This window comes from Corythoichthys intestinalis, chromosome 1, assembly GCF_030265065.1.
Source record: "Corythoichthys intestinalis isolate RoL2023-P3 chromosome 1, ASM3026506v1, whole genome shotgun sequence".
Taxonomy (NCBI): Eukaryota; Metazoa; Chordata; class Actinopteri; order Syngnathiformes; family Syngnathidae; genus Corythoichthys; species Corythoichthys intestinalis.
This window is the reverse complement of record NC_080395.1, coordinates 54,770,338-55,347,053: the sequence shown is the minus strand read 5'-3', so window position 1 is coordinate 55,347,053 and position 576,716 is coordinate 54,770,338. Positions and strand designations below refer to the sequence as shown.

The window sequence follows — 576,716 nt, the reverse complement described above, 5'->3', positions numbered from 1 at the left end:
AGATACGCAGCCCAACCCCCAAGAAGATTACACAAATTTATGCAAAGCCAGTAAATGATTTATACTGCAGTACACAACAAAGGTTTTTTTTTTTTTTTAATACTTTTTTTTTTTTCACAAGACCGCTGACAATATGAAGGGAGGGAGCAAAAGACATCTGTGGCCGTCCTTACATTCATATACATCTTAGCTTGCCACCGCAAAAGATAAAATGATGTAAATTTCTGGAATGCAAGAAATGTTTGGTGACAAAACTGTTACAGAAACTCCACCAAGGCATACAGCACTTGTTGTTTGGCCTTGGGATTGATGTTCACACCGAGCTTTTAAGCAGCATCGCGTTCACTCAAGAAAAAAAAAAATCATTATGTGTCTGTATTTACCGTGTGGATGGTGAGGTACTGTTTATCTGTGTACAAGTGAAAGTTCTTTATCTAGGGATAAAAGGCAGGCAAATATTTGAGCTCGTTTCACCTCCTGTGCGCCCTGTACTGCCCCCCAACACCAAGGACACACAACGTGTCAATGCCTGTGAGAATGAAAAATATTATCACTTACCTACGAACAGTATTAGTATTTCTTTATGTTGTTTGAATTTCAACGTCAGAGTATATAGTTTATTTCCTCATTACTAACTGCATGTTATCTGTGGAGAATTATGAAGCCAAGATAAAAAAATAAAAAATAAAAAAAAAGAATGTGTAATCATCATAACTCTACTCCCACTTAGAGCACCTCACGTACCGAGTGACATGGACACAATGATATCACAGCCCATGTTAACTGACGTTTCAAGTTGTTACCATGATTTGTTGGCATGAATTTAGATAAAGAAAAAAAAGGTACCGGTAGTTGATTTAGTTACATGTTTTGCTCTGAAAGAGTTGCATGCAATTTGTTTTGGGCTGGCCAATGTATTTAAATGAAACTGAAACCCTGTGTGTTCTTTAATTTTCTAACTGTCATTTTTTTATGTTTTAATATATTTTCATGGTCTTAATTGTCCTGTCATGGTACAAGGTATTACTACATAATTAATAATCAGCTTTTCGTGTATGTGTGATGTATTTTATTTTAACTTTTGGGATAAGCTCTAAAGATCTGTAGATGCACGTACTGTATGTTTTGTCATGTTTTTAACCCTTTAAGGTCTGGGCCTATTTTGTCTGATTTTGCATGCCTTTGAAGTTGCCTTTATATTTCAAAGAAAGAATTGTTTACGATGGCCTGGTTTGGTCCCTTTTTTTGTGACACCTTAAACTTCATGTCCAAACTGTTGTTTCCTTCACTGACCAATTATAAATCATCATTTTGGGCCCAAAAAGACCAAAAATTCCAAAATCGTTTTGTCAAAATTTTTAATATTGATGTCCAATTGACAACCAAACATGCGTAACGAACCGTTTTGAAACTTTGTAATATTCATTCAACATGTTAGGATGAACATTCAACCAAAAAAATTTAGAATAAATAGTCTTATATTTGACAATTCAACATAAACAACAGGTATAGCCATAGGCGTTTTTTGCCTTTATACATGCTCTAGTCAAAATAGGTTATATACAGCAGACCAAACAGTGAAGAACAGTGAAAAAATATATACCACCTAACACAAAAAGTGTTTAGAGGCCATCTCTTTATGAGTTTAGGTATTACGGCCCATCACCTGATGAAAACTACACAAATTGTGAAGATTGATTGCGGGAAAAATATATAGATATATAACATTGGGAAAAAAAAATATTTTCAAAAATATTTACAATAAACAAGTTAAATTTTTTTCAGGCATGCCACTCCGAAGAGCAGTTTCGTCCTGGAATTAGACACAGGGCTACATCAAACAGCCCACACTTCCATGGAGTGTCGGTCCTCTATTCCACCCTTCCATTTTCATTTCACTTTACTTTCATTGTCACTATAAATGTACATGAAAAAAAGTTAGTATTTATGAAAATAATAAAGTATAAAATAAAAATATATACAGCAATAAATAATCATGGAAATCTATATGTATGACAATAGAAAGAATACCATAGCTGAATATGTGCTACATCCCTAATCTTCATATAGAAAGAAGAACACCACAAATTATAAATTCCTGCCTGTGATATACACAGTGAACGTACGACTTTGATCTGATATGCACATTTTATTATTATATACACAAACACACACTTATATTGCATCAAAATTAACTTTGTCTTGCAATATCAAAAGAAACTTTCAAAAGAAACTTTTTCAGCATAAAAAAAAAAAAGTGAGTTGGCTTACCTCTGCTCGTCGATGGCGTCACCCACGTGTTCAAATCCGTCACTATCTTCACTCGAGGACTCTTCCGAAGAAGACGATGATGACGAATTTGGACCATCCTCTTCCTTAAGTTGATCAAAAAGCACAATTGCTTGCGCAAAATTTAGTTTTCCGTTCATTCTCAAAGTCACACAAAGTCGCTGCTCGATCCAAACGGCCGTCGCTCGCCACATCGCTGCTTCAGAACACTCCTCCCTCTCGTTTGGTGGAACCTCGCACGGCAGTTATATTTATAAAAAAAATAAATTAAAAAAAAGGCATTTTGTGCTTCCACTGTGACTTCGAAAGGGTTCGTTTGATTTGTGTTTTTTTAATGGAGCTTCCGTTTTGAAAAAGGACAAGAAATGATGGAAATATAGACATAAACAAATGATCCATGCAGCGTTTTAATGTTTTTTTTGAGAGGACAATAAAACTATAAAACTTAAATGACAATATCTCACGTTTTAGTTGGTCGATTGACTTCAAATAATAACGAGAGTAAACCGCAACTTCCGCACTTTAAAACGAGACCAACCAATGGCATGTGGGTGACGTAATTAAAACGTGAGGGCGCTTCAAAGACGACGTGCGCTGAGGACGCGCTGGCGCGTCCTTCGACTCTCAAGGGTTAAATAAATACTGATTGATTGTTCTAATTGTGTTCCGTGGCACATTTATTTGCTTCTATTTTCGATGTGGGGAATTTTTTTATTATTTATCTTTATTAAACGCCCAGATACAAAATTCATGGCCTGACACTCGTAAATTAGCATGTAACAATTGCAATGTAGTCACTGATTGTGTACATTTGCCTAACTTCAGTGCAGGATGCGCGGGATCGATTCCATCTTAGTGATGGTCTCACTGTTAGTGCAAATAGTTGTCTTTTTCTCTATCTGGCCAGTGACTGACTGGTGAGCAGTTAAGAGTGTAGTGCACCTTTCGCCTGAAGTCAGCTGGGATAGACTCCAGAGCCACACAACCTTGATCAGGATAAGCGGTGTTGAAAATGAATGGATGGATGGATGGATGATGGATAGTTGATATTAATTAATGAATTCATTCATTCATTTTTGATCCCTAAAAACGTGTGCAATGATGCGGTTACAAGCAGACTAAGTTAGAACCTAATGTGTACCTCTGTTTGTCAGCTGAGGAAATATACTGTACATGGTTCCTAAAGCATTAGTGATTTGGTATATACAAATAGACACAGTATATGTAATACAAATGTGAAAAGTAGACTCATCCTTAAATTACTCAGGAGTATCTTTCAATTCTTTTTCATCCTTGACACTGCACTGTACCTTCATTTACTAGTCATCTTCTGTTTTGAATTATTTTCAGAATCCTGATTCAAAACTTCACATACTGTATTCTATAGCTCAGTTTTACATTGGCTATGGTTCAAGACTCAACATGCCATATAACAATACAACCGATGCTTTTTACTGTTTTCTTCCTGATTTGATGATGTACAGTATGTCTATTATGCTGATTCATAGGATAAAACTACTTCTGTACCTCGTATCAAATCAAATGTAACCTAAATGTGGCAATTGTCTATAATGAATTGTGTGTCTGTGTATGCGTATGTGTATACTCTCTATATTTATAAAGATATCTGCAGGCTAATATCTTATATCGGTGTAAAACCTGCCCCCCTACTAAAAGCTTTAAGAAGCTTCCTGTGCAACATTGAGGAATGCTGCTTTTTGGACTACAGAAATGCTGCTTTAGGTCTGGGGTTCTGACCATGTTTCTTTTTTGGATGGCATTGGAAACTGATGAACTGTGACCACTCCCTCCCCCCACATCCATCTCACATCCATCCAGTGTTACCAGGTGCTTAGACTCCGCTGATTCGCCCTGCTCCCTGAACCCTCCTCTCCCTACAGCCTTCACCCTGCCGTTCAGACAGCATTGTCCGGATCAACAATAGAGTTATTGTTACCTCAAGGTGGCACATTGTGCAGGGTGTTCACCAGACACCGCAGAGGTGACCCTTGTAGTGTGGCTCAGCAAACCCCACGCTCCAGCAAACATACACGCACACACACACATATTTGCACACAATATCTGTGGTTCCCAAACTTTGCCATTCTATCACAGCTTCAACTCACATGTATTTACAAAGTTTGGGGATTAGCATGTATTTCAAAGTACAGTTAACATACTGGTATTTAAGAAAAATATTGACAATCGTAACCACTATTGTAATTGTACAGAAAATTGGTCCATTTTAAAAATAAATTATTTCATCAACACATTCCCTTGTAGCGCTTGTCCTCAGTAGGGTTGCAGGTGAGCTGGTGCTGGTGTTGAGGTTTGTTTCGGTACAACGATTTGCTTTGTTCCATTTGTAGCCTATAAACAAACAATATTGTTGTATTTTGGCTTCATAACATCCAAAATATTAAAAGGGAACAGCAATTGTCTTTATTATGAATAGACATGAGATTAGATGTTCTTTAACATTACTGAGAAATTCATCATTATTTTTATCTTCATGGGATGTCAGAGAAATGTTTCATGTTATCAAATGAAGAAGAGTTTTCTGTAACTAATTAATCTCTATGCATGGCAAAGCGCCATTTCATGTTCCAAGGAAAGCATCATTGGAATAAAGTTAATTAAATTTGTTTTCTGGCCCCATGTTCCTCTTACAATCAAAATTTTTTTAGTTATTTTTTGAAAATAATAATACTGTTACCAATTTAAGGTATGTTTGAAAACACTTTTATTTTTATGCAAAAATCGATGACTTTAAAATTGACTTGAAAAAAAAAAAAAACGTACACTGAGTGTGATTTGCATCAACTGTTTAGGATAATCTGGGAAAAATAACATTTCCATATTTAATAGGAACAGAATTTATATCAATACATTTTGAATTTACAAAATATTGTTTTTTAGTAAATTTTTTTCTTTTGTTCCTTTTTTTAATGCAGTTTAGTTGAGGTGGAAATTTGATAGTATACCACACAGCAATACCTAGCTAATTTAACCGTGCGCAGTATGGCAAAACATATTTTGCAGATTATCAATATAGTTTTTAGAACATAACCTCCATGAATGAGCTGTAGTGTAATCGATTTTTACAGCCGCCTCCATAATTCTGACCATGAGTGCCTCTTGTGATGTTAAAAAAACAACAACTTTTTTTCTCACGTAACACTTGTGTTGTAGTACACTTTAATTTTTGTACATACAGTGCCTTGCAAAAGTATTCGGCCCCCTTGAATCTTGCAACCTTTCGCCACATTTCAGGCTTCAAACATAAAGATATGAAATTTAATTTTTTTGTCAAGAATCAACAACAAGTGGGATACAATCGTGAAGTGGAACAACATTTATTGGATAATTTAAACTTTTTTAACAAATAAAAAACTGAAAAGTGGGGCGTGCAATATTATTCGGCCCCTTTACTTTCAATGCAGCAAACTCACTCCAGAAGTTCAGTGAGGATCTCTGAATGATCCAATGTTGTCCTAAATGACCGATGATGATAAATAGAATCCACCTGTGTGTAATCAAGTCTCCGTATAAATGCACCTGCTCTGTGATAGTCTCAGTGTTCTGTTTAAAGTGCAGAGAGCATTATGAAAACCAAGGAACACACCAGGCAGGTCCGAGATACTGTTGTGGAGAAGTTTAAAGCCGGATTTGGATACAAAAAGATTTCCCAAGCTTTAAACATCTCAAGGAGCACTGTGCAAGCCATCATATTGAAATGGAAGGAGCATCAGACCACTGCAAATCTACCAAGACCCGGCCGTCCTTCCAAACTTTCTTCTCAAACAAGGAGAAAACTGATCAGAGATGCAGCCAAGCGGCCCATGATCCCTCTGGATGAACTGCAGAGATCTACAGCTGAGGTGGGAGAGTCTGTCCATAGGACAACAATCAGTCGTACACTGCACAAATCTGGCCTTTATGGAAGAGTGGCAAGAAGAAAGCCATTTCTCAGAGATATCCATAAAAAGTCTCGTTTAAAGTTTGCCACAAGCCACCTGGGAGACACACCAAACATGTGGAAGAAGGTGCTCTGGTCAGATGAAACCAAAATTGAACTTTTTGGCCACAATGCAAAACGATATGTTTGGCGTAAAAGCAACACAGCTCATCACCCTGAACACACCATCCCCACTGTCAAACATTGTGGTGGCAGCATCATGGTTTGGGCCTGCTTTTCTTCAGCAGGGACAGGGAAGACGGTTAAAATTGACGGGAAGATGGATGCAGCCAAATACAGGAACATTCTGGAAGAAAACCTGTTGGTATCTGCACAAGACCTGAGACTGGGACGGAGATTTATCTTCCAACAGGACAATGATCCAAAACATAAAGCCAAATCTACAATGGAATGGTTCAAAAATAAACGTATCCAGGTGTTAGAATGGCCAAGTCAAAGTCCAGACCTGAATCCAATCGAGAATCTGTGGAAAGAGCTCAAGACTGCTGTTCACAAACACTCTCCATCCAACCTCACCGAGCTCGAGCTGTTTTGCAAGGAAGAATGGGCAAGAATGTCAGTCTCTCGATGTGCAAAACTGATAGAAACATACCCCAAGCGACTTGCAGCTGTAATTGGAGCAAAAGGTGGCGCTACAAAGTATTAACGCAAGGGGGCCGAATAATATTGCACGCCCCACTTTTCAGTTTTTTATTTGTTAAAAAAGTTTAAATTATCCAATAAATTTTGTTCCACTTCACGATTGTGTCCCACTTGTTGTTGATTCTTGACAAAAAATTAAAATTTCATATCTTTATGTTTGAAGCCCGAAATGTGGCAAAAGGTTGCAAGGTTCAAGGGGGCCGAATACTTTTGCAAGGCACTGTAAATGTTTCAGACTGTAATGAGTCATTATGCCGTGCAGTTTAGGTAATGTGGCACAGTTTTTAACCAAATGCACTGCTTCATCACTCCCTTCAGCTCTGCCACAGGAGTGCAAAAGCCAAACAGTATAATACCCCTTTTACACAGAGCATTTACTTAACTGGTTAACAAGTTGCTCATCTTTGACTTGATGTCAAAACTCATCAATCTGTTATTTTCATGAAATATTTTATCATCTTTTTGCCAACCGAATGAGAAAGTAAATTAAAATGACAACAAACAAATTTAATTCGGCAACTCACCTGCACACATGATAGATGACCATCATACTAACACATACAGTGGTATGAAAGTATCTGAACCTTTTGGAATTGCTCACATTTCTGCATAAAATCCCCATCAAATGTGATCTGATCTTTGTCAAAATCACACAGATGAAAAAAACAGTGCCTGTTTTAACTGAAACCACCCACACATTTATAGGTTTTCATATTTTGATGAGGATGCAATGCAAAAAATGACAGTAGGGGGAAAAATAAGTAAGTGAACCATCACATTTTAAATATTTAGTACCCCCCCCCACCCCCCCCCCCTCCCCCGCCTCTGGGAGCAATAACTTCAACCAGACGATTCCTGTCGCTGCAGATCAGTTTGGCACATCGATCAGGACTAATCTTGGACCATTCTTCTCTACAAAACTGCTGTAGTTTAGTCGTATTCCTGGGTTGTCTGGCATGAATCGCTGGCTTTAGGTCATGCCACAGCATCTAATTGGGGTTCAAGTTTGGACTTTGACTTGGCCACTCCAGAACATTTATTTTGTTCTTCTGAAACCATTCAGAAGTTGATTTATTCTGTGTTTTGGATCATTGTTTTGTTGCAGCATTCATCCTCTTTTTAGCTTCAACTGTCTGAAAGACGGCCTCAGGTTTTCCTGCAAAACATCTTGATAAGCTTTTGAATTCTTTCTTCCATTAATGATAGCAAGTTGTCAAGGCCCTGAGGTAGCAAAACAGCCCCAAATCATAAGGCTCCCTTCACCATGCTTCACGGCAGTGATGAGGTGTTGATGATAGTGAGCTGTTCCATTTTCTCTCCATGCATGACGTTGTGTGTTACTCCCAAACAATTCAACTTTGGTTTCATCAGTCCACAAAATATTTTGCCAAATATTCTTTGAAGTGTCCAAGTGCCTTTTTGCGAACATTAAACGAGCAACAATGTTTTTTTTAGATAGCAGTGGCTTCCTCCTTGGAGTCCTCCCATGAACACCATTCTTGGCCATAGTTTTACATATACTAGTTGTTGTGTGCAGAGATATTGGACTGTGCCAGTGATTTCTGTAAGTCTTTAGCAGACACTCCAGAGTTCTTTTTAACCTCTCTGAGTATTCTGCGCTGAACTATTGGCGTCATATTTGGTAGACGGCAACTCCTTGGTAGAGAAACCACAGTGCCAAACTTTTCCATTTGTAGACAACTTCTCTGACTGTCGATTGATGAACATCCAGACTTTTAGAGATGGTTTTGTATCCTTTCCCAGTTTTACGCAAATCAACAATCCTTGATAGCAGGTATTCAGACAACTCTTTTGACCGAGCCATGATGCACATCAGATAATGCTTCTCATCAAGACATTTCTTACCAGGTGTGTGTTTTATAGTGGGCGAGGCAGCTTTAAACTACTCATCAGTGATTGGGCACGCACCTGACTAAAAATGTTTGGTAAAAATTGGTTTCAATTGCTCTAAGTCTCCTTAGGCAGAGGGTTCACTTACTTATTTTTACACCTTCTCTCATTATTTGCATGCTATCTTCATTAAAATAAGAAAACCTATAAATGTTCGGGTGGTTTTAGTTAAAGCAGACACTGTATTTTCATCTGTGTGATTTTGACAAAGATCAGATCACATTTGATGGTGACTTTATGCAGAAATGTCAGAAATTCAAAAGGGTTCAGTTACTTTTTCATACCACTGTACCGAGTCATCTGTTGTTCTTATTAGGATCAACAGTGTATTTGTTCTTGAACCGCTAACAATGTGTCGTGATTGTTAAGCAAGATTGCCCTAGCAACAATATTATAATCTTGTAAACGGACAGCAACGAAATAAAACAATATGGATATCTGAGAAACTGTAGGACACACTAGTCAATGATAAGAATGTGTTTTGGTGGTGGGAGAGATATATTAAGATGATCAAGTTGATGTTTAATTGTTATCAAACCTTTAATTGCAGAAAAACTAGTTGCCTGCTTGAAAACTAGTTTGGTGCATTTTGTGTGTATCCGTTATTCGTATGATGAGGATCAAGTTGGCACTATTGCTGTCATGGTGTTCGTGAAATTTGACTTAGTCACAGTCTAACTGACTGTATTGGATTTGCTCGATCATTAATGCTCATAGCTTGGTTCAAAATACCTACACCTACAATGAATGCATTGTTTTGCATCCAGGGAAAATAATTGAATCATTGTTTGTTTTTGTTGTTTTAGTTTGCCTTGGGAAAATAGCATAATATCAATTACAGTATATTAGATCATATTTGTGTATTCGTAAAAAAAAAAAAAAAAAAAATAACAAAAAAAACTTGCAATTCAGTTTTTCTATCGGTCCGTCTGTCTGTCCCTTCCATATATGCCATAAAATTGCTTTTTTCTTGGGATATGCTGTATCTTAAAGTGTCACTGTCATGTCAGATGGTACTTTACTGAATTAGATGGATTAGACTTTACTAAACCACAAACCACAGCCCGTTTGTTTGTTAAAATAAAATATGGTAGCCATTTTATTCCCAATTTAACGTGCCCGTGGCCATCGATGCCAACCCTTTTTCAGAAGTGAAGTAATAAAAACGCATGTTGTCTCGTACCAATATGATCCCAATTCATTTTTGGAATTATTTAAATATTAAGATGATCACCTTAATAGATATTTTTCCACGCATGTTCCTGTGTAATGTCACACCGCACACCATTTCAAATCCTATCATCTGAAGAAGGATTTTACTTAAAAACGCCATTTCAATCAAATAAAACCTATTTGGATATCACACTCCAACCAGGACACACTCCCTTTTCGACCTACTGTATCTTATGGATGAAAAAGTTCAAATTAGTGAAAAACGAGTGAAGGGGACCTTTATTTGTTGTAATGTGGGTGAAGGAACAGTTAATATCCTGCATGTTAATTGTAATTCATTCATTCATTCATTCATCTTCTGTGCCGCTTATCCTCATGAGGGTTGCGAAAGTGACGGAGCCTATCCCAGCCGACTCGGGGAAGTTGGCAGGGTACACCCTGAAAAGGTCACCAGCCAATCGAAAGGCACAGGGAGACAAACAACCGATCATTCTCACACTCATGCGTAAGGACAATTTCGAATGTTCAATCCACCTACAATGCCTAATTTTGGGATATAGGAGGAAACGGGAGTACCTGGAAAAACCCATGCAGCCATGGGGGGACCATGCGAACTAGTGCTGCAACGTTGAATCGAGAATTAAGTTTATTTAATAGTGGCGTGTGTTTTGAAAGTGTTTGCATTTAGTTTTATTGATTTGGGTGGATTCACTGCCCTCTAGTGGCAACAACGAATATTATGTAACTCATTTAACATGGCTGAATCCAGCTGCTCCTTGTTAAGACCAACATAAGCTAAGTTTTTCTTTGAGCAAATATGTGTTTGTTTGTTTTTTGTTTTTTTTTAAATACATTTGTAATTTAGTTTATATGTATATTTAGCCGTTTTTGTGAGAATATATATATATATATATATATATATATATATATATATAAATTGTTCCTCAATCGATCCTCATTTATTTATGTATTTACAGTGTATAACAAAAGTGAGTACACCCCTCGCATTTCTGCAGATATTTATGTATATCTTTTCATGGGACAACACTGACAAAATGACACTTTGACACAATGAAAAGTAATCTGTGTGCAACATATATAATAGAGTTAATTTATTTTCCCCTCAAAATAACTCAAAATATAGCCATTAATATTGAAACTCCTGGCAACAAAGGTGAGTACACCCCTCAGTGAAAGTTATCAATATTAACATACAACATGTCAACTGTCAATATTTTGTGTGGCCACTATTGTTATCCAGTACTGCCTTTACTCTCCTGGGCATGGAGTTGACCAGAGCTTCACAGGTTGCCACTGGAATGCTCTTCCACTCCTCATTGATGACGTTGCGGAGCTGCCTGATATTTGAGACTTTGCGCACCTCCACCTTCCGCTTGAGGATGCCCCAAAGATGTTCTATTGGGTTCAAGTCTCGAGACATGCTTGGCCAGTCCATCACCATTACCCTCAGCCTCTTCAGTAAAGCAGTGGTCATGTTGGAGGTGTGTTTGGGGTCATTGTCATGCTGGAACACTGCCCTGCGACCCAGTTTCTGGAGTGAGGGGATCATGCTCTGCTGCAGTATTTCACAGTACATGTTGGTGTTCATGTTTCCCTCAATGGAATGTAACTCTCCAACACCTGCAACATTCATGCAACCCCAGACCATGATATTCCCACCACCATGCTTGACTGTAGGCATGACACACTTATCTTTGTACTCCTCACCTGGTCGCCGCCACACATGCTTGAGACCATTGAACCAAACAAATTAATCTTAGGACATGGTTCCAGTAATCCATGTGCTTTGTTGACATGTCTTCAGCAAACTATTTGCGGGCTTTCTTGTGTACTGTCTTCAGTAACTAACAGGCTGACCCCCCCCCACCTCTTCAATCTCTGCAGCGATGCTGAAAGCACTCCTGCAACAGTCTTTCAAAGAAAGCATTTGGATATGATGCTCAGCACGTGCGCGGAGCTTCATTGGACGACCAACCCGAGGCCTGTTCTGAGTGGACCCTGCTCTTTTAAAACTCTGGGTGACCTTAGCCACTGTGCTGCAGCTCAGTTTCAGGGTGTTGGCAATCTTTTTGTAGCCTTGGCCATCTTCATTTAGTGCAACAATACTTCTTTTAAGATCCTCAGAGAGCTCTTTGCCATGTGGCGCCCTGTTGGAACTTTCAGTGACCAGTATGAGAGACCGTGAGAGCTGCACTACAAATTTGAACACACTTGCTCCTTATGCACACCTGGACCTAGTAACACTAATTAAAGATGTCCCGATCAATCGGCATCCGATCACGTCATTTTCAAAGTATCGGAATCGGCAAAAAAATATCGGACATGCCTTTTTTTAATATATATATTTGTTAATTGAATTGTTTTCTAATTGTATTTAACGTTACAGACAAAATGTCTTACACTCACGGTAATTCATTTTTAAAAAATTAATTACGTTTAACGCAATTAACGCATGCGCTGCACGACCCACTCACGCATTGTCGCGTTCAATCTATAAAGGCGCCGTTTTACACGTATATAGAGCTAAAAGGCAGCGTAAAATGAGTAGAGTGAATTTTGGCAGTCTTTGGAGCCTTTTTTTAATTGGCTAAAGCCTTACAATCCCTCTCTCAACAATTAGAAATATCGTGAGAAGCAATGTGGGGAAGAAAGGTAGTAATTGATCTTTTTCTTAACACCCATTGTTATTTCCCAATGCAGAGAAGATATATCAATTGGTGCCACTACGCACAGTCATGGTTGCACTTCCCATCATGCATTTGGGCAGAACAGTTAAATGGCTACAGTATCATTTACTGGAAGCTCAACAAATACACTAGATGGCAATATTTAGTCACAATATACAAAGTCACATTTATCCTTTAAGAATTACAAGTCTTTCTATCCGTGGATCCCTCTCACAGAAAGAATGTTAATAATGTAAATGCCATCTTGAGGATTTATTGTCATAATAAACAAATACAGTACTTATGTACTGTATGTTGAATGTATATATTCGTCTGAGTTTTATTCATTTTTTTCTTAATGCATTGCCAAAATGTATATGATCGGGAAAAATTATCAGGAATGATTGGAATTGAATCAGGAGCAAAAAAAAGCAATCGGATCGGGAAATATCGGGATCGGCAGATACTCAAACTAAAAGGATCGGGATCGGATCGGGAGCAAAAAAACATGATCGGAACAACCCTAATTAATGAGTCACATGACATTGTGGAAAATGACAAGCAGTACTCAATTTGGACATTTAGGGATGTAGTTTTTAAGGGTGTACTCACTTTTGTTGCCAGGGGTTTAGATATTAATGGTTATATTTTGAGTTATTTTGAGGGAAAAATAAATTAACTCTATTATATAAGCTCCACACGGACTACTTTTCATTGTGTCAAAGTGTCATTTTGTCAGTCTTGTCCCATGAAAAGATATACTTTTTAAATATCTGCAGAAATGTGAGGGGTGTACTCACTTTTTTGATACACTGTATACCGTTTAAGGATAAGCTTAGGTCTTTTCATTTATTTTTAAATGAAATTACAATACTACATAGTTTGAAGAAACACTCAGGAATTTTATTTTGGTATTTGCATTCAAAGCCTTTGCTTTACATCTCCTGAAATGTATTCTGCAATGCATTAAATGTTCCTAATACGATTACTCGATTGCTCAAATTAACTAATTGGTAGATTAGTCGACTGCTAAAATAATCAATAGCTGCAGCTCCAATGCAAACTCCAAGAGGAAGGAGCCTAAAATTGAATCCTTGACCTCAGAACTGTGAGGGGCAAGTCCTCACCACATTGTAATTCATATTCTTTTTAAAAATGTATCCTTTTTTTAAAATTGTAAATTCTGCGCCGAACCTTCAGAACTCCAATAAGAACTAAGTACAGTAAAGAGATTAACTGAAGTTTTTCCCATGCAATTATGAAACGAATACAACGTTATAATCATCAAAATTTGCATTAGTTAAAAGAAAACAACACAACTACTACATCATTGCGTTTTTTAATATACAGTACTGTATCATGTTGTCGGTTCTTCTAAGATTTTTCACCATTTCTAGAGTATGCAAGTGCATACTCTAGTAGTGGTAGTCACAGACCCATCACCAATTTAAAAAAAGCAATCATTGGTCTTGTAATTAGTCTAATTTTAGTGACACTAATAAAGTGAAGCAATCTTCAAAGAAAATCCTGTGATTTTTTTTTTTTTTTTTTTTTTTTTAATGGTGTCAATACTTGCATTTCAACCCACTTTCCGTCAATCTGCCAATGTCCTTATCTGGTTAATGGAATTGGGGCTTTTCAATTAGTCAGCGTTGTTCAGTACGTTCATTTTCACAGGCTGTTGAAACGAAGTAGTAATTTTTGGGAAAAAAATCTTTGTGTGACTTCTTCTCTAAATGAGAGCCAATATGGCAAAAGATTGGTGTTCCCTAAATGTATTCCATGCCTGTTTTATCTGACATGAGGTTGTCCTGACAATGATATTCCCAAGCCATAGACATACAAATATTGTTTTTAAAAAGCGGTGATTAGATTTCAACAAGCTTATGACCTCGCTAAGGGTCGACAGGGTCAAAATGGGTGTAAAGGGTGATGTGGGAGGAGATGAGGTCAATGGCTCATTAGAGCTCTAAAACACAGAGCAGGTCAAAGGGCCAACAGTAGGTCAGATGACATCACTGAAACATGTCAATGTATTGTAAAGACCCAACTATTTTAGTGGACTTCACTATACTGCTGACCCTTGACCTGGAGCAAACAGAAAAAAAGTGATTAGTTAATGTATATACAGTGACATCTGGGTGTTATTGTCCTACCATGGACATGGTGGAGTCGAAACAGCAGATTCTTTAAAAGAAAAGAAAGTGGTTTCTTTACCATCATTGCCAGATCAATTTGACAAAAAAAAAAGTCTAATCTGTATTTTGGATTGTATTAAATCTCCTTGCTACCTGATGTTTATTTATTTATTTTTTTCTTAAATCAACCTGGACCTATTGTTTAATGATGGAGGTTGTTCCTCAAACCTGGTAGTCACAGAAACTACCAGAATTTCCAGAAATTTCTCTTTATTCATTATTGTTTAAAACGTTAAAAAATGGCCTACCTTTGAATCATGTTCACAGAGCTTTCTGTAAAGAAACACAATCATAGCCATTTTATTTTTAAATAAAACAACCATGCACATTAACCCCCTCTTGCAAAACCCCGGTGAGGGCATTCTCATTTTGACCTATAAGACTCTTCAGCTGCCTATTGTGGCATCACTTGGTCGTAAAGGAAAGATATATTGTGAGACGGTAACACTATCAAAGAACAGCCACCGTAATCCGAGTCACAGAGATGAATTGTCAATGTAGTGAGAAGCAGCCTGCCTGGATGCCACTGCTGAGCCCCCTGACAGTCCAGTCAGCAGAGTTGGGATCACACTGGACAGCAGTTTTCCCATTATTTATATCCATGCTAGGGGAGATGGATACCCTGACCTGCAAGGGTCTTGCAGTGGGATGTTACTTCTGTGGTGCGCATACTGTATTATTACATTTTGAGACTGAGTTGGACCCCCTAGAACACAGGTGTCAAACCGATTCCAGAAAGGGCCAAGCGGGTGCTGGATTTTGTTCCAACCGATACCGTGCAGAGAGTTTAACCAATGAACTTCCTACTGAAACAAGCAGCACCTGACAAAGTTTAACTGATTACACATGTAAAAGATCTGATTGGTGAAAAGGTGTCCTCTTCATTGGTTGGAAAGCAAACCAGCACCCACTTGGCCCTTTCTGGAATCGCTTTGACACCTGTGCCCTAGAAGGATCAGAGCAGAATGCCTCAAAGTTTTATTAACAAAATGCAAAGATTCAAGTAACAAATAAAACATGTATAGTACCTCACAGTGCAAATCCCTAGCCAAATTTACACCATATGCCAATAGAGGTCTGTTTGCACTTCTTTTCGATGTCTAGGACTGGTAGTGTGTCACAAGCAGTGTTGTCACAGATTACCTGAAAAAGTAATTTAATTACTGGTTACTGATTACACCTCAAAAAAAGCAATCTAGTTACTTCACTGATTACTTTATTATCAAAGTAACTAAGTTACTTTAAAAGTAATTTATGGGTTACTTTTTACCAATTTTTCTCCCTTTGCTGCCTCCACATAAGAATGACGACAGAAAACTGCATATGCTTATGCATTCAGGAGTCCTGAAACCAACAAATAACTGACAAACTGCATAAAATTTGTTGGAATTCACTCCACAGACAGACAAACATTAAGCCTAATGTCAAAAATTCTGAACTTCAGGTTAGGTTTAACAGCATCTCAGTGCCAATGTATAACAATGCAAATTGACTGAGCAATAATCCAGAACACACGAATTGAGCAATAAACAGTGCAATAAACACAAAAGTGGGGGCAGGCACGAATGCGCGTGCACACCCCGGAAGTACGCCGTATACGAACGTGGCAGCAACTAAGCTCTGTACACTCAATCGGACATACAACACATCCCAAAGATGCTAAACGAACACGTCATCTCACGGCATAAATGCACAACACGAATATAATATAAACAATACTTACCGACTTGGAGTGATGACTACTCCCCGTTGCAATGGCAAAGCTACAAAACAGCTGTGCATGTAGTGGCTTCAACCTATCGCTAGAACCCTCCAGAATGAAGGAAAAATACTCTCGTTAATTCATGGACGCACACAGATCAACATTCCCTCACACATCTCAACAGGTAGCTGCACTTGGCTCGAATGTGCACACGACGTTTGTCACGCCTTTCTCAGTCCTAAAACACTTGGTGTGTGTGACTCGAGACCAAAACAGGAAGTAACAGTGAGCGGTTACCATGGATACGGACCCGTAGTGAGACGATGGGAGCCTTTCTAACATTTTCTATTCGAAATGCTCTCTGTGCATGACTACATTAGTCTTCATTCTACATATATTAAGAGTAAATAGCAAAATAGTAACGCACAGACACTAAGGAAAGTAACTTTAATCAGATTACTGGTTTGGAAAAATGAACGCATTAGACTGCTCGTTATTGAAAGAAAGTTATTAGATTACGCGTTATTGACAACACTGGTCACAAGTGTGCCACATTTAAAGGGAAATCACCCACGCTCAGTCCAAAACAGTGTAACATGACCTCTTTCACATTTATTCGCCCATGTGCATCCACTAAATTACCAAGACTCGGTGTTTGTGCATTTTAAATTACCTAAGAATACAGTTCCACCCCTAAAAACAGCAGATCACACTGACACACTGGGAGCTCTGATTATTACTCCATTTAATACTACAGTTGTGGTCAAAAGTTTACATACACTTGTGAAGAACATAATGTCATGGCTCTCTTGAGTTTCCAGATATTTCTACAACTCAGATTTTTCTCTGATAGAGTGATTGGAACAGATACTTCTTTGTCACAAAAAACATTCATGAAGTTTGGTTCTTTTATGACTTTATTATGGGTGAACAGAAAAAAGTGATCAAATCTGCTGAGTCAAACATATACATACAGCAGCGCTAATAATTGGTAACATGTCCCTTGGCCATTTTCACTTCAATTAGGCGCTTTTGGTAGCCATCCACAAGCTTCTGGCAAGCTTCTGGTTGAATCTTTGACCCCCCCTCTTGACAGAATTGGTGCAGTTATGTTAAATTTGATGGCTTTCTGACATGGACTTGTTTCTTCAGCATTGTCCACAAGTTCTCAATGGGGTTTAAGTCAGGACTTTGGGAAGGCCATTCGAAAACCTTAATTCTAGCCTGATTTAGCCATTCCATTACTACTTTTGATGTGTGTTTGGGGTCATTGTCCTGTTGGAACACCCAACTGGGCCCAAGACCCAATCTTCGGGCTGATGACGTTAGGTTATCTTGAAGAATTTGAAGGTAATCCTCCTTCTTCCTTATCCCATTTACTCTCTGTAAAGCACCAGTGCCATTGGAAGCAAAACAGCCCCATAGCATAATACTACCACCACCGTGCTTGACGGTAGTGACGGGATCTGTCGTTCACTTGAGTAAACGAATCCATTCCGGTTCGTTCAGTAAAAAGATTCGTTCAAACAAATCGTTCAACGAATCGTTCGCCCCCCTCATCTCCCACCCCGCCCAAACGAATCGTTCGGTTACTGAACGGGAAGTGACGTTGCCGAACGAATCACCAAAGACCGCTTCGCAGTATAACTGAACGGGAAGTGACATTGCTTGGTCCCTCCCTCTCTTGCACACAGGCACCACACGTCGTAGTTTCAGAAATGAGTGACAGGCGGTATCATTCTGCTTTCACAGACAGCCTCGTCTCCCTCCTGCTGCTGCAAAAGCGAGGGAGAACTTTCGCGTCGTCTGTCCTAGTTCTATGGGCTCAAAGTCATGGCTCGTGTTTGCATTTCGATTTAGGACCCGGTTAAACATTTTCCTTTTGTGGGGGGAGGGGGGTTTGGGGTCGGGGGCACACGGACTTTCTTTAGCGTGATCTTGATCACATATGCTACCAGCCAACGCAGCATGCTTGCTGTCACGAAAATAAAAATAAATCGAAAGTTTAATTTCTAAATATGGAACGACCAACACATCATATTTACCTCTCGCTCTGTTGTATTTTTGTTTTTATGCTCATCACTATTATTTTAGGTCACTATTGTTAAAACTGAAGTGTAAATAGCTAGTTGTCAAATGTGCTGCTCTGAAATAAAAACAATACTACATTTTGATATTCGACAGTTTAATTGCAAATCAGTATTAAGATGATCGTATTGAATTTTTGCACTGGTATTAACAAATAAAATAATCCGGTCAGCTCCCCTGTCGCCCCCCCATCTCAGATTGTCAAATGCTGATGAGAAATAATTGTTTGCTCTTTACGATGTTGCCTTTCTACTCTCATTAGTCTGTTAAGAAAAATGTAGACATATTGCGAAATCTCCCGTGTCCGCGTGCGTTGTTTTTGAGTAGCACATGATGGACGGATGGACATAATTTGTCAAATCAACACCCGACACGCTGACACGAAAAAAATAAATAAATAAAACAGTCGGAAAAAATTGACATATATATACAGTTTCATTGCAAATCAGTATTATGGTGATAATACTAAATATTTTTTCTGTGCGCATATGAGGTAAATAACGCTGCCATGAAGCCTCCATATAGTGACAGTTCTCTGCCCCCTTCACTGCCGTGAGTGCCGTCACGCGACCGCAGCTCACTTTTGCTTGCCTCGTAGCTACCCGTGTTTTTTAATTTCTTTATTTTTAGCTACCCGTGTTTTAACTACTGCAAATTTGATAGTATGTTGTCAGTCATAGGTAGTCCCGAGTCTGTTGAGAAAAGTAGTACACTAAACCATGCTCGCTAGATTTGTGTGGTGTTTTGTCTGTTTGAGCAGCATTTGATAGGCTCCACGTTAACAAATATGTGACAAAGTCATTTCCTTTCATTTTATGACTCGTTCACCGCATAGTCATTACTGGAAAGTCAAGTTAGCAGCAAGCTAGGTCAGGCACCGGAGGACCGAATCACTGAACGGGAAGTGACAAAACTCAGTCTTTCCCCCCTGCCTGCACGCTGGCTGCTTATTGGCCACACGTGGAAATGAGTGACAGACGCCTTGATTCTGTTTCCGCTCCCTCCCCTGCCCGCGATGAGGCTGGCGTCTGATTGGTCGTGTGCGATGTCAGAAGACGCTGCCGCTTGCTCAACGCCCTCCCACGCAGCGAACAAGCGCCACCAACTTCATAGAACGAATCAGTGCAGATGGTGATTAGTTCGGTCTCGTTCACCCAAACAATTCGTTCAAAAAGACCGAATCGTTCGCGACCGATACAACACTACTTGACGGTAGGCATGGTGTACTTGGGGTTAAAGGCCTCACCTTTTCTCCTCCAAACATATTGCTGGGCATTGTGGCCAAACAGCTCGATTTTTGTTTCGTCTGACCACAGAACTTTCCTCCAGAAGGTCTTATCTTTGTCCATGTTATCAGCAGCAAACTTCAGTCGAGCCTTAAGGTGCCGCTTTTGGAGCAAGGGCTTCCTTCTTGCACGGCAGCCTCTCAGTCCATGGAGACGCAAAACATGCTTGTGGACACTGACACCTGTCTTCCAACAGATTCTGATTCTTGGCAGATCTGCTTTTTGGTGATTCTCGGTTGAATCTTCACCCTCCTGACCAATTTTCTCTCAGCAGCAGGTGATAGCTTGCGTTTTCTTCAAGATCGTGGCAGTGACAGTGCCATGCACTTTATACTTACAAACAATTGTTTGCACTGTTGCTCTTGGGACCTGCAGCTGCTTTGAAATGGCTCCAAGTGACTTTCCTGTGTTGTTCAAGTCAATGATTGTTCAAGTCAATAATCACTCACAAGAAATTGCTAATTCGTGTTGCTGTATGTATATTTTTGACCCAGCAGATTTGATCACTCTTTCTGTTAACCCATAATAAAGTCATAAAAGAACCAAACTTCATGAATGTTTTTTGGGACAAAGAAGTATCTGTTCCAATCACTCTATCGGAGAAAAATCAGAGTTGTAGAAATAACTGGAAACTCAAGAGAGCCATGACATTTTGTTCTTCACAAGTGTATGTAAACTTTTGACCACAACTGTATATCTGCTGAATGATTTAACATAGCAGTTACTGTACGTGTTTGTGGCCTTTGTACAAGTGTGACTTAATGCCTCTGGGTAATGAGGACCCCACCATTGCTCTGACACTCATTAATTCTATTATTCTTATAATCTCTCGCATGGCAGACTGAATAGAGGAACAATGACATTTGCCTGATTACATTTGGGTCTCCTTGGTCCTGTTGACTCCAAATGTGTATGTCAAAGAGCTGATGTTTTCTCTTTGGGGATCAGTGTTTTTGTGTGAGACTTAAATTTTAAAATGACAATTATTTAACAGTGGTGAAGATGAAGATTAGCACTAGCACCAAAACACAGTGAGAATAAATATTTGATTACATGCAACATTATATATATTTTTTAATACGCTTTTTAATCTTTTACCAAAGAACTTTGCGCGCGTGCAAATCGTATTCACACATACCATGCACGCACACACGAGCGCAATACTCTGTTATATGTGCAGCCCTCAAGGTCACCACCACTATTTACTATGTGTTTATGTAGGCAACCCTTGCTTTCCCTTGAGAATTGACATTCAACACACACTTAATGTTATGAGTACGACCTAGAATCACTAAACATTGCAGACATTATGTTTACATGCTGTAGAATCATGCATCTGCGGCACCATATTATTAATTCTATACTGGATACAGTTGAGAATGTCACACAAAAGAGTGCAAACTTCCGCCAAGGCTGAACTTTTAAAAGGAGTAAAATTGCCCTATGCTCGACCTGAGAGTTGGGTAGAAGGCTAATACTTGGTTCATTCACTACATTGCCAAATGTATCACATTTGATACAAGCATTTCTGGACCTCATTGCAGTAAAAAAAACTTTTTGTGGTCAATCTCACTTAAGTTACACTTTATTTGTTATACCATGATAACTGCATGTAATTAATGATACAAATTAGAGAACATATATGCAAAAATAATTGAATTCTTTTTTTTTTTTTTTTTTTTTTTACGTTTAAGCACCACATAAATCTTTCAAATTTAAAAAATCAGAATTTTCTGTTCATTATTTCTGGCGTCAGGCATTGTAGGATAAATTCTGCTGATGCTATGGTGATTGGTGTGGTGGCATGTACAGTAATTTTGATTCCATCAGAGAGTATTTAAATGGTTTTGCTCAGCCCTTTGTTATTATTTCCATTACTGAAACTTGGTTTAATAATGATAAAGGCATACATTTTGAGCTTGATGAATATGAGTTAAGGTATATGAATAGAGCTAATAAAACAGGGGGCGGAGTAGCCTTATATATTCACAAAACCTTAAAATTCACAGTGTTATCAGATGCGACATTTACAGTTGATGGAACCATGGAATGTCTAACAGTGGAGATTCAAATAGAAAAACAGAGTAATATTTCTTGAGCTGTGTATATCGAACGCCTGGTTCAAGTATCGAAATGTTTGGTGAACTGATGGAAAAAACCATTTCCACCATGAACCACAAAAAATTATTTGTCTGCGGTGACTTCAATATTGATTTTTTAAATCCATCTAAACTGAAAACCATTGATGATTTTATCGATACCATGTACAGTTTATCACTATACCCGACAATAACTAAACCGAGCAGAACAACATCACACAGTGCTACTGCCATTGATAACATCTTCACTAATACAATGGACAACGAAACCACTAGTGGCCTTTTTGTTTGTGATATCACTGACCACTTGCCTGTGTTTACTCTGTGTAATTGTGATCATAAGAAATCTAAGGTTTCTGTTGAAGTGTTTTATAAACGCATAAAAGGTGACGATATAATTAATGCATTTAATAACAGTTTAGCACTTCAGGATTGGAGAACAGTTTACAGTGAGCTGAGTGTAAACAGTGCCTATAGTAAATTTCTAGACATCTTTACCTCTTTATATAACAAATACTGCCCTGTACAAGAATATTCTATAAAGAAAAAACAAACAAAAAGTCCCTGGCTTACCAAAGGAATAATTAATGCTTGCAAAAAGAAAAATAATCTTGACAAAGTATTTATTAAGCTGAAACAGAAGAATCAGAAATAAGATATAAGACGTACAGAAACAAATTAACTGAAATTATGAGGGCAAGTAAACAGTTATATTATAGGAAAAAATTATATGAAAATAAAAACAGTATGAAAGGAACTTGGGATGTGCTCAATAATTTAATTAAGAAATGTCCAACTCAATTGTCATATCCGGATTATTTTATTGGCAAAAATGGCAAACAACATAATATGAACAATATAGTAAATGGTTTCAATGATTTTTTTGTAAATATTGGCCCAGAGTTGGCTTTTGACATTCCGGACCACGGAGGTGGCGAAGGATGTGTAAGAATTGAACCAAATCCACACTCACTCTTCCTCTCAGCAACAAACGAGCAGGAAGTGATTAATACTGTCCTCAAGTGTAAAAGTAAGCGAACTACTGATTGCCACGATCTTGACATGACATTGGTTAAGGGAGTCATCTTTAATATTGCAAAACCATTAACTCATATCTTCAATTATCATTTCAATCTGTCTGTTTTCCTGAACAAATGAAAATTGCAAAAGTAATACCACTATTTAAAAGTGGCGATAAATATAGTTTTAACAATTACAGACCAATTTCTCTGTTGCCCCAGGTTTCTAAAATTCTTGAAAAACTTTTTAATTCTCGACTAGAAAAATTTCTGGAGAAACATAAAATAATAAATGAAGGCCAGTATGATTTTAGAACTGGAAGAACAACCTCAATGGCTATGATTGAAGCAACTGAAGAAATCACTAATGCATTAGCTCAGAATAAATATGCAATTGGTAATTTTTGTGATCTAAAAAAAGCATTTGATACAATCAATCACCAAATTCTGATTCATAAACTGGAAAAATATGGAATTCGTGGGGTTTCAGGGAATTGGTTAAAAGATTATTTAAGCAAAAGGGTGCAGTATGTCAAAATGGGACAGTATACATCAAAACAACTTGGTATTGCTTGTGGTGTTCCTCGGGGGTCAGTGTTGGGGCCAAAACTGTTTAATCTATATATAAATGATATTTTTAATGTATCTCAATCTCTAAAACTTATTGTTTTTGCAGATGACACCAATGTATTCTATAGTAGTAATAATTATAATGAGTTGGTTGAGGTCGTGAATAAGGAGCTAATTAAAATTAAAAAATGGATGGATACAAATAAATTGTCATTAAATTTAAGTAAAACCAAAGCTATGATGTTTGGTAGCTTTAAAACTAATCTTGATTTGCATGTAATTATTGATGGTATCCAAATTGAAAACGTAGATGTGAATACATTTTTGGGTGTCACAATTGACAGTAAGCTGACATGGAAGCCCCATATCAGACATATAAAAACAAAAATTTCCAAGAGTCTCTCAATTATAAATAAAGTTAAACAATTCCTTGATGAGAACGCACTCCGCACTTTATACTGCTCTTTGGTTCTCCCATACTTCTCATATTGTGTTGAAGTCTGGGGAAACACTTATCAGAGCACGATAAATTCTTTAGTTACCTTACAGAAACGGGCCGTGCGGATCATCCATAAGGTCGGGTTTTTGGATCACACACATAATTTGTTTATTCAATCAAAGCTGCTAAAATTTAACAATCTTGTAAATTATAATACCTCAATAATCCTCTATAAAGCATTCAATAAATTATTACCAATTAAATTGCAAAACTTTTTTACAATGAAAGCGAGAACTCATAACTTGAGAGGATATGGAGACTTCAAAATACCAAAAATTCGAACAAATCGTAAAAGTTTTTGTGTGTCTGTGTGTGAGTGAAATTTTGGAATAATTTGGGAATGTAACACAAGCAATGCCAAACTATCTACAGATTTAAAAGGTTATTCAAACTTATGGTCTGGTCACAGTATACTGATATAAGGTCTTAATTACATCAATCTTGGTATGAGTGCTGGTTGTTTCTTACCATTGCTGGTATATTGTCCATGACCGTTGTTGGTATAGTTATTGTTGCCATTTATAATTTGTTGTCCTGTGTCTGTGGCCTTTACCATTGTTGGTATGATTTCATTTACCATGTTGGTATAAAATTGTTTTTGGTTTGGGTGTTACCTGTGGTAACTTCATCACAAGGGACAAAATTTGTTACAAAAATGTATATGTGCAAAACTGTTTGGACTGATTTTTTGGTGGCCTACATTTTTGGAAGGAAGTAGCAAGAATTTTTTTGTTCTTAATTAGATAAGAATAGGGGTGGGATTAAATAAGTTTTCTTCTTCCCACTCCTTTTCAGGCATGTAGTTGATGCTGCAAAGTTACTTAGCTTTGCTGCTCTTTTTTGTTACTTGATTATATGAGCTGTATCCAGTATATTTGTTGTCTTGACAAGGAATAATGGCCTGAAATAAACGAATGAAATGAAAATGAATGAAATGAAAATTGGATGTGTTATGAACGGCATTTTAAATATGCTTTGTCTCCACATCCTTTTCCTTTTTTAAATGGATTGACTCCTTCTAGTTAGTCTTTAACATTAGTATACACAGTGACGCAAAAACAACCTCCAAATACAGTGGGGCAAATAAGTATTTAGTCAACCACTAATTGTGCAAGTTCTCCCACTTGAAAATATTAGAGAGGGCTGTAATTGTTAACATGGGTAAACCTCAACCATGAGAGACAGAATGTGGAAAAAAAAAAACAGAAAATCACATTGTTTGATTTTTAAAGAATTTATTTGCAAATCATGGTGGAAAATAAGTGTATATATATATATATATATATATATATATATATATATATATATATATATATATATATATATATATATATATATATATATAATTTGTTCTTAGGACGTTCCCTTTCCATTCCTATTTAACCAGCATGACCTAGAGGTAGTTGGAGTAGACTCTACTTCAAGAATCTAACGTTCTAAAAAACCTCTGTGGGTTTGCTGCTGAATATCCTATTATTGTTTTACATAGTCAAAATTATAGTTTTTTCATTTTAAACCAGTGATTCCCAACACCGCAAAAACACAAATTAGCATTTCATTCAATGAAAAACAATTTTTTTCAACAACAACCAAATGTTTTGGTTCAGTCCCTGTTTCCTATGGTTATTTTTGTTTTTATTTTTTTTTTTAATATGTAAAATATGAGTCTTGCATCCAAAACTGTTTAATCTATATATAAATGATATATATTTATGTTGAGTAAGACTTCTTTAAAGAACAAAGCTAGTGATCCTCCAGTGTCTATGTACTATGCTGTATTTCATACATGGGGAATATAGCCTACATTGATGTGAAAATTATTTGCCCCTTTCGTAAAGAAAATAAATTTTAAAAAATCCCCCTTTCTTTATTTGATTGTTACTCAACCAGGTTTTAAGATCATCTAATAACTGTACACATTCGGCAAGGACAACTCAATTAATCGACAAACATCAACACTAAATGGCAGCATTTTGGCACATAAAATCAGTGTAGTCAAGGTGGTGTACTGAATGTAAAAATGTGGATCATAAGAGGTGAACGGAATGATGATGGTATGGGGAACGGCTGTGATTTATCATGTATTATTCTGTCATCATTATTCATTGCATGCATACAGGAAATGGATGAATTTCAACGTTTGCTGATTTAATGATTGAGCCTCATTTATCCTTCCTTAAATTATCTTACAGCTACTGTACACTTACCACCTGCCTTTAATTACACATCGGATAATGTAAGTTTGCTCTCTGCTTCTGATCAACACCCCAACGGCTCACACTAATCACGTCTGGTTAGCGAGCAGCAAAATATGCAACCAGATTCCCCATATGCCCTGCTACTGCCTTGACCTCACAGGATGGCCTTTGACCTGTGTCGCATGATAAGTGTCTGTGACCTTTGACCTGTTTGGATAATTAAAGAGTTGTGACCTCGGGAAGATTGGATTGGAAATCTGTCATTGATGATTAGTGAGTTGGTTTTAGGTAAGAGGGCACAGATGAAGGCATTTACTATGTTTAGGAGTGCTCAGTTGTGAGAGTATGTTTTTTTTTCAAGGGATGCTATTGTTTGCTTGACCTACATTTACTTTAGAATTAAAAGATTTGCAATTGAAATAGAAATATAAATCTTGGCTAGTATTGTCAGTACAACTGAAATAGAGCTTGATAATAATGAACAGGACAATCTTGGTCCTTGGATAAGAGGTTCCTTAATTACGTCATTATAGGTTTTCACCTCTTCTTGTCTGTCTGCTCGCAGAGATAAAAATTTAGTTTATTTAAATGGTTTCGCAAATCTTTAATTATAACTCCGCATCCGCACAGTTCAGTGATAAAGACTACAGCATATAAACATTTACATTGAACATTGGGTTAAGTTTGGGTTATAGGATTGGTGAAAGTGGGCGAGAACTGTCTGGTACGCCATAGCGGTAAAAATTTCGGGGCTATCTGATACGGTACGCTCCTGAAAATATGACCACAACTGTCAAAACCCCATGTTAAAAAACTTGCCGGGCTGCCACACACACATCTCCAAGAAAACATTTTATTATATTATACCTACATTATATATTATACAATACATTATATCTACAATTCATTCTATTAACGTCAGATTTACATACACAAGTGTTAACAACAAGTCTAATAAAGTGCTTGTGCAGCGTAATCCAGTTCCACCGATATTTATTTATTCCACAAAGCTCTATCCACAGGCTCTAAGGCCATTTCTCCACCTGCCCTAATACGTCGGGAAAAAATAGTTATGTCCAGCTCGCAAAGTTCGGTTGGTGCAATGTGAATGCTAAACTTTTTAACAACTCATTTGCAAGTGTTGCCGCGAGGTAGCTCTCCAACCGGACCCCGGTCCTCTTGGTCTCGTGTGAAAGCTCCCTTATTGTGTGGTATAGGTATAACTGCTAAAAGCAGTTTTCTTTGCATTTCGGTGGTTTTAGGAGGCTTGGTACCCTCAAAAACATCTTGTTCCATGGTGACTCTTATGTCAGGGAGTTCCCGCAAGAAATTCTAGCCACTTTCACCATGAGTCTGAATAAGAAAAGCAGTATAAAGCAACAATGCAAAAGGCTTGTTGCTGCATCTTTCCCTGAATTTTAGTGTGTACTACTGAATAAGAAACGGCGGGACATAGGCTGAGCCGGAAAGACAATCACCAATGAGCGGCCCCAGAAGAAAGAATTGACTTTCGATATTCCTCTGCTTCACGTGATTACCAGTGCTAAAGCTGGAAAACATTTTCAAAACTACCAGCAGCAGAATGATATGGCAAGCAATCTCAATCTCCATGCAAAGGTCTGAAGTCTGAATGAGTACTTTTTTTAGAAGTGACCAATTTTTAATACTAAAAACTATTATTATATTGTTTAAAATTATCCTGCTCTCAAGTTAATATCTATACCATACCGTATTAAACAGTATGTTATGGGAATGCCCAACTTTTACTCATAAAGTGAAGCCTTTTTATTGAGCAGTGTTTTATAGACATTTAAGGCAAATTTAAACGTTTAATAGATGCATAATACACCAAAGACTGCTCATCGGGTTCTTTCAGAGTGGCAACCATGACTTTACATAGTTGGTGAATTAATGACATGTATGTGTCAGGAATGAGCGGGTAGGCGTGCCTCCCGAAAATGGATCTTTCCCGCTGGGTCCACAATTGTTTGCGTCATTCTGTCAGGGAAACCGGGCAGGCAGGTGGTGTGGACCCAAATGCAGGGAAACAAAAAAAGGCAGCAAGGCAGGGAACTCAAAAAACGTTTTAATTATAACTAACCAAAGGCACAAAGTACAAACGAAAGGACTGGGGATCAAAAAGGCAAGGTTCAAACAAAACTTACTTTACCGGAGGGACTTATACACGAGGGCTTGGACAGGACTTCAACTTTGACGCAGACACTGACATTGACAATGACGCAACAAGGAGTGACAAGAAACTGGGTCATTATATACACACACGCAGACAAGGGGTAACGAGACGAGGAACAGCTGGGTAACACAGGTGGATGCAGATTGCAGGATGCACTGGGAGAACACACACAGGTGAAAGCAATGGGCAATCACAGGGACAAGTCACACTAGGAGAAAACAAACACAAAACCTAACAGTATGACTGTTCTGTCAACAAAAACTCAAAACAGTGAGCCTGACTAGCCTACTAATCTGTCTACTAAAGTAAAGTTAAACTTCACTGTTAAATCTCGCAGGTGATAGAATAAATTTTTGTAAAGTATTAACTTGACCCTAAAAGGCCATTGATCACACCGACGTGATCTGAAGACGCGGCATCTTTGAAGCACCTTTAAAAAATTCCAGGTGAAGCATTGCCATCAAAATTAGTGGAAAGTGCAGATTTGAAACTCTCTTCCAGCATTTATTTGGCACCAATTGACCATTGAAAACCTGGAGATATGTTTTAATTTGATGATTTAAAAAAATCTCATGTGACGGAAAGACGGGCGCTGCATTTCTGTTCAAATAGTGATCATTCTTAACCTACCATGCCAGATTGATTGTTCCTTATGTCCGTTATGAATATATTCCACATATCAATCTGGAAAAGATCCAATCAAGACCTGTTTCATGGGAGGAGCCTTCAAAAATAAACAGCTGCTGATTGGACGATGGCTCTTCTCATCACACTTGCGAAAACATCGTTTCCTGTCAATAAAGCTTTTCGTGACGAGCTTCGCTCTTCTTTTTAATCAGGAAATTAATGTATTTCCGACAAACCTTCAGAAATTTGAAATCTCCAAAAACGCTTTGCACTCCGACAATGTATTCAACTAAATAGTTGCTTCCTTGGTCCCTGGAGCTCCCGCCTCTTTCTCCTGATTGGCTCAAACATCACATGACTGGGGAAGTGGTTGGACAGTTGAGTTTGCAAGACAGCATCGCATGATGAATCAATGAATCAAGAAGTATTTGTAAGTAATATAAAAGCAATCACGAAAGTTAGATGAGGAAGTTAGGAGCACTACAACGCTGTGACGAGCGGACATCGCACGGCGTCACCACAGACAGGATTTGTGACTTCAGCAAATCAAAAATAACTAAGCGAACATTGAGAATATACGGCAGGTCCCGAAACTCTGTTATGATGAGGAAGACCTTGGAGTTATTTAATTTTCGTCAGAGGAGGAGGAGGTGAGCGTTGAAGAAGAGAGCAGGGATAGACGTAATCATTTTGATGGTTTCTAGATAGATGAACCCACCAATGTATGAATATTTAGTTGTTTTTTTCTCATACTCTGATTTTTTTTGATACCCCTTTTACATGCATACAACTTTATGTATATCAGTTGTACATAATATCAGCGCTAAATATTTTCATATAATTTGTATAGTTAGTTTACAACTCAATTGTTTCTCAATGTTACATTTGCACTATCTGAGAAGATTTGATATTTTACAATTAAAAAAAGTTTTTCTTTAAAAAAAAAAAAGCGCCTAAAATTAAAAAATGTTTTTATTCTAAATATGTATATATAGTATTACTTTATTTCAATTTTACATTTAGAGTTTCATGTTTATACACTATGTTCTCTATTTCAAGTTTCAAAACATTTGTTGAGTATGTTTGAGGTTTTTGTTGCTGTAAATAGCATATTTTTTTCCTATTGTTTCCAATATTTTTGTGGCCTAATATGGTCATAAAGTGGGTTATAGTGAAAACATCCTGTATTTATTTGTTCATTTAGAAGAAGTTCTGCTGATAAAAATGATACCAAGAAAGTGCATGTTAAACATTTTTTTATGTGGCAAAGAGAGGGTTAGGATTTAATGGGCTCAGGATTTGAATGGTTAATGTAAAATTGAGTCACATCAGAGGGTTGAAAGAGCCGCATGTGGCTCCGGAGCCACCCGCGAGTTGCCAATGTCTGGACTAAGGGAGTCTTAATAAGTAAATGATGATGTAGTTCACTGAGAGACTGTTTATTACCTCAGGAGCAATCACGATGAAGGTGACAATAAATAAATAAGTAAATATATACACACACATATATATATATATATATATATATATATATATATATATATATATATATATATATATATATATATATATATATATATATATATATATATAGTATTACTTTATTTCAATATTACATTTCCAGTTTTACGTTTGGACACTATGTTCTCTATTTAAAGTTTTCGTTTTTTTTTTTTTTTTTTTTTTTTTTTTCTCTCTCAATATTTCGTACACAGTAATCTTATAGTCTTAAATCAGGCCTTTTAAGAATGGCTTTTTTTATTCACTTAACTAAGCCAAAAGAGCACCAAATGGGATTTACTGTATGCTTATGAAATAATAGAGTTGATAAATTAAAAAAAACAAACAAAACATGCTCATAACAATCAATGGTTACGCTTGTCTTATGTTCTCTCCATCTGTACATCTGTACTTTACTGTGAATTCCATTCATGCATGTTGTTACCTCTGCTTCCTCTCATTCCTGGAGTTTTGTCACCTCTTCATCTCGCTGTTGTTATTTGCCTGGAGGCGCCTGGAGGCATTCCAAGCTTATTCTCCATTGAAAGCAGTTTGTAATGATTGTGTAGATAGTATTAAAATATATATTGGCTCGTTCTTTCTTTGTGACTGTAGGTGTACCACCACTGCAGTGTCATTGAAATGTGCTGTTTTCTCAGAGAATGGAAAGAAATATTGTGTTTGTAGGGTAGGGCTATTAACAGTTGAATGTGTTTTGAAGAACTGTAAAAGGCACCTATGTATATTCGACCATCATGAATAGCCCGCATAAGCAATACTTTGAAATGCAGAAATTGGCTGTTCCTGTTGGGGGAGGGAAATTTAACCCTAAATATTGTGTTTCAGGACAATTGTATCATTTTGACCTGTCAATCACAAGATGGACCAAGTGAAATGCCCTCTTATTAAATCTACAACCATCACACAAGGCGTTACCCGTCATAGTCTCAACCGGCCTCACTTTTAGGCACTTTCAACCAACATGGGAGGGAAAAAAATCAAGATTGTCTTCACTTAGGAGTGCTTTTATCGCACAGAACTCTACTACTTTAAGGTGATATGTACGTGCATATAGGGTTGCCAACTCCCTGAAAAAAAAAAAAAAAAAAAACAAGGCCTCATTAGTAGATTTAGTAGTAGACACCTCATTGGTAGATTTTTCTTTTTTTTTCATGCGTAAAGTGATTCTTCTTTCAAATAATTATAATATTACAATTACAATTACAATATTACAATTTTTCTCAAACCTGAATGAACCTGAAGAAATGGGAGAATGTGTTATGGCCTGGACGTGTACTTTCTTCAGCAAGGGAACACGTCTGGCAGTGCAGGATTTGAGTCCCTGGCGGCGCATTGTGCTACTGATAGTAGCCTTTGTTACTGTGGTCCCTGCTCTCTGTAGGTCATTCACTAGGTCATCCCCATGTAGTTCTGGGATTTCTGCTTACCGTTCTTGCTATCATTTTGACGCTACAGGGTGAGGAGGGAGTTGAAAGTCCGTGTTGCCCAACGACAGCCCCAAAAATCACTGCTCTAGAGGGGATTTGCATGGAGGAATGGGCCAAAATACCAGCAACAGTGTGTGAAAAGCGTGTGAAGAGTTACAGAAAACGTTTGACCTCCGTTATTGCCAACAAATGGTACATAACAAAATATTGAGATGAACTTTTGGTATTGACCAAATACTTATTTTCCATCATGATTTGCAAATAAATTATTTAAAAATCAAAAAAATGTGATTTTCTGTTTTTTTTTTCCCACCTTCTGTCTCTCATGGTTGAGGTTTACCGATGTTGACAATTACAGGCCTCTCTAATATTTTCAAGTGGGAGAACTTGCACAATTAGTGGTTGACTAAATACTTATTTGCTCCACTGTACATACGTACATACATACGTACATACATACAAACATCATGTACAGTATTAAGTTTAGATTAGCCATGAGTGGTAGCCTTGTGCACATTTTTAGTCAAGGCATAGTCTTCATTCTTTTTATATAGAAAAAAATAGAAATGAAACTATATATATATTAAATAATTACAATGAAAAAACAAATTTTAAAAATCTGACTCTAGCACTGTAGGATCGACTGTATGTTATGACAGTAAACTTTGAGCACAATGAATACATGTACAGCCTTTATTTGTCCATTTTTCAAGAACCAAATGAAGATAAAACATTTTTGACACATAAACGTCACTTACTTAGATAGTTTAAGATGAGATTATGCGACAAAGAGTGGACCAAATCACTAGGTTCACCTCAGCAGGCTTTAATTCACCTGACATTTTCCTGTGGGCTAATTGCTGTCCATTCTAAAACAACACAGTGTGTTCACAACGGCGGGAAATGTCAAGTCGGCATTTAAATGGGAGGATCTCTCCAAATTGCTTTGCTTTTTAGATGAAAAAATATACACCTGTGTACTGGGACGGGGCTGTAAGCATTTCAGTGGTACCTTTGACGTGTATGATTAAAACTTGATGAGGTTAAGCTACTGTTTGTTTGTTCCTGACATTTAGTGGGAACTCGCATTGCTTCAAAACAGATATTATTTACCTGTTTTCAACAAGAGCTTAAAACTTTTTCCAAACTTTCGTACCTTTCAGTAAGCGTGACAGACAACTAAAGATGACTAACACATAATAACGGCATATTTGTCTTATTTGAGATCTAGTATTATTTGTTCCGTTTGCAAAGGCGCCCTGTTAGATTAGGTTTCTTTCATTATTTTTTGGTGGGGTTGGGTCAAACTTTTCACTATCTTTATGAATGAAAAAACATGCATTTAATGATGAGCAATCTCTTCAATTTATCAAAATCCTTGACAAAAAGATGGGAAGTCAAAGTCATGTTAAGATAACCTTGACAGCTAAAAATCCAGAAAAAAGGGCCAAACACAAAAAGACACAGGTAGAAGGATGATGAGTGGACAGACATAAAAGAGACCAGAAATGAAGGAGAAGAGAGGAGGAGACAGAGGAAAGAGAATAAATGGCATTGGACTTCGTCCGCCCACCTTGGTAACCTGATTGTTCCAAAATTGGACCAACGTTCAAGAGTGAAAAGATAGAAGCGAGTAGAAAAATCAATAGAGTGCAATTAAATACAAAGCCTGGTGCAGTGAATCTGAGGAGAATTTTTTATTTATTAAATGCAATCCTTTGGCCCAAGCTTGTGTCGGTCTCCAATGCATGTGATTCTCCCTCTCTCCTTTGCTTGCTTCAAGTGATATGACCTTGGCTCCAAAAGGGCTTCTTAAGGGTCATAGCCCTTGAGAAAGAAGATCAAGGAAGTCACGAATGTTCTCACCTATTGATCTGAGATCCGTCAATTATGCAATAGCTTCGCTGGTTTTCGAAAGAAAAAGCGAGTCGCTTCACAGGTTGTCTGTATTCAGCAGCAAGAACTCAATTCTATTCTACGTATTTTTTTCCAATCTTGGAAGCGCTGAAACAAGTGCCTTGAAAGCTTTGTTTGCCTAAATTGCCAGTTTGAAAACAAAAAAAAAGAACACTCCAAACAACATGCTTTCATCAACAACACAAAAGGAGGCTTGGAAAAGCATATAAAAGTGAATGAATTTTTGTTTTCGAGAGTTAGCCTTGTTGGAGTGAAAAACAAACACAACCTTTGTTGTTGTGGACCTTTCCTACTGCAATTAAAAACAAAGAAGTGATCACAGAGCAATCTTTGAAGGTTCTGACTTGTACTACAGCTGTAAACTCTTATCATGCAGTGGCACAATTCTTAAGAGAGATAATCGGGCCTGATTTAAGCCCTCATTCCTATTCCCTGTCATATATGTCACATATGCCTTTATCTTTATAAGAGCGCTGTGAAACCTGAACTTTGGAGAAAAAAACAAAACATTTTGTCGCGGTGACAACATTTTGTAACTTAGAGACAACAGTAAGAGACATAGCAAGAGACGCAAAAGAACTACTGTCAGTGTCAGCCGAGGGTAATGCTGACAAGAAGTGAACAGTGATACTTTTCATAGTATATAGGTAGATGAGCGTAATGAATTGGTTGATGTGCTATGATTAAAAATATTTAATCTTGATTGAAGGGCCTTTTGTGACTTGAATAGACAAGGACTACATATGAAAGTGTTTATGTAACTTAAGAAGCTTGATCATCGTAACCAGAGACGTATTGGGCCCCAAATTCCCAGCATAGGAATTTGAGATGGGAGACCCCCGATGCTTGCGACTGAAGGCCAAAGATTTTGTGTTCCTTTTGCTGTAAGGCTATACCCCAAGTGCAATCTCTTCTATTCTATTCTATTCTATTCTATTCTATTGACACATGCCTTACAAAAGACAAAACAGGAATAACCTAATCGTGACATTCGCACCGTAATCAATCAAGTAACTTCTGCAAACATCTGTACCAAAATATGAATCAAAACAATAACAAAAAATGAATTAAAAAAAAAAAAAAAAAAGCCACTCAGTAGCTCAGGAAACAAAATCCAGGAAGCTTTACATAATCACGCTGCAGGTAACAATGAAGTAATGATTAGAATCTTCATAATTATAATATTTTTGTTTTTATTTTGTATGCCTTGATACTAATAATAACCTTAATACCAGTGTTGTTAATCTGACTTTAAAAATGGTAATAGTTACAAAATGTAATTGAGTTGGTAACTCAGTTATCTCTTTCTAAGAGTATATAATTACTCAGCAAAGTAACTAACTTTTCTTGTCCAACACATTATTACATTATATATTCTATAACATCGTTCGCATCTAAGATTTACACTTTATAAAGTATTTTAGAACATGTAGTATTCATTTGGATCAAATATATTAGTCTGTTAAGAAAACACGAATGTACACTGACCATTAACCTGTGCAAATCTCTGAAACTGTACTGTATGTTAGGAAAATTCACAATAAGTGGAACACTATCCTTAAATATTACGTAAAGTAACAACATTAAATATTGAAAATAATTCCATTTTGGGAGCACTACCTTTGAAATTCCCTGGCCCGTCACTATTATCGCTGTCTTGTTGTGTTTGCCAGAGCGTCCAGTGAAGCTTGGCATGACACGTCCACTAAGCCTATTATCATCGCGTTTTCAACAGCATCACCTCCTCCTTCCCACCTCTCCCCTTTCACTCTGCTCTCTCCAGGCAGGTACCTGATGTGTGACAAAATCAGACAGTTCGCGCTTCATTCAAACAAATTGTAGTTACGTGCCCCTCCACATCCTCAGTAACGGTAATGGCGGATAACTGTTATTACTGTAATTGAAGTCCTGTATGGAGTTTCTCCAGTTTGATGAACGTTGATGTCCAAAATATATAACTGTGGTTCTTTTCTAGCTTCAATTAATTGTTTAAGTCGACATAATTCATAACTAATGTGTGTGTGTGCTCCCGCGGCCAGGGGAATCAATTTTTGATGGGGGTTACTGCATTGGCAAGACACGGGTGGTGGCTCTGATGTACAATTAGAGTCTTTAGTGGGGCAAATTGAAACTCCGCTCACCATTTTGGCGGTGCTCTCTGGCATTTCATGGTCCACATTTTCAATCCTTGGTTCTTGCGTAGTAGTAGTTGTTGCTTTTGAAAGGTTAAATTTGAAAAATTTGCAAGTTTCCATCTTGCCTCTTCGGTCCTCGGGTGGTTTTGGCTAAGTAAAGCAAATGACCGTCTAAGGTGCTAGTCACATGATTTGTTCAAAAAGTAATTTCAACCCATTATAAAAATATATTTTTTTTGTTCATTTTTCATTTCACTGTTGTTGTTTGTTTTAATACTTTACAACTTTTATAGACAGTATTTTACCAGAAAACTCTTTAATTTTAAAATCACATACAGTGGGGAGAACAAGTATTTGATACAATGCTGATTTTGCTGGTTTTCCCACTTGCAAGCCATGTAGAGGTCTGTAATTTGTATCATAAGTTCTCTTCAACTGTGAGGGACGGAATGTTATACAAAAATGCAGAAAATCCAGAAAATCACATTGTATAATTTTTAAATAATAAATTTGTATTTAACTGCGTGAAATAAAATGAAATAAATAAATACATAATAATGAAATAAGTATTTGATACATTACCAACTAGTAAATATTTCGGCTCTTAGTTGTTTTTTAGGAACCCCTCCTGTTGTCCACTCCACAAGTAACTGCACCTGGTTGAACTTGTTACCTGCCTAAAAGACACCTGTTCACATGCTCAAACAAACAAACTCCAACCTCTCCACAATGGCCAAGACCAAAGAGCTGTGTAAGGACATCAGGGATAAAATAATAGACCTGCACAAGGCTGGGATGGGCTACAGGAAAATAAGCAAGCAGCTTGGTGAGAAGGTAACAACTGTTGGAGCGATTATTAGAAAATGGAAGAAGTTCAAGTTGACGGTCAATCTGCCTCGTTCTGGGGCTCCATGCAAGATCTCACCTCGTGGGGCATCACTGATCATGAGGAAGGTGAGGATCAGCCCAGAACTACACGGCAGGACCTGGTCAATGACCTGAAGAGAGCTGGAACCACAGTCTCGAAGAAACCCATCGGAAACACATTACTCCGTCATGGATTAAAATCTTACAGCGCACGCAAGGTCCCGTTGCTGAAGCCAGTGCATGTCCAGACACGTCTGAAGTTTGCCACTGACCATCTGGATGATCCAGAGGAGCAATGGGAGAAGGTCATGTGGTCGGATGAGACCAAAATTGAACTTTTTGGTCTAAACTCGGCTCGTCGTGTTTGGAGGAAAAAGAAGGATGAGTACAACCCCAAGAACACCATCCCAACCATGAAACATGGAGGAGGAGACATCATTTTTTGGGGCTGCTTCTCTGCCAAGGGTACAGGACGACTGCACCGTATTGAGGGGAGGATGGATGGGGCCATATACCGCCAGATCTTGGCTGACAACCTCCTTCCTTCAGTGAGAGCCCTGAAGATGGGTCGTGGCTGGGTCTTCCAGCATGACAACGACCCAAAGCCTACAGCCAAGGCAACTAAAGAGTGGCTCCGTAAGAAGCATCTTAAGGTCCTGGAGTGGCCTAGCCAGTCACCAGATCTGAACCCGATAGAAAATCTATGGAGGGAGCTGAAAGTCCATGTTGCCTGGCAGCAGCCCCGAAACCTGAAGGCTCTGGAGAAGATCTGCATGGAGGAGTGGGCCAAAATCCGTGATGCAGTGTGTGCAAACCTTATCAAGGACTACAGGAAACGTTTGGTATCTGTAATAGCAAACAAAGGTTTCTGTACCAAATATTAAAGGGCAACTTTAATATTGCCTGTGATATTCCTTTCCGGATTTTGGTGTAATTTTACGAATATAAACTTTTTTTTTATTTTTGTGATGTATCAAATACTTATTTCATGCAATTAAATGCAAATTTATTATTTAAAAATCATACAACGTGGTTTTCTGTTTTTTTGTTTTAGATTCCATCCCTCACAGTTGAAGAGAACTTATGATACAAATTACAGACCACTACATGCTTTGCAAGTGGGAAAACCAGCAAAATCGGCATTGTATCAAATACTTGTTCTCCCCACTGTATAGGAAAGTCAATTACATGCAATGACACTTTTTGGCCACCAGGGGAGCATGGCCCCCCCTTGAACTCTGCATATACAAAAGTAGATTTCCTTTCTGGATAACGATCTAAATATGCAGCTAACCTTTCCTTGCAGGAAACTATTATACAACTAAATTAATAATCATCTTCATTTTCGACCTCTAATTGAATTTTAGAAAATGTAACTGTTTTTGGAAGGAAAAAATTGCTAATTCATTTTTGCACCATGTTAACGCCGCCTCTGTCAACAGTTAAATTTTCCATTCCAGTAGCGCCTTAGTCCAAGTGACCCAGTAGCAAGCAAGGTGTCAGGTTGTGACCATGTTATTAACAAAAAAAAAAAAAAAAACTTTTTCAACGATATTTCATCCCCAAAGTTAAATATGCTATTGTTTCAAATGTAAAATTAAACGCTTTCTCCTATTTGCAATTTGTCAAAATGACTAATCTGAAAGAGGTTGTCATAGCTTTGGTCATCTTCATACGCTGCACAGTACCCACTGCTTTAACAGTCACGTTAATCAGTTTTCCTTGCACGAATATCATGCACCACACTCAGGCCGAAGCAGTTACGGCTCCCTGTCCTCGTCAGACAGTTCCTTGATTCCAGGTTGGACACCAGACAGCTGGAGCCATGAGAGGTGACATCATCGTCCCTATCTAACTTCAGTTTCCTCAATGCCCCAACTCGTCGCGAGATTGACTTTTTTAGCTAATCTGAACTCCATGGCCTAACTCCTTACCTGTGCTTTTCCCTGTAATTGCCTGACACCAAGTCCTTCACCCCGCAGATGCTTAATTGCGCGTTTTTGAAAGAAACTTTGCACTACCAGCACTGGCCATTATCAGTTTCAGTTTATTCACACATCGTGGTACACACAAGAACATGGTCATATATACAAGCAGTTCATTTGATAAGAACTGTTTGTACATATGACCTTCTCCTTCTCCTGTGTCTGCAACACTAAGCAGACAATGAGTGCTGCTCAACAGTGCAAAAAATGGCCTGTTCAGTCATGGGCAGAAAAAATATTTTAAGAATTGAGAGGGCCGCAGATTTTACTCACAATTATTACGAAATGTACAAAAGAAAAGGTGGTCTTGGCTTGTCCATCCATTTTCTGCTCCGTTTATCCTCTTTAGGTTCGTACGGTGCCTGAGGCTACCCCAGCTGGCATTTTGGTAACAAACAACTCTCTGAACTGGTCGCCAGTCAGTTGCAGGGCACCTGGAGAGATACACAACCATTTGTACTCACATTCACAGCCACAATCTCTGTAAGTGGGACAGGAGATTGCCAGTTAGCAAGGTGTGAATGAGGGTGAAAATCATCTTTATGGTCCAAAAATGTTGGAAACCACCAAGGAATTCATTTCTCAGCTTCAACTTGCTCAAGTAACATAAAACAGTCACAGTGACACATTTTAAAATATTTTTTTAAAACACATTTTTTAATGTTTTTTTTTTTTTTTTTTTTTTTTTTTTTTTTTTTTTACAAGATTTAATCACACCATCTAATTTCTATCTAGTTTCCTATTTGTGAAACCCTCTGGATCCTTACAGTTAGCCAAATTATTAATGCCAGACTACAAAACGTCTGTGTTTGAACTATTTAACTCTTTTGTTGGAACTAGGCTCCATCTTGTTTAAAGTTAACAGCAGGTTAATCTGCCTCAATAAAAAGACTTGTCTGCAATGCCCCCTTACTCCCTTGCAGAGTAATAATCAATGCAATCCAAAGAGCTGCTCCAGGAGTAACAAAAATATGAGCTCCATCTCTGAATAAAAGTCTCCAAACACACCGTAAAGATGCTAAGTATTATTGATGCTAGACTGCTGTAGGTAGAAAATGAAACGTAAAAAAAGCTAAGTTTTACTTCACTGTAGGCTTGGTTTGACAGGTAAACGATAAAGTGCAAAGGTCTTGGGTCACAACATTTGGGAAATCTGACCAACTGCTATAATAATCATAAGAAAACAATAATTCATGAAGTACTTTTATGTGTATTCCTCATATAACAGGGTGCCCTGTGTTTATCAATTTGAATAGAAATGAATAACACCATGATCGAAGCTGCCTCATGCTTTTCTCTGAGAAGCGAGAAATTTAGTACCTCCCTTAATCACGAGAATGTCTCAAAGGGCCTCACAGGCCCACGGATGAAAAAGTGACGTCTCTAGGACTAAACCCAAACTTTAAAGCTTTAAAAACATTTTTAAACACTTGACTGTTAATCAATGCAGAAATGTCAAATATATTATTTGGATAAGCACCTTCAAGGCAACACTGGGATTAATCTTATATTTTAATGGGACTATACAACTGAAAACAAATCTGACAAAATATTCAATCCGCGCAAGTGACGTATTCATGGTGACATCCCTTGAAAAAAATTACAAAAAATAAACTTCTCTCTTCGCTCTCCAAGAGTATAGAGAGACCTATGTATGTTTTAACTAATATTTGTCGCATTTTAATATTTAAATTTTTTTTTATACTGTACCTCTCTCCTGCTCGCTCTTTCACTTTTTGTTTATGTATGTATGTATATGTACTGTATATGGCGGAAAACACAGACAAGGCCAAAAAAGCAGTTTCTACTCTTGCACCCCTCTTTAAAATTAACTGATGTATTTTAAGCACAAAGAACTGTTGTGTTTGATAGAACAATATGTCTTTATGCTGCCATAGCAGTTTCATGGCGTATTAAGCCCTGAACTATTTTTAATTTGTCCGTTTTACCCTGGAGAACCCCGTTTTGACAAGGATGCACTAAAGGACCCAAATGCTCGACAGTTCAATCCAAACAAAGATTTATTTTCCAGTTCATAAAGTTCAAAAAGGGAAGTTAGCAAAAATCCACAGCAACGGCTGGACATTAATCAACAAAAATCCACAGCAACAGCTGGACCTCAATCAACTGAGTATAGTTCACTAGAAACAAAAAAAGGCATTGGTTCAAAAACATGAATCGTTCTCAAAAAGGGGCTTACACAAGGACGTGGCGTAGGACGTGGCAGGATAGCAGACAAACCGACACTGGGCAAGGTTAGAAGCAGGCTATTTATACAGAGGGTCACAGGTGGACGCAATCCGCCTGATTGGCAAGGGCAGGAAGTAAAGTTAACTGTAGGAGGCACGCCACTACCAAAATAAAAGAAACTGACATGAATCAACACAAAACATTAAGAAGACTTCCGAGACGTGACAGTACCCCACCCCCCCCCCTCCTAGGGGCGGCTCCAGACGACCCACGAGACCGCTGTGCCTCAAAGTCCTTGATAAGGTCCTTGTCCTCAATGAAACTTGCAGGAATCCAAGACCTCTCCTCCGGGCCATACCCCTTCCCAGTCCACCAGATACTGTCGACCACGCCCACGTTTCCTCACATCCAGAAGCCGCCGGACCGTATAGACAAGACCCCTGTCCAGCATGCGAGGAGGCGGCGGCTTGACAGGTGGGACGAGGGAGCTCTCCTGAACTGGCTTAATCCTGGAAACGTGGAAGGTGGGGTGAACCCAGAGGGACCTGGGAAGACAGGCGCACAGAGACAGGGTTAATTACTTTGGCAATGGGGTAAGGGCCCACGAATCGAGGTGCCAACTTCCTGGAAGCCACCCGAAGGGGCAGGTCCTTGGCACACAACCAGACTCTGCCCCGCCTTGTAGTCTGGAGCCTGACAACGACGACGATCTGCTACCCTCTTCATTCATTCTGCGGATGAGGACCTTCCGTGTCGCAACCCACACCCGACGGCAGCGTCGGACGAGGGCATGAGCAGATGGAACCACCACTGCCCTTTCCCCCTCAGGAAACAGAGGAGGCTGGTAGCCGTAAGCACACTGGAAAGGAGACAGTCCCGTTGCTGTGGTAGGAAGGGTGTTGTGGGCGAACTCCACCCAGGTAAGGTGAGTGCTCCACGAGGCAGGGTTCTGGGCTACGAGACACCGCAGGCTTGTCTCCAACTCTTGGTTGAGCCGTTCCGTTTGGCCATTGGACTGTGGGTGATATCCTGAAGAAAGGCTCGCAGAGGCACCAATGAGGGAGCAGAATTCATTCCAGAAACGTGATATGAATTGCGGACCACGGTCTGAGACAATGTCCTTTGGGAACCCATGGATACGGAATACATGATTCATCATCTCAGCCGTCTGTTTGGCTGATGATAACTTAGGCAATGCAATGAAATGTACCATTTTGGAAAAACGATCCACCACAGTCAGGACGGCAGTGTGACCTTGCGAAGGTGGAAGTCCTGTTACGAAGTCCAAGGAGATGTCCGACCAGGGTCTCATGGGAATGGGGAGCAGATGCAGGAGTCCCCTGGGTGCTCTGGAGGAAGACTTGTTTCTGCAACAAACAGTGCAGGCTGCCACATATTCCCCCACCTCTTTTTCCATGGATGGCCACCAGAATCTTTGTTTGATGACGAACATCTTGCGCTTTACCCCTGGATGACAGGTAAGTAGAGATGTGTGAGCCCAATGAATAACTTGGGACCTCACACTCTCGGGCACAAACAGACGATCCGAAGGGCAGCCACTAGGTGGAGGACATCCGCTGTTGGCCTGTTTGACAACAGACTCAATCTGCCAGGTGACAGCCCCAACCACACGATCCAATGGCAGGATGTGCTCGGGCTCTTTGGGATTGTCTGTTGGCGGAAAAAGTCTAGACAATGCATCAGGTTTACCATTTTTGGAACCGGGTCGATAAGACAGTATAAAGTTGAATCGGTTGAAAAACAATGTCCACCTGGCCTGACGTGCGCTTAGTCTCTTAGCTTTTCTAATATACTCTAAGTTTTTGTGGTCCGTCCAAACAATGAACGGGTGTTTAGCCCCCTCTAACCAGTGCCTCCACTCTTCTAGAGCAGCTTTAACAGCAAGGAGCTCACGGTCACCGACGTCGTAGTTGCGCTCAGCAGACGAGAATTTGCGTGATAAAAAGGCGCATGGATGAAGCCGGTCTGTGCCGCCTGAACGCTGAGACAAGACGGCTCCTAAGCCCTCGTTGGATGCATCTACTTCCACAACGAATTGGCGTTGTGGGTCAGGAACAGTGAGGATAGGGGCAGACGTGAACAGCCCTTTAAGCCGTTGGAACGCGGTATCTGCTTTTGGATTCCACTCAAAGCGAACTTTAGCTGAGGTCAGGGCATGGAGCGGTGCGGCCACAGAGCTGAAATTCCTGATGAAACGCCCGTAGAAATTTGTGAAGCCCAGGAATTGTTGGACCTGCTTTCTGCTTGTGGGTGTTGGCCAATTAAGCACTGCACTGATCTTAGCGGGGTCCATTTTTGTCTGATCTGGTTCGATGATAAAACCAAGGAAGGAGATGGTTGTGACATGGAAATCGCACTTCTCTGACTTAACAAATAGTTTATTTTTTAACAGTCTCTGCAGTACTAATCTAACGTGTTGAATGTGTGTCTTCTCGTCTGGGGAAAATATGAGTATATCATCCAGATACACAAAGACAAAAATGTTCAGGAAGTCTCAAGACGTCATTGACTAATCCCTGAAACACTGCTGGCGCATTTGTCAGCCCAAAAGGCATAACGAGGTACTCATAGTGTCCTGTAGGTGTGTTGAACCCAGTTTTCCATTCATCCCCCTCACGCATTCTTACCAGGTGGTAGGCATTGCGCAAGTCTAACTTTGTGAAAATCTTGGCCCCCTGTAACAGATCAAAGGCCTCATTCATGAGCGGAAGGGGATACCGGTTTTTTATTGTAATGTTGTTCAGGTGACTGTAGTCAATGCACGGACGTAGTGTTCCATCTTTCTTCTGCACAAAGAAGAAACCTGCCCCTACTGGTGAAGAAGAGGGCCTGATGAGTCCTGCCTTTAGAGATGTCGTGATGTACTCGTTCATGGCCTCCCTCTCCGGTCCGGAGATGGAATAGATGCGCCCTTTTGGGATGACCGCCCCTGGCTGGAGTTCGATAGCGCAGTCACTGGGTCTGTGGGGAGGAAGAGAAGTGGCCTTGGCCTTGTTAAACACTTCCTTCAAATCAAGGTAGCATTCAGGTACTTTGGACAGATCTGGATAAATTTCATGACTTTTGGTATCAGTTGGCTCATCATCATTCTTGAAACAGTTTTTCCTGCACTGTTCCCCCCACTGCAATACCGTTCCCAGCCTCCAGTCAATGTGAGGGCTATGTTTGACCAGCCAGGGAAAACCCAGGATGAGGGGGTATTGAGCAGATTGGAAAAGATGGAACCGGATTTCTTCGGAATGTCCCTCTGCCATTGTCAAGACTACGGATTCAGACACATGCGTCACACTGAACAAGTGCTTGCCATCAAGCGCTCTCGCGTTTAGGGGTTGATCTAAGGCCTCACTTCGTAGGCCCCATTTTTTAGCTAAAGTCCAATCCATTAGGCTTTCATCAGCCCTGAATCAATCATTACGCCAACAGATTTGTTACGCCCCTGGAATTGTAACTTAGCTTGAGTCAAGGTGCGTGAAGGGACGACAGTAACCCGTAAAGGACTCACCGGTGCCTTCCTCCTGCTTGACCGATCTGCTTTTGCCGAGCAGGATGCCAGGACATGTCCCAGTTCACCGCAGTAAAAACAGCGTCTCTCCATGAAGCGGCGATGGCGTTCCTCTGGAGTCAGCTTTGTCCCCCCCCAGTTGCATCGGTTCACCTGGATCGCTCGAGGGTGCTGCTCTTGCAGGAGGGAGAGGTGAAGCAGGTGGAACTCTTGTCAGCTGAACGTGGGAATGCCCCCATGGAGGAATCGGCAACTGTGCGGTCTGTTTTTTCTCTCTGATTCTGTGACGTATTCTGCTGTCAACCCGGGAGGCCATGGCGATGACAGAGTCCAGGTCTGAGGGAAGGTCCAGAGGAGCAAGCTGGTCTTTGATGGAATCTGAAAGACCATGCAGAAAGGCATCTAGGAGGGCCATATCGTTCCAACCGCTATCAGCTGCTAGCGTCCGGAACTCCACAGCATAGTCAGAAACTCTGCGATGGCCTTGCTTCAGTCCAACTAATGCCCGGGCCGCCTCCCTCCCTGGGGTGGTATGGTCAAAATTTTTCTTCAGTGTCTGACTGAAGAGCAGAGACGAGTTGCAAATCTCTGATTTACGTGCCCACTCGGCAGTGGCCCAGGCTGCTGCTCTGCCAGTCATATGGGAAATCATGAATGCCACTTTGGATTGTTCAGTCTGGTACATGACAGGTTGGTGACTAAAAAGCAATTCACATTGTACCAAAAAAGGCCTGCAGTCACCAGAAACCCCGGAGAATTTTTCAGGAGCAGCCAGACGGATTGACACTGGATTTTCAGGTACACCTGGTGACGAACGGGTGGCAGCAGTGGTGAATGACCCGGTAGGTGGGCCACTCCCGGGGGTCAAAAGCTGTTGGAGTGTCAGAGAAAAGCTTTAGTTGCTGGGTGATCGAAGTCTGGAATTCGCTTTGTTGGCTATGAAGCTCCCTGATTCCTTGGTTAACAACACACAGCTGTTCCTCGTGTTGCTTCAAACGACCACCTTGATGCCGCAATGCGGCCTGGAGCTGCTCAGAATCGGCTGGGTCCATACTGGTCGGTTTGTACTCACAAGGATGCACTAAAGGACCCAAATGCTCGACAGTTCAATCCAAAGATTTATTTTCCAGTTCATAAAGTTCAAAAAGGGAAGTTAGCAAAAATTCACAGCAACGGCTGGACATTAATCAACAAAAATTCACAGCAACAGCTGGACCTCAATCAACTGAGTATAGTTCACTAGAAACAAAAAAAGGCATTGGTTCAAAAACATGAATCGTTCTCAAAAAGGGGCTTACACAAGGACGTGGCGTAGGACGTGGCAGGATAGCAGACAAACCGACACTGGGCAAGGTTAGAAGCAGGCTATTTATACAGAGGGTCACAGGTGGACGCAATCCGCCTGATTGGCAAGGGCAGGAAGTAAAGTTAACTGTAGGAGGCACGCTACTACCAAAATAAAAGAAACTGACATGAATCAACGCAAAACATTAACAAGACTTCCGAGACGTGACACGTTTACAGTCACCGAGCAAAGGCTTTTATTTCAATCCAGCCATAGAAAGAAGGTAAGTAACTATATTTATTATTTGAAATGTGTATCATTTTAGCTTAGAATCATTAATTTTGAATTTTGGCCAAATTGGGGTCTCAGAGTGAAACTTCAAGTCACATGAGAGTTTTCCGCCACATATACTAGGTATATTTTTTTAATATTTTAAAACGACTGCTATGAAAAGGTTTATTAGCCAAACATAAAACTATAATGGCCTGGTACTTGTGTATACCAGAAAGTATGTAAGCTATGTAAGACTAGGTATAGGCCTATGACATATTTGGAGCCAATTGCATAATTAAACGAGACAAATTGTAAAATCTTGGATATTTGAGCAAAAAAACAAGGGTATTCAAATGTGTTTTTGATTATTCCTTCTTGTTTTGCATTCTCTGATGGTCTTGCGCCACATTGATGACCTCGATCACCGGGGATATATGTATTTACCCCCTCGCCCATGTTTGACCTCCACAAACCTCATCTATAGGCCATGAGCTTCTTACCTACCTCCCCCCTAAACCCAGAGGAAATTAGGGGCCTTGTGTCGTTGTTTTTAGTGAACCTTTTTTTTTTTCACCCCTTATTTTCCTCTTTTCGTCTCTGTTGGTGAATTTGATCCTGGCCCAGGATGGTAAAGCAGGTTGAGTAAATGAAATATTGATCCACAGTTCCATGGCCTTGCCTTCACCTTGTCCCGCGCGCTGAGTTACTGAGTCTTCCGTTCTGCTTGTAATAGGAATTATTACAGCAGGCCGGGGCAAGTAATTACTCGGCATGACAGAGAGGGCATAGGGGAGGGGCTGTCTTATATTTCTTCTAAAGAAGTTATTTATCGTATTTATTGTGCTAACTCCACCCCCAACAATTCTCCTTTCCAGTCTTGTCAACCACTTTATAAAAAACAATACCAAAAAAAATTCAGTTCGGTTGACGGTCATCTTGATGATTGAAGGTACCAAAGAGTAAAAAACAGAATGCTGTGATGCAAACTGAGCAACTACTTTGTGGACTGTTGGAACTTAAAAAAATCAGAATTCCTCAAAACTATTTAAAATAATTACCAATCCAGGGATTGTAGGGGGTTAAGACAATTAAGCTTAGTTGTTTAATTTGATAGACACTTTGCGGCAGTCAGATTAGGGCAAAGTTCTTTTTAAAATGAAAACTTGTCAGGTTTTCTTTATTACTTATCAATTTCAATTCTCCCAATCATGAAGATAGACGTAACCTATTACTTCTCAAAGTTAAACAGATTTTGCAGCCTCCTTCTCATTCTTTCAATTTGTGAATACTTTCCACAGGTAAACTCATCAACACCTTTTTTTAAAAAAAAAAAAAAAAAAACAACTATGAGACTTGTGTTCATAACAATTGTCCACATGCAAAAGCTTACTGGGAAAATGACCCAGAGCTGCATTGGCACATAATACATTTTCAGTCCCATTTCACTTCAAGAAAAATTGGCTGTTTGTTTGGGTGATCTATTTGTGGTACTTGTGTCCTTGCCTTTGCAGCGGTCCGTCTGGTGCTGCCAAGCTGGGTGACATCCTACTGCATCAGAATCCCTCTGAAGGTCATCACTGATGGGACAAAGAAACTCGCTGCAATCCATCCAGCAACGAGCCACCGGCTAAACATTTTTCGGGCAGAGTGGAACAATAAGTAACATAGAGATTTTATTTGCATTAAAAAGTAGACATTGAATTGGTTTTTCAACATGATTAAATCAATTAAAGCCTCAGGGATTGACTTTTCGCGAGTGGCGGAGTTGCGCCGGGGCAGGAAACCTAGTGCATCATAGTTTTCATGAACACAAAAACTTTAATGCATTTGATTTGGCAATTAAGAGATCGGTATGAGCCAAGCTACACGTTACAGCGTGGCAAAAGCGGTCGTTTGTAGTGAATTTCATTCATTCATAAAAATATGAATTATCTAGCTCACTGTATCATTGTATACAATGAATTCAATGAAGATTGATGTTTATGTTTGAAATTATAAATACATTATACAGTGGTACCTCTACATCCGAAGTTAATTCGTTCCAGGACCTTGCTTGTAAGTCGAAATGGTTGTATGTCGAGCAGGATTTTCTCATAAGAATACATTATAATTCCATTAATTCCTTCCACAGCCCAAATACCTCCACTAAATCCTTAATAAATATTTTTTGCTGTACCTGAACGCACCACGCAGCTGACGTGACAGAGAGAGGGAGCGGTAAGGTTGAGAGCTTACTTTCACTTTCAATGTTTTCTAGAGAACACCATCAACTGTGGCGGATACTAGGCGTTTTGTGTTGGATAAGTTCTGAAATAAATGACAAAAACCTGACAAAGCTGGCGATTTCTTTGGCAATATTACCACAGTAATAATTTTCACCTTAACTTATAAAGACTGGCAAACAGTGGTCGGAGGAGGACCGTGGAGATGGATTGTTGAGCCAGTTCACGGATGTGTACCCCATGCTCATATTTTTCTATAATTTGCATCATCATTTCAATGGTTTTTCCTTGTTTCACCACCTGTACCAACCTTATTGAAACCTGTGTTGATTTCTCTCAGCAGAAAATCCGCCGCGCGTTTGTCTGCGGTGCTGTCATGTGTATTTCGAGCATGTTGTCGGATGTAGAAAAAAATGGCGAGATAGATTTTACGTCAGAAGTTGAAAAGATCATGTGTCCAAGCGATCATATGTTGAGGTACCACTATATATATATATACCACTATATATGTATATATATACACACAGTATACATACTGTACTTTATAACTGTATATATACGCTGTATATACACAAATGTTTCACACAAGAATATTTTGATACAAAACACAAAATTATATATCAAGTATTGGGGGGAAAAAAAAGATAAAGTACAATAACATTGGAAAGAAAAATGTGCTTACTGTGCCCACTAGTACTACTAATACAAACTGTACAATGGACTGGTGAACTGCTCATGGCCAATGGCTCTGAGCCTTGAAGGGAGTTCCTTTTTCTTTGGCACAACATCCCCTTCTTCAGGCAGCGGTAGAAATTTGGCTGCACAGCAAACTTTTGTTTGTTATTTACTTAGGCATACGATCATGGAAGAGTACCACATTTATATACAAAATTAGCGCACCTTACCACGTGAGCAAAGAGCTGGTGTGTGAAACACTCAGGCTTGGTTCATACTGCAGGTCTTAATTCCCATTTTTTGTCATATCTGTTTTTTTGGCGTGCCCGTTCAGACTGCCATTATCCATTATTCTGTTCAAGTATCACGCATGCGCACTAATTTACAGTCCGAGATGCGCTGAGTTAACTGACCCGCATGCGCAGGAGCATTAAAACAAATAACTACACATGACGCACACACATACAGTGGGGCAAATAAGTATTTAGTCAACCACTAATTGTGCAAGTTCTCCCACTTGAAAATATTAGAGAGGCCTGTAATTGTCAACATGGGTAAACCTCAACCATGAGAGACAGAATGTGGGGAAAAAAAAAACAGAAAATCATGTTGTTTGATTTTTAAAGAATTTATTTGCAAATCATGGTGGAAAATACCACAACAGTGTGTGAAAAGCTTGTGAAGAGCTACAGAAAACGTTTGGCCTCCGTTATAGCCAACAAAGGGTACATAACAAAGATGAACTTTTGGTAATGACCAAATACTTATTTTCCACCATGATTTGCAAATAAATTCTTTAAAAATCAAACAATGTGAATTCTGGGGTTCTTTTCCACACTCTAGACTTTACGACATATGAAGGATGTTTTCTTCATACGTTTCCCGAAACTAAAAACTCGGAGGAAAAAATGTGAAGAATGCATTAACTTGCGCAGACTTTTAACAGCAGCTCGGTGAATCCATTCACATTTCATATGCAGTAAACATTTTTTTGGGTTGGCATGGTCTTTCAGAGGACAAAGAGGTAAGCCATTTTGATATTTTTAACTTATTTTTTAGCTTGACGTTGTGCCGTGCTAATTCTGCCGGACAATGAATAACCTGAAAAGAATTAAAATGGTATCTGACTGCCAGTTACCTTTTCTGTTGTAAAAAACAACTTTAGTAAGGGGGAAGGGTAAATAAATTACAGAATTAAGATTTGTTATCAATGAAAAAATTAAAAGTGTTGGTTGGATGTCACTGAGTAGCATTTGCGATCGCTCCACAAAACTAAGAATATAAATTACCCCCAAGAACGGTCAAAGACGTAGGACAACTACAGGATATAATTATAAGAAAGACAGGGCTGGTGGTAAAGGATAGCTTGTTGAAACAAGGAGAATCTCATTGTCTGTCGCGTAAGGAAAAGGTGTCGATAAAAAAGCTAAGGCTATGCTTAGGTCGGCTCGTTTTCTTCGTATTTTTCAGCCCTCAACACTCAAGCCATCTCTTTAACTGAACATTTTTATCTTTGCCAGTGAATTTGGCACCAGGGACATCATTTTCGGAGAGAATTGGTAGGTTTAGCTCTGTAAACATCTCCTTCGTACAATACTTCCATTCATTTACTACTGGGGACAAGCACCCGTTTGTCCCCCACTTAGCAACAGTAGCTAACCTCATGAATATTAATGAGCGGAAGTGACGTGTTGCTTGCGGTACGCCATTCTCAGGCTTATCCTCAACCCATTTTATCTTTTTATGACTGTTGTCAAGCCTGCCCCTTCCCCAAAAGCCGCGTTCAAGCTGGGTGATAACGCTAATGCACAGCTGCACCACTACCGTAACGCTCTGTCTCTCTCGCTCTTTGCTGACGTAATTGCTACATGAATTCCGATTTGAGGGACTTGACAACTCAGATCGCAGGCACATCCAGGAAAAATGTGGCTCAGATCTTTGACCACATACGAAAGTGACCTCGATCGAATTTGAAATGGTCAACTTTTATTCGACTTTTCCAATTCAGACCGTCGAGTTAATGAGAGAGAGAGAGAGAGAGAGAGAGAGAGAGAGAGAGAGAGAGAGAGAGAGAGAGAGAGAGAAGAGAGTTGAGACAGGGAGCATGTGCAAGAGAGAAAAAAGAACAGCTCCCAACCAAAAAGCGACTCAGTTCCCATTGTTTATGTTAATGAGCCACTCAAAAGATTCGATGAATTAGTGAACGTCACAACTCTAGTGCCAATACCTTTGCAAGACCACAGATTGTAAATAAAAATAAAGTGTATTAGTATAGTTTTATGATCTAAACTTTGTGGAACATTTCTGTTGGTATGGTTCATTATGCATCCTATTTTACTTACACCTGCCTTTTTCAAAAGTCAAATTAAATGGAATTTTTACTTATGATTACACTCTTAAACAGAGCCTCTATCCAAACTGCGGCTGCCTTGAAATCCTGACTGAGCTAATCTTCCACGACCTATTCCAACAAGATCAGACCCAGCCCTCATAGATTCTATTACCCGACCACTCTATTACATTACATCTCCATTTACCAACCTTAAGCAGCTCCAAGCATGGCAAGGGCCTCGACCTTGTCAAAAAGGAGAAACTGCCAAAGAGAGGGGGCGAGTCGAGAGAAACCAAGGGATGAAAAGAAGTCTGTCACACAGGCTGAACTGTAGGAAGTGTTCTTGAGATGATGGAGCGACCTGCAGGACATAGGAGGGGAGAAAAGGCAAAATAGAAAATCGATATGCTAGCCAAGCAGGAAGATGAAGATTGAAGGGTGATGTGGGAGGGATTTCAGGGACGGAGACAGCAGTTTGGGGCTGAATTGGAATTATGAACAAATCCCAACGTGACCAGGTAGTCTCTTGAGGCATTTGGGGGTCGTAGCAGTTTGACTTTAATAGAGGAATGAACAGTGTCTTCTTCTGATGTCAGAACGATCTTCACTGTCAGTCTTATTGTTTGAAACGTTCACAGTACTATACATCGAAGACCTCAAGAATAAGACAAAGGCTCACCTTTTCAATGCATCTTCATTGTTCTGTTGGCTTAGAGTAACACCAATTGATCTCCCAGTCGCTGTGCCCAGCCTTGTGTCCTTGTGCTTTGTGAGTTATTTTCCTATTTTGCAGAATGCATTTTTGTCTAGTAGAAGAAAGGACCGTGAACGAACAATTTCATTTTCTTGCTCAGAGGGTAAGGAATGCAGTGTGATCTATATATAATATTATGAAGGAAAATCTTGAAAATTATCAGGCGTCCCCAAAGTTTTTCATAACACTGTTAATCTGTATGAATTTAACAATAAGGTGTCCTTGTATAAATATGATTGAGAATTGTTGCTGGCCTTGGCCAAGAACATTTTTAGCTTTTTATACAATGGAGAAAAATCAGTAAGATTGTCAAAGGCCTTGGACTCTGACTGTTTTCTAATTGTTTGTTAATTGTTTGTTGGTTTGGTTCCTAATGCACTAATATGACTTAGCAATATATTTGTGACCCACGTTCTAAAACATAAGTGTTTCTTTGGGCAACTTTCAGGAAAGAAATTACAAATGAGCAGAGCTCTTGGTAGCACTGTGGCATGAGGAGATATGAACGAATTTTCAGAACAATTTAATGAACTTATATATATGCTGCATATAATTTAATCACATGTATGTATGTTTTCAAGATTTTTGATTGACTAATGTATTTTATATTCGTGTGTGTTAGGTTTTGTGTTGGTTTTCTCCTAGTGTGACTTGTCTCTGTGACTGCCCATTGATTTCACCTATTGTCCCTTCTCCTAGTGTATCCTGCAACTGCATCCCACTGTGTTATCCAGCTGTTCCTCGTTGTCTCGTTACCCCTTGTCTGCGTGTGTGTATATAAGCACCCAGTTTCTTGTCACTCCTGGTTGTGTCATTGTCTATGTCAATGTCAATTTCAAGTCCTGTCCAAGCCCTCGTGTACCAGTCCCTCCGATTAAGTAAGTTTTGGTTTGAACATTGCCTTTTTGATCACCAGTCCTTTTGGTTGTTACTTTTGGTTAGTTATTATTAAAACGTTTTTTGAGTTCACCGCCACCTGCCTTGCTGCTTTTTTGTTTCCCTGCAATTGTGTCCACACCACCTGCCTTCCCGCGTATCCCTGACAGTGTGTTACATACTTTTATTTCGCTAATTACAAACAACTGCCGGTGAATGGGGAGGTGAAACGGACCAAATCTGTCCTCCCCTCTATGGTTGTCAGCCTCATTTAGAGACGGTTTGGCAGCCACCCTGAAGAGCACATACGCGAGTACACGCTTACGTTGGTATATTCTTCTTCAAGCAGAAACCTAGCGAGCCAGCCTGTTGTTTGACTTTGTCAAACTTGTCTGGCTGATCACAGCTGACTGTATAGCTCACAGATGGAAGGGAATGAATGCAAAACTCACTGAGTACTTCTCATATTTTGGCTGAAAAGGATTTCATTCTAGATTGCACCAAAGGTGACAAAGTTACTTTGCCGGCACACACTGTGTGGATTAGAACAGTGGTCCCAAATTTTTTTGCACCACAGACCAGAGTGATGTGGGCTTTTCTTCCACAGACCAGCAATGAGTGGCAGAAAATTAAAGTAAATATAAAATAACACTAGAGGGCTAAAAACTATCATTAAAAGTACAGGGAAAATGTAACTCATCATCAGTGTTGGGAATAACGCCGTTACATAACAGCGTTACATAACGACGTTATTTTTTTCAGTAACGGGGTAAACTAAATAATTATTTTTTCCGCCGTTACAACGCCGTTACCGTTACTGACGGTCAAAAGCGGTGCGTTACTTGCTCTTAATTATTTGAAGAAACTACCAGCCGTAGCGAGTCTACTCTGCTCTGTTTATTTGTCATCCAAGACTTGGGGTGCATTCAGGTTCGAGAATAGCGCACTTGTTTTGTTTTCTTAGCGAAGATATACCACACAGGATGTGCTGGCACTGTTTCTTTAATAGCACATAGAACTTCAACATTAACACAAACGCGCGGCTCTCGGCAGGCCGTGTCTCTAACTCACTCCCGCATCATGTGAGCAAAACAATATTGGCGCCGTGTGCACTTTAGGGTGCCTCGGATAATTCTGTATCACAATATTACAGCACGTACTTCTTATGACTCCAGGCTGTTTGTCCCCGCTCATTCAAGCCAATCAGAGCCGGTGTTTTCACTCACAAACCGGAACAGCGCGTGCGGCAAACACACACACGCAAAACAGATGCAGAGGGATATGATGGCAGAGCATTCAGAGGAAAATTTTTCCTTTACGATGTAGAGATATGAACACTATTTCAAGTCAAAATACTTGAAGTACAGTAGGCTATGTCTACTTGACCAGTTGTCTCAGGTTGTGAGAGTTAGATTTAATTGATTAAACTCACTTTATATTGTTTACTGCTGATTGTTATTTTATTATATTGTTTACTGTTTATTTTTGTTGCACATCAAGTGTAGGATAAATCTGTTGCTGGTGAGGTGCAATAAATATTACAAGGTTCTATAACACAACTACCTGTCTGTTCTCTATTCAACTGACTCGAATACTGCTCAGAAAATTTCAAATTCTTTGACATACATCAACTTCTTTTTAAAGTAACAGAAATAATTACTTTCCCTGGTAACTAGTTACTTTTACTATAGAGTAATTCAGTTACTAACTCAGTTACTTTTTGGAAGAAGTAGTGAGTAACTTTAACTAATTACTTTTTAAAGTAACGTGCCCAACACTGCTCACCATACGCTGAATCAACCTTTTTTAACAGCGGCCTCTCCTAAAACTTGACGGCAAATATCCTTGGTCTCAGGCATAATGAGTTTTTCTCCGTTCGTGTAAGGTTTCTTGGCTATAGTAATACGGTTCGCTACGAGATAAGATACTCTCAGTGCACTTGCTGTCTGCGCATATTATGCAGAATGGACTTGGTTGTAGGCTCCTTTTCTGGCTCAGCAGGTAGCATTTTCCTCTTTATAAAGCTGTCCAAAGACAAATGTTTTTTAGTCTTCTTCACTCACGTGTGGGCTTATTATTTCCTGGAACAAATCTAATGTGCCTATGTCATTATCGAGGACAAGCACACATAGAAAGCTAATCCGAGCAAAACAACTCAAATTACCCGTCCACCATTTCTAAGATGTTCGCCCGCAGCACACATCCAACAGCAGCTAATGTTACTGTTTACATTGACTGGCAGTATGCAAACACCCCAGTAATGGCAGCCAGCCACTAGAGGGCAATGTACACAAATCACAAATCTCTACTCGGTTTAGTCAATAGAGTAGACAGGTATTTTGTTGTGTCAAGAGGCACAGGCCAGAATGTGGTCGTTAACAAATTATTTATTATATCTCTGCATCTCTGTAGCAAATGTGCCATGGAGTGGTACCGGTCTCCTGCTCGGTGGTTGGGAATCACTAGATTAGAATACTGTGCAAAGATCATTCTCCGTTTATAAGACTCAAACTTTGAATAGGACTGATCAAAGAAGGTATTTTTTACTGGCAATACATTTCCCTTTATATGGGGAGACTTAAAAAAAAAAAATATATATATATATATATATATAAAATGAAGGTAGACTTGTACAGGGAAGTCAGAGGATAAATGTTGGACTATAAATATTGTTTTTGTCAATTGCTCTGGCAATTAAACTCTTTAAATATTTGTTAAAACAATCTTTTTCAAAGACATTGATAAAGATGTGTTGCTATGTGAGTTTGGGGACTGGAACACAAGACTGTTACTAATGTGTGACCTTGTGAACTCGATGTCGGAACATCACTGAAACATTTATCCAACCATTCTCTATTCTGCTTGTGCTCATTATAGATGCGAGTGACCTGGAGGCAGTCCCAGTTGACGAGTCAACCGACCAATTGCCTCATGTAAATTCACAACTGCTGTATTTAGTGTAGTTATTTATATAACATATCGTTTTGTTTGTTTATTACACTCAGTTTCATTTTATGTTTTTAACAGTGATTATACTGTACCGTAATTGAGCCTTTCTCACAGGATGCTGTTTGAGCATTAGAGTGCATCGCTCTCTATCATATCTGCCTCATAACCATTATTCCTGCTGGCTTCCATCACTGTTTGCTGTATTGGGGTGGCTGATCAGAGGACTTGGAGATGATTTTGTGGAGGGAAAGCATCCAGCGCAGATGCCAAAATACTGTATTTGCTCTCTGGTCTCTCAGCCTTTTCATGTGTCTTGCATCTTCCCTCCAAGGAACCAGGCTGAGGGAAAAGAGACGCAGGCTCGTGTTTGTTTTACACTCTGCCTCTCAAAGGGAAATATTCATTAAGTCCACCATGTAGAGAGAGAGCGAGAGAAAGAGCTGAGGGGCAGAGAGAGAGGTAGGCAGGCAAGAGGAAGTAGAGTTGGTGTCTGTAAATATGTGCCTGTGTATTTGGCTGCATATTCCTGCTGCTCACCAAACAAGCTGGTACCATATAGGTGATGCTGTGGAGCAGAGGACAACATGAGGACATGGTGATAGTGCGTTAATACATCAGTCTGACACTTGCATGATTACCAGCGATTGGAAACAAAGGAGAGTTATGATAACTACATCACGATGGGAAGAGGGAAATGAATCATGACCAACTAATAACCACTTCAATTCAATTTGTAGTTTATTATTGCCAGTAGAATCTCATCACAATAATTGGAGGTAGCTCAGAAAATTATTTATGGTGCTGCAACTTTCTCATACAAGCAAAATACTGTTTCCTATCTGAAACAATGGTGATGTGCAATGTCTTCTCTCAACTGTATTTGTCTGTAATATTAAACTTTTAGATTTATCTCCAAATTTAAGGCTTTAACTTGAACAAAACTAATGAAATAGTCATTCCACTGAACACTAACTGAAAGACAAAGATCAGCGTCCATGGAGACTGAACTGGCGTGTGACATACAAACACCTTAAGGTGCAGAAATAAAAAGCCCGACCTTGGCTCTATCGACTGCATTAAAGAGAGCAACTGCTCATTTCAAACTTTTAACAAGACTATGGATAAAGATGTATGTGCTCCAGATCGAATGTGTGTCATGAAAACAGACAACAGAGTTTAAAAGGAACGACATGCGGAACACCACAGGCTATTGGCCCTTTTGTTGGCTTTCTTATAACCTACTGGACTGTCTCAGAAAATTAGAATACACAATATTCTAATTTTTTGAGACAGTCCTGTGTAAATATACAGGACTGTCTCAGGAAATTAGAATACACAATATTCTAATTTCCTGACTGTCTCAGGAAATTAGAATATTGTGTATTCTAATTTCCTGAGTCAGTCCTGTATATATACACAGGACTGTCTCAAAAAATTAGAATATTGTGTATTCTAATTTCCTGAGACAGTCCAGTATATTTCCTTTTTTTCTTCCACCTCGAGCATAAATGTTCACCAGCTAGGGGGTGTTGATTCATCCCCACCCTCCCAAGACTAATAATGGGAGAAGTAAAATAAACAAAAGAAAAACAATGCCAAGGTTTAATTACTGCTACATTACATGTGAATGATGCCCACAAGCTGCTGAGGTCTTTGAGGGAGAAATAGATTGGGAAGATGTCCGTATATTGGGATAACTTGGATGTTGAAAAGGCTATATCTTATTATTATTATTATTATTATTTATTTATTTTATTTTTTTTGCAAAACCTGTCCTGTTCAACTGTTTGACACGGAGAATGGAAGTCTAAGTGGCCGGATAGTCTGAACAGTTTTAATGTTTCACATTGAGAGTCTGTCATACTCCCATTTTGATCACTCAACATACCTCTTTTATTATGACAAAGCAGCGAAGAGGAAGGGGTTTTGGGGGAAGAGAAGAAAAGAAACACAAGAGAAGAAAGAAAAACACAAACTACAACAAGAAATACATTGAACATCTAGACCAATTACTAATATGTTGGTGCTGTCGTCAGCTAGATGTATTTGCGGTTTACACCATGTGGGGGGCCTGTTGACCAGGGTAATAGGGGGACGGGTGTGGGGGAGTCTATAAGCTAAATAACTGAAAGGGGTAGAGTGTACACAATTCATCTCTGTGAACTAGAATCCAGTAATCGTGTGAATCCCTTGTGAGTGTAAGCCCGTTGGCGACCAACCCTACGCTGCCACATCGCCAATCCCGGCACCGGGACCCACCACCTGAGCACGCCCTATCACATCCAGCCTCACGTCAGCCCCACCTGGCGCGCGACAGCCACACAGACGAGCGGAGATGCCACGCGGGCGCCAACCCAGGGCCACGGCCCCCACCCACAGCCAGCACGGGGAGGGAGGGAGGACGGGCGGGGGCCGGGGTTCAAGCGCAGCCCATCCCTCCTCCCGCAGCCCAGCAAAGGAGCCATCGCACCCCCCCCCCTCCCCACGGGATCCAGGGTGGTCCCCTGGGCCACCCGCGCACCCATCAACCGGCCTTCAGGGATGGCAAGAGAGGACGCACCACCAACCCCACGCCTACCCCCACCGCCTCCCACCCACCCGGTCCACGAACCACAGCCGCAGCCCCCCAACCGGCATGCCGCGCCACGGGGCCCCCAGCGGCCCACCAAGCCCAGGGCAGAGCAGGGTCCCCCGCCAGTGCAGGCAACACCCAGCCGATAAACCGCCGCCCAGCCAGCGACCCGGACGGAGCACAGGGCAGATATCCAGTCAGAGAAGAGAGGGGAAGGCGGAGGCAGGGGAATGCCGAGGAACCGCCACGGGGTGACGAAAGATCGGAGCCGCGGGTAGTGCAATGTATGCATTAAAATAGGAGAGCTTGTCCTTTGGCAGTGGGACCGCAGCATGGAATTTCTACCCAGCCGCCCGTCCCACCGCCCTTTGCCATAGCTCTCCTGTGGAGTATGGTGTGTGTGGTGCGTTAAAAAAGGTGCAGGGACGGGGGGCCTGTCGTGAGGAGGTAACCGTGAGGCACCCCCACCCCCAACAGGTCTCAACCATCCCACAACCTTGATGTGTGATGCATTAAAGACAGGGGGGAGCCGGGCCGGGACTGTAAAGCCCCGTCCCAACTATCCCCGGAGAAATGTATGAGTATGTAAGTGCCAGAGTGGAAGATATTTACAGTACCGAAGTGAAAAGCGCGTGATTTAAGAGGCAGGCTCCCGCGGGCGTGGCCCCGCCCACCGGAACCACCGGCTGCAGGGTGGGAGAAGTGCCCGGGGACCAATCAATCCCCGCCCCAGACCACCCACGGCACCGCCTCAACCGCCCCCTCCACCGCCGGAGCACCCACCCCGCACTCCGAGCAGGCGCTACGCCAAGCGCCGGCGACCAGGGGACGTCCACCCCACCGGCAAGGCCCCGCGGGCCCCAAGATGCCCCATCGACGACCCCGCCGGCAGGGGGGCAGCGGCGGCCGCCGCGGCCCAGAGAAGCAGACAGGGCCGACAGACGAAGGGGACAGAAGCACACACCCCTCCAGCCCCCCCCCCCCGGGCCAGGAGAGGCGCACGGTATGACATCAGGGGGCACCTCCCCGGCACCCGGTACAGGGAGACACGGCTCTGGCCGGGCCGACCCAGGAGGGAACTATAGCCGCCGCATACACCACCCAGCCCCCACCCCACTCCACTCCACTCCACCCCACCCCGGCCGGCCAGGGAGGGGCTGCGGCTGCGGCCCCGGACTGGCACACGAGCGGCACCCCCACCCGTCCACGAGACCAGCGCGCGCCCGACGGGTCCCCCGCATGGCCAGGCGTAACCAGACAAGCCCTAGCTGGAAATCCCGGGGGCCAAGACCGGCGACGGGACGGCCCAGGGCAGGACGCCAACGAACTCCACCTATAAAGCTGACAGAAGAAGAGGTTTATCAGACACCATTAGATGTATGCCAAGGTCCAGTGAAGTGTATTATTTAAGCATAGTTCCTTAATTGTTCTAAGTCTGGTAAGTAATATATAGGGTGTTCCAGAAAAATTGCATACGTTCCCCAGCAGCTGGCAACCAAATTGTCTATGGGTTTCTTTGTAAATTAAACCCATTGACCGGCTAAAAAAATATTTATTACATGCTGGTGGGAGTGTATAAAGCAGTTCAGATTTAAACATGTCCATTTTCCTGCTGCAAAAGGATGCATACAACTTCCCTGGACACCCCGCATACATCAATTTATGCATACATTTTTATTTTTTTTGTGGCATTCCTTCGCAGGCGAGAAAGAATCCTTATTCTATATTCATCATTCTTGCGACTTGTTTTCCACTGTTCGTATTTGTCCATTTTATTTATCTGTTTGACAGATATTTTCTCTAATGTTATAGTTTCAATTATTAGATTTAGCCATTGGTTAATGCTAATGTTTTGTTTGTTTTTCCAGTTCAACAATATTGTTTTTTTGGCTATCGTTAAACTTGCTAGTAGTGGACGGGTTTGATGGTTAGAGATATTCACTGTATTAAGATCACCAAGCAGACAAAGAGTTGGAGACAATGGAATCCTGCAGTTCAATAGGAAAGAGAGTTTCTTAGTTACCAAAACTCTTGCACTGATTTACATTGCCAAAGAGCATGAACATATCTGTCTGAAGTATCTTCGTTGCAGCTTGTGCATTTATCAGACTGTGAGCACCCCATTTTTTACATTTTAGATTGAGTAATATGCCATCTGTGCAGTGCTTTGAACTGTATAAGTTGAAGGTTCTTATTCTTTGTCATTTTCACTGTATTTTTACAGATGTTGGACCAATAGTTATTATCTAATTTTACTGAAAGTTCTTTAATCCATCTTTCGATTGTTAGGCAAGTAGAGTTGCTACATGAGAAGGCTTTATATACTTTCCAAAGTATTTTTATTTTTGTTGAGGATGGATGTTTATTATTTTATTTACGAAAGGTGATGGGTCAACGTACCCGTTAGTGATGGGAATTTGCTTCTGATGGCTGCCTTGATTTTATTGTATTGAAGGAAATTGACCCCTTTGATCTGGAAATCTTGTAGTATTTTTTCATATGACATGAATGTATTATCTTTAAACAAATGCTCTAACTGGTTTATTCCCATATTATCCCATGTGCTGAAATAAATAGGTATTTTATTAACTCCAAAGTCTGGGTTGTGCCAAATTGGTGAAAATTTACACGGGGCTAGTTGTGATTGCGTAATTTCCATACCTCTCCACCAGGCTTTCAAGGTACATGCTATCATTGGGTTTTTGAAGCAGCTATGGTGCTTGATACTAGAACTAATAAAGGGGAGGTTTGCCAATTGTATTTGGTTGCAGTCTGTTTGCTCCAATTCTAGCCATGACTGTTGTTCCGTGTTAAGATGTAACCACCTAGTAAGATATTGTATTTTTTTTTTTTTGCTATATAATAGTGTTGGAAATTGGGGGCCTCTAGACCCCCCTCTGGTTTATTTCTCGGCAATTTGGAAAGGCTAATTCTGTTTCTCTTGTTCTTAAAGTAGAATTTTGTGACGGCTGAGTCTAGGTTTTGAAACCATTTTTGAGTGGGTTTAAAGGGGATCATTGAGAACAAATAATTTATTTGTGGTAATATTTTCATTTTGACTGTAACCATCCGGCCCAAAAGTGAGATGGGTAGATTATTCCAGTGTGTCAAATCTTCACATATCTTTGCTAAGAGGGGTTTATGATTTAGTTTAGTTATTTCTGTAAGTTTTGGTGAAATGTTGATTCCAAGATATTTTATATTCCCTATTTGAATATTGTAATTTAGATTTTGATCTGCAGGATTCCATGAGTTTGTTGATAAGGGCATTATAATTGATTTTGACCAATTTATAGCATAATCTGATATTTGTGAAAATTTCTTTATTAGTTCAAAAATCTCATGAAGGGAGGATTCTATTTTTTCTAGATATAATAGTATATCTTTTGCGTATAAGTTACTTTTGTGTTCTGATGTTTGCGAGCGGATCCCTTTGATATTAGCATTTTGCCTTATTGCAGTTGCTAATGGTTCAATAAATAGAGCGAATAATAGGGGTGAGAGTTCCCCTTTGAAGACAGAAACTTGTGGAAATTACCCTGTTTGTGTTGACAGTGGCTTTTGGGGCGTTGTAGAATGTTTTTATCCAACGGATAAATGGCTCACCGAAGCCAAATGTTTCCAAAATTTTGAAGAGAAAAATCCAGTTGACTTTGTCAAATGCTTTTTCTGCGTCCTAAGAGAGGATAATTGCTTTTTGTTTATAATTCTGTACTCTATTAATGAGATTTAACAGACGTCTTATATTGTTTGTAGAGTTACATCCTTTAATATAGCCAGTCTGGTCTTTGTTAATTACAGTGGGAAGAGTTTGTTCTAATCTAGTAGCTAAGGCCTTTGCAATAATTTTAATATCTGTAGTCATCAAGGATATTGGTCTATAGTTTGCTGGTTGGGTTATATCTTTCCCCGCTTTTGGCAGTAGTTTGATTACTGCATTGTTCATATTGTCTCTAATTTGACCCTTGCCACTGATTTCTTAAACCATTCTATAGAAAAGTGGTGCCAGTATATTCCAAAAGTGTTTAAGATATGATGTCGAGAACCCGTCGGGCCCCAGTGCGTGCCCTGTTGGCATGTCCTTTACGGCATTCCATAATTTAGAGAGGGTAAGTGGGGTATCTAGCAATTGTTGGCTTTCTAAAGTTATTTGGGGGATGTCAAGATTACTAACAAATAAGTCAATGTCTTCTTTGTTATGATCATTTGTCACTGACTAAGTTTTTGTAGTAGCTATAGAAAGTTTCGTTAATTTTTTCTGGTGATTGCGTTATTATGCCGGTTGAATCTTGTATTGTTGTAATTAATGTTTTTTCTTTGTTACGTTCAAGTTGGTTTGCTATATATTTCCCGAATTTGTTATTATGCTCAAAGTTGGTATATTGTAGTTGTTGTAACTGAAGCTGAGTTTTTTCAAAGTTGGTATATTGTAGTTGTTGTAACAGAAACAGAGTTTTTTTTAGACAGAATGCTATTGAGACGTTCTTTGGCGCTGAAAAGTTCTTTTGTGGTATTGTCTGTGGGATTCTTGGCGAAGTCCTCCGTCAGTTGTTTGATTTTTATTTCTAATTCGTTTTCCAACTTCTGTTCTTGTTTTTTATTTATATGATGAATACGAGATAATCTTGCCTCAAATTACGCATTTTACTGTTTTCCAAAGCAATGATGGTGACATGTGTGGGGAATCATTGAGTTCCATAAAGTCTTTCCATTCTTTCTTAACGAATGTATCAAATGCTGGGTCATCTAATAAGGAATCATTACAGCGCCAAGTTGCGTGGGGTATCGTGCGGGAGTCAGTTTTAAGGGCTAAAGAGATTGGTGCATGATCCCTGATGATTATTGGATGTATTCCTGGCGAAATATTGTTAATAGCGGAGTTGTTCGCTAAAAAAAATTGATTCTTGAGCACGAACCATGGGCTAGGGATTGAAAGGTATATTCCCTTTTTGTTAAATGCTTTGCTCTCCATACGTCACTTAAGCCGAAATCCTCCATATATTTCCTAAGGGTTCTTGCAGTTTGTGACTGTTTAGTGAGTTTAAAATTAGAGCTATCTATACTTGGATCAAGTGTTGTGTTATAGTCCCTTCCTATAATAATTGTTAAGTTCACTAATACAGTATGTCAATCAATTTACCAAAGATACTGTGGAAGAACTGTGTATCCTCGTTGTTTGGGGCTTATATGTTCACTAATGTGAACAGTTTATTACTTATGGTAGCTTGTACTATTATGAATCTACCTTCCGGATCTGCAATTGCATTATTTAATGTGAATGAGATTCTTTTATGTATTAATATTGATACTCCTCTTTGTCTGCTGTTATAGCTGGCTGAATACATCAAGTTAAAATTTGAGTTATTAAGATATTTCTCTTCGGATTTCTTGCATAAAGAAGAGGTCTGCCTTTAATTTGGCAATGTATTCCATAATTTTAGTTCTCTTTGCATGCGATCGGAAGCCATTCACATTAAATGAAACAAAATGTATGTATGTCATATGCGGATATTCTTAAGTATCTTAAGGAAAGTAATGATCGCAGGATGTGTGTTATAATATTCAGCCCTGAATGTCATCAACCATTCACATTCATTACGAGCCATACAAGTATGTAACAAATCAAATTCTAATAGAAGTGAATGCAATTTTTTGTAAACTGTTTGGCATAATTCACACAACATTAACAAGGCTATATCTTAGATAGAATTAAACAGTCTTGGTGGACCAACACAAATTTGACTGGAAATAAGTCAATAAGTGGCACTACACATGTACCGATTACCAGTTTCAATGTATACCGTCGTATGAAAACGTCAAGGTTTCAAAACGACAAAATTTTCCTTTAGACCGTCCCCAAGGTATTAATATATTTTTTAATGTCCCAAAAATGCATGGAGAAATCAACCCTCCCCCACCGGTGGTTGCTCAGTTTCAGTGAGTTAGCTGTGATACACGATGGCTGGAGGAGGTGAAACTCCTGAACTTTATCCCCCGTCGAAGAAAACCAAATCATTGGTATGGGAATACTTCGGCTCCAGAAAAGTTACAGATGGCCGCGGCTTAGAGGAGGAGGGCCAACCAACATGTATAACATGTTTGCGGAGGGTGGCTGCCGAGGAGGCAATACCTCCAATATGATTTCACATTTATACAAAATTAATGGTTAGGAAACACTGTCATTAACGTTTCCCACCAGCTACGAGACTTAACTCCAGCATGTTTAGTGTGTCCAATGGTGGTAAAAAAATATGATGTTCTCTTCTCTCTGGCAACTGCCTGTGTTGAAAAAGTGTGTTTGTATAATATAAACATGATACGAGTCATACACACGAGCTTTTTATGGAAAATAATTCAATTATTTATGTTCTGATAGTAATAATGTTGAGCTGTGGCTGTGGGTTTGGGCTCACCTAACGGACTGCATTTATTTTAATTTGGTTTAGAATACTTTTGTTTTTTTATAACTTAACATTAGAGCGTTTTAGATCTTTAATTGCAACACCGGGATATTTTGGCTTAAGTTTATCGTACTGCCAAAATATCTTACCGGCACATACCCAAGTGGGACTGTTAAAGTTGTGTCATAAAATATGAACCCAAATATAAATTATCTGCTATGTTTGTCAGTTGTGGATTTTAATCTGAAACCTGTCAAGTTTGTCAATAATGTGGGAGTCTGATTAGACCCACATCTGATTTGGACACTTGTTAAAAATAGTGTGAACTGCCAGCCCTAAAATCTGCTTGGAATTAGATATGCCTGCAGTCTGAATGCAGCCTTTGTTTGCTCAGTTCAGAAAAGGTGACACCGTGATAAAAATCTCCCTGCTTTGTTATGAATGTGTTGCATGCAGCGAGTTAAAAATAAGTGAATAGCTGAAAAACAAATTTTTAAAAAATTAAGATGTTCAGTTTGAACATTCAATGTACTATTGCCTTGTAAATCAGTATTTTCTGTTGTCATTTAGGTTTTGCACGTCACAATTTTATTGGAATTGGTTTTTGCTATTGTCGAATGCAGTTCTTGAGCAAAACAGCTCACCCAACTCTTCTCTAAATTATGCGAAAACTGAAATCTGTCTTTCTCATGATAATAGGGTATTGGTGAGCATGTCCACAGCATTTTAAATTAGAGAACAAGAAAGATGGCATGTGCTATGAAAGATTTATGGCTCCCATTTCCAAAAATGAGATGGCTTCTGTAGTTTTAGACTTTTGAAATCTAAGGGGTGTCTACTCAGAGCAGGCAGGCTTGGTGTATCTACGCTGATCAAAAGGTTCTCCAGCAAGAGCTTACTCAAAGCGGGAAAACTGCAGCCTTTGCTTGTTGTGGGCACAGATGGCACACAGTGAGGCTGGAGGCCCCCAGGCTGAAGCTGGTAAGGAATATCAGAGAAATGTGTGCATGGTGCCGGGGCTGTCTAGAGAGGAGAGCCCCCCTGGCCAATTACAGTCCATCCAAATGAAGGCAATCTCACAACTCCTCCAGGGAATGTTTTGCAAACGTATACCCGCTCTCTCCTCACTACCGGTGCATATCCATCTTATGTGTGAATGAAGCAGAATAGTCTGGTGCTTGTGGTTGTGCTGAATGAAGGCAGGGGGAGGAGGAGAGAAAATGAGGAAGACGAGGCAGGCAATCTGTGTGTGTCCTTTGAAGCTTGTCTTATGGCTTTTTTCTGTCAGGTCTCTCTCCAGGGACAGACTCTGGCTCGGGGAGGCATCTGCACACTGAAAAACACAGTCTGAGCATCCAACCTGAAATGTCTCTGTTTTCAGTCCACGGCCCGCAACAGAACACAGGTATATAACATAAACACCTTGGCAAAGATAGACATAGAATGAAATCATGTACTGATGATCACATACATTTTATGCTACATTCTAGGAACTTCATTAGGTACAATTCAATATGTTATGATCTCCAACAAAGCTCATTTTTGGCTACTCTGAAAGTAAGGTACGTTCAACACTTGTTTTCAGGACAGATTTCGAAGGTCTTGATCTAGTCTTGGACTCCACTTCAAAGAACATAAAGAACACTATGAAGAAAAATTGGGCCTCTTGTAGAATGGTTTGATTAGTCTCCCACTTAATATGTCTTATTGTCATACTCAGCAAAACCCTGGTCATGTTGTACCCCAGATAGCAAAATATACAATGGGGCAAATAAGTATTTAGTCAACCACTACTTGTGCAAGTTCTCCCACTTGAAAATATTAGAGAGGCCTGTAATTGTCAACATGGGTAAACCTCAACCATGAGAGACAGAATGTAAAAAAAAAAAAAAAAAAAAAAACAGAAAAGCACATTGTTTGATTTTTAAAGAATTTATTTGGAAATCCTAGTGGAAAATAAGTATTTGGTCAATACCAAAAGTTCATCTCAATACTTTGTACGTACCCTTTGTTGGCAATGACAGAGGCCAAACATTTTCTATAACTCTTCACAAGCTTTTCACACACTGTTGCTGGTATTTTGGCCCATTCCTCCATGCAGATCTCCTCTAGAGCAGTGATGTTTTGGGGCTGTCGTTGGGCAACACGGACTTTCAACTCCCTCCACAGATTTTCTATGGGGTTGAGATCTGGAGACTGGCTAGGCCACTCCAGGACCTTGAAATGCTTCTTACAAAGCCACTCCTTTGTTGCCCTGGCTGTGTGTTTGGGATCATTGTCATGCTGAAAGACCCAGCCACGTCTCATCTTCAATGCCCTTGCTGATGGAAGGAGATTTTCACTCAAAATCTCTCGATACATGGCCCCATTCATTTTTTCCTTTACACAGATCAGTCGTCCTGGTCCCTTTACAGAAAAACAGCAATAAAGCATGATGTTTTCACCCCCATGCTTCACAATGGGTATGGTGCAATTCAGTATTATTTTTCCTCCAAACACGAGAATCTGTTTCTACCAAAAAGTTCTATTTTGGTTTCATCTGACCATAACACATTCTCCCAGTCCTCTCCTGGATCATCCAAATGCTCTCTAGCGAACCGCAGACCGGGCTGGACGTGTACTTTCTTCAGCAGGGGGACACGTCTGGCAGTGCAGGATTTGAGTCCCTGGTGGAGCATTGTGTTACTGATAGTAGCCTTTGTTACTGTGGTCCCAGCTCTCTGTAGGTCATTCACTAGGTCCTCCTGTGTGGTTTGGGGATTTTTGCTCACCGTTCTTGTTATCATTTTGACCCCACAGGGTGAGGAGGTGGTTGAAAGTCTGTGTTGCCCAACGACAGCCCCAAAACATCACTGCTCTAGAGGAGATCTGCATGGAGGAATGGGCCAAAATACCAGCAACAGTGTGTAAAAAGCTTGTGAAGAGTTACAGAAAATGTTTGGCCTCCGTTATTGCCAACAAAGGGTACAAAACAAAGTATTGGGATGAACTTTTGGTATTGACCAAATACTTATTTTCCACCATGATTTGCAAATAAATTCTTTAAAAAGCAAACAATGTGATTTTCTTTTCTTTTTTTCCACATTCTGTCTCTCAAAGTTGAGGTTTACCCATGTTAAGAATTGCAGGCCTCTCTAATATTTTCAGGTGGGAGAACTTGCAAATTAGTGGTTGACTAAATACTTATTTGCCCCACTGTAACTGGAGTGGACATGGCCCAGATGTACTACAAATTTCGGCTCAACTTTGTAAAACAGATCCGGCACAGTGTCTTTTTGAACATTGGCCCAAACTCAGTAAGGAGTCACTTGCCAGATGAAGAACCAGTTTTGGGGCAGAACTGGTCCAAAGTAGCAGACACGAAATTAATGTATGGCCCGGATATGGCACGCATGTTACCCAATCTAGGAGAGATTTGTATCAATAGTTTTCAGTAATTACATTTAGAGTCCATTTTGTTCTATGTATCATGCTGTAATGTGTTTATACTGCAAATTAAATGTGTCTATTAAAAGCAATAATGACAACAGTTCTTTTTCATGCAATTTATCAATGCTAACATATTAATGCAACATACAACAACATAATGATATAACATTGTTTTTTCACAAAATATTTTAATTGGAACAAGCAACTCAACATTAAAGATGACCCATTTTTAGACTGTAAACAACATATTGTATTTGTTAAGGTGCTAGGGTAACGGGGGACCGAACTCAATGATGATGAGAGGGAGTGGTAGATAGTGTCCAAAGAATCCGGTGATAGAACAGGTGAATGGGCAGGCAGGCGTTGTGCCAGACAAGCAGTACAGGATGTAGGTGGGCACAAAAATTACAAGATTCTTTGTTAGCTAAAAGTCACATACCAGTAGGTGAGTTGTTGATCTGGCAATGATGTGAGGTCAAGGACCGGTTTAAGTAAGTTGCTGACAATGATCAGTGGCATCTGGTCCTAGGCTCACCCATCTGTGCAATCAAGGCGACAATTAAGGCAAAACAGTTATAGTGCTGATCCGGGCCGCATCTGGCGCACTGACGTTAAGCGGCTATGCGGATCTGGCGAGCTGAGGCCGGATCTGGCACGCAGTCGCCTGCTATTGGGGACGTCTTCAACCAACCAACTGGTTGAGGCCAAATCAATCAGCACTACTGCAATAGCCTTCGTAGAAATGCTTAAAAAATTTATATTATAATTTGTAAAGTATCTTTCCATGCGTTAATATGAGGTAAGTGTGATGAAAAAGTTGTGCTATTTTGATTTCCAACTATATCTAGAAATACAACGACAGCTTCTTGTAATCCTTACAGCCACCTAGGACTGGGAAAACATATCCAGTAGCCTTCAACTGTCCAGGGTATTGTTTGGGTGTGTGTGCATGTATGTATGTACAATAGGCTATATATAATTTACTATATTGAGCACCTTGAAAGGTGGAAAAGCGCTATACAAGTATAACACCATTTACGTGAGCAAAGCACATCCGCAGCAGCAGCAGCAGCAGCGTCTTTTTTATTTTATTTTATTTTTTTTTCATGGTATAGTCAGGCCACGTTGGACCACTGGCCGGGCAAGCAGCCATCTGAAGAAGGTGTGGATTCAATATCCACCACAGACCCTGGGACTTGGTCGAAGCTCTGCCATTGAAACTTCTTGTCACATTGTAACCTGGCCAATGTTCCCAGCAGAGGTATAAATTTTGGTCTGCCTGCTCAGACCAGCTTCTTCCTTCACCAGAAAGTCCAATGGCAACTGAGGTCAGACACATTTTTAACCAACATTATATTATATGGATAAGGAGAAAAAAATTTTTTAGCATAGCGTATATCTTCTCATTCAATTTTTTGTCTTCTTAACCCCAACTTGTCAAGTTATCAAATCATTCGTAGTAAAGTTGATTATTAGTAGACTGACACACTTTAATGCTGTTAGATTGAATCAGTGGACCTTGTTTTTCTTTACATGTGTGTATTGTATTTGTCCTTTTTTTATTATTCCTGTCCAATCGTGGCATTTTTTTTAGCGTGGTCAGTACTAAGTAGCCTTATCTGAGTGCAATCGGTGCCTTATGTACGACATGTCAGAGATGATTGTTTTCACATGGCAGGCAGATAGGCAGACGCTGCCCTGTGCCGACTGCTTGTCAATTCCCGGAGTCCCAGCATGTGCGTTCACTTTGTGTTATCAGTGGGGAAATTGATTTCTGTGTCCATCTTGTTTGCCCTTCCCTTTGTGCTTCTAAGCTCAATTTAGAGGGGCCTATGATGTATTGACGCGCACGCTGCAAATTACCCTGCTAAAAGATGCAAGCGCACAAAGCATCACGCTGAAATGGATAGCTTCTGTCCTTCCATTTGTGTGACGGCACATTTTTGCTGTTCAGGGCACGTCCTCATTGTGAAGCAGCATGTGATGTGACGCTGTGATGAGGATAATGTTTGACAATCAAACAAAAGTGGCAACACAAAAATAGGACATCACTGTTGAGTAATAGGAAGAAACTATTTGCCCTGTGGCAAAGCTATGGTTTCAGTTTAATTTTGACTAAAAATGGACACTAGAATACTATCACAGTGTTCAGTAGAACCCTTTCTCTCTTCACACACACACACTTTCTTCACAAACCAATTCCTTTACTTTATTACCCCGACAGGCTGTTTGTACACCCCAAACCTAATTAACAATCTTGCTTAATTAAAAAAGAGGCAATCATTCCTTACAAGCATGGAAAAATAATGAGTGTGTCACTGTGGGATCCAATAATGTCCAAATAAAATACTTCTGCAGTGATGTGAAGAAAGAGTGCCAGCATGGAGGTTTTCTGCCTCTGTGAGACCTACAGATACCTGAGCAAACTACGTATTGCCATGCGGTCAAAAGGACAAATTAGTTACTGTAATAAACGTGGCTGTAAAAGCCAGCAGGCCGGTATTGGCTTGACTCCCTCACCCATCAAAAGAAGAGCACAATATGAGCAGCCAAAGGGCTCGAACAGAGTAGACACGTATCCAGCATACAGAACAGCTCACCGCTAAATGCCAGTAGGCTGGAGACATTTATCCCGCTGTAATATTTCAGTGCCGTTATTACGCTCATTCACTCACTGTTAAATGCAGAGCTGCCAGTTTAGCAGTGTCAGGTGCTTCCGACGCGGTTAAGTGTTGAGTTTTTGATGCTAATTGCCAAACATTTGACCCCTCGCTCTCCTAAAGCTGAGAAGACATTTCAAAGGCTCTAAAGCAGATATTTTAATGGCTGATTTTGAATGGACTCTGATCTCTGTCAGTCGGAGTCCTAATGAACATGCCTAACGTTTCGTATCAAGAAAATGTCAGCACAGTGTACAGCACTGCTCAATATGAGCAGAAATTCTGTTAGTTTATTTATTCAGAGGCCCATGAACCTGCAAACAGAATTCTTTTGCTGTTTAATAGCGAAAAATGTCTCTTCACTGTTGATGCTCACCGAAATAGCATGTCACAGGCCAAATGTAATCACAAAATAAATTGTCCTTTAGTGTGAAAAAGTCAGCATATACAGCACTAAGCATTCCAGAACTTCATGAGAGTGTGATGAACTATATGTATATTACGAAAACAGAGGTGAAATAATTGTGATTAATAGAATTGCAGCAACAACAACAACAACAACAAAAAACAATTAAATAGTTTAGTAAAATACAGTTAAGAGCTCTGAATATATTGATAGCAGTCTCCTCAATCTCTCTATTGTTGTCGCATTACGCATCTAAAAAAAATAGTCCTGCAGAATGAAATGAATTACGGCAAATTGGTGTGACATTGTTTTGGCCACATGAGTATTTCGAATAGTGATCTGCATTTTGAATTTATTTGACACTGTTAAATCAGTTAATATAATTTTTTTTTTGGCATACTAAGCAGGCACCATTGACTCGCGCTAGTTTAGCCACTCTGAAGCCCTGAAACTAATAAATAACTGACAAACTGCACAGACTTTGTTGAAATTAACTCCGCCGACAAATTAAACCCCCACTAACTTGAAGATTAAGCCGAATGTCAAAAATTCTGAACTTATACCCTTTAAAATAAAGACCTAACTGTTAAAATATTGTGTATAAAATTTGTATAGCAATTAAACGAACTCGCCCCTTAGAGACGATCCTTTGCTATGCTTCGCCAAAACTACACCTCAGGACGCAAGATAACAAATATGGCAGCGACACTTGGCCCCGGAGGCCGACACGGAGCCCCTTCTTGGCCCGTTTCAGAAAAATCCTACAACCGCCACAGCACACTCCACATCGGCAACTTTCAAAATAAATTTCTCGAGCCTCCGGGGTTGTAGAACCAATGCCAAGGTAAAGGGCAGCAATTGGAAAATAATGAAATAAAATATACTGTATATATTTTTTAAATTGAATTATATGCATGTGTATTTTTCGGCCTTTCGGTTTTCGGTTTTACGAACAAGTGCTTCCAATGTTCAAAACACTCAGGTTACTTAAAGTTCCGCTCTGAGACCCCCAATTTGGCCAAATTTCAAAACTGTCCGATATGAATGTGATATGAACATCATTGGAAAGCTTAAAATCTCAATTTTCTGAGGGAAGAAAAATTTTGAACAGGAGGGCATTTAAAAAAAAAAAAAAAAAAAAATTTAAACAGCAAAACCCTATCTGGAGGTGACAGCATGCGAGAGCAGAATTCCAGACGCCATGACTTTAACGAGATATTATCGCATACTTACCTTGTTTCGATCCCAAAAGTCCATGTAGCATGTATCACTGAGTGTCAAGACACAGCTGTGAATGGCCACAGCTGTATTTTGGGGGGATTTTTATGGGTGAAACATTGTAATATAACAAGGGTCGTGATGCAGAAATCGCAGACATCAAGGAGTGGTCGAGATTTTCTTTTACGTATATTTACCCTTTTAAAATTTTTTTTTTTTTGTTAATTTTTCTATGGATCGATTATTTATCAACCAACATATCGGAGAAAATGCGACAGTGACAAAAAAAAAATTATATACAATTAAGCGATAGTTATGAGGTACATATCCATGACTTTTTTACAGACACCATTTTTTTCATTGTGACGTAATTTGTTTGAAAGTTTAAAATATGCGAGTGAATAAGTTTTGAAACTTTTTTTTTTTTTTTTTTGATTCAAAGCTAAAAATGACAGACATTTTGGAATAATAAATGCACAATGTCTGTAAATGTGGGTTTCCAGGGTAAAACGGACAAATGAAAAATAGTTCGGGGGCTGAATGCGCCATGAATCTACTATGGCAACATATAGACTTATTGTTCTATCAAACACAACAGTTCTTTTGGCTTAAAATACAGCAGATTCTTTTAAAGAGGAGTGCAAGACCAGAAACTGCTTTTTCAGTCTTGTCTGTGTTTTCTGTCATATGTTTGAAAAAAAAAAAAAAAAAATTTCAGTTAATTTAATTGCTGACACTGTGTTTCGTGGTCATAAACATGCCCCCCCAAAAAGAGTCAAATTCTGCCTATGCTTTCTCCTTATCTGTGGTAGTATGGGTTTCCGGAGAAATCATGCTGCCCCTCCAGGTCAGTTTTTGCATAATAGCAGACAATTCATTTCGATTCATTAATTAAGACAATTGTCAATGGAGACATCGTTAGTTCTGGTGTGTTGCGTTAGTCATCTTGACAACACAACTGTAGAGACCTTTTCACTGCAACATCACATGTACTGCTGGGCAGCAGTACATTCCTGTAATGTCATTTGACCGAAGCAGAGCAGGAGAAAATGGCTTGACAGATGATTTGGGTGAGGCTTCTTCTACATTGAGGAAATTTGATTGTCGATCAGTCGGAAAAAAAAGATGTTATAAGAGTTAGATTTAGCTATTTTTTAAAATTCCATAGGAGGTTATTTACAAAATAATCATTTTTGGCCAAACACTCTGATCATATAAACATCTTTTAAAGTCAAAGATAAAAGTCATACAAAGGATTATTGAAACCTGGTAAGAAGCTTGTCAATTGCTCCGCAGACTCTCCCTTCTTCTCGCATGTTTTTCTTTCTGTATTTTTTGCTGACATTGAAATATACTTTATCTACAGCTGCTGTGGCAACCCGATTTGACTTGACAATCATGCAGCGATGTTATGAATAAAATGATACTGGTGTCACTTTCAAATGTTGTTTCCTTATAAGAACATCAAGGGTTGCAAGGTTTTTTTTTGCAGACAGTAGGTTGCTTGCGAGGGTCCATTGCCAACTGGTTTTAGTTTGCGATTGTCCAGTTTTGTCCATTGCAAATGCTGCTGGCTTTACTTAACGCCTCAATAACTTTCTTTCAACAAAAAAAACAAACAAAAAACGACTGTCTCTGCTTTCAATGCCAACTGTGGTGCTGCATTTGACATATCAATGAGACATCTAATATTAGTTAACTTTTGGTGAGAAAGAAAAAGAATATTTTGGGGTGATATGTAGCTTGAGGGAAAGTTGTAGCAGAGTGCCATACTGTACAATGTGATATGAGTAGCATACATACTGTAGTTTGCAGCCTGCGAATGCATGTAAATACCTTCATGAATGCAAATGGCACATTTACAATACAAAGCAAGATGCTGAAGAAGGTGAAGGAGCCTGTATGTTATGCACTTGCTACATAACAGATGGCTACATGGCGCTGTAAATCTCCTCACACAAGGCCGACAACTCTGCCATGAAGTGACCCAGCCAGTCAGGAGAATAGAGTGAGAGGGACGATATGAGACTGAAGTCAAGGATAAGCGTTCTCCGGGCATAGTTTAGGTCGAACTGTGATTGGTGCACGCAGGTTCGACAGACTTATTTCTTGCTGCCTGTTAGCTATGATCAATGCCTTCCTATCAGTGTGAGGCAGAGTATCCATGAGCCCCCGTGGGATCAATGCCATCCCTCTCTGCTGCTGCCGCCAGTGTCAAATGGTAGCATAGGTCACAAGATTTTACATTAGGAGAGGAAGACCCGTTCAACAAGGGCAACATTTTTATAGCACGGACAGTTTAGCATGGATTGATGCATCCTATTTTTTTATCCTTACGAAAAGTTTGCGGAAGCACTACTGCAAGTTTTGATTGTGACTGCTAATTTCATGGTTTAAAATTAGATATGTGCTTACTACAAGTAGGGACAGCATCATTCAGCCAGTGAGACTAAGACAGAAATAGAATTACAGGTTGTCCCCAGGTTATGACGGGTTCCTGCACTGGCGACGTAACCCGAATTTCTGCTTAAGTCAGAATGAACCCTTTAAGTACCCCTAAATACCACCCAAATCTAAAAAAATATCCAAAAACATGTATTAAACAACATTGTACTGTCTTCGCCAAGACGTTGGCGCTAAGTCCTAGCTAGACAGCGAGCTAAGCTTCACAATGATGATAACAGACGTCCGTGTGGTTTGCCAACTTTTTTCAGCTGCTCATGACATCAACACTTGCAGAATGAAACTAAAATAAAAATGAAATGAAATCAGTTTCATCTTTAATAATAGCAATTCAAATTTGCTCTTATAACTAGCTGCTGATACACCAATAACAATCCACACAAACAATTAGCATGTATCGGTTAGCATCCACACATCATCAAAAACAATCACATAAACTGCCCCAATTATTCAACCACAAATGAAAACACACAATAAACAGTACAGTAAGGTGCTACACTGATGGCCAAAAGTATTGGCACCCCTGCAATTCTGTCAAATAATGCTCAATTTCTCACAGAAGATGATTGGAATTACAAATGCAATCCCCTAAATACCGCCCAAATCTAAAAAAAATATCCAAAAACATGTATTAAACAATATTGTACTGTCCTCACCAAGACGTTGGCGCTAAGTCCTAGCTAGACAGCGAGCTAAGCTTCGAAATGACGACAGATGTCCGTGTGGTTTTCCGACTTTTTTCCGCTGCTCATGACATCAACACTTGCAGAATGAAACTAAAATAGAAATGAAATGAAATCAGTTTCATCTTTAATAATAGCAATTCAAATTTGCGTTTATAACTACCTGCTGATATACCAATAACAATCCACACAAATGATTAGCATGTATTAGTTATCATCCACACATCATCAAAAACAATCACATAAACTGCCCCAATTATTAGACGACAAATGAAAACACACAATAAACAGTAGAGTAATGTGTTACACTGATGGCCAAAAGTATTGGCACCCCTGCAATTCTGTCAAGTAATGCTCAATTTCTCACAGAAAATGATTGCAATACAAATGCTTTGGTAGTAATATCTTCATTTATTTTGCTTACAATAAAAAAAAATTAAAAAAAAAGAGAATGGAAAAAAAATTAAATCATTTTCAGCCGGACAAAAGTATTGGCACCCTTTTGTGAAATCATGTGATGCTTCTCTAATTTGTGTCATTAACAGCACCTGTTACTAACCTGTGGCACATAACATGTGGGGGCAATAACTAAATCACACTTGCAGACAATTAAAATGGATTAAAGTTGACTCCACCTGTGTCCTGTACCACATTGAGCATGGAGAAAAGAAAGAAGAACAAAGAACTGTCTGAGGGCTTAAAAAGCAAAATTGTGAGGAGGCACAGGCAATCTCAAGTCTGCAAGTCCATCTACAAAGACCTGAATGTTCCTGTGTCTACTGTGTGCAGTGTCATCAATAATTGTAAAGTCCATGTCACTGTGGCTAACCTCTCTAGATGTGGACGGAAAAGAAAAATTGACGAGAGATTTCAACGAAGGATTGTGCGGATGGTAGATAAAGAACCTTGACAAACATCCAGACAACTTCAAGCTGTCCCGCAGTCCTAGGGTACAACAGTGTCAACCCGTACTATCCGTCGGCGTCTGAATGAAAAGGGGCTTTATGGTAGGGTACCCAGGAAGACCCCACTTCTGACCCAGAGACATAAAAACGCAAGGCTGGAGTTTGCCAAAACTTACCTGAGAAAGCCAAAAATGTTTTGGAAGAATGTTCTCTGGTCAGATGACACAAAAGTAGAGCTTTTTGGGAAAAGGCATCAACAAAGAGTTTACAGGGAAAAAAATTAGGCCTTCAAAGAAAAAAACACTGTCCCCACAGTCAAACATGGCAGACGTTCCCTGATGTTTTGGGGTTGCTTTGCTGCCTCTGGCACTGGACTGCTTGACCATGTGCATGGCATTATGAAGTTTGTAGACTACCAACAAATTTTGGAGCATAATGTAGGGCCCAATGTGAAAAAGCTAGGTCTCTCTTAGAGGTCATGGGTCTTCCAGTAGGACAATGCCCAGAACACACTTCAGAAAGCACTAGAAAATGGTTTGAGAGAAAGCACTGGAGACTTCTAAACTGGCCAGCAATGAGTCCAGACCTGAATCCCATAGAACAACTGTGAAGAGATCTGAAAATGGCAGTTTGGAGAAGGGACCCTTCAAATCTCAGAGACCTGGAGCAGTTGGCCAAAGTAGAATGGTCTAAAAATCCAGCAGAGCATTGTAAGAAACTCATTGATATTCGCAGTTTCGCAGCTGAGGGTGTCAAGTTTGTCCGGCCCATTTTTGGAGTTTTGTGTAAAATGATAATGATTTTTTTTTTCATTCTGTTTTGTGTTTTTTCATTGTAAACAAGATAAATGAAGATATTACTACCAAGGCGTTTGTAGTCGCAATCATTTTCTGGGAGAAATTGAGCATTATCTGACAGAATTGCAGGGTGCAATACTTTTGGCCAGCAGTTGTTGCCTCTGTGGATGCTTCATAAGCAACAAATGTGCGCACAGGCTTGCAGGCTTTCCCCTCTCTCTCTCTCACTCAGCTGTACGACTTCTTCGTTGGAACAAATGCACTCCTCCTCATCTGTGCGCGTGCCTGTGTGCGCAAATACGTTCTTTTTTATGTGTACATGCGGTCTTACTCGCATGCCATTAGTACTACCTACTCTAAGCTTTCTGCGCCAAGATAAAAGCATGCAACACAAAACAACATCAACATTGTCAAACATGGTTAACAAAAAAAAAAAAAAAAAACAAGACTCTGGCGTATGGTGTTAAATCATGGCAAAAAGTATTGTAATCTGAAAAAACGATTGGGAAGAAAAAAATTAAACCAAATGTTTAAGTTTTATACTTTAATCTTTCATATAAAATTTTTTGATTTTTTTAGTTACAAAAGTTGCTATTTTCAGGTTCAAAGGGTTTTTTTCACTTTCAGCTCTTATTTTTTCAGTTTTAAAATTTTCTTCACATTCAAATCTTTTTTTCACTTTCGAATATTTTTCGCATTCATATATATATTTTTTTCAGTTTCAAAACTTTTGGCTGTGTTTTAACGGGGGGGGGGGGGGGGGGGGGGGGAGAGGAAGGGGCGAGGGCGCTGCTTCAACGAGAGGTGTGTTGACTTGTGAGGCAGCCAATCAAAGCAACCCCAAATTATGCTGCCTTCCGGAAACGTGGGTACTTTGATGAATTAGGACGACACACACTGTCCACTTATACGAGAAGGGTCTGACTGCAGCCGGAGCCAAGCTACCAACCACGCCTCATACAAAGTACGCCCCTCCAAACTGGGATAACTAGATTGTAACTTTTGCTATATTTGGAAGTCATTTAATGTTGTTAATAAACCCTTAAAGTTGTTAGAATTGCACCCTATATTGAATTATTTCCCATCTGTCTGCTTTCGACATGTAAAAGTTTAATCATTTAAAAATAGATTCAAGTCAAGATTTTGCCAATTTAGGAGTATTTTAGATAAATTGTTACTCACCTTAGGTTTGATACAACAGAGCCTTCCTGAGACGTTTACTGCTTTAAGATGGCGGCTGTTTACTAACGCTGCGAGTCCGTCATTTCGCATCTAGCTGTATATACGTTTGCTAATGCTGTATTCTATATATGTGTGATATCTATGAGTTGCATCAGATGCTACAACCTCATACCTGTCAATTTGTTCGGTTTCGGCGTAATTTGTACAAGTGAGCACTCGTTTTTAAATGTGTACGCCGTACATTCAAAATCTGTACGTTTTCGTGCATTACGGGGTTTTTTTTTCTCCGTTCGGATTTGATGAGACAATTTGCGTTACTATGCATTACTACGTTGGTTGAATGACGCAAGAAAAAGTCAAAGACACGGAGAGAGAAGAGTGTTTGTTGTGACGCTGTAGCAAACGCGATGCTAGGCTAGGTGGCTCCAATATTTCCTGACTGTTGTCGACAGTCTACAATCTATGCCTAGATATCACACCCATATAAAACTACATGCGAAATGACAGACTTGGCGACTTTAGTAAACAGCCGCCATTTTAAAGCAGTAGACTTCTCAGAAAGGCTCTGTGTTAGTGAAAAAGATAGCAACACAAACTAGCAAAAAAGACTCTACGCTGCGTTCGTGTTCTCTATTGGATTTCAGACACATCGTTTCTTAAGTAGGTAAAAGTCAACAACCTGGGATATTTTCCTATTTTTATTCATCAAAACTGACCAAGAGTCATCTAGCGTTACAAAAGACAAAGCCCCCCCCAGCCCCTCCCATCATACTTTAACTACAGGTATCAAGAAAATAAAAGCAGTAATGTGAAGTAATTTCATAACATGCCAAATTGGGTCACAATTAAAGTAATTAAACATTGTCCAACAAATAAAGCATGAAAAAATAATTTATATGTTGTATATTTGACAAAATAATCGTGTTTCCGAAGTTCCAGCCTGAAAGGGGACGAAGCCGGAAGTGATACGTCACACCGGGAACAGCGATGGCAGCTCCATACATACGGCCGCCATACAAAGCCCTTCAAACAATGATTCAAACAGCGATATAAGCGATAGATCGAGCGCAAGGGAGGAGATCCAAGTTTTTGAAGAGTTGGAGGAAGAAGAGGAGGTTGGAATTTTATGTTGGACCCAGAGGTTGCGCTAGACTTTTTCGTTGTCTGTCATTTTGACTGACAGGGTCATAAAAATCCGGTCATAATCTATTTTTACCCATCACTTAAATTTTTTAAATGACTATATCTTGATGCAGTGACTATATGTATATACACAATAACACAATAATACTTTATAATATAAAGTAACTAACATTAGTGCAGTCATGGATTACAGTAAGCAGGCCAGTACTGTTTCCATATATATTTTTATTATATTATGTATATACAGGATATATATATATTTTTTCCACCCCCCCCCCCAAGTGGGACCTTCCATGATCCTAATACATTTAATAATAATAAAATATTACATAATTCCATTATACATATATATATATATATATATATATATATTTTTTTTTTTTTTTAATTTATTATTATTATTAAATAAAAATGCACGTTGATACGACGCACATAAAGGCAACTTCCAATTTTTTTAAAAATCGTTAGAAAGTTGTATGGACTTACAATCCGCTAGCTTGTTGTTTCCTGTTTTCTTCCGAAATACACCTGGGTGACGGCGCGTCAAGTGTTCGTTCATAGCCGACGTGCTACCGTGGTATGCGAGCTCAGCTTAGCAAAAAGAGTACACACAGTGGTGGCACCCTCCATATTTTTCTTGAAATAATTTCAGGCTCTGGCTAGTCTGGTCCGCTTTTTTGGCTTTATGCCGCTTTCACCGTGTTACCAATTCTGCCCTTCTTGGTAATTGGCGGCGTTTTCAACTGCTCGCCGCAGTGAGGAGTGAACCGGCGATTCACTTGGTTCGTTGTCATCCTTCACTGCATCAGTCCCTCTTTTTTCACCTCTTTTATCAACACCATCGTCGTTTTGGGGCTTTTTGAAGAAACTTCGGACACTCAGTTGCCTTGACATTTTTCCAAGTAAGGCCACCGACGTCATGCATCAAAAGAGACAATAGCTAATTAATATGCTCACTCGCCACCCTGTGGTGTGGGGTGTGAATTGCAACCTGTCAAAATGACTGATGGACTTCAGTTTTTTCCGTCACCATTGTAAAAAACCGGTCAACGACGGAAAATATTCGGTTAACGCGACCCCTGGTTGGACCTAACATGTATTAGCCAGACGCTAATCAGGATGCAAACAATGTGCCTAGACTACCTGACATGGAATGGATACAAGACCCATCGAGATTACAAGATTGGTAAGATATAGGCTGTTATTATTTTCATGATTTGAAGATGCAGGTATTTGCACAGAATTTTATGTTTTTGTCTATCTGATGACATTGTTAAAAAAAATAATAATCAGACTTCATGTTCATTTTGGCAGCTCCGGCAGCTCTCGTGCATATAAAATAATAATATAAAAACGTTGGGGGGAAAGAAGGAGATGAGTCGTTGATGGCTTTCTCCACTTTATTGTGGCAACAATAAGAAAACAAAATAATAGCGGACTGCCGCCACATTCGACCGCGAAGTTTTGCTTCTTGCTGATCTCCTCCTCACCTCCTACTACTCCAGCGTCTCAAACGGATCGTGCATAGTGTCTTGTTATGAGCTTTTTGTTTACAAATGTATCGAACACATGACGTGCTGATACTTTGTTTCTTTATTAACACATGGAGCCAACAGTACAACACGGCTCGGGGCTCTTGGGAGGAAGTGGCGTCTAATGGCGTGAGGAAATGTAGTTTTTTCAAACAAGCGAACAGATTACAAAGCACCACTTCAGTGTTGTCCCGAGACTACATTTCCCATGATTCACTACGTGACCTGCGTGCTCGCTGATTCGCTGCCAGACATTAAAAGCAACACGCATGTTTTTGTCACCTGTCAGTGGCTCTCGTACGTAAAACACAAACTAGAAGGCTACCAAGCGATCACCGTGAAAGAAACGCCAAACCGTACAAATGCAATGCAATGCTTGAAGCATGAAGGTGGAAATACATAATACAACTACAAATAAATGTGCACAAACACACCGGCGGTGTGTGTCTCATACTGCAACGTGACGGTGAATTACCGCGACGCCGGCCCGCTTATATGCACATCCACACCCCTTTCCCGATTGACAGTGGATTAACCCTTTTGGACAAGATCGTAGATTACACACAATTTAAACACGCTTAACCTAGCGAACGCAACAACAACTATGATTGGGGACTGCCACGAGTTAACTTTCGGCTAACGTCGCTAGCTTATGCTGTTCATTCCACAACAGTTGGCAGCTCTGCTTTGACAAAGCAACGGGAAAAAAACAAGAAAGTAAAAGAGATTTTAAAAGTGGTACTGTGGCGGATCGTGTATGCTGTTTGGTGGGAATTTAGCTTTGATAAAACAGTGTAAAAGTCAAGGATCAAGGATACAAAAGCAGTAGCTCAGGGACTACCACACTCCTAAGGCGCACAAAACTAAAACATTCCAAAAACACCCTTTTAGTTTTCTAATTAACACTTCTTCAAGATGCCCTATTTATTACGAGATGTTTCTGATGTTTGATATGTACTTTCACTTGAGCCTCTTTTGCACTTTCAGAATTATAAATATCATTATAATTATTTCTTTTAAATCTTTGTCAGGGTGACAGTTTTGCCTCTTTGGCCAGTTATTCATTATTGATTATTTTACGTGGTTGATTGTATGTGTCATGTGATGAAGGAAGTAGTCAATAATTACCTGATCAGTAAATTTATCATGAAATGAAAGTAGCTTGAGTAGAATTATTGCACATTATGTGTAGGAGAAACATTTGGACTACTCATCTGATGTTTGGGCTACTTCATCCATAACTCTTTGGAAAGAGAAATGGCTTTTGCAGATTCAAATGATATTGAGAATAGAGTAGAAAACTAACATCTGAAACAACCAAGATAAACACGTTTCCATGTTTTTTGGACACATCAAAACATCCGTGGTTTTTAAAATGTATCTCTTACATCACTGCCCCCCCCCCCCCCCTTTCTATGCAACTCGGTGTGCTATCTGTCTTCTCACCAACGGGTATGTGTGCGATTACTTGTTTGCTTCAACTTGCAGAAGCAGGGCCCAGAACATGTTTTTGTAGTAAGACAATAGGTCTTGCGACTCTTAGGGCCCAAATACACCAGATGCATCATCGTTCTGGGTCCGGCACGGCTCTGTACGTCAAAAACAGGCAAAACATACCGGCTGCACACGGCTGTGGTCCGCCAACTCCGTCCCGACGTGTGCGCTCGCGTAGTCGCGCTCGATAATGTGGCATTTAAAACAAAGCGACAACCACACAAGTCTGTACTCATCTGAGAAGCAGAGAGAGAGGTGGACTTGATTTAACTGATCAATTTTGGTATTTTAGTTGTGTCTGTCTTTTAATTGTAGACTGCATCATGTTGAGATAAGGGCCCGGGGGGGTTGAGCCTATTATGCCTTTGGTTGTGTCGGTGGGCTTATACATATGCGCACATTTAAACTTCATGGCAATAAAATCTCACAAAGCTGTTATAAACAACTGTTATATAATCTGTAAAATTCATAAAATGGATAGCGATTTATATACCAGACAAAAACAAAAAAAAACTGCGAACTTGGAATTGGCGTCTCATCACTGCAGTGTCCTGTGCCCAGCGCACACTGTTGGTTTTTCTATAATATGTCAAGTAAAATGTACGAAAGAGAAAAGGGAGACATCTTGAATAGACCACCAGGTCGAAACTTTGAGGCGTCTCTCTTAACTCTTTCATATTTTCCCCCTCGACTCTCTGTATATAAGCCAACATTGTGTTTGCGCAGGGCACAAGAATTTCTGCAGTGGAACCACTTTCAGATACGCTGCATTTTTGTCCATCTATTCAGTAATCTACCCCATCAGCTGCTGACGTTTTGTTGTGTTTTGTTTGTGACACCCGACTATTCTCTAATATGTAATTACTCTTACACATAACTTGCATAAAAACTCACTGTCCATCCTCATAGCTTCTGCTATAGTGTTCCATGTGTAATATTCTGATTGGATGTTTTCCGAGGCACCCTGAAGCGCACGCAACGGTGATGTTATTTTGCTCATGTGACGCGGGAGGGAGAAAGACATACAGGCTGCCGAGAGCCACGGGTTGAGGAAGTGTTGTTAGCGCCATGTGTTAATAAAAAAGTTGTCAGCATGTCGTGTGTTTTATATCATTGCCAGAAAAAAATATAATAGGACACTATGCAGCTTCTTTTTAATGTTGTCCTTATTATGATGATCTGCTGCATCATAAATCACTTTGTGACTTTCCACTTCCATGATGGAGCGTTCTTCGTCCATGTTCACTGGTGTTTAACCGTGAATGAGCAACTGAGCTGTTGACTCCAGGCCTGGCTCCGCCCATTTTGTCGGATGCGTCTCCCGCAAAAATAGAAAATAGCCTACCATCCGGCTGGCTGCGGCACGCCGGAGATGGTCGCAGTCAATCCGGAGTGCTGACGCGGCCGGTGTACGTTGGACAATAGGATATAATGAGAACGGATTGGCTCCGGCGCTATTTTTTGTCAGAGCTGGACCGAACCCATAACGATGATGCATCTGGTGCATTTGGGCCCTTAGAGCAGGGGTGGGCAATTAATTCCACAAAGGGCCGCAGTGGGTGCGGGTTTTTGTTCATACCCATCATGAGGACAGCCTTTCACCAATCTGGTTTCTTACAAGTGCAATCAGTTGATTGCAGTCAGGTGCTCCTTGTTTCCACTGAAACCTCATTGGTTATACTGTGTGTGCTGAATCAGTTGGAACAAAGACCAGGACCCACTGCGGCCCTCGAGGACCGGTTTGCCCACCCCTGCCTTAGAGAATAGTTCATACAATGCACTGAGTGTATGCAACACTTTGAAAACACACAAGCTGTCACTTGAAAGTGCCTGTTCACATAGCCCAGCAGGTCATGTTATGGCCTAAGAAACTTGGCGTGTGGGGTGGCCTTATGTGAATCGGCAATGGTAGTGCGTAACGGTAGGCTGTAAGTGCAGAAAAACTTGCTCCCAGACACAATGTTGTAAAAAAGACAAAAAAAAGATTTACGTGTTTTTTAAATTTCACACTAAATGGATGCGCAGGCCCTCCAAAGTCCTCTGAAGTGTTTATATACAAGCAATTAAAAAGTCAATTTTCCATAATGTGTCTCTGTCAAATATAAGCATTAGGAAGTGTTGTTTTCTGTGGCCTATTGACAAAAATCAATAGCCAAAGCAGGCATTGCTTGACACGGTATTAGACAGAGCTTTGGACTTGTGTTAAAAATGTTTATTCAAGTCTACACAACATCACGTGACTTGTTTCCTCAAATAGCCTGCGTGGCATTCTTTCATTATAAACACTTTCACACGGCGCTCCCAGCTGATAAGTGCAGACACAATGACGTTAATGGGTTAGTGAGTGCTGTTTTAATTTCCCATGTGAAGACGGGGAGAGCCCGTCCTCGTGACCCTGGCGTGTGTTGGACAGCCCTTCTCGAGCTCAACGGAGAAAAACGGCCTTATTAGCCCAGTTCATTAAAATCATTAATAGTCATGAAATGAAAGGCACCAGAGTCCATAAGGCTTTGCTTCATCCATATTAATTAGACGAACCACAAAACTCAAGTGAGGGAAACCAGGCTGCTGCAGCTTCAGGCACATGCACATACGCATACACACACGCATATAAGCACCTGCCTGCTGTGGTGTGACCTCGTCACATCCCTCCCTCAATTGCCACCACTACTAGCCTCCTGTTACCACTCCTGATTAAATTCCCTTTTAATTAAAAGTGATCACATTAAGAAACTGATGTGCTTAATTAACCGGACTCTGGTGGAAGCATGTGACGTCTGTAATGTAAAACACTTACCGTGGCAAGAAAAAACACTATTGCTCAATCACTAAAAACCTGCACGGTCCTTCACAATGGCCCCTTTTGTCATCTTTGCTAAACTCCAAAAAAAATCCGTTGAAACATGTTTAGTGATTTTCAAGTCATAGGGACAGATGTGATTCTCTTATACAGTATTTACATATCTGGTCTCTTTAATATGAAGGAATCTGACCTTTTAGCCAGATTGCTGGAATCACGCCAGCCGAACAGCCAGAACTGCGCTAGCACAATTCCAACAACCCGGGCCGGTGGAACTCCAAAAACCCGGCCGCCAAACTGTGAACGTTCACCTTAGTCATAACCCCTTGTACTGACTCCATTTTAAAAGCTGGAAAAAGGCTTCGAAACACAAGTTGAAAATTTATTCCAAGTCGGCCACAATCACATAGCACAGAGAGACCTAGGCGAGGAGGCAAACTGGATCCAGGGTCGCCATATCACAAGTCAACAAAAGGCTCCTAAGAAAAATGACAACAATAGGTTAAACTTTCAGTCTTTTAAAGCGTTTGGTGAGGCGGGCTGTGGTCCGGAAGAAGGGTGTGTTTGGGCGTTGTTTAGGGTTATTGTCTGTTGTGGGTTGGACAGCAGAATTCGGGCGTTACTGTTGTCAGGGCAACGAGAGTTAAGGATATTGCCATCCTCAGCGCCACGTGAGTGCTGAGTATTCACTTTTTGGTCGCGGGTTCCTCCTTATCAGATGTACCTTGTGGCAAGACAAGATGTCCCGCCATTTGTTCTGGACTGTCCAGAACCGCTGATTGCGGGATTTGGCGGTGCAGACGTGGGCTTGTACGTCTCTTGCCTATCACCTGCTTGTCAGCGTCAGTCTTGCTCTGTCAGCAGGATGGCGTGCGCGTTGGGCTTCCGTGGTCAGAAGGCGTCCTCTATTTCTTCTGCCCTTATCTGCCCGTTGTCTTGAAGCCTGCAAATTCTAATCATTTAAAGTAAAGATGCACCGATACCGATACTAGTATCGGCAGGTGGCGCCGATCCGGCCCAAAATGGTGGTATCGGTATTGGCGAGTACCAACAAAGATGGCGCCAATACCATTTACCGGTCCATTATTATAACATTTGACCGCAGCCTTTTTTTTCTCCTGGCGCTCACTACACTCTGTCTCTGTGTTGTGTGATGACACGTGAACACCAAGCAGCTATCGCTATTGGTCTGCTCCAGACCAATGAGAACGGGCCAATAGCCACTCCTGACCAATCACAAGGCCGCTTTTTCATATGAAGGAAAAATAAACCGGGAGAAATGGCGGCGGTCGGGAAATATTTCAAAATAGAAATCCCGTCGATTAAAATCAATGGCTGCATGCAAGATTTGCGGCCTGAAAGTTTCGAGATGTGGAGTTAAATCGGCCAGTTTCAATACCTCGAACCTGATAAAACATTTGAAGACGAAACGTGAACGAACACAATGAGTTTTAGCCTGCAAGAGCAGGACTGCTATCCAGAGGAAGGGTGCTGGACCAGTGCAACAATCTCTGGTCAGTTCACTACGTCAACTTTACTCTGTCTTTTATTTAAAGAAATGCTGCAGTAATTTGGGAACTGTTTCCAAAGTAGAGTTGCCACCTTTCAGAAATAGAAATAAGGGACAAGGGACCCCACCCCCCACCCCCGAAAGAAGGAGGCTAATAGAGAGACGGGATGCTGTGGTCAATTATTATTGTTTATAATTGTTAGCGTCCACAAATGCGGAAACAAGGTTGGACCTCGAAGTGGACAACAAGCGGGGGATACGTACAACAGTTTAATGATTGCAAACAAAAAATAACACGCGATCGCGGGATAGTAGAAATAACAAAAGGAGTCCGTGACAGCAGGTCGACGGAGCTCAATACTACAAACTCGAAGGTTAACTAAGACGATAGGCAGCGAGCCAAAAAGCCAAAATAAAAACACTCAAATACCTGCACAGGGTAGAGGTTACAAACGAGTGCAGCACACTAACAGAAAAAACCCAATGCAGGGGCGTAACAAGCAAATGTAGCGAGACTATAGTGCGAGATGTCAAATGGCGATCAGCAAAGCAAATATCTCGGCAGCTTTCACTGAGATCACCCTTGCTTAAATGCTGCGTTGATGAGCCTGCATTGGATTCAGGTGCGACGTCAGGAACGCCCCCACTAACAGCCCAGCAACAAAACACAATCTAACCAGCAGCAGAATGTGACAATAATTTCAAGAAAGTTGCACTGTTTGGCCTTTGAGAGGTTTAAAAAAGTTTACTCGGTTCATTCAGAGTTTATTATTATGAATTTATTTTTACTTTCTTACTGTTGGGCTAGTATTATACTTTGTACTAGTCTTTTTCCTATTTTGCAAAGGTAAGCAACAGCCTGACAAAGCCTTGATAGCAATGATTTCACATCCAATTATGTAGCTCTTTGGGAAAACAAAAAAAAAAATTATATATATATATATATCAGGGGTCGCGTTAACCGGATATTTTCCGTCGTTGACCGGTTTTTTAAAACGGTGACGGAAAAAACTGACGTCCGTCCGTCATTTTGACAGGTTGCAATTCACACCCCAGACCACAGGGTGGCGAGTTAGCATATTAATTAGCTATTGTCTCTCTTAATGCATGACGTCGTTGGCTCTTCTGTCAGAATATTGTAGCGTCACCGGGGTCTGGCGGCGGCACCGTGATTGACACATCAACGCGAGGTTCTTATTGGTGCACCCAGTGTGCCAGCGCGTCATCCAATTGATGGACAAGATTGCCGCCCAATCACATGACGCCATAACTCCGCCCCCCTGACTGGAGCCGCCATATTGTGTGTCAGCTGTTCATGTTTACACATTACCGCTACGTACATGCCACCTATTACGGCGTGTTTTTCTGCTCGTTAATATTAATAATCAAAATGGTGAAGGCGTGTGTGGCGGTTGGTTGCTGTAACAGAAAAGATAGACGGAGAGACTTGAAGTTCTACCGTATTCTGAGAGACCCGGGAGGATGAGAGCGAGATGGACTGCTGTAATTCGACAAGAAATCTGGGCACCAAACGATCACCACAGACTATGTAGTAGTCATTTTATATCTGGTAAGATGCATTTAATATATATTTAGAAGATTTTGAGCTGACAACCACAATTAAGATCATTGTGTGACGTTGGTGATTGGGGTCTATATCGTTGCCTCTTTTTCTTTGGGGGCGGAGTTGTTGGCGGTAAGCAGAGTAAAAAGGGAGAAAAATACCACGACTCCCGTGTCTAATTTTTCGCCGCCAAGCAAGCGTTACAATATTAATTAAAAATGAATGAAAACTAAATACTATTGAATATGTCATCATTATCATTTTAAAAATTTAAGTGACCGGTAAAAATAGACTATGACCGGATTTTTATGACCCTGTCAGTCAAAATGACAGACAACGAAAATGTCTAGCGCAACCTCTGATATATATATATATAATATATATAAACGGGGTGGTATCGGTATGGTATCGGTATCGGCCGATACTGCACACCCAGGTATCGGTATCGGGGGTTATCGGTGCAAAACTAATTTAAAGTCCAACTGTTCATAATAACAAATATATTCTGTTTATTTTTATTAACTTATAATATAAATGCTATTTATTTTACATTGCGTGTGTTAGAGTAATGCAAAAAGTCAAACAATAAATACGACAAAAGATACTATTCACCTCAAATAACAACTCGTATAAACGGCTGGAAACTACAAATTAGGTCCCTCTCCTGTGCAGATGTTACAAGAGGTCTGTAAATATTACTTTTCAAAGATAATAATGGTAATAGTTTATTATTTTTGTTTATGTTATTATTTGTATTTTGCATTACTTTAAAACACAGCATGCCACAGGCTTTCTACTATTTGGCTACCTTCATTTGCATGAAAGTAAGCCAGTAAACAAAATTTGCATAAAACACCATATATATATATATATATATATATATATATATATATATATATATATATATATATATATATATATACAGTGCCTTGCAAAAGTATCCGGCCCCCTTGAATCTTGCAACCTTTCGCCACATTTCAGGCTTCAAACATAAAGATATGAAATTTAATTTTTTTGTCAAGAATCAACAACAAGTGGGACACAATCGTGAAGTGGAACAACATTTATTGGATAATTTAAACTTTTTTAACAAATAAAAAACTGAAAAGTGGGGCGTGCAATATTATTCGGCCCCTTTACTTTCAGTGCAGCAAACTCACTCCAGAAGTTCAGTGAGGATCTCTGAATGATCCAATGTTGTCCTAAATGACCGATGATGATAAATAGAATCCACCGTTGTGTAATCAAGTCTCCGTATAAATGCACCTGCTCTGTGATAGTCTCCGGGTTCTGTTTAAAGTGCAGAGAGCATTATGAAAACCAAGGAACACACCAGGCAGGTCCGAGATATTGTTGTGGAGAAGTTTAAAGCCGGATTTGGATACAAAAAGATTTCCCAAGCTTTAAACATCTCAAGGACCACTGTGCAAGCCATCATATTGAAATGGAAGGAGCATCAGACGACTGCAAATCTACCAAGACCCGGCCGTCCTTCCAAACTTTCTTCTCAAACAAGGAGAAAACTGATCAGAGATGCAGTCAAGAGGCCCATGATCACTCTGGATGAACTGCAGAGATCTACAGCTGAGGTGGGAGAGTCTGTCCATAGGACAACAATCAGTCGTACACTGCACAAATCTGGCCTTTATGGAAGAGTGGCAAGAAGAAAGCCATTTCTCAAAGATATCCATAAAAAGTCTCGTTTAAAGTTTGCCACAAGCCACCTGGGAGACACACCAAACATGTGGAAGAAGGTGCTCTGGTCAGATGAAACACAAATTGAACTTTTTGGCCACAATGCAAAACGATATGTTTGGCGTAAAAGCAACACAGCTCATCACCCTGAACACACCATCCCCACTGTCAAACATGGTGGTGGCAGCATCATGGTTTGGGCCTGCTTTTCTTCAGCAGGGACAGGGAAGATGGTTAAAATTGACGGGAAGATGGATGCAGCCAAATACAGGAACATTCTGGAAGAAAACCTGTTGGTATCTGCACAAGACCTGAGACTGGGACGGAGATTTATCTTCCAACAGGACAATGATCCAAAACATAAAGCCAAATCTACAATGGAATGGTTCAAAAATAAACGTATCCAGGTGTTAGAATGGCCAAGTCAAAGTCCAGACCTGAATCCAATCGAGAATCTGTGGAAAGAGCTGAAGACTGCTGTTCACAAACACTCTCCATCCAACCTCACTGAGCTCGAGCTGTTTTGCAAGGAAGAATGAGCAAGAATGTCAGTTTCTCGATGTGCAAAACTGATAGAAACATACCCCAAGCGACTTGCAGCTGTAATTGGAGCAAAAGGTGGCGCTACAAAGTATTAACGCAAGGGGGCCGAATAATATTGCACGCCCCACTTTTCAGTTTTTTATTTGTTAAAAAAGTTTAAATTATCCAATAAATGTTGTTCCACTTCACGATTGTGTCCCACTTGTTGTTGATTCTTGACAAAAAAATTAAATTTCATATCTTTATGTTTGAAGCCTGAAATGTGGCGAAAGGTTGCAAGATTCAAGGGGGCCGAATACTTTTGCAAGGCACTGTATATATATATATATATATATATATATATATATATATATATATATATATGTCTGTGAACTTTACACTTAAAAAATTCAACTTTGATTTTTCTTTTTAAATTGTAAGTACACAGGTGATCTAAGTGTAAATGGAAATGCTAAAACCAGGGGTTAATATGTGCTGGATCCTGCCGAAACAGGATAAAGTACGCATTGATGTTGGCTTCACTGTGTTCCAGCACTTATTTGAAATGATCTGGCACCTTATTGAACAGTTCTGTCATAATAAACTCATACTGATGGCCACAGTTGTGGAGTATTACATTCAATAGCAACTGTTATTGGCTGCGACTACTGGGTGGTGTTGTTGTGTGAGTCACCTTTAAGAACATAGACGTATGATGAATGCAGATTGACTGTAAAAGCCTAACTTTAAGTCACACCTGTGGTGACATATAATGTGACCAATTAATATAAATTCACCTGAATAGCTTATAAATCATTGTCATGAACATTTACCATGGGTGATATGTGAAACTGAGGCTTGTAAGTCCTCTTATCATTGCAAGCAGGCATTGGCAAGTTAAAATGAAACCCAATCTGTACTGTACCCAATCTGGTTCTTTTGTCCAACGCATCGTGCCTGGGCTATCATATGTACTTTGCGGGATTAAAAAAAAAAACAAAAAAATTGAATAAGTGTCTATCTATCTTGCTTGCCCATTTCCTACTTGTGGAAGTGTGGTCTGTCTGTGGAAAGAAACATCGAACACTAAAGCAGTAGTGTCAGTGATAGCAAATGGTGTCTTGTCTAAAATCAACTGGGATAGCTCCAACTCACCTGCACGCCATATTAGGGTAATTGAACAGATGAATGTGTTTCCCTCGGCAACCGGAATCATCATCATTTGTGAGTGGAATATGGTCATCTTTTATAATTTTCACCCTGAAATTTTTTGTGGCTAAGAAATAAGAATTTGTATGCCCTTTTATGGGATATACTTGCACTTCTCTTTCCATGAACAATTCTTTTCACCTTTCCCCTCCTTCTTGGCATCAATTCTCATTCGTCTTCCCCTCCGTGCTCTTGTTCCCTCGTCCTCTGACCGCCCAGTGCTCTCTCTAGCACTTACAAGTTATGGTTTGTGGCTGCTGAGCTGACAGCAACAGCACAGGACACAATAAGGCTGTAACCTCTCTGGCCGGAGAGGATGAGATGAATACATTTATGTGAGATGGGGAGGTTGTGAGAGGGTCATGCGGCACCGTCCCGGGTGCTTGGAAGCCTGAGTAAATCGGCTGTTTCTCTAGCAAGAGATACGGTGGGAAGAACGAAGAGGTTTAGCTTAAGAACATCATAGAATGTCCCAGTCTTTTCTTCAGTTTCCTTCCATACTGAATCAATACTCAATGGTGCCCAAGTATGAATGTACTGAACGAGCTTGAATTTATTTTTGCCTGATGACAGGAGCATTCTTTTCAAGTCATAGACATGCACATGTAGACTGGTGCGTTGTTGCACTAGGCAAGGAAGCAAGTTAGACTGGATGTTATAGACTGGATGCTAATAGTTGTTAATATACAGTGGGCAAATAAGTATTTAGTCAACCACCAATTGTACAAGTTCTCCTACTTGAAAAGATTAGAGGCCTGTAATTGTCAACATGGGTAAACCTCAACCATGAAAGACAGAATGTGGAAAAACAAAAAACAGAAAATCACATTGTTTGATTTTTTAAAGAATTTATTTGCAAATTAGAGTGGGAAATAAGTATTTGGTCACCTACAAACAAGCAAGATTTCTGGCTGTCAAAGAGGTCTAACTTCTTCTAACGAGGTCTAACGAGGCTCCACTCGCTACCTGTATCAATGGCACCTGTTTTAACTCATTATCGGTATAAAAGACACCTGTCCACAAATTCAATCAGTCACACTCCACACTCCACCATGGCCAAGACCAAAGAGCTGTCGAAGGACACCAGAGACAAAATTGTAGACCTGCACCAGGCTGGGAAGACTGAATCTGCAATAGGTAAAATGGCTTGGTGTAAAAAAAATCAATTGTGGGTGCAAGTATTAGAAAATGGAAGACATACAAGACCACTGATAATCTCCCTCGATCTGGGGCTCCACGTAAGATCTCACCCCGTGGTGTCAAAATGATAACAAGAACGGTGAGCAAAAATCCCAGAACCACACGGGAGGTTCTAGTGAATGACCTACAGAGAGCTGGGACCACAGTAAGAAAGGCTACTATCAGTAACACAAAGCGCTGCCAGGGACTCAAATCCTGCACTGCCAGACGTGTCCCCATGCTGAAGAACGTACACGTCCAGGCCCGTCTGCGGTTCGCTAGAGAGCATTTGGATGATCCAGAAGAGGACTGGGAGAATGTGTTATGGTCAGAGGAAACCAAAAGAGAACTTTTTGGTAGAAACACTGGTTCTCGTGTTTGGAGGAGAAAGAATACTGAATTGCATCCGAAGAACACCATACCCATTGTGAAGCATGGGGTGGAAACATCATGCTTTGGGGCGGTTTTTCTCCAAAGGCACCAGGAGGACTGATCTGTGTAAAGGAAAGAATGAATGGGGCCATGTATCGAGAGATTTTGAGTGAAAATCTTCCATCAGCAAGGGCATTGAAGATGAGACGTGGCTGGGTCTTTCAGCATGACAATGATCCCAAACACACAGCCAGGGCAACAAAGGAGTGGCTTCGTAAGAAGCATTTCAAGGTCCTGGAATGGCCTAGCCAGTCTCCAGATCTCAACCCCATAGAAAATCTGTGGAGGGAGTTCAAAGTCCGTGTTGTCCAATAACAGCCCCAAAACATCACTGCTCTAGAGGAGATCAGCATGGAGGAATGGGCCAAAATACCAGCAACAGTGTGTGAAAAGCTTGTGAAGAGTTCCAGGAAACGTTTGGCCTCCGTTATTGCCAACAAAGGGTACATAACAAAGTATTGAGATGAACATTTGGTATTAACCAAATACTTATTTTCCACCATGATTTGCAAATAATTTTTTAAAAAATCAAAGCAAAGTTTAGTCACCAATTTTTCACATGCACCAAAGCATGTCTTCATAGACAAACCCTCACTTTGCCGGTATTCTCCGTTTGCAGTCTGCCAAATTCCCAAACGCTTGCATCAAGGTTTGCACTGTTATGAAAATCAAGACGTGCTGCTTGTTATGCTCAAGCACAGCTGCACCACCTACCAAAGTGAAGCTCATAGTGATAGTGTTGTGATCGTTCCTTTAAATTTAGATTCTATTTAACGGATATTGTTATTTTATTCAGTTCATGTTAGCCCAAAATATCAACAATTTCATGAATTTACATTCATTGAAATCATGCAGGTAAAACGATGAATACAGATGTTAAAATCTAAGAATTGTTATTTGATATACAGTATGTAAACATACCAAGCCTTAACAGCTGTTATTGCCCTCTATAATAGCTCTGTACCGAGGTTTTATGTAAAACAAAAATAATTCTAAATGTTTTAATTTGCTTGACGGCTGCTTTGTCACAGTCTGCTGTTATATGGTTTTGCATTCACATGAACGAGAAGTAAGTGTTGCGATCTGGTTTGCCCAATGTGGAAGTTGGTTGCACAAAATACATACCGTATTTTTCGGACTATAAGTCGCAGTTTTTTTCATAGTTTGGCTGGAGGTGCGACTTATACTCTGTAGCGACTTATGTGTGAAATTATTAACACATTTTTATGTCATTTCACATGTTATTTTGGTGTTTTGGAGTGACACTGATGGTTTGGTAAACTTGTTAGCATGTTTTTTATGCTATAGTTATCTGAATAACTCTTAATAGCTATCTTACGTTAAAATACCAGCCACGTTCGCATTTCGCTGTTCATGCATCATTTAACATTGTCATATTGTACACTTATTCAGCATGTTGTTCTCTATAGTAATTTTTTTAAAAATACCTTTCAAGATGACATATTGTTCTATGTGTTGGATTTTTTCAAGTAAGTTTTACCCAAAAACGCGACTTATACTCCGGTGCGACTTGTATACGTTTTTTTTTCCCCCTTCGTTGGGCATTTTATGGCTGGTGCGACTTATACTCAGGTGCGACTTATAGTCCGAAAAATAGGGTACTCAATTCATGATAAATGGGTTTGTAAAAAAGATTGAATTTGGTCCTTTAGGTCTTGTTTTGGTGCTGCTTCTGTTTGTGTTTCACTTTGCACTTGTGTGTCCACCAAGGCCATCATTTATCCAGCAGGCTAGAGGTATTAAAAAAAAACGCTGCCAGGCATTGATGGGTCCTCCTGCCGTACCTGTGTGGATTGGGTTCAAAGGTCACAAGTCACAGGCAATCAGGAGTAAATGGAGCCTGTGTAACTCTAAAAAAGAGCTTTAGAACAAAGCCAAGGCTGCAGTTTAGTGAGTGTGTGAGTAAGTGCATGTGGGTGTGTTATCTCTAGACACCCTTATTTCACTCAGTCTTATCCAGAGTAACAGGATTTATTTTTGTTTATTTCCAAACGCCCGACCTTGCTTACGAACTGTATTTCTCCACAAGATGGAACTTTCCCAGGAAAAAAAGATCACTTTTGATTTGAAAAGAAATACTTAGGCATGATTACAGGTTGAAGCACTGAGTGGGCGCACAGCCAGTCCTGACTGACCCTATGTCGTAATTGCTCAATATCTCACGTTCTGCTGTGTAATCCAATGTCTTTCCAATGTCCGAAAGTCTCCAAACTTGAATGATGGCAATCATTTAGATGTTGAAACTTAAGCTAAACAATTTAACATCAGGCCGAACCATATTCCAAGAGAAGGGCACCTATCAGAGAAGTATTAAATGCACTCATCTGCGGAGCTTTAACTCTCTTACCTCGTCATGAAACATCATCCTATTTATCAGCTCTGTCAGAGAGTGTAACCATAACCTATCTGCATAATGCAGTGTCCTCACTATGTTAATTCAGCCAGTACTCAGCCATCTATGAGGACTGTTTAGACATGTCCTGTCTCCCTGGACGTACATTGTGTGCATGAGTGTGTTTCACTATGCCAGCATGTCAATGACTACGGGAGATTATGGAGGCAAATGAGGCTCTCCAAAGCCCTCCAAGCTCTCCATACTACGCAGCGATAGCGATACCGCAGGGCATCACAAGAGGAGCAATAGAACTGCATTAGCTCCAAATTCATATTGCGATCCTCTAGTGAGGGGTGTAAGTTACCAGGAAATGGAAGGTGCACACAAGAGGCATGGTGGTGGGAATAAGGATAAGCCTCTCTGCAATTTTCATTGACACATGTGATCTCTTTAATTTTCCAGCTGGGTGAAAAATGGAAGATGACTTGATTAAATTCAGCCTCGGCTGGATTCTGATGCAAAGTGGCACACCACTGCACTCTTTGGATGCCTTTGTACCAAGTTTGAATGTGTAAAAAGAGGAAAACTCTTCTTGGATCCCGTAAAAAAAACACTGTAGTTCATCAATCATTCAGTGCTCTGTCATGCAGGGCAGTGTCAGCGGAAGCCATCTTTCATCATCACCAACCGAACATCACACACTGGCTGCCAGTGGAGGATATAATTGTATGATCCCATGCTGAATTTCAAGGTTTGCTCACTGGCAAAAATGAATATCTTGCATTTTAGTTGTTTATTCTATTGGCACTGGTAGTATTTTATGGTAATAGAATACGGTACTAGTAAAAAGGCATCCTCCCCTCAAAACAAATTTTATACCATTCATGTTGTGATATGTGGTGATTGGTGTGCACAATCAACTAATTACAACCTAATTTGTAGAAATGTGTTCTCTGAAGTAATTTCTTACCATACGAAGGGAGAAAATATTCTATCACAAATATGGCCTATAAATCCTTTTGTCAAAGTCTTTGTTAGGAGGCGACAAGTGTCTGTATATTTACAATTATTCATATTATTATGGTGATGCCGCTTTTATCTGTTATCCAGTAGAAATGGAATGAGCTGCAAGCAGTCAGACCCAAGTTTGAATGTTGGAATGAATTCAAAATCCAAATTTAAATCACTTCTCATTTCGCTTCACTTATCTCCCTAATTGAGTTCCCTTAAAACACTTAAAAAAAAACAAGTAGTATTTTTCCTCTGATCACATTTATACATGTATACAGTATTGATAAACTGTTTGAGCAGGTGCTGTTTTTTATGTTGCAAATTTAATCATGAATAGCACATTGAGTTAATGTGTGTATGAAATGCATTTATCAAAACAGAATGACATAAAAAAAAAAAAAAAAAAAAGGCACCTAGTGCCCTCGACCTGGGGATCCTCGCAAGACGTGAATAAAGACATGAATGAAAAAGGTAGGAGAGTAGCTCAACTGAGCCATTTGGGACGTGAAAAGATATCATATCAAATAGCTGGCAACAGATTGTGCCATCATGGACTGAAATCTTGCAATGCCCAAAATACCACCTGTTTATGACAGTTTGCCATGTACAGCTTGCCAGAAAATAACTGTTCTGAAGGACTTAAACAAGGATGTTTGGAAGAAAGCGTTGTAGTCATAATAATAAAGCTGAACTATTTGAAATGTCCTTATACAGTACGTGATATTGATATAGTACAGTGTGTGTCATATCTATATTAGATGTACATTATCATTACACTTAGTATACTAAAATTCCAGTTAACACTATCAATACCTGTGAGTAATTATAGTTTTTGGTAAAACAACTGGTAGGTCATCGTGTCTTCTCTCTCTCTCTCTCTCTCTCTCTCTCTCTCTCTCTCTCTCTCTCTCTCTCTCTCTCTCTCTCTCTCTCTCTCTCTCTCTCTCTCTCTCTCTCTCTCTCTTAAAAAATAAAATCAATGTATGGTAACGAGAAATGTCGACAAGATACGTCATAAATTCCAACAGTATATTTTCCATTATTATTTGGCCTCAACATATCACACATGGGATGCATAATGGTTATAGCAAATACACTAGAAACATATTTTCATATTAAACAAAACAGTGACAAAGTGGCTAAATATGCCAATGCTTTTGCTGCCATCTAGCGGAAAATCAGGTTTATTACCTTTGAAGGCTTTATAAGTACAAAATGCAATACTAATTTTGATGTGTAGAGGTCAGTTTTTGCCCCCGGTCACTCAGCTACATTGGAGGAGCCATTAGTCACGTTCCATTCTTTAAATCGGTGAGTAAATATTAAGCCATCTGAATCTATATGGCTGCAATGCTATTTTTACAATTAAAAATATTAGAACTGACATTTTTTCCCTGAATTCTTCTTCTTCAAAACAAAGAAAAGCAGATAGTAAAACTTCAAATATTTTAAAGAATCAGTAGTGTTTCTGTGAAAACAATAAATTTATTCGAAATTAAAGAATGTATTTATTATTTCAGCCCTTTCATGCATGAATTATGTTATTAGCTGGGATAGGCTCCAGCACCTCCGCGACCCTCGTGAGGAATAAGCGGCATGGAAAATGAATGAATGAATGAATATTATTATTATTATCATTTTTAACCCTTACGGGGCACTTGTTTAACTCTTTGGCTGCCATTGACGGCGATATATGTCCAATCCATTTTGACTGGGAAGGTTGAATGAACACTGAAAGATGAACATTCACAGCCATTCCTCTCAGTTTAAATGAATTGGATTATTGGATGTTTATCACCATCAATCACATGCAATGACTTAAATACTATTGGGGGAAAAAACAACTTTAGAATGTTACTTGGGCCTGTTACAAGTGAGATTTTACTGTTTTTACTCATTTTATTCAACAGTAATAATACTGTTTTATCTTTAATCAGTAAAAATATTCACTTGTCCTATAAAGGGTTACGCGTCAAAATTTTACAGCAAAACTGTTTTTTTAAATGACCAAAAATAATGTAGTCACTTTGCCTTATAAAGGGTTAAAGTGCCTATGACACCAAAAGGATGTTTATTTCATATTTCATGCGGTATTTTATGCTCCTGAATGAAATAGACCGCTTGGATGTGTGTGGAAGCGATCGTTTTATTTATTCAATTTTTTTAATCCTGCACCATGAAAATGAATAACTTCCTGTTTCTCATCTCACATGCATCTCACAATACAGCATTGCTTTATAGCATGCAGATGGACTGCAAATTCAGCTGATTTTGCAGATTTTTTTTTTTTATTTGTTGCATCACGCCAGTCAAATGTGCTGCAGGGATTTTTTGCTGCACCTTACGAGGAAGTGAGTAAACATCGTATTTTGTATTATGTCAAATACTGGGATCATGGCACACGTTTTAAAACGGAGGTGGTTTGCATTTTGTGGCTGACAATGCGCCTTGTCCACTGAGAATGCCACTTGGCCGACGACTGGCAGCTTGTCGCACACCCCTCTTGGTCCTTTGCGTGCCCGCCGGGAGAGCGCTATACTCGGCTTATTGCCCTCTTCGTGTGCCCGGTGTTCTGTCAAATTTTCCACCCCATCAGAAATTTCACCTTTGTGTTACAAATGGCCGCAAATACAACGATTACAAAGTAAACACTAAAGGACTATTTACTTATGTTTGATCATGGACGGACATGTAGAAAAGTTCTCCTCAGACAGTTAGCTGCCATGTTAGCTGCACAACAACTGCACGTCGCTCTCTCACTGTTTACGTCTTTGCCGTGTAGTTAAGCTTTAATTTACGACATATTCGTGTTGACCATGTGGCAGCTACGCGCTCCTCCGACGTGGGCCGGTTTGTCCGACGGTCATTCCCCAGCTGCTTCCCCGGGCAAACGAACTCTCCTGCCCGCAGCATGGGAACGACGAGCTGAAATATGCTTACCGCCGGGCAGGGTTGCTGTTCGGCGAAGACAGTCGACAACCCTGCCGGCGTGTGACATGATCTGGGGTAGTTTTGTGTGATTTTTCGCTTCAAAAGGTGAGAATATGACTTTGAAACATCACTTGGTTCTAATAGCCGTCACGCCTCCTGGTTTGTTTATGCTCTCCGAAGCCGGGGCAAGGAAATGACAAAAGCCTGACTAACTACAGTGGCATAAAATATCTTTCGGGAAAGTGCAAGAAGTAGAAACCCAGATAGCAGACCGACATAGAATAAACATTGATTTTCCATCAAAATCATCAGAATGGTTGACATCGAAATTTTTGACGTCAAGTGACGTTGAAACAACGTTGTTCTATGGTATGTCAGGCGATGGTTTGGTAAACATTGTTTTATAGTTGATGAACTAATGTTGACAAATACATTGATTTATGATTGACCAGGAAATATGATTGAAAAGTCATACAATTATGGATGAGCTGGCGTTTTCGTCGAAAACATAACACTGATTCAGCGTTGTTCCAATATTATTAATAATCGAAATGACGTTTGGGTTTTGTAAGGATTTCAATGTTGAAACAATATTAATTGAGGGTGCAAAAGTGACGTTGAATCAACTATACAGTAGGCCTATAAGATCGACAAGCGGAATGTTGATCCAACATCTTATCAACGTCTGTCTGCTATCTGGGCAATTTGGATCATTATGGAGTAATTTTGCCATGTCGTGCTGAATAAAGGCATTTTTAATATTTCATATTCCATTTAGCACAAGACTGTTATTTGTCATGACCATACAATTTATTGAGCAATTGGGGAAAAATACTGGGATAAAAAGAATATCCTGTAAAAATATTGGCGTAAAGAGATTGAAGCAATAACATTTTAAGGCTCTCTTCGTCGCATTTTCCTCGTTCTGAATTATTCCCCCCTCAATGGGCTGAATACTAAATCAGATAAAACCATGACCCTGCCGACGTCATCCTCCTGTTGGGGACGCTAGAGCGCTAAAATGACAGGCAGGGGCTAAACGACAGATTAAAAGAGTCATTTGTCGTCTGCGCTTTGCCAAATTGTTGTATGTAGTCGAATCGTCTCAAAATATGATTCTAATTAACATAATAATGCTATTTAAAACTTTTTTATCCTGTCATAGGCACTTTAAAGATCTTAAGAATAGCTATTGACTGCCTGTCACAGAAAGGTTAAATAAAGATATTTTATCTTATTTAGCTTTTTTGCTATGGTGGTGGAGAATAAATATCTCCCATTTTACCATTTCTTATTAAGAAGCTGATATAGGTTGATTTCACTTTAAGAAGTCTTTTTAGGTGGGGACACGTCAATACAACAGTGTCGGCAAAGGGGGGCAGTCTGAAATACAGCAGACAGCGAGACGCAGATACACGTTTTAATTGTTCAAGAAGTAGAGGCTCACTTTCAGCCTTCCAACTTGGAATAGGCAGGTGCTGTTTAGACTGCGATATACAAGGACGCGCTGCCACCGCTCCTCTCACGTGTGGGCAAACAATTGCAGGCAGGTAAGAGAGCTTGCAGTGCTGGAAGATCATCTTTCTACCGCCATCATCAATCTTTCACGGGCTAATTACCACCACGGGTATAGTAACCGTCGTGGAGTCCTCATAGTTTGGACGTTTATTGCATTGCTGAGGTGAAAAGCAAACGGACGTGGATGCTATGAGCCTTGTGTGCAAACATCTGCCGCGCAGCTGCCTCATCCGTGGCCCTTTCACCAAGGACACGCAGCGTAGGTGGCTGTTGCGTTGTCTGAAACTGGACTCTAACAGATATGACAGAGATAGACACTGTACATGTGATTTATCACCACCCATAAGAATAGACCATGGCATGTCAAGAGGGGTTTCCAATCAACACGAGTACCAAAATACAGCAAAATCCTGCTACTGGATTTGTTGTGTTTTGGTACTAGATTTGTTGGCACAGGGATATTAGCAGGGTTAAATCACTGCCCCCACAATTCAAATCAGGAAATAATTGCTCTTTGGAACAATCGTAATCCCACAGTACAGGATTTCATATTTTAAAATGATTCATTTGCTCTTTTTCCTCTTGGCTCCCTTCCCAGGTGTCAATGTATCAAACTACTCCAAGGAGTAGGAATTCTAGGCTACCGTGCACAATTCCCTCTCTTGCTGAAAATCACATTCTTTTTCGATTATTTTCCTGTAAGGTAGACAGTCATCATTCTGTCCCATACACTGCAAGGCCAGCGGCAAGGCCGGCTATTTAATATTTATGTGATTGGAATCAGTTGCCATCTGATAGACCATTGATTGCAATTACAGCATGTCTAAAATCTAAGAACTACACTCCCATAATTTTTATATACCGAATGTGAGGTTTTTTTATTTTTTATTTTTTTATTTTTATTACACAGAACCATACAGGTGAGTGTAATGGTTGCAAATAACAAATTTTAGGTGATACGAGCAGGGGTGAAAGTGGCTAGAATTTCTTGCAGGAAATCCCCGACGCGAAGGTTGCCACGGAGCCAGATGTTTTATTTATATATTTTTTTTCTTTCTTTGTTTTTTTTTTTGGGGGGGGGGGGGGGGGGTCAAACCTCTTACACTACTGAAATGCAAAGAAAACTGTTTAAGCACAGTTATTTCTATAACACATACAAAAACTGATTTTCATTCAAAATTGTATACTTTTCAACAAAAACAGCAATAACTCCAACCTCCAGCTCCTAATTTTTATTTTCCCTCATTTCCTCACGTACTAAATGCCAAATCTCAATTTTAACTACTTAAGAACATAGAATGTATATCAATGTTGAAGTTAATGTAAGCATTTACTTTTTGGTTGTTTTTTTTAATACCAAAGATATGAGCAACATACATTCAGGAAAGTAAGTACAAATGACATATTATGCAGAGTGAAATGGAATATATTTTGAAGATCGCGCAAACATTGACTTTTTTAAATCATAAGGAAATGAATAAATAGCCTAACATAAATGAACAAATTTAAGTCCAAAGTGCACATTGACAGCTCAGATGTTCCGAACCTCCCCATCAGAGCAAATAAAACTAAATATGATAAATAAGCCTCCTCATGTCTTTCATTGCTCTTAAAGATCTGATCCATTTTATGTTGCCTTGCCCTTTTTTGTCGCATCAATTCAACCTTTTTTTTTTTTTTTTTTTTGTTGCTCCAGAAAACATGCACATTTGAACCAATCAGAGCTAACTATCTCTGCTGATCACATGTCAGTATGACAGCCAATTGAACGGATAAACGAGTCCAGGCGTTTTGCTTTGCTGCATGTATTCGCACATTGACGTGACTCATCATCGTCAGACTCAGAAAACTGCAGCACCTGGGGAAACCTCCATGCCGTTCGTGGAATAAAATAAATAATAAATATTGGTGGAAACGGATTACACTACCCAAGCACTTTATTATGCTTGTTGTTAACACTTGTGTATATGAATCTGATGTTGGTAGATTGTTTCCTTCTTGGAGATGAAATGTATGTGTGGCAACTTAGCATTTTTTAATTAATTTATATATATATTTTTTTACATAGCGTTTAGACAGTTGCCGTCATATTTTCGGAATCAAAGCACCATGTGCCGGAACAGCATTCTGGGCCTGAATCTTATACCGGAACTGCGTTCTGGCCCTGTATCTTATACCGGAACTGCGTTCCTGACCGTTCTGGTCAACTTTCACCCCTGGATACGAGTCATACAAGAACTAGTGTATTGTGCTCGAAATCTGCTCACACTCTTGCTAGTGGATCAAATTTGATCGGTGTTTTAACTAAGCCTGAAAATACTAAACCTTTGCATATATTGTTTTCAGTAGAGATGTTCCGATCGCATATTTTTGCACCCGAGTCCGAGTTCGAGTCACCTGATTTTGAGAATTTGCCGATACCAAGTCCCGATACGATACTTGAAAGAAAGTCTTTTTTTATTTTTATTTTTTTTATTTGAACAAAAGTTCCAAACACGTTACGGTACTGTACTGTTTAAAGTACTTCTGCTTTTTCCGCAAGAGTTGCACAATATAAAACTTTTTTTTGTTTGTTTCTTTCTTTTAGCAATGTAAATGTATTTCCGGACTATTTTGTTACTTTTCAGCCCTTAAAGTTTAAAAAAAACACACACAAAAAAACTTTGTTTTTTGTTCGTTTTAAAATTAAAAACCCAATCCTTTCCACCCGATTCCGATCCTCTGAAAAATGGTGCGATCGGCCCGATTTCCGATCAAGATCGGCGACATTCCTAGTTTTCAGGTCAAGATTGATCTGTTTTAAGTTTGAGTATGAAAAAGTAACGTTGATTTTAGCATACCCAAACTTGAAAATGGGTCAGCTTTGACCCAAACATAATAACAGGGCTAAGATAGTAATGACATTTAAAATTTAGCAGGTCTGAAAAATACTGAATTAAATAAAATACTCAATTTTACTCAATTTTAATGTTGCAAATGAAAGCAAAGCTTAAGAACAGACATGCATGTATACATTGTACATCAGTTTTAAATATAAGGTTATACAGTACTTGCTTATTTAGTAGACTGTTTATTTATTAGGGATCGACCGATATGGGTTTTTAAGGACCGATACCGATTATTAGTAGTTAGAGGGGCCGCTAACCGATTTTTGGAGCCGATATTCATTTGCAGCAAAAGAAAAATTGGCGTATAAAATTAAATAATGCAAACACTGAACTTCATTAAAAGTAGAGAACTAAAACATGTTTATTAAATCACACATATAGAAAATAATAGCTAATAATAGGGGGTGGCATGATTCAGTGGTAGAGTAGTCGTTCCCTAATCCAGAGGTTGTGGGTTTGATTCTCCGCCCTGATGACCTCGTCAAAGTATCCTTGAGCAAGATACTAAACCCCCCGTTGCTCCTGGTGCTGCGTCACAAGTAGGTAGCTTAAGATATAGTGTGAAGTGCTTTAAGGGCCTTAAAAAGGTGGAAAGGCGCAGTACAAGTGTAACTCCATTTACCGTTACCATTTAACCAATCAGAGGACAGGCTGAATACTAGGGCAGGAGACAGCAGGCAGGAGAGGGAGGTGCGTCTAGGTCGGAATAACCCAGTTTTAAATTGATTTTTTTCATATCAGCCGGTTGGATTAAAAAAAAAAGGCTGATACTGATATATGTTAAATTTCATATATCAGCGCTGATAATCAGCCCGATCAATAATCGGTCTATCCGGTCTATACTATTTATCAGCATAGTAATCAAAAAATCAGCCCACACTACATTTCGCATGGGAATGTTCTGTTTGAGTATAAAATTATCACTCGTACGCACTAAATAAACTCATAGTCTTGGGGCCTGAATACACTACAGTGTGTTTATGTGGTAAAGTATGTTAACAATCAAGTATTATATTGAATAACCACCAGCTGTAAAATGTCTTTTGACTAACCAACACAAAGCTGAGAATTAGACATTTTATATGAGACAATTGTATGATTAAATATTAATCCGTTTACTGAATTTTGTCATTTTTTTTACAGGAGTGGAGAATGGCTGTCAGAGTCCTAACAATGGTGATTGTCACACTCTTCAGTGGCTCACTGGGATGCCCATCAGTATGTACGTGCTCCATCAAATATGGACATTATTTTGCAGATTGTTCCCACAGAGACTTGGAGGAAATCCCAATTGCTTTTCCTCCTGATATTAACATTGTCACTCTGTCAGCAAACAAGATTAGTTTGGCACGACAAGGCGTTTTTAACAATGCCACCCAGATGATGTCACTATGGATGGCTTACAATGAAATCGTTTCCATCGCGCCAGGAAGCCTCTCGCCCATGGTTCTCCTGCGTAATTTGGACATCAGCCATAATAAAATAACCGACTTTCCATGGGAAGATCTGCAGACTCTCACTGACCTGCAGATGCTGAAGATGAACCACAATGAGATGATCAGTCTGCCCCGAGATGCCTTTGTTAATCTAAAAAATCTGAGGTCTCTTCGACTTAACAATAACAAGTTTACAACTGTAGCTGAGGGGACCTTTGATGGTTTGATTTCTCTCTCTCATTTACAAATCTTCAACAATCCCTTTGCGTGTACATGTTACATGGACTGGTTCAGAAATTGGCTCTCAACTACTAGCGTCACTATCCCGGAACGGAATTTTATTAATTGCGCTACTCCGGAGTCACTTCAAGGAGAATTGATCGAGAACTTAACTGAGTCAAAATGCACAAAGCCAAAGGTTACAGTATGGACCGTGCCAAATATTGACTTCACAACTTTGTATGAGGGTGACACTTTGACTATAAATTGTGAGTTTGAAGGAAACCCGAAGCCATTGGTCACATGGACTATTTACAGTCTAGCAGGAGAACTAAACCAGTCTTTCAAGGATGACTTGTCTGAGTCAAACAACACATCCATATTGTCCAAATATTCGGTCCAGATCTTTAATAACGGAACCCTCCTCATCTCACACCTGATGACTAAAGTCAGTGGCAACTACAGCTGCTCTGCCTCAAACGAATTTGGAATTGCAGTGGATTCAATTTCTTTCGAAGTGGTGCCTTTATCAGAACAATTAACTGCAAAGGATGTGACCAAAACAGCTCCTTACAATTCAACACAACAAAAAGTCAAGTCACTGTCAATAACTAACGCATCTGATTTTGAATCTTTATCCGTCCCTTATTTGCCCAATACAGAGATAGAACCTCAGTCTTTTGAAGAGTTGATGGATTCTTCTAAATGTGGACTAAAAGCAAAAAAAATACACATCTCAAGCCTTGAATTAAATGGGAGCTCAGATGATACAAATAACTACATGTTTGACTTTGGCGTCATTGCCCTTTGGGTGTCAGAAACAGAGGCAACCATACGTCTCAACCCTCTTCTTATGCCCAAATACAGGCAGGCAAACCGGACTGTGGCCATGCTTGCATCATTGGAAAGCCCCGACAACGCCACTGAAAACAAATATGAAGAAATTACTTCACAAGGACTGTACATCTGTGTTACCACGGCACACAATCACTCACCTGTACTGTGGTCTCAGGTTAAAGAGGGTCTTAGCACCTACCTGCTCAGTGGTTTGCGGCCTGGTACCAACTATTCCCTGTGTTTGACTTACAAGGATGAAGACTGTGAGGTGCAAGTGCTCTTCACCACCAAAAGGAAGGTCCCTAATCTGATCATCATCATCACTGTTAGCATCTGCCTTCTGACTGTGTCCACTGTGCCTCTTCTGGGAGCCATGTGCTTCCACTTAGTGTATAAATATCATAGCAAGACATACAAGCTGATCCTAAAGGCAAGAGACCAGTATCAAATGGACTTGGAGAGGAACCGGGCCACCAACATCAACAGCACACCACTAACAGAGTCTCAGAGGAATATAAATGTCAATCAGTTGAATAAGGAAGATGTTGGTCCTGAGAGTCTGGATGGGGAGAAGGAGGAAGATACAGAAGAAAGTGTCGCGACTGAGACTGTCACTTTGTCTCAATCAAGAGAGAATCTGGATGACTGCGAGATTGGATCAGACTACAGTGATAGGCTTCCTTTAGGGGCCGAAGCTGTGAATATCACTAACAAAGAGTACCAGTAAATAGCCTAGCATACTGTTATATGAAGTGCACTTTGGAAAATATCATACAATGCTTCACTTTATGCCAGTGATGTCAAAGGTGTTGTGTGTTGTATTATGTGAATGTGCTCAAATCTCATCTGAGGGTCCAAGACACTTGTCAGTTTACCAAGCAGCTAACAAAAAGTACAATGCTTAACAAATGTAGCCAGTCGCTCAATCGTTGTAGTGAAGGTAGTGAAAAGAGAAACTACTGATTCAAAGTTACTGCCGCTGTCGTTACTTAGTGCCAAACCTGTTAGACTGTCTTCTAATATTAGTGATACACAACAAAGTGGGCTATATTGTGCTACAATAAATGTGGAGAATAGCTAACATGTACCAAAACCTCTCAAGTAAAAGTATAAAAAAAAAAAAACAATGTGCTACAAGTACCGTAATTTTTGGACTATAAGCTGCTACATTTTTTTTTTCTTCATTTTGAATCCTGCGGCTTTTAGTCTAGTGCGGCTTATTTGTTGATTTATTTGGTTTAATAGGTAAAACTTTATTTGATTTTTTTTTTTTTTTTTTTTTCTGTTGACTGTGTCATGTCATAATTATGATTGTCTAATGAGTCTTATGGCGCCACTGTCAAATAAAGTATTACCAAATACCATAACTAGCAATTAATGAAACAACTGGAACAGTAACTGAAGAAATAATTAGCACAGAACATGAATTTTGATTGTGATTTACATCTGTAGCGCTGCAATGCATGCTAGGAGGCATGTGGGACAACAACAATGTTGACAGCAGGTGGCAGCAGAGGTTGGCTGTGTCCCCCAAGGAAGCAGTGATGGCCAAATAAAGCTTCTTGAAGCAATGAAGCTTTGTAGCCAATTGGTTCAAAGCTTCATGGTGGTTCATTTGGTCTTATGACAGTCGTATGATGCCGCTGTCAAATAAAGTGTTACCGGTTAATATATTTTGGTGTAAATATCCCATAATACAATGAGGACAGCTGCGGCTTATAGTCCAGTGCGGCTTATCTATGAACAAATGTCATTTTTATGTCAAATTTGTCTGGTAGCAGCTTATAGTGAGGTATGTTTTATAGTGCGAAAATTACGGTAATCTTATTATGTTGTCTTATCAGGATACACATTTTTCACAGCCTACTACTCTGCATACTGTACAGCTTTAGCACAATGTATTGTATGTGTGGCTTTAAAAATATACACTGTTGTCTTCATTATAATAGAATTGTGTTTCACCAAAAATAGAGAGGACAGCTCAAAACAATTATGATAGCTATTTTGCATTTCACCCTTTAATAACTGCAACGATATAAAACTTTTTGGATGGTCATAAAACAAATTCAGAGCAATCTGGAATTCAGAGGAATTATGAAATGAAGTTAAATCATTTTTGGCCCAATTAACATGCAATACAGATGTGAAGCTGCTCTCAGAAACACTGATTACATTGTTAGATAATAGTCCAGTGATTCATAGAAAAATAAAACTTTTTTCCACCAATTAATTCAGGAAATGTTTTTGTATTAGTTTTTGCAGACATTTTTTTTAAGTTAAAAAAAAAGAGTTCCATTTTGAACTGAATGTAACAGGCATTTCTAGGATTGTTTCAAACACAGCTATAATCAACTAATTTGATGACAAGTGTGTTGTTACTATATGATATCTAACTAAAGTAAATTCTCAAGCATCATGTGCAATTTTCTATTAAAAATATCTCTGTTAGTGGGTGTCAACTCCTGTAATATACTGTATACTAGTATACTGTTGAATTTCATACAATGCAATCTGTCATATTGTATAGATGTTTACCAGCACATAGGTGTTGTAAAAAAAGTGTACTTTCATTCCAATATCATATGTAACAGCTAATGTTACCAATTTACATACTGTATGTATACAGTATATAATCATATTTTCGCTATGATTAATGTTAAAGGTTAGCTTTTTCGTCTATTTTATTTCAGGCAACTGTTTTTACCGCAGTTACATCGTGTCAGTTCATTAACAACAAGTAAGTAATTTCCGTAATGTAAAGTAATCCGTAATTTACTACCCCCCCAACCCCCACCCTTGAACCCTGTGGCTTATATGTATGTGGATTTTAACAGGATAATGAGTTGGGTGTCTTTTAAATAAGTTTTAAATAAGACATATGTGGCTTATATATGAACAAATAGCTTTCCTGGGAAATTTGAAGGGTGCATCTTAAAGTCAGCTGCGCCAAATACCGTAGTCCGAAAATTACCTTAATCGTGTTATGTATCCAGTGTATTTTCAAGATCATGTTATGATGGTTCTTTCAACCTGTTTCAGTTTTAATCTACAGTATTACTGGGATTTATAGATGTATTTATGGCCTTCTTTATTTATTTTCCCCTCATAATCTTTACCACTGTAACAGTTCCATTAAAAAAAGAAAAAAATGGTTTACACTTAAGTTATTGATAGCCTTTCATAACCCCCGCCCTCATTAAAGGTTGAACATGGGCTGATTTAGTGACACAATAGCTTCTAAGTCCATTTTAAGGAATTGTATCTTTTGTGTAAATACTGTAAAACCTGAAGGTTTGCTGTACTTTGAATCCATTTGTTTCAACACAAAGCGTTTTGTTAAAATGGAACTTGACCTCATTCATCCAGTTGTCATTCTGCTATTGATCAGTCCTGATCAAATGCTGTGTGTGCATGTCAAAATGGAACAACAAGGGGTCTGTGGACTTATGACCTTAAGGAGTTTGTTAGCAGCACAAAGGCCAACTGACACTTGTATATCATTTACATGTACTATAAGAAATATAGGCTTAAGCAGGCTGGAAATGTGGCAACTAAAGCAACGTCCACACCAGGATGCCTTATGAATCATCAAAAACAGAAAACCAGAAGAAAGGGGAATTGATTTTTTTTATTTATTTATTTTTTGTGGTTACTTTTTTGTCATAACCCAATAACGTTTACTTCAGAGCTGATAAACAAATCTGTGGAAAGGAAGAAATGGGCCATAAGAACTGTAGGTGCTGAAGAGTATAGTTCTGGATGATCAGGAAAAACAGCATTTCAAGATTCCAAATGCATCATTTGAGTGAATCATGAAGAGTGTAAACAACATTTTACTGGGAATTTTCAGGGAAAAAACAATAATATGAATTCTCTATTTTAAATGAGGGAATAACTGGATAAACACATATTTTAGTGTGTGTTAACATTTTTCTAAATAGTACGATAACATCAATAACTATAACAATGTTTGCCATGAATGTATCGGTAGTGGTATCCTAACACCGATATCCACCGCATTTATTTGTAAAAAAGCAACAGCTTTGCAAGTTGTGTTCATTGCAGAAAATTAATAATAATGTAAGTTAGAGATGTTAATGTACTGTAGTAATATGTACACTTTTAGAGAAACATGGTATGTGGTTTTTGTACACTTGTCTAAGCCAGCGTGCTCTTGATCCAACCATATGACTTTTTTCTTGTTCGGAGTATCATTTAAGGCTTCACTTAATACTAATCTCCACAATATTTTGCTTCACTCATGCAAAATCAAATCAATTTACTCAAAAAACATTGCCAAACTTGCTGAAAAGAGCAGTAATGGAATTTCAATCATTTTTATCTTGCTTCTCACTGGATGGATTCGGCACAGTGGCAGATGCTTTTCCTACTTCCCTCTTGCTGCTCATTTGCTTGCTGCGTTTTGGGCTGCCATTCAAGATGCTCTCCAAGCTCTGCATTGTCTGGAAGTGCTTCCTAGAACCTAAAAGTGAGGGGTTGTTGACCAGTGTGTACACCAGCTGCCAACGATAGCGAATCCTGCGACTACTAGTCGACCTGTTCTTCAAGTTCTCCTGGATCCCTGAAATCATGAAAGTATACTATTAGGACATAACATCGTTATTTGAGTGTCAAAGGGTCTGTGAACACACTTAAGGCGGTAACGTATCTGCAAAATTAGTGAGCTATCAGAGATTTTCAAGGGTGTCACAGAAAATTGTTCAAATCCACCTCATTGTAAGTGAAATTATCTACTTACAATAATGTATCTTTGCTCAACAATCCATGGTAGCTACATCTCCTGATTGGCAAAACGATTGCAAGATCTAGATCTCAGAATGTACATACATTAAATGACCTGCCTTTTTTTGGGTGGTTGTTTGATTTCTTCTAATGAAAAATATGCCTTGTCTGGCTCGAACCTGGTGTACGCTAATCTAGCTATCTAAGCTAGAAAATATGCATGTGGATAATAGTGTATAATTAACATTGAATTACAGTTGTATTATGCAGTGTATTCAAGCAAAACAAATAAAAATGAATGTCACCAGTTATAATGATAAAAATGATGACAATATTCTAACAATAAGACATGTACAATTAAGGTCAGAATTATTTTACATAACCTCATAACCTAACCCATTGACATGAATAAGTACATTTTAGAGAAGTTTGCAATCTCTTATGGCCTTTTCAGCCTCCATTTATTTTCCTCTCAGTAATTGTCAACATGGGTAAACCTCAACCATGAGAGACAGAATGTGGAAAAAAAAGAAAACAGAAAATTGTTTGATTTTTAATGAATTTATTTGCAAATCATGGTGGAAAATAAGTATTTAGTCACTACAAAAAGTTCATCTCAATACTTTGTTATGTACCCTTTGTTGGCAATAACGGAGGCCAAACGTTTTCTGTAACTCTTCACAAGCTTGTCACACAGTGTTGCTGGTATTTTGGCCCGTTCCTCCATGCAGATCTCCTCTAGAGCAGTGGTGTTTTGGGGCTCTCGTTGGGCAACACGGACTTTCAACTCCCTCCACAGATTTTCTATGGGGTTGAGATCTGGAGACTGGCTAGGCCACTGCAGGACCTTGAAATGCTTCTTACGAAGCCACTCCTTTGTTGCCCTGACTGTGTGTTTGGGATCATTGTCATGCTGAAAGACCCAGCCACGTCTCAACTTCAATGCCCTTGCTGATGGAAGGAGATTTTCACTCAAAATCTCTCAATACATGGCCCCATTCATTCTTTCCTTTGCACAGATCAGTAGTCCTGGTCCCTTTGCAGAAAAACAACCTCAAAGCATGATGTTTCCACCCCCATGCTTCACAGTGGGTGTGGTATTCTTCAGATGCAATTCAGTATTCCTTCTCCTCCAAACACGAGAACCTGTGTTTCTACCAAAAAGTTCTATTTTGGTTTCATCTGACCATAAAACATTCTCCCAGTCCTCTTCTGGATCATCTAAATGCTCTTTAGTGAACCGCAGACAGGCCTGGATGTGTAATGGCTTCAGCAGGGGGACACGCCTGGCAGTGCAGGATTTTAGTCCCTGGCAGCGCATTGTGTTACTGATAGTAGCCTTTGTTACTGTGGTCCCAGCTCTCTGTAGGTCATTCACTAGGTCCCCCGTGTGGTTCTGGGATTTTTGCTCCCTGTTCTTGTTATCATTTTGACGCCACGGGGTGAGATCTTGCGTGGAGCCCCAGATCGAGGGAGATTATCAGTGGTCTTGTATGTCTTCCATTTTCTGATAATTGCTCCCACAGTTGATTTCTTTACACCAAGCGTTTTACCTATTGTAGATTCAGTCTTCCCAGCCTGGTGCAGGTCTACAATTTTGTCTCTCGTGTCCTTCGACAGCTCTTTGGTCTTAGCCATAGTGGAGTTTGGAGTGTGACTGACTGAGGTTGTAGACAGGTGTCTTTTATACCGATAATGAGTTAAAACAGGTGTCATTAATACAAGTAACGAGTGGAGCCTCGTTAGACCTCGTTAGAAGAAGTTAGACCTCTTTGACAGTCAGAAATCTTGCTTGTTTGTAGGTGACCAAATACTTATTTCCCACTCTAATTTGGAAATAAATTCTTTAAAAATCAAACAATGTGATTTTCTGTTTTTTTTTTTCACATTCTGTCTCTCATGGTTGAGGTTTACCCATGTTGACAATTACAGGCCTCTCTAATCTTTTCAAGTAGAAGACAATTGGTGGTTGACTAAATACTTATTTGCCCCACTGTATGTACACACTCACACAGTCTCACTCAACAATTTTCATGAGTTGAGAACTCTGCAGTGGGAACTGGGCTCTGAAAATGCAGAAAGGCCAACAATGGCCAACTGTGCTGCTGTCTCATTAAATGGGAGGGAAATATTAGAATACAAATATTGAGTGCAGTTGTGTGACAGTTTGTATACCTTCCTCCGCGTCTCGAATTTTTTGGCCTGCGCGGCCATCTTCGACCATTAAATCCAGCAGCAACCCACAGAAAGCTTTCATCACAGGGTGTGCTTGGGACACCTCCACCTTCAGAAAGTTTGTGTAGTAGTGGTATGCTGAGGAAGATCAAAAGTCACAATGGCATTGATCAGTGCTAGTGTATTAAACTTTTTTTTTTTAAATCTTTTTTTTTGTGGGGAATCTCAATCCCAACCATATATTTAACCAACAAAAAACATTTTTTTAAAAATCAAAGCCTAACAATTGTAATATTTAGGGAACCTTACTGCAACAAAAAGCCAATGTTTTTCAGAGCTCTGGAAGCCATAAATTGTTAAAAGAGTTTTACTATTTATACCTGGGTCATATGCTTCTGCAGTGTGATGCAGTAGACTGATATCCGCCCGACCAAGATGCACAATGTTGAAAAGTGCAGTAATGACAATTCTCCATATGGCTACAATCAGTCCCACCACAGTATTAATGAGAAACAGCAGATATGTCAGAAGGTATAAACTTTCCCTGCAAATCAAACAAAAAAGTTCAATTTAGATTATTCAAAATAATCAATTTCCATTTATCATTAACTTTTAAGTGTCATGCAATCAACCTCAACATATTCAGAATGAGGATTCCTTTAAACTGAATTACTTGTGCTGTACCTGTTATTCAAGTCTCTTGTGCCAGCGTCTTTTTTGACAAATGCAAACCTGGCAGCAACATGCTGAATCACTGTGATCAGGATCACTGAAACCCATGCTGGCCTGATCCACCACACAAGTCAAAACTTATTAAATGTTGAATAATTCTGATCATAAGGATTAAAGTCAATGGACGTTTTCTGACTCACCAAGCCTTGCCAGCAATCTCGAAGACCATTAAATTACGTCCATAAAAGATGGGGATGATAATAAGGAAGACCAGGAACAAGAAGCAGATGAAAAACACTACAGTCTGGATCACCATACCTGCCAAGATATCACAGGACATAAATACGTGTGTGTTTTTCAGAGAGTATATGCCAATTTTTTTTGTGTGTAACCACGTGAAGTACCAGATATACATTTTAAGTTATAGTGAGGTTTTACACCATTGTAAACTATTGACAGGTGTTTTGGGTGCCGGAGAACATCTAATAGGTATAAATCAGTATTCAAAAAAAATAATAATACATTTTTACATTCATATTTACTAGTGTTGTAGTGTAGTTGAATTTCAATGCAGACTAAGTAAAGTGCTGACACAAAAAATATTGGAGTATGTTTAGATAACTGATCAAATGTTTGAAGTTGAACTAAGTTGACTAATGGTGCTAAGGTTGAGTCTCAAATGCTTCAATTGGACGTAATAATTAGGATAACATGATCATTACAGATGATTTGCAAAATGTTTTGGAGATTTACCCAGACAAATAATGGCAGCTTGGTATCCAGTCAGGCCCATCCAACAGACAACACTAGATCTCGATGGCTGAAGGCTCTTCTGGCTGTTGTAAAGGTTGTAAATGTCTCCTTTGTAAAGCCTCCTTAGGTTTGACCTGAAGCAGAAAACCATAGGAAATGATGGAAAGGGTCATATACCAACGCATATTGTAACAATCCATTCATGTTTGATTGCATACTGCTTGTTCTCATATGGGTAAAAGGTGAGCTGGAGCTTATAATTTGGGCCCTGACATGGTGGACACCCGCACTACAATTTGGGCAGTCACAGGGAATGCACTGTACTGTATATAAAAATGAGCAACCTCCGTTACATTAACACCTATAGCTACCATAGTTGCTAATAAATGCGGCCTGTATGATTTGGAACATGGAAGCTGAGTAGCTAGAGAAAACATATGCTTGTATGAAGAAACATACTGCTTAGGATAGTGTACATTTCTTTCTTGGTTAAAAACAACTAGAATTTCAGTACCTGTGAAGTACCATGGTCCTCATGAGCATTAGCAGGCTGACCACACAAGACAGGGTCATTGCACAGAGGTAGCAGACTAACATAAAATAAAATATATATATACAACATTAAAAAGTGAGTATAGATCCAATTCAGAGTACAGTACATTTTCATCAAAATGGTGACAAACCTTCCAGCAGCCAAGTGTAGAAAGTGACGATTTTGACCACTTCCATTCTGTCATCAGAAAGGATGATCCCAAATCCCAGTAAGAGGAAGGCAATATTCTCATCAATACCGGCACGAACAATATGGAGAGTTGGGACGACCAGTACAACTAACAAAAGTGCTGTCTGAAAGGGGGGGAAATAATTGAGAGCCAACAGAATGGTCTTAAAGCTTGAAAGTCTGTTCTCGTAGTGTGAATAGGGTCATCAACTAATGATTTCCATTAATAAATGATTGTTTCCTGTATTCATTAATTTAACACTTTTCTTGTGTTGCATTTATCCACATGAACACAGCAGATGATTTAAAATATATATATCTATACGATAGTACAATTGAAGTACAAAGATTGATATGTAAATCAAAATAAATACTCTTCAGTTTTCGAGTACACAGTTAAAAAAAAAAAAAAAGACTCATGATGAAATATTATATTCCACTTACATGGTATATTGCCACCAAAGCCACAAATACCGATACAGCCAGCTTTAGAGGGAAACGAAACGCTGAGATAAAAATAAACAATAAATAGACAATATTAAAATAAAGCTGAGAATGAAAATGTCAATGTACAGTGGGGAAAATAAGTATTTAGTCAACCACCAATTGTGCAAGTTCTCCTACTTTAAAAGATTAGAGAGGCCTGTAATTGTCAACATGGGTAAACCTCAACCATGAAAGACAATGTGGAAAAACAAAAAACAGAAAATCACATTGTTTGATTTTTTAAAGAATTTATTTGCAAATTAGAGTGGAAAATAATTATTTGGTCACCTACAAACAAGCAAGATTTCTGGCTGTCAAAGAGGTCTAACTTCTTCTAATGAGGTCTAACGAGGCTCCACTCGTTACCTGTATTAACGGCACCTGTTTTAACTCATTATCGGTTTAAAAGACACCTGTCCACAACCTCAGTCAGTCACACTCCAAATTCCACTACGGCCAAGACCAAAGAGCTGTCAAAGGACACCAGAGAAATTTTTTTAGACCTGCACCAGGCTGGGAAGACTGAATCTGCAATAGGTAAAGCGCTTGGTGTAAAGAAATCAATTGTGGGAGCAATTATTAGAAAATGCAAGACATACAAGACCACTGATAATCTCCCTCGATCTGGGGCTCCATGCAAGATCTCACCACGTGGCGTCAAAATGATAACAAGAACGGTGAGCAAAAATCCCAGAACCACACGGGGGAGCTAGTGAATGACCTACAGAGAGCTGGGACCACAGTAACAAAGGCTACTATCAGTAACACAATGTGCCGCCAGGGACTCAAATCCTGCACTGCCAGACGTGTCCCCCTGCTGAAAGTACACGTCCAGGCCCGTCTGCGGTTCGCTGGAGAGCATTTGGATGGTCCAGAAGAGGACTGGGAGAATGTGTTATGGTCAGATGAAACCAAAATAGAATTTTTGGTTGAAACACAAGGTTCTCGTGTTTGGAGGAGAAAGAATACTAAATTGCATCCGAAGAACACCATACCCACTGTGAAGCATGGGGGTGGAAACATCATGCTTTGGGGCTGTTTTTTTCTGCAGAGGGACCAGGACGACTTATCTGTGTAAAGGAAAGAATGAATGGGGCCATGTTTCGAGAGATTTTGAGTGAAAATCTCCTTCCAACAGCAAGGGCATTGAAGATGAGACGTAGCTGGGTCTTTCAGCATGACAATGATCCCAAACACACAGCCAGGGCAACCAAGGAGTGGCTTCGTAAGAAGCATTTCAAGGTCCTAGAGTGGCCTAGCCAGTCTCCAGATTTCAACCCCATAGAAAATCTGTGGAGGGAGTTGAAAGTCCGCATTGCCCAACGACAGCCCCAAAACATTACTGCTCTAGAGGAGATCTGCATGGAGGAATGGGCCAAAATACCAGCAACAGTGTGTGAAAAGCTTGTGAAGAGTAAAGAAAACGTATGGCCTCTGTTATTGCCAACAAAGGGTGCATAACAAAGTATTGAAATGAACTTTTGGTATTGACGAAATAATTATTTTCCACCATGATTTGCAAATAAATTCTTTAAAAATCAAACAATGTGATTTTCTGTTTTTTTTTTTCACATTCTGTCTCTCATGGTTGAGGTTTACCCATGTTGACAATTACAAGCCTCTCATATTTTCATGTGGGAGAACTTGCACAATTAGTGGTTGACTAAATACTTATTTGCCCCACTGTGTGTTTGATCAAGTCTATGGCGTGATGTGAACTTCAATATGCCCACACCTTTATCTGGAATATAAATGTAACTTTTAGGCACTTGAAGTAGTCTCTTCATCAGTGTGGTTTTGTCAGACAATGAGGAGCTGCAATGTTTAAACAGAAACACAGATTCACAACTCATTGGAAATTCAGCAGGTTGTTGAATGTAAAGGTGAATTAAAGAAGACAATTACTTGTCATTTGGCCCCTAAAAACATACATTGCCTTCAATATGAATTATTGTAGTCATGGACTAGAATACTCAACAAGCAAATAGTTTGTAGCCACCTAACGACAGGAGACTTCTTCAAAAGTGATTTCACATAGTCGCTGTAGTAACTACTGTCAAGATCCTGGGAGAGAAATAAATAGTAGTTAGTGGTGCCTTTTTAATTTAAAAGTTTTTAAACTACACTGAAAAGTTTTTTTGTTTTTTTTCATTTCAATTCTTCCAACCAGCCATTTTTTACAAACACTACAGTCGAAACAAAACCGTGTTTTATTCATGTCCATGGTGCATGTGATAAATACTAAACATCACATTTAATGTATACAGTAACATGTTCAAAGCAAGGGTGTAGGTTTGCATGGGGACGGTAGAGACATAGCACGACCAATTTTTTAGGATGCTAAAATTGTCCTCACCAACTTTTAAGCAACCTTATTTGCATTGTATTATTGGTTCTGTTAAATAGGTCATATAGATTGTCTTCACAGATGTTATAAGGATAGAATTGACCCTACCATTATTAAGTGAATTCATTATGTTCAGACTTAAGGCCGAGTTATGCTTCCGCGTCAGACCTGCGCCGTCAAGGAAGACCCGATTTACGACCCTGCGCCAAAGCCTGACGCGGTCCTATTGATTTTTCAAACCCTAGCGCCACGTCAACGCATATGACGTGGCGGAAATGGACTGTGATTGGGCCGCTCAGACGGTTGTTTCCGGTTCAGCGCGAAATCACCGCCATTGTAAAACATTATTTTTCTATCATCGAAGAGCAAGTCTCGTCAAGACATCATAAAGATTGCCAAATGGCGAGGTCAGCGATTTAATTTTTTTTTTTAAATGGAAGAACCACCGAGACGTGTGTGTTCGGAATCAAATGGCCACATGAAGCGGCAGCCAAAAACTGCCAGCTTTTTATCACTTTACGTCGTATTTTTGGTTGGTGCACTTCATCATTTATTGTGTACATATGTTTGCTGTGAGTCTGTGACTTATTTACGTGTCACACTTCAAGTATATGAAGAACAAAGCACAGGTTTGGTGTCAAAACAGTTGTTTTGATGTTTAATTTTCAACAACAGACTGTTCACACACGATACATCATCACTGATTGAGAGTGCCTTGGTGCTTTTAATCATAACGTTAAAATCAAGGCTTCCAGCGCAGTTTGGGAAGTTCCGTAGATGCCAGAAATCTGCTACGGCTTCCCACTTGCTGGTTGTAGAGCACATCAAACAAATCGGGGTGGAGGGCTTTGCAGACCTTGGACAAAACGCTGGACGCAGTGCTCGACGCCAGTTTGAAGCTTGCCGCCACAGCTAGCTGGTTTTCACCCGAGGCTAAAACTCTCTATGCGGCATCAAAAGTTGGACAGACCGCCTCCAAACCGTCTCCTGCATCGTCTGCGCCTCAACATTTGTATGATCAACATTTATTCAATATTGATGAGTTGAAGATCCACATTCAAGCGTTTCATCTTGCATTGTTTATTTTTTTTCCGTTAAACTAGATAAGACAAAGTCAACAAGAATGCCCCAACACCGTTCAAACATAACAAAACACCCCTCTAGTGGCTTGGCGGTGAATTACAGAGCAACGTGTCACCTGACCGGAGAACCATCGACTGTCAAATGACGCCGTAGTCGCTGCGCTGTCACCGCAACGTGGGAGCATAACTCAGGCTTTACATTTTCCCATTTTCACTTGCTAAATGTGCCGGTCCATATGCATGTTTGATTGGCTGTTGACTTGTGCACCCCCCCCCCCCACACACACACACACACACACATGCACAGCCTCGACAAAATTATGTAAAGGAGGGATATTAGAAGTTTTTTGTTTTTTTTTTCGGTCAGCAAGCAGCAGTAGCAGCCACAGTAAGTAATGTACAAAGACGTCAATGTTGTGAAGGTGGGGAACAAACCTTTAACTTTGCTAATGAATGTCCGACCTGCATAAGAGTTAGCATAAAATTAAACTGTGTAAAGTTGCTAACCTACAAAACTCGATTAGGAAGCTGCTGAGAGAGAATTGTCCTCCTGTCTGAGTTTTCTGCTGTTAACGTCCATTAAACTGTGAGAAATATAGTGAACTCTGCTGGAAACTATAGAACCAGAAAAACGTGAGCAAGAAACTGCTTAGCGAGAGAGCTCCCAAGTCTGTGTGAGTCAGTCAATTTTCAATTGTACAGTGGTACCTATACATACAAAGTTAATTCGTTCCAGGACCTTGTTTGTAAGTCGAAATGGTCGTATGTCGAGCAGGATTTTCCCATTGGAATACATTAGAATTCCATTAATTTGTTCCAAAGCCCAAAAACGTACACTAAATCCTTAATAAATACTGCTGGTACTATTACAAATGGCAATTACACATAGCAAAACAAATAAATTATAAATAAAAATCGGTAAATATAATAATAATAATAATAATAATAATAATAATAATATTAATTCCTGTAATAATGTAACGAATCGGGTTCTAATGTGGCGGACGTTTTTTGCTGTATCTGAACGCACTGCGTGGCTGACGTGACAGAGACAGAGAGCGGTGAGCTTGAGAGTTTCACTTTCACTTTCAATGTTGTCTTGTGAACACCGTCGATTGCGCCGGACTGTAGGAGTTTTGTGTTGAATAAGTTGTGAAGTAAATGATAAAACCGTGACAAAGCTGGCGATTTCTTTAGCAATGTTACCACAATATTTGTCAGCTTAACTTATAAAGACTGGCAAACGGTGGTCGGAGGAGGACCATGGAGATGTATTGTTGAGCCAGTTCACGGATGTGCACCCTACGCTCATATTTTTCTATAATTTGCATCTTCATTGAAAGGTAAGCGTAACCTTTTTCCTTGTTTCACCACCTTTACCAACCTTTTTGAAACCTGTGTTGATTTCTCTCTCAAGAAAATCCGCCGTGCGTTTGTCTGAGGTGCTGTCATGCTGTATTTCGAGCATGTCGTCGGATGTAGAAACAAATGGCGAGTCAAAATTTATTAATTTCGAAAAGATGGTGTGTCGAAGTGATCGTATGTCAAGGTACCACTGTATGTAGGTTAATTTTTTTTTTTTTTTTTTTTTTGTAGTTTGGCTGAGCTTGTGGACGAAAACAGTGGTGTTTTACCAGAGGGAAGTCTCCATTTTTATTTATGTTTGGTATTCCCTGACAAAGAAGTTATTTTTCAGTTATGTTTTATTTATTTATTGATTTAGACAGACAATGTTGGGTAGTCTTGAGATTTTTATTTTATTATATTTTATTTATTTATTTTTTTATTTTTTTTGCATTTCCGGATAGTTAAGCGATTATTAACAAGTTTGTATTTTTGTGTATGCTAATATAATTTATGTTCAAATAATAAATTAAAGTTTCTAGTAAAATCCAAACTTTTAATCTGGAAGTGTTCAAAATGTTACTTTAGTAGTTTTTGAAACAAAAGTTTGAATCGAAAGGTATATCACCTGAACCAATATGCATGAAAGTTAGTATAGGTCAATACAGATTTATTTTGCATTGATAATTTAGTCTATCAATTAATTAGATTCATATTCTTGAGAAATGTTGCCCTGATGCAGGTTATGCTGTTATATCATCCCTACCAACGTTGAGACCAAACCTACGCCCTTGGTTCAAAGATGCTGAGTTACATTTAGTCTGCTCACAAAAATCTTTTACTGTAAACACGAATGCTATGTTTGCCACTTTTTTCCACTTCCAGCACACTACCTCATTTGGCAAACATTGAAAAACCATTGAAAAACAATTCTCACCTGTTCAGTCTTTGTTCCTCTAAAAAACATCAAAGGAAACTGAATACAAAGATAGGCAAGGCAGGATAGCTGAGGCAAACTTGCAAGCAAAGAGTAGAACTTATATAGCTGTCAAAAGAAAGGGGAGACATACACATGCGAGTAAAATGCTGAATATATTTGTAGGGAAAACAAACTTTTTTAAAATACTCAGTACCTCTGGGGTCTTTGGACAATCCAATTTCTGCCACAGCTGGATACCAAAATGAATGACAGATAGCAGGGTCCCAAACACATAACCAGCTTTGAGCTGCAAAGTGCTACAAAGCATCAAAGGGTAGTAGAGAACTGGATAGTAGAAGATGGCGATTATCTTCATGAACTCTAAACAAACATGGAAATCAGAACAAAAAAATCTTTGTTGGCAACATAATTCATAATATGAAAACAATCTGCTTTTTGTTAATAAAGAGTTAATATTTAGTTCTATTGTTCATTGTATTTTTATCCTGGTCAACTGCAGTACACCTGTCAAGGCCCAGTGGAAAGAGTGAGACAGAGCGTTTTCAGTTAAATTTTCCCGTTCCTATACGTGTAAAGGTCATGAATCCCATTAATTTTGTTTCAACAGTAAATATCAATCAATTTTCTTGAATGCTTATCCTCATTAGATTCGCAGCCGAATTAACTTAGAGCTAGATCCATTCTGGGAGCATCCGGAAATGGTTCTGCAAGAAACTGCGAGTCATATATCAAGAAACATAATTTAGAGTCTTCAATTCCAAGATTGTTGGAATCCACACAGGATGGAGCCAGGATTCAAACCCACAACCCAAGAGTTGTGCACTGAATGTGTGAACCACTCAATCACATGCTGTTTAACATATTTTCTTCCCACTGCAAATCTTCACCTTTGAGTTCAGGTGGCGTGTCTTTGGAAAAAGGCAGGGGATCAGGTGCTATAACAAGCACAGCCAGCTTGCTGAACACAAGTCCAAACACAGCCATCACCACCTCTTTCCTCTGTGTCTGATCCAGGAAGTTGGTTGGACTATGAGATCACACAGGGGCATCAACACGTCAAACAAACTTATAATCGGATATCAAACACTAATTGAGTAGAGAACTCACCTAAAGATGCTGGAGGATCCTCTTGCAAATCCTTGGCAGAGTTTATTTTTTCTGCTAAGAGTTGCCAGAATTAACATGATCACCAACTGGAGGGATTAAAGGAAGACTTCTGATCACTTCACTTGACCATCTATCAGGACACTTTAGAAAACTGTTGCTTCTGATTTGAGATTTGATTTGATTTTTTTCGTTCACTTTATTTCATTTAAAATCTTTTGTAGGCTCTGGAAATCCCAACATTATTATAGGTCATCGTTGGACGAGCAAAAATTATGAACAGGAGAATGGTTAACCCTCTCAGGGACAGTGGTCACTACAGTGGACTGCTATTCAAAAGTTAACACATAGGACACTTTAACATTTCAACCCTTTTTAGAGAAAGACTAATTTTGATTAAAAATAATAATAATAATTTGACACTTAAGAATTTTAACCCTTTATATGGCAAGTCACTATTTTGGTCAGAAAAAACAAACACTAGCAATTATTGCTCTATACAGTGAGGAGCAAAAATATTTGTACCGCTTGTGATTTTGCAAGTTCACCCACTTAAAAAATAGGTAGATGTCTGAAATTTCAATCATAGATGCATTTCCACATAATCTAGAAAAATCCTGACATTCTCACATTACATGACTTTTTTCAATAATTTATTTGTAATTTACTGGGTTCACAAGTATTTGTACCCCTGAGAAAATCAGTGCTATTATTTAGTGCAGAAGCCTTTGTTTACAATTACAGAGGTCAGACGCTTTCTGCAGTTCTTTACCAGGTTTTGACATATGGAAACAGGGCCATTCCGCCACACAAATCTTTTCTAGATCTGCCAGGTTTCGGGGCTGTGGTTGAGAAACACGAAGTTTCAGCTATATCCAAAGATTTTTGTTGGCTTGAGGTCTGGAGACTGGCTAGGCCACTCCAGAACATTGAGATGCTTTTTACGCAGCCACTCCTTGGTCAGCTTGGCTGTGTGCTTGGGATCATTGTCATGTTGGAAGATCCAGCCACGACTCATCTTCAAGTCTCTGACTGAGGGAAGGAGGTTGTGGACTTAAAATCTGATGATAGATTTCACCAGTCATACTCTGCTTTATACAGTACAGTCGTCCTGTCCCCTCTGCCGAAAAGCAGCCCCAAAGCATGGGGTTTCCACCCTCATACTTCACAGTGGGGATGGTGTTCTTGGGAATGTACTCATCCTTCTTTTTCCTCCACACACGGCAGGTAAATTTTGCATCAAAAGTTCTGCTTTGGTCTCATCTGACCACATGACTTTCTCCCATGACCCATCTTTATCATTCAGATGGTCCCTGGCAAACTTTAGACGGACCTTTACATGTACTGCTTTCAACAGTGGAACCGTCTGAGCAATACATGATTTTAAAACATTGCATCGTAGTGTTCTACTGACGGTAGCTTTCGAAACGGTGCATCCAGCTCTCTTCAGGTCATTGACCTACTCCTGCCACGTAGTTCTAGGCTGAGCCCTTACTCTTCTATTCATGAGTGATGCCTCACAAGGAGAGATTTTATATGCGGCCCCAGTCTGAGGTAGACTATTAGTCATGTTTAGCCTTTTCCATTTTCAAACAAATGCTGCAACTGTTGAATTATTGTCACCAAGCTGCTTTCCAATTGTCCCATAGCCTTGTCCAGCTTTATGGAGCTCTACAACTTTTTCTCTGGTGTCTTTCGAAAGCTCTCTGGTCTTGCCAATGGTAGCAGTTGGATTATGACTGACTGTGGTGTGCGCAGATGACAATTATGAGTTTAAACGGATGGTGGGTGGGTGGTTACTCATGGGGTAAAGGTACTTTTTTTTAGGGTAGTTTAATTCGAGTTTAATTTAGATGGAAAACCAAAATTGCTGGTCAAAGCCATGTCATTAAATCAATAAACACAGTATTAATATTTGGAAAAAACAATCTACAATATCCACACTGTAGTCCTGAACCGAGCAAAGTTCAAGGCTACTTCTGCCTACTCCGCCTGGATTATCTAATACCTCATTAGTAAGGTCGAACCTCATGTGTAATTCTCAACTAATTACCTAAAGTATGATTGTGTAAATGCATAGAGACTGTTATTCAAACAAGTGTAACAGTGTCCCAGCCCTCAGCAGTTTATTATGGTTTCACCTGATATCTGACGCCATTAAAGAACAAACGTCCAACAACAGCAAAATAACAACATTTTTATTCTGAAACATTGTTATTTAATGGGCCGATGAGTAGGTATCCAACAAGATATATTTGTCGGTCCTATACTGCTCACAGGATTTAAATAGCGTATTTGCATCCATAATGTTCAGGCATTGCTGTTTCATGTAAAGATACTGTATATTTACATACTGTTTTTATACCCCATGGATACCTATTTTGTACTAATGATGTCCCTAGGCTGAGTACAGCATGGGCCTGCATGTGTCTCAATGCTTGCTTGTTTGATTGTACATGTGTAGAATTGAACTGATTCTCACATAAAAACAGGGGCGATGGAAGTCACTCACAGCAGGGGGTGCTGATGATCTTTTTTAGTGTTTCCCATCTAAAAACAGCCATTTTGGTCTAAATTTGTCATGCTCGCACGTTTTCTCCATACAAGACGTGCACAATGAAAGTACACATGCATGCTGGATAGTTTACGTACTACTACTAGGCTACTACAAAGACAGCGTTCTATTTCACTTACAGAGTGTGTTTTGAGTTTTTGTATTGGAAATAAAAGCGCTCCTGTATTATAAACTAAATCAATGCAGCTAGATAGCGCAATGACACATGAACGCATTGAAAAACAAAAAGGTCCAATAAGCCTCAGTTTCACAACACTAAAATAAATTGCACACGAATATCCAACAGTGCTCTGCGCAGCGCCAGCTCAACAGCAACAGCAAACAATATTATGGCTACAATGCAAGCATGTCTTACCTATGTGAAGACACCAATGGACATCATCTTCATTTTCAACCTCGAATTGAATTTTAGAAAATTTCGCCGTTTTTGTACAGAAAAAATCGGTAATGCGTTTTTGTGCCATGTTAACGCTTCCTCTGTCAACAGTTGACTTTTCCAATAGCGCCTTATTCAACGTGACCTGGTAGCAAGCAAGGTGTCAGGTGGTGACCATATTATTAACAAAAAATTCTTTAACACAAATTATTATTATTATTATTATATTTAACCCCCAAAGTTAAATTCTCTATTGTTTCAATATTTATTGATTTTAACCACAACAACAACAAAAAATAATCTACCAAAACACCTTTTCCCCAACACTAGGGGGTGCTGAAGCACCCCACTTCCCGCACCACTGCATAGAAGTAAGTAAGAGTGATAAAAGTGAACAGATAGAATGGAATTAAAGTCTTACTAATTACATATACATTATTCCTGTCTTAAACAGATCTTTTTATGTATCTGTACGTTCTTGAGTATTTATTTTTCCTAATGAAAATAGATATATGTATATTTTTATATTAATCAATGTAGGTTGTTTTTGTTTTGTTTTTTTTCAACCTCTGCGTATTATTATGACACAAGGTGAAAAGGTCAAGATGAGCACTTGGATGTCAAAAGAGACTGAACAAACCAATATAGAGAAATGTAAACAATAGAAAATTCAAGATGACAGACAATTTATAATATTCCCCATCCAACGTCATTTTTAGAGTAATGTTTAATGTCAAGAATGGTTCATGGGGAATTATTTGTGTTTGTGCCAGCCCAAGAAACAGCTCTTGTTGGCATTAAAGCTTTCTGTCTCATCAAAAACAACACATACAGATAAGGTTTATTATGTCATTTGTCCTCATTAACTAATTTGTTCTTTCTCTGTTCATGTTATCATCATTTCTTTGTTGCTCAGTACATATTTCCACAGCTATGGGGATATATTGTTTTACATTTCAACACAATACATTCAATGTGTACTTACAGATATAGACAGTATGCATATGTGAAAGATGGCATCGCTCGCTGTTGGGTCACAAGGTGAGATAACTCTACAGAAAAAAATACAAGCAAATCAACTATTTGAGAAAAACTGTAGATCACAAATAACCAATGTTTTTATACTATCTTACAGTACGATTAAATGAAAGACCACATGTCATCCCTCTATTTTAAGAATTGAAGATTAAGGGTTATACTTACTCTTTGGGAGGCTTTGTTGGCTCTGGATCATTGGAGTACCAGTCAGCATAATCATAGTAGGAATATTCAAAAGGTTCAAATTCATCCTTGCTGTGGTTCATTGTGCCTACTTAGTGAAAACCAACAACCGCAGCAGTCCAAAGAAACGTCTTCTGCCTCCTATTCTGCCTTCAAGTCAGGTAACAAGGTCCAGATTTGCTGGTGCTGATGCAGTGTTAGGACCAAACTGCGGCATGCATTCCAGTAAGTGTTAAGAATTAAACACAGTAGATTAGCTGCTGCACAATGGGTGGAGGTGAAAGAACATTTTGACCTTCATTAAACCCTGATGCTCACTGAAAACTGGTCATAGTTTTTTTAACAAAAGGGAGAACTTTAATTTCATACTTCCGAATAATTATGAGCATTTTTCATTACCGTAGGATATTATACCTTTTCCAACTTGTTTATTTAGGAGTTTTTTGCCCTCTAAAAGGGTTTTACATCTATAGGAATGAGCACCGATGCATTGAACAGCACATTCATCCCTATAAATTTCTAAGTTTAAAACTGCTTCACCATGAACTACTTTAGCAGTATGTAAGTATAGGTTGCCTCATGTCAAAGGAATGCATGTTTGTTTTCTACTGTACCACTGTTTTCAACAATTCTTTATTATTTATGAATTGATTTTCAAAATATATTTCCTGTAATCCTGTTTTATTTCTGCGTGAGCGTATGTCAATTAAATAAAACCATTTCAGATTCATAAAACCGAAAATATCCAATAACATCTTAAAATACATCTATATGTGAAATTTAGTGAAATGTCATCATTTAGGCTGCAATGTGGAATTATCCTTCATGCCTCGCTCTGCCTGTTACTGAAGAGATTAATCCCATTATAAGATGAAAATCTGGTTCGAACAAAGGAGAGCTTTGTTTGCAACTGCATGAGAAAAAAATAAACGTTTGCTGTTGTTACAAATTGAGAAAAGCAATGTGGTTTCATTGATTTATTTGGAGAAAGTGAAAATTACGGCCTTTGCGCATTCACGTATTTGTTTGAAAGCCTAAAATCCAAATTCAATACATGTATTTCGTTGCCAATTTTACAGCTTTCATGCATCATAAATGTATTGACATCATCAGTGTGTTGTTTACTAGATTCACAATTTTTCTGGTGAAAGACAAGATTTTATTTTTGCTGTAAATTCAAAACAGGCTAAACAGAACATGTGTGCTCTTTTGTGTGACAGATGGAAGGCCTGGAGTTGCATGACGAGTCACAACCATTGCTAAGCTGCTGCAATGGCAATGTGATTTGGAAAAAAAAAGGAGAAAAAAAGAAAGAAAAGAGTCATGACTTAAAACTAGTGCTGTCAAATTTATCGCGTTAACGGGTGGGAATTATTTTTTTTAATTAATCACGTTAAAATATTTGACACAATTAACGCAATGACCCGTTCATGCGTTGCCTCAAACAGTTTACAATGACGCCGTTTTAGCACATTGAGAGTGAAAAGGCTGAGAAATGCGAGTGGACACAGGAGTTCATTGGACCGTGCCTTTTATCTGCTTAAGCTTTGGCAACTCTTTCACAACACATATAAGTTTTGTGGCGAACAAGGTGGGGAAGAATGACAGGACACGATCTTTTTCTTACACGCTTAATCAAACACAACGCAGATCATACTGTATACCATTTGCAGCCACCACTGACAGTCCCATAATGCATTTGTGTGGAACAGTTAAGTCACTACAGTATCATTTAGTGAAAGCACAATCAAAATAATATTCCTATCTCTCAAAAAAATAATGTTCACAAAAAGAAAAGCACTCATTGCAACGAGAACTGGCATTCCCAATCAAAATAGCTATACAAAATACACATAAAACTTACTCAGACTTTGCCTTGGCTAGATCTCTAATTTAAAACTCGCCATTGACACCTTGTGGTGTATTCCAATCTCTACCTTACGTAGTTAAAGACACTGTGGAAGAACGGCAGGGAGCCCATGTGACGTTCCGCTCGGTGACATCAACAATGGCGAGCTACAGTATTAGTTTATTTTTTGATTGAAATTTTTACAAATTTTATTAAAACGAAAACATTAAGAGGGATTTTAATATAAAATTACTATAACTTGTACTCAAAATTATCTTTTAAGAACTACAAGTCTTTCTATCATTGGATCCCTTTAACAGAAAGAATGTTAAAAATGTTAATGCCATCTTGTGGATTTATTGTTATAATAAACAAATACAGTACTTATGTACAGTATGTTGAATGTTTGTCCGTCTTGTGTCTTATCTTTCCATTCCAACAATAATTTACAGAAAAATCTGGCATATTTTAGAGATGGTTTGAATTGTGATTATTTACGATTAATTAATTTTTAAGCTGTGATTAACTCGATTAAAAATTTTAATCGTTTGACAGCCCTACTTAAAACACGTAAGTATTTAAAATTTGGCTGTTGAAATTGTTTCACTGCATTTCAGTATTAGGTGTTTGAACCTCTGCCTCACAGTTCAGACTTCTAGTGTTCAAATATTGGTTAAGGCAACCGCCTGTGTGGAGTTTCCAACTTCCCTGTAAGCAAATGTGGGTTTGCTGAGGGTACTTTGGCTTATGTCCATAGGTGTCAAAGTAAATGTAAATGATTTGTCTATCATTCCCGTTGTCCTGTGCCTCTGGCCAAAAGTCATCTCGAATAGGTTTCAGTTTAATGAATATGAGCATTAAACAAAACTAATGAACAAAATGAGCTGGAATAAAAAAATCTTTCGCATCTGATGGCCAAGTTTACTTTACAAAATGGATCATAATGTTGCACTGAAGTTAAGGAGAAAACAAGGAACTATATAGCTTGCTACTTATTGTAATTTTTTTTCTTTAGCAATAATCTCCTTACTGTACAGCATATAATGACAATTAATTAATGAAAGGTATAACAAATGAAAATATTGTATATTTTTTAATACATGACTGTTTTAAAAATAAACACAATAAAAAACAATGTGAATTTTCGAAAACAACCCTTCCTTGGATTAACCATTTTTTCGGTTATGATAAATAATGCATGATGTTCTGATAAAATTACTAAACGACGCCAGGAAATGAGAAACAAAATTGATTTTTTTTCCTGTTTCTTTACCAAGGCATGACAACATGAATACACACTCACTGTAACAACAGTATCGAATATAGTACATGAGAACTATCAACCAATCAAATATATGTGTGCAATTTTAAAAAATTTTGATGGAAGACAAAAACAATAATACGAGCAGATGACTCTGATATAGAGTTGCTTAACACAGAGATCAAATTCTCAATAATAAACAGTACAAGCAACAGCAAGCATGATGGAATGAACAGAGGAACCGTGTGTAACAAGACCAGTATTACAGAGTGACGTTAAAATTAATATGAAATCAGTAATTAATGCAGCATTCTGTCATTTACCTTTCCTGAATAGCGGTTGCAAATTGAAGACAGCAAAATATTTTTTGAAGTTAGCAGAGTTAGTTTTTAAACATGTCGCACAGTAGTTTCTCCATAGGAGTATTTCCAATGGTCCTGTGGAAAAACAGCAGCTCAATGCGTTCGGAATTCACAAAACGCAGGGACGGAAGAATAAGTAGCAGCTTTCCAAACCTTAAAAAAAGAAAAAATTGATATCAATGCTACTTCCTCAACCCTTAATTGCCAAATGTATCACATTTTATACACTTGATTCATGATTTTGAGACTCTAATTCCAAATTTTAAAACTTCTTTCCATAGACTTCACCATCAGTTGCCTAGACAGCTCCTACAGACATTGCGCCACGCCTTCCGTTAAGGGGCCGGGCCAGGCAAAGCGTTGTGTGGCTTTTACTGCTATAAACACAAACACACGCTGCGTTCAAATGCCGGATTTAGGTGGAAAAGGACGAAGGTTTTACTGCATACATTGCAAGCAGGAGTGTCTCAAGAGTGATTTGGTCGAGGATTCAAGGTAATTATTATATGAAATAGCACCATGCATGCACTTTGAAACGTTGTGAAAAAAATGAATGGGAAAAAAATTTGCGTAACTTTATCTTGAAATTTTTATGTCAAATGAATGATAACTGCCCAGTTTTTTGTTTCAACCAAGAATCTAGACTGTTTTACATTCATATCTATAGAAATTCTAGGATTTACGCATTTATGTAAAGAACTTTCAACTTAAAAAGCTCTTTGTTTTGTGATGGCCGCCATGTTGTAGCCATACAAAATAGCGTAACTTTAGCTTGAAATATTTACGTAAAAGGAATGATAACTGCCCAGTTTTTTGCTTTTAACCAAGTATCTAGATTGTTTTATTTTCATATCTATAGAAATTCTGGGATTTATGCATTTCATTTACAAGAATTTTCAATTTACCGGTAAAAAGCTCTTAGTTTTGTGATGGCCGCCATGTATCCATACACTATAGTGTAACTTTACATTCAAATGATCAGGTAATTTTCGGCCAACTAGCTGTTTTTAGGCAAAAAATTTGAAATGTAGACTTTTCTACGTTCATACAAAAAAAATCGCATTTTATGTGTTTTATTTTATGTAACATTTTAATCTAAAAACGACGTGGGCCAGATAGCCTGCAAGACGTGCTGAGGCAATAGTAACATCAGATTCAACGTAAATAAATTGTGATTGTATATAAAATGCAAATTTAGGTTTTGTTGAGTAAACTTAAGAGGATTCTGTATGCTTTCCTCAAGTATTTAGTTTCTGATGTGAAAATTGAGTTATTTATTAGGAGTGGAAAACTTTGTTGAAAACACTAAATGAAATTAGGAAAAAAAAAAAAAAACTAACCATTTGTGATGGCAGCCATGTATCCATACACAACAGTCTAACTATACATTAAAATGAACAGGTAATTTTCGGCCAAATGCCTGTTTTTGGCAAAAAAATAGAAATTTTCTACATCCATACAAAAAAAAAAAAAAAAAAAAAAATCGCATTTTACGTGTTTTATTTTGTGTAATATTTCAATCTAAAAACGACGAGGGCCAGACAGCCTGCAAGACGTGCTGAGGCAATAGTAACTTCGGAATTCAACGTAAATAAGTTGTGATTGTATAGAGATACATGGAAATTTTGCTTTTGTTGAGTAAAATTAAGATGATTCTGCATGCTTTCCTCAAGTATTAAGTTTCTGATGTGAAAATTGAGTGATTTATTAGCTGTTGAAAACACAAAATTAAAAAAAAAAAAAAAAAAACTAACTCCCTATTTCGGGCAACTGGACACATATTTGTTAAATATTGCTATTGATCCTGAAAATATAGTTGACTGTATCTGCATCTGGTGATTCTTGTGCATCTTGCGTAAAATTTGAGAATTTTATAGCCATTTTAGTTTTGTCATACTTACAGTACATGAAATAATTAATCGAGATTTTTATTACGGAACGACTTTGAATATTTTTTGATGTTGCTGCTCATGGAGACTCATATACAGTATGTATAAGGCAGGAGCCTGTTGTGGTTTTAGGTCACTAGCAGCTTTGGTTTTGAATATATTTGAATTTTAAGTTTTTGAAAACAGGTCCCCTACAGATCTACTTCGAGCCCCGTGTCCCATCAACTGATAGTGAAGTCTATGCTTCTTTCTCGAAAAAAATATGGAAGTCAACACACGCATCTGCAGGTTCCATGAGGAAAAAAAATCAGGATTTAGCAAGGGTTATAGATATTAGAGCGCTTTATATACATATTCATTTTGATTTTTTTTTTTTTTTTTTTACAATTTTGAAAAAAATGAGGTTCAATTAGGACTTTACTTTGTCCAATTTTGGGATTCTCTGACAATTGCTTCATGTTACAGGCCATTAAGGGGTTAACACACTTTTTTTTTTTTTTTTTTTTTTTTTTTTTTTTTTTTTTTTTACTTTTTAATTACTTCATTAACAAAGGGGTCACCGTCTCTTTTGACACCACATTTAGTAATGTCATTACTACATAAATCAAACTCTACTCCTGAACATGAGCATTGTGAGGTAGAAAAAAGTTGTTGTTTTTAATAGCATTATGTTGAATTGCTGATGATTAAATACAGTAAGTTTTGAGGAGAGGGTATGTATTATTAGTTCTACAAATGATAACTATTGCATGATTTGTCCAAAGATTACTTTAAGTATTGAACGATAATTAAAATAAGATAATGGTGACATGCAGTATTCGTCTATTAAACAGTCAGCCAGTCATGAGGCATGATAATACCTTGCGTGTTGACTGGGGTAGTGAGAGCGGATATGTTGTCCTAGCATCACATGTGACTGATCCTGAAGATTCTCCACTTGCTCTGGGTCTTTTAGACCACGTGTCTCTGTGGGCAACAAAAAAGCATCATGAGAAGAAATAAACCTGAAATCATCTTAAATTTTAATGTTTCTACTAAACCATGCAGTCATTTATGCAATAGAAAAAGGAGTAATATTGGGCTATAATTGCAAATGTCTGCCACATGCCTTACTATAGATGTGCTGAGAACACTGGGGATTATTTCAAATAACCAAAAAGGCTTTTGAGAGAGCAGCTTCTCACCAGGCTTAAAGAGTACAATGGCTTTGAGACAGGCAAACTCTGTGGGGTCGACAGCGAGGGCTTTAAAGCGACTGAAGACCTCCTGCAGGAGTCTCAGGTCAAGGCTCGTGTAGCTGGTCTTGCCTTGCATGCCAGGGGACAGGTCGGGCAGGGAGAGTAAGGGACAACTGTCCAACGGTAGAGACCATTGGATTGCGCACAAGAGGAAAAGCTCACTCCACGCCTCCTCCAGTAGAATCACCTGCAGGGACACCAAGACGGTGAAATCAAGACCCCCGTGCGATTATATCAGTTTCACAGTAGTTCAAATACTTTTTATTTAATTTCAGTGAATCCTCCAATTAAAGGTGTGAAGTATCACCTGGTCTCTGAAGGGCAGGTTGGAAAACACCGGCAGGTTCTTGGCCCACTTCACTGACATGAAGAGGAGCCTCGCAGAGGTCTCGTAAACATTTTCTGAGGCAGACGGGTAAAGTGCCATGTGATACTCGGAAGACGCTCGCTCTGGCTCGTTGCTGGTCACGTCAATGTTTTCATCAACTGGACCAGAAGAGAAAATGTTAAAAGGATGGATTCTTGCTGATTATAATGCTGTCTTTTCTAGGTTCTCAGCTATTGCATGTTTTCAGATGTTAATCGATAAACTGTTTGTTTTGTTTTTAGCTTGTGAAAAAGTCATCAACATTTGAAAGACCACTCCATCAGCACCCCTAGACACACAAATGAAGTAAGTGAAAAGATAGAAGGTTCCTCACCATCCTCAGGTTCTAGCTTGGCACAAGTCTCGGCAGTCATTAGGCTGGCCATGAAGCGATGGTTGTTCTGGGGGCTGACGCAGCGTTGGGGGGGTACGGAGGAGGTGATAGCTATCGATGATGTGATGTGGGGCCACGTGATAACAGAGCCACTTGAAGAGGAGGAAGAGGAGGAGGAGGAGGTGGGCTCTCGTGTGGTGGCCAGGTGCTCCTTCTCATGGTCCACGTCGATGGAGTCCAGACGCACCTGAGCGGTGCTGCGGGGCTGACGCTCATTCTGCACAGCTGTGATTGATAGGAAAGCAGCAGGATGGCTTGAAATATGTCACTCTTTTCACACGCAGTTTAATTCTGCACGCATACCATCTTTATTCATGCCTGCCTGTAGGCACTTCTTCAGCCGACACGCCTGGCACTGGTTGCGATGAGCTTTGTCCACTGGACACATGCCCGTGCCCGCCTGACACCTGCAAACCAAAAACACATTTGTTTTTATTAATTCTTTTAAGAAGTGAAAACCCTACACAAATAGTTTTTTCTAAAGAGAAACTTAATTGAAGAACATGGTTATTGTTGTATTTCTTTGTAATTGTGTACAAATGCATTGCATCACAATGGAACACATATTGTAATATTTTATTTGCCCGTTAGAAATATGATGAACTACAGTTTATAGAAACTGATAATGAATACCGGTAACCTAATACAATTCTGAGAGTGTTAATGGAACAGTATTATTGTTCATATAATTTTTCATAATATTTCTTGTGAAAGAAATGTATACAACTTGTATATCAAATTTAGTGTACTGTATATTATAATACATAGATTAAAAATAAGATGAAAACATTTAAAACTATTGTATCGTACTATTATAATAATAAGAAGGATGTGATGGAATTAGTTCAAACCAGATATCTCTTAATCCAATATCATCATACTTTATTCTATACATTTACAAAAAAAAATGGAGGCAGGTTTGACATTAAAGTCATCAAAACATCAGTTTCTTTTTTCAGTGTTATTAACAATATTAATTTGGTGATAAAATCCTGCAGCAATACTGTAATTTATACATTTATTGTGTTGGTGTCCTACCTGTAAATAAGTCTCCTTCTCACACTGCGCTTGAAGAAGCCACTGCAACCATTGCAGGCATAGATGCCATAGTGTTTTCCACTGCTGGTGTCCCCGCAAACTTTGCAGACCAGAGCGGGGCTCAGAGCTTTGCCAGGGGCCGGACTCTTGGCTGCGAGTGAAACACAGCAGCACACACAGACGAGTCGATTAGTATCGTTCACTCAGTGATGAATTGTGTCATACGGTGGGCCCGCCATCTGTGATGGGAGCCGAGTGTGTATGAAGCTAGCGTAGTGACAAGACACACAATGCTTCGACAGCTTTTTTTGTCTGGGAAATTGTGAAGTTAAAACTATGAATAAGTGGGCGTTTATTCACGTTACATGAACCAAAACATGAACAAAATTATAAAAGGAATGGTATACTATTACTAAATTATACAGTACATGAAATGCAGGTGTACTATGAGGGTATTTCTAAAAGTACGCATATTTGAGTGGCTTAAAAGACCCTGTATTAATTTAGGGTATCCTGATAATTACAATTGTTAATCAATTCTCGTTCCCTCGGCATAGATTCTTAAGAAAATGTTTTTGCATCCCACCCGTCTCGTCTACTTGTTGCTCTTGAAACTGACTCACCTCCTCTGCTGTCATCCGTCCCTCCGCTCCCAGTGGACCCAGTGGGCGAACATGACGGTGCCATGGGTATCTTTGTCAAGTGATCCTCCATCATTTTCACTGAAATATTTTCTTTCTTAGTGATGATTGACATAGGGGAAAAAACTGCCCCCCAATCCTGAAAATTCCCTGAAAGGGTATTTGGTATCAACACGGGCAAGCTTCGGGAGAAATAAAAGGGGGCCCGCTGCAGCTCCCAAGGTGCAGATGGCAAAGAGAGTCCCCTGCAGAGCCTGTCAGCTGGCTGAATCTTCTGCTGTGGAGATGCGGTCTCAAGTTCACACTTGCTGCACAGGTCGTGTGTCCGCCCACCGACCATGAGGGTCCGTCACTGTCTATGGGTGCTCCTCGGTGGCACCTGCTCAAAAGGGAGCAGAGGAGGGGTGGGTGGGTGCTAGGGATTAGCCCCAAGTGCTGTGTAAGCAGCATGCTTATTTGTCATCCTCTTAATCTTTACTGTTCATCTAGTGGATCAATCAGTCACATTGCCAGAACATTGGTGTTGCTAAGTCTCACAAAATGTGATGACCTCTGGAAGAACTATAACTTTAAGCCTTTAAGGACGCATCAGTGCATCAGTCAAAACTGCACTTGAGCCCCTGCATTTAATGGGGGAAGCGCATATTATTGTATTTACACGTCTCTTCAATTTGTTCAACACGCTTCATTTCTCCCCTTATATATTTGATCTGCATGATTGCCTCCCATTCTTAATGAGTCTCAGTGTTTGCTCAGGAGCTGGCCATTAACACCAATTTTGTTCTTTTAGACAAACTGCAGTTCACCTGTTTCCCCTTGGCAGCAGGGTGAGGGGTCAAAATGGGACTAATAAAAACGGAATAGCTAATGTTCTGGTCGGCATGAATTTGGCTCATTTATGCATTTGCGCAGCATTTATCACTGTAGTAGTTGAATTATTCCAGTAAAAAAAAATGAGAGTTGAAGAAATTCTAAATGCAATCCAGCTGTCCATTTTTCATACTGCTTGTGGTAATTCAGGTGGTCAAATGACTTTAGAATAAAGGTGTGTGAACATGGGCGTCGCCAGACATATTTCATTGCCCCAGCAGTGCCCCAGTATAAACTTTGCTGGTAAAAAAAAAAAAAAAAAAAAGAAAGAAAATTCTTAGGAGTTTTAAGTCTACATAGCATAATCTACAGAATGTGCCTATATAATATGGTGATATTAGGCAAGGCAAGGCAAGACAAATTCATTTATAAAGCACAATTCAACACAAGGCAATTCAAAGTGCTTTACATCACATGAAGATCATAAAAATCACCTTTAAATCAATACAACGTAAAAACCAAGACAATCAAAATCGGAAATAAAATTATACATAAAAATCGCATTTACTAACAAATAGAATAAAGATAAATAAATAAAAATAAAACAAAAACTACTGCTACTAATAATAATTGAAATCAGCAATGAAGATAAGCACAGGAGGAATAGAAAGCAAGTAGATTGAAATATATAGACAGTTATGATATGCAGTGCTAAACAAAAGCGTTTTTAGCCCTGATTTAAAAGAGCTAACAGTTTGAGCATACTTCAGACGTTCAGGTAACTTGTTCCAGAGGTGAGGAGCATAATAACTAAATGCTGCCTCACCTTGCTTGGTTCTTGTTCTTGGAACATGCAGAAGACCGGTTCCAGACGACCTTAGGGGTCTAGATGTCTTATAGGAATCTAACAAATCAAGCATGTATTTTGGTCCAAGGCCATTAAGTGTTTTGTAGACGAGCAGTAGTATTTTATAGTCTATACTTTGACTCACTGGAAGCCAGTGTAGCGATTTCAAAACCGGAGTAATGTGGTCCAGCTTCCTTGTATTTGTGAGGACTCTGGCTGCAGCATTCTGTACTAGCTGCAGCTTCCTGACTGATTTTTTATCAGGACCCGTAAATATACCGTTGCAATAGTCCAATCTGCTGAAAATGAATGCATGCATAAGTTTTTCCATGTCTTGTTGAGTCAGAAGCCCCTTAATTCTGGTTATATTTTATAGGTGGTAATAAGCGGATTTAGTGACGGACTTTAGATGGCTATCAAATTTTAGGTCTGAGTCAATAATTACGCCAAGGTTTCTGACTTGATTTGTAGCTGTAAGTGACATTGAGCTAAGTTGCCTGCTTATCTTTGACCTTTCCTTTTTTGGCCCAAAAATGATCACCTCTGTCTTCTCCACATTTAACTGGAGAAAATTCTGGCACATCCATTCATTGATTTGATGAATGCATTTACTCAGGGAGACTAAGGGACTATAAACATGTGGGGACACAGAAATGTACAGTTGTGTGTCATCTGCATAGGCGTGATAGGAGATGTCATACTGTTCCATTATCTGAGCTAAGGGACGCATATAGATGTTAAATAAGAGTGGTCCAAGAATTGACCCTTGAGGGACTCCACACCTGAATTTGGTTCGTTCTGACTGATGGTTTCCGATTGACACAAAGAAATGCCTATCATGTAAATAGGATGTGAACCACTGAAGTATAGTGTCAGTAAGCCCTACCCACTGTTCCAATCTGCTGAGTAGTATGTTTCGATCAACCGTGTCGAATGCGACGCTGAGATCCAATAGTGACAGAAAAGATGATTTGCCTGCATCGGTATTCCGACGAATATCATTTAGGACTTTGATAAGCACGGTCTCGGTGCTGTGTTGTGGCCGAAATCCAGACTGAAATGAGTCACAAAGATTGTTTTGCATCATGAAAGTCTGGATCTGTTCGAACACAACCCTTTCGATAATTTATTATATTACTCTATTCACTCTATATACACAATCTGCACATGGATCCTTAATATGGTAATTTATGCTCATAACTTTGGTTCACATAGACATAATGAAATGACACTTCTGTGAAGCACCTTCGGGAGGTATGCTGCGTTCAAGTATGTTGGGAGATCTGAGTTCTGATGTATTGAAATGTAATATGGGATAAAAACATGATTGCTACGAAGAATAGTGGCCTATTTTAATGCTCCAACAATAAGTCACATGTTGAGTGACTTTTTGGCACTTTTTATAGACACCTTGTAATTGAGAATATTTTTTTTTCGATTACTCCAACAACACGTGAATGACACATCAATATTACGGTGTTTGTGCCAGTAATACAGTCGACGGTGCAAATGACATCTTCCCACCTGCTTCACAGGTTAGTGCCAGATAAACTGCCCATCCTTGTTCATTTTTACCTCTGTGTCGATGTTTATTTGGGCGCCTATTCCCATGAATTGTGAATTTAAATGGTTCAACTTTACTCTTTATGTATCAAGCTGTTAACTGCGGTAAACTACACTGGTTGCAAATTGAAGAAGCAGATTAGCTACCGACTTTTAGATAACTGGCTATGAATACAATGAATATTAAATGCAATTTGAGTGAGAGGCGCTCACTCAAGAGCTTTGTGTAATATTGTGCTGATATGATATGTGGTACTTGAACTGTATCAATATTAACGTTATTTATTGCTATTTGTTTATAAGAGCAAAATGGATAGACTCAATCTTTATGAATTAATTGCCTATCTTTGGGATATAACCTCTAACAATTTTGTATGTGTGCCCATCATATATCCAGCTGTTTTATAATAACTTTATTTGTTACTGCAGTCCCTGTAATCTGTAACAAGATGTCTTTTATTTATATATATATGTATATATATGTATACATATGTGTGTATATATATATATATATATATATACACATATATAATTTCTATTTGACTCAAACAGCAATACTCTTACAAATGGATATTAGAAAGTTATTTACTAGCAGCAAGGATAAATCACCAAGGAGGAATGACAGAGGTAAGCTGGGTAACTCACCGAGGCAACATAAACCACTTTCAAGTCACAACATGACAGTTGAGAAACATTGAGCATTTGCATAACATTGATATATCCCAATTTCTGTCCAAACAAAGTAGAGCAGCAGAGTGCAGGAAGATGTGAAGGAGAGATGGAAGTTGATGAGAATGAGCAGAGGTGAATTGACAAACAAGGGATGTCCCAATTTTGATTTTAAATACTGATGGCTGAAAAAATCAAAAAAACGTCACTTTTTTACAGAAGCAAAACATTTTTTTGCCCGTTCGCCAGTGCCCCGCTGTGCCCCAGTATTTTATTAAGTCAAGTGAAAGCTTGAGTGATAAACACCCTGGACTGGTCGCCAGCCAGTCTTTCCAAAAAAGGATACTTTAACTGGCTATCCAAGCACCACCATCATGGCCAACATTAAATACAGCAGCTTACACAGATGTTTTACATTTAAACAAAAAAGAGTGTGCTACAGTAAGTAGCATATACAAGGATTTGTGTTCATATAAAAGGATATAAGCATACAGGATATATATAAGCACCAGACTATACGCCGCAGGAGTCCACATTGCATTATGGAATATTTACACCAAAAGACATGGAGCTCATTAACTTGTAAAAATCCACAAATGAGCAATCTGTTCCATTATGTGATAGGTGATATGCAAATTAAATTATTATTATCAAATATTTTTTTTATTGCTGGCAAACATCCACGCTGGGCTTCAGCTGATTTGTCGCTGTAAGCACTGTGATGTGTGACGAGGCTGTCGCTCCCGGGAGGTGGGCCGCTCCTGCGCCTGGCCTTGGGGGCGGCAGTGAGGTGTTGGTGGCTGTGGGTGATGAAGTTCCACACTTGACCCATGAATGTCGGTTGGGTGGATGATCCTGAGGCATGGACAGTGCTCCATTGGCTATGATCGTGGCATAGGGGAATTTCGAGCTTGCTCACCGCCTGGAATGGCTTGTCTGTCAGCTCTCAAGCAGCATTTATATTCTCCGCATAACACACTTTAAAGTGGGCATACGCATAACTCGGGGTCAATGAATACATTGTGGGATGTTGATTGATCAATATCACAGATGATTTTTCCTAATACTGGGTTCACACACACTGTATACACACTTTTATCGTGGTAAATGGAGAGTACTTATATAGTGCTTTATCTACTTTGTTACAATGCCCAAAGCGCTTTACATTAGCACACATTTACCCTTTCATGCACACATTCACAGACTAATTGTTGTGCTGCCAACCCTTTGGGACCAAATTAGGGTTCCGTGCCTTGCCCAAGGGCACTTCAACAGTGGGCAGTCATAGCCGGGAATCGAACCGCTGACCCTTCGGTCCCAGGACAACTCAAGCTACCAGTTGCCCCACGGCCGCCCAAGTCAGTACTGTCTTCACTCTTTTTCGGTGACCCCCAAAATATGTCCCCTCGGTTGGAGGAGACGGCAACGCTACTTGTATATTAGGTACCAAAGGTATAGTATATTCATTTTTTTTTTTTTTTTTTTTTGGTGGGGGGGTGGTTGTATCACTATTCCTTCTGCTTTTCTTTCTGTTCTTCCTTTCTTTCTGTCCCCACCAAAAGTATTTTCCATTCAGCTGTTTTCTCTGAATATACAACATTATGATAATCCCAAAATTTAATGAATACAAGATTTGAGCAACACTTGAGAAGTAGCAGAAACAGATCAGACACTTAGGTTTCACATGTTTCTTCAACTGCTTAAATCTGATTTACTCGAATCCGAATTTTACTTTACTCGAATAAAACTTCACTCTGACTCAAAATCATGCATTTAGTATGAATACATTCAGGAATATCTGTATTTATCTATACTTATTTGTCTGTCTGTGTGTGTGTGTGTGTGTGTGTGGTGGTGGGTGGGGGGGTTAATCCCTATGGACGCAAAATGTGGATTTTGACTCAATTTTACATCGTTGTGCAGAAAATTAATCCAAAACTCCAAAAATTAGCAGAGAAAATGCTAAAAGGAGGCAACTGCGCCATCTTTAGGGCAAAAGACGCATCTCTTACAATTGCAATATCGCAGTTGGCTTTCAAACGTGATGGTCTCATGTACAATTTTAAAATGTTCTTTAATGATAGGTTGTGGCTTTGCTACAACAAGACGCTGGATTTAAAAAAATAAAAATAAAAAAGAAAGAAAGAAAGAAAGAAAGAAAGAAAGAAAGAAAGAAAGAAAGAAAGAAAGAAAGAAAGAAAGAAAGAAAGAAAGAAAGAAAGAAAGAAAGAAAGAAAGAAAGAAAGAAAGAAAGAAAGAAAGAAAGAAAGAAAGAAAGAAAGAAAGAAAGAAAGAAAGAAAGAAAGAAAGAAAGAAAGAAAGAAAGAAAGAAAGAAAGAAAGAAAGAAAAAAAGAAAGAAAGATAGAAAGAAAGAAAGAAAGAAAGAAAGAAAGAAAACCGTTCTATTTTCCGGAATATTAAAAAGGGATTCATTTCGTATGAATACCTAAATCTCTATAAAGGCGAGTATGTCTTTGGGGCTGTCTGCATGTTCGTGTTTTATGGGCGCCCAAACGGCTGGGCAGATTTTGACGAAATTTTACACAGTTGTACTTTATGTGTCTGGGAGTGTTCTTAGATGGGTTTGATATCTGTAGGCCTCCATTTAGAGCGGAAGATTAATTCAAAATTTTAAATTATTAGCATAGAAAATTCCAATTTTCACTTTTTCATCCAAGCAACGCCGGACCATACTGCTCTATAAATCCATTAAGCCAGGGGTGTCCAAACTTTTTGCAAAGGGGGCCAGATTTGGTGTGGTAAAAATGTGGAGGGCCGACCTTGGCTGACGTCCTTTACGTAAAACAATATATTTAAGGAAATGTTAGCAAGCTATTCTGTGTGTTACATTTGCTTTATTTTTTTATTTATTTTTTTTGTGCTGAAACGATGAATCGATTAACTCCAGTATTCGATTAAAGAAAAAAGATTTGAATTAAATTTTGCTGCTTCGAGTATTCTTTTAATTAAAGTGATACACTGCCCTCTAGTCTGCCTCATTTCACATGGCTGAATCCAGCTGCTCCATGTTAAAACCAACATAAGCCAAGTTTTTGTTTGAGTTATTTTTTTTTTTATTAATGCATTTTTAATTTAGTTTATTGGTATATTTAGCAGTTTTTTTTGGGGGGGGGGGGGGATGTGTGTCTGAACCACTTGTCAAGAGCATTGTAAAAAAAAAAGTGTTAGTGTTTTATAGCATTTAAGCTAGCAGGCATTTGCTATGTAAGTTAGCCATTGTTCTTTTGTCAATCCTTATTTATTTTTATACCGTTTGAGGCTCAGCTCAGGTATTTTAATTTTTCATGTTCCTTATCCGATTACTTGATTATTCAAACTAACTAGTTCATCGATTAATCATATGCTATATATCGTTGCTTCATATGCTGTTTCTGATTGTGTATCATATTGCCTCTGCAAAGCCCTTTGAGACAACGTTGTTGTGATCAAGGGCTATACAAATAAAATTTAATTGAATTGAATTAATCGACTACTAAAATAATCAATAGCTGCAGCCCTAAATTTTTAAATGAATAATTTCAACAATCTTGCAACTAGCCTTTGTGGGGTTCTCTTTCGACTCTCGGGCTCTTGTGAAATACTGCTGTTATATGTAATGTAATAATGTAATAATGCTGCTGTAAAATTAAACTAGCTTCAAGTTGCTTCAGTTTCTCGCTTCTTCCCTGTAATTTTTTCGTACATGTCAGCGTGTCTTGTTGGGTAATATCACCTCTGGTAATATCGCCTAACATTGAACTATTTAAAAATAGCGCACTGTCTCTTTGCAAATGAGGCAGACACAGCTGTTGCATATTTTAGTGAAGAAATAGTCCAATTTCCACCTATCCCTGAAGCGCCGGCCGTCGCAGTCAACAGTTTTTGTTGATTGTCGCCATTTTTGAAAATTGGGAGTGAAGGGTCACACGGGGTAATGTTGCTTAGAGTGCCACTTCCTTTTAGTGGGTAAATGAGGAGCAGCATTTAGTGCGTAAGCTACTTCATATGCTGGTAGCAGTACTGCTGACCAATATATTAAGTCTATGCGGGCCAGATGTTAATGATTATTATGACAGAGGCTGGGGGCCGGATGAAATTTGACCGAGGGCTGCATTTGGCCCCCAGGCCAGATTTTGGAAATGTCTGCATTAAGTATACAAAAAAATAATAATAATAATCATGGGGAAGTCCTGATTCTTAGCTTTCCTATGTGTTAACCTTGGCCCCAACAACCCAGCACAAGTAGTATTATACTCAGCAACGCTGCGCGATACTGCTAGTATTTTATAATCTCCTAGGTCCAGCAAACCTAAACCGTAACTGTTTAATGAAGAGAAGAAATTCTGAAAGTTTCCAGGAAATGTTCTGTACAAGATGTCAGATGAGTAGGTAAGCAATATTTCCTCTGAAGTTTTTCTGACTATAACTGCAAGCAATGACATTTTCTGGAGTAAATGCCGTGGACACGCGGAATATTAATCAATACCCACTGTAAAATACAATAGTAAATGTTCCAAACTAGTTGCAGTCACTCTTTAGAAAGATTGTAAATTTTGCATCATTATTAGAGGAGTTTGGATAGATTGGAACCCACAATAGCTGTAGCCTTTCATAATTTATTGATGTTGAAAATATCAAATTTTTCTAGTAACTAACTTTCGGATTAAATCATCATCACTTTCATTCTCAGGAATTCAGGCTCCCCAAAATCTCTGCGGGCAATAATCAATAACTGCCTGTGTGTGGTCACCGTACTTGTTGCTTTTCAAATTATTGATTGATGCTGCTTTAATTTAATTCATGTTTTCATTGACTGCAAAGCCCAAATGTGATTGTTTTAAAACATACTGAATCTGTGTGAGTGTGTACACAGTATACCAACAAACCTGCAATGTGAAGCAAATTTAGTGTCAATGTCAGCGTATTCCAAGCGACACAACAACAAGGCCCTAATAAAATGGCAAAAACAAGGTGGAAAGCAGTTAAGTAGATTAGGGTTTGACCACATTTTGTCTGCCTGAACCCAAGTCACAGTCAATAGGAGATGGGGGGAAGAGACACAATTAGCTCAAAAGATTAAAAGAGCAGTGAAGACACACTTCTTGAGGGCATCCTCAGCCATATGGTGACTACTCTTTTCATCCTTGGCCGCCACAATGTTGACCTTTGAAAGATTTACTGGTTAATTAGTTCTCTGAGGTCAGCGTTCTAAAGACTTTCTGCTTGGATTCACCCAATCACACTCTGATTACCGATATATGGAATCATTCATACTTTGAGAGAGATAAAAAAGAAAAAACATTCTATTAAGCCCCACTGAACACTGATTAACTTCATAAAAATGTATATACAAATGTTTCACGCACATTATTAGACATCACTAGCATTTCCATACCTTTTACATTTTGGCTTTGCAAAAAATATATCTATATATCTATATCTATATCTATATCTATATATCTATCTATCTATATATATATATATATATATATATATATATATATATATATATATATATATATATATATATATATATATATATATATATATATATATATATATTCAAGTGCTTAACAACAGCAACTTACACAGTTGCAAAAATGAGTCATGCAGGAACTTCTCATCGAAGTTTTCAGATAATTGTATAATAATACTTTAAAAAGGGGTTCATATAGTGAACCACCATGAGCGAAAACAAACAAGAAAAAAAATAATAATAATTCTCTTGTGTTTAATGGTCTTCTTTCCAGCATTTTTAAACATCTAAATAGAGTTCCTGGAGCCATCTAATTTACAGCAATCCTTTCCCTAATATTGACTGACCATGCCTTTTAATATCCTACCCACAGGATCTCATGAATGATGATAGAACTGATTTATTATTCATTGCAATCCTATAAATTTAAAATAATAGCTTGGCAATCATTTGTTTAAGGATATCACATGGACATTCATATATTAAATTACTGAATCAACTGGATCAGGTACAATACCTGGAAATGGACTGTTTGTTAGTTTGTTTAGTCAAAAAAGAATACAGCATGTATCTTTTTGACAAAATATTCTGTGCCTGTTGAGAAGAACAACTTTGAAATGAGACATGAACAATGTCCATGTTAACGACAATAAGATGATGAAAAGGTCGACAGCAGCAAGCAGCATTTTCAGTGAAGACATGCTTACATGAGCAAGCCATAGATTACCTCTGCCAAGACAAATAGATTAGGACGAGAGCAGTCTAATATTAGGATTCAAAGGATGATTAGAGGAGCTGTGTTATGTAATCATATCGGATTCATATCGGACTTTTAAAACGGCACCAACACATCGCCATCAACAGTCTAAAATCCTACTTTATTCATTATTTATTCATTTTATTGGAGTCATGAATTCATGATACTCTATTAATATTATTATTTACTTTTGTGACCTGTTTGCCAATATTTTTTTCTAATAGGAAATTGTGACACCTGCCATTTTTTCCTTTCGTAGACAGAAATCGTACAGTATCTGATCTTTCTTTTTTTCACGGTTGATTGAGAAATTTTGTGTTTCTTTAATTATTGTTTTATTGTTAAGTTTTCATCTGTTATAAATATGAATTATGTAATTGTAATACTGTACTGTTAATTAAATGACTAGTAAAACATAAAAGGCAAATACTGTATATGATGCTTATGAACCAGAGACAGTTGAGTCTTGGTTTTCCCAAATATTGGAAAGACAACCAACATTTCTCGTGTAGCAGACACTCAGCTAAGCTTGTTTGTTGGAACGACTCGTTCTCACTCTCATGTCACTTATGTTCAACTCTTTTCCCTTTCCGAAGATACCATGAATTTTGAATGAACTGTAATGTAGCCCAATGCATCTTCCATCACGGATCAATTTCAGTGTCATGATAAACTTTTGAAAGCAGCAATTATTGTAGTTTCCATTGAGTTGCTCTGACCAGGAAGCTTTTTCAGGTACAGTTAATCTTGATCTATTTCATTGGGTAAGAACTGTATTAAGTTATACAAAGTCAGTACATTTAAAGATCATTTTATAATGGCATTGGTATAGGCTATATCTGATATTAATGCAGTAATTAGTAATAATAATTAATCCTAGAATCGCCAGTAACAGTGAGGTTGTTGTTTCAGGAAATGAATGCATGCACTAAACTCGGGTTTTGCTTCAAGAATCTGACTTACTCTTATGCAGTTGTGACCACGGACGATCCTAATGTAATTATCAAACTAAGCACACCAACCACCTCAAAAAAGTTCATTGGACACATGGCAGTTTGTCCACTACTCTCCGAGACATTCCATCAATTCTTCCCAAGAGACTTCCTAGCGCACAGGAGTGTTACCATGGATCATTGAGGGAATTCAAGGATGATTGTTTGGAGATAAAGAGGGGAGTTAAATCTGATCTGACCAGTGCTGACGCCAGCATTGTGACAGCACCCTTCGATCAGCCCCACCTCGCGTGTGTTTGTGTATCTGCGTTTCGTATGTGTGTGTTATATAACACTATGATAAATCTGCCTTTGGGATCTGACTGTGGAAACTGAGCTTCTTACCTGTACGCCAAGTGTGTCTGACAGCAGTTCTTAATCTTACACATCAATTGAATCAGTGCGTGTTGACAAAGACAGACACACCATTTTTTAAATATTTTTATTTGTTTATCATATATATTATAGTGCTTAGGAAAATTAATAGAGGACACAGATGAAGGCATTGGGTTGCACTACACTTACACAGAAAAAGATTGATTCATTGATTTCAAATAGCTTCCTGTAAACATTTCTAAATGTCAGGATGTAAACAATGAAACATAAGAAAAAAAATCTGAATGCATAAGGTATCCTTTGAACGAATAGAAAATGTACAGCAAAATATCAAGACCTTTCTCTTGATCAAATAAGTAAATAACCTTAACCTTATTTGAAAAGTGCCGCAGTTCACTAAAATTGACCACAGGCGTCTGACTAAAGGATCCATTTAGGGATGTCCCGATCCAGGTTTTTTCACTTCCGATCCGATACCGATATTATTTTGCAATTCCGATCCGATACCGATACTGGCCGATACCGGCCTCTCTGAGCATGTATTAAAGTTTAAAGTTATTTAGCCTCCTTACTTAGTTGTCAGACTCATGTTGAAAATGGTTTTAGTAGTCTTGATAACAACTTGCCAGCTGAATTAGGTTAGTTGGAATAACACATAATGGTTGGTAACAAGAAACTGACCTGTTTATTAAATGATAAACACCAAACATTATAAATAACAAACAGAAATGACAAATTCAGACAGTAAAACATGCTAATGATATTGTAAACTGTCTTAAAAATGCAAAACACACAAACAACCTCAAACTATTAACTATTACACACTCCCTTTGATTTGCTTGCCCAGCCCGAAAAAAACCCCAAAATTTTATGTTTTATTTGTAGGCACGAGCCCGAAAAAAACACAATTTTATGCTTTATTTGTGAGGACTCAGGAGCGATGCGTGGTTACGTTTTGTTTGATCACGTTTGGTGACGCCAGTGCATATATGCATAAAGATAACAAATTATAGCCTGTCTTTTGTAAAAATTCTCCCAGTTAAACAAGACTGTAAGATGGATATTCAATAAACATTTATATATTTTATATTTGCATGTGTCTTCTAACAGGTAGATAGTGGATTTGACATTTATTTTAATCTCTTCGAGTTGGCAGAAAAAAAACGCAAGTTTTCTCAATGTTTAAATACTCTACATATTTTTATCCTTACAAATGCATTTACACAGCGAAATAACGCTGGAAAAGTACATACATACATACATCGTTTTAGTATAAATATATGAATATATATTTTTTGAAAAAAGTCTGCCGGATGCCTCTAAATCCCAAAAACTGGAATGGATTATGTAAGTCGGTGCAATGGAAAACCCGGACCGGACATTCAAAAAAACTGGATTGGAATTTTTCCGTGTCGGCCGATCCGATACCGATACGCATTTTTTTGCCCATATCGGCGTCCGATCCGATCCAAATATCGGATCGGGACATCTCTAGATCCATTATTTCACAAAATGTCTAATTTTAGTCGAAAGCAAAGTTGAAGCATGCCGTCATAATCAGTTCAAATAGGACTTGTGATATCGAAAAATGCAATTGTCGATTTTAGTCTTAATTTGTTCTGTTATGAATAAGATAGGAAATATGTGTCATACTTGCTACACTATATGGCGTTGGGGGTTGCATAACTTTGGACACCACTGTACTGCAAGAAATTAACATACAGTATATTCACAGAATCTGTCCATTATGCAGGTGGTCTGGAACAAACTCCACGATAAACAAGGGGTTACTCTATATCAGTGGTTCTTAAACTGGGTTCGGTCGAACCCCAGGGGTTCGGTGAGTAAGTCTAAGGGGTTCGGCAGAGGTAAAGAAACGCAGAGCCCTGTTTTCGTACGCTGATTAAATCCAGGCAAAGTGGCTTTTTAGACCAGGTTTCGGACTGGTTTGCTCCCAATTTACAGGCTGAACCCATTTTGTTTAACTGCTAGTCCTTGATCTGATGGGAGGAGGAACTGGTTTGCTCAGTGGAAGGTTTACTCCCACTTGGTATGAGGGAATACAGCAGACCAATGGGTAGCGTGGTCTCAAATTTTGACCTGCTTATAAAACATGGTGTCAAAATGAGAAGAATTTTGATCAGGAATTTGATAAATTATTGGCTTGCTAGCTTAGATATATTGGTTTTGGATTTCAAAAACAAACAAAAGAAAAGCTCTGTTATGTAATTCCGAAGGGTTCAGCGAATCCACATGTGAAACTTGTCGAGTTCGGTACCTTTAGCAAGGTTAAGAACCACTGCTCTATATGAATGGCTGTTATCCACCACGCTGTTGAGGACAAACTATACAGAAAATAGGTGGCAGGAGTTAGGACAGTAAGAGTAAGCGTAATGTAAGTGAGTAAAATACACCACTGACTTCTTTTATCATGAGATAAAAAGCCAGTTTCAACATTAGAGTAACTTAATAATGTTAAATGGGGTGAATGTTTAATAAGTGTAGCACAGAAACACATTTTGAGATAATTGGGGTTCATATTTAGTTCAGTAATGTTTCTTGGCTCACTTCCAGCTCTGGGATCGTCAAGCTGCCCACAATAGTGCCAGGGGCCACCATGTCTGTGTGTAAACTGTTGGCAGAGGAACTATAGGCCTGCCTTTTGCGACCAGCTCTCCCCGTCCTGACCTAGATCTCTGACAGTAAACAGCTGCTTGCTAAAGTGATGTCGTGCTGCCATCAGCAAAATAGTCAGGAAAGATAAACGTCAGATTGGACCATAGTTGAGCCTCTTGATCCAGCTCCATGCCCTGTGGTTTGTTTAGGCCATCTTCACTTGACAGCCAAATTCTGCTGCCGTAACATTGGTTTAATCTTTTGCAGCCTGTTTCAAAGAACAATGTTTGTATTCCTTTGTTTGTATGCCTGAAAAAGACAAAATCTACCCCAGAAAAACTACTAGAATTCCAGGAGCCTCATCATGTCAACAAGTGAGAGTCATGACCAAAGCTCAATTTGTAAATTATAAACTGACCGTAGCGCATAGCACATAAATACAGTATGATAGCCTGGGAACGATGAGTCGGACACCAGTCATGGAAAACACACACACAAATGGGAAATGATGCTGATGGAAATGCGCAATTGCAATGCTACGTTTCTAACAAGCCTTGATTTCAGATAATATCCATGGTAAATATTGACGACAATCGGAAATAACATTTTATACAAATTATAATTGTAAGTAAAAAAAAAAAAAAAAAAAAAAAAAAAAAACATTAAATAATAAATAAAATAAAAATAACATTCTTTGGCACATGGAGCACATAGTATTTATGTGCATGATTTTTCATGACTCGGTAGTCTTTTATTAATGAATGAAGCTGATGAAGACAACACAGTTTATAAAGCATAGTATTGTGATGCCCTCGGGAAAGTGCACAGAAGTAAAAGAGTTGAAGAGTTTCACTTTGTTTCACTCTATTTTAGGCAACAAAAAAAGGCCAGTAACTGCTGCCTGGGAAATTGCATAGGGAAACTTGGGTATAACTGACTTAGCAAGCAATGACTGAAATACTCGCATTAATTGGCTAAAACATTTCTGGCAATGAAGAATGTTTGCTCATGGCAATTTTTTTTTACTTTCTGGAAATTAAAATTTGTATTGATGCTTTTCTTCACAATTACACATCAAAAAATGTTTGTTTTTTTCTCCCCTCTAATTGTCAAACAAGATTCTTTATGCTGGTTTGAATTTAAAAACTTCATCCAAAGTTTCCCTATTCATTTAAGTTGTTTTTGGTAACACGAAAAAAATATTTTAGCCCTTATGCTCCATTAGTGCATGTGTTATTTTCAAAACTGAGACCTTCAAAATTAAAAGGACAGAAATTTCTTTTACAAAATTAATATCATATAAAAATGTACCTTTAAAAGTACATGGTCTCCTTAAAGATGTTTACATGCTCCAATTATTGGTCCAGTAATGTAATTAATTCATATAGTAATAATTAGTGTTGTCACACATTACTTGAAAAAGTAATTTAATTACTGATTACTGATTACTCCTCAAAAAGTAATCTAGTTACTTTACTGATTACTTTATTATCAAAGTAACTATGTTACTTTAAAAGTAATTTGTCAGTTACTTTTCCCAATTTTTCTCCCTTTGCTGCCTCAACAGAAAAATTTCATCGCATGTAATTGGATTTTTCAGATAAGGCTTTATCTTCGAGTCAGCAGGGATTTAGTTAGTCGATGGAGTTGATTTCAACCACCATTGACTTGCGCTAGCTCAGCCACTCCGGAGCCCTGAAACTAACAAATAACTGACAAACTGCACGAAATTTATTCAAAACAACTCCAACGACTAATTAAACCCCCGCTAACTCGAAGATTAAGCCTAACGTCAAAAATTCTGAACTCCCCCTTTAAAATAAAGACCTAGATGTTAAAATGCTGTCTATAAAAGTTGTAAAGCAATAAAACAAACAACAAAAACAAATGAAATGAACAAGAATCCTACAAAGTATTTCATAATGTATGCAGTATAGACCAAAAGTCTGGAGACACCTCAAGGGTGGGTACTTTGAAGAATGTCAGAATATAAAACCTGTTTTCAAGTACATACTGTAATTCCTCATGTTCATTCATAGTTTTGATACTTTCAGTGAGAATTTACAATACTAGTGAAAATATATAAAAAGCACAAATGATGTGGCATGTCCAAACTTTTGACTTTTGACTCGCTTCCCCCCCCCCACACACACACACACAAAGTCACACTCCGCCTATGGTTACAAACTATAACTATAAAATGTACGTAAAGGCTGGTTACAAACTGCAAAAGTGCTGGCTGTCTCGTTACCTGATGGCTTTTTTTCGATTTTTATCGTGTTGTGCTGTAATTCCAAGTGGTTTCTTGAATTAGATGTAGAGTTATTAGCGGTCGACTGCCCTTTTGAGCCAGCCCAAAGTTTGCGACACACGGAGATATTTTTGGTCATCTTTATTGGAGAGAAATGTGAAGTCATGGCTGTATATCCAGTAAGCAAATGCAGCCGTTTGTGGTTCTTCTCCTACGTCTTCCACTGATAGCATCCTGAGAGGTAGCCAGTTGTTTGTTGGCCGCCAACAGCACTCATAGCATGGTAATACACGTGACCCGTTTTTTTCCCCCCCGATGAGAAAACGTGACATCCGATGTCACTGTCAAACTTAAGAGCAATATTTTCTATTCAGATTCTCTTCGTACATGACTTCAGTATTCTTTATTCTACATACATGATGAGGAAAAAACAAAATAGTAACGCACAGACACTAAGGAAACAAACTTTAATCAGATTACTGGCTTCGAAAAATGAACGCGTTAGATTACTGGTTACTGAACGAAAGTAATCAGATTACAGTAAGGCGTTACTCTGACAACACTGGTAGTAATGAAACTACTACAACGGGACTCCATAAGCTGCCACTGTCTACAAACACAGTGAGGTCAAGCGGCATTAGAAAAATACTGTGTATCACAAAAGTGAGTACACCCTCGCATTTCTGCAGATATTTAAGTATGTCTTTTCATGGGACAACACTGACAAAATGACACTTTGCTCACAGTAAAAAATAGTCTGTGTGCAGCTTATATAATAATAATAATAATAATATTAATTATAATAATAGAGTTAATTTAATTTTCCCCTCAAAATAACTCAAAATATAGCCATTAATATCTAAACCCCTGGCAACAAAAGTGAGTAAACCCCTTAGAAACGACGTACATCCCTAAATGTCCAGATTGAGTACTGCTTGTCATTTTCCCTCCAAAATGTCATGTGCTGTCAGCATTGCTTGCAGAGATTGAAGAGGTGGGGGTTCAGCCTGTTAGTGCTCAGACCATACGCCGCACTCTACATCAAATTGGTGTGCATGGCTGTCACCCCAGGAGGAAGCCTCTTCTGAAGACGGTACACAAGAAAACCCGCCCATCTCATCAGACCATAGGACATGATTCCATGGTTTGCAGAAATGCGAGGGGTGTACTCACTTTTGTGATACATTGTAAATTGATCAGTAGAATTCATTAAAGAACAGTATTTTTTTTTTCATGCAAATGGTGGAAAACCAATTCCTTAAAGCATTGCCATATGCATATATTTGATATTTTATGATAAATTAGGTGTGTAAATATATCTTTAACTTGTCATGACGTTGTACACTGCACGTGTTAAATCCTCTGTGGTTAAAATGTCAATCATCTTAAATCGGTTTAGATAATCCTTTGAATGCCAAGTGTTGGCAAAGAGTAGGATTATGACCGCTAGGTATGGTTATACATCTGCAAGGAGATCATGTTTTGGGTCGTGCTTTTTTCATTTTTCCTTTGTGACGTGAGTGTGATCAGTAGAAATGAAAAGCAAAATGTTGCGTGCCAGGGGCTTGTAAATAATGCAATAAAACTGTAATAAGTTTTTAATAGTTTTTTTTATTTTTTTTATTTATTTTTTTTTTTTCGCAAAGCAGGTTCCTAAAAGATAACAGCTAGTCCCTGGGTTACGACGTACTTGACTAATGTGATTTTAACTTTACGACACCAGAGTCTTGTCCGCCATTTTGTCTCCAGTCGTTTTTTTTTTTTGTGTGTGTGTGTGTGTGTTTGAGCTATGTATTTTTCTCAGTCTAACAGCTGTCAAGATTCCCTGCAAATATTTGTTTTGCCCATACGCTGAGTGGCCGAAAAGTGTGTTTGCATGTATTGACTTTCCTAAATATGATTTTAAAATTAAGAGTTTTCCGGTAAAATATTTTCTATAAAAGCTGGAAAGCAATAAAACAACAAAAATGAATGAAATGAACAAAATATATATATTCTTATAAAGGGTCAAACACGTGACTAGTACCTATGAAGGTCATTTGCTTTGCTTAGTCAAAACCCAAAACCCGAGGACCGAAGAGGCAAGATGGATACGTGTTATATTTTCAAACCTAAGCTTTCAAAAGCAACAACAACTAGTGAGGAAGAACCAAGGATTGAAAATGTGGACCATGAAATGCCAGAGAGCACTGCCGAAATGGTGAGCGGAGTTTGAATTTGCCCTACTAAAGACGCCAATTGTACAACAGAGCCACCACTGGTGTCTTGCCAATGTAGTTCCCGATTTAAACAATTAATTAAAGCCAGAAAAGAACACTGTTATAGATTTTGGACATTGATGTTTATCAAAACTGGAGAAACTCCATAAAGGATTTGAATTACAATAATAACAGTTATAGGTCATCCTACGAGTAAAACAGTAAACATTGCCTTTTTTTACGTTCCGTACGTATGTTACGTTATACGACAACAAAAAAAGTTTTTTTTGATGGATGGACCATGCTCTAAAGCTACGTAGATAACTAGCCTGGAACTCCAGACTCGCCGCTGTTCCAGCTATTGAGTCTGGCGACCGTCCAGCGGATCAAATTCCGAGGGCGGAGCAAGCCACAGCAAACAGACAGCAGACTGCTGGTTTTAGGGATTAAATGTGTTTTTGGTCATTTAAACTGAAGTGAACTGAACTGAAGTTGCTCTTGAAGAACACACGTCACGCAAATAAACGAATCTGATTGCATGGACGATTTCGTTCGGGGTCGAGAGGCCAATAAGGAGCTGGGTCCCAGACTCTATAGCTGGAACAGCGGTGAGTTTGGAGTTCCAGGCTAGTAAATAACTACATCACCAAAACACGGAAATCAAGCAAATCAGTGCAGTGCAGTGGCTCCGCCTTCCCTGAATGCACTGCAGTGGCTCCGCCCAGGGGATGCAATTTTTGATGGGGATAACTACATTAGCACGACACCCGTTGGCGTACCATATTCGATGTTGACGATCTTGGCGAAAAGTATAGCTGTCCAAAGCAGCCTGATTTAGAATTCCTCTCAAGAATGATGGGAAATTTTCATATTATTATTATAAATAATCTTGTAAATTAATTCTATTGCTGATACTGTGTTTCAGGGTCATCGGCATGTTGTGCTCCCCCTGCCTCAAAAGTCAAACTCCGCCTATGGTTTCGCCAAAAAGAGGAGCTGTTGTCTCACTAAGGTTAATTTTTTTTTTTTTTTTTTTTTTTAACCTGTCCTGTTCATCTGTTTGACACAGAGAATGGAAGTCTAAGTGCCCGGATAGTTTGAACAGTTTTAATGTTTCACATTGAGAGTCTGACATACTCCCATTGTGATCATTCAAAATATCTTTTTATGATGACAAAGCAGCGAACAGGAAGGGATTATGGGGGGACAGAAGAAAAGAAACACAAGAGAAGAAAGAAAAGAAACACATACACAAACAACAACAAGAAATACATTGAACATCTACACTAATTACTAATAAGCTGGTGCCATCGTCAGCGAGATGTATTTCCGGTTTACACCATGTGGGGGCCTATTGGCCAGTGAAAGAGGGGGACGGGGATGGGGGTGTCTATAAGCTAAGTGATTGAATGGGGTAGAGTGTAAACAAATCAGTTCTGTGATCTAGAACCCAGTAATCGTGTGAATCTCTTATGAATGTAAGCCCGTTGGCGACCAACCCTACGCCGCCCCATCACCTATCCCGGCACTAGGACCCCCAGAGCATGCCCTACCACATGCAGCAGCACGCAAGCCCCACCGGGCGCGTGACAGCCACATCTATCCACACCATACATGCGTAACGTCAACCCAGGGCCACGTCCCCCACCCAGCCAGCCCGGGGAGGGAGGGCGGATGGGGGGGTGGGGGGTCAAGCACAGCCCATCCCTCCTCCCGCAGCCCAGCAAAGGAGCCATACCCCCCCCCCCCCCCCCCCGGGATCCCGGTGGTCGGTCCCCTGGGCCACCCGCGCACCCATCAACCGGCCTTCAGGGATGGCAGGAGGGGACGCACCACCAACCCCACGTCTACCCCCACCCCCAACCGCCCACTCGGGCCACGAGCCACAGCCGCAGCCCCCCAACCAGCACGGCACGCCACGGGACCCCCAGCGGCCCACCAAGCCCAAGGCAGGGCAGGGTCCCCCGCCGGTGCAGGCAACACCCCGCTGATACACCGGCGCCCAGCCAGCGACCTGCGACGGAGCACAGGGCGAATATCCAGCCAGAGAAGAGAGGGGAAGGCAGAGGCAGGAGAATGCCAAGGAACTGCCATGGGGCGATGCAAGATCGGAGCCCAGACCCCCCACCCCATTCCCGCGGCCGGCAGCCCAGGCAGAGGGGAGGCCACACCCCAGGAGCCACGCCATAAGGAAAAAGTGTGGGACCCACCTACCACCCTATTACTGTGGCTGCCAGGTTCCCGGCTGGCAGCCATCACCCAGCACCGTGATGGGATTGTGAGGGGAGGGTAGTGCAATGTATGCATTAAAATAGGAGAGCTTGGCTTGGGGCAGTGGGACCGCAGCATGGAGTTTCTGCCCAGCCGCCCGTTCCACCGCCCTTTGCCGGAGCTCTCCTGTGGAGTATGATGTGTGTGGTGCGTTTAAAAAAGGTGCAGGGATGGCGAGGCCTGTGGTGAGGAAGCAACCGTGAGGTACCCCCCCCCCCCAACAGGTCCCAACCATCCCACAACCTTGGTGTGTGGTGCATTAAAAACAGGGGGGAGCCGGGCCGGGACTGTAAAGCCCCGTCCCAACTCTCCCCGGAGAAATGTATGAGCATGTAAGTGCCAGGGTGAAAGATATTTACAGTGCCCAAGTGAGAAGTGCGTGAGTTAAGAGGCAGGCTCCCGCGAGCGTGGCCCCGTCTAGGTTAAATGAAAATTTATATGATGTACAATTTTTTTCTGCACGCATAGTTTTTGTTTTCCTGTTGTCATTGTACAAGTCACGGGACCATATTGTTAATAATAATTTGTTAACAAATTAAATGAAAACGGTGAAATGTAAACAGTAAGTTTAATTACAGTGTGCGCACATCTAATCAGGTCGCTTACTGTTTTCTATGAAGATAGTAGAGTCCGATACAGCAAGCAACGGTGTAGCAGCAGGAGCTTGACCTCGTCTAAGTTGCTGAAATCAACCTTTAAATAAGATTCATAAGTCACATCAACTTACCTGTTTGTTCACTTGCAGGCCAAAGTGTTCTACGGTGCATCTGTGGTTTAAAAGTAAAACTACAGTAAACATCAGTGAAACAAGAACTCTTACTGTATGTCTCCAATTGTGACCAAGCGGGCATACTTAGTGTATGATTTCTCCATCCACCAGCATTGATGGTAAGTACAGTATCTTATTTTTCATTTTATTAATATGATCTATTATACATGTTTTTGATAGTTATTTTGAAATGTAGGGGGTATTTAGGAGTACTTAAAGGGTCAATTCTGATTCACTCGGAAATTTGGGTTACGTCGCGAGCGTAGGATAGGAACGTGTTCGTAACCCAGGGACTACCTGTACAATGCAACAAACATTCCAAGTGACTACCAAGTTGAGTTATGTTCTGGTCCAACAAAAACTGACTAAGGACCATATGCTATATTAAATATTTTTGAGAAACTGATTTGTAACTTTTGAGGCAGTTTTGAATGAAATAAGATATTCCCTCTGATTCTGTTCATCACATCTATCCACACCATACATGCGTAAAACCAACTACTTACAGCGTCTGGCAGATGGCTATCACTCTAAAATCTAATTTACCTCAACCACTGCCACCACTGTTGCTGCTGTGGATTAGCACCCATGACTTTAGATTAGACACAGGACCCTGTGGAAATGCAGAGGAAGCAAGAAGATTATGACAAATGAGGTAACTGAAACAAGTAATTGTAACATTTTTGTAAACTGCAGAAACATAGTTGTCAGTCTGCATTCTCTCAATATGGAAATAATACGTGTGTGTCTTTAGATAAAGTAGAAAATGTCTTCGCATCATTGCAATAAATCATATATTTCTAAATGTGTGAGGAAAATAATTGAGCATCATTTATTTACCAGTAGTTTCTGTATTCAAGAGTGATACTTACACCTTACTGCTTTTATTATTAACATCCATCCATCCAATTCAACTATGCTTGTCCTCATTAGAGTTGGTGAGTTGGAGTTTAATCCCATCTGATTTTGGACAAGAGGCAGCGTACACCTTGATCATGTCAACTGATTTTTCTTCAACGAACCAAAAATGGATGTTTTGGAATGTGGGAGGAATCTACCCCAGTTCCTGATTTGCAACAGTGGGTTCCGTTCATTCTCTTTTGAACTCATTCACTGCCACTGAGGCGATGGACGTTCAATCCATTTCGACTAGGAGAGCCCTCCCAATTCAAATGGATTAGACGTCTCTCTACGTCAAAGAAAGCCAATGAGATAAAATGTAGACCGACTCCGCTTCAGCATTGCTCTAATACCCATCCACCTGCCTCACCCCCCCACCCTATGGCTCATCTAGTGACTGCTGACACAGCCATTACTCACCAGTTTAAAGCAGCTCTTTGGCTGTGGGCTCAGCCGCTTCGTTAAGGTTTTTGGGGAGGGGTTGAGTGCAAAGGGTCAGGCCATTGGGCATCTGGGATTACCACCAGCCCACCATCTGCCATCCACATAATAATAATCAGCATGAGGAAATCAATTGCCTTAGTAAATATCACAGGCATTTAAAATAGTTTAGCGTTGAAACTAACAAGTTAATTACTTTTATGTTTTTACACTCCGATATAGCTTATCAACGAGTACCGTCAGGTAGCAGATATTTTCACAGTGATCACAAAAAAAGATTACTCTTAATAATAACAATTTCAACAAATTGGAAAAGAGAATGGAATAATCATCATGCCTTCAATTAAATTACATTTAGGTACTACTACACTTTATTTCACACAATTTTCAGTCACAAAATCTTTTATTTTCTTATTCTTAAAGCCTAAAAAAAAATAATGGATATTGGTATATATGTAATATGTGATTATGTCACTCCCAGGGGGATAATCCTCCTCAAACTAGTATAACTGTATAAGATTATATTTTGTTAGATTAGGCTCTAAATAGTATTTCATCATTCATGGTAGATTGACCAATTGTGATTCAAAATTTGTCATATGTGCTTTAGCAGGAGGCAGATGCTCCTCCATATGAGTCAAAAATTTACAACGAGTAATTGAAACAGATGCTCTGCCTAAGCACACTTTTCCCGCGTTTTTTTTTTTTTTTTTATTGTCCCCCTCTAACAAGTGCACCACATTGTAAAATAATCGGCTCAGGATTCATCACAATAGTATTCACAACCACTCTTTTTGTCTTCCTGAGGTCAAATCTCCAACTGTCTTAAACCTACAAACAAATACTTTCCATGCACTAGCAGTATATTACAAACTGATGTTGGCATGCTTTAAAACAACCTGCTACTATACATGAGCTTTCTGTGTAACGTGTTGATGTATCAAGACAAAATGTTTTCCCAAAGACTGATAACACTACTATTTGATGCAACGAGAGCCAACAGTTCTTCCGAAGTGTTGGCAGTAGTCATTCATTGTTTAAATGCAAAGTGTAATGCTAGACAGAAGCGTCAGAGAGGGATTAGCAAGTAGCGGCACATGTTTGGTAGTGAGAGTGTGGGCCAAAGCGTGCGCAATAGGCCCCTTGTCATCGAGCTCGGGGCTGGTGACACACGTCTAAGCACGCGTCGTCGCAGCAGAGACGCAGAGCAGACAGATTATGATCCCACAAAGACAGGCACATGAAACGCTAATCTGTAAGCATGTGATGATTGTGATTACACACCTAACAACGTAGATGCTAATTTGACAATCTGTCATTTAAACAGAACAAAGATATAAACCTAACACGTTTGTTTTTGCTCCCATTTTTTATTAGAACAACACAAAGATCTAAGACATTTCCCATGTACACAAAATGACCATTTCTTGAAATATTCTGTTTACAAATCTGTCAAAATTTGCTGTTGAGCACTTTTCCTTTTCCGATATAATCATCCCACCGCATAGGTGTGCTTCCAAGAATTGTGAAGAGATCCTTGCGACACGGAGCCATGCATTATCATGCTGCAACATGAAGGGATTTTCTCTGATGTATGGCACAGCAATTGGCCTCGGCATCTCATCACTGTATCTCTAAAATGCACGTAAAAGTGTCTTCGTTAATAACATATGCCTGTCTAGATCATAACCTCACCACCACAATGGGCCATTTGGTCTAACATGCTGCCATACCCCTCCGACTCGGCAGACGCTGTGTAATTTGCCCACTCAAGTCGGTTATGACGACAAACCGGAGTCAGCTTGAGACACTTATGAGGACGACAAGTATGCAGATGATCTTCCTCAAACGGTTTCTGACAACTTGTGCAGAAATTCTTTGGTTGTGCAAACAGATTATTACGGAAGCTATCCGAGTGGCTGGTCTCAGACGATCTTGGAGGTGAGCATAATGGATGTGGAGGCCTGGTGTGTTTACAAACGGTGTCCGGGTGTTAGGCTGATTGGATGTACAGTACTCCCAAACTCTCCGAAATGCTTTTGGAGAAAGCATATGGTAGTGAAATGAACATTCAATACACGAACAACTGATCTGGTGAACATTCCTGCTGTCAGCATGCCAATTGCATCTCAAAACTTCCAACATCTGTGGCATTGTGCTTTTTGATACGATTGAACATTTCAAGGAGGCCAATCTAAGGCACACTTGTGCAATAATCATGCTGATTAATTAGCATCTTGATATGGCACACCTATGAGGCGAAATGGATTATATCAGCAAAGGGGAAATTCTCATTAGAAATTTTGACAGATTTGAAATTATTTTGTGGATGTGGAAAATGTTTTCAGCTCTTTGATTGCCATCCCATAAAAATTGGAAGCAAAAAATGTAAAAAGTGCACAAGTGGACATCAGGTCTTTATTCATTACAAAGTGAAAATCGACAAAAATGAGTCTTTTGTCGCCAAAATTGTTATAGCTGCAACTTGCAGCTATAACAATTTTGGCTTATAATTACCAAGCCTATGGCATTTTTCTTTGGGAATCTTTGTCAAGCTCAAAACTGATGTTGGACAATGAGGCCTTGCTCACAATTTCAATTCAATTTCAGCATAATACAAAATAGTATTTTCAGTTTATAATGGAAATACAATACAAATATGAATACCAATAACTAAGTAGTAACGAAACCCGTGCTGATAACAAATTGGCTTTTCTTTCATTTATCATGTTATCAATTGTAGTCAACCTTCCCTTTCGCTCCAATGTCATTTTGGATCATTCATTCAAAGTGTTGGATTTGAGCAACCAATGTACCAGTGAAGGCAGGAGGGCAAGCTGCTGCCATGTCATCGGGTGGGAACTTGAGCTGTCTCTCACCGGTTTGCTGAGGGCCCTCTCATTACCTTAACTTCTATTGTAAACTGCTGTAATTCCCCCTCTCATGATTGAAGATGTCGCTGTCTGATTACACCAAGACAAAACACTGCCACGATCACCTTTCGGCCTTGTATCCAGCTCCACAGACTCCTGGGGCCCACAGTGGAAGGCTGATGTGTCTCTGTCATGTGGGCACCAACAAAGAATCCAATTTGGTCACAATCAAGTCAAAGTTTTATAATCAGTATGGGGTTTAAAATGGCCTGAGAACCTCCAGTTTGTTTGATTTTCAAACATTTTCCCCCTGATCCACAGACAGAGGTGGATCAGACAAACAAGAGTTTTACAGGGGGTCAGTTCCTTGCTCAAGGGCACCTTAAGAGAAGTCTTGACACAAACAAGCATTTTTCCAACTAATGTAGGTAGAAATTTGTTGCTAGTTGCGATGAACTGAACGGGACTATACCTCTTGTGGAAACACAAGTTTGTTTGACTAATGAAGATTATGTTTGCTGCTCATTAGATAAGTAGAGCTCATCATAGGAAGTGGTTTTTTAATAAATTACGGGATGACCAAGCCCTTAAGAGTGTGTCTCTGGCTGTCAGTCCCCTAACAAATCAGATAGGTAACTTGTGCTGTTATGGTAACTTTTTCCATTGAGACAGTGAGCCTCACTTCTCCATGAAGTACATGTAGACGGATGCCTCATTATCAATGCCAAAGAAGACAAAACAAGTCCTGGACCTGATGCCCCCCACTGCTGCTGGCATTTGGTTTCAAACACACCAACACAAGGCAACCTGCACCAACACCGGGTTGGGCTCATCTCTGACCTCAGCGTGCAGGTCGCTCACAGAGTCACATTAAACATGCAGCGGATCCAAAGGTCCCCACCAGCAGTGTTAACAGCAGCATTGTCCTGCCTCCACCTGACTCAACTCATGTGTAACAAAGCACCTCCCAAGTGGTCAGGGCCACCCCACTGAAGACACAGATACAATAACACCCTTCAAATCTATTGGAACAGCAGTGCCAGTGAGCCTGTGATGCTGCTAGGAGTATTAGGCACAATGCATACTGTAGTAAAATTATTTTTCCCAATAACGAGGAGGGTAAAACACTATAATCTTTTGAAATAAAGTAATACTAATATAGTTTTACAAGCTTCTTCAAAAGGAGAAATTACTATTTTTTAGAGGTGTGCATCGGTACTGCCCTCACGATTCGATTCGATTACGATTCGGAGGGCCACGATTCGATTCAATTCGATTCGATTCGATTCAGAGGGTCACGATTCGGTTCGATTCGGCAAAGCATCGCGATGCCTTAAAGCCTGGGATGCATTAAAATTCTAAAGCAAAGCATATTTTTCGTGAATCGTGAGGCAACACAAGCGGTCAGACATTAAACAACTTTTTATTGGCTCTTGTGTCACTCCTGGTTGAAGTCAAATGAAAATACTTTTAGATACAGTACTGTGCAAAAGTCTTAGGCAGGACACCTGCCTAAAACTTTTGCACAGTACTGTATATTTTTATTATATTATGTATACACAGGATGTACTGTATGTATATATTTTCCCCAAGTGGAAGCTCCTAATGATTGATGATCCTAATAAATTTAATAATTAAAAATATATATATACAGTAATGTGCAAAAGTTTTAGGCATGTGTCCCGCCTAAGACTTTTGCACAGTACTGTATACATTTTTTTTTTAAATTAAAAAAAAAAAAACAGATCACAGCATTTAATTGGTGCTTTGAATGAGACCAGGGCTTTCTCATTTTTTTACACACAGTAGCAGCCTTTCACACAGTGCAACATCTGAACTCCTGTGCAAAATCAGTAATAACAGTCACTGTATTTTAGTCGCAACAACCCATCGATAAAAATATTCAAGTAAATATTAAAGAAAGCGACAAAGAAAATATTGTAGTGCAGCAGCATCTTTATCGCAATATCAATCCAGGGATCAGTTCAGTTGCAAACAAAACATCCAACTAAATTGCAATGTAAAACAAAAGTAAAATGTAGGCCTAACCCACTATATATGTGCAATCAACTTCGAAATGCAATCAGTAACTACCACATAACAATAAAAAATAATGAATTAAAATGAAGTGCAGCAGCATTTTAGCAGCCATAACAATCTGTTTTAACATGAGGAAATATCATTTTTTTGCAACTGAGAGAGCAGAGAGATAGTAGAGGTTAGATGGGGCCTAAAAAATCCAGCCCAACCCGACACGGCCCGCTGGTATTGAAGCCCGACCCGGCTTGGAGTGACGCGAAAGAAAAAAAAAACCGCAGCAGCAGCAATTTATTTTCATTTCTTCGAGATGGCAGAAAAAACGCATGTTTCTTAATGTTTAAATAGTCTACATATTTTTGTGATCATTATAGAATCATTTACACAACGAAATAACGCTGGGAAAGTTTAATATTAAAAAAAAAAAAAACGAGTTTGCAGACACACAGAGGAGAGGATTCAAAAGGATCACATTTGTGTTGCCTTTGTGTGCATAAAAAAAGTGTATTTCGTAACGAATTCTCAGTTGGCAGAAAAAAAACCTGCAAGTTTTCTTAATGTTTAAATAGTCTACATATTTTTGTGATCATTATAAAATCATTACCCAATGAAATAACGCTGGGAATGTTTAATATAAAAAAAAAATTTTTTTTTAAATAAAAATAAAAAAAAAACGAGTTTGCAGACACACAAAGAAGAGGATTCAAAATGATCACATTTGTGGTGCCTTTGTGTGCATAAAAAAGTGTCTTTCGTAACGGATTCTCAGTTGGCAGAAAAAAAACGCAAGTTTTCTTAATGTTTAAATAGTCTACAAATTTTTGTGATCATTATAAAATCATTACCCAACGAAATAACGCTGGGAAAGTTTAATATAAAAAAAAAAAAAAAACGAGTTTCAGACACACAGAGGAGAGGATTCAAAAGGATCACATTTGTGTTGCCTTTGTGTGCATAAATAAAAGTGTCTTTCGTAACGAATCGCAAGCGCCACAGCGGAGGAGAAGAAGAAAAAGCGGGCGGCGCAACTGCTTCATGTGAGTGCACAAGCAAATGCACAATACAGAGAGCCTGCTCTCGGTTTTATACCTTTTTTTTTTTTTTAATATAATTTATTAGTTCGGCGCGGGGCGGCCCGACCCGACCCGACCCGACCCGAACGTGAATGCTTAACATTTTGGGTCCGACCCGTTCGGGTTCGGGCACAAGATCAAACCCTTAGAGATAGGACATAACATAACAATGGCTGAAGCGGAGAAAGAGGGAGCAAGAAAGATTCTTGATGCACCTAAGACATTGAAAGCTGACATCTGGAGACATTTTGGCTTCTATGAGGTTGGTGGGAAACTTGACCGGAGTTATGCAGTGTGTAAAAAATGAAACATGACAATAACAAATGGGGAAACCAAATCCATTGCATCACCGGAATTGCGCAGGGAAGATTTTTGAACGTACTTATATATTTTAAAATGCGCTGAATTGATACGGCTTGTTGCCCGCATCGAATTGAATCGTCCATGCCCCGCATCGGGATGCATCGCCGCATCGATTATTGTTGACACCACTACTATTTTTCACTCAGAAGCATCCCATCTCCCGCAAACTGCTTTCCTGTCTTTTCAGCAATCTTTGTGTGACGGTTAAATTTAAGAGGCATTTAAAGTGCAGCTGATAAACATTGCAAGTGAATCCCATTGTAAAGTTGAGGGGGAAACCTGACTATCATAACGATTTTTGAATCAACTCCATATTTGTTTGACACATCCTCCCTGAACTATAGTCCTAAAATCTTGGTTTCAAACTCAAGCCACAAACAATGACTTTTCCCCTTTTATTTATGCTTTGACAAAACTTAAACAATAAAAGTGTGGTTATTTGTGTTCAATTTATTCATTCATTAGTATTCATTATTCATGTATTGTTAATGTACAGTTGTATGAAAAAGTATCTGAACCTTTTGGAATTTCTCACATTTCTGCATAAAATCACCATCAAATATGATCGGATTTTTGTCAAAATCTCACAGATGTGTCTGCTTTAACTAAAACCACCCAAACATGTATAGGTTTTCATATTTTAATGAGAATAGCATGCAAACAATGACAGAGGGGCGAAAAATAAGTAAGTGAACCCTCTGCCTCGGGAGACTTAAAGACCAATTGAAACCAATTTTTACCAAACAATTTAAGTAAGATGTGTGCCCAATCACTGATGAGTGGTTTAAAGATGGCCAGCCCACTATAAAACACACACCTGGTAAGATATGTCTTGATGAGATATTGTGTCTGATGTGCATCATGACTCGGTCAAAAGAGCTGTGTGAAGACCTGCGATCAAGGATTGTTGAATGTATAAAGCTTGGAAAGAATACAAAACTGTCTCCATAAGTCATTAACTCACAGTCAGAGAAGTTGTCTACAAATGGAGTTGCTTGCAAAAATCACTGGCACAGTCCACTATCTCTGTGCACACATTACTATACGTAAAACTATGGTCAAGAATGGTTTTCATTGGAGGACTCCACAGAGGAAGCCACTGATGTCTACAAAATCATTGTTGCTCGTGTAATGTTCGCAAAAAGGCACTTGGACACTCCACAGAAGTTTTGGCAATTTTTTTTGTGGACTGATGAAACCAAACTTGAATTCTTTGCGAGTACCACACAACGTCATGTGTGGAGGAAAAATGGAACAGCACACCAACATCAACACCTCATCCCCACCGTGAAGCATGGTGGAGGGAGCATCATTATTTGGGGCTGTTTTCTGCCTCAGGGCCTGGACAACTTACAATAATTAATGAACGAATGAATTCAAAAGTTTATCAGAATTTTTGCAGAAAAACCTGAGGCCGTCTGTCAGACAGTTGAAGCTAAAAAGAGGATGGCTGCTTCGACAATTATCCAAAACACAGAAGTCAGTCAACTTCAAAATAGTTTCAGAAGAACAAAATACACATTCTGAAGTTGCCAAGTCAAAGTCCAGACTTGAACCCCATTGAGATGCTGTGGCATGACCTAAAGACAGCAATTCATCCAAGACATCCCAGGAATGTGACTGAGCTACAGCAGTTTTCTAGAGAAAAATGGGCCAAGATTAGTCCTGATCGATGTGCCAGACTGATCTGCAACTACAGGAAGTGTCTAGTTGAAGTTATTGCTGCCAAAGGAAGGGCCACAAAATATTAAATTTGATGGTTCACTTACTTATTTTTCTACCCTCTGTCATTGTTTGCATACTATCTTCATTGAAATATGAAAACCTTTCAATGTTTGGGTGGTTTTAGTTAAAGATGACACTGTTTTCTCATCTGTGTAATTCTGACAAGGATTAGATCACATTTGATGATGATTTTATGCCGAAATGTGAGAAAATCCAAAAGGTTCCAATACTTTTTCACACCAATGTATACATATATATATATATATACATGGTGTTATACTTACATAGCGCTTTTCCACCTTTCAAGGCGCTCAAAGCGCTTTACACTATCTTGCCATTCACCTACTGGTGACACAGCACCAGGAGCAACGTGGGGTTCAGTATCTTGCTCAAGGATACTTAGGCGAGTTCATCAGGGCGAAGAATCGAACCCACAACCTCTGGGTTGGGGGACAACTACTCTACCACTGAGCCACGCCACCCCATATATACTTGTTCTGTAATGCAGTACGAGAAAAACAACTCTGCAAACACTACGAAATGTAATGGAACAATAACACGTGTAGAAATTTTGACAGGCATCTTTATTTTCATGAACTTGCCGTCAAAACAAAAGATTCTCAGTGTGCATTGGTGTTGGTTCAACTGGAGTTTTGTGTGTGTGTGCACTAGGTTTTTTGTGTCTTTGCTCCGTACAGCCATACTAGTTAGACCTGCCCTAGGTTCAGATACTTTTTCATACCAATGTCTTTATTAGTGACACAGTGAGCATTTTCTTTGCAAAATAATTGGATAGAGGTTTCTCACCGCACTTCCGCAAAAACGGTAACGGCCATCTTGGACCTGTCGTCATGCATGTCGCTTGTACACACTCCCGAGCTTTGCAAGGCTATTTATAAACTTTCAACCGGCGATCTCTTTTCAAATTAGATAGGTTTTGACACATTACAAAATGGTCAAGTACTGCATAACATTTGGCTGCACAAATGTGCAGGAGAATTTAAAATGTCTGCAATTTTATCGGATCTCCAAAGAGAAGGAACGATGTGAAAAGTGGCTGGCTGCCATCTAACGGGTAAACTTCTTCCCAACTGACAGTTCGAGGCTCAATTCCATAGGAGATATGAAAATGTATTAGTATCATTTTTAATTATGCTAACGTTTGGGTGTTTGGCCGCCGTGCCAAGCTACCACTCACCTAGGGAAGATGCTTCAAGAGGAAAGCCTCGCACTTCTGTGTCCAGAGAGAAATAAAATATAAGAATGGTTTTGACCTAAAGTTATGCGTGTGATCTGCGTGTGCTCGAATGTAGCAATGTAATTCACTAACTTATGTGTTTTTCTTTCTTCATTGTATTTATTCATTGCAAGAGAGAAAATGAACCATTCTCTGTCACCTGAAACAAAAGACGGGTGTACTGCAGACCTTCAACCGACGCCAGCAAATGAAGAAACGCATGCGGCAGATGCAGCCGTTCCTGATGCCGTGATTGTGTTGTTCCCTCATGCAAAATTAAAATAATTTCCATTCTAATAAATAGCTTATAATAGTATACCGTATTTTTGGACTATAAGTCGCACCGGAGTATAAGTCACATTTTTGGGGGGAAATATATTTGATAGAATCCAGCACCAAGAACAGACATGTCATCTTGAAAGGATATTTAAAATACAATAGAGAAAAACAGGCTGAATAGGTGTACTGTATGCTAACATTACATGACGCTAGAAGTTCGATTGGGCCTAAAAATCCAGCCCAAGTCGACCGGCCCCGGGTATTACAGCCCGACCCAGCCCACCAATCAATAAACTTGATTTGCAGGCCAAGCCCGAAAAAAACCCAAAATTTTATGTTTTATTTGTAGGCACAAGCCGGAACCCCCCCCCCCCCCCCGAAATTCTGTGTTTTATTTGTGTGGACTCAGGAGGAGGAGGAAATGCGGGGAGGCGATGCGTGGTTGTGTTTTGTGTGATAACATTTGTGACGATCCCTATATGCATAATGATAACAAATTAAAGCCTGTCTTTTGTAACGAATTCTCCCAGTTAAACAAGACTACGATGGATATTCAATAAACATTTATATCTTTTGTATTTGTGTGTCTGTTCTAACAGGCGGCTAGTGGATTTGACATTTATTTTAATCTCTTCGAGTTGGCAGTAAAAAAAAACGTCAATGTTTAAGTAGTCTACATATTTTTATGATCATTATAAATGCATTTACACAACGAAATAACGCTGGATATGGAAAAGTTTGCTAAATATATTTCTCGTATGACACCAAAGCGCCACATTCGTTTACATTCAGCGAAGCCGACACAGGTTTCTGTATAGCATCTTCAACAACATGAATCCTTTCCATACCCCACTACTACCGCAGTTGTTTGCTTTTCAATTCCCCTGTCTTTAGTTTGTTTTTCTTTCCAAGCTGCATCAAATCGAAAAGGAAATACCTTGATGCGCTTGCAAAGAGCGCCAGGGCGGGAGGGGAAGATTGAAAAGAGAGCGGGGCCACGGCGTTCACGTGCGGAGGCATGCACAGCGCCTTCTCTGTTTAATCTAAATTATTTATTTTATTTAACATCAATACATCATTTTAGTATAAATATGAAATATGAATATATATTTATTTTTTTAAAAAGTTAGCGAGAGAGAAGTCCAGCCCGACCCGACCGTAAATAATCACACATAAGTCGCACCAGAGTATAAGACCCACCCTCTGCCAAACTATGAAAAAACTGCGACTTATAGTCCGAAAAATATGATAAAAAGTTTTTGATTAAAAAGTAATTGAAAGGTAAATACTAGGGTTGTTCCAATCATGTTTTTTTGCTCCCGATCCGATCCCGATCGATTTAGTTTGAGTATCTGCCGATCCCGATATTTCCCGATCCGATTGCTTTTTTTTTGCTCCCGATTCAATTCCAATTATTCTCGATAATTTTTCCCGATCTTAAACATTTTGGAAATGCATTAAGAAAAAAATGAATAAAACTCGGACGAATATATACATTCAACATAGCCTAAGTACTGTATTTGTTTATTATGACAATAAATCCTCAAGATGGCATTTACATTATTAACATTCTGTCTGTGAGAGGGATCCACGGATAGAAAGACTTGTGACTTTGTATATTGTGACTAAATATTGCCATCTAGTGTATTTGTTGAGCTTTCAGTAAATGATACTGCAGCCATTCAACCCAAATGCATGATGGGAAGTGGACCCATGACTGTGCATAGTGCTACCAATTGATATATCTACTCTGCGTTGGGAAATAACATAAGGTGTTAAGACAAAGATCAGTTGCTACTTTGCTTCCCCACATTGCTTCCCATGATATTTCTAATCGTAGGGAGAGAGATTGAAAGGCTTAAGCCTATTAATAACAGGCTCCAAAGGCTGCCAAAATTCACTCTACTCTTTATACGCTGCCTTTTATCTCTCTATATAGGTAAAACGGCGCCATTACAGATTGAGAGCAACTGTGCATGAGTGGATCGTGCAATGCATGCATAATAAATATATAAATAATAAATATTTTAACGCGATACATTTTCAAAAAAATTAAATTACCGCCGTTATCGGGATAAATTTGACAGCCCTACCTTAAGCCTAAACAAAAGACTGGATGAGTGTAACATATTATGTCTGTAACGTTAAATACAATTAGAAAACGATTTAATTAAAAAATATACTGTATATATACTGTATATTAAAAAAACCGATTCTGATACTTTGAAAATGTCGTGATCGGGACATCTCTAGTAAATACTGATCTTTTTAATGATAAAGTTTCCAGGGATGTTAAGTGGACCAATTCAAAATACTGTACAGACAAGACAGAGGGGAATATTTATCATGCCGTCCCATGCATTTCATATTCCCTGTCTGGCAACAGATCTGCATGTATTTCTTATTTCCCGTGTGGCGACAGATCTCTTTGAAATTAATCTACGTGTGGGCAGTATACATGAAAAATTCACCCACCTAACTGACGAAGATATAAACAGCTGACGTGTTTTTCGCCAATAAAAGATCCTTGACGAATCCTGCCATGAAGTATTTCTAGCCCTCAAGGCATTTGTAGGCTGGTAAGCATATATGTCCGGATAATCTAAATGTGGCAGCTCGAAAGCTAACATGATGCCCTGTCTTGATTTGCGGCTGGAAATCGTTGTGTTTTTCAGAAATTTCCATTTTTGCCCATGTGTGGAAAACCAGAAGGTCCAAGATGGAGGGATGTTTACACCTGGGGTGTAAACAAGACACGATTCACATCACGATGAAAAACCTCTATGGCCTAAGAATAGAGCGGTTAGAGGAATAATGAGGTTGTGGGTTTTTTTTTTTTTTTTTTCAATGTTCTCTCCCAAGCTTTCTTGAATGAACATTTCTTCCCAATGATAATGGTTTCATCCCTAACTTATGCAGATGCATTTGTGATTAATACAGTTATGAAATGTTAATAATAAAAGACTGAAATAAGTTAATTGTTGTTAGTACTATTTTTTTAAAGTCTCTCAAATAACCCACCCAACCCAACATACAAATACGTCACACTTGTGACATCTGTTTCAAACAATAACTCTAACACCACTCACTCAACTGACCCCCAACTGTTAAAATGCTGTGGTACAATAATTATCTGGGATTTAATGTACTGTTCATTTGTAGTAAGAGCTTTTTGGAAAGCAATTAAACTCATACTCCAGATTGGATGACATCACTTAACTAAATGTGTACAGCTTTAGAAGAGCAACTGTATAACATGGATAGTAACAGAAACACTTAAAAATGTGATTTCATCATTACAGCATTTAATGGTCTGTGACCAATTTCTAGTCTTCACAGTACTGAGTGGTTGTTCGTCTCCTTGTGCCTGTGATTGGCTGGCAACCAATTCAGGGTTTACCTGCCTACTGCCCATAGATAGCTGGGATTGGCTCCAGCACCCCCGTGAGGATAAATGAATGAATGAATGAATGAATGAATGAATGAACCGATTAATGAATGAATGTCACAAAATTGTGTTGCATTTATAATTGCAATTATAATGGTTTTAAATAAATGCTTTTAAGAAAGAAGCTAGAATATTAAAAAACATTTTATCCTGCGGCACCTTGCATCTTCATTAAAGAGACGTTAAAAATGTAAAGCTGATTTAAACCGGTTGAACACTAACTATTACTGTGAAATCTTATCCACAGTAATTAAAAATATATTAGTTTTATCATGGGAAATGCATAGACTGCAATTGATTCAAAGTGAAACTATGAAAACAAGCACAAATGGAGTGTCTGCTGCCAGCTAGTGGGATAATTCTGAATTTCACTAGTCTGATGTCCATAATATGGACGAATCTCTAATTGGTGTTTTTAGGGTGTTTTTTTCATTGATGGTAAAGTTATAATAACTTTGATTGAAATGTGTTCTAAGCAGTTTGTGTGATTTAGGGTGGATTTCTAGAACAAAATCAGATTTGAATGCAACTTTAACTGGTCAAATAACAACTATTCTACATCCATTTACTTCATTTTAATGTTTTTTTTTAATATATATACATATCTACATATATTCTTTTTATTAAATATATTATTTTCTATTTATCAAATAACGGCACCAGCAAGTTAAAAAAAAAAATCCATAGGCGGAAAAAGGCACCAGCAAGTAAAAATACATTCCACTGGCGGAAAGAGGCACCGGCAAGTTAAAAAAAAAAAAAAAATCACTGGCGGAAATGGTTTGTTTTGTTGAACCTTTTTCATGTTTTCTTTTAACCATACGCATGGCGCCTCTTCAGAGCTCCAGTTGGTGGCGGTAGTGTACTGATAAATTGTTTTTTCAACAACAAATAAGTCCCAATGAATGAAAAAGGAAAAAGAATTTCGAAAGATTTGGGACTGGTGGGCTCAATAACATATTAATTAATAGTGAAGTTCACTTTAAAATAATATTAATAATAATAATAAAAACTGAAGACTCGAGTTCTGTCGCGCCTCCGCTGCCCGACGTGCGCATGCGCATCTTGTCAGCCATGAGGAAACGCAAACTACGGCAAGTACATTAGGACAAAATACACGTATAGTCGTCCTTACACTCAAAGTCAGAGCGGCGAACCATGGCGGCACATTTGAAGGTAAATTACATCATCATTTACATTTTCAACTAGCAATAATCGCGCCTCGGATAAACCTCATTCACATGACTGACATGAATTGTATATGCGGAATTTGGCTTGGAGCCTTCAAATTGGAGGCTCCAATGCTTAGTAAACAGACGAGAAATGAAATCGCCTTTCTTAAATTGTGGCGTGACTCCATCATGGTCTCGCGCTCCGTGTCTTAGTTGTGATTTTTATATGGTTTTATAATGGTGTAGAATGCTCACACATTAGTTTTCAAATGGATGCGTAAAGATTTTTTACCCTAAAAATATAAATGCTCTAGTTAAATACAGATACTGATATAAAATCTATTTAAATGAATATAGGAAAACGAGAGTACTGCTAATACAGGTATATCTGTCTACCATGTACATCCATGCTTATGTTATCTTTTCTCCTGTTTCTGAACAGAAGCAACTCAAAGAGGCGGTGAAGATCATTGGCTCAGGTAGCTTCCTCTTTGCCTCCTACCTCACACTGGTGGGAGATGAGAATTTCTATGCCCACCAGCTAATGCCCCTACTCCAAAAAGTAGTGGAGGCAGAGACGGCGCACGTTCTAGCGGTAAAAATGATTAGTCTGGGTTTGGTCCCTATCAATCGCTATAAGGACCCCGACTCACTGGTAAGCGCTCATCTTACAACCTTACAACATGACAATCTCGTGAAACCTTCTCCTGATGTTGTCAGGGTGTTAACGTTCTCGGACTAAAGTTCAAAAACCCCATCGGGATCGCTGCAGGCTTCGACAAGCACGGAGAAGCGGTGGACGGTTTGTACAAGATGGGCTTCGGCTTTGTAGAAGTTGGGACCATCACTCCCAAACCTCAAGAAGGCAATCCCAAGCCACGCGTGTTCAGACTGGCAGCAGACCACGCCATCATTAACAGGTACCATAACATTTCTTGGTGCATTGATTCCCTGCCGCTTATCCTAACGGGGGTGCTGGAGCCAATCCCAGCTAACTATGGGCAGAATCTGTTGACCAGCTAATATCAGGGCACAAGGAGAAAAAAAAACATTTGCGCACAGACTCATTTTAGAGTATTCGATCAGCCTACCATATATGTTTTGGGGGTGTGGGGGGAAACGGGAGTACCTGGAGAAAACCCTCACAGGAAGGCCGAAGCCCGGGATTGAACCCCTTGATCTCAGAACTGTGAGGCGGACATGCTAACCATTCTTCCACCATGCCACTAAAAATATTCATATTAAGACAATTTAAATGCCTGTCTCTTTTGGTTTAAATTGTTTTCTTAGTAATATTTATATTTCTACTCTTTGCAATTCAAAGTGAATGTAAATGTGATCGTATGTGGACTGCATCAGCAAAAACACATAAGCCCTTTTCACACACATATACAGGGAAATTCCCGTGTAAGGTGACGCGGGTTGGACACTTTAACAGACTTGCCCTATGTTGCCCACTGAGGCTGTCTGTGCGGGCAGGTCTGTCTGCTGGCACGATTTTTCAACCCAGATATTACGTCATTCTGGTCGGCATTGTTGGTCAAATCGTGTTTTGTTCCAGAGGGAGCATTCCCAACATCGTAACTGCAGCCAATTCAGGCTCATCAAAATTGTATTTAAGCCCAGGCGATCCAAGAGAAGGGGTGAAGGAAGAATCCCACTGGCTTTATTTTGTTGTCTTATTGGCTCTCTGCCTACCGCTTAGGTTAGTATTTAGGTTAGTATTATTGATCAGTATTATTGATCCCCGTCGACCTACTGTCACGGGCCCATTGTGTGATTCCCCATTTTCCGCCATCGCGTGTATTTTTGTTTGTATTTAATAAACCGTTGAACGCGTCCCTCTGTTGTTTTTTGCTTTCAAGTACAACCTTGTTCCTGCAGTCTCGGACCCTAACATCGGCAACAAAATAAACCACACATTTCCAAAGATGGACGATGATGGACTCTCTTCCTCAGCTCTACGATCTCATAACAATTTAATTTCGTTATGTTTTCAGTTTAATTTAGCTATTTCCAGCTTGCTATGTTGATAGTTGCGATGTTTGTTTAGCGCTTTTCGTTTTACTGCAAAGAGAGAGGAAATGATTGGCCCGCCATGATATTTACATCATAAGCCATCATGCGCTGACCCGGGAATTTAACGCCTGCTTTCACACACACCACTTCCCGGGAAAGTCCCGGAGATTATACTACGATGCGACCCGTGAAATGTCCGCATAATCTCCGTGTCAATTGACCCGGGAAATTGTTTTCACATACAACTGCCGCACGGTTAAATCCCGCTATATTGCCGGTGTTTCGGAGTGTGTGAAAGGGGCTATACTGATCCTCTTTGTACACACATATACAGTACATACTGTACATACATTAAAAATAAAAAACGGTCATCGAGTCTGTCGAGTATGCCTGTGCCTTTTGATTTAAAACATTAAATTTACATTCACTTTGAACTGCAAATGAGCCCACTCTGTGGGTGGGTTTGACAATGATTTGATTGAAGTCTGTTCTCCTTTTTTGTTTGCATGCAAATTATTTTGTGTGGGTTTTTTGTAAGATTAAGTACTTACCGTACCTTCTTCACATACTGTAAGTAGTACTGTATACTTTCGTCATGGAGATAAACCAGTGCACTTGCCACGGCCCCTCTTGCAGATTGAATGACAACGATCCACTTTTTGCTTCATTTTTATGTTAGAAAGACCAAATTGGAGAGACTTTCTTTATTGTAAGTGTCTAAATGTAATATGTCGTGTTGCAATGTTTAAGTATGGAGAATTCTTTGTGTTTTCCTGTCCAGATATGGTTTCAACAGTTGCGGTGTGATAGAAGCACAGCACAGGTTAAAGATCCGGGAGGCAGCTCAGCTGGAACAAACCAAAGGTTTCTCATTCTTTTATTGTATTCAGTTATTATGCATTATTATATGACATTTTCTTTACTTTAGTCTTACTGTATATGTCATTGTGTCTGCTCAGCACAGTTTTTTTCTTTGGGCTCGCTAAAGCATGGCCTGGTTGAGTCACGTGTGATAATGCAAATTGGTGTGCTTTTTTTTTTTTTTTTTTCCAATCTAGCCGGATGTCCCCTGGGTATCAACCTAGGGAAGAACAAGCAGTCCCACAATGCAAGGGCAGATTACCTGGCGGGGATGAGAGTGCTGGGTCCGCTGGCTGATTACCTTGTGGTCAATGTCAGCAGTCCCAATACGCCGGGTCTCCGTGACCTACAAGGCAAAGCTGAGCTCCGTCGGCTCCTATATACGGTAGATTGAAACATCACTTGATTACTTTCATTGTGTGTTTTCCACGAGCGTCCATCATCAGATTCAATTATAGACTGGTACACTATACACTCATAATTGTGTTCAAGGGCGAACCAACATTCATCAATTATTTGACAGGTAATAGAAGATATGTTAGAAGAAAAGGTATCAGAGTTCACGTTAACTAATTTGTTGCCATTGATGACGACTGGCGTCCAATTCATTTGAACATGGAGGGAGGGCAGTCATCAAAACCAGTTCAAATGTATCGGCGTCAATGGCAGTGAATGAGTTAAATGCCTTTTAAAAAGGTATCATTTCTAGCTGCCAGGTTTTGGCCTGCCATTAATGTTCTCAAATATTGGCAGGTGTTAAAGGAGCGGGATGAGATGCCGGGAGGACATAAGCCCCCGATCCTGGTCAAGATCGCACCTGACCTCACTGCGCAGGATAAACAGGACATTGCTGATGTCATTACTGAGGTCAGAAGCTTGATTTTAATCAAATGGCGATGAGGTATTGCTCGTAGCGTTCATTTTTAGACAGCCGTATTCTTGGATGTTTTTTATTTTTTTGTCATCAAATTCTGCTGTATGTGAACAAGCTTTGTTGATGATAGATTGTCATTGTCAAACTTAACCTGAATAAAGAAGAATCAATGCTTTTTAATGAACCAACCTTTTTCCACTTGGATTGCAATATCAAAAAGAATGCAGGATGTGCCTTTTTCTGTTGTGTTGGGACAGAAATGCAACACTTTAGTAAACAATATGGCAAAGGCTATAGATTTTCAACAAGCTATGTGGACATTGACCTCTACACTGTGACCTCAGCACTACGTCTGGAGGTCTTTTTTTTTTTTTTTTTTTTTACTAAGTACACAGCCATGTTCTTGTGTTCAGCGGAGCGCATGGAAGACAAACCTTAATGGAAGAAGCATTAGGAAGGTCATATATTTTTACCGCACTCTTTTTTTTGGGGGGGGGGGTTATGCATCATGTGTATAACACACACAGACAGTCTCACACTTGTCTATTGTGTTTCCAGCTCGGAGTAGATGGCCTAATGGTATCCAACACCACTGTGTCTCGACCAGACATGCTCCAAGATCCTCAAAGGTGTGAGGCCGGTGGCCTGAGTGGGCAGCCTCTCAAAGAAATCTCCACAAACACCGTCAGAGAAATGTACAGCCTCACTAAAGGTACGTTCCCCCACCGCCACCCCTTTCTGAATCTCTGAAATGACAGTCCATTTATGTGTGATCATGTTGTCCTAGGCAAAGTGACAATCATTGGGATTGGCGGTGTAGCCAGCGGAAAAGACGCCATGGATAAAATCTGTGCTGGTGCATCATTAGTTCAGCTATACACGGCTTTAGCCTACCAGGGCCCGCCTGTAGTCAACAAGATAAAACGGGAATTGGAACAGCTTCTGAAGTAAGTGATTTTCCCATTTGCATGTTCTACTCGATGCTCTTGTTCATTAGCTGCCAACATTGACAGAAATGCAGATTAACATTCATCCGCTTGTCACGTGGAGTTTTCCTCGGAGCAAAAATGAAAAGGCATACACATTTAGGGCAACACAAATATTGGAACATGTTCATTTTATATTGCTCTCATACTCGATGTCTTCTCCGTGACTTTTTGCAGAGAACAAGGATTTTGCAGTGTTTCTGAGGCCATCGGTGCAGACCACAGGGGATTGAATATCTCGACCCGGTTGTAAATGCAAGCTGATACTGTATTTTCTCAAAGTCTGCAGCAGTATTTCCTCCAGATGGGCAGAAGTTAAATCTTTTGTTACAGTGTAACAGCAGTTAGCACAATGCTTCAGCATTTATTTATTTAATTTTTTTTTAACAATATTGTACACAATTGGACATTCCGTCTCCCTTGTGCCTTGTAAACATCCATACAACACACAATTTATATACTCTTGCTCTAGGTCATGGAATAGCTCAGGAGACTTTGGGTAATCGGTGCAATAAAGCCCATCCATTACAGTCTTTATACCTTGAGTCAGGAAAGCCACTTGCATTTGTGTTTGTTTGTTTGTTTAATATTTGAGCAAAAACTCATGATGGAAAATAACAAATTGCATTTCCTATCGTTAGTGTTCGGTTGATTCTGTTTTTTATGGCCCTCTGAAAAAGGTTCGCCATTTAGCATTGATTGATGGATAACTCGCCATGCACTCATGATTTTTAAAAAAAAATTTTATTGAATGACACAGCAGGTAATAACCCGATATAAACATAAATGCATCGGTAAATGTATAATGTACAAAACAACAACATAAGCATTACTTCTTCATCTTAATAACGTTATCAGTGGTAATATTAATCATGATAAACATATGGTATTTTACAGTGGGGTCATGCTGGTGACGAATGCTGTGATTCCATTGCAATCAAGCAACGGCGTGTTTTTTTATCCGTCACCGAAATTGTCACACTTCAGTGGCGACCTCACTCCATCCTAAGGTAAATCCGACAGTTAGTGTAACTGAGTATTTTTTTTCGTGTGTGTAACATCAATTTTTGTGTATTTTGATAAATCCATAATCTACTTTTAATCCAAGTAAATTTTGTTGAAATTAACTCAAATTCATTTGAAAATGATTCCATAACAAACTATAAATAAATAAAAAGAAGTCAACTTAGTCATGAAAGGCATCTTGCAGTAGTCATGAAAGGCATTATTGGTTAAACTGCCTGTGCTTGATCAGTTGTAACAAAGACTAGGACCCACTGCGGCCCTTGAGGAGCGTTTTGCCCACCCCGATATAAAATAATACTTTAATATAAGCAGTGTAAGTACACATTTCTTTAAAAATTGCTCTAAATGCTTTATTAATTTAATTAAATACGAATGTATTAAAAACCAAAAGCTAAATGCAGCTCAGTTGCACAAAGGCAGGGACTCTTTTTGCATACCACCAGAGGGACCCCACATATTATTTGTGCAACACTTGGGAAAATCACTAGTTTATGAAAATCGCAAAATCTGTGGTGGCTTTTGGCTATGGGTGTTTGACAAATGTTGGTCCACATGTAATACCTCTGTTTTAAATGGAAGAGTTTATGTATATATATATATATATATATATATATATATATATATATATATATATATATATAGTGCTCTTACAGCAGGCCAACTGTCTAACATGAAAATAAAAGACCATTACCATACTAAAAACCTGTTGATGTGTACAAATGCAAAGTAAAGCAATTTGACTTTCATAGTGCTTTCTCTGTAGATGTGTACAAATGCAAAGTAAAGCAACTTTACTTTCATAGTGCTTTTTACAACAGTCAAAAACTCAACTTTGGTCGAAAAATGATTCCTCTTCTGTGGTTCTTTACTGTTTGTATCATTTTTTGTGAAAACAAAAAGTAAAAAAAAAAAAAGACGATGAAATAACTTGTATTGTGTATAATTTGTGGAAGTTTGTAAATATACTGCTACTACTTAGCTTTACCTGGAAGAATTAGTTTCGTAATTGAATTTGATTGTTAAATTCTTTTTATAACTGAGAATAGATCACATGATTAATAGTACTCATAGGATAGCTTTCCATCCAAAGGTAATAAATTTACAGCACTTACCATCACGCATGATGTCGTACCCACTCCCACGCACACTTAATCAGCTAAGAGGTGCTGCTTGTCTGCATTTAAAATACAAGTTTTTCACTTTGGAATCTCGCATTCAGGAATGACAGTGCCTTGCAAAGGTAATATATATATATATATAATAGATAATTTCCTTTATTGTCATTGCACTGTAATTTGTATTGTTATTATTTTTATTTGTTGAACCTGCAAAAAGAAATAGTCTGTTTGGTGGTAAAATGCCCAACTGAAACCCTGTCTGGTGCAAGCAACATGGGCGGCCATCCATGTCTTTCTCACATGGTTGCATTTTCACCTTTTCATGCATGGATAAGGATTTTTTTTTTAATTAATTGCCCTTTTCAGGCAATCATTTAACTCTCTAGCTGTCGTTGACAGCACTCGTCATCCAATTGATTTTGCCTGCGAGGGGGCGAATGAATCTTCTTTGCCCCTCCAAGCTAAAATGAATTGGACGTCTAGCACCATCAATGGCACTGAATGATGGTAAAATGAATAGGATTTTTATTGCCATTAACAGCATGCCTTTCTAGCTGCTTATCCTCGCGGGGGTGCTGGAGCCTATCCCAGCTAACTATGGGCAGTAGCCTGGGTACACCCTGAAACTATCAATGGCATGCAATGAGTTAAATACTATTAAAATAAATAACCTAAGAGTCTTAACTTAGGGAAGTAATCAGTGTGTGTTGTTAAATGACAAATTATACGTATAATTGCAGAAATTTACCTCTTACGTTTTCTCTTTAAATGACCATAAATAACCTCTTGTTCTATAGGTCTTAAGTGTCAACTTTGGAGCAGCTTGTCCACTGTAGTGACCACTGTCCTTAAAATGCTTAATTTAATGCTTAATGCCAAGCTTCAAAGCGCCACATGCATCAATCATCGTTTAACTTGTTAAGCAGTTGCTATGGCAACTCATTGTGTGTAAGTGAACTGCTTGACCGAATTTGAGTGGACTCACTCAATGAAGCATTTAAGAAAGCGAAGTATTTTTCGGCTTTATTTGTTGTTGAAAAATAATTCGGTGGGACAGTAACATGTTTAAAACTTAATAAATCAAAATAAATCATAATTATTACATTTCAAGTGCTTAAAAAACATTTATATATACACACATATATATACATATATATATATATATAATATACATATAAAAGTTTTTTTAATCATACCTTTGGGGAAATAAAGTAAAAATAAATTAGGCTCGAGCGTATGACGTGGCACTCGCGAGGTTTCCGCCGCTATCGCCATTTTGGAAGGGGGAAACATAAACAGTCAGGCATTTCAACACAGGTCGCTCTTTAAAAATGGTTGGAAATTATTGTGCGGTAAAGAATTGCAACAACCAATCGAATAGAGAGGAGAATGTACAGCTCGACGGAACACCATTGAGTTTCTTCCGGATCCCTACATGGAGAAAAGGCGAGGGAAAGGTCATATCTGAACTAACAAACGTCGAAGAATGGCATGAGTGGCCTCGATCAGATGGAAGGGCATAACGTTTGATTCTCCAGTTACACACAGAGTTTGCTCTATGCACTTCCACTCTGGTAAGTTAATTTCGTTTGTTTACGCAAATTTCGGTAACTTTATGCCCTAAGTCGGCCTGTTGTTAGCTATAGCTACAGCTAAACAACTAGCATGCATACATGTGCATTGTCTTCATAAGACATAATTCTTGTCGTTGCTAAATGAAAAAGCTGTAATATTTTGACGTGAGAGAGTGGCAAAGAATTTGTACACAGGCTACATTTTCTGCAACAAAAAATTTGTACATCCGTGGTCACAGACTAATGTAAACACACATTGCCTACCTTTGCTAGAAAGATGGTGTTGCCGTTTGCTATGGTCATAATGTGCAGATCCTGCACCCATCCGCAGCAAAACTGTTCGTAGCTTTGTAACGATTTGTAGTTTCGGAATTGCTGATGAGTGTAGTAATTTACACTAAATACAGCATGATGTCCATTTCGCGTAGTGGTGGAAGCTTGTCGACATCTTTATTCCGTTTGTGTTCGGCTTGCTCGTAAGGGTCAACATTGTTCACATTCTTAAAATTGCTCACGTATCTGTCCTTCGCCGTGGTAACAAGTTTGTCTCTGTATCGAACTGGCAAGTTTTCCTTACTTTTTTCCATCTTTGGCACTCGTAGTTGAATTGTATTTGCTGTTAAGTTTAAATGTCCTGTGATGCAGACGTGCTTCCAAAATGGCTGCGTTGTCGCAAATCTCGCATGATCCCGTGCTGCTGTGACGTAAACGCTTGAGCCTAATAAATAAAATAAATAAAAACATGTCTTACATGTATTTATTTCCAATGCTGAATCTGAAAAAATACATTGAACACACATGAGGTGGGGGAGCTCTACTTGGCGGTTTTTCACTTATCGCGGCGGGTTCTGGTCCCCATAAACCGTGAAAAACGAGGGATCACTGTATTATAGAATGAGTAAACATTGCACCCAATGCTCAAACCAAAAACTACTTCTTTTACCTAAGGCAAATGTGATGAAAGTAGATCATTTCATTGTGACGACAACTGGTAGGTTTGTGTGTGTGTGTTGTGTGTCTGGATGGTGACCATCACAATTCTTTCACTATAAAATGTTGAGAATGAAGACGTAGCCGTTGGATATTGGGCTGCACACTCATTTTGAATTGAGAAAAAGAATACAGTAAAGCATTTTTGTTATCTAAGTAGTATTATCTAAACGAGTTATTATGAGATGACTAACTACTCAGTACTTGTGCTTTGTACTTTGGGGAAAAAAAGTGAAAAAAGAAATCTGAATAAATACATTGAATACACACACACACACACACAAAATGGGAGGGGGGGCACTACTTCCTGGTCTTTCACTTATTGCGGCGGGTTTTGGTCCCTATTGACCGCGAAAAACGAGGGATCGCTGTATATATACAAGTCATTTAGATTGTCTTCCCATATGTTGTCAGGATAGAATTGACCCTACCATTATGAAGTGAATTATTTCCTGATGTTCAGACTTACATTTACCTCTTTTCACTTCTTGAATTTGCCAGTGCATTTTTCCCCTTCATACGCACGTGTGATTAGCTGATGATCTGCATTTATTTAAATTGTATTTATTTATTTTCATCATTATTTGATTTAGAAAGATTTTATTTACAGCCTATACAGACATTTTTCAGATAATCATAAAATTCATCATAATAAAGTAAAAAGTTTTCATTTTATGTTCAGTTTGGCTGTGCATGTGGACAAGAGCAGATTTTTCAGTTCTATTTATTTCGACAAATATTGAGTGATGTTAAGACAAATGTTTTTGTTTTTTTGTTTGTTTGTTTTGTTGTTGTTGTTGTTGTTGTTTTTGCATTCCTGGATATATGAGGGATTATTTAAAAAAAAAAAAAAAAAAAAAAAAGGTATTTATTGTGTATGTTAATATATAGTTCATGGTCAAATATCGCCATTTAAATTTGCTTTTAAAATCCAGACATTCATTGTGGAAGTTTTCAAAATGTTTATTAGTTTTTGAAAACAAAGGTTTGAATCAAATTGTGTATCATCTGAGCCAATACATATGAAAGTATAAATCAATACAGATTTATTTTGCATTGATCATTTAGCCTATCAATTAATTAGGTTCATATTAATGAGAAATGAAGCCCTGACCCCTTCTCAACCAATGTGTTTGGTCCTATTAATGTCCCATCACCAGCAAAAAGTGTACATGCAGGTTATGCTCTCCCTGCCAATGTTGAGACCAAACCTACACCCTTGCTGCAAACATGATAAAAGAAGATAAATCATTACTGAAAAATAAAATAAAAACAAGGTGGCAGCCATTTGCAATGTGATGTGACTTTGCGTTTCATTTGACACCAACCAATTAGAATGGGAAAATGCTGACATTGTGAGGGATCTGTACCTCAGAGTTCTTCAGAGTTCAATCTGAATTGTGATTGGTTAAAGAATCAATCCAGTAGTTAATAATATTGGTATGGAGCAAAATATGTTCTTTGAAATATTTACTACTTCTTCTTACTTTTAAATTACTTATGCTGACGATAATTTCTACGTACATAACTTGACCAGAAAGTTATTTAATGCAGTCGCTATTGCTCTGTGATAAATATTACAGTCACACCTCTCCCTGCAGACATGACGCAATAGCCACTTGAGTTAAGTGCAAGAGTGCAAGTTTGAACTGAAGAGACAGTCAGATGTACTGTGCAGATGGATTTATTTATATGAAAGAAAATGTCAGCAGGGACTTACAGTACACCTGCTTGAGGCACAAATTATTTGATGCTGAAGTTGGTCAGAGATTCCAGATGAATAATCTAGTTGACGTGTGCATGAGGTGCGGGTGTGGTTAGCATTGGATAGAGTTTATCCAATGTCTACCTGAGAGACAAATGGAGATCGATTGGAAGTGCTAGGGAAGCCCCTGTTGGGCTACTGCATAGGTGTTTAGTTAAGTAGATAAAAAGCACTTTATAAAGCATAATAATTACTTAATCTGTGTTCCAGCTTTGATGAGTCTATTTTACTATTTTACTTCTGTTGATTGTTTGTGGTGAAGTCAGTTTTTGGAAGGAACGAGATGTATTTCATTCTGTCTTGTTGTTAAATCCGTACCCAAACATTTTTCTCAGAGGGCGTCTTTCAGAAAAATCAAAGGACGCAAGAGCAAGCTTGATGCAGATGGAATTTCTAACATAATTCTGAAACACATTTCCAACATTATCACTGCACCTCTTACCCACTGTATCAACTTATCACTACTCTCTGGAGTAGTGCCTCAAATAGCAAAAATTGCACGAATCACACCAATTTTTAAATCTGGAGATAAAAATGATCTGAGCAATTACCGACCAATATCTATTCTGCCTACCCTTTCCAAGGTATTGGAAAGAGTAGTCTACAACAAACTCAGTAACTATCTAGACAAGCTAGACATCATTGTACCATTGCAGTATGGATTCAGAAAGAAAAATAGCACATATATGGCAGTACTTGATCTAACAGAAAAAATCCACGATACAATTGACAAAGGTGACTACGGAGTCGGCGTTTTTCTGGACCTATCCAAAGCATTTGACACTATTAAGACCGATATATTAATTTAAAAACTACAACATTATGGGATTAGAGGCCTAGCACTAGAGTGGTTCGGTAGCTATCTATCTGGAAGACATCAGTATGTCAAGATTAACAATTCCGAATCATCATACAGACTCCTCAATCATGGAGTCCCCCAGGGCTCCATCTTAGGGCCACTCCTCTTCATCCTTTACATTAATGACTTTGTTAATTCCTCATCTGTTTTTTATAAAGTACTATTTGCTGATGATACAAATTTATTCTTTTCCCATAAACATCCCTCTGCACTTGAGCAAATCATAAATAGTGAACTAAAGAAAATAGACACATGGTTCAAATGTAATAAACTCTCTCTAAATATCAATAAAACAAATTACATTGTGTTTCGCGCCAATAAAAAACAGCCCATCACACAAATCTGCTTAAACATAAATGGAGAAACCATTGAAAGAGTCTGCTCTATAAAATTCCTGGGAGTCCATATTGATGAGTACCTTAATTTTAAAAAACATATTGATGAGCTCACAAATAAACTGTCGAAATATGCTGCGCTGTTTTTTAAACTGCGACATTATATTCCACTATCTGCACTTCTCACCCTGTATAAATCTTTATTTGAGCCACATTTACAATATTGTAATATCATATGGTGCAACACATTTCCAACCCATCTAAAAAAGCTTGAAATCCTACAGAAAAAAGTCATACGTGCCATAACATGGTCTGGGTTCAATGCTCCTACTAAATTAATATTTCACCACCACCACCTTCTGAGGCTAAAAGAACACAACTACTTTCAAAATGCTTGCATAATGTATCAGGTCATCCATAAACTAAACCGTAAATTAAGTGATCTCATCCCAATCAGTACTCCTCAGCACACATATACTACTAGAAGAAAACATCACATCACAGGAAAAACCAGAAGTCTAAAGTCTACAAGCTTTGGGATTGTATGCAGAGGACCACAGATCTGGAATGAACTGGACGAAACACTTAAAATGTCACACTCCATCTCTAGTTTTAAGAAAAAACTGAAAACACATCTCCTTGCTATGTATGTTTAATATGCTGTATTTGAATAACATTCCTAAGGTATCACATGTCAAATCCGATGTAATCAGAATTTTGAAATTTCCCATAGTTAATTGCATGTATGTGTATGAATGAGTGTATGTGTGTGTTGTTTGACTGGGCCCCTACTAAAAGCTTTAAATAGCTTATTCGAAGTGTCCCTTTCATACATCTTGTCAGATGAATTGCTTGTATATATGACCATGTTCATGTGTGTACCATGATACGATGTGTGAATAAACTAAACTAAACTAAACTAAACTAAACTAAACTAAAAAGATACTTCGATAAAAAGAATATCCTTTAAAAATATTGGATATTTAAATATTTTCCTCGTTATGAATAATTGCCCCTCAATGGACTGCATACTAAATCAGATGAAATCGTGACTCCGCTGACGTCATCCACCTGTTGTGGACGCTAGAGCCCTATAATTGTAGGCATTGGTAGACGGCCGATTAAAACACCAATTTCTCGTCATCTGGGCTTTGCCAAATTGTTGTATATAGTTGAATCATCTCAACATACGATTCTAATTCACATAATAATGCTTTTCAAGACTTTTTTATCCTGTCATACGCACTTTAAGGTTATCATACCGTCAGGATATCATACCTGCACATGCTTATTATCTACATTTATTCAACATGTCATCAGATTTTGACCCCTGGGCGAGGCACTGCTCAAGTAAAAGCTCTAGCTAGTGTTAAAGCTGAGAAGTGAAAAAGAATGTAGGCTGAACTCAATTTTCTTTTGTTGGCCATTTTCAATGATATTTTCATCATTTTCTGCGGACTAATAAAATCTGGGCCGAGGGCCGTAGTTTGGACACCACTCCTATTTTCACCACTTGCAATATCTAATGGGAGCCAAACCTGAGAAAAAAGATGCATTCAAAATGTTACGTAACAATTTATAATGTTTTGTATATCATAATGGTTGTGGCCTCTGTTGTGTTTTGAAGGTTGCACTGATTTTATTTGGGTACATGAGTCAGACAAAATAACAAATAATAATCATGATGTTAAATAAAAACAGTGTGCGCATCTTTACTTTTTTCGTATTGCACTAGTATTCATTCTTAAAAGATCCGTGCAAAATTGTACATTATATTTGCCGTGTCTCGTAATTTTAGCATCACCCCGCCCCTGACCATCTCAACCACCCCTGCAGCCATCTGTGCCTTTGCCCTCACTTGAGCCAAAAACAGCGCCCAGCCACAGGTGGTCACTACATTTTATTGGTTGTGACACACGTCTCTTGCCCTAAGTGCTTGGAGAGACAATTAAAAATGCAACAGTACGATGCAATGAGAGGGCTGGAAAGGACACACAGCAGACAACAATATGTAACCTTGCTGAGGCTTTGACCTGTTATCCACGAGGCTTTGTATTGCATTCATGGAGTCAGTTTACACGTGTATGCAATATGCGCACATTAGGTAGCCATTTTATTGCCTGTTTGTCTTGTCACACTAAATGACCATAACTACACTGATTTGATACACTCTATGATACAACACAGTCAAAGACAAATGTAACCCAGGTTAACATAGTTACCAAATCAAGAGCCATTGATTAAGACAACCATTAAAAAAGATTACCATTATTAAACATTAAATTGGAAAGTTGTTTAAAAAAAAAATCTATGTTTAAAAAAATATTTAAAACCCGATATAATCAGTAAACTAACAACTATTTGATTTACAAGAAATAAAAAGTAAAAGATTTCCGCTATGCTTTTATTTTGAAAATCTCAATTGGCGAAAAAAATTATTGCTATTGCTCATTCGTGATTGAGGAAGGGAAGCGGTAAGTCCACTTAGAGGTACTGCTAAAAAGATTAAAATTTCATTAAAACTGTGACAATGAAACTTTTGTTTTAACTGTGAAAGGTGTATTTTTGGATTACTCACAAGCACTGTTCATCTTGGTGACAAACTGCTTGCTGAAAGGGACTCGGTGAGTTCAAAAATATACTTGTATTTGTTTTATATTTTAGTTCATATTATTTGAGCCAGTTTATGCTAAAAGTGTCAGTTCATGATATTTCTGTCACACGATTGTTGTAAACCAAGAAATGGTGGTTAATTGAACGTATGACGTCGCAAAATGTCTCCTTTTTGCCGAGCCTAGCCACCTGCTCTATCGGTTTATAACGTGCGTCACTGCACTTTTGTCGACTTCACTCGACGATAACTTTATTTTTAATCATACTTAGAGCTCTTTCGTGTGCGAATTAGTTCATTTATTTATGTATTTTTGTGAATTCGATAGGCTATTAAAGCTTGATTCAGAAGTGACTGAACAATCGTTGGAGAGAGAAATTCCAACCGGGATACAAGATGGCGAGCTAATCCAAAGACGGACCATTGAACTGTGCCTCACGCAGGAGCGAGACGCACGCGAGACTTCGGTTTGACCAGTGTTGTTAATAACAGCGTTACAATATAACAGCGTTACTAACGGCGTTATTTTTTTCAGTAGTGGGTAATCTAATTAATTACTTTTCTCATCTTGGCAACGCCGTTACCGTTACTGAGGACGGAAAGGCATGCGTTACTATGCGTTACTATATTGGTCGAAAAGTCTGAGGGAGACGGACTCACCGAGACGACAGAGCAGAGCAGGAGCGGGGAGGAGGCAAGAAAGCTGTGACGCCAAGCAAACGCGATGGTAGGTAGCTCCAATAATACATGTTTTAGCCGATAGCCGACAAACTACACCCGCTTGTTATGGTAGATATGGTAGACATGGTAGATATCACATTTACTGTATATAGATATAACTAGATGCAAAATGACGGACATGGCTCTAAATGCGTTAGTAGACAGCCGCCATCTTAAAGCAGTAGGCTTTTTAGGACGGCTCTGTTGTAGAGAACCTTCCTAGCGAACCTAAGTAACTTTTTATCTAAAATACTTCTAAATCGGCAAAATCTTGACTTGAATCTATCTTTAAATGATGAAACAGTTTTAAAACTTTCATATGTTGAAAGTAGAGAGGAGGGAACTAATGCAATAATGGGAGCAATTTTAACAACTTTTAACAGGTGATTCAGGGTAAAGGGCAAATTAGGGTAAAGAATTGGGCTCGGGCCAATTGTACCAAAAACCTCCACAGAAAACTTCACATAGTGTGGCTAATGTTTTTTTGTTTTTTTTTTGAGGAAAAAAAAAAAAGTAATTATCACCAATTACTTTGCCAAGTAACTAATTACTCTTACATTCAGGTAATTGAGTTACTAATGCAATTACTTTTTGGGAGAAGTAATTTGTAACTATAATTAATTACTTTTTTTCAGTAAGATTAACAACACTGAGTTTGACATCCTTCAATCTGGTAGGATCCACCATATTTTTTCCCAGCGGAGGATCCCCCCCATTTGATGGGAAGAATTTGAATATTGAAACTCAAATAGAAATCAAACGTCTATAAAATTGAGGAAATTGAAGAAATCAATTGATTAAAAAGAAAAATTAGAAATCTGAAAAACAAAAACAACCCGGGTTGATAGATCCTAAAAATAATCAAAAATAACTCATTATAAGATAGGAGAAATAGTTGATGAAAAGATCATAAAAATAATCAAAAATAATTTATTATAACATAGGAAGAGATCTTAACGGGGGGGGGGGGGGGGACACTTATTCAATATGGGAACAAATTTCCTTTGGTGAAATTTATAATTTTTTCAATTCTTTGTTAACTGTATGTCATTGTATGTATGTCGTATGTAGTGATGCACGATAATACAGTTTTCAACCGATACCGATAACCGATAATTTCCTCCTCATTCCAACCGATAATGTCAAGCCGATAATTCTATTAAAAGATTTATGTAAAATTTTAAAGTACACACAAAAGAAAATATTACTGTGCAAAAATATAATTTAATGCCCTTTTTTTCAACATAAAATATGAACAAGTCGTCAATTCAAACATCTAAATAATGACAGATTGTCTGACATTTTGTAATGGTAAACTTTTGGCAACAATTACTTAAAGAGTAAATACCTAAGTTGCACAAAAATGCCTTTAAAAGTAAGCCATTCCTAACATATATAATATTAATACATTGCAAAACACACCTCCTTAAAACTAGTCAGTTTTAAGTGTAAATCTATTGGCAATAAGTGAAATTATCTGCCATCGCTTCAAGTATATTTCTCTCAGATTTCTTGGAAGAAAAATAGCTAGCTGAAAATCTTAACAGCCTTGTTTTAAGCAATACATTATTATACTTAATCCTAAAAAAAAAATTTTTTTAAAACTTGGAAGGAAAGATTTTGAATAATATTTGTGGCTACAGAATATAGATTTAAGAATTTGATTATCTACTGTGACAGTAATTGATCAGAGAAATAAGTTAAATAATTTGAAAAGTGATTGCTAATGTTATATGCTTTGTTGCACACTGTGAAAATGATTAACTCAAAAGAGCGAGATGTCATGTACCCATTCTGCAGCGCTTTGTTTACATTTGCGGCTTTCACGACATTTGCTTTACAGCAGCTAAACTGATACACGGCAGTACTATTTGGACGGAGTTGGAGCTCCCATCCACGTGCGTGTTGTTTTGTGCCTGAGTTTTGTTAAACCGAAAATAAAGGCAGCGTTACAAAGTCATCTGACCGCGCGTCATTTTACATTCTGAATGCATTATTGACTGGCTGACTTCGTTTTCTCCATGTTTAAATTATCATCTAACCACTGTGCCGTCGGCTTGCTTACTGGACATCACTTTTTCATGAAGAATGGTGGTCGTATAAACTGCATTATTTTTTTTAATCCAGGGCTTTGGTTCTCGGGTCATTTAGGTAAAAAGAAAAAAAAAAAAAACGTGTCTCGTCTCGGCGGCAGCTACGTTCGTACCGGATAATCCGCCCGCCCCAGCCGGTTCGCCGCGGCGTATTCGGGTCCTGGCTCTGCTCGCACGCCGTGGGGGAACGCTCAAGAAACCGGGGTGTCCGCCGGAGATCCCGAAGCCGGGGAACCGCGCTCGGCCCGCCCCGCCTTGGCGAGGCGGCGGCGGCCTGAGCGAGAGCCAGAGCGGCGGGCTCCGTCGGAAGACTGCTACTTGCCGACTATCGGTCTCCAGTCGTGCCGGTGTTGTGCCTTAGATGCGAATTTACCACCCGCCTTGGCCTGCATTCCCAAACAGCCCGACTCTGTATCGTCACAAGCCCTGTAGTTTAACTTAGTGTTTACAATAGCTTTAGCATTCCCGCTAGCAGCAGCCTCGTATTCATTCCAAAAATCTTTGTGGAGCAGTTTTAAATGGCTGCTGGGTTAGTGGTTTTGAATGAGGACGCTTTCTTTCTGCCTCGTGGAACTTCTACGATACATGTTCCGCAGATGGCGAGAGCGTCGTTTTTTTTTTTAGTAACAGCCGCCATAATATTCAACTACTTCTTGTCGTGTAACTCCGCCTCCTCAACCCCTCCTCCCTCAGGGGCTTCAGAGAGGGGAGGGGTTGAGGAGGCGGCGTGCTGAATTCTTCGGTTGCGCACATTTGGAGGCTAAATCAAGTATATAATTATCGGATTGCATTATCGGTTGAATTTTTTTATTATCTGGATTATCTGTGTGACGTCATAATTGCCATTATCGGCCGATAATTATCGGTGACCGATATTATCGTGTATCTTTAATTGTATGTGTTGTTTTGTGTATAAAAAATAGGCCGGCAGTTCAAAACATAACTTGTCCGAGTCATTTGTTTGGTTTATGCATATACTGCTTCAGTAGCCGAACCTAGTACTAGCCCATTGCATAATTAATTGACTGTAATCACGTCATAGGGTTTACACAAAGCAGAACTCTTGCAGCCTTTTTTTTTCATCACTTTCACCTTGAGAAGCAAATGTTTTTGAGACAACTGTGCTGAGTGTTGCACTTAGAAATCTTCTTAGTCCTTCTGAAGGACATTATCCAACTCCAAATGTGAGGAAAAAAGAAAACCTTCTATAGTATAGTATATAATAGTGTACGTGTGTATATGTGTGTGTGTATATACTGGACTGTCTCAGGAAATTAGAATATTGTGTATTCTAATTTTTTGAGACAGTCCTGTGTATATATACAGGACTGTCTCAGGAAATTAGAATACACAATATTCTAATTTCCTGACTGTCTCAGGAAATTAGAATATTGTGTATTCTAATTTCCTGAGACAGTCCTGTATATATACACAGGACTGTCTCAAAAAATTAGAATATTGTGTATTCTAATTTTCTGAGACAGTCCAGTATATATATATATATATATATATATATATATATATATATATATATATATATATATATATATATATATATATATATATATATATATATATATATATATATACATACATATATATACAGTATATAATACAAATTCATGTTGTGTTTAACCATTCAAACATTTAGGATTTCACAGTTCTGATGTTGTTTGTTTTATCTATCCATTTTCCCTACTGCCGGTCCTCATTGGGTCATGGGTCAAATTATTTCCTGCTGGTTTGAGCAAGAGCTGGGATAAACACTGGACCATGCATACTCCATATAAAAGATTCGATTCCTTAGCCATAACTAGAAATGTACAACACTGCCATTAATTAAGAATGTGAAGCTAAAATAAATAAATAAAAAAGGTCAAATGTATTAAATTGAACCTCAAGGATCAATTTCCACTAGCCTATGACTTTTTCACACTCCTTTCTTTGTGAACATCACATATTACTCAGGCTTGTTCACAAGTGCAGGTCGTTGATAGGTCACAGTGTACACTTTTCTCACTTCTCATTAGCCCTCACATGCCATTTCCTGCACGTTAGGTAACACACCAGCTCCTTCAATTCAGTAGCTACTCGTCACAAATGACAATCAGGGTCACTCACCACACTTAGCAAAATTACACTAGGTAAGCGAAAATAAATATGTACAAAAATGATATTAAAGGGCATTTAACTCACCTTTTGGTACAGTATTTACAAACCCTAACCATCATGACAGATGTGAATTAATCCTAAAATATCCCTGTCAATCTGACCCTACGTGCTTTCTCCCACTTAAATATTTTTTTCTCTTATACAATCCAGAGGCTGTAGTATGTCCCAAAATTTTAGTGATGGTATTTATTCTTTTTTTTTTTTTTTATCTTTATCTTCTGTACAAAGCTTTTTAGATGGAAATTCAGCAAGGTGGTTTAGATTAATTTTTGTTAGATGGGATTCCCTGTTACAGGAACCACAGTAAATTCATTGTATGTTATGTTGGGGGGAAGGGAAAAAAAAAACGGTGCGAACAGCAAAATCTTGATATAAATGCGCAAATTTAAAGATTCAGCTCAAAATGTCAGCCTTTTTGTCTATGAGTAAAATCAGCCCCCTCATGCCAAATACTGCCAAATGCTAATCACTGCCAAATGGCAAATATAATTACCATCAATATTTGAAATGTACAATTACCAAATTTCTACTGTATTTAGACTAATCAATAAAATAGAATATATATCAGCATTTTTTTCAGAATTTATTTCATATACAGTTTTTATTATATTATGTATATACAGGATATACTGTATGTATATATTTTCCCCGAGTGGAAGCTTCCATGATCCTAATAAATTTAATAATTAAAAAAATATATACACAGTACTGTGCAAAAGTTTTAGGCAGGTGTCCTGCCTAAAACCTTTGCACAGTACTGTACATCAGTCATACGCATACATCATTGTCTACATCAGGTGTGTCCAAACCCATTCCTCCATGGGCCACTTTCAGTTGGAAATCCTTCCACCTTCATCACTTTCATTTGTTAAGAACCAAGATATACAGTATTGTATATCATCATGTCATACAGCACGAAACATGTACCAGAGGTGGGTAGAGTAGCCAAAACCTTTACTCAAGTAAGAATAGCATTACTAAAAATATTACTCAAGTAAAGGTAACAGTAGTCGTCCCAAAAATGTACCCGAGTACAAGTAAAAAAGTATTTGGTGAAACGCATACTCGAGTAATGAGTAACATTGTGAGTAACTGCTTATATTTTTGTTAGATTTTTTTTTTTTAAACAATAATATTTTCTTCTGAGCACAAATTTATATGAACTGTTGTGATAATTTTAATGTACAATAACCCATTACATAAAATCATTAAGCCAAAGAAATACAAAAAAAAAAAAAATCATTGAATTCCAGCAAGAGAGAAAAAAAAAATCACATAAATGAAGCATTATTCGTCTAAGGAGCATGAGTGCCCTCTGGTGGGGAAAATAGTTTCTAGTTTGAATAGTGAATAGTCCCTTCATAATTACTATTATGAAATAAAAAGGATAATTTCTCTGGTTTTCCGTGGTCAATCGGTGCCAAATAAAACCTGGGAGAGAGGGTAAAATACGCGCTTTCGAGTCATGTTGAGGTCAGCTTTCTATGTCAAATACTTCATTTTTATGGTGCTTTAAAGACACCACGTGATTGAACAGGCTGCGTGATCAAAGAACGGCAAGCTTGCATCTGATTGGTATAGTGGAGTCATGTGATTATTGTTGCAACGTCTCATTGGTGAAATTGGTAGAGCTACCCTTGGCATTGCTGGCAAATAAATAAATAAATCGAATATGTAGAATAAAGAGGAAAAATGTAACAACTTTTGTGTAGCCCAATGTAGCGCAGTAGTAGTAACGCCTTACTACCTACGTTGTTAATAATACTAGGTGTGCAAAATTTCTGATTCTTAGATTATTCGCGATTCGGCCGTGGAAGATTCGAGAACGATTCACAAACATCCAAATTCCGATTATTGAAATACGCCAAGTAAAGCGGAAGTACAACACGCTCAGCGCGCCGCGCGGTCTTCAGAATGAGGAACGGAGCGAGAGTAGCTAAACATCATGCTTCTCATTACCCGGCACCTCGGGTAATGCCAATGCTCAACTCACGGCTCTAGCTCAACTTATGCCACGAGATAAAAAAAACACAACAACATACCTGACTGCTGCCGAAAAGCTGCTACAAAGTACATCCACATAATGTTACGGTAGATATCATTTATATAGGACTAGGTGCATTATAGATTCGGTAGCCTCAGCAGCACAGCTACAAAAAGCTAGATGCGTGCGTTAGTAAACGGCCGCCATCTTAAAGCAGTACACTTCCCTGCAAGGCTGTTGTAGCAAACCTTCCAAGCGAACCTAATTAACTTTTTATCTAAAATACTCCTAAATCCGTAAAATATTGACTTGAATCTATCTTTAAAATAGTTTTAAAACTTTCGCATGTTGAAAGTAGACAAAAGGAAAATTATGGAATAACGGGAGCAATTTTAACAACTTTAACGGTTGATTCACAACATTAAATTAATTGAATGTAGTTTAAAGCTGCTGATACAGAATGGGGACTGGAGTTTTTTATTTACTGTTATTTTTGTATATTTTTTTACTGCTATATGTTAACTTGATACTGAAATAGTAGTTTGGTTTAGACTAAGAGTATTTTTGAACAATTTTGGAACTAATGTACAAAACATTTAAAAAAAAAAAAAAAAAAAAAAAAAAGGAGTAATAATAATCATAATAATCAATAATCGTTTTATAATCGAATCGTAGCCTCTGAATCGTAATCGAATCGTTAGGTGCCCAAAGATTCCCAGCTCTAGTTAATAGAGCATCGTGAATAATGTGGTGCGCATTGCCGTTAATCTATGCAAACATCCATTTTCTTGTCATTACAATCTGGCAACCTGGGGAGTGACGTTGAACCTGCTTTGCAATGATTGGTGCTCAAACTTGCTTGGAAAATAGATGCACGAATATGTCGAAGAGAATTTATCCTTCTGGAGCAGAGAAACGAAGAAGAAGAAAATCGGAGAAGAAAAGAAACAACAGTATCAAGGTAATAGAGCATGTTGTTGATGTTGTTATTGTGCAAGACACTCCGACTTGAACGATGTTGTCAGCTGAGCTTGTCAATATGTCGTACTGGTAATTGCCATTTGCCGCAGGGCGACGGCCCGTAGGTAATCAAGTAAAGCCGAGCAAGTTGTCACCTGTCGGTAATGGCAAATGTACGGCTTCCGCTGATTATAGTCAAACAAAATACTTGGACTATACCACACGTCGGCTACACTAGTATGGATTAGTTGTTAGACAGTTAATGTAGGCGGGTAATGTTACCCGCCGCCTACGGGCCGCCTAATATGAACTGCTGTCACCGTACAACATTCGGATACTCAGCAAGGGACATCATGCCGTCGCTGTTTTTAGTGCGGCATGACAGCATCGTAAACAATGGAGGCGGACGATCACGACGTGCCATTCCTGCTCCTCTTTTCTTTTCCATTCATTTTTCTTGAACCTTCAAACTACGAGACGTCTCAATAATATGCTTCAATTCAGTGCCCATTTGGGGTCCTCCCATCGCGGATGAGGTGGAGATGAGCGTTCTTGACAGAGCTCATCTCCCGAGTTGTCTCCGATCAGCCAGCTGCGGGGCTGGCCTTGCCTGGTATACCATTAGGCGACCGTCCGGCGGATCAAATTCAGAGGGCGGAGCAAGCCACAGCAAACAGACAGCGGAGTGGACCAATCAGCGACGGGCAGACGTGACATTGTTAAAGCAACAAGTAATTAGCGTGAGCAGAGAATGGAGAAGTTTATTCAACATGGTTAGCGCGAGCCATGTTGACTGTTGTCAATGACTTGTTTCGATGTGTTTTTGGTCATTTAAAACTGGTTTTACCACGGAATGGAACATATTCTCGGCTCTCCCTTTCGCCAACTGTGTTGTTGTAGACACGACTTTCGGCACGCAAGAGTGACGTTACTTGTTAAGAACACGTCACGCAAATAAGCGAATCTGATTGGACGATTGATTTTGTACCTTGCGCGAGAGGCCGTTAATGGGCTGGGTCCCAGACTATTTCTCAGAGTACAGGGAGAATAGTCTGGCTGTGCCAGGCAAGGGCTGGCCCTCCCAATGCAATGCCGACCAAAAATGAGTAGGCCTACTGTATATAAAAATGCATAGGGGAAACTTAAACCCCGAAAAGTGACCTGCGTGGTACCTACAGTCAAAGAGGCACGCGATCAGTTTGTTTTCCAAGTCATTTCTGCTTGTCAAAACTGTCGCCACTTCCAGGATCGCTACTTTTATGCACAAGTTTACAGGAAATACACGCAGCGCCACACCATATGCTTTGATTTGTTGTTTTCCAAGTGGTGACTGCGCAACTGAGCATCGATTGTAACATCCCAAGTAATGAAGTCAGGCTTACGTTGTTTTATGAGGATTTATTTCTATCACAACTCGGCGCCTGCTCGTAAAAGTGCTCTCCCTTCACTCTCGCTCCTGTGTGATGCGTTCAGCTGCGATCACGAAAAAAAAAACAGTGATCAGTAATGTGTAGTTATTTCGAAACTTGCCACGGGCAAGTAATGGGTTTCCGGTTCAGAGGTAAACTGCGCGGGCGATGACGTCACACATTAGGCTTCTCCTACGCATGCGTAGTTTGCGCAAATGCAGGCGTACCTTGCAAGCGGGGGTTGGGGGCAGGTGCTTAAACACACCTTAAACGAAGTGTGGAAAGGTACAAAAATAGTCGGCAAAATACCCTGGAGAAAATTATCTGTCCTAGTGTAGACGTAGCCATAGTTATTTATATCGGACATTATTATCAAGTAGTAGGCCATGTATCAGCCTACGGTGAATCTACTTAATTAGTTGCACACTCCCCACGGTACACGTTTTTGTTGACAAATATTTTCCTGGGCTGAATTTTGTTCCATGTAATCATATTTTGTACTTTGGATGATTCAAAGGAGCTATTGAGAAGTATCTTGGAATTGGAGGTGGACTGCCGTCCTCTTCCCAAGATGATGATTTCCCATCTGGGCAGTGGGTTGCAGTTGACCCGCGGACTGTAGTTTGGACTCCCCTGGGCTATCTTGTCTGCTGTGCTCAAATATTCAGCTCAAGCACAATTTTGTCTTGTTTTTCCTGAGAGAGAGGACTATCAAAACCACTCACATTTTTATCATTTAGCATTACAATATAAACAAATGTGTTCTTCCTTTTTGGCAAAGACTGGGAATGCTGATGATGAGTAAATCCAGTTTCAACATTTAACAGGTTGAGTGCCAAAAAACATAATCCATTTAGAATAGAGTGAATGAGCAGAATTTACATCAACAGTGAGCTTCTTCGTGGTGTTGTCTTCCTGTATTTTATAGTGCCTCTTTTGCCCTCATTTGATGCAACTGGGAGAAGGTATGAAATGGCATCTCACACAGATTCTGCCTCATCTTATTTCTGTACACTATGTAGGTTTAATGTAATATGAAAGATTTAATATTGTTGGATTTCAGTCGGAGAAACTAGAGCACCAAGAAGGTCACAAATGAAATGTTCCAAAACACACAAAACATTTATTTCCATCAACATTCTGTACAGTACAATAATGTATATGGATGCTGTATATTATCATTCATGCACTGTTCTCACAAACATTGTTACATGCCAAATGGTAAATGCAATGTTCTAGTTCTTGGATGAAGCAAATTTTTTTCACATTGATATCAGGAAATACATTGAAAATTGGTCGCCGTCCTTCAATCCAAAGGTAATCACCATGACTACTGCTCTTTATGCTGAGAGTTGTTGGAGTCATCCTGTTTCTTAGGAAGCAGATATCTTCAAAACTATACCAAATTATGTGTACTTTCTTTGCTATATTGGCAAAAATGACTTCTAATACAAAATTGTGACTCTTGTGACTTTTAGAAATCCAGAAAGACCGGAATGTCCAATGGAAAAGACTGATCACATTGTGGAGAAAATAGGATGCCCTGGTAAAATGTCTGGAATGACAACATATTGTTTTTTGTATACAGTTTGGTGAAATTACTGATACAATTTTAAATGTCAGTTCTCAATGGCATAGAAAATTGTAATAATGTACTGGTATGCTGTATGACATCTTAGGGGGTGTAAGTGTCTTATGTATTCATATACCAATACAGTTTTACATTATAGTGATCCGTCGCTACTTCGTGCTTAAAACTTCACCTCCCCTTCTGTCCATCGCGGGTTTTTTTTTTTTTTTTTTTTTTTCGATTAAAAAAATAATAATAAAGAAATGCATAGAGCTGTCCCGATCCGATCATGTACTAGGAGTCTCTCACTCTGGCTCCTTCCGCTTTCTTGGTCAGGCACTGGAGTTGCTTATTAAAGTTAACCATGATTGACAGACGTCACATTTTGATCTTCCCAGAGACGCTTGGAAGCGGAAACTTCTAAGCCCCGCATGCGTCAATCATCGTTTAACTTGTTGAACAGTTGCTGTGGCAACTCATTGTGTGTAAGTGTAAGAGCAGATTTGAGTAAACTCACTCAATGAGGCCTTTAATAAAGACAAGCATTTTTCTACCTTATTCCCTTTTTAAAATCATTCGGTGGGACAGTATCACGTTTAAAACTTCATTTCATCACAATTATTACATTTGAAGTGCTTAAAAACTATTTATTAAAAAATATATATATATACTGCATATATATATATATATATAATATATATTATATATATGTACATATACAGTATATATACAGTGTATATATATATATATATATATATATATATATATATATATACACAGTATATTATATATGTACATATACAGTAATGTCGAAAAGATACAAAAAAACGATCTTTTCGACATCTGATGTAAAATTTGACTCGCCATTTGTTTCTACATACGACGAAATGCTTGAAATATGATTTTTGACAGCACCACAGTTTCTTCAACGTTTTTTTTAATTATATTTTGGGGAAAAGTGAATTTTTAAAAAAAAAATTTATATCTATCCAATGATGAATCTGAAAAAAAAAATACATTGAAAACACACCAAAAAAAGGGGGGGCACTACGTTGCAGATTTTCACTTATCGCGGCGGGTTCTGGTCCCCATTAACCACAAAAAACGAGGTATCGCTGTACTATACTGTAGAATGAGTAAACATTGCACCCAATCCTCAAACAAAAAAATACTTCTGTTAACTGAGGCAAATATGATGAAAGTACAGTGGGGCAAATAAGTAGTCATCCACCAATAATTCTCCTACTTGAAAAGATTAGAGAGGCCTGTAATTGTCAACATGGGTAAACTTCAACCATGAGAGACAGAATGTGAAAAAAAACAGAAAATCACATTGTTTGATTTTTAAAGAATTTATTTCCAAATTAGAGAGGAAATAAGTATTTGGTCACCTACAAACAAGCAAGATTTCTGGCTGTCAAAGAGGTCTAACTTCTTCTAACGAGGTCTAACGAGGCTCCTGTATTAATGGCACCTGTTTTAACTCATTATTGGTATAAAAGACACCTGTCCACAACTCAATCAGTCACACTCAAAACTCCACTATGGCCAAGACCAAAGAGCTGTCGAAGGACACCAGAGACAAAATTGTAGACCTGCACCAGGCTGGGAAGACTGAATCTGCAATAGGTAAAACGCTTGGTGTAAAGAAATCAACTGTGGGAGCAATTATTAGAAAATGGAAGACATACAAGACCACTGATAATCTCCCTTGATCTGGGGCTCCATGCAAGATCTCACCCCATGGCGTCAAAATGATAACAAGAACGGTGAGCAAAAATCCCAGAACCACACAGGGGACCTAGTGAATGACCTACAGAGAGCTTGGACCACAGTAACAAAGGCTACTATCAGTAACACAATGCGCCGCTAGGGACTCAAATCCTGCACTGCCAGACGTGTCCCCCTGCTGAAGAAAGTACACATCCAGGCCCGTCTGCGTTTCGCTAGAGAGCATTTGGATGATGCAGAAGAGGACAGGGAGCATGTGTTATGGTCAGATGAAACCAAAATAGAACTTTTTGGTAGATACACAGGTTCTCGTGTTTGGAGGAGAAAGAATACTGAATTACATCTGAATAACACCATACCCACTGTGAAGCATGGGGGTGGAAACATCATGCTTTGAGGCTGTTTTTCTGCAAAGGGACCAGGACCACTGATTTGTGTAGAGGAACGAATGACAAAACATCACTTCTCTAGAGGAGATCTGAATGGAGGAATGGGCCAAAATACCAGCAACAGTGTGTGAAAAGCTTGTGAAGAGTTACAGAAAACGTTTGGCCTCCGTTATTCCAACAAAGGGTACATAACAAAGTATTGAGATGAACTTTTGGTATTGACCAAATACTTATTTTCCACCATGATTTGCAAATAAATTCTTTAAAAATCAAACAATATGATTTTTTGTTTTTTCTTTTTTCCATATTCTGTGTCTCATAGTTGAGGTTTACCCATGTTGACAATTACAGGCCTCTCTAATATTTTCAAGTGGGAGAACTTGCACATTTAGTGGTTGACTAAATACTTATTTGCCCCACTGTAGATCATTTCATTGTGACGACAATTGGTAGGTTTGTGTGTGTCTTGGGTGTCTTGATCGGGGCCATCACAATTCCTTCACAATAGAATCTAGAAAATGAAGACATAGCATTCAGATATTGTGCTGCACACTCATTTTGAATTGAGAAAAAAATACAGTTAAGCATTTTGGTCATCTAAATTGAGTATTATCTAAACAAGTCTTATTTTGACATGACTAACAACTCAGTATTTGTGCTTTAAGACAACCTTCTGCTCATGGTGCTTAGAAGCAGATAAATGTATTCCAGTTACGGTATTACTATGTAGAGGAGTGCACCAAGGCAAAAAATCTGAACGTCTATAAAGTCACTTAATCTTAAAAATCAGCACTCATTTCCTTTACATATAGTGTACGAGACATACCACTTGGAAAATATTCTTCTTGCAGCCTTGCAAGAACTTCTCAGCTTAGGATAGGATAACAATGTCTAAAACTTTCCAATGAAAAAGCAAGAGACAAACTGAGTCAAGATATCAATTCCGCTGGATGTCACTAGCCATTGTGTAATTCCCCTTTTGAAATATTCAACAGCAGATACAGTCTTGGTCCTAGAGACAGCGCTCAGGTTTTCTCCTCCTGCGGGGGGCAGTGATCCCGCTGAAAGAGCAGGGCCACCCCCTTCCGAAAACGGTGGTCCCTGACACTGTAGATGATCACATTGCAGCAGCTGTTTGCCGTTAGAATCCAAAAGGCAACAAAGGAGAAGTTGCACCAGGTGTATCCCACTACATTTCCCAACACAAATACTGCAATGGGTGAAAAAGATGCGGTGAAAGCAAACGTTAATATGCTTATCGTCTTTGCAGCCTTAATGTCTGAAAATGAGGGTCTGTGAGGGCACGACCCCACTCCTGCACCAGTTCCTCCTTCTCCATCAGTCAAATTTCCTGCTGAGAGGAGTTTGCGTCTTCTCGAGTACTGCCTGATGCTCGTGAAAGACATAATATTAATGGCTAATGTTCCCCCAAGAAGAGTAAAATCAAACACCGGGAATAACAGCAGGATGTTGGCGTCACGTGGAAGTCGGTTACCCAGCAAAACTGGGGAGTAGTTGCACATGCGGCTACACTCGTTGTACTCTAGAGTGAAGTTGCTGCTGAATACAAGGGGTGCGAGCGCCAGGAGAAAACTGGCGGCCCACGAGAGCAGGATGAGGAGCAGAGTTCTCCTGCGCGTCACCAAAGCGTCCTTGTGGAGCGGCCACAGGATGGCCACGCTTCGCTCCACGGTCATGAGGAAGATGGTGCTGATGGACACGAAGGTACAACCGGCAAACACTGGTCCAATCAGCATGCAGGGCTGCCAGCGGTTCCTCTGTCCGCTTAGAGATGCGGAGCTGCCCTGATACCAAATGGGAGGCAAGTAAGTTACCATCAAGGAGACTTCAGTGTAAACTGAGAAAGGGACCACAAGTACGCCCACCATCATGTCAGCAATGGCCAGAGACACTGTCAACAGAGATACACATTTATTAGGAACATTTATCATAGAAAAAGTAGTCGAATCGTGTCTTGCTCTGGTCCTTTCCTCACAGACTACAGTACAAGTGACAAACTAAAGGCCAGAGTTGGGTAGAGTATCCAAAAATGTTACTCAAATAAGAGTAGCATTATTTCAAAATAGTAGTCAAAGTGAAAGTAGTAGTGAAAGTTGTCATCCCAAAAAATGTACTCGAAGTACAAGTAAAAAAAAGTATTTGGTGAAAAGAATTCTCAAGTAATGAGTAACATGGTGAGTGACTGCTTACGATGTTGGAGTTTGTTTTTTTTATCCATATGAAATATTAATATACAGTACTTTAAAGAAGACTATAACCTATTACATAACCACATTAAGACAGGGAATTTTAAAAAAAATCGATTCTGTTGAGAGATTTAAAAAAAATAAAAAATACTGAAATGAAGCATGATTCATCAAAGAGCAAGAGTACCCTCTAGTGGAGACATCATGTTTCATGTTACGAAACTAAAAGGATCATATCTCCGGTTTTCTGTGGTCAGTCGGTGCCAAATAAAAACTGAGAGACAGGTTCAAAGCCGCGCTTTCGAGTCATTTTGGTGACAGTGCTTTATGTCAAATACTTTTTTTAATAGGGTTTTTAAAGACGCTACATGATTAAACAGGCCAGCGAGATCATATGACGGCAAGCTTGAGTCTGATTGGTATAATGGAGACGTGATTATTGTTGCGACACCTCATTGGTGAAACTGGTAGTCCCACTGTTGGCGTCTCTGTCAAGAAAAAAGTTTTAAAAAGTAAAATGTATCTAGAATAAAGAGGGAAAATGTAACGACTAGCATAGCCCAAAATATTGTAGTAAGAGTAGCTTTTTTTTTCTTCTCAAATCTACTCAAGTAAAAGTAAAAAGTATGGCTTAGTAAAACTACTCTTAGAGGTACTTTTTTTTAATCAAAAAGTTACTCAAGCAAATGTAACCAAGTACTGGACTGTCTCAGGAAATTAGAATACACAATATTCTAATTTTTTGAGACAGTCCTGTGTATATATACAGGACTGACTCAGGAAATTAGAATACACAATATTCTAATTTCCTGAGACAGTCAGGAAATTAGAATATTGTGTATTCTAATTTCCTGAGACAGTCCTGTATATTTACACAGGACTGTCTCAAAAAATTAGAATATTGTGTATTCTAATTTTCTGAGACAGTCCAGTATATGTAATACGTTACTACCCACCTCTGTTAAAGGCCACGCCATTTTGTGTGGCCTGCCAAAGTAAAATTTCTGTATTCCTCAATGAAAGATCAAAAACGACAGAAATCAGCAAATATCTAATTTCCTTTTTTTTTTTTTTAATTTTTTTTTTTTTAAGAAAATACAAATAAATGAACGTTATTTTTCTAAAAAAAAAAAAAAAAAAAAGAATATTTACTGTTTTTTTTTTAATTTAAAAAAATATATAAAAATGAAACATATATAAGAAAACCTTTGCTATAAAGAGGCACAAAATGAGAGGATGTAGATAATTTATGGGTCAACAATGTCTCCAAACGGATTAAACGATTATCACAATAGTTGTTGAAATATTTGATAATCCATTAGTTGAAGACTAATTGGCTCGCCGAAGAAAACTATTACTGTGATGTGGCCCACAACAAAGGTGTTTGACACACCTGAACTGCACACAGAAACGCCAGAGATGAACTTTGAACTCCAAACCCCAGACACGCTAACCCCTAGACCAATGTGTTAGATTATTACCTTTCAGGTAGCCTTGTGGTGTCCTGGACTGTCTCGTCTGCACGAATACAATCAGAGTGATGACATTCCCAACCACAATCGCGAAAACCAGGCTGACCATGAACACCACTGCAAAGGTACGATTGACAAAGCCGCAACAGCAGATGCTACACAGAGGAGCCACAGGCTGCTCCGATACAATTTCTGCCCGGTGAGCTGGAGTCAGGTTAAAGGGAGGGTCAGAGGTTGTTGCCAACAGAACCCCTGGATCGACAGCAGAATCGGTTTCGTTTGGCAGAGCACTCATGGTCAGGCAACGTCTGCTCTTGTCTTGTTTGTATGGTGGGGTCAATCAGGACATTGTGTTCTGACCTCAGAGAACAGCCTGTTGGGCGAACATAAATCTGTCATCACCAACATAAAAATGTGAATTCAACTTGTAACACACACACAAAGAGTCCTTATAGACAAGAAATAAATGGAAAAAAAACATGAAACGATCCCACAATAATTTTGAGATATTTATTCTATTGTGGTGGTTGTTTGCGGTGGTCTGCATTTTTCAGAGTGCCACTTAGTGACCTTATTCGTCTCGAGCAGAATTACTCCTCTCTGTATAATGCAGTAGGTAATCAAAACAATGTTGTTTGTGCCTTTACTTAAAAAATACTGGCTGCACATCCATCATGATGATCGCCTTCAGAATATTTTCTGGCAGAGCACAGACTGACAAAAGATTAGTATTATCTATGTATGTTGGTTATACGTCACGTTTGTGCTCAACACTGAAGCACGAGGACCTCAGTGCTGTCAGTATTCATTCGGAACAATCGTGCTCTCTGAGCTGACAACAATGTGTACAGGTCTTTCAATCATTTATGACATTTGCTAGTCTGGAGCACAGAAACAGGTACAAATACAACAAAACAAATGGTGAATCGAACGGACACGTTCAGACTCTGGAGAAGAAAAAAAAAAGATTTATTCTACGTAAAGTCACAACCTTTATTACCTTCTACTGTCTTTGCCTCTGAGTAAAGAAATGGATCCTTTTCTCAAATGATCACGACATTTACGTGATATTTGGTCGATATTAAATAATAAGTCATTTTTGGATGAATGCACAAAAGTGCAGGTCTACCTTGTGTATATTAAAATGGCTTTACACTTATTGCGCTGCAGAAAGAGAAATTGAATTTAAATCGGCTATATTAATTCCGGGCAAGCCTTCTCAATGTTAAGATGACACAATATAGTCACGTTTACAGTATGTGGAATAATATGGTGTACCTATGAAAATGTAAGAAATGTGTTTTATCTTGTAAATGATGTCTGCATTGCACCAGATTGAGGATGGGGGGGGGGGGGGGGTGTTGACTGCATAAAGCAGAAATGACAATAAATTAAAAACCTTAGAATAGTCCTACTCATTAAGGAGCTGATTACCTTTAGTGAAGACGACAGGGCAAAGTCCACCCTCTGGCTAGACCTCCAGTGCAGAGAGCTCAGTAGCTGACATCACACAAACACACACACACACACGTACACGTTTTAATAATACTGTATTCACACTGACATAGCCCCCTTGTGTTTTGATCAATTTAAATTCAGTTCACACAGTTCAACGTGCCCTATAGCCGTGTACATATACGTGTGTGTATAGTGCGACTCAACAACAGACCTTGGAAGGAGGGAGGGACGGTATAGTTACACATGTTGTCACATGAGATTTTCTTCACCTACTTAGTTAATATTTTTTGATTCATTTGTGTTGTATATAGTTTGGGGTGACATGTTTTGAATAATACTGAAAAACCATCTTGTAATTGCTAATTAATAGTTTAAACCAGAGTTGTCCATAAATGACTTTTTAACCGATATCCCGATAATGTTAAACTCCAAAAATCCGATACTGACATAAAACCAATACCGATATATGGCGGAAAACACAGTTTCTGCTCTTGCAACCCTCTTTAAAATAAACTGCTGTATTTTAAGCCAAAAAAAAACTGTTGTGTTTGAAAGAACAATATGTCTATATGCTGTCATAGCAGATTCATGGCACGTTAAGCCCCCAAACTGTCTTTAATTTGTCTGTTTTATCCTCAAAACCCCTGTCTACTGACGTCGCGCAACCGCTTTTGTTTCAACCCAGCCATAAAACGTAGGTAATTAATTATATTTATTATTCAAAATGTCATTTTTAGCTTAGAATCATTAATTGATGTCTAATATTTCGGTAAAAAAAAAGAAAAAGACCGAAAAATTTGTCACTCGCATCTTTTAAACTTTTAAACAAATCACGTCGCAATGAAAAAAATGGCGTCTGTAAAAAAGTCACAGATATCTACCTCATAACTATCGCTAAATTGTATTATTTGTTACGGTCGCATTTTCCCCGATATGTTAGATGATAAATAATTGATCCAAACCAAGAAAAATTGAAGAAAAAAAAAAACGTTTAAAAGGGTAAATATATGAAAAAGAAAATCATCACCACTCCTTGATGTCTACAATTTCTGCATCGCGACTGTTGTTATATTACCATGTTTCACCCATAAAATCCCCCCCCAAAATCCAGCTGTGGCCATTCACAGCTGTCTCTTGACACTCAGTGATACATGCGACATGGAGTTTTTGGATCGAAACAAGGTAAGTTCGCGATAATATCTCGTTAAAGTCATGGCGTCTGTAATTCTGCTCTCGTGTGCTCTCACCTCCAGATAGGGTTTTTCTGTTTAAAAAATTTTTTTTTTTTTTTTTTTTTTTTTTTTAAATGCCCTCTGTCCAAAATTTTTCTTCCCCCAGAAAATTGAGATTTTAAGCTTTACAATGACGTATCACACATGCATATCGGACCATTTTGAATTTTGGCCAATTTGGGGGTCTCAGAGCGGAACTTCAAGTCACCTGAGTATTTTCCCCCATATGCATATGATATGTAATTGTATTGTGATGCCCCGCTGGATGCTTTAATAATGATAAATGTAACAACTTTAAGGTTTTCCAAGATAAACTTTCTGTGAAAAAAGAGAACAACAGCAACTGAAAAAGTGCCTATATTGCACCACTATATTTATTGTTGAAATCAAAATGCAGTAGTGCACACATCAGTTTTTTTGGATCAAGCGCAAGTGCAAAGTGCCAATAAGGCACTGCCATATCACATATGCACATCCATATTGGCCCAAAACCAATGTCGTTATTATGGTCCGTCATCATATCATTTTATCAATAACTCTAGTTTATTCTGTCATGCCACTCACAAAACACTTTGGCCTTGTCCAAAAGTCTTCTTGATAACTGACTTGTTTTAAAAAAATACATTTTTAAGAAAGGGATAAATGTGTGCAAATGTCACATTCCAAACCTGTAAAAAAAAAAACGCAGGCTAAAATTTTCTCCCCCTCTAAATAAAACAATCGAGTTATATCTCTTGTACCTGCTTCTTTGAGACAAAATGCTACTTTCCAATTACTGAATTTTCATAAAGAGGAGCCCCATACAAATAGAAAAATAGATGAAATATGGAGGATAAAAAACTACTATTTCAAAAACTGAGATGGCAAATTTCAGAGTATCTATAGAAAAACATTTCACAGTACTTGCTGTAGTCATTCATCCGAATGTTGGCCACTCATATTTTTCCACACAAAAACTCATTTTGTAAGCATGCCTTTATGGACTTTGATTTTTGCACTTGGGCAAAGTCATGCTGCAACAAAAAAAATCTAATCACCAATTAATGTACTTATACAGATTGTGGTTTTCGGAACTTTGTATAGGTTTGTACTGCTATACAGTACATTACTTGTCATTGACAGACATGATGCATCCAGAAAAATCAGAGTTGCAAAGCTGGGTTGTGTATACTAAAAATACCACAGTACAGGAGCACGTTTTTATTCCCTGTTAGAACAGTATGTGTTCTTTCCTTTCTACACACGTCTCAGTCCAAATTGAATCTCTGTAGGCTACAATGAAATCCCAAGACTAATAAATGAAGAAAAATGTGTTGCTCAGTAAAAGTCATGGGTCTTCAAACAGGACAATGGATCAAAACACAACCATTGTACAAAACATTGGTCAATTTAAAGTGAAGTGCTTTGATCTAAATCCTATCAAACATCTGTGGAAGCAGCTTCAGTATGTGATTTTTTAATATAGGGACCTGTCAAATATGTGACAAGGGAGCAATTGGTCACGAGGACTAGGCAGTGTCATAGACAAATAAAGAAACTACGATTGCAGTAATTCTCTCGATGTGCTGTGCAAGAACAATTCATTTCAGCATCTCTGGGCTAATTTCACTTTTATATATATATATATAGAGAGAGAGAATTTTGATTGGCCCACAAAAAAAAATAAATTGCTTATTTTATGTTTCAATTTAATGAAATCAGTTTAATCGACGTAATTTATTCCACAGCGTAATTTGTCCGTCGAATGGTTGAATGGATGAATACATTATTCAAGGACATGAGTCGAAGCCCCCCCGCCCCCCTTGTAACAAATTGCCAATATGTAGCAACATTTCATTTATAACAGGCGATATTTGTTGAAAATTTGTTTCAGAATGTGCAACTTATTTTACCTCTAATTAAACATTTCACACTTATAAATGTAAAACTAAGGCAATACCTAAAACAAACAAACACAAAAAAAGAGTATTTTTTTCTTACCTGCATTTGACTGATATGCACCATGAAGCTTTTGAGCACAGGTTAAAAAGAAATCCAATAAAAGAAGCTTGACTGTGCGAACCTGGATTATCAGTGAAAGCTGCTGCTGCGAAGTAGGTAGTGGAAGTATTGTCTTGGTGCCAGAGAACCATTCCCCAATCTCTCACTCTTTCCTCAGTCCATCCTCACTCTCCCTAACGTGTGCTAGATGTGCTCTGCAGACGTCCTTCAGCTTCTGCATGGACGCACTCTTACGACACAGCAAGTTCCCAGCAGTCGCAAGTGCCTCCTCCGCAGCCTTCTCATCTTCCTCCTCCAACTTGTACAGCTTCCAGCTTTGTGCAATATTGAGGACAAAAGTACCACAATGAAATCAATAAATACACTGTGTCATGTCATTGTTTCTTTATTTCACTTTAAACTGAAATTTATATTTTTCTATCATTTTACGGAGCAACCTAACTACGTATCTACCCACCTACACTTAAATTTTTCTATCATTTGACTGAGCAACATACCTATCTACCCACATACAGTGGTATGAAAAAGTATGTGAACCTTTTCAAATTTCTCACATTTCCGCAAAAAATCCCCATCAAATTTGATCTGATCTTTGTCAAAATCACACAGATGAAAATAGAGTGTCTGCTTTAACTAATACCACCCAAAGATTTATAGGTTTTCATATTTTAATGAGGATAACATGTAGACCACAGGTGTCAAACCTATTCCAGAAAGTGCCAAGTGGGTGCAGGTTTGCTTTCCAACCAATGAAGAGGACACTTTTTCACCAATCAGACCTTTTACATGTGTAATCAGTTAAACTTTGTCAGGTGCTGCTTGTTTCAGCAGGAAGTTCATTGGTTAAACTCTGCGCGGTATCGGTTGGAACAAAATCCAGCACCCACTTGGCCCTTCCTGGAATTGGTTTGACACCTGTGATGTAGACAATGACAGAAGGGGGGAAATAAGCAAGTTAACGCTCTGCATAAGGAGACTTAAAGAGCAATTGCAACCATTTTTTACCTAACATTTTAAGTCAGCTCTGAGCCCAATCACTGATGCGTGGTTTAAAGCTGCCCTGCCCACAATATAACACACACCTGGCAAGAAATGTCTTGATGAGAAGCATTGCCTGATCTGTCAAGAGAGCTGTCTAAAGACCTACAATAAAGGATTGTTGATTTGTATAAAGCTAGGAAAGGATACAAAACCATCTCTAAAAGTCTGGATATTCATCAATCGACAGTCAGAGAAATTGTCTACAAATCGAGAGAGTTTGGCACTGTTGCTTCTCTCCCAAGGAGTGGCCGTCCCACCAAAGATGAAGCCAAGAGTTCAGCGCAGAATACTTAGAGAGATTAAAAAAACAGAACCCTAGAGTGTCTGCTAATGACTTATAGAAATCACTGGCACAGTCCAATATCGTGTACATATCAACTATATGTAAAACCATGGCCAAGAATGGTGTTCATGGGAGGTGTCATGTTTATGTGCCTTCTCAGTTCTTTTCTTTCCTTTCCAGCACATTATGCAGCTGGATGGGCGGGGCTGTGCTGCACACCTGTGGCACATTTGGAGCGCTCATTATTTAAGGACTCCTGTCACCGTCTGCGAGTGTCGGACTATTGCATTTGCTTGTTACCTGCTTTGCTTACCGCTGTGTGCTCATCATCACCCTTGGTGCTTCCCGACATTCTTCGATCGTGTTCTGGTTTGATCTCATTTACTTTTGTGTTTTATTGGGATTTTGTAATTGTAATTTTGTACTGTTATATTCACGCCATTTTGGCGTGCTCTCTCAGTTGTATTTTCTTACTCGCGTTTTCTAGCGTGCTCTCTCAGTTGTATTTTCTGACCCGCGTTTTCTAGCGTGCTCTCTCAGTTGTAATTTCTTACCCGCGTTACTTAGCGTGCTCTCTCAGTTGTATTTTCTTACTCGCGTTACTTTGGCGTGCTCCCTTTGTTCTCGTTTTTGTAATAAATACTTCTAATTTCAAAGTCTGTGTTTGGATCCATATTGTAACATAACAGGAGGTCTCCACGGAGGAAGGCACTGCTGTCTTATAAAACATTGTTGCTCATTTAATTTTCGCAAAAAGCCACTTAGACACTCCACAGAGGTTTTGGATAAATATTTTGGGGACTGATGAAACCAAATTGTTTGCGAGTAACACACAACGTCATGTGTGGAGGAAAAATGGAACAGCTCACCAACATCAACACCTCATCCACACCGCAAAGTATGGTGGAGGGAGCATCATGATTTGGGGGTGTTCTTGCTGCCTCAAGGCCTGGACAACTTGCAGTCATTAGTGGAAGAATGAATTCAAAAGTTTATCAGGATGTTTTGCAGGAAAACCTGAGGCCGTCTGTCAGACAGTTCAAGCTAAAAAGAGGATGGATGCTGCAACAAGACAATGATCCAAAAACACAGAAGTAAGTCAACTTCAGAATGGTTTCAGAAGAACAAAATACACATTCTGGAGTGGTCAGGTAAAAGTCCAGACATGAACCCCATTGAGATAGTGGCATGACCTAAATACAGCGATTCATGCCAGACATCCCAGGAATCTGACTGAAGCACTCTACAGCAGTTTTGTAGAGAAGAACGGGCAAAGATTATCCCTGATCGATGTGCCAGATTGATCTGCAGCTACAGGAAGCGTCTGGTTGAAGTTATTGCTGCCAAATGGGGGGCCACAAATTATTAAATGTGATGGTTAATTTACTTATTTTCCCCCTTCTGTCATTGTTTGCAGACGATCCTTATTTAAATATGAAAACTTATAAATGTTTGGGTGGTTTTAGTTAAAGCAGACACTGTTTTTTCATCTGTGTGATTTTGACAAAGATCTGATCACATTTGAATGTGATTTTATGCAGAAATGTGAGAAATTCCAAAAGGTTCAAATACTTTTTAATACCACTGTACCTACTTACCGTTATTATTTGAATATGTATTTGTTCATACACTCCCCAGTCACTTAATAAGATACACCTTGCTAGTACCCCTTGCAAATACTTGCTTGCCCCCCCCCCCCCTTTTCTTTAGAACTGCCTTAAATCATTCGTGTCATAGATTCAACACACTTCTTGAAACTCCCAGTCCACCACATTCGAAAAGTGCTCTATTGGATTGAGATTTGGTGACTGTGGAAACCAGTTAAGTACAGAGAACTCATTGTCATGTTTAAGAACCAGTCAGAGATGATTGGAGCATTATAACATGCTGTGTTATCATGCTGTAAGTAGCCATCAGAAGATGGGTACAGTGTAGTCACAAAGAGTTAGACATGGCCAGCAACAATACTCAGATAAGATGTGGCCAAAGACACCACTATCAGTTGACGAGACAGCTCCTACAGACATTGCGCCACGGCTTCCCGTAGGGGGCTGGGCCAGGCAGCGGGTCGTGTCAGCTTTCACTGCGAAAAACTCAATGACATGCTGCGTTCTAACGCCGGATTTAGGTGTGAACAAAGACGAAGGTTTTGGTGCATACATGAAGGCAGGAATGTCTCAAGAATTATTTAGTCAAGGATTCAAGGTAATTTTTATATAAAATAGCACCATGCATGCACTTTGAAACATGAACAAAATAAAATGAATGGAAAAAATGTGCGTAACTTTAGCTTGAAATATTTACGTGAAATGAATGATAACTGCCTGTTTTGTTTTTTTTTTGCTTTTTTTGTTTGCTTTTAACCAATAATCTAGACTGTTTTACCTTCAAATCTATAGAAATTCTGTGATTTATGCATTTATTAACAATAATTTTCAACTTAAGAAGCTTTTTGTTTTGTGATGGCCGCCATGGTTGGATGTTGTATCTGTACACAATAGCGTAACTTTACATTGAAATAATCAGGTAATATTCAGAAACTAGCAATTTAGACAGTTGTTGCAGCATCCATCCTCTTTTTAGCTTTAACTGCCTGACAGACGGCCTCAGGTTTTCCTGCAAAACATCCTATTAAACTTTTGAATTCATTCGTCCATGAGTGATTGCAAGTTTTCCAGGCCCTGAGAAAGCAAAACAGCCCCAAATCATGATGCGCCCTCCACCATTCCATATTCTCTGTCCTTAGGCAGAGGGTTCACTTACATATTTTTCCCCTGCCTGTCATTGTTTGCATGCTATCCTCATTAAAATATGAAAACCTATAAATGATTGGGTGGTTTTAGTTAAAGTGGCCACTGTTTTTACATCTGTGTAATTCTGACAAAGATCAAATCACATTTGATGGTGATTTTATGCAGAAATGTGAGAAATTCCAAAAGGTTCAGAGGCTTTTTCATACCACTGTACATAAAAAAATAATTAATCAGGATTCTAATAGGGAACGACTTTGAATTTTTTGATGCTGCTGCTCGTGGAGCGGCCCCAAGCCTTGTTTTCCATCAACTGATAGTGAAGTCTCTATTATATTAATATTCAATTGGTAGTAAGGGGTAAGAGAGCCAAAAAATGTACACTGACACCATTACACCTCCTCAGGCCTGAACCGTTGATACGAGGAAGGATCCATCCATGCGTTCATGTTGTTGATGCCAAATTCTGATCCTGCCACCCGAATGTCATAGTAGAAATCGAGACTCATTCGACCAGGCAATATTGTTACCAATCGTCTATTGTCCAATTTAATTGCAGGCTCAGTTCCCTGTTTTAGCTGACAGGAGTGGCACCCGGTGTGGTCTTCTGCTGCTGTAGCCCATCTGCCTTAAGGCCTGGGGTGAAAGTGGCTAGAATTTCTTGCCGGAACTCTCCGGCGTGAAGGTCGCCACAGAGCCAGAAATTTTGTTTTTTTTTTTATTTTCATTTTGGCGGAAGGGGGTCAAACCTCCTAATACTACTGAAATGCAAAGAAAACTGTTTTGGCACAGTTATTTCTATAGCACATAAAAACTGATTTTGATTCAAAATGGTATTTTTTCAATGATTTGCAAAATAAAAGTTAACAAACACAGCAATAACCCCATCCTCCATCTCCTAATTTTTATTTTCCCTCATTTCCTCACATACTAAAGGCCAAATCTCAATTTTAACTACTTAAGAACATAGGATGTATATTAAAATTGAAGTTAATGTAAACATTTACTTTTGATATTTTTAACAATAAAGATATAAGTAAAAGACATTCAGAAAAATAAGTACAAATGACTTAAATTATGCAGAGTGAAATGGATCATAAGGAAATGAATAAGTAGCCTAACATAAATGAATATAAGTCCAAAGTGCACATTGACAGCTAAGATGTTCTGAACCTCCACATCAAAGCAAATAAAACTAAATATGATAAATAAGCCTCCTCAACTCTTTCCTTGTTCTTAACGATTTGATTCACTTTCTATTGCATTGCCATATATATTTTTTGTCGCATCAATTCAACAAACTTTTTTTTTTTTTACTGTTCCAGAAAACATGCACATTTCAACCAATCAGAGCTAACTATCTCTGCTGATCACATGTCAGTATGTCAGCCAATTGAACGGATAAATTAGTCCGGGCATTTTGCTTTGCTGTGTGCATTTGCCCATTAACATGACTCATAATCGTCAGACTCAGATAACTGCAGAAACTGGGGAAACCTCCATGCCGTCGGTGGAATAAAATAAATAATAAATATCAGTGGAAACGGATTATGCTACACAAGCACTTTATTATGCTTGTTGTCAAAACTTGTGTATGTAAATCTGATGTTGGTAGATTGTTTTCTTCCTGGAGATAAAAATGCATGTGTGGCAGCTTAGTACTTTTTTTTTTTTACATAGCGTTTTGACAGTTGCCGTCATATTTTCAGAATCAAAGCACTGTGTACCACTACAGCTGAAACTTGTACCGGAACTGCGTTCCTGCCCTGAATCTTATACCGGAACTGCGTTCCTGACCGTTCTAGCCCACTTTCACCCCTGCTTAAGGCTAGACATGTTCTGCTTCATCTCCTGCATACTTCGGTTGTAACGTATAGTTATTATCTGGGTCTTTCTGTGTTTTTTTCTTTAATGGGATTTCTTCGGCGAGCCGCGCAGCCCAAACCGCTTGACCGATCGGCACAGTTCAAGTATCGACACGTCCGGAATTTTTGCGCGACGCAGGGAATTTTTCAAAGGGCTCCGAAAAATTTTGTGTTCCACCGCAAACAGCAATTTTCCGGGAAATAAAAATCAATTTTCAAAATGTATCTAGTTTGAATAACTGTTGCCTTTAGATAAGCTTGAACCATTCTATGCTGATCTCTGGCATCTATAAGATATTTTCGCTCTCTGAACTGCCACTCACATGATATTTTCTCTTTTCTGGACCATTTTCTGTAAACCCTAGAGTTGGTTGTGTATGTGAATCCCAGTAGGTTAGCATTTTCTTACATACTCAGACCATGCCACGTTCAAAGTCACTTATATCACCTTTCTTCCCCATTATGATGCTCTGGTTGCTGCCATGTGATCGGCTTAATAAGTACAGCTCATAAAGTGGCTGATGAGTGAATTTTATCGTTATTACAGCCTACGGGCTTCTAGTGGAACAGCAACCAGCTGAGATGGATCGTGATCGACGATCTTGGGTGCCAAACACATTTTTATTACTGGGAGTGCGGGGGGGACAGATTGTAATTATGACTGAGAACCCTTACAAAGGTATGATTGCCTAATATATTAAATATAAAATGGATTCATACCTGGATTTGAAATCGAGACACACAAATGATGTGGCAGGTCATATCTGGTCATAAAAGGGGGAGCAGCATTAGTCGTTTTTCTATGTCACCGCCTAGTTTTTATCTTTTTTCTTTTTTTCTTTTTTTTTTTTTTAAAGAGGTAATTATTTTCTAATGAAAAGTAACTACTGTACGTGCAGGTGGTTAATGTTGTCTCTACTTCTTGTTGTTAATGTTGGCAACACTGACAGTGGTGTTGCGCTTAAATGGATGGATGGTGGATGGTCAAACGCATAGCTTTCACACATGCACTGAACTAAACATCTTGGAATTGAAAGATTAAAATATTTTTGCTGAATTTCACACACACACAAAATCGGAAAACTTATCCCAAACTGGTTACCAGTCAGTTGTAGGGGACTGGGAGAGGAAAACAACAATCACACCCCCACTGAGTGAGAATTGCCTCCACCAATGAACTAATTTTACGGATGGAACTTTTCTTTAAGTCGAATGACGGCAGCAACTGTTTAAAGTTTTCAATCATTTTTCTTCTGGAAAAAAATATATGTGATATTTCTGAATGTCAATGATTATCTCCTAGAGCATACAGTAGATTACCTATCTCACACCACAGACAAAGTTACTTGTTTCATTTTTATCAGTGTGTGAAAATTAGTGTCTGAAACCCTAAATGTCAGCTTGAGTCACAGGGCCTTTGAGATCAGAGAGCTAAGAGATAATGACTTTTTTCCGTCGTTATGGAGGCGGAGAATGCCCCCCCCCCCCCAAAAAAAATGATATCAATAATTTAAAAAAAAAATTTTTTTTTAATGAAATAAAGAATGAAGTGATATCATCGTTTCATCAATACATTTTCCTCGACACATACTGCACGTGAAGAGTTTCTGCATTCTGTCGCTATAAATGCCGCCTACAGTAGATAGATACAGTGCTCACTTAATTTGAATACAGCCTTTCCTTTCTTGATTAAATGCTTTAACTGAACTTCCCTCGCAGGCATAGTGATGCCTGTGTAAGATCTTCTTTGAAAATGACTACTATTCAATCAGTCTCACAAGACTGACTCACATCTTCTTGCTCTTGCAAGTTTTCTGCATCCAAATTCCTGAAGTGGCTGTTCAAATGCAACACTTGGATAATTGGCTTGTTTACTACGCGTAGTATATAGACCGGCAGCGGTGCCGCAAACAGAGTGGGTGACTGTGGCAGTGGCCTCCGGCCCTAAACGGAAAGGGGCCCAAGAGACAGTTGACATTCTGTCAATGACAAAACAATGGTCCTATTTAAACAAGGCAGCAACAAAATTTGACAATACGAGAGACCCTCATACACATTACGATGACGCGGTGGAATTTGGATATGTCCCTGATAAGGTCAACAATATGCAAGCATATTGGTAGTTATATTAATTTTATTTCATATGCCATTTATTTACTGTAATTGGAGGATCCTGCTTTTCCATAGTCCTCGTTTCCATTGGAGGTGGCCTCCATGGTCATCTTAACTTTAATTGTTGGTACACATTATTACAGTGTATTACAAAAGTGAGTACATCCTTTGCATTTCTGCAGATATTTAAGTATATCTTTTCATGGGAAAACACTGAATAAATGACACTTTGACACAATGAAAAGTAGTCTCTGTGCAGCTTATATAATAGAGTTAATTTATTTTCCCCTCAAAATAACTCAATATATAGCCATTAATATCTAAACCCGTGGCAACAAAAGTGAGTACACCCCTATGAAAAAACTTACATGCCTAAATGTCCAAATTGAGTACTGTTTGTTATTTTCCCTCCAAAATGTCATGTGACATGTTAGAGGAGTGCTGTCAGCATTGCTGCAGAGATTGAAGAGGTGGGGGGTCAGCCTGTTAGTGCTCAGGCCACACGCCGCACTCTACATCAAATTGGTGTGCATGTCACCCCAGGAGGAAGCCTCTTTTGAAGACGTTTCACAAGAAAGCCCGGTCTCATCAGACCGTAGGACATGGTTCCAGTAATCCATGTGCTTTGTTGACATGTCTTTCTTTGACAGGGCTTTCTTGTCTGTTGTGTGCTTTGCATGGAAACCTCCCTTCCGATGCCTTCAAGAGTGTGCGCTGGCAGCTACAGTTGTGGTCAAAATTTTACATACACTTGTGAAGAACATAATGTCATGGCTCTCTTGAGTTTCCAGTTATTACTACAACTCTGATTTTTCTCCGATAGAGTGATTGGAACAGATACTTCTTTGTCACAAAAAACATTCATGAAGTTTGGTTCTTTTATGACTTCATTATGGGTTAACAGAAAAAGTGATCAAATCTGCTGGGTCAAAAATATACATACAGCAACACGAATTAGCAATTTTGACTTCTCCGAGGCCATTTAAATAGGGCTCATTGGATGCAAACGCCCACAAACGCTACAATGGGAAAGTCAAAGGAGCTCAGCATGGATCTTAAAAAGCGAATCATTGACTTGAACAACACAGGAAAGTCACTTGGAGCCATTTCAAAGCAGCTGCAGGTCCCAAGAGCAACAGTGCAAACAATTGTTTGTAAGTATAAAGTGCATGGCACTGTTTTGCCACTGCCACGATCAGGAAGAAAACGCAAGCTATCACCTGCTGCTGAGAGAAAATTGGTCAGGAGGGTGAAGATTCAACCGAGAATCACCAAAAAGCAGATCTGCCAAGAATTAGAAGCTGCTGGAACACAGGTGTCAGTGTCCACAGTGTTTTGCATCTCCATGGACTGAGAGGCTGCCATGCAAGAAGGAAGCCCTTGCTCCAAAAGCGGCACCTTAAGGCTCGACTGAAGTTTGCTGCTGATCACATGGACAAAGATAAGACCTTCTGGAGGAATGTTCTGTGGTCAGATGAAACAAAAATCGAGCTGTTTGGCCACCATGCCCAGCAATATGTTTGGAGGAGAAAAGGTGAGGCCTTTAACCCAAAGTACACCATGCCTACCGTCAAGCACGGTGGTGGTAGTATTATGCCAATGGAACTGGTGCTTTACAGAGAGTAAATGGGATAATGAAGAAGGAGGATTACCTTCAAATTCTTCAAGATAACCTAAAGTCATCAGCCCGAGGATTGGGTCTTGGGCGCAGTTGGGTGTTCCAACAGGACAATGACCCCAAACACACATCAAAAGTGGTAATGAAATGGCTAAATCAGGCTAGAATTAAGGTTTTCGAATGGCCTTCCCAAAGTCCTGACTTAAACCCCATTGAGAACTTGTGGACAATGCTGAAGAAACAAGTCCATGTCAGAAAGCCATCAAATTTAACTGAACTGCACCAATTCTGTCAAGAGGAGTGGTCAAAGATTCAACCAGAAGCTTGCCAGAGGCTTGTGGCTGCGACATTGCCATGGGATCGGTCTAATTTCTGGATTTTCGAGTGAGTAAAAAACACGGATTTGGATTACTATTACTATCTTTTATGTTGACTATTGTTCGTGGGAGTTTTCCCCAAATCATACTAAATAATTAAAGCACTATGGCACGCTACAGTGACGACAGTGACTCTGACGTGGACCTCACAACAATGTTTTAGTTCGTCAGGGAACGCATGTTTGCTTACTGCTGAGCTCCCGAGTGAAGAGTGGTCAAGGTGGAAATATTATTTTTCGTGAATAAATGTGCAGAGTGGAAGCTTCTCCCTTTTTGGTACTTTTATACACGTATCCTAGCTACCACGCGTTACAATATACAAGACATGGATTACACAAGGTATGCTCTTTGGCCTGTACTGTATTTAAAGCACACGACAGCTCTGGATGCTAACAATCTACATAATTATATTGGGATAAGTTTGAAAACGCAATATGGTTACCTTGAATATCTCGTAATAAAACCGGACAGCATACACTCTCGCTCCCAACCGGAGTTCCCAACAGGACTCTCTCGCATCACCAGTTTTACCCAACTTTTGTCTTATCAGGTATTTGCTGCACGCATTTTTCCCTGAAGCTCGTCTTGTGAACGATCGACAGTGCTGTCCTGCTCTTCACTTTTCAGATCTGGTTCAAATAGGAAGGGTACAACTGACGACATGTTGGGAAAGCTAACGAGTGACACGCTGGAATTTCGGCAACGGGACCAGTGACGTCACGCACTGCGACGTAACAAGAATGGCGATCTATCATTTAAAATAATTTTACAAACTTTATTAAAACAAAAACATTAAGAGGGGTTTTAATATGAAATTATTATAACTCATACTAACATTTATCTTTTAAGAATGACTTGTCTTAAAAATAGAGGATCCCTTTAAAACCTCATATCACATCGTATCACTAGTGCACATCAAAAAGGCAGTCTCTCATTTCTTTGAGAGAGTTGCAGATGTTTTTGTGCATCCATGCAAATGATTTTGTGCAATTCTCTGCTGTTTCCCACATCATCAGTTGCATCTGTCATGATGGTCAAAGCAATTGAGGAAAACTGTGATGTCTGGGGGAAATTGTGGTGATTTCCATACATTTGTTTTCTGTACCCCTAATCCTTTTTAGTTTTGCAGGTAGACTGACTTTGGCCCTGAGGTAGAGTAAACATTGGGCTGGTAAACATATAAGACAGCTTTTCACTTTTATACCTATGGCCAGTTTAGAGCCTTTGGTTCACCTAACATGCATAATTTAGGAATATGAGAGGAAAGGAGCAAAAACCCAACAAACCTGGTGCATTCTGCACTGAAGTTCCATAACCGAGAGATGAACCCAAGGACCTCCACACTATAAGGAAAAATGTTAACCACTCGGGGTAGTTTTTTTTTTTTTTTTTTTTTTTTAAATGAAGATAAGTTTTTATGAAATAAATGCGGGAAAAAAATATAAACAACCACCGGTGTGTCGCCATACAAGGTCCGGTGTTTGGTCCAAATTGACCGAATCATTTAGTTGCCAAATTCAGGAGGAAATCTTTGTTCATAATCATATCATTGAAATTTACTTGATACCTCAAAAGCTATTCATCTGCATAAAGGATATGCAGAATGTTTGGTCTATTTTGGTTATCCGTTGCTAGAACCCAAAAAGGAGCAGCTGGCTTTTAAAGAAGTCCTCTTTTAGCAGCTCAGCAGTAGGGTGCAGGAGGGTTCGCCTCCGTGGCCTCTAAAATATGAATATCCCTGTCAAAACCATTACTTTCAAACAGTCTCAGAGTAGATTTCCGTGGCTCCATCACTCCTGTAGTGCGCTCGATGCCGACAGTCTTTTTCTGCTGTTGAAAGCAGAAGTATGTTTCGTATGCTGACAAGCGTCTTTTAAATAAATCAAATTTACATTTCGAATATTGTCGTCATCCACAAGACAAGAACGTTATAACATTTCAGTAAAACTAAACCACCAAAGTCATTCATTGGATGAAATGTTTCCGCAAAATGTTTTAGCTTCAAACTATATCATTGTAAAAACATATGATGTGAATATGATAGCCAACATAGTTTATTCAGAACCACTTCAAATAGTAACAGCAATCTTTTGCCCCTTTATTAATCAGCTGGACATTATCAATATATCTGAAATAAGAAATAAAAATAAAAGATTACAGCTTTTAAATTATATAAAAGAGAAATCCCGAATGAGTATCAACAAAATTTTAAGCAATCATAAATATACAGTATTGTCTTGCTTGCAAGGCTATAAGCAATAGATAATATAGAAAAATCAGTGAATGGTGAGGATCATTTGCATGGATGTACCAATACATTTGCAACTCCTTTAAAAAAAAAAAAAAAAAACAAGAAACTCCTTTTTTTTATTTGCACAAGTGACACAATGTTATGAAGGTTGAACAAGTAGTTTTGAGAATTTCAATTCTGAAGGAAAAAAATATATAGAACAAGGTATATATATTACACAATCTTAATGATTTGTATGTGGACGGCAGGTGCTCATAGGGTTGTTGTTTTTTTTTTCTAAAAAAGATATAGGCGCTACAAAGGGAAAATATAGGGTTGTTGGTTTTTTTTTTTCTAAAAAAAAGATATAGGCGCTACAAAGGGAAAATCTTAGTAAAGTGATATTGTCACACAATGAAAAGAGCAAACATTTGTTTTGAGCTGAGGCTAAGTGAGCTCTTGCAAAAGTGTTGGTGATGTGAGGGTTTTGTACAGTGAGATTACAGGTGTTGTTGTAACACTGATATCGAAAAAGGTGGAAAAAAAATGTTTATGCCCCATTGAACAGTGTTTTCAATAAGTAACGCGTTACTGACAACACTGAGGAGGCTAACATTGAAGATGCAAAAGAGATACCATAAACAGCTGCATTTGTTCACTGGAAATACATCCATTACTTCATATTTCTGTCCAGTAAAGATGACAAAAATACCTCCCTGCATTTCGAACTTTGCGCTGGCTCAAAAAGATTGTCGACCGCTAAAAACTCCACATCCAATTCAAGAAACTGCTTGGAATTACAGCACAACGCGACAAAACTGGGAACAAAGCCTACAGGTAACGAGACAGCCAGCACTTCTACAATTTATAACCAGCCTTAGGCGCAATTTGACTTTTTGGGGCAAAACATGTTGATGACCCTGACCGTGAAACAAAAGTCAAAAGTTTGGACGCACCTCATTATTTGTGTGTTTTATATATTTACACTACTATTTAAATTGTAAATTCTCACTGAAGATGTCAAAACTATGAATGAATATGTGGAACTTGATAGGAACTTGAAAACAGGTTTTATATTCTACATTCTTCAAAGTACCCACCCTTGAGGTGTGTCCAAACATTTTGCCTGTACTGTATGTACTGTACTATAGATAGATAGATAGATAGATAGATAGATAGATAGATAGATAGATAGATAGAGAGAGAGAGAGAGAGAGAGAGAGAGAGAGAGAGAGAGAGAGAGAGAGAGAGAGAGAGAGAGAGAGAGAGAGAGAGAGAGAGAAGAGAGATTTATATAGATATATATAGATATATAGATCTTGACACTGTTTGTGTTCAATCCTTGGTTCAAGTTCAGTTGTTGTTGGTAGCTTTAGAAAGCTTAGGTTTAAAGAAATTCTAAATATCCATCTTGCCTCCTGAGGAGTAGTTTTGGCTAAGCAAAGCAAAGGACAGTCTCTAAAGTGCTAGTCACATGATATGTACAAAAAATAATTTTTACACGGCATTTTATTGGGGAAGGTCAGAATTTTTGACATTAGGCTTAATCTTAGAGTTAGCGGGGGTTCAATTAGTCGTTGGATTTGATTTGAACAAATTCTGTGCAGTTTGTCACTTACTTGTTAGTTTCAGGGCTCCAGAGTGGCTAAGCTAGCACGAGTCAATGGTGGTGAAATCACCTCCATCGACTAATTAAATCCCTGCTAACTCGAAGATTTAGCTTATGTGGAAAATTCAATTACATGCGATGACATTTTTCTGTTGTCATTCTTTTGTTGAGGCAGCAAAGAGAGAAAAATTGGTCAAAAGTAACTGATAGATTACTTTTAATGTAACTTTGTTACTTTGATAATAAAGTAATCAGTAAAGTGGATTAGTTTTTTGAGGCGTAGGATTAGTATTTTAGGCGTAATCAGTAATTAGTAATTAAATTACTTTTTCACGTAATCTGTGACAACACTACCAATGAAACATTCCAGGATTTTGCTGTGAACAAAATGTAGTATTTCTTATTGAATTCTTCCTACAGTGAGAGTGCAACAACTGCAATCTTACTTTGAACTTCAGGCAAAGCACACAAACTAGGCCGACAATCAAAAAAAAAAAAAAACAAGGTGCTCTCTCTCTCTCTCTCTCATTCTGTCGCTTTCCCTTTCAAGACAATCAACAGTGACACACGCGTTACCCTCTCGTGCCCTTCCCTTCAGCACAATGGAGTGGACTCATGTATGAGGGTTCACCAAACCATTTATAGAAAATGTGTTCTTACACATTAAGTGCACGAAACAAATGAAAACAATAAACAAAATAAGAAAGAACACTTTTTTCGGATGACGATGAGGCTATGTGTTTTAGGTTTTTTTTTCTTTTTTTTTGTACTGCTCACACAATAAAAAAAATTTGCTCCAAAATGTCCCAGCAAGATGTCTGCTATCCGCGTTTGTGAAAATGCCACAATCAGAATCTGACCACACAAGCAATTTATGGTGGGTCCATGGTTTGTTACCATGGTGAGCGTGAACTCACCCTGCGAAATTACCGTCGCCTCTATCAAATTCATGGAAGCGCATAAACTCATTGAAGCACGTGTTCATTAACTACATGGTGCATGCAGACACGGAAAAAAACAAAAGTGTCTAAAGTGACAATTGAATGAATGGTCATTATGTAGGTGAACACAGAGAGGCACCTTTTGCAGAAATAGGCAGAAACAAAATATTTTCTTGCTTGTTTGATTTCACATATATTGGCTTGACAGGTAATCGAGTGATGCAACAATTAGTGCCATAATACTGGCACATCAATACACTACAGGTTGTTTGTGCCGTTTGATATTAAAATTCCTTGCAGATAATTATTCCCAAACAAACTCCAGAGAGCAATCTTGCATCTTTTCCTTCAGATCCCTTTCAAAGCGTTCATTTTGCTCATTTGTCAGCATGTTCCTCCAGTCACCAACTTTACCTGGAAGACGAAAGCAACCGTAACTGGGCATTGGTCATACAGTGTTTTATAACAAAGGTATATATGCACTGTACTGTGTTATTGTGGGATACTGTATTAGAAAATTAATATTTTCCTCCAAACATTTAGACATTTAGTTCTGGTCATGTTTTCCTGTAACTTTTAGAATGCACACATGATTTTGACCAATGTCTTGGCAATTACTTGTTTCTTTGATAAGATCAAAACCTGTATAGACTTCGATTCCCTTTGAAAGCAAGTGATATTTGTTTCATCTCATATGTCATGTACTTTGTTTACTATGTAAGAGAGCTAAATAGCCAAGCAATGTTTCTGTATTCACGTTTTCATGTGGTCAAGACACTGACAAGTCTGTCTCCATTATTGTGTCATTTGGAGCTCCAGATTAAATATCCAAAAGACTGGTTTTCTGCTGGACGGTTCTTTGAAAAAAACTGCCAAATTGCCAAAACAGTACTGTTATGTCCCAACGTTTATTGACTCATGGCAAACATTTCATGTAATACAAAAAGGAGACATGATAAAATGGCACATATTTGCAATTGGAAAACTTTAAAAGGATAGAAAACACCCTAACCATGTGCAACCTGGTCGAAAGAATCTTTTTTGATAAAGTGCAAAGACACAGAGTTATTTTTTCTTCCTGAAGTCTAGTGGTCAAGCAAAATGAAAATTATGATATCGATAATATTTCCCGTAATTAGGCGAAATTTCTAATCACATTTCTAATGGAGTAATATTTTAGCCAATCAAATGCGAGTATTTAAGACTTTCCCAACTTCTTGTCACAAGTGTTGTACTGTTAGCGGATTACTTTCTTTCAGTAAGGAGCAATCTAACGCATTCATTTTTCCATTTTTTTTGTTTGTCTGTGCTTTACTATTTTGTGATTGTCTCTTAATGTATGTAGAATGAAGAATACTTTAGCCCTGTACTAAGAGGAACATTTTGAATAGAAAATTTTGCTCTTGTGTTTTATGGAGGTAGACTTGTGTCTTTATTATTCAATCAAAAAAAAAAGTTGCTTCAATCAAATAAAAAGTTGCTTCAATCAAAATATATACTTTCAATCGAAGAAAACGTCACTTCAATCAAAAAAAATGTGTTTGAATGCAAAAATAAATTTGAAACTCAAAAAAATATATTTGAAAACTATTTTTCTTTGATTGAATTTTATTTTTTGATCAAAGTCAAGTTTTTTTTTAATTGAAACACCATTTTTGATTGAAGTCATGTAATTTTCCGTTTGGACCACATTTTGGCTAGGACATTTGTGTCTTTATTATTCAATCAAAAAATAAATTGCTTCAAACAAAAAAAATATATATTTTCAAAAGAAAAATTACTTCAATCAAATTTTTTTTTTTTAATCAATCGTAGAAAAAAAGGTTTGAATGTGAAAAAATATTTGAGAGTCAGAAATTCGCATTTGAACACTATATTTTTCATTCAAACTGTTTTCTTTGATTGAAGCAATCCTTTTTGTGTTTGAGCCATATTAGGGGTAGGACATTTGTGTCAAAATCATTCAATCGCAATAAAAGTTGCTTTAATCAAAAAACTATTTTTAATCAAAGAAAAAAATCATTTGCAAAAACTTTTTTTTTTTAAATATATTTTTTATTTTGAAATATATATATATTTTTTTTTATTGAAGTGTCACTTTTTTTGAAAAGCAAAAAGTTTTAAACTCTTTTTTTTTTTCAAAGTGGAAAAAGTTTTGAACACACTTTTTTTTTTGAAGTGGAAAAAGTTTTGAAGGCACTTTTTTTCGATTGAATCATTTTGACACAAAGATTCAACTTCAACGCTAGTTCCGGTGTGTTTGATTGGCAGGTGGCTACGCCAATGACATAAAAGTATGAAGCACGCATAATGGCCACCAGGGCTCCATCCAGCCATCGGAGTCTGTTGGAGTCTAAGCCGAATATAGGGCACCGGTACGGGCGTGTGACATCGGCATTTCACCGGAGTACCCGCAACGGTACGGTGCCCTGTCGTGGCACATTGGTCGGATATCACCTCCCAGGCGCTGAGCCCGGCTGTCGAGTGGACGCCCCGCGAATGACACGGCACTCATTCAAAGCTGAAGCGATGGGGCTGCCGGCGTGGACGCCGGCGACTCGCCGATAGTCCACTCGCTTACTGGGCAGGCTAGTGTCGGGCCACTCGCCAACCACTCCCGTACTGGCGCGTCGCGGACACTCCGGCTGGAACCAATTGCCAACCGTCACGTCAGGGCAGCGGGTGAAGTTCACCGTGTTAAATCACATTAAGCAACAGGGCACCGTACTCCGGTGAAATACCTTTTAGTGTAAATATCCCATAATACAGTGAGGAAAGCTGCGGCTTATATTCTTTTCGTGTCAAATTTGATGGGTGGCGGCTTATAGTTAGGTGCGCCTTATAGTCCGAAATATACGGTAAATGTGAACGATGGATCATCTTCTGTGGACGTCGAAAAGACCAATTTAGCGCTAGCAAGGTGAATGGCTTCACCTTCATTTGTAGAAAAATTTTGTTGGAGACCATGGTCCTACAGATGACAATCTTGAGCCATAGCCTACCTGAAAGAGGTAAGCCATTTTGATATTTTTACTTATTGTTTAGCTTGGCGTTTTGCCGTGCTGCTTCTGCCTGACAATAAATGGCCTGAAAAAAAATGGTATCTGACTGCCACTGTTGTTCTGACCTGTGTTGCCAACAGTCAGATTCCCTCACACATCAATTGTGATACAAACAATCTTTTTATTTAGTTGTTGAGAATTGGGAATTAAGAATTTGTTGTTGAGAAGTCAGGCCTCACCTACAGTAACATGTTTGAGAAGTTATTACCAGTAGGAGTTAGCAGAGTTTTTGTAAGGTTTTGTAAAGAATTTTGGTTTATTGTTGCACTCTGAACGTATTGTCAGGCGCAACAGAAAGCACCAACTCCACGGCCATTCGCAAGCACTCCAACGTCAAAAAAGGGAAAGTGGTGGACTCGGCAAATACTGTTCTCGGCGCACCAAACATCTTGTTGGATCTCGATATGATGTCACATCTCAATGTTACTGACACAGAAGAAAATAAAAGTGTTCAAAGATATTTTTTGATGATGAAGTGTAAAATGATATATAGTATTACAGCAAGCAATGTTACACTATTTTGATATATGAATATTTGTTCTATCAAACAACAAATCGGGAGTATTAATAAATTGATCCTCTTAATATACACTTTTAGAACAACCTCATGTTTAATAACATCAGAATAATTTTTTTCAAGGTATCCACCCTTTGCTCTTATTACTTTTTTGCACACTTTTGGCACTCTCTCAATGAGCTTCAAGATGTAGACATCTTGAAAAGGTATTAAATGGTGTTATACCTGTTTAGTGCTTTTTCTACCTCTCAAGGTACTCAAAGCGCTTTACACTATATTGCCATCTACCTACTGGTGACACAGCATCAGGAGCAATGCGGGGTTCAGTATCTTGCTCAAGGATACTTAGGCGAGTTCATCAGGGTGGAGAATCGAACCCACAACCTCTGGGTTGGGGGACAACTACTCCACCACTGAGCCACGCCATCCCCATTATATTTAATTAATAATTAATTAAGTAATTAAGTACTAATGCCTTATCTGGGTAATAAGTGGAATTTTCTGCCTTTCCAATTGGGTTGGGACCAATGTTCTCTCTAAGCTGCGCGCATGTGCAATACCGCATTGCTTGCACATACTTAGCGCACGAGAAAATCTATGCAGCGTTCTAAATAAAATTCAACCGAAACGTATTCTAGCGTCGCTACTACTGTCGGCGAAGCAGTAATGTGTCAGCACGACACTCCTATCGGTGCGTTGGATACGGCAATGCGACACTCCTATTGGTGCGTTCGATACGGTAACGCGACGCTCCCATTGGTAGGTTACTACACCGCGATTGTATATAGCTGTGAGGTGCATGTCCTGGGTGGGTGCGCAGAAAAATAAAGAGTGAAAAGTGAGCTAGACTCTGGTGCTAATTTACTGAAGCAACGTTCCGCTGCCAATCTTTGCAAAGGCGACAATATCAATTAATATAATATAATCAAGTAAATTAGACCAACAAAATTGTTTTCTGTACCATTTTGCAACGTAACAATGGAGAACAGGTGTCTAGCCAATAATACGACAAAGTTCACTTCACTTAGGCTACAGTTGATCTATGTGCCCTACCCATATTTGCCATGCTGGTTACCTAGCTAATAACAGTGCAGCGGAGTTGAGAGACACAAATGCTTGCCCCTTGTCATGGCGAAAGAAACGGGAAGCTACTACACTGATCAAGCAAAAAGCAGCTCATCAAGTAAAAAACATGCAGTTCTTTAAAGATAGAATGGCTGTCAGAGAATGTACAAATAGAAGAACAAGCGGTGAAACTGAGTGAGATCATAGACTTCATTGCCTGTTGACGGGACACTTCGTCATTCTTTGCATCACGCCTTATCAGAGAGGGCCGAGCTTCATTCAGTATAGTCAGGCGAAGACGGCACACACTCATGTCTAAACTGGATTAGCGCTTGGATTTTTGAAGAACTACAAAAGCTATACTGCACACAGGATTGTCTCAGGAGTGATTTGTTCGAGGATTCAAGATAAATATTATATTTTTTGTACCATGCATGCATTTTGAAATGTTGTGAAAAACATCAATGTGAGAATGGGAACCGCTATGGCATTGGCGTCATTCTTCGACATATATACGTAAAATAGATGCGTAACTGCCCGTTTTTTTAACAATATGAATCGAGACAGTTTTATGTCCATATCTACAAAGAATTCAGTGATTGAAGCATTTATTCACAGGAATTTTCTTCTTTCTTTACACATGGAGGCGGCTAATTTTCGTAACTGACTAGCCTCATAGTTGGCAATGTTTACGCTAAATAAATGCTACCTGCACTTTTTTTTTTGCTTTTAACCAAGAATCGAGACTGTTTTACATCCATATCTATAAAGAATTCAGGTATTTACGCATTTATTCACAAGAATTTTCGCCAGAAAAGCTCTGTTTATGTCAGTCGGCCGCTAGTCTCATTCGCTAACAGAGTAGCATTGTACTTCGACATATATACGTAAAATAAACGCTTACTGCATGGTTTCTTTACATTTAACCAAGAATCGAGACTGTTTTACGTCCATATAAATGAAGAATTCGGGGATTTAAGCATTTATTCACAAGAATTTTCGCCAGAAAAGCTCTGTTTACGTCAGGCGGCCGCTAGCCTCATTCACTAACAGTATATAGTGTATAATGATAATAAAGGGCTATTCTATTCTATAATAAGTAGTGATTGTATAACTAATTTATTAATAATCTATTTACATATTAGTTATAATTGATTCTGCATGTTTTCCTCAAGTATTACGTGTCTGATGTTAAATTGAGTGATTTATTAGCAGTTGAAAGCTTGCAGTAAATAAAATAAAAAATAAAGTTGCTATTTTGGTCAAAAACATATATGATATGTTAAATATTGCCATTGATCCTGACAATATTGGTGATTATCTCTGCATTTGGTGATTTTCGTGCATCTAGTGTAAAATCTGAGAGTTTTATAGCCATTATAGCCAAGCTGTGTTATACTTATATAAAAAATAATTCATCGGGATTTTATAAAGGAACGACTTTGAATTTTTTCATGCCACTGCTCATGGAGACTCATATATGGCTAAGATAGGTGCCTGTATTGGTTTTAGGTCGGTAGCAGCTTTGGTTTTGAAAATATTTGAATTTAAAGTTTTTGAAAATGGGCCCCCTACGAATCAGCCCCATTTCCCGTGTCATGTCAATAGGTTATGAAATCTATAGTGAGATTTTTTCTGTTTTCTTTTCTTTCTTTTTTAATTTCAAAACGTGTCCTGTATAGATGCTTGGACCCAGAGAATAGGAATCTTGAGTGCCCTTATCGTCTGAACAGTTTTAATGAGAGAGTTTGATATACTCCAATTGTGGTTGTTTGTTATGTTTTATATCAAAATTATATGAAAAGAAAACTAATGAAAGTTGCTGCTGTAATTGTATTCTTTTAATAACCCATTTTACTTGCTATGATCCAAGGTTTTGAACAGGCGGTATACTGGCGTGTGGCCACAGCATACACATCTGATGTTGCTCACAGTGGTCCTCAGTGTGCTCAGGAAGCTTGTGTGATTGCTCAGACACATGAAAAATTAGAGGGAACATTGGTTGGGCCCATCATTTGTATTGCATTGAATGATGTGTGTCCAAACCTTTGGCCTGTACTGTATGTGTACATACTAGTATATACATCTTGACTCTGTTCGTGTTCAATCCTCGGTTCACGCTCAGTTGTTGTTGAAGCTTTTAAAAACTTAGGTTTAAACAATTCTAAATATTCATCTTGCCTCCTCAAGTGTAGTTTTGGCTAAGCAAAGCAAAGGATCATCTCTAAGGTGCTCGTCACATGATCTGTTCGAAAAATAATTTGGGCCGATTATGAAATACTTTCAAGGATTCTTGTTCATTTAGTTCATTTTTGTTTTTTATACTTTTATAGACAGCATTTTACCGGCTAGGTCTTTATTTTAAAGGGGAAGTTCAGAATTTTTGACATTAGGTGTTGAGGCAGCAAAGCAGAAAAATTGGTAAAAAGTAACTAATAAATTACTTTTAAAGTATTTTAGTTACTTTGATAATAAAGTAATCAGTAAAGTAACTAGTTTACTTTTTTAAGGCATAATCAATAATCAGTGATTAAATTACTTTTTCAAGTAATCTGTGACAACACTGCTAGTCATGCATTGGCTTCCCACAGTAGAATGTGCAGCTATTGAAGAATTGACCTAGGAAGTGAAGTGGACTCAGATGGAAAAAAAAAAAAGGGACAGTGACATATTGAACAGTTACAGAAACATTTTAGAGTACGTCCCTGTTTTCTGATTGACTTTTTACCTGTTTCAAGGGTATCAGTGATTTTGTGCATGGTGTGACTCACGTTCATCACACAACGGTTGCGCTAATAAATCACTGTCATTTTTTTTTTTTTTGTGCTTAAACATCGGGTCTAAGAAATGCACGATTAGCATACTTCAATAGTCTTTCAAATGAAGGCCATTTATACTCGGCGTTGTCAATTGCCTTACCTATTCACACTGTTTTTGCTGAAAGGTTTGAAGCAATGAAAGCACTACTTTGAATCTTCTAAATTAAGAGGTTTCTGGAGGGGAATGGCTGCATTTTGATAAAAAATAAAATGTAATGTTATGAAAATTTACTGTGAACAAAAAATGGTAGACATTGTTTTTTTACCTGGTAAAAGACAGGAGTCTTCTTTGATTTAGATGGATTCGGTCTACGTACTGTATATGTAATTGACAAAGACAATAAAATACAAGATTGGCTTCTCTGTAAACGTTTTGTCAAAGTAATTGCCATAGCACACTGGTTGGAAATCCCTGCAACATGAGCCTCACCTCTCCTCATGAAGCAGCCCTTGCTGTGGTCCATAATCTCAGGAGGAATGTCAGTGTAGTTGACCATCTTGTTGTCTTTCATGCTGCTGAAGCTACAGTGCCTCAGACAGCTGTTCACTTCATCCTCCGCCAGAGGACGCTGGAGGAAAGAGGTCACCTTCACAATTGCAGCTTCAAAATCCTAAAAGAAAGGAGCAAAAGTTAGGTTGGCACATTTCATATCAAGAGAAAAACATACTTTCGATTACCACATGTTTATATCATCACTCTATGTTGATCCTTTGTGAATTACCATTGACATCTCTTCATAGGTCACATGTAGCAGATTTGTCATAGCTCCTGTCTGTCCTGTCGTCCATCCCTTGAAATGGTCAAACCAGGAGCCGAAATGCACTGGAGCAGGTTAAAATGTATGAATTAATTTCTCATGAGCTAGGGGAAAAACTTATATACAGTATGATATGGTTGCATACCCGTGCCCTCCAGAAAGGCGTTCAAAAACTCTTGGAAAGAACTAAAATTCGGCAGGAAATTGGCCATTTTGTGGAAGTGGTAAAAAGACACCGCCACATCTTTTGGGTTTCTGCTCACATAAATCACCTGTGAGAAGGAAAAACATCACAGTTTTCGGTACGTTTCAAAGCAGCGTTAAAAGTGCCAAACATACAGTACCTTGACATTTGAGCCTCGGAGAGCCCCGGCAAGCAGGTTGTGAGGCAGGTGAGTAGTAATGATTCGAGGTTGTCTTAAAGCATCCAGAAGCGTTGCGCTGTAATGGTGCTCTAGCCACGGAGCACGCACCCAATTTGGGACTTTTTGGGACTCAAATGGGTCCCCGCGGTTGAGGATCAGGGTTAGCAGTTGTTGCATCCATGTGGTTCCTGAAGGGAGCAGGAGGGAGTAAAATATTCTACCAAATTAAAAAAGCAATGTGCAAAATGACACTTTTAAATATAAATGTATGCATGAAAGTGAAAAGGTTTTTATCATCTGAAAGCCCTGTTAATATTTGAGACGACTCCTGACTTGTTGGAAAAAAGATTGCAAATGGCCAAAAGTACAAAAAAACCCACAGGCATATTTTGTGTCATATACAGTACATATAAAATAATAATAATAAAAATCTGTATAAAAAAGATAAACAAGACCAATGCACAAGTCATTGTTTTCTTACCTGATTTTGGATAGGATACAATGAGAATGTCTGTATCATGAAAAGGAAATTCGAGAGCAAGTTGCAAAGACTCCTGCGTGTGCAGGTGTCCAGGAAAAGTGATTCCATGAAATGTTTCTATCACTTCCAACCTGGACATATCTAACATCAGTGAATGATTCCCACAATTCTTGGTCAGTCTCAGCTCGCTCCTTATTTCCTTGTATGCTTTCACCTCTCTCTACTTCTGTGACTGGGTGAGGATAGGCTCACAAATTTGGTTCACTCTAACAAGGAAGTGAAAGTATGCACACAGAACTGTAACAAAGCATTGGCATTTGAAACGGAACAAGAATGGTAGCAATTCTGAATATGACTATATTTTTTATTTATCATATATATATTTAATATATGATGTATTCAGACAATCAGTCACTGAGTATGGTTCAAATGTTTATTGTCATTTAGAAAATGTTCTGTAACAACAAACTGTCAAGAAAAAAGTTCAATAAACTTGCAATGTAAATGCCTGTGCACAAACGTTGAAAAGCACATGCACTCATACAGTATATAGGCCACAATTGCTGCACTTTTTTTATGCTGGTGTGTGTAACTGGCAGCCATTTTGGGTAGGATGACCAGCGGTTGGAAAAGTACATATAGCACACAATCGGCATTTGGCACATTATTTTTTTAGAACTCCCCGATACCAGTGATTTCATTTTAGTACCGTATCAGTACCGATGATTATACCGGTATCGGTGCATCACTAGTATATTGTAAGAGCTTAAATGCTACTGTATGTCCATATGAAACATTCCAATTAGAACTACAGTGGAATATTACTGGTATGTGAAGACCACAGATTATAGATTCAGATTATCACTCATTCCAAAATTATAAACCTAACAGAATGTAACAGAACTACTGAGAGTAGTTGAAGTGTGAAATCAAATTCAAGAAGGAGAGGCTGACATTCATGTATCTAAAACTGACCCAACCAACCAAAAAAAAAAAAAAGAAGAAAAAACACCAATGATGATGAATGAACAAACAAATTGTCAAACGAGAACTGTTGAAGCAAAACATTGAAATCTGTTCTAAAAACACCTATACAGTCTGTTCAGACAGTCAGGCTGCATAAATTAAAATATGCAGCCTCTTGTAAAAATTGGCATACCTGTCATGTGGTAAGGGGAGGTGGTATTCACTGGTGTACGTTTAATACAGAGGAATGGTAAACCGTTGTTTTTTTGTCTTCATAAGGTATATCTTTACAGGGACTCTTAAAGGGACATACATCCATTGTGATCATTCAACCTTGTTTATTAGGAGAGAGCAGGGAACAGGAAGGGGTTATGCATGGGAAAAAGCAGAAACAACAAGAAGAAATACATTAAACACCTACTCTAACTATGAATATGTTGGTGCTATCGTTAGCTAGTTGTATTTCCGGTTGACACCATGTGGGAGGCCTGATAACCAAGGAAAGAGAGAGGGTGGGGGGTCTGAGAGATATGTGATTGGGAGGAGTGAAGTGTACCTAAATCAGCCATGTGGTCGAGAACCCAGTATTTGTCTGAATCCCTTGCGAGTGTGAGTATGTTGGCATCCTATTCTATGCTGTCTCATCGCTAATCCTGACACCGAGGTTTTCTATCTCAGTGTGTCTAATTTCACCTAGTCATGCATGAGTCTCATGTAACGTGACAGTCTTGCAGACGACTGGATATGTCACGTGAGCGCCACCCAAGGTCCATGCCCCTTCCCCAACCAATGAGGGAGGGGGGTGAGCCAGCACAGCCAACCCTTCTCCCGTAGCCGGAACGGCACATCGCGGGACCCCCAACGGCCCACCAAGCCCATGGCAGTGCTGGGCCCTGCGCCAGAGCAAGCAACATCCAGCCGACCCACCGGCATCCAGCCAGCAACCCGCGCCGGAGCAAAAGCAAAATGAAAAGGAAAGCCGGGATGACACGAGACAAGAGTAGGACAAAACCGGTGTTCTGCCAAAATGTGCTACGTCGGCAAAACGTCTACAAGACGCGAATTTGACACCCAAAGTACTACCGTGCACTTTCCATGCGCTTTCAGCTCGTTTTGTTTAGATGCATACAGACAGAACAGACTAAAGATTACTTAAGAAAGTACTTAAATGTAATAATATCAAATAAGGGTGGTTTAAATACGCTACGTGACTAATGTAGTCAACGATCAGCTTTAAAGGGAACCTTGGACTTATAGACTCTAGTGAGCCACTATTGCTCTCTTTTACTAAGATATGTTATTAGAAACACATAAAATATTGCCATTGATTTAAAAATCTATAATATTTAGTACGTTTTGACCTACGGAAGGCACCATATTTTAAGCACACGATGGACGCTCGGGTAATGACGTAAATTATCACTGTCACTCGACGAATATGACCGGGTTACTGCAATTCCTTCTACGTGGCGAGACATCTAACATATGCGCTCATCGGTTAAAAGCGGCGAGTACTTACTATTTGTGTTTTATTTGAGTCTTATTACCTTTTCATTGCCTCAAAATACTTTTAGCATTTGTTTCCCTCTCATAATTTTTAAGCATTGTGTTACTAAGTTTCCTACTGTAGCATAACCAAATGAAATTATGTACTTAGGGAGAGTGTTCTATGCTTTTAAGCAAGTGACCGTTTTTAAGTAAAACAGTAAGACAAAAAAAGACGAAAAAGGCGAAGGATTACTCTGCTGATGAAAAGAGCAGAATAGTCTGATGCATAAAATATTAAAACAAATCTAAACATTTCAAAACTTTTTAAAGAAAGTTTTTCCATCAGATAAACGGCATTGTTGTCATCACCGTAGTTATGGCAGTTGATATCATTTGTTGGCAGGGGTGAAAGTGGCTAGAATTTCTGGCTGGAACTCCCCGACGTGAAGGTCGCCGCGGAGCCAGAAATTTTATTCATCTATTTATTTATTTATTTATTTTTGAGGGGGGGGGATCAAACCTCTTAAACTACTAAAATGCAAAGAAAACTGTTTTAGCACAGTTATTTCTATAACGCATACAAAAACGGATTTTCATTCAAAATTGTATTTTTTCAATGATTTGCAAGATAAAAGTTAACAAAAACAGCAATAACCCCAACCTCCATCTCCTAATTTTTATTTTCCCTCATTTCCTCACATACTAAATGCCAAATTTCAGTTTTAACTGCTTAAGAACATTGGATGTATATTAAAATTGAAGTTAATGTTCACATTTACTATTTTTGTTTTGTTTTTTTATAACAAAAATATAAGTAACACACATTCAGAAAAATAAGTACAAATGACTTATATAATAGAGAATGAAAGGTAAGGTAATTTGAAGATCGCGCAATCATTAACTTTTTGAAATCATAATGAAATGAATAAGTAGCCTAACATAGATGGACAAATATAAGTCCAAAGTGCACATTGATAGCAAAAATGTTCTGAACCTCCTCATAAGAGCAAATAAAACTAAATATGATAAATAAGCCTCCTCAACTCTTTCTTTGCTCTTAAAGATTTGATCCATTTTATGTTGCATTGTCCTTTTTTGTCGCATCTATTCAACAACCTTATTTATTCATTTAATTTTTTTTTTTTTTTTTTTTTGCTGTTCGAGAAAACATGCACATTTGAACCAATCAGAGCTAACTATCTCCGCTGATCACATGTCAGTATGTCAGCCAATTGAAGGGATAAATGAGTCCAGGCGTTTTGCTTTGCTGCGTGCATTCGCACATTGACGTGACTCATCGTCAGACTCAGATAACTGCAGCAGCTGGGGAAACCTCCATGCCGTCCGTGGAATAAAATAAATAATAAATATAGGTGGAAACGGATTACGCTACACAAGCACTGTATTATGCTTGTAGTTAACACTTGTGTATGTAAATCTGATGTTGGTATATATATTTTTTTTCTTGGAGATGAAATGCATGTGTGGCAGCTTAGCATTTTTTTTTTTTTTACATAGCATTTTGACAGTTGCCGTCATATTTTCGGAATCAAAGCACTGTTTACGGGAACAGCATTACGGCACTGAATCTTATACCGGAACTGCGCTCCTGACCGTTCTGGCCCACTTTCACCCCTGATTTATTGGTAGATGATAAAAAATGACATTCACAATAAATCACATTGATAATTTATGGGCCATCCGTCCACCACGACGTGTAGTGGTTGGTAGGCAATTCCAGGTTCAAGCCTATAAACAATTTAGAATGCTCAATTACTCTACCGCACATGCTTTAAAGATTGTACAAACCGGATTCGGTTAAAGTTGGGAAATTATGTAAAATGTAAATTAAAAACAAAAATACAATGATTTGAAAATCCTTTTCAACCTATATTCAATTGAATACACTACAAAGACAACATATTTAATGCTCAAACTCATAAACTTTATTTTATTTTTCAAATAATAATTAACTTAGAATTTCATGGCTGCAACACGTCCAATAGAAGTTGGGAAAGGGCATGTTTACCACTTCGTTACATTACCTTTCCTTTTAATAACACTCAATAAACGTTTTGAAAGAGAGGAGACTAATTCTCTTAGCTTCGCATGTGGAATTCTTTCCCATTCTTGCTTGATGACAAGAATGGGACAAGACAGTCCGGGGTCTTCTCTGTCGTATTTTATGCTTTGTAATGTGCCACACGTTTTCAATAGGAGACAGGTCTGGACTGCAAGCGGGCCAGGGGAGAAGGACTCTTTTACTTCGAAGCCACGCTGTTGTAACACGTGCAGAATGTGGTTTGGCATTATCTTGCTGAAATGGCGGTGTCCATGAAAAAGACGTCGCTTGGATGGCAGAATATTTTGCTCCAAAATCTGTATGTACTTTTCAGCATTTATGTTGCCGTCACAGAAATGGAAGTCACCCATGCCATGGGAACTAATGCACCCCCATACCATCACAGATGCTGGCTTTTGAAGTTTGCGTTGATAACAGTCCGGATGGTCCGCTTCCTCTTTGGTCTGGAGGACACGACGTCCAGCGTTTCCAAAAACAATTTGAAAAGTGGACTCATCAGACCACAAAATACTTTTCCATTGAGCATCAGTCCATTTTACATGAGCTTGGGCCCAGAGAACCCGGCAGCGTTTCTGGATGTTGTTCATAAACGGCTTTTGCTTTGCATGGTAGAGTTTTAACCCGCACTTACTGATGTAGTGACGAACTGTATTTAATGACAGTGGTTTTCTGAAGTTTTCCTGAGCCCATTTGGTGATATCCTTTACGCAATCATGTCGGTTTTTAAAGCAGTGCCGTCTGAGGGATCGAAGGTCACGGTCATTAAGTCTTGGTTTCCAGCCGTGGCGCTTACGTGCATTGATTTCACCAGATTCTCTGAACCTTTTGATGATATTATGGACCGTAGATGTTGAAATTCCTAAATTCCTTGCAATTTTGCTTTGAGAAACGCTGTTCTTAAACTGTTCAACTATTTTCTTACGTAGTTGTGGACAAAGTGGTGAACCTCGCCCAATCCTTGCTTGTGAATAACTGAGCATGTTTGGGGAAGCTCCTTTTATGGTACCACCTGTTCCCAATTAGCCTGATCACATGTGGGATGTTCCAAATAAGTGTTTGATGAGCTTTTCTCAGCTTTCTCAGTATTTTTTGCCACCTTTCCCAACTTCTACTGGATGTGTTGCAGCCATGAAATTCTAAGTTAATTATTATTTGGCAAAAAACAATTAAGTTTATCAGTTTGAACATTAAATATGTTGTCTTTGTAGCGTATTCAATCGAATATGGGTTGAGAAGGATTTTCAAATCGTTGTATTTTGTTTTTATTTACATTTGATATAATTTCCCAAATTCAACCGAATCCGGTTTGTAATTTGGAAAGCAAATTATTCATGCATTTATTCATCTTCTATATCGCTTTACCCAGAGAAAGCCCTCATGCACATGGGGAGGATTTGCAAATTGCTAACAGGAAGTGCCACAGCCCGATATGATCTAAGAACAGTGACGCTGACGTGCCAGGCAATCATACACCTTTGGAAGATAAGTAGCTCAGCGTAGAACAGCTCTGAATTGAATTTTTACAGTCAATCCTATTTTGTGACAACCAATGAAATTACCTTTATGTCACCTATCTGGCTACCCAAGCATATTCCAAATTAGAAAAGTGTCAGGTGAGTGATTAAAAGTTAACATGTGCAGAAGTAGTGCTAGGTACTATGGGCCAGGAATGTCCTGCTGGTTGTTTGCGTTTGACTCTTCCGTCTGTCCATTTGTAAGCAAATGAGGGTCATTATTTCCCTAAACACTTGGTTACAACTATGACCACACTTATCTGTTTGAAGTAAATCAGAAGAGTTGCTTTTGAAGATTCTTTATGATCCCAGCTTCGCTACAACATTGACCAACATCTATTGCTTTATAGCTGTAGAAAGGGCCACATAGTTAAACTGCTGTGCAGTTTATGACAAACAAAGCTATAATGAGAAACATGACAGAGGAGTGGCTTTGCATTTAGGTTATACTTCTATAACAAGGATAGACAGAGATTTACCATTTGCTACAGAGGAACCAAACAGTTCTTAAGAACAGTCTCTTGCGTGGTATTTACTTAGTTGGCAGGGAGTCCAAGGTTGGGAGCAAATTTAAGCATAAGTCAGAAACTGCAAAATGTTGTTAGGTCTGTCTTTGCTGATGTTTTTTACATGCCGGTGTGTCTCCTCGGACGAGGACTTGAGCAGAGCTCTGAAGCTGATGTCTGAGACGCCGCTCATCGACGGGTGAATTCTTTTAAGTACAATGCTGGACTACATCTTGGTCTTAACTTGATGAGAAACCTCTTGTATTAGATGCTCTTCTGTACAATTTTTTGCATCAGTGAGGCGTGGAAAGATGTTTTCCCCCTTTTATCTTTCAGCCACAATGATCTGCCTTGGCAAATGCGCATACAGTTCAACAACCAGCTCAATAAAGTGGACCTAAACACCCTGGAAAACATGCACACCAACATACCAAAGATAAAGACGGGTCGTCTGGGAGCCCAGGTACCTATATACAGTATTGTTAGCTTCATTTCATTCTGTACATCTGCAAGATTGAATGACAACTTCTGCTGGCCATAAAAAGATGATTAACACTCACATTATCAAACACAAAATATAAAAGAAATATTTTGAGTTCACCTTTTCTTTTTAGATGGTGAACACAACAGAGCGTGTTGTCTAAGGCTGCCACAAACCATTATTTTTTTATAGTCAACCCATCACCACATATTTACGAATATAGCTGTTAATATTGGAAATAAAAACTAATAAAAAGACAAAATGGACAATGTAAAAAAAATCAAGATTTCTTGTTTTGATTCATGACAGAAGAGAACAGAAAGCTGAGAATATTTATTTGTATGAGGCTCAAAGAAGAGGATTACACCAATTTTCACGTAAAAAAAAGAAATGTTTCCGAACATCTAATCGACTATTAAAATAGTTTCGTTTGAAAATCCATCAGCTGTAATATTGATCAGTTGTAATTTAGTTGAGGCAAGGCCAGGCAAGGCAAATTTATTTATATAGCACAATTCAACACAAGGCAATTCAAAGTGCTTTACAGCACATGAAAATCATAAAAATCACATTAAAATCAATAGAACGTAAAAACAAAGACAATTGAAATAGGAAATAAAATTATGCATAAAAATCGCATTTAATCACGAATAGAATTTAAAAAAAATAAATACAAAAATAAAACAAATACTACTACTACTGCTAATAATTGAAATCAGCAATGGAAAATCAGCAATGGAGATGAGCCCAAAAGTAATAGAAAGCAAATACATTCACATGTATAGACAGTTATGGATATGCAGTGTTAAACAAAAGCGTTTTTAGCCCTGATTTAAAGGAGCTAACAGTTTGAGCATACTTCAGACCTTCAGGTAACTTGTTCCAGAGGTGAGGAGCATAATAACTAAATGCTGCTTCACCCTGCTTGGTTCTTGTTCTTGGAACATACAGGAGACCGGTTCCAGACGGCCTTAGGGGTCTAGATGTTTCATAGGAATCTAACAAATCATGCATATATTTTGGTCCAAGGCCATTAAGTGTTTTGTAGACGAGCAGTAGTATTTTATAGCCAATCCTTTGACTCAATGGAAGCCAATTTCAAAACCGGTGTAATGTGGTCCAGTTTCCTTGTATTTGTGAGGACTCTGGCTGCAGCATTCTGTACTAGCTGCAGCTTCCTGACTGATTTTTTATCAAGACCTGTAAATATACCGTTGCAGTAGTCCAATCTGCTGAAAATGAATGCATGCATAAGTTTTTCCATGTCTTGTTGAGTCAGAAGCCCCTTAATTCTGGCTATATTTTTTAGGTGGTAATAAGCAGAGTTGTTGAGTAGACACGGCAGCCCGAGTGGTTTGTGAGAATATTTCCCATATGTGATGATTACTCCGCTGTTGTTATTGACTCCAGATGTGTTCTTTGGTGGATGAACGATTTAAGCATTAGTGTTAAACCTATGGCCCGCGGGGCGAAGTCGGCCCGCTAAAGGTTTCAAACTGGCCTGTTAGGTTGTTGATTCTGACAGACACGTTTTAGTTCATTACTAGGCAGGGAGACAAGTACCGTATTTTTCGGACTATAAGTCGCAGTTTTTTTCAGAGTTTGGCTGGGGGTGCGACTTATACTCAGGAGCGACTTATGTGTGAAATTATTAACACATTATGATATCATTTCACATGTTGTTTTGGTGTTTTGGAGTGACACTGAAGGTTTGGTAAACTTGTTAGCATGTTATTTATGCTATAGTTATCTTAATAACTTAATAGCTATGGCCACGTTCGTGTTCTGCCTTTGGAAATGTGTGTTCAATTGTATTATTGACTTTTTTATATTGAAATGCATGCTTTTAGTTTGTGGCGCTTTCACGCCCACGTGGGGGCGCACTTGCACTTGTTTACGTGAAGAAGAGCGCTCACACGCCAGAAGACGACCGACAGCTACGTAGCTCTGACTGAGTGGTCGAGTTTGTGAGAGAGAAACACGACTGCGAACTTACGTTCATTGTTTATGCTTGTAAAATATCTCTACAGAGGCAACGCCTGTGTGTATCATCTTTTCTGTTGTTACTGTGTGTTTTCCACCCACGATCGGACACTTAGAACCAGTTGTGTGCTTGTTTGAACGATGCTCTAACGCATGTTAACCGTTTGTGTCATGTCATTGCTGTAAAAGCACCTAATTATCATTTATTTACGTCGATGCGAACCTGTTTGGTATCAAGGACGAAATTGATTCAGCAAATTATACGGACGTCCAGCATCGTCATTTGGGAGTTTAGCCCGTTGAAAAGCCAGGACCGAGCCGTAGCGTCCTGGTGAGGACAGTATGTTCGCATTTCGTTGTTCATGCACTGTACACTTATTCAGCATGTTTTCTCTATTGTATTTTTATATTAAATTGCCTTTCAAGATGACATGTATGTTCTATGTGTTGGATTTTATCAAGTAAATTTCCCCCAAAAATGCGACTTATACTTTGGTGCGACTTGTATATGTTTTTTTTTCTCTTCGTTGGGCATTTTATGGCTGGTGCGACTTATACTCAGGTGCGACTTGTAGTCCGAAAAATACGGTACTTTCATTCTGGAAAGTTCCCACTTTAATTTTTTGGGTGTAGGGATGTGCCGATAACTGGTTTCAAGGTATACAGTGGTATGAAAACGTCACGGTTTCACAACAGCAAAAAATTTTCATCGAAAATTGGCTAATAAATACAGGGAGAACTCCCTCGCTTGCAGCTGCAAGGCTCAACCCTCCCCCACTGGTTGTTGCTCAGTGTCAGTGAGTCGGTTGTGCTACACGATGGCTGGAGGAGCTGAAACTCCTGAACTTTTTCCTCCGATCAAGAAAACAAAATCGCTGGTATGGGAATACTTCGGCTACAGAAAAGTTACAGACAGCCGCGGCTTAGAGGAGGAGGGCCAACCAACATGTAAAACGTGTTTGCAGAGGGTGGCTGCTGAAGAGACAAAACCTCTGATATGATTTTGCATTCATACAAATTAAAGGTTAGTAAAAACGATAATGGTAAATGGTGTCATATAGCGCTTTTCCACCTTTCAAGGTGCTCAAAGCACTTTACACTATCTCGCCATCACCAGTAGTTGCTCATGAAAGTTTCCCTACAGCTACAAGTATTAACTCCAGCATGTTTAGTCTGTCTAGCAGTGGTAAAGCGTGTTATTTTCTCTCTGCCAACTGTGTTCAGAAAGAGAGTGTGTGTATAATGTAAACATGATACAAGTTATACACATGTGCTTTTTATGGAAAATGATTCAATTATTTTTGTTGTGATGATAATGTTAAGCTGTGGCTTTATGCTCGCCTACAAGACTGAATTTATTTTAATTTTATTTAGAATATTTCTTATTTTTGAAATTTATTTTAACTCATCATTATACTTATGTTCCAATTTGCTCATATGTTTTGAAAAATCAAAATACTGTTCAATGGGGGAAAAAAATCTTTTACCTAGATATTTAAAAGTAATACATTTTACTTTTTCTTAATTAATATAAAGTTTGAAGAAAATTAAAAAATTCTGTACCTCGGCAATATTACAGTCTTTTATTTCCCTGAAAAAATAAACAGCCAGCAATATGCATATACTCAGCAAGTTTTTAAAAAGCCCATCGTCATCAATATTTTGAGTTCCCTGTGTTTTTCCACATGCTCGATTTTATTGGTTTTGACAGGAGATCAGCTCTGGTTTTCCAGTGGAGGAAAAAAAGTGCCATTTCTTAACATGCTAGTCTTTCAGTTTTTTTTCATCTTCCTTCCTTTTCAGTTCTGGTCAGCTTATGTGCCATGTGAAACTCAGTACAAAGACGCAGTCCGTCAAACTCTGGAACAGATTGATGTGATTCACAGGATGTGTCAGAAATACCCCGACGTATTCATGTTCGCCAAAAGTAGCCGAGGTCAGGTGACAGTTTGGAATGGTTTTCTTTAATATCTGCTCACGGTTGAAATACCAAGTGGTCTCTTAATATTTTGGGCAGACATCAAGGACGCGTTTGCCCGAAATAAGACGGCCAGCTTGATTGGTGTGGAAGGGGGTCACTCTATTGACAGCAGTCTCGGCACACTGCGTACAATGTACCAGTTGGGGGTCCGCTACCTTACACTTACTCATTCCTGCAACACACCCTGGTAAGACTTGTACACATGCATGTACGCCTCCAACCATAGTCCCACCCTTGACACAATTTAATATTGTGCTGAGGAAGGGAAGGGAAATTCCTGCAAACTGCAGCTGAAGTCCCAAACGTATCAAATTTACTGGAAGAACCTGTTGGTGCTGAATTCTCTTTTGACACTTCCTTGATGAAAAAACTGTATATGTGGGATAGGACCGCTGCTGGTGCTGGTATTTCTAGAAGAGAGCAAAACTAAGGGGCAGTTTACACGGCAAATGACTGTGTTGAGGAGTGGTCTCGCGTGCATATTTTGTTGTCAAAGACGGAAGGCGAAGACAAAAAATTCTGAATCCTGCCTCCAAAGTGGAAGAATTCGATTGAGGGGGGATTGCTCCGCATGCAAATCAAAGGCTTCCGCGGCGCAAGACCGCACCGATAACCTCAGCACTCATACACGTCACATTGGGCGTGCACAGCAGTGCTACTAAACATTAAAAACAAGAAATATGGCGGAATGTCGGCTTTGATTTACTGATTTAATAATATTTTTAAAATAAATATGTTGAATGTTTCCATTTTTGTGCCTTTTTGAACAAAAGAAAAATGCCATTGCTTCGAGTGGGCAGGCATATTATTTTCCGAGCTGAGGAACTTTGGTGGGGTCAAAGTGCATCCTTCGCTGTCGCCTTGTAAATCTGCACTGCCTCCTAGGGCCTGGCATTAATACTACATTGTTTTCATGCAGAATTGCGACATTGTTCGAATGGAGACGGGCCCATATAGATGCAAATTTGAAGTTTTCTTATTCTCGGAGAGTCACCATGTAAACGGCCCCTAGAACCAAAACACGACAAAACTACTAGCATACTGTTCACCATTTGTCGTTGATCAACAGCCACTACAAAGTGAAGTCATCCCAGATAGCAGACAGGCGTTGAAATGATGTTGAATCAACATTCCAGTGTCAATCTTATATCGTTAAATCAACATAAAAAAACTCGAATAATGTTGTCCCAACGTTGAAATCCTTACAAAACCTAAATGCCATTTCGATTATTAATAACATTGGAACAATGCTGAATCAATGTTAAGTTTTCCTTCATTTTCAACCATGATGCTATTAATGCTTTCAAAGTTGCCCATATTTGGAGGTCCTGCTTTATTTACAGACAGAAGAAACAGCTAGGCTGACTATAAATAAAGTATTATACATGAACGATAAAAAAAAATTAAAAAAAATAAATAATAATAATTTAAAGATAAATAAATAATAAAATAAAAACTTGGCTAGATTGGCTAAATAGAAAACTTCATTAACCTGGGTTATGGCTTATTTCTAATTCAAGCCTCCTCCTCAGTCTCACGAGCTTTGCTGCAAACTTTGCCACCAACGTGGTCTGGGACATAATGTAGCCACTTCTGCACAACAACAGCAAATGCATATTCTGACGTGGCCATCCCAATCTTCCTCTTCAGTGAATCTGAAAAAACAGCATTCACAGTTAATTCATATCATGGAATTCAAGCAAGTGTCACGGGTTAGTTTAACATACTTCAGTATTTTGTGGTGAAGTGAGTTTCTCAAGCAATTCCAAACCAAATTAAGGCTACATATGGGAACGGAGCTAGCTTGTTAGCTAGCTACGATGGAAAAATAACCACACAGTCTTTGTGTTCAATAAATTAATTTAGACAAGGCTCTATTGTGTCATATTCAGTGATTTTAGCGCTTTGATTGGAAAAAGAATTACGTTTGCCTGAAACAAGTTTTACTTAGCTAACATCCAAGCCAAGTAGGTCTTCGCTTTAATGCCAATAGCAGCAAATGCACCTTTTCTTACAATTTCGGCAACTTTGTCACGTTGTGTCAGGCAAACCGTTTCTGTACAACTTTGATGACAAATGCGTTGCTGATAAAGGCTCTAAAGAAAAGCAACAGGCTTACCTTTAAATATAGCTATCCTTAAATGAGGAGTTTCCAGTGCAGTTCGTTTGAGGTGATAAGCTGTCTACCCGCGCAACCATGAACACAACTGTTTTTTGACTAAAACTCCCGCTCATCCATAATTCGATGACTTTTCAATCATATTTCCCGGTCAATCAAAAATCAACTATTTGTCAACAATATTTCATCAACTATAAAACCATGTTAACCCAACCATCGTCTGACACACCATCGAACAATGTTGTTTCAACGTCACTGTCAGGTATCATCGGTATTTGCAATGTTGATTCAACATTATTTATTGTCGAAAATTTCAATGTCAACCATACTGATGATTTTGATCAAAAATCAAAGTTTATTCAACATCTGTCTGCTATCTGGGATAAGTTCCATGTCTCAGGTCCTGAAAAATATTCAATTGGAAATATTTTTCAAATAAAATTTAATTTGTAGATTGAAATATTTATAACAACAACCTAATATATTAATACGTTTTTCTTGTCAGGGCTGATAATTGGCTTGTGGACACTGGATCAGAACCATCTGAACACAATGGCCTGTCACCTTTTGGCAAGGTCAGTCTACATGTTCATAAAAATATCAAGTGTGAGGTATGATTTCAACTTTTCAAACTCCCAATCTACTGAGCATGATGAGGTGACAAATGTGTAGTCAGCTGTCTGTCTTGTAGTTAGGTGGCAATAGCCTTTTGGGCCATATTTTGAGCAACATTTCGAATACAGCTGCGGTAGCCTTCAACTTACGGACAACCTTAATGAGGACAAAAGCTATAGCAAAAAAAATGGATGAATGCACATGTGTTGGGCATTAAAAATTCAGTCATCTTACTCTACCTTCAGCAAGTGATTGCGGAAATGAACCGTATGGGGATGCTGATCGACTTGTCCCATGTGACCGTGAGAGTGATGCATCAGGTGCTGGACATGTCCAAGGCACCTGTCATCTTCAGCCACTCGTCCGCTTTTGCTGTCTGCCCACATAAAAGGAACGTGCCGGATGAAGTTCTCAAGAGAGTGGTGAGTGTGGAAGACCGTGTCACACGCTCTAGAGATGAACTAGATCGGAGATTGGGAGGTTTAGCCGTTCTCTTTCAACAACTGTAACCTCACTGGTAGTTTTCTAATGAAGCGAAATTTCCCCAAGACACACAAAAATCAAATATTATGAAAGTCTTTCCAGAACAGTTGAGGGGTATCTCAATAAAGACATGCATTTGTGATCTAGTGAGTATATTATATAGTAGTAGTAGTAGTATACAGTAGTGTATTTTATTTGCCATTGCTTTTCTCTTTATATACATGACATTAGATGACAAAGATTTCTTTCTGTTCAGCAAAGCAGCACACAAGTGTGGCAGTAGATTCTATTTTCTCGGTCTTTTGTGTGTGTATTTTCATTTTTACTATCATGTGACATCCCTTATGTGTCTGTGCAGAATGAAACTGGTGGAATTGTAATGATCAACTTCTACAACGACTATGTGACCTGCTCCCAAACTGCCACCGTTGCCAATGTTGCAGGTTAATTATTGACATACAATAACAATAAGATTTAGGGATATGGAAAGCTGTTTGAGTCAATGCACTAGCACCGCACTCTGTGTCCTATCAAGCAATATAATTCACTGCACAAGGAGTACAACTAGTGTTACTTTTGGCAGCAAGTATGATCTTAAAGTGCACGTGACACCATAAAAATAAATAGCATTATTATTGTAATTTAAATCATATTTTGGGACGATTTAAACCACAGATGACGAGAAATTAGTCTTTAAATCTGCTGTTCGGCTCCTCCTGTCATTATAGCACTCTGGCGCATCCATCCGGGTGGTGAAGTCAGAGAATGAGCGATTTCAAAGGATTTATGTTTTGAGCCCATAGGAAGAGGAAGTGTTTTTCAGCGATTCTGGTTCAAGTGTGGATCTTTCAAGCGATATTATCGATCCCGACGAAGTATGTGACATACATGTTATATACAGCCATATATGTCTGAGTCGTATTTGGAGGAGAAGGAAGATTCAGAATGAGAAAAAGGCCAACAAACACGAGGCTGATGACTAGAGCAGACTGCAAAATGTCAATGTTTTTTTATCTCTCTACGCCAATATTTTTACAGGTTATTCTTTGTATCTAAGTATTTTTCCCCAATTGCGAAATAAATTGTATGGCCATGACATATTACAGTCTTGTGCTAAATGGAATTTGAAATATCAAAAATGCATATATTCAGTACAACAGGGCTAAATTACTGCATAATGGTCAGAACTGCCGACTTCCGAACAGTATTTTATGCCACCAGCGTCAGTCCAGCTCTTGTCATTTTCCTGCAGGGACTCGGAGACTAAGAGCTCGGCTACATGCTAACCCGAATCGAGCATTTCTTCCAAGTCTCTTCCTTGCCTTTCGAACACAAAAAAATCACATACAATATGAAATATTAAAAATGCATTTATTCAGTATGACAGGGCTAAATTACTGCATAATGGTCAAAACTACCGACTTCTTAAACCTCCCGAACAGTATCTTACGCCATGGAGTTCGGCTCTGGTCATTTTCCTGCGGGGACTCAGAGACTAAGAGCTAGGCTACATGCTAACCCAAACCAAGCAGTTCTTCCAAGTCTCTTCCTTGCCTTTCGAACACCAAAAACCACACAAAACTACCCCAACTCATGTCACACACTGCGGCGGGGGTGATCGCCTTCACCGATCAGCCAGCCCCCGCTGGCAAGGAAGTTTCGGCTCGTCGTTCCCCTGGTCAAGCCCCGACAGGCAGGCAGTGCTCGTTGACGTTGACACAGCAGGGGAATGAACGCCCAAAATGGCACATTCTCGGTGGACAAACCGGCCGACGTTGGAGCGCATAGCTGCCCCAGCCCAAGACGAGTAAAGCGTCCTCTAGGCGGACACGTGAAGAGGGCCGAGGGGGGGTGGAAGTCTCGACACAATCGAGAACTGGAGACGAGAGCGGGGGCTGCCCGGGCCCAAGCCGAGGAAAATGCTGTATAGGTGGGCATGTGCAGAGGACCGAAGGGGGTGGAACCGTGGAAGTCTCAACACAATCGAGAACGGGAGACGAGAGCACGTGGCTGCCCGAGCACGGGCGCTCCCACCTACATTGGCCGGCGACCATGGTGTGCGACAAGCCGCAGGTCGTCGGCCGAGGGAGGTGATCACACCTGTCTTCTTGAAGGACAGGGAGCATTGTCACCCTCAAAATGAAAGCCACCTCCTTATTAAAACGTGTGCCATGATCCCAGTATTTGACACAATATAAAACACGTAGCTTACTGACTTCCTCGTCCATCCAATGGTCCCTCGGTTGTCGGACTTGTTTTGCCCATTCTTCGCGGTGAACAGGATCTTTTGGAAATCTAAAAAAGGAAACCTTGAAAGGCTCACACTTATCTCCCTGGTGTAGCAAGAAAAGCCTGCAGCACATTGGGCTGGCGTGATGGCAAAAATAAACAAATTAAACAGCAAAATCAGCTGAATCCGCAGTTTTGCATACAATAGTATGGCTGTATAGTGATGATGATGATGTCACCCTATTACGTCACATCAACCTTCTTCCTCAATCCGAGACTTTGGCCGGAAGTCTCTCATTTTTGTAGCGCGGGATTCAAAAATTTGAATTTGATTCGCTCGCTTCTGCACACATCCAAGCAGTCCACTTCATTCAGGATCTTAAAATACTACTACTGTAAAATGAAATGTTTGTTTTGTGTCACAGGCACTTTAAGTGAACTAATGCACTACTGTTGGTGCAGAATTATCTTACTGGGGTGATGTAAAAAGATTGCCATAGAGGTCAAATGCTTAGACAGCTTTCTATATTGTTTTATTCTTTACGACAATGTGCGACTAAATGTTTGCTTTTACTTCAGATCATTTTGACCACATAAGGAAAGTGGCTGGAGCTGGCATCATTGGTTTCGGTGGTGACTATGATGGCGTCGAAAGGTAATCCTGGAACACTAGCAGTCAATTTATGTGATAAAGCAATGTGATGATCAATGAAATCTGTTATCCTGTCTGAGCCAGAGTTCCAGAGGGTCTGGAGGACGTGTCAAAGGTCCCCAATCTGGTGGCTGAGCTGCTTAGACGAGGGTGGTCTGATCAGGAGGTCAAGGCTGCTTTGGGAGACAACTTGCTTCGTGTCTTCCAAAAAGTGGAGGAGGTGAGCGCCACAGATGCACACAAACATATGCCACTATTTTGAAATCTCCAAGTTCAGTGCAAACATCCCTCTTTTATGGCGCTGGTGTGCTGGAGCCGGGCTGACTTTGAGCAAGAAATAGGATAAACTCTGAGTGGTGGCCAGCCAATCATAGGGCATACAGTATATGCTATGAACAATCAGCCACATCCGTATGACTACCTTTAGAACAGGTTTATGGAACAGGGTTGATTGAAAACTCATGCAGGCAAGTGGAGAATATGCAAAATTCCCACAGTAGCAACTGTGACAGCTAACGACTCTAGTACTCCTCTGTGCTGGCCCATGCAAAACATCCCATGTAAAAATGCAGTGCTGTGCACTTTACTGATGGATGATGGCTTCATAAAAGTCTAAGCAAGTCATAGGAAGTACCACCTTGCTTGTTAAACTCTTGTGTAACACCAGTGGCTCTTAGAGAAATATCCAAGGAGTAAAAGGCTGTAAACTTTATATTGTATTAGGGTAATAAAAAGGCAAACATAAAATAGGTTATAAAGCAGATGTCTTGGCAGATGTTAGATTACCATATTGAAATTGCAATTTGAGAGTTTTTAAATGGAAAAAATGATATTATCTTGATTAATATGTCTCCCTTGCAGTCAAGTGGTCCTGGATTTGAATCTCACGTACTTCCCGCTTGTTAGGGTATTCTCTGGGTACACTTTATTTGACTCACATTCCAAAAACATGCTTGTTCGCTTGATTCAAGAATGGAATTTGTCTGTGCGTGTAATCAGGGGCAGGTAAATGATTCCACAAAGGGGTGCAGTGGATGGTGGTTTTTATTCCAACCGATCAAGAGGGAACCTTCTCACCAATCAGGAGTTTTACAAGTATAATCATTTGATTGCAGTCAGGTGATGCTTGCTTCAGCACAAACCTCATTGGTTAAACTATCTGTGCTGGATCAGTTGAAACAAAAACATGATGGTTTTCCTGCCCCTGGTGTAAAAAGTGGATTGCCTTGCAATTGACCTATTTTTTCATGTTTGTCAGATCGCAGAAAGTCTTAGAAAGCTGAGCCCGGATGATGTTCCCATCCCATATGATGAGGTGAAGAACCCGTGTAGGACAAGTACTGGTTACTCCAGAGGTGGAATTTCTCCCTCACCACTCAGCCTTGCGGCTCTCCTAATAACACTGGCTCTTCAGAAACTCATCTGAGTGTTGCATATGGATTTTTCCAAAGTCAGTGAATATATAAATATATATAATGTCAAATGTAAATGTTGCTAAATTGAATAGTATATACAAAAAAAAATCAACTCATCTGGCTTACTCTTTCCTCGCAAGATGCTATCATAAAGAAACCAAAATTTCTGAAAATGGTGTGATGTGACCAAGTGAAATGGCTGTATTTTGAAGACATGAGCGTCATCTAGTGGAGAATGACACCACTCACAAATGTTTCTTTAGAAAAAGTTCTATTCTCACACACACACACACACACCCACACCCACATAAAAAAAAAAAACAATTTCAACTTTCTCTTGCTACTCTCACAAGGCCAGTCAGCACTATGAATACAGTGTTGTGAGATATAGGCTTTTAGGAAATGCAGCATGAAAATCAACATATTCATTTTCAATACGAGACAGACAAAATCAGGGGGAGAGGATCTGAGACTGGTCCGATTCTAAGCCTGAAAGATGAACGAGGTATCATCCCAAGACATATGCCCTCACTCGTCATATGGAATGACGAAGCAAGTACAGTCCAAATTCGAAATACAAACATCATTTCAAGCCATTTGATCCTATGTAAACAACATTGAACAGTGAAACCTTTGATAGACAACGTTAAAGGAAACTATACCTCCTTAGAGCTTGAAAGAAAGGAAAATGCAGTATGCCTGACTTTCATCAGTGTGTGTCGATTGGCACAATCATGCGGTCACCAACAATTCAAGACAACCATTAAACTGGCCCAGTTTCCAAAACCATTTGAACCACATCGGCAGTCTTATTGGTTCAACATAACTGTTTTTTGGGAAACAAAGTCAGGCTGCGACGCTGGTGAGTCACACTGTCAGGCTTAATGAAAAGTGCATGAGTTGCTCGCAAATGGACAAAGTGCTGCAGCTCACATGACCAACAGCACGAACATGGTCAAGTGTGCTTCAGCTGAGAGAATCATTGTTGACACACAAATTGTTTCCATGTATGTGGCCTTCTCACACAGAACAGCCATAGCAAATACGAGATGTCAAATGTATTGTTTTCCCCCCAGAAAACCAAAGCTGTGTTATTTTTAGTTCAATGATTTGCTCCGACTGTACAGTATATATTAAGCAGGCACAGAGATGGCTTCAAGTGTTATACAGAAGTTGACAGGGGCGTCTTTAAAGATGACCACTCAGTTTTAAGGCCCTTCCCTCAGTGGTTCACTTTCCTGTCCCTGTGCTTCACTATCAGACCGTAGACGAGTTCGAACTGCGATTCTGTAAGGCACGCTTTCTCTGGTCAACATTTTCCTGGTGGCAGTGACAAGTCGAGAGTAGTTGTCAGGGTTGTACTCCGACAGCTGCGGTCGAGAGCGCAGTAATGGGAGGTCGACCCGGTCCACCTGGGATGGGAAAAGCGGCGGCCGGCGCTGGCTCTCGCCTTCCTTCAGCGAGTCCGGAAGCGGCTTGCGCTTGCTCTCTGGCAGGAGCATGATGCACAGCACGGAGAGGACAGCGAAAGAGGCAAAGATCACGTGATGGAGGAAGTAGCCCCCGTTGTTCTGGAGCTCCATCAGAGAAGAGGCGGCCATGCCGACACAGCCCGCTGCCAGTACGAGACCGAGACAACCGCCTCTGATATAAAAAAAAAAAGTAGCAATTCAACAGCATTGACTTACATTAAAATATAAGAATAATCACATAAAATGCTAAAGTGTCAAACAGTGTTTTTTTTCGTCAACAATGATGATAACGAAAATATTTTGTCAACGGACAGTTTTTCCATGACGATCTTTAGATAATGAGCTGAAAACGTGTTTGGGGAAACTAAAACGTTCAATAGTTTCCATCGCATGTTCACAATGCATGACATTTTACGTGTAGTTAGCCTGCATCGTAACAGTGTCTGGTTGTGTCACTCTTGACGTGCTACACGCCTCCCACTTCCCGAATCACCAGTGTGTCGTCTCCAGTCTCCGTGAAGGCTTCCACACATGGTAAGATTTGTTTTCTTAGAGAGAATATGCAATGTTGGTTTAGCCTTTATACGTCTGTGTTGAGTGATCATCACATCACATTTAAATGTAACTCGTAGCGTTAGCATAGCATAGCATTCGCATTAACATTAGACTAATGATAACGGCTAAACTCTCGGACAACTTTTTTTGAATACAGTTCGTAGCATCCAGGTGGATATAATTAATTGGGAATAATGTACAGTTTTCATGCTGAGTGTGTATTATCACCAAGTTGGCGTTGTCCTTGTAGATGCTACAATATGTGCTCGTCTGTCAATGTTCATTCGAAATAGTTGAAAACGTTTATTTTTCTGAGTAAATGTTTGAAATTTTAGAGATGAAAGCATTTTTACTAAACGTCGACTAAAACTAGACAAAGACAGTTTGAGATGACTACAAAATGACTATGATTAACAAGTATTATCAACCAAAAGACTAAGACAAAAATTAAAAGGACTGCCAAAAACAACACTTGTTGCACATGCACACACCATCTATTTTACTCTCTTTCACTGTGTAAAATAAATGCAGGAAAAAAAAAGCTGATTAATAGAACAACATTAGCTGTGGCCAAGTCACGCATGGCACTGACTGCACATTAGGAAAAGGTCATGGCAATCGTCAGATAATGTAGCAGGTAGGGGTGTGACAAAATATTGAAATGGTGATACTGTGTATCGTGATACTTTGTAACCCAAAAGGTTATCGATATGCACCTGCCAAGAATCGAGATATCGTTTTAAAAAGGTGTCAATGTTAAAAAAAGGAACCAACAAGTTTCTATCAAAATCATCAACTATAATAGTGTCTCAGTTAACTCTATGGCTGCCATTTATGGCGCTCGACGCCCCATCCGTTTAGACTGGGAGGGTCGAACGAACGTTCATTCATTCGAAACCAGAGCATTCACAGTCACTCTTTCAGATTTCCAGGGCATTTACAAGTCAATTTCTGTTCATTTTAGTGCATTTGCAGGTCGCTTCCCGTTGAGTTTGAGTTGCTGCCTATTCAAATGGGAGATTCCTGGGCCACTTCCTGTTCCGTAACCCAAAATCAACAGGAAGTGACTCATAAAATGCCCCGAAATCAACAGGAAGTGACTCAAAATCAATAAAGTAATGATCTGAATTCCTCCAAAATTACCTCTTTGCCTAGCATTGGCTGCCACTGATGGCCATAGACGTTCAATCCGTTTGAAGTGGGAGGGATGGCAGCGAATGAACGAAAGTTCATTCGCTGCCACCCTCCCAGTTCAAATGGATTGGATGTCTACTAGTGGTAAACTCATTCCAATTCACAACAGAAGCTTGTTTTTCTGTTCATTTGTCATTTTGTAGAATATCTTAGTTTGATTTCCTGACCAATGTATCGATAATCGTTGTATCGCCATATCGTGAGATCATCGTTATCGTGAGCTTTGTATCGCAAATCGTATCGTATCGTGAGGTACCAAGAGGTTCCCACTCCTAGTAGCAGGACCCATTTTGATTGCTTTTTCCTCAAGTGTAGTTTGAGGAAGACTCACCGCACGACAGTTGGCATCACCTCACAAGCAAAGAAGACGCTGAGCATAGCAAGTGCTTGCGAAAACAGCAGTCCCACAATAGAAATCACCAGGACCAAGCCTCCTTGCAGGTCTGAAAACAAAAGACTCCTTATTTACCTGGGAAATCTGTGGCAAAGGTAATAAATAAATGTACAGTACATACACTGAGCGAGTGCCAGAAGAAGCAGCGAAGACAGTCCGGTGATGATGGCGAAGAACAGAAGCATTCCACGGCGACCGAAACGATTGACGGTGGCGCAGATGATGATGCAAGCCAGAGTTCCTGTGGCGATTCTGACGAAATAGCTGAAGTAGAAGTTGTTGGAAGATGTGTGCAGGTTTCTGGTGAAGCAGTACTGGATGCCTGTTCCAATCAAGCTACAAAGAAAGGAAGATCCCCTGAGAAATCCAAGCTGTAAGCACCCAGCTAAAAGCACAATTTGCATTTCTAGTGCATGACTTCCTTTCATCAATCAGTCAAACACCAAACTTACAGAGTGAAGCTAAGGATGAGGCAGTTCTTCCAGATAACTCGAGTCCGACGGAGCTCCAAAATGGAATAATACTTCGGCTCACAATCTTCATCAAATACTGATTCAATCTCTAGGGGCAGAAAAAAAGTACAAACAATTCACTCCCTGGCCACGAGAACAATGTGATATGATCCATAACAAGAGCTGGATCGAAAATTCTGTTATTACAACAGTAGTGCTGCAACGATTAATTGATTAACTCGAGTAACTCAATTAGAAAAAAGATTAGAATCATATTTTGCTGCTGGGAGTATTCGTTTAATTAAAGTGGCGTTATGATGGTTTGTTTTGAAAGTGTTTGCATTTAGTTTTATTGATTTGGGTGGATAACCTGCCCGCTAGTGGCAACTGTGAATATGACATAGCTCATTTCACATGGCTGAATCCAGCTGCTCCCAGTTAAGACCAACATAAGTTTTTGATTGAGCTAATGGTTTTTTAATGCATTTGTAATTTAGTTTATAGGTATACTTACCCATTTTTGTGGGGTTATGTGTTTGAAACATTTGTTAAGAGCATTGTAAAAAAAATAATAATAATAATAAAAAAATAATAATAATATTAATAATAATTTTATAGCACTTAAGCTAGAAGATTTTTGCTATGTAAGTTACCCAATCATTCTTTTCTTGTACTTAAATCCTCATTTATTTTAATATCATTCAGTCCGAGAGATATTACTTTCTAACTTCATGCGCTACGATTTGAGTCTAGAAGTGAGTCAAACTCTAGGTACAAAGTTGTTGAAGAACATCAATACAGGTAGTCTCCGGGTTACGAACGGTTCTGTTACTAGGCTGGCGATGTAACCCAAATTTCCATGCAAGTTGGAATTAACCCATTAAGTACCCCAAAATAACTATCCAAAAAACCCCAAAAGTATTGTATAGTGATCCCTTGCTACTTCGCACCCTCAGCCCATCGCAGATTTTTTCTCAATTAAAAAATAAAAATAAATAAATACAGATGAGCTGTCCCGATCACGTAGTCTCACTCTCCCTTCTGCTCCTTTTCTTGGTCAGGCAGTCCACTGGAGTTGCTTATTAAAGTTAACGATGATTGACAGACAGTAAGGTTTGAGCTTGCCAGAGATGACTGGAAGCCGAAACTTCAAAGCGGTGCATGCGTTAATCATTGCGTAACCTGTTAAACAGTTGCTGTGGCAACTCATTGTGTGTAAGTGAGCAGCTTGAGGGGATTTGAGTGGACTCTGTCAATGAAGCATTTAATAGTGACAAGCATTTTTCTACTTTATCCTTGTTTGTTAAATTAAATATGTCTTATAAGTATCTCTTTCCAATGCTAAATTTGAATAAATACGTTGAACACACACAAAAACAAATAAAAAAATTGAGGGGGGGGTGCTACGCGGTTTTTCACATATCGCGGAGAGTTCTGGTCCCCATTAACCGCGAAAAATGAGGGATCAATATATTTTTTTTAATGATGGAGGATACACTGGCCTCTTGTGGAAGAGTTGGGTCAGGCTGGACTGTTGCCTTATGACTGAGGAGCAGACTCTTGTCTGACATGAACAAAGGACAGCTGCGCTCTGGTTTGGCCCACATAAAGCTGTAAGTTGTTTCAGCTAATATATGTTTGTATATGGATTTGTAGTTACAGGCATGAAAATGGGTCAGGGGTTAAAAAGGTGAGAAAGGTGTGGAGGAAATATGTTCCGCCGTTCTGCCAAAATGTCCGCCGTCGGCAAAACGTCCTACATGTGGCGAATTTGACCATTTTAATTTTTCACATAAGGCTTAATATTCGAGTTAACGGGGGTTTAATTAGTTGAAGGAGTTGATTTCAACCACCATTGACTCGCGCTAGCTTAGCCACGCCGGAGCCCTGAAACTAACAAATAACTGTCAAACTGCACAGAATTTGTTCAAATCATTTCCAACGACTAATTAAACCCCGACTAACTCAAAGATTAAGCCTAATGTAAAAAATTCTGAACTTCCCCTTTAAAATAAAGACCATTGAATATGGCCCTTAAAATGTTGTCTATAAAAGTTTTAGAGCAATAAAACAAACAACACAAATGAATAAAATGAACAGGAATCCTTCAAAGTATTTCATAATGGGTCCAAATTATTTTTCGAACAGATCATGTGACTATAGAACCTTAGAGACAGCCGTTTGCATTGCTTAGCCAAAACTACAGCTGAGGAGGCAAGATGGATATTTAGAATTTCTTTAAACCTAAGCTTTCAAAACCCTCAACAACAACTGAGCTTGAACCGAGGATTGAGCACGAGCAGTATCAAAAAGTCCTGGCTGTCGTGTTACCTGTTGTGCTGTAATTCCAAGTGGTGCTTGAATTGGATGCTTATAGCAGTGGACAGTCTTTTTGAGCCAGCGCAAAGTTTGCAGCGCACGGAGATATTTTTGTTATCTTTACTGGACAAAAATGTGAAGTAATGGCTGTGTTTCCAGTGTGCAAATGCAGCCGTTTGTAGTATATCTCCTGCCTATTTCATTGCATCCTGGTGAGGTAGCAAGGCTATGTTGTTTTGGCCGCAAACTCCCAGCGCTCACGCATCATGGTAATACACGTGACCCTTTTTGTTCCATCCCCGATTAAAAATGTGACATGTGATGTCACTCCCATGACTACAGTATTCTTCATTCTACACACATTATGGGGCAATAACAAAATAGTAACGCACAGGCATCAAGGAAAGTAATTTTACTCAGATGACTGATTTAGAAAAATGAACGCGTTAGATTGTTCTTTACTGAAAGAAAGTAATCAGATTAGTTACGCATTACGATACCGCGTTATTGACAACACTGCTTTTATATTACCGTTAAATACACAAGCTTGACGCTACCTTAACGGGAGCTATTTTTTCACCGGACGCTCCGGCAGTGTTCAACGCAAGCTGCAACGAACGGCAGTAACTTTGTCATACCACAAAATATGAAAACGAAAACCATTACTCACTAAATTCAATATGCTGGCAAATGCATTCATCTAAAAACAATTGGGAGTGATACTTTACCTCCTCCAGCGAATGTGAATTTGTGCTTAGTACAAGATCATCTGTCGCAATTAGCGATCTTTGACGCTCTTTTTTTTTTTTTTTCCTCCCCGCATACAAACTTGTTTCTCTCTCAGCGGCTGTGATTAACCTCAATGAAGTTGCTGTCCTAGCTAAGCCTTGCCTATCATTCGTCTTTGTAAGTTTTTAGTAACTTTGTGTATTGAATTTGAAAGGAAAATGTGTGTTTTGTTTTTGACGAACTTTTTCATGAAGCTAAACTGTTGAAGCTACTCACATGTGGAAAAATACGAGTGTACAACGTTTTAAATGTATTCATTTGGTATATTTCAGTTACCACGATTTGAGAGATCAATAAATTGAATAATTTACGCCTTGCGATTGGAGTGCTTGTTTTTGGGTTTGCTGGAATAGCGTCACTGACACACGCACAATCAAACAGGGGAAGGGGTAAGCGCTGCCGCGCCAAGCTAATTCTGGCTGCATTTTCGACACATGAAAAATAACGAATACGTACTACTGTATGACGGAAAATTTTAGTGGTTTTGTAACCGCGACGTTTTCATAGCATGGTAATCCGTGAAGGTAACTGGCACATGCCTACAAACGACCCCCCCCCCCCCCCCTTAAAAAAATTTTCTCCTCGGATCTACACGATTCACGTAGGTCATCCTTTTTGACTTCAAAACGGCGAATTTCGCCGAAAGGTGAGAGATTTTCATGCCTGTAGTTAAGATTACGGCTAAAATTTGTGGAGTTACGTGTGAGCGATTTGCTATGAAAATTGTAAATACATTAGCATTCGTAGCATTTAAGATAGCTGACTTTTGTTAGGCAAATTAGGCTAATTTAGTCTAATAAATCTACATATTGATCAGATTAGATGGACGTTTGAACACCAATTGTTTTGTGTCAAGTGTTTTATTGTTAAAATGTATGTCGTTTTAAATGTGTACATGTGTGCCTTACAGCTTTACAAATTGTCAAAAGTGAAGGAAGTAAAAAGCTTCAGAAGGCACATTTGTCTGATCTCTGTAAAGCTGAACAACTTCACGTTTAGTGAGGACCACATCATGTTGAAAAAGTAAAGTAAAAAATAAGATACTGTGAGGTACAATAAGGTACTGTTTATGGGACTGGGGGAAAAAAAATAAATAAAAAAGACTGGAGACAAGATGACGGGCGAGACTCCGGCATCGTAAATTCGAAATCACGCAAGTCGTAACCCGGGGACTACCTGTAAACTGAATATACCATTACTTGGAAAATGTGACTAGTGTATTGTATTTGCATTAAAAATACATTTTAGTTTGCTAGCAGAACATCCCCTTTGTCGGGTCATTTTTGTATTTTGGCTTTGTCAAGTTGTCAAGAACCAGAGCTGATGGAGATAACTTGTTGCAGTTTCGGTTGCTCCAAAAGGAAAAAAATGGCTGCAAGTGGGAGTGCTCACCTGACAGCAACATTTCACCAGGGAAGAGCTCATCTGGCAAACACACGCCATTTCGAGTGGAGAATTCCTGCAGGCTCCTTTTCACCAAAGGGATCTGAGCTGTGGACAACAGCCAACGAGGAGACTCGGGAAACAATGGAGCACAGCTGAACAGGAAAATTGTGCTTCAATATATTGTGTTCACGGAGAGCATGGTCAACAAATAACACATGTAATCTGGATATCACATTTAGATACCATTTGTGACAGAATGAAAAATAAAATGTGACTTATTTTGCTGTAAGAACAGCTGTATTAAATGTTTTCCCAGTTATTGAGAGTAGAAATTCTGTTCAGAAAAATTGTCTTACAATTCCTCCAAAACACTGTTGTCCATGTATGACTCACCACCAATAGGAAATGAGCAGAAGCAGCGGTAATGTGGAAACAGCCTGCAAAACCGGCCAATCGCGACACAGAACAGCAACACCTGGCAACAGTAGCTCTGCAAAGATGGCAAAGAAGCCACTGACCATGGCAACCATAAGACGATGGGGAGGGTCGCACAGCTCCAACCCTGGGAGATCAGATCACAACAAAAATAAAACCTTCAATTCATCATTGGAATATCTTTCTTCAACACGAAAAATAAAGAACGTGTTTTTATACCAAGCTCTACTAACAGGAACTAATACACATCGAAGCGCTAAGAGGTTTTGCATATACTTTTATGGTGTATTTCTTGTCGTTTTGTTTGGCTTATGCAGCTAGATGCAGAAGGTACCTGACTTCTGAGTTCAAATATTGTGGCAGTGATTTTTTTCCCACACTGTAAGATGTGCTTAATGCTTTTGCACACTAACAGTATTTAAATGCAATTATGTGTGTTTAAAACTAGGTGTTATGATTGTTTTCTCTATTCACTTATGCTTTTTAGTGTTTACACAATGGAAAGAGTAAAGTTTCTGTTTTCAGTAAATGTCACCATAATGTTTCATTCTGGTTTCTGTTCTCAGTAAATGATACAATCTCGATAAAACAAAACTTACGCATGTGCAATGAATGCTCTCCAACTCCTTAATAAAAGGCTGGCGCTCCTCAGGGGGGGGTTTAGATAAGCTTGTTGCGAGCTACTCGCTCCGCATCAACCTTCTCTCCTGACGGCCGTTAGCGTAAAAGCCTTATCACTGTCTCCGATCTGATCCTTGTCTTCGTCCTCCTCTAGGTCTTTATTATTTTGCTAGATACAAGTAAGTTTAGACCTAACACACACCCATTCCACTCAGATGTTTGTGTTTGTACAAGGGGCGTCACCAATCCGAACATGTGATGGTTATTCGGGCCTGATCATGTCATTTTCAGAAGGTCGGAATAGAGAAATAAAAGATCGGGTTTGAAAAATTGATTTATTTTATTTAAGAATAATCTCGGGGGCTGCCATTGACTGTGATCGACATCCAATCCATTCTGACAGGGAAGTATGGCATCGATAGAACGATGGTAGTGACACATGTCTGTAATTGTCAGTGGCAGTGAATGAGTCAAGGGCTTCAAGATACAAAATACAGTACGTTTTATGCCATTTATATTGAAATTACTGAAACTTAGCAGTGCAAAGAAAAAATATCCAGTGACAAAAAAAAGTCAAGAAAATCAAGACAGTTCAAATCACACTGGATGACACATTTTTTGTGCTGCACAACTGATTTGCAAAAAAAAAAAAAAAAAAAAAAAAGGATTTTTATTTACCGTATTTTTCGGACTATAAGTCGCAGTTTTTTTATCATAGTTTGGCTGGGGGTGCGACTTATACTCTGAATCGACTTGTGTGCGAAATTATTAACACATTATTATATCATTTCACATGTTATTTTGGTGTTTTGGAGTGACTCTGATGGTTTGGTAAACATGTTAGCATGTTCTTTATGCTATAGTTATCTGACTAACTCTCAATAGCTATGTTACGTTAACATACCGACCACGTTCGCATTTCGTTGTTCATGCATCATGTAACATTATCATACTGTGCACTTATTCAGCATGTTGTTCTCTATTGTATTTTTATTTTAAAGTGCCTTTCAAAATGACATATCTGTTCTATGTGTTGGATTTTATCAAGTTAATTTCCCCCCAAAATGCGATTTATACTCCAGTGCGATTTACAGTGCCCTCCATAATTATTGGCACCCCTGAAAAAGATGTGTTTTTCAGCTTCTAATATATTTTTTTTAATTCAAATAATATGGGACCTTAATGGAAAAAAAAGAGAAAAATCCAACCTTCAATACAAGTGCATTCATTCAGTGGGGAAAAAAAATCCCACATTAAGAAAAAATAATTTGACATCAAATAATTGACCAAAAAGCTCAATCTTGGTCTCATCTGACCAAAGCACACGATCCCAGTTGAAGCCTGGGACCGTGTGTATTTTTGTGTGAGACCAAGATTGAGCTTATTGGGAACAAACACTCTAAGTGGGTCTGGCGTGCCACGAAAGATGCGAATGCTGAAAAGCACCTCATACCCACTGTGAAGTATGGGGGTGGGTCAGTGATGCTGTGGGGCTGTTTCGCTTCCAAAGGCCCAAGGAACCTTGCTAGGGTGCATGGCATCATGAATGCTTTGAAATACCAGGACATTTTAAATCAAAATCTGTTGCCCTCAGCCCAAAACCTGAAGATGGGTCGTCACTGGATCTTTCAGCAAGACAATGACTCTAAACCAGGGGTGTCCAAACTTTTTGCAAAGGGGGCCAGATTTGGTGCGGTAAAAATGTGGGGGGCCGACCTTGGCTGACCTCCTTTACGTACAACAATATATTTAAGCTAATTTTAACAAGCCATTCAGTGTGTCACATTTGCTTTATTATTTTTTTTAATTGAATAATTTCAACAATCTTACAACTAGCCTTTGTGGCGTTCTCTTTCGACTCTCGGGCTCTTGCGAAATACTGCTGCTGTGATATTAAACTAGCTTCAAGTTGCTTCAATTTCTCGCTGCGAATCTTCCCTGTAATCTTGCCGTACATGTCAGCGTGTCTTGTTTGGTAATATCAGCTAACATTGAAATCTTTAAAAACAGTGACTGTCTCTTTGCAAATGAGGCAGACACAGTTATTGCGTATTTTAGTGAAGAAATAGTCCAATTTCCACCTATCCTTGATGCGTCGGCCGTTACAGTCAACTTTCGTTTTTTTGTTGTTGATTGTTGCCATTTTAGAAAATGGAAGTACAGTGGTACCTCTACATACGAAGTTAATCCGTTCCAGGACCTTATTTGTAAGTCGAAATGGTCGTATGTCGAGCAGGATTTTCCCATAGGAATACATTATAATTCCATTAATTCGTTCCACAGCCCAAAAACCTGCACTAAATCCTTAAAAAATACTGCTGGTGCTATTACAAATGGCAATTATACGTAGCAAAACAAATAAATTCTAAATCAAAATTGGAATAATATAATAAAAAGAATAATAATAATTCCTGTAATAGTGTAACGAATCGGGTTCTAATAAGGCGGACATTTTTTTGTGTACCTGAACGCACCGCGGGGCTGACGTGCCTGGATCGGTGAGCTTTGAATGTTCTCTTGAGAACATCGTCAATTACGGCAGACAGCAGGCGTTTTGTGTTGAATAAGTTGTGAAACAAATGATGAAAACGTGGCGAAGCTGGCGATTTCTTTGGAGATGTTACCACAATAAGAATTGTCAGTTTAATTTATAAAGACTGGCGAACGATGGTCGGAGGAGGACCGTGGAGATGTATTGTTGAGCCATTTCACGGATGCCCACCCCACGCTCATATTTTGGGGCTATTTTTCTGTCATTTGCATCTTCATTTAGAAGGTAAGCATCAACTTTTTCCTTGTTTCACCACCTGTACCAACCTTTTCTGAAACCTGTGTTGATTTGTCACACAAGAAAATCCGCCGTGCATTCGTCTGCGGTGCTGCCATTGTCGTCGTATTTCGAGCATGTCGTCGGATGTAGAAACAAATGGCGAGTCAAATTTTACGTCGGATGTCGAAAAGTTCGTGTGTCGAAGCGATCGTATGTAGAGGTACCACTGTAATGGGTCATGTTGCTTAGCTCTTCAATACCTGCGACATGAAGCAATTATCAGAGAATCCCAAAATTTGAAAAATAAGGTCCTAATGAAACCAATTTTTCAAATTTGTAAAAAGCAAAGTCAAAATTAATATGTGTAATAAGCGCTCTAATATCTATAACCCGTGCTAAATCATGTTTTTTTTTCTCATAGAACCTGCAAATGCATGTGTTGACTTGCATCCATCGTTTTTTTTTTTTTTTTTTTTTTTTCAAAAAAGAAATGTCGAAATTCTAAATTAGTCTCAAAATCATGAAATTTTAGGTGTATCAAATGTGATACATTTGGCAATAAAGGGTTAAAGTGCTGCTGCCTTTTAGTGGGTAAATGAGGAGCAGCATTTCGTGTGTAAGCTACTTCATATGCTGGTTGCAGTACTTCTGACCAATTTTTTAAGTCTGTGTACGGGCCAGACATTATTGATTTTATGACAGAGGCTGGGGGCCAGATGAAATTTGACCAGGGGCCGCATTTGGCCCCCGGGCCGGACTTTGGACATGTCTGCTCTAAACATATGGCCAAATCTACACAGAAATGGTTCACCAGACACAAAATCAAGCTCCTCCCATGGCCATCTCAGTCCCCAGGCCTTGTTTTGTTGGCAAAACGGGGTTGTACAAAGTATTAACACCAGAGGTGCTAATAATTGTGACACACATTATTTGATGTCAAATAATTTTTTCTTTATGTAGGATTTTTTCCCCACTGAGTGAATGCACTTGTATTGAAGGTTGGATTTTTCTTTTTTTCCATTAAGGTCCCATATTATTTGAATAAAAAAATATATATTAGAAGCTAAAAAACACATCTTTTTCAGGGGTGCCAATAATTATGGAGGGCACTGTATATTTGCCTGGTATACCAGACTCACCGCTGTTCCAGCGATTGAGTCTGGCGACCGTCCGGCGGATCAAATTCCGAGGGCGAAGCAAGCCACAGCAAACAGCGGAGTGGACCAATCAGCGACGGGCAGACGTGACGTTGTTAAAGCAACAAGTAATTAGCGTGAGCGGAGAATGGAGAAGTTTATTCAACATGGCTAGCGCGAGCCATGTTGACTGTTGTCAATGACTTATTTTGATGTGTTTTTGGTCATTTAAAACTGGTTTTACCGCGGATTGGAACATATTCTCGGCTCTCCCGTTCGCCATCTGTGTTGTTGTAGACACGACTTTCGGCGCGCAAGAGTGACGTTACTCGTTAAGAACACGTCACGCGAATAAACGAATCTGATTGGACGATCGATTTTGTACCTTGCTCGAGAGGCCGTTAATGGGCTGGGTCCCAGACTATTTCTCACAGTGTTTGAAAAATACAGGGAGAATAGTCTGGCTGTGCCAGGCAAACTGTATATGTTTTTTCCTCTTCGTTGGGCATATTATGGCTGTTGCAACTTATACTCAGGTGCGACTTATGGTCTGAAAAAAAAAGTTTATTATTTTTTTTTAACTTAATTGAAACCACTTATATGGCTATAATGTTGGGATAGCTTTGTTCAAATTGGGGGTGCGGGGGAGACATTTTGACATATTTCTGTAATACATTTCTGAGGTTTCGGATTAGGACGCTATCTGCAGATCTTCAAAATCAGGTGACTTCGGACTCGCATACAAAAATATGTTACCAGGACATCCCTAGTTTGTACAATCCCACATTTGTGAGATTTGGTTATGTGTGTGTTGTGCAACACAAAATAAATCAGGGCAAGTTATAATTCCACTTAGCCAATATTTATCTCAGAAATATTTAAATGAAGCAAATGTTTCAGTTTAGCTCAATCACTAACAATACAGTACATGTTCCTAACTTCCTACCTGTACAAACCATGTTCAATAAGCTAGAAAACACATCTAGGAAATACAGGTTTGTTCATTTATGTAATCTTGTGCTGCTGTCCAAGAACAAAGAGAATTTGAAGCTCCCTTCCTGCTTATGTTCTGGCTTTAGTGGTGGCCCTGCTATTGTTTCCACATCTCTGTGGACAATCAACATCCGCAGGACATCAGCCAGATACGCATTTTTCCCGCTGCCTAACACAACATGAGAATAAAGACTGAAGTCTAGACTCACTCTACCACTGACCTTGTAGGAATGGGGAGAGTATGTGTAAGAGTATGTCAAAAACAGAGGTGGGTGTGGATTTTAAAAAAGCGCCACGTCAAAGCATGACCCTTTGCCCCGCTCTCTCCGATAAGAATGCGTGTGTATGGACTAAAACATTTGGTAGACTATGTATAAGATGCCTGCAAGCCAGAGACATCTAAGAATGCTGATGGAATTCCCTGAAAGACAGAAATATTACAAACATGCCTTTGTGTGTGAACTCGGCTGCTAAATTACGTCTATTGTACACGTACATGCAATTGTGTGAGCTCATGTATTTAAAGTCAAGGCAAATTAACCTTAAGGAAAAATTCATAGAACATAATCGATAGATTGTGTAAGAAATACTCTTTATACATCGTTTATGGTACTGTTTCAGAAAGTTCGGTTTAATCGAATGCAAAAAAAATATTCTTATGAACTCCAATTATATAATAATAATCATATATTAAGAAAATATATATTTTCTGACCTTCCAGTGAAGAAAGGCAGCTCACAAGTGACCGCAATTAAATATCTAAATGAATACCTTTGACAGTATGAAAACTGCACATTGTTTTTAAACCACAGGGATCATATTTATGGAGGACCACGAGTGCAAAAATTAAATAAATACACAAATACATTTTTAAATATGTCATTAAAATGCTAGATTTCAATGTCTATTTTTTTTTATTTCAATATTTATTTAAATATTTCAATATATATTTATACATTTCAATTTTTACTTCTTTATTTCAACATTTAAATAATTTTTTCAACATTTATTTAACTATTTCAATATTTATTTTAATTTGTATTTATTTCAATTTTTATTTTTATATTTCATTTTTTATTTATTTCAACTTTTGTTTAATTACTTCAACATTTATTCAAATATTTCAACATTTATTTCCATTTTTATTTATTTATGTTTTTATTCCAATATATATGGCGGAAAAGACTTGAAGTTCCGCTCTTCAACCCCCAATTTGGCCAAATTTCAAAATTTTCCTATACAGTGGGGCAAATAAGTATTTAGTCAACCACTAATTGTGCAAGTTCTCCCACTTGAAAATATTAGAGAGGCCTGTAATTGTCAACATGGGTAAACCTCAACCATGAGAGACAGAATGGAAAAAAACAAACAAACAGAAAATCACATTGTTTTATTTTCAAATACTGTACTGTATTTGCAAATAATGGTGGAAAATCGGTATTTAGTCAATACCAAAAGTTCATCTCAGTACTTTGTTATGTACCCTTCGCTGGCAATAACGGCGGCCAAAGGTTTTCTGTAACTCTTCACAAACTTTTCACACACTGTTGCTGGTATTTTGGTCCATTACTCCATGCAGATCTCCTCTAGAGCAGTGATGTTTTGGGGCTGTCGTTGAGCAACATGGACTTTCAAATCCCTCTACAGATTTTCTTTGGGGTTGAGATCTGGAGACTGGCTAGGCCACTCCAGGACCTTGAAATGCTTCTTACAAAGCTACTCCTTTGTTGCCCTGGCTGTGTGTTTGGGATCATTGTCATGCTGAAAGACCCAGCCACGTCTCATCTTCAATGCCCTTGCTGATGGAAGGAGATTTTCACTCAAAATCTCTCGATACATGGTCCCATTCATTCTTTCCTTTACACAGATTAGTCGTCCTGGTCCCTTTGCAGAAAAACAGCCCCAAAGCATGATGTTTCCACCCACAGTGGGTATGGTGCAATTCAGTATACTTTTCCCTCCAAACACGAGAACCTGCGTTTCTACCAAAAAGTTTTATTTAGGTTTCATCTGACCATAACACATTCTCCCAGTCCTCTTCTGGATCATCCAAATGCTCTCTAGCGAACCGCAGACGGGCCTGGACGTGTTCTTTCTTCAGCAGTGGGACATGTCTGGCAATGCAGGATTTGAGTCCCTGGCGGCGCATTGTGTTACTGATAGTAGCCTTTGTTACTGTGGTCCCAGCTCTCTGTAGGTCATTCACTAGGTCCCCCCGTGTGGTTCTGGGATTTTTGCTCACTGTTCTTGTTATCATTTTGACACCACGGGAGATCTTGCATGGAGCCCCAGATCGAGGGAGATTATCAGTGGTCTTGTATGTCTTCCATTTTATAATAATTGCTCCCACAGTTGATTTCTTTACACCAAGCGTTTTACCTATTGCAGATTCAGTCTTCCCAGCCTGGTGCAGGTCTACAATTTTGTCTCTGGTGTCCTTCAACAGCTCTTTGGTCTTGGCCATAGTGGAGTTTGGAGTGTGACTGACCGAGTTGTGGACAGGTGTCTTTTATACCGATAATGAGTTAAAACAGGTGCCATTAATACAGGTAACGAGGGGGACCACGTTAGACCTCGTTAGAAGTTAGACCTCTTTGACAGCCAGAAATCTTGCTTGTTTGTAGGTGACCAAATACTTTTTTTCCACTCTAATTTGGAAATAAATTCTTTAAAAATCAAACAATGTGATTTTTCCACATTCTGTCTCTCATGGTTGAGGTTTACCCATGTTGAAAATTACAGGCCTCTCTAATCTTTTCAAGTAGGAGAACTTGCACAATTGGTGGTTGACTAAATACTTATTTGCCCCACTGTATGCATGTGTGCTAAATCATTGGAAAGCTTAAAATCTCAATTTTCTGGGGCAAGAAAAAGTTTGAGCAGGAGGGCATTAAAAAAAAAAAATTTAAAAAGCAAAACCCTTAACGGAGGTGAGAGCACACGAGAACAGAATTAAAGACGCCACGATTTTAACGAGATATTATTGCGTACTTACCCTGTTTTGATCCAAAAATTCCATGTAGCATGTATCACCGAGTGACAAGACACAGCTGTGAATGGCCACAGCCGGATTTTGGGGGGATTTCATGGATGAAACATGGTAATATAACAACAGTCGTGATGCAGAAATCGCAGCTGTCGAGTGGTGGAGATTTTCATTTTCATACATTTACCCTTTTAAATGTTTTTTTCCCCATTTTTCTTTGTTTGGATCAATTATTTATCATCTAAAATATTGGGGAAAATGCGACAGTAACGAAAAAAATACAATTAAGTGATAGTTATGAGGGAGATATCAGTGACTTTTTTACAGACGCAAATTTCTTCATTGTGACGTAATTTGTTTAAAAGTTTAAAATATGTGAGTGAATAATTTTTTAAAGTCGTTTTTTGTTTTTAAATTAAATTTTAGACATCAATTATTGATTCTAAGCTAAACATGACAGACATTTCGAATAATAAATACGATTACCCTTGTTTTTATGGCTGGATTGGAACAAAAGCGGTTGCACGACGTCTGTAAACGGGGGTTTCCAGGGTAAAACGGACACATTAAAAATAGTTTAGGGACTCAATGTGCCATGAATCTGCTACGGCAGCAAATAGACATATTGCTCTATCAGACACAACAGTTCTTTTGTCTTGAAATACAGCAGTTTATTTTAAAGAGGGGTGCAAGAGCAGAAACTGACTTTTTATTTATCTCAACATGTATTTATTTCATTTTGCACTCATTCCCCTTGTACCACATGGGGAAAAAAAAAAAAAAAAAAAACGGATAAAATTTTAATTTTTTATAATAAATAAATTATTTTATCTGTCATTGGCTCATCAAACTACATGGCTTTGGAGTCAAGCTAGAGCTCCTTCCTTCGCAACATGGCAGTGATTGCTAAGGTTCTGCATGAGCTCTCTCTCACGATAAACCGCTGTTTTGGAAGCCACATGCTCAGGGTCCGAATTTCCAGCATCAACGTCTTCTGCTAAGCTTAACATGTCTGTTATTAAATCCCAAGGAAGCTCATCTGCTGACGTGCCAACATAACTCGATTAAACTTTCCACGTATCACTAAGCAAGTCATCTCATGGAACTTACTTGCTACGTATGAAGATAAAAGGATCCCAGCTAGCATGATGCCCTGTGAGAGACGTAGCAGCAGAAACACGACAGCACTGTTGGACATACACACAGCCACACCAAACAGACTCGACAAACTAACAGACATGAGAAAACCCCTTCGACGACCGAGCCTGAAAAATATGGAAAAATCAAACCGTTGAATTCAGTCAATATCACACAAAAGAAGCACTAACGCAATCATGAGCATTTACCAATCGCACAATGAGCCGATGAAGACGTATCCTACAATCCATCCAGTCATGAAGCAAATGTGTTGAAGGGGAATTTTCCAGTAGTCATTGCAGACCAGGTTCCACTGTACACAAAAAGAAAACAACATAATTAATTGCGAGATAACAATGTTCATATAGATCAGGGTTCGCTAAATCCGGACCTCGGTGCCACTTTTCCTGTCGTGTTTTCCACGTCTCTCTCCCCTAACACACCTGAATCAAATGATTATGTCATCAGCAACCTCTCCAAAAGCCTGATAATGATCCTGATTACTTTGGATTTAGTGAACCCTGATATAAATGAAAGTGAGACTATATTTCAGGACGTGGAGGGGGAAAAAAAATTCTGCTGTGAGAATCTTTGTAAGAAAAAACAAAACAAAATGAAAGTATAGTTGACATTTGAAATCATTACACATTTCCACTAACATGAATTAACTGCCCACAGCATGTCTCACTACACTTTAGCTTCATTGGACACTATAACAGGCTTCCTGTAAAGTCACTACCACTGATAAAGGGTCTGCGTGAAGGCCGGAATGTAGATCATGCTGAGCCTAATTGAATCAAGATGCCTGCTGACGGGCGGCATTATTACATTAGAACAAAGTAGTGTTCAAAATAGAGCCTGTCAAGACATTCTTTTCCATTCATCCTTTAGCCTCCAATCTATTCTACAGATATTTTTCAATTCTGTTAATTGGTAGACACACATCATTTAGACTTCACAAGCTGCTTACAGCTCAGTCGGTCAATATTCAATGGTTTTCCACGCTCCAAAACATGTATGTATTGCACATTGACCTACCTTGAGTACAGTTCAGTTTAATGTAGTATATTATTATAACTACTATTATTTATATAATAGCCATAGAACACCTTTTAAACACACTTGTGATTTTAATAAATAAAAGAGGGAATTTTATCAAGCCAAAGGGACTGGATGGTAGAAAAGTATCAAATACAAATGGCAAGCATGTTAGGCAAAGACATCATCATGTGACTACTAGAATCATCTCTGAGTGGCACAGCAGTAGAACTCTGTAATGCTGGACAAAAGTACTTGGAGTCCTGACTCATTCATTTGAGTCTGTTGATTTACCATGATGTTCAGTGCCATTTCCCTCCTTCTTCATCGTAAATGTGGTCCTCATTTTAGACAAGTGCGTATAATATGCAAAACACACAAGCAGGGTTTTTCTATTATATGCTGTGGGAAATTTAATGCCAAATGTATGCATTATAATGCTTCCTTGTTTTATTAGACACTGTCTAGGTCAGGTGAAAGTGTAAATGCAGATTGGTAACAATTCTTCCCATTTGTTTGAAAAACGAATAAACAAATAAATAAAAGCGAAAAAATGTGCTATATTTCATTTCAAACTGTAGGAATAAAGACTTCATAGTAAAATGACACACATTTCAGTGCGTTGTTTGTAAATGGGTAGAAAAACATTTCATGAGCATTGACGTGATTAATTCATCTTCTGTGTTGCTTATCCGGTTTAACAATGCGGAAGTGAAATATGATATGATCCAGGATTTGTTCACATAATTTAAAGATTTGTTGCCCATATTCCATTTTTTTAACAATTTCAGTTTGTGAACACCACTGGATTTGACCAACATTTAGGACAATCAGGCTCATCTCTTCATAGGTACAGACAGTGCCAGGAGACTTAACAAATACTATAACATTTTGAAATAATAAATAAATACAGTGGTACCTTTGCTTACGAAACAAAGTGGCTCTGGAAGTTGTTTCTTAAACTGAAAATTCCGTAAGTAGAGACGCGTTTTCCATGTAAATGCCCCAGTCCATCCCAAGCCCTACAAAATTACGATATCAATCTTTTATAAAGCATATAAAATGCATTAAAACATGTAACAAATACATGTTACAATTAGATAATAGCACAATAAACCTAAAATGATAGCTGTGCAATATTAAACAAATAAAAATTTAAAAAAAAGAATAAAAGTTAATACACCTATGTAAAGCTGTTGGAACACCTCATTGCCAGAGGGCCGAATGAAGAGGACACTTGGCTACACACTTACACATGCAGTAGAGGTCCCGCTTAGCCAGTTGGATGCCAGGAAGATGCTAGGCAATAGCCAATGGCAGAGCAGCTATAGTTATGTTACGTTCAGTAATCTCTGGCAGCTGAAAGTAGCGGTCCATTTGTTCATACTAGTGATGCACGATAATGCATTTTTCAGCCGATACCGATAACCGATAATTTCCTCCTCGTTCCAACCGATAACTGATAATGTCAAGCCGATAATTTTATTAAAGATTTATGTAAAATTTTAAAGTATACACAAGAGAAAATATTGCTGTGCAAAAATAATATTGCTCTTTTTTTTCCAACATCAAATGTGAACAAGTAGTAGTAGTAGTAGTAGTAGTAGTAAATTCCAACATCGAAATAAAGACAGATTGTCTGACATTGTGTAATGGTAAACTTTTGGCAACAATTACTTACAGAGTAAATACATAAGCTGCACAAAAATGGCTTTAAAAGTATGCCATTCCTAAAGTATAACATTACTACACAGCAAAAACACAGCTCCTTAAGACTAGTTAAAGTCCCTTGTTTTCAGTGTAAATCTATTGGAAATAAGTGAAATTAACTGCCAGCACTTCAAGTATATTTCACTCAGATTTCTTGAAGAAAAATGGCCTGCTGAAAATAAGCTTAACAGCCTTTTTTAAGCAATAAATGAATATACATAATCCTTAAAAAAAAAAAAAAAAAAAAAAAAAAAAAAAAAAAACTTGTCAGAAATATTCTTTATTCAAGAATATGTATGGTTCAAAACATTATTTGAAAGCAATTTTTTCTTGATTTAGGTGAAAAATTACCTAATTTTTTTTTAGATGTTTGGGCTTAATAAGAACAAATGGCAATATTTAGTTCAAGTAAGTGGAATAATCTGGCGCATTCATCTGTTAACTAGTCTTCAACACTCAAACAAGATGGGGAAAATTATTTGACGAGATTTAAGAAGAATGATCTGATTAAGACGTCATAAATTTAAAGCGTACTGAATGCATTACTGACTGGATGACTTCTTTGTGTGGTTTGGTGCATGTTACAATTATCAACTAACCACTGTGCCGTCATGATAAACATGGTTTGTTGACATCACCTGTGTAAATGTCCGTGGTCCGCGGTAACTGATGTGATCGGCATGTCTTTCACGAAGAATCGTGGTCGTATAAACTGCATTATTTTTTCATCCAGGGGTTTGGCTATCGGGTCATTTCGGGAATTTCCTCCCGCCTGTGCCCTTCAGTCCGCCCGGCTGCCAAATTAGCACCCGCGCCAGGCCTCTGTCTTGAACTGGAGTGGCGGCGGCAGCTAAGTTCGTACCGGATATCCGCCCGCCCCTGCCGGCTCGCTGCGGCGCATGGCTCTGCTCTCATGCTCTACCCGGCTAGGGCGAGGCGGCGGCGGTGGTCTGCCGGTCCGGCGGACTCCGTCGGAAGACAGCTACTTGTCAACTATCGATCTCGTGAGGTGTTTAGCCATAGATGGGAGTTTACCACTCGCTTTGGGCTGCATTCCCAAACACCCCGACTCCCGGAGGACCGCAGCGTCTCTGTATCGTCACAAGCCCCGTAGCTTCCTTTATAGTTTATTTGTTAACAATAGCTTTAGCATTCGGGCTAGCAGCAGCCTCGTATTCGTTCCAAAAATCATTGTGATGCAGTTTTAAATGGCTGCTGGGTTAGTGCTAGTGGTGTTCAATGAGGACGCTTTCTTTACGCCTTGAGGAACTGTTTTGTAAATGGCGAGAGCGTCGTTTATTTCATTTCACACACGGGAAAAGCAACGCACGCCAGTGAGAGCGCCTCAACAGTCAACACTGATGTGTAACACCGCCTCCTCTATGACGCCGTACTCCTAAACCCCTCCTCCCACAGGGGCTTCAGAGAGGGGAGGGGTTGAGCAGGCGGCAGTGAAGAAGTGGAGAAAACTGCTTGGTTGCGCACATTTGGAGGCTAAATCAAGTATATAATTATCGGATTGCATTATCGGTTGATTTTTTTATTATCTGTATTATCTGTGTGACGTCATAATTGCCATTATCGGCCGATAATTATCGGTAGCCGATATTATCGTGTATCTTTAGTTCATACTGTACTTTTGCCTTTCGAATCCTGAAATTTCTTTCGTCACAAGAGGCAACATTTGCCCCATTGAGGCGTAACGTAACCTGGAAGCTCTGTATGTAGAGACATTCGTAAGTAGAGGTACCACTGTATGTTTGCAATGTGGTTAAAAAGTGTTTTCAAGTGTTTGAGAGTTACTTCAAAAGTATTTGAATTGTGTTTAACGGATGTAGGAGTGGTGAGACTATAAAAAAAACTTGTTTTCGATCTGGTATCTGTATAGTTTTTACCAACTACATGAGGTTTTGGAACATCCACTGCAATAAAAGTCAGATGTTTTTGAGCTACTTTCCCCCCCCACACGCTTCATGAGTGTCTATAAAAGCAGAGTTAATTTATTCAAGTTATTCATTTCCTCTTTAAAAATCAAAAACAAAACAATGCTTATTTTTGTTTTGAATTAATAACAGACTGGTTAAGATGGAGACAAAGTACAGCCTGGGCACTACTATGATCTGAAAAATCAAGAGTGTAACAAACAGGCCAAAAGGTCAAAAAACAAGGCTATTTACATTACTGTACGTTTTGCGTGTTCCAACTTGGCATATGATAAAAGAAAAAAAGAGCTTAAAAACAGTCAAACAATGTGATGATGTTGCACTCACAGTCTTGCACTTTTATTTGGCAGATAATGCTAAAGGTTTGACTCAATCTCAATTTCTGTACAAGCAGCTTTTTCCCCACTCCTGGTTTCCAACAAAGCATTCCAGCACCTTGGGAAGGAACACGGATGGCTATACTTCCTTGTTCCACCTGGCCATTAAGAATGATAGTATTGGTTCAACCCATTAAAGTACAAACAAAAAAGAAAACATTTACAACAAAGGATCCTTGTTTTGCTTGTCCATTCTCCATCAGCTACAAGACATTTTAATCAGTATTTGCAGACTTGGGTGGAACATTATTTGCATATTACACAGCCAGACAAGGGCCAACTTCAAAGTAAACTTATTACAAGGGACAAGCGCACCCATACAAACATTGTTTTCACCTTTTTGCAGCTGTAACCATTTTCTCCCTGGAACAAAGAGATTTTTTTAAGTGTCTACCTGAATGTTTGCCTTGTTTGAACTGATGTTCCTAATATTCAGTACTTTTAATGTACTAGTGACAATTAAGATAAGTCTTCTCATAGTTTGAGAGGTTCACGGGATTGATTCAGTTATTGATTCAATAACTTTAGGCCTTTGGAAATCACTCTTACAAACACAAAATGCAGAAATTTTCCACTGAATGAGCATACTTCATCCATTTGTTCTTTCCTGGGAAACCGACCTGGCTTTGGCCATGTACAAGATACATGGCAAGCCAGTATGGTCTTCTGTTGTTTCAATTGGATTTCCACTACGGTCCAATATCGACTGACCAATCACAGTACACAAGGCAGGACTTTGTGACAGGTCATGAACGATAGGATAACAAATCTTTTTTTTACACTTCCGGACATTTTGGAAGGTGTTGTGCGTTCTTGTCTTCTTTTCCGTATATGTGATGAGGAGTACACATGTGCCGATTACCAGTTTCATGGTATACCGTGGTATGAAAACGTCAAGGTTTCAAAACCGCAAAAGTTTTCCGTCATATCGTCCTTAGGTATTGGCTATTTTTTGTGTCCCAAAACTGCAGGGAGAAATCCCTCGCTTGCATCTGTATGGCTCAACCCTCCCCCACTGGTTGTTGCTCAGTGTCAGGGAGTCAGCTGTGCGACACGATGGCTGGAGGAGGTGAAACTCCTGAACTTTTTCCCCCAATACAGAAAACTTAAAGACGGCCGCGGCTTAGAGGAGGAGGGCCAACTGACATGTAAAACATGTTTGCGGAGGGTGGCTGCCAAGGAGGCAATACCTCCAACATGATTTCGCATTTATACAAAATTAAAGGTTAGTAAAGACTGCCATGAACGTTTTCCACCAGCTATGAGAGTTGACTCCAGCGTGTTTAGTGTGTCTAGCGGTCTCTCTGGCAACTCTCTGTGTTGAGAAACAGAGTGTGTGTATAATGTAAACATGATACGAGTCATACACACGTGCTTTTTATGGAATTTTTTTTTTTTTTTTTTTAATAAGTAGGCTGCTGGACAGGACTCGATGTTACTTTTTTAGGCGCCCCACTTTTGCTTGTACAACACAGTCTCATTTGAAGCGCAAGAGAATACCAAACTTTGCACATGCGCTCTGACTTTCTGTCAGACAGAGTCAAAGGCAGATCGAACACCGCAAATCTTTTGAACAGACTTTTACTTTTTTCATTAACAAGTACTGTACACTAAGCCTGTCGCGATATGCAATAAGTCAATTTATCACACGGTATATAAAAAAAAGGGCGGTCATTTTCCTGGTTGCGATTTATTGCTGCGTTCATGTGTGCGCCCATACATTTGCGTGTGTTTGTATGTGTGCACTCGGCACACGTGCGTGTTGATTACATATGACACTCCAGTTCCTTTCACAGATGTTTGTGATTCATCAACAAGCCATAGAATTAGAGTTAAAACATACAAAACACGGAATCACAGATAGATTTGATATCTTATAGACATATTATATTTATTATTATAATATTTTAGCCTGCTATAAAACATTGGCAGTCTTCTCCAAAACACATAACTGCAGTTAAAACGTGACACTTTAAACATGAAAACTCGCTGGTTTACAGCATTTGCAAACACTGCGAAAAAAGAACAAACTGTATTAGCGACACCACTTCCATGACAAATACAGAAGTTTTCTTTATGGAGTGTATAGCTTACGGTTAGCGGCTCAGCAAACGTACGGTGAGCATTTCAAAATAAAAGCACGTCATGCTGAAATACAGATTTCTGTAGTTAATCTCAAATACTTCAGATTCTACACTAAGAATAGCTTTTAAACGACACCCCTTATAAAAAATCTGATTGGCAAAGAATAATTTGGCTACAAATTTGTTAAGGTGCACTTTGTAGGACAGGATGACAGTCATTTTGGATGAAATAAACACTTTTGATGGGCTCTAATTAGCATTGGGTTTCTCACCTATTTCATATTCTGCACTTCACTAGCTTTCAAATAACTCGTTGTGCATTTTGTTTGTGTGCGTGTGTTTTTTTTTTTTTTTTAAATATGTATTATTTTTAATGTAGTAGTGTTTTATTTAAGAATAACAATTTATTGCATTTAAATGGGTGATTAATTAGAATGTATTGTCACTGCATTAGTGGTTGAATTGGTTAAAAAAAAAAAAAAAAAGAAAATAATATCAGCGGCACGGTGGCTGAGTGGTTAGCACGTCTGCCTCACAGTTCTAAGATCAAGGGCTTCGGCCTTCCTGTGTGGAGTTTGCATGTTCCCCCCCTGCCTGTGTGGGTTTCCTCCAGGAACTCCTGTTTCCTCCCACATCCCAAAAACATGCATGGTAGGCTGATTGAACACTCTAAATTGTCCGTAGATATGAGTGTGTGCGTGAATGGTTGTATGTCTCCTTGTGCCCTGTAATTGGCTGGCAACCAGTTCAGGGTGTCCCCTGCCTACTGCCCGTAGTTAGCTGGGATAGGCTCCAACACCTCCGCGACCCTCGTGAGGAAAAGGGGCATGGAAAATGAATGAATGAATGAACAATAATATCGGATATTAACAATAATTTATGAGACAATATATAGTCTACAGCGTTTCCCACCAATGAACGAGACTGTGAAAAAAGGATAATGATCAGATGCGTCAGTCAGCCGATTACACAGCTGTAGCCCACTCCACTCTACGACCCGCGCGAGCGAGAGCACGCGCGTGCACACACACAGACACACGCGCCAACAGGTCGCGCTCATTGACGGGACTACTAGCCTGGTACACCAGACTCATAGCTGTGCTATCCTATGAGAGTATGAGTCTGGCCACCATTCAGCAGAAAAAAATTTCTAGGGCAGAGCCAGCCACAGCAAATAGACAGTGGAGCGGGCCAATCAGCGACGGGCTGACGCGACGTCGGTTAAGCGACAAGAAACTAGCGAGAGACATTTCAACATATTCAACATGGCTAGCGCGAGACAGACTGTTGGTTTTAGCGACTCGATGTGTTTTTGGTCATGTAAAACCGAATTTACCGCGGATTGGAACATATTGCCGCTGAGTCTGGTGTACCAGGCGACGGGACTACTGTCTGCTGCATTCTGCTGCATTTGGCGCGATCCGGCGACACCACATACAGCAATTTATATTATATTCAGTGGTCTCAAAATGCCCTAAAGAGATACACCAGGCCTGAAAATGTACACACACACACCCTACCCCGAGGGTCAGAGACCCTCCCACCAGTCTCCTAAAATCCTGTGGGAAACACTGGTCTACTAACATTTGTCATCGGGACAGGAAAATAGACCATGTACTCTTAAATTTTCACACACAAAAACAGAGGTTATTGAGACTGCATGCCATGATTGTTTGACAACTACAAATTGTCTACAACCGAAAATGTGAGTCTACATCACATACGTGCTTCTGCGATTTGTTCAGGTTCAATCACTGCTGGTTAGCCCCACCTCTACCATCGATTTTGGAATCCAGCTCAAACCACAAGAGACGAGACTGACTTAAAAGCGACTGGGCAACAAAGGGAAAATACAGGTCCAGAGGTGACAACACTTGAAAACAATGACATAACAAGTGAACATGTGAATTCCCCAACAGCAGCAAAGTCGGAGCAAATATTGACACACATCACAGGCCCATAAGATATCCAGCTTAAGGTCCATGTACGTGTAAGATCTTTATCCTCACCAGTAAAACAATTCAGCCCTTTGGAAACCCAACTAGGACTAGTTGAACAACTGTTTAATAACCAAATTTTTACCCCACTATTACAGTTTTGCACAATAGTAGGGCAACATTGACATATTAGTTAGGAGAACTACATGTTGCAAAGGAATGAAGCACTGGGTGACATCTTAATGCTTTTTGAATTTGTATTGAATCACAGGGTGTTAATGACAACAATTTGTAGACAGCCCGGAGGGACCACACAGAATCTCACTAGCTTTGTTCGTCTTCTCGGTTGGGGTTCATGGATGGATCAGTAGGAAATTTGGTAGTTGTATTCGATGGACGTATACACAGCGATCTTCAGAGGCCGCACAATACTTTTTTTTTTTTTGGTATTAGGGTTGATTACTTAATTGCAGAATTATTGTTGCCTGTAGGTTTGGAGTTTGCCAGTAGAGGGCATGCAGACTCTTTGGGTGTGCTTATCAGGTTCTCACGGCTGATGCTACTTTTAGGGCGAAGGGTGGTCGTACTTCGTTTGAACTTTTTTTGGTAGTACTGTTTCTTGCGAAATAGCGCACCATTACGCTCGATAGTAAATTATGTTGTCCTACTAAAGAAAGCAACAAAAAAAACAGTAAAAACATCTTAACTCATTAAATGCTATTGACAGTGCAAGACATTCAATCCATGTTGACAGGGAAAGACTGGCAGAGAGCACTCGCTGGCACCCCTCCACACCAAAATGGATTGGACGTCAATGTCGTCAATGGCACTGAAACGTGCATTCAGAACCGGTCCTCCAAGGCAATGAGTAAATCGAACTATAATTCGCTGTAATCTTTTTGTCCGTCTTTTTGGCTTTATTCGAAGAATAATGAAGTTATCATACTTGGTTGGGGAGCGCATCTAAAATGTAAACTTTAAAAACAATTCTAAATAAAATAAAATTTAAAAATTTTGAAAAAAGAAAATTGTAGGAAATAAAAAAAGAATAAAGACAAAAAGTGTGGCCTGTGTGTATTTTGCACTGGGAATTTTATTTATTTGTTTCATAAATCTTTTGTAACCTCACATAGTTCAACTCTTTGGTTGCCATTAACAGCACAAGATGCTCAATCCATTTTAACAAGTATTGGCTGGCGTCAGTAGGTGTTTTCAATATCAATTTCCCTTTTTATTTTATTTTTTAACTTTTTTTTTTATCTTTAACTAACTAAAACAACACATACTCTGTCACCTGGGCTGGCAGGGAATGAGTTAAGCTAATGTTAACTTTTGAATGGATTTCCACCGTAGCAATCACTGTTCCCTGAAGGGGCTAAATCAGGGGTCGGCAACCCAAAATGTTGAAAGAGACATATTGGACCAAGAAAAATAAACAAAAACAAAATACAAATATGTTTGTAGGCGCCAAAAATGAAAAGCCTTATAACGAAGGCAACACATACTGTATGTATCTATATATTAGCTATATTAGCCTACTATCAAAATGACTAAGTTGGCTACAAATACTAGTATATAATGAGCCTTAATGATTTTTTTTTTCTTTCCCTGCAGTACATCCTAGAGAATGACAAACCACGTGACAACTCTGTTGAACCTCGCCGCCTGAAGTTTAACTTCATTACAATATTAATGAATTAGAATGTTTGTGTCATGTTTGTCCTCTGACAGAAACCATATAAAAAATAAAATAGATTTTCCTCCCCAATCTTTTTTTCATTTTCAGATATTTTTCAAAACGCTCTAGGCAGCCACTTGGGCAGCGCTATAGAGCCGCAAGCAGTTCTAGAGCCGCAGGTTGCTGACCCCTGGGCTTAATCAGGGGTCGGCAATCCAAAATGTTGAAACAACCATATCGAACCAAAAAATACAAAACAAAACAAAACAAAATATGTCTGGAGCTAGCTGCCAAAAATTAAAAGGCAACACATACTGTATGTATCTATATTAGCCTACTATCAAAATGACTAAGTTGGCTACAAATACATAATGATCCTTCATGACTGAATGTTTATTTCCCTGCAGTGCATCTTATGGAGAATGATGCACCACGAGTATACTCTGTTGCATGATGCCGCCTGAAGTTTAACTTCATTACAATATAAATGAATTAGAAGGATGTTTGTGTCATGTTTGTCTGACTACACAAACCATATTAAAACAAAATATATTTCCCTCTGCCACTTTTTCCATTTTCAAACATTTTTTAAAAAAAAGCTCCAGGCAGCCACTAGGACAGCGCTAAAGAGCTGCATGCGGTTCTAGAGCTGCATGCGGCTCTAGAGGGGCGGGTTTCAGACCCCCGGGCGAAATGAATCCGATGTCTATCGTTGTCAATGGGTTCAGTACTATGACATTTAAAAAATAATGTCGAGTGATAATGGGCACCATAACTAGAATGTGTTTCTGTTTGTATTTATTTTAATTGTTAAGGTTTTTGTTAATTTATATTGTATTCATGGAAATATATATATACAAAATTACTAATAATAATACATTTCATTGAAAGTCACTATTGGGGAACAAAAAAATACACAATTGCTCTGCTTAATAGATATGGGGCGCCGTTTGTAAAGCAGCGCAAGCTGAAAATATGAAAACATTTTCTCACATTTAGCGCCACACAGTGTTTAAAATATGGTGTAAAAATTTTAGAGTCACTTTTTTTTGCACATTTACTAGTATAAAATTATTTAGCAACTTAAATATTTATTGTTAATGATAAGTATTATACCTGAATGTTTAAATTCAGGACTAAATATTTAATTGAAATCTTAAATGTAAATTTTAAATATATATCTTAAATGTATATCCTAAATAGTAGCACTGTCTCGACTAGTCGACATAGTCGACATCATCGATGACGTAAATCCGTCGACGAGCACAACATCCCGTCGACGGTTAATGAAGGGTTAAAAAAATATATGCGTGGATAGTTCAGAATGTCGGACTCTCTGTATGCAAGCGGGGAAAGCGGCACAAAGCCAAAAAAGCGCACCAGAGTGTCCAAAACATTGACTTATTTCAGAGAAACAAAGGAGGGTACACTCTTGTATCCTGTCTCTTCAATGCTAAGCTTGGCTGCACGTCGGGCGTGAATAAACACCTAAAGCGCCGTCACCCAGTTTGTAAGTCCATCTAACTAACAAACGACATGTTTTATTGAAGTTGTTAAGCCTGTCCATTTATCGCACGGCAAATTAAAATTAGGGCGGTAATTTTCATGGCAGTGTTTTATGCTGCGCGCGCGCGTGCGTGCATACATTGGTGCGTGCGTGCTGATGGCATATGACACTCCAGTTCCTTTCTCTTATCAACACGCTGTAGAATTAAAGTTTAGACGTACAAAATAAGAAAACATCTATATTAAACACTGTAACGTTAGCGCTGCTACACTGAGGTGAATGGGGGGGGGGGCAACTTTAGCCTGCTATAAAACATTGGCAGTCGCCTCGTGAAAGCAAACTTGCGGTTAAAAGGTGACACTTCAAACATGAAAAATCGCTGGTTAACAGCATTTGCAAACGGAAAAAAAAAAAATCGATCACTGACACAACATGCAATGACAAAAAGTGCTTTTTTTGCAGAGTGTTAAGCTGAAGTTAGCTGTTTAGCAAACGTACTTCCAGGGAACATTTCAAAATAAAAGCATGTATGTCCTGTTCCTCATAAATAACCATTTCTGGAGTTAATCCCACATCCTTCAGAATTCAGATTCCACACTAAGAATACCTTTAAAATGACACCCTTTATGAAAAATCTGATTGGCAATGAATATAATTATTATAATACTATTATAAATAGTACTATAATATTAATGTGAGGTGTTTTTTAAAGAATTGTTTTGAATCATGTTGGAAAGGCGAAGTCAGTGTTCTGAATCTGTTTATATTCCATTATTTTGCACTAGTTAATTCTATCAGCATTTGAACTCATTGTTTATTTGTGATTTATTATTAATTACGTTTTTCTTTGTACTTTAATAATTTTAGGGTTACAAAATGTTTTTGTGAATTGATAAGCGTCACCAAAAATTTAATTGCTAAATTAGTAAAAAAAAAAATCTTTTTTTTTTTTTTTTTTATTATTAGATTAGCCGACTAATCGTAAAAATAGTCGGCTGACTAATCAGGAGAAAATTAGTCGTTTGGGACAGCCCTCATCCTAAATATAAATCTTAAATATAAATATTAAATATAAATCTTAAATCTAAACCTTAAATCTATGTATTACATTTAAATGTTAAATATAAGTCTCACATATATATCTTAAATCAAAATCTTAAATATACACTCACCGGCCACTTTATTAGGTACACCTGTCCAACTGCTCGTTAACACTTAATTTCTAATCAGCCAATCACATGGCGGCAACTCAGTGCATTTAGGCATGTAGACAACATGGTTTAAGACAATCTCCAGCTGTTCAAACCGAGCATCAGTATGGGGAAGAAAGGTGATTTGAGTTACTTTGAACGTGGCATGGTTGTTGGTGCCAGAAGGGCTGGTCTGAGTATTTCAGAAACTGCTGATCTACTGGGATTTTCACGCACAACCATCTCTAGGGTTTACAGAGAATGGTCCGAAAAAGAAAAAATATCCAGTGAGCGGCAGTTCCGTGGGCGGAAATGCCTTTTTGATGCCAGAGGTCAGAGGAGAATGGCCAGACTGGTCCGAGCTGATAGAAAGGCAACAGTGACTCAAATAACCACCCATTACAACCAAGGTAGGCAGAAGAGCATCTCTGAACGCACAGTAAGTCGAACTTTGAGGCAGATGGGCTACAGCAGCAGAAGACCACGCCGGGTGCCACTCCTTTCAGCTAAGAACAGGAAACAGGCTACAATTTGCACAAGCTCATCGAAATTGGACAATATAAGATTGGAAAAACGTTGCCTGGTCTGATGAGTCTCGATTTCTGCTGCGACATTCGGATGGTAGGGTCAGACTTTGGCATCAACAACATGAAAGCATGGATCCATCCTGCCTTGTATTAACGGTTCAGGCAGCTGGTGGTGGTGTAATGGTGTGGAGAATATTTTTGGGCACTCTTTGGGCCACTTGGTACCAATTGAGCATCGTTGGAACGCCACAGCCTACCTGAGTATTGTTGCTGACCATGTCCATCCCTTTAAGACCACAATGTACCCAACTTCTGATGGCTACCTTCAGCAGGATAATGCGCCATGTCATAAAGCTGGAATCATCTCAGACTGGTTTCTTGAACATGACAATGAGTTCACTGTACTCAAATGGTCTCCACAGTCACCAGATCTCAATTCAATAGAGCATCTTTGGGAGGTGGTGGAACGGGAGATTCGCATCATGGATATGCAGCCGACAAATCTGCACCAACTGTGTGATGCCATCATGTCAATATGGACCAAACTCTCTGAGGAATGCTTCCAGCACCTTGTTGAATCGATGCCACGAAGAATTGAGGCAGTTCTACAGGAAAGAGGGGGTCCAACCCGTTACTAGCATGGTGTACCTAATAAAGTGGCCGGTGAGTGTATATCTTAAATGTAAATCTTAAATGTAAATCCTAAATATATAAATCTTAAATATAAATCCTAAATCTAAATACTAAATTTAAATATTAAATCTGGAAACGGTTTAAACTAAAAAACTGGAGAAGGTCAGTCTGTGGTTGTTTACGTTGCTTGTAAAAGAATAAAACCTACTCAGTGGTGGCAGTCGGCTCTTGGAAATGGACCATTGTGATAGTAACAATATTTAGGTGAAATACACATTTTGGAGAAACTTAATATTTTGTCTTTTTCGTGTCACTTTTACATACTTGAGCCCAGTAAAGTTTATTAATAGCTATTAATAGCCACGAGGGGTCTCTGTTGGACTGGAGAGCAATGTTGATTAACCCTTTAACACCGAGCGTGTCGGCAGCGACGCGTTTACGCATATCGTCTTTGAAGCTTCGTCACGCTGTAATTACGTCACCCACGTGCCGCTGGTTGGTCTCATTTGAAAGTGCGGAAGTTGATGTCCACACCAGTTTTTATTTGAAGTCAATCAACCAAGAAAAACGGGAGATAATCTCATTTGAATTTTATATTTTTATTGCACTCATAAACATCCATTAAAACGCTGCATGGACCATGTATCTATCTCCATATTTCCATAATTTATTGTCCTTTTTCAAAACCAAAAGCAGCACAAAAGACTACATATCTCTAAGAGCCGTTGTGATGTCAAGAAGGATGAAACGAATGTGATCATTTTTAATAAATTTCCGAGCGAGGCGCCAACTAATGAAAGGGAGGCGTGCGGAGCAAGCAACGGCCGGTTGGTTTGAGCGAGCGACTTTGAAACGTGCAAAATTAAATTTAAAACTACATTTAGCGCAAGCTAATGTATTATTTCATGAACTCAAGGAAGAAGATGAGGCGTATTTTTCGTTGTTTTCTTTGGATGAGTCGCCGTCTCGGTGAGTAGAAGTGACAGCAGCGCACAAACGGCGAAAGAGTAGGCTGTGTGACATTGTGTGTGACGCAGCTCCGTGACCTGTTCAAGAAGAAGCTTTATTGAGTGTGCAAAAAAAAAAAAAAAAAATTATTGGGTCGCATGCCTGAAAATTTTGAATTGAACTGAACTACTTGTCAATATTTTTTAAAATACTTTTTTTCAGTGTTATATATATTTTTTCTTCATTATAATCTTTTCAATTTTATGTAGATGTGTGTTTGAGAAGCTTGATTGCATGTACGTATATACCAGGGGTGTCCAAACGTTTTGCAAAGGGGGCCAGATTTGGTGAGGTAAAAATGTGGGGGGCCGACCTTGGCTGACGTCCTTTACGTAGAACAATATATTTAAGCAAATTTTAGCAACCTATTCTGTGTGTCACATTTGCTTTATTATTGTTTTTTAATTAATAATTTCAACAATCTCACAACTAGCCTTTGTGGCGTTCTCTTTTGACTCTCGGGCTCTTGCGAAATACTGCTGCTGTAAAATTAAACTAGCTTCAAGTTGCTTCAATTTCTCGCTACGTATCTTCCCTGTAATCTTGTCGTACATGTCAGCGTGTCTTGTTTGGTAATATCGCCTCACATTGAACTCTTTAAAAACAGCGACTGTCTCTTTGAAAATGAGACAGACACAGTTGTTGCGTATTTTAGTGAAGAAATAGTCCAATTTCCACCTATCGTTGAAGCGTCGCAGTGAACTTTCTTTTTTTTTTTTGTTGATTGTCGCCATTTTAGAAAATTGGGAGTAAAGGGTCACATGGGGTAATGTTGCTTACAGTGTTGCTGCCTTTTAGTGGGAAAATGAAAAGCAGCATTTAGTGTGTAAGCTACTTCATATGCTGGTCGCAGTACTGCTGACCAATTTATTAAGCCTGTGTGGGGGCCAGACGTTATTGATTTTATGACAGAGGCTGGGGGCCGGATGAAATTTGACCAAGGGCCGCATTTGGCCCACGGGCCGGACTTTGGACATGTCTGGTATATACTTTTGATAAGGGGATTGGTGCAACACCTAACTTCACAAAGAGATATCCTCCAAACCCGTTGTGTGTTAGATAATATATATAATCTTTTTTCTCACTATTTTGCACTGTATATAACCTGTTTTGACCATAGTATGTGTAAAGGCCAAAAACGCCTATGACCATACCTGCTGTTTGTGTTGAATTGTCAAACATAAAACTATTCAATCTTACTTTTTTCTATTGAATGTTTATCCTAACAAGTTGAATAAATATTATCAAGCTTCAAAACGGTTGGTCGAGCATGTTTGATTGTCAATGGGACATCAACATTACAAATTTTGAAAAAAGACTGGGATTTTTTGGTCTTTTTGGGTCCAAAATGTGGATCATAATTGGTCAGTGAAGAAAACAACAGTTTGGACATGAAGTTCAAGGTGTCCTGAAAAAAGGGACCCAACTTGGCCATTGTAAACATTTTTTTCTTTGAAATATGAAGGCAACATCAAATGCATACAAATTCGGCCAAAATAGGCTTAGGTGTTAAAGGGTTAAATTAAGGATATAAATTTAAGATCTTCATTTAAGTTATATATTTGAGATTTAGATTTAACATTTAGATTTAAGATGTAGATTTAAGGTTTAGATTCCCTGTCCCCTGCCTACTGCCCGTAGTTAGCTGGGATAGGCTCCAGCACCTCCGCGACCCTCGTGAGGAAAAGCGGCATGGAAAATGAATGAATGAATGAATTTAAGGTTTAGATTTAAAATTTATATTTAGGATATAAATTTAAGATTTACATTTAAGATTTAAATTAAATATTCTGTCATGGATTAAAACATTCAGGTCTTATATCTAACAATTAACATTTAAGTTGCTAAAAAATGTTATAAATGTGGGGGGGAAAAAAGTGACTAAAATTTTCACACCACCTTTTAAACGCTGTGTTGCGCTAAATGTGAGAAAATGTCACTTTCAGCATGTGCTGCTTTACAAACGACGCCCCATAAATAGATACTGTATAGAGAGGTGCATTATTGTACTGGATGTGGACTTTTAGCAGCTGTTTACCTCGGTGACGAAGTTGCTCTGGAGCCCCGGCAACCGAGCGTACTCCCAACCGTCGGTGCAGCCCACCTTCTGCCGTGGTACAAGTTCAGAAAAGTCCGACGAGTTCGGCGGGTACTTGTAAAGCTCGCAACGGCTCGGGCCGGTGCCGTCGACCCAAGGGACGGTCAGGTTCAGGTAAGCCGACTTGGAGAAGTTGGCGAGGAGGAATGCGGAGGGAAGGAGCCGAGGGTCCGGTTTGCAGTGGTACGCGTCCGGGATGGCGGTGTAAAAGATGTCGCTGAACAGGTTGAACATGACGGCGAAGCTGGGGAACCAGCTGAACGCCACCACCGTTCGGTTGTAACGTCCGTAGCCGCCGCTGTGGGGAAAGACCTTGGCCTCGTAATCCATTCGGAGACGCTTGGCGCTCAACTCGCACGCGCCGTTCACCACACCACAGCTGGTCTGAACACAACTCTGCCTCTGCCCGAAGTAGAAACCTCGCCGAGGAGGCCACTGACGTCACAGTCAGGGCCTTACTTCGTCGCACCACCTGTGCTCAAAAACATCCGTGACTGTCACTGACTGACACTATTACACATACCACAAACGCGTTTTCTAGCATTATTCAAACACTGACGACAAACTATGGCAGTATGTGTGTACTGTACTTCACACTACTAAATGTAATTGCCACATAGTTGTAATATACTCACAATACAGTACTATACTACATTAAATGTGATAGCCAGATACATGTTTGTCAGGTGACAATTCTATTTTTCATTAATTAATCATATGTATAGAATAAAAAATAAATGAAATGAAGACATAGAAATACACTTTGGTTATGGTCCCTAAAAATATTTATTTTACTGTTATTATTATTATAAATTTCATTGTTTAGCTCAGTGCCATTGACAACAATTTCTTTTAACCCTTTCAGGGAGAGTGGTCACAATAGTGGACAGCTATGTAAAAATTATTAGCTCAACTCATTCACTGCCAGGTCACAAAGTAGTAAAAGAGGGAATCTGATATTGAAAACACCCATTGACAGCAACAGAAAACCAAAACAATTCAGCTGGGAAGGGCTGGAAGTGATCGTTCGATTGCTTCAATATCAATATCAATCAATAACAGCCAAGGGGTGAAGACATGTGAAGTCACAAGGGATTTTTAAAAAAAATAAAAAATTAAATAAAATTCCAAGAGCAAAATACGCACGAGTAACACCTATTTGAGTTTGTCTATTGGTTTTTTATTTTTCAATATAATCTTTTTTTAAAATACTGTTTTGAAATTTTTGAATTACTTATTCATGCCATTTTTTAATCTGCGATTTAATATTTTTTTTAGATATTAATATTTGATTCCCCCCAAATGGATCCTTTAATTGATCTATTTAAAGTTATATATTAAATACAGTGGTACCTCGACATACAATCACTTCGACATACGATCCTTTCGACATCAGATGTAAAATTTGACTTGTCATTAGTCTCGACATGTTCAAAATAAGATTTATGACAGCGTTGCAATTTCGTTACTTTCTCGCAAGATGGACACAAGACGGATTTTCTTGTGAGAGAAGTTAACTTGGGTCCCAAAAAGGTTCGTGCAGGTGGAGGGGAAAAAAGAAAGGTGATGCTTACCATTGAAATGAAGAAAATGATACAAAAATATGAACGTGGTGTGCGCGTTAGTCAATTGGCACGGCAATACAGCCGGAATATGTCTATGATCTGGAGGACGACTGTCATTATTATTACAATAACGTTGGCAAGGAAGTCAACAGCTTTGTCAGGTTTTTCATCATCTTTTTCAGAACTTGTGCAACACAACACGGCTCCTGTCTGCCATAGCCAACGCCAACAGCAACATAACATGAAAAAATACAACGCACCTCTCACTCTGCACACCTCTCTCACACCTTGCATTCAGGAACAGCATGCAAAAAACAACCGCCACATTGGAACCCGGTTCATTACATTTTTACATTATTATTCTGACTTGTATTTATAATTTTTTTTGTTATTAGTAATTGGCATTTGCACTTGTACCTGCAGCATGTATTAAGGATTTAGCATAGTTTTTTTGGCATTGGAACAAATAAATCGAATTATAACGTACCGTATTCTTATAGGAAAATCCCGCTCGACATACGACCATTTTGACTTACAAACCAGGTCCTGGAATGAATTAAAATTTGTATGTAAAGGTAGCACTGTCCTGCCATATATGTATGTATATATGTATGGCGGAAAACACAGACAAGGCTGAAAAAGCAGTTTCTGCTCTTGTACCCCTCTTTATAATAAACTGCTGTATTTTAGGCCAACAGAACTGTTGTGTTTGATAGAACAATATGTCTATATGCTGCTATAACAGATTCATGGCGCAGTAAGCCCCTGAACTATTTTTAATTTGTCCGTTTTACCCTGGAAAGCCCTGTATACAGACGTCGCGCAACCGCTTTTGTTTCAACCTAGCCATAAAAAATAAGGTAAGTAATCGTATTTATTATTCAAAACGTCATTTTTAACTTAGAATCATTGATGTCTAATATTTTTTAATTACTTAAAAAATTATTCACTCGCATATTTTAAACTTTTAAACAAATTACGTCACAATAAAAAAAATTGGCGTCTGTAAAAAAAAGTCACGGCTATCTACCTGATAACTATCACTTAATTGTATTTTTTTCATTCCTGTGGCATTTTCCCCAATATTTTAGATGATAATCGATCCAGACAAAGAAGAAAAAAAAAAAAACGTTTAAAAGGGTAAATATATGAAAATGAAAATCTCGACCACTCCTCGATGTCTGCGATTTCTGCATCGCAACCCTTGTTATATTACCATGTTTCACCCACAACCCCCCCCCCCCCCCCCAAAATACAGCTTTGGCCATTCACAGCTGTGTCTTGACACTCAGTGATACATACTACATGAGTTTTTGGATCGAAAAGAGGTCAGTACGCGTTAATATCTCCTTAAAATCATGGCGTCTTTAATTGTGCTCTCACCTCCAATTAGGGTTTTGCTGTTCAATTTTTTTTTTTTTTTTTTAAATGACCTGCAGTTCAAAATTTTTCTTCCCCCAGAAAATTGAGATTTTAAGCTTTCCAGTGATGTATCACACATGCATATAGGACAATTTTGAAATTCGGCCAAATTGGGGATAGAGCGAAACTTCAAGTCACCTGTGCGTTTTCCGCCATATAAATATATATATATATATATATATATATATATATATATATATATATATATATATATATATATTTTAAATGTTTTATTGCCCGTACAAAATACATGCAGGCAACAGTAATACATACTTGTTGGTAAATACTAACACACACACGTTTTTTTAGAATTATGATTTTTTTTTTTTTTAATTACTTTTATTACTTTATTAAAAAAAAAAAAAAAAAAAAAAAATATATATATAATATATTGCTTATTGCCCGTCAAGAAATACATGTGGCCAACACCAATACTAAATTTGGATGTCACATGGGGGCCGCAAGCTTGAAACTTGTCTATATGAATGGAATAAAAACATTAAGGAAAAAAAAACCCACACAATTTGGTTATGAAAGTATTAAACTATGACCAATGCCTGTGAATGGCTCATCTTTAAGTGACATTAACGGTGCTTTATGTCAAATCCAGTTTGGCCAAGGCCAGTATTTCAAAAGTCAAAATGGACTGGACATCTAACAGCATCAATGGTAGTCAAAATGAGATAAATACTGGTTATGCGGTCAATAGTTGTGGTCTTTCATGTGACACGGCGGCTCTAAACATACTAAAACACGTAAAACATTGTTTATAAATCAGTCAAAAATTCACTCTCATGATTTTAGACTACTCCCTGAGTCCCAAAACAAATATAGTCAATGACTTGGCTGGGGGATTTCTTTGAGGCTATTAGATTTCCACAAAAGCTAAAGCTGGCAGTTATGTCAGAACAGCTATTTTAAACATACGGTCAGCACACGGTCTAATTTCTTTTCCATGATCAGTTGCACATGGCGAACACAAAACAAATGATCATAGTTTTAATATTTCAAAATTTTATTAACGAACATAATCTCTGAGGAACAACAGCAGTTCTCGCGCTCTCTGTACATGCAACTGTAGAAAATAACAATTTTGAGTTTTTATTTTTCAGTTTTAGTCTTATACCCACCCATCCTCATGGTTCTTGCTTTTTTGTCTTTTCAGGAAATCATAAACAGCTAAAAGGTGAAAGTACTGGATTTCTATTACAGCACTGACGATATCATCGACAAGCCCTCAAATTTACCCACCCTCCCCTTAGCTGCTCCAACAATATGTACACAAACTTCATGGTACAAAAAAAAAAATAAAATAAAGTTACATTATTACATCAGATTCACCTGCGACGAGCGTAGTCTGCTCATTTCCATTAGAAGCCCACATTCTACACAACTTTTCAGACTAGTACAAAGAAGAGGGTGCAAAACGTCCTGGGAGGTTTTATTTACACAGCTATTTACAGTATGTCTCTTTCACGCATCACAAGGAGGAAAATTTACACAGCGGAGACCAACTTCAACCAAAACATACCACAGGTGCCAGAGAAAAAAAAAAAAAGATAATAAATACGTTATTTCTCGCCATTGAAAGAGTAGTTCTCCATGCTTTGTATTAGTCATTGTCCGTTCGAAAAAAGGAACAAAGAAACAGCTACAGTCTGGGTTTGATTTGAAAAAAAAAAAAAAAAAAAAAAAAAAAAAAAAAAAAAAACTAGAAAAGGCTTGAAATCGTGACACTATAGAATGAAAAAATAGCAATTATGTAAATCTAAATCCATTGAGAAAACCTAAAGAAATCTAAATTATGAATGAATGTGAGGAGAGTAGAGGTAATCTGTTGCTGACTGAGGTGGTGTCAGGCTAACATCTGTATCACCACGGCCAAGTGCTCTACTGTGCATCGGACGACTGATGTGTGTGCACTCAAAAGATGCAGGACTCACGCGGTCAAACTGGAAAAAAATATCAACCTGAATTACTCTATTGCTCTGTGTAGCGACGTGCGGGAGGAAAGGTTTCCAATGAATTGCACAGTGCGCGACTGTGGAACCCATCACCATTTCAAGCCTTTGTCGTTCAAATCAGTGATTGATTACATGTGTAAAAACCAAAGGCTGACAACGAAAGTAAAACACAGAGGATGTCTTGTAAACAATATTGAGGGTATCAGCGGATAGGGCATAGTAACGGGTTTACATTCTGCTTGATAAGCAATGTGATTGACATGCCACTGGTGTTAGACACAAAAACACCTAGGTGATACATTACACAGAGTTAAAAAGACAACACACACACAAGAACTCCATGACCAAAACACAACCTCAACTGGAAAGAACCCAACACAAACCAAGAACACCAAAACTAAGGGGGAGGTTAAAAAAAACATATGAATGTCAATGTGTACCATCCTGAAAGTAACTAAACGTCTAGCCACTTTGTCTGCACAGTGTAATAGCACTCGACTACACATCCATAACACACCAATGACATGTTTGACTGACAGTATGCAGAAGGCCTTTGAGTGTATGTGGAGCACTAGTGGATTGGGATAACATTTTTGGACTTTTTTACAGTGCGATTTGAGTGCTTTTCTGAAAATAATCCCACAGCTAAGAGGAAGCAACCAAATTGTAAAAATAATATTGCTAAAACCCTCTTTGGCTGGACTTATTGTATCAGAACCGCTATTTTTTTGTACTTGAGAAAAGAGATCCAATCGCCTGATGGGTGTGATAAATATACTAAAGGCCACATCCTGCACAAGAGTACTTAGTGTTCTACCTTACTGATGCCAACCAGTGGGTAAGCGTTGCAAGGTGTAGGCGGAGGAGTAATGAGGAAGAGAAGCGACACAAAAATTTTCAAAGGTCAATAAGGAATGACCTCTGCAGACTCACTCTTAATTTGGACACAGAATAAGATGACCTTGATGGTTTCAGACGACAATAGTGGACGAGTAGAACATATTTCAGGCCAATTATTGAAAATTAAAATACAAATAAAACTGGAAACAATTAAACATAACCACAATGGTTCATTCCACGAGTGACATCACAATTTAAACAATAAATATCTATGTGACTTTGCCTAACAATGAGTACATTAGTTTCACTTGAAAAGGCATTTTCTTGGTTTGAGATTTCTCCGATATAATTGTGTAGTAAAGCAGTGAGTAATATTCCTCTATTCGTTAAATAAGTCCTCATCTAGTCTGCTACATGTGTGGAAAAGTGTGGGTTGGCCTTTGGGGGCCTGTTAAATCCAAAAGTGGTGTCTGTCAGCCATTTGTGTAAGTTATGGTGATGTCACTCTAGGTGATAGTGATAGGTAGGACTAAACAACATTGCCTTTCCAATACTGACAGATTTGAGTACATATTTGGCCCAAAGATATGAGGGAGGGAAAGTGCTGCCCAAAAGTGAACTGTACATAAAAAGATACTTTTTATTTCTTTTATGGTTTTCTTTACACTTACTTGAGTGATATTACAGTACATAAGTTATTTACAACTGTGCAGTAATGTGTGGCAAAATAAATTATCTAGAAGGCAGCAAGAATACATTGGTTAACGAATATAAAAACTGTACATAATTTACGGAATACAACTTTTTTTCTGTTTTCTTTCATTTGTTTTTTTCCATTAAACTAATATTGGCTCTGTAGTGTTTCAAGTCACTTCCTCAGAAACAATGAAATGCCCAAGTAAAGAAATAGACAAAAACAATATTCTTTTCCCCCTCGCCTAACAACCCACATTTTCTCAATAGTTTCTTTGAACATCAACATTCGTTATGTTTCTTGTTGTTGTCCTGTGGTGCACGGGCAGTCTGAGGCTTTCTGATGCTTTTGTGGAGCAAGCGAGGTGGCCGACAACACTCCTGTCTGACCTCAGGGACTCGCCGCGCTCTTCCTGGTCTCTTTTTCATGGCTGCACCGACAGTTACTTTTGCCGCCTTTCGATCCGTCGCAGACCCGACCGACCACACTGTTAAGTGTGGTGCAGTTTTCATGGCGTGTGCAGCCTAAATCGACCAGCACCGGCATCTTGACTCCTCTGTCGCTTGTAGTCCTCTGGCAGTGGATTCTCATAAGATCCAGACATTGCACCGTGGCTTTCTTGACATCCTCTGGGGAAGCACTGACATGTGCGCCCCTGGCCGCAACAGGGGAGGATCCTTTTCAGTTCCTCTCATTGGTACACAGGCACCAACGCTGTTGGGAAAGCTTCACTTTGACACTGCTCCCCAGTTTTAGTTCTTATGAAGCAAAGCCCCAAAAATGAATGCAGAAAATATATCTCTATCCCTTGTCTTGTCACAGGTGAGCACAAGGGGAGTTATGGGCCAGTGCTGTGGAAAGCAAAAAAACAAAAACAAAAATGGTTTTTGCTTTTCATGCTCTGATCAAAAAGGAGTAAAAACTTTTGAGAATGAAAGTGCAAGTTTAGTATTTTCTTTCCCCCCAGTAAAAACAAGTTTTCCTTCTTCAAGGAACGGAACCAAGAGCATTTTTTTAATCTGCACTTCTCCACTGTACTTGCTTTGCTTTCTGAAGGCCTTTCTCAAATTTGCTAGCCCTTTCCATTTGTTCTGTTCGACAAATTCTCTCAGAGAAGAGAATTCGGATAAAGTTAGCTTCTTTATCACTGAGCCAAGAGGTGTCACGCTGGCAGAAGGACAAAGTCATCGTTGACATCGACCATGGGAACGTAGAAGGACGGCACTTCGTTGACACAGAGGGACTTGTGCCCGGCAGGATCCAATTCCTGAACCTTTAACTGCCATTCCATCCTTTGCACTGCATTGAGGGCCGCTGCTTCGTGCTGTTGCCTCATCAACAGACATGTCTGGAAGAGAGAGAAAATGTACATCAGTCAGACTAGCAATAACTTGAAAAAAGTACACTTATGAGCTTAATTATTTCCGTAAACCAACCTCGTTGCTAAAGTCAACCCATTTCCAATTAACTTTCTTCTGAATGAGAGGAAATGTCATATGTTTCACCATTTAGACACAGCCCACCTTATTATTCTGACAAAAACATTCAGTGAGCCCGACCGAACCCACGTGACAAGCATTTGTTGTGTTGATTGAAAATGTTGCTCCAATTTTTTGTCCTTTTGTGTTTTCTTAGCTGTACTGTGTCGTGGTGTAATGTCCGGGGTGCCGTGGAAAATCATCCACTTTCACCTAATTGATGTAAAAACATTTTTTGGACAATGAATCCGCAAATGCACAAAATCTGGTGTTAGTGCTGTCCAATGGTTGGTCGTCATGCAATACTCTTCCATATCAGTAGGTGTCAATAGGTAGCTAACCACTATTTAGTCATGTGTGGAGGTGGGAATCTTGGGGCACCTAATGATTCGATTACGATTCAGAGGCTACGATTCGATTATTAATGCACCCCCCCTCTCCAGCTATCAGCTGCTTTTAATGTTTCGTACATCAGTTACAAAAAAATGTACAAAACTCCTCTCAGGCTTAAATAAACTACTATTTCAGTGTCAAGTTAACAGTTCAAAACAGTAAATATAACACAGGGTGTTCATAAATGTTTGACCCCATTTCGTAGGCCAATAATTTTGACAACTTTCGTTGGAATGACCTCAAATTTTCACAGCTTGTGTAGAATTTTAAAAAGTTTTTGTGGTTAATGTTTGGCATTTATATCTTTTCAGGTTAAGAAATGCCATTAACTTCAAAAGAAAAGGCATTTGGCGTGTTAGAGTATGCTCGGACTCAGTCACCGAAGACAGTGCACAAATTTTGCAAAGAAGGCACCAACTACAAAACAAATTAGGACTTGGCACAGAAAATTTTGTGAAATTTCAGCGAGTTTGGCACGAGATCGAATACCGACTCGACGTGTGCAGAGTCACAGGCGGCGCTCGTATTGAACATTTATGAAAAGATCCATCAAGTAGTTTCCGAGATATGGGCATTTAGAATGGGGTCAACCATTTTGGAACACCCTGTACTCAAGTCCCCATTCTGTATCATCAGTTTTAAATTACATTCAATTAATTTAATGTTGTGAATCAACCGTTAAAGTTCTTTTAAAAAATTGCTCCCGGTATTCCATAATTTCCCTAATGTCTACTTTCGACATGTGAAAGTTTTAAAATTGTTTCATTATTTAAAGATAGATTTAAGTCAAGACTTTGCTGATTTCGGAGTATTTTAGATAAAAAGTTAATTAGGTTCGCTCAGAAGGTACGCCACAACAGCCTTCCAGAGAAGTCTATTGCTTTAAGATGACGGCCGTTTATAAATGCCGGCGAGTTTGTCATTTCGCATCTAGTTTTCTATACATGTGCTAACGCCGCCGAGTCTGTCATTTCGCATCTAGTTCTATATACATAAGATATCTACCGTAGCATTACTTGGACGTAGTTTGTGGCTGTCAGCCGCAGCCAGGTATGATTAGTTTTTAATCTGACGGCATGAGTTGAGCCAGAGCCATGAATTGAGCAATGTCATTACCCGGGTAATGGCAAGCATTATGTTGACTCTCTGTCCTGAAGACCGTGCTGACCGTGTTTTAGTTCCGCTTTACCTGGCATTAAACAATCGGAATTTGGATGTTTGTGAATCGTTCTCGAATCTTCCACGGCCGAATCAGAATAATCTAAGAATCGGAAATTTCGCACACCTCCAGTCATACATAAACGATAAAGCGGTAAGGGGCAAGCGGCTCTCGTTGGTGCTAGCAGCTAGTTTGTTAAACTATACTGTGACAGAGACGGTAAAAGGTTTTGAAAAGGAAATATGGTAACTCAGAACTAGACAAAATTCACTGAACGGCCGTCAAAAGGTAGCAAAGACTGTTTTCTCTCGGAGTGTCTCTGGAGTAAGGCAATAAGCAAAAGCTATCTTTCATTGGGATTTCGCCAGAATGTAAAGAAGAACTAAACCTAGTGTGATTAACTTTCAATGGGGATGCAGTGATACCTACTCCAATACAGAAGCCTCGGTGTCACAATGAGTTTGTAAAAATATGATTATAAAATGTGTTTTGTGTTTGATTGATTCCTATGCAATACATTACTTTATATTGTTAGGACCGTCTACAGAAATTAATTTATACATATTTTTTTTGCTGGTGGCGTGCCTTGGGATGTTTAGTGGAAAAAAAAAAGGGCCGCGGCTCAAAAATGGTTGAAGAACTGTACATTGTGTACATACTGTACAGTGTGCCTTATTTACACTGCATGTACAGTACTTAATACAACATTGTTTGGCAATAATACAGTCCTTCAGGCTTTCATTGACTACTTTATATGACCATGTACTGTGGCCAACCATACCCCAAAAAAACACTAACTCCAAAATCAAAATCACATTTAAAAGCTATTTCCAGATACTAATCAACAGTTTAATTTGCTGTCATCAATTTAAAATGTATAATATGGTGCCAGTTCCGGCATTAGAAGCTAGCGGCTAAGGTTAAAGCCACTAGCCAGTGGATACCAACATGGCTCTCCAGTGAGAATGACATGTCACTTATTATTAGTTTCTTCTTATATCACAAATATATCACGTAGTATTGTTTAGAGTTCCATGTTTGCAACAGTAATGACACAATTCCTTCGTGCAAAGTAAAAAACTGTTTTTGTTTCTTTTTAAATTTACATTGTAATCATTTGTTTTGTCTATATAAAGCAGCCATCAGCCAGGAGTGGCTATAAACACAAGTCACCTGTACTTTGACAGTGGATACACGCACAAAAAAAAACTGCCTGTTCCCACTTTGAAAATGTTTTAAATTGGGCCACTCCTATCTCAAAGTAACACTGAAAATATAGCATCACGAAATGTTTACCTTCATACGGTCATATTTATCGTCGACATCCTGAATCCAAGAGATGAACTGTCGTGCGTTGAAACGATCTCTCACCGATTTGTTCTCATCACCCTGAGCAAAGACACCATGACAAGACAGCAAATTAAAACAGGATCATGTATCTTTCAGTGCATCTGAGAGAGTGAACATTTCCTACCTGGCTTTCTGATGGCATATTGTATACTTCAGAGTCTAAAAGCATGGTGCAGGCACTAAATGGGACAGCCTGATTGGCTATTGTCCTCGCAGCTCGGCAGTGGACTCTCAACACTTCCTGCTCACATGAAACAATGAGCTTCTCCTGTGAAGATAAAGCAAGAGAACATGATCAAAAAACGGTAAATTCAGTTGCACTGCTTTCAAGTACAGACGTAAACCTTCCACTTAAGATTCCCTATATGTGTGTATTTTGCTGTCTTAGTAAAAGCATGGTGGGAAACAACAGCCCACACATACAGCAATATGACAAATCATTGCAATGTAGAGACGAGGCTTTTTTCTTACTCGTTCTATGCTGTGCTGTAACCGGAGCTTCCCTCTCACTGCCTCCTGTTGTCTGAAGAGATCTTTCAGAGGCTCGGACAATGATGGTGGTGGGGCAATCTGTTGAAATTGCACAAACCATTTAACTCCTCTGCAACAACTGACATATTAGACAAGAGATCATTTTCACTAAAACAAACTTATCCTGTGAAACTTTGACAGTGTTGAGAATAAGGCCTTCAAACTATGGTCTTTTGACATTGTTAAAGGTGACCCTTTGATTATCATTAGGTTCCCTTCCACAGTTCCCAAAAATGCATGGTAAGTTGATTCCAAATTGTCCACATGTATCAATGCACGCGTGAATGGTTGCTTGTCTCATTGTGCCCTGTGATTGGTTGGCTACCGATTCGGGGTGTACCATGCCTACTGCCCATAGTTGGCTGAGATTGGCTCCAGCCCCCCCGCAAGGATAAGTGGCACGAAATTTGAATGAATAAAAACATGTTAGAACCTTTAATGCCATTTTATCAAGCTTGAAGGACAACCTTGACTGAAAATGCTCAGAATGTTCCTTTTAAAGCTATTTTAGGTTTGCTTTTTTGCTAGCCTTTCCAGCTGGATTCTTATTAATATGCAACGGACTCATGGGATCAAAATGGAATATTTGTTCACATTTAAATTCTGTGGTCTGATTGCCTCTTGGCAAAGAAGTGTGTTAGCAGGCAAGTTTTTGGATTAAAAACTTGTGGTTCCATTGGTGAGTGGGTGCGTAGGAAGCAAAGAATGGGCAGGTACTGGCACAATGAAGCCGAATGTGAACTTTGAAATGTCCTATATGTATGACTTACAACAGAGATGACAAACTTCAACCAGGTCAAACATTTATTCGGACCCATTTTATGGATGAAAACAGAAAATAAAAAGTTACGGCAATCTATTTTAACTTACCACTGGGATATGAAGCTTGCTGAGGGGCTTCCCATCCAACAGATATGAGCCAGTATACGTCACATACTCAGCATAGCACTGTGGGGCCTGTGGGGTGATGTAGCACAATATTTTCCTCTTTTCCTCTATCTTTTTTCTAATCTGCAGATAATCGAAATAGGGGTTGGAACGGTCACTGTGGTAAGGCTCAATGTCATCCAACTTTATGGCATTGACAACTACAGCCAACGTTTGCTGGATCATTTCCCGGGTCTGTTGCATGGCCGTGTTTACCAGCTGCACTTGCAACTGTTGCCCGGTCGAACGCGGAAACTTCCTTTTTCGTGGGTGCTGGGTCTGAGAATCATCATCTTCTACCGGTAGTGGACGCCCTTTACTTGTTTTGCTCAGTACCACTGTAGGTGACGTGGTCAAAGAACTAGGTACAGAAAGAGTCAGAGTTGAATTCGATGCAGGAGTTGAGATGCTAAGAAGAGAGTCTTTGTCTTTCTTTAGTGATGAGAAGGCCAGCACTGAAGTCGGAGTTGGTGTTCTCGTAGGAATAGCATTAATGGTGACTACTGGACTAATTGTCACAGAAAGGGAAGATGTTGAAATCATGCTTGGGGAAGGAACTAGGGCAGAAGCATTGTTTTTGGCCCGGTTGCGTGTCATTCTCTGAGGGATTTCATCTACCTTTTTGGAAATATCTGTCAACACTGTGCTTTGGGGTGCTGGTATTGGCTTTTGTGTTGTCTCTTGAGCATCTGAATGCTCCTGTGAACTGGGAGGAGTAAATGGCACTGGGAGAAGTGGAACAGGATCTTGCGATAAAGATTCTGTTGAGGGATCTGATATTTCCTCCTTTCTCTCCTCTGACTTGTCAACTGACACACTGTCATTTGGTAACTGCAAGGACTCAGCCATGGGGTGAATCTGGATGTGATGTAGGTGGCTGCTCTCAGATTTCACAGATGAAAACAAGATATCGGGATCAGACTCATCCAAGGCCCCATACTGCATTTTAGTCTCCAACATGATGCTCTGTTGCGGAAAAGTCAGGGGGCTATTGACTGGAACACTCTGGGGTTCAGGGTCCAACTCTTGCTGAAAGTTGTCATGAGATGATGGTACAACTAAGTCTTGCCCAGTGGGTTCACCCAGCCTTTGATCTTCACTAGTGCACCTAGTGTCCATGAGACTTGAATGGTCGACTTGCATTAAATCCGGATCATCAACATCCATAATTGTATGTCTAATATGAGATTGTACGGTCTTGTTGAGGTCACAAAAATCTGAGTCTCGATGCTCAGCTTCTTCGGACTTTTCCGGGAGAGGGAGGTCAGGCAAGGAAAATGGTCCAAGGTCATCTAGCTCATCTGCATCAGTAGAAAATGGATCTGCCCAGGGCACAACTGGCTCAGGCGCAATAGCTGGAGTCAGGTGTCCGTCAGCAGTAGGGCAGAAGGTATGAGTGGTCTGGCTAGCACCTGGCTCGTCACATGCGGTCTCTGTGTCCATCTCGTGCGTAACCTCAAGATTAGATTTGTTGCAGTCTTGGAAAAAAGACTCAAGTCTTGTGGAGGATGAGGAAGTATTTAAATAACCGTTTTCCACATCCAGAGCATTGTCAGGTCTCTCTGGTGAAGGAATGTCAGCCACAGCCTCCTTCTGCTCATCAAAATCCTCAGGGTCTTCTTCCTTGTGCCACCTATTCCAGGTAGCATACGGAGGAGTTACAGATGGGTGTCCAGACAAGTGCTGCAGATCGCCGTCTGAATGAGAGTAAGGACTGGTTATTTTGGACACTGCAGCTTCTATCTCCCCATATGTTCGATGGGGAGATTTAAGGTCTACGTCATTGCTCCAACTCATGCTGTGATCATAGCAGTTTTCTCCATGGTTGGGTTCAGACTGCGGTGGAGAGAAATGATGGTCCACTGGATCTTGTTGATCTGGTGACTCAACATGCCAGCTCTTTCTCATAGGGTCCTCAACTTGAGCGGGGAAAGAAGATGATTCCTGTGTTTGCTGTGTCTCACCCTCAGCACATTGATCATCACTTGTTCTTACATCAAAATCAAGGTCTTCACCTTCATCATCCTCTTCATCTTCTTCATCCCTCTCCTCCATGACTGAAGGAAGATCTGAGAGGACCAGGTTAGGCTCACTGTGGTGATGTTCAGATATGTCATCAATGTCCAGTGGAGGCAATGCTGCAGGAGCTGGCGTTGGTGGTGCAGCAATTTCAAAGCAGGGCTCCTGTGGATCTGGCCTGTGAACTGGTGTGGATGGCTTCGGCAAGTAACTATTGTAAACACTATCAGAAAGATGATCATTACTCTCTGTGCAATTGAGCATTGGTGTTGCCAGATCCGGGGTTGGCTGGATCGGCTCCTGCCGAGGAGACATCAACCTAATCGGAGAGAAATAGGGCGAGGGCAAGCGCTCTAGTCTATCCACAGTGGCCAATTTGTCTTCAATAGAGTGTGAAGCGGCCGTAGGATCAAATTCGGCTGATGGATCACTATGGTGTCTCAAGAACTTGTCAGCCTCAATTTTAAACTCTTCTTCTAGAGGCCTGCGAACGTCAGAGGAAGCAGAACGGCTGATAAGTGGCAACTGTAGATTCTTTGCCGGGGTTGGACACGTGCCTTCCTGAAAACCTTGGGAGTACCTGCTGGTGGACAATAAAAAGAAAGAACATCAGAAGATAATTAAAGATAAGTTAACAAAAGATAAACAAAGTGACCAAATACCTTTCAAAGAAGGATGGTGAACACGCATTCATGGACATGGTCATTGCTGATGAGTTCTGACAATCCAGCCCATCAAGCATAATATCGGGGTAATCTTCCGCACTACAAGATGGTGTCCGTGGAGTCTGCATTACTTCCTCATAACTGGGACAGGATATGACAGATGTTGGTGTGGGTACACCAGTGGGCCTGTTATGTTCTGATCTGGGAGAAGCTGGGAGGTTCTCTTTCATTTGATGGCCAGGCAGCCAGTCTTTTGAGTTGTGACTGTTGTCTGTAGGTTGTTGAAACTTTCTGCTTGGGGACAGAATTTGAGCTGGTTGACTAATTTCCTTTGACTTTTTCTCTTTGAGCCCAGATTCTAGGCTGTTTGATTTCTTAGAGGATAGCTCACCACGGTTCTTCCTCACTTCTTCAGTGGACTTGGCTTTTTCCTTAAGTTTGGTGTCGCCTGACTTAGGTCTCAGTTTCTCCATTTGTTTCATTCTTTCTTTATGTCTTTTATGACGCTCTTCAATTTCTTGGTCCTTCAAACTCAACATCTGGCCAAAACTAGTCATTTGATAATCACCATCCACCAGTAGTTTTTCTCGTGGACGGTTATCTTTCCGTCCTGTGTCTTTGGACTGATTGAGCTTTTCATTTTCATCTTTAATTTTGGGCTTAGTGTGATCTAACCTGGTGTCTTTTTCCAATATATCCCGATTCCTTTCTTTCTTAATGTCAAATTTAGGACTTTCTTCTCTTGATCTTTCTTTTAAAATGGTGATCTGAGGGCTATCTTTCAATCCTGACTTCAAGCCATCAATATGCCTGTTTCTCTCATCCTTTATTTTATCTTTATGTTTTTCTTTTTTCTTTTTGTCCTTCATTCTGTCACTGATGACGGCTGTTGCTTTATCCTTTTTGGACATTTCCTTTTCAAATTCTAAGGTCTTATCAAAATCGTCTTCACCTTCCCCTTTACTGCCATAAGGGAAGGTATAAGGGTCTGCCTCGAGAGGCATCGGCTCTTTCTCAAACGGTAAACTTTCCCTGCGACTGTACATGTCTCTGATTTCTTCAGTTTTATCACGTTTCTCTCCTTTATCCTTCTTGACCCTTTCCTTGTCTTTGTCGTGGCTTTTCTTGGAAGAGGAGGAGGAAGAATGTCGATGTCTTTCTTTCTCTCTGAATTTATCCTGGGGTGTCGATATAGAAAGACAGTCCCTCCTGTCATCAGTTATATCTGCAAGGCTGAGAGAGTCGTAATAACTTGTAAGGACGGGTTCTTGACCTCTGTCAGTGAAACTGTCCAGAGAAATATCACTGTTCTTGTCGTTGGAGTCATCCTTGTAGTCGTTCATAGCTTCTTCTTCCAATTTTTCCAGAAGGGACTTTTCATTTTCACCACTGCCCTTAGACAGTTTTCTTTCTTTGGGGTTATCCATCTTGTCTTTGTATTTGCTTTTTGTTTTATCCTCACTGTTATCCCTTTTCTCCAAGAGCTTTTGTTTATTTTTCTTCTCTTGGTTTGAATCCATTGACATTCTGTCTTTTCTTTCCTTATGTTTTACTTCAACAGATTCTTTCTTGTCCTTGTTGTGTTTCTCAAGGGAGCCCTTGCGCTCTTTACCTGTGTCAAATATGGCCTTTTCCTTCTTCTTCTCTTTATGTTCTTTGTCTTTAGCCTTTTCGGCATTGTGTTTAGTCTCAGATGACATTTTCCTTACTTTGTCCAATGTGAAGTGATCCAGATCATCCTGTTCAGGAGATAAGTCCTTTCTGATAGAATCGGAAACATGAGAAATAGACCCATTGTAACTGTCTTCATCATCACTTTCATCAGTAAAAATGTCAGCTATCTTGTACCATGTTTTTTCTCTTTTCTCTGGCTTTTTTTCCTCTTTCTTCACCTCCAAGAAATCCTTCTCTCTGTCAGTGTGTTTGTCTTGGAAGGCCTTTTCTTTTTTGTCTTTCGTTTGTTCGGATGACATCTTTCGATCTTTGCCATGAGAGTCCTTGTGTTTGTCTTTTGCATTCTCTTTCTTGTCTTTGGTTGTCCGATCAAGTTCCTTTTCCTTGGCAATTTTTTCTGCTGAGATTTTATCACCCTTCTCCTTCTCCTGATCAGCACCTCGATCTTTAATTTTCTCTTTATGCTTCTCTGTTTTTGATTTCTCTCGCTTTTCTATTCCTTCAAACTTTTTGTCTTTCTCTTTACCAGACTGGTTTCTTTCGCGGATGTCACCTGATTTACTAACAACATCAATTTCTTTGAAGAAAGTGTCATTGACATACTCTTCTCTAATCATCTCTTGTTTAGTTTTTGTTTCTTTTCTCTCCTTAATGAAGTCATACGAGTCTTTGCGATCTCGGCTGTTGTCCAGTGAATCTTTGTCTTTTTTGTCTTTACTTATTTCCGAGATTTCTTTCCGTTTTTTATCTTTTTCAACAGAGTGACTTGAGTTTAGTTTTTGTTTTTCTGACCAGTCTTTTTTCTTTTCACCTGTCTTTTCTGAAAAATCTTTATCTTTCTTTTTTGACTGGACATCTTTTTCCGGTCTTTTCTCACTATGATCTGATTTCTTGTCTTTTATTTTGTCTTTCCTCCTCGTTTCTTCCTTGACTGTTTCAACGATAAGTTTAACAGAATTATTGGCTTTGTATTCCTTGTATTCTTTAACTGGCGCATCCCAGCTATCGTCTCCATAGAGGGAAGAGTCTGAGGACATCTCTGAACCCCATCTGTCATGATGGTCATCTGAGGCACTGAGCTTTGTGTCATCCATGTTGAGGAAACGGTTGTTGACATCATAGCTTTCATACTCTGACTCCTCCTTCAGAATTTTGTCCTTTTTACATTTCTCCTCCTTGGTATTTTTTTCCTTATCAACTTTTAGATGCTTTTCCTCTTTTTGCTCACTCTTCTTATCTGGTCTCGACTTCTCCTTGGATTTTTTCTTTTTCTCTTCTTTATGGTTTTTTTGTTTCTCTTCCTTGGGTTTTTCCTTAACGGATTTCACTGGCTTTTCTCGCTCTTCCTTATTAGTTTTGTCTTTGGCGGAGTCCTTTGTTTTCTTATTTTTTTCCTTGTCTGCTGTTCTATGCAGGTCTTTGCCTGATGACCAGTTGTCTTCAGACTTGCTTTTTGAGAGCCTTTCTTCCTTTTTTGAATGGTCTTTTTCGTGTTTTGATAATTTGATTTTGCCTTCAGTTTGCTGTTCTGACTCGACAATTACGGACTTTTGCCTTGAGTCATCAAAATCAAATGAATAGCTTTTCACAAATTTTTCATTCATGTCTTGATTAAGCACAAGACTAGGAGCTTTATCCTTTTCTTTACTTTTGTGCTTGTGCTTCACCTTATGCTTCTTGAGCACTTTACCGTCAATGTCAGTTTTGGAGGCTGTACTGTCTGTATTGGCATTTTTGTAGATGTCAGAATTTTTCTTATCCATTGTGTTATTGTGTAAATTGTTATTCTTCTTCTTGTTTTCTTGTCCTTTTCTCTTAACTTGTTTGACTGACTCAACACTAGACTCGCCAGAGGAATAGTCAGACTCACTGGACAGTCTTGTTCTCACAGAATCAGACAGAGAACTTACTTCAGACCATGTTGGGGATGACACAGTCTTCCAGCCATCAGTCCTCCACTGTTTTGGGTGTTGTTCCGCTAATGATGGTGCTTGTTTCTGACAGTTTAAGTTTACATGCGAGGAGGACGATGTATTGAAGACAGTGGATTCTTTTACAATCAATGAAGAATCCTTTATGCAGTTTGATCCTTTATCATCTTCACTTTCCATATCACCACAATCTGAATCAGACGTACATAGTTTGTCATTGATTTTACCAAACCTGACTTCCTTGCCAAGATTGTTTTTGCTCTCCTTCTTTCTCTTCTTTTTGACTTTATTTTTATCTTTTAGTTGTTTGGAACTCTGATTTCCAGAGTCTCTTGTCTTGGCATTTGTTTGAAGGGCTAGCTGTCGTGGCGTGGGTGCTGGTGTGAAACACAGCGTCCTATCATCCTCATCTGAACTGTTACTGTCCGAGATGATACGCCTGACGGCTTTCTTTGGTGTGAGTGAGTTGCTTTTGGAATAGGTTTTGACCTCCATCTTGGGTATTGAGATGAAGCTGTTGGCCTTGCTGACTGTGTCTTTACGAAAGTCTTTCTTCAAGAGGTGCTTGTCGTCCACAGGAGGGATTCGCTCCTCCTCATCATCTTCATCAAATTCATATTCATCTTTGACGGGAGTGACAGCTGATTTCGGCTGGTCTAGTGTTTTCCCTTTTAACTTCAAGCCTTTCTCAAACTCCGAGTCTGTATTATTGCCATCAACAGAGCTAGATGGGGCGCATGAGGGTGCGTCCTCCTCTTCTGAAGATTCTATATGGAGAAAAAAAAAGTGAAGAAGATGTTAAATTGCAAAAAAAAAACCCACTAATGGTTTTTCCATTATTAACATAATATGGGTTTTTCAGGACTGATATCGATATTAGTAGTTAGAGGGGCCGATAACAAATTTTTGGGCCCAATATTCATTTGCAGTAAAAGTGTAAAATTTGGCATAAAAAAAAAAAAAAAAATCCAAACACTGAACTTCATTGAAATGCCTAAAGCAGGGGTCCCCAAACTTTTTCCTGTGCGGGCCACATAACTTTTCACTTCTCTGATGAGGGGCCGGGGTCAGTTTGTAACAGAAAAAGTGTGACGATTGCAGGAGTGTCTAAATGCCAAAATGTATTGTTTTTCAGACAGCCACAATCAAATAACCCTTTCTGGATTCTTCACGGAACAAAAGTAAAAAAAAAAAAAATGATATGATATAATAATAATAAATAATAATAATAACAACTCTATTAATTAAATAGATAATAACCAAATATCCCTCTCTGGGTTCTTCACAGAAAAAAGCCAGGAAATAAATAACACTATTAAAAAAGAAAAATAAATATCAAAATGCTCTCTGGTATTGTTCAGGGGGCCGGACCAAATGTGGAGGCGGGCCGTAGTTTGGGGACCCCTGGCCTAAAGCATGTTTATTGAATCACATTTATTCTTCCTGCCTTCGACGGGGGCGGACGTGTTTTTTCTCCCTGCTGCTGTTGCTTGCTGCTTTTTTTTGTATTTCCTCTGTGGATCAACCGCGCTGGTCTCTCATACAAAAATGGATCTGATTAGTTGGTCTATCGGCGCAATTGACAAGATTTTTTTTCAACAAGACACGGTGCACCAGGAGAGCAGTCTTGCATGGACGGCACCTTCGCTGCTGGTTACATGAGAGATTCATAGGATGACTGGAAACCACTGTGTCTTACTGTCCTGTCCGTTGGATATTGAGGATATTTGGCTGTTTGGTGTGACGGTTGTGGGCTTCCTTCTGCTCGCCTTAGGAGGTGCCCTGCTCTACCGAAAAGTTTCCAAGATGGCAGCTTTCAAGGAAATCAACAAATTGACTACGGATCAAACGGTGGGATTCAAGGCATTGGAAGATCGCATCGAAGCTCGGACCGAGAACTGGCTCTGTGGACTCACGGTTCGGTCCGAGGAAGGATGAAGAAAAGTGGACACTATCTTGCGCCAGGTGATGGAACTGTCGGGGCAGGTGACTGAACTGTTGAGGCAGACCGCGACTATTGGGAATGACTTAAGGGACCTGAGATCTAGCCTACGCCATGAGGAGCACAAATTTGACTGACGACCAACCGTATTTGGACATATTAAATTACTTATCTGGCTTAATTTGACTATAATTTTCCTTTCCTTTCCCGAACACCCTTATCTTCCCCCACCCCTCCCTTCTCCTGGGGCGAGCTGCGCAGATGTCCCTATCTTTTGTCCTTTATTTCTTCCCAAGGCCGGTCGCAGGGCTCTGCGACACTTATTTTGTCTAGACACATACACTTGCGCACACACACACTCACACACAACCTCCCCCATTCAGTCTGCCACCGCCTTTTTCTCACTCTCACTGATTTCCCCCCTCCCTCCAGCCATGACTGGTAGTTCTTTTTTTTTTTCCGTACAAAAAAATCCCTGCGCGTGACCTGTGCATTGTGTCATACCCATGCTATGTTGTATTATATATGTGTGTCTACTTGTAACTTGCTCTGTAATTTCTGAAGAAGAGAGAAGTGGCGGCACGGAACAAAGTCTGCAGCGGCCCGATGCTCACTCATCAAACAGAATTTCGTTACATATGTTGTCATCTTGTAAGAGCTGGTGTCAAAGACAAATAAATCTCTGAATCTAAAAACAGAATATAATAGCTAATAATAGGGGGTGACGTGGTTCAGTGGTATAGTAGTCATTCCCCAACCCAAAATTGTGGGTTCGATTCTCCGCCCTGATGACCTCGCCCAAGTATCCTTGAGCAAGATACTCCTGGTATTGCGTCGCCAGTAGGTAGATGAGAATATAGTGTTAAGCACTCTGAGGGCCTTAAGAGACAGGAAAGGCGCAATACTAGTGTAACTCCATTTACCATTACCATTTAACCATTTAGAGGACGGGGTGAATACTAGTGCAGGAGAGAGAGGCGCGGCTGCGTCTGAGCCAAAATAACCCAGTTTTAAATTGATTTTTTTAATACCGGCCAGTCAGATTAAAAATAAGGCCGATAACGACATAAGTCATCTCTATTAAAAACGACATACCTGACGAACTCTCTTCACTTGAGGTGTATGTGCCTTTCCCCAGCAACAAATTCAGCATGGTTGGAGAGTTGGCCACATTCAAAGGCGTTTCACCTCTTCGGTTGCTCTGACGTGGGTCCCCCCCATACCGTAAAAGTAGCTTAACCACCTGGGAAAATAACAAGAACAACCTGATTTAGATTAAAAAAATAAGGAAACCATTTTTTTTGCAACATTGCCTCCAGTAATTTCTGGGATCAAACAATTATACATGTGGTCCTAATATATGTTTAATGATCAAGGAAACCTGGTCTCATGAATTTATAAAACAATATTGAGATCTAGCCAAGTATTCAATTGAGTTAGGTTAAAAAAACTTCACCTTAAAATGTCCATTATTGGATGCATCGTGGAGAGGGGTGTCATCATCTAGACCCTTGGTGTTGACCTCTGCTCCGGCTGCCAGCAGCTGCTTGGCCACATCATAATATCCCCTGTTACAAGCCTCATGCAGTGCGGTCCAGCCTAAATACAGCGGGGTAAAAAGTATTTGTCATTAGGCATTCTAAATCGTCAGAGTAATAAACTGTTAGTAATTGAGCCAAAAGAAAAAAAAATCATACAGACAGACTCACCAGCAAAGTCTTTAACATTCACATCTGCTCCCTCGTTGATGAGTTCCTTAATGCGGCGTACCTCACCACGGATTGCTGCTCTGTGCAGCCGAGTCTCTCCTCTCTCATTTCTTTTATTCACTTTATCTTTGGTTTTAGATGCAGAGTTTGGCGTTCCCTTCTGACCTAGACTGGACTGTGACTGGTGCTTTGGTGTTGTATCTGTTGATAAGAAAACAAAACACTTCATTCTCTCCTTTAAATTGATTATTGCGTCTTAATTATAAGTAAAAAAGTTTCCAATATTTACTCAACGCTATACTGTCATTAGTCTTTTGGCCAGTGGAGGGCGTCCTGACTCAAATAATGGTTTTGACAGTGGTTTTATCACTAATTTTGTATCATGTTAAAAATAAATAAAAATAAAATGGTAAAAAAGAGCTATCACCATGATGATCAAAATTAAAATATTTTAGCGTAGTAGGCCCACAGGAGGCCAACGTGTTCTTGCAAAACTATGTACAGTATTTATTAGCAAAAAGTATTAAATAGTGTTGCTACTGTAATATTGCACAATTTGAACACAAAAAAATACACTTAAATAAATGTTTTGCAAGAATCACTTCACTTACATACATACGTACACTCCCCTACACATACACTGTAATGTGATGCAGAGCTTAACATTAAATTTGCTGTTTTTTTCCCTGCATAGTGGCAATAAATATGGCTGGCTGACACAGAAGATTTTGGCTCTAGCTGGCTGTCAATCTCAGAGAAATAATTCCATATTGACGCATTAGGACACCTCTCGGTTAGGATAAAAATCAGACTTTGAAATCTGCGTAATATTACGGGTGAGTGGAAAATGATAGTTTTCACCCCGGAAATGCACCTCCACCAACTGTGACGAACACCGAACGTATCCTTGCAAAACGTTTACTCGATGCTGAGGGGAAATGTCGAAGAAAACTATATATATCACTGCATCATTGTTTCAACTATCACACATTATTTAGTTTGGACAGCTAGTCCAACAATTTTTTTTCTTTAAATAGTCAGGGACATGCCTGACGACATGTATCAAATCAATTTAGGTAACAGTGTATCATGCATTTCCTTTTCCCAACAGTATTTGAAGAATGAGTATGTCATTTCGAAACACTAAATTCATGTGACTACGTATGCAAATCAGATACTGACTATGTATATTCTCTCACTATCTCACTCTATGAAACTAACATGTCTGCAGTAAATATTCCATTAATAAGGTAGAAATAAAGAAGACCCATTGGCTGCCCTCCCAAATCTAACTACATTCGACATATCTCCTATGCCTCTTTCCTAGTTTGCAACAGAAGACGTGGTCTCCATGATAAGCACGCACCTGGACTGTTGATGGACTCCTCAGCAGTCATTTGCATGAGCAGGGCCACCTGCTGCCGCTCAGAGAGGGGGTACCCTGCCCGGATGCCGGGCATCCCCATTCCAAACGGCAAGCCTGCCTTCCGGGTGTTTGTGGGCTCTTTTTTAATGCGCTTCCTCTCTGGACCTGGTTTCTCTGTGGTTAAAAAAGAAAAAAAAAGTAGAAGTACATTTAATTTTTGTGGCTAAACAAAGAGCCGATGAATAAGAAAACGTGTTAGCAGACGTGAGTGAACATGAAACTATTACAGACAAACTGATAGAAATTGAGACGATCGTTGTTGCAAAATTTTCATTCGGTTTTCTCGGAAAAGTAGTTGTGAAAGATGCAAAAACAAGGAAGAGGATGTGACTCTGATATTGAAGATACAGTCAAAAGATTGGGGTAGGCCACCAAGTCAATTTTGGGTTTTCCATGAAAGGTCACATTTTTATTCAAATGAATTGCAAAATGAAGTATTATTCAAAATACCCTCTACCTTGAAGAGCACCCTGAAGAGTGCTTGATGCCATCTGTCAAACATAATGGTGGTAGTAACGTTATTGTTTTGGGCTGCTTCAGTGCTTATGAATTGGAAGCTTTGTACAGGGTTGAAGGCATTTTTAATAAGGAAGGCTATCCCTTTATTTTGCAACATCATGCCATACCCTGTGATAGCGCTTGATTGGAGCTAATTTCATCCTACAACAGTACGATGACCCAAAGCACACTTCCAAATTATGCAATAACTATTCAGGGAAGAGGCAAGGAGCTGGTATTCCATCTGTAATGGCGCGGCCAGTGCAATCACTGGATGTCAACACCATTAAACTGTTGTGGGAGAACCTTCACCGTATGGTACGCAAGAAGAGCCCATCAAGCGAATCAAATTTATGGGCGGGGCTCCTGGAAACGTTGAAAATGAAATGAATTTTCTCAAGATTACTGCAATAAACTAACAGAATCCCAAAGGTCTCCAATGATGTCATTGCTGCAAATGGAGCAATCCATTGCTAAAACCAAAGTTAGAAGTAGAGCTGAAACGAATACTCGAGCAACTCGAGTAACTCGAGTTTAAAAACTCATCCGAGTAATTTTATTCACCTCGAGTAATCGTTTATTTTGACAGCTCTAAGCATCACGTTTTGCTCAGACTACTTTTAATGCGGGACAACGCGCTGATGTCACGTGCGTAGAGGAAGAAGCAAAAAAAAAAAAAAACAAACAAAAAAAACTTACTGCAGCCGACAGCTGCTACAAACGACAACGATGTTGCTAAATACTAGCCCACACAATGCTATGTTGGTAGCAGGTAGCATCTGATGTGTCTCATAGAGATCACATGTATGTTGAACTAGATGCGCCATGACAGACTCGGCCGTGTCTGGGCAGCGTTAGTAAACAGCCGCCATCTTAAAGCAGTAGAGCGCTAAGCGCTAATACAGAGCGCTAAGCGCTAATAAATAAGATTAACGTTACTGTCACTAGCTCGCGTAACGTTAGCCCTGCGGAGGGCTAGGTTTCTATTAATTATGACCACTGTCGATGCGTGGCTAACGTGTCTTACATACAGGCTTTAACATAACATAGCGTTGTGGAGTGATGAGGGTGTAAAATAAAAACTTAATAATGTTAACTATCAATTTTAGCTCAGTAGTCATTGCTGGATAAAATACCCACGTAGCACTGGTCTCTAATGTGCTCCAATACAGCCTGTATCATACATTTATTTTGAACACTGCAAAAACTCAAAATCCTATCAGGACTTACAGTTTAGACTAACTTAAAACTTAACTAGAACTTAAAAATGGCTTGACACAAATATAAATTCAATTGAAACACGTGGGAAAAAATCCTAACTTTTAAGTGATGTGTGTTATCAAGCGTAACGGCATTTTTAGGTGTATATATATATATATATATATATATATATATATATATATATATATATATATATATATACATATTAAAATAAGATCTAAAAAGTTTTTTGAGTGAAAGCAGTGAATTAGTCTTTTTTTATTCTAGTTACATCTGAGATGCAATTGTTGGCCGTTTTCAACAATATACATCGAAAATAAAGACATTGATTGACTGAAAATGGTTCAAGATTAGATGAAATGTCTCATGTATATTTATAATTGCCCTTCACCTAAAAATATATTTGTTTTATCCGATTACTCGATTAATCGATAGAATTTTCAGTCAATTACTCGATTACTAAAATATTCGATAGCTGCAGCCCTAGTTAGAAGGAAAAAAAAATTCAGATAAAATCATTATTTCTAACTTTGTCAATGTCTTGATGGTATTTTCAATTATTTTTGCAATTCATCTAAATAAAAAAAAAAAGTGTGCCTTGCAGCTATTCGAAAGCATATTGCCCAAGCTGGACCACGCACAGTGATTTTCAGCAGAAAATTGACTTTGATCACTACAATTGTGAGATTTAACTTGTTACGCATTTCATCGCTTGATTAGAGCAAAGACACATACTGAAAATGTATAAATGACCATTAAAAATTTGAAGTGCAAAATGACCATAAGAAACATGTTTTGTCTGTGATTAAAAAAAGGAGAAGAATCAAAACACAGTTTAGATTCCGCTAGCTCCTTAGAAAGGGACGCCTCAACACTCCACCAGGCTGTGTTGTTTATGTTTTCAAGCCAATCAGTTCAAGTCAGGAAGAGGGTGTGACTTGGCAGAACCACAGTTATTACAAAATAGTTGGTTCACATTCAATTGGACACAGCCTTGCCAAGGTCACCAAATGCCTGCCTGCCAGTCTGACCGGAGACAAAAAGGCAGCTGCTCTACAAAGGCACACCCAGCAATTATTTTCAGCAACATACCATCTGATGACCCTTAGATAGGCTACAGCTAGTCACAGTGATTGCAATATCTGCTATTTAAATATATAATCCGTCACAAAAAGAAGTATGATCTGACCCCAAAGTCAGAAACACTTTCAGTATCTAGTCATCTATAAAAATGCCAGCGAATTTCACATTTTCAGGCTCTTCTTGTTGCACCACAGTAATATTGCCCATGGATAAATACTGAAGTATCCAGGCAACATATTCACACTTCAGATGGGTTAAGGGTTTTTGAAATGGAAAAAATACCAGTCACAAGTTAAAACACTAATGAACTTTCAAGAACATCTGTGAACACTTTCAGTTCATGTGTCCCCACCCCCCTTTGATAAATCCTCACATGCTCGCCGCAGCATTTGCCATTTAGACACATTCCATCTGCCAAGACTTGAACAGGGGGAACCACAGAAGCAGTCAAAACATGTTATGGGAGCAGCGGAACAGAGAAAGTGCTACCCTAGCACTTTCAGAGTATGTTTACAAGCTGCTAACAAAAAGTCGTTGAACTTACTTGAATGCACCAGAAACAGAGGACATCTTACCATACTGGCATGAAACAGTTTTTTAATTCCCAAACTCAAATGAGTGTTTAATTTCTGCTTATATTCTATTCACTCAAAATAACCAATTTAGTCAAGAATATAGTAAAGAATAGGAGTGGGAACCTCTTGGTACCTCACGATACGATACGATTTGCAATACAAAGCTCACGATAACGACAATCTGACGATATGGCGATACAACGGTTATTGATACATTGGTCAGGAAATCATTCTAGGATATTCTACAAACAACTAATAAACAATTAAAGCAAGCTTCTGCTGTGAGTTGGAATGAGTTTATCACTAGTAGATGTCCCATCCATTCGAACTGGGAGGGCCATCCCTCCCACTTTAAATGGATTGAACGTCTATGGCCGTCAGTGGCAGCCAATGATAGGCAATGAGGTAATTTTGCACCTTTTAAGGTTATTTACTTGCTGATTTTCAGTTACTTCCTGTTGATTCTGGGAGGATTTATGGGTCTCTTCCTGTTTATTTTGAGTTACAGAACAGGAATTGACCTGGGAATCACCCAAATGAATAGGCAGTGACTAAAACTCAACAGGAAATCAACTGTAAATGCCCTAAAATGAACAGCAAGTGACCTGTAAATTCCCAGAAAATCTGACAGAATGACTGAATGCTCTGGTTTCGAATGAACGAACGTTCCCATTCTAAATGGATTGGGCGTCGAGCACCGTCAATGTAGCGTTAGAGTTAACTGAGACAACATTGTGGTGGAAGATTTTGGTAGCACCTTCTTGGTTCATTTTTTTTTTTTTTTTTAAAGACATTGACACCTTTTTAAAACGGTATCTCGATTCTTGGAAGGAGCATATCGATAACTTTTTGGGATACAAAGTATCACGATATATATCCATTTCGATATTTTGTCACACCCATAGTAAAGAATGTGTTCAATTAAAGTTTGAGTTAGCCATTTTCAAGCTGCTTGCAAGATTTGAAATGTAGCCGCACTCCACTCTTCACTGCCCTTCCCTTTCGCTGACTAAAGTCAACATTTTAGCAACTTAAAGAGCATACGACACCAGAAAAAAAGTCTTAAATGGCATTATTATGTGAATTAGAATCATATTTTGAGATGATTCGACTATATACAACAATTTAGCAAAGCGCAGATGACGAGAAATTAGTCTTTTAATCTGCCGGTTAGCCACGCCTACAATTATAGGGCTTTAGCGTCCCCAACAGGTGGATGACGTCAGCGGTAGACTAGGCTCATCGGTTTTACTATTAAGCCCATTGAGGGGGAATTGTTCAGAACGAGGAAAACGAGACGAAGAGAGCTGCAAAATGTCATTGTTTCAGTCTCTCTACTCCCAATATTTTTACAGGATATTCTTTTTATCCAAGTATTTTCCCCAATAGCTATATAAATGGCTTGAGAAGGACCAGTCAGCCCGTCGAGGGGGAACTATTCACAATGAGGAAAACGCGACGAAGAGAGCGGCAAAATGTCATTGTTTCTGTCTCTTTACTTCAATATTTTTACAGGATATTCTTTTTATCCAAGTATTTTTCCCCAATAGCTATATAAATGGCTTGAGATGGACCAGTCAGCCCGTCGAGGGGGAACTATTCACAATGAGGAAAACGCGACGAAGAGAGCGGCAAAATGTCATTGTTTCTGTCTCTTTACTTCAATATTTTTACAGGATTTTCTTTTTACCCAAGTACTTTCCCCAATTGCTAAATAAATGGCTTGGTCATGACAAATAACTTGTGCTAAATGGAATATAAAATAATAAAAATCCATTTATTCAAGACGACATGGCAAAATTACTCCATAATGGTCAAAACAGTCGACTTTACCTTTACTGTCACACCTGCCGAACGATATTTTATGACACCTAAATCGGACATATGTCATTTCCCTTCCCCGGCTTCGGAGAATGTAAACAGACCAGAAGGAGTGACAGCTAGCCGACATGCTAACCCGAACCGAGGGATGTTTCAAAGTCTTCGAAGTGGAAAATCACACATAACTAGCCTGGATTATTTGACATGACGACCCGGTTGTCGAGTTTCTTTGCGGATCGGTAAACCGCCCGGCGGAGAGCAATTTACAGTTCGTTCCCTGGAGGAGGGTGGCTGGAATTGTTGTGTAGCTAACGTGCTAACAGCTAACTGCTAATGAGCGTGAGGATAGCTTTTTACATGCCTATCAATGATCAAACGTAAGTAGTCCTTTATTTAAAGGAATTTTATAGTGTTTACTTTGTAATCACTGTATTCGTATTTGACATAATACAAAACAAGATGTTTACTCACTTCCTTGTAAGTCCAATGGTCCCACAGTAAATATCCACGGTGAATGGGAACCTTTTGAAACTCCAAAAAGGCGCATACGCCTCTCCCGCATACAGAATGATTTTTCTGCAGCCGTTTGGCTGGCGTGATGCAAAAAATAAAAGTATTAATCCGCAAAATCAGCTGAATCCTTCGTCCTCATACACAACAGTACACTGTAGCGTGAAGAGGACGTCTTCTACCGTACACGTCACAGCGCCCTCCTCCTCAATGCGAGACCGAAGCCGGAAGTCACTCATTTCCCTGGCGCGGGATTAAAAAAACTAAATAAATATAGCAATCGCTTCCACACACATCCAAGCGGTCCATATCATTCAGGAGCATAAAATACCGCGTGTATTATGAAATAAACATGCTTTTTCGTGTCACAAGCACTTTAAGGTTCAACCTGCAACCTGTTTTTTGTGAATGGTCACATGAGGTTTGCAATGTTCTCCAGGTTATGGTTATGGTTCTCATGGTTAAGCTGTTAAATTCCATCACCAATATATGACTCACTGAGCACGATGAAGACTGATGAATGTTTAATTCTTATTTAAAGGCAGCAATATTAACTGCCACTGACAAGTTAACTTGTTAAATGCACTTTTCACAGTGTATGAATTAATGTTTGCCATAATATAGTATGAATTGGAGTGGATTACAGATGAAAATTGTAAGCACGGCAGAGAAGTTCAAGCAAATGGAAATTCTTCCAGGCAAAGGACCCCCCCCCCCCCCCCACACACACACAAAATTCTGGACAGTACTGTAGTCACGTGAACAAATGAAAAGCGGCCATGGGTTGAGTGAGTTTGAAACAGAAACGTTAGAGGAGTGGTTGCCTTTTGGATCGACTTTAATGACAATTCACCCGGACTGTCAGTTCCGTTCTCTTAATTTATTATATTCAAAATTTGTTGTCAATTCCAATGTGTGTGTATTCCTGCAACCAAAATGGCTGTAGTTCTCTTAAGGCAACAATATGAATAGAACATTTTAAATTGTTGGGTCCCTTGAGTGCCTTTCTAGTGCCAACCCAAATTTATAAATAAAAAAATAAATATTTTGTATTCATTTTAAAAAATGTGTCTAAATGAGCTCCTCTCTACTTAAGAATTTACATAATTCATACCCCCACGGCATGTTTCTCAGTCAATTTCTTCAAAGCAAGGCTGCACAAGGTTACAACTTTGAGGCAGCGGTTGAAGCACTATCATGCCAAAGCAGAAAAGCATGCAGAGCTGCATTAATGGCACAGGTAAGTAAAACTAAGGTGCGATAGCTTCTGATAGTAAGCAAAACGTATCAAGTTTGTGTTTGCATATGTGTCCATGCACCACATATACAGTGAATTGTTGTTTCCACATATTAACAAGGTTCCATGGCCTCTACGCAAAAGGTAGGTTCTTTTCTGCAAGTAGAAGACAACCGGCGTGAAATACTGATGCCACACAACTAAGGCTGCAAAAACTAATCGATTATTATAATGATGAATAAATTAGTTGCCAATGAATTTGATCATCGATTTTTGCCGGCAGCTATGAGCAGTCACGTTTGGGTCCTTGTTTGTGTGTAATGTGAGGCTGCGCGTAATGTGAGGCTGCGCGTGCGCAACGGTGATTAGATCAGGAGAGTGAGAGTTCACTGCTACACTCAGGTTGGGTTGCTGAATCAATAATATTATAACGTGTCGAGTTAGATTATCTTTTGTGTGTTCTTTGTTGATGAGACGTTGCTACTCAACACTGAGTGCTAAGCTAGTTAACAATTATGCTAATCAGTGTCTTAAGCATCAGTTTGTATTGTGTTTTGGAGAAGCATATTAGCACTTGTGTTAATGTGGATAGTAAAGTCACATTTCTTTTTATCAAGAAATCACACACATAAACCTAGTCATATGACAGTTTAGTCTCCTTTCAACACAAACTCCCATTCAAATGGTAACAAGAGTGTGTGCATTGAAATTTGATTTTGATGGCATTTATGAACAACTGTTTGATAAAGATAACTTACTCATTATAGACTGCTTCCACATTATTTGTTGTGTTTTTCAATAAATATAAGTAATTGACACAATTTATATCAGCCCTTTTCCCACAATTAAAAAAATGTCAATCAACAGCACTTTTATTTGAATAAACATGACTTTTTGCTTATTTGTGTACTGAGAAATGCTTTATACTTAGAACCTTTATTAAAAACTATCAAGGTTTATGTACTTAAAACAATCGTTGTTGACTACAGTTAAGTTAGGAATCTTTAATAAAGTATTATTTTTGAAGGAAATAGTCATTCATTTTGTCTTCATTGTTACTTACAACATGCCTAAAACAACTTCCAAGTTAAATTATTAATGTAATTGAAAAAAAAAAAAAAAGGACATTTATCCGATAAATCGATTATTTAATCGTCCGTCTAATTGATTATAAAAATAATAGTTATTAGCAGCCATATACACAACGAGAAGGAGTGGACAATCATACTTTGACAGGAATGCACAGGCAAGATCCAGCACACTGTCAAAACCGGTACTCTGTACTGTAAATTGAGTGAGATGAAAGATGCTCACTTGCATAACAACAACATTATTATCGAAAGAAAGACAATAAGGTGTAGAATTGATATATTTGGGAGAAAAGCAAACCACTGGAATGTTCTTGAGAAACCTTAGAATTTTTTTAATTTGTGAAGAAATGCATGCTATCAGTCTTAACTGTGTAAGAGGAAATGTTTCAAGCTTTCAGGGTGTAAGTTATAATCAGTTATATCAGTCATAAGTATTTTACAGTTAAAATTATGCACTTGACACTTTAAGCTTCACTTTGGAAAAAAAAAGACAAAAAAAAAGAACTCAAGAAAAGAAAGAAGAGCATTGGACTAGCTGGGATTGTCCCAGTGCTGGTCGGTGTATTAGTGCAAGTGCTCTTCCTTCAAAATAGTCCCAGGATTAGCTTCCGTGGAATATGCACCTTTTCTATAGAATATGGGCCCCTTACAGAAATGTAGGTATATGTTATGACTGAGAAATTGAGGGAAGCTTTTCATTTTCAGGCCATAGAACTGATTACAACAGACTTTTGTGGTTGTCTTGGAGGTTTTGCCTTCGTCTGCATGGACAACCAGTACAGCCCAGTTGGGACCGATTCAATGCCACAAGAATGAAGTGACTTTAATGGAAGAGAAAATTCACAGCCACATTCAGAATAACATGCATAACATAAATATTAACATAATATTTTATTATAATTAAATAACTTGGAAATGTGATTCCAGATTTATCATATTTTTATTCTCTTCATTGTATTAAAACAAATGTATAAGGTCCAGTATGTAATGTTTCAAATTTTATTGGCAAGGTATTTTATGATACAACAATGTTGACCACCCTATGTAAAAGGTGTACTGTATTCCCTAGATCTACTTCCATAGGACATTTGTGACCCAAATATTTAATATGCGTTATAGTACTACGGTCAATTTTCGATGGCGTAGGATTATGGAGCACCGTAAGTAAAATTTGTATCATATTACATTGTTCCATTTCACTTTTTCCAAAATGTATTAGCACTTAGCTTTATCATTCTCAATTATTACCGTTTAACAGTTAATATCTAAACAAATTATAAATCACTAACTATTGTATTTTCCTGTACACGTTCCTATGTTATAAATTAGTTGTAATTTATTCTGAAATCATTATGCTGGGGGGGGGGTGTCTATATTATACTATTATATGTGAGGACCATATTCTGCTGCGGTTGGGGGAGGTGGGGCAAAAAAAAAAAAAAAAAAAAAAACGTACACAAAAACTGGCACACCTAGACACCACTCACTTGGTGACGTGAAAAACCGCCTTAACCAGCTTGACCACATACTTCCATGTTGTTTGACCGTGGTGCTTGAGTGAGACAATGCTTGGGGAACTCATTGCAAAAACAGGAAGTAAAGGCAGAAGAGACAGGAAATGGCTAACAGGATGTTTATGTCAATGTTTTGCACTGACTAAGAGACTCATGCATATACATAATATACATCGAACCATGTCGTAAATAATACTGCAGGTTTTATCAGAGCAAGTGCCTGGGGAAAAGAAAAATAGGACAAATGTTTGGATGTCACAGGCTTCTAAGACTATGTCAGCAGGAGGAATGAATTTTATACAGGATATTTCACACCTAACACCATACCTGGCTACACTGATGTTTAAGAAGCACTTAAAACCCCCCACTGCTGCAAGGTAAACTCATATTTGCACAGACTACACATGCACAAAAAGGAGCCAGCCTTAGATGTTACGTCAAAGTGAGCGTGGTTTACCTCTAAACCGGAAATTCATTTGCCAGCAGGAATTTCCCAAAAGAATGCGGAAGCTCATTTCTGACAGTGACTTGGAGAGGAAACACAACAAGGACAATGGCTTTGGAAGTGAAACGATATTTCTTTGTGGACGGATGAAGAAGTGTTGTTGCTGAAAGTAACAAATGACTACAGATGTTGACGAGCATTTTCAAATGTAAAATAAGGTGTAACAAAGTCACACCTGTATCGTTCACCTCCATTGTTTATAATGTGGTATTACCACACAAAATATGGTTATGGGTACTGTTTGCCTCCATTGTTTATAATGTGGTAATTCCACACTAAAAATGGCGACGGCGGACGTCAATGGATAAAGAGTTGGTGTTGTTACTGAAAGTGATAAATGACTACAGTTTGCAGAAACTTTCAGATGTAACATAAGGAGGAACAAAGTCACATACAGTATACTGTTCGTAGACATGTAGACAAGTGGTAGATATGTGGAACAATGTGTGGGCTGTAGATCCATAGGGATGGGAATCGAGAACCAGTTCCATGCGTTTCAATTGCATGGAATCGTTTGGCAGTTTATCTAACGATTCTCTTACAGATTGCAAGCAGCACGAATTACATCACGTAACTAGGCCTGCAAGCAGGACTGAACGGGCCCTCGCAATCAAGCGCAACTCGGACAGTGTGCAGGTCAGGGTGGTGGCAGATCGTCCTCTCTAATCATCTCATTAGAACCTAACATGATAGAAAGTTGCCTCTTTACATTCACACACCTAAGAGATAAAAACCCCTATTGGACAGAGTACTACAAAAAAGGAGCGAATAAAGGGTCGTCACGGCAACAGACAGAGACATGTGGACATGGGCCGTAAAATAAGTATTTCAAAAGGTCTTGAAACTACAATGACCAACCTGAAAAGAACTGGACATATATTTGAAAAATGAGTGACTTTCTATTGCCACTAGTTGGCGCTATAGGGTTGATGCAAATGACCCCTATAGGACCCTTTGGAGTATGACTCAACAAGCACGAGATGTTTGGCGCAGATATGTTGTAGATGTTATGACTGTTCAAAACTTGTGGTGAGACGAAAATGCTTCAGTCATTTTCACTTCTCCTGTTGGACTCTTCTGCTTCAACCAAACCTCAGTATTTTTCATCAGGCACCTGAACACATCTTATGGCTCCCCTGATGCAGGTTTCAGGTGAATATATTTTTTTTCCTTGGAGGAGGAGGCTGTTTAATAAAAAAAGGCATTTCTTGTTCCCACTAGGGGGGCGCTAGGGTAATGTTTCAATGCACTCGTGTTAAGGGTGGGATCCCGCACAAGTCAAGAGACTTTTTGGAGCAGTTTTGCACAAGGTATCGACTCCCCAAATTTCATTGCTCTACATTAAAAAAACCTAATAGAAAACGCCTTTTTGAAAAATTCAAGGGGGCGCCACTGAGTCATTTTGTTACATTTCTTTGTAATGTTGCAAGATTATCGAAATCCATGCAAAGCCGCATGTATGTGCAACATTTAGTGAGTTTTCGTGCATGTTCACGCCTCCAAATGTAAACTATACTACAAATGGATAAAAATTTCACATTCGATCCAAAATACCCGATTTTCTGTTGGATTTGGAAAATGGGTGCAAGAGACTTTTTGGAACAGTTTTGCATAAGGTATGGACTCCCCAAATTTCATTGCTCTACATTGAAAAAACCCAATAGACCCTACCCACATGACGTCACAACTCCGCTCTCCTGAATGGTACCGCCCAATTGTCCGTCAAAACATAGTGTTAACCTGTTACGGCTACGTACATTCCTCCTATTTACGGCGTGTTTTTCTGCTCCTTAACATTAATAATCAAAATGGTGAAGGCGTGTGTGGCTGTTGGTTGCACTAACAGAGAAGATGGAAGGAGAGACTTGAAGTTTTACCGTATTCCGAGGGATCCAAAGAGGAGAGCGAAATGGACGGCTGCAATTCGACGTGAAAACTGGGCACCAAAAAATCACCACAGACTATGTAGTAGTCATTTTATATCCGGTAAGATGCATTTAAGATATACTTAGAGGGTTTTGGGCTGACAAATAACCACAATTAAGATCATTGCTAGGCTAATCGCCGACAACATATACGTATGTATGTAGTGAGAGTGCTATCGCTAAACCATATAAACATTAAAAGCCTTAACTCCATTGACAAACGACATGAAATACATTAGACTTGACAGTGGATGATAGCAATAACAAAAGATTTTGAATTGAAAATTTCGTAACTCACCTTTCCAAGCACAAGATAGATTCCTGCCGAATTTTCGTGGACGAGGACCTGTTTCACCCAACCAGCAACGAAGTATTTATAAGCCTCCAAGCTCTTGAAGTTTTTCAAATTTTCGTGAGAATAGGCTGATTTTGTGTGGACAAGATAATTGTAAATATCAACGTAGCAGATGTCAGGCAGACAGGGCGAAGACAGTGGGTCGAAAAACATCGATTTGAGCATCAAATATGGATCTGGCGACTGTATAGAACGAAGCTTTTCCACATAACGCCTTTTATGCAACACATCCAGTGAGTTTACGGCATCAGAAAGCACCGGGTCTTCCATGAAATGCATTTTAAATTCCTCGATCAATTGAAACCAATGCTAATAAAGAGACAAAATGACGGACAAGTGGGCGGAACCATACAGCGAGCACGTGGTTTTGTGACGTCGGTGGGTAGGGTCTATAGGAAAGGCCTTTTCTAAAACTCCTTTCTGTCGCCACTAGTTGGCACTGTAGAGTTGATGCAAATGACTTTTACAAGACCCTTCAGGGTATGACTCTCAACAAGCATGGGAAGTTTGGCGCAGATATGTTGTATATCTGCTGAGTTATGACTGTTCAAAGTTTTTTGCGAGACAAATTGTTGACGGTCATTTTCACTTTCCTGTTTGGACCCCTCCGCTTCAACGAAACCTCAATATTTTTCATCAGGCACCTGAACAGAGGTCTTAAGGCTCCCCTGATGCAGGTTTTAGGTCAACAGATTTTTTTCCCTTGGAGGAGGAACCTGTCTCGTAAAAAAAGGCATTTCCTGTTCTCATTAGGGGGCGCTAGGCCTAATGCGTAATATTTCAATGCACTCGTGTTAAGGGTGGGATACCGCACATACATGCCAGATATGAAAAAGATTGAACGTTGTGTCAAGGAACTATTAGTCATTTACTGAATTTGTCATTTTGCCGAAAAAATGGCCGACTTTGGCACCACGCCCAGGTCAGACCCATGAATTAAAACACACCATTTTAAAAACTTAAGATCTCATACGTCTCCTGAACAGTCTCACCAATTTTGAAGATGATCCAACCAACTCCCTCGGCGAAAAGGTCTCCAATGTGCACCCTGTAAATCGATAAAAATTTCATATTCGATCCAAAATAACCGATTTCCTGTTGGGTTTGGAATATGAGTGTAAATGCTTTTTTTGGAGCGGTTTTGGACAAGGTATATAGACTCCCCAAATTTCATCGCTCTACGCTGACAGACCCTAATGTATTAGGCCAATTTTAAAATTTCAAGGGGGCGCCACTGAGCCATTTTGTTATATTTTTTTGCAATGTTGCAAAATTATCGAAATTTACAATTTTCCGCACGTATGTGCAAATTTTGGTGACTTTTCGTGCATGTTCAAGCCTCCAAATTGGCCGTTTTCATTTGCCCTGAAAAAAAAAAAAATAATAATAATCCTTTGCAAAACAATAGGGCCTTCGCACGCTTAGTGCTTGGGCCCTAATCACGCATGTTACAAGTGAGACTACGTGATTGTTCAGAGAGTGACCACTCACTAAATATACTCTTGAGAACCGTCGCCGAGTGATATTGCATTCATTTTCACAGGCAAGGTCATTATTCATGAGACTACTTAAAGAAATGGTGATTTTTCAAAAAAAAAAAAAAAAAAAAAAAAAAATGGGTTTATCGTATTCCTTGTCGAATACTCTATAAGAACAATATATCATATGCATCTAAATTAATCCTAAACCATTTTACTAGCAATTTTAATACTCATTTCGGTCAGTAGTCCACCAATCTGTGTTTTTTTCTGAATAATTTGAATTTGAGGGGTCGTAGAGCCAATCTGACTACTGATTTCACACAAAAGTATATACCTCCGCATCCGATGGTGGTATTTTTGTGTTGCAACGACTAAAGGAAGTGGATGTTTCAAATTACTTCCAGAAATGCACCTGACGACTACAGCCAATCAGCGTATTTTCGCCCGTAATTCGAGGAAGGATGGTCCCATTGGTCCCAAACCACTTTTATTCTACTCAGTATCAAAAGGCCTTTCCATAGAGCACCCCAACTATGTCTTGGAAGTTAACAAATCCAAGTTAACAGAGGATTGTGCTAAAATTCCTCTTATATTGTATGAGATCCAACCATCCTTATGTAATCACACCAACCTAATTATAAACTTGTTAATATTTGGGACAACAAAAGAGATACTCTGCCCCTGCTGTCTGGACTAGATAAACACTTTCTGTGTGTGCAGGCTTTCTCCATCCCATCTGAGAGGGTATTCTCCACTGCTGGAGACACCATAAGTCCAGAAAGATCACGAATCCTACCTGAAAAGGCAGACATGCGTATTTTTCTGCAAAAGAATTGTTACTTTTGCACATTTGCACTACTTACTGTTCTGTTGTATTTGACAGTGTTTATCATTCTTTATTATTATTTTTGAGTACTCATATGTCCTTTTAAAAAGGATTTTTTATTTCGATTAGAAAAATGCTTCAGTAAAATGTTATATATTATTTTCTATTTGCCACAGTTACATATTGCCACAGTTAACATCCAGGCTTTCGGCCTCTTTTGACCTCATTGTGAGTGTGTAAGATTGTGACTTCTGATTAAACAATCTAGATGCCAATCAAAACGTTTGTTCCTCTTTTTCCCCAAATTACAATCGATAAGAGAATCGATAAAGAATCAAATCGTTAAGCAATATCGATAATTGAATCGGAATCTTAAAAATTCTATCAATTCCAATCCCGAAAGATCAGTATATAGTACCTTCTTAAAAACGCAATGTTTCAGCTCAAACCTTCCCTCAGTAGATAGAAACTTGGACATTGTTACACCATCATCAAGTCTCCTATACTCATCAAAACCTAGCAAACTAAATAGAAAACAGTTTTCAGCATTAAACAAGGTTGGTGACCTTAAAGAGCAGAGGACACAGACACTGTTGAGGAAAACTCTTCTCCAGCAACATTTAGGGCCCATTTACACAGACATGCTCCGACCGAATCAACAAAACCTTTATCTCCTCGTCATTTGTGTTCATTCAGTCATTCAACATTGTCCCACTGGCGGATTCTATCTGCCTGTTGTTGGCTTTCAAAACTCGACATTCATACAAAAAATAGTTAATGTGCTGTGGAAAGTCAGCGAGTGCCGCTGCAGTGGAAAGGAAAGAGCAAGCGGGATGGGGAGGAGAGGGGAACTCCCGGGAGATGATGTTGTTAGCCCATGCTACGACCAAGCATCGAGCAGTGGCCGAACGAACGTGTGAAGAACACTGTCTCAAAGTGCCAATAAAAAATTACTGCACAAGTTACAACTATGAAGCATGAGAAAACTGATATAGATCTTGAGCAAAAATGTTAATAACATTAAATATAAGGACAGTATGCGTGGTATTGTGTGCATATACAAACAATTTTTCATTCTTGACTGGAATGGAAAGCTTTTTCCAAGTGTAATTACAGAACATAAAGCAAAGTAGCTACTCAGCCAAAGATGATGATGAAGGCAGTCACCAAAGCCTCTGAGCTGGAACATTATTAACAAACTGACTCCTGAAGCTCTGAAATCCCAAAGTCAAACAAGCACAAGGAGTAGTCCTTTATTTTGTAATTAAAGAAAACACCCTTACGGAAGCTGGGCCTGGTATACCTAGTATACACAAATCTCCTGTTGTGCTCTTCACCTATCAAATTCTGATTACTTTAAGATACTCTCGATCAGTCAAGCACGGACAAGCGGTTTTGGTAAAGTTAACCCCTTCAGACCTGAGTATGCTGCTGAAGGACATGACACGTTTGCGTCTCTAAACCAATAAATACACTGAATTTAGTTGCTATTGCCACTTCTGGGAGATGATTGGATGGAACTTTACCCATCAAAATCAAATCATGAGGTTTATCCTGCCCTTTTTGCTTTTTTTGGTTAGGCTGAGACAAAACCTGAAAAACGCAAACATAAGTGCTCATTTCTTCTCAAAAACATTTCAACATTATATTAAAAATAAACAGTAAAAGTATGAAATATCCGAGACCAAAGAATTCCAATTTGTTCTGGTGTTTGAGTAGCGTAAAAATCATCGATTTTTTTTTTTTTTTTTGCCCAGCAGAAAAAAATGCAGGTCTGCAGGGGTTAATTTTATAGACAAAGTAGTTTTTAGTTCAGTAAAAAAAGGAAATGTTTATTAAAGTTCAGTTTCAAAAATGAATAAATTCAAACCCTGAAAAAAAAAAAAAAAAAAAAAAAAAAAAAAATCTACGGTACTATAAACCACTCAAAACATCAAGTTCTAAGTTCAATCAGTACTCCAAGGTTACAAGAAATTACACTAGAATTCCCTTTTGTCATTAAAGCCCATCCCCAGACCACAATGCAAGCATGAATATTACCATAATTTTCGCACTATAAGGCACACCCGACTATAAGCCCCATCCACCTAATGTGACACGAAAATGGCATTTATTCAGAGATAAGCCACATTGAACTATAAGCTGCAGCTGTCCTCACTGTATTATCGGATATTTACACCAAAAGATATTAACCGGTAATGCTTTATTTGACAGCGGCATCATACGACTGTCATAAGACCAAACGAACCGCCATGACACTTTGAACCAATTGGTTGCAAAGCTTGCTTCAATAAGCACTCATTTGGCCATCAGTGCTCCTTTGGGGGAGAGTCAGCCTCTTCTGCCATCTGCTGTCAACACTGTTGTCGTCCAACATGCCTCCTAGCATGCATTGCAGCGCTCCAGATGTAAATAACAATGAAAATTCATGGTCTGTGCTAAATATTTCTTCAGTTACTGTTCCAGTTGTTTCATTTGTTGTTACTGTATGTTATTTTGTAAGGTTTTATTTGACATTGGCACCATAAGACTGTCATTAGACAATCATAACTATGATATGACACTGTCATGAGCATTAATGACATATAACAGATGTCTAGAGCTGAAACGAATACTCGAGCAACTCGAGTAACTCGTTTAAAAACTGATCCGAGTGATTTTATTCACCTCGAGTAATCGTTTATTTTGACAGCTCTAAGCATCACGTTTTGCTCGGACTACTTTTAATGCGGGACAACGCGCTGATGTCATGTGCATAGAGGAAGAAGCAAAAAAAAAAAAAAAAAAAATGACGCCGACATTGCTGAATACTAGCCCGCACGATGCTACGTTGGTAGCAGGTAGCGTCTGATGAGTCTCATAGAGATCACATGTATGTTGAACTAGATGCGAAATGACAGACTCGGCCGCGTCTGGGCAGCATTAGTAAAACAGCCGCCATCTTAAAGCAGTAGAGCACTAAGCTCTAATAAAGAGGGCTAAGCGTTAATAAATAAGATTAACGTTACTATCACTAGCTCACGTAACGTTAGCCCTGCCGAGGGCTTGGTTTCTATTAATTATGACCACTGTCGATGCGTGGCTAACGTGTCTTACATACAGGCTTTAACATAATATAGCATTGTGGAGTGATGAGGTTGTAAAATAAAAACTCAATAATGCCAACTATCAATTTTAGCTCAGTAGTCATTGCTGGATAAAACACCAAGTAGCACTGGTCCCTAATGTGCGCCAATACAGCCTGTATCATACATTTATTTTGAACACTGCAAAAACTCAAAATCCTATCAGGACTTACAGTTTAGACTAGAGATGTCCCGATCCGATATTTGGATCGGATCGGACGCCGATATGGGCAAAAAAATGCGCATCGGTATCGGATCGGCCGACACGAAAAAATTCCGATCCAGACTTCTGATCCAGTTTTTTTCAAAGTTCGGTCCGGGTTTTCCAACACACTGATTTACGGAATCCATTCCAGTTTTTGCTTCGGTTTCCCTAAAATACGGTCCGCATTTTACGGCGCACCTTCAACACACTACATTACCGTCTCCAAATTTACCGAGAGACTATCGGTAAAAATGTCAGTTGTGTGGGATCATTTCACCTTAAAGGACGACAAAGACGAAGAGGCAGAGTGCAACATATGCCACAATAAAGTCAAGCGTGGTGGTAAAGTTGTTAGAAGTTTTCATACAACCAACCTAATCAAGCATTTAGCGAAATACCACCACAAACAATATGAGGAGTACGTTAAGAAAACCAAAGACAAAAAGAAAGGTCCTACGCAACTAACACTGGCAGAAACTTTTGCTATGCGTGACAAACTGGCACTCGACAGTCCCAAAGCCCAGGGAATAACAAGTCATCGCCGAAGAATTCATTCTGGATGTCGAGCCATTATCTCTCGTGAGTAAAGATGCACCATCCAACACTTAAAACCACGGTACAACATGGAAGATTCAAGAACGATTCACAAACATCCAAATTCTGATTATTGAAATCAAGTAAAGCGGAACTAATACACAGCGCGATCTTCGCGCAATGAGAAACGGACCGCATTGCGTCCCGAGAGTAAACATGCTTGTCATAGACCCGGGTAATGCCTGTTTTAAAATGTAAACTTGATACTGAAATAGTCGTTTATTTAAACCTGAGAGGCTTTTTATACAATTTTTGTAACTAATGCATGAAACATTAAAATCATCTAATAGCTTGGGGGGTTTGTGGGATTTTCCACTGACAGTTTACAATATTATTTGCACGTTTTACTGACTAACTATGCCATTTCTGTTCGTCATTTATAATGTTTTGTGTTTGTCACTGAATAAACAGGTCATTTCTTGTTACCAACCATTGTGTGTTATTCAAACTCACCTAATTCAGCTGGCTAGTTGTTAGGCCTGAACGATATTGGAAAAAACTATTGTTGCGATTTTTTTTAGGTTTGCAATATATTGCGATATTATATTGCGATATTAAAAAAAAAAAAGATCTATCTTTTTTAAAGAAATTTTCACTAAATGACTTGAATAGCTGTTTGGAAATACTTTACATAACACACCGTGACCACAGTGTATTCATATAATACCGTTTAATTTGTGAATGATGAAGATTTCTGTATGAAGGTATCCAGGAAGTCATGTCTGCACAAAATAGATCATTTATTGAATACAATATTTTACACTTCAACAGCAGCAAATACATTAAATGATAAATAAAAGAGCAGGTGCATTAGTCCCCTAAGTTTTTGACAAAATATAACAATAAATAAAAACTTCTGTAAAATAACAACAAAGTTGTCAACATATTTGAACAAAAATATTAAATATGACAAATAAAAGAGTTGTTCACAAACTATAACAAATAAAAACCTCAGTAAAACAACAAAGTTGTCAACATATTTGAACAAAAATATTAAATATGACAAAAGAGTTCACAAACTATAACAATACATAAAAACCTCAGTTAAACAACAAAGTTGTCAACATATTTGAACTTAAATATTAAATCTGACTTATAAAAGTGCAAGTGCATTAGTCCCCTGAGTTGTTTACACAAAATATAACAATATAAAACTGCAAAACGGCAACAAAGTTGTAAAAATATTTCAACAAAAATATTAAGTATCAAAACTTTATGTGCAGCTGTACTATATATAGTTATTTGAAAAATACGGTTTACAATAAATTTAAATATAAAAGAAACAAACTCAATTGAACTTGTAAATAATTGAACTGAATAACTGCAAATAACTGTGATGAATAACAGAACCATTTTAACTCCCAAATTTCCTGCCTTCCTGATAGCTGTCACATGACTAAAAAGAAAAGACATTCCTTCAGCTGTGTTATGTATTTGTCTGCATATCGTCCACCTTCCTTGCTCAGCAATTCTCAACTGGGTCTCATAGGTTTTTGGCCAAGACTATTAGTTTATCCACTATAGCAGGCTTGAGACAAGAACGTTGGCACTTAACAATGTTCCCACCTGTGCTAAAAAGCCTCTGATGGGGAGCTCGTAGCAGGAATGCATAGATACCTGCGTTTTAAATGGTCCCACATGTTTGACAGATTACTTCTTGTTGAGGCAACCATGGCGAGGCACTGTCGACAGGGCTGTTTTTTTGTCCCTTATAGTCTTGTTCTTGCCAAAATACTTCCAAAACTCCTTTTGGATACAGTCTTCCTTGCTCCTCCAACGTGTTGATTGCTTGCTTTCACTTTGAGAACGGGCCCTCCTCCCTCCGCTCTGCTGTTCGGCCCCTCCTCCCTCCACTCCGCTGTTGCAGGGGGAGGGGGAGGAGCCGATGACTTGCTGGAGAGAAAGAAAAGCTGTGCGCTTTTTTCCCCTCTCCTTCCTCAAAACAAACGTTTGTGGATTAAAAAAAATGAAATTAAAAAACTATCGCACGTCCTTGCGATGGGACTATTGCACATGCGCACATCGCGATGGCGATGTTTAAACGATATATCGTTCAGGCCTACTAGTTGTTATCAAGAGTACTAAAACCCTTTTCAACATGAGTCTGACAACTAAGTAAGGAGGCTAAATAACTTTAAACTTTAATACATGCTCAGATAGGCCAGTATCGGTATCGGATCGGAAGTGCAAAACAATATCGGTATCGGATCGGAAAAGCAAAAACCTCGGGACATCCCTAGTATAAGCTATTCAAAACAGCCACAAACACATGAATGAGGAATACATTCACTAAACTACCGTATTTTTCGGACTACAAGTCGCACCTGAGTATAAGTCGCACAGCCATAAAATGCCCAACGAAGAGAAAAAAACATATAAGTCGCATTGGAGTATAAGTCACATTTTGGGGGGAAATTTACTTGATAAAATCCAACACATAGAACAGATATGTCATCTTGAAAGGCAATTTAATATAGAAATACAATAGAGAACAACATGCTGAATAAATGTAGTGTACAGTGCATGAACAACGAAATGCGAATATACTGTCCTCACCAGGACGTTACGGCTCGGTCCTGGCTATACGGCGAACTCCGAAAAGACTCCCGTATAATTTGCTGAATCAATTTGGTCCTCGATAGCAAACAGGTTTGCATCAACGTAAATGAATGATAATTAGGTACTATTACAGGAATAACGTAACAGGTTAGCATGCATTCGCTAGCATTAGCACATCGCTCAAACAACCACACAACTGGCTTTAAGTGTCCGATCACAGGTGGAAAACACACAACAACAACAGAAAAGATGATACACGCAAGCGTTGCCTTTGTAGAGATATTTTTAAAGCATAAACAATGAACGTAGGTTCGCAGCCGTCTTTCTCTCTCGCTAACTCGCCCACTCACTCATTCAGAGCTACGTAGCTGTCCGTCTTCTTCTGGCTTGTGAGCGCTCTTCTTCACATAAACAAGTGCGAGTGCGCCCCCACATGGGCGTGAAAGCGCCACAAACTAAATGCATCCATTTTAATATAAAAAAGTCAATATTACAATTGAACATACATTGCCAAAGGCAGAACGCGAACGTGGCCATAGCTATTAAGAGTTATTCAGATAACTATAGCATAAGAACATGCTAACAAGTTCACAAAACCATCAGTGTCACTCCAAAACACCAAAGTAACATGTGAAATTATATCATAATGTGTTAAATATTTCACAGATAAGTCGCTCCTGAGTATAAGTCGCACCCCCAGCCAAAAAAAAAAAAAAAAAAAAAAAGGCGACTTATAGTCCGAAAAATACGGTAACAGAAATAAAAATACCATCTCACCTGAGTCGGAATCTTTCTGGTCTCCATTTGCTCCAGTAGTGAATGGCAGTTTCCTTTTGGATGTCTTCTCTTTCATCTCTTTAACGCCATCACTGCGATCCAATTTGGGAGTCTTGTTCGACAGCACTTTTTCCTGTCAATGACATAAATCAGATCATTGAATACAAGTGATGTGCACGACTAGTCGTTTAACCACCTACTCATAATTAAACGTTTCGTATTGTAGTAGTTGGTAAAACGCAGCATATTGAGACCCTTTCAGACATCTGCTGAACTCCCGTTAAGTCCCATGATTTAAATTGGTACCCCTTATGTCTGAAAGCAATTTCCCGGGTCTACTGACACATTAACCGGGTCGCGTCCCAGCATAATGTCTTGGACTCCACCGGGACGCAGTAGCATGAAAGCAGCCGGTTAATTCGCCGGTCACAGCGCGAAAGCTGATGAAGTAAATATCACGGCGGGCCGTTCGTCATTTCCTCTTTCTTCACAAAAGCGGTAAACAAACATCGCAATTATCAACATAGCAAACTGAAAAGATAGCAAAATTAAACTGGAAACATAAGTAAATTAATTTGCTACTGAATCTTAAAACCAAGGAAGAGACAGCCAATCATCCATCTTTGGAAATGTATGGTTTATTTTGTTGCCTTTGCCGATCAAAAATGATGTAATGTCCGGGTAATAAAATCCCGTCCTTCGTCCTCCAAAGTGAGTGAGTGAGCAAGCGAGCGTGCGTGCGTGCGTACGTACGTACGTATGTATGTATGGCAAAGTATTTCTCTTTCAATTGTTTACCTTTATTCAGTGTTTTTGTCATGTCAATAGAATTTAAATAAACAACTTGTCCTGAATGTCTGGGCTAAAATAGCTCGTAAATACACAAAACCTTTCCATTTTAAACTTTTTATTTAATATGTGGATTAAATAGAGTTTTCTTGCTTATAGACTAGTCGCAAATAAAAAAGGACAGTACTTATATATAGCGCATTTAAATACATTGTTACCATGCCCAAAGCGCTTTACATTAGCACATATTTACCCCTTCACGTACGGTGCTGCTGCCATGCAAATAAAATCCGACTAGTTGACAGAGAAATTAGTCGAAATTCCCATCCCTATTGAATACCACTAAGAACGAGGTTAATCTCGAATTATAATATAGAGTACATTGATTTGTCTAGTACAGAATATTATGATTGTGTGTATAGTATACCCCTTGACCATCAAAATCACCTTTCAAAAATTTGATTTTTTCCCCCTCTGTATCCATGTATGATATGTGCCCCTCCTGGTTTGCTGGCATCCATTCTCTACAGGATGACCCAAAAAAAAAGTTTACACTCAGTTGACTGCTTGTTTAAAAGCCACTGAAACATATCTAAATAGGTTGTCATGCTTAAGTGATTCATTAAGGTCACTCATTGCAGCTGGTAATCTCTCGTCTCTACAATTCCTGTAATTCTGCTGAAAATGAAGAAAACTTTAGCTGTACCTTAATTGCTGCGTGCCGGTCTGACACCTACTGAGATTGCAGCAAATCTGAGAATATCCAGATGTGCAGTCTACAAAGTTAAAAAGAAGCTGAAAGATACTGGAACAGCCTCACGAAAACCTGGGTCTGGAAAACCCGATCTATGCGGACCAAAAAGTTGATTGACAAGGTGATATGTGGCCACCCCAGAGTCCAGATCTCAATCCCCTGGATTATAGCATATGGGCAACTGTGGAGGACAGTGCCTGTAAGAAGCCACAAACTTCTGTGGCAGCCTTGGAGAGGTCCATTGTTAGATCTTGGGAAAAGATGACAGCATCCTACATAAAGAAGACCTGTCAAGCGTTCCGCAGGCGCCTGGAGGCTGTTGTGACACTTAAGGGAGGACACATTGAAAAATAGAGTGTACTGTACATGTTCTTTACAATAATGTATAATTTGTGATTAAATTCTAATTCTAAGATGAATAAACATGGCATTTAAGTTGTATTATGGCAGTGTAAACTTTTTTTTGGGTCACCCTGTAGAAAATAAAGGCACGGCATTACCTGCAGAGTAATTTGTGATTTATTAGGTTTTCAAAAAAATGCAATCTAATTTCCCATGAAGGGCTGACATTCCAAAGCCCATGAAAACATCAAGTCTGTGCGGGGCATGAAACTGGACCGTTTAAAATGTCCATATTCTCTAAATTACTTCGGTATGTAAGACAAAAGTGTGAATGGTTGTTTTTAATTGACTGATGACCAGTTGATGGTGTAGCTTACGTTTTACCCATACTGTTAGAGTAGGGATAATGTTTAGACTGTTCACAACATATTAAAGCAACACTAGGTAACTTATTAGTTTTGGTTGATTTTAGTGACGCAGGTGGACAAAAGCAGGAGTGTTTTGCCTTAAGGAAGACTGAGTTTCCCATGAGGACTAGCGCGAAGTGTAAAATCCTTTTTTAAAATGTTTTTATTTTTTATTTTTTAAACCTGTCCTGTTCAGCTGTTTGACACAGAGAATGGAAGTCTAAGTGCCCGGATTCTGAACAGTTTTAATGTTTCACATTGAGAGTCTGACATACTCCCATTGTGATCATTCAAAATACCTTTTTATTATGACAAAGCAGCGAACAGGAAGGGATTATGGGGGGACAGAAGAAAAGAAATACAAGAGAAGAAAGAAAAACACATACACAAACAACAACAAGAAATACATTGAACATCTAAACTAGTTACTAATATGCTGGTGCTATCGTCAGCGAGATGTATTTCCGGTTTACACCATGTGGGGGCCTATTGGCCAGTGAAAGAGGAGAATGGGGGTGGGGGTGTCTATAAGACTATAAGCTAAGTGATTGAAAGGGGTAGAGTGTACACAAATCAGTTCTGTGATCTAGAACCCAGTAATCGTGTGAATCTCTTATGAGTGTAAGCCCGTTGGCGACCAACCCTACGCCGCCGCATCGCCAATCCCGGCACCGGAACCCCCAACCCGAGTATGCCCTACCACATCCAGCAGCACGCAAGCCCCACCGGGCGCGCGACAGCCACGCAGACGGGCGGAGAAACCGCGCGGGCGCCAACCCAGGGCCACGGCCCCCACCCAGCCAGCCCGGGGAGGGAGGGCGGGCGGGGGTATGGGGGGCCACGCGCAGCCCATCCCTCCTCCCGCCGCCCAGCAAAGGAGCCACCGTCCCCCCCCCCGGGACCCAGGGTGGTCCCCCGGGCCACCCGCGCCACCCGCGCGCCCATCAACCGGCCTTCAGGGATGGCAGGAGGGGACGCATCACCAACCCGACGCCTACACCCACCCCCGACCGCCCACCCACCCGGGCCACGAGCCACAGCCCCCCAACCGGCACGGCACGCCACGGGACCCCCAGCGGCCCACCAAGCCCCAGGCAAGGCAGGGTCCCCCGCCGGTGCAGGCGACACCCCGCTGATACACCGGCGCCCAGCCAGCGACCCGCGACGGGGCGCAGGGCGGATGCCCAGCCAGAGAAGAGAGGGGAAGGCGGAGGCAGGAGAACGCCCAGGAACTGCCACGGGGCGATGCAAGATCGGAGACCCGACCCCCCAACCCACTCCCGCGGCCGGCAGCCGAGGCAGAGGGGAGGCCACACCCCGGGAGCCACGCCATATAGAAAAAGTGTGGGACCCACCTACCACCCTATTACTGTGGCTGCCAGGTTCCCGATTGGCAGCCATCACCCAGCACCGTGATGGGGGTGTGAGCGGAGGGCAGTGCAATGTATGCATTAAAATAGGAGAGCTTGGCTTGGGGCAGTGGGACCGCAGCATGGAGTTTCTGTCCAGCCGCCCGTCCCATCGCCCTTTGCCGGAGCTCTCCTGTGGAGTATGATGTGTGTGGTGCATTTAAAAAAGGTGCAGGGATGGCAGGGCCTGTGGTGAGGAGGCAGCTGTGAGATGGGTAGATTATTCCAGTGTGTCAAATCTTCACATATTTTTGCTAGGAGGGGTGTATGGTTTAGTTTAGTTAATTCTGTAAGTTTTGGTGAAATGTTGATTCCAAGATACTTTATATTCCCTATTGGAATATTGTGATTTTGATTTGCAGGATTCCATGAGTTTGTTGATAAGGGCATTATAATTGATTTTGACCAATTTATAGCATAATCTGATATTTGTGAAAATGTATTTATTAGTTCAAAAGTCTCATGTAGGGAGGATTCTGGTTTTTCTAGATATAAAAGTATATCGTCTGCGTATAAGTTAATTTTGTGTTCCGATGTGTGCGAGCAGATCCCTTTGATATTAGCGTTTTGTCTTATTGCAATTGCTAATGGTTCAATAAATAGAGCGAATAATAGGGGTGAGAGTGGACAGCCTTGTCAAGTTCCCCTTTGAAGACAGAAACTTTGTGAAATGACCCCGTTTGTGTTTACAGTGGCTTTTGGGGCATTGTAGAATATTTTTATCCAGCGGATAAATGGCTCACCGAAGCCAAATTTTTCCAAAACTTTGAAGAGAAAAAACCAGTTGACTTTGTCAAATGCTTTTTCTGCGTCCAAAGAGAGGATAATTGCTTTCTGTTTATAATTCTGTGCAATATTAATAAGATTTAACAAGTGTCTTATATTGTTTGTAGAGTTACGTTCTTTAATAAAGCCGGTCTGGTCTTTATGAATTATTGTGGGAAGAGTTTGTTCTAATCTAGTAGCTAAAGCCTTTGCAATAATTTTAATATCTGTATTCATTAAGGATATTGGTCTATAGTTTGCTGGTTGGGTTAGGTCTTTCCCTTCTTTTGGCAGTAGTTTGATTACTGCAGTGTTCATCTTGTCTCTAATTTGACCCTTGGCACTGATTTCTTGAACCATTCTATACAAAAGTGGTGCCAGCATATTCCAAAAGTGTTTAAAATATGATGTCGAGAACCCGTCGGGCCCCGGTGCGCGACCTATTGGCATGTCCTTTACGGCATTCCATAATTCAGCGAGGGTAAGTGGGGTATCTAGCAATTGTTGGCTTTCTAAAGTTATTTGGGGGATGTCAAGATTATTAACGAATAGGTCAATGTCTTCATTATGATCGTTTGTCCCCGAGTATAAGTTTTTGTAGTAGCTATAGAAAGTTTCGTTATTTTTTCTGGTGATTGTGTTATTATGCCGGCTGAATCTTGTATTGTTGTAATTAATGTTTTTTCTTTGTTACGTTCGAGTTGGTTTGCTAAATATTTCCCGGATTTGTTATTATGCTCAAAATTGGTATATCGAAGTGTAAAATCCTGATTTCCCGGTCGCCTGCAGATCGATGAAATGACGTTTCCGTTTCCAGCGGGTGTGTGAAGGATGAATAGTAATGAGGTAATGAATCCAGTTGCATCTGAACAATAGCATATGAAGAAGTTGAAACGTTTGATTTTGTACTGTATTCCCCCACCGCCCCCCCGACCTGGTTCATGCCAGCAATTGACAGCCGGGCCAATGTTTGTTCTTGAGTGTCCTTTTATGCTTTTAGCATCACAATGTCTTTTTTGTCTCTTCAGACAAAACTTTTTGTTTCTTTTGTTGCTCTGCCATCTTTGCAGAATTTGCACTAAAGCATTCACATCGACTTCCATCTTTATACTGAATGGGGTAAGAGGAAAGTGATTAATGCTGTAAAGCAGTCGGCACATTTGTAGTTTGTTTGTGTGGCAGGGTTTCTGCCACCCTCCTCAAAGTTAATTAGTGCCAGTGAAAGGGATACAGACTCCCTCAAGATATAAAAGGCATCATTCAACTAGTTGTCAGTTGACGTATCATCCCAAATGTTATGATTTTTTTTTTTTTTTTTTTTTAAGTTGAAAAGTTACCTATGATTGCTTTAAATCAGACACTGTGGAAAAACAATACGTAATATTTTAGGATGTATCAGATCAGTTAAAGACTGGAATTTTTGGGAGGGATCTGGATGACTGGGTTACTCTACACATGCACATAACCCCTTCATACAAATTCAGCACTTCTCTCATCCCACAGGGGATGTTTGATTTTTGTGCCAGCTCTTTGAACTCCTCCCCTTGCTCTACCTCAGTCATAAAATCATGATGTCATTATACAAAAGAGAACATTTTCAGCTTGTAAACAACATCTCTATTTACACTCAGCAATACTAAGCTTTAATGCTGAAAAATGTTTAACAATGACATGACATCAGAAGCTGTACAATAAGTTAAAAACAAAAAAAAGTACTGCACACACGAGGGACGCCTTTATAAGATATTTGTATTTTCAAAGCCATTTTTGTATGGTTATCTCAGATGTGCTTTCACACGGCATCCTTCCTGTTGATGTTTTAATTAATTAATTTATTTCTTTATTTTTTTATTTCACTGTTTTCCACTCGCCCTTGTGTGCTTCAGTCCCTCCCTCACTCCCTCCATGCCAGAGTCTGATGCAATCCTTTGCAGAGGGCTGTAAATCTACGCCTGCATAAACTGCACCTCTATGCCTTGTCTCTTATTGCTGCTGCTGCTTGTATCCAAACAGTCGGTACCCTTTGCTCTGAGGAAAATAACAAGACTGTATGTGTGTCAAACTAGAGAAATGCTTCCTACTCCTACTTCCTTCACTGCATACATTAAAGTGAGTGTTTGGCTGGTATGACCTTAATTTTCTTTTTTTTTTTTTTTCATAACTTGAATTAGAAGAACACTCAAACTTCATATTCAGTCCCAAAATGTGCATTATGTGTGTCATTTTTAATGTGTTATATGGGTGATTCTCATGAAGCAAACCTAAACTATCTCTTTGAAGATTTTAGTGATATAGTCATGAAAATCATCCCCTCCCCAGTTTTAGTTGAAATATTGCTACAGTTGTGGTCAAAAGTTTACATGCACTTGTGAAGAACATAATGTCATGGCTCTCTTGAGTTTCCAGTTATTTCTACAACTCTGATTTTTCTCTGATAGAGTGATTGGAACAGATACTCTTTGTCACAAAAAACATTCATGAAGTTTGGTTCTTTTATGACTTTATTATGGGTGAACAGAAAAAAGTGATCAAATCTGCTGGGTCAAAAATATACATACAGCAGCACTAATATTTGGTAACATGTCCCTTGGCCATTTTCACTTCAATTAGGCGCTTTTGGTAGCCATCCACAAGCTTCTGGCAAGCTTCTGGTTGAATCTTTGACCACTCCTCTTGACAGAATTGGTGCAGTTCAGTTAAATTTGATGGCTTTCTGACATGGACTTGTTTCTTCAGCATTGTCCACAAGTTCTCAATGGCGTTTAAGTCAGGACTTTGGGAAGGCCATTCGAAAACCTTAATTCTAGCCTAATTTAGCCATTCCATTACCACTTTTGATGTGTGTTTATGGTCATTGTCCTGTTGGAACACCCAACTGCGCCCAAGACCCAATCTTCGGGCTGATGACTTTAGGTTATCTTGAAGAATTTGAAGGTAATCCTCCTTCTTCATTATCCCATTTACTCTCTATAAAGCACCAGTTCCATTGGCAGCAAAACAGCCCCACAGCATAATACTACCACCACCGTGCTTGACGGTAGGGATGGTGTACTTGGGGTTAAAGGCCTCACCTTTTCTCCTCCAAACATATTGCTGGGCATTGTGGCCAAACAGCTTGATTTTTCTTTCGCCTGACCACAGAACTTTCCTCCAGAAGGTCTTATCTTTGTCCATGTGATCAGCAGCAAACTTCAGTCGAGCCTTAAGGTGCCGCTTTTGGAGCAAGGGCTTCCTTCTTGCACGGCAGCCTCTCAGTCCATAGAGATGCAAAACACGCTTGACTGTGGACACTGACACCTGTGTTCCAGCAGCTTCTAATTCTTGGCAGATCTTCTTTTTGGTGATTCTCGGTTGAATCTTCACCCTCCTGACCAATTTTCTCTCAGCAGCAGGTGATAGCTTGCATTTTCTTCCTGATCGTGGCAGTGACGAAACAGTGCCATGCACTTTATACTTACAAACAATTGTTTGCACTGTTGCTCTTGGGACCTACAGCTGCTTTGAAATGGCTCCAAATGACTTTCCTGACTTGTTCAAGTCAATGATTCGCTTTTTCAGATCCATGCTGAGCTCCTTTTGACTTTCCGATTGTAGCGTTTGTGGGCGTTTGCATCCAATGAGCCCTATTTAAATGGCCTCAGAGAAGTCACCAGCGCACCACTCATAATCACTCACAAGAAGTTAAGAGGCCATGCTATGAAGCTCATTTCACTGACACAACTTTCTAAGTCACCAAAATTGCTAATTCATGTTGCTGTATGTATATTTTTGACGCAGCAGATTTGATCACTTTTTCTGTTAACCCATAATAAAGTCATAAAAGAACCAAACTTCATGAATGGTTCTTGTGACAAAGAAGTATCTGTTCCAATCACTCTATCAGAGAAAAATCAGAGTTGTAGAAATAACTGGAAACTCAAGAGAGCCATGCCATTATGTTCTTCACAAGTGTACGTAAACTTTTGACCACAACTGTATGTCTATTATGTAGCCGAGTCCATGATTTGTTACCAAAATAGTATTTTGTATGTATTTTAACCGACGTATTTTGTATGTATTTTAACCGAGTTTACAGTCGTAAATTAATTACTGTAATGTGTCCATGAACGGCATTGAGTTTACGCTTCAATACAGGATTCAATCAATTAAAAAATATACGGTATGAACATGTTTAAATAAATATGATTTAGCAGATAATGATAAACTATCATGTTTTCTTAACAAGAATAAAAAATATACAAGGAATCCCGTGTCTAAGCAAGGAGCTTTCATTACTGCTGCACTGCGTTCATCTCGTCATAATCACAGTTGTTTTTTTGTTTTGTTTTGTTTGTTTTTTAATAAAGTTTTTATAACCCAAGCAATGCAAAAGATGGCTACAAGGTAAGATTGTTTGGCCTTTTTTTTATATTGTTAATGGTTTATTTTTCTATGTATGCCGACTTCCCCGCCACATGTGAGCATTACCATAATGTGTAATATTACATGTTTTGAGATATTAACAAATTAGATATTTACTGTAAATAAAATTAGGGAGCTCAAACTGTTGAAAAAAAATTAGTCATCATAGCATTCTGGTATTTTAAGATACCTTTGGTAAATGTCCTTCATTACAGTGATGTATACAGTAGCTTTCATGAGAATCACCCATATCCACTTCTTTGGAAAAGCGGTATGGAAGATGAGTGAATGAATGAATGTATTTATGCTCGTACTGATGCTCAGTGAACAACAGTGATCACTTATTTTTAAAGGCAACAGATTATTATTCAGTGTTTCCCCAACATTGAAGATTGTGGCACACCACCACACCAAAATAAAAGCCGCCATGCCTTGGAGATTATTATTATTTTTTTTTTAAGATTTAAAGATTTAACATGATGTCTAAATGAATTTATGAAGCTCATTTTACGCACTATTTGCCATAATTCGTCTGAAATAGCACGTCAAATACAAATTGTCTATTTAGATGTGTTATTTTGAAAAGCGCTTTAGTTTTGCGCCTGAGTGAGTACCTCGGCGCAGAGATGAAAATCGGGAGATAAATCCACAGAAAGGCTTCTGAAGTTAATGAATGTACTTCTGGTTTAAGCCTGTGAAAACGACATTAATATTGACATCGACGTAACTTCTTTATGGTGTGTCTTTGACCCGAATCGTCACATCCTAGCATAGCATTTGTCACTTGTAGTGATTTCAGATGAGTATTTTGAAGTACACTATTTTGGATAGGGAAAAGTTCCTGAGGACGAGGGTCCGCTTACAAAATGACTATTTAGACCGTCATGTTCCGAAATATTTAATTAGCCTCAGATGCTAATTCTCACGCTGCAGATGCCCGTCAGTTCCGAAGGTATTAGCTCTCACTTTCCGAGGATTAAAAATTATGAAATGGTTATGGCAAGCATTGTATTTTAATGTTGAAATAACGTTTACAAAAACTGAATAAGACAAGATCACAGCTGGAGACGCAGATGAGGTTGCCGCACAGTCTAGGGTAGGAGAAGTCTCAACTAAGCAATAAAGCAAACAGGGAATCTAGATGGGACCCAACATGGACAAAAATCGCAAAGTTCAAGCCGTGGCTGTACCACATTAATCAAGGTGAGTATTAAGAATCGTGCACCTATTATTTTTAATAAATATAATTGTATTAATTTACCTTAAATTTTGTTGAAAAAGATTCATTGTCTATAACCTGGCATATTCCTTATCCCAAAAATTACAAAACACTGAATCACTTTTTCATCACCTTTTGAATCATGAGTTGAACAATGGGGCTAATAATACCGTTAAGAACAGTTCAATGTATTGACTTAATCTTACGTTGAAAATCAACCAGATATTTTATTCTATACCCAGATAGAAATCCAGCTGCTGCTTGTGCTGCATTACTCCAGATTGTTGAATTGGCTTGCGGCAACCAGTAAAAATAGAAGCAATTGTGAATCTTCTTTGACTGCTGTAGCACAGACACAAGGATATGCAACACAAACGGGTCCTGTGCAACTATACACATTGATTATAATGCTTACAAAATCTATACGGCTAACGTTGGCCGTGACGCATGCAGTGTAGCTCAGCCTTTTGAGCATGGTGCTCTTATAGGCTTGTTAGCTGCCCACTTGTGGTGGCCAGTTTGAGCCAAACATATAGTAGATACCACTTAAGAGCCATAGAAGCCGAGAAGTGCGATTGTTCCTAAAGTATTTTCTAATTACCGAGAGATTTATTTATCTGATTCTAGTCTATTATTAATAGTAAAAAAAAGTCAATTAGTCAATTTGATGAGCCATCAGTTTTAAATATTTAAAAGTGTCTGGCCATGTAGTCACCTGAACCAGCTCGATGGCATATCATGCAGCGTTGCGAACAACCATTCTTCATAGCATCAGGGTGTATGTATGTGAGTTCAACTATAGCAAATACATGTTGATGATGCAGGTAATTTATTGAGCCCTGAAAGACTACATTGCTGTAAAGTTCGCGTTTCAATTTTTTACTGCTCCGGACGACTACAGTGTTCGTTTCCGTCGTACCCAATTCCAACTTTGTATTCCATGAACATAATAATGATCTTGTCACCTATTTTTTGGACAGACTGTGTGATCAGAGAAGTTTCAACGTCAATCGATAATAATAATAAAAAATACATTTTATTTATAACGCACTTTACATTTGGAAAAACAAATCTCAAATCACATTCATGGCAGTTTTCTAAATGTGAGGCACCCCGTGGGGATGTTGCAAAATGTATATGTTGAAAATAATAGATTTTTGAGGATTTTGAATCAATTTCAAATTGCAAAGATTCAAATTTCTGATTCTTCATTTGGACTTTTTACTGAAACTCTATAGAGATATTAATAGGATTCAAAGAGGTGACCTCATTTGAGTATGAGAAACAATAAGGACCAAAAAAAGCCATATTGTCTATGTGCATGTACCTGGCTTGATGTCCTAAATGCAAACCTGTAAAACTCATGCAGTAACAGATATGGTAAGATAATATATCAATCTGATGGCGCCTGTGATGCCACCTCCATTATTGATGAGCAGCGAAAATTGCCTGTATTATATATACACATTTGTAACTTTAGACATATAACATATTGGAATAAAAGTACACATGTCATCATTCAAAGGTACCACATAGAAATATTTTTAGCAATTTTAAACCCATGTATAACATGCTCCCTAACTTATTAATGTCCCGTCATATTACATTGAGGGCGGGTAATGGATGGATATTAGCCATTTTTCCCTTTTTTGGAAAAAAACAAACAAGCAAAAAACAGGGGGCTTGTTGTATTACCCCGCTTACCTTTTTCCCACCCTGCTTTTCGACCATGTCGGTGTTATGTGGGAAGTGGTCCAGTTGGGGGGTTTTAGAACCCCCACCTTTGGGCATCGTTCAGCTCTCCCCACGCCAAGCTTCATTCACGCTGCCATTGCATCGTCATCAACCGTCTGAAAGGGGGAAAAAAATGGAGCGTTGTCACCTGACCACAAGAGGTTTCATTTTTTGATATATGCCAGACATGGATGACAACTATTGGCAGTAGCACAAGCAACCATGCCTGAGGCTATTCAAACATTTGATAAACCAGGTGACTACTTTATATATTTGTGAGTACGGTAATCCGAATTATGTGCTTCATAGTTCAACGGCACAATAAATGTTTTTTTCCTCTCAAGGTACAGCAAGGCAATATTGTAATACATTATATAGTGATAATTTGTTAAAATTATGAATGTTAATTATTTTCAATTGGTATGTACAGTATTTCAGCAATTCAGGTTTACCGAAAATGTACCGTTACCAAGATGGTTCACGATGACAGACGTAATTTTGACCATGTCGGTAAATTATTTTAATGAAACGGAAAAAAAAATAATTTTCAGCCTGCTTTGACTATGTGTTGTTGAGCTATGCTCATTCCCCTTTAAAAAAGCACAGCCAGTGTGCTCACGTGTGAAGTCACGTGGCTATCAGAAAATCAACAAACAGAAGCATGTTGCTATCAGACAGTACGCTAACGCTACAAGTGAATGTGATGGAGTTGGATAATAGTGAAACAGCTACCGGTAGCCAGGCCAAAGGCATTTTGTATAACACCTATGCATTACTCACCAAGAGCTATGTATCACAACAAACCCTGATCTCAGTTACAGCTGACGAAATTGTTAATAGTTTCAGTTCCAGTAGTTTGACTGTTTTCCCCATTTGCCATTGCCCCAATTAAGACAAAAACTCACAAAGAAGTAACCCTGGGGAAATGCCGCACTGGTTAAAGCACAGAAGAGTCTGCAGACAAGCAGAGCGCAGATGGAGAAAACAAACTCCAGGTATATCATGAGAGCTATAATAAGTTTCAGAACTACAACCAAGAACTACAGATTGCAATGTAGTCAGATGTCAATAATAGAAACAGTAGTAATGCCACGCACACCATTTTCTGTTGCAGACAGACTGACAAATCCGCAACCATAAGTACCTTCGTAAATGGCATCGAAAAAGTCTTGTAACAATTTTCAGCATTCTTTACAAACAAAATATTACCAATAAGGAAAACTGTGTGCAGCTCCAGTTCAGCAGTAAATACACTCATGCCCGCCAATCCCGTCCCCCTATTCATTCATGGACATTTTAGTTTCTTGGACCACGCATCTCGCATCATTTAAAAAAAAAAATCTTTTCAATTGCATAGCACTGGACATACTGCAGATTCTTCTCTCCAAGCAGGAAAGCTTCCACAGGCTTTGAAAACTGCAGTAACAAATATTTTAAATAATAATAATAATCAGTATGTGATGACAATTAGTAACAATAGGCCAATATCAAATCTGACATTCCTGGAGAAAATAATTGAAAGGATTGCTTTGGAGCAAATTCATGATTTTAGGATGCAAAGCACTTTTTAAAAACTCATTTCAGTCAGTTTATGAAACTCTTAAATGAAATTGGTTGGAACGATGACACAGACAAATCATCTGTACTGGCATTGTTGGATATCAGTGCTGCATGTGACATGGTTGATCATAACATACTACTACTCAGCAGACAAACGGTGGGTAGACCCACTGACACCATGCTTCAGTGGTTGAAATTTTATTTACAAGATAGGGATTTCTTTGTGTTAATCAGAAACCATACAAACCAAAATCACATGTGGTGTTCCACAAGGCTCCATATTCATACTGTGTCCTCTCGCTCAGATTATGGAACATCACATCTCCTATCGTAACACACCTTTACATTTTAGTGTCCTAACATGAATATAGTCCCTTATCTCAATGAGTAAAGCATTTTCCGCATATCAAGGCGCACCTTCAACGAATGGCCTATTATAAAACAGTTTTCATATATAGGGGACGCACGGCATTATAAGGCGTAGCAGTAGTTAATGGGATTGCAGTTTGCATCCACTAGATGCAGTTGCGTTAAAGGTAATGTCATGACATGATTAACTAATATTGATACATATATAAGGCGCATTGGATTATAAGGCGCACTATAGGCGTTCAAGAAAATTGAAGGCTTTTAGGTGTACTTTAGGCTTTAGGTGATAGTGCGGAAAATGCAGTAAATACATTCCTCAAATCAAAGCATGGATCTGACAGAATTTTCTCCAGCTAATGCAGTAAAGACGGAGGTGATCATTTTTGGCCTATAAAAGGAAAGGTCAAATATCAGCACTCCCCTTGGCTCAATGTGACAGCTACAAAAGAAATCTTGCTGGAATTATAGACTCAGATTGCCATCAACAGTTTTAAAAAAAAAAAAAAAAAAACCTGCTTATTACCACTTTTAAAACATATTCAGAATTAAAGGGCTGCTGTCTAAACAAGACATTTATTTTTAGCAGATTGGTTCATAGTAGCCATGTCCCGATTATGTATTTTTGCAGCAGAGTCCGAGTCACCTGATTTTCTGCCGATACAGTCCCGATCATATACCGAAAAAAGTGTTTAAAAAAAAAAAAAAAGTTTACATGTTACTGTCCAACCATGCCGCCTTCATAATGTGAATTATTTTTAAACAAAAAAAAAAAAGTAGAAAAATGCTTGTCTTTATTAAATGCTTCATTGAGTGAGTCCACTTAATTCTGCTCGCGCTGCTGAGAAGTCGCTCACTTACACACATACGAAATGAGTTGCCACAGCACACTACCGCTAGAGTTTTACAAGCTCAACAATGATTGATGCATGCGACGTCTTTGAAGGTAGTGCTCCAAAGCTTCTCTGGCAAGATCGCTTCAACGCCTGTCAATCGTCGTTAACTTTAACAAGCAACTCCAGTGCACTGCCTGACCAAGAAAAGCAGCAGGAGGAAACTGATAGGCTGTACTAACATGAAGAAAGAAAAACACATTTTAGAAATTAAAAACCCGATCCTTTTTCCGATCCTATGCTTTGACAAAGTCATCAGTCATCTATCCAAAAATCACACTTACTGTTTGGATAATCCTTGATCATAAGCAGACCGGTTAAGGAAGCAGGCATCTTCGAAGTGTTTGCAGCAGAGAACACTACTCGATGATGGTGTGAAATTCATTCGCTTCGTGCGAATGAAAGATGTCCATTTACGTGCCCTGCTATCCTTTGGCCACTCATACAACTTTTCGTTTGAGTGAGAACAAAACATTGCCACACACCGCTGTGGCATCTTACCAAAAAGCAATGCAACAAACAATACTGTTCTATGGCGGACTTCCCTCGCACTTCTAGGTGTAACGTAATTTGCGAAGATTTCCGAATATTGCCGAAGAAAAGCATTTTCGTTGTCAAGGGCGTTGCTATGGGTTAAACAAAGAATCTGGAAGGGTTGCGTTAAAAAAAATAATGAAAATATGCTTATAACTGTTTAGCCATTGATATTATTCAAAAACATGGTTGGCCAACCTTACTTCACATTACTGCTTTAAGTAATCTGAAACTGAGTCGTTGTGTGTTCCAGGAACAAAAATCAAGGAGGGTGACCTGTTATTATGCTCCTCAACTGTGGGACAAATTATCTGAATATCTGAGGTGTGCTCTAAAAGCTAGTTCCTTTAAAGAGGGAACAAAAAACACTATTGTTTATTACAGCATATCCCAAACTGCTCTTACTATTCAAATCTGCAATGTATGACTTGTGCCGTTTCATATTTTGTTTTTAATCTTCTAATTTAAGTTTTTGTGTTTTTATTTCTATTTCTTAATTGTTTTGTTTTTTTCCTATTTTTAGTGTGAAGTAAAGCACAATGAACTACCTTGTGTTGAACTGTGATATACAAATAATTGCTTCTTGTCTAGATATTACTTTCCTTCATGCGGAGAGGTCTTCGGCTCCTCAGGGTCATGAATTAATAATGCATTCCATCACTCAGTCCCCTCCTCCACATCATGCTCTCTCTCTCTCTCTCTCTCGACTGCATTCAACTATAATCATCCTTGTGACTGAATGACTGAACAGATGAAACCATGGGTGTATGTATTTTTTCTCTGCTTGGAGACGTTGTCTCTCCTATCTTCACTGGCGCCGTTTCCATCTCGCCTACCCCCCACCCTCCTCTTCTTTCTGCTGTTATCCTATTCAAAGACTGCTATTTATACCACCCCCACTGCCATCACCAAGTCAGAATAGCCAGCCAACCAACACAGGATTAACAGCAACAGTTTAAACTACTCCCCTTTTGCTGGTACACAGTGAGAGACAGCAACAAGACAAATCATAGCACCGTCAGTCAACTTCCTGTTTACCAAATATTTGTTCCAGCTATACTGCAAAGGTAGGAATTTAGGAGCCGCAGTCAGAAAATATTATTGCTAAGTAGGGCTAGGTAGAGATATCAATTGATCGAACGCTGCAACATTCCCCTTCCCAATCCAACACGGACTCCTAAAATCATCTGAATGGATTCAACTCCTGACCAGATGGGGATGCTTTTCATGCCATTTGCATTGTATAGACAAAGGCTACACTTAAGATAAACACTATAACATGGCAAACAATTGGTGAAGGATCCATTACACCAACATGCCCGCACACAATACACCTTGATCAGTCAGTGGGGAAACAAGGAATTGCGCCCAAAATACCCTGGGCACAGGAGGCAGCCAGTCAGAGAGGGCTGCCTATCCTGTGACCATGAAAGCATGCCTATCACTCTGAAGGAACTTGGGAGCTTGCACAGTATCATCAAAAGGTATTTTCCTCCTTCTAAAATTCTAATATTGTTTGCATGATTTCCCCAAATTTAGTATTTAAGAACATCAAACAAATGTAAATACCAGGCAAAGATTATACTAGTAAACATAAAATGCATTTTTTTAAATGACCATCTACAAAAGGATCAAAAACTATTCAAAGCTATTTGGCCCGTGTAAAAGAGCAATTGCCTTTAAAACATCATCACTGGTTTGACCTCCGTCAGCTACACCAGAAACCAATGTTTTTCAATAACTAGCCAATGAGTCACATTTCTGTGGAATATTTGTTATTTCTGTGGATATATTGAAATATGGTTTATTGATTGATAAATCACAGTTTGTGGTAATACAGAAACATTACATTATACAGTAAAGATAGTATACAGACAATGAGAAATTCTGAAAGCTGCATCGCAACATAGCTCTCGTCTTGTGTATGTAACGGATGTTGCACGGTGTCTGCAGCACAGCAATTTGGGACACAAAGCACAGTTATTTCTCATGTTTATCAACTTGCAAATTATTATTTTCTCCTGATCGCTGATGGTTGAAAAAAAGCTGTGATGCAGGTAGATCGCTCTTGGTGAGCAACTGCTTGCAACGCACGTTGCATAGCTTCCAGAAGTGGACATGAAACAATTGAAGTTAATATCCTATTTTGTGCTAAGATTTATGAAATCTGGAATTGATATACTTCCTCGGTGTTGTGAGGAGTGGAGTGATTTAGAGACATAAAGAATATTAATGGTATTTAAAATTTCCCCAGCATTACAAAAATACACATATACTATAACACATCACTAAAGAACAAAATCGTGAGCTCACGCTTCATTCAGTCAATTTTGGCAAGGAGCACAAAATGATCCAGCCAAATTTTTAGTTATTCCATTTATTGGCTAACATGCTCAAATATGGCAAGCTCAAGTTTGTAACAGGCAGGTAAAGCTTTTAGCCCGATGAAAGCCAAATTATTGTTATATTCAAATGTGCATATCTTCTTTATCTGATGCCGTTTACTTATAACATTTGTATTTTATAGTACATGCAGCAGTTTTATGCTCCTGAATGAAACAGCCCGCTTGGCTGTGTGCGAATGTGATCATTATGTTTATTCAACTATTTCGCCATGAAAATGAGTGACTTCTGTCCGGAGTCTTAGTTTGACGAAGAAGCTGGAGTTGAAGTCAGTGGATGAACGCTTCACCATGCGGGCACATTACTTGTAGAGGTTTGCGAAATTTCCGATTCTTAGATTAGTCGCGATTCGGACGTGGAAGATTCGAGAACGATTAAAAAACATCCTTATTCTGATTATTGAAATATGTCAAGTAAAGCAAAACTAAAACACAGTCAGCGCAGTCTTCGGGACGCAATGAGGAACGGACCGAGAGTAAACATCATGTTTGTCATTACCCGGGTAATGACAATGCTCAACTCACGTCTCTGGCTTAACTCATGCCGCTAGATAAAAAAAACAATAATACCTGAGTGCTGCCGACAGCCGCTACAAAATACGTCCACATAATGCTATGTTAGATATCATATGTATGAAGAACTAGATGCGAAATGACAGACTCGGCGGCGTTAGCAGCACATGTACAGAAAACTCGATGCGAAATGACAGATTTGGCGGCGTGAGTAAACAGCCGCTATTTTAAAGCAGTAGACGTCCCTGGAAGACTTGTAGCAAACCTTCCAAGCGAACCTAATTAACTTTTTATCTAAAATACTCCTATATCTGCAAAATCATGACTTGAATCTATCTTTAAAACAGTTTTAAAACTTTCACATGTCGAAAGTAGACCGAAGGGAAATTATGGAATAATGGTAGCAATTTTACTTTAACAGTTGATTCACAACATTAAATTAATTGAATGTAGTTTAAAGGTGCTGGAACAGAAATAGTCGTTCATTTAGGCCCGAGATAATTTTTGTACAATTTTTGTAGCAAATGTAAGAAACATTAAAAGCAGATAATAGCTTCGGGGTCATCAACAATCGATTTATAATCGAATCGTAGCCTCTGAATTGTAATCGAATCGTTAGGTGCCCTCTAAGTACTTGTTCTTGAAGTTCTGTGGAATTTACAGTGTTTCCCTTTAATTTTTTGCGTCACGCCAGCCCTATGTGCTGGAGGCTTTTGTTGTTACGCGATGGAGAGTGCTGTGAACCTTTTTGGGTTTCAAAATCATGTTCACCGTGACGAATGGACAAAAAAAAAGTCCAATCGAGGGATCATTGGACGGAGGAGCAGGCAGTTAAATAGAATAAGCTATGTGTTTTATATTATGCCCAATACTGGGATCATATCACACGTTTTAACAAGGAGGTGGCTTGTGTTTTGTGGGTGACCATGCTTGCCGCCGGACGCCAGCCGGTGAAGGTGAGCATCGTGGGACTGCTCGCCTTCATCAGCCTGAGTCCATGGCGTGTGACTATCAGTTGGGCGCTCGTCCAGCTGGTGTATTCACCTAAAGTGCGCTATTTTTCGGCTTTGGGTCTCGTTGTTGAATGCCCGCCGAAATGCGCCATTTTTCGCACGGACGCTGGAGCCCTCGCTGAAGCCGCAGCAGATAATTATGATGGATCTTGTCATTCCTCTTCTGGGGCCTCGGCGACCACTCCCAACGGACGCATCAATGTTCGATTTATAACTGAATCATAGCCTCTGAATCATAATCGCAATCACAATCGAATCGTGAGGTTCCCCAATATTCCCACCTCTATTGCTGACTGATGCTAAATATAGCGGGCCTGTTCGTGGAGGATTTACTTCATCCAATTTAAGGGTTGCAATATTAATCAAAGTACTGTTTTTTGCCAATATCCATTAAAAACAAAACAAAACATTAGCTGGAACAGGAGAGGAATATTGCCATGCATACCTTTTTAATGCTTTGGGCATGACATTAGCAGCAACAGTTTCAGTCAATAAAATTATAACTGCACAAAATAGTGGCAATAGACAGAAAAGCAATCTTGCTCCCCCAGGCCTTTTCTTGATAGTTTCTCATGTCCATAAACACACACACGTATCATAGACACACACACGAGACCCCCCCCCCCCCCCCAAAGTTGCATTATCTCATCTTCAGGAGCCACTCCCTCTGCGGTCAGACGGAGGCCTGCAATTCAGCATATTGCAGCATGTACACCTCTCAGGTTTAGTAGCAGTCCAATTGCTCACTGCTTTAAAGACAAACAAAAACACACACACACAAAAAAAAGACAAAACAAAACAAAAAACAATGGCTGACCTTCAAAAGGTTATAAAAATTCTAAACTATTGCCCGAAAGTTCCTTAAATATCTAATATTTGTCTTTAAATAATGATTCGTGTGAAACTAAATAGCAAACCAGATTTCCAAGTGAAAAATGTACTTTCAGGTAGAGGTAAAAATATCAATCCATTCACTGCAATACATCCCCGGTCCCCTGAAATTCAAAACTAATTTGCCTCCCAGACAGCGGGGGGCGATTTGCACTATATAACTAGTTGAAGCGTGCAAAATTTCCGATTCTTCGATTATTTGCAATTCGGCCGTGGAAGACTTGAGAACGATTCACAATCATCCAAGTTCTGGTTATTTAATTATGCCAGGTAAAGCGGAACTAAAACACAGTCAGCGCGGCCTTTGGGACGCAATGAGGAACAGACCGAGAGTGAACATCCTGCCGCTAGTTAAAAAAAACAATAATACCTGACTGCGACAGCCGCTACAAACAATGCCCAGTTGCTACAAACTACGGCACATAATGCTAGGGTAGATATCACATGTATATAGAACTAGATGCGAAATGACAGACTTGTTGGCGTTAGTAAACAGCCGCAATCTTAAAGCAGTAGACTTCCCTGGAAGGCTCTGTTGTAGCGAACCTAATTAACTTTTTATCTAAAATACTCCTAAATCGGCAAAATCTTGACTTGAATCTATCTTTAAATGATGAAACAGTTTTAAAACTTTCATATGTTGAAAGTAGACAGAAGGGAAATTATGGAATAACCTGAGCAATTTTAACAGCCTGTGTATATATATATATGTATATATATTACTATTATCAAAGCCCCCCCCCCCCCCCACCCACTTTATTTTTAAAGACATTAAACCGACCTATCGGAAATGTTAAAATGCATCAAAAAGTTCAGAACATAAAACTATCCAGTGTAAAGAGAAGCAGCACTGTAGCATGCACGTTTGCTCAAAAGTCAAGATATCTAATTATCTACATTTATATCTGAGAAGTTTTAACTTCTATGACTATATTAAGTTAGCATAAAATCAATAATGAATTAACATTGGGATGAATAGTGTCGTCTGTGTTCTGTGTGGACTGCATCCCTTGTTCTGTTTGAATACAGCTGTTTTCACAGTATTTTCAATTGTTTTGCATGCATCACTCATGTACGGTTGGCAAATGGCCAATTCCCTTGCTTTTGTTTGTGGCTTATTCTTTCTCAAATGCAGTGGTATTCACTCCCTGTTCACCTACATCATAATTTATTAGTTGTCATTGTCATTAAATGTTTTAATTATGCACCATGTAATGTGGTTTAAAGTCTAGTCGTGCAGTCGTCTGCTTAGTAAAAAAGCAAAGTGGGATCTGTTACCACTTGCATATTAATCGGTATATTGGCAGTATAATGGTTTTGGCGTGATGCTCAAATCCTACAGCAACAATAAACATAAAATATAATGTATGAAACAAACATATGCATAAATACATACTGTACATACAGTATATACCTATAAGAAACATACAATAGCACAATAGAGCTTCAGCTCACCTGTTGAAAAGTAAACATAATGTAGAAATCCCACAAAAAAAACTGAAACCACCTAAAAATAAATATCTGGATGTGGTGGCTACCACTACCACCACAATTTAGCATTTCAAGATTTAGTTAATTATTTATGTGATATTTTTTTGGACATGTATTTTCTAATGGGTGCACACTTTAGTTAAAGTGATCCTCAATCTTTAAGAAAAGTAATTGTTAAAAGATAAATGTTGGTATGAGTAATAATAATTTGATTTAAAACCCCTCTTGATGTTTTTGTCTCAATAAAGTTTGTAAAATTATTTTAAGTGATAGGTCACCATTCTTGTTACGTCGCAGTGCGTGCCGTCAACGGGCCCGTTGCCGAACTTCTAGCGTGTCACTCGTTAGCTTTCCCAACATGTCGTCAGTTCTGCCCTTCCTATTTGAACCAGATCTGAAAAGTGAAGAGCAGAACAGCACTGTCGGTCGTTCACAAGACGAGCAGCAGGGCAAAATGCGGTGCAGCAAAAACCTGATAAGACAAAAGTTGGGCAAAACTGGTGATGCACTCGCAGCAAGTGCGTCTCAATGACAACGGAGCGAGAGAGTGTATGCTGTTGAGAGCAGATCTTCAAGGTAGACTATTGCGTTTTCAAACTTAGCCCAGTATAATTATGTAGATTTTTAGCGTCCAGAGCTGTCGTGTGCTTTACACACAGTACGGGCCAAACGTTTGAACACACCTTGTCGTTCGTGCATTTTTATTTTCATGACTATTGACATTATAAACTCTCAGTGAAGACCGAGCCCATGGAAATGTTCCAAACGCGATCAGGCCATTGAATAAAAAAAATAGAGATCCGAAAAGCCGCTGTGGGACCGACGAATCAAAAAAATAGATGAATCCGAAACCAATATTGCAGGGGGGACCAGCCGATCTAGAAAATAGACGGATCCCTTACTTGACTGAGGATCCAGGAAAAATGTTCGGGCGCCAGTTGTAACGTGTGGTAGGTAGGATACGTGCATAATAGTACCAAAAAGAGGAGAAGCTTTCACTTATGCACATTTATTCACAAAAAATAATTCCACCTTGACCACTCACGTCACTCCCCTCCCCTTGTTTCCATTTAACTGGAAATTGCATCCAGAAGCAGCAAATCGTGGCATTTTACTTCGCGAGTTTAGGCAGCAATACGCAATTGTTGTACACGCTACACTTTGGAAAAATCCCATTTACGTCATCACTGCGAGCCCGCAAAACATGGCGCCAACTATCGGTCAAAATATGTACTAAATATTATAAAATATTGCCATTGATTTAACATTTTATGTGTTTCTAACAACATATTTAATTACAAGAGAACAATTGTGGTTTATTACAGCCTACATGTATTTAAGGTAGAGGATCCCTTTAATATTTGTCTGAAAGCTTACTGGACTTTATTTGCCAATTTGAGGTATCGACCACAGCTGTGTAAGATCTGGCACCGACCATTCTGAAGGGGGGGATATTTAAGTTGATTTAATTATGACTGTTTGGAATAAAGTTTTCACTGTTTGTTTAAATGCACATTAGTTAATTATTGTTTGAATATACTGGACTGTCTCAGGAAATTAGAATACACAATATTCTAATTTTTTGAGACAGTCCTGTGTATATATACAGGACTGTCTCAGGAAATTAGAATACACAATATTCTAATTTCCTGAGACAGTCAGGAAATTAGAATATTTTGTATTCTAATTTCCTGAGACAGTCAGGAAATTAGAATATTGTGTATTCTAATTTCCTGAGACAGTCCTGTATATATACACAGGACTGTCTCAAAAAATTAGAATATTGTGTATTCTAATTTCCTGAGACAGTCCAGTATGTATATTTTCCATCTGTTGTCGTTTTATTAAGTTGACAATGTTTGGTTAATTTGTCATACCTCTTTCATGTGGTCGTTAGTCGAGTCCTCCCTGATTTAAACGGCCACCGAGATGTGTCTGGAGGTCAGTTGGGTTGATACCTTTTATATTAATAAATATAATTCATATAATAAAGTGTGCACCCATTAGAAAATGCATGTCCAAAAAAATATCATATAAATAATTAACTAAATCTTGAAACGTTAAATTGTGGTGGTAGTAGTAGCCACGACACTGAAACAGAAAAAAACAGTACCCTCATAGCCTGTATTCATCTTTTGTTGTCAGACCCAAATGTTTCCAATCTACAATCAGAATAGAAATGAAACACCCTTCACTATCTTTGGTAGAGAGGATACATGAAATTTGCGAATAAATCAGCAATCCACAATATATCGAAAAAGATATATCATCATCACGGCCTGTGTAATATTCATATTGCAAAAATGTGATAAATTAACACTACACACGCAGTCAGTTTTGAGCCACTTTCTCTTACTACTAAATGGTGTAGCGCAGGGGTCAGCAACCTTTTTGGTGTGAAGTGCCACTATCATATTTCTTGTCAATCAGTGTGCCACACCAAGATTAACGACGCACATCCAAATTTTTATATCCAACAGAGCTGTAATTTTACTCCAACGAAAACAACATGGACATATATTGAAATTCTATAACTACCATTCTTCTTTATCAATTATTTAAAAAATAAATGCATATTAGGGCTGTCCCAAACGACTAATTTCCTCCCGATTAGTCAGCCGACTATTTTTACGATTAGTCGACTAATATATATATATTTTTTTAACTACTTTAATAATGAAATTTTTGTTGAAGCTTATTTATTAATTCACAAAAACATTTTGGAACACCTAAATTCTTTTCTGTTCAACTTTTGTTTGTTTTAACCTGAAAATAGATTAAGTAGAGGGCACACTGAAATATTACCACAACTATTTTGAATAAGAGGCACACATACTCCCAGTAACAAAAATTAAGTATATAGTATTAATCTTATAGTATACTACCATATGTATATACACAATGATACTTTATAATATAAAGTAAGTAACATCAGTGCAGTCATGGATTACAGTAAGCAGGCCAGTGCTATTTCCATATATACTGTATTTTTATTATATTATGTATATACAGGATGTATGTATATATTTTCCCCAAGTGGGAGCTTCCGTGATCTTAATAAATTTAATAATAATTAAAAAAAAATATATTATATAATTATATATACATTAATTATTTCATTAAATAAAAATGCACGTTGATACGACGCACATAATGGTAACTTCCATTTTAAAAAATTGTTAGAAAGTTGTATGGACTTACAATCCGCTGGCTTGTTGTTTCTTGTTGTCTTCGAAAATTATACTTGGGTGACGGCGCTTCAAGGTGTTCATTCATAGCCGACTTGCTACGGTATGCGAGCTCAGTTTAGCAAAGAGTACACACAATGGCACCCTCCATATTTTCCTTGAAATTATTCCAGGCTCTGGCTATTCTGGTCCGCTTTTTTGTCTTTATGCCACTTTCACGTGCCACCAATTCTGCCCTTTTTGGTAATTGGCGGTGTTTTCAACTCCTCGCCGTAGTGAGGAGTGAACCTGTGATTCACTTGGCTCGTTGTCGTCGTTTCGGCCCGTTACCTCCTCACGAAGGCGGCGGCGTGCATAAAAACACCGAGATGCGTCGGATGGCTCTCTCTGGATACTTTTATTGACCAAAACAAAAATGTAGGGGTTGCAGCCACTGAACTCCACGCTACCCGCGCACTTTCCCAACTCACCGATCTCACTCCCTCTCTCTCGCTCGCCCACTTTCTTCCTCTTTGCTCAATCTGACAATGCCGGTCACATTGAAATAACAGCGGCCCCCTTGGGGGTGTTAGTAACAACCGCTTGCATCGCGAGCGCCCGCCATTCTAAACTTTATCCGCATGTAATTTTTTTCCTAACCCTTCATTACCCGTCGACGGTATGTTTTGCCCGTCGACCCATTTAAGTCATTGATGACATCGACAACGTCGACTAGTCGGGACAGCTCTAATGCATATTGTAGAAAATATCAAAACTTGAAAATAAGTGCAACAGTAATAACAGCAGCATCATCTTACGTAAACATATCACACACACACCCCAGCAAGAAAAGGTGAACAGGAGTGATTTTCCGTGCAGGTCTCTCACAGGACAGAGCGGGCTGTTTTAACCTTCAAAGTCAGAACCGAAGACTCTTACATTTTGTCTTGCTCACTAGCACCCTAAACAGTGAATTCTATGCACAATTCTAGATTTTATATTACAAATATAAAAGATGCCTACCTTAATGTGATCCCTGGCTCTTTTTTCCATGAATTTTCATGTTTTGTCTCATAGTTGCGTTTGACAATTGTTGTGTGACACACAACGCGCTTGAGGCATAATGCACACACAGAGCTAGCGGAAATAACTAGCCAAACAGTTGTTACCGGCATTCCCAAGGGGCCGCTGTCCCCGACAGTATGACCGGCTTACAAGTTAAGCATAGAAGAAGAAGTGGGCATCTGGGCGAGAAAAAGAGAGGCAGCAAAGCAAGGTGTTGAGACAGAGTTGCGTGGAGAGCGCAGTGAAAAGTGGCTGTGTCCCATGCTGGTTCTTATTTTGTTCATAAAAGTCTCCAGCAAAATGCCATCCAACGCGTCACTGTGTTTTTATACACATCGCCACCTCTCCGAAGTAAGCACCGGACGAATCGACAACAACGAGCCACGTTAATCGCCGGTCCACTACACACTACGGTGCGGAGTTGAAAGCACCGCAGTTACCAAAAAGTGCAGATTGGTAACACAGTGTACTTCTGCCAGCTCTCTGATTGGTTGGCTACGTGACATAAAGTAAAGTGGTCCGGACTGAGCGTGCAGAGAAAAAAATCCGACGAGCGCTGGAATCGAGAAATTGAGGAAGAGCTGGAAGTGTGATCAAAATCCATTATTGCTCGCATATAACGCCATAGGTAGTGGGGGTGGGAGGGGTGCTCCCGTAAAGCCCCTAAATAACAGGGCGAGCAAACTGAAAATGCCTGAATTTTAGGCTTAAAGGCGCTTTTTTTTTTTTTTTTTTTTTCTGCCATGTGCTCGCGTGTCACTGGTTAACCCTTCGCGTGCCAGTGCTGATACGCGTGTCATAGGTTGCCGACCCTTGGTGCAGAGTCTCAAAACTTGGCCACAGGTGCACTGTAAGCTTTGTTGAAAGGTTTTGGTGTTCATTTAAGTTTGACCAATCAGGATACACTAAATTTACATTGTTACTCCCACACTCCATTGAATACTGCTCTATTGACTAAAGCAATTTCAAAGTTTTTGACGTACACATAACCATGAATGAATTAGGTAACTGATGAACAGCAAGAATTCATAATTTTCTATCTTAACAGATTTACAATTGTTATGAGTGTAAATGTTTGTGCCACTACAGAGATTAACCACAATTACAGTGGGATCAGAATTCACCCAGCCTGTGGATTGCGCCATATTTGAAGAAGCGTATTTATATGATTAGATGAAATAGCATTATGAAATTCGACACCCATTTTGCATTGTTTTCCCATACTGTGCAGTAGAGCAGGGCGGTAAACCGAAAATTTACCGTCACCGAAATTCTTAACGATGACCGACGTAATTTTGACCATGTCGGTAAATTCGGTAAATTAATAAAACAAGAAAATATAGTCTTTTCATCCCGCTTTGATTCTGTGTTGTTCGTCTATGTTCATTCCCCTTTAAGAAAGCAGTGAATGTGCTTACGTAGGGAGTCACGTGATCATCAGGAAACCAATCAAACAAAAGGCCGGTAAGCTAACGCTAGCAGCTAACGCCACAAGCAAAACGTGATGGAGTGTGGCTTAAGGGAGGTTCACCAAACTTTCAACCGACATTTAGTAGACTCTTGGTGGCATCCAGACGGGCTTTCACCCGCTGTCCTCCTTTGTTCTCACGATTTCCGGAGATGGTGCTTTCAGTGCTTTCTACTGGTAGCGAGGCTAACGCTAGCTAGCGGCTAACGCTACATATGAACGTTATGGAGTCGGATAGCGGCTCTAACATTGTCGAAACGGCTGAACTTAATGAGTGGATTGGGCACGGACTGCATCTAGCAATTACTATGTGGCGTTATTTTGTATCTGTCTGTGTGTGATTCCTCTGATAGCTTTTGTGATGGTAAAGCATTCAGCATAAAGTAGAATCCAACGGCAAAACTTATAATGACCGAGAAATGGCCCCAGCTATTTTTATTGTGCGTGCATTTATTAAAAAATGCACTGTGGGGGCGGGGGGGGGGGGGACCCTTAAACCATAAAGTAAACACTTGTATTTAATAATTATGTCACAGCAGCCATTAACAATAAGTTGTCTTTTTGAAGTGTACTGTTCAAGCTGCAAGTCATTTGTGTTACAATTACATGTTTGCACAGGCATATTGATTTTGACAATGTACATTGTTCAAGTCATACACGCTGTTATAAATGTTCATACTTGAATTCTTATTGCTTACAATACATTTTTATAAACTTAATGTTTAGACTGCATGTACAATTGTTAAATACAGTATATCAAATTGAATGCTGGTAAATAAATCAACAAGAAATAGTTAATCTGTATTTCATGCATTGATTCAGATTTTCAAATTATATAACAGTCCGCTTGGGCGAATTTATCGGCATTTATCGTTATCGAGATAAATCTGCTCAATTTATCGTGATACATGTTTAAGGCCATATCGCCCAGCCCTACTGTGCAGCTCTAGAACAAACCATCAACACCAACTTTATCACAAAATATAATCTAAATGACATAGCTGAAAAGTGGAGTTGTTTGCTCCACCTTATGCCACTCCTATCTCATGACTGGCACTGCACACACACTCACGCACAGCAACACAACTCCAATATTCACTGACAGCTGAGCAGCACAGCAGCTGCATACAGGGACGGGGCTTGTTGATTTCCAGGCACATGTGCCCTGGTTGCTAATATTGTGTACATTTGCAAACCCTATTGTAAAATCCCATACACTTTCGACTGGCAGTAAACACATTTTCCAGTATAGATTGAGCTATGTTTAAGCCAAAAAATATTTTGTAAATTCATGCAGTCTACTTTAATGAATTGCAAACAGACATTCATTATGCTTTGTGTCGACACAATATAGTCAGAGTGCTAGATGTCTGTTTAAAAAAAAAAAATGGGCGGGAGGGGGGCTTAGTTCTATTATATAAAGCTTAGTTCCATTCTTGAACAGGGTTCCTACAGCTCAAGCCAAATTAAAAACTTTTAAAGTAACACTTCTGTCATTTTTATGTTTCGAAATAAATGAAATATTTTTTGAAAATAAATGCTGAAAATGTGAACAAAATGAGAACAAAAGTGTTGAATCTCTGAGTTGTAGCAGGAAACACTTTTGTCTGTTCACCTCCCTGGATTTTTTTTGGGTGGCCCTGAATCGTTAGTTGGATGAAATCACCTAGAACTCTTGCTTTTTGACCCCGATATAAGGTTTTGCGCATCATCACTGGCTAAGTTTACATGGGAAAAAATTCCTTAATGCGATCAGTATTCGCAGTAAAATTATGATAGGTCACACTGTTTGGATACTAAAAATATTAGGACTTGGACGTTCATGCATCAGAACCTCAGTCGGAACAAATTATTTTATGTATGCAGATTGATGCTGCATTCATGTAGAAACGTAATTATGGTAAATATTAGAGGTGCGCGAAATTTCCGGTTCTGAGATTATTTGCATTTCGGCTGTGGAAGATTCGAGAATGATTCACAAAACATCCAAATTCCGATTATTAAGATATGCCAAATAAAGCTGAACTAAAACACAGTCAACGCGGTCTTCAGGACGCAGTGAGGAACGGACTGAGAGCAAACATCATGCCACTAGATAAAAAACACAAAACAATAACAATAATACCTGACTGCGGCCGACAGCCGCTACAAACTATGCCCACATAATGCTATGGTAGATATCACATGTACATAGAACTAGATGCGAAAGCAGTAGACTTCTCTGGAAGGCTGTTGTACCAAACCTTCCGAGCGAACCTAATTAACTTCTAAAACACTCCTAATCTGCAAAATCTTGACTTGAATCTATCTTTAAATGATGAAACAGTTTTAAAACTTTCACATGTCGAAAGTAAACAGAAGTTTGTTATGTAATAACGGGAGCAATTCCAACAGAGGATGCGCTAGACTTTTTCGTTGTCTGTCATTTTGACTGACAGTGTCATAAAAATCCGGTCATAATCTATTTTTACCCGTCACTTACATTTTTAAAATGATAATAATGACATATTCAATAGTATTTAGTTTTCATTCATTTTTAATTAATATTCTGTCCGAACAAGCTTAACAAGAGGCAAACAGACAGCGGAGTGCACCAATCAGCGACGGGCAGACGTGCCGTTAGCAAAGCGACGAGGGAAGGACGAGGGACTTGCGCGTGGAAGTAAACATACGAGGAGAACGGAGTTTATTCAACATGGCGAGCGCGAGACAGACTGTTGTCAATGTCTCATGTCGATGTGTTTTAGCTCATTTAAAACTGAATTTACCGCGGATTGGAACATATTCTCGGCTCTCCCGCCATCCGTGTTGTTGTAGAGACGACTTTCGGCGTGCAAGAGTGACGTTGCTCGTGAAGAACACGTCACGCAAATAAACAAATCTGATTTGTCGATTGATTTTGTACCCACTCTGTGTCCCAGACTTTTCTCTCATTGTTTGAAAAATACAGGGAGTACAGTCTGGCCGTGCCAGGCAAACACTCAGCTGCCTTGACATTTTTCCGAGTAAGGCCAACGACGTCATGCATCAAGAGAGACAACAGCTAATTAATATGCTCACTTGCCACCCTGTGGTCTGGGGTCTGAATTGCAACCTGTCAAAATGACGGATGGACTTCATTTTTTTCCGTCACCGTTTTAAAAAACCGGTCAACGACGGAAAATATTCGGTTAACGCAACCCCTGAATTCCAAAAACTTTTAGTAGTTTATTTAAGCCTGAGAGTATTTTTGTACTATTTTTTAACTAATGTACGAAACATTAAAAGCAGCTAATAACTGGGGGGCATCAATAATCGATTTATAATCAAACTGTGGCCTCTGAATCGTGATTGTAATCGAATCGTTAGGTGCCCCAAGATTCCCACCTCTAGTAAATATGGTTAGAAGCTAGAAGATTTTTTATGATTTATCGTTATTTTGCACATTTTTTTACAGCATCATAACTGAATATACACAATTATAAAATCTTATTTTTTAAGCAAGTGTTCGCTAAAATGTTCAGTTACCATCAAAAACTTAGTTTGCATTTTAATGCATTCTGCTCTGATTGTTCTAGAAGAATTAATACGTCTAATTTTCCACGCAACAAACAAAAATGAAGTCCACGTCTGGTAATTTCTTTTTTGCTTCAACAGCAAAAGCACATGAACAAGATGAATTCCCAATGTGATAAGGTTTATCTTTCCCACAGCATGTGAAGGCATCAAGACCAAATATACCGGAAAGAGCAATAGTACAGGAAGCCGTACAGACTTCTGTGTAACAAAACATCGCTCTGTCTGTTTAGAAATTTAGGGTTAGCGTTATTTTGTGTATTTTTCCTGTTTTTCAACCATCAAGTCTTTCAACAATTTCAAGATCTTTTAATATCTGCAACTAGAGATGTCCCGATCCGATATTTGGATCGGATCGGACGCCGATATGGGCCAAAAAATGCGCATCGGTATCGGATCGGCCGACACGGGAAAAAATGCGATCCAGTTTTTTTGAAAACCCGGTCCGGGTTTTCCACCGCACCAATATACATAATCCATTCCAGTTTTTGCTTCGGTTTCCCTAAAACCCGGTCAGCATTTTACGGCACACCTTTAACACACTACATTACCGTCTCCCAATTTACCGAGAGACTTTATCGGTAAAAATGTCAGCTGTGAGGGATCATTTCACCTTAAAGGAAGACAAAGATGAAGAGCAGAGTGCAACATATGCCACAAAGTCAAGCGTGGTGGTAAAGCTGTAAGAAGTTTTAATACAACCAACCTAATCAAGCATTTAGCGACATACCACCACAAACAATATAAGGAGTATGTTAAGAAAACCGAATACAAAAAGAAAGGTCCTACGCAACTAACACTGGCAGAAACTTTTGCTATGCGTGACAAACTGGCACTCGACAGTCCCAAAGCCCAGGGAATAACAAGAGTCATTGCAAGAATTCATTGCAAGAAGAAGAATCAAGAATTAAATCTGGATGACAAGCCATTATCTCTCGTGAGTAAAGACGCACCATCCAACACAATATGCTGCATTCCAGAGAAGTGGGAAGTCGGATTTATCCCACTCAGATGGTACCAGTTCCGACCACAAAGCGTTCCAAGCAAATGTAAACAACAAAAATGGCTGATCGCGACGAGGTGTTTTTATTTTGGCCATCCAACGACATTTTGACCTCCAGCGAACCTGCCTTCCTATAAGCGATCAAATAGAGGAAAAACGACGGCTGCGTTACAGCCCACACTGTAAACTGCCTTTTTTTTTAGTTACATCCTTTGCTGATCGTCAATATAAAAACATAGCACAACAAAGATAATTCACTGTATGAGGAAAAAAATACATGGCGTCTCAAATAAACTTGATTTACTTCATTATTATGTTATCATTCGTGTTCTTGAGCGCCATTTTGTCCAGTGACGTCAGACTGAAACAACTTGGAAGTCGGGGTAGTTATTTTTTCTCCGACTTTACGACTTGGACTACCCAGTTCGAATGGTGTTCCAATGATATTTTCCTAGTCGGAGGTCGGAAAAGTCCGACATCCCACTTTTCTGGAACGCAGCATTAGAACCACGGTACAACATGCCCAGACGTCATTACATCCGTGAGCGATTCGACCCTGGAAGGTTCGAGAACGATTCACAAACATCCAAATTCCGATTATTGAAATATGTCAAGTAAAGCGAAACTAATACACAGCGAGGTCTACGGGACGCAATGAGAAACGGACCGCATTGCGTCCCGAGAGTAAACATGCTTGTCTAATAGATATCATATGTATGTAGAACTAGATGCACAATGACAGACTCGACAGCGTGAGCAACACATGCATTGAAAACTAGGTGAGTTAGTAAACAGACGTCATTTTAAAGCAGGAGACTTCCCTTGTAGGCTGTTGTAGTGAACCTTCCAAGCGAACCTAATTAACTTTTTATCTAAAATACTCCTAAATCGTCAAAATCTTGACTTGAATCTATCTTCAAAACAGTTTTAAAACTTTCACATGTCAAAAGTAGAAAGAAGGGAAATAATGGAATAACGGGAGCAATTTCAACAACTTTAACAGTTGATTCGCAAAATTTAATTAATTGAATGTAGTTTAAAGCTGCTGATACAGAATGGGGACTTGAGTAGTTTATTTACTGTTTGAAAATGTTAACTTGAAACTCGTTTGAAAGTCGTTTATTTAAACCTGAGAGGCTTTTTATACAATTTTTGTAACTAATGCACGAAACACTAAAAGCATCTAATAGCTTGGGGGATTTGTGGGATTTTCCACTGACAGTTTACGATATTATTTGCAGGTTTTACTGACTGACTATGCCATTTCTGTTTGTTATTTATAATCTTTTGTGTTTGTCACTGAATAAACCAACCATACCAACCATCGTGTGTTATTCAAACTCACCTAATTCAGCTGGCTAGTTGTTATCAAGAGTACTAAAACCCTTTTCAACATGAGTCTGACAACTAAGTAAGGAGGCTAAATAACTTTAAACTTTAATACATGCTCAGACAGGCCGGTATCGGTATCGGCCAGTATCGGTATCGGATCGGAAGTGCAAAACAATATCGGTATCGGATCGGAAGTGCAAAAACCTGGATCGGGACATCCCTATCTGCAACAACATGTTGGTCTCATATACAGATCAGTTTAGACTTGTGCAAACTGTGCCTACCCTGTCTTTTGCTCGCTGTGCTTCTACTTGCTTCCGGGAATATGAGGTCAAAGGTAAGGACGGTTGGATCTAAAATTTGGGAATAAAGTGTTCTCATAAGCACCGATCAGATTATCAATCGGCATAAGCCAATTCTCTCGTTCGAAACAGAATCTTCATCAGAATGGGCTGGATCGGGTCAGAATATTCCGAATGAGGTGTGTACATGAAGCATTTTTATTGTGGTCAGTCAGTTAATCTGAATAAAAGTATCCATGTAAACGTATCCATTGATATTGTTTCAAATCGGTACTGCAGTTTGGTATTAACTAAAAAAATAAATACAAATCAAAGATGTCCTTAATCCAATCTAGAGCTGAAACGAATATTCGAGCAACTCGAGTAACTCTAGTTGAAAAATGATCCGAGATTTTATTCACCTCGAGGAATCGTTTAATTTTAACAGCTCTAAGCATCACATTTTGCCCGGACTACTTTTAATGCAGGACAACGCGCTGACGTCACGTGCGTAAAGGAAGAAGCAATAAAAATAAAAATAAAAAACCTTACTGCAGCCGACAGCCGCTAAAAACTACGCCGACGTTGCTAAAAACTAGCCAGCACGATGCTACGGTGGTAGCAAGTACCGTCTGATGCGTCTCATAAGAGATCACGTGTATGTTGAACTAGATGCGAAATGACAGCGGGGTTAGTAAACAGCCGTCATCTTAAAGCAGTAGACTTCTTAGCGCTAATAAATAAAATTAACGTTACCATCACTCGCTCACGTAACGTTAGCCCTTCGGAGGGATAGGTTTCTATTAATTCTGACCACTGTCGATGCGTGGCTAACGTGTCTTACATACAGGCTTCATTTAATCTGTGAAAACATAGCACTGTAGAGTGATGAGGGTGTAAAATAAAAACTTTATAATGCTAACTGTCAATTTTAGCTCAGTAGGCATTGCTGGATAAAACACCAAGTAGCACTGGTCCCTAATGTGCTCCAATATAGCAGGTATCATATATTTATTTTGAACACTTCCAAAACTAAAAATCCTATCAGGACTTACAGTTTAGACTAACTTAAAACTAGAACTTAGAAATAGGAAATGGAAATTCAATTGAAACACGTGGGAAAAACACCTACCTTTTAAGTGATGTGTGTTATCAAGCATAATGGCATTGTTTGATAAGATATATATATTAATAAGATCTAAAAGTTTTTTGAGTGAAAGCAGTGAATTAGTCTTTTTTTTTTTTTTTTTTTCCTAGTTACATCTGAGATGCAATTGTTGGCTGTTTCCAACAATGTACATCAGGAAAAAAAAAGACATTGTTTGACTGAAAATGGTTCAATATTAGATGAAATGTCTTGTTTTCTCATGTATAATTGCTCTTTACCAATAATATATATGTTTTATCCAGAATTTTCAGTCGATTACTCGATTACTAAAATATTCGATAGCTGCAGCCCTAATCCAATCACGTGATTAGAAATCAGCCTGATCATATTTCAGAAGATCTGAATTGGATAAAAAAAAGCTGGGGGTTTTAAAATGATATCATTTAAGGATAATATTGTTCAAATAAAGAACAAAAAGTTTCCAATGTACTTTTTTACTATGTATACATCCGCATTGCTTTATTTCATTCTAAGAGACCATCAACCGTAAATGCATTCATGCTCAAATACAGACAATGTCATTCTCCCAACTCCCAAGCACTCCTGATACTATTTTGCAGCAGTAGAATGGCCAAAATAATTTGAAGTGACAGTTCTAAACATTTTCGGCAATTGTTTATTCAATGGATGGACTGTTCACTGAACTTTCAAATTACACATGAAAGATTCACTCAAATCCAAATATTTTTCTTCATGTTTCTGTCTTGTAGTACTTGTGGCAATGTGGGGAGAATGAACTACAGAGGGAAAGGAGGAGCAGAGAGCTCGCCTGTTTGGTGTGCAAATAGAGGCAGCCAGGCTCAGCTGCTGTATCCTGGCAACGAGAGCACAGCTCAGTCCCTGACCTGGGCCCATTCATTTCACTGCAGACCTGTGCAGACAAATAAAACCAAGGCTGACACATGGACACATGACAAAGCCTATGCAAGCACTGTGCATAGAACCTATAGAAAGAGGAAGACCAAGTGAACAGTGTCATAAAGCTGTGATTGACTATAAGAGCAATTATACTTTCAATATTTTTGCCACAGCAAGTCATTTTAAGCTATATACTAAGTGGATCAAAAATGACTGTCAGCTCTGTTATCTACTGATGCACTGGTGTAAGAGCTGTGTTTGGTTTTGACGTCCAAATGGAAATAAAGACAATCAAATCTTTTGGTGTCATTTTCTGTATGGAGCACAGTCATCTCTTTTTTCCCCCAATTGAATATGTGCTCAGTGCTTGTTGCCTGCTTGCTAGTGACCTCACTAAAATAGTGTCAGGCCCATATGAACAGAACATATATGAAGCAAGACTGCAGGAAAGGCAAGAGGCAATCTAGTGCTTCTGGCTTTTTCCTCTCCATCAATGCTCTGACTCATCCCCCCATTTCTTCACCCTCTCCTCTCTGAGTACTTTTCTCTCATCTGCCTTTTTCTCTATTCTGAACATCTCTCTCCACAGAAACATGTGAGCGCGCACACACACACACAATGAAAGGCTGTTGCCTAGCAACTCAGGGATGAGACAGATGCAGACCTCTCAGATAAGCTCGTGAAATAGCTGTGGATGAGGTGAGGAAACCTCTCAGAACAGTGCCCTGGCATAACAAACCGATAATTCAGTCATTTTCCAACCATTGAGTTAGATTTTGACCAACTCATTATGAGAGTTGTAATTCTCAAGAAATGTCAACATTGCCATTAAAACTTCGATGATGCCAGATGATCTGCTTTCTTGATTTTATCGATTGATTTAATCTGTAATTGGCCTTTTTTTTTTAACGGTAATTTTTTTTGCTGCTTCTGTGGTTCAAGCTGCATCCCTGTTTTTGGACGCTGCATGCACCAACAGCATTGCTGCTAACAGCTGAGTGGAGCTAATTTAGGAACAGTATTTACATTTGTATTTAGCAACTTCTGACCCCTCGAGTTGGTTATTTACTCTTTTAAAAGACCAATGACTCTTATGTTAAGGTTCAGTCAGCATGAGCTGAAACTTTTTCTCTTCATCTTTTGAATGTTGAGAAACGAGAATGTAACACAAGAGTCATCATGCTTAATATTGTGTTAATGTATGCTGCAAAAACAGTGATTTGGGCGTGATGGAATTGTTGAAGTTTCTTCCAAAATGATAAACTGCATCATACGTACAACTCTACGAGAGCTGCAGGGTGTGCTGTGTCAGTCATATGGAACACAAGAGTTCCAGACTGCGACCAAATGGTCGCATTTTGAGACTAAAATTAGAGCCACTACGAGTATTAGTTTCATCTACTGGCACATTCCCAACCAGTAACATTGCATCTTTGTTTTGTTTTTCTTTTGCTGACAAACTCCTTCACGGTTAAAGGGCAGGTGAAGACTTCAATTAATGAGCGTTTTACTCTGTTAAATTGTATTGATCATATGAAATGGGTATCATTTGCTGTCTCAAAACGAACATTAGTAAAAAAAAATTTGAATTGGCCGCGTAGTTTTTGAGTTACTGCCATAGCAATACCTTAGCAACAAGGGACGCGCCTCGCTGCCGACCTCTACCCGATGACGCAATTTCCCCAAGAAATGGAAAATTGCATGGAACTGGACCATTTCAAACCAGATCAGGGCCACATTTTTCCAGAATGTGGCAGCGGTCTAAACTGTCAAGTCTCCCAAATCGGAATTCATTCAGCAATTACGTCAGCAAAGAGCGAGAGCAGCACGCGAGACGGCAGCAATGTACAGCACATAGCTGTTCAATAGTGTTAGCGTTTACTACGCAGAAGGCTGGCTTGACCACAGTCATAAAAAACAACAATGAAGAAAAGGATAAGCCTGATAATGCTCGGTTTCTCTATGCCCCTAAATGAGCAAAATTTCAGTTGCTTACATGGGCGAGTCGGGGCAAACTGATGCACACACATAAGGCTTACATGTGCACGCACAATGCGTCATTATTTGTTTTGATGCTTCTACGTATGCGGGTCAGTTTGCTCAGCGTGAGTCAGACTGCGAATTAGTGGGCATGCTTAATGTGTAATGACCATAAAGGTGTTCTGTTCTGTTCTGTTCTGTTCTGTTCTATTCTATTCTACTTGAATGGGCTATAAGCAAAAAGGTGAAGGTGGGCAATGTGTGGAGCGAGTTATAATTTGGGTAGCGGGAAAATTTGACAGCACTTGCGAACAATGGCAAAAAGGACAATAAGCAACTTTTGAGTGCCCGAAAGGTGGGATAGCGCTATATAAGTATAACACCATTTACCATTACCATTTACTTTACGCCCGGCACTGTTTCAAAGGAGGGCGACGGGGGGTTAAGTCCAACTCAGGGGCTCGACACACGGGAGGCGATGAGCAATGGCGAAATGTGATAGTCTTTGCTGTTGAGCTTACAGCCAACGTGCGATGCAACTGCCACGGCAAGCTATAGTGACACACACAGGTTTCTGTGTCATTGGTTGTCTTTGGTTAGCTATGAATTTGGAGGGCATTTTAAAAGTTCCGGTCTTTTCTGTGAGCCAACAACTTCCCATACTGCTGCTTTTTAATTTATGTCCCGGAAATCATGCCCAGAGGTATCATAAAATATATGCTGGTTGCACACTGCTAAAATTATACCCTTCCACCATGTTGACAAAGTATGGCTTGTGGATGTCAATTTTCAGGTTGGCCAATGTCCTCGCAGGTGATTTGTTGATCAATAAATCCATTGCTGATTGGTTATTCTAAGCAGTATACTGGTTGATGTCAAAACGGATGGAGAATAAAATATAGATTCCCACATTTGTAGCTTTATGCATTTATTATGAAAGTTTTTATTGGAGAAGCAGTGAAAATTAGAGGAAAACTCTAATGTCTTGGACTATCATGTTGCATGTTGATTTACTGTGGGCACCCCTGAATCTTCTGCTTGCGTCCCTAAAAATTTAAGTTAGGGGCTACTGTGCTGCTAGTAAAAAGTGTCAGTCTGGAGCCCTGGAACATTTGGCCAATGAATTTGACAGTGCTTTTTCTGATGTCCGTTTTGGAATTGTTAGTTTACTGAGGGTCATGATTAAGCCGTTTTTAAATGTGACTTTTTCCAAGAGAGATGTTTTTTTTTTTTAATTTTTTTTACTGTTAGTCAAGGGCAATATACAAGACAACTATCGCAAGAGTGGTAAAGTGTTAGAATTGCTGTGCAAACAGTTAACATTTATACAAAGAGTTAACATTTATACTTTCTTTATTATAGTTAGTCACCAGATAGGATAACTTCAGTCTAGTTAGACTTTCCTCTGTCCTGGGCCATGTGGTGCCCATGTAGTAGTCTATGTATTCTATTCTATGTTGTATGTTGCTTTCCTGCCCCTCCCATCCTTTTGTCTTCCCCTGAATAAACAGGGTTGCCATCATAGCAACTGGGGGATCAGCTACCAACCTCCACAAAAGCTATATCGACTTCTTGCTTGTTATTTTTAGCCGAGCTAGGTGTACATAAACCTAGCTTCAAATCTAACAAAGCCAGATGGTTTAAATAAGTGATTAAATCATTAAGCACCTTGTGGCTTGAGTAGTAAAAGCCCCTGTGTTCAAAATTGACAAGAATAGTGTCAAAGATTCTGCATTGAGTGAATGTGAGATGATCAAGATTACTTAAGAATATAAAGGGTTAAAATGAGTGGGGGAAAACCTCAAGGGATGCAAGCGACAGGAACAGGCATATATACTTACTGGTCACTTTTATTTGGTACCAGGGCTACAACTAATTTTTTATAATTGATTAATCGGGCGATGAATTAAACGGTTAATCGGATAAATGTCACATTTTTCAATTACCTTCACTAATTTTGTTGTTTTAGTCATATGTATAAGAAACAATGAAGACAAAATGGATGACTAGTTCCATCAAAAATAATATTTTATAGACAAGTTTCCGAGGTACTTTCGGTTTACTTCCTTATGCCTGCCTACCACTTCCGTTTATGATTAGTTTTTTTACAATTGAAGTCAATGGCGCTGGAGTTGCGTCACTCACTAAAACCCCTTAAAAACCACAATTTGGAAATACCGCATCCTTCTGACATCTCGACATGGGAAGACAACATCAAGAAGTCGCCGAGGGTGACCACTACCAAAATATCAACAGATTTTATTGACTGTACGGCAGTCCATGGAAACGCCATCAGGAAGCTCTGAGGCATTCCAGTACTAGTTGCACACCCAAAAGTTGGATGTCCTCATTCACGAACACGGGATTTTTTTCTTCATGAAAGCGGATGTAGAACCAAGGCAGTGCCTCAATGCTCCGTACCACAAACCATGGGTGCTCGTAATATACAGGAGGGAAGGAGACGTCCAAACTGCAGGGTGTCCTGCGGGTGACGGCCGTTCGTGTCTGACGCTGTCTTATAAGGTATGTGCTCCAAAAATACGAAACATAAAATCTGCCGCATGAAAATGTTTGCCTTTGCTAATGATATTTACGATGATTGTAATTATGAAGTTTAATAACTTTTACTACAACTACTGCTGTTGCTAATCAGTACGTGTTGGATGGCACCGCATAAATCCAAGCGTTTTAAGTTTTTGTTCGTTTGTTTACAGCTGGAAGACGCTGTTAGGCAAGGGAAGACGACTTGCACGTTGATGGACATATATTGAGATTGTGCGTTCTACTTTGATGAAACTCCCGGGGGCAGCCAAGAGGCAGAGGCTGGGACAATGCTAGTGGAGCTGGAATTATCGAGGACAGCGAGAGAAAGCCCGTCTGAATCCCGCTGAGTGTCTCGTAATGTCGGGTGCAAGTTTGGCTCCCTTAAGCTCTGCTGTCTTGATAATACATTCGTCGTATGCTTAACCTTCTTTAATATTTTTCCAATCATTTTATCAATTGTGATTTATTGACCTGTTTTGCACATGCATCAATCGTTTTAAATAAAACAGTAAATGAAATCATGTTGTCCAAATGTTTTTTATTGCGATCATTATCTGCAATAAAAAAGAATGACATACTATTTTTTTTTTAGCTTCTAGTATTTACTTGTAACAACAAAATCTGTGTCAGCCCCTCTGCATTCGGCAAATGTAATATAATGTGTAATTTAATCTCATATTGGTTACTCAAGTGGCCGGTGTATCAATCTATACCTCATGTCAACACAGGCTGACAGGTTGTTATAGTTTTGTCCATGAATGATCAACGAAGTGATAAAAACATTCATACGATCTCATCTACGTCTCATCAACGTCGTGCTGAATCCATTTATGGAGATTCTGTGAGTTCCTCTGCTTTAACTTTGCAGTTTTACCTTTGATAAAACACTGCTTTCTTCAACTGTAATTTATGTTGTTTTTTTCTGAACCAGAAGTTCGAGGCAAGTTCGCCAAGATGGCGCTGCCCATATTCGCTCAGGAAACTTGTCTATTACAGCTTCCTGACTTAACTATAGTCTACGACTGCACTCTTTTAAGTACATAAAACTTGTATAAGTTTTTAATAAAGTTTCTGAGTATAAAACTAAGAATTTCTTAGTACACAAATCAGAAAAGTCCTGTTCATTCAAATAAAATTTAAAGTGCTGCTGATTGAATTTTTTTCTTTTGGGCAAAGCGCTGATATAAATTGTGTCAATGACCCATTTGTTTTCTTTAAACAAAATAAACAACAAAATCAAACGAGGAGGCGGCAGACCGTAATGACTCTTGGTTTTTTTTTTTTTTTTTTTTTTTTTTTTAATAAACCAAACAGTTGTTCATAATAAATACAATCCAAATCTACTTTCAAAGCACACTCGTTTGACAATTTACAGTTTGAATGAGAGTTTGTGTAGAAAGGAGATATAAGAAGATATACGATATAAGATATGAGATAATGAGATATACCTTATGACAAATAATAACTTTCTATCAGTAACTGGCTTAGTGCTGTGTGCTAAGAATAGAACACAATAGTAACATATCATCAACAAAGAATACAAACAATTGGCTTCATTTACTCTGATATTGTAATTTACTCACCTATGACTGAGGCACACTTGATCTAACAACAGACATGACTCTCGACAATCTAACTTCGTAATATTGATTCAGCAGCCCAACCTAAGAGTATCAGTGGATTCTCTTTCTCTTGCTCTAATCACTGGTGCGCGTGCATTACACACAAACAAGGACCTAAACGGGATAGCTCATAGCTGCCGGCAAAAATCGATTAACAAATTCGTTGCCAACTAATTTATTAACCAATTTTAATTGATTTCATCAATTAGTTTTTGCAGCCTTATTTGGTACACCTAGCTAGTACTGGGTTGGACTCCCTTGTGCATTCAGAACTACTTTAATCCGTAATGTCACAGATTCAACAAGGTACTGGAAACAACTCCTCAGAGTTCATTTTGACATGATGTAAACCCATGATATCTATATCTTGTGTCACTAAGGTGCTCGGTTGGATTGAGATCTGGTGACTGTGGACCACTTTAAATACAGTGAACTCATTGTCATGTTTAAAAAAAAAAAAAAAAAAAAAACAGTCCGAGATGATCCAAGCTTTAGGACATGGTGTGTTACCCTGCTTGAGGTAGCCATCAGATGACGGGTACAAGTAGGGATGCAACAATACTCGGTTTTATACTGAACGAACCGTTCGATACGCCCTCTTCGATTTAATCCGCAAAAATATTCGATGCAAATGAAAAGCTCCCAAAATGTATTTTCAAAATTTTTTCTTGTGTGCGCTCGCTAATAAGCCCGGAGTGCATCAAAAACTGAGGGCTTTGCTTTGAAAAACTCGAGCTCCTCCCCGCGAGCAGCCCTCCTCCTCTCCTTCCCCAAACTGCGTGGAAAGGGGAGTGAAGCACGCTGCATTTGTTTGTGGCTGAGGTAACAGACAGGACAATCATGGCTAGCAGGAAAAGACAGAAGTTTGAGGAGGCGGTTTCAACGTCGTCCGCTGTGTAGCAGCATTTTAGGTATGCCGATACGCTATCCCCTCTCGTACATATTTCACAAAGACTGCCTTCCCGGATATTTACAACGAAGTTCGCTAAAACATTGTTACTAACTTGGCTACTACGAACAACCTCGCTTTGACAACAGACAGCTGGATAGACATGAACAATGAGTGGCAAATTAAGAGTGCTGTACTTAAAACTCATCTTGTTTATGAAAGTCAATTGTCATATGCTGGTGTTGTGCAGTAATGAGCAGACGTGACTTGTGTGGCGTTTGTCAACTTTTTTCAATGCTTGCTCCGACAACACTCACGCACACACACTAAATATCATCAAATAGCAAACTACATGTGCTACGTTAGATCCCATGCAATTGGCTACGTGAGCCCAGAGTGATCATGGGACACGTAGTCCATATACTACATCAATGAATTATAAACCGCCATGACTGAATGGAATTTAAGCAGGACAAATTATTCTATACCAGTGACTATAGATAATACTGCAAATATTGTTAATTTAGTATGTGACACAGATGGACTCGGACCACAAATAGGACGTTTTGCTCATGTTGTAAACCTAGCTGCTAAGAGAGCTGTAGCAATCAACAGTGTGCCCCGCCTCACTTTACAAACAGTAAAGATTGTTCTCAGCAGTTTTATACAAAATTTCTTCACATCAGTAAGAAGTAACTAGTAAGCACACAAATATTATGCACTAAAATGCATGTTTATATGATGGCAATGTTATTTTTGGTTGTCAGCAAAAAAAAAAAAAAAACATCGAAACAAAACATACAAGTGTTTTTTTTTGTTTTTTTTTTCCCAGAGCATTAAATGTATTGAATCGAATCGAAAATCGTGTCCCCCGTATTGAAAATCGTACCGAACCGTGACTTAACTGTATCGTTGCATCCCTAGGTACACGGTGGTCATAGACATGGTCTATGATAGACATGGTCAGCAACAATACTAAGGTAGGATGTGGCGTTTCAGTTATGCTTACTTAGTAATAAGGGGCCCAAAGTCTTCCAAGAAAATATCCCCCACAACATTACACGAGGACCACCAGCCTGTACTGACGATAAAAGGCAGGAAGGGTCAATGAATTCACGTTGTTGACGCCAAACCCAACCATTGAAATCTCACAACAGAAATTGAAACCATCACACCAGGCAACATTTTTCAATTATATTATTGTCCAATTTTGGTATGCCTGTGCAAGTTGTAATCTGTTTCCTGTTCTTCACTGACAGGAGTGGCACCTGGTGTGGCTTTCTGCTCCTGTGGCCCATCTGCCTCAAGGATCGACGTGCTGTAACGTTCAGAGCTGCTCCTCAGCATATCTCTGTTGTAATAAGTTGTTGAGTTACTGTTGCCTTTCTATTAGCTCGAACCAGTCTGGCCATTCTCTTCTGACTTCTGGCATCAAGGCATTTTTGCCCACAGTTGCATCTGATTTTTTATTTATTTATTTATTTATCTATTGTTAGACCATTTTGTGAAATCGCTAGAGATGATTGTGCGTGAGAATCTTGGTAGATCATCAGTTTCTGAAGTACTGAGATCAGCCCGTCTGGCGCAAACAACTATTCCATGTTAAAAGTCATTTCAATCTTCCACCTTTCTTCCAATTCTTCCAAGGGGTGTAAATCACCTATTTCAAGGCAATACGATATTGATTCTTTGGAGAATACAATATTTGCTGAAATTACAATATCAGTAGTGATTTAATTTTATTATAGGGTCTTCGATGATTTAAGAGGATATGTACACACTTTAACACAATCATTTACATTTCACCTAAAGCCATAGGTTCTGCTGCTGAAATATTTCAGAAATTTGAGTAAAACGCACTCATTCAAAACATCACATATAAAAGATGATATTGATTGAAATTCAGTATTTTGATCGATTTTAATTTGATTGTGCTCGACCTATCGATATATTATTCCAGACCAATATATTGTTACACCCCTAATACTCACTGCGGGTTAATTATAATCCAGCCACCCTAAAAGATTTGCGATCCAATTTCCTCATGCAATGTGGAACATTACAAATCCTTTTTCCCCCCTAACTCTTATTCAGGCCTCATCTTTATGTAAATTGGATATGTATCTGATGCAACTGCACTATGAACGCTCATGTGGCGCTCAGCCGACCTATACATCACCAAAGGTAAAATATGACACAAATGTTTGACAAAATAGGCGGGTAGAAAAAGCAGTGAGGAAATAAAAAAACCCATAACAGTCAGTGGCATAATGAAGATATATATATACCGCATTGGCCCGAATATAAGACGGCCCTGATTATAAGACGACCCCCTCTTTTTCAAGACTCAAGTTTGAAAAAACTTCTTGAACACCAAATTAATTTTTATACAGAAAATAATTACAGCACATCCCAAACAAATGATTATAACAATATATTTGAGAGAAAAAGCGTGTTATTTTGCCTCATTCAAATCTTAATATCTGAACATTTAAATATGTAAAATATGTAAACCAAAGTGCAATCACATTCGTAAATGAATGGCTTCTGGTTTTTGAAATGTAAATAAACCAATCTATTGTGATAAAACAACAACATTGCAATAACTGCATTAACCATCAAAATGAAGTCTAACTGTAACTGTAGTCTTGAAACAAATCTCAACAAGGAAAAACATTGCAATAAAATAATGCAAACTGGTTAAACTTGAGAGTAGCTGAGATCCGTCATGACAGAACATCACTTCAATGATATCTGGCGCCATCTAGCGTCTTGAATGGGTATAATGTCTAGCCCGCAAATATAAGAAGACCCCCTCTTTTTCATTCTTATTTCAATGCAAAAAACGCTGTCTTATATTCGGCCCAATACGGTATATATATCTGAGTCAAGTGGTCACTTCAAGCACAAATTACCACACATGCGTCTATAATGAAACCTCCACGCGTCACCAAATTCGCTTGTATACTGTAAGTACTGCGCCATTCGAAATCATGTTTTGGAAAGTATTAAGAGTACCTTCCATTTTTCACTCTTTGTTATATTGCAGGTTTTTGCTAAAATCATTCGTGTTTTTTTTTTTTTTTTTAATTCAATATACACATACTCATACTATGACATTAATAAATCAAAAACAACAACAAAAAAAGAATTCAATTCAATAAACTTTATCCCTTGGGAGAATTCCCTCAAAACACATATTAAAAAAATATTATGAACGGTTAATTAAACACTGCAAATGATGAAACATATAATTTGCTAAAGAAATTCTATGTGAAAACAGCATCAATGTGACTCTAAACCTACCAGTACTACATTGTGTTATGCAAGATGCAAAGGGTGAGGGGCGATGAGCTGAATTGGCACATATGAAAACAGGGATACTAAGAGCAGACATTCAAACTGGCAAATTGATTACAATTTGGGGAGGTGGGAACCTACAACATAACTATGAAACCAAATATTTAAAACTGATCCTTATTAACTAAGCAGCTTTCACATAAGTGGGTGCAGCATAGTTGGGGTCCACACAGAATGTTAATGCTGTCCTGGTGCAGAGGGGTGGAGAGAGTCAGGCTCCCAGATGAATTATAAATCACTGGGCAGGGCAGGATGGAAAGATGGAGGAATGAAAGCCCAGTCACTGTAGAGCAAAGATAGCAGGGTTTGGCATGGTTCCTCATTAAAGAGGTGTCACAAAATACAGCAATGCCATACTAAGCCAGTCCAATTGGTAATGGTATGTGTGTGCAAATGCATTTTCTTCACATACAATTTCCCCACCAGTCACTACTACAGTATATCCGGTTGCACATTAAATTGTGATCAAATACAAGTGATGCTGGGCTCTACATGAACTGTCAATGGTGCATGATTTGGAAGCGCACTTTTTGGAAATCTTTAGTATGATCATGCAGGCTGCAGACTAGTTGTCTGGTATTGTGGACCTGCAACTACCACGGCTGAACGGTTAGAGTGACTTCAGCTAAGGAGACGAAAATGTTGCTTGCGCCTGGGCCTTCCTTACATTGATCCATCAATTTTCTCACACTTAACCGAGGTCAGGTCATGGCGGCAGCAGAGCCTGAAATCATCTTAGGACAATACTATTTTCCCAGAAATTATCAAGACAAACGATTGTATTTAAAATTGCCCCAATCCGATCACGTGATCAGAAATCAGGCAAGATTGCGAGGTCACTGACTCGATCTGAGCCGGATGTTGTCTCCAGATCAGGATTCTGATAAATGCGAGGTTATTTTCATAGCGCTTTATTTGAACAGGAGTTACGCCAAGGTACAGAGTGAGACTTCCCTACTCCACACAGTTAAGTGTGCAGCATGATATCACTTTGCTACAGTCACACTATTGGCTGAGCGAGCAAAACAAGGAAAAAGCTACTAATCATGCAAGTGTGCCGGGTTGTGTGGAGGTATTTTGAAGTAGAAAGAATTAACCCTGCGCTTGCAAAATGTGAGACATGCAAACTTGGAATTTCAACAGATGTCAAGGTAAATGCTGAATTTAATGCAACTAACCTGATGGGGTTCTCGAAAACAAACACGCTATTCAAAAAGGTGAGTTTAAAGAGGCAACGCAGTCGAAGTTGAGTGAACTTACTCTGCAGGACATTTTCAACTAGAAAGAAAACATGCTACATGACAGCCCGAAGGTGCAGGGAATTAAAGCCAAATGACAGCAATGAGCGACTTGCCAATTTGAAACTGTGGTCAAGCCGGCGAACACATGAATGTGCCTGCGGTCTGAACTGTCATGTCTGCCAAATCGGAATTCATGCAGCATTACGTTAGCAAAGAACAAGCGCGGTAGGTAGGACGGCAGCGATGTAGCTCTGCATTAGTGTTAGTGCCTACCTTGAACCTGGCTTTTAAACAGGCGGCGGGCTTGACCACAGTCATAAAAAAAATAAAATGAAGAAAAGGATAAGCCTAATAATGCTCGATTTACTTTCTGTTCGCCAAATGAGCAATATTTCAGTATTGCTTACATGGCCGAGTCGGGTCAAACTGACGCACACACATGTAAGGCTTATGTGCGTGTGCGTTCTATAAGTCCATATACATTTTGAATATAAGACTAAACAGGGATTATTGATGTCTGCTTTTTGTGTCTTTTTTTTGGAAATCAAAATATGATCAACTAGGAGTGGGAACCTCTTGGTACCCGATGATACGATACGATTGACGATACAAAGCTCACGATAATGATGATCTGACGATAAGGCGATACATCGATTATCGATACATTGGTCAGGAAATCATTCTAGGATATTCTACAAACAACTAATAAACAGAAAAAGAAGATTCTGCTGTGAATTGGAATGAGTTTATCACTAGTAGATGTCCAATCCATTTGAAGTGGGAGGGATGGCAACGAATGAACATTCGTTCATTCGCTGCCATCCCTCCCACTTCAAATGGATTGAACGTCTATGGCCGTCAGTGGTAGCCAATGCCAGGCAATGAGGTCATTTTGGGCCATTTAAGGTCATTTACCTGGGTATTTTATGGGTCTCACCCTGTTTATTTTGAGTTACAGAACAGGAAATGACCTGGGAATAACTCAAATGAATAGGCAGTGACTGAAACTCAACAGAAAATGACCTGCAAATGCCCTAAAATGAACCGCAAGTGACCTCTAAATGCCCTGAAAATCGGACAGAATGACTGTGAATGCTCTGGTTTCGAATGAATGAACGTTCCCAGTATAAATGGATCGGGCGTCATGCACCGTCAATGACACTATTATGGTGGAAGATTTTGGTAGGAACGTGTTGGTTCCTTTTTATTTATTTTTTTAGACATTGACACATTTTTAAAACGATATTTCGATTCTTGGTCGGAGCATATCGATAACCTTTTGGGATACAAAGTATCACGATATATCACCATTTCGATATTTTCTCACACCCCTATGATCAACCTAGAATGACATACAGCTAGAACGTGTAGTTATTTATTTTGATGCTTCTGCGCATGCGTGTCACTTTGCTCAGCGTGTATCGGACTGCAAATTAGTGCGCATACTTGAACGGGCTCAATTGCCAAAAGCAGTCTGAACGGGCAAGCCAAAAAAAACATATGACAAAAAAATCGGAATTGCGCATTAAGACTTGCAGTATGAACCTAGCCTAAGTGACATGATCTGGTCGTGCTTCAAGTAAATTTTACTCCAATTCTTGAAATAAGAACAATAGCTACCTGAAAATAAGTTTAACAGACTTATTTTAAGCAAAAAATTGTAAATTTATTTAAAAAAAGCTTGTTTGTCAGAAATGTTCTTAACTCAAGAATAGATACGGTTCAAAACATTTGAAAGCAATTTTTTCTGGATTTAGGTGACAAATGACCAACTTTTAGATGGATGGGCCAAAGAACCAATAGTAATATTTACCTAATATAACTGAAATAGTCTAACGTATTAATCTGTTAACTATTCTTTAACACTCAAAACAAGATGGAAAAAATTATTCAACTACATTTAAGAAAAACGATCATATTAAGACTTCAATTTGCAGTGTGGAAAGTTAGTATAAATTACAGATTTATTTTGCATTGATCATTTAACCTAACAATTACCGTAATTAGATTCATATTCGTGAGAAATGTAGCCCTGACCCCCATTCACCCTATCTGTTTGGTGTTATTAATGTCCCGTCCCCAGCAAAAAGTGTACATGCAGGTTATGCTGTGCTTTGAGCGCCTTGAAAGGTGGAAAAGCGCTATATACAGGGGTGCACATAAGTGGTCCGGATGCGCGCATGCGCACTGGACGCAGACAAACGCGCTGGCCCTCAACGGGTTCCATACGCTTTTGCGTACCGATGGCTGACCACTGTATTTGCGGCGGACACGAGAAAATCACTTCTCAAAATGTCAAAGAGGCAGGCCCCACTGAGTAATTATTTCCGTGTTCCCCTGCTCCCGTCAAAAGACAGACAGACGACAGAGATGTCACTGGAGCTACCGGGAAAAAAAGGACTTTTGCTGAAAAGTGGCTGCAGGAGGTACCATGGCTAGAAGCAAATGTTGCTCGCACGGAAATGTGGTGCAACATTTGCCGGGAGAATCCCAATGTCGTTAATAAGAGCAGCGCATTTTATGTAGGGTCAAAGAATTTTAGCCATCCAAACTTTGAATAGCACGAAAAAAAAACAGCATGTGGCAATTAAGCAAACTATCGATGTCACACAGGACCCCACTCGCCCTATGGACAAGTGGCGGAAAAAAGTTATTGAAGAACAGCGCCATGCACTGACAAACGTGTTTTTGCTCGCATTTCACAAAGCTAAACATGCACGTTCAATGAGCTCTTATGAGGAGGACATCCCACTTTTACAAAGGCTTGGAGTTAATGTGGGAGCCGCATGTGAATGCCCTTTATTTTGAATTAGTGCTTTTATGTTTATTTCTTTACATTTCACTTCAAAGTAATGGCACTTTTTTATGCCAGTTGATGTTAATCAAGCGTTAATTGTTTATATAATTAATTAAAGGTAATTGGCTCTAAGTAAAGCTTGTCATAATTTTATCGCATCAGGCGGGTCGGCTCTCAAACTCAATGAGGACCAAGTCACATCTCCAGGTCCTCCTCTGAGAACCTGGGCAAAAAAAATATGTGCACCCCTGGCTATACAAGTATAACACCATTTACCATTTATATTGTCCCTACCAATAATGAGACCAAACCTACGCCTTTGCTTCACTCTGATAAAATCAAATGACATCTGTACGGATAGATTATATGTTTGCTGAATACCTGAAAAGCTTGAATGACTACTTAAGAGTACAATGCCTATGTGCAATATGTAAAAATGATGTTATCTGTTAAGGAAAGACATAGCATTATCATTGATGCTGTCATGGGAAAATGCCTCAAGTCTATTTCAAGTGATGCTTGTGGACTTGTTAATAATCAGTAAGAACATGAAAACACAGGATGCAGCAAAGATGCCAAGCAAACCAGCAAGACTGCCATTTTCAACCATCAATATTCTGTCTCTCAAGATTCATTGTCAGTGTTACCTTTTTAGTTCTCAATCTCACAATGAAGACAGTAACTGCAGTGATTGTATTGGTTGAATGAATGTATGTATTGTAATTTCCTATATTTATTTTGTTTAGTTTATTTCATGTACAGTGGTACCGCTACTTAAGAATGTCTCTACAAACAGAATTTTCAGGTTATGACATCCTTCAAAGGACAATATTGCCTCTTGTTACAAAAGAAATTTCAAAATACAAGAGGCAAAAATACCGTATTTTTCAGACAATAAGTTGCACCTGAGTATAAGTCGCACCAGCCATAAAATGCCCAACGAAGAGAAAAAAACATACAAGTCGCAACGGAGTATAAGTTGCATTTTTGGGGGAAATTTACTTGATAAAATCCAACTCTTTGAACAGATATGTCATCTTGAAAGGCAATTTAAAAAAAAAAATACAATAGAGAACAACATGCTGAATAAGTGTACAGTTAATGTTACATGATGCATGAACAACGAAATGCGAACGTGGTCGGTATGTTAACGTAACATAGCTATTAAGAGTTATTCGGATAACGATAGCATAAAGAACATGCTAACAAGTTTACAAAACCATCAGTGTCACTCCAAAACACCAAAATAATATGTGAAATTATATAATAATGTGTTAATAATTGCACACATAAGTAGCTCCAGAGTACAAGTCACACCCCCTACTGAACAATGAAAAAAACTGACTTATAGTCCGAAAAATACGGTACTGTACAGTACTGTAAAAGATACGTACTTCATGCTTTCTGTTTTAAGTGTCGCACCATGATATCCTGCTGCCCTATTGGTCATAATCTTTCCCATCATGGTTCAGTAACGCGATTCTGCTCTCCTATTGGCCTACAGTTGATGACATTTCAATTTGGGTGTCGCAGTATGATGATGTGCACAGGCGCGACAGTGTTGTTGTTGTTGTTGTGATAGCGGACTCGACCTCTTTGCCAAAGGAGCATGAGTCTCCTCGCATTTTTGTCTCACAAGAGTTTTTGTTAAGCCCACACACGGTTCACTACTTTAGAAGCACATTAGAGCACAGGTCTCCTCGCATTTTTGTGTCATGAAGATTGAGATAGGCGACAGGCAACATCTTGAAAGAGATGGAAGACATCAAAGCAGTAAAATTTTCGCCTCACTCAAAACAAAAAACAAAAACAAAAAAATATATATATATTTATTTATATGTGATGAAAAACACTCAGGTGACTTGAAGTTCCACTCTTGAGACCCCCAATTTGGCCAAATGTCAAAATTGTCCTATATGCATGTGTGATACATCAGCTTAAAAAGCTTAAAATCTCTATTTTCTGAAGGAAGAACATTTTGAACAGCAGGGCATTTTTGACACCTTAAAAGTCGGTCAAAACAGACGAGTAAAAAATAGAGAATTTCAAAGGTCTGAAAAATGTCCAAGTTTATCATTTTAAAAAAGGTTTTGGACACCCATCCTGTTACAGGTTACGAGACGACTTCCAGAACCAATAAACCTTGTAAGTAGAGGTACCACTGTACTATTAACTTTGAAACAAGCCTCAACATTGCAAACATACAAATATTGACCGTGAGTTATGTTGATTGTGAGAGGCTGAGTATTCAGTGCTGCTAATTTGATGTTAATGTGCTTGATCAGTGAACAAAAAAAGTTTAACTACTCTGTAGTTTGTTTTCATTGTATATTATTTAAGAATGCCAATTAAAAAACAATGGGAAAATCAAAACAAAGTTGGGAAAAGAATCAAGTTTGGATGAAATTGCGGGTGGGGGAGTGATCTGCTTTAACACATTTCTCAGCCGTACGTCACATGACAAAGTACAACATAAAAAGTATAACGTTCGACGAAGTGTTTAAAAACTAGATAATGCTGAATTATTAACAGCCAGAATTATGTTCAGACATTTGTCTCAATCTGACTGAAACCTATCAGATTCAAAATCTCTTATCAACTGTTCTACAGTCATTTAAATAAATGTGTGACGTATGCAGAACAATGTAAACAGGACGTGATTTATCAAGATGGTCGGTCTATTAACTAAGGGTGTCAACAATAATCAATGCGGCGATGCATCCCGATGCGGGGCATGGACGATTCGATTCGATGCGGGCAACAAGCCGAATCGATTCAGCGCATTTTAAAATATATAAGTACGTTCAAAAATCTTCCCTGCGCAATTCCGGTGATGCTACGGATTTGGTTTCCCCATTTGTATTATTATTCTCATGTTTCATTTTTTACATACCGCATAACTCTGGTCAAGTTTCCCACCAACCTCGAAGAAGCCAAAATGTCTCCAGATGTCTACTTTCAATGTGTTAGGTGCATCAATAATCCTTCTTGCTCCCACTTTCTCCACTTCAGCCATTGTTATGTTATGTCCCATCTCTCTGCTCTCTCGATAAGAGATAATTCGGCCTAAAAATTCCAGCCCGACCCGACCCGGCCGCGTGTATTAAAGGCCGAGAGCCCGAAATTTTACGTTTTATTTGTAGACTCGAGCCCGAAACCCCCCCCGAAAATGTACATTTCATTTGTAGGCCCGAGCCCGTTTTATTTGTGAGGACTCAGCAGGAGGAGCAAATGCGGGGATGCAATGCGTGGTTGCGTTTAGGGCTGTCCCAAACGACTAATTTTCTCCCGATTAGTCAGCCGACTATTTTTACGATTAGTCGACTAATCTAATAATTAATTTTTTTTTTTTTTTTACTAATTTAGCAATGAAATTTTTGTTGACGCTTATCAATTCACAAAAAAACATATTGGAACACTCAAATTATTTATTAAAGTACAAATAAACACGTAAATAACAATAATAAATCACAAATAAACAATGAGTTCAAATGCTGATAGAATTAACTAGTGTAGCATCCCGATTGAAAAGATGGTCTCTTAAACTGATGGTTTACAACTTTTATTCCATCCTTGATGTAAACACAGTGTAAGAGCTACGGTGCACACAAATAAAGCAACACAATTAGAAATTAACAAAAACTTTTCACCTTTTTCCTTTTAAACCTTATTTATATATCAATGAATTGCCTATATGAATTGCCTTTACCTTATTACCTTATCATTGACAATCTCTCCCTTGAGTGCAATGACTGTATATACTGTATATATTTATGACCTTTTAACCTTATATAATTTTCTATACATTAAAATAAACCATAACATGAAATAAACCTTTCAATTAGCATTAAGAACAATACTAATAGCACTTATAGGCCCATTGTCAATGAAACATTATTATTTAGTAAGGCGACAGCACCCTCTGGTGTACAAAAAATGAAGAGAAAAAAAAATTACAAACTGCGTGAAGGCGCTTGAGTTGTTTATTCACGGCCGACGCGCAGCCAAGCTTGGCACTGAACAGACAGGACAGAAGAGTGTACTCTCCTTTGTTTCTTTGAAATAAGTCAATGTTTTGGACACTCTGGTGCGCTTTTTTTTGGCTTTGTGCCGCTTTCCCCGCTTGCAAACAGAGCATCCGACATTCTAACTTTCCACGCATATATTTTTTTAACCCTTCATTAACCGTCGACGGCATGTTGTGCTCGTCGACGGATTTACGTCATCGATGACGTCGACTATGTCGACTAGTCGGGACAGCTCTAGTTGCGTTGTGTCATCACAATTGTGACGATGCCTATGTGCATAATGATAAATTAAAAACCTGTCTTTCGTAACAAATTCTCCCAGATAAACAAGACTGTAAGATGCATATTCAATAAACATTTATATCGTTTATATTTGTGTGTCTGTTCTATCAGGTGGATAGTTCATGCTAATTTACTTGGCAAAATGCAGCAACAGACATTTATTTTAATTTCTTCGAGTTGGCAGAAAAAAACGCAAGTTTTCTTAATGTTTAAAAAGTCTACATATTTTTATGATCATTATAAATGCACGTACACAACGAAATTAGTGATGCACGATAATGCATTTTTCAGCCGATACCGATAACCGATAATTTCCTCCTCGTTCCAACCGATAACCGATAATGTCAAGCCGATAATTTTATTCAAGATTTATGTAAAATTTTAAAGTATACACAAGAGAAAATATTGCTGTGCAAAAATAATATTGCTCTTTTTTTTTCCAACATCAAATGTGAACAAGTAGTTGTAGTAGTAGTAAATTCCAACATCTAAATAAAGACAGATTGTCTGACATTGTGTAATGGTAAACTTTTGGCAACAATTACTTACAGAGTAAATACATAAGTTGCACAAAAATGGCTTTAAAAGTATGCCATTCCTAAAGTATAACATTACTACACAGCAAAAACACAGCTCCTTAAGACTAGTTAAAGTCCCTTGTTTTCAGTGTAAATCTATTGGAAATAAGTTAAATTAACTGCCAGCACTTCAAGTGTATTTCACTCAGATTTCTTGAAGAAAAATGGCTATCTGAAAATAAGATTAAAGCAATAAATTATTATAAATAATCCTAAAAAAAAAAAAAAAAAACTTGTCAGAAATGTTCTTTATTCAAGAATATGTATGGTTCAAAACATTATTTGAAAGCAATTTTTTTCTTGATTTAGGTGAAAATGACCTTATTTTTTTAGATGTTTGGGCTTAATAAGAACAAATTGCAATATTTAGTTCAAGTAAGTGGAATAATATGGCGCATTCAACTAGTCTTCAACACTCAAACAAGATGGGGAAAATTATTTTACTAGATTTAAGAAGAATGATCTGATTAAGACGTCATAAATTTAAAGCGTACTGAATGCATTACTGACTGGATGACTTCTTTGTGTCGTTTGGTGCATGTTACAATTATCAACTAACCACTGTGCCGTCATGATAAACATGGTTTGTTGACATCAGCTGTGTAAATGTCCGTGGTAAAACTGATGTGATCGGCATGTCTTTCACGAAGAATCGTGGTCGTATAAACTGCATTATTTTTTCATCCAGGGATTTGGCTATCGGGTCATTTCGGGAATTTCCTCCCGCCTGTGCCCTTCAGTCCGCCCGGCTGCCAAATTAGCACCCGCGCCAGGCCTCAGTCTTGAACCGGAGTGGCGGCGGCAGCTAAGTTCGTACCGGATATCCACCCGCCCTGGCCGGCTCGCTGCGGCGCATTCGGTGCATGGCTCTGCTCTCATCCTTTACCCGCCTAGGGCGAGGCGGCGGCGGCGGCCTGCCGGACCGGCGGGCTCCGTCGGAAGACAGCTACTTGTCAACTATCGATCTCGTGAGGTGTTTAGCCATAGATGGGAGTTTACCACTCGCTTTGGGCTGCATTCCCAAACACCCCGACTCCGGGAGGACCGCTGCGTCTCTGTATCGTCACAAGCCCCGTAGCTTCCTTTATAGTTTAGTTGTGCTAGCAGCAGCCTCATATTCGTTCCAAAAGTCATTGTGATGCAGTTTTAAATGGCTGCTGGGTTAGTGCTAGTGGTGTTCAATGAGGACGCTTTCTTTAGGCCTTGAGGAACTGTTTTGTAGATGGCGAGAGCATCGTTTATTTCATTTCACACACGGGAAAAGCAAAGCACGCTAGTGAGAGCGCCTCAACAGTGTCAACACTGATGTGTAACACCGCCTCCTCTATGACGCCGTACTCCTAAACCCCTCCTCCCACAGGGGCTTCAGAGAGGGGAGGGGTTGAGCAGGCGACAGTGAAGAAGTGGAGAAAACTGCTTGGCTGCGCACATTTGGAGGCTAAATCAAGTATATAATTATAGGATTGCATTATCGGTTGATTTTTTTATTATCTGTATTATCTGTGTGACGTCATAATTGCCATTATCGGCCGATAATTATCGGTAGCCGATATTATCGTGTATCTTTAAACGAAATAACGCTGGAAATTATGTTAAATATATTTCTGTTTGGGATATTATGCTCATATGGACGCGCCTCTCTGACGAGGAGAGAAAAAGCTACATATACAAAAATAAACGAAAAAACTTTTAAATAACATTCTTTATTTTAATGACTCGCATCAGAACACACAAAAGAACAAGCTGCCTTAAGGAGCACTGAAACAAAATAAATAATAACATTTTAAGGAACACCATGCACAAACTCCACGATGTCCTGCTTAGGACGAAGAGGTGCAGCCCTCGAAACAAATGATAATAACGATGTGTGACTAATATCATATTTTAGGCCAGTACAGTTTTTAAAATGCCTGCTCAGCGTGAAGGTGCCAGTCTTTCTGCTCTCGTACGAGAGCAAAGCGCGCGCCACATTTGTTGCATTCGGCAAGGCCGACACAGTCTTCAGTATGCATCTTCCACTATCAATTTAAATCCTTTCCACACACCATTTGTGGATTCTTGCCTTTTCAATCCCCTTGTCTTTAGTTTGCTTTTCGCCTCTGGGTGTTCTACATCGAAATTCGAAAAAGAAATACCAGGATGCAGAGTTGCAGACTCGCAGAGAGCACTAGAGCGCAAGGGGAAGATTAAAAAGGAGGGCGGGGCCACAGCGTTCATGTGCGCAACCAATGCACTGGCTCAGCTGCGGCTCATGTTTGGGATTAAAAAAGCACCTTCTGTTTTTTTCAATTTACTTATTTTATAACAAGTATTCCTTAGTTTAACATCCATACATCGTTTTAGTTACAAATATATATTTATTCTAAAAAAGTTAGCGAGTGAGAAGTCCGGCCCGACCCGACCCGCACGTAAATGATTGACATTTTGCGATAAAGATGCTGCTGCACTACAATATTTTCTTTGTCGTTTCCTTTAATATTTACTTGAATATTTTTATTGATGGGTCGTTGTGACTAAAATACAGTGACTGTTATTAATGATTTTGCACAGGAGTTCAGATGCTGCACTGTGTGAAAGGCTGCTACTGTGTGTAAAAAAAAAAAAAAGAAAGAAAAAAAAGCCCTGGTCTCATTCAAAGCACTAATTAAATGCAGTGATCTGTTTTTTGTTGTTGTTGTTTTTTTAATACATATATCTGAAAGTATACTATTTTAATTTTGCTTCAACCAGGAGTGACACAAGAGCCAATAAAAAGTTGTTTAATGTCTGACCGCTTGTGTTGCCTAATGATTCACGAAAAATATGCTTTGCTTTAGAATTTTAATGCATCCCAGGCTTTAATGCATCGCGATGCATTGCCAAATCGAACAGAATCAAATCGTGACCCTCTGAATCGAGGCCCTCCGCATCGTAATCGAATCGAATCGTGAGGGCAGTGCCGATGCACACCTCTACTATTAACTAAGTAACGTATTGTTTTTACTAGGGTTCAAGATATATTTTTGCCCCCGTGTTGACGATCTGTCAATACCAAGTACTGATCCCTCTCCCTAACTATCCCTACATGACATATGAGGGTTTGTGCAGCAATGTTTTAAAACATATATTATATATACTGTATATAAAGATATATAACTGGCCAGTATACAAGTAGTGGAAAACTAAATGTAATGATGTGAAAGGAAAATTTTAACATTTCATTCAAAACAGAACATAGATGACAGATCACAAGTTTAAACAGAGACAATGTATCATTTTATGGGAAAGGATATGTTCAAATTAATTTCATGGCTTCAATAAATTAAAAAAGAAGGGGACAGGTAGCAATAAGAGGCTGGAAAAGTCAATTGCACATATAATGAACAGCTGAAAGACCAATTAAAAAAAGACCAACCTGAACGAAGCATGTTTTGATACCACATAACTGCAATAAATTTGATACTACTACTACTACCAATGAACTTTGGCCAAAGTTGTAGAGTACCCCAAGTCCCGTACTCAGGCCTAATCTTTTATACTGTATGTATATATATATAAAATTAAAGAAAGACCATTTACATAGACCATTTAGAATACAAGATACAGTATCAAACTATCAACTAAAAAAAGAAAATATTTTTTCTCCCCTGTGGACACTATGAGGTTCCTGTATTTAATAGCAGCCATTAACTTATAGCAGTGTTCGTGAACATGCAGTAAGCACGTGCATATCCATGCAGATATCGACTGAACGTGTTGTGTAGCACAAGTAGCAAATGCAAAAAATTGAACAAAACTGACAGGTAGTCAGCATCATAGACAGCTGGAAGTTGGGTTTTGCAAATAAACCTGACAATATGAATATAAAGGAACTCAAATACATCACATATTCAACTGACTGTTTGGTAAGTACCAAGGACAAGCTTTGTCACCTTAATTACTGTGCGATTTCAGTGTTAAATGGATGCACAATGCACTGTGGGAAACCCAATGGCTTTGTTTACCACCATTAAGATTTTACCCGAAGCAGGAGGGCGGCCCCCATTGATTAGTTAGCAGCGGCTTGTCATCTGCAGTAGGTCCGACAATGCACAGGGGTCTCTTGATTTGAAAGCAAGTCGGCATGTACCTGTAAATGGCTTCAAAGAGAGGGGACGCCTGAGTAAATGTCTCCAGTGATGGGGGCCAGACCAAGAGTCCCACGGCCCTGAAGTGTGACAGCTCCAGTGAAGGGACGTGTGTGTTTAAGTACACAACAAGTGTTGCAGCAATGAGTGTTGTGTGAGGGTATTCGGCACATGTCTTCCCACATGTCACCGCAGGAATGTGATCAGCAACCAGACAACAGTTGAAAATATCAGTAAATCTAAGCGTTACTGGATAATGGAACAATCATCCTAATTAATTAATTAATTACTGATAGTTAAAGTGCGTACAGCAGGAGAAAAAGAGTCTTAAATAGCATTATGATGTGACTTAGAATCATATTTTGAGACAATTCGACCATATACAACAATTTAGCAAAGCGCAGATGACGAGAAATTAGTCTTAATATGCCGGTTAGCCACGCCTATCATTATAGGGCTCTAGCGTCCCCAACAGGTGGATGATTTCAGCTGTAGAATGGGCTCCTCGGTCTTACTATTCAGCCCATTGAGGGGGAATTAGTCAGAACGAGGAAAACGCGACGAAGAGAGCCGCAAAATGTCATTGTTTCAGTCTGTCTACCCCAATATTTTTACAGGATATTCTTTTTATCCAAGTATTTTTCCCCAATAGCTAAATAAATGGCATGGTCGTATAACAGTATAAATAACAGTCTTGTGCTAAATGGAATATGAAATAATAAAAATTAGGGCTGTCAACTGATTAAAATTTTTAAACGAGTTAATTACAGCTTAAAAATTAATTAATCGTAATTAATCGCAATTAATCGCAATTCAAACCATCTATAAAATATGCCATATTTTTCTGTAAATTATTGTTGGAATGGAAAGATAAGACACAAGATGGATATATACATTCAACATACAGTACATAAGGAATGTATTTGTTTATTATAACAATAAATCAACAAGATGGCATTAACATTATTAACATTCTGTTAAAGCGATCCATGGATAGCGGGACTTGTAGTTCTTTAATGTTAGTACAAGTTATGGAAATTTTATATTAAAACCCCTCTTAATGTTTTCGTTTTAATAAAATTTGTAAAATTTTCAATCAAAAAATAAACTAGTAGCCCGCCATTGTTGATGTCCATAATTACTTACACAATGTAATGAGTGCTGAAGCATATAAAATCAGTCGCACCCAAGCGCCAGCAGAGGGCAGCAAAACTCCATTAAACACAAGTGAGCGTTTCACTGTACTGTCATTTAAATCTGTCTGAGCGGGACATCTGCGTTAATTGCGTCAAATATTTTAACGTGATTAATTTGAAAAATTAATTAACGCCCGTTAACGCAATAATTTTGACAGCCCTAATAAAAATGCATTTATTCAGGACGACATGGCAAAATTACTCCATATTGGTCAAAACTGTCGACTTCACCTTTACTATCGCACCTCCCCACCGATATTTTATGCCACCTAAGTCGGGCTTATGTCATTTCCCTTCCCCGGCTTCGGAGAATGTAAACAAACCAAGAGGCGTGACAGGTAGCTGACATGCTAACCCAATCCGAGTGATGTTTCAAAAGTCTTCGAAGCGGAAAATCACACATAACTAGCCCGGATCATTTCACATGACGACTGGGTTGTCGACTGTCTTCACCGATCGGCAACCCGCCCGGCGGCGAACAAGTTAGAGCTCGTTGTTCCCCTGCTGAGGGCAGAGGGCTCGTTTGCTGGGAAGCAGCTGGACAATGACCGCTGGACAAACCGGCCGACGTCGGAGGAGCGTGTAGCCGCCAAATCGTTAACACAAATATGGCAAAATAATGCTTGACTGCACGGCGAAGTCGTAAACAGTGAGACTCATAGGAAGGCGGCTGCAGTTGTTATGCAGCTACCATGACACTATGTGGAGAGCTTTTTACATGCCCATAATAATAAAATCAAATTAAAAAAAAAAAAACTTTCATTTTTCATTGCATGTGGTGTCAGTAATGACTTTTTTTTCCAGTTTTTTCGTTTGCAAATGCTGTTGAGCAGCGATTTTTCATGTTTGAAGTGTCAAGTTTGTGTTTTGGAGAAGACTGCCAATGTTTTATAGCAGGCTAAAGTAAGTTGTTTTTTTCCCCGTTAGCCTCAATGTAGCAATGCTAACGTTTACAGTCTTTAATACAGATGTGTTTCCTTATTTTGTATGTCTGAACCAATAAACATCTGAAAAGAACTGGAGTCTCATATGCCATCAACACGCACACACAATGTATGCACGCACGCACGCGACGATAAAACGGAGCCGTGAAAATTACGGCCCTCATTTTTATTTTACCGTGCGATAGGCTCATTGCATATCACGACAGGATAAGCAACTCCAATAAAACATGTTGTTAGTTAGATCAGGGGTTTTCAACCCAGTCCTCAAGGCACACTGTGGGTCCTGGTTTTTGTTCCAGCCGATCCAGCAGAGACAGTTGAACCAATGAGGCTTCTGCTAAAACAAGCCACACCTGACTGCAATCAACTGATTGCACTTGTAAAACACCAGATTGGGGAAAAAGTGTTGTCATCTTGTTTGGTAAGAATGAAATCCTGCACCCACAGTGTGCCTTAGTGGAATAGGTTGGGAACCCCTGAGTTAGATGGACTTACAATCTGCCAGCTCCTGTCATCTTCCAAAATTACAACTGGGTGACGGCGCTTTAGGTGTTCATTCACGGCCGACATGCAGCCAAGCTTGGCATTGAAGAGACAGGACACAACAGTGTACCCTCCTTTGTTTCATTGAAATAAGTGAACGTTTTGGCCACTCTGGTGCGCTTTTTTGGCTCTGTGCCACTTTCCCCGCTTGCATACCAAGCGTCCGACATAAAAAAAAAAAAAAAAATCTCCCGAACCCCCCTTCCCCTAAAAATTTTTCTCCTCGGATCTACACAATTCACGTAGGTCACCCTTTTTGACTTCAAAACGGCGAATCTCGCCGAAAGGTGAGAGATTTTCATGCCTGATTTAAGATAATTATTTCCTTTATGACAAGCAGCGTTTTGGCAGCAATGTGGTCTGTCTCTTTAATGGTGCAAATCAGTGGACAACGGCTACATTGAGGCTCAGGAACGGGGCTAGATGATATAGTTTCATGAATGTGTAGCCTCCCAAAAACTGGCCTACTCAGGTTTCCTCTACAAAGCTTCCATTTTTACCATAGCACACCCAGGCCCCAGCCTCACCTAGCACCATCATATTGTAATATCTACAGTTGCTTGATGCTTGTCTTCTTATGTTACAGCATAATTGTTCATAATTCGTATAATGGTTGACCACCAGTAGGCCAACTTGATATTCTGTCAATTGTAAACAATCTTTGCACATGATATGACAACAGTGCAGTTCAAAGGGTTGTGGGCAGGGTTTACAAGGCATTATATTTTTTTCTTCAGTGCTCCTTATTTTGTCCAGCTGAGTGACTCACCAAAGAGTCCCAGAGAGATGAGGACAAAAGAACACATGCAGTACACTATGGGAGTTTGGGAGATAGCTCAGAATTCTCTATTCGTTGTCAAAGCCATGCTTTTACTTTACTGATCAACTTCAGCTAGAAGTTCAGACATAAGCTTCCAACTTTTCTACTTGTGTTTGAGTAAGTCTAAGCCTTTTTGCAATCTCACAGGTCATTGTCGATATCTCAGCCCGTCTTTATGAGAGTTACCAGCAGATGCGAATATTTGGTTTTAATTCGGTTTGAATGTGTGTTACAATAATATCTTCTTACCAGGGGTCGCGTTAACCGAATATTTTCCGTCATTGACCGATTTTTTAAAACGGTGACGGAAAAAACTGAAGTCCACCTGTCATTTTGACAGGTTGCAATTCACACCCCAGACCACAGGGTGGTGAGTGAGCATATTAATTAGCTATTGTCTCTCTTGATGCATGACGTCGTTGGCCTTACTCTGAAAAATGTCAAGGCAACTGAGTGTCCGAAGTTTCTTCAAAAAGCCCCAAAACGACAATGGTGTTGATAAAAGAGGTGAAAAAACAGGGACTGCACAAGCGGGCACGCAATTCAAGTCCATGCGCACCAGGAGGAAGGTGTAAGACTCCGTTCAGGCCACAGCAGGTGAAATGTTAATTTCATTGTTCCATATGTAGCCTTACTCACTGGGGCCACATTCAGCTGTTTTTGTCACTGCGGAGAAAAAGTTACATATTCATCTGCTTGATGTGTGATGGCATGGTGTGGATTCCCTGTTAAGCTTGTTCGGACAGAATATTAATTTAAAATGAATGAAAACTAAATACTTTTGAATATGTTGAAGCGGTATGCAATGTTAAGAGTCTTGTTAGCTCGAATTGCTGTGTCCAGCCGCTGTAGCTCTGCTGCTCTCTGTGAACTCTCTATTCAAGCCGGAACGCGTGCGGCTCTTAAGTGTCTCTGTCATGTGACTGTGTCGTAGCCGCTAACGCGCTCGGCCAAATGGACACACAAGTACGGAAGATGAATTATGCCAAACAAAGGGTCACCACAATGTCATTATCATCATTTTAAAAATTTAAGTGACGGGTAAAAATAGATTATGACCGGATTTTTATGACCCTGTCAGTCAAAATGACAGACAACGAAAAAGTCTAGCGCAACCTCTGCGTCTTACACCACGAGACAGGATCGTGACTCTTGAGTTTTTTCAATTATGATTTCAATACGCGTATCGTTATGGGTGCCAAGATATGTTAAGAATTGGAACAGATTAAAGACAACATTTGAGATGTCTGCTGGCCCACATACACAGTATTATCAGACAGAGTCTAAAGATGCACGATAATATCGGTTACCGATAATTATCGGCTGATAATGGCAATTATGACGTCACACAGATAATCCAGATTTAAAAAATTCACCCGATAATGCAATCCGATAATTATATACTTGATTTAGCCTCCAAATGTGCGCAACCGAATGACTTTTGTCCAATTCAGCACCGCTGCCTCCTCAAACCCCTCCCCTCTTTGAAGCCCCCGGGGGAGGAGAGGTTGCGGAGACGGAGTTAGACAACAGAAGCAGTTGGAGATCATGGCGGCTGTTAGCAGCGTGGCCGGATTTATCCGTGTGTGAAAAAAAACGACGTTCTTGCCATCTGCAAAGCATGCACTACAGAGGTTCCATGAGGCGGAAAAAACCATCTTCATTCAGCCCAAAACGGGTGGTAAACTCCAGCTAAGGCTGAACACCGGCACAAGATCGATAGTCAACGAGTAGCCGTCTTCCGAAGGAGCCCCCCGCTCTGGCTGGTCCAGCAGGCTGCCGCCGCCTCACAGAGCCCGATTCCTCGGCGGCGGGACCTCCAGCGAACACCTTGGTTTCTCGAGCGTTCCCTTACGGCGTGTGGGACACGAGGCGTGCGCCTCCGTCTGGAGCAGTGCCAGGTCCCGAATACGCCGCGGCGAGCCGGCCGGGGTGGGCGGATATCCGGTACAAACATAGCTAGCTGCCAGTTACTCCAGTTCAACTCATTGAGCACCACGGCCAGACAGAGGCCTGGCGCGGGTGCTAATTGTGGTGGCCTGACGGACTGAAGGGCACAGGCGGGAAGATATGCCGGACGAGAGACGTTTTTTTTTTACCGAAATGACCTGAGAGCCAAACCCCCGGATAAAAAAATAATGCAGTTTATACAACCACCGTTCTTCGTGAGAAACATGCTGATCACATCAGTTTCACCACGGACATTTGGACAAGTGATGTCAAGTAAGCATGCCTATCATGACGGCACAGTGGTTAGATGATAATTCAAACATGCACAAAACCACACTCACAAGAAGCCAGTCAGTCAGGAATGCTTTCAGAACGCTGTAAATTTATGACGTCTTAATCAGGTCATTCTTCTTAAATCTAGTCAAATAATTTTCCCCATCTTGTTTTGAGTGTTAAAGACTAGTTAACAGATGAATGTGCCAGATTATTCCACTTACTTGAAGTACGTAAATATTGCCATTTGTTCTTATTAAGCCCATACATCTAAAGCAAATTGGTCATTTTTCACCTAAATCAAGAAAACAATGCTTTCAAATATGTTTTGCACCATAACTTATTGAATAAAGAACATTTCTGACAGACACATTTTTTTTAGGATTGAGTATAATAATTTATTGCTTAAAATAAGGCTGTTAAGCTTATTTTCAGCTAGCTATTTTTCTTCATAAATTTGAGTGAAATACACTTGAAGCTCTGGCAGATAATTTCACTTATTTCCAATAGATTTACACTTAAAACTGACTAGTTTTAAAGAGGTGTGTTTTTGCAGTGTACTAGTAGTAATGTTATATATGTTAGGAATGGCTTACTTTTCAAGGCATTTTTGTGCAACTTAGGTATTTACTCTGTAGGTAATTGTTGCCAAAAGTTTACCATTACACAATGTCAGACAATCTGTCATTATTTAGATCTTGGAATTTACTACTTGTTCACTTTTGATGTTGAAAAACAGAGCAATAAATTATATTTTTGCAGAGTAGTATTTTTTCTTGTGTATACTTTAAAATTTACATAAATCTTCTAATAGAATTATTGGCTTGACATTATCGGTTATCGGTTGGAACAAGGAGGAAATTATCAGTTATCGGTATCAGTTGAAAAATGTATTATCGTGCATCACTAGGGAGGACAATAGCAAAAACGTTATAAAAAATGGAACCTTTACGAAGCTTTATGCTTCCTGGATTCTGGTCACATATGATGCATATCACCTATTAAACAATGTGAAAGTTCATTTCTAAATTAAACTAAAAATACATTGACGAAAATAAACTTTTAATCTGATTAAAGACACCAACAAATCTAACCCCGAAATCCCATAAAGTACGTGACCGCACAGCGTTACTCCGTTGCGGACTGTCTACGTGCAGGGTGCTTTGTCCGATGCCCACTGCATACGTCTCTCATCCGGTCCATACACCCGCAGACGCATGCACGAAACGGAGGAGAGCACGTTCTTTTTCCTGTTTGGTGCATGCTACAGGACAGGACTTGATCGGGCCGCAGGTTGATGGACCAGATAATAGAACCTGTACATATTTTAGTTTGATGGGCCGGAGAGGACTGACTCAAGCAGCTCCAGATCGGAGTTGCTCGTTGTATTGATTAAAACAGAAACATATTTTTTGCGTCACTTGGAACAGAGCAGACACGGACTGTATGGAATTTGGGGGTAAGTCGGCCAAATCACTTTTCTCTATGACAATGCTAAACCTTTGAGCAGCAAATTCTAAAAGCAATTTCAGAATCTCTGTATGAATACACAAATTCACATTTACTAAGTGAAGTGTATACTTTACAGCAGAGAAACAAATCCAATGCACATTTCTCTTACAACACGTAGAATGTGAAAGGGCTCCAGATATAGAAACTGTGCAGGCTTTTGAAGCATAAAGCAGTGAGTCACGATGACCTACATAGGCAGAGTGGAGTGTGTGTGAGAGAGAAAGGGGTGGGGTTACAAAAGAGCTCTTGCACATATCAGTTTGGCATTGCAAGCACCTTCACTCGAGAGGTCTGTGAGAGAAGGGAACTAAGGAAAATGTGTACGAGGCATGGTTGTAATAGAGAGGGAACACAAAAATAACCTAACACTGGTCAGCCCTAAAACTTGGGAGAATGTACTGCATATCTGGTAGGAAATAAAAACAGTCTCTGGTTTCACTGAATGCATTAGCACAGAGTAAATGTAAACATATTCAGTTCTCCTAATTCATGGAAGACTACCACAGGGACAGTCCAGCATAAAATAGAAAACAATCGGGATTCAAACAAATCATGCAAGTGATTATGTGGAGACTTGATAGAAGCCGAGTCATGATGACATCAAGGATGAAAACCGCTTTTAGACTAAGATCAAAACAATAGCCAGGAAGCAGACCTAAATGAACACCAAAGCAGCTAAAATTGTTCCCTAAATCCTCTTCAGCACAGCATCCTGTTTCTGTCTATATTGCTGACAATGGAACATTTCTGTACTAAGGAAAGGGTGAGAATTTAAGAATCGGTAACATTTACATGAAGGCACATGAGAAATGAAGGGGAAAATGTAGCACAGAAGGAACATCGTTCTTTAACTGGAGGAATTGATATTGCATTATTCAAATGATATACTGTTTTCAGTTGAGGTAGCGGCGGTATATTCTTGAGCTTAACCTTGGGTTTTGTGTCAAGAGAACATTATAGGTCCAGGCCTTCCTCTTTTTTGTTTTATGCATCATCACCATTTCATGCGACCATGGGAGCTCTGCCAAAGAGCTCTTAGACTGTACACTAAACGCCAATGAGGGTTCATTTATTTATTCACTTTTTTTTTTAAACATAATCTTCTATTCACTAGCATTTGCTAAGAAGGACACACACACACACACACTATATTAGGGCTGTCAAACGACTTACATTTTTAATCGAGTTATCACAGCTTAAAAATGAATTAATCGTAACTAATCGCAATTAATCGCAATTCAAACCATCTATAAAATATGACATATTTTCTGTAAATTATTGTTGGAATGGAAAGATAAGACACAAGACACAAGACGGATATATACATTCAACATAGTGAACTTAAGTACTGTATTTGTTTATTATAACAATAAATCAACAAGATGGCATTAACATTAACATTCTGTTAAAGCGATCCATGGATAGAAAGGCTTGTTCTTAAAAGATAAATCTTAGTACAAGTTATAGAAATTTTATATTAAAACCCTTCTTAATGTTTTCGTTTTAAAATAATAATTACACAATTCTCATGATGCTTAAGCCCATAAGATCAGTCGCACCAAAGCGCCAGCAGAGGGAGACAAAAAACACATGTAACAAGTGGCCATTACACAGTGTTGTCATTTTAATCTGTCTGAACGTGGCCATTACACAGTGTTGTCATTTTAATCTATTTGAACGGGGCATGTGCGTTAACTGCGTCAAATATTTTAACGTGATTAATTTAAAAAATTAATTACCGCCCATTAACGCGATAATTTTGACAGCCATAATATATATATATACATATATATATATACATATATATATATATATATATATATATATATACACATATATATATATATATATATACACATATATATATATATATATATATATACATATACACATATATCTTAGGGTTGCAGCTATCAAATATTTTAGTAATCGAGTAATCGACTGAAAATTCTATCGATTAATCGAGTAATCAGATAAAACATTTTTTTTTTAGGTAAAAAGCAATTATAACTAGGCCTGCAAGCAGGTCTGAACGGGCCCTCGCAATCTAGCGCAACTCGGACGTCCCGCAACTCGGACAGTGTGCAGGTCAGGGTGGGGGCAGATCCTCCTCTCTAATCATCTCATTAGAACCTAAGATGCTCGAAAGTCGCCTCTTTACATTCACACATCTAAGAGATAAAAACCCCTATTGGAGAGAGTACTACAAAAAAGGAGCCACTACTGAGCTGTGCAGCCAAGCCCTTATTCAAAACCAAAATTAATCTTCTAACTGGGCCAATTCGACCAAGTGTGCCAAATATTGTGGCTCTATAAGCTGCCTGAGTCTCTGAAAAAAAAAATTTCCTTTTAATGGCGAACAAAGAGACACGTGGACATGGGCCATAAATAAGTATTTCAAAAGGTCTTGAAACTACAATGACCAACCTGAAAAGAACTGGACATGTATTGGAAAAACGAGTGACGTTCTATTGCCACTAGTTGGCGCTGTAGGGTTGATGCAAATGACCCCTACAAGGCCCTTCAGGGTATGACTCTCAACAAGCACGGGAAGTTTGGCACAGATATGTTGTATATCTGCCGAGTTATGACTGTTCCAAATTTTTTGCTAAAAAAATTGTTGACAGTCATTTTCACTTTCCTGTTTGGACCCCTCCGCTTCAACGAAACCTCAATATTTTTCATCAGGCACCTGAAAACAGGTCTTAAGGCTCCCCTTATGCAGGTTTGAGGTAGATTGATTTTTTTCCCTTTAGAGGAGGAGTGTGTCCCGGAGAAAAGGGCATTTCCTGTTCCCACTAGGAGGCGCCAGGCACAAATCGTAAATTTTCAATCCAGTCCTGCTCAGGCTGGGATACCTCACACACATGCCAGATTTAAAATAGATTGAACGTTGTATGAGGGAGTTATCAGTAATTTTCCGAATTCGGTGTTTTGCCGAAAAAATGGCCGACTTTGGCACCCCGCCCAGGTCAGGCCCGTGAATGAAAACACAAAATTTTGATAACTTAAGATTTCATATGCCTCATGAACAGTCTCGCCAATTATGAGGATGATCAAACTAATTCCCTAGGTGCCAAGGTCTCTAATGTGCACACTGTAAATCGATAAAATTTCACATTCAATCCAAAATACCCGATTTCCTGTTGGGTTTGGAATACGCGTGCAATAGACTTTTTGGAGCAGTTTTGTGCAAGGTATCGACTCTCCGAATTTCATCCCTCTACGTTGAAAAAACCTAAATGGAGAGGCCTTTATGAAAAATTCAAGGGGGCGCCACTGAGCCATTTTGTTACATGTTTTCGTAACGTTGCAAGATTATTGAACGTTACGCAAAGCCGCATGTATGTGCAAATTTTGGTGAGTTTTGGTCAGGCCTCCAAATTGGCCGTTTTCATTTGCCCTGAGGGAAAAAAAAAATCCTTTGCAAAACAATAGGGCCTTCGCACGCTTAGTGCTCGGGCCCTAATAATAATTATAATAATAATCCTTTGCAAAACAATAGGGCCCGCTTAGTGCTCGGGCCCTAAATATACATGAGAAAAAAAGACATTTCATGTAATATTGAACAATTTTCAGTCAATCAATGTCTTTTTTTTCGATGTACATTGTTGAAAACAGCCAACAATTGCATCTCAGATGTGACTAGAAAAAAATTCACTGCTTTCACTCAAAAAACATCTAGATCTTATTTTTTTTTAAAAACATATTTCTTACCTAAAAATGTAATTACGCTTGATAACACACATCACTTGAAAGCTATGTGTTTTTCACACGTGTTTCAATTGAATTTCCATTTGTGTCAAGCTATTTTTAAGTTCTAGTTAAGTTTTAAGTTAGTCTAAACTGTACTGATAGGATTATGAGTTTTTGCAGTGTTTAAAATGTATAATACCTGCTGTATTGGAGCACATTAGGGACCAATGCTACTTGGTGTTTTATTCAGCAATGACTACTGAGCTAAAACTGACAGTTAGCTTTATTATGTTTTAATTTTGCACCCTCATCACTCTACAGCGCTGTGTTTTTACAGATTAAATAAAGCGTGTATGTAAGACACGTTAGCCACGCATCGACAGTGGTCATTATCAATAGAAACCTAGCCCTCCGAAGGGCTAACGTTACGTGAGCGAGTGACAGTAACGTTATATTAGCGCAGAGAAGTCTACTGAGAATTGGTAGGTTTAACTCTGTAAACATCTCCTTCGTACACGATTTCCATTCATTTCCTATTAGGGACAAGCTACTTAGCAACAGTAGCTAATGTCATAAATATTAATGAGCGGAAGTGACGTGTTGCTTGCGGTACGCCATTGTCACCTAACTTTAAAAGACTGGCGAAAGGAGATTGGAGGCGTACCGTCGAGATCGTAGACATTCTACGGCCGTATTGTCGAGCCAGTTCACCGATGCGCACACCAAGCTCATATTTTTCTATCATTTCAATCTTCATTTCAATGGTAAGTGTCACTTTTTCCTTTTTAACCCCCTTCACTAACATTGGAACCCCTTTCTCTCACAAGAAAATCCGCCGTGCGTCCATCTTCCAACAAAATAAAGAAACTGCGGCGCTGTCATAAATTGTCGTATTCGAGCATGTCGTCGGATGTAGAAACAAATGGCGAGTCAAATTTTATGTTGGATGTCAAAAAGATCGTGTGTTGAAGCGATCGTATGTCGAGGAACCACTGTGTATATATTTATATATACATATATATATATACACACACATCTCAAGACAACATCATGGCATGGGGTAAAAGTTATCTGTTGGTGAATAAGTGCAGTGTAACATTAATCTAGTTGGTAAAGAAGGGTGTGGTTTAGGAGGTAGGTAAAGGGGGAAGATGAGGTGATGTGAAGTGAGAGAACAGATGAGGTAGCTGGGGGAGGGGTTGTTGTGAGGAGAGATACAGAGAAAGACAAGTGAATTATTGATGAGAGCCAGCAGGTTGGCCCTCACTGCTAATGCACACGCGTACGCACTTGACTTGTGCACATGCGCATATAAGCATTCACATAGATTGTAGATCATGTTTCACATTACATCAACCATGCCTACTCTTTTTGTTTTCTCCCCGGGCCACCACTACTACTGTATAGTCTTCAGACTCCCCCCTCTATGCTGCCCTGTGCCACACAGTATCCCCACCACAGTATTTAAAACCCACACTCACAAACCTTTGTGGTGATATGAACAAAACAAACTTCCCAGTCATGTATCAAGCAAAAGGCACCAAACTGTAAAAATAGGTCAGGGGTAAACAGGTTTACCACACAGAGTTCACATAGAGGCTAGAGGCAAAAAACCAAACCCCCACCCTCCTCCGTCCAGTGGACATATTGATTTCATGACAACACAAAGGGTGGGTTAGGGAATGAACCAAATGGACAACCCCCTCTGTATCTTAAGTGCTGCATAAGTGAGGTATATGGAGGACAAATAGGTGAAAGAAAATATGGCTACATTGTTTATGGAGGTGACAAGACAAAATGGAGGCAAAACAATTACGTAAGAGAAACAACAGTCAAAGCAGTCAGCATGACCCCAACAAATCTACGGGCACTTGATGTGCTTCTGAGAAGCAAAGATACGTAGTAGCTACTGTATACTTATAATTTTTCCCTTGATGTATACAGTATACAGTGGAGAAGGAATGAGAGAACTCAGACAAGGCTGTTTGTGAAGCTGTAATTTATACTATATGATAGGAGTGGATGTTAAAAAAAACTGCATTTGTAATACAAAATGATGAAAAGAACTAAATGTAAAATGTTTGGATGTGTATGCATGTGAACAAACAGAACTGCCATACAAGCATACAAGCCTCAACATCTGTATCGCAAGTAGAGCAAAACTGAGCTGAGCTGCATACAGAGTTTCCTAGCTCTACCACAACATTGTTTTTGCTTGTACAGCCCTAGTCTGCCCTTCCCCCATTCCTCTAGCTCTACCCTCCCCCAGACTGCGGCACGGAGGAAAGCAGGGCAGATGGTATCCTAGCAAGCAGAATGACCCTGGTGTTCCTACCCCTTGTTTTGATCCTGCAGTCCCAATTGTCCAAGCCTAATCCTACACTAGCCAGAGCTGCTGGACTGCTGCCAGCACTCTTATTACAACCACAAAGGCTTTTCATTCTAGCTAGGGTGCAAGCTTACTCATCAGCAGAGTGAGCAGACATACGCCACTTCTGTACTATCACATGGCAGACTTCAACCAGCCGTATCTTACACTCTTACCTTGTATTGCTCACCAAATTGCTCTTGATTTACTTCCCTTTGGAATATCCATCTTGTTTTTTTATGGCTTGCTTAATGCAATACCCAAACAGGCAAAGCACTACCTGATGCGTGTACTTATTTTATACATGTGTGAATGATTTGTAAGAACATCTGTGAACAAGTATGCCATTGACTGTGTAATTTAACAGTTTTGCCCATGCAACAAACCAAACTGAAGTCCGTGTCTGCCATGTTTTTGTTTTGCTGTTGTTTTTTTTTTTTTTTTTTTTTTTTTGCTACGACAACAAAAGCACATACAGGAAACACTCATAACACTCGTCTTAATTACTAATTAACAAGACGTAAGGATCATCTTTCCCAGATAACATGAAGGCAAAATTAATCTAAAGTTAAACAGCTCTGTATTGTAGTTCACACAATAAATGTATGCATTTATATCCTGTATTTGTACAGCTTGGCCTGTGGCCCCACTGGCCTGCAGTCAAACCGAGAATTGCATTTCTAGGTTTTTTGTTTTTTTTTTAAATATCAGAAGTCAAATTTATGGAGCAAAGAATTACGAAGTATTCAAATCACTCATTTCTTAGGTCCCTGACAATGGAAAAAGGAAAAGGTTTATTGAGACAAAAGACATTTCTTGTGATGACGCCTGTGACGTCAGCTATAAGCATGCTCGGACAGCACAAACACTGACACTCGGAACGATATGAAGAAACTACAAAAACAGGCACACATTCATTCTAGTTACTACATGTGCTCTTGTATATCCTGTCTCTTTTCTCCTACTGAGACAAATACAAAGCCTGTTTCACCTCTTGGGTCTTCTAAAACATGCTACCATTTTTCCCCAATAGGCTCTCGCCCAGCAACATCATGTTTGTACAACCGAAGGCCCAACACTGCTCACTTCTCATTTTCTTTCTGGAAAGAAAATCTGGGATACTTTCATTTGATTGGTAAAAATAGTACTGGGATTTAAAAATGTCTGACCGTACTTGTGGCAGTAATTTCTGTGAAAATTTGGCTTTTTACATTTTCCCTCTACTGTTACACGTGACAAAAGCTACATTTTGTGTTTGTTCAACTTAATAAACAAGATTCTTTTCACTATTATGCATATGATGCAGAAGCAGTCTTCTTTAATGGGTGTGTTTTGTCAGAGTTGCTAAAGAACGTCCAAATGCTCGAGAGGTCAGCTGTGCTTAAACTTATTGAAAACTTTTGTCCACTCGTAGAAGGAGAGACAACGAAAATGCGAGGTCCTGTGGATGTGGTACAGCCCAGATTTGACCTGATCGTGTTGGTAGGGGTCCTTTTATAGAAAGTGTTTACTACTGCTGAACACTTACTGTATTTTTCAAGATTCAATTCTGTTGCAACGGCCCTAAAGTGATTCTCTGTAATAAGAAAGAAAGTTTGTTGAAATACTGTCGCTCATTTCTGCCCATCATTTTCCATGCAGAAATAGCCAGGTTATTTGCATATTTTAATAGTGATATTAATGAGGAAAACCTTCGTTCATTAGTAGAAGGGGAGGCAAAAAGAACCTGAGTTAAGTGGATATGCACAAATCACAAGGTTTGAGTGTACTGACCATTTTCTTGACCAGTAGGTCAAATACGTTCATATAGGTCCTTTAAAGCAACACTTGGTAACTTTTCAGTTTTGGTCTATTCTAGCAACGCCAGTGGACAAAAGTGGTCATGTTTTGCCTTAAGGAAGACAGCGTTTTCCATGAGGACCAGCGCTGCGTTTCCCAGGAGGTCCAGCGCACACCCGCACAGTGTTGTAAAACCATCAATCAATCAAAAAATCAATCTCCGGTCACCGGCATATGGATTAAACAACATTTCTGTTTCCAGCGCTGTGTGAAGGATGAATAGTAATAAGGTATTGAATCCAGCTATGGCCAAACAATAGCATATGACGGTTAGCAACTGTGTGGCTTACTATGGCTAACTACCCTTCCCCTACCCGAACTCGTCAGCGAGTAAGTTTGGGTGTAGCAAGCAGGAAGTTGGCAGTTATTTACATGATACGGTGATCATCTTGCGTCACATTGCATCACATTGTTGTACATTTCAAATCCGTGTATTTGCAAAAAGTTTGTATTTTAAAAAGCGATTGCAATCAATCTGAATTTTGCATGAATGACAAACTTCAACCAGGTCACATACTCATTTTAAAATGCATAAAAGTGTGCGTGGTGGGTGTTACTCAGAAAAAGAGTAAATTTAACAACAAGACTTTTTAGGAACACCCTTGAACTGGTGAGGTTCTAAGAAAATACACAGCAAAATTAAAAAAGGAAACTGTTTTACATTTTTAATATTAGATCATTTTAGCCACTGCAGAAAGTCGTGAGAATCGGAGCATGCTTAACTTGCCACCTGTAAAACTAACCTCTACCCTACTGCCTTTCCTCTCTTCTCTGCTAGTGACATCACCACCACTCCACAGCATGCTCTATATTTAGCTGCTCACTCCCCTGCTGGGTCTCACTACTCTGTCAATGCCTTGCCTGGGCTTCTACTCCCTCACTGTCAGCCTCAGAGGGCTCATCTAGCTCTCCCAGCAGAGGAGATTGAAAGTCTTAAAAATCAGAGAAAAGGGAAGAAGGAAAGCAGCAAAGAGGAATACAGAGGTAAAAGTTGGAAAACCGGGTCAGTGTGGTGTGGGAAAACTAAATAAAAACAGCCACGTTTTGCCACACTGCCATAATGTGTGCTACAGTATATATGTATACTTCAATAACCCAAAGGCTTGCGAGCTGTGCATTACTAATATGCAGTCTTCCATCGCAGCTCAACAGCAGATTATGAAAGACTGCGTGTGTGGGAGAGAGGCTGGGGGATGGTGTGTTGTGTTGGTGACTGGCATTTCAAACATCCTGGCTGCACAAAATAACATCCTGGGAAGATAATCCACTAGCGTGTGACCATTTATTTCTGCTCACGTTTCTGCAGATTATACATTGCGCATTGGATGTGAAGCACTGAAGGCCACCGTGAGAGGGCTAGTACATTCTTCTTTTAGTCACACCTACAGAAACAACACAATGTTTACAGCACCTTTTTTGTATCCACCAACACAACATGGCCTACTATAATGTGTATAATCAGCTAGGCAGAAAAACAAAAGCTGGAATAGGGAAGTAGTGTTGCACCAAGTGCCAGTAGTGGTGCCAGTGCTTCCATATAATGAAATAGTTCAGTCCTGGTATTTTAAATCAATACAGAAAAGAAATACGCAAAACCTCAGTCAACTAATGTGGAGCCCATCTGCCACATGCAATGTGCGATATCAATGTCAATTTTTTTTAACCAATCCCACCACTAATGTAGTGACAATACTCCCTAACAAAACACTCATTCAAATTCGATAAATTGTTATTCTTACATAAAACACAAACTTTATATTATCGCTGTCCCGACTAGTCAACGTTGTCGACATAATCGATGATGTAAATGCGTCAACGGGCACAACATACCATCGACGGGTCAAGACGGGTTAGAAAAAAAGACAAACATGCGGCTAAAGTTGAAAATGGTGGACGTTTGCGATGCAAGCAGTAAAAGAGGCATGAAGACAAAAAAGCGGACCAGAGTGGCCAAAGTCTGGAATTATTTAAAGGAAAATATGGAGAGTGTGTACTCTTTGCAAAGCTGAGCTCGCATTCCACGGTAGCACGTCAGCCATGAATGAACACTTGAAGTGCCGTCACCCATGTGTTATTTTTTAAGACAACAAGAAACAACAAGCTGGCAGATCGTAAGTCCAATAGTCCAGCGCTTTGAGCGCCTTGAAAGGTGGAAAAGCGCTATATAAGTGTAACACCATTTACCATTTACAACTAACTAACGACCTTTTCTTTTAATTGACGTGGCCTTTATGTGTGTTGTATCAACGTGCATCATTAAGTGTTGTGACAATAACGATGATGGCCAAGAACATGAGGAGGTAATGTTGAGAAAGGAGACACAGATGTACTTTGAACAGTCACATAAAAAGAAGTCCTTCAGACCACAGCAGTGGTGGAGGGACAGTGAAGCAAAGTTCCCAAACATGGCTCTCCTGGCAACATCATACCTGGTAGTGCCTGCAACTTCAACACCATCTGAGCGTCTTTTCTCAGCTGCATTGTTGTACAACATTGTTACCAAAAAAGGGGCAAGCTTGACACCTGAGCATGTAAACATATAGACATACCACAAAAGAGTAAGAATTGTTTTGACTCCTGTTGGAAAGGGGAAGTCACAGTGTTTCCGTTTACATTCTTTTTTTTTTTTTGCACTAGTTAATGCCAGCAGCATTTTACCTAATTCTTTGTTATTTATTATTGTTATTTATGTTTATTATTTATACGTTAAGAATTTAGGTATTCCAAAATGTTTGTTGTGAATGAATAAGCGTCAACATGAATTTCATTGCTAAATTAATTAAAAAAAAAAAAAATTGTTTAGTCGACTCATCGTAAAAATTGTTAGCCGTTTGGGACAGCCCTAATGTATATTAAAAACAATAAATATTAATTAAAAAAAAAAAAAAAACACACACACACAATGCATAACGAGTCATCTGAAAGCTGGCTAAGTGCAGAATATGAAATAGGTGAGAAACCTAATGCAATCGCAGCCGGGAAAATTTTTATTTACCGTGCGGTAAATTGACTTATTGCATATCGCGACAGGCTTAGGTCGGTATGCATGGCTCGCAAACTATATTGGTCAAATGACCAGACCAGCAAATGTAATATAATTTGTAATTTCACCTCATTTTGATCACTCAAATGGCGTATCAATCTACATTTCACGTCAACACAGGCTGACAGGTTGTTATAATTTTGTCCACGAACGATCAACGAAGTGATAAGAAACGCACAACACAGAAAGTCCTGGAGCTTCATCTCTGTTGTGCTGAATCCATTTATGGAGATTCCATCGGTTCTTCTGGTTTGATTTTGCAGTTTTAACTTTGTCAACACACTGCTTACTTCAACCGCAATTCGTGTTGTTCTTTCTAAACTGGAAGTTTAGAGCAGACATTTTCCAAGATGGCGCCGCCAATGTTTTGCTCAGGAAACTTGTCAATGTACGTACAGTTAATAAAGACATTGGCTTATTGACTGCCACTAGCAGTCTTAACGCCTTACTTTTCACCCTCTCAAATGTTTTGGTTGGTTGAATTATAAGGCCTCGATCTGTTTAGATTCGAAAACGATGCCAACAATAAAAGAAGATCATGTGTTTAGGAAAAAAACAATACAATTCTAGTTATGTTTTCACACATTTCTGGCCCCCAGATTTTCTTTGCATTTAAATCACCGATGATTATCTAAGTTACCTTTGGCGTTTTTCCACTTTTTACCAGACAATTGAAAGCAGCAAGCATGCAGACTGTCTACAAGAAAATGTAATTGGCAACCGTTCATTTTGTCAAACCAGGTCTGCTCTTCCCTCTCTAATCACTTTAGCAGAATCACTAGAAGCACATGATCTTAAGGGAACTCTAAATACACTGGCGAGGTCTCGAAAGACATGACATTTCTCAAATCATGCAATGTTGTTTTCAAATCATGCAATGTTCTTTTCAAATAGAAGATGTCACAACCTTAAATATTACTCATTTTCCCTTTTAAATAAACGATTTTTAAAAATGTTTTGTATCCCTAATGATCCTCTATTTTATGTAAGTGTCCATGTTCACATGCAACCAATATTTGTGTTAAGGTCAATAATCAGAAACTTCACATTTACATTCATACAGAGTGGTAAATAAATTACCGTATTCGTTTTGGTGCGGCAAGATCATCGCGCATAGAATATAACAACACAAATTGCTGCATTATATGGTAAATGGTTTCCTAAAGGCCTTTTACAATTAGTCATAACTCGGGAACTCATACCTTAAACTCATACCTTTATCAGACACGCTTATTATGCAATAGGAACACTGATTTGATCTGCTAGATTCTTCGGCTACAATTTTAACTGCTTGGACATAAAACACAGACCATAGGGAAGGCATTTTTGGAGACATCTCAAATATGTTGACCATCTGCACTATACAGTATCCCTTACACAAAACTACACCTCACGACTTGTGAACTCTTTAGCCAGACTGAGTCGCCTGTCTGTGGGTGTAACCATCACCAATACAGAGACAAATAAGTGAATGGGCTAAGGGTCTAGCATGCACTGAGATTCTGCTCACAGCTAGACTAGCTCTAGCACACAAAGAATGGTGCCAGTAAAGAGCTTAATGTATTAGCAACAGAAACACCCAAAAGAAAACCAAAATAAAGTTCATGCTAGTTAATTCCTTGATGAAATCACGTGATGCAAGACAAGTTTATTTGCATATTTGCATGTGATGGTTGCTTGTATGCATGCATGTTGAAGGGGCTGTGTAGTAGTATTGCTTTTTCTGCGAGCACATCTCGTTCTTAATACTTTAAGCAGTATTGTTTTTACCATCCCCCCACTAAACAGTCACAATCCTGCCATCCATTCTTCAAAATGGCCTGTAGGTTGGAGGAGGGTCTGGAGGATAAAGTGGCGTGGGAAGGGTTAAGCCAAAACTACTCCGCCTGCTTCCTGTTCTGTTTCCCTGGCTGGCTGCTGGCCACTGCTCAACTCTTAATCAGACTACACCATGACGCAATGTATTGGAGGCCATTCCAAGAGCAGAACGAAACAAGAAAATGACAAAACTCACGACTGTGAAAATGTTAAATGCAAGTTTCCAGAAAAACGGGTTTTAGGATAGAGTGATACATGTAAACCTGGGTGAGTTCCAAATAGCGAGGATATCAGCTGAGTCCTAACGCCTCTGATTCTGGATGACAATGTAAACATTACAACAAGATTGTATAGCTTACAATCGAACACAATTCTTAAAAGATGGCAAATTACAGCACATTTCCAATCGAAAGATGCCTAGCAAGCATGTATGTCTGGTTAAGCAGTTGTTTTTGCAAGCCTATGTGAAGATTAACTGCCGATTTACTAAATCGTTAAAAAACATGCTCTCCAAAGCATACACAATAAAACACACTTACAAAAAAGTACATAACACTTGTTAAATGAGCTCATATTAATGTGAAAGAAATGTGTGCAGAATTCCAATAGACAATAGACAGAAAACAAGCTCAGTTTCCTAGGGGGAAGATTTGGGCTTTCAGCAGAGTACAATTATTTGAAACCAAGGTCAAAAGTCAGTGGTTCTAAAGGACACATTAGAATGACCAGGCAAAGACAAATAATGACATCGACATTTTTAAAAATGTTTTACCGTATTTTTCGGACTATATGTCACACCGGAGTATACGTCACATTTTTGGGGGGAAATTTACTCGATCAAATCTAACACATAGAAATTTAAAATAAAAACACAATAGAGAACAACATGCTGAATACGTGTACAGTTTGATAATGTTACGACGCATGAACAACGAAATGCAAACGTGGCTGGTATGTTAACGTAACATAGGTATTAACTCATTTGCTCCCAGAAACGTATAAATACGTTCTATTTTTAAATGCTTCATTGTCCCAAAAACTTATTTATACATCTTTTGTGTTTTTTTTATTTTATTTTTATTTTTATAAGAAGCATATATACCCTCCGCTCTATCTGAGAAACAAAGAACAAAGCTCCAAACCCATTTTAAAGCAATAAAGCTGGCCACTGGAGGGCAGTAGCACATTTTGTAAGACCAGGCAACCCGATTCAACAGCAATGAACGGCCGGGCAGCACGGTCGGAGCGCTGGTGGCATGATGCCAGGCGGCGCTCTGACCGAACAAATCAACCGAGAGGACGCCTGGGAGGCCAGGCGCTGGACGACCGAGCAAAACGAGTGGGACCCCCAGTGCAGCAGCTCGCCGAGCAGACCCCGCAGAACCGCAAAAATAATCCATCTTTGTGAGACGGACAATGATCAGGGAAAAGTTTACGACAAAGGCGTCATCTCGGCGACAAGCCGTCATCTCTCAGTAGTCATGTGTGAATAAATTGTTACTTTGCTATCAAAAGCTCTATTTTTCTGGTTGTTCATGGTATTTCATGGTATTTGTAAAAGGAAAACATTATTCAGATGTTTGGGATGTAACTAATGCAAAAAATAGCTTTGTTAAAGTTAAGTTTGAGATGTATGCGTTTACAAAAAGCTCATTTTCTCCGTTTTTTCATCAGAAATTGGAAAATTGCTCAAACTAAGCTATTTTCTAATGCTGATTTCTAAAGAATGGAAAAATATATGAACTTACTTTTTTTCTGCTGAAAGAAGAGAGTCTAATCTTTCTTTTAGTGGGTTCCATGTTTACATAGCAATAGAACAGAATTTTCTGTGGGCCTAGCAAAATCAGTCAAAATCCAGAAAAACAGCCGGGAGCAAAGGGCCTTGCTCTGGTGAAAATGGCTGGGAGTGAACGAGTTAAGAGTTATTCAGATAACTACAGCATAAAGAACATGCTAACAAGTTTACCAAACCATCAGTGTCACTCCAAAACACCAAAATAACATGTGAAATGACATTATAATGCGTTAATAATTTCACACATAAGTCGCACAAGAGAATAAGTCGCACCCCCAGCCAATCTATGAAAAAAACTGCGACTTACAGTCAGAAAAATACGGTATGTATTGTAACAGATATATAAAATAATAACGTAATAAGCATACTAAATTAATAATTATAATAAGAAGTACAATCCCCTTAAGCAAAATTCCATTCGGTCCAGACTGGTAAGAACAACAACAGTTTAAATGTAACATAATAATACAAGGGGCTTTCAAAAAGTAATGAGCCTTGTTCCATTTCCCTGACCCATAGTTTTTTTCCCCTAGAAATTTTAACAGTGTGTACTTACTATATTTGTTTAAAGATAAAACTGTTAAAAATGTTGAACGTATGCACGTCCTGTCAGCCATTTTGGACATGACATCATCACTGACTACTCATCAGAAGTAGAGCTGAAAGAATACTCGAGCAACTCGACTTTAAAAACTGATCCGAGCAATTTTATTCACCTCGAGGAATCGTTTAATTTTGTCCGCTTAAGCATCACGTTTTGCCCGGACTACTTTTAATACTTTTAATACGGGACAACGCGCTGATGTCACGTGCGTAGAGGAAGAAGCTATAATTAAAAAAAAAAAAAACCTTACTGAAGCCGACAGCCGCTACAAACTACGCCGACGTTGCTAAAAACTAGCCAGCATTATGCTACGGGAGTAGGAGGTAGCATCTGATGCGTCTCATAGATATCACATGTATTTTGAACTAGATGCGAAATGACAGAGTCAGCGGCTTTAGTAAACAGCCGCCATCTTAAAGCAGTAAACCTCTCAGCGCTAATACATTAAAATTAACGTCACTGTCACTCGCTCACGTAACGTTAGCCCTGCGGAGGGCCAGGTTTATATTAATTATGACCACTGTCGATGCGTGGCTAATGTGTCTTACGTACAGGCTTTATTTAATCTGTGAAAACATAGCGCTGTAGAGTGATGAGGGTGTAAAATAAAAACTTTATAAGGCTAACTGCCAATTTTAGCTCAGTAGTCATTGCTGGATAAAACACCAAGTAGCACTGGTCCCTAATGCGCTTCAATACAGCAGGTATCATACTGTCACATTGACAAAGAGTCACCTGCTTCGTTAGGTTTCAATTATTTATTTTTTGGGAACTTGTGGAACAACCAAATACGACTGCTGTCTACGGTAGCCGATGCACACGCACCCCCCAGAATGACAACAACAACAGGATGGCACGTCTCTCGCTCTCCCGCACCTCCCTCACCCCCACATGTCACGCGGTGCATTTAGGAACGCATGCAAATATCCCCACCATATTATAACCTGATATGTTACAGTACATTTATTTTGAACACAGCAAAAACCCAAAATTCTATCAGGACTTACAGTTTAGACTAACTTAAAACTTAACTAGAACTTAAAAATAGCTTGACACAAATGGAAATTGAATTGAAACACCTAACTTTTACGTGATGTGTGTCATCAAGCGTAATGGCATTTTAAGGCAAGAAATATATAGATTTTTTTTTTATAAGATCTAAAAGTTTTTTCAGTGAAAGTAATGAATTTGTCTTTTTTTTTTATTCTAGTCACATCTGAGAGGCAATTGTTGGCTGTTTTCAACAATGTACATTGAAAATAAAGACATTAATTGACTGAAAATGGTTCAATATTGGATCAAATGTCTTGTTTTCTCATGTATATTTATAACTGCTCTTTACCCCAAAAAATATATGTTTTATCCGATTACTCGATTAATTGATAGAATTTTCAGTCGGTTACTCGATTACTAAAATATTCGATAGCTGCAGCCCTAATCTGAAAAGAGCTGGGTTTGTTTTGGATAGGGAACCTCCAATAAACATTTTCGAATAACTGAAAAAGGTTTATGAGGATGCGCCTCGAAGCAGTGATAGGGTTCAGGAACAGATCAGAGAAGACCGCAGAGTCACTACTCAGGCACTTGAGATACTCAGCTGAGCGATCAGTGATCAGCACAGTTTCCAATGGCTTATTATGGCCATCCACTTATTTGTTTGCAGCATCAGTAGTATACAAAATAAACCTTGATAATCCTTCATCGACATCTATCTTTCATACACTATCAATCAGATCGAGCCCTACCAAGCAGATCAGACTCAAGACCCAATGCCATGGATGTCTTTGGCAAGTCATGCCCAGATCATAGCAGAGCCTCCTGCCAAATCTAGTCTTATCAGTATGAAGAATAGTAGACCACATCCTTTGTGGCTTATATTATTCAATTACGTAAATTACAGCCTAATCAATCAGGAGTTGTTTCAGTGAACATTGTGGTGTATTTTTTAACTTGAGGCGTGACAATATATTGAAAAGGTGATATATCACGATACTTTGTTGTCAAAACGATTATCGATACGCATATATCGTTTTAAATAGATGTCACTGTTTAATTAAAAAAAAAAAAAAAAAAAACAGGTTGCTACAAAAATCTTCCATTTGAAAAAATCTTCCATTAGAATAGCGTCTACGTTAACTCACTTACTGTCACTGACAGCACTAGGCATCCGATTCATTTTTAAAGGATTAGACATCTAGCGCCACCAATGGCACAAACCAGAGCATTCAAAACCAGTCTTGTGGGCATTTATAGGTCACTTCCTGTTCATTTTAGGGCATTTACAGGTTACTTCCTGTTGATTTTAAATAACTTCATTTTAAGTAACCCAAATTCAACAGGAAGTGACCTGCAAGTGCCCCAATATCTACAGGAGGTGACCTGGAAATGCCCCAAAATCAACAGGAAGTGACCTGGAAATGCCCCCCAAAAGGAAAAGGAAGTGACCAAAAATCAACAAGAAACGATGTGAAATGCCCCACAATGCACTCATTACCTTGAATTGGCTGCCACCGACGGCCATAGACGTCCAATCCTTTTGAAGTGGGAGGGGTGGCAGCGTATACTTCAAACGGATTGGACGGCTACTAGTGATTAAACTCATCGTATAATATCTTAGAATGATTCTGGACCAATATATCGATGATTGACCGTATCGCCATTATGGATGCAACAATACTCGGTTTTATATTTAATCGTTCGATACGCCCTGTTCGATTCAATACGCAAAAATAGTCAATGCAAATGAAAAGCTCCCAAAATGTATTTTCCAAATGTTTTTCTTGCGTGCACTCGCTAGATATCATCAAATAGCAAACTAGATGTGCTACGTTAGATCCCCCTAAGTCCCATGCCATTGGCTACGTGAGCCCAGAGTGATCATGGGACACGTAGTCCATATACTACATTTATGAATTAAAAACCGCCATGACAGAATGGAAGTTAAGCAGGTCAAATCAATCCATACCAGTGACTATAGATAATGCTGCAAATATTGTTAATTCAGTACATGACATGGATGGACTCGGACCACAAATAGGATGTTTTGCTCATGTGATAAACCTAGCTGCTGAGAGAGTTGTAGCAATCAACACTGTACCCTTACTCACTTTACAAACAGTAAAGATTGTTCTCAGCACTGTTATACAAAATTTCTTCAGATCAGTAAGAAATAAGCACATAAATATTATGCACTAAAATGCATGTTTATATGATGGCAATGTTATTTTTGCTTGTTTGCAAAATAAATAAAAAAAACATCGAAAAAAAATTAACACTTGTAATTTTTGTTTCAGAGCATTAAATGGAACGAATCGAATCGAATCGAAAATCGTGTCCCTCGCATCGAAAATCGTACCAAACTGTGACTTAAATGTATCGTTGCATCTCTAATCGCCATGCCGTGAGATCATCGTGATCGTGAGACTTGTATCGCAAATTGTATCGTGAGGTACCCAGAGGTTCCCACCCCTATTTTTAACACAAGTATACATTTTGTTGCCAATACAGTGGGGTACCTCTGTTTACGACAGTCTTTACTTCCACAATTTTCAGGTTAAGACACGCATCAATGGGAAAACATTGCCTCTTGCTACAAAAGAAATTTCAAGATACGAAAGGCAAAAATACAGTATGGCTGGTACTCACAGCTCCCAGAGCTTACTGTACATAACGTCCTTATAGCTGCTCTTCCATTGGCTAGTGCCTAGTATTCTTGGCATCCATTTGGCTAAGAAGGACCTTTACTGCATGTGTATGTGTGTGTATCCCGGTGTCCTCTTCATTCACTCCTGTGTTCTGACAGACATTATTCACAACTCTGATTTTATGTTTATGTGCAGCTTTAGAGTCCAGTGCTGGTGAGGTTTATAGTTAGGAGCTCTTTGTAGTTCAAAAATTACAGTATGTCAAAAGAGGTTATACCGAAGCGTAAATGCAGTATTGGTTGGGAAGCATTAACTTCCATTCGCTTCAACTGAGTGACCTCAAGTAGACCTAAAATTGATTTGCCAAAGATTAAAGTGCCGCAGTATACTAGTTGCTATTAGCGCTCTTCCACTCTAGGCCACAGTGCCTTGCCTGTTTCCTGAAAACAGACTCCTTCTATACAGTATCAACGTGCTGTCTGCCTGAAGTGCAAGAGAAGAAGTCGAAGAGGGAGGAAGAAGGGAAGGTAAGCAAAACAAAGCCTCTATAGTCATCTCTCCAGCCGGGCAAGGCTGAGTCGCTCTACCCGAGGCGAGTTATGTAACATGACAGACAGGGCCCACTTCTGCACTCTGAGCTGCTGCACGGTGCACACACTAATCTCCAGAAAGGAACAAGCCCCATTTAGAAGGTTTGGAGGATATTGAAGGGGCAATATAAAAAGAGGAAATGAGCAAATGTGGGTTTAAAAGAAATTCAGATAGTTGCAATTTTTTAATAAAACATCAGAATATAAACAACTATAAATACACCAATCCACGTTTCTTTTTTTTTTTTCATACTTCTGATCTGATCTCTGAGTTAGGATATCTGTCGATACCGATAGAATTCAGACACCAGATCTCACCTTTGTTCACTATTTAGGCCCTGCAGTTTGAAAAATCCAGAAATTTCATGGAAAATTCTCTTGAATGTCTAAGAGAGCGACATACTCTCCTATAAATAAAGTCTCACAAGCCCCTCCTAAATAAATCTTGTACAGTGGGGAGAACAAGTATTTGATACACTGCCAATTTTGCTGGTTTTCCCACTTGCAAGCCATGTAGAGGTCTGTAATTTGTATCATAAGTTCTCTTCAACTGTGAGGGACGGAATCTAATACAAAAATCCAGAAAATCACATTGTATAATTTTTAAATAATAAATTTGTATTTACCTGCATGAAATAAGTATTTGATACAGTACCAACTAGTAAATATTTCGGCTCTTAGTTCTTTTTAAGAACCCTTCCTGTTCTCCACTCATTACCGGAAGTAACTGCACCTGTTTGAACTTGTTACCTGTATAAAAGACACCTGTTCACATGCTCAAACAAACAAACAAACTCCAACCTCTCCACAATGGCCAAGACCAAAGGGCAATGTAAGGACATCAGGGATAAAATAATAGACCTGCACAAGGCTGGGATGGACTACAGGAAAATAAGCAAGCAGCTTGGTGAGAAGGTAACAACTGTAGGAGCGATTATTAGAAAATGGAAGAAGTTCAAGTTGACGGTCAATCTGCCTCGTTCTGGGGCTCCACGCAAGATCTCACCTCGTGGGGCATCACTGATCATGAGGAAGGTGAGGGATCAGCCTAGAAATACACAGCAGGACCTGGTTAATGACCTGAAGAGAGCTGGAACCACAGTCTCGAAGAAAACCATCGGAAACACGTTACGCCGTCATGGATCAAAAATCCTACAGCGCACGCAAGGCACGCAAGGTCACGCTGCTGATGCCAGTGCATGTCCAGACATGTCTGAAGTTTGCCACTGACCATCTGGATGATCCAGAGGAGCAATGGGAGAAGGTCATGTTGTCGGATGAGACCAAAATTGAACTTTTTGGTCTAAACTCGGCTCATCATGTTTGGAGGAAAAAGAAGGATGACTACAACCCCAAGAACACCATCCCAACCGTGAAACATGGAGGAGGAAACATTTTTTGGGGCTGCTTCTCTGCCAAGGGTACAGGACGACTGCACCGTATTCAGGGGAGGATGGATGGGGCTATGTATCGCCAGATCTTAGCTTCCTTCAGTGAGAGCCCTGAAGATGGGTCGTGGCTGGGTCTACCAGCATGACAACGACCCAAAGCACACAGCCAAGGCAACTAAAGAGTGGCTCCGTAAGAAGCATCTTAACGTCCTGGAGTGGCCTAGCCAGTCATCAAATCTGAACCCGATAGAAAATCTACGGAGGGAGCTGAAAGTCCGTGTTGTCCGGCAGCAGCCCCGAAACCTGAAGGCTCTGGAGAAGATCTGCATGGAGGAGTGGGCCAAAATCCCTGCTGCAGTGTGTGCAAACCTTGTCAAGGACTACAGGAAACGATTGGTATCTGTAATAGCAAACAAAGGTTTCTGTACTAAATATTAAGTCAGATTTTTGTGATGTAAATGCAAATTTATTATTTAAAAATCATACAACGTGATTTTCTGTTTTTTTGTATTAGATTCCGTCCCTCACAGTTGAAAAGAACTTATGATACAAATTACAGACCTCTACATGCTTTGCAAGTGGGAAAACCAGCAAAATCGGCAGTGTATCAAATATTTGGTCTCCCCACTGTTCTGTTATTTCATGTGTATAAATTATCCTATGATAAACTAAAATGATTTGACACTATTTGCTTGATTACTTTACATTAAAAAACAAAAGTAACCAAGTGTATATGTTCATTTCTGAGTAACACTATGGTCTAAATTCCTTAGTGTTGCTGAAGCTGTGTTGTCACATTCCTTTAGTTTATGTCAGGCTTGTCATTTTGCACCTAAGGGGTCATTGGACAGCATGTTTGATTTCAGTGGGTTATTATCGGGTTGCGTTAAACTAGTTGAGGAAATCCTGGTCGCGAGGCTAAATGGCAGCTACTGCTTTTGTTTGCCTTTCATGTGTGGATTAAATATGCTGGTCATTGCTACAAGAAGTAAACTGGAAACTCGAGTCCAGTTCTATTCTTTTAGCAGAGTCATACCAAAATACCCCCAAAATAGAGGGGCGTCCTCCTCATGCTCAACATTCGCACAAAATGGTGGGTTATTATTTTGTGTTGTGTTATGTACTCTTGAAGAAGCTCTCCACAGCACTTACACAAGACGGCAAATCTGAAGACTATTATGACTTTCCGGCAGCCAAATGTGGATAATTGCGTGTGGGTACAACTCAGCATGCTTCTGATGGCTTTTAGAACATACCAACCATTTTACACTAGATTATCTGCGCCAGTGCTTGCGCACTGAATGCCATGTCTTAAACCGGAAGTTGCCATGGACTTGTAAACAAACAGGCAGAATGGTCGTCACTCACAAATAATGGAGCCAAAACTAAACCAATAAAACTGAGTTGCACTGTAAAGGCACATTTGAGCGCCATGAATGAAAGGTCCTGAGATATGGGTCAGAAATTTTCACAGGTTGGCTCCATCCGATCTGATCTGTGAATTACACTTGTATCGGAATATGTTTTGAAAGTCATTGCTAATGTAGAGTGATATTTTGACGAAGGGATTCAATGATCGCTTGACTAAGTTATTATGATTAATATGACAGATTTATCACTGTGTAGGAAAATAAGCCCCTTTCAGGTTTATACTTTTAAGTCCGGTAATATCTCGGTATTTACCTGGCATGTGCTGTTTGTAAACACAATTTGCCGGCTCACATGGACGTTAGTCAAAACTTAAGCAAGTTGCGGCCTCATTACAAGTCCAGTACATTAGAAGTTTGTGTTTTGTCTGAATGCAGCAGGTAATGTTCCGCTTCAGAATGCATATGTTCATGACGTAGCTATACCGTGACTACATTGCACTGCACTACAATACTCATTTTTCTTCAACTGTTAGCCAATCTTGGGCCTTAGGAAGAGACTTAGGGGACGTTTACATGGTAATGCTAAGAGAATACGAAAAATTTCATGTGTGCATTTATATGGTTCAGTCTCCAATCGAACGATGTCGCAATTCCGCATGATGTAGTATTCATGCCAGGCCCTAGGGAGCAGTGCAGATTTACAAGGCAACAGCCAATGATGAGCTTCCTTGACACCAACAACCTCCTAAGCCCGGAAGACAACATACCCACCTACTCCAAGCAGTGGCATTTTTCTTTTGCTCCGAAAGGCACAAAAATGCAAACATTAAACATTTAAATAAAACATATTACAAAAACAGTAAATTAAAGCAGACGTTCCGCCACGTTTCCTGTTTTTTAATGTTCAGTAGCAGCGCTGTGCATGCCCAAAGTGACGTGGGCGAGTGCTGACGTCATTGCCGCGAGAGCTTTTCATTTATATGGTTCCAGAGCAAGCCCCGCAATCGAATCCTTGCGTCTTCACCTTCTGTTCTCGCTGTCACCATATAAAGGCAAGGCCATTCCGCAACACAAGTGTTGTGTCTTGGTGTCGCAGCATCACCAGGTATAAACTGCCCGTTAACTTCTGAATACAGCATGGGACGCTGCGGCTGAGCAAAGGCAGTACAAGTGTTCGTAGCGTATTTTCTTTGTATTATAATTTCAATAAACATTGTAATTAAGGACATGTCGTTTTTAAGTCTGGTGTATTACAAATGCATGGGTCAGATAGGTAAACTAACTTTGTTTCTTCTGTAAATCTAAAAGCCTGCTGTTTTTACTGTAAATACTTTATACATTGCATGTAATTATATTTGTTACGTCCTACAGCAAGACTGGGGTTAAACAACCCAAATCAGATTTTAGGAAGGAGAGATGAACTCACACTATTGTTTTTCTTCCATATAACATTTTCGTGATTGTGAGATCTCAAAAATCACAATAAAATTGCCCAGCCCTATGCAGAAGCACAAACACTGATTTAAAATTAACTGAGGTTTTTAGTGAGACTGTAAAAGTCAACAGACACATTCAATACTTGGACTAACTGTGCAGTCCATGTGAAGGATTTAAGGTGTTTAAAAAGTTGATTCTGATTTACTGAGCTGCTTGCCTGGAAACCATGTGACTGGCATCACATGAGGAGATGGAGGAGGGTGGTGCATGGGTGTGCGTGTAAGTGCCTGCGTGCCCACAGGCACAGTGTGTATTCCACTCCTGGCAACCATAATAAGCTTTGTGATCAGTTTCCTTGGTTTCCACTGACAGTAAGCAGATATAGGCAGCTCAGGGAAGTAAACAGAAACAGCTCTAGCTGGTGCTACGCCATAGGCAGAGACAAGTGAGGCTGGTGGGAGTGTGAAAATAAGAAAAAATAATGTATACAACAAAAGCACTATCACAAGCTGTCGATGTACCGTAATTATGTCCAACACGTTTTTTTGCCATGCAGCACATCCCAGTTTTCAGATACACAGGTGTTTCAAAAAGAATGTGCCCAAATCATTACAAATTCAAGTTCTATTTCAAGTGCTCTTTCACGTCATCGATATTTGCTGGAAGTGGTGGTATGTTAAAATCCCCCCAACATATTTTTTCTCACTAATGATAGATTGAATCTTGTCAAAGAGTATTCAAAAATCAATTTTCAAGACACACACATATCAATAAATACTGAAATTGTCCAATAAAAAAATTGCAACAGTTTGCCTCTGCATAGTTGCAACTGATAAGGTAATCAAAGGCAAGGATTCCGGCAGAAGGCATAGGATCAATTGAAAACAGCAGTCGAGACTGACTTGTGCTACGAGTTAGAGGACGAAACTGAAAGTGGGTCAGAGCCTTAGAGGAGGAAGTAAGTCCTGAAGAACATGACTCCGGGGAGATTTTACCGTACAAGTTCGAACTGGAGGCAGAATCACCACAACAATGCACAACTGAGCGAGGGGGGGGTTGAGAAAAGAGAACGCGCCCGACCCAGAAGCAACTTGGACACCGTTAACATTAGATCTCGGGTGCCTTAATGGTAACTATATTACATTTACCCATCTTGACTCTACACACGAACGTGGATAGCGATTGAAAAACTAGTAATTTATCATATGAAAATATTGAAACTGGGATTTTTTTTTTTTACTAGTGCACGTTTGGCGATGCCGAGGCAAACAACGCTAGCTAAAGCCTTGTTGTTTCGGTTCCAATGTCAATGTTAACATCTCCATTGGCCACACGTCATTTGTCACTTGGTCAAAGCAGTCTTCAGTAAAACGTTCTGATCAAAACAACAGAATAATTACGAGCTGCCCCACTTTTCCACTTGCTCGATACACTTAGCTCACCACTTGGTATGATGGAAAAAAAATTAGACACTTATAACAGCAACATCCGTGTTGGAGCAATTTTCTACACAACATACAGTATAGTAGCCATTTATCCAATAAAAACGATTCAATATCTTGGAAAACAACAAAATTGCTGGCCGCCACAGCAATGAATATAAACGGATGATGGTGCTGCGCACGAAAAAGCCTGCCTTTGATTATTGCTCTTCCGGTTACCAGCGCTGGCTTCCTGGCCAACAATGAAATGGGATTAAATGTGTTTTGCGCTTTTTTTGCTTCATTTTACCCAAAAAAAAAAAAAAAAAAAAAAAAAAAAAAAAAAAAAAAAGGGACTACGGATGAAGCCCTATCACATTCACTAAAGTAGCCAGCCCCCAATGTGATGTTGGGAATTTAAAGTCCCAAAGTTTATATTTATGAGAGACTTTTCTTTTCGGCCTTTCCCTTCAGGGCTCGCCACAGTGAATCAGTTGCCTCAGAACTTTTGAAATGATCCAGCCAAAATTACTGTAAATTGTATCTGCAACCGCCAAAGTTCGTTTCTACTGAAAGATGACACTCACACCATGACCAATGATGAGATGATTTGTGTGCAAAATCATTCTGTTATACATGTCCTGGTGAAACACTTGCTAATAATGCAGTGTTGTTGTTGGAACCTGAGCTAGGTCGGCAGTACTGAAACAGTGACCTATTTTTCCTTTGCACTACCACAACCTCTAACAATGGACAGCAACGCACAGGTTCAGCATCTACTAAGCACAGTACTTAACGCATGCATTCCAATGGAACTGAACATTAATGTGCTTTTAGACAGCCTGACGTGCTTTCAGACTTCTGCAATGACAGACTAAATGTCTGATACTTGCAATATGAACATGCATACAAACTAAAGATGTCCCCGATCCTATCACATGATCGGAAATCGTTCCGATCACATCATTTTTCAGAGGATCGGAATCGGTTGAAAAAGATTGGGTTAAAAAAAAATGTATTCATTAATTTTAATGTTATTTTTTTAGGGCCAGCAATGTAACAAAGTCATCCAAAGGTACACCGATATTGCCAAAAGTAACAGAAATATATACGTTTTACAGTACGCAACATTGCTGGGAAACAGCTGAACAGGAACTAAACACGGCGGAGCTAAGAGGGAGGTCAGGGAGCAGTAGGTCATGCAAGAGTGATAATGTCTGTAGATACGTCATTGTTTATTTATCCTGCTTTATTGTTCACTTGAAATTACCGCCTCTTGCACTTATTTGTAGGTGCATTGATTTTTTTTTTTTTAAATGTGCAGGAGCCACGAGTGAAGTGCACCAGCTAACAGCTTAGCTAAACGCCAAAAGTCACTAGAAGTCTTGACTAACCAAAGAGCTGCTGATGTTTCAATCACCCCAGAACTTAATATATTGTAGCTACAAGTTTGTTTGGTAACACATTAATAACAGTGATTGGAATAAAAAAGTGTGGTGACGCTATCTCACAAAATGCCTTAAAAATCTTTCCCAAATACATACAGAAATCCAACCTAAAATATTTCTTTGGGTCAAAAAAAAAATGGAAATTCCATTCTCTAACAACTGCAATACCACTTACTATGCCAGTAAAATTGGGTAGTGGTAAAGCATACAGTAGAACCTCAGAAGTATTTTTTTGCAACAAATCAAAATAAAATTTATTCCGTCCAGTAACTAGTTGCCTTCACTGTGTGCCGAGCACAGGCGACAAGAGCACACCACAAGCCTGACCACATAGCACCTTCGATAGCGGCGAGGGCCGTCTTATGCAGGAATTACACTACAGAAACTGGTTTGGCAATTCTGTGACATTGTGTGATATGCACCAGCAGTGACTGATCAGTGTGCAGCATTTCCATACATGTAAAAAGGGAACTCAGACCTCCAGAAGCTAAGCATTTATGGTTGTTTACATAAATCAACAAAACAAGCCCACCCAACAAGAGATCAGCAGCTAGAAAATGGGAGGGGGCAGAAAATAATTGAGAAGCACTGCACTAAACGGAACCATAATTTGTGAATAGTATCAATCGGGCCAGAAATTTTATTTGTAAGGAGGTAGATTTCGAAGCCATGTTGCCACTATAGGCCAATATGAGATTCAACTGGTGGTCCAAATGTATACCCAAAAATGAAACACAACATGCATTTCAAGTCAAAGCAAATGAAGCAAAGTCTGAAATTGTAAGCCTATACATTAAAACAATGGAATGGAAAAAGGTAGTTCATCAACATACCGATTCCATGGTTGTGGGAGAACGTCAGCAAGATAAAATCCAAAATCACCAGAGTATCTTCAGGAGTCCACAGAATTCTGAAACACGACACAGAAAAGAATGCGTGTTTATTGAAGAAAAGGCAACAACAACAAAAAAGCAGTGGTCACTATTTAATTAAAGGATACCCAGAATTAATAAAGCGATAAATTGTGAGGAAATGGTGAAAGTGTAAAAATAAAGTCCAATACTCGGCAGGTATTTCTGATACGCGTATAAAGAAATCTAATTTTTCTGACCTTCAAGTGTGTATGTGATGACTTGTTAAATATGTTAGAAAATTATATCTTAACACGATAGTTTCTGGAAAAATATATAGTCCGAAAAAATATGTTGAAAGACCTACATGTCCCAGATCCCAGGTCCCTGATCATAATCGACACTAGACAGGTTTTGGTCTTTAAAAAAAAGTCTGTAAAAGTTCATTCTAGCCATTCAAGCAAGACTGGTCTGATTCATTCATTCATCATACAGTACAGTCTTGCCAACCTCAAGTGCCTAACCACTTAGGGGCCAACTGATGACCAGGCCAATCAGGAGAAAGAGGCGGGGGCTGCAGATGTGACAAGGATGCAATGCAACTATCTGTTTCAATAAAACGTCGGAGTGCAACGCGGTTCTTGTAGATAGGTCAAATTCTGAAGTTTTGTCAGAAATACATTAATTTCCTCATTAAATGAAGGGCAAAGAGCGTCACTAAAAGCTTTTTGGAAGGGAAACATGTTTTCGCGAGCATTGCAAGAAAAGCCGTGTCCCATCAGCAGCCGTATATTTTTCGACGGTTCTTCCGATGAAAGAGCTCTCAAGCGGATCTTGACCAGATTGATATGTTAAATTTATTCGTACCAGATATTTGGAAGAATTAATCTCGCGTGCCAGGTTACGCTTTATCGAACTACTAATGTGCAAGGGTTGACCACATAACAAAAAAGTTAGTGACATTGCAAACTAAACAAGACAGGGGATTGGGTAGTGGGGAGACATAAGACAAACTGGCCCTCAAACAGCCCTCACAACTCTGCTCATGTTTCCAACCTTTCTGGACAGACACCCTTCCCCCTGTTCCCTTCCAACTATGAGGACAAGGGTTTATCAGGATTTCAGAGGTGGGACATTGGAGAACATTCAACAGAGGCCCAGTCTTGGGCTAAATGGCAATATTCTCGTCAGTGTAGCAACTCTATTTTTCCCATTTGAGCTAACAATTGTTCCCTCAATCTGTCTTAAAGGTCTGACACAGATTGGGAGAACAAAAATCATATAAATGTAGCTAAGTATTATTTAATTCAATAAAAAGCTGTTTCTTGTGTGGACAATGAAGTATTTTGGATTTAATTGATTTTTTTTTTAAATTACAAACATAAACAAATGTGTGACCTTGCGATCACAACACATGACAAAATAGTAAGTGGAATTAAAACGCTAGAAGCAGCGTAGCAGGTGGATGCGTAGGACAGGATTAAGGCCAGACCTCACTGGGATGGCCTACATGGCAAGAAGGATGATACTGTAGGTATTTGTGTTTTTACTGGCATGCAACCTAATGCGGGTTCCCAGCAGGAATCTGAGGATTGATGGATTGTAATAATCCACGCAGGAAGTACAATACTTCCCCGAAATAGCCAAACAACTTCTCAGTCAACTGAACAAATTGTAGTTTAAGTTAAGAAACATTGGGTCTCAGTGCATTAGAAGATACCACAACAGTACATAGAACTGTTATCAGGGGTGCACATAAGTGGTCCGCATGCGCGCATGCGTACTGGACGTAGATAAACGCGCTGGCCCGCAACGGTTTCCATACGCTTTTGCGTACCGATGGCTGACCACTGTATTTGCGGCGGACACGAGAAAATAACTTCTCAAAATGTCGAAGAGGCAGGCCACACTGAGTAATTACTTCCGTGTTCCCCCAGCCCCATCAAAAGACAGACAGACAACAGAGACGTCACCGGAGCTACCGAAAAAAAGGACTTTTGCTGAAAAGTGGCTACAGGAGGTACCATGGCTAGAAGCAAATGATGCTCGCACTGAAATGCGGTACAAAATGTGCCGTGAGAATCCCAATGTCGCCGATAAGAGCGGCACATTTTATGTAGGGTCAAAGAATTTCGGCCATCCAAACTTTGAAAAGCACGAAAAAAACAGAGCATGTGGCAATTAAGCAAACTATCGATGTCAAACAGGACCCCACTCGCCCTATGGACAAGTGGCGGAATAGGGCGGAATAAAGGTAATGAACAGCGACATGCAATGACAAACGTGTTTTTGCTCGCATTTTACAAAGATAAACATGCACGTTCAATGAGGTCTTATGAGGAGGACATCCCACCCCGCATAATGCCCTTTATTTTGAACTGGTGCTTTTTATTTCTTTACATTTCAAAGTAATGGCAATTTTGTTGTGCCAGTTGATGTCAATCAAGCATTAATTGTTAATATAATTAATTAAAGTTAATTGGCTCTAAGTAAAGCTGGTCATAAATTTATCGCATCAGGCGGGTCGGCTCTCAAGCTCAATGAGGACCAAGTCACATCTCCAGGTCCTCCTCTGAGAACCTGGGCAAAAAAATTATGTGCACCCCTGACTATAATACACATATTACAGTGTATCAGTGTCATAAGGGACAAGGTACTAGCGCTGCAAATAACGATTATTTTTATAATCAATTAATCTACGATGAAACGATTAATCGGATAAATGTCACTTTTTTCCAAACACACAATTTACAAAATTTAACTTGAAGTTGTTTTAGGCATGTTGTAAGTAACAATAAAGACAAAATGGATTAAGGCTGCTGCTATCGAATATTTTAGTAATCGAGTAATCAACTGAAAATCCTATCGATTAATCGGATAAAACATTTTTTTCGGTAAAGAGCATTTAAAAATATACGTGAGAAAAAAAGACATTTCATCTAATATTGATACATTTTCAGTCAATCAATGTCTTTATTTTCGATGTACATTGTTGAAAACAGCCAACAATTGCCTCTCAGATGTGACTAGGGGAAAAAAAGACCAATTCATTGCTTTCACTCCAAAAACTTTTAGATCTTATAAAAAAAATATTTATATTTCTTACCTAAAAATGCCATTACGCTTGATAACACACATCACTTAAAAGTTAGGTGTTTTTAGCACGTGTTTGAATTGAATTTCCATTTGTGTCAAGCAATTTTTAAGTTCTAGTTAAGTTTTAAGTTAGTCTAAACTGTTAAGTCCTGATAGGATTTTGAGTTTTTGCAGTGTTCAAAATAAATGTATTGTATCATATCAGGTTATAATATGGCGGGGATATTTGCATGCGTTCCTGAATGCACCGCGTGACGTGCGGGGGTGAGGGAGGTGCGGGAGAGCGAGAGACGTGCCTTCCTGTTGTTGTTGTCGTTCCACAAGTTCCCAATAAAGAAATAATTGCAACCTAACGAAGCGGGTGACTCTTTGTCAACGTTACAGTATGATACCTGCTGTATTGGAGCACATTAGGGGCCGGTGCTAAATGGTGTTTTATCCAGCAATGACAACTGAGCTAAAATTCAGTTAGCTTTATCATATTTTCATTCTACACCCTCGTCACTCTACAGCACTATGTTTCACAGATTAAATAAAGCCTGTATGTAAGACACATTAGCCACGCATCGACAGTGGTCTTAATAGAAACCTAGCCATCCGCAGGGCTAACGTTACGTACGTGAGTGACAGTAACAATAATCTTATTTATTAGCACTGAGAAGTGTACTGCTTTAAGATGGCTGCTGTTTACAAACACCGCTGACTCTGTCATTTCGCATCTAGTTCAACATACATGTGATATCTATGAGACGCATCAAATGCTACCTGCTACCACCGCATCATGCGGGCTAGTTTTTAACAACGACGGCGTAGTTTGTGGCTGCTGTCGGCTGCAGAAAGTTTTTTTTTATTGCTTCTTCCTCTCCGCACGTGACATCAGCGCGCTGTCCCGCAGTAAAAGTAGTCCGGGCAAAACATGATGCTTAAAGCTGGCAAAATTAAACGATTCCTCGAGGTGAATAAAATTAATCGGATCAGTTTTTAAACTCAAGTTACTCGAGTTGCTCAAGTATTCGTTTCAGCTCTAAAATGGATTACTATTTCCTTTAAAAATATTTTACTACAGCTTCAACTTAACTGTAGTCTACAACTGTATTGTTTGAAGTAAATAAAACTTGTTAAGGTTTTTAATAAAGGTTCTGAGTATAGAACAAAATTTCTCGGTACACAAATCAGACAAAAAACCTGTTCATTCAAATAAAAAATAAGTGCTGCTAATTGACATTTTTTTTCTTGTGGGCAAAGCACTGATATAAATTGTGTCAATGACTCATTGACTTTTTTTTTTTTTTTTTTAAACAAATTAAACAACAATCTAATTCAAATCTAATTAGGATGTGGCGGACTGTAATGAATCAGTTGTCTTTATGGAACAGTCTTTCACAAATACAATTCGAAGTTTAAAACAAATGTTCTTGTATGACAATTTACAGTTTGAATGAGAGTGTGTTGAAATGAGACTAAGCTGTTATATGAGTGGTTTTATGTTTATGGATTCTTTATAAAAAGAAATGAGACAACTTTACTATTTAGGAATAATCACGTGCTAATATGCTTCTCAAAAACACAAGACAAACGAACACAAGTACATTGGCCAAAACGCTAACTAGCTTTGCGATCTGTGCTAAGTAGTAATGTTTCATCAACAAAGAATACAAATACAATTGGCTTCATTTACTCACCTCTGAAAGAGGCACGCTGGATCTAACAACACACAAGACAATCTAACTCTCGACATTTCGTAACATTATTGATTCAGCAGCTCAACCTGAGTGTAGTAGTGAACTCTCTTACTCTAAACACTGGTGTGCATGCACCCTCACATTACACAAAAACAAGGACCCAATCTAGAATGCTCCGAGCTGCCGGCAAAAACCGATTATCAAATTTGTTGACAACTAATTTATTAATCGATTTTAGTGATGCACGATAACACGATAAATTTTTCAACCGATAACTGTTAACAGTCGATAACCGATAACGTAAAGCCGATAATTCTAATAAAAGATGCATGTAAAATTTTAAAGTTTACACAATAGCAAATGTCACTATGCAAAAATACAGTATATTGCTTCTTTTTCCACATCAAATGTGAATAAGTAGTAAATTCCAACATCAATACAATAACAGATTGAATGACAATGTGTAATGGTAAGCTTTTGGCAACAATTACTTAGAGTAAATACCTAAGTTGCACAAAACCTCCTTTAAAAGTAAGCCATTCTTAAAATATATAACGTATAGTATGCTGCAAAAACATACTTCCTTAAAACTAGTTGAATTCCCTTGTTTTCAGTGTGAATCTATTGGAAATGAGTAATTCTCTGCCAGTGCTTCAAGTAAATTTTCAGATTTTTTTAAATAAGAAAAATATATAGCTGAAAATAAGCTTAACAGCCTATCTTAAGTAATAAATTATTGTATTGAATCTTAAACAGCTTGTTTGTCAGAAATGTTCTTTAGTCAAGAATAGATATGGTTCAAAACATTATTTGAAAGCATTCTTTTCTCGATCTAGGTGAAAAATTACCAATTTTTAATGTATGAGCTTTCACATTAATCTGTTAAACTAGTCTTCAACACTCAAAGCAAGACGGGGAAAACTGTTTGACTAGATTTAAGAAAACTAATCCGACTGCGACGATATAAATTTGCAGTGTACTGAATGCATTACTTGCCTCTGCTGTGTTAGCCAGGCAGTTTTGTGAGTGGAGTGTGGTTTGGTGCATGTTGACGTTATCATCTAATCACTGCACCGTCATGTTAAGCATGCTTACTTGACTGACATCACTTGTCCAAATGTCCGTGGTGAAATTAAAGTGATCAGCAGGTATTTCACCAAGAATAGTGGTCGTATAAGGCAGGTAAGCATGCATCCGAAAACTAGCGGCAATCAGTATGTGGTAGTGGGGCTCCAGTGCGGTAAAAGCAGCCGAAATCCCATGTCCTCAACAACGATTAACGGCCGTCATCAAAGGCACTAAATGGCATTATGTTTTCATCCAGGTCTTTGGCTCTCTGATCACATCAGTCAAAATGTCTCTGTCAAAAGTGTCTACAATCGTCACAAGCCCCATAGCTTCCCAGTATTAGCCTTAGCTTTGTGATGCAGCTTTAAATGGCTGATCAGGTTGGTGGTGTTGAATGAGGATTCCTTCCTTCCATTTCGTGAAACTTCTGCAGTGCATGTTTTGCTGATGGCGAGAGCGTCATTTCTTTCACACACGGAAAAATAAACCCGCACTGGTGACAGAGCCGCCATGTTTCAATATCATGTCATGTAACGTGTCACTCATGCGACAGTGGCTTTAGAGCGAGGGGGGTTGAGGTGGCAGTGCAGAATTGGTAACGCGTCACTCATGCGACAGGGGCTTCAGAGGGAGGAGGGGTTTAGGCGATGGTGCGGAATTGGACAAAACTGCGCCGATTGCGCACAATGAGGCCAAATCAAGTAAAAAGTTATTGGCTTGCATTATCGGTTGATTTTTTTTCTGGATTATCTGTGCAACATCATAATTGTCATTATCAGCAGATAATTATCGGTAAACCCGTCGCAATATGCAACAATTCCATTTATTGCACGGTAAATAAAAATGAAGGCGATAATTTTTCCGCTGCGATTTATCGCCTCACGTGCACCTGCGTGCGCGCGTGCGGCTGACGTGCTGTTAAAAGTTCGGCTTCCTTGTTACCAACTACGCAAAATGCTTTTTCGTTCTGGATCCGGCAAAAAATAGCGCCGGAGCCAATTTGTTCCCATTATATACCCTACCCACCGACGTCACAAAACCACGTGCTCGCTGTATGGTTCCGCCCACTTGTCCGTCATTTTGTCTCTGTATTAGCATTGGTTTCAATTGATCGAGGAATTTAAAATGCATTTCATGGAAGACCCGGTGCTTTCTGATGCCGTAAACTCACTGGATGTGTTGCATAAAAGGCGTTATGTGGAAAAGCTTCGTTCTATACAGTCGCCAGATCCATATTTGATGCCTAAATCGATGATTTTTGACCGGCTGCCTTCGCCGTCTCTGCCTGACCCTGATATTTACAACTATCTTGTCCACACAAAATCAGCCTATTCTCTCGAAAGTTTGAAAAACTTTAAGAGCTTGGAGACTTATAAATGCTACGTTGCTGGTTGGGTGAAACAGGTCCTCGTACACGAAAATTCGGCAGGAATCTTGTGCTCGGAAGGTGAGTTACGAAATTTTCAATTCAAAATCTTTTGTTCTTGCTAACATCCACTGTCAAGTCTAATGTATTTCATGTCATTTGTCAATGGAGCTAGGGCTTTTAATGTTCATATGGATTAGCGATAGCACTCTCACTACATACATACGTGTATGTTGTCGGCGATTGGCCTAGCAATGATCTTAATTGTGGTTGTCAGCCCAAAACCCTCTAAATATATATTAAATGCATCTTACCAGATATAAAATGACTACTACATAATCTGTGGTAATCGTTTGGAGCCCAGTTTTCTCGTCGAATTGCAGCAGCCCATCTCGCTCTCTCCTCTCCGTGTCTCTCGGAATCCAGTAGAACTTTAAGTCTCTCCGTCTATCTTCTCTGTTATTGCAACCGACCGCCACACACGCCTTCACCATTTTGATTATTAATGTTAACGAGCAGAAAAACACGCCGTAAATAGGAGGAATGTACGTAGCCGTAACAGGTCAACACGATGTGTTGACGGACAAGTGGGCGGCACCAGTCAGGAGAGCGGAGTTGTGACGTCACGTGGGTAGGGTCTATATCCTATTGTTCAACATATACAGGTGTTTGGCCATTCCTTACTACGCGGCGAAACGTCCAACACAATGCTCAGCGCGCTTGCGCATGCATCCATGCGGATGCGCATATCGGTTAGAAGCAGCGAGTACTCACTATTTTTGTTTTTATCTAGTTATTTAGAACCTTTTTACTGCCTCAGAGATACTTTTTGCATGTATTGCCCTGTCATACTTTTAACCATTGTGTTTTTTTTTTGGTGTTAACTTTGAAGCAGTTGACCAAATTAGTCACGTAGCGTATTTAAACCTTCCATATTTGATATAACTACATTTAAGTATTTTCTGCAGGCATTTTTTAGTACGTTACTCCTGTATCATCTAAAGTTTAGAGCGCACGGTAGTACTTTGGGTGTCAAATTCAACTAATGTAGCACGTTTCGCCGATGTAGGATATTTTGGCAGAACACCGGCTGCGTCAGTGCTCCGGATTGACTGTGGACCATCTCCGGCATGCCGGAGGCCGTCGGATGGTTTCGGCTATTTTTTAGTTTAGTGCAGTTTAAGTTTAGTGCAGGTGGAGAAACAAAAAGAAAATGTGACGCTTACCAATGAAATGAAGATGTGAATGATAGCAAAATATAAGCATGGTGTGTGCATCCATGAACTGGGTCGACATTAGGGCCGTAGAATGCCGATCTCGCCCGGCGGTCCTCCTCCGTTCGCCAGTATTTAAGTTAAGGTGACAGTTCTTATTGTGGTAACATTGCCAAAGAAATCGCAAGTTTCGTCAGGTTTCTAATCAGTTATTCTATCAACTCGCCTAGTGTCCACTGTTGTTGACGCCAGGATCGAAACAAAGTAAAATAGCGCTCTCCTGCTCACCGTCAACCCCGCGGTGCATTCGGTCCGCTACATTAGAACCCGATTCGTTACATTATTACAGGTACTGTACTGTATTGTTGTTATTATTGCTATTATTATATTATGGTTATTCTGATTTTATTTATATTTTATTTGTTTTGCTCTTTGTAATTACTATTTGCAATAGTAACAGCAGTATTTATTAAGGATGTAGTGTGAGTTTTTGGGCTGTGGAATGAATTATTGAAATCATAATGTATTCTTATCGGAAAATCCTGCTCGACATACAAAAATCCTGCTCGACATACACCATTTCGACTTACAAACGAGCTCCTGGAACAAATTAACTTCGTATGTGGAGGTACCAATGTTTTACACATGGAACGCCATAGCAGAAGCTACAAGGGGAAACGTTTTCATTTGCCTAGATGCTTAAATTATTAAGTGGAATTGTATTATTTTCTTAAAAAACACATTTATTCTGTGTTTCTGTGCAGTATTAATATCATTGTCTTTTACTTAAAAGAGGCATGGTCTATTGTTTTTAGTTGTGATTTCTTAAAAAGTATTTTTGAATTTAATAGTAAACATTTATTGCGTTTAAATGGGTGTACGTGATCTATTAATATATACTGTATTCTCACAGTGTTATTGTAATTTTTTTTTTAATTGGTGGGGTGCAGTAATATCGCATATCGCCATAATTTACGAAATAAATGATCGCACACTAAAATTTGTTATCGCAACAGGCCTAATTATCGGTAACCGATATTATTGTGCATCTTTAGTCCATTTTAATCGATTAGTTTTTGCAGCCTTACATGGTATACCATAATGCACATTGGATAATGAAAAGCAGATTCTATATCCGAATAGGAATAACAAAAATAAAGCAAAAATCTTTAAAACGGGTCCATATTGTTTGCCATAGAAAATGGACCAAGTATTGCGATACTTCAACTATGGCGACATATTACCTTTTAAAATTTATAAAAAGATAAAAGAGGCATGTATCTCCTTCTAAATTAGATGCTAATTGAAATTTATTCTTTTTTTTTTTCATAGAAAGGTGCATTAACTGTTGCAGCAACTGTTCCTGTGCAAAATAGAAAAAAAAAAAAATTCAAAACACTTGCCATTTTATACAGTCCCGATCAGATACTGGGGGGAAAAAAAAGTTTTAAACATTTTACTGTCCCACTGAATTATTTTCCAACAAAAATAACAGAAAAATACTTGTCTTTATTGAATACTTCATCGAGTCAGTCCACTCAAATCCACCCACTTTACACATACACGCAAAATGAATTGCCACTCACACGACCGCAAAAGGTTTTAAACAAGCTCAACAATACAGCATCTTTCAAGTACAGTGGAACCTCGACATACGATCGCTTCAACACACGATCTTTTCGACATCAGACGTAAAATTTGACTTGCTATCCGTTTCTACATCCGACGACATGCTTTAAATACGACAATATAACAGCACCGCAGTTTCTTTATTTTCCTACAAGACGAACGCATGGCATATTTTCTTGTAAGAGAAATCAACATGGGTTCTAATAATTTTAGTGCATGTGGTGAAAAAAGGTGATGCTTACCGTTACCATTGACATGGGATATGATAGAAAAATATGAGCGTGGGGTGCGTATCCGCGATATGGCTCGCTCAAAAATACAGACGTAGATAGGGATGGGAATTGATAGGATTTTTAGGATTTCGATTCCATTATCGATATTGCTTAACAATTCGATTCTTTATCGATTCTCCTATCGATTCTAATTTGGGGGAAAAGAAGAACAAACGTTTTGATTGGCATTGAGTTTGTTTAATCATACGTCACAACCTTACAAACTCACAACAAGGTCAAAAGAGGCCCTAAGCCTCAATATTAGCTGTGGCAATAAGTGGCAAATGCACAAGAATGTTTAACATTTTACTGAAACATTTTTCTAATAGAAATAAAAATATTGATATATATTGGCGTATAGGTCATTGGTCTGCCGTTAGCAATATGTGTTAAACTTGCAGGGGTCCCCAAACTTTTTCCAGTGAGGGCCGCATAACTTTTCCCCTCTCTGATGAGGGGTCAGTTTGTAACAGAAAAAGTGTGACGATTGCAGGAGTGCCTAAACGTAAAAAAATATTGTTTTTCAGAAAGCCACAATCAAATAACCCTTTCTGGATATTTCACTGAACAAAAGTAAATAAAATAAAAATAATAATATAATATAATAATAATAATAATTAATAATAATAACACTATTAATCAAATAGATAATAACCAAATAACCCTCTCTGAGTTCTTCACAGAAAAAGGCCAGAAAATAAATAACACTATTGAGAAAAAAAAAAAAAATTCAAAATGCTCTCTGGTATTGTTCAGGGGGCCGGACCAAATGTCGGGGCGGGCCGTATTCGGCCCGCGGGTCGTAGTTTGGGGACCCCTGTTAAAGTATTATTTACCAGTATATTGCAATGCATGCCTTTTAGTTTTTATGGTGCTTTCACGCTCAAGTGGGGGCGCCCTTGCGCGTCCTCACGCGAAGAAGAAAGCGCCCACGTGAAGAAGAGCGCGCTTACACGCGAAGAAGAAGAAATGCCGCATCCAAGCGAGTGAGCGAGTTAGTGAGAGAGGGAAGCACTGCTACTACCCTACGTTCTTTGTTGATGCTTGTAAAATATCTACAGAGGCAACGCCTGTATGTATCATCTTTTGTGTTGTTGTTGCGTGTTTCCACTCGCGATCGGACACTTAAATCCAGTTGTGTAGTGGTTTGACAGATGTGCTAATACTAGCGAACGCATGCTAACTGTGTTGTTATTACTGAATTAGCAGCTAATCGTTGCTGATTTACATTGATGCAAACCTGTTTGTTATTGGGGACGAAATTGATTTGTTTCATTTCTATTTTTAGTTTCACTCTTCAAGTGATGGTTGAATTAAGTCAGCAAATTATACCAACGTCTTCTGTATCGTCATTTCGGAGTTTAGCTAGCTGTATAGCTGTCTTGGTGAGGACAGTGCAGTCTATTCCCTCCCGATGCAGTTATCTCCACCTTCCCTCCCGATGCAGTTATCTCCACCTTGCAATGATTGCAAGTCGTTTTGTTGTAATTTTTCCTCGTGAAGTGAAGACACACTTTCGAGCGTTTGAACCTACGTGCTGTCATTGTTATGTTTACAGCTGCAATGCTCGTGCTAAACTATTGTAACCTTTCATTTTCACCCTCTTTCCTGGTGAAGTGTAGCCAAACTTTGGAGCGGGTGGTTCTTGGCGCCATGCTAGTTTGATGCGTTTGGACAACAAGACAGTCACGACGCAATATGCGTCTTCAGGACTCGTTAAAGGGATCGTTAAGGCTTTTTCATTGTGATGTCGAGGCCTCGAAACACTAGGAACCGGTTCCGAATTGGAATCGGATTTCGATTCCCATCCCTAGACGTAGACAGCCATGACGGTGCTCCTCCGTTCGCCAGTCTTTATAAGTTAAGGTGGCAATTATTATTGTGGTAACATCGCCAAAGAAATCGCCAGCTTTGTCAGGTTTCTAATTATTTATTCCATCAACTTGTGCCTAGTGTCCCTCGCAGCAAGTAAAAGAGGTGAAAGTGAAACTATACAGGCTCACTCTATCAAGTCAGCCGCGATGCCTTCAGGTACACCACGCAAACAAATTCGCCCCATTAAAACCCGGTTTGTTACGTTATTACAGGTACTATTACTATTATTGCTATTATTGTATTATTATTCCGATTTTTATTCATCATGTATTCATTTTGCTCTTTGTAATTGATATTTGCAATTGTAACATCAATATTTATTGAGAATTTAGCGTAGGTTTTCGGGCTGTGGAACAAATGAATGGAATTATAATGTATTCTTATGGGAAAATCCTGCTCAACATACAACCATTTCGACTTACAAACAAGGTCCTGGAACAAATTAACTTCGTACGTAGAGACTGTATAGCACTCTCAGCTTCTCTGGCAACATAAAAGCCTTAATAGCTGTCACTCATCATTACCTTTAACAAGCAATCTCAAGCGCACTGCCGACCAAGAAAAGCAGCAGGACGAAGAGTGATCGGATCGGGACATCTCTACAGTAGTTTGTTGGCTTCTGGCCGGCGCCGTGTTGGTGCAGCACATTAGAAGTGTCTAAGTATCAATACTCATAAAAAGTATCAATACTCGGATTGTAAAAAACGATCGCGATATAGCACCCGATGATATTTTTTCTCCAGCTCTATTTATTAGTAGCGCAAACTAAGGAATACATGCGGAAACAACTATGGGTGTTTACGCGCGAATGCGTCAAGTGTCAGACGATCAGCGCTCTTACTACTTCACACAACAAACTCCTAGTTTTTTACTACATCTACAAAGAGTCTTAGCAAATACAACCAGCAACTGAAGAATGCAAGGCAGTCAGTTTTTTCAGAGATTAGTAGAAACAACAATACCCGCACACCATTTTCCGCTGTTGACAAATTGACAAATCCACAAGCAGCAGTACCTCAGGAATTGGCATCTGATGTCTTGTAATGATTTTGCAGCATTCTTTATTAGCAAAGTATTGCAGATTAGGCAGGCTGTGTGCAACTCCAGATCAACAATTGTTGCACTAAATGCTTCCCAAAACGTCCCCCAAGTCAGTCTTAGACAGTTTAGCCTCTTGGACTGTGACACTTTTGACAGAAATTGTGTCAAAATTTAAGCCCACAACTTGCTGCCTTGACATCCCTCCTTCAAACTTTTTCAAAAGTGGTTTTCATTGCATAGCCCCAGGCATACTGCAGATTATAAATACTTCTCTCCACGCAGGAGAGTTCCCACAGACTTTAAAAAACTGATCTGGTAATTATAGCTTAATATCAAATCTACCATTCCTGGGAAAAATTATCAAGAGGGTTGTTTTCGAACCGAACCTGGCTTTTATGATGCAAAACAATCTTTTTAAAACTCATTTCAGTCTAGATTTCAGCCACATCACAGCACCAAGATTGTGCTTATCAAGGTCCGAAATTATATTCGTCTGAATAATGACGCAGGCAAATCATCTGTTCTGCTACTATTAAATCTCAGCATAAACATGACATGGAAAAACTAATGCATGCATTCTTTTTCAGTAGATTGGACTATTGCAACGTTATATTTACAGGTCATAATAAAAAAAAATCAGTCAAGGAGCTGCAGCTAGTTCAGAATCTTGCTGCCAGAGTCCTTACAAATACAAAGAAATTGGACCATATGACACCGGGTAAGAAACCTTTAGACTGGCTTCCAGCGAGTCAAAGGATAGACTATAAAATACTACTGTTTGTCTACAATACACTTAATGGCCTTGGACCAAAATACATGCTTGATTGACCCATATGAAACATCTAGAACCCTAACGTCGTCTGGAACCGGTCTGCATTATGTTCCAACAACAAGAACCAAGCAGGGTGAGGCAGCATTTAGTCACTACGCTCCTCACCTCTGGAACAAGTTACCTGAAAGTCTGAAATGTGCTCAAACTGGTAGCTCCTTTCAATCAGGGCTAAAAAGGTTATTGTTTACCACAGCGTATAAATACCGTAATTTCCCGAATATAAGGTGCACCCGTGTATAATATGCACCCCAAATTTACTTGTAAAATCTAGGGAAAATTATTATACCCCTTTATAACGCGCACCCTAATTTTAGCACCAATAAATAGAAGAATACAAGAAACAGAGCTCGTGTACAGATACAGAAATGTCATTTTGATGACTGCTGAAACACAGCACAAGCATAGCATATTGGTAGTTCAAAACATTACCATAAACTGACAATATTTACGGTAATAATATGATTTGACAACTTCTCCAACTTTCCAGACTCTAGGAGAAAACAAAACAGATGTGACTTTTCTTTTAAAGGCTGCTGTATAACTTGCTCGTTTCATCAGGATGAATAAAGGTTTTTTCCATGGATTGATAGGGTAAAATGAAAGTGAGAACGTAAGTCGGAAATCCGAGAGCGCTCATCGCTGTCGACAAGACAGTAACAATAGGAACTATTGTTATTTGGGTTTGAGTTTCCCGAGGGACAGATATAGTTGACGGATACACACAGGAAGTCTGTGTTGTTACGCTTATTATGGTCCGAGTTGCGGAGCTGCAATAAACGTTGACTCAAATTAGTTCAAGAAACTAAATTCTGTGCTTTATGAAGAGTGAAAAAAGTAGAATTTAACACAGATGAAATCATTCGGCCGATCAGAGTGAAGTATTACCAAAACAAAATGGTGACGTCACGTAACGTGATGGTCGGCAACAGATCGCCGCGTACGTTTCTTATATATATATATATATATATATATATATACATATGTAACGGGTACATGCGAGTCCATGTGGAGCGTGGAAACCTCCCTGCCGATTCCTTCATGTAAGGACGCTAGCGGCTGCGCCGTTTGGTCGAGCTTATTGGTGCAGTGGTTACCGATCTTGCCTGCCGTGTGGAAGCGTCGTTGGCGCGCGGGTTCGCGTCCCGGCCTAGTCAGAGGTGGGCGCGGAACGCGGGGCGGCGCTGACACAGGGGTTACAATGGTGCCGTGTACCCGGATCGGCAGCGAAGGTTTCGGGGGGTGAGTGTAACGGGTACACGCGAGTCCATGTGGAGCGTGGAAACCTCCCTGCCGATTCCTTCATGTAAGGACGCTAGCGGCTGTGCCGTTGGCTCGAGCTTATTGGTGCAGTGGTTACCGATCTTGCCTGCCGTGTGGAAGCGTCGTTGGCGCGCGGGTTCGCGTCCCGGCCTAGTCAGAGGTGGGCGCGGAACGCGGGGCGGCGCTGACACAGGGGTTACAATGGTGCCGTGTACCCGGATCGGCAGCGAAGGTTTCGGGGGGTGAGTGTAACGGGTACACGCGAGTCCATGTGGAGCGTGGAAACCTCCCTGCCGATTCCTTCATGTAAGGACGCTAGCGGCTGCGCCGTTGGCTCGAGCTTATTGGTGCAGTGGTTACCGATCTTGCCTGCCGTGTGGAAGCGTCGTTGGCGCGCGGGTTCGCGTCCCGGCCTAGTCAGAGGTGGGCGCGGAACGCGGGGCGGCGCTGACACAGGGGTTACACATATACACATACATGTGTATATATACTGCATATGTACCGTTTATAATGCGCACTATGATTTTACAAGTTGATTTGGGGGGAAAAAATGTGCGTTATATTCGAGAAATTACGGTAACCGTCTATAAATGTTAAGTTATTTGCTTTTTTTTTTTTTTTTCGGTTTATTTCTATTTCTGATTTGAATTACTTTTTTAATTCTCTTGATGATTTAAACTGATTTTTATGTATAATTTTATTCCCTGTTTCAATTGTCTGCTTTTAATGTTTTTGGTTTAATGTGATTTTTACGGATCATTTTATCTATGTGGATTTTCATGTGCTGTTAGAACTTTGAACTGCCTTGTGTTGAATTGTATTACACAAAAGTACTACACAAAATAAATTTGCCTTGTATAATGATAGGCTGCTGCAGCAGACACCTGGGCTGCGGCCAGCGGGAGACGCTACAACTGGTGCCAGCACGGGGAATACTTTTCGGCATCCCCTTTAAACCTACCAATGGACAAAGGCAGGTGGATAAATACAAAGTTATATCAAAACTGCTGCACAGATATTTAAACCCACTTAATACAGCACAATCGGTGGGCAACTCGTCTTTCTTCAGTGATTAGGACATTGAATCAGTTGAAAATGCGTTTTCGCAGTTGATGGTTTTGAGGACGATATATATATGCTGACGTCGATTTTTTAATCAACGATTAAAATTTTTTTCAAACGATTAAAAAAATCCATACGTTGATAACCCTAAATATTTGTTTCCAATACTTGCATCAACCAACAATGTTTTAGTTCTGCATTTTGTGGCGAACAGTTCACAGTCATGAATATACTAAATGACAGACTTTCTACATTTGTCTGCCTTCTCTGGCAACATTGCCAAAAATTAATGAGTACCCGATCGCTGCAAATGATTTTTTATGTGTCACTGACGACCCGTGAGACTGATTTAAATATATATATAGGCTTATAAAAAACCATGCCTGTATTATTTCAAAACAGCTTTAAATTATTGAAGATTTTATTGTATATTTTTCGTATCTGGGTTTTAGTTCTGATTTAAAATTGCTCCTATAAAAACAAGGGGTACATTTGCACCAATGTGCTTCACTCCAGATACTATAAGCAATCTGAAAGGTTTGCAGTCGGAGAGCTGAGAAGCAGTTACCGTATTGATGTTGTAAAGGCCCGCCCTTCGCAAACATTCATTTGGAAGCACTAGTGGCTTTGCATAACAGCTTAGATTTGGCCTCCAATATGTCTCAGAATGAGGTATTAGGTATTAGAACCTATTGTAATAACTGTACTAATTAGATTTAGTCAGATGATCTTTCATGCACCAACAATGGTGGAGAAAGACAACACTAGAGTTTCTGTGGAGATGAAGAGATGTGTGATCTACATTAACAAAAACATCTAACACTATATTATTATTGAGGTCATGGGGGCCAAAGGAAAATGATCCCTCTATAACTAAAAAAAAATAAAAGCAGGATGAAAATGCATGAAGCTCATCAATGGCAATATAAAAGCAATAATAAGACAGAGTCAGAAGAATAGCTAGAAAAGGTCAAAATAATTATGAAAATGTGCGTCAATCAAAAATAAAAATAAAAACATCGATACGATAAGTTCAGAGTGTTATTTCATATGAGCAGACATCTCAATTGAGGCGTTACAGAAGAGACGGTTAGGCTGCAATGAGGAGACAGCAGCAGTGATCGTGACACAGTTAATTTTTTTGCTCAGCACAGCCTTGCCATGGTTACTTCAACATGCACACACGCAAGCACACACAGCCCTTGATAAAAATGTTCTGCTGTTGTCAAGGTAACAGGCTCACATGGATGAAAAATATCTCATTCAAGAAAAAAACATCTTGAAATGGAAGCCATCCACCTTAAACAATGATGTGATGTGTGACAATCTTCAGTGGGCAAAGCACTGTTTATTCTGTGTTGCTTATACACAATGAAGATATTTGAGGGCTAGGTCCCAACAGTTGATATCCAAACGAAACGTATGGCAACTAATGGTGTAACAGATTAAAACTTATCCGTACAGCTCACTCTCCAAGGCTTGGCACACACGTGGTCGGTCTATGGAAGGACAACGGATTAGTCAGTTACAAAAAAAAAAAGTAAGCTCACAATGCAAGCATGTTCAATCCACACTCGGTAGTCAAGTGTAACTAGGGATGGGAATCGAAATCCGATTCCAATTCCGAACCGGTTCCTAGTGTTTCGAGGCCTCGACATCACAATGAAAAAGCCTTAACGATCCCTTTAAAGAGTCCTAAAGACTCATATTGCGTAGTGACTGTCTTGTTGTCCAGACGCATCAAACTACCATAGCGCCAAGAACCACCCACTCCAAAGTTTGGCTACGCTTCACCAGGAAAGAGGGTGAAAATGAAAGGTTACGATGGTTTAGCACGAGCATTGCAGGCGTAAACATAACAATGACAGCACATAGGTTCAAACGCTCGAAAGTGTGTCTTCACTTCACGAGGAAAAATTGCAACAAAACGACTTGCAGTCATTGCAAGGTGGAGATAACTGCATCGGGAGGGAAGGTGGAGATAACTGCATCGGGAGGGAATAGACTGCACTGTCCTCACCGAGACAGCTGTACAGCTAGCTAAACTCCGAAATGACGATACAGAAGACGTTGGTACAATTTGCTGACTTTATTCAACCATCACTTGAAGAGTGAAACTAAAAATAGAAATGAAAGAAATCAATTTCGTCCCCAATAACAAACAGGTTTGCATCAACGTAAATCAGCGATGGTTAGCTGCTAATTCAGTAATAACAAAGCAGACAGCATGCGTTCGCTAGCATTAGCACATCGGTCAAACCACTACACAACTGGATTTAAGTGTCCGATCGCGAGTGGAAACACACAACAACAACAACACAAAAGATGATACATACAGGCGTTGCCTCTGTAGATATTTTACAAACATTAACAAAAAACGTAGGGTCGTAGCACTGCTTCCCTCTCTCACTAACTCGCTCACTCGCTTGGATGTGGCATTTCTTCTTCTTCGCGTGTAAGCGCGCTCTTCTTCACGTGAGCGCTTTCTTCTTTGCGTGAGGAAGCGCAAGGGCGCCCCCACTTGAGCGTGAAAGCACCATAAAAACTAAAAGGCATGCATTTCAATATGCTGGTAAATAATACACTTTAACAGGGGTCCCCAAACTATGGCCCGGGGCCGAATACGGCCCGCCCCGACATTTGGTCCGGCCCCCTGAACAATAACAGAGAGCATTTTGATTTTTTTTTTTTTTAATCTCAATAGTGTTAATTATCTTCTGGCCTATTTCTGTGAAGAACTCAGAGAGGGTTATTTGCTTATTATCTATTTGATTAATAGTGTCATTATTATTATTAATTATTATTTAGGGCTGTCAAAATTAACGCGTTAATGGGCGGTAATTAATTTTTAAAAGTAATCTTGTTAAAATATTTAACGCAATTAACGCATGCGCGGAACGAACCACTCAAGCATTGCCGCGAACAGACTACAATGGCACCGTTTGAAGTATATTGAGAGCTATGCAAGTGGAGTGGATGCAAGTGTTACCGGCACCCCCAAGGGGCCGCTGTTATTTTCAATGTGACCGGCATTGTCAGATTGAGCAGTGAGGAAGAAAGTGGTCGAGCGAGTCAGAGAGAGGGAGCGAGAGAGTAGACAGTAGAGATAGTGCGCAGTTAGCGCAGGCTTAAAATGCTGCGTCCCCCACATGCTTTTGTTTTGTTAATAAAAGTACCCACAAAAAGCCATCCAACTCCTTTCGGTACTTATATGCACGCCGCCGCCTTCCTAAGGAGGAAGTCGGACGAACCGAGCCAACCTGGATCGCCGGTCCACTCCTCACTATGGCGAGAAGTTGTAAGCACCACCAATTACCAAAAGGGGCGAATAGGTAATACAGACATTCATTGGAGCCGCGCTATTTATTGGTATAAGCTGTAGCATTTCAAACACAACAATTTTAATTATTGTGGTGCGCGAAATGGGGAAGATTGACTGGAGATTATCTTTATCTTAACACCATGTTTAGTATACAACGCAGAGAAGATATACCATTTGTAGCCACCATTGTGACTCATGGTTGCCCAAATTCCCATCATGCATTTGGGCAGTTAAGAACATTTAGGTCGCTACAGTATCATTTAGTGAAAGCACAACAAAAATAATATTCCTATCTCTCAAAAGAAATAATGTTCACAAAAAGAAAAGCGCTCAATGCAAAGAGAACTGGCACTGTACTCACATTTATCTTTTAATTACTATAACTTGTACTCACATTTATCTTTTGAGAATTACAAGTCTTTCTATCCGTGGATCCCTTTCACAGAAAGAATGTTAATGTTAATGCCGTGTTGTGGATTTATTGTTATAATAAACAAATACAGTACTTATGTAAAGTATGTTGAATGTATATATCCATCTTGTCTTATCTTTCCATTCAAACAATAATTTACAGAAAAATATGGCATATTTTAGAGATGGTTTGAATTGCAATTAATTACGATTAATTACTTTTTAAACTGTGATTAACTCGATTAAACATTTTTATCGTTTGACAGCCCTATTATTATATTATATTATTATTTTTATTTTATTTTATTTTGTTCAGTGAAATATCCAGAAAGGGCTATTTGATTGTGGCTTTCTGAAAAACAATTTTTTACATTTAGGCACTCCTGCAATCGTCACACTTTTTCTGTTACAAACTGACCCCGGCCCCTCATCAGAGAAGGGAAAAGTTATGTGGCCCTCACTGGAAAAAGTTTGGGGACCCCTGCAAGTTTAACACATATTGCCAACGGCAGACCAACGACCTATATGTCAATATATACCAATATTTTTTATTTCTATTAGAAAAATGTTTCAGTAAAATGTTACACATTTTTGTGATTTGCCACTTATTGCCACAGTTAATATTGAGGCTTTGGGCCTCTTTTGACCTTGTTGTGAATTTGTAAGGTTGTGATTTCTGATTAAACAAACTCAATGCCAATCAAAACGTTTGTTCTTCTTTTTCCCCAAATTAGAATCGATAAGAGAATCGATAAGGAATCGAATCGTTAAGCAATATCGATAATGGAATCGGAATCGTAAAAATCCTATCAATTCCCATCCCTAAGTGTAACTGTGTTAATGAAAACACTCCTGCATTAAACAACTACCATCTCATGCAAGTTGAATGTTACAAAAGACATGATCAACATAAAAAATAAGTTTGATAAGGTGTTCAAGTGAAAACAGGGATAAAAAAAAAAAAACTTGCGAGGCTTTCCACTTGCAAATTGACATATCTCAAGCAGTTCCTAGTTGTAACTTTGTTGATTAAGATTTTCAGCTTATTAAGACAACAACCTTTTCAGGATATTCTTAGAACAGAAACGATTACTCGAATAGTTCGAGTAACTCGATTTTGAAAATTGATCGAGGCCTTTTCTCCGCCTTGAGGAATCATTTAATTTTGCCAGCTCTAAGCATGAGGTTTTGACCGGACTACTTTAAATGCGGCACAACGCGCTGACCTCACGTTTGTAGCAGAGGAAGCAATAATACCTGACTGCAACCGACAGCCGGTACGAACTACGCCAACGTAGCTACAAACTACATACATTTTAACTCGATTTTGAAAATTGATCGAGGCCTTTTCTCCGCCTTGAGGAATCGTTTAATTTTGCCAGCTCTGAGCATGAGATTTTGACCGGACTACTTTTAATGCGGCACAACGCGCTGACCTCACGTTTGTAGAGGAGGAAGCAATAATACCTGACTGCAGCCGACAGCCGGTACGAACTACGCCAACGTAGCTACAAACTACATACATTTATTTTGAACACTGCAAAAGCTCAAAATCCTATAGTAACTTAAAACTTATCTAGAACTTAAAAATAGCTTGACACAAATGGAAATTCAATTAAAACACTTTTCAAGTAATGTGTGTTATCAAGCGTAATGAAATTTTTAGGTAAGAAATAAGTTCCTATAAAAAAAAAAAAAAAGTTTTTTTGAGTGAAAGCAGTGAATTTGTTTTATTTTCTAGTCACATCTGAGAAGCAATTGTTGGCTGTTTTCAGCAATGTACATCTAAAATAAAGACATTGATTACAGACATAGATGTGTTCAAATGAGCTCATAAAAAAACCTGATCACAAAGCCGACTGACAAGCTGGCAACAGAATATTGTAAAATATATATATACACAGTATAAAGACACATACACACAGACACACACACACACACACACACACTGTATGGCTCTCGTGGAATTATATCATAATAGTTAGGAGAGTAACGGTACACAAAAATCTCGGTTCGGTACGTACCTCGGTTTTGAGGTCACGGTTCGGTTCATTTTCGGTACAGTAAAAAAACAAAATGCAAAATATAAATGTGCAAGTTGTTTATTACAAACTTTTGTGCTTTCAACAATAGGAACATTAGCCAATACAAATCTAGAATTCTGCTCAAAAAGTAGCGTGTATTTAAAGATAATCCAACAACAATTTGCCTTTCAGACACCGCGTATTGGTCAGCTTTCTTTCTGAAAGAAAGAAGAAAAAAGAAGTCCTGCGCTAAAGAGAAAAGCAATCTCAATGACAAAGATTTAAACATGTATTTTACAAATGAAATGCATCAACGAAACAATTTTTTTTCTTATGAACGGTTTTCAAAAGCTTTATCGGTGGATTTTCTCAAGTTAAACCGCCACACAGAAATTAATAAATTTATTGCGTAAGCAGTATGTGTGTATTATTCTTATTACTTAATTACAGGTGTTTTAGCTCATTTAATTTTTTAAAAATGTGCTATTATTTATTTTATAATGTGTTCATATTTTACAAATGTGATGTAGTATTCATTCATATTGTATATTTTATGTTGTATAACATTAGTTCCTATGTGAATATTAGTTCCTACTTGTTTTGTTGTGGTAGGAGTGTTTTGTATTGAACACGGGGCCGTGTTGGTCATTATTATAGCAGAGAAGACAGCAGTAAATCAACAAAGACAAGTCAACTGTGCCCCGATCTACCACTCAAGAGATCTGATGGACTCAAAAAGTAGGTTACGATTGCATATTAGTTTGAAAATCGACCGGATCCACCGTATTATTACGCGAGTGACTTCCTGCCCGATCCTAGCTAGTAGTATTGATGCAGGAGAGCCGCGTCTCGCGTCAAATAATAAACTCTGCCGTTCTTTTCGCGTGCGTCGCATTGAGCCGCTTCTGGGAAGCATCTAACACGCGGCCGCACTGCGACTGGTGTGCATTGGCTGAAAGACTCTAATGCCCACGTTTCACTGCGTTCTCGCGGCTGCCACGTTGTCGCGCCGTTGACGTTTCTGGACTGTCCTACCGTGTTGGTCCTCATTATAGTAGAGAAGACGGAGTAAATATAATCTACAAAAAGAAACTGTAACCCAATTGACTCGCAGCCTCGAAAAGTAAGTGTTATATTACTTCAGAAACTCGTTCGGTACGCGTGCGTTCCGAACTGACTACCACATACCGGAACGGTTCAATACTATTACATGTACCATTACACCCTTAATAATAGTATATTTTAAAATATGTTGGGTTTTTTGGCTCTCTTGGTCAAAAAGGTCCCCAACCCCTGGCCTAGCCTAATCCCCAAGTAAAAAAAAAAAACATAACATCAACACCATTGCAGTAAATGGAGGATTTAAATGGATGAGTGCTAGTAGTTACCAAATGTTTGGCTGGAAATTGCAATGGGAAAACCTTGAAAGATTTTTCATGGTCAAATTAGGCAAGTTAAGAATACTGCTTTTTATTCAATAATCTTTCTTGGGAAAAGAAATTGATTTTAAAGTTGAAGTGAGGTGAATTTGAATAAAGCGTAGCAAAATCACTGGTCAATACAGGAAGATCTGTTAAACACAAAAAAAAACAAAGTAGCTCCCAGGTGCTCAAAATACTTGAAATGATTTGTGACAGAAGCATATTCGAGACAGTGAGTTATACCCTTAGCTTACAACAAGCAGAACTTTCTGAAGACTTTGTTGCTGTACGGAGGTGCGGAACGGAAGGACTGGAACAGGAATCTAGTAACACTTTCAGAATCTGAATTCAATTATTGTTGTGTTAACTTAAAGTAGGCGCATGGTGAAAGAGTGAAGAGTCAAGAGAAAAAAATACTACACCTCTACCCTGATCTCATCTGTACACATTCCCTGATAGTCTGAGCAATACGTGTAACCTGTTATTACCGCATAGGCACTAGCCAACAACATATTGCAGAGAAGGCTGCACAGTTGACTGAGCAAAGCATGCCATTTGATTCTTTGCTCCACCAATGCAATGTAATGTAATGAAAGACTGGTAGATTTAAATAAACTGCACTTGTTGTATCGCACAGAACACATCATACAAGCCATATGACACATAAAATAAGCATGAACCAAAAGAGTACATATAGTAATTTTCATACTATAAGCCATTACTTTTGTCCCACACGTTAACCCTGTGCATTATCGTCCAGTCAGGATAATATATGGATTTTTCCAGGAAATAAGATGTGTGTCTTTTGGTGTAAATGTCGCATCATATGTGAAAACCTGCAGCTTAGAGTCTACTGTGGTGTGTATACTGTATAAATGGAAAAAAAGACAGAAATGTCAATGTGAAAACTGCCCTACATTCAAACTGTTGTTGTTTGAAACCCTGTCGTCTCAGGCCGTGTATATAGCACAACTTCAAACGGACAAATGAGCACACAAACACTGTGTGTACATAAGATAATTATAGAATCAAGTATGTTGATAATACCATGACTAGATCAAGGAATAAATTTTTCAGTAGTTATTTTAAGCTTCATATTAAATACTGTATTTCATACAGAGTATGTTATAATTGATTATCTTTGGGAAACTTGGCAAGCGTGGCTTGGGAGTGGCTGTATGCGACACAAGCCTTGACATGTGCAACTCTGTCTCATTAAGAAATGCTCAAGACGTTGCATGACCGTTATGACGCAAGGTCCTGTGCAGGAGGAATAAAAAGACCTTGCCATTTGAAAAAGCCACGAGAGCAATCAACAGTACTCCTGAATGTCCAAGCGAGCAATTTGTGCTCCAAAATAAAGTCCATTTAAAATATTTTATGTGTATGATGTTTTATTTTTGTGTTTTCATTCAGGTTTTATGAAACCAGGTATGGCAAATGAAAATATTCTCATTTGCAACAGCTGGATACTAAGAATAAGTTTTTTTGTTTTGTTTTTATTGACTGGGGGGCTCTAAGGTAATTTGATTTGCCACAGCTTGCGTTAGGGCTGAACGATATTTGAAAAAACCTGACATTGCGATTTTGGGGGGGTTTGCAATATAACACGATATATATTGCGATATTAAAACAAGAAGTATTTTCACCAGACTAGACATGTTCCGATTACCGGTTTCAAGGTATATGGTGGTATAAAAACGTCAAGGTTTCAAAACCGCAAAAAATTTTCGTCATATTACCCCTATTGCATTAGCTATTTTTTATGCAAAATGCATGGAGAATTCCCTCACTTGCAGCTGCAAGGCTCACCCTCCCCCACCAGTTGTTGCTCAGAGTCAGTGCGTCAGCTGTGTTACACGATGGCTGGAGGAGGTGAAACTCCATAACTTTTTCTCCACCAGTTCAACTGACGTTTGGTACTTAACAGTAACGATGATTGACAGGTGTGTAGCTTTGATCTGGCCAGAGACTCTTCGGTAGCTCTATGAGCAAAGGCACAAATGTGTTAATCATCATTAAGCTTGGTACTAGTGATGCACGATAAGGCACTTTTCAAGCGATACCGATCACCGATAATTTCCTCCTCATTCCAACCGATAACTGATAATGTCATGCCCATAATTCTATTAAAAGATTTATGGAAAATTTTAAAGTATACACAAGAGAAAATATTAGTGTACAAAAATATAATTTATTGCTTTTTTTTTCCAACAACAAATGTGAACAAGTAGTAAATTCCAACATCTAAATAATGACATTCTCTGAAACTCTGTAATGGTAAACTTTTGGCAACAATTAGTTGCAGAGTAAATACCTAAGTTGTACAAAAATGCCTTTAAAAGTAAGCCATTCCTAACATATAAAACATTACTACACTGCAAAAACACCCCCTTAAACCTAGTCAGTTTTAAGTGTAAATCTATTGGAAATAAGTTAAATTATCTGCCAGAGCTTCAAGTGTATTTCACTCAGATTTCTTGGAAGAAAAATAGCTAGCTGAAAATAAGCTTAACAGTCTTATTTTACGCAATAAATTATTATACTTAATCCTAAAAAAAAAAAACTTGTTTGTCAGAAATGTTCTTTACTCAAGAAGAGGTATGGTTCAAAACATTATTTGAAAGCTATTTTTTCTTGATTTAGGTGAAAAATTACCATTTTTTTTGTTTTTTTTTTAATATGTATGGGCCTGATAAGAACAAATGGCAATATTTACGTAGTTCAAGTAAGTGGAATAATCTGGCGCATTCATCTGTTAACTAGTCTTTAACACTCAAAACAAGATGATGGAAATTATTTGACTAGATTTAAGAAGAATGATCTGATTAAGACGTCATAAATTTACAGCGTACTGTGTCATGTATCCATTGTGCAGCGCTTTGTACATTACCAAAAAAAAAAAGGGGGGAAATGTGAATTTTGAAAGGTTTTTTAATCTGTGTTGCCCTATAATGTTTATTACTGGCTATTGCACTTGGAAGGAAGAAGGAAAGATTTCAATAATATTTGTGGCTACACAATATTATTGTTATTTCATTACAACAGGAATGTGCATATTTAAATTGAGAAGTGGTAATAAGTGCCAATAGGTTTTGATTATCTACTGTGACTAACTGAGCAGACAAATAAGTTAAATCATTTGAAAAGTGATTGCTAATGTTATATGCTTTGTTGTACACTGTAAAAATGATTAACTCAAAAGAGGGAGATGTCATGTATCCACTGTGCAGCGCTTTGTTTACATTTGCGGCACTCACAACACCTGCTTTACGGCAGCTCAGCTGATACACGGCAGTATTATCAGGTCGGAGTTGGAGCTCGTATCCCCATCCGTGTTGTATTGTGCCTGAGTTTTGTTAAGCCGAATATAAAGGCAGCGTTACAAAGTCATCTGACTGCTCGTCATTTTACATACTGAATGCATTACTGAATGGCTGACTTCTTGTGTGGTTTTGTGCATGTTTCAATTATCATCTAACTCCTGTGCCGTCATAATAAGCATGCTTACTTGACATCACTTGTCCAAATGTCCGTGGTGAAACTGATGTGATCGGCATGTTTTTCACGAAGAATGGTGGTCGTATAAACTGAATAATTTTTTTTTAAACGTGGCTTTGGCTCTCGGGTCGTTTCGGTTAAATCGGTTGAAAAAAAAAAAAAAAAAAGTCTCTTGTCCAGCATCTCCTCCCACCTGTGCCCTTCAGTCTGTCCGGCCGCCAATTAGCACCTGCGCCAGGCCTCTGTCTGGCCGTGATGCTCGATCAATTGAACCAGAGTGGCGGCGGTAGCTACATTCGTACCGGATATTCGCCCGCCCCGGCTGTCTCGCCACTGCGTATTCGGGGCTTGGCTCTGCTCCGGACTGAGGCACATGCCTCGCGTCCCCCATGCCATGGGGGAACGCTCTAGACACCGGGGTATTTGACGGAGGTCCCGCCGTCGGGGAACTGTGCTCGGCCCGTGCCACCTAGTGCCTGCTGGACAGCCCAGAGCAGCGGGCTTCGTCAGAAAACTGCTACTTGTCGACTGTCGGTCTCGTGCCGGTGTTTAGCTTTCGATATAGTTTACCACCCGCTTTGAGCTGAATGAGGACGCTTTTTTCCTGCCTCGTGGAACTTCTGCAGTATATGTTTTGCAGATGGCGAGAGCTTCGTTTTTTTTTTTTTTCCACACATGGATAAATTCCAGCCATGCAGGTGACAGTGCCGCCATCATCTCCAACTGCTTCTGTTGTGAAACTCCGCCTCCTCAACCCCTCCTCCCTCAGGGCCTCCAGAGAGGGGAGAGGTTGAGGAGGCGACGGTGCTGAATTGTTCTGTTGCGCACATTTGGAGGCTAAATCAAGCAAATAAATATCAGATTGCATTATCAATTGAATTTTTTAAATCTGGATTATCTGTGTGACGCCATAATTTCTATTATCGGCAGATAATTATCGGTAACAGATTTTATTGTGCATGTTTACTAGGAACACAGTCTTAAGTGTGCTGTGGCAACTCATTCGTTGAGTAATTGAGAGGCTGTTCTCAGCAGCGTGAGCATCAAAGAAAAAAAAAAAAAAAAAACTTTTTTTTTTTCGGTATTGGATCAGTATCGGACTTGATATCAGCATATTCTCAAAATCAGGTCACTTGGACTCGGGTGCTAAAATATGCTATCGGGACATCCCTCGTGTTCATATACCGTATTGGCCAGAATATAAGACCGCCCTGGTTATAAGACGACTCCCTCTTTTTCGCGACTCAAGTTTGAAAGAAAAAAAAAAAAAAAAAAAAAAAAAAAAAAAAAAAAAAGACTTTTTGAACACCAAATTTATTTTTATACAGAAAATAATTACAGTACATCCGAAACAAATGATTATAACAATATATTTGAAAGAAAAAGCATGTTATTTTGCCTCATTCAAATCTTAATATCTGAACATTTAAATATGTAAACTAGGGCTGTCAAAATTATCGCATTAACGGGCGTTAATTTTTTAATTAATTACGTTAAAATATTTGACGCATTTAACGCACATGCGCCGTTCAAACAGATTAAAATGACAGCAAAGTGTCATTTCCACTTGTTACTTGTGTTTTATGTTTTGCCACCCTCTGCTGGCGCTTGGGTGCGACTGATTTTATGGGTTTCAGCACCATAGTTATTATTGACATCAACAATGGCGAGCTACTAGTTTATTTTTTTATTAAAATTTTTACAAACTTTATTAAAACGAAAACATTAAGAGGGGTTTTAATATAAAATTTCTATAACTTGTACTTACATTTATCTTGTAAGAACTACAAGTCTTTCTCACCATGGATAACTTTAACAAAATGTTCATAATGTTAATGCCATCTTGTTGATTTATTGTTATAATAAATACAGTACTTACGTACAGTATGTTGTATGTATATACCCGTCTTGTGTCTTATATTTCCATTCTAACAATAATTTACAGAAAAATGTGGCATATTTTAGAAATGGCTTGAATTGCGATTAATTAAGATTAATTTTTAAGCTGTGATTAACTTGATTAAAAATTTTAATCGTTTGACAGCCCTAATGTAAACTAAAGTACAATGACATTCATAAATGAATGGCTTCTGCTTTTTGAAATGTAAAGAAACAAATCTATTGTGCTAAAACAACAAAATTGCAATAACTGCATTAACCATCAAAGTGAAGTCTTCAATGATATCTGGTGCCATCTAGCGTCGTGAATGGGAAGAGTAGCTGAGATCTGTCATGACAGAACATCACTTCAATGATATCTCGCGGCATCTAGCGTCGTGAATGGGTATAATGTCTAGACCGCAAATATAAGACGACCCCCTCTTTTTCAGTCTTATTTCAATGCAAAAAACACCGTCTTGTATTCGGGCCAATACGGTAATATCCTTTAATCCAGGCTAAATGGTTTATCTGTGAATGATGAAGATTGGGTGTATATAAAATGATCCAGGAATCAATGTCTCTGCACAAAATCTTGCTGCATTTATAAAGAAAAACAAAAGTTTAAAAGCACAATCGCATGTTCTGCGATGGGACTAGTGCACATGCGCACATTGCGATGGTGATGTTCAAAAGATATATTGTACAGTATTAGCTTGCATACTCGACTGCTGTGTAGAAGGGCGATGCACAGGTATCTGGGTAGTCCGTTCCTATAACTACAGGACTTGCAAAATGTTATTGGAACCATCCTTCGTCAGGTAGTCGTGTTCGCACCCGAGTAGGGCGCCTGATACAGACTGCTTTGACATTTTATTCTACGTGACGCATTATTTACTAACCTCACCCACCTATAGAAAAAATATAAGAAAGTTGAACGGAAAACTACAAATCTTTGGAAACCGTGCCAGACACAGCTGCAGTGTGGGAGATAAGGGGTTTGCGCGAAGTTTGAGTAAAAAGTATGGTCAAAATGATTACAATTTGTTTCTTGGTTTCACATGTACCCTGTTCTGTGTACTTTATTTTCACTAATTGTATTATGTTTTTGTGTTATATGCATTGTAATTGGAGCAAGGGCATAGGTTTGCATAGGGACGGTAGGTAAAGGACACTACACAGTTATTCAGACAACTATAGCATAAAGAACATGCTAACAAGTTTACCAAACCATCAGTGTCACTCCAAAACACCAAAATAACATGTGAAATGATATAATGTGTTAATAATTTCACACGCAAGTCGCTGCAGAGTATAAGTCGCACCCCCAGCCAAATTATGAAAAAAACTGCGACTGATAGTCCAAAAAATACGGTAATTAGGTTCTTATTTGAAAGAAATGTAGCCCTGACCGCCGTTCACCCAATCTGTTTAGTCTTATTTAAAGATACACGATAATATCGGTCACCGATAATTATCGGCCGATAATGGCAATTATGACGTCACACAGATAATCCAGATAATAAAAAAATTAAACCGATAATGCAATCCGATAATTATATACTTGATTTTGCCTCCAAATGTGCGCAACCAAAGAATTCAGCACACCGCCTCCTCAACCCCTCCCCTCTCTGAAGCCCCTGAGGGAGGAGGGGTTGAGGAGGCGGAGTTACAAGACAAGAAGTAGTTGAATATTATGGCGGCTGTTACTAAAAAAACGACGCTCTCGCCATCTGCGAAACATGTACCGTATAAGTTCCACGAGGCAGAAAGAACGCGTCCTCATTCAAAACCACTAACCCAGCAGCCATTTAAAAATGCATCATAAAGAATTTTGGAACAAATACGAGGCTGCTGCTAGCAGGAATGCTAAAGCTATTGTAAACACTAAGTTAAACTACAGGGCTTGTGACGATACAGAGTCGGGCTGTTTGGGAATGCAGCTCAAGGCGGGTGGTAAATTCGCATCTAAGGCTAAACACCGGCACTACTGGAGACCGATAGTCGGCAAGTAGCCGTCTTCCGACGGAGCCCGCCGCTCTGGCCAGTCCGGCAGGCCGCCGCCGCCTCGCCATAGGCGGGGCGGGCCGAGCCCAGTTCCCCGGCCTGTGGACCTCCGGCGAACACCCCGGTTTCTCGAGCGTTCCCCCACGGCGTGCGAGCAGAGCCAGGACCCGAATACGCCGCGGCGAACCGGCCGGGGCGGGCGGATTATCCGGTACGAATGTAGCTGCCGCCGCCGCCGAGACGAGACACGTGTTTTTTTTTTTTTTTTACCTTAATGACCCGAGAACCAAAGCCCTGGATAAAAGAAATAATGCAGATTATACGACCACCATTCTTCATGAAAAAGTGATGTCCGGTAAGCAAGCTTATCATGACGGCACAGTGGCTATAAGATCATTTAAACATGGAGAAAACGAAGTCAGCCAGTCAATAATGCATTCAGAATGTGAAATGACGAGCAGTCAGATGACTTTGTAACGCTGCCCTTATTTTCGGCTTAATAAAACTCAGGCACAATACAACACGGATGGGGATACGAGCTCCAACTCCGACCTGATAATACTGCCGTGTATCAGCTGAGCTGCCGTAAAGCAGGTGTTGTGAGTGCCGCAAATGTAAACAAAGCGCTGCAGAATGGGTACATGACATCTCCCTCTTTTGAGGTAATCATTTTCACAGTGTGCAACAAAGCATATAACATTAGCAATCACTTTTCAAATTATTTAACTTGTATGTCTGCTCAATTACAGTCACAGTAGATAATCAAATTCTTAAATCAATATTCTGTAGCCACAAATATTATTCAAAATCTTTCCTTCTTCAAGTTTTTTTTTTTTTTAGGATTAAGTATAATAATGTATTGCTTAAAACAAGGCTGTTAAGATTATTTTCAGCTAGCTATTTTTCTTCCAAGAAATCTGAGAGAAATACACTTGAAGCGATCGCAGATAATTTCACTTATTGCCAATAGATTTACACTTAAAACTGACTAGTTTTAAGGAGGTGTGTTTTGCAGCGGATTAATGTTATATATGTTAGGAATGGCTTACTTTTAAACGCATTTTTGTGTAACTTAGGTATTTACTCTGTAATTGTTGCCAAAGGTTTACCATTACACAATGTCAGACAATCTGTCATTATTTAGATGTTTGAATTGACGACTTGTTCATACTTTATGTTGAAAAAAAGAGCAATAAATTATATTTTTGCACAGTAATATTTTCTTTTGTGTATATTTTAAAATTTTACATAAATCTTTTAATAGAATTATCGGCTTGACATTATCAGTTATCGGTTGGAATGAGGAGGAAATTATCGGTTATCGGTATCAGTTGAAAAATGCATTATCGTGCATCACTAGTCTTATTAATGTCCCGTCCCCAGCAAAATGTGTACATGCAGGTTATGCTGTTCTATCGTCCCTACCAACATTGAGACCAAACCTACGCCCTTGAATTGGAGAGAATGTTTGAAGAACTTTGAAAAAGTGCGAACGCTTGTTGCATAAGAAAAAATAAAATTTGGGAAGATTAAAAGACACTTGGCAGTCAGTCCTGTGTTTGTCTTTGAGCTGTAACATTAGTTTCCATTGGAGACTACATGACTGGTAGAGCACTCAGGGTTTAGTAAGACGAAAACTGATCCAAAGGCAAGTGACATTTCTTCGTTTCATGGAGGAGGAAAGGAGAGCAGACAGCAGAAGAGAAAGGACGTGACACGTAAGTGTACTATATTAAATGTGCTTACTGTATACACTGCACATGGCTGATACTAGGGGTGGTACAAAATATCGAAATAGTGATATATCATGATACTTTGCATCCCAAAAGGTTATCAATACTAGGGCTGCAGCTATCGAATATTTTAGTAATCGAGTCGGCCTAGTTTGGAGCGGCTGTCGGCTGCAATAATTTTTTATTTTTAAAAAAAATTTTATTATTATTATTGCTTCTTGCTCTACGCACGTGACGTCAGCGCGTTGTCCCGCATTAAAAGTAGTCCGGGCAAAACGTGATGCTTAGAGCTGGCAAAATCAAATGATTCCTCGAGGTGAATAAAATTACTCGGATCAGTTTTTAAACTCGAGTTGCTCGAGTATTCGTTTCAGCTCTAATCGATACGCTCATGCCAAGAATCGAGATATCATTTTAAAAAGGTGTTGATGTTTAAAAATAAATAAGGAACCAACAAGTTGCTACCAACATCTTCCACCTATAAGTTAAGTCCATGGCTGCCATTGTTGGCGCTAGACACCCAATCTATTAAGACTAGGAAGGGCGGTGAACGTTTGTTCATTGGAAGCCAGAACATCGAATGAAGAGCCAGAGCATTCATAGTCACTCTTTCCGATTTTCGGGACATTTACTGGTCACTTTTTGTTCATTTTAAGGCATTTACAGGTCACTTCCTGTTGAGTTTGAGTCACTGCCTATTTATTCCTGAGTCACTTCCTGTTGATTTTGGGTTACAGAACAGGCATAAAATGCCCACAATCAATCAACAGGAAGTGACTGAAAATCAACAGGTAATCAAGTGAAATGGCCCAAAATTACCTTGTTGCCTGGCATTGGCTGCCACTGACAGCCATAGAAGTGGAAAGGGGTTCATTTGCTGCCAGCCTCCCTGTTCAAATGTATTGGGACGTCTACTAGTGATAAACCTACAGCAGAAGGATGTTATTTTTTTTTCTGTTTATTAGTTGTTTTGTAGAATACCGTAGAATAATTTCCTGACCAATGTTTCGATAATCGTTGTATCGCCTTATCGTGAGATCCTTTTCATGAGCTTTGTATCGCAAATCGTATCATGAGGTACCAGGTTCGCACCTCCCAACCTTGGCTGATACCACAGGCTAGTTGTTTTTTCTTTATACTATTGCGTAGAGGTGTGCAAAATTTCCGATTCTTAGATTATTCGCGATTCGGCCGTGGAAGATTAGAGAACGATTCACAAACATCCAAATTCCGATTATTGAAATATGCCAAGTGAAGCGGAAGTACAACACACTCAGCGCGCCGCGCGGTCTTCGGGACGGAACGGACCGGGAGTAGCTAAACATCATGCTTCTCATTAACTGGCCCCTCGGGTAATGCCAACGCTCAACTCACGGCTCTAGCTCAACTCATGCCACGAGATAAAAAAACACAACAACATACCTGACTGCTGCCGAAAAGCTGCTACAAGTACAGCTAAGCTACATAATGTTATGGTAGATATCATTTATATAGGACTAGATGGATTATAGACTCAGTAGCAGCACATCTGCAAAAAGCTAGATGCGGGCGTTAGTAAACGGCCGCCATCTTAAAGCAGTAAACTTCCCTGCAATGCTGTTGTAGCGAACCTTCCAAGCAAACCTAATTAACTTTTTATCTAAAATACTCCTAAATCGGTAAAATATGACTTGAATCTATCTTTAAAATAGTTTTAAAACTTTCACATGTCAAAAGTAGACAAAAGGGAAATTATGGAATAACGGGAGCAATTTTAACAACTTTAACGGTTGATTCACAACATTAAATTAATTGAATGTAGTTTAAAGCTGCTGATACAGAATGGGGACTGGAGTTTTTTTTATTTAACTGCTATACTTACTGCTATATGTTAACTTGATACTGAAATAGTAGTTTGGTTTAGCCTGAGAGTAGTTCCAAAATTGTTCAAAAATAATGTACAAAACTTTAAAAAAAAAAAAAAAAGGAGGGGGGTGCATCAATAATCGTTTTATAATCGAATCGGAGCCTCTGAATCGTAATCGTAATCGAATCGTTAGGTGCCCAAAGATTCCCAGCTCTACTATTGCGGCTCCTCGAGACGCGCGATGGCAAGGGGCGTAGCCTCTGATATCCGTAAACCACCAAACACCGATGTAATATGGTATGTAATATATACAGTACCGATGGCCCTGGCCCTATGGAAAGACAACCTCAGAGGAGAAGCAATGCTCCCCAGAAAAATTCCAACTAAACATAGTGGTGAGAAGAAAAGAAAAGAACGCTCAAAATAATAAAAAGACATGGAAAGAGCGTACGTGTTAGCGCTCTTTGTAAGGGGTGCAAGCTCAGCTGGCTCGCTCTTTTGTTATGTCACTGGAGGACTCCAGTCCTCATGGTAAGTGCATATACATAAATAGCCTTGAATTATTATTTAGGTAGAGTTTTGCACTCAATAAGTGGAATTCAACTATTTCTTCTAGGGAAAATACATTCATGATAGGAGCACATTCACGTTACGAGATTGGTTGTGGAACGGATTGTGCTCGTATCATGAGGAGAAACTCTCCTAAAATGTAAGCAATTTTAAATTTTTGGCTGCCATTGACTGTGACAGAAGACCAGGAGTTGCTCTAAAAAAATGAACAATTGTTACATTGATCAACAAATTACCACACTGTAACTTTGGCTTTTTACCACTTACAACACTCAAACTAAGGAAACACAACCATTCAATGCCAGCCACTAGAGTTAAAATGGAGTTGATCCATTGCTGTCAGTGGCAGTGAATGAGTTGGGTGAAAAAAGTCAGAGTCAGAGTCACCTGATTTTAAGAATCTATCCTTATCCGTCACCGAAAAAAAGTCTTTCAATCACTTGAGCTGATTGGGAAAATACCTACTTTTTAGCTCTTTAAAAAAAAAAAAAAAAATATATATATATATATATATATATATCCATACATATATTCATTCATTCATTTTCCATGCCTCTTATCCTCACGAGGGTCGCGGAGGTGCTGGAGCCTATCCCAGCTAACTTCAGGTAGTAGGCAGGGTACATATATATTTTTCTTTTTTTTTTAAATTAAAAACCTGATCCTTTTCACCCGATTGCGATCCCCTGAAAATGGCACAATCCGACCGATTTACAATCACGTGATCGGATCGGGGGACAACCCTAGTTAAAAACATTTGTCCATATTACACACCTCTAACCTGACATATGAAAATGTCAGGATATAAATATGAAAAGTTATCCTAGACCGGGGGTCGGCAACCCGTGTTTTGAGAGCCGCGCATGCGGCTCTTTAGCGCCATACCCCCTAGTGGCTCCCTGGAGCGTTTCAAAAATGTTTGAAAATGGAAAAAGGCGGGGGAAGGAAATACATTTTTGTTTAAACATGGTTTCTGCACATGCGCGGCTCTTTAGCGCCATACCCCCTAGTGGCTCCCTGGAGCGTTTCAAAAATGTTTGAAAATGGAAAAAGGCGGGGGAAGGAAATACATTTTTGTTTAAACATGGTTTCTGTACGAGGACAAACATTATACAAACAATCTTAACGTTTTCCCATACTGTCAAAATGTGTAGAATAAATATTACATTTCGACATTTCTGTCAATGAAGATTTGCGTCATAGCCTGCGACGCACGTTTCTATCAGCAGGGCAGCTTGTCAAGAAACCGGCAGCATTGATTCCAAAGAGGAAAAAAGAAGAAAAAAACTGAGGAGAATAGAGGATTCAACGTTTCTTGGGCCGAATCAATTGGATTCACTGCCAATGCGGAAGGATTTTCTGAATGTTTGCTCTGTAGCGAGAAGTTGTCTAATCACAAATGGAGTAATGTGGAAAGATATTTGCAGGGAAGGCATACTACTTTCGCAGCCGACTACCCAGTAAGTGCGACTGCATTACTTCTGGAGAAATTATAGGAGTGCAAAAATACATTTAAAAAGTGGATTGCATTGCCAAACTTCACTACTGCTTCAAGTTTTGTTGCAACCCAGGATAAATAAAGCGTGGAAAAGCGTTCACGGATGGTGACTGGTAAATGAAGGAGTCATTCATTAACATATCAGAACACCTATTTGCAGACTTCAAAAACAAAACCGAGATAATAAAGAATCAAATACATGCCTCTCGCACTAAGACAGTGAAGGAAAGGGCCATAAAAATAGCAGGCAACTTCACCAATCAGCAAATCAAGGACACCAATTAAGCGGCAGCATACTCTGTGATGAGTCGTGTGATGTGATCGATATTGAACACCCATCGCTCTTATGCAGGTACGTGAACTCCGATTATATACTTTACCTTTTCAAGGGGTTGCCGTTTTATTTTTTTATAAATGCAGGCTGCGTTTTGTTGCTCTATGTTTGTTGTCCGGATAAGGGGCAAGTTATGTACATTCTATTTTGTTGTTTTTTTCAAATTTTCAAAATACAAATGACATCAAAATTAGGATTTCTTTATTGCATTTCTTTAGTTTTATCATAGCTATTAAACATAATTCATTAATATTGTAATGAAGTTAAACTTGAGGCAGTATCGGACAACAACAACAAGTAGTCACGGGGTGAGTCATTCTCTACAGAATGTACTGCAAGGAAAGTAAACATTTAATTATGAATGTTCATTATGTATTTATAGTCAAATTAATGAAGTCATTTAATAGTAGGCTAATATAGATACATACAACATGTGTTGCCTTCATTATAATGCTTCTATAAGGCTTTTGAATTTTTGCGGCACCAGACATATTTGTCTTTTATTATTTTGATATGGCTCTTTCAACATTTTTGGTTGCCGACCTCTGCCATAGACATAAAGATGACACACTAGCCTCTTTTGTCAGAATGCATTTGCAGCTTTGTGCTAGACAGCATGTCACATCTAGGGGCAAATCACATTAATTACAGCAAAATAGTATCAAAAGCTCGCAGATCCAGTGACAATCTAAAATTGTTTGTCAGGAGTAAATATCATTCAATGAAGAATGTAAACCACAAAAGCAGCTTGAACAATAGGTTAAACAATAAGTGTTGTTAAAATAAGCCAGACATGAATCACAAGTTCTATCTTTAAAGCCACCAGCCTGGCTGGAAAGACAGAAAAGAGCTGACGTCTGCACATACACGCACTGGTCAAAAAGGGTGCTTAGATCCTTTGTTATGGTTAGGTATACTGCCCCACAGTAGGCTATGGAAAAACAAAAGGTAGGTGGCTAGACATGTTAGGAACTGTAATCATAACCCTAAACTGATGGACCTCCTCTCTTTAGAATATAGGTATGTCTCTGCATTTCATTGACATCCAACAAGCGCAGACACACACACCTCCTGATTCTCCTTCCCCCTTTCCTGTTGTTGCATTTCAATGTAAATGGTGAGATGAATGGCTGCAGCTGGCCCATCAAAAGGCCAGCCCCACTAAAGGGCCTTGATGATTGAGATTCAGCCAGGCCATAACATCTCTACCCTCCCCCACCTAGTGCTGCAACATCCTCACACCATCTCACTTTATAGCTTACTGCAGGGGCCGTTTTCCCAGGAACCTTCAAACAACTCAAATGAGATGAAAGACATTTGGTCTTTTCAAAAATGAGACATTTTCAGGAATTATTTTTTTGAGAAAAAGCTTTAAGACTGGGCCATTTCAAATTGAGATATGAGATTGATTTTTTTTAGGTATATCTGATCAGATGTGACATATTTAATAGGCAATAATATGATACTGATGGAAATTTACAATCTTGGCAGACAATTGACCGATACATCGATCAGCCGATAATTGTTCAAAATCGACCATTGGCAAATAAAAAAAAAGATATAATAGAAGATCTTATGTTAGCTGCTTGGGTGCTGTCTTTCTTATAAAGGTTGAACGATATGCTGTATAACATGTCGGGCCAACATGTGGACTTTTCTGAAGATCGGTTGATATCAGCTGATATAATACGATGCCTTATGTTCACTGTTTGGGTGATAATCTTTCTTCTACCGACATATTGGCCGGGCTTTAAATCGGACGGATAGTTTTCCTCAAGATTGGCAGATTTCAGCTGAAATATAGCCAATATAATACAAACAGTTACATTCACTGTTTGAGTGTTAATCTTTGTTAATTGTGATTTTTCCCAGTGTTAGAAAAGGAAGTAAAAGAAAAATTGAACCTCTAATATAGATATGGCAGAAAGCACACACAATCCTGAAAAAGCAGTTTCTCATCGTGCAACTGACTATGAAATAAACTATTTTATTTTAACACAAAAGATTTGTTGTGTTTGATAGAACAATATGTCTAGCTGCCGTCATAGCAGTTTGATCGCACAATATGCCCCCAGACTATTTTTAATTTGTCCATTTTATCCGAGACCCCCGTTTAAGGACACATTGCAACTGCTTTTGTTTCAATTACATTTATTCAGATTTTCTAGCATTCTTAACTTGGAATCATAAATTGATGTTTATTATTTAGTTTAGAAAAGAAGAACGACTTTATAAAGTTATTCACTCGTGTTTTTAACTTTTAAACAAATCATGTCACAATAAAAACAATTGCATCTGTAAATAGGCCATGGATATCTACCTCATAACTATCCATCTATTGGTGAAAAAGCTGACAATGTGGAGCGATGCAGCTGCGAGTCAGTACATGGTAGATTGTTTATCTTCATAAGTATGTTCTTATTTTTTGTTTCTGTCGTCATTCATCATTTCTATTGTTTCCATTCATCAGAATAAATCAACATTTCGTGAATTGACAATGCTGCCCCCTTTAGGCCTGTTGCGATAACAAATTTTAGTGTGCCATAATTTATCTCATAAATTATTGCGATATGCGATATTGCGCCCCCTCCATTTTTTTTTTAAACCAATTTAACATAACACAGTGAGAATACAGTGTATATTAAAAGATCAAGTACACCCATTTAAACGAGATATGAAATCACAACTAAAAACAATAGACCATGCCTCTTAAGTAAAAGACAACAATATTAATACTGCACAGAAACACAGAATAAATAAAATGTGTTTTTCAAGAAAAAGAAAATACAATTGCAGTTAATAACTTAAGAATTTAGGCAAATGAAAACTTTTCCCCTTATAGCTTCTGCAATGGTGTTCCATAGGGATGCAAAGATACAGTTAAGTGATGGTTCGGTACGATTTTTGATACGGGGGACACGATTTTTGATCCGTTTCAATACATTTAATGCTCTGACAAAAAAAATAAATAACAACTGTATTTTTTGTTTCGGTTTTTTTTTGTTTGTTTTTTGTTTTTTTTTTTGCAAACAAAATTGAATTGCCATCATATAAATATGCATTTTAGTGCATAATATGTACGTGCTTACTTCTTACTGATCTGAAGAAATTTAGTATAAAAGTGCTGAGAACAATCTTTACTGTTTGTAAAGTGAGGCGGTGCACACTGTTGATTGCTACAGCTCTCTTACCAGCTAGGTTTACTACATGAGCAAGACATCCTATTTGTTGTCCGAATCCATCTGTGTCATGTACTGAATTAACAACATTTGCAGCATTATCTAAAGTCACTGGTATGGATTGATTTGGCCTTCTCAACTTCCATTCAGTCATGGCGGTAGTATATGGACTTCGTGTCCCATAATCATTCTGGGCTCACGTAGCCAATGGCATGGGACGTAGCACATCTAGTTTGCCATTTCATGATATCTAGTGTGTGCGCGCATTAAAAAAGTTGGCAAACGCCACAGAAGTCACGTCTGTTCATTACTGCACAACACCAGCATATGACAATCGACTTTCATAAACAGGACGAGTTTGAAGCACAGCGATCTTAATTTGCCACTCAAATATCCGGTGTTGTGCCGAAAAATAGCCGCCCCGCGTGAAATGTCACCACTGACGGGAGCGCCCACACGTCAACAACACCGGCACACCGCAGATGGTCCGCAGTCAATCCGGAGCACTGACGCGGCCGGTATACGTTGAACAATAGGATATAATGGGAACGATCCTACTATTTTTTGCCTGACCTGGAACGAAGATTCATTTTGCGCAGTTGGTAACAAGGAATCCGAACTTTTAACAGCATGTCTGCCGCACACGCACGTGCACGCGAGGCGATAAATCGCAGCGGAAAAATTACCGCCTTCATTTTTATTTATCGTGCGATAAATGGAATTATTGCATATTGCGATAGGCTTAGCCCCCTTCTCAGGCTCTGAGCAAGGCAAAGGCGAGAGTGATAGAGAGAGTGGCTTCCTTCTCCCGAGCCCTCAGGAGAGCCGTGCACTCTGGAAAAAACTTCCGAGGACTAAGGACAAGGCCAAGGACATGTTTGAGTATCTGTCCGAGAAGCATGGCACGGCCCTGAGGTAACAGTTCCCATTTCTTTTTCACACAAGTTGATGAGTCCGTTCACCCAACGACTATGAAATGACAGATTGGGGAAATCATGTTTAAGAAACAGATAAAGGAAAGTTGCTGTTACAAAATGTTACCTGAAGTATTTGATATGTATTATGTACCAAGATGGGTGTCCAAAACCTTTCATTAAATGAAAAACTCAAAAAGCTTTAAAAAGTATCAATTTTTTACTATAGGTACACGATAATTATTGGTACGATAATAGGAATTATGATGTCATCCCAATAAATACAATAACATTATTAATAGGCCCGATAATATACAGTATAATTATTTTGGCATGGTGTCGGTGGATGGGGATGTGTGCGTTTGTTTCCACTCCTGTTTTGCCAGTATAACAGATCAGTGACTGTGTGTGGGAGAATAAGAGGGAGTTGTGCCAAAAATCAAGCGCTGCACTCAATGACGTAACGCTCAAACAACGGAAGTGTGCTAAAAAAAAAATGTAAAAAGCATGGCGTCAGTAAAGTGGGATTTTTTAAAGTTGTCAGTAGAAAACGCTACACTCGCAATTTGTAACAAATGCAAAACCAAAGTTCAACAAGGAGGGGAAAAAGTGTCGAGCTACAACACATCTTAATAAGCCACTTAAAAGATCACAGTCGCTTCGATGGTGTTTTAAAAGAGTACGAGGAAGCGCGAGCTGCAAACGAATCTGCCGATTCAAATCCAAAGCCAGCTAAGAAAGCCGGGGTTGTACCATTTAACGAGGCCTTTCAAAAGTTTCACAAAGATTACCGAGGGCTATAGCGATCACAAACATGATCACAGAAATGATGGCACGACCAATTTTTCCCTCGTCGAAGACATAGGATTCAGGCGGCTACCTCGTCATTTGGAGCCCAGGTTCATCATTCAAAGCCGACTGTTTACCGGCAAAGTATGATCAGATTGCCACACTTTGATCGGCAACCATGCACAGCACTTAAGTTTCACCACGGACATATGGACGTGTAATGTTAGTCCTGTCAGCATGCTTGGTATGACAGCGTAGTGGCTGGACAAAGATTTCGTACTGTGCAGAGAAGAAACCTCATGCTTTAATGAAAATGGGTTCACTCACTGCCGTTTATATGGATTGTTATAAGGCAAGCCATTAATCAGATTTGATAATCAATACAGATTTAGACTACAGTTAAGTCAGAAAGCTGTAATAAAATAATTATTGAAGGAGATAGTCGTCCATTTTGTCTTAATTGTTACTTACAAATACCTAAAACAACTTCAAGTTCAATTGTGAAAGTGAACTGAAAAAAATTGACATTTATCCAATTGATCGTTTAATTGTCTGATTAATCGATTATGAAAATAATCGTCAGTTGCAGCCTTAGTGACAACACACTGAGGCAAAACACAATCTCCAAAAGCAGAGAAGTCCGTGCAAAAACAAGTTAGTGTGCTGCTCAAGATGAGCTTGATTAGACAGCATAAACTATATTTATGGTAATCAGCATAAACACTCCCCTCACTCAGTCTTGACCTAAATATATACAGTAACAATAACAGTACATTATTTTCAAATTAAACCCACCAGGATGTCACGGCAAGATGTAAATGAGAGATTAAGAGGATGCTAGTCATGCTAAAGCTAATGCTAACATGAATGCTATGCTAACGCTACAAGTTATGTTTATAGAGTATCACTCAGTATATACCTTAAAAGGCTTAGACGACATTGCATATTCTTTCATGCAATATAAAAACAAAATCTCACAATATTTACAAAACAGGCAAGCCTAAAGCTTCCCGTAGCAGCCTGCCTTCAAGCTGCTACAGGGTCCTTCCAGGGTCAGTCAGCAATAATACCTGACTGCGGCCGACAGCCGCTACAAACAACGCCCAGGTGTTAAAAACTACGCCCACATGATTCTACGGTAGATATCACATATATACAGAACTAGATGCGAAATGACAGACTCAGCGGCATTAGCACATGTACTGTATATAGAACTAGATGCGAAATGACAAGCTCCCCGGCATTAGTAAACAGCTGCCATCTTAAAGCAGGAGACTTCTCAGGAAGGCTCTGTTGTAGGGAACCTTCCTAGCGAAACTACTTAACATTTTAACTAAAATACCTCTAAATCGCCAAAATCTTGACTTGAATCCATCTTTAAATGATGAAACAGTTTTAAAACTATCACATGTCGAAAGTAAACAGAAGGGAAATAATGGCCTAACGGGAGCAATTTTAACAACTTTCACAGTTGATTCACAACATTAAATTACTTCCAAACATAGGAAAGGTTACGATCTAGTTATCGCAGTATCCGCAATACCCCTGTCTAGTTAAGTTTAGTGTAAAGAATTGTGCTAAGGCCTATTGTCCCCAAAACCATTTGAACTTCACATAGTGCGGTAAATGAAATCTTCGCGCCACCATACCAACAGCAGACGTGGTTTGGAGGGGTGTAGTTTGGACGAGGCGTTTTTTGTCGTGTGGCTGCGGCTGCAGTCAGACCCTTCTCTCAGTCAGGGGCGGCCACAGCTTCCCACACAGATACCTGATCAAAATCCCTTTTTATCGACTTATTATTTTTGTTAATTGGCCAATGGCCGATGTTGGAAAAAACTCCATATACCAGCCAGCCGATATAGCTGTCGACCTCTAATATGCAGTGTAGAATATTCAAGGTGCACTGTCTGATAAATGAGAGGACAAACAGTTGGTGCAAATGTATGTTGTCTTGAATGGTCTAGCATCCATACTGCAAGATATATTTGAAAAGTACTACTACTCAGTCTATTCAGCTAACTTTCGAATGCGTTGCAAAGCATTACACCTAAATCTTGTTATAGTTGGTGACATTTTTTATTCATTTTAATCATTATTTTTTATTCTATCACAGGTCACCAGAAATTTATCACAGAAAAATAGAGGATATGTTTGCATTTTCCTTGAAAGTAGAATTCTAGGTTTTTTATTGACTTAAGATCGAAAATGGTTTCGAGTATTTTCCGAGTATTGCTAATGTGTTGAAAATTCTAGTACTGTGACAATACAACACCCTTGGAGAGCTGAAACGAATACTCGAGCAACTCGAGTAACCAGAGTTTAAAAACTGATCAGAGTAATTTTATTCACCTCGAGGAATTGTTTCATTTTGCCAGCTGTAAGCATCACATTTCGCCCGGACTACTTTTAATGCGGGACAACGCGCTGACATCACGTGTGTAGACGAAGAAGCAATAAAAAAAATACCTTACTGCAGCAGACAGCAGTTACAAACTGCGCCAACGTTGCTAAAAACTACGCCCGCATGTTGCTACAGTGGTAGCAGGTATCTACTGTATGCGTGTCATAGATATCACATGTACGTAGAACTAGATGCGAAATGACCGACTCGGCGGCGTTAATAAAACAGCCGCCATCTTAAAGCAGTATACTTCTCAGCGCTCATAAATAAGATTAACATTACTGTCACTCGCTCACGTAACGTTATCCCTGCGGAGGGCTAGGTTTCTATTCATTATGACAACTGTCGATGCGTGGCTAACGCTTACATACAGGCTTCAAGTAATCTGTGAAAACAGCGCTGTAGAGAGATTAGGGTGTAAAATAAAATTTTTTAAATGCTGTCAATTTTAGCTCAGTAGTCATTGCTGGATAAAACACCAAGTAGCACTGGTGCCTAATGTGCTCCAATATAGCACAGCATTTATTTTGAACACTGCAAAAACTTAAAATCCTATAATGACTTACAGTTTAGACTAATTTAAAACTTAACCAGAACTTATAGCTTGGCACAAGTGGAAATTCAATTGAAACACGTGGGAAAAACACCTTTTAAGTGATGTGTTTTCAAGCGTAATGACATTTTTAGGTAAGAAATATATATATTTTTAATAAGATCTAAAAGTTTTTGGAGTGAAAGCAGTGAATTGGTCTTTTTTTTTTTTTTAAGTCACATTTGGGACGCAACTGTTGGCTGTTTTCAACAATGTACATTGAAAATAAAGACATTGATTGACTGAAAATGGTTCAATATTAGATGAAATGTCTAGTTTTCTCATCTATATTTATAATTGCTCTTTACCTAAAAAAATGTTTTATCCGATTACTCGATTAATCGATAGAATTTTCAGTCGATTACTAAAACATTCGATAGCTGCAGCCCTACACTCTTGTACATCAATGTCAACAACTGGGCAACCAAGTTTTGATTTTTTTTTTCCAACCACTAAATTTCCAATCCAAAAGTGCAGGTTGCTTGAATTTGGATAGGATGCAAAAAAAAAAAAAAAAAAAAACCTTAATAATTACAACTCCCACTCGTGTGGAACTATTTAGGAAACTGTGAGACTAGAAAATTTCTCTCAGGATGAATCAAGTCTGTTAAATCTTTCAAAAGTTTTTGGGTGCTGAATTGTAAATGTATTTATATTTTATTTGAATAACAGTTTTTCACCCTGTATTTCTTGCGGTATTGTTTTGTAATCATTATTTAGCTATACTGCTTATCCTCAAAATGAAAAAAAGAGCTAATATCGGTTATTTAACTGGCCACTAGACTAGTTTATCAAGTCATAAAAAAAAACATTTAAAAAATACAACTCACTGTACCTTTAGTTGTTCTCACACTAGTTGTTGTCATACTAAGTTGGAGTGTCATATAATTCGTCTACAACTCTTCAACAAATATGACAGGCTCATCTGGAGTTTCATAGCATAGCATCCTGCAAGACGGGACAATATAGCCGTGCTCCTGAAAAAATTAAAGATCTGCTCAAATAATTCCACACACACTTATAGCATCCATGAGGCTATAAATAAAGATGTTAATGTCGTAAAGAAACACAAGTGTCACTTTCAGTGTCGTAAAGCGACAAGTGTTGCGATGTTGGTCTGTGTGTGTTGTATCAAACAACTTCTATGATGACTTAATATGTTGTTAGCACACAGTTGCCATTTGTCCCATTACGTTTTAGCAATGAAGCAACTGCTGCCCTTGTTCCCCTTGACTGCCCTTGTATTCTTCAGATCAGGATCGCGCCTTACATTTGGTACCCTCCATGTCAACATTGTTATAACACACAAAATTCTGTCACCATTGAAAAATTAATCAAAAAGCTCAAGTTGGCTAGCACTAAGGAGTTGTCTTTTTGGAAAATGCTTGGTATCGCAAGAGTTAACGCAGTCAAAAAAGATGTTTGACAATGAAAAAGCAGAAATGTTTACAAAGTTTGTGCTGTACACTCTCGAACGATGACTCAAAACAGTGTGTGGCTTTTCAAATATGTCCCACGACTGCTTCATTGGCAAAGGGCCAAATTTGGCTAATCAAAATTGTCCATGTAGAAAATGCCATCTTGGTGGAAGTTCGTTTAAGCGTACTCATTCTGACGCATGCGAAAGGCATTCTTTCACGATTCAAGATTTATCATAGAGGTTTCCACGGAAGTGTACCCCTTTTAATTGTATCATTATTCTACATTACCTTCTCGCCAGTGCTGACTGCTTTCCTTTTTTCTTCTTTTAGTAAAATGTTTAAAACTGACACAGTGTGGGGACTGAGGCCCACCTAGCCAGATTAACAGTTTTCTCAGCAACACAAAGCAGCACAGCATCAGGTCCCTTATAATCTATTTGGAAAGAGAAGCTCCGATTCAACAGCCATGCTCTTGCTTAGCACCAGGTGAAAGTAGGACTGGGCTGTAACTCAATATTAATCTGCATCATGATAGATGTATGCTCAATGCCTTCAATAAAACGTTCAATTAAAAAAATATATACAGAAGAAAAAAAGACTGCGCAACAAAGCATTGTGGGGTTGTAGACATTATCACGGCACAACTAGGATTTGCGAAATTGGTTAATCAAAATCACTTTCTCGTTTGTAAACCTAAAAAATAAAATAAAAAATAAAAAAAGTAAAACGAGCACCTAAAGGTTTAAAGAAAAATGACACGTACAGCGAAGGTAAATTGTTGAAAAAGGAGGGGACATAACGTCACGAGTATTTTAGATATTTTAAGCTAAGCAAGGGGTCAGAGAACTGATGCAAATTATGTCTGTAAATTATGCAGAATTATCGTCCCTACAAAGTCAAACTATATGACTTATCTCCTCCGCTTTCATCTGTTGGGAGTACAGTAGTGTAAAGCCACAATTATCAATACCTTTACAGGTAAAAGGGTTTATAGTACTGGGGTTAATGTAATCACATGTACAGGGGCAGAATTAAAACCTGAGATGGTGAACTACCTTCTTTAATTTACAAGATCACAGATTACAGAGAGGCCATGGTTGAATACGAGCCAGTCGTTTTTTTCTTCATACCGAGTTAATGCTCAAATATATTTCATCTGGCAAATATTTAGACAATCTCAGGTTTATTCTAATTCCCTTGTTTACAAAATACTTTTGCACATTTTGTACATCCATACTGCACAAAGTTTTAGGCAATTCTGGTCAATTATGCCATCTGCTAAGGCTGGCTGCGACACACTAATGAGAGTTTACTTTGACTACCTAACTTGGTCTAATTATTATTGTTTTTTGTTGTTGTTTGTTTGTTTGTTTGTTTTTTAAAGCTCTCCTGTTTGGCTGCTTAGACACTGAGAATATGGACTAAACTACTGAGAATATGGACTAAACTGGTCTAATTTAAGTGCGTACAACACAAGAAAAAAAGTCTTAAATAGGATTTTTATGTGAATTAGAATCATATTTTGAGACGATTCGACTATATACAACAATTTAGCATTGCGCAGATGACGAGAGATTAGTCTTTTAATCTGCCGGTTAGCCACGCCTACCATTATAGGGCTCTAGCGTCCCCAACAGGTGGATGGCGTCAGCAGGAGAATGGGCTCATCGGTCTTAATATTTAGCCCATTGAGGGGGAATTATTCACAACAAGGAAAAGGCGACGAAGAGAGCCGCAAAATGTCATTGTTTCAGTCTCTCTACTCAAATATTTTTACAGGATATTCTTTTTATCCAAGTATTTTTCCCCAATACCTAAATAAATGGCTTGAGAAGGACCAGTTAGCCCGTTGAGGGGGAATTATTCAGAACGAGGAAAACGTGGTGAAGAGAGCCGCAAAATGTCATTGTTTCAGTCTCTCTACTCCAATATTTTTACAGGATATTATTTTTTATCCAAGTATTTTTCCCCAATAGCTAAATAAATGGCATGGCCATGACAAATAACAATCTTGTGCTAAATGGAATATTCATTCATTCATTCATTTTCTATGCCGCTTTTCCTCACGAGTAGAAGTGTGAAAAATTTCCGATTCTTAGATTATTCGCGATTCGGCCGTGGAAGATTCGAGAACGATTCACAAACATCCAAATTCCGATTACTGAAATATGCGAAGTAAAGCGGAAGTACACAACACTCAGCGCGCCGTGCGGTCTTCGGGACAGAACGGAGCGAGAGTAGCTAAACATCATGCTTCCCATTACCCGGCCCCTCGGGTAATGCCAATGCTCAACTCACGGCTCTAGCTCAACTCATGCAACGAGATAAAAAAACACAACAACATACCTGACTGCTGCCGAAAAGCTGCTACAAGTACATCCATATAATGTTACGGTGGATATCATTTATATAGGACTAGATGCACCATTGATTCGGTAGCGTGAGCAGCACATCTACAAAAAGCTAGATGCGGGCGTTATAAACGGCCGCCATCTTAAAGCAGTACACTTCCCTGCAAGGCTGTTGTAGCGAACCTTCCAAGCAAACCTAATTAACTTTTTTATCTAAAATACTCCAAAATCGGTAAAATATTGACTTGAATCTATCTTTAAAATAGTTTTAAAACTTTCACATGTCGAAAGTAGACAAAAGGGAAATTATGGAATAACGGAAGCAATTTTAACAAATTTAACGGTTGATTCACAACATTAAATTAATTGAATGTAGTTTAAAGCTGCTGATACAGAATGGGGACTGGAGTTTTTTATTTAATGTTATTTTTGTATATTTGTTTACTGCTATATGTTAAATTGATACTGAAATAGTAGTGTGGTTTCGCCTGAGAGTATTTTTGAACAATTTTGGAACTAATGTACAAAACATTGAAAAAAAAAAAAAAAAAAGGAGGGGGGTGCATCAATAATCGTTTTATAATCGAATCAGAGCCTCTGAATCGTAATCGTAATCGAATCGTTAGGTGCCCAGAGATTCCCAGCTCTACTCACGAGGGTCGCGGAGGTGCTGGAGCCTATCCCAGCTAACTATGGGCAGTAGGCAGGGGACACCCTGAACTGGTTGCCAGCCAATCGCAAGGCACAAGGAGACATACAACCATTCACGCACACATTCATACCTACGGACAATTTAGAGTGTTCAATCCGCCTACCATGCATGTTTCTGGGATGTGGGAGGAAACCGGAGTTCCCGGAGGAAACGGGGAGAACATGCAAACTCCACACAGGAAGGCCGAAGCCTGGGATTGAACCCTTGATCTCAGAACTGTGAGGCAGATGTGCTAATCACTCAGCCATCGTGCCGCCCTAAATGGAATATGAAATAATAAAAAGGCATTTATTCAAGATGACATGGCAAAATTACTTCATAATGGCCAAAACTGTTGACTTCACCTTTACTGTCGCACCTCCAGAACGATATTTTATGCCACCTAAATCGGGCTTATGTCATTTCCCTTCCCCGGCTTCAGAGAATGTAAACAAACCAAGAGGCGTGACTGCTAGCCGACATGCTAACTAGAGCTGTCCCGACTAGTCGACATAGTCGACGTCATCGATGACGTAAATCCGTCGACGAGCACAACATCCCGTCGACGGTTAATGAAGGGTTAAAAAAATATATATGCGTGGAAAGTTCAGAATGTCGGACACTTGGTATGCAAGCGGAGAAAGCGGCACAAAGCCCAAAAAGCGCACCAGAGTCCAAAACACTGACTTATTTTTAAAGAAACAAAGGAGGGTACACTGTTGTGTCCTGTCTCTTCAATGCCAAGCTTGGCTGCACGTCGGCCGTGAATGATAACGACAGGAGATTGTAAGTCCGTCTAACTAACTAATGACATGTTTTATTGAAGTTGCTAAGCCTGTCGCAATATGCAATGAGTCCAATTATCGCATGGTAAATAAAAATGAGGGCGGTCATTTTCTCGGCTGCGTTTTATCGTTGCGCGCGCGTGCGTACATTTGTGCGTGCGTGCTGATGGCATATGAGACTCGTTCTTTTCTCTCATCAACACGCTGTAGAATTAAAGTTCAGACATAGAAAATAAGAAAACACATCTATATTAAACACTATATACGTTAGCATTGCTACATTGAGGTGAATGGGGAAAAAAGACGACCTACTTTAGCTGGCTATTAAACAGGCAGCCTTCTCCAAAACTTGCAGGTAAAAGGTGACACTTCAAACATGAAAAATCGCTGGTGAACAGCATTTGCAAAAGGAAAAAAAAATCTATTACTGACAACACATGCAATGACAAAAAGTGTTTTTTTTTTGCAGAGTGTAAAGCTTAAATTAGCGGTTTAGCGAATGTACTTCCGGTGTACATTTCAAAATAAAAGCATGTAATGTTAGTCATATAAATAACGATTTCTGGAGTTAATCCCAGATACTTCAGATTCTACACTAAGAATACCTTTAAAATGACGCCCTTTATGATAATCCTGATTGGCAATGAATAATTATTATAATACTATTATATATAGTACTACAGTATGCTATAATATTAATGCTAGGTATTTTTTTAAGAATTGTTTTGAATCATTTTGGAAAGGTTAAGTCAGTGTTCTGAATCTGTTTACATTCCATTCTTTTCCACAAGTTAATTTTATCAGCATTTGAACTCATTGTTTATTTGTGATTTATTATTGTTATTCATCTGTTTATTTGTACTTTAATCAAGAATTTCAGTGTTCCAAAATGTTTTTGTGAATTGACAAGCTTAAAAAAAAAATTCATTGCTAAATTAGTAAAAAAAAATAATTTAAAAAAATTATAAGATTAGTCGACTAATCGTAAAAATAGTCGGCTGACTAATCGGGAGAAAATTAGTCGTTTGGGACAGCCCTAATGCTAACCCGAACAGAGTGATGTTTCAAAGTCTTCGAAGCGGAAAATCACACATAACTAGCCCGGAACATTCCACATGACGACTGGGTTGTCGATTGTCTTCGCCGATCGGCAAACTGCCCGGCGGAGAGCAATTTACAGCTCGTTCCCCTACTACTACAGACAGGAGAGCTCGCCAGGGAAGCAGCTGAACAATGACCGCTGAAAATTTACATGCCAATCCATGATCAAACGTAAGTAGTCCTTTATTTAAAGAAATTTTATAGTGTTTACTTTGTAATCGCTGTATTCGTGGCTATTTTGAACTCAAAGTTGCAATTTCTGATCCGTCCAAAAATTTGACAGAACACGGGGCACTTGAAGAGGGGAATAAGCTGAGTATACTACTAGTGCTCTCCCGGCGGGGGGATGTGCGACAAGCCGCCGGTCGTCGGCCGAGGGGACAAGGAGCATGTCACAAAATGCAAGCCATCTACATATTAAAATGATCCCAGTATTTGACATAATATAAAACACGATGTTTACTCACTTCCTTGTGAGTTCCACGGTCCCACAATAGTAGGGCTTGTTTTGGCCAATATCCACCAGTGAATGGGAATCTTTTGAAACCTCAAAAAGGCGCACATGCCTCTCCCTCCCAGAGCACGATTTTTCTGCAGCCGTTTGGCTGGCGTGATGAGAAAAATAAATGTATTAATCCGCAAAATCAGCTGAATCCTTAGTCCTTCTCATACAACAGTACGGCTGTATAGTGAAAAGGAATTCTTCCTCTGTACACGTCACAGCGCCCTCTTTCTCAACTCGAGATGAGAGGAGTTCCAAAAAATCGATTATTACATGCATCGCGATAAAGGTTCAAAAACGATGACTTTCACTCATAACTTTATGGCAGCCGCTCGTTGCCGAACGAAATCCAAGACACGTCTGCCGCCCGGACACCGTTAACGGACGCACGCACAACGTTATGATGGCTGCTCCCAGTTACTGGGAGAGAGATTTACACCTTTTTAAAAGACTGGAAAATAAATTTGTGTATGCCACAGGCAGGCACAGAATGTGCGCAAGTTATTTTTTAGAGCGTGAGGGGAAGAGAGAGAGTTCGTTGCTCCTTGTCTTTCCTACTGTACAGCAGTAGTTTCAAGGTATTTCAATTGAAAAATGTCCTGAGTGTGTTGCTAAGACCTGTGTGCGTCAATAAGAGGTGAGTACGCGAACCCTCTTGTACTGTTTAGCCTTAATTCTTGTTGGTTTTGAGATGTTAATCGTTAGCGCCGAGCGCTAAGCTAATTAGCTAATTCGCTAACGTGTATTTCATATGCAGAACGTGTAAAACCATGATTAAGTACAGCGGTAACACTAAAAACATGCAAAATAGTACAGAAATCTGTTGTTGCAGGAGAGAGAGGGAGAGAAGTGCGCGCGCTCTAATGAGTGTGTGCATGGTGGTGTCAAGAGCAGTTGTGATTTCCACCTGTAACACTGAAAACAAACTATATTGGTTAAAAGAAGTCTTTTTTTCTAAAGAGACTTTGTTTGTGTCCAGAAAATGTGGAATTCATTCCACCTGTGTAAATTTTATTGTATTGTTGAGAGAAACAAGTACTCACTTTACAATGATAAATGTTTTTGCACTTTCTTGTAAAAAATAAATAAAAACAAAAGCAGCTTAAGGGCAGCTTTTTGTTGTATGGGCATGTTTCCATCTTTCCTGTTGAATCATCAGGATATTTTAAATAAATAATGGACATAAATTTGTTTGGCTACTTTATTAATCAGTACTGCACGATGCATCGATAACCGCGATAATTGCGATAACCGCGATCATCGTCAATATCGCGATCGTCGTTCAAAAATCGAATCGGAGCACCCTGAATCGTAATCGAATCGAATCGTGGTGTGCCTAAGATGGCACACTCCTACTCGAGACTGTTGCCGGAAGTCACTCATTTTCATGGCGCCGGATTAAAAAAACTAAATAAATATAGCGATCGCTTCCACACACATCCAAACGGTCCATTTCATTCAGGAGCATAAAATACCGCGTGTATTATGAAATAAACATGCTTTTTCGTGTCACAGGCACTTCAAGCCAAATGATTGGTTCGGTGGAGATTAACTCTAATTAAAGCAACACCTAATAACTTTTCAAGTTTCACATATTCTTAATTTTTGTGGCTAAACATCGACTTACAAGTAGACCCTTGGGGATCTGTATCACAAAGTCTAAAGCATAAAATCAACTTTGAGGATGGTTGTAGGAACTAGGGATGTCCATATCGCATATATTTGCACCAGAGTCCAAGTCACTTGATTTTGAGAATCTGCCGATACCGAAAAAAAAAAATCTTTTTAAATTAAAAAAACGCAATCCTTTTCACTCAATTCCGATATTCTTAAAAATGGCCAGATTTCCGATCACGTGATCGAATAGGGGGAATGAAAAAAAAAAAAAAGCTCGGAACCCAGCCACACAAAAAAAAACCTACAAATCTGCTGCCTGCTGTACGGCATACGTCCCTTCCCCCATTCCTCATTCGTTAGAAAGACGGCAGTCGATTTGGATGCTCACGCACAATTACTGGTGTCATGGCAGAAGTTGCAAACAACTCAAGAAACAAAAGATTTTGTCTGAGGAGACAAAAAAGAAAAAAAGGCAGGTTATCCGAATAAAAGCACATCCAAGGATAAACATTGGATGGCTGCTTTAATATCAGTTATTTGTATTTTCCGTCAAAACACAAAATTTTAGTTCAGTTGAATATCTGCCAGGGCTCCCTTTGCTTCTCATGGAAAAGTTATTTTGTGTTCTATATTTTTTACGGTTTTATCTTAGTCAAGACATTTTTTTAAGTGAAGACCTTGTGACTGCGTTTACCTCGGGCTCCCTCTATACAGTATCGGGCAAAGCCAGAGAGGCTGCTGGCCAATCTGACAAGTAAACTATGATTTGCTGCTTCTGGTCTGATGAAGGCAGCTGGCTTGCTGTAAGGCCTCACGTGAATTGGAAGAAATTGACACCTAAAACGTTTGTCAAGCTGATTATGCATAAATGATTGAACCTAGGTGTAGGCAATATTGCCTCAAAATTATCTAACAACGTTTTAGGGAAAAATTGCAATTACTCTTTGAAGATATGGGAACAAAAATACGAAAAAAAATTTTGTTTCTGCTTCGGAAGAATACCATTTTTATTGCAGACAATATCTAAACCGTGACACTTGTATTACACTGCAATGTGAATAGAGCAAATCTAGTGCAGTGGATATGACACCGCTTAAATCGAAACCAAAATTGTAAACGTTGTGTTTAAACTCAAAAGTCAAATGTAACATAAAACTTTACAATTAATACCTTGAAATCTGAGCCCCAGTTTTACATATTAGCATCTAACAACAACAATGACCAAGACATCAAAGAAAGCTGCAACTAGTGACCATTTTAGCCCCCCTACATCTCGAGGAACGGATACTGGGCAAAAAGCCTCTCTTCTAAACTTTCAATAAAGACAACCTATGTAACATCGTAACATACATGAAAATGTCCTAATATTATATTATTATTAAAACCATGGGAAAATCCGGTCAACATTTTGGAGGGGAACCTATGTCTCCTTACATAAATGCAATCGAATCGGCTGTGAGCCATCCAAGATGGCGCCGGTCTGGAACATGGGCTCCAATAAAAAGCCCTATTCAACAATGCATCTGTGTCTGTGTTGGCAACAAACAGCTAGCGGAAGCTACCATACCAGTTTGAGTTGGCCCATGATTTTTACGCACTAGAACTTTACACTTTACAAGGGATCTGCATGATTTGAGTGGTGCAATTTGAACTATGTCCAGACATTTTAGTCCATTTGTTTTTAAAAGGTGCTATTAGAGCCGGGCGGCTTACCGAAAATTTACCGTTGATGAGATGGTTCACAATGACTGACGTAGTTTTGACCATGTCAGTAAATTGTTAGGCTATGCTCATTCCCCTTTAAGAAAGCAGTCAGTGTGCTTACGTGTGAAGTCACATGGCTATCAGGAAAACAAACTGAAGCCCAGTACGCTAACACTAGCGGCTAACGCTACAAGTGAACGTGATGGAACCAGATAATAGCAAAACAGCTACTAGTAGCCAGGCCACAGGCATTTCAAGTATAGCATTAGTCGATGCTCATAGTGCGGTACCAAGAAAGTCGCTATCACCACGTGTGATAGCAGCTCTAACCTTGTCGAAGCGGCTGAACTTAATGAGTGGATTGAGCACGGACTGCATCTAGCAATCAGTATGTCGTGTTATTTTCTGTCTGTGTGTGTGTGATTTCTCTGATAGCTTTTATGATCCGGCCCGGCTGGCGACCGCACGAGGCGGGCAGGCGCGTTGACCCGTTCAGTCCCGTGCGTCCGGCCGTAACTCGCCGGGGCGGCAAACGTGCCCCGAGTGGGAAAGGGTTGGTTAGGTTGGTACAGCATTCAGCATAAAGTATAATCCAACAGTGTAACCTATAATATGACCGTTAAATGGCCACAGCTATTTTTCTGTATGTGCTTGCTTTATTCTGCGTCATCACTGCCATCATAAAATCTTAAATGTTTCATTGGCATAAGAGTTAGAGCAGTTAGCTTCATGTGTGCGTGCATGTATTTCAGAAAATGCTTCTGGGGGGAAAAAACAAACTTTGAAGTAAACACTTGCGTTTGAGTAATCATGTCACAGAAGCCATTAACTATAAGTTGTCTGATCCTCAGTCCTCTGTTTGAAGTGACAAGCCCCTCATGCTCTACGTCATTTGTGTTATGACATTTTTGCACAATGGCCATATTGATATTTATAATGTTGTACATTGTTCAAGTCATACAAGCGGTTATAAATGTTCATACTTGAATTCTTATTGTTTACAAGATATTTTTATTTACTTAATGTTTACACTGCATGTACAATTGTTAAATGTGTTAAATTGAAAGCTGGTTTAAAAAAAAAAAAAAAAAAATCAAACAGAAACGGGTCATTTGTATTTCATGCATTGATTCAGATTTTCAAATTACTGTATATATCAGTTTGCTTGGGCAAATGTATCGTCATTTATCGTTATCGAGGGGAATCTGCCCAAATTACTGTAATAAGTACTTACGGCCATATCGCCCAGCCCTAGGTGCTATATAGAGTTTGTCACTTTTTTTTACTGTCACCTGCAGCCAAATACGTAACTGCAACCCGTGCTAAGCTTGTGCATGGCGGACATGTTTGTATGAGCATGAATATAAAGCAACGGCCGTTTGGTTCATCAAATGATCACCAGAGACATAAAAACAAGAAACATGAGTTTTTTTTTTTACAGTAAGTAGCAAGTCTTAAGTGGGTTAGAAAGTGTTTTTGCCAAGGGGAGAGTAGGCAGAGGTTCGGTGTTTACAGGTGCCTGTTCGCCTGAACACTCTCGATTAAAAGAAACAAAAGGGGCTTTCTGGGGCAGTCTTGATTAAAATGTCAGGGCTCACTCATCAAGGTGGAGCATGCATGGCGTAGAAAAGTATTGTAAATTAAGAGTAAAAATTTTGTACGTACCTTTAAGACTAAACTTTAATTGCGTTTCACACGTGCACAACGTCATTGACCAGCAAGTTTCCTAGGCACCAATTCTCCAATCCCCGAAAAAAAAAGAAAAAAAAAACCACAATACTTTGACGATTATTTTTGGTGAGTCCGTACTAAATACAAATTTGAGGACAAATGTGGTGCTGCTGCGCTACTCTCGCACTTTAAAATTGCACATGATGTATGTACAACTGTAGCAACGTTTTCTGTAATGTCAGACGTCAGCATTCACTGCCTTATAATAAAATTCATATCACCACCAAAAATAAGTAATATCAGGTGACAGTATGTTATAGTTAGGGCTGCAGCTATCGATTATTTTAGTAGTCGTTTAATCGATGAAATAGCTCGAATAATCGAGTAATCGGATAAGGAACGTGAAAAATTAAAATACCTGAGCTCAGCCTCAAACGGTATAAAAATTTAAATAAATGAGGATCTATGGACAACAAAAGAACAATTGGTAACGTACATAGCAATAGTCCAGTAGCTTAAATGCTATAAAATGCTAACATTTTTTTTACAATGCTCCTAACAAATGGTTCAGACACATATTCCCACAAAAATATATCTATAAACTAATTTACGAATACATTAAAAAAAAAACATTAGCTCAAACTAAAACTTAGCTTACAGTGGTCTGAACAGGGATCAGTTGGATTCAGGTTGTGACCTGAAAGCAGCGTATCTAGCCTAATTAATAGAGGTGTGCAAAATTTCTGATTCTTAGATTATTCGTGATTCGGCCGTGGAAGATTCGAGAACGATTCACAAACATCCAAATTCCGATTATTGAAATATGCCAAGTAAAGCGGAAGTACAACACACTCAGCGTGCCGCGCGGTCTTCGGGACAGTGAGGAACGGAGCGAGAGTAGCTAAACATCATGCTTCTCATTACCCGGCCCCTCAGGTAATGCCAATGCTCAACTCACGGCTCTAGCTCAACTCATGTCACGAGATAAAAAAAAACAACAACATACCTGACTGCTGCTGAAAAGCTGCTACAAAGTACATCCACATAATGTTACGGTAGATATCATTTATATAGGACTAGATGCAATATAGATTCGGTAGCATTAGCAGCACATCTACAAAAAGCTAGATGCGGCGCAGTAAACGGCCGCCATCTTAAAGCAGTAAACTTCCCTGCAAGGCTGTTGTAGCGAACCTTCGAAGCAAACCTAATTAACTTTTTATCTAAAATACTCCTAAATCGGTAAAATATTGACTTGAATCTATTTTTAAAATAGTTTTAAAACTTTCACATGTCGAAAGTAGACAAAAGGGAAATTATGGAATAACGGGAGCAATTTTAACAACTTTAACGGTTGATTCACAACATTAAATTAATTGAATGTAGTTTAAAGCTGCTGATATAGAATGGGGACTGGAGTTTTTTTATATACTGTTATTTTTGTATATTTTTTACTGCTATATGTTAACTTGATACTGAAATAGTAGTTTGGTTTAGCCTGAGAGTATTTTTGAACAATTTTGGAACTAATGTACAAAACATTTATTAAAAAAAAAAAAAAAAAAAAAAAAAGGAGGGGGGGTGCATCAATAATCGTTTTATAATCGAATCAGAGCCTCTGAATCATAATCGAATCGTTAGGTGCCCAAAGACTCCCAGCTCTACTAATTAATAAAACGAAATGCAAATACTTTCAAAATAATCCATTACAACTCCACTTTAATTAAACGAATACTCGAAGCAACAAAATTTAATTCGAATATTTTTTTCTAATCGAATACTCGAGTTAATCGATTAATCGTTGCAGCACTAGTTATAGACCCTACTCACATGACGTCACAACCACGCCCCCGCGCCATATTGTCCGTCACCACGTCGTTGTTGATGCATTACCGCTACGTAAATTCCTCCTATTATGGCGTGTTTTTCTGCTCGTTAACATTAATAATCAAAATGGTGAAGGCGTGTGTGGCGGTCGGTTGCAATAACAGAGAAGATAGACGGAGAGACTTGAGGTTCTACCGTATTCCGAGAGACCCGGAGAGGAGAGCGAGATGGACTGCTGCAATTCGACGAGAAAACTGGGCTCCAAACGATTACCACAGATTATGCAGTAGTCATTTTATATCTGGTAAGATGCATTTAATATATATTTAGAGGGTTTTGGGCTGACAAACACAATTAAGATCATTGCTAGGCTAATCGCCGACAACATACAGTTTCAAATTCAAGACGCTTATTTCTTCCACCATCTTTATTTTTTGAATAATATTTAGCTGGTAACAAGTGAAAGAAGCTGGCCTCGTCTACGGATCATTGGTTAAACAGGGATGTCCAAACTTTTTGCAAAGGGGGCCAGATTTGGTGTGGTAAAAATGTGGGGGGCTACCTGGGCTGATTTACGTAGAACAATACATTTAAAGAAATTTTAGCAAGCCTTTCTGTGTGTCACATTTGCTTTATTTATTTATTTTTTTTAATTCATAATTTCAAAAATCTTGCCTTTGTGGCGTTCTCTTTCGACCCTCGGGCTCTTGCGAAATACTGCTGCTGTGAAATTAAATTAGCTTCAAGTTGCTATAATTTCTCGCTGTGTATCTTCCCTGTAATGTTGTCGTACATGTCAGCGTGTCTTGTTCGGTAATATAATCGCGTCACATCGAACTCTTTAAAAACAGTAACTGTCTCTTTGCAAATGAGGCAGACACAGTTGTTGCGCGTTTTATGGAAGAAATAGTCCAATATCCACCTATCCTTGAAGCGTCGGCCATCGCAGTCAACTTTTTTTTTTTATTGATTGTCGCCATTTTAGAAAATTGGGTCACATGGGGTAATGTTGCTTAGAGTGCTGCTCTTAAAAGTTTTTCAAACTTTCGTGAGAATAGGCTGATTTTGTGTGGACAAGTTAGTTGTAGATATCAGGGTAGCAGACGTCAGGCAGAGAGGGCGAAGACAGCAGGTCGAAAAATATCGATTTAGGCATCAAATATGGATCTGGCGAATTGATAAACTGAAGCTTTTCCACATAACGCCTTTTATGCAACACATCCAATGAGTTTACAGCGTCTGAAAGCACCGGGACTTCCATGAATTGCTCTATAAGCTGAACGACTAATTGAAACCATTGAGAGTAGGGCTAAACAGAGACGGACAATATGGTGGCCGGATACAGCGACACGTCATTCTGTGACGTTGGTGAGTAGGGTCTATAGCAGAAACCATTGCTGCATTGTTCGATCCCCCTTTATGACAGAGGTATCGCATCCAGGTTCGGTATCAGCTATTCCTCAAAACTCAGGGTGCAAAATAAATGAATGTGACATCCCTGGTATTATGATGGAATTGGTGATTTACACACCTAGAAAGAAGCTGATTGAAAATTAAAGGTACAAGCAACCACAATTCACAAATGCGCAAACAAAACACACTAACTGGGAAAACAAACTAAGGCTAGGTTCATACTGCAGGTCTTAATCCACAATTCCTTTTTTTTGTCATATACAGTGCCTTGCAAAAGTATTCGGCCCCCTTGAACCTTGCAACCTTTCGCCACATTTCAGGCTTCAAACATAAAGATATGAAATTTTAATTTTTTGTCAAGAATCAACAACAAGTGGGACACAATCGTGAAGTGGAACAAAATTTATTGGATAATTTAAACTTTTTTAACAAATAAAAAACTGAAAAGTGGGGCGTGCAATATTATTCGGCCCCCTTGCGTTAATACTTTGTAGCGCCACCTTTTGCTCCAATCACAGCTGCAAGTCGCTTGGGGTATGTTTCTATCAGTTTTGCACATCGAGAGACTGACATTCTTGCCCATTCTTCCTTGCAAAACAGCTCGAGCTCAGTGAGGTTGGATGGAGAGTGTTTGTGAACAGCAGTCTTCAGCTCTTTCCACAGATTCTCGATTGGATTCAGGTCTGGACTTTGACTTGGCCATTCTAACACCTGGATACGTTTATTTTTGAACCATTCCATTGTAGATTTGGCTTTATGTTTTGGATCATTGTCCTGTTGGAAGATAAATCTCCATCCCAGTCTCAGGTCTTGTGCAGATACCAACAGGTTTTCTTCCAGAATGTTCCTGTATTTTGCTGCATCCCATCTTCCCGTCAATTTTAACCATCTTCCCTGTCCCTGCTGAAGAAAAGCAGGCCCAAACCATGATGCTGCCACCACCATGTTTGACAGTGGGGATGGTGTGTTCAGGGTGATGAGCTGTGTTGCATTTACGCCAAACATATCGTTTTGCATAGTGGCCAAAAAGTTCAATTTTGGTTTCATCTGACCAGAGCACCTTCTTCCACATGTTTGGTGTGTCTCCCAGGTGGCTTGTGGCAAACTTTAAACGAGACTTTTTATGGATATCTTTGAGGAATGGCTTTCTTCTTGCCACTCTTCCATAAAGGCCAGATTTGTGCAGTGTTCGACTGATTGTTGTCCTATGGACAGACTCTCCCACCTCAGCTGTAGATCTCTGCAGTTCATCCAGAGTGATCATGGGCCTCTTGGCTGCATCTCTGATCAGTTTTCTCCTTGTTTGAGAAGAAAGTTTGGAAGGACGGCCGGGTCTTGGTAGATTTGCAGTGGTCTGATGCTCCTTCCATTTCAATATGATGGCTTGCACAGTGCTCCTTGAGATGTTTAAAGCTTGGGAAATCTTTTTGTATCCAAATCCGGCTTTAAACTTCTCCACAACAGTATCTCGGACCTGCCTGGTGTGTTCCTTGGTTTTCATAATGCTCTCTGCACTTTAAACAGAACCCTGAGACTATCACAGAGCAGGTGCATTTATACGGAGACTTGATTACACACAGGTGGATTCTATTTATCATCATCGGTCATTTAGGACAACATTGGATCATTCAGAGATCCTCACTGAACTTCTGGAGTGAGTTTGCTGCACTGAAAGTAAAGGGGCCGAATAATATTGCACGCCCCACTTTTCAGTTTTTTATTTGTTAAAAAAGTTTAAATTATCCAATAAATGTTGTTCCACTTCACGATTGTGTCCCCCTTGTTGTTGATTCTTGACAAAAAAATTAAATTTCATATCTTTATGTTTGAAGCCTGAAATGTGGCGAAAGGTTGCAAGATTCAAGGGGGCCGAATACTTTTGCAAGGCACTGTATGTTTATTGAGCATGCCCGTTCAGACTGCCTTTGTCCATTGAGCCCATTCAAGTATTACGCATGCGCAGTCGCATGTCGCAGTCCGACACACGCTGAGCAAACTGACCCGCATGCGCAGAAGCATCAAAACAAATATCTACGCACTGTGTGTGCGCGTCAGTTTGCCCCGACTCGGCCAAGTAAGCAACACTGAAATATTGCTCATTTGGCACACAGTAAGAAACCTAGCATTATCAGGCTTATCCTTTTCCTCATTGTATTTTTTTTTTTTTTTGACTGTGGTCCAGCCGCCTCCAGCATAGTAAAAGCCGAGTTCAAGCGCGGCGCTAACGCTAATGAAGAGCTACATCGCTGCAGTCTTGCGTGCTGCTCCCGCTCTTTGGTAACTTAGTTGCTGCATGAATTCCGATTTGGGAGACTTGACAGTTCAAACCCCCGCCACGTTCTGGAAAAATGTGGCCCAGATCAGATTTAAACCACATACAAAAGTGACCCAAATCGAATTTGAAATGGTCCACTTCTATGCAACTTGTACCGTTCAGACCGTCAAGTTAATGCCGCACTCAAGTATGAAAAACAAGAAAAAATCGGATTCATGCATTTACAGGGTCCCCCCAGGATTGATAAATCTAAATTCAAGACTTTTAAGACCTTTTTTAATGCCATTTCAACTGAAAATTAATACTTTTCTCGCACCCTTTAGATCATATTGAATCATATTAAATAAATAAAGCACTGAACATCAAATTTAACCTCAATTACTAAGTGTGTTTGACAAAAGAATGCACATATATTGAAGATACAATTAAAACATATTTAAAGTAACATTATAAAGTCTGTCAGATTTTTTTTAAAACACGCACACAATAATTGTGGACAAAAAGAGGAGGAGGACAGGACTCAGTTTCAGACCAGCCATCTTCTGTAACAGGCTAGCTGCGAGTGCACCTGCCAAGACCCCACTGAACATGGCTAACTCTCGAGTTAAAACGGCTAAATTCACATTCATTCGAAAAGCAAACCGAAATGTTTAAGCAGGTCCACTGCCTTCGCATGACCCATAAACTGCAACCTAAAGTATCTGGATGTAACTTGAGCCCCTATCACATACTCCTAAACAACAGGAATATCGCTGGACTTAACCATGCAGCAGTTGTGTGTGAAAACAATTTCCCGTGTCGACTGACATGGGAAGCAGTGTGCGTGAAAGCAGGCGTTAAATTCCCGGGTCACAGCAGATGGCTGATGACTTAAATATCATAGCGGCGGCCGATGTAACTTCCTCCCTCTTAGCAGTAAGAGGAAAAGCGGTAAACAAACATCACAATTATAAACATAGCAAGCTGGAAACAGCTAAATTAAACTGAAAACATGACCAAAATTAAAATGTCAATTATTACGTCGGGCCGGGCCAGGGTTCTTTCTCGCTAACTTTTTGAAACAACTATATATAAACGATGTATGAATGATAAACTAAGGAATACTTGTTATAAAATAAATAATTGGATTTAAAAAAAAAAAAAAAAAGAAGGCGCTGTATGTTCATTGCAGAGCCAGAGCGTGCCTATACGCCCTTTTTAATCTTCCCCTCTGCGAGTCCGCAAAACCGCATGTTTATTTATATTTGACACATTTTTCCAGCGTTATTTCGTTGTACAAAATAAATTTATAATGATCATAAAAATATGTAGTCTATTTAAACATTAAGAAAATGTCTGTTTATTTCTGCCAACTGAGAATTAGTTATAAAAGACAGGCTTTTATGCAGACATCGTCACAAATGTTATCACGCAAAACGCAGGTCGGGCTTTAATAACCACGGAACAGTTCGGGTCGGGCTGGACTTTTTAGGCCCGATTTAACCTCTATCTTAAAGTCTTGATGAGCTTAAATTTGGCTGCAGTTACGAAGTCGGGAATGCTCCCTCCGGAAAAAAAACACGATTTGAGCAACATAATGTCTAAAAACTTTTCCAGCGTTATTTCATTGTGTAAATGCATTTATAATTGTCATAAAAATATGTAGACTATTTAAACATTAAGAAAATTCGTTATAAAAGACAGTTAAGACATCGGGAACGCTCCCTCTGGAACAAAAGGCAATATGACCAACATTGTGACAGCCGATGCCGACCAAAAATGACATAATATCCGAAACAGATCACCAATGGACTCATTTGAAGTATATGAATGGTTTGGTTTTGGTGTTCAGAATCCACAATACTTCTGCCTGCAGGGTTTTCGTTCCAACGACAAACGGACGCATTCCCGATGCAGAGGTGTTTTGCCAGTTGTGGTGGTTTGGCACGCACGAGTTGCATTTTGATTTGTAGTGCAGTGCATCGTAAAAATTCTATGCGTCATCTTCGTTATGGATTAAAAAAAAAAAAAAAAAAACAACTTCATCACGGATATAATTTAGGTTGCACTGAGATGTTCTTGAAAATTAAAACCACGGTGAAAAAATTCCAGACTTACAACAGCTAATTTAATACTTTTAATACCTTCAATAATGGAAAACTAAATTCAATGCTTTTTTAATACTTTTAATAACCCGCGGGTACCCTGATTAAGACCTGCAGTCTGAACGTCGCTGTCATTGAGATGTATTCTCTATATGAGCACTTTAGTCAAATTTCCCATTGGGTAAGTAACCAACACTACCCTTCAACTGAAAATATTTTGCAACAACTTTCATACTGGCCACACAAAGATCAATCAATTCATTCAAGATATGCACAAAATAAACAAATTGATTTCCCCCCAGCACTCTGAAGTATGTTGCAGCAGGCTTATAAATGCACTAAACCTTAAAACACATACGTCACAATTTTAAGTATGTTGAAAAAAACTTTACAGAATTTTGCAAGCATTTCAACAGCTGCAGAGAACAAAAAAATATCCAAACAACAAGAAGAAGATTCTGAAATTCAAAGATGTTAGAAAGATTAATCGTTAATTTGTAATTCATACTGCAATTACTCAAATTCCAAATATAGCAGGTATGTGAACATTTGGGGTGGTTATAAAGCTCACACCCTAAACGGATTTAGCTCATCCATTTTAATGTACGATGTGAAAATAAAAACTCAGATGTCCAACCTATAAATGAAAGCATGACGTAATTTTATTTTAGAAGACTGATATGAGTCAGCATTGTCTACATGAACCCAGACAAGTTAGATACAACTCTGTATCACGGTGGAAAATACCAGCAGTAGCAGCAGCAGCACTGCAGTGTTTTCCTCGCCATTGGTCCTGCACCAAAGAGGAGAGCTTGCCTAACTGCTCAGCTACAATCCCACCATATAAAGCTTGCCCTCCTTCACAAACACAGCCCCTCCACTTGAATCATTTTAACAAATACAGTTGATATCTACCTATGACAAGCCATAGATATCACTCGTATATACACAGACAAATTGGGCTTAATCATTTCTTTATGGGGGGCTGGCGCATTCCATTGGTGGCTACCCTTCGTGCTTAGTAAGGAGATAGAGCTGTATAAAAAAGAAAGGCTAAAAGTATGTGGCTGTGTCAACAACGAAGTCAAACCAGTAAATAGTTAAAGGGATCACGGGCCTTCGTTAGCTTATGCAACAACGTGTCCCATATTTGTGTCATTATTAGAAGAATACTATACAAGACTGCTGCACGTTTCCATTACGACCAATAAAGTGAGTATGCAACAAAAAAAAAAACGTAAGCACAAAGAGGGTTAATAACAGCTTTTATCCAAAAATAGTCCCCACAATACGATGACTCTTATTAAAAGGTAGGATAAAGCTAATTTAAATATAAAAACACCAGAAACGTAAGACGCTTAAAATGGTTCCGTTTTACTACGTGTGCTCACAATATGGCCAAACGGCGTGGTTGACCTTTGTTGCTAGTCACAACATACAGTTTAGCACACAATACAGCAACAGCCAGTTTGTTGTTGATACCGCGCTAACCGTGTTAACCAAACAAAACATAAAAAGTCCAACTTACCTAATTCGGAATTTCCTTATATGGCGATCGGAATCATTTATTAATGCCAGGGTGTGTTCAGCCAATGCTCGATGTTCCCATTTGTTGAGTTCGATTTAGCACAAACTGTCTCTGAGAAATCCGCATAGACTTGCAAGCGCCATGGCAGCTAAAAGCAGCCCACCAAAAACCAGGCTAGCGCTAGCTTGTAAAAACCATACACACCAACAAGACAAGAGGAAAGACGACTCCGATATCCACAAAAACACGATTGCAACACAGCTAATTCGTCTTCCCCTCTGAGTGCAAACCTTTAAAAGTCCAGTCGTGTAGCGGCAGGTTTGATTTGGAGAAAAAAACTCATCAAAATAGCAAAGAATGCTCCGATAAAGTCCACCGTGAACCCATTCGAGCGATTTCAAGCGGCCTTCGACTTCGAGGCGCAGGACGGAAACGCTTGGGGGAATGAATGCCGCGTTGTGATTGGTCGAAAACGTCAACGCGCACAATGAAACTATCGCCATTTTGGATCTGGAACGTAATCCTTCCCCCTTTTTGACATGTCAAGATGCCCCAAGATGGCGGACCAGACGTGGAGTTTCACGCCTAGAGCCCGCACTACTGTTGCAACCCAAGGACCAATCAAAGCAGTTGTAGTACAGAAACATGGGTGCGTTCGGATTTAATCCTTTAAATCATGTTTACGTTTTATGTTTATCCTTCGCGTGTTACTGATACGATTAACCGTATCTCACCTAAAATCAATTTTATTCATATGGTACTTAAAAAAAACATACGTAGCTAGCTAGCTCGCTAGAAGTTGTTAACAAAGTACTCTACATGAATACCGTTTTAAATACATCAAAGATTAAATTGTAAAATTAAAAACACTAAATCATATGTCCGTATCCTTGTATGTCGACTTAGTTTCCTCAAATATGGAACATTTATTAAATAAGATGTCTAGCTCTGATGCATTCACAAACATTCGACAAATTGGCGTTTGAAGACAAGTAGATGAACATTTTCGGGCAGTGCTTTTACCTAAATCAGACGTTTCCACTAGTCGACTAGTCCACTCGTCAACAAGGTTTCCAATTGGCTGGAATGAAAGAGCTGTGATTTCATTGGTCATTTCTAATGTCGATCAAAACTGTAGCCCGCTTTCGTGGTGAAAAAAAAAAAAAAAAAAAAAAAAAAAAAAAAAAATATATATATATATATATATATATATATATATATATATTTTTTTTTTTTTTTTTTTTTTTTTTTTTTTTTACAAACTACCTGTAGATAGAAACCATTCATCGATTTTATATACACGTGGATATTGTGTTAATAGGAATGGTACCCTGTGAAGGTCGGGGTGTTTGTGTAAATACTCGAGAGAGACAAACGTCAGACAAGGGTAACTTGACGAGGGGCGCACCCTGCTGGAGTTGGTCAAATAACCAGTTTCTTTTGGACGTCTACCGTTGTCACAGGAAGTTAGTCCACGAGGTTTATACAATGAAATTAAATAAATGAATACATAAATAAAAAATAAAAAAATGTTTGAATTTATTTAATGAAAGATGAACAATGTTTTCCTCAAACTAATAAATACATTTATCGGTACTGAAGCGAGCTAGCATTGCTTCCTTGTTTTTAAACACAAACATTCACAACTGTTCATAAGCTCACACTGTTATTTGTATAAATTTTGTATCACAAAGACGTACTTTTTTCACACCACGTTTCGGTGCTTTTTATTGTTATTTTGTACAGGCTGCGTAATTTGTGCGCAGCTAAAAGGCTCTTAAACTCAACAATGTTTAACGCTATTAAGATCGGAATCAACAAAATGAAACGGGGAAAATTTAAACGCCCAAACTATATTTCATTGTTAATAAAAATTGCGTTTCAGAGTATGTTGTTTGTTTTTATCTACGTGTCGTAGAGCCATACACATTTCCGGGAAATACGTCACGCGGTTGAATAACATTGCAAGCTAGCGAAGAGCGACATGAGTAAATTACAATGAAATATTAGGAATGTTTATTGAGTTGTTTAATCAGCTCGCTACTGATTAGGGTTATGGCTGCGGTGCTGTTAAAGAATCGTATCAGTCTTGGTACGAATTACACAAGAGGATTAGCGTGGACATGGTCCAAACGAAATTGTCACATATTAGCCCGCAGAGCGGCGACCACTGACATTGTCAACAGTGGGCTCTTAAGAAAGATGCTTTTTGCAATGTCCGAGAGGACTCTTACTGGACAGTCTAGAAAACTAATCCAGGTAAGACGCAGTCGTTGGAGTAGTTAGTAATGCAATTTAGGAAACTTAACATACGTGGTGTCAAATACAAACCGTAAATGCTCCGAATTATCTATCAAAACAACCGAAATAGTTACAGATTAGGCCTGAACAATATTGGAAACAATTATTGATGTAATTTTGGGGGGGGGGTTGCGATATTATGATATTAAATATATATATATGATTTTCAATCAAAAAATAAACTAGTGTCTTTAACTACGTAAGGTAGTGATTGAAATAAGGTGTCAATGGCGAGTTTTAAATTAATTAGAGATCTAGCCAAGGCAAAGTCTAAGTTTTTGTGTATTTTGCATAGCTATTTTGACTGGGAATGCTAGTTCTCTTTGCATTGAGCGCTTTTCTTTTTGTGAACATTATTTTTTTGAGAGATAGGAATATTATTTTTGTTTTGCTTTCACTAAATGTTACTGTAGCGACTTACCTGTTCTGCCCAAATGCCTGATGGGAAGTTGGGCAACCATGACTGTCAGTGGTGGCTGCAAATGGTATACAGTATGATCTGCGTTGTGTTCAATTAAGCGTGCTAAGAAAAAGATCTTCTCCTGATATTCTTTCCAACGTCGTCCGCCACAATACTTATATTTGTTGTGAAACAGTTGCCAAAGCTTAAGCCAATAAAAGTCGCGGTCCAATGAACCCCTGTGTCCACTCGCATTTCTCTGCCTTTTTGCTCTCAGTGTGCTAAAATGGCGTCATTGTAAACTGTTTGAGGCAACGCATGAACGGATCATTCTGAGCATGGGTTAATTGCATCAAATATTTTAACGTGATTAATTAAAAAAATTAATTACCACTCGTAAACGCGATAAATTTGACAGCACTAAAATAAATACTATCGCACGTCCTTGCGATGGGACTATTGCGCATGCACACATCGTGATGGCGATGTTTAAACGACATATCGTACATGCTTATTACAGATGTAGTTGGTAGTTATTAACTCATTCACTGCCAGTAATAGCGATAGACGTCAAATCAATTTGGACTGTGATGTCTGGCATTGTCTGATCATGTTTCAGTGCAATTGTTTTTTGTTATTGTTTTTTCTGCGCCAGAATGAATGTTGAAATTTATTGTTATGGGTGACTTTTTAAAGATGATTAAATATTTCAATATAGCTATTCTGTGCTGTTATAGTGCCTTTTAACCATTAGTCTTTTTGAAGAACACTGATAAAGTAGTAATTTCACCATAATGGTTTTTTTTTAAATTGGGGGTAAATCCTCAATAATTGTACATCTGTATTGACTATATGACAGTTTGATTAGTACTATCCCACTTGTGCCAAGTGTTAATACTGCAGTTATCATCAGATGCCAGTCATTGTCAATTTAATCAGTAATGTTAAAACTAACCGTGATGTATTGAATATCACATTTTCAAACCATTCTTTCACATTTCAGAATCTTCTCTACAGACCATTGAGTCCCGCGCTGGCTGGAATCAGCAGAGAGTTAGTCATGACCAACTTGCTTAAAAATCCAGTGGGTTTAGTAAATTTATTAGGTAATCTTTTGAAAATTCTATCATATTTATAACGCCTACAATAATATTTGCCTTTATTCACAATTTAGCAACATTTGCTGGAAAACAAAATTCTTTCATTACAGGGTCAACACACCTCTTCAGTACATCTCAGTCGAAATGTGCAAAAGATAAAGGCAATGAACCAAAAGGAAAAACACCAGAGGAAGATGAAGGTACAAATATACGGGATTACAAGTACTACTATATTCATCATGCTTATAACAGTCCGATATCCACAAAATTTTTCCTTTTCAGAAGAAAAGAAACGTCGCGAGCAGGAGGACCAGATGTACAGAGAGCGCTTGCGGACCCTTTTCATAATTGCACTGATCATGAGCCTGCTAAACTCTATTAACACCAGCGGTGGTAACATCTCTTGGAATGACTTTGTCAATGAGATGTTGGCTAAGGGAGAGGTGTCACGTGTCCAGGTGGTTCCTGAAAGTGACATTGTTGAAATCTACCTTCACCCTGGAGCTGTCATCTTTGGAAGGCCTGTATGTCTGGCTTGAATATCAACAAATATTGAATCAAATTCTTCTGTTTTATTGATACTGTTTCAACCAAATATTATGTGTCTTTGGTAGAGGCTTGCACTCATGTATCGAATGCAGGTCGCCAACATAGACAAATTTGAGGAGAAGCTGAGGGCTGCTGAGGAGGAGCTAAATATTGACACAAAGGACCGGATACCGGTCTCCTACAAACGCACTGGATTCTTTGGAAAGTAAGAGTCTCTCCTTTGAGAAATTAATTGTGATGTGAGTTTTGATAGTATTGTTATGTTTTCAAATCAAAACCTCTTTCAGAATTCAACTATATTTTGGTTCTTCGTGTTAATTACAGCGCAGTGTATGCTCTTGGAATGGCGGCAATTGGTGTGGCTATTCTCTGGTACATTTTTCGTCTGGCAGGCATGGGTGGCAGAGAGGGTGGTTTCAGTGCATTTGTAAGTGTTCAAATGTCAGACAGTTGCTTGTACTAGTCTTTGATCTGAAATTGTCATAATACTTCGTATTCTGCACACAATCTGCTTGACAGAATCAGCTTAAGATGGCAAAATTCACCATTGTTGATACCAAGTCAGGAAAAGGTGTGAGCTTTAAAGATGTTGCAGGCATGCATGAGGCAAAGGTAGAAGTGAAAGAGTTTGTTGACTACCTCAAGGTGAGAGGCATCATTTTTTTATTATGTTTGGAACATTATCTTACAGATTAAAGTGAAATTCAAAATGTTGTCTTTGCATTGTCTTTTACTCAGAATCCAGAAAGGTACCTCCTTTTGGGAGCCAAGGTTCCAAAAGGTGCATTGCTGCTTGGACCCCCAGGCTGTGGGAAGACTCTGTTGGCAAAAGCTGTTGCCTCAGAAGCTCAGGTACCATTCCTGGCAATGGCAGGCTCTGAGTTTGTCGAGGTCATTGGAGGTATGTGCATGATTCTGAAATCATTTGATACATATTTTTGTAGGTATTGTTGGTTACTGGTTGATCTGCCTGACCCTGTATTGCATATATATATATATATTTATATATACACAGTTGTGGTCACAAGTTTACATACACTTGTGAAGAACATAATGTCATGGCTCTCTTGAGTGTCCAGTTATTTCTACAACTCAGATTTTTCTCTGATAGAGTGATTGGAACAGATACTTCTTTGTCACAAAAAACATTCATGAAGTTTGGTTCTTTTATGACTTTATTATGGGTGAACAGAAAAAAGTGATCAAATCTGCTGGGTCAAAAATATACATACAGCAGCGCTAATATTTGGTAACATGTCCCTTGGCCATTTTCACTTCAATTAGGCGCGTTTGGTAGCCATCCACAAGCTTCTGGCAAGCTTCTGGTTGAATCTTTGACCACTCTTCTTGACAGAATTGGTGCAGTTCAGTTTAATTTGATGGCTTTCTGACATGGATTTGTTTCTTCAGCATTGTCCACAAGTTCTCAATGGGCTTTAAGTCAGGACTTTGGGAAGGCCATTCGAAAACCTTAATTCTAGCCTGATTTAGCCATTCCATTACCACTTTTGATGTGTGTTTGGGGTCATTGTCCTGTTGGAACACCGACCTGCGCCCAAGACCCAATCTTTGGGCTGATGACTTTAGGTTATCTTGAAGAATTTGAAGGTAATCCTCCTTCTTCATTATCCCATTTACTCTCTGTAAAGCACCAGTTCCATTGGCAGCAAAACAGCCCCACAGCATAATACTACCACCACCGTGCTTGACGGTAGGCATGGTGTACTTGGGGTTAAAGGCCTCACCTTTTCTCCTCCAAACATATTGCTGGGCATTGTGGCCAAACAGCTCGATTTTTGTTTCGTCTGACCACAGAACTTTCCTCCGGAAGGTCTTATCTTTGTCCATGTGATCAGCAGCAAACTTCAGTCGAGCCTTAAGGTGCCGCTTTTGGAGCAAGGGCTTCCTTCTTGCACGGCAGCCTCTCAGTCCATGGAGATGCAAAACACGCTTGACTGTGGACACTGACACCTGTGTTCCAGCAGCTTCTAATTCTTGGCAGATCTGCTTTTTGGTGATTCTCAGTTGAATCTTTTGTTTCAACCTAGCCATAAAAAGAAGGTAATTAATTGTAGTTATTATTCAAAATGTCTGTCATTTTTAGCTTAGAATCATTAATTGATGTCTAAATTTTAGTTTAAAAGAAAAAAACAACTTTAAAAAATTATTCACTCGCACATTTTAAACTTTCAAATGAATTACGTCACAGTGAAAACTTTGGCGTCTGTAAAAAAGTCATGGATATCTACCTCATAACTATCCCTTAATTGTATTTTTTTGTTACTGTTGCATTTTCCCCGATATGTTAGATGATAAATAATCGATCCAACAACAAAAAAAGAAAAATAACGTTTAAAGGGGTAACTATATGAAAAAGAAAATCTCAACCACTCCTTGTTGTCTGCGATTTCTGCATCGCGACCCTTGTCATATCACCATGTTTCACCCATAAAATTAAAAAAATATCCAGCTGTGGCCATTCACAGCTGTGTCTTGACACTTGGTGATACATGCTACATGGAGTTTTTGGATCGAAACAAGGTAAGTACGCGATAATATCTCGTTAAAATCGTGGCGTCTTTAATTCTGCTCTCGCGTGTTCTCGCCTCCTATTAGGGTTTTGCTGTTTAAAAAACATTTCTTTTGAAAAATGCCTTCCTGTTCAAAATTTTTGTTCCCCCCAGAAAATTGAGATTTTAGGCTTTCCAATGATGTATCACACATGCATTTTGGACAATTTTGAAAATTGGCCAAATTGAGGGTCTCAGAGCGGAACTTCAAGTCACCTATACATATATATATATATATATATATATATCAAGGGTGTAACGGTACATGTATTTGTATTGAACCGTTTTGGTACGTGGTGCTCGGTTCGGAATGGAGGCGTACCGAACGAGTTTCTGACGTAACGTAACCCTTTTCGAGGCTGTGAGTCGATCGGGTTACAGTTTCTTTGTGTAGATTATATTTACTCCGTCTTCTCTACTATAATGAGGACCAAGTAACCAACATGGTACGACAGTATAACCCAGAAACGTCAAAGGCGCGACAACGTGGCCGCCGTAACAACACAGTGAAACGTGGGCGTTAAAGTCAATCACCCAATGCACACCAGTCGCAGTGCGGCCACGTAGACGCGTCCCAGAAGCGTCTCAACATGACGCACGCGAAAAGAACGGCAGAGTTTATTATTTGACGTGAGACGCGACCCTCCTGCGTCAATACTACTTCCGGTAGTTAGGTTCGGGCAGACCGGAAGTCTCTTGTGTAAAAATACGGTGGATCTGGTCGATTTTCAAACTAATATGCAATCGTAAGTAACCAACTTTTTGAGTCCATCAGCTCTCTTGAGTGGTAGATCGGGGCACAGTTGACTTGTCTTTGTTGATTTCCTGAAGTCTTCTGTGCTATAATAATAACCCACACGGCCACGTGTTCAATACAAAACCGTCCTACCACAACAAAACAAGTAGGAACTAAAGTTATACAACATAAAATATACAATATAAATGAATACTACATGACATTTGTAAAATATAAACACATAGTAAAATAAATAATAGCCCATTTAAATAAAATAAATTGAAATGAGCTGAAACACCTGTAATTAAATAAAAAGAATAATACACAGATCCTGCTTACACAATTAAATCAATTAATTTCTGTGTGGCGCTTTAACTTGAGAAAATCCACCAATAAAGCGTTTGAAAACCGTTCATAAGAAAAAAAAATGAAAATACATGTTAGAATCTTTGTCATTGGGATTGCTTTTCTCTTTAGCACAGGACTTCTTTTTTCTTCTTTCTTTCAGAAAGAAAGCTGACCAATAGAAAAGCAAATTGTTGTCGGATTATCTTTAAATACCCGCTACTTTTTGAGCAGAATTCTAGCTTTGTATAGTCTAATATTCCTTTTGTTGAAAGCACAAAGGTGTGTAATAAACAACTAGCACATTTATATTTCGCATTTTGTTTTCTTACTGTACCGAAAATGAACCAAACCGTGACCTCAAAACCGAGGTATGTACTGAACCGAGATTTATGTGTACCGTTACACCCCTAATATATATATTTTTTCAGGAATAAATAAATGGATTGATTGATTGATTTCTAACTTTTGCCAGTAGCAATTCTAATTATTAACAACAATTGGTAAAAAAAAAATCTCATCATTAGAAATATTTTACTATGTAAACAATGAAATTCATGCCTTTTCCCACTACAAAAATGCAGTCAGAGCACTCTCTGCTGGACAAATGATGTAATCACACACTTTTTGTTGGTTTACTGATTTAGCATCCTTATCAATGACAGTAATCGTTGTATGCAAATCTTCAAAAATATTCCCCATTCCAGATTGTAGTATAAGAATTGATGGTAAATGTATCAATTTAATGGATGTATTTTAAGAACTGTTAGCGAAGCTGAAGAGACGTCTAATCATGTTTATAGGTCTGGGTGCTGCCAGGGTGAGAAGCCTGTTTAAGGAAGCTCGTGGCCGAGCACCCTGCATTGTCTACATTGATGAGATCGATGCTGTTGGAAAGAAGCGCTCAACTAACATGTCTGGTTTCTCCAATACCGAGGAGGAGCAGACCCTCAACCAGCTTCTGGTTGAGATGGACGGTGGGTTCCGATGAGGATGTTGACAATTTATTTTAACTTCAAAATCTTATTACGTGTTGGAATAACTTTTTTTTGTTTTCGTTTTTCTTCTGCAGGGATGGGAACAACTGACCATGTGATTGTGCTGGCTTCCACAAATAGAGCAGACATTTTAGATAACGCTCTGATGAGACCTGGCAGATTGGACCGGCACATCTTTATTGATCTTCCGACCTTACAGGTGACGTTGAGCATAATTGTTGAACTTAACTATATTAGCACCAACTTTATTTGTCTAGTAATATACTTTTTTAAAAAAATATTCCTGAGCGTATATCTAATAAGTGTAACTGTTTCATTTCTTAGGAGAGGATGGAAATCTTTGAACAGCATCTCAAGATATTAAAGCTTACCCAGTCAGCTAACTTCTATTCGTTACGGTTGGCTGAGCTCACTCCTGGCTTTAGTGGTAAAGAAATGCATGCAAAATATGCTAGATTTATGTTATTTTCTATGACTGCCTCAATATAATTTTGTCTACAGGGGCTGATATTGCTAACATATGTAACGAAGCTGCCTTGCATGCTGCCAGAGAGGGCCATAAGTCAGTCGACACTTTCAACTTTGAGTATGCAGTAGAGAGAGTAATCGCAGGTACAGTAGAATCTTACCTAGTTTTTTTTTTTTTTTTCCCCCATCCTATCAGCTGTTTTTATACTGTTTCATCATCACAATGGTTACAGGTGATCTAGACTAGAGCATATATTTGCTGCTTTTCTACCATGGGAAAAATGATTAATGTGATGCTCAGCGAGTGTGTTTTTTAGGAAGTGTTAAGAAGAGTAAGATCCTCTCCAAAGAGGAGCAGAGGGTGGTTGCCTTCCATGAATCGGGGCATGCTTTAGTCGGATGGCTACTTGAGCACACAGAAGCAGTCATGAAGGTACCAAATCACATATCAGTTATCATATTTGTTTTTTGTAGAATTGTTTTCTATTTGGTGTATAGCAGTCATAATGTAACTTACTCGCTCACTAAAATGGTCAATACAGATCAGTACCTTTTTTTTTTGTGTTCTGTTTAGGTGTCCATTGCCCCTCGGACAAATGCAGCCCTGGGCTTTGCCCAAATCTTGCCCCGTGACCAGTACCTCTTTACCAAAGAGCAGCTGTTTGAGCGCATGTGCATGGCTTTAGGAGGAAGGGCTGCAGAAGCAATTATCTTTAACAAGGTTACAACAGGTACACACCCCTGACAGTCCTCTAACATGAACTCACTTCCTGGATCTTCTACCATTAAACCACCCCAATAAGTTGTGTGATATGGGAAAAAAAATTTCATCATAAAAGTAGGGTATTTTATATCACGATAGCGATATGCCACGATATAATTTAAAAAACGTATTTGATGAAAAATTGCACAACAATTATGAGAGTTTTCCCCTATTTCAACTTTATTTTTGAATTAATAGCCACAGTTACTCTACAGTTGTGGTAAAAAATTTACATAAACTTGTGACGAACATAATGTCATGGCTCTCTTGAGTTTCCAGTTATTTCTACAACTCTGATTTTTCTCTGATAGAGTGATTGGAACAGATACTTCTTTGTCACAAAAACATTCATGAAGTTTGGTTCTTTTATGACTTTATTATGGGTGAACAGAAAAAAGTGATCAAATCTGCTGGGTCAAAAATATATATACAGCAGCGCTAATATTTGATAACATGTCCCTTGGCCATTTTCACTTCAATTAGACGCTTTTGGTAGCCATCCACAAGCTTCTGGTTGAATCTTTGACCACTCCTCTTGACACAATTGGTGCAGTTCAGTTAAATTTGATGGCTTTCTGACATGGACTTGTTTCTTCAGCATTGTCCACAAGTTCTCAATGGGGTTTAAGTCAGGACTTTGGGAAGGCCATTTGAAAACCTTAATTCTAGCCTGATTTAGCCATTCCATTACCACTTTTGATGTGTGTTTGGGGTCATTGTCCTGTTGGAACACCCAACTGCGCCCAAGACCCAATCTTCGGGCTGATGACTTTAGGTTATCTTGAAGAATTTGAAGGTAATCCTCCTTCTTCATTATCCCATTTACTCTCTGTAAAGCACCAGTTCCATTGGCAGCAAAACAGCCCCACAGCATAATACTACCACCACCGTGCTTGACGGTAGGCATGGTGTACTTGGGGTTAAAGGCCTCACCTTTTCTCCTCCAAACATATTGCTGGGCATTGTGGCCAAACAGCTCGATTTTTGTTTCGTCTGACCACAGAACTTTCCTCCGGAATGTCTTATCTTTGTCCATGTGATCAGCAGCAAACTTCAGACGAGCCTTAAGGTGCCGCTTTTGGCGCAAGGGCTTCCTTCTTGCACGGCAGCCTCTCAGTCCATGGAGATGCAAAACACGCTTGACTGTGGACACTGACACCTGTGTTCCAGCAGCTTCTAATTGTTGGCAGATCTGCTTTTTGGTGATTCTCGGTTGAATCTTCACCCTCCTGACCAATTTTCTCTCAGCAGCAGGTGATAGCTTGCGTTTTCTTCCTGATCGTGGCAGTGACAAAACAGTGCCATGCACTTTATACTTACAAACAATTGTTTGCACTGTTGCTCTTGGGACCTGCAGCTGCTTTGAAATGGCTCCAAGTGACTTTCCGCACTTGTTCAAGTCAATGACTCGCTTTTTCAGATCCATGTATGTATATGTTTGACCCAGCAGATTTGATCACTTTTTTCTGTTCACCCATCATAAAGTCATAAAAGAACCAAACTTCATGAATGTTTTTTGTGACAAAGAAGTATCTGTTCCAATCACTCTATCGGAGAAAAATCAGAGTTGTAGAAATAACTGGAAACTCAAGAGAGCCATGACATTATGTTCTTCACAAGTGTATGTAAACTTTTGACCACAACTGTATGTTTAATCATTGAAGTTAATGCCATGAATTCGCTGACAACACAGTAATCATTTGTTCCCAAATATTTGTAAGTGTCACAGATTAATTTTGGGCACATATGTAACCAAAATGTCTGTAATTTCAAACCCTGAAAAATACTACTAATTTCGTGATTTCTAATTTCTTGAAATAATATCTGGGTAAGGCTAATTTGCCTTAGACACCTACACACAAATATATTTCCAAATATTTTACATACATACATAGTGTATGTACTGTATATATATATATATATATATATATATATATATATATATATATATATATATATATATATATATATATATATATATATATATATATATATATATATATATAGTGTAGGGGTGTGTGTGTTTATGCTATGTATAATCATCTTGGCTTTAAAGTGAGAAACAGCTGATGCTCCAGATTCGAAGGAAGTCACCCCAAAGATAGTTGTACAAAAGACTTAACTCTATAAACCATCATGACCTTCACAATGCATTTCAGACTAACTAGTTAGCAGTAGCTAAGAAGCAGCGTTATTTTAGCGCTCAGATGTAACTTTTGACTGCAAAACAAAGACGACGTGCGTAGAGATTGTCTGTAGGGTGGAAGCCAGGTTTTTATATGTCAAACACAGAGCATTTGGTTTATTAATTACATGGGACTTTCTGCTGTCAGCTGGGGGTTGGAAGGGGTCGAATCCGTCTCATGTCCATCCTTCATCCATCTATTCACGTTCACTTACTCGAGACTGTGGGCGTCAGAGGTAAACACGCACACAGTGCCGTACGAGCAAGTCACAGGGAAAACGCAGACTGGAGTTTTAGTTGTGTGGGCCTTTTCTATATGAACAAGTGGAATGTATTGGATAAGTACGCACTGATGGGGCTCTCTACCAGTGAGGGGAAACTGACAGATTTATGATCGTATTTAAATGAAAAATAACAGATTACATGATAATTGATTTAAACTAATATTCTGGCAACTTCAAAGTGAATATGCCAGCTTTTTTTTTCTTCTGTTAAATAAAACACCAATATTATTAGTGGGTCTTGAGATTATTTAGGCCTCACGATGCCAGTGGGAGTAACTGTCCCACAGTCACATCTCGAGGCTAACTTGTTAGGTGGTGTACTGCTCCACAGTGACATCTAAAGGCTAACTTGAGACTTAACTGAACCTAAATGTGAGCGAAAATTGTATGAACACTTAAAATAACGATATTTACGGTATCTTAGAATAATGACAATCGTGTTTTGGCAATATACTGTATATCATCATATCGTCCAGCACTACACCTCAACAAGCAATATATTGATCATTTATTTCCATGAACAATTTAGGGTACATTTAAAAAAAATACACCTTAAAAAAAGATTTGAATGTTAGATGGAAACTCAGAGGGACAGGCAAGACATGGGCTAAGACGAACCGAAAGAAAGAGTCTGAAAATTAGGTAAATACAAATGAAATTCATGGAATTATTCTAGTGACAGGATGTGTTTCTATTTAAATCTAAACTTTGTTAAAAGATAGTAAATGGATGTCAATCTGCATCCCCAGGAGCCCAGGATGACCTGCGTAAGGTGACACGTGTGGCCTACTCTATGGTGAAACAGTATGGGATGTGTGACAGTGTGGGCCAGGTTTCCTTCCCTGAAGCAGAGGAGCAGGGTGCTATTGGACGGAGACCTTTTAGCCAAGGACTGCAGCAACAGATGGACCATGTAGGTTTCTAATAATATAATTTTTGTTAACCTTTACATTTGATTCTATTAAATTTCTTGACTTGTGTCATTTTATGCGATTAAAATGGCACTATAACATAGTTGTGCTTTTAGGAGGCTAAAATTTTGATCGCCCGTGCTTATCGGCAAACTGAGAAGCTACTTATGGACAACAGAGACAAGTTAACACTGGTATGATCCGTCTTTTGTCTAGTATAGTATATTCTCTCTATCGGTGTATTTTACTTGAAATGGTTGTTGTTGTATCAGTTTGGTTGCAATTTGATATTTGCAGTTGGCCAATGCATTGTTGGAGCGAGAGGTGGTGAACTACGATGACATAGAGGCTTTGTTGGGTCCTCCTCCATATGGGCCAAAGAAGATGATTGTCCCGCAAAGCTGGGTGGAAGCTCAGAGGGACAAGCAAGACACGGGTGAAGACGAACCACAGCCACCTTCACGTAGACGCGGTGAAGCTGACATGAATCCGGAGATGGTCTAATGTATTGGTCAAACTTATTTTCCAGCTGCTACATTTTTATTGAATTGTGAAGTGAATACATGTTTGGCAAATGTGCATAGACTTATGTTATCAAGAACTATAATGCTTGGTGAAATTGTTTTTGTAGATAAATCACGTTTCCTTAGACGTGGGCACATCAATTACATGTGAATTTGCGACTCAAAATAAGATCTCTTAGGTTTTGTGTGATCAGCTATTGAATGTGTCAGGTGACACGAGACAGAAAATGTTCTTTCGGTTGGCTTGAAATCTCAAAAATCGTAAGAGTTTTTTTTAGTTTAATTAATTTGCTTTTAAAAGTTTGTAACTCATTTTAGGCTCCGTTCTGAAGTGCTTTTAAGGGCGTTGTTCGACCTTTTGGGAATATGTCTGAAAAATCTCTGTCATGGTGTGAAAATAAAATGAGTTATAATGAATGAAAGAATTCCAGCAAACGTCTCCTTTTTAAGCTTGACCGAATTCTCAGCTCTCTATAAAAAGAGCATAAAATATCCACCAGGACTCTTGTGTCCTGTCTTTGTGGCGATATCCTACATCTTCTGTAGATATCACCATTATGTGAAAAAAATAAGTTTTAAAAGTACATGTCAATGACACCTGCCCAAAATTATTTTATACTGGAAACTTAGTATATGCATTTGATGTCTGTTTTAAGGTGTATTATGTCTAAACTTGGTATATGCATTTTATGTCTTTCTTAAGGTGTATAATGTTTATCTGGACTGCTTAAGACATAGGCCTACACTATACAGTGGCATTAAAAAGTACCTACCTAGTGTACCTACCTACTACATACCTAGTGTAACTAAACTTTTGCATGCCATTTGTCTCTGAGCAATAATAACAAACATTCACCAACTGCTTTATTAGGTACACCTTGCTAGTACTGGTTTGGGGCCCCTTTTACCTTCAGAACTGCCTTAATCCTTCGTGGCATAGTTTCAACACATTGTCAAATGTTCTATAGACACAACAAAAAATACTTTAATAAATTGACATATGTATTTCCTTCATCGTAACAAATGCTTTAGAAATATTGTGCATTTATCTGTTTTGTTGGGCAGTACTTTGTGTAATAGGTACACTGCTGGCCAAAAGTATTGGCCCTCCTGCAATTCTATCAGATAATGTTCAGTTTCTCATATCTTCATTTATTTTGCTTGCAATGAAAAACACAAAACAGACTGTGGGGAAAAAAATGAAATCATGAAAAATGGGCCGGACAAAAGTATTGGCACCCGTTAAAAAAATCTTTGCGATGCTTCTAATTTGTGTAATTAACAGCACCTGTTACTTAGCTGTGGCAAATAACAGGTGGTGGCAATAACTAAATCACACTTGCAGCCAGTTAAAATGGATTAACGTTGACTCACCCTCTATCCTTGTGTGTAACACATTGAGGATGGAGAAAATAAAGAAGACCAAAGAACCTTCTGAGGACTTGAGGAGCAAAATTGTGAGGAAGCATGGGCAATCTCAAGGCTACAAGTCCATTTCCAAAGACCTGAACGTTCCTGTGTCTACCGTGTGCAGTGTCATTAATAGGTGTAAAGCCCATGACACTGTGGCTAACTTCCCTAGATGTGGACAGAAAAGGAAAAAAATGACGAGAGATTTCAATGAAAGATAGTCGAGGTTCTTTATTCACAATCCGCACAAACATCCAAACAAGTTCAAGCTGTCCTGCAGTCCGAGGGTACAACGGTGTCAACCCGTACTATCCGTCGGCGTCTGAATGAAAAGGGACTCTTAAGATAGGATACCCAAGAAGACCCCACTTCTGACCCAAAGACATAAAAAAGCCAGGCTGGAGTTTGCCAAAACCTACCTGAGAAAGCCAAAAAAACGTTTTGGAAGAATTTTCTCTGGTCAGATGAGACAAAAGTAGAGCTTTATTGGAAAACCCATCAACATAGAGTTTACCGGGGGGGAAAATGAGGCCTTCAAAGAAAAGAATACAGTCAAACATGGCGAAGGTTCCCTGATGTTTTGGGGGTTGCTTTGCTGCCTCCAGCATAATGTAGGGAGGGCCCAGTGTGAGAAAGCTGGGTCTCCTTCAGAGGTCATGGGTCTTCCAGCAGGACAATGACCCCAAACACACTTCAAAAAGCACTAGAAAATGGTTTGAGAGAAAGCACTGGAGACTTCTAAAGTGGCCAGCAATGAGTCCAGACCTGAATCACATAGAACACCTGTGGAGAGATTTGAAAATGGCAGTTTGGAGAAGGCTCCCTTCAGATCTCAAAGACCTGGAGCAGTTGGCCAAAGAAGAATGGTCTAAAATTCCAGTACAGCATTGTAAGAAACCCAGTGATGGATACCGGAAGTGGTTGGTTGCAGTTATTTTGTCTAATCGTTGTGCTACCAAGTATTAGGCTGAGGGTGCCAATACTTTTGTCTGGCCCATTTTTTTGAGTATTGTGTAAAATAATAATTATTTAGATTTAAATAAATGAAGATATTGCTACCAAAGCATTTGTAATTGCAATCATTTTCTGGGAGAAATTAAGCATTATCTGACAGAATTGCAGGGGTGCCAATACTTTTGGCCAGCAGTGTATAACACATGCTGGAATGAAGGTTTTATGATAAGGCAAACAACATCAGAGCAATTTCATTTTACAAAATTATACATACTGTATATAAAAAAAAAATGCATCAATCCCAGTCTGGGGATAAATCCTTCATAGACTGTTACACACTTCAACAAAACACTTTACCCTGCAGCATGCACTGCTACTACTTATCATATTTTTCGGACTGAAAAAAACCTACCAGATTATAAGGCGCATAAGTGCATCAATGTACTGCATTTTTCATTTGTTCCTTTTAGCGTTGCAATTATTGCTTACAATAATTTGTTTTCTTTTATTGTTTTATTTATGGGTTTGATGAATGATCAATTTGAGTCCTGAGCACTGTACTGGAGCAGTATAATACAGTTATGCTTTAACATTCATGAAGCACAATCAGAATTCATACATAGAGCACACTGGATTATAAAACGCACTGTTCATTTTTCGGGAAAATAAAGGATTTTAAGTGCGCCTAACAGTCCCACAAAAATGATTTTCATTTCCTGAGCATCCCTGTCAAGGTTTTAAGAAGTACATACAGTGTTTTTTACTGTGAAGTTGTATCAAAATATTTACAAATAATTATTTGGGATTATCTCACTTGTTTAAAACCAATGGTACAACATGGCACCTTTTGGCACACAGTGATGGCAAATAATATCCATACTTTTCCTGTGAAACACCCAAGGGCATGGAGTGTTTTGCTTCTGGTATTGAATCACTCAAAGCTTCTTTTTAAAGATCAACTTCCCAACTAACGTGGATCATACATGTTGGCCAGTTTCTGAAAGCGTGGTCCCCAGTCATTGAGATAATCATAGTCCTGATCTTCATCTGAGCTGCCAGACGCAATGGAGCTGAGGCTACCTGCCAGCGAGCCCTCTCCTTCATAGTCATAGATCAGGGCTGTGTCATAAGGAGGCACGTTAGGATCTTTATCTGCAGCATCCAGACCCTGAGAGTAGAAATAAAGCATGAAGCAAAGGCAGGAACCCTAACGTATTTGGATAGAAAATTATACAAGACTAAGTGTAAAAAGTACACGATGTATTTTCAAAATATTAGGTACCTAAAAATTCAACTCCAAAAAAGGGGCATCTCATTAATTTTTCATTATCTTGGCTGACTTTTTTTTACCCTAGACTAGTTGATAACCAGTCACAATATTAGTTCAGTTGCGTACCCTACCTTTAAAATGTATTTAAAAGTATTTAAAACCCAACATTAAAAAAAAAAAAAAAATTTGTGGAGTTTTGGAGAGAAAGGATAATCAAGACATCAACTTTAAATACAATATTTCTGTAAAAAATAATCTATTTTACCAAAAAGCCTACAGTGCAGAAAAAAGTATTTGAACACCCTGCTATTTTGCAACTTCTCCTACTTAAAAATCATGGAGGAGTCTGAATTTTTCACCATAGGTGCATGTCCACTGTGAGAGAGATAATCTAAAAAGAAAAATCCAAAAATCACAATGCATGATTTTTTAAACAATTTATTTGTGAGATACAAATGCAAATAAGTATTAGAACACCTGTCTATAAGCCAAAATTCTGACCCTGAAAGACCTGTTACTCCGCCAATTAAAAGTCCACCTCCACTCTATGTATTATCTTGAATCAGATGCACTTGTTTGTCGATAGCAGCATAAAGACACCTGTTCACCCCATGCAATCAGTAAGACACAAACTTTTAACATGGTCAAGACCAAAGAGCTGTCCAAAGACAACAGAGACAAAATTGTTAACCTCCACAAGGCTGGAAAGGGTTACGGAGCAATTGCCAAGCAGCTTGGTGAAAAAAAGTCCACTGTTGGAGCAATCATTAAAAAATGGAAGAAGCTACAGTAAACATGACGGTCAATCTCAATCGGATTGGAGCCCCATGTAAGATATCACCTCGTGGGGTCTGAATGATCCTAGGAAAGATGAGGAATCAGCCCAGAACTACACAACAATGACCTGAAAAGAGCTGGGACCACTGTTTCCAAGGTTACTGTTGGTAATACACTAAGACGTCATGGTTTGAAATCATGCATTGCACAGAAGGTTCCCTTGCTTAAACCGGCACATGTCCAGTTTCGTTTTAAGTTTGCCAGTGACCATTTGGATGATCCAGATGAGTCATGGGAGAAAGCCATGTGGTCATATGAGATCAAAATGGAACTTTTTGGTCTTAATTTCGCTCATAGTGTTTGGAAGAAGAATTATGAGTACCATCCAAAGAACACCATCCCTTCTGTGAAGCATGGGGGTGGTAGCATCATGCTGTTTTTTTTTCTGCATATGGTACTACACGACTGCACTGTATTAAGGAGAGGATGTGGCCGTGTATTTTGAGATTTTGGGAAATAACCTCCTTCCATCAGTTAAAGCATTGACATGGGTCGTGACTGGGTCTTCCAACATGACATTGGCCCGAAGCAGACACCAGAATAACCAAGGAGTGGCTTCGTAAAGAGCATATCAAGCTTCTGGAGGGGCCTTGCCAGTCTCCAGACCTAAACCCAATAAAAAACCTTTGCATGGAGCTCAAACTCCGTGTTTCTCAGTGACAGCCTGGAAACCTGACTGATCGGTGGGCCAAGATCTCTCCTGCAGTGTGGGCAAACCTGATGAAAACCTACAGGAAATGTTTGACCTCTGTAATTGCAAAAAAAGGCTACTGTACGAAATATTAACATTCGTTTTCTCAGGTGTTCAAATACTTATTTGCAGCTGTATCACGCAAATAAATCGTTAAATAATCACACATTGTGATTTCTGGATTTTTCTTTTTAGATTATCTCTCTTACAGTGGACATGCACCTACGATGAAAATTTCAGACCCCTCCATGATTTCTAAGTGTGAAAACTTGCAAAATAGCAGGGTGTTCAGATACTTATTTTCTTCAATGTATATGGTCTATGCACATCAATAACAATTGCTTAATAGTTTTTGCTAAGGTCATAGAAGTTTCTTACATCACTGATGTATTCCTCAATGTCAGTGGGATCTGCTGGGGGTCTTCGGGGGTAGGTGGGTGAAGGCAGATTATGTGGAGCATCTCTCCTGACAGGCTGCTTGCCTCGAGGAACACCAGAGACTGGGTAGTATGGCATAGGGGTCAAGGGCACATCAAAGGGATTCCACAGCAGGTCAATGTTAAAGGCGTTCTGCAAGGACAATAATGGGTCATATAGTAACTCTGAGTATTATATAAACAACCATTTCTATATGTTCAAGCTCCTTTTCACTAAATGGCTCCTTTTCATATTCATGAACACCACTTGATATGCAATGTATTAATCATCCAAACTATTTTGTTTTCGTCCAACATTGAGGTAACTGTTTTTGACATCCTCATCAAATAATTACATGAATCATGAACAGCTGTCAGGTCTTAGGGGCCGTTTACATGGTGACGCTCCGAGAAGACAACTGATTTTATGTTTGCATTTACATGGTTCCGTCTCCATTCGAACGATGTCGCAATTCTGCGTGAAAACGATGTAGTATTCATGCCAGGCCAGAGGGGGCAGTGCAGTTTTACAAGGTGTCAGCCAATGATGCAAGTCCTTGACAACAACCTCCTCACCCCAGAAGACAACATATCCGCCCACTCGAGGCAATGGTGTCCACGTTTTTTTCTTTTGCTTCGAAAGGCACAAAAATGTAAAAATATTTAAATTAAAAATATTGTAAAAACAATAAATTAAAGCCGACATTCCGCCATGTTTTTCTTTTTTTCATGTTTAGTAGCAGCGACTGCGCATGCCCAAACTGACGTCATCGGCGCAAGAGCGTTCCATTAATATGGTTGCGGAGCAATCCCCGCAATTGAATCCTTCTGTTTTGGAGGCCGGAATCAAAGTTTGGTCTTCGCCGTCACCATGTAAAGGCGAGGCCATTTCGCAACACAATCGTTGCATCTTGGTGTCGCAGCATCACCAGCTAAACGACCCTTTAGTGAGTATTTATTCTAACATATATAGACAAATCTTGGCTTTCTTCCAAAGAGGCTTGATTAAATTAGGTTTGTTAAATACATCTATAAATTATGTCACTAATGATATTAAATAATCAATCACGAAAACATACCTCATCTTCCTCACCACCTCCTTGCTCATTGTAGTTCAGAACATTGTCCCGGACGTCATCTTCTGATTCCCCAACAAGCAGTCCGGATCCTTTCTTGATATGATGGCGTCTCCCACAAGAGTGAATCACCGCAGCTAAGAAGAGCAATACTGCAATACAACACCTTTATGATTGTCATGATACAATCCAACGCACAAATATGCACTACACAATTGTTACATGTGATCTCAACACCAAACTATAGTTTCAAAGCCAAAAGTGAAGTTTTTACAAGCTACTTTCTTTGACTTTAAACATTTTCATTTTGACAAAAACAGTAGCTTTAAATCCATTCTTTTAAAATGTTGACAAAATATAGTAATATGAAAAATGACATGTTCAAAGTGTTACTTACATACAAGGAAGCCAATACTGGCCATGATGATAATAAGAGCAATGAGGTTTATCCCCATACTGGAGCCGAATACTGCCTCAACCTCAGACTTACAGTCACCGAACGAGTCACAGAGACACAATGTGACATTAATCTTTGTGTAAGCGCTGAGGATTGGGTTTCCAGAGTCTGACACCAAAATTGTGACTGGATATTCTCCATCCTCCAGTTCTACAAGAGGCTGCAGAATTGCATGGGTGTCTGAAGTAAAAAAGGACACACAAATGGGATAAGGTCAGATAATTTAGGGATTAAAATGGTGGCTCTATTTAGTTAGCTTCTTCAATCGCTGTTGTTACTCCACATTCTTCCATACCATTACCCTACCATTTACTTGAGTGACAGTCCAGTTGAGTGAATCTTCATCAAATATTTCAAAGAAGAATGGTGCAGCATGTGGAGGAAGGTCACCATCTTCAGCAGTTAGCACCAATCCAGTACCCACTCTTCGTGCATCGTTGCACACGGTACCACTCAGTGGAAAGAGGTTTGGGGGGAAGTCATTGATCTCCTTGAGTGTGATAGCCACATTGGCAGTGGTTGACACACCACCAACATCTGTCAAAATGAAGCAGTGTCACATATAGACATGTGCCGATTACCGGTTTCAAGGTTTCCAAACCGCAAAAATTTTCCGTCATACCGTCCCTACAGTATTAACTATCTATGTTCCCAAAATGCAGGGAGAAATCCCTCGCTTGCAGCTGCGAGGCTCAACCCTCCCCCACCGGTTGATGCTCAGTGTCAGTTAGTCAGCTGTGCAACACAATGGCTGGAGGAGGTAAAACTCCTGAACTTTTTCCCCTAATCGAAGAAAACGAAATCGCTGGTATAGGAATACTTCGGCTACAGAAATGTTACAGAAGGCCGTGGCTTAGAGGAGGAGGGCCAACCGTCACGAAAAACATGTTTGCGTAAGGTGGCTGCTGAAGAGGCAATACCTCCAATATAATTTCGCATTTGTACAACATTAAAGGTTAGTAAACACCAGCTACTAGAGTTAATTCCAGCGTGCGAAGTGTGTCTAGCGGTGGTAAAACGTGGTGTTTTTTTCTCTCTGGCAACTGCGTTGAGAAAGAGTGTGTGTGTAGTGTAAACATGATACGAGTCATGCACACGTGCTTTTTTATGGAAAATAATTAAATTTCTTTTGTTCTGATGGTAATAATGTTGAGCTGTTGCTGTGGGTTTACGCTCACCTAAAGGACTGCATTTGTTTTAATTTTATTTAGAATATTTCAGTTATTTTTAACATTGTATTTTAACTTAACATTATACTTGTGTTCCAATTTGCTAATATGTTTTGAAAAATAAAAAATCTGTTCAATGGATAAAAGTTGTTTTTAATATATATATATTTTTTTTTAACCCAGATATCTCAAAGTAACACATTTTAGAGCTTTAATTGCAATACCATGAATGCCTAGTCACATATGTTAACAAAAGAACATATTTACTGTTAGTTTCTATTGAGGCAATTTAGAATAGTGACTGATAGGTGCCATCACTAAATTGAAAATAATGTTTTAATTTTTTCAGGATTGAAGTGGTGGTTCCCAAAATCTCTGGGAGCACCACTCACATCACAATGTCCATGTGTACTGATGTACAGTTGGTGTCTACTATCAAACAGCCTGCATATTAAAAACTATTCTGACCTGTAACTTTGACAGTAGCGATATAGATGTTATTTTGAACATGTTGTGATCGCATGTTGAAGGTTCTCTTTGCAGTAATGTCTCCTGTATGCCTGTTGATGTCCAGCCACCTCTCAGGATCTCTACTTATCTCATACCTGCAGCATAAAGAGTAGATACTGTAAATTGCCTTCAAGGTCACAAATGAGCAAAAAATGAAATTAGAATTCACCTCAAATCCTACCTCAAATCAGAATTATCAGGGTCAAATGCAATGTTGCTTTTCAGAAGTGTTCCAGGAGCTACAGACTCAGGTACAACAATATGTATTGGGTCTTCCCTAAAATGTGGAGCTTCATTCTCATTGACAACTGTGATTACAACTGCTGCACTGCTCACTGGCATATTAGGAGCCTTGTCGCTCAGTGGATTTACATTCTCCACTGTCAGAAACAGGATGTACTCATTCTGTGTTTCATAATCCAGAGGCTGCAACACAAGAATACTTCAGCTATAATCATTATTCAAATAATTCATTTTGAGTGTGCATGTGTCTTTCGTGTTCACGTGATTAAGGAAATTTTACAAATTTTGTTGATTTGTGTTCAGTCGTGTGTGGCTCCCACAAAGGTATAAAGATGTGAACACTTTTCTTGTATATACTGTATGTATTAAATCTTTGACAGGCCCAAACTGGTTGTGAACGTGAAAAGCTTAAGATCTTAACCGGCCCCTTCAGCCCATCCAACTATGGAACTGTTTCCATTTATTTCAGAAGGTTCCAAAAAGTCAAGTCTATTGCTCTTTTTATAATCTTGAAAAGTTGACTCAGCATTTGAGATTCCCATAAAAGCCGACTACTTTCCCATTGTTACTACTGTATAAGGATTACATTTCCATGGTCGTGTTTTAACTTCCAATTTTAGATGTAGCAATGAACTGTGTTAATTTACAATGGTTTTCTGAAGTGTTTCTAAGCTAAAGTTGCAATTTATTTTACACAATAATGCCAGTTTTTAATGCGGTGCCAAGACAGAGATAATCAATGGCTACGTTTGCATGAACCTTTGCCAGATCGGAAGAAAATTACTTCATGTACACATCCCTTTCAGAATATTCTAACCCAACTCATACCCCATTCTATTCCTACTATTTCTTTAACATTTCTACAACTACCATTTCTGGTATATTTGATCAATCTGTGCATCTAAAAAAATGTTGTTCCCACCAAAAGTGTTATGTCCGAGTGTCCATGAAAACAGCACATCCGATCATAATTTAGACATTGATCTGAATAAAGACATTTTGTCCATGTAAATGAAACTAATGTTTGTTTTCAGGCTTTTCACTTAAATGCCGAGAATTTTTCAGATTGTCTACCTTTCACTCTTATTATGGACCATTCATGACGAAATGTCTTAATTCCTTGCAATTATACATCCAATAATGTTCCGTGTGGGTGTTATTTGAGCATTCACCAACTTTCTCTCTTTTCTTGCCTATGCGCCAGATTTAAAAAAAAAAAAATCAATTGAATATTTAAGGAAAGTATGTGCAACAGTGCAAATGATTGCATTTTGTGTATGTTGGTTTTTTACACATTGCACTATTATATTGGAATTACTGTTTAAACATATTTACGATAGTCGTTCAAATCTAAGGGTGCAAATGCGCCTTTGTCGGAGAGGAAAGTAGACGGGAAGAAGAAATGCCAATAGGATGATTTAACCGCAATTTTTTTTTAAAATTGTATATTTTTTGCAGATTCTACATGCTATGCCTCTCTTGATATTTTATCTTTCAGCCGTGGATCAGCTTTTTCAGGTGGGCCTGCCTTTTGTAGCCTTTTAGTTTAACTTGAGGAAAGCCATGCTTATTTTACAAGACCATGCTAACAATGTCTGTTTTTAGTGAAATGTGTCTAAATGCTTAAAGCAATAGACAACACCTCATATAAATAAAAAAGACACAAAGTTGTATTGTATTTTAGTATGTAAGTCGCGCATTTATTAGACGTCTGATGAAGGTGAAAACAATGTCTCAGCACAAAAAAATGACACTGCCTACGAGCAGGGCCAAGTGTTACGAATGTGACGTCACTCATGCCAGCCACCTACATAAACACTGATAGTCTGATACATATAAAACAGGTAAAAATTGACAAAGAAAATACACACACTTTCTTTCTCTAACAGTGCGGTGTCCCGCTGTCTTACTCTGTCCTCCGTCTGAGACTCAGATGAAGCCTTCTTAACTTCCTGGGTGCATTACAGAACCTATAGGTTTGGGCCATTGATGGCACCAAACAAAATAGATCATGCCAGTGTTGCCAACTCCCGAGTCAGTGAAGTAGCTATTGGCTGTCCTAAAAGTCGCTAGTTCACATCATCCCCTAATATGCATAATTGTAAATTTGCATGTAATTGCAATGGACACTGTCAAAGAGAGGAATAACGTCGTGGGAGATGCAAAAAGTAAGTAAAAAAAAAAAAAAAAAAACACCTGAAAAAGTCGCTAGATTTGTTGCTAGTCACTTTTCCAAAAACAAAAACAAAAAAAACCTCACCAAGAAGCTTGAGAAGCAGACAGATTTAGCGAGAAATTCGCCAAGTTGGCAGCACTGGTCCATTCTTGACAAGTAGGTGGGACCATCTGAGATAATTGCATTTGGCTGGCTAAAGTAGTGCTGCCTGACAATAGCTGTTTTGCTTACTCTCAGGGAATATTGTTTTATTTATGTTTTTCTCCAATATTACACATCGGAAAAATGAAATTATCTTCCTAATTGTCTTTTCACTTTATTAAACAAGATTCTTTCAGCCCGGATGCACATGATCAAGATGTTGTCCATCCCTTTAAGGCACTAATGTAGTTTTGAGGCGTCTGTGTCAAAAATGCATTTTTGGCTGTTCAACATTAAACTAGAAATTGATAAATTTACTAGTTGTGTAGTCAGTTTAAACTCTGTGGGATTAAGCTTACCTTCACCACCATCAGAATGCCTTGGTTGGTGATACTGTCTGTTGTAACAGCAAACTTCCTGTAAGGGTCGTTTGAGATGAAATATGTTGCCTCCCAGTTTCCTGTTCCACGATCGTCATTGTCTGTCACATTGACACGACCAATCTCATAGTTAATTCTGTTCTCCACTGCTGTCATGCTGTACTGAATGGGTCACACAGACAAAGTACAGTTCTTAAATACAAACAAATCCTCCAGTTGAATTGTTTCATCACAAGGATAATAGTCATTTCATGTCATCTACAGAACAACTAACTGCAGTTGAGGCTTACCGAGCTGGGGTTGAACTGTGGTGCATGATTGTTGATGTCAGCTATATGAATAATGGCTACACCTTCACCCGTCAGCCCCATACCACCCATATCAGCAACCTGTAGCAATAGCCTGAAGGACTTCACTACCTGGAAAAAAGAACAATCATCCAACTTCAATAATACATTTTATTCTCACCTTCAAACGTGTTGGAGAACTGTGACCATTTGATTTATTTTGCTGCCGACTCAGAGCATGGGCTAAGAGGTTTAAATCAAGAATTGACCTGGCTCATATAAAATATTACATATTTGCACTAACAATGCCCGGACAATTTGGTGACTTTTGGTTCTAACTAATTCATTAACTTTTGGTGCAAGGTTGATTGCTGGTCTAACAGAAAGGTGGTGCGTTTGATCGCAGTGTTGGCAAACAGATACATAAACTCTGCAGATATGATGTATTTCATTAAAAAAAAAAAAAAATTTAAATGTTAATAGCCTCTGAACCTTTTTAGAAATCAATTAATTAAATGCAATTTATATGAGTTGCAGTATATTGCACCATGTTTGTTGTATACACATTCATGGTAGAATTTTAAGAAACATCCACGAAAAGACTCCAACATGCAAAGATGATCTGACAACAGCAAACAGCGAAAGTTGGTGCTACATTGATCATTAGCACCGTTCGTCACTCATTGAAGTCCATACCTCAGAAAATGCAAGTTGTTACAAATGCCAGAGGTGGTGAAGCAAAGTATTAGTTGTCTATTTGAGTGATTTTTCCATATTTTCGGTCTTTCGAATTGAGAGATTCCATGTTTTTCCTCTGCTAAGTATGTAAAGTAATTGTTACTGACAACCACAATTTGTTCTCGATGTTGTTTTTGTGTAGCTTGAAGCCAGACAGTTGCTATTTAAAATTACTAAAGTGGTTTCTTATCTATTATTTTATTTTTTTCTACACAATAAAACAAACAAGTCAACATCTACCAGGACTGGTGTTTCCCTAAATTTTGCCAGGGCTTGTACTAGTACAGTGGGGCAAATAAGTATTTAGTCAACCACTAATTGTGCAAGTTCTCCCATTTGAAAATATTAGAGAGGCCTGTTATTGTCAACATAGGTAAACCTCAACAATGAGAGACAGAATGTGGGAAAAAAAACAGAAAATCACATTGTTTGATTTATAAAGAATTTATATGCAAATCATGGTGGAATATAAGTATTTGGTCAATACCAAAAGTTCATCTCAATACTTTGTTATGTACCCTTTGTTGGCAATAACGGAGGCCAAACGTTTTCTGTAACTCTTCACAAGCTTTTCACACACTGTTGCTGGTATTTTGGCCCATTCCTCCATGCAGATCTCCTCTAGAGCAGTGATGTTTTGGAGCTATCGTTGGGCAACATGGACTTTCAACTCCCTCCACAGATTTTCTGTGGGGTTGAGATCTGGAGAATGGCTAGGCCACTCCAGGACCTTGAAATGCTTCTTACAAAGCCACTCCTTTGCTGCCTTGGCTGTGTGTTTGGGATCATTGTCATGCTGAAAGACCCAGCAACGTCTCATCTTCAATGCCCTTGCTGATGGAAGGAGATTTTCACTCAAAATCTCTCGATACATGGCCCCATTCATTCTTTCCTTTACACAGATCAGTCGTCCTGGTCCCTTTGCAGAAAAACAGCCACAAAGCATGATGTTTCCACCCCCTCGCTTCACAGGGGGTATGGTGTTCTTTGGATGCAATTCAGTATTCTTTCTCCTCCAAACACGAGAACCAGTGTTTCTACCATAAAGTTCTATTTTGGTTTCATCTGACCATAACACATTCTCCCAGTCCTCTTCTGGATCATCCAAATGCTCTCTAGCGAACCACAGACAGGCCAGGACGTGTACTGGCTTCAGCAGGGGGACACGTCTGGCAGTGCAGGATTTGAGTCCCTGGTGGCGCATTGTCTTACTGATATCAGCCTTTGTTACTGTGGTTCCAGCTCTCTGTAGGTCATTCACTAGGTCCCCTGTGTGGTTCTGGGATTTTTACTCATCGTTCTTGTTATCATTTTGACTCCACGGAGTGAGATCTTGCATGGAGCCCCAGATCGAGGGAGCTCATCAGTGGTCTTGTATGTCTTCCATTTTCTAATAATTGCTCCCATAGTTGATTTCTTTACACCAAGCGTTTTACCTATTGCAGATTCAGTCTTCACTGCCTGGTGAAGGTCTACAATTTTGTCTATGGTGTCCTTCGACAGCTCTTTGGTCTTGGTCATAGTGGAGTTTGGAGTGTGACTGACTGAGATTGTGGACAGGTGTCTTTTATACCGATGATGAGTTAAAACAGGTGCCATTAATACAGGTAACGAGTACAGGCTCGTTAGACTTCGTTAGAAGAAGTTAGACCTCCTTGACAGCCAGAAATCTTGCTTGTTTGTAGGTGACCAAATACTTATTTTCCACTCTAATTTGGAAATAAATTCTTTAAAAATTAAACAATGAGATTTTCTGTTTTTATTTTCTCCACATTCTGTCTCTCATGGTTGAGGTTTACCCATGTTGACAATTACAGGCCTCTCTGATCTTTTCAAGTAGGAGAACTTGCACAATTGGTGGTTGACTAAATACTTATTTGCCCTACTGTATATTCAGAATCTTGCAAAAATAGTTAAGAGGATGAATAAATCTATATTTCAAGATCTGAAGTTTTTGGGACATCTTACCTCTCTGTCAAGGCCAACGTCTCTTGTGTAGATGGTTCCTGTCACGTTGTTGATGCCAAACATTGTCTTGGTAACAGCATTGGCTGGGATGCTCTCTTGGCCAATGATAGAATAGCTAAGAAAAGCATTTTCTGTCATAGGGTCATCAGCATCTATGGCTGACACTGACATTACTGATGTACCTGTTAAAAAATATATACAAATTTAACATGATTAATCAATGTGAACCCCTCACTTGATCATTACGTTTTAGTATAATCTTGCAGGAAGTGTGTAATGTGAATTAACCTGGGACTGAAAACTCAGAGACAGCACCAGTGAATTGTTTTTGAGTGAAGGCAGGTCTGTTGTCATTCTGGTCCAGCACTACAATTTCTATGGTGGTAGGATTCTCCAGTCTCTCTCCACTGGGCGAGAGCGCAAAGGCTTTCAACTACACACACAGACAGATTGACATGTGTTGTTGTTTTTTTAAATTCTACATTTTTGTTATTTTGGTGGGATTTCGAAGAAACTATTCAACATGCGATTCAAGTCTATTTACACTGTGTGTGAATGATCAGTAGTCAGACATCATGGGTTGCATCACAGTCTTCTTGTCCAAAACATTCTGAAGCAGCTCCCTTGATGACCATAAAGGCCTTGAGAAGCAGACCTATGTTGGTCAACCATGAACCACATTTCTTATGAGGTAACATAATATGAAGCTAGGCTTTGAACAGTATTTTTCAAAATCCTCTATGAGAAGATGTGTGTGAACTTAAGCACGCCTTTGTGTTTTCACGGTTACAGTGTACAAGTGACTTTTTTTTTTTTTTTTTTTGCATGTCACAGGCTCACAGAAATAAACATTTCCTTACTGTGAAGGTGTTGTATTTCTCTCTGTCCAGTGGCCGCTTGCTTCTGATGACTCCTGTTTTGTCATCAATCTCAAAGAAATTTTTGGGTGCCTGATCCACGCCTGGGCCCTCTAATTTGTAGATCACCTCACCTTTAAAGATTTTGTCTGACTTAATCTAGATGGAGAGAGGAAATCATGTTGGTGGTCTTTGCAACTTCAAATAAAATCCATGTGTGTATTGGGGGTTGGAAAAGGCAGTCGGTTTAAGGGGGTTGAATCTAGAGGGGCTTTTGACTTGGGATTGATCAACATGAACCAGGATATAGAGGACTAGTAGTCTATTGCATGTATTTTACATAACTAAGCTATTATTTCAGGTCATTTCATTTGCACTTTGAGTGTCAATTTCCAAACACTGTAGAAATTGTACGCACACAAGTGAATATACAGTAGTTATTATGAATAAGGATTTTACTGCAAAAACAAAACATTTGAAAAGTTCTGATTTTAACAGCCCTTTCTTTTTCCCCCCAACCTAAATGTTACCTGAACCAGGTTTTCCGGGACATGCTTGCTGTTTTCCAGAACTCTGATTGGAGGAATGATCCAGTCCCTTTTCACCCTGGCCACCACTCCTTTGCCTTGGGTCCTCCAAGGGTGAATCTCCTGGATATTTCTGGGCTGATCAGCACTCCACACCTGCAAAAAGTAGCACGAATATATAGCATGAGCGGCGCCACCATGGATATTTGAAGCCAGTTCAACAACCGTGACTGTATGACTGATGGGAAATCTGTTGCGTGGCAGAATGCCGTAGTGTTTGAGTGTCAAAGCGTCAGGTTTCACTCACTAATCCACAGCCTTGTCACGATCCTTTGAACTGGCTTTAAAATTAATTTCAGAATGAGGAAATGCAAAGAGGCATCACACAAGCCTTTCATTCTCCACATTGCTGTAACGGCCACATTCACACACAATACACCCCCTCCTACACACCAACAGCTGTCTACTTTGGATTTAGATCCTGTGCTTTCCCAGTGGCATTCCCGCCTCACAAGCACAAATTCCCCCTTTATGCTACGCTCCGCACCTGACTGGGAGTTTGGGGTCACCTTACGAATTTGCTGGAATTCATCTTACACACTCACAAGTATACTTTCTCACGCACACACATACAAGCTGACTCTAGTGAATATACACATAACACCCACTCACATATGATCATCCATTCACATTTCCGCACAGTGTTTCCCTTGTCTCTGCTGGAAATCACTGTTTCCAACATGCCTTACCATATGTTTAACAGTTCAAACTGCCTTCTCAGTGCCAATTCTTTTGCAGAAAAAAAAATCCAGTTTCCTTTTTAAAACAGTACTATGGCTATACTTACAAACAAAAATCCCCAAAACAACATATTTCATCCACATGCGGAAAAAGAAATCCCAGTCCTTACATTAAAACACATCTGTTATCTTTTAAATTTATGTCATAGCAACAGGTGGTGCTATAACACATAATCATAAAGCTCCTCTAGACTATCAGAAGCTGGAAGAAGTAAGAACTTTACTGTAAAAAGCACAGTTTCTCTAATTTGCGTGAGGCAAAGGTGACTCATGTAAAGACAGCTGTTAGGAGAACTCCATCCAATTTCTGACATGCTTGACCTTAAAAGATTCATGGGTCAGATCCATCCAATAAAAACTACCATAGACTGGTCGACAGTCAATCACAGAGCGTATCGACAAAGAACCATTCACACTCAAAATCACACCAATGGACAATATTATGTTCTCAATAAAACTGAAGTACCCGATAAAGCCATGCAACTACACAGATAAAGTAGGCAAAGCAATCATATACAATCAAAGCATAGTTTCACTCCAATGATTTTCATATAAAAGTTAGCGTTGGTAGAATTTTCCCTGATTTAGATTCGACACACCAAAGTTTCTTTTTTAAACAAAATGTCAAATATACATACAGGTAGATAATTTTTTTTTTTTTTTTTAAATCGTCTGTACATTTGCATCAATGTCACTTTTTGCTTGTGTTTTGAAATTGTTTTTGACCTAAAAAAAAAGGTGATCATATTAAATGATAGCCAGGTATGTTGTGTGATGAGTCCAAGAGGACTGGAAGTGATGGCTGGCATCTTCTGGCCATGTTAGGGAGCACACTAATATTAGACACCTCCATACAATTCATCCTGTCTATTTGTGGTCATCGTCATCTACACTCAGAGATGCAAGTTTACACACACATTCCTGGAGTGCTTACCATCCACACAAATCCATCCCAAACACCATCTGCAGCAAGCCAACGCTCAATCCCTCAACTCTCCGATGACAGAGCATGCCTTCTTTATTGTTATTTCAGTAAATCATGGCTTATGTATGATTAATGGGTGTTTTTGGGTAACCTCTGTGGAAATTTTACACATGTGGAAATGGATGGAGTTTCACAAATGCTGAAGAGACATACAGTATGCAAGATTTTGTTTAAATTTGAAGTTGTTTAAGTCTTTCAACTATTTCTACACCCTCACAACATGAGAACTAATGCAAGAGGTTCATTTAAAATGTGTTACATTAGTTGTAGTTTGCGGTGGTGCTCACCAATATCAATGACACAAACCACTTATCGAGCAAAAGACAATACGTCAATGAAAATGTCACTTAAATATAAATAATCTTAATTAAAGGCAGTCGAGTGGGTTAAATGAAACAATGCTACACCATTGTTTTGACCCAATGTCAGATAGAACGCTATTTGCTGTTTCACTCAATTTTCCATCTCATTCGTTATTCTCTTGTCCCAGCAATATGACCTTGAGATGACTGTCATTAGGATACTTTCCATTCACCTCCCTCCCTTTTTTTAAAATAATGTTTTTACCAGATCAGGATGCAGTAACACCAAAGTATCATGTTACCAATTAGACAAACGGCTGCCTTTTGTCAAGGGCTGAGTGATGACACCACACACAGTGGAACTATTTTAGAAGCTTTTCCCAGGTACTTTTACAACTTGGCCTGTGACCCTGGGCCCTCATCGAGGTTCAAACAGCTTGTTTGGGGATGATAATCCACCATGCCAGGCCTTATTAAGTGGTCATGGTGTTTGGGGAAATTTAAGGATATCCCTACTTTCTGTATATTTGTACTAGAAACAAAAGGCCAAGTAAAGAGTGGAAATTGGTTATTTGTAGATACGTGCCCCGTGATGAACCAGTGACCAGTCAAGCAAGGATTTGGCTCATTACTTCTGTAACAAGGCCACCTACAACCATGATTGACGATAATAGCTCTTGAACATGTTGTGTACAAATACATTTCACACTTTGACAGAGTAGTGGAAAAAACAACGACGATTTATTACATTATTACAGGGATTATTATTATTATTATTGTTATACCGTATTATTATTCTGATATTTATTTATAATTTATTTGTTTTGCTATTTGTAATTGTCATTTGTAAAAGTACCACCAGTATTCATTAAGGATTTAGTGTATGTTTTCGGGGTGTGGAACGAATTAATGAAATAATAATGTATTCTTATAGGAAAATCTTGCTCGACATACGAAAATTTCGACTTACAAACAACATCCTGGAACGAGTAAACTTTGTATGTCGAATTACCACTGTAGATTTAAACAATTACTGTCTGATGCCTGCATTTGCTGCAATCCCTTGAATATTCATTCAAAGAATTAGTTGAAGTTTTCTCGATTAGTCCTCGCTTGATAAAAACTTGCTTTAACAAACAATAAAACAAGAAATGACAAAGCCATTTTTATTTAGTATCACTGAAAAAAATAATATTAAAACCTCAGAAGTATTAATCTAAATTAGAAGTGCACAAGTTGAACTGTCAACTATAATGTTTTTACAGCTTAGCAATGCCATGTCACACAGGTGGCCCTAGGTCACTTCTGCATGGCTCCTTAGACCGAATCACACAATTGAAGCAGGCTGTAACGTGGTCAGTCCCACAGCTTTGTTCTTTGCCAAGTCAGGACTGCCTGGCATGGATGCACTATTTTTGGTACTGCAAACAAGTGTCAAAGCAGATGTCACCACTTTAAGAATGCTGAACTAGGTTAAAAGAATAAGATGTAAGTAAGCTCATGAAACTGGGGTACTAAAAGAATGTGAATAGCATCTTTAATTATTATGTTGAAACTAATTGGGTGATGAGTCATTTTTGGCGCGGTGGTTCCCTCACCTGACTTCAGTTTCTATTGTGAAAGATTCAAACTCATTATGTGACAGATAATTTACAGATTGACCAGTCCAGTCTCCACCCCTAAATCATCTTGAAAAATCTTCATCTTTCTTTGACCCTGAGTAATATAAGCACTATAGAAATGTATGGATGGATAAATGGTGTCTTGACATACAGTCTAGTGATCCTTCCTTGATATACCCCACATTTCGGAATCCACTGTTAGACAAATCCATCTCGATGCTGACACTTTGTTTTCAGGATCTAAAATACTGACACAATTTGACAGTTTATTTTCTTTGTCCACAATGGTGTTTTCCTCAGGCTCTAAACCTTTTGACTGATTGTTTCCGATGAATGAGAGCTATGTGCCAGCTGGCTGCCGGTATACGCACTCTTAATTTGTACCCGATTTCATGGTCCAGAAGCGGCCCACTCCTCTTTCCGCAAGGGGGATTACAGAGCGGGACAAATGGCATCACGTATGCATCTGGGAACAGCTGTGACTTCTGCCCGTTGCTCCCCAAACACCCACCAGCCAGCCTCAACACCACTCAGATTAAAACAGGCGGCCTTCAAAAAAGAGAGTGAGTGCATTGACGCATACCTGAATGCTATCAGGTAACATTCGTGAACTACTTTAGTTGAATTGAATTTTTTTTTTTTTTTTTTAGAATTTAAGGCAGAGTTGTTTCACTGATATTAAAATATTTTAAATTCACAATCATGATTGCATATTATTTCCTCAATAATGACTATTTCTTTAAATTTTTATCAATCTTTTTATTAATCTTTAAAAAAAATTCTTAAATCAGTGACACTTGGAGCAACACTAATCAGTATTTCTTCGAGAGGAAAATTTATAATTTGAAACATTAAAAACCGTATATATATATATATATATATATATATATATATATATATATATATATATATATATATATATATATATATCAGGGGTCGCGTTAACCGAATATTTTCCGTCGTTGACCGATTTTTTAAAACGGTGACGGAAAAAACTGAAGTCCATCCGTCATTTTGACCGGTTGCAATTCACACCCCAGACCACAGGGTGGCGAGTGAGCGTATTAATTAGCTATTGTCTCTCTTGATGCATGACGTCGTTGGCCTTACTCTGAAAAATGTCAAGGCCACTGGGTGTCCGAAGTTTCTTCAAAAAGCCCCAAAACGACGATGGTGTTGATAAAAGAGGTGAAAAAACAGGGACTGTACAAACGGGCACGCAATTCAAGTCCATGCGCACCAGGAGGAAAGTGTGAGACTACGTTCAGGCCACAGCAGGTGAACTATTAATTTCATTGTTCCATATGCTACATATGGTAGGCTACCTAACTTCTGGGGCCACAGTCAGCTGTTTTTGTCACTGCGGAGAAAAAGTTACATATTCATCTGCTTGATGTGTGATGGCACGGTGTGGATTCTCTGTTAAGCTTGTTCGGACAGAATATTAATTTTAAATGAATGAAAACTAAATACTATTGAATATGTTGAAGCGGTATGCAATGTTAAATAAGAGTCTTGTTAGCTGTAGGCGCACTATCCTAGACCCCTCACTATCCACTCGTGGGGGCCTGCGCTTGTCAGTGACGTTCCTTATTCTCGCTAGATGATTATACAACTTTAACATTTGTTAATAATACGCTCTGTGTGTAGTATCAGCCATCGCTTTTCCTTTTTAAATGGGCACTTATAAGCGAACGCAAGAAGTAACAACGGGAACATTTTTAAACAGGCAGTTCACGGGAGAGCATTTAGACTCTTCGGCCAATCATATAGCGAGAGCGAGTGGATAGTGAGGGGACCGCGCGCGGCTCTTAAAGGCTCAAACACACCAGCAACGTGAACGTCGCGTCAACGATCTCGCCGCGATTACGCTTCGAAACGCAGCCGTTAAAGTCAATCAGCCAATGCACACCAGTCGCAGTGCGTCCGCGTGTTAGATGCGTCCCAGAAGCGCTAAATGCGACGCACGCGAAAAGAACAGCAGAGTTTGTTTTTTGACGCGAGGCAGCCCCCTGCGTAAATACTACTAGGTAGGATCGGGCAGGCCGGAAGTCACTCGTGTAAAAATACGGTGGATCCGGTCGATTTTCAAAATAATATGCAACCGTAACTTCCTATATAAATATAATAAACTGAAATGAGCTAAAACACCTGCAATTAATACGAATAATACACAAATCCTGCTACACAACAAAATTAATTCCTGCGTGGTGCTTTAACTTGAGAAAAAAAACATCAATAAAGCTTAGAAAAATGTTCATAAGAAAAAAAATGTTAAAATCTTTGTCATTGGGATTGCTTTTTGCCGGATTTTTATGACCCTGTCAGTCAAAATGACAGACAACAAAAAAGTCTAGCGCAACCTCTGATATATATATATATATACATATATATATATATATATATATATATATATATATATGTATATATATATATATATGTATATATAGGTTCAATTTTTCCTGCTGTCTTGGCCACAGCATTATGACCACACACAAATAATTATTACAGACCAGATGGGCATGAATTAGATAACATGGTTGGCATTCGCTTTTAAAAGCACTGACACAATTTGTGGCGAGAGGGTCACTTTTCTCCCCGCAAAATGTTAAACCATGTCAAAAAATCTACGCTGTTAATGCAGACCCGATTTACGACCCTACCCCGAAGCCTGACGCACACCTCCAAAAAATCCCCACTACGCGTCACGTCAACGCGCTTGACGTCAACGTTGAAGGACTGTGATTGGTCCACTCAGAACGTTGTTTCCGGTTCAACACAACAACACCGCCGTTTTTAAACATTCGCAAACGCCTTCTGTGTCGCGCCAATGCGTCAACATTTGTGTTAACAACATTTGTTGTTCAATATAGATTAGCTGCAGCTGCAAATACACACGTTCCACCTCTCTTGTCATTACTTTCAATGACCGGAGGAAAACTAAAGGAATTCGACAAGTCCCCCAAAACCATACAAAGAAATAGCCTCAACCCTCTAGTGGCATGGCGAAGAATTACAGAGAAACACGTTCCCTTGTCGAATGCGCAATGCGTAGGGTCTAAGTCGTTGCTCCGCCGTCACTGAAACGCAGAAGCATAATTCAGCCTTTACTTTTTTTATTTTACTTGGGCGCTCATCATATTTTGAACAATTTTAATTAATTTGAGGCTCCTTTCTTCAGTACAAATCACTTATACAAAATATACAGTTGTACCTGGCAACTGATTTCTTTCAATATTTTTTGTTTGTTTGTTTTCTTTCAATAAATGAAGACTGATTGGTTATCGTGGTGGCGTGAATAGTATTTTGTGTCTGATTTACATCATGTGTTCTTATTGATTTTCATGCCCTTTCTTGGCCAATTGCTAAAAAAAATATAAAAACCCGTTCTCCCTTTGCCCAAGCTGCATCTTCCCACCAAGTTTGCCGACTGTATGATTCATAGTCTCTAAGCAACAGCTGGACAGACAGACAGATCGGCATGCAGGCAGGAAGACAGACAGACACAGATTCCAGTGATGAGAGCATAGTGCAGTGCTTCTTAATTATTTTTTGTTACGTCCCCTCCAGGAAGACGTAAACGTTCTGCGTCCCCCAACTCTCTGCTGCCACTGTAAATATACCGTAGTATCATCCGTCTATAAAATTCTTATTATTATAAGTACACCTCTGCATAACATTGTGTCCTTTTTTAATATTAAAGAAGAAAAAAAAGTTAAAAAAAAAAAAAAAAAAAAAAAGAAGACATCCATACTGTAAAGGTAGATTCAAGATACATTTTTTGACCATTTGACACTGAAAAAAAAAAATAAAATAAAATCAATAAATAATCATAAATTCAAATTGATTGGCAACATTAACTTGAGAGGACAATATGCCAAACTACTAGACTGAAAAAACAAAATATAATAGAACAAAAACAACAGTGTGATTGGACAGAGAGACAGTTTTTATTTTTGCTGCGGGCAGTATCAGCTCCTTTGTTGTGGTGTTTGGTTATTTTGCATTGAGCAAATTGGTATGCCTCCTTATGTGATGCTGACAGTGCTCGCTGGTTTACTGATGTAACACTGACAAAGCAGGACGATTGTTGGCAATATGTGGCACGTTTTCGCTGAAAAAAAAAAAGAATTCCTGCTCTCCGCTGCGAACATTTTTAGACAAAGTAAACAGACTGGTCTTTCCTCGTCTCTCACTGTACTAAAAGTCAAAGCCAAATGCTACATACGCTTCATCATATTTCTTCGTCTTAGCTTTTCATATCACCAGTGCTCTTTGTTGTGTGCTCGTTTGGTTAAAAAATATCGTGTTTATGCTGAAAATGAGAGCGCCACTGCCACCCACTCATTAGATGTGCAATTACACTTTATTCTAGTACAGCGAAAAAGTATGTTCCCCAAGGTCACATGCGCCACCCCCAGCATTGATCCGTGCCCCCCTGGGGGGGCCCGCCCCACTATTTGAGAAGTACTGGTATAGTGAAACACCAATGGGTATATAATAGCCTTTGGTAGAGGGCAGAGAACAAAGAGATTACACTTCGTTACGCATATTGAGCATGAACAAAGTCCACTGTTTTGTAAACAAAATATTAGACGTTATTCTAACTATTGTATGTCATAAGAAGCAGATTTAGGACTTAAGCACATGCAAACTTTTTACGTAAGTTCCACATTTAAGAGAATGGAAATTTGAATGCTACAGTTGTTTATACCCAGATGGAGCAGAATAGACGATTTTGAAAGATCCTGTCTTTCGTCTCACTGGAGGCAAACTTACTCACCAGAGCAACCTGGGCTCCATTACTTTTACAAACACAGAGAAAGATTAATGATGGCTGGAGGTGCTATTGGTAATATGTCAGTTTACATTGTCATCCATTCTCTTAATGGCGTCTGCTGACAGGTGCTACAAATGATGCCCTGAGTCCACGTGCACATCTGGAGTCATCCTCTTTCCAACGAAGGTAAAAATGTTTACATCAACTTCAGGCTCTAATTGCACACCGCGTTGTGTGTATGTGTTGTAAGATGCAAAGGGCCTGCAAACATCATTCAAGTAAGAATATAAACTGTATGATTGGAGAGGCAGGGGCGGCTAACGGCCAGTGTATAACCAAAATCAAAATTGCAATGGGACACAAAGAGGTAAACGTGTGTTGAAAAGTGTGATGGATGAATTCTGAATCATACAGAATCTTAAAACAGACACTACTTGAATGGAAGTAAATATGTACTGTATATGCTGAATCTTAAAGGTAGTCTTTGTGTTAAATCTATGTACAAATGACTAGATTTGGCAAATAAAAGAAAGCGTACACTCAAATGTGCAAGTAGTGGGCTACTTGTCCTCATTAATCTACTGAAGTGCTGACAGTTACACCATTTGTTAAATAACTCACAGTATTTAAGAAATGCTGAAATGAAGATGATTTAGTTTACCTGACAAATCATAACAGCCAATACACAAGATACCAACATCCTCCTGGCCATCTTCAGCACCTCAACTAAGAAGATCAGTGTTAAGCAGACCTCCTCCAAGAACAACTTGACTCCAGAGCAAATCCGTACAAGCGCCACACTCTGCAATCCTAAAATTTGCGCTCCTTCTCTCCTTACGTTCTCCGTCTCTCCCTCTTTCCTTCTCCTAGCATCCGGCCCTGAGAGCTCCTCCCTGCCCATAGCCTGGCTATGTCTCATGTCGCGGCGTAGGGGTTAGAATTTCAGAGGTGGCCCTCCCATGTACCCCAGCACATGTGCTGTCACTCATAGGACTGGCAACCAGCAGAAGGATGAAGCACAAAGTGCACAGCTGTTGGCGGTGTAGACACAAATATTTTATCAGTTAACTAATTTAGTGAAACTTGCTTTTCCACCATTTAACAATAGCAACATAAAGAAAAATGGGGAAAAAAATCTATTTAAAAAAAAAAAAAGTACTGTACGTACAGTACAGGCCAAAAGTTTGGACACACCTACTCATTTGTGTGACTATTTACATTGGAAATTCTCACTGAAAGTAATAAAGCTATGAATGAACACGTGTGGAATTATGTACTTAGCAAAAAAAAGTGAAATAACTAAAAACATGTATAATTTTCTAGTATATCTGAAGTAGCCACCCTTTGCTCTGATTACTTTTTTGCACACTTGCAATTCCCTTGATGAGCTTCAAGACGGAGTCACTTAAAATTGTTTTTGACTTCACAGGTATGCCTTTTCAGGGTTGATTAGTGGAATTTGTTGCCTTATCAATGGGGTTGGGACCTTCATTTGTGTTGCAATGAATGAGGTGTGTCCAAACTTTTGGCCTGTACTGTACATTATGAGCTCTATTGCAGGATAATCTTAAGAGCGTCACAAATTAGGTGCTAAAGACCATTTAGCTACATAGGTCTTACAGTGTAAGAATAACTGAACTAGGAACCTTTGTTGTGACAAATTGAGCAATTGGAGCATTTTCAAAAATGCCTGAGAATGAAAAAGATGGTTAACGAAATATATTTTTTGTTTTGATATGGTTTCAGTAGGAGGACAAAAATGACACAAACATTCTTAATGTTTTCCACTGCTGTAAAAATGTGTAGAATAAATATTAAATTTCAACATTTCTGTCAACGAAGATTTGCGTCATAGCCTGCGACGCACGTTTCTATCAGCAGGGTGGGATACACGGCAGGTGGCTATTGTAAACAATCCGGCAGTCGAGTACCCAGTTGGGAGTGAGAGAAAAAGTGTGATTCCATTACTTCTGAAGAACTTAAGAGATTTGAGAAGTAGATGGCATTGCCAAACTCCACTACTGCTGCATGTTTTGTTGCAACCCGGGAGGTAACAAAGCATTGAAAACCGTTCACAGATGGTGAGTACATGAAGGAGACATTCATCAACATATCAGAACACCTATTTGAAGACTTCAAAAACAAAACCAAGATAATAAAGAACATCAAAAACATGGCCAGTTGGGGGGCATGTTATGCACGTTGTTTTGTTTTTCGAAACCTCAAAATAAAAATGACTTTAAAGATTGGATTTCTTTATTGCATTTCTATAATTTCATAAAAGCAATGAAACAATTCCCTAAATATTGTAATGAAGTTAAACTTGAGGTGGCATCATACAACAGAGTAGTCACATGGTGCGACGATGCACTGCAGGGAAAATAAACATGAAATCATGAAGGCTCATTATGTATCTGTAGCCAACTTAGTCATTTTGATAGTAGGCTAATATAGCTAATACAGATACATACAGCATGTGTTGCCTTCATTATTAGGCTTATTTAAGGCTTTTAATTTTTTGCGGCTCCAGACAAATTTGTTTTTGTATTTTTTTGGTCTAATATGGCTCTTTCAACATTTTGGGTTGCCGACCCTGAATTAAATAATCACCCCATGAAAGTGTCAATGTATACATGTTTCTTTTTCTTCATTTTTGTTTTTCTGTACTTTATACGCCTCACTGACTTAAATTCCGAAAAATACTGTAATTCAGGAGTTCACTATTTAGGCAACACTATATAAATTAAGATGTACTTGAAAATCTATTGCTGACTATGAATTAATTAGCTTAGCATGGTAAAAATGGGCTTTCAACTTTTCGACACTCCAGGTTCTGAAAGTACTTCATCACGTTCAACCACATATGACACATCAGCAGGAGCAATTGGGGATTCAGTGTCCAGCTTATTAGGGACACTTTGAAATAGTCATAAGATTGAAGGTCCAACAAATGAACATTCTACCACCTGAACCATTTCAAAGTACTGTACTTTTTGTATACACGTAGATATGAACATGTGCCAACAAGTGATACATCAGACCATCAGCACGGCAATTTTAATGTGCAGTTAGTTGTGGAATGTAACTCGAAATGTGAGGTCATTCTTCATTTTCTATTACCGGTATTTACAAAGCAAAATGAGTTATTGGGTGAAAATTAAGAATTAGGCCCACTGATAATGTTCCAAAATGTAATTTTAATCAAAACAATCGAGTTTAATGAAAAATGTTTCTGTCAGGTGAATGTTTTTTTCTAATAAGCAATTATAAATGTTTTGCATGTTTATGTTAACTTGATTCTTTTCCTTAAGATGTAGTATTAGGTTGTACACTGTGAGGGAGTTAGTTCAAAATGAAAGTTTGTTATGGATTTTTGGTGTGTCAACGATTGGGAGGTGCAGTGGCCTCTCTTTGAATAGAAAGACACATTTTGTGCAGAATGTCAACCCGCGTCTTGACAAATCACTTCTGGCCCCTGCGGGAAGCAAAATTCTCCAAACTAAAACAACCTTCAATATTTCAACATTGAGATGCCTGGCGCGGGGGCTTTGCAGCCATTCAACAGCAAAATGACCACCCAAATGAAGCTCAGTAGCATATGAATCATCACTAATGCCAACAAAAAACACTATTGGATGTCAAAAAAGCCTCCTATTGTAAGTAAGTAGAGGAGCAAGCTAATTGGATGCGTTGGTCGGTCAGGGGTGTGTGGACATGTGTTTGTGTGAGTTATAAAAGGTTGATTTTAACACCAGCTGTCTCTGTCATTTTAGAAGCACACAGTTGGCAGGAGTCACATTTATGTTTCTCTTTCTTCCCCCTCACCAGCACACACTCATCACTGACAACAGGCTCATACCAGTAAGACCGTAAGCAGCGCTTCAAGAGTGAAGTCAGCAGGCCGTCTACATCAGAGTTGTGTCAAGAGCTAACCTTTCGCATTCCTTTATATTGGACCAGGAGATTATTCTCTGCTGCCCACTTTTGGTTGTGAAACACATCTATTTGGATTTGCTCCGGCACGCGGCCCACAAAACATGACATTAATGAAAGAGCCAACTAGTCATTTAAATTGAAGCCAATGAAGTATTTCAGCTATTGCAGGGACTGGCCTCCATTTTATGGCCACTTTCTAAATTTAATGAGATACAGTACGATACTAGTCTATAAAATGACACTGAAAAGTTAATGATGGAGCACAGCATACTACAGTGAATCATACTGAGAACCTTTTCAAACTTTGTGGTTTCCGCACTTGCGGTCAAAATAAATGATAATTTACACAAAAATAAATACGACAGGAATACCTTTACATCAGTTTCATTGTGAAAATATATGCATCATTTTGTCCGTGGAGACAACATTATGGGTAGTTTTACATCTAAAGAAATTATACAAATACTAAATGGATTCTGCAAGTGCTCTGGCCTGTCAATGACAGTAAAAGGATTAAAATAAAACTAACCATGTTAGGCAGGGCAAGGCAAGGCGAATTTATTTGTATAGCACAATTCAACACAAGGCAATTCAAAGTGCTTTACATCACATGAAGATCCACAAACATAGATAAAAGTACTCGTAAACATTACATTAAATAAAAAAGAAAGTAAAAACACGACATTTGCAACAGGAAATAAAATTAAATGTAAAAATCACATAAATCATCAAGGGAATTAAAAATTAATTAAATACGGAAATGTAAATAAATCCATACATACAAACAAACAAACAAACAAACAAACAAGAAAAGAATACAACGCAAATAACTTGAAATTTGAAATATATAGACAGTTATGAATATGCTGTGGGAAACAATAGCGTTTTTAGCCCTTATTTAAAGAAGCTGACAGTTTCAGCACACTTCAGACCTTAAGGTAACTTGTTCCAGAGGTGAGGAGCATAACCAGCTTGGTTCTTGTTCTTGGAACATACAGTAGACCAGTTCCGGACGACCTTATGGGTCTAGATGCTTCATAGAAGTCAAACAAATAAAATCTTATAATAAGAATAATAATAATAACAAAAAAAAGTTTGTAAAAGTGATTGTAGAACCATATCATTATATTCACAAAGTTTTCTTTAAAAAATCTGAAAAACACTGTTAACATGTACGCTTGTGTTAAAAAATCAAATATAATACATGCATGACTAATGTTATTGATATTTATTTAACACTATATATATATATATATATATATATATATATATATATATCAGTGACGTGCGGTGAGGTTCATGGTTGGTGAGGCATTGACTCCTTCAGTGTCAGATTTCCAAATACATCAACCAAAAAGGGTAGCTTATTCAATTGGCTACTGGTTATTTCATATCTTATCAGCATTCTTCACAAAACACGCACACACGGTACATATTATCGATACGTAAAAGTAAGAAAATAACATGCATTTGCTCTACACCCTCAATGTGTTGGTCGTCGCAATTCTATAATTCATGCAACATAAATGAGAGTAAAGAGTGGTGTACAAAACCACAGAATTCAATTCTGACCTTTAGTGAAATATTCAGTTGTTTTTAAAACTTTTAATTCTGATACTTTAATCAATTTATTACAGATTGCTAAACAAAAAGTGTGAAAAGAAAAACAAAGAATATTTTATTTAAGGCCAAATTTAATTTTTAAATATTCTATTGTATTTTTCTTGGTCTAAGCTTTTTTTATTATTTTTTTTTTTTTTCTTTTTTTTTCTATAAGATTGAAATGAAAACTGTTTGTGATCTTGCGCCTGTCCTTCACCACAAAAACCGGTGTTAGTTTGGAAGGGCATAAGTTTGGTCTCAACATTCGTAGGGACGATATAACAGCATAACCTGCATGTAGGCACACTTTTTGCTGGGGACGGGACATTAATTAGACCAAACAGATTGGATGAAGGGGGCAAAGGGCCACATTTCTCATGTATATGAACCTAATCAATTAATAGGCAAAATGATCAATGCAAAATAAATCCTTATCTTCTGATAACTTTTACATACATTGGTTCAGATGATACACTGTTCGATTCAAACCTTTGTTTTCAAAAAATACTAAAGAAACATTTTGAAAACTTCCTGAATAAATGTCTGGTTTTTATTAGCAAACATAAACATAATGAAAATAATTCACTTAATAATGGCAGGGTCAATTCTATCCTTACAACATATGGAACTATTGAAAGATCTAAATTCTCTATATAACTGAACATTATATCATGCAAAAAAGGTAAGGTTGCTTAAAAGCTGGTGGGGACAATTTTAGCATCCTGAAAAGTTGGTAGTGTTATGTCCCTACCGTCCCTATGCAAACCTACGCCCTTTTTGTAAAAGTCCTCCTTATTTTCCTTTACTTTAAAAAACATCTCTCCGCATCAATGGAGAGGATTGCTTCAATTAGATCGTTCTGTGTTCTATTTGACAAGCCAGAAAACACAGTGGATGTGTCCAAAAGTCTAGCTAACCTTTCATCTTTCTCAACAAAACCATGTAATCGTTCTACATATATGCCACGTTTAGAAGAGCTACACGCTCATCGTTACCACGAAATGTTAACTCCTGTTTAGCTAGGATGCAGGTTGCATTAATGAGGTCTTTCAAACTCTTTTCTTTACCTTAGCATGGAGGATGCTACCGTTGAGCTTTCGCTGTTCGTCAAAGCCAAATCGATCCTTGAGCTTCCAAAAGTTTTTAAAGCAATCAGGCTTTGAATGTGAGTGGTCGAGCTGTCATGTTTGCTGAGGCTTCGTGGTAGTTTTTTAATGTCACAATATCTCGTGTTAGTCCAGACATTGGCACAAGTTGAGAAGAAAAGGCAGGGAAAGCAGCAAAGGCGATTTTTCGAAGGACAGCCACATAGCCAGTCTTTTCGGGTGTACCAGTCCGTTTGAAAAGCGCAAGTTATCTTGTCTCGTAGTTTGAAGCAAACCTTTTAGCTCCGGTGTTGTGTTAACCGCGTCCACTTTTAATGGAAAGTCCAGTTTCACGTACGCCCCCTTGCAGTGCGGCAGAGTACTATCTGCCGCAACCTGTGCCTTTTCACATTAAACTTTAAGGGATAAAGACATTAGCCAGACTGTGGAAAATCAGGTCAAATAAACGTATCTGGAAACATTATAATGGCGACATGCAGATGTACGGCAACCAGCACGCTCCAATTCCATGTATCAACCCAGTTTGTTGTGGATTGCGCAATCAGAGGTGAGGCTTTACTCATTGCTGCCGCACCTCTCGTTTCATTTCTTTATTTGAACAGGAAATGGGCAAATTCAGCGATTTTGACTATAAAAAATGTTTGAAATGAGTCCTACATAAAGAGCAATGGACAAATATTAATATAAATTTGATGCTATAAATATTTTTTTTGTCATGATGACAGGTGAGGCTCTGCCTCACCTGCCTCCCCTGACCGCACGTATTAGGGCTGTCAAGATTATCGCGTTAACGGGCGGTAATTATTTTTAAAAAATTAATCACGTTAAAATATTTGACGCAATTAACGCACAAATGCCCCGCTCAAACAGATTAAAATGACAGCACAGTGAAATGTGTACTTGTTGTGTTTTTCAGAGTTTTGTCGCCTTCTGCTGGCGCTTGGGTGCGACTGATTTTATAGGCTTCAGCACCCATGAGCATTGGGTAAGTAATTATTGACATCAACAATGGCGGGCTACTAGTTTATTTTTTGATTGAAAATTTTACAAATTTTATCAAAACAAAAACATTAAGAGGGGTTTTAATATAACATTTCTATAACTTGTACTAACATTTATCTTTTAAGAACTACAAGTCTTTCTATCTATGGATCGCTTTAACGGAATGTTAATAATGGTAATGCTATCTTGTTGATTTATTGTTATAATAAATACAGTACTTATGTACCGTATGTTGAATGTATATATCCATCTTGTGTCTTATCTTTCCATTCCAACATTAATTTACAGAAAAATATGGCATATTTTATGGATGGTTTGAATTGCGATTAATAGTGATTAATTACGATTAATTAATTTTTAAGCTGTAATTAACTCGATTAAAAAATGTATATATATATATATATATATATATATATATATATATATATATATATATATATATATATATATATATATTAGGGCTGTCAAGATTATCGCTTTAACGGGCGGTAATTATTTTTAAAAAATTAATCACGTTAAAATATTTGACGCAATTAACGCACAAATGCCCCGCTCAAACAGATTAAAATGACAGCACAGTGAAATGTGTACTTGTTGTGTTTTTCAGAGTTTTGTCGCCCTCTGCTGGCGCTTGGGTGCGACTGTTTTTATAGGCTTCAGCACCCATGAGCATTGGGTAAGTAATTATTGACATCAACAATGGCGGGCTACTAGTTTATTTTTTGATTGAAAATTTTACAAATTTTATCAAAACGAAAACATTAAGAGGGGTTTTAATATAAAATTTCTATAACTTGTACTAACATTTATCTTTTAAGAACTACAAGTCTTTCTATCTATGGATCGCTTTAACGGAATGTTAATAATGGTAATGCTATCTTGTTGATTTATTGTTATAATAAATACAGTACTTATGTACCGTATGTTGAATGTATATATCCATCTTGTGTCTTATCTTTCCATTCCAACATTAATTTACAGAAAAATATGGCATATTTTATGGATGGTTTGAATTGCGATTAATAGTGATTAATTACAATTAATTAATTTTTAAGCTGTAATTAACTCGATTAAAAAATGTATATATATATATATATATATATATATATATACACACTCACCGGCCACTTTATTAGGTATACCTGTCTAACTGGTCGTTAACACTTAATTTCTAATCACATGGCGGCAACTCAGTGCATTTAGGCATGTAGACATGGTTTAAGACAGTCTCCTGCAGTTCAAACCGAGTATCAGTATGGGGAAGAAAGGTGATTTGAGTGACTTTGAACGTGGCATGGTTGTTGGTGCCAGAAGGGCTGGTCTGAGTATTTCACAAACTGCTGATCTACTAGGATTCCATCTCTACCATCTCTAGGGTTGACAGAGAATGGTCCGAAAAAGAAAAAATATCCAATGAGCGGCAGTTCTGTGGGTGGAAATGCCTTGTTGATGCCAGAGGTCAGAGGAGAATGGCCAGACTGGTTCGAGCTGATAGAGAGGCAACAGTGACTCAAATAACCACCTGTTACAACCAAGGTAGGCAAAGGAGCATCTCTGAACGCACAGTACGTCGAACTTTGAGGCAGATGGGCTACAGCAGCAGAAGACCACGCCGGGTGCCACTCCTTTCAGCTAAGAACAGGAAACTGAGGCTACAATTTGCACAAGCTCACCAAAATTGGACAATAGAAGATTGGAAAAACGTTGCCTGGTCTGATGAGTCTCGATTTCTGCTGCGACATTCGGATGGTAGGGCCAGAATTTGGCGTCAACAACATGAAAGCATGGATCCATCCTGCCTTGTATCAACGGTTCAGGCTGGTGGTGGTGGTGTAATGGTGTGGGGAATATTTTCTTGGCACTCTTTGGGCCCCTTGGTACCAATTGAGCATCGTTGGAACGCCACAGCATACCTGAGTATTGTTGCTGACCATGTCCATCCCTTTATGACCACAATGTACCCAACTTCTGATGGCTACTTGACTGCTAAGAATTGAGGCAGTTCTGAAGGCAAAAGGGGGTCCAGCCCGTTACTAGCATGGTGTACCTAATAAAGTGGCCGGTGAGTGTATATATTATATATATATATATATATATATATATATATATTTATATTAGGGCTGTCAAACGATGAAAATTTTTAATCGAGTTAATTACAGCTTAAAAATTAATTAATCGTAATTAATCGCAATTCAAACCATTTTTCTGTAAATTATTGTTGGAATGAAAAGATAAGACACAAGACGGATATATACATACATAAGTACTGTATTTGTTTATTATAACAATAAATCAACAAGATGGCTTTAACATTATTAACATTCTCTTCAAGCGATCCATGGATAGAAAAACTTGTAGTTCTCAAAGATAAATGTTAGCACAAGTTATAGAAATGTTATATTAAAACCCCTCTTAATGTTTTCGTTTTATTAAAATTTGGAAAATTTTCAATCAAAAAATAAACTAGTAGCTCGCCATTGTTGATGTCATTACACCATGCTCACTCCCCAAACCCATAAAATCATTTGGACCCAAGCGCCAGCAGAGGGCGCCAAACAACAAAAAACAAGTAACAAGTAACAAGCGGACATTACACTTCTGTCATTTTAATCTGAGCGGGGGATGTGCGTTAATTGCAGGGGTCGCGTTAACCGAATATTTTCCGTCGTTGACCGGTTTTTTAAAATGGTGACGGAAAAAACTGAAGTCCATCCGTCATTTTGACAGGTTGCAATTCACACCCCAGACCACAGGATGGCGAGTGAGCATATTAATAAGCTATTGTCTCTCTTGATGCATGACGTCGCTGGCCTTACTCGGACAAATGTCCGAACTAGCATTCAGGTGTAGCAAACACGGAAACGTTAGGAAGCTTTGGAGAGCATTGTCTAAGGCTACGTTCATTCTACAGGTCTTAATGCACGAATCCAATTTTTTCGTGTTTTTCTGACTCGAGTCAGGCATTAACTTGACGGTCTGAACGGGACAAGTCGCATAGAAGTGGACCATTTCAAATCCGATCTGGGTCATTTTTTTATGTGGTTCAAATCCGATCTGGGCCACATTTTTCCAGACTGTCGCGGCGGTCTGTACCGTCCAGTGTCCCAAATCCGATTTCAGTTGTGCGTTATTAGCGCCTAGCTTGCAGTGAACACGGCTTGACAACAGTCATAAAAAAATAAAAATGGGTTGAGGATAAGCATGAGAATGATCGGTTTTCTCTCTGCTCTATGTGAGCTATACTTCAACACTTCCTACACGGCCGAGAGTCGGGAGAAGGGTCTGGCTGCAGCCCGTCTTGGAGAGTCAGGGCAAACTGCCCGTATGTGTGTGTGACATGCACGGACAGTGCGTGCATGCTATCGATCCATATAAACTGTGAATATAAGCCTAAACGGGGATTATTTATGTCTGTTATTTGTGTCCTAAGCAAAATATGATAGCCCTGGAATGACGGATGACTTGTCATTTGTTTTGATGCTTCTGCGCACCAGCGCGTGTCGGACTGCGAATTAGAGCGCATGCGTAATACTTGAATGGTCTCAATGGACAAAGGCAGTCTGAATGGGCACACCAAAAAAACGGATATGACAAAAAAATCGGATTTGTGCATTAAGACCTGTAGTATGAACGTAGCCTAAATGAATGAGCAGGGACAAACAGCTTGGAGTCAGAAGTACGTGCGCTATTCTCAAACCTGAACGCACCCCGAGTCTTGGATGACAAATCAACAGAGCAGAGAGTAGACACAACATGGCAGGTAGTTTCTTCAATTTATTCAGAGTTGAGTAAGTAATGCGCCACTTTTGACCAACACTGCTGTTGAATATGGCATTATTATAATTTTAAAAATTTAAGTGACGGGTAAAAATAGATTATGACCGGATTTTTATGACCCTGTCAGTCAAAATGACAGACAACGAAAAAGTCTAGCGCAACCTCTGGTTAATTGCGTCAAATATTTTAACGTGATTAATTTAAAAAATTAATTACCGCCCGTTAACGCGATAATTTTGACAGCCCTAATATATATATATATATATATATATATATATATATATATATATATATATATATATATATATATATATATATATATATATATATATATATATATATATACTCAGAGGATATGGTTCATTCTGTGGATGTAATGACACAGTAGATTAGAGGCGGAGAAAAAAACTAGCTCTGTTAAGGGAAAAACTTCAGTTTTAGATTCTGCACTGTAAAATTAGTTATAAACAGTAGTGGCAAAAAACAAAAAAAAACTACAATAAATATCATTGTGCATTATATTTTTAATGTGGCAGTATGACTTGTAAGAGAAATGAAAAATAAATGACAAACACATCATGGTAAAAAAAAAAAGTGTTCTTTCTGGTTGCTGCCTCCGTAATCAAGTCATTATACAGTGTAGTCCAGTAGTCTATAGCAAGGATTGCTATTGACTGGTTGTGGGCCTTTTAGAACACAACTGACACTGACAGTATCTGTATATCATTGGGGAAAGCGGAGATGTGCTTGGTTTACATTCATGCACTCATTCACTTGCGCATAGGACACACACAGCTGAGTTTCTGTATCTAAATAATGCATTTTAATGGACATTAAGGGACTCAAAGGTCGTATTTGTGGCGGAATCCAGCAGTACTTCTCAGCTACTATATACATACCAGTAACTTAAAAGAAGAAAAAAATACAATGTCATCCATATGGAATCTTACCAGTGAGAAGAAAACTTGAAAAAATAAAGAAGTCAGTCAATAAACTATAGATCTCACTGAAAAAGGCAAAAAAGGACCTTTGACTGCAATGTCACAGTATTCCCCCTCCCAAATATACATAAAAACGGTTTAGATGTTCATTCAGAACCCCTACAAATACTAGCTGAGCAACTAAATGACTGCGTTTTCTCCATTTTTGATGTAAATGTAAAATGTAGGTTTTATTATTATTATTTAAACGTTTTAAGTAGTTTGAAGACAATTCCATTTTCCACTAAATAAAGTACATAATTTGAAAAAATTAAAGGGGCAAAGTGAACCAATTAGGATTAAACTGATTCAGTTACTTTTTCCATCTTATTATAAAAAATCATAATAGCAAATGTTGTGAAAGTTAGAATCCTAACAGGATGCGTGACAACAATACAATTCAGATTGAATGTCACAATAGTAAAAGCATCCTCGGGTCTGGTCGATTAAACATATTTTTTTAAACACCTGAACGTAACTGAAGATCTAATACACCTTAAGAGAATATATCATCATACTTCATAACATATAAATTACCAATGGTCAAATCCATGTTTCCTGGATCATTTCTTCCATCTTCAGAACTCTCTTCGTTAGACAAGTGGGACAAGAACATCAATCTTCTCAGAGGTGCTAACTATAATTTTCTTTTTGGTAGCTTTCTTTTTCGAGTTGGTCTTTTCTTTGCAACTTTGCCTTTTCCCAGCCAATTTCTGACTGGGATCATGTGACACATCTGAGTCAGCTGACTAGGCTTATCCAGTCACTGAATTGTCTGAAACGAGTACCGGTAGTTCATCTGTAGGTGGAACATCTGCATGAGTGGGCCATCCAGATCTTTTGCAGTGGGAGGCTGCAGCTCAGCGTTTGGCGTGTCTAACGCCATGGATGGTGCAAATGCTTAATCAGAGAAAATTCAGTAGATCTAAATCCAGATGTGATCTTGTGTAGTGCCACTGCTGAGATGAAGGAGTGAAGTGAGACATCTCACTTTACCTCACATCATTTGCCTCACTTTAACCCATCGCCACAATTTTGTAAAAAATAAAAAAACAACAACAAAAAAAACCTCTTCTAGCAACACGGGCTAATCTTAATCCAGCATCATCACATGGTTTTATATCAAACCAAATCAAATCAAATTCATTCATATAACCATTTAAAAAAAACCGAAAGGTCCCCAAAATGCTTTACAACAAAGACAAATATGGCTCACAGTAAATAAAAGGCTGGAAAGTATCATAAAATGACAAGAAAAAAAAAGAACAGAAACAAAAAAAAAGTGGGGTGGCCCTCAACCCAGAGGTTGTGGGTTCGATTCTCTGCCCTGATGAACTTGCCTAAGTATCCTTGAGCAAGATACTGAACCCCACATTACTCCTGGTGCTGCGTCACCAGTAGGTAGATGGCGATGTAGTGTAAACTGCTTTGAGCGCATTGAAAGGTGGAAAAGCGCTATACAAGTATAACACCATTTACCAAACAAAACAACACATCACAATGCAAGTCAGACAGCAAATAAAACAATAAAACAGATATAATCCGAAAACATTAAAAACCCTTAAGAAATAAAACCAGGCTATACTAATCTGGGGAAAGGCGAGTCTAAAAAGGTGTGTCTTTAACCGAGATTTAAAAAGGCCTAAATTTATAGTGGTGCGGATTTCAGGGGGAATACTATTCCACAGGCTGGGGGCAGCAACTGCAAAAGATTGGTCCCCCCACTGTTTGAGTTTGGACCTTGGAACGTGCAAATGAAGTTGGCCGGTAGAACGAAGAGTCCTGCCAGAATTACGGATGGTTAAAATTTCCGATAAGTAAGAAGGAGCCTGGCCATTAATAGAATTTAAAACAATCAGTAAAAGTTTGAAATCAATTCTAAAATGTACTGGAAGCTAGTGGAGCGATGATAGCACAGGGTTAATATGTTCACGTCTAGATGTATCTGTTAAAAATCGAGCAGCAGCATCTTGGACAAATTGGAGACAAGAAATTGAGGACTTGGGAAGACCAACATAAAGTGAGTTGCAGTAGTCCAGCCTTGAGCTTTTAAAAGCGTGAATTGCTTTTTCAAGGTCGTGGCGACTAAGAAAAGGCTTCACTTTGGCCAAGAGACGGAGCTGGAAAAAACTTGCTCTTACAACAGAACTCATCTGTTTTCCAGAGTTGATCCTGCTATCAAATATACAGTAACTCCGAGATTTTTAACATGCGTCTTAAAAAAGGGAGCCAGAGCGCCAGAGTTGGGCTCAAAGGCATTCAACATAGAAGGTGTGCCAAAAGTAATACATTCAGTTTTGCTTTCGTTAAGATGTAAAAAGATTTGTGCTAGCCACTGCTTGACATCGGATATACACTCAATTAATTTAGTGAGGGCAGTTTGTTCTTTGGGTCACAGGGGCAGATATAGTTGCAGGTCATCAGCATAAAAATAAAAAGACATTATGTTTTTTATAATTGATCCTAAAGTTAGGAGATAAAGTACAACGAGAAGAGGCCCTAAAATAGAGCCTTATGGCACCCCACAAGACAGAGAAGTTTGTGAGGAGGAAATGTTGTTGTTGTTATATGTATGTTGTTAGTTCATCAACATGTGCGATTAAATATTTTCGGGCTAAATCAATTTGCTTTGGCACAATAGCGGATAAAGTTTGACTGAAAGAAAATTTACTTTTACATGCAAAAAATAGGTTTTTGTGGGAGAAAAACATGTCTACCACAGTAGGAGGATGGTCTCTTTTCTTCATGGACAAGGTGAATTTGTAGGGGTTTGCATACAAACATGATAGTCGCAAAAGTGGTTGTTGTATGATCACAAATGTGCTCCCTCACTTGGATACAGGAGGTGTTCTCACATTACCCTATGTCTCACAAACCCCAGTATCCCCCATACTGGAAAAAATACTCGATAACATTCACAAGGGGATAGAAAATTAATGGAATTTTGAAACGCGTCAGTAAAATTGAATGACATAAATTTGAGTTCAAACTTTTCTTCCTGCAGATGGCAGTGTTGTACCATTAAAAAAAAGAGTCGAGCGCCAAGAGAGGAAGGGAGACGCTGTTTGCAGACAGCAGACAAAAAAGAAAACAACCCCCCCAACCCCCATTTCAATTTGTATTCTAGAAAAGACAACAAAGGAGGGTAAAAGCTATCAACAAAACTCCGCAAAAACATTTATCTACATTTGCATTTCAACACATCTGTTTCATTGTTTTCTTTAAATGCTCTCAGCAGACATGCATTCGAATTCTCCATACAGCTGCATTGTCTTTATCCCTTGCAGCCAAATATTAAAGTAAAAAATGCACCGGAGTTGTACAGCGATGCTGTGTATGCATGTGTGAGAGGGTGGCTGGTGCAAGAGTTTGTGCTGCAGTGCACACCCCATTCTGCCTCCACCAGGGTGGGTTGCCAATTAGAGCCAACAAATATGACACACTTGACTCTCCCGCTTGAACCATGGCTGGAGATAATAGGCCTCTTCCTGCAGCACGATCGATGACATTGTGTCCCAGGGTGCAAGTCTGCCTTCGTGCACACACAGAAAAAAAAAAAAAAACTGCGAACGCACACTCCTTCCCTCACTCTTCTCTTACCTGTCAGAGAGTAAAATGTCAACCTTCTTTTTCTTTCACAGAAATATACAAGCATGACATACTCGGGAAAAAAAGGCTTTCTGCAGGCATTCAAACCGTATTTATACAACCTTATTCAATGGTTAAAAAAAAAAAAAAAGAGATAATTTAAATCCAATTTCTAATTCACTGCAAATGACGTCCAGTCCATTTGAGTTAGGAGGGCTGGCTGTAGAGCTGACATTTATCGCTATCAATGGCACTAAAACATGATTACGCACAGCCAGCCCTCCTGTTTCAAATGGATTTGGCCAGCTATTGTTAATGGCAGCGAATGAGTTAAGATTTTTCAACCATAAAATAGTAATGCGAGAAGAATATGTATATACTGTACATAAAGAGCTACTTTGTAAATGGCGGAAAACGCTCAGGTGACTTAAGTTGCTTACTTAAGGCCAAACTCAAAATTGTCCTAGATGCATCATTGGAAAGCTTAAAATCTCAATTTTCTGGGGGAAGAGAAATTTTGAACAGGAGGGCATTTAAAAAAAAAAAAAAAATATATATATATATATATATATATATATATATATATATATATATATATATATTTTTTTTTTTTTTTTTAAAACATATATATATATATATATATATTTTTTTTTTTTTAACAGCAAAACCCTATCTGGAGGTGAGAGCACATGAGAGCAGAATTCCAGACGCCATGACTTTAACGAGATATTATCGTGTACTTACCTAGTTTCGATCCAAAAACTCCATGTAGCATGTATCACTGAGTGTCAAGACACAAGTGTGAATGGCCACAGCTGGATTTTTGGGGGATTTTATGGGTGAAACATGATAATATAACAAGGGTCGTGATGCAAAAATCGCAGACATCAAGGAGTGATCGAGATTTTCTTTTTCATATATTTACCCTTTTAAACGTTTTTTTCCCCCCAATTTTTCTTTGTTTGGATCCATTATTTATCATCTAACTGTAACATATTGGAGAAAATGCGACAGTAACAAAAAAAAATACATTAATCGATAGTTATGAGGTGGATATCCACAAAATCCACAAAATAGACTGATCCGAAAAGCCGCTGTGGGACCGACAAATCAAAAAAATGGACAGATCTGAAACCAATATTGCAGTTGCGGTGGGACCGTCGGATCCAGAAAATAGACGGATCCCTTACTTGACTGAGGATACAGGAAAAATGTTCGGGCACCAGTTGTAACGTGTGGTGGGTCGGATACGTGCATACGGGGACCAAAAAGGGGGAGAAGCTTCCACTTATGCACATTTATTCACTAAAAATAATAATTCCACCTTGACCACTCACTTCACTCCCCTTGTTTCCATTTGACTGGAAATTGCATCCAAAAGGAGCACGTCGTGTCATTTTACTTCACGAGTTTAGGCAGCAATAAGCAATTGTTGAACACGCTACACATTTGGAAAGATCCCAATGACGTCATCACTGTGAGCCCGCAAACCATGGCGCCAACTAACGGTCAAAATATGGACTAAATATTATAAAACATTGCCATTGATTTAACATTTTATGTGTTTCTAACAACATATTTTAGTACAAGAAAACAAATGTGGTTTATTAGAGCCTACAAGTATTTAAGTTAGAGGATCACTTTAAAGAGGAGTGCAAGAGCAGAAACTTTTTTAGTCTTGTCTGTGTTTTCCGCTATATATACATATATATATATAGCTAATCCATCAAATGAGTATGATATGCCTCACTAACACCACAGGGGACGTCGAGCAATGTGAGGACACCTGAGTCATGGGGATTACACATATTACAGTAATAGATATCTGCTCTGGTAAGAGAAAAGTCTGAACATTTGCGGCTCGCCGCCAATGTCCCTGACTTGCATGGTGATATGGTTGTTACACTTACGGCTGGGGTCATGGCGGCTTAGCAGGAACATACAAGTTGAAATTGAAAAGCTCGGTGTGATGCAAATCCACCCATGAAATGTCATATACCCTTCATCCTTGAACTTTCAAAAGCACCCAACGGTTTCTGTGGGTCCATGAGGAGGAGGGATGGAGAGAAAGATATTAAAAAGGCGTCTGTATGGCTTTTGGGTAGATGGAAAAGGGGGGCTGTAATAGCGGAGAGGGCTGGTTGCAGCAAAGAAGAGGAAGGGGCTGGGTTTCAGGGTAGAGTTGACAGTCGTATGCATGTGTGAGGCTAATTTGCCTCCATCAGCTGTCACAATCGAGGATGTCAGGGCTAGTTTGGCTCTTAGTCTTTTTCTCTCTCTCTGCCTCCTCTTTGCTGGCAATGTCATGTTGTCAGCCCACATATGCTTGTCTGTGGTGGTGGGGGGTTCGGATAGAGGAGGCTCCGTCTTTTTTCTGTCGCTGTCGACACTTGTCTTCTTGTTTCTGTGCCGCTAACAGTGGTTGCTTTTAACCCCATCAAATGTCTCTGTTAGGCCTCCCTGCTGCTAATCCCTCTTTACGCATGGTAACATCAATACATCTATCTAGCCAAAAATCTAATCAGGTTTTCCTGTCCTGTTGCATTTAACATAACAAAACGTGCAAAACTAAATGTCTTTTGGTAAGGTAGGAGACCAGGGATAGGTTACCACGCCCAAACAAATAAAAACTGTGTTCTGTAAGATTAAAAAAAAAATGTGCTCAGACAAAGATACGTCGTTGGGGTCACTCCTCAATGACTAAATCTGTGCGTATAATAATCATAGCTGCATTTTTCCAAAATATCCAAAAATATTTATGCTCACGCATGGGCTACTTTTACAAAAACCTACTTTACATATCCAATTACTAGAAAATCCTACGATTACAACTTATTTTCAGTTTTATTTTATGACACTTCAACAACAATTATAGCCATAGATTTCACCATCAGTTGACGAGACAGCTCGTACAGGCATTGTGCCATGCCTTCCTGTGCCCAGGCAGAGCGTTGTGTTGGCTTTCATTGTGATAAGTTCAAACACACGCTGCGTTCTAACGCCGGATTTAGGTGGAAACAGGACAAAAGTTTTACTGCATACAAGCAAGCAGGAGTGGCTGAAAAGTGATTTGGTCGAGGATTCAAGGTAATTATTTTATAAAATAGCACAACACATGCACTTTGAAATGTTGTGAAATAAATGAAATGAATGGAAAAAAATACCGTTAACTTTAGCTTGAAATATTTACGTAAAATAAATGCTATATGTTCGTTTTTTTTTTTTTTTTTTTTTTTGCTTCTAAGCAAGAATCTTGACTGTTTACATTTATATCTACAGAAATTTCAGGATTTACCATTTATTTACAAGAATTTTCAAATTAAAAAGCTCTTTGTTTTGTGACAGCCACTGTGTTGGATTTTGTATCCATACACCATACACATAAAATAGCGTAACTTTACATTCAGATAATCAGGTAATATTCGGCCAACTCCCTGTTTTTAAGGCAAGTAATTTAGACATTTCGGCGTACATACAAAAACAAATTAGGCTTTTACGTGTTTTATTTTATTTAACATTTAAATCTTAAAACGACGAGGGCCAGATAGCCGGCAAGCCGTGCTATGGCAATAGTGACATTAGAATTCAACTGAAATAAGTTGGGGTTGTATATAGAAAATGCAAAATTTGCTTTTGTTGAGTAAAATTAAGATGATTCTGCATGCGTTCTTCAAGTATTAAATTTGCGATGTGAAAATTGAGTGATTTATTAGCTGTTGAAAACAAAAAAAATGAAGTCGCTATTTCGGGCAAAAACTTATATGATATGTTAAATATTGCTATTGATCCTGAAAAAATATGTGATTATTCCTGCATTTGTTGATTTTGTGCATCTAGCGCAAAAACTGATCATTTTGTAGCTATTTTTAGTTTTGTTATACTTATATAAAAAATATTTAATCGGGATTTTATTCGGGAACGACTTTGAATTTTTTGATGCCGCTGCTCATGGAGACTCATACTGTATATGCCTAGGGGAGGTCCCTGCTTTGGTTTTAGGTCGCTAGCGGCTTTGGTTTTGAAAATTTTTTAATTTTACCTTTTTGAAAATAGGCCCCCTATAGAGCGGCCCCGCACCACGTTTCCTGTCAACTGATGGTGAAGTCTATGTATGAGTAGAGTTGCCCGATAATGACTTTTTCACCGATAATCCATATCCTGATATTGTCCAACTCCAAACATCCGATACCGATATTGAACTGATACTAATTTAATGCGGTCATGGACTTAACATATTATGGCTAATTGTATTGTGATGCCCAACTACATGCTAAATGATAAATGTAACAACTTCAAGGTTTTCCAAATAAATATTCTGAAAGAAATAAAAGAACAACTTTAACTGAAGTTATGGGAAAAGTGCATATACTAGCGGCTTTGGTTTTGGGTTTTTGAAAATACAGCAGGTCCCCAACCGCACCCCATTTCCCATCAACTGATACTGAAGTCTGTACTATAGCAGCAAAAGAAGTCAGAATTGTGACTTTTAGGTCAGAATCTTGGCCCTTTTTTTTCTTTCAGTGGTTCTAACCCTCTCCCACAGTTCAGCAATGGTGCTCTGTTATCACACAAACATCCACCAATTCACTAAACAAGCTTTTGGTAGAAAACAATTTTAAGCAAGTGCATTAGAAAGTCAAAAAATGTGTTTCTTTGCCAATACACTTTTGTGGAAAGACAAAATGTAAAACAGCATTCTAGTGTCTACCTCACATCTCGTCCTAAATCAGTAGACCTTAAAGAGGAAAGGTGGAGTGACAAATTATTGGATAGATGGATGCAACCAACTTAAGTGTGTCTGCTTTCTTCTAATGACAGTGAATGACTTTTACCCTATTTTTTGTACTATAAGGTGGCATGAAAATGTTTTATTTTTACCAAAAATTGATAGTGTGCCTTCTAATCAAGTGCGCAATATGTATGAATTTCAGTTACGCTTAATCACATTGAACCTATTTTGTTGGAGCATAACTGTATTATACTGCTCCAGTAAAGTGTTGAAGACACACATTCATCAATCATAAAACCGACAAACAAAACAATAATACAAATAGCAAATTAATGATTGAATACAAAATTAAAATGTTAAAAGAAGAAGAAGAAATGCACTAATGCGCCGCCCCGCCCATCAGGTTTCGCCTTGTAGTCTACTACTAATTGTCGGAATAAAGATGCATCAAAAACTCATGAACATGTTTATCACCGTTCAAAGTAGGGGTTGACACCAGTAAACAAACACAGATAATATAACCACGATGACTATAGACCCTCTTTTTTGTCACACAAACGCTCACGCACACCCACCCACACGCGCACACGCCCCTCACAGCACACAGCAGAGTACTCTTGCCTCAAGTGCTCCCTTGCTGAAGTCTCCAATGTAGGCAGGGAGACAGCCTGAGTACTTTGCTGTAACACACACAGTCATCACTGTCAGAGCCATTGATTTGTCAACAACATAGTGATACACTGTAGATAGATAATAGCTCATCTTGTGTACAGTTGCTGCATGTTGCCGGACAGCCAAGAAGCATCTGTTGTTGTTTTTCTCCTTCTCTTTCCTTCCTCTACCTCCTTCTAAAAACCCCTCCCACACACACACACAAATTCGCACATCTCTGCAGTTTGAAAACAATAAAAGGAAAGCAATGTGTCTTGTTCTGCTACTACAAGTAAATAGCTGTCTGCTTTGTGTCTCTGCAGGTAGCTACACATCAGTGACTCGTCCATCTATCACACACAGCATGGCCAGCAAACGTCCTGCTATACGGATGATAAATACTGCTGCTTCAGAAAGGGACCGATGGAGAGATGGATGGATATAAAGAGAAATAGATTAAAATAGAGAGATGGGAGTGACTATAGAAAATTGAGGATGAAATGAAGAAAGGAATTGTAAAACAATAGGGCAAATAAATAGAAAATTAAATGCACCTGAGTGTGTACATAAATCCTCTACTTCCTTTCCTCCTCCAACCTTATCTGGAATGTTGCTGCATGAAAGAACGGACTGACAGACTACCTACCGCCTGCCGCCTCTGATAGCATTCCATTTTGCTTTGGTAAATAGCAACCTAACCGAGATGAGATCATTTAAACAGTCCAAATGCAGAAAGATTCAAGCCGGGCAAACATTGGCTGCGTAGAACGACGTGTGATTGCTGCGGTTAGGCGCTGATCCAACAATCAGAGACATACTTCATGCGATGTTGTGCACACAACAAATGTACAGGGAAATGTAAAAGTATCTGAACCTTTTGGAATCTCTCACATTTCTGCATAAAATCACCAGGAAATGTGATCTGATCTTTGTCAAACTCACACAGATGTAAAAACAGTGTCTGCTTTAACTAAAACCACCGAAACATTTATCGGTTTTCATATTTTAATGAGGATAGTATGCAAACAATGACAGAATGGAGAAAAATAAGTAAGTGAACCATCACATTTAATGTTTTGTGCCCCCCCCCCCCCCACACACACACACCCTTTGGCAGCAATAACTTCAACCATATGCTTCCTGTAGCTGCAGATCAGTCTGGCACATCAATCAGGACTAATCTTGGCCCATTCTTCTCTACAAAACTGATGTAGATCAGTCAGAATCCTGGGATGTCTGGCATAGGTCATGCCACTGCATCTTATTGGGGTTCAAGTCTGGACGTTGACTTGGCCACTCCAGAACGTGTATTTTGTTTTTCTGAAACCATACTGTTGATTTACTTCTGTGTTTTCGATCATTGTTCTGTTGCAGCATCCATCCTCTTTTTAACTTCAACTGTCTGACAGACGGCCTCAGGTTTTCCTGCAAAACATCCTGATAAACTGTTGAATTCATTTTTCCATTAATGATTGCAAGTTGTCCAGGCCCTGAGGCATTAAAACAGCCCCAAATCATGATGCTCCCTCCACCATGCTTCACGGTGGGAATGAGGTGTCGATGTTGGTGAGCTGTTCCACTTTTCCTCCACACATGACATTGTGTGTTACTCCCAAACAATTCAATTTTAGTTTAATCAATCCACAAAATGGTTTGCCGAAACTTTTGTGGTGTGTCCAAGTACCTTTTTGCAAACACTAAACGAGCATAAATGTTTATTTTTTTACAGCAATGGCTTCCTTCATGGAGTCCACCCATGAACACCATTCTTGGCCGTAGTTTTACATATGGTTGATGTGTGCGCAGACATATTGGACTGTGCTAGTGATTTCTGTAAGTCTTTAGCAGACACTCTAGGGTTCTTTTTTACCTCGCTGAGTATTCTGCGCTCTTGGCGTCATCTTTGGTGGACGGCCACTCCTTGGGAGAGATGCAACAGAGCCAAACTCTCTCCATTTGTAGACAACTTCTCTGACTCTCGATTGATGAATATCCAGACTTTTAGAGATGGTTTTGTATCCTTTTGCAGCTTTATACAAATCAACAATCCTTGATCGTAGGTCTTCAAACAGCTTTTTTGACTGACCATGATGCACATCAGATGATGCTTCTAATCAAGACAATTCTTACCAGGTGTGTGTTTTAATAGTGGGCAGGGCAGCTTTAAACCACTGGGCACACACCTGACTTAAACTGTTTGGTAAAAATGGGCTTCAATTGCTTTTGCAGTCTTCTTCGGCAGAGGGTTCACTTACTTATTTTTCCCCCTTCTGTCATTGTTTGTATGCTATCCTCATTAAAATACGAAAACCTATAAATGTTTGGGTGGTTTTAGTTAAAGAAGATACTGCTTTTACATATGTGTGATTTTGCCAAAGATCAGATCACATATCATGGTGATTTTATGCAGAAATGGGAGAAATTCCAAAAGGTTCAGATACTTTTTTTTTTATACCACTGAATATTCCACAAAGTCAGAGGAAGGCAAAAATTGAAAATACTGAAAAAGACACACAGAGTGAACAATGCTTTTGTTGTTTTGTTGCTTTAGTGCCCTTTGACCTACAAAAGAACCGTCTGCAAAATGTCGCACAAAAGCATGCGCGCGGCTACAAATGGCACGAGACAGACAAGCAGGATGGACCTGGGGATATGTTTCCGCACGGACGCCCTCGTGCACGGAGCCAGTCCGGCCCCGTTCTGCCCACAGGCCCTCCCTGACAGGCCGCTCGAGTGAGTGACCCTCCCTGACTCTAACATTGTGTGGCAGGGGGACCTCCAGACAGATGTTCCCTGCCACTGGCACGGTGCTGAGGAGAGGCGATTTGTCGCTGAGATGGAGGGGAACACAAAAGAGAAATTGAGTGTTTGAATGGAGAATAAAGAAGAAAGAAGAGGAGCTGCCAAAGTAGAATAAGACAAATAGCCGCACAGGGTTTGCTGACCCGACTGAGTAAATGTATAATAGAAAAATCAGTCTAAAGCTTTTTCATGATTATCTCACAAGATCAAACCTGATTTGAAATAGCGCCTATTTCGTTGGCTATTTTCCATTCCAATAACATGCATGCATGTTAGGTTAACTCATTTTCTTAAATTGCTCTTGGAGTGAATGTGAGCGTGAAAGGTTGTTTTTCTAAATGTGCGCTGCCAGTTCAACGTGTCACCCAAAGTAGGCTGATACAGTATAAATTCGAGCAATTCAGCAACCCCTGATGAGGACAACAGTCATGGAAAATGGAGAACTGCTGATTAACATTAGACCTACTTTATTTTTTGGGCTATAAGGCATAATCATACATTACTAGTCCTTCTAAAAAATTAGCATATCTTGATATAGTTCATTATTTTCTGCAATGTACTTATCAACATTACACTTTCATATATTCTAGATTCCTTACACACAACTGAAGTAGTTCAAGCCTTTCATTGTTTTAATATTGATGATTTTGGCAAAAAGTCAAGAAAAACCAAAAATCCCTATCTTAAAAAAATTAGCATATCATGAAAAGGTACTCTAAAGAAGCTACTAACCTAATAATCTGAATCAACGAATTAACTCAAAACCGAGGCTTTTAAAAACTCCCAGCCTGGTTCATTACTCAAAACCGTAATTATGGGCAAGACTGCAGACCTGACTGCTGTCCAGAAGGCCATCATTACACCCTCAAGCAAGAGGCTAAGACACAGAAAGAAATTTCTGAGTGAATAGGCTGTTCCCAGAGTGCTGTATCAAGGCACATCAGTGGGAAGTCTGTGGGAAGGAAAATTGTGACAGGAAACTCTGCACAACCAGAAGAGGTGACCGCACCCTGAGAAAGATTGTGGAGAAGGGCCGATTCCAGACCTTGGGGGACCTGCAGAAATTGTGGACTGAGTCTGGAGTAGAAATATCCAGAGCTACTGTGCACAGGCGTGTGTGAAACAGCGGCAGAAGCGCCAGACCTGGGCTACAGAGAAGCAGCACTGGACTGTTGCTCAGTGGTCCAAAGTACTTCTTTCAGATGAAAGCAAAATTTGCATGTCATTCAGAAATCAAGGTCCCAGAGTTTGGAGGAAGACTGGGGAGAAGGACATGCCAAAATGCCTGAAGTCCAGTGTCAAGTACCCGCAGTTAGTAATGGTCTGGGGTGCCATGTCAGCTGCTGGTGTTGGTCTACTGTGTTTTATCATGGGCAGGGTCAATGCAGCTAGCCATCAGGAGATTTTGGAGCACTTCATGCTTCCATCTGCTGAAAAGATTTAGGGAGATGAAGATTTCATTTTTCAGCACGACCTGGCACCTGCTCACAGTGCCAAAACCAATGGTATATGGTTTACTGACCATGGCATTACTGTGCTCAATTGGCCTACCAACTCTCCTGACCTGAACCCCAGAGAGAATCTGTGGGGTATTGTGAAGAGGAAGTTGAGAGATACCAGACCCAACACTGTGGATGAGCTTAAGGCAGCTATCGAAGCATCCTGGGCCTCTATAACACCTTAGCAATGCCACAGGCTGATTCATGCCTCCATGCCACGCCACATTGAAGCAGTCATTTCTGCAAAAGGATTCCCCATCAAGTATGGCTGGTATAATTAATTGAAGGGTGACTTTTTTTGTATTAAAAAAACACTTTTTTGTATTAGTCGGATGAAATATGCTAATTTTTTGATATAGGGATTATTGGTTTTTCTGGACCTTTTTGCCAAAATCATCAATATTAAAACAATAAAAGGCTTGAACTACTTCACTTGTGTGTAATGAATCTAAAATATATGAAAGTCTAATGTTTATCAGTACATTACAGAAAATAATGAATTTTATCACAATATGCTAATTCTTTGAGAAGGACTAGAATATGACCTCGAACCTATTTTGTTGGAGCATAACATTATTATACTGCACCAGTCAAGTACTCAAGACACACATTCATCAAACCCATAAAAGAAATAAATAATAAATAAATAAATAAAACAATTCTAATATTAAAAGATGAAGAACAAAATGAATAATGCGGTACGTACACAAATGAATCCATACATGTTGAAATATAGTCAATAACAAAGTTAACCATTCTGTTTGTGTGTTGTTGTAGCAGTAATGATGCAAGAATGAATGTGATGGAATCAACTAAGTATCTTGTATTGCAGATGGAGTTGAACAATAAAATTGAAGTGTGAGCACTACATGAAGGGTAATGCTGCATACTTCTCCTCTCAGCTGCCACTTTAATGAGCAGTCAAAATGGCCACACTTGAATAATTAATATGTGGGTCCATTAACAAGGCATTAGAATGCATTCTATTTCCTATTGATTTTTTTCTTCCAGTTTTTTTTTTTTTCCTCAGTTGAAAACTTTTACTCCGCCCGTAGACCACTGCGTCCAGCACTGAGAGTGAAATATGGCTGCTGCTGTTTAAATGTCAGCTTTGTAATTACACATGGAGCCTCGAGCCGGGCTATCCCCCGGCCTGAGGGCCTCTGATTTATGGTCGGCCACGGATGGACACAGCACGGACGCATCAAGACAAATGCATTCACACATCAAAATGACGTCATCAAATAAAATACACCCACACTCGCGCTCCTGTATATTCTTTTTTTATTGGCTACACAAGCTCCTGTATCCATTAGATGAAATGGCGTACCGCAGGAATGCTATTTTTAGACCGTGTTTCGCGGTCGTAAAGCGGAAGTGGGACATTATCGCATTAAGATCCATTATATTTCTGCTATTTTTCTTCGTTAAGCTTTCAAAAAAGAATATGCTGATCAACCACTGCAACTATAAAACGTATAGAAATGATTCTAGTCATGACGACATATGGAGGATGTTTTCTTCATACGTTTCCCGAAACCAAAAACTCAGAGGAAAAAATGTGAAGAATGGGTCAACTTGCGCGGGCGTCCAAAAGACTTTAATGCCAGCAAAGTGAAGCCATTCACATTTCACATGCAGTAAACATTTTGATGGGGGTCATAGTACTGCGGAGGACGAAGAGGTAAGCCATTCTGATATTTTTACCTACCCTAATTTTTGCACTATAAGGAGCACCTGACTATAAGCCGCAGCCCACCAAATTTGGCACAAAAATGGCATTTGTTTATACTGGACTGTCTCAGGAAATTAGAATACACAATATTCTAATTTTTTGAGACAGTCCTGTGTATATATACAGGACTGTCTCAGGAAATTAGAATACACAATATTCTAATTTCCTGAGACAGTCCAGTAGATAAGCCGCACTGGACTATAAGCCGCAGCTGTCCTCACTGTATCATGGGATATTTATTTACATCAAAAGATATTAACCGGTACAACCTTATTTGACAGCGGCATCATACGACCGACTGTCATAAGACCAAATGAACCATCATCAAACTTTGAACCAGTTACTGCAAAGCTTTATTGCTTCAAGAAGCTTCATTTGGCCATCACTGCTCCCTTGGGGGAGACAGTGAACCTCTGCTGCCACCTGCTATTGACTGTTGTCATCCAACATGCCTCTTAGTATGCATTGCAGTGCTACAGATGTAAATAACAATCAAAAATCATGTTATGTGCTAAATATTTCTTCAGTTACTGTTCTAATTGTTTCATCAATTGCTAGTTATGGTATTTACTGACACTTTATTTGACAGTGGTGCCATAAGACTGTCATTACACAATCATAATTATGACATGTGTCTGTCCTGAGCATTCATGAATGCTTATAATAGATGTCATTAAGTGTTATCCGGCAAAGGATCTCAGTTTTGAATGGATGCAAAAGATCCAAGATGGACAAAAATTGAGTTAATGACATAATTTGCCAAATGACACTTAATGACATAAGCATTCAGTAATGTCTATGATAGTGTCATTTCATAATTTTGATGATCTTATGACAGTCTTATGACATCGCTGTCAAATAAAGTGTTACCTAAAAAAAAAAAAAATCAACAAATAAGCTGCACTGGACTATAAGCCACAGGTATCAAAATGAAAGAAAAAAGTAGCGGCTTATAGTCCGAAAATTACGGTATTTTTTAGCGTGGCGTTTTGCCGTGGTGCTTGTGTCTGACAATGAATGAACTGAAAATAATTTAAGTGGTGTCTGACTTACCATTTCTGTTTTATAGAACAATTTTAGTAAGGGGGAAGTGAAAATAAATTAATAGAATTAAGATTTGTTATTAATGAAAACATTAAAAGTGTTCGTTGATTGTCACCGAATAGCATTTGCATTCGCTACACAAAACTAACAATACAAATTACCCCCGTGAACGGTCAGAGACGTAAGACAACCAGAGGATATAATATATAAGAAAGAAAGGCCAAAGGATAGCTTGTTGAAACAGGAAAACGTGATTGTTAAGGAAAAGGTGTGGATGAGCTCGGCTCTTTTTTTAGCCCTCGACACTCAAACCATCTCTTTAAATGAACATTTGTTCTTCCATATCTTTGCCAGTTATTTGGCACCAGTGACATCATTTTCGTACAGAATTGGTCGGTTTAGCTCTGTAAACATCTTCACACACAATTTCTATTCATTTAGTATTGGGACAAATGGAAGCTTGTCCCCCCTTTGCTAAAAATTGGCTAATAGTAGCTAACGTCATGACTATTCATGAGCGGAAGTGACGTGTGGCATTCGGTTTATGATTTAGCAAATTAACATTAAACTGGCCGTAAATCCAATTTCTTTTTTTTTTTTTTTTTGCCAGGGGTACTCGAGAAAAAGTGGAGTTTCACATTTTACCGCACGAAGACAATGTTGTACAAGAAGGACGGACGTAACATGAACATTTTTAATAAATTGCCGAGCGAGGCGCCACCTAAGGAGAGGGAGGCGAAGTAGCGAGCGACGGCCGGTTGGCTTGAGCGAGCGACTTTGAAACGTGCGGAATTATTCGAAAACTAAATTTAGCACATTCTAATGCATTATTTTATCAACTCGAGGAAGAGGATGGACCAGATTTGTCATTGTTTTCTTTGGATGAGTTGGCAAGTTGGGAAGAGTGACAGGCTGACCGATCAAACGGTGGACAAGTAGGCTGTGTGACGTAGTGTATGATGTGGCCCTTTTGGAGGAAAAGAGTTGCATGCCTGAAAAAATTTAATTGAACTAGTTTATTGTCAATATTTTTGAAAATACTTTTTATCTATGGAGGACCAGGAGTGCAAAAATTCAATAAATAAATACACAATTAAATAAATAATTAAAAGTGTCATTAAAATGCTTCTATTTCAATATTTATTTATTTATTTCAATATTTATTTCAATTTTTATTTATTTATTTCAATTTATATTTATTTATTTCAATATTTATTTATTTATTTCCATTTTTATTTATTTATTTCGATTTATATTTATTTATTTCAATTTATATTTATTTATTTCAAGTTTTATTTATTTATTTCAATTTATATTTATTTATTTCAAATTTTATTTCGATTTTTATTCATTTATTTCAATTTTTATTTATTTATTTCAATTTTTATTTATTTATTTCAACTTTTATTTATTTATTTCGATTTTTATTTATTTATTTCAACATTTATTCATTTCGCTTTTTATTTATTTCATTCTTGCACACTTGTTCCTCTGGAGATGCAAACATGAAATAATTTTATCTGTCACGTTTGCTCGTCAAAGTTTCTAACGTCTGATTGGTTGCTCAGCAAAGTAAGTCTTAACTAGTCGATCTCAGATAATAGATTGACGCCTGAGGCATTGGCTAATTTTTATGTACACCCGATACATAAGGTGGCATTGTAGATCCGTATAATCTGAAATATAATTGCTCCCTCAAAATCACAAAGACGACGAAGATTAGTAGCGTCACTAGCGTGGTCAGTGTAGCGGTAGTAGGCTTTGACGCATTTCGTGTGTTGTCCAAGCAAAACATACATATGTCCAAAATGTGCCCAGAGCTGCCCAGAGAAGCAGCAAATTTAATCGAGGACACTCTGAGGAGAACTCCACCAGCAGCCCATGGTGGAGTCCAGTCTGTGGCTTCTACATCGCGCGGGCCAGCGCCTTTAAACGGGCTGATGTCTGCATACGGGAAACTCTAGTATAACTTAGAAGTGGAACGGTCCTTGGATATTTACCAGATTTTATTCATTTATTTATTTTTTTTATCAAGTTTTGAAATAAGGCTAAATGACAGAAATAACTAGCAGTTTTCTAAGTACTTTTACTCTGAACTCCGACATAATTTTTACATGATAATGATTTAGTTTGGGTCTAGGGGTGCTCCAGTGTCTCTCTAAAGTGGACCCGTCATCAAATAGGTCACCGTTTTTTCCCCCATATATTTAATAAAGGGACTTGCGCTCTGAAGCCACGTTATTGCATTCTGAAGCCAGCGCATTGCATTACCGTAATGCACATAATGCAAACAATAATCCAAATGAGGGGCGGCTGGTTTGACTTCGTTTTTACGAGTGGAGGCTGGCTTGACCGCAGTTCTAAACTATCGAAAACTCTTCGATCAACATCTTGATCTGACAGAGCCGAGATGATGCCAATAACGTTAATTAATTGCTCTGTTTTGTAGGACACGTACTCAGGGTCCAAATGTCCTGCTTCAATTTGTTCTGAGAAATCTAACATGTCCCAAGAGAGCTCATGCAACATCTCAGATAATGCCGCCATGTTGGGAAGAAATAGGACGAAGCAATCGCTTATTACTCGATCAACTCAAACCCCGCCTAGTTCACGCCCGCCCACCGAGTTTGATGAGCCAGTGACAGATAAAATTATTTCATGCGGCCACACGGGGAACAAGAGTGCAAGAATGAAATAAATAAAAAGTGAAATAAATAAATGTATAAATAAATAAATAAATGATGAAATAAATAAATACAAATTGAAATAAATGAATAAAAATTGAAATAAATAAATAAAAATTGAAATACATTTTGAAATAAATAAATATAAAATGAAATAAATAAATAAAAATTGAAATAAATAAATAAAAGTTGAAATAAAAGAATAAAAATTGAAAGAAAGAAATAAAAATCGAAATAAATTTTGAAATAAATATAAATTGAAATAAATAAATAAGAATTGAAATAAATAAATATGAATCGAAATAAATAAATAAAAATTGAAATAAATAAATATAAATTGATATAAATAAATAAAAATTGAAGTAAATAAATAAAAATTGAAATAAATATTGAAATAAGTAAATAAACATTGAAATAAAAGCATTTTAATTATTTATTTAATGTGTATTTATTTATTGAATTTTTGCACTCCTGGTCCTCCATATTTATCAATGTTACATATATATATATACATATATATATATATATATATATATATATATATATATATATATATATATATATATATATATATATATATATATATATATATGTATATATGTATATATATATATATATATATACACTCACGGCCACTTTATTAGGTACACCTGTCCAACTGCTCGTTAACACTGAATTTCTAATCAGCCAATCACATGGCGGCAACTCAGTGCATTTAGGCATGTAGACATGGTTTAAGACAATCTCCTGCAGTTCAAACCGAGCATCAGTATGGGGAAGAAAGGTGATATGAGTGACTTTGAACGTGGCATGGTTGTTGGTGCCAGAAGGCCTGGTCTGAGTATTTCAGAAACTGCTGATCTACTGGGATTTTCATGCACAACCATCTCTAGGGTTTACAGAGAATGGTCCGAAAAAGAAAAAATATCCAGTGAGCGGCAGTTCTGTGGGCGGAAATGCCTTGTTGATGCCAGAGGTCAGAGGAGAATGGCCAGACTCGTTGAAGCTGATAGAAAGGCAACAGTGACTCAAATAACCACCCGTTACAACCAAGGTAGGCAGAAGAGCATTTCTGAATGCACAGTACGTCGAACTTTGAGGCAGATGGGCTACAGCAGCAGAAGACCACACCGGGTGCCACTCCTTTCAGCTAAGAACAGGAAACTGAGGCTACAATTTCCACAAGCTCATCGAAATTGGACAATAGAAGATTGGAAATATGTTGCCTGGTGTTGAGTTAATTAATCGAGGGTTGATTGAATATTTGCTTGATTGGTTGAATATTTGCTTGTGCTCATACATACCTAATACATACATAATACATATTGCCATATTTTTTCTTATTGATATAACCAGTAAATGATTATTGCTTGCTATACTAGGTTGTAGTATAATGTTTAAGTGTTACAAAGAGTAAAGAGGGTCAGGATGACAACTGCCTTGGTTCATGGCCGCATCATTGCGTAACTAGACCTTCCGGGATCTTCCATGGCCGCAGCGTTGCATAACTGAAGTGTCTGGGTCATTCTGACCGCTTTACCTGTGCCCTTGCTTACACACGTATATTTAGTTAGTTCCACCTACATGCTCACACATAGCCAACAAAAAAGATTTCCCAAGCTTTAAATATCTCAAGGAGCACTGTGCAAGCCATCATATTGAAATGGAAGGAGCATCAGACCACTGCAAATCTACCAAGACCCGGCCGTCCTTCCAAACTTTCTTCTCAAACAAGGAGAAAACTGATCAGAAATGCAGCCAAGAGGCCCATGATCACTCTGGATGAACTGCAGAGATCTACAGCTGAGGTGGGAGAGTCTGTCCATAGGACAACAATCAGTCGTACACTGCACAAATCTGGCCTTTATGGAAGAGTGGCAAGAAGAAAGCCATTTCACAAAGATATCCATAAAAAGTCTCATTTAAAGTTTGCCACAAGCCACCTGGGAGACACCAAACATGTGGAAGAAGGTGCTCTGGTCAGATGAAACCAAAATTGAACTTTTTGGCCACAATGCAAAACGATATGTTTGGCGTAAAAGCAACACAGCTCATCACCCTGAACACACCATCCCCACTGTCAAACATGGTGGTGGCAGCATCATGGTTTGGGCCTGCTTTTCTTCAGCAGGGACAGGGAAGATGGTTAAAATTGACGGGAAGATGGATGCAGCCAAATACAGGAACATTCTGGAAGAAAACCTGTTGGTATCTGCACAAGACCTGAGACTGGGACGGAGATTTATCTTCCAACAGGACAATGATCCAAAACATAAAGCCAAATCTACAATGGAATGGTTCAAAAATAAATGTATCCAGGTGTTAGAATGGCCAAGTCAAAGTCCAGACCTGAATCCAATCGAGAAACGATTAAAATTTTTATCGAGTTAATCACAGCTTAAAAATTTATCGTAATTAATCACAATTCAAACCATCTCTAAAATATGCAATATTTTTCTGTAAATTATTGTTGGAATGGAAAGATAAGACACAAGAAGGACATAAACATTCAACATACTGTACATAAGTACTGTATTTGTTTATTATAATAATAAATCCACAAGATGGCATTAACATTATTACCATTCTTTCTGCGAAGGGATCCACGGATAGAAAGACTTGTAGTTCTTAAAAGATAAATTTGAGTACAAGTTATAGTAATTTTATATTAAAACCCCTCTTAATGTTTTTGTTTTATTAAAATTTGTAAAATTTTTAATCAAAAAAATAAACTTCTGTCTTTAACTATGTAAGGTAGTGATTGAAATACACCACAAGATGTCAATGGCGAGTTTTAAATTAATTAGATCTCTCTCTCTCTCTCTCTCTCTCTCTCTCTCTCTCTCTCTCTCTCTCTCTCTCTCTCTCTCTCTCTCTCTCTCTCTCTCTCTCTCTCCCAAAATGTCCCCCACGTCAATCGTAGACAGTTTAGCCTCTTGGACTATGCCACTTTAACAGAAATTGTGTCGAAATTAAAGCCCACAACATGCTGCCTTGACATCCTTCCTTCAAACTTTTTCAAAACTGTTTTTCATTGCATAGCCCCAGACATACTTCAGATTATAAATACTTCCCTCCAAACAGGAGAGTTTCCTCAGACTTTAAAAACTGCAGTAATAAAACCTCTCCTAAAAAAAACCTAATCTGGATGCCTCAACCATGAGTAATTACAGGCCAATATCAAATCTGACATTCCTGGGGAAAATTATCAAAAGGGTTGTGTTTGAACAGATCCAGACTTTTATGATCCAAAACAATCTTTTTAACTCATTTCAGTCTGGATTTCGGCCACAACACAGCACCGAGACCGTGCTTATCAAAGTCCTAAATGATATTCGTCGGAATACCGATGCAGGCAAATCATCTGTTCTGCTACTATTGGATCTCAGCGCCGCATTTGACACGGTTGATCACAACATACTACTCAGCAGATTGGAACAGTGGGTAGGGCTTACTGACACTATTCTTCAGTGGTTCACATCCTATTTACATGATAGGGATTTCTTTGTGTCAATTGGAAACTATCAGTCAGAACGAACCAAATTCACGTGTGGAGTCCCTCAAGGGTCAATTATTAGACCACTCTTATTTAACATCTATATGCTTCCGTTAGCTCAGATAATGGAACAGTATGACATCTCCTATCACGCCTATGCAGATGACACACAACTGTACATTTCTGTGTCCCCACATGATTATAGTCCCTTAGTCTCCCTGAGTAAATGCATTCATCAAATCAATGAATGGATGTGCCAGAATTTTCTCCAGTTAAATGTGGAGAAGACAGAGGTGATCATTTTTTAGCCAAAAAAGGAAAGGTCAAAGATAAGCAGCCAACTTAGCACAATGTCATTTACAGCTACAAATCAAGTTAGAAACCTTGGCGTAATTATTGACTCAGACCTAAAATTTGATAGCCATCTAAAGTCCGTCACTAAATCCGCTTATTACCACCTAAAAAATATAACCAGAATTAAGGGGCTTCTGACTCAACAAGACATGGAAAAACTTATGCATGCATTCATTTTCAGCAGATTGGACTACTGCAACGGTATATTTACAGGTCTTGATAAAAAATCAGTCAGGAAGCTGCAGCTAGTACAGAATGCTGCAGCCAGAGTCCTCACAAATACAAGGAAGCTGGACCACATTACACCGGTTTTGAAATCGCTACACTGGCTTCCAGTGAGTCAAAGGATAGACCATAAAATACTACTGCTTGTCTACAAAACACTTAATGGCCTTGGACCAAAATACATGCTTGACTTGTTAGATTCCTATGAGACATCTAGACCCCTAAGGTCGTCTGGAACGGGTCTTCTGCATGTTCCAAGAACAAGAACCAAGCAGGGTGAGGCAGCATTTAGTTATTATGCTCCTCACCTCTGGAACAAGTTACCCGAACGTCTGAAGTATGCTCAAACTGTTAGCTCCTTTAAATCAGGGCTAAAAATGCTTTTGTTTAGCACTGCATATCCATAACTGTCTATATATTTCAATCTACCTGCCTTCTATTCCTCTTGTGCTTATCTCTATTGCTGATTTCAATGATTATTAGTAGTAGTAGTTTTTGCTTTATTTTTATTTTTGTTTTATTTGTATTTATTTATTTTTAATCTGTGATTAAATGCAATCTTTTGTCTTGGTTTTTACGTTGTGTTGATTTAAATGTGATTTTTATGGTCTTCATGTGATGTAAAGCACTTTGAATTGCCTTGTGTTGAATTGTGCTATATAAATAAATTTGCCTTGCCTTGCCTATATGTATATATAATTTTGCACTGTTGGTCAACTGTATATAACCTGCTTTGACCATAGTATGTGTAAAGGCCAAAAACGCCTATGCCCATACCTGCTGTTTGTGTTGAATTGTCAAATGTAAAACTATTCAGTCTTTTTTTTTCTGTTGAATGTCTGTCCTAACAAGTTCAATAAATATTATCAAGCTTCATAATGGTTTATCGAGGATGTTTGGTTTTCAATGGGACATCTATATTACAAATTTTGACATAAGACTTTGAGATTTCTTTTTCTAATTGGTAAGTGAAGAAAACAACAGTATAAACATGAAGGTTATGGTGCCCTGAAAAAAGCGACCCAACCAGGCCATTGTGATCACTTTTTTCTTTGATATATAAAGGCAACATCAAAGGGATGCAAATTCAGACAAAATAGGCTCAGGTGTTACAGGGTTAAGGATATCATTGGAAGGATATGGTTTTATTTCGTCATGTGGTGGGAGTAAACTATTTAAATAAAATGTACTGAAGGATTCACTTTATTTTCACCATCACATTTCCATTAATAGCATGCTGATATAGTCTCCAAACATTTGCTCGTAGAAAGAAAGGAAATCAGTGATGAAACAAACCAAGTTCAAAGATCAAGAAGTTGCAGTTTGGTGTAAGTAACAGGTTCATATAATGGCTAACACCCACATTATCTGAAATCTATAAACAGACCTTACGGTAATTTAAATTGTCTCAGAGTTTTACATCATCGCGAAGCTCTTAAGGCAGCCAATATATCTTGTCTTTTCACAGCAAAAGCCAATTGTTAAAATATTCTCTGCAGACGTATTTGACTTTTCTATCATTTTTCAGCCATTGTTGTGCAGTTTTGTGTATTCCTGATCATTTAACTGTAATGAAACTCCTCTTTGTGTATGTGACAAATTTTATGTCCTTTTTGTTCAGTGGTCTAACTCATTGCAGTGGCACGTGTAACACTGTGGTTCAATACAACAACAACACCCCCTACCCACTCCATCCACCACCAGCTACACACACACAGCGTCCATCAGCCAGATTGTAGGCACAGATACCTGCTGGGAAAACCAATCTATATGTGGACGAATGGAGGAGGAGAAGCGAGGCTCAGATCAATGGCCAGATATTGATACACGCAGTCACGCGAGGAGAGTAAAGTCCTTCTCAAGTCATTCTCCCCTAAGTGAAAAGATTAGGAATCTAGATGAGATGCTGAGTAAGATATATTTGTGCAAGCAGGCGATGCGAAGGGCTGAAAGACACATACTAGATAAGGTCGGTTATAAAGCGGGAGGCCGAGGTTCATCGTTGAAATGGACTCCCACCGTAGAGCTCGGTGATGCCGAGAGCAGTGAGCGTCAATAATAAATACCTCCATTACACTTGGGTGAGGCAACTTCCCGACCCCAGCCGAGTCCCCCTCATCTACCTTCAATCACGTCGCATCAAGCAAAATAGACCTGCATTAAATCACGTATGCTGCTGCTGCGCAGTTCATTTTGGTTTAACATTTGGACATTTTTTTTGTATTATAGTTTTTTCGAGCTATTCGTCTCTCTTCAAAAAAGACAGGCTGGACATCCAGGTGTTTTATAGTATTTGTGCCTCTGATCATTCATCGAGCTGATCGATCACTCCCCCAGAGGCTCTTATTAATGATCTTGTCAGCCGGCCTGCTCTCGGGTGCAGCCGCATGTCCAGAATGATCGATCATTAGCTAGTCCGCCTACTATTTATTCTCCAGCGACCTTGTCTCTCTCCATTGTGGAGTGGGCCAACTTATGAGAGCTCGTGCGTGATAAAATCCACTATTGATTCCCTGGTTTTTGGAGCAGTGTTCAACTGGGAAGAAGTGGTACAATAATACTGTCGCTTCCTCTTCAAATTAAATCAAGGATGAGCCATAATATACTAATGGTATATTCCATATTATATTATATATAATATATATTATACTATATTATAATATATTATTATATTATATATTCCTGCTAATTTGCAAATTTTCTCAAATTATGGATGGGTCTGAAATTTTAATCGTAGGTGCATGTCCACTGTGTGAGGGATAATCTAAAAAGAAAATTCCAGAAATCACAATGTATGCTCTTTTGACGATTTATTTGTGTGATACAGCTGCAAAGAAGCACTTGAACACCCGAAAAACCGAATGTTAATATTTAATACAGTAGCCTTTGCAATTACAGAGGTCAAACATTTCATGAAGTTTTTTCACACTGCAGGATTGATCTTGGCCCACCCATCAGTCAGGTTTCTGGGCTGTCGCTGAGAAGAGTTTGAGCTCCCTCCAAAGGTTTTTCTATGAGGTTTAGGTCTGGGAACCGGCTAGGCCATGTTACAACCTTGTTATAGCCAATCCTTGGTTTTAGTGGCTGTGTGCTTCAGGTCATTGTCATGTTGGAAGACCAGGCACGACCTACAGTGGGGAGAACAAGTATTTGATACACTGCCAATGGGAAATCCCATTGGCAGTGTATCAAATACTTGTTCTCCCCACTCTATGTTCAATGTTCTGACTGAAGGAAGGAGTTTGTTCCCCAAAATCTCACAATACAGGGCCCCAGTCATCCTCTCTTTGATATAGCGTACTCGTCCTGTCCCATGCGCAGAAAAACACCCCCAAAGCATGATGCTACCACCCCCATGCTTCACGGTAGGGATGGTGTTCTTGAGAAAGTCCTCATCATTCTTCTTCCTCCAAACACGGTTAGTGGAATTATGACCAAAAAGTTCTATTTTACTCTCATCTGAACACAAAACTTGCTCCAATGACTCCTCTGCATCATCCAAATGGTCATAGGCAAACTTAAGATGGGCCTTGACATGTGCTGGTTTAAGCAGGGGAACCTTCCGTGCCATACATGATTTCAAACCATGACGTCTTAGTGTATTACCAACAGTGACTTTGGAAACGGTGGTCCCACCACTTTTCAGGTCATTGACCAACACCGGTCGTGTAGTTCTGGCCTGATTCCTCACCTTTCTTAGAATCACTGAGACCCCACGAGGTGATATATTACAAGAGACTCCTCTCCGATTGAGTTTACCGTCATGTTTAGCCTCTTCCATTTTCTAATAATTGCTCCAACTGTGGATCTTATATCATCAAGCTGCTTGGCAATTGCGCCGTAGCCCTTTCCAGCCTTGTGGAGGTGAAAAATTTGGTCTCTGGTGTCTTTGGACAGTTCTTTGGTCTTGACCATGTTTGAATCTAACTGATTGTATCGGGTGGACAGGTGTATTTGTGCTGCTATCGACCTCAAACAAGTGCATCTGATTCAAGATACTGTAATACATGGAGTGGAGGTGGACTTTTAATAGGCGGAATAACAGGTCTTTCAGGGTCAGAATTCTAGCTGATAGACAGACACTTATTTGCAGCTGTATCACACAAATAAACTGTTTTTAAAAAATCATGAATTGTGATTTCTGGATTTTTATTTTTAGATTATCTCTCGCACAGTGAAAATTTCAGACTCCTCCATGATTTCTATGTGGGAGAGCTCGCAAAATAGCAGGGTGTTCAAATACTTATTTGCTCCACTGTATACAGTGGGGCAAATAAGTATTTAGTCAACCACTAATTGTGCAAGTTCTCCCACTTGAAAATATTAGAGAGGCCTGTAATTGTCAACATAGGTGAACGTAAACCATGAGAGACAGAATGTGGGGGGGGGGGGGGGGGGGGAGCAGAAAATCACATTGTTTGAGTTTTAAAGAAGTTATTTGCAAATCATGGTGGAAAATAAGTATTTGGTCTATACCAAAAGTTCATCTCAATACTTTGTTATGTACCCTTTGTTGGCAATAACGGAGGCCAAACGTTTTCTGTAACTCTTCACAAGCTTTTCACACTCTGTTGCTGGTATTTTGGCCGATTCCTCCATGCAGATCTCCTTTAGAGCAGTGATGTTCTGGGGCTGTCGTTGGGCAACACGGACTTTCAACTCCCTCCTCACCCTGTGGCGTCAAAATGATAACAAGAACGGGAAGGAAAAAAATCTATTGAACCTATTGAATGACCTACAGAGAGCTGGAACCACAATAACAAAGGCTACTATCAGTAACACAATGCGCCGCCAGGGACTCAAATCCTGCACTGCCAGATGTGTCCCCCTGCTGAAGAAAGTACACGTCCGGGTCTGTCTGCGGTTCGCTAGAGAGCATTTGGATGATCCAGAAGAGGACTGGGAGAATGTGTTATGGTCAGATGAAGCCAAAATAGAACTTTTTGGTAGAAACACAGGTCCTCTTGTTTGAAGGAAAAAGAATACAGAATTGCACCACACCCACTGTGAAGCATGGGGGTGAAAACATCATGCTTTGGGGCTGTTTTTCTGCAAAGGGACCAGGACAACTGATCTGTGTAAAGGAAAGAATGAATGGGGCCATGTATTGAGAGATTTTGAGTGAAAATCTCCTTCCATCAGCAAGGGCATTGAAGATGAGACGTGGCTGGGTCTTTCAGCATGGCAATGATCCCAAACACACAGCCAGGGCAACAAAGGAGTTTCAAGGTCCTGGAGTGGCCCAGCCAGTCTCCAGGTCTCAACCCCATAGAAAATCTGTGGACGGAGTTGAAAGTCCGTCTTGCCCAGCGACAGCCCCAAAACATTACTGCTCTAGAGGAGATCTGCATGGAGGAATGGGCCAAAATACCAGCAACAGTGTGTGAAAAGCTTGTGAAGAGTTACAGAAAACGCGTGCCCTCTGTTCTTGCCAACAAAGGGTACATAACAAAGTATTGAGATGAACTTTTGGTATTGACCAAATACTTATTTTCCACCATGATTTGTAAATAAATTATTTTAAAATCAAACAATGTGATTTTCTGGGGGTTTTCTTCACATTCTGTCTCTCAAGGTTGAGGTTTAACCATGTTGACAATTACAGGCCTCTCTAATATTTTCAAGTGGGAGAACTTGCACAATTAGTGGTTGACTAAATACTTATTTGCCCCACTGTATATATAAAAGGGCATTACAAAGATAACATTTTGACATTGTCAACCTGTCAAAATAAGTATCTACTGTACATATAATATAAGAACACAAATTACCAGACTCCGCAGCAGAAGTAAGTATTTTTGCTAGTCCCTAAATGTTGGTGTACTGTCGTGCCCCCTAAATACAAACATTCAGCACGTTTTGTTCACCTTTCTGGACAAAATCATTTGAAACACAGGATATCAAACAGGCATGTTTAATTCGGGAAACTACCCAAAAGCAACAACACTGTGAAAAACATGTCACATTTTAAAGAACTCTTTACAGAGGTGCTGTTATTCACAATTGAGTAAAGTCCTCAAAGGTGCTCCAAGCAGCAGGATAATATTGTTGTGGTCTTGAGTTATTTTGACTGTAATGTGGTGGGGTTGATGTTGATTTTTTTGGTTCTTGTAAAGGTATGTATGCTGAGGGTTGTGTGTGTAGGTGTACTGGGGGTCGGTTCGTGGAGTCGACAGGAACATTGGATGCCGAGGCTGTGTTACATGGTCAGCCCGCCTTTCATTATTGGCAGTAAACAGTCCATCCTTTGAAGAAAAGCTCTGCTCCTGCTGTTGAAAATAACTTCCATTTGAGATCCAGGTCCTCTTGAGTAATGGTCGTTGATGTTAGCGTCTTACAAAGTTTTCTGTTCCTGTGGTCCCCTAGTTCAGTGGTCTCCAAACTATTCCACATAGGGGCGCAGGATTTCGTTCCAACGAGTTTCAGGTTCTGCTTGTTTTAGAAGAAACCTCATTGAGTAAACTGTCTGTGCTCGATTATTATGAACAAAAACCAGGACCCACAGCGACCCTTGAGGACCTGTTTGGAAAACCGGGGCCTTAGTCCATCATCGAGAAGCCGCTTCCGACTCTCCATCGATGAATTGTTCGTTGACCTGGATAGATGTGACGATGGGAGGTCCGAGTCATGAGGTCCACTGTTTATGTCATTTGTGTCAACACTTTCAGACAGTTAAATGGTGGTTGGGCTTCCTCCCCAAATAGACTCCCACACATTGAAATGCTGTAAACTACTCATCCGTGTCCACTTTTACGACCGGAGTCGACTGCTTGCCTGTAATGGATCCTGATGTTTTTGAATTTTGTAATAACGATACCTGTTGAGAAAAAGACATGATTGAAAACAGTAAGAGTTATGGGTAGGGAAGTTCCCGATCCATTTATGTGATCGGAAATCTGGCCTAATCACGTCATTTTTACAAAATTGGAATCGGGTGAAAAAGATCAGGCTTTGGAAATGTATTTATTTATTTTTACTATTAAGTATTAGTAAACATGCCAGCCTTGCCTGAATAAATTTAACATGTATCTCTGTCTATGGCAGTGAATGATTTAAGGGCTACAGGCAACAAAATAATCCAGAGGTATAACGATTAAGGAGTTCCCTGAGCACGTCATATTTAGAAGATGGGCATCAGGTGAACTAGCCTGTGTTTTTAAGATACTCAAGATGAAAAGGGATAGACTAATAACAATAAAGGTCCCTTAATTACCATTAGTTAATTCATTTTTAGACAATAATTCATGTTTAGGTAACATTACAATAATTCATTTAATCCCTTATCTAACATTTATTAATATAATAATTAACATGAGTTAATGCATTAGTTAATGCATTTTAAGACAATAACTAATGTTTAAGTAGCATTAATATAATTACTTATCCAACATTTATTAATACATTAATTAACATGAGTAAATGCATTAGTCAATGCATTAGTTAATGCATAACCAGACAGTAACTAATAGTTTGGTAAAATTTAAAAAAAAAAAAAAAAAAAAGCCTATATAGGGTTAGGGTTTAGGGTTTTTTAACTTAAGCATTTATAATTTCTTAGTTAAGGGACACACGTGCTACACCTTACAATAAGGGTCCAAAAAGAATTCAGTAATGGTTAATAAAGGTTAAGAGGGGGGAACCTAAGCATTTATAATTTCTTAGTTTAGGGATACATGTGCTACACTTTACAGTAAGGGTCCAAAAAACATTCAGTAATGGTTAAGGTTAAGTAATACTTATGAGATATGTTCACGTGAAATAATACCAAAGTTAAGTTTAGGTTATGATATATAGTATATATAATACATAACATTAATTCACATATACATTAGTGCATTAATGAATAGTTATTAATGTATACTGGTACTAGTAAGTGATTGTTATTTTAAAATGAGAAACATTGCTCTGTGAGTCCTTGGGTGCTGCTAACCTAACCTTAAGTATGGTATTATTTCACGTGAACGTACCTCATAAGTATTACTTAACCTTAATTAACCATTACTGAATGTTTTTTGGATCCTGATTGTAAAGTGTAGCACGTGTCCCTTAACTAAGAAATTATAAATGCTAAGTTAACAAACCCTAACCCTAAACCCTAACCCAATATAGACCTATATATATTTTTAATTTAACCAAACCATTAGTATTCTGGTTATGCATTAACCCATGTTAATTAATATATTAATAAATGTTAGATAAGCAATTATATTAATTATTGTAATGTTACTTAAACATTAGTTATTGTTTAAAAATGCATTAACTAATGTTAATTAAGGGAGCCTTATTGTAAAGTGTTACCGGCTATTTTTATAAGAAACAAAAAATTAGTTTTGCAATGAACTATTAAATATATCAATAAAGTATAAGATCTGTACTCAGTATCGGCAGATCCTCAAAATCAGGTGACCCAGACTCTAGAGCAAAAATATGTGATCAGGACAGCTCTAGTTATGCTTAAAGTGGCAACTATAATAACTGGCAGTGTACAGCATGTGACGTTGTAGTAAAGAAGGACATTTATATTGAAAACATCTATAAACAGCAATAGATGTCCAATACCTTTTGACTGGGAGGGGCTGGAAATAATCATTTGGTCATTTCCAGCTCTGGTCATTTCAGGAGACTTCCAGTGAAAATGGATTGGATGTTTATTACTGTCTTTGGTTGCCAAACAGTTAAGATGATGTTAGGCCACCACCCCGGTTGTTCCTCCATATAGATTCTACGTTGATATTTTTCATCAGTAATAAGACTAATTTTTAACTTTTTCCGTCCTTAGTAATGAGCAGTTGAACATCATTTATTTATACGCCTTTGGTTGTGAGTTAAACACATGAAGCAGGAAAGAAATGCAGAACATTGTCGAAAACCAAACGCCAAAAGTAGACAAAGGTACTTGAATTTGGGATTAGGAGAAACATTACACAGAAAATAGTGCTGGTGTTTTACTTATATTTTTTCTCTTTTTTGTACTCAGTGCTGCCAACTTCCCAGTAAGGTAAGTAGTTATTGGCATTCCTAAAAGTCGCTAGATGATGTCATTACCTAATTTGCATGATTAGCAATTTGCATGTAATTG

The 576,716-nt window shown here is 39.0% G+C and overlaps 11 protein-coding genes and 1 long non-coding RNA gene across 17 annotated transcripts; 4 read left to right on the top strand and 8 right to left on the bottom strand.

Annotated features, from left to right (window-relative positions):
* Window positions 1–47,599: 47,599 nt before the first annotated feature.
* Window positions 47,600–52,321, bottom strand: LOC130922781 (uncharacterized). The gene is made up of 3 exons (XR_009064578.1): window positions 52,193–52,321; window positions 51,723–51,874; window positions 47,600–47,911 (listed from the first exon to the last, which is right to left on the bottom strand). It is a non-coding gene; the product is annotated as an uncharacterized LOC130922781 (long non-coding RNA).
* A 49,239-nt stretch (window positions 52,322–101,560) lies between these two features.
* Window positions 101,561–109,533, top strand: LOC130921373 (immunoglobulin superfamily containing leucine-rich repeat protein 2-like). Of its 2 annotated transcripts, none has more exons than XM_057845199.1 (2): window positions 101,561–101,736; window positions 105,736–109,532. In XM_057845199.1, the coding sequence occupies exon 2, from the start codon at window positions 105,745–105,747 to the stop codon at window positions 107,809–107,811; it is 2,067 nt and encodes a 688-aa protein (XP_057701182.1). In that variant the 5' UTR covers window positions 101,561–101,736; window positions 105,736–105,744; the 3' UTR covers window positions 107,812–109,532. The 2 variants fall into 2 exon arrangements, with proteins under 2 accessions (XP_057701182.1, XP_057701189.1); XM_057845206.1 differs by lacking the exon at window positions 101,561–101,736 and adding an exon at window positions 101,849–101,963 and having other exon boundaries at window positions 105,736–109,533.
* A 1,106-nt stretch (window positions 109,534–110,639) lies between these two features.
* LOC130920498 (receptor for retinol uptake stra6-like) lies at window positions 110,640–127,821 on the bottom strand. The gene is made up of 17 exons (XM_057843824.1): window positions 127,606–127,821; window positions 127,388–127,454; window positions 123,455–123,540; window positions 123,235–123,374; window positions 122,541–122,707; window positions 122,345–122,452; window positions 118,634–118,698; window positions 118,370–118,449; window positions 116,593–116,654; window positions 116,111–116,273; window positions 115,942–116,017; window positions 115,428–115,561; window positions 114,875–114,992; window positions 114,687–114,788; window positions 114,383–114,546; window positions 114,003–114,140; window positions 110,640–111,666 (listed from the first exon to the last, which is right to left on the bottom strand). The coding sequence occupies exons 1-17, from the start codon at window positions 127,704–127,706 to the stop codon at window positions 111,413–111,415; spliced, it is 2,025 nt and encodes a 674-aa protein (XP_057699807.1). The 5' UTR covers window positions 127,707–127,821; the 3' UTR covers window positions 110,640–111,412.
* Window positions 127,822–129,155: 1,334 nt separating this feature from the next.
* nr2e3 (nuclear receptor subfamily 2, group E, member 3) lies at window positions 129,156–137,014 on the bottom strand. The gene is made up of 8 exons (XM_057843407.1): window positions 136,645–137,014; window positions 136,022–136,172; window positions 135,287–135,390; window positions 134,924–135,208; window positions 134,530–134,708; window positions 134,169–134,409; window positions 133,845–133,950; window positions 129,156–131,248 (listed from the first exon to the last, which is right to left on the bottom strand). Exons 1-8 carry the CDS (start codon window positions 137,000–137,002, stop codon window positions 131,116–131,118), a joined length of 1,557 nt encoding a protein of 518 aa, XP_057699390.1. The 5' UTR covers window positions 137,003–137,014; the 3' UTR covers window positions 129,156–131,115.
* Window positions 137,015–173,692: 36,678 nt separating this feature from the next.
* dhodh (dihydroorotate dehydrogenase) lies at window positions 173,693–180,413 on the top strand. 2 transcript variants are annotated; one of them, XM_057844627.1, is made up of 10 exons: window positions 173,711–173,770; window positions 174,209–174,245; window positions 174,330–174,421; window positions 174,487–174,686; window positions 176,567–176,649; window positions 176,844–177,031; window positions 177,400–177,513; window positions 178,079–178,232; window positions 178,308–178,467; window positions 178,684–180,413. In XM_057844627.1, the coding sequence occupies exons 1-10, from the start codon at window positions 173,753–173,755 to the stop codon at window positions 178,757–178,759; spliced, it is 1,122 nt and encodes a 373-aa protein (XP_057700610.1). In that variant the 5' UTR covers window positions 173,711–173,752; the 3' UTR covers window positions 178,760–180,413. The 2 variants fall into 2 exon arrangements, with proteins under 2 accessions (XP_057700602.1, XP_057700610.1); XM_057844619.1 differs by having other exon boundaries at window positions 173,693–173,770; window positions 174,209–174,421; window positions 178,684–180,412.
* A 20,076-nt stretch (window positions 180,414–200,489) lies between these two features.
* LOC130918030 (trace amine-associated receptor 13c-like) lies at window positions 200,490–210,392 on the bottom strand. Of its 3 annotated transcripts, XM_057840020.1 has the most exons (5): window positions 210,162–210,392; window positions 206,926–206,991; window positions 205,501–205,864; window positions 203,699–203,724; window positions 200,490–203,617 (listed from the first exon to the last, which is right to left on the bottom strand). In XM_057840020.1, the coding sequence occupies exons 3-5, from the start codon at window positions 205,784–205,786 to the stop codon at window positions 202,838–202,840; spliced, it is 1,092 nt and encodes a 363-aa protein (XP_057696003.1). In that variant the 5' UTR covers window positions 205,787–205,864; window positions 206,926–206,991; window positions 210,162–210,392; the 3' UTR covers window positions 200,490–202,837. The 3 variants fall into 3 exon arrangements, with proteins under 3 accessions (XP_057696003.1, XP_057695906.1, XP_057695989.1); XM_057839923.1 differs by having other exon boundaries at window positions 200,490–203,724; XM_057840006.1 differs by lacking the exons at window positions 206,926–206,991; window positions 210,162–210,392 and having other exon boundaries at window positions 200,490–203,724; window positions 205,501–206,186.
* Window positions 210,393–225,189: 14,797 nt separating this feature from the next.
* Window positions 225,190–234,214, bottom strand: sult5a1 (sulfotransferase family 5A, member 1). Its single transcript, XM_057846714.1, has 6 exons — window positions 234,076–234,214; window positions 233,574–233,782; window positions 233,375–233,501; window positions 233,194–233,294; window positions 232,902–233,082; window positions 225,190–225,422 (listed from the first exon to the last, which is right to left on the bottom strand). Exons 1-6 carry the CDS (start codon window positions 234,212–234,214, stop codon window positions 225,313–225,315), a joined length of 867 nt encoding a protein of 288 aa, XP_057702697.1. The 3' UTR covers window positions 225,190–225,312.
* Window positions 234,215–240,620: 6,406 nt separating this feature from the next.
* On the top strand, window positions 240,621–252,757 carry dpep1 (dipeptidase 1). The gene is made up of 10 exons (XM_057846702.1): window positions 240,621–240,831; window positions 240,969–241,095; window positions 244,900–245,032; window positions 245,114–245,264; window positions 247,702–247,771; window positions 248,057–248,233; window positions 248,653–248,737; window positions 251,103–251,178; window positions 251,260–251,395; window positions 252,434–252,757. The coding sequence occupies exons 1-10, from the start codon at window positions 240,722–240,724 to the stop codon at window positions 252,599–252,601; spliced, it is 1,233 nt and encodes a 410-aa protein (XP_057702685.1). The 5' UTR covers window positions 240,621–240,721; the 3' UTR covers window positions 252,602–252,757.
* Window positions 250,269–291,716, bottom strand: slc22a31 (solute carrier family 22 member 31). Its single transcript, XM_057846688.1, has 9 exons — window positions 288,900–291,716; window positions 271,439–271,542; window positions 271,203–271,357; window positions 261,545–261,713; window positions 261,158–261,303; window positions 256,658–256,766; window positions 256,327–256,541; window positions 256,143–256,254; window positions 250,269–254,234 (listed from the first exon to the last, which is right to left on the bottom strand). Exons 1-9 carry the CDS (start codon window positions 289,287–289,289, stop codon window positions 253,799–253,801), a joined length of 1,836 nt encoding a protein of 611 aa, XP_057702671.1. The 5' UTR covers window positions 289,290–291,716; the 3' UTR covers window positions 250,269–253,798.
* Window positions 291,717–293,627: 1,911 nt separating this feature from the next.
* On the bottom strand, window positions 293,628–494,148 carry ankrd11 (ankyrin repeat domain 11). Of its 2 annotated transcripts, none has more exons than XM_057831488.1 (14): window positions 493,698–494,148; window positions 427,893–427,969; window positions 346,341–346,486; window positions 334,551–334,683; window positions 312,589–312,762; window positions 311,223–311,423; window positions 310,970–311,112; window positions 310,609–310,756; window positions 303,964–308,338; window positions 301,226–303,884; window positions 300,296–300,394; window positions 299,949–300,092; window positions 299,771–299,863; window positions 293,628–296,792 (listed from the first exon to the last, which is right to left on the bottom strand). In XM_057831488.1, the coding sequence occupies exons 3-14, from the start codon at window positions 346,425–346,427 to the stop codon at window positions 296,607–296,609; spliced, it is 8,442 nt and encodes a 2,813-aa protein (XP_057687471.1). In that variant the 5' UTR covers window positions 346,428–346,486; window positions 427,893–427,969; window positions 493,698–494,148; the 3' UTR covers window positions 293,628–296,606. The 2 variants fall into 2 exon arrangements, with proteins under 2 accessions (XP_057687471.1, XP_057687479.1); XM_057831496.1 differs by having other exon boundaries at window positions 301,226–303,881.
* Window positions 494,149–495,641: 1,493 nt separating this feature from the next.
* spg7 (SPG7 matrix AAA peptidase subunit, paraplegin) lies at window positions 495,642–508,459 on the top strand. The gene is made up of 17 exons (XM_057831506.1): window positions 495,642–495,956; window positions 497,402–497,504; window positions 497,609–497,698; window positions 497,781–498,022; window positions 498,113–498,252; window positions 498,372–498,474; window positions 498,567–498,692; window positions 498,786–498,948; window positions 502,502–502,675; window positions 502,771–502,895; window positions 503,021–503,123; window positions 503,198–503,308; window positions 503,482–503,597; window positions 503,739–503,895; window positions 507,146–507,309; window positions 507,424–507,501; window positions 507,605–508,459. Exons 1-17 carry the CDS (start codon window positions 495,753–495,755, stop codon window positions 507,809–507,811), a joined length of 2,406 nt encoding a protein of 801 aa, XP_057687489.1. The 5' UTR covers window positions 495,642–495,752; the 3' UTR covers window positions 507,812–508,459.
* Window positions 508,460–510,527: 2,068 nt separating this feature from the next.
* On the bottom strand, window positions 510,528–533,267 carry cdh15 (cadherin 15, type 1, M-cadherin (myotubule)). Its single transcript, XM_057831519.1, has 14 exons — window positions 533,089–533,267; window positions 523,942–524,094; window positions 523,415–523,570; window positions 522,843–522,987; window positions 522,555–522,736; window positions 519,852–519,980; window positions 519,541–519,723; window positions 516,803–517,047; window positions 516,580–516,716; window positions 515,249–515,479; window positions 514,883–515,122; window positions 514,489–514,637; window positions 513,372–513,563; window positions 510,528–511,363 (listed from the first exon to the last, which is right to left on the bottom strand). The coding sequence occupies exons 1-14, from the start codon at window positions 533,137–533,139 to the stop codon at window positions 511,163–511,165; spliced, it is 2,394 nt and encodes a 797-aa protein (XP_057687502.1). The 5' UTR covers window positions 533,140–533,267; the 3' UTR covers window positions 510,528–511,162.
* Between the last annotated feature and the right edge of the window lie 43,449 nt (window positions 533,268–576,716).

What these genes read in the sequence shown, in the direction of transcription:
- cdh15 (XM_057831519.1), bottom strand. Translation starts at nt 533,139, where the DNA reads ATGGCCAGGAGGATGTTGGTATCTTGTGTATTGGCTGTTATGATTTGT. An exon ending in GACTGTCACTCAAGTAAATG is followed by an intron (nt 515,123 to 515,248) that starts GTAGGGTAATGG and finishes TTTTTACTTCAG; the next exon opens with ACACCCATGCAATTCTGCAG. An exon ending in TTGAGGAATACATCAGTGAT is followed by an intron (nt 511,364 to 513,371) that starts GTAAGAAACTTC and finishes TTCTACTCTCAG; the next exon opens with GGTCTGGATGCTGCAGATAA.
- slc22a31 (XM_057846688.1), bottom strand. Translation starts at nt 289,289, where the DNA reads ATGGATTACGAGGCCAAGGTCTTTCCCCACAGCGGCGGCTACGGACGT. An exon ending in TCTTCTGGCACTCGCTCAGT is followed by an intron (nt 256,255 to 256,326) that starts GTATGTACTGTA and finishes TTTTGTTTTCAG; the next exon opens with ACCTGCAAGGAGGCTTGGTC. An exon ending in GTGATGCCAACTGTCGTGCG is followed by an intron (nt 254,235 to 256,142) that starts GTGAGTCTTCCT and finishes TTTTTATATCAG; the next exon opens with AGGCGGTTGTCTCGGTCTCG.
- sult5a1 (XM_057846714.1), bottom strand. Translation starts at nt 234,214, where the DNA reads ATGTCCAGGTTGGAAGTGATAGAAACATTTCATGGAATCACTTTTCCT. An exon ending in CGCCTTTCTGGAGGGCACGG is followed by an intron (nt 233,295 to 233,374) that starts GTATGCAACCAT and finishes AACCTGCTCCAG; the next exon opens with TGCATTTCGGCTCCTGGTTT. An exon ending in CCTATGAAGAGATGTCAATG is followed by an intron (nt 233,083 to 233,193) that starts GTAATTCACAAA and finishes CCTTTCTTTTAG; the next exon opens with GATTTTGAAGCTGCAATTGT.
- LOC130920498 (XM_057843824.1), bottom strand. Translation starts at nt 127,706, where the DNA reads ATGAACCACAGCAAGGATGAATTTGAACCTTTTGAATATTCCTACTAT. An exon ending in TATGCATACTGTCTATATCT is followed by an intron (nt 123,541 to 127,387) that starts GTAAGTACACAT and finishes TAATCCCTCCAG; the next exon opens with TTGGTGATCATGTTAATTCT. An exon ending in GAGATTGCTGGCAAGGCTTG is followed by an intron (nt 114,789 to 114,874) that starts GTGAGTCAGAAA and finishes GTGGTGGATCAG; the next exon opens with GCCAGCATGGGTTTCAGTGA.
- nr2e3 (XM_057843407.1), bottom strand. Translation starts at nt 137,002, where the DNA reads ATGGTCGGTGGGCGGACACACGACCTGTGCAGCAAGTGTGAACTTGAG. An exon ending in AGAAGGAGACTTATTTACAG is followed by an intron (nt 135,391 to 136,021) that starts GTAGGACACCAA and finishes TTTGGTTTGCAG; the next exon opens with GTGTCAGGCGGGCACGGGCA. An exon ending in ACCTGCCCTTCAGAGACCAG is followed by an intron (nt 134,410 to 134,529) that starts GTGATACTTCAC and finishes GTGTCCCTGCAG; the next exon opens with GTGATTCTACTGGAGGAGGC.
- LOC130918030 (XM_057839923.1), bottom strand. Translation starts at nt 205,786, where the DNA reads ATGAGTGCTCTGCCAAACGAAACCGATTCTGCTGTCGATCCAGGGGTT. An exon ending in ACCACAAGGCTACCTGAAAG is followed by an intron (nt 203,725 to 205,500) that starts GTAATAATCTAA and finishes CTCTGTTGACAG; the next exon opens with TGTCTCTGGCCATTGCTGAC.
- LOC130921373 (XM_057845206.1), top strand. Translation starts at nt 105,745, where the DNA reads ATGGCTGTCAGAGTCCTAACAATGGTGATTGTCACACTCTTCAGTGGC.
- spg7 (XM_057831506.1), top strand. Translation starts at nt 495,753, where the DNA reads ATGGCTGCGGTGCTGTTAAAGAATCGTATCAGTCTTGGTACGAATTAC. An exon ending in AACACCAGAGGAAGATGAAG is followed by an intron (nt 497,699 to 497,780) that starts GTACAAATATAC and finishes TTTCCTTTTCAG; the next exon opens with AAGAAAAGAAACGTCGCGAG. An exon ending in AGGGTGGTTTCAGTGCATTT is followed by an intron (nt 498,475 to 498,566) that starts GTAAGTGTTCAA and finishes TCTGCTTGACAG; the next exon opens with AATCAGCTTAAGATGGCAAA.
- dhodh (XM_057844619.1), top strand. An exon ending in TTGCTGATGTCATTACTGAG is followed by an intron (nt 177,514 to 178,078) that starts GTCAGAAGCTTG and finishes TTGTGTTTCCAG; the next exon opens with CTCGGAGTAGATGGCCTAAT. An exon ending in GAATTGGAACAGCTTCTGAA is followed by an intron (nt 178,468 to 178,683) that starts GTAAGTGATTTT and finishes GACTTTTTGCAG; the next exon opens with AGAACAAGGATTTTGCAGTG.
- dpep1 (XM_057846702.1), top strand. Translation starts at nt 240,722, where the DNA reads ATGTTGTTAGGTCTGTCTTTGCTGATGTTTTTTACATGCCGGTGTGTC. An exon ending in GAGACGCCGCTCATCGACGG is followed by an intron (nt 240,832 to 240,968) that starts GTGAATTCTTTT and finishes TTTATCTTTCAG; the next exon opens with CCACAATGATCTGCCTTGGC. An exon ending in GACTATGATGGCGTCGAAAG is followed by an intron (nt 251,179 to 251,259) that starts GTAATCCTGGAA and finishes TGTCTGAGCCAG; the next exon opens with AGTTCCAGAGGGTCTGGAGG.
- ankrd11 (XM_057831488.1), bottom strand. Translation starts at nt 346,427, where the DNA reads ATGCCCAAAGGTGGGGGTTCTAAAACCCCCCAACTGGACCACTTCCCA. An exon ending in GAATGTTAAAGACTTTGCTG is followed by an intron (nt 311,113 to 311,222) that starts GTGAGTCTGTCT and finishes CGCTGTATTTAG; the next exon opens with GCTGGACCGCACTGCATGAG. An exon ending in CCAATAATGGACATTTTAAG is followed by an intron (nt 310,757 to 310,969) that starts GTGAAGTTTTTT and finishes TTATTTTCCCAG; the next exon opens with GTGGTTAAGCTACTTTTACG.